Source organism: Bos mutus, chromosome 5 (genome assembly GCF_027580195.1).
Source record: "Bos mutus isolate GX-2022 chromosome 5, NWIPB_WYAK_1.1, whole genome shotgun sequence".
Taxonomy (NCBI): domain Eukaryota; kingdom Metazoa; phylum Chordata; class Mammalia; order Artiodactyla; family Bovidae; genus Bos; species Bos mutus.
Genome location: NC_091621.1, coordinates 5,970,000 through 6,546,715, shown reverse-complemented (window position 1 = coordinate 6,546,715; position 576,716 = coordinate 5,970,000). Strand labels below are relative to the sequence as shown.

Sequence of the window (576,716 nt, the reverse complement as noted above, 5' to 3'; positions counted from 1 at the left end):
TAGCTTCTAAACCTCAGTCTTCCAAAAAATATTTCTACAAGTATTTCATAGAGTTGTCGGAATTAAAAAAAGAACAGAAACCTACTAAGGATGGACTTTGGCACACAGTGTACTTAGGAGACATCACGTCTCGCCATCCCTCCTTTGAAGATGAGCCACACATCATCCGCTTAGTTGTGTGTGTCTTTGGTTCTGCAAGCCTTAGCTTTTCTGTCATTTCACCACTCCTGTCTTCCTCTCCTCTATTTTTCTACCATTAAAATCCTGCCTGATACTTTAATCCCAGTGTTCATCCATCTTCCTGAATCTGATTTACCCTATTCTGTAAGCCAGAAATTAGTGTTCGCATCTTTGAATCCCCAAGGCTCTTACCATTCCACATATTAGCCTCATCTTTGATGCCTATAATATGCTAGCTATTCTCTTATTTATATGTATAAAAAATGAGGGGGGTAACTTGCTAGATACATCCCAAAGGTTTTTTCTAGTTCTAAAACTTCCTACTAAAATTTCAAAATAGTTTGTAGAGCATAAGTAAGCCAGTGAACAAATATTTACCAAGTAAGCACCTAGTATTTATCAGGTCTGTACCATGTGCTGATGACCTAACAGGTCAACAACAAAGACAAGGTCTCTGTCCTGTCTTGTAGAGAAGACAAATATTACGTAAACTGGGGGCAAGGAGAAGGGGTGGGGAGTGCAGCCCATTAACATTTCCAAGGCACAGGCTTTGGAATCAGATCATCTGATTTGAATTCCCTGCTAATAACTGGCAAGTGGGATGAGCATAGTACAATAAGAGTACTCAGTAAATGTTATATATAGCTATTAAATAATTATAAATCATTAACTAATTGCTAGTGCCCAATGCTGAGGAAAACAAAGATGTTTTATGATACACTTTTGGAGCTGACTCCATAAGGGACCTCAATCAAGGAAGGGCATCTTAAGAAGATGACATTTACACTGAGACTGAAAGGTGAACAGCAATCAGGCAAACAAAGATAGGACAAGAATGTTCCAGGCAAAGGAAACTGAGACACAGTACTGGTGGCCTGGAATGAGCTAAGTAGAGGCTAGGTCAAGCAGTGCCTTGTGGACAAGAGTAAATCAAATTAGAGTTTTAACAGAAGAATGCCAGCCCGATTTCTTTTTAAAAAGATCACTCTGGTTACAGTCCCGTGTAGACAATGAACTGGAAGGAAAGCAAGAATGGGGTCAGAAGACCAGTAAGAACCATATGCTGTGTTTAGGGCAAGAGTTCAGGCCAGATGACGAACTTTCCCAGTATTGACAGGAAACAGCACTGGAGAGCAGAAGCAGAGACTACAAAGCTTTTTCGTTGGTAAACTCAGCAGACTTGGTGGCTGACTAAGAGCTAGAGCAAAAACCAAGGATAACGCTGGGATTCTTACAGCTGGGGAGACAGATGGCTTTCCCTGGAGAATGCAAAAGCAAGGGGAGTGGAGTGCTGGGTGATGAAGGGAGCCCAGCTGAAGCTGGTGACCAGGCATGTCTAGTGGAACCAATAGGTCCAGCTGTGATACTTACAAGCTTGATAAGAACAGAGAAGCTAAAGTGGTGGATTCCATCCAGACAGCAAACAGGAAAGAACACAAGGGATACTGATAAGAATGATCAATCATTAGATCCAAGGGAAATGAGAAATCCCAACAAGGAGTTAAATCCCATTAAATTAACTATCCTAAAATCACTAGATCCAAGGGAAATGAGAAATCCCAACAAGGAGTTAAATCCCATTAAATTAACTATCCTAAAATCATTAGATCCAAGGGAAATAAGAAATCCCAACAAGGAGTTAAATCCCATTAAATTAACTATCCTAAGTATTTAGTTGAACTGATAATATTGTTCTCTAAAATATTAAGTGCAATAAATGGTCAGCTGATTAAGTAGTAAATTTTATTCTGTAATTTTTTGATGGGGCAGTATTTTAACTACACTAATAATCTGTTGATCAAATTGCCAACATCCGCTGGATCATGGAAAAAGGAAAAGAGTTCCAGAAAAAACATCTATTTCTGCTTTAATGACTATGCCAAAGCCTTTGACTGTGTGGATCACAATAAACTGTGGAAAATTCTGAAAGAGATGGGAATACCAGACCACCTGACCTGAAACCTATATGCAGCTCAGGAAGCAACAGTTAGCACTGGACATGGAACAGCAGACTGGTTCCAAAAAGGAAAAGGAGTACATCAAGGCTGTATATTGTCACCCTGCTTATTTAACTTCTATGCAGAGAAACACTGCATTATGAGAAACGCTGGGCTGGAAGAAGCACAAGCTGGAATCAAGATTGCCAGGAGAAATATCAATAACCTCAGATACGCAGATGACACCACCCTTATGGCAGAAAGTGAAGAGGAACTCAAAAGCCTCTTGATGAAAGTGAAAGAGGAGAGTGAAAAAGTTGGCTTAAAGCTCAACATTCAGAAAACGAAGATCATGGCATCTGGTCCCATCACTTCATGGGAAATAGATGGGGAAACGGTGGAAACAGTGTCAGACTGTATTATTTTGGGCTCCAAAATCACTGCAGATGGTGATTGCAGCTATGAAATTAAAAGACGCTTACTCCTTGGAAGGAAAGTTATGACCAACCTAGACAGCATATTGAAAAGCAGAGACATTACTTTGCCAACAAAGGTTCATCTAGTCAAGGCTATGGTTTTTCCTGTGGTCAGGTATGGATGTGAGAGTTGGACTGTGAAGAAAGCTGAGTGCAGAAGAATTGATACTTTTGAATTGTGGTGTTGGAGAAGACTCCTGAGAGTCCCTTGGACTGCAAGGAGATCCAACCAGTCCATTCTAAAGATCGGTCCTGGGTGTTCTTTGGAAGGACTGATGCTAAAGCTGAAACTCCAGTACTTTGGCCACCTCATGTGAAGAGTTGACTCATTGGAAAAGACTGATGCTGGGAGAGATTGGGGGCAGGAGGAGAAGGGGACGACAGAGGATGAGATGGCTGGATGGCATCACTGACTCAATGGACATGAGTTTGGGTGAACTCGAGGAGTTGGTGATGGACAAGGAGGCCTGGCGTGCTGCAATTCATGGGGTCGCAAAGAGTCAGACATGACTGAGCGACTGAACTGAATAATTTGTTGCACAAAAGTGTAAATAGTGCTCTTTTTAATGTTTAACACTTACTGAACACTTTCTAAATATCTTATGCAATGTTCATGACCCAATGAAACACGTGAGAAAACAGAAGTTATATGAGGCTAATGACTTGCCAAAGGTGGCACCCTAAATGGGAGTAAGTCTGGAGTCTCATATGCCAAGTACTGTACAGTATTTGTTCTTGATGGGTTTTCAAATAGTCCTTAAGCCTATATCTTTAATTTGCCCCCTCTAAATTCTGAGTCTACTGACTGTATACTGAAAACATTCAAAGATGTTCCTCAAGCAAGGACAATATTAACTTTCCCATTTTCAAAATGAAGTTACTATGAAGCGAAGTACTGTATAAAAAGCACTTAGCAAAATGCATGATACAAAGTAAGAACTCAACAAATGTAACCTAGTATCATTACTGGCTCTTCAAATACAGTTCTCATCTTCTTCCCAGGCATAAGTGTTTTCTCTTTCACACAACCCCTTTCACTTGATCTCTGGATCAGTTCCTTATCTCTGTAGATAAGGAGTAACACAATGATTCCTCATCTCTGATACCAGCTTCTTCATTCTTCCTTAAACATTCTTAATCTCCCTCATTAAACACATTGAAGGACACAGACACCTACAACCTTAATTCTGTTACACATTCTGGTTCATTCTCACCCTGACAGTCCTTACACACCCTCTTCATTCCAACTGAAACTCCGTAACATGTGCGTTTCCATCCCAACAAGATAGTGAAACTGCTCACAAAAGTTGCCAGAGATTTTGCCTTCAACCTACTTGACCATTCTACTATTCTTTGTAGTGCTGGCTTCTGCTAATCCCACATTTATGCTTGGAATTCTCCTTCATTTCCAAAGCAGTATTCTTCCCCGCGCCCTCCCATCCCACTTAACTGTTAATTTTAACCAACAATCATTTTTTCTTTCTTCCCTTACTTTCTTAATAAACTCATTACATATCACTTCTATGCTCATAAATCCTGCATCTACAACCATATCGTGACTGCCACTCACGCAAGCCAGGCCTGTAAGATATGTTTGATTATCCTGCCACTGGAAACTTAAGATACTGGAAAATGAAATTCAACTTCCCCATCCCTTGCAGGGAGGCAGTGGAGGGGAGCTCCTTTTGAACTGTTCCATTAAGAACAATGCCATCTCTCTATTCCTCCAGGCTAATTATACAGTGTCATCGTAGGCTCTTCCATCTCCTCCAAGCTCTACCTAATCTGTGACCTCTTTTTAAATGTTTTCTGGATATGCCCTTCCTTTTCTCTTTCCACTGGACTACAATCCAACCTACTTGGGTACATAATGTTTTAAGACTAATGTCACTGAAACATTGCTTTTATAGCTCTTGAACCTATGATGGTTCTAAAAGTCTTCCATGTCAAATCCAAACCTAGTTTTCATGGCTTTACATGAGTGATTCCCTTCTTAAACCTAACTAAACTAAACCAGTTGAAAACTGATTTTCAACTCTCTTCAGGGCTAAAAAACCTTATTTATGGATCACCAGGTACAGTTCTTTTGTTTAATGAGTGAGGTAATCCTGTCTCAAGGAAGTTGTGACATGCCTCATGTCACAGACATAGTATCCCATTCAAAAGTAAGTATTCAGACAGGCCAAGTGGTATCTCTTCACTAGATTACCCTGTGAGATCCCCACCTGCACCATGCAGATCCACTTCCCTGCCACCAACAAAAGTCACTCAGCCCTGCCTTCAGGGTTCAACTTCTGGCGACAATGTCTACCTATCCAGCCCTACTCATCCTTCAAGGCTCAGTTCCAGCCCTACTAGTTCCTTCTGTGACATTCCCAGCTACCCAGCCCACCACACCTCTCTTTTCACTTGTGCTACCCTTAGAACCAGCATTTTCTGTTCCACACATAACTTGCCTCTAAATATTCAATTTGACTAAAGCCCTGCCAGCTAAACAGCCAGCCACCTGAGATGGGACAACTTTTAACCCTGCGGCCCAGAGGAAATACTTAATACATGCAGGTCACTGAGAAGAAGGAAGCAACAGGAATGGGGAGAGGTACTATCTGGGGAAAGGCACTCATTCTAGCAGGAATCTCCAGTATAAACCAGTTATAATTTTGTTTTCAGTTAATTACAGTTCAAATCTAATTAACAACCAGAATGATAAAACATACTTACTGTCATGAAATACGCGAGAACCGTGTTGTCAGTGGTACTCAAGAACACCTGCCTAAAAAAGGTGTCTAATCTCTGCCCAATTTCACCCTAGAAGATAAACATCTATTAGTAGTTTAAAAAAAAAAAGGTATAGCCCATAGGCTTTCTTCCTAGTAAAAGTTTTAAAGGCATGTATAATTTTACCTACTATTATTTAATGTAATATATGGCAATAAAATGATGCAAAATGCAAGCACCCAATAAATGTTTGTTAAATTGGAAGATATATTTTGGAAAACTTACAAAAAAGTTAATGCCATTGGGGAGAGATATTGCTTTTCCAACATATATTTAGTCATGTTCATCATAAATATTCATCACAACACACCAAATTATATAATATGCAAGAGACCAAAAAAAAAAAAAAAAAAATCACATCACGTATCTAAACTATTTAAAACACCAACACCCAGACTTATCAACTTAATTTTTTGCTGAGGGTTTTCTTTGTTAGGGTCCAAAAGCTCAAAGGGGGAGACAAATTTATCTCAGAATATATGCTTTTAAACATCCCATATTATAGTGAGAAGACGAATGTTGCCCAGAGAACAACAAAATCAATTAAAACCTTTATTTATCATTTTAAGGCACCACCATTTTGGACTAAAATTGCATTTGGAAAGCACTTCATTCTCACTGTAAGGCATAAATAGCTGAATTAACTGGCATCAACTACAACGTTACAATCTTTCTCATTTGCTTTTCCTTTTCTCAAGTAAAACAAGTAAATGGAGAATGAGGGGGACAAAAACACACCCTTTCAGTGTTAATTTTTAAAGGAATAAAAAATATGGATATGCATTCAAGCATGAAATCTAGTAAATAGCAGAAAAAATCGTAACCACTGAATTGAATTTTAAAATGCCATTACAAGGGTCTAGGCAGCAAGATTGGCTGGCACTGTCTACTCTGCTATAATCTTAAGAGCAATTTCTAATTTCTTTTCAGATAACGTCCTCTTTCTAACCTATAGTTGCCCGGAAAATTCCTTCCTTGTAGCTTTAAGTGTTATTTTTCAAAGGGAGTCTGGAGGAGGGTAGGGGGAGAATCTTCAGAACACTTAAAATGTAGGAGCTGTATATATTTATGTATTTTGCTCGGGGAGGGGGTGCACACCTCACTACAATCGCTCACCCAAATAGTTGAGTCAGTATATATTTAGACTTGGTACATTAAAAACACTATCACCGCATATGGTATATATTTTCTTAAAGGCAGGTTATGATATATGTGAAAGCTCAAGGGAATGCATACATCTGTTTAATGTTTAAAGAAATGCAAATTTGTATCCAAGAAAAGCAGCAGACTCTTCCTCCACCCTCCAGTCTCTGGCATCAAGACCCGAGTTTTGCATCAATGCAATCCCTAAATTAAACTACAGGAGCAGTGTGAGGAAGGAATAATTGCCTTTTGAGGTATTGGGATTAAACTTTTTATTTTACAAGTAAAATTCCTATTTGTTAATGCCACTTACATTGATCAGGTTACCTCATCACTTCACATTGTTGATTAGTTTCCATATCAGAGAGCGGAAACCATCCCGGCAATTCGTGGCACGAACCGTTGAGTCCACGCAGGTTAAGAGGGATGCTATTCTTTTTTTTTTTTTTTTCAAGTCTTACATTACCTAACCTTGCTTAAATCATCTCATTAAAGTACTCTAGGCAAGATTACGACTTGTGGGTGCCCCGTAATTCTTTGTTCTCGGAGACTACTACTCCTAAGGCCCGGCACATCCTCCCCGCCTCCCACCAAAGATTAAAACCTTAGCCCAATCCGGAAAGCTTCCTTCCCACCTTCGGGGCAAGTCCAGGGACCGCAAGCCGCCAGATGGCTGCATTCTTTACGCGTAAACCAGACTGCGGGGAAACGAAATCCACTCCTTCCTCCCGGGGACCTGGCTTCCTCCCCTACGAAGGTAAGCGGGCTGGCCCCGGCCCCCCGGCCCGCTCGGCCGACCTGTCAGTCCCGCCCGCGCCGCGCGGGCTTCCCTGGCGCGCATCCCCCCGACTCGCCCGGCCCAGGCCCGGGCCCGGGCCCGCGCCCAACGCCCGCCGCCTGCCCGCCGCGCGGCGCCCGGGGTGCCGGGGCAGCAGACAAAGCGGCCCGGCCCCGCCGTGCCCCCGCGGGCGGGCGGACAGGCGGAAATGGGGGCGTCCCCGGGAACCCCCGCGAGGGGGCCAGGCCCGGGGGTGGGGGCAGGATCCGGGCCGGGGGTCCCGGCCGCGTCCCCCGCCCCCACGGCCGGCACTCCGCACAAAATGGAGCCGGTCGGGACGCAGCCGAGAGCGGGCCCGACGGTGCCCCGGTGCTCCCTCCTCGGCTTCGGGCCCTGAGCTCGGCAGCGGCGAGCAAGAGGCGGCCTGGCCCGCGTCCCGCCGCTCCTCGGCCCGGCGCACAAAGAGCCGAGGAGCGGCCCCGCGCCCGCTCCCCGGCCGGGCCCGCAGCGGGACAGGCCTCGCAGGCGCCCGCCCGGCCCCGGCCCCGGCCCAGGCGGGAGGGCGGGTGGGCAGGAGGGAGGCGAGTGCCCCCGGCCGCGGCGGCGTTGGCGGCGGGGACGGCGCCGGGAGGAGACGGACATTTCATTCGAGCTAAAGTGGAGTCGGTTTAGGAGCGATCATTGGCCGAAGCGAGACACAAACCTCCAATGCAGCCCTGGTTGGCTCCCGTCTCCAATCGGCTGTTTGGTTGGACAGAAAATGGCTGCGAAGGAACCAGTCCCAGCGCGGAGCTCCGCTTCCAGGACTCGGCCTCCCCTCCCTCCGCCGCGGGCCGCTTCCCTCGGCACGACACCCTCCCTCCGCGCCTCCCGCGCGCCCTCCCGGCGCGGCCACGCCCCGGCCCCGGCCCCGCCTCCGACCCCGCCCCACGCGCCCGGTGGCCGAGGCTCCGCCAGCCTGCAGAACCGGCTGCAGGCTGCGGCGGGCCGGTCCTGCGGGGCTATCCTAGCCGTCCAGTGGCCTCCTAGTTCGGCTGGGGCTTCCAGGGACTAGGGCCCGAGTGAGCTGCTGCTGAGGTCTGTGCGGAGTTGCTTCCCGCGGTGTTTTCCCCAGGCTTTGGGAAGGGTGATTTCTTAGCCCGCCCTCTTTTTTCAATCCCCTCCCTCCCCCCACGTGGAAGCGTCTCACCAGCCTGAGTGCAGCTGCCTGCGCCTCGATTTTTAAGAAGGGTAAACCAAGGTTAGAAGCCTCGGGCCAGGGCGACACCCGAGCTACAGGGTGGATCTGTGCGGCGATTGCCTCCTGGTGCTGAAAGTACCTCGTGTTCGCCTTGTGTCGCTGTAAATGTTGCCACAAGCACAGCGGTCCTTCTCAGTCGACCACCGAGCTCCGGTGTTAGTTTTTCAGATTCCATCTAAAGATACAGTCCTCTCCTTCAGGTTTAACAAGTTGTCAGACTAGTGAGCCTTCACCCCAGCTTCAAATATTGCATATCCCTTAAAATATTGCGCATCCCTTAAAATATTGCAACACCAAAGTGTGGCTTTTCCCAACCAGATGACATTTGGACTGCAAGACTCCATGGCCCGTTCTTGCTTCGGTGCAAGCTCCCTCGCTGTCTTTCGCTGAGTGCAGTCTGGATCGGTCTTCCCTGGACCGTCAACATCACAGATGGGCGGCGAGCCAGACACCACTCGCTGCAAAGCGCGCAGGGTTTTTGCAACCAGAGCCGGGAATCGCGTTCCCTTTACTTCCACTAAACAAGTGGCTCCGTGCCACATTAAACTTTCCAGCTTTAATCATTTAAAAATATATAGCTATGTTTTATTTATAAAGCTCCTACTGTTGAGCTGCATATTTTCACATTTCTGGAGCAAATAAGAAAGCAAAAACAAATGAAAGACTCCAAATTATTCCAAGAGGAGTAAGTAAGCAATACCACCCTGGGATCAGACAGTCTGGCTTGAATTCCAACTCCCCCTCTTACTGGCATGTGACCCTAGCCAAATTTCTTTACCTCTGGGTAAGTACCGTAACTACCTCTGCAATAGGAGTAATAGTAGCCACTTCTTAGGATTGCTTGGAATTTACTTAAAGTAAATGCACATAGAAAGCCCTTAAAAAAAAAAAAAACTTGGCCCATTAACTTAAGATATTTGTATTACATGAATTTCAATCTCCATCAAACTTTTTATTTATTTTTAAAATTTTTATTTTTAATGTGGATGATTTTTAAAGTCTTGATTGAATTTGTTACAATATTCTTTCCGTTTTATGTTTGGGTTTTTGGCCCTGAGGCATGTGGGATCTTAGCTCCCCTACCAGGGATCAAAGCCACACCATTTGCATTGAAAGGCGAAGTCCCAACCAATAGACCACAATGGAAGTCGCCTCCATCAAACTGTTTTTAAACTGTTATTTGCTAAAAAGGAGTAAAGTTGGCCTATATTTTAACTCCTCCCTTTCTTTATGATTATCAATAGTTTTAGGAGTGAAATCATGTACTCAAAGGTAGAAAGTATAAAAAAGGAAGAATAGAACTGGAAGTATGATGAATCCACACACTGGATGATGACTCAAAAGATGCAAAGATGGCTGACTACTTTCCCTGAATTCCTATGGTATTATTTCAGTGCCACTGATCTAATCTACATACTTAATTCAGAGTCAACAGATTATCCAGCTCCTACTGTCCACAAGCACAGTGCTAGGAGTGTGGGGGCTACAAAGGTGAATAAAGCACTGTCTTTCCCCTGGGAGCTACCACGAGGAGACAGGAGACCCAGGCCACACCCCCTCTGCAGTTGAATGCCAGTTACCCAGCCTTGACAACCTGTGTTCTCTGTGCCTCTAAAACCTGTGTTCCAGAAGCCTCCAGTCAACATCCACCATGTTTCATGATCACACGGTGAAAGAGAGGGATGTGGATCACAATTTAATGCTTAGGAAAAGACCTTCTCTGGACTAATCTTGACTTTGTATTACAGGCCAAAGGACAGGTAATTTGACTTCGTTCCTTTTCTAGTCCATGAGCTTCCCTGGTGGCTCAGATGGTAAAGAATCTGCCTGCTATGAGGGAGACCTGGGTTCGATCCCTGGCTTGGGAAGATCCCCTGGAGGAGGGCATGGCAATCCACTCCAGTATTCTTGCCTGGAGAATCCACCTGAACAGAGAAGCCTGGTGGGCTACAGTCCATGGGGTCGCAAAGAGTCAGACATGACTGAGCGACTAAGGGTGCACATACTTTCCTAGTCTGTACACCACTGCTGCTGCTGCTGCGGCTAAGTCGCTTCAGTCGTGTCTGACTCTGTGCGACCCCATAGACGGCAGCCCATCAGGCTCCCCCATCCCTGGGATTCTCCAGGCAAGAACACTGGAGTGGGTTGCCATTTCCTTCTCCAATGCATGAAAGTGAAAAGTGAAAGTGAAGTCGCTCAGTCGTATCCGACTCTTAGCGACCCCACAGACAGCAGCCCACCAGGCTCCTCCGTCCATGGGATTTTCCAGGCAAGAGTACTGGAGTGGGGTGCCATTGCCTTCTCCGGATTTCCTCTCTACTCCCCCTCTAACTTTTATATCCTATTTTCCCCTTTGCTCACTCCACTTCCTTTTATCTTTATGGCAGGAACACTCCTGCCTCAGGACCTTTGCATTTGCTATTCCATCTGCCTAGCACATGCTGCCCTCTGATAACCACACAGCTCACTCTCTTACCTCCTGCCATTTCTTTGTGACACCAGCCTGTTCTCTTATCTAAAAACTGTAATACCAGGGGCCTTCCCTGGAGGTCCATTGTTTAAGACTCTGCACTTCCAATGCAAGAGGCATGCGTTTGATCCCAGGTCAGGGAACCAAGATCCCACATGCCCTGGGGATGCAGCTAAAATAAATAAATATTAAAAATGCAATTTCAGTTCCCTTCCCCCACTCTCTCTTAACTGCTTTATTGTTTTTTTTTCAGTAACACTTTATCACCTCCGACATGCTATTTATCGGTCAGTTGAGTTCAGTTCAGTCGTTCAGTCGTGTCCGACTCTTTACGACCCCATGAATCGCAGCACGACAGGCCTCCCTGTCCGCCACCAACTCCCGGAGTTCACACAGACTCACATCCATCAAGTCAGTGATGCCATCCAGCCATCTCATCCTCTGTCATCCCCTTCTCCTCTTGCCCCCAATCCCTCCCAGCATCAGAGTCTTTTCCAATGAGTCAACTCTTGCATGAGGTGGCCAAAGCACTGGAGTTTCAGCTTTAGCATCATTCTTTCCAAAAAAATCCCAGGGCTGATCTCCTTCAGAATAGACTGGTTGGATCTCCTTGCAGTCCAAGGGACTCTCAAAGAGTCTTCTCCAACACCACAGTTCAAGAGCATCAATTCTTCCCTGCTCAGCTTTCTTCACAGTTCAACTCTCACATCCATACATGACCACAGGAAAAATCATAGCCTTGACCAGACGGACCTTTGTTGGCAAAGTAATGTCTCTGCTTTTCAATATGCTATCTAGGTTGGTCATAACTTTTCTTCCAAGGAGTAATTGTCTTTTAATTTCATGGCTGCAATCACCATCTGCAGTGATTTTGGAGCCCCCAAAATAAAGTCTGACACTGTTTCCACTGTTTCCCCATCTATTTCCCATGAAGTGATGGGACTAGATGCCATGATCTTCATTTTCTGGATGTTGAGTTTTAAGCCAACTTTTCCACTCTCCTCTTTCACCTTCATCAAGAGGCTTTTTAGTTCCTCTTCACTTTCTGCCGTAAGGGTGGTGTCATCTGCATATCTGAGGTTATTGATATTTCTCCCGGCGATCTTGATTCCAGCTTGTGCTTCTTCCAGCCCAGCGTTTCTCATAATGTACTCTGCATAGAAGTTAAATAAGCAGGGTGACAATAGAGCTTCCTTATTTATTTTGTTTGTGTTTTGTCTGTCTTTGCCTGCTAGAATGTAAGCTCTATGAGGACAAGGAGTTTTGCTTATTTTGTGCATCCCAAGCACATAGTAGGTGTTCAAAAATACTTATTGAGTGAATGGATTTTTAACATTTCACTGTATTACAATATAGACTCCTTGAGTGCAAAGACCTTGTGTTTACTGCTGTATAGTCAGGGTCTGGAAGAGTGTCTGCACATAGTAGATGCTCCAGAGATACGTATGGGATGAGTGAATGAGCAGACGTTGGATAACACCACATGGATGGCCCCCAACCTAAAATGGTTCAATTTTTGGTTTTTCAGCTTTGCAATGGTGCAAAAGCAATATACAGTCGGTAAAAATTGTTCTTCAAATTTTGAGACTTCTGTTTTGTTTTGGCTGTGCAGCTTACAGGATCTTTAGTTTCCTGACCAGGGATCAAACCTATGCCCCCTGCAATGGAAGCATGGATCTCAAACCACTAGACTACCAGGGAATCCACCAAATGTTGAGTTTTGATCATTTTTCAGACTGATGGTATTCATCTTCTCAGGATGCTGGGCAGTGGCAGTGAGCCACAGCTTCCAGTCAACCACAAGATCATGAGGGTAAAAACTGGTACATTCACAACCCTTCTGTCCCCACACAGCCATTCTGCTTTTCGCTTTCAGTACAGTGTTCAATAAATTACATGAGATATTTAACACTTTATCGTAACATAGGCTCTGTGTTAGATAACTTTTCCCAACTATAGGCTGATTTAAGGGCTTCCTGGGTGCTCTTCACCAGGTGAGCTGGTGGTAAGAACCCACCTGCCAAAGCAGGAGCCGTAGAAGACACGGGTTCAATCCCTGGGTCAAGAATATCCCCTGGAGGAGGGCATGGCAACCCACTCCAGTATTCTTGTCTGGAGAATCCCATGGACAGAGGAGCCTGATGGGCTACACAGTTCATAGGGTCACACAGAGTCGGACACGACTGATGCAACTTACCATGCACGCACGAAGGCTGATGTAGTGTTCTGGGCGTGTTTAAGGTAGGTTAGGTTAAGCTGTGATGTTCAGTAGGTGAAGTGTATTAAATGCATTTCAACTTACAATATTTTCAGCTTCCTATGGGTTTATCTGGATGTAATGATGTAACCCCATATAAATCAAGGGAGATCTGCATTTTAATTGATAATATAAATGACCCTGAAATTACCAAAGCCATATGTATCATTTCTCTCCAGAGAAACAGAGCTAATAATCATATTTTAGATTCCTCAAGTTACTATGAAGTGTTCATCAAATATTCAAAACGTATTCATCACTAGTTCTGCATGGATTAGATGAATTAATATATGAAGATGATTAAAACATCCTTGATCCATCTGAAAAGGATCTTTCTCTGTTCTAGGGCTGCCCAGGCCAAGGACCGGTGGAAAAATTGATAGAAATGAAAGCCAGAGAACAACTTTTTCTCATTTTATTTGCTTTCGCTTCAATTGTTGTCTTCTCTGAACGAGTGACCCTGTCTGCAGTCTCTTTTGGATCTATTTACTATGACAGGTTCAGATTAATCTTCCTGAAACCCAAGTATTACCATGTTGCTGCTGCTGCTGCTAAGTCACTTCAGTCGTGTCCAACTCTTCGCGACCCCATAGACGGCAGCCCACCTGTCTTCTCTGTCCATGGGATTCTCCAGGCAAGAACACTGGAGTGGGTTGCCATTTCCTCCTCCAATGCATGAAAGTGAAAAGTCAAAGTGAAGTCACTCAGTCATGTCCGACTCCTAGCGACCCCATGGACTGCAGCCTACCAGGCTCCTCCGCCCATGGGATTTTCCAGGCAAGAGTACTGGAGTGGGGTGCCATTGCCTTCTCCAATTACCATGTTATTACCTTTTAAAAATCATGACAATAGTTCCCACTCACAGCATGTTTACTGCATACTGGGTACTCTGGTCATTCACACGTGTTTTCTCATTTTAGTCACACAATGACCTTGTGAAGTAGGTATTATTATTCCCATTTAAAAGAATTGACAGCAGGCTCAGAATTTAAGAAACCCAGACATGACACAGCTAGTAAGTGGGGGAGCCAAGGCTAACACCTCCTCTGAGTCTCACCCCATTGCAAGTTCATTCTGACCCCAATCTCTCTTATAGAAATCCTGTTTATAAGATCTGAATAGACGATCCTCTATGAAGATGTTTAGATGGCCAATAAGCATGTGAGAAGACGTGCAGCACCCTTAATTATAAAGGAAATGCAAGTGAAAACCACAGTGTGATTCTACTTCACAACCATTAGTTTGGCTATCATAAAAAACAGCCAGTGACAAATGTTGAGGATGTGGGGAAATCCTCATACACAGAGCTCTCATACACTGCTGGTGGGCATGTAAAAGGTGCAGCTGTGGTGGAACTGTTTGGACAGTTCCTCAAACAGTTAAACATAGAGTTAACATTTGACCCAACAATCAACCCCACTCCTAAGTATATACCTAAGAACAATAGAAAGAAAAAAAAAATCTGCACAAAAACTTGTACCTGAAGCTTCATAGCAGTATTATAGCCAAAATGTGGAGATAACTCAAATGTCCATCAACTGATAAATGGATAAACACATGAGGTGTATGAATATTATTCAGCCATAAAAATAAAGTTCTGACACATGCTACAACATGGATGAGCCTTGGAAACATCTATGCAGAAGAAGGCAGACCCAAAAGACCGTAGAGTATGTGATTTCATTTATAGTAAATGTACAGAAGAGGCAAATCCATAGAGACAGAAAGTCAGCTGGTTGTTTAGAACTCCAGGAGGGGATGGGAGAATAAGGGGTGACAGTGACAGGGCACGAGGTTTCTTTTGGGGTGATGAAAATGTTCTAAAATTGATTGCGGTGATAGTTGCACAAATCTGTCAATGTACTAAAAACCATTGAATTGTACACTTTAAATGGTTAAATAGTACGGTAGGTAAACAGCATCCCAATAAAGCTGTTATTTAAAAAAAGCCTACCCACTGTTAATATCTTTATGTGTGAAGTGCATACAGATTGATAAGAAAAACACATATCTCCAACAGAAAAACAAGCAAAGGACATAAAATAGAAAACTCACAAAAGAGAAATACAAATGGCTAATAAACATGTAGTGCTTGGGAGAGGGGAGTTTCCCCTCAAATCAAAAGAAGAAGTGAAAAAGCTGGCTTAAAACTCCACATTTCAAAAACTAAGATCATGGCATCCGGTCCCATCACTTCATGGCAAATAGATGGGAAAACAACGGAAACAGTGACAGACCTTATTTTCTTGGGCATCCATCACTGCAGATGGTGACGGTACCATGAAATTAAAAGATGCTTGCTCCTTGGAAGAAAAGCTATGATAAACCTAGACAGCATATTAAAAAGCAGAGACTTTACTTTGCCAACAAAGGTCCATCTAGTCAAAGCTATGGTTTTTCCAGTAGTCATGTATGGATGTGAGGGTTGAACCATAAAGAAGGCTGAGCACCAAAGAATTCATGCTTTTTAATTGTGGTGTTGGAGAAGACTCTTGAGAGTCCCAGGGGCTGCAAGGAGATCAAACCAGTCAATCCTAAAGGAAGTCAATCCTGAATATTCATTGGAAGGACTGATGCTGAAGCTGAAGCTCCAATACTTTGGCCACCTGATGCGAAGAGCCAACTCATTAGAAAGCACCCTGATGCTGGGAAAGATATAAGGCAGGAGGAGAAGGGGACGACAGAGGATGAGATGACTGGATGGCATCACCAACTCAATGGACGTGAGTTTGAGCAAGCTCCAGGAGTTGGTAAAGGCCAGGGAAAACCTGGTGTGCTGCAGTCCGTGGGGTCTCAAAGAGTCAGACACGACTGAGTGACTGAACAACAATCAAATAAGCTAAGAATTGTACAACAAAGATGAAGATGTGGTGAGATAAGTGTTCCCGTACACTGATGATAGGAAACGTTCTAGAAAGCAATTAGTGAGTGCGCATTAGCAGACTTTAAGATGCTCTTACCCTTCTAGTCAATAAATGAATCATAAGGAAATAATTTGTAATGCAAGTAATAGCATATTACCTAATAAAATAATTTTGTAATGCAGGTTATATTATATTATCTAATATAATAATTAGGTAAGAGATTCAGAAGAGCTCTGTCAGTGGTAGAAAAGAATTGGGGAACAGCTATGTGGTAGGCAGACTCTAAAGTGGCCCCCGTCCTACTGTATAGCATGGGGAACTAGATTCAATATCTTGCGATAAATTATAGTACAAAAGAATAAAACATAAAATGGCCTGCAGTGACCCCTACTTCCTGGTATTCATACCTTTGTGCAAATTCGCTCCCCTGTTTACTTCCCTGGTGGTCCAGTGATTAAGACCCCAAGCTTCCAGTGCAGGGGATAAATATTGATCCCTGGTCGGGGGCCTAGGATTCCACATGCAGCCTGGTGCAGCCAAAAAATTTATAAATTCACCTCCCCTAGATTGTAGGCTGGATTTATTGATTCGCTTCCAGTGAATAGAGTATAACAGGTAAAATTAGATTACAAAAAGACTGAATTCCATCCTTTCTCTCTCTCTAATAGATACAGAGATACGTAGATAGACATAAATAGTAAATATAGAGAGTCTTGTATATAGATGAAAAGTAAAAGTGGAATGTTAGTCACTTAGTCATGTCTGACTCTTTGTGACCCCATGGACTGTATAGCCTACCAGGCTCCTCCATCCATGGAATTTTCCAGGCAAGAGTACTGGAGTAGGTTGCCATTTCCTTCTCCAGCCACCTTGAGAAGCCTGAGCCAAAGCCACTGCCAGATTCCCACCCCATAGAAACTGTGAGATAGAAAATGTTTACTGTTTTATGCCTTTGAGTTGTAGGGTATTAATTTGTCACACAGTAATATAGCTAATACAGCCTCATTGTCTAACAGACTGAAAATGCTTAAAGTAGGTGAATAGTATGTTACACTGCTGTTAAACATCTGTTAAAGAATTTTTAGTAAGACAGGAAGATGTTCAGATTACAATGTTGAGAAATAAACTCCAAAAAGATATACAATATGATTCCAAATTGGAAAGTCTATATTTGCATGAATACTTACAGGGAAAACCTGCAAGTGAATATGTTAACAGTCAACAGTTTTTTCTGAGACACAAAATAGTTTTTCCTCACATGCGTGTGGATTTCAGTTAGGGAATCATTCATTCAGTTCATTTCTACTGAATATCTACAGTGTGCCCGCCAGCCCTGAGAACATCTTACTCTCGTAGGGAACAAGACCAAGTCACTGCTCTCCTGAAACATGCTTGATGAGATAGCTCATGGATGTTTCTTCTATGCTAGAGATAGAGAAATGGAGAGTAGTGGATAGATTGTCAGATATTTTAGAAATAAAACATTTTGGTGCCAAAAATGTATATGAAGAAATAGAATTTTCTCTTGGGTGGTTGGCCTGAGTAGCAGGGGAGGATTCTAGACCTGGACTGCTTGGTATGCAATCGTGGTGTAATAACCACCAGTCTGAGTAAACTCCGGGAGTTGGTGATGGACAGGGAGGCCTGGCGTGCTGCGATTCATGGGGTCGCAAAGAGTCAGACACGACTGAGCGACTGATCTGATCTGAAGTGACCTTGGAGGCACAAGCTACATAATCTCTGTAGGCCCCAGTCTTCTTATCTGCAGAGTGATGGCTTTCTCATCCATTTTAGAGATAGCCATATAACTCTTAGATTGAGTTGGGGGGCATGAGTTAGTATAAAGAACTTAAAAGAGAGCCTGACACGTTGAAGATTGGTCAAAATCATTAGCCATTATTATTTTATTTATTTATTTTTGGCTGTGCTGGGTCTTCGATGCTGCAAGTGCTTTTCTCTAGTTGCAGTGATCGGGGGCTACTCTTCACTGAAGGGCATGGGCTTCTCATTGCGGTGGCTTCTCCTGTTGCAGAACACAGGCTCTAGGACCCCCGAGTTTCAGTAGTCGTGGCATGTGGGCTCAGTAGTGACGGTTCCCAAGCTCTAGAGCACAGGCTCAATAGTTGTGGCACACTGGTTTAGCTGCTCCGAGTCATGTGGGATCCTCCTGGGCCAGGGATCAAACTCATGTCTCCTGCATTGGCAGGCAGATTCTTTACCCCTGAGACACCAGGGAAGCCCAGTCATTGTTATTGTTATAATTATTGAGATGGGGATGACTGAGAAAGAAATCAAGAATAACTATGAGTACGTAGTATAATTGAGAGTTATTAATGTCCTTTTTTACAGTGGAATCAGGCTATCTTTAAAGGTTATCTAGTTTGCTCAGTTATGGGAGTAATTTGTATGCTGTATGATCATTAACACCCATGTCTCTTAGATTCGAGGTGCTTGGGCGAAGGAATAAAAGGGCAGTGAATTTTAATAGGCATGTTAGGGAGTGGGCCTACAAGAGAGGTGTGATGAGGCAGGCTGAGCCCTGGAGGGGAAGGACCTGCTGGGGGAAGTAACCTGAGGGGGAGGAAATGGGGAACCAAAGACCTCCCTCCCACCTCTTGGTGCAGGACAGCTCCTGAGGATTTTCAGTGGCCCTAGGCATCGGAAAGATTATGATGCCATGTCGCTCACATCTAATTCAAAATTAAAAGGAAGCTTTATTGCAAAATACATGGATAGAAGTCCCACAGAGTTTTAGCTTTCTCCCAAATGGGCACTCTGGGATGTTTTGCAATATTAAGCTCTTTCCAAAAACTATTTCCCCTCATTTTCTGATGTCCTTGTTTTGCTGGTCCTTAAGCACATTCTTGGTATGCATCATGGTTCATTCCACGTGGGAAGTTTGGGCTACTGACCTCCCCTGCGTGCATGCTCAGTTGTGTCTGACTCTCTGTAACCCCATGGATTCTAGCCTGCCAGGCTCCTCTGTCCATGGGATTCTCCAGGCAGGAATACTGGTGTGGGTTCTTATTTTCTCCTCCAGAGGATTTTCCCTACCGAGGGATCAAACCTTGGTTCCTGCATTGGCAAGCAGATTCTTTACCGCTGAGCCACCAGGGTAGCCCATTGACCTCTCACCCATTGACATTTGCCTGGCTACTGCTTACATATCCTCCAGAATTTAGTGTGGATATCACCCCCTCTAGGAAGCCTTCCTGATCCTCCAAGTCCAAGGCTTAGAATTATATTCATCTAAATATGCCCTTCTGTGAGTGTAGATTCTGCGAGAGCCCAGCCACATCCACCATGTTCATCATGTACCCTATGACAGTGCCTGGCTCAGAGCTGAATGGAAGTTTACTAAATGAACAGATTATCTAATGAGTGACCTCACCCCCCAACTCCTCACTGCCTACAAGCCCCTGGACAAAGCTAACAGGCCAGCTCTGTGCAGGTTACTCTGATGGGACTCTAGGACCCTTGAAGTTCTCCTGCCTCAGAGCCAGAGACCCTTCTACCACCATGCCTTTGACTTGACTCTGACCCAGTCCAGGGAGAACCCAACTCAATCAAAGGATACACAATTATGAGCTAAGACTGAATCAATATAACTGAATTTTCTGAACCTGGAGTGATAAGGTTTTCTTTTCTTTTTTTTTTTTTTAGGCATTTGTGACTACACTCTGGGAAATCAACGAGTTTTATAAAATGTAAAGGGAAGGATGCTTAGCGGCTCCTCCCAACTTGGCACCTCCCTCATCTTCATTATCCTTCTGGGAAATAGGGTTTTCCTGGCTGCAAAGACTCCTCCCAGTTGTGTTTGCTGATAATCAAACTTACAGATTCATTTGCACAATTGTGAAGACATTCTAGGCCTTCTAGCTCCAAGATTGCAAACTCCTACCTAGCCAATGTGGTCTCTGGAGGCAGCACACATACTTTTATGTCACTTAAACACCTGATTCAAAGAACTGACTCACTTGAAAAGAACCTGATGCTGGGAAAGATTGAAGGCGGGAGAAGGGGACAACAGAGGATGAGATGGTTGGATGGCATCACCAACTCAATGGACATGAGTTTGAGTAAACTCCGGGAGTTGGTCATGGACAGGGAGGCCTGGTGTGCTGCAGTGCATGGGGTCTCATAGAGCTGGACATGACTGAGCAACTGAACTGAACTGACGGGTACACAATTTGGAGCTTGGAACTGGGAGGGAGGAATTTAAGTCATTTGGGAACAATGGCCTCTTTCACTTGCTCCAGTCCCCACCAATCCCTGGCTTCTACCAGACTGTTCCTTACCTTTTGTGACCTGCCTGACCTCTGAAGACAGGTCTTGGTGTTGGCAACTGATGCTAGTTCAGCCTTCAACCTATCCTGAGTAAGAATGCTTGACATTAAGGAGAGCCAACGTCTGCATCTGTCTGGTGTCGAAGCTGGGAGGAACTGGCCTGGCAACTGCCTGGCCCCCAGCCCCTTGAGACAGCCAACACATACACACACACACACACACACACACACACAGAAGCCAAGAAAGTCTCAGCTGGGTTCTAGTTTCTGGTTCACCACTTTGTCTACCTTTTTGCCAACTTAGTACTGGTCATCAACTTAGTACTAGCTGGTTCTTTTTTTCTTTCTTATTTTTTCTCTTTATTTCCTTTTTTTTTCATTGAAGTATAGTTGATTTACAACATTGTGTTTCAGGTATACAGAAAAGTGGTTCGATTATATACACGTGAATATATGTACATTTATTTTTTTCTGATTCTTTCCATTATAGTTTATTACAAGATATTGAATGTAGTTCTGTGCTATACAGTAAATCCTTGTTGTTTGTCTATTTTGTGTATGATAGTGTGTATCTGTTAATTTCATACTCCCAACTTATCCCTCCGCCTCTCCTTCCCCTATGGTAATCATAAGTTTGTTTTCTATGTCTGTGAGTCTTTCTGTTTTGCAAATAAGTTCATTTATACAATTTTTTAGATTCCTCATATGTGTGTGTGTTCAGTCGTATTGAGTTCTTGTGACCCCATGGATGGTAGCCCACCAGGCTCTCCATGGAATCTTCCAGGCAAGAATACTGGAGTGTGTTGCCATTCCCTACTCCAGGGGATCTTCCCAACCCAGGGATCGAACCTGTGTCTCTTGTGTCTCCTGCACTGGCAGGCAAATTCTTTATCACTGGGAAGCCCAGACACCTGGGAAGCCCAGATTCCTCATATACATGATATCGTATAATATTTGTCTGTCTCTGTTTGACTTACTTCACTTAGTACTAGCTGCTTTTTGTCCCTTGAAGTTAAGTCCTGAGTAGCACACCCTGTGTCTAATATGGTCTCAGAGGTAATAACCACAGAGGGGATGTTGATTTTGTTCTTTGTGATACTGCCTGCCAGCTCCTTTCATCTGAGTTAATATATACAGTCACCTCTCTACCACCCCAGGTGATATGTAATGCAAAAGAAATCATCACAAAGCTTATAATTAGGGAGATACCATATCCAGGAGAGAGCCGTGGGAGAGGGCAAGTACAGAGAAAGAAACAGCCAGAGGAATCAAAAAAGAGAAACACTGGGAACTGGACTTTGATTTTTCAAGTTTGCAACTGAAAAAAAATTTTATGGCACTAGAATCGAACTTTAATGGATCTAGTGTGATCATTTGGAAAACTATTCAGCACAATCTCTCACCTTATATCTTACACTAAATTGATCCCAGATGTCTTATTCACAGCTCTCTCAACTGACAACTACCCCCACCACTCCACCAACAACGGAGCAGAAATCATGTGCTCACCTTTGTCCTGTTGATTATTCTAAGGATCTTAGCGCTGTAATCGTGGCAGGCACTTGGGAAAATCGCTGTGTCGATGTGCTGAATAGAGCAGATTTGGCCTGTGCATATAGCACGCATCTCTCTGTCGAGCACGCCTTTCCATCCTTCTTCAGGTAACATCACTCTCCTTTAGTGACAAGTGCTTGTCCCCCACTCCAGCCATGTGGTCTGAGTGGGTGTGGCCAATCAGGTGCTGTGTGTGCTGGACACAAGCTCAGCAGGTCATGGTGCCTCAGGTCCATAGCCACAGCAAGTAGCTCGGGGAGTGGGTGCCAACCCAAGTCAGGACAGACAGGACCCTTTCGTGGGGTTTTGAAATACAGCTGTAGGGGAAGAAGAGGCAAAGAACTTTCCTTTCCTCACAGGTGGTGAAGCTGTGACATGACTGAGAGTTCTCAGCAGACACCTCTCTTGAAGTATAGAAAATACTCGTCCACATAAGAAATGCAGAGAAAATAGAGAGAATATGAGTTCAGTTCCTGAAATCCATGCTTTCCTGAGGCTGAATAGTTATGTTTCAATTTGGAGAACCACTCCAGGATCCAATAAATTACTCCATCTTTCTTTTTTTTTTCTTCTTACATTAGTTTGAATTCAGTTTCTATTGCTATAAGCAAAGAATCTTCAACAGACTCACAGACTTAGACAACAAATTTATGGTTGCAGGGACGGGGTGAACAGATAAATTGGGAGTTTGGGACTGACTTGTACACCCTGCTATATTGAAAATAAAATGCCTTTCCATGAAAGAATAAGATAAAAAATAAAAAAAACAAAGTATCTCCATCAGTTTATACATTGTCTGCAATCTATTTTTGATTTGCCCAAGGAGCATCAGAGAACCTAAGGGGAAAGCCTGTAGATTGGGAACAAACTTTTAGAACCAATAGTTTTCAAGAGGGGAAAAGAAAAGAGTAAGGAGAGAAAAAAGCTCTAAACAGGAATATATTTGGTTGGCCAAAAAGTTTATTCAGATTTTTCGATCAGATGATATGGAAAATCCAAAAGGAAATTTTTGGCCAACCCAATATTTTGTGACTCCTTATAATAATAACAGCTATTGCTCCCTATGAGGTAAGGATTATCTTCGTTCAACAGATGAGAAAGCTGGCTCAGCAAGGTCAAACAATCTGTAAGTGACTGGCTTTAAACTCAGGTCTGTGTGATTTCCAAGCTTCATCTTCATTTCTCCAGACTAGAGAATGTTCCTGGCATGAAAAGCAAACCTTCCTTTTGTTCAGTCGCTAAGTCACATCCAACTCTTTGCGACCCCATGAACTGCAGTACAGCCAGGCTTCACTGTCCTTCACTGTCTCCTGGAGTTCCTTCCTTTAGTCTCACCTATTTTTAGGAAAATATTTGAGATGAAGACATTGGAGACTGGACACTGGAAATTTCTGCCGCATGTCACTTATTAGTGGTTAGTCAGACACTCATGCTTCCTTTCTTAGACATCTGTAGGAATTAAGGCAGAATCTACTGACTCATTCATTCCTGGTACACTGAAAGAAGTCCAGATTGTTTATCTGTCAGAAGCCAGAACTGGGAAAGGTCATTTGAATAGATACATCACAAGTCTACCTAAAGGCAAAATGATAAAAAAAATTCTTAAGAGTTTATAGCTTTCAGGCTTGCTGTGTTTATAAATAAACACAGTGGAGTGTCAGTGGCTCAGTCCAACTCTTTGTGTTCCCCTGGACTGTAGACCACCAGGCTCCTCTGTCCTTGGGATTCTCCCTGGAGTGGGTTGCCATTCCCTTCTGCAGGGGATCTTCCTGACCTGGGGATCAAACCCAGGTCTCCTACATTGCAGGCGGATTCTTAAGTGTCTGAGCTAAAAGGAAGCCCTGCAGATTATAAAGCTCTGTAATTTATAAAGTTATTTTGAAACACAACCAAACAATTCATTTATGTATTGTCTGAGGCTACTTTCTCACTACAATGGCAGTTGAGTAACTGTGACGAAAAAAACAAAATAGTTACCATCTGGCCCTTTGAGAAAGATCACCTCTGGCCCAGGACAATGCTCCAAACAGAAGTGAGGAAACAGCAGAATAGTTTTTAGGTCACTTCTGCTCAAAGCCCAACTGCCCCTGGGTTCTACCCCTCAGAGAACATCCTGACACTCCACAGGCAGCCACAGTATATACTGTTCCCACCCCACTTTCCTTGTTCCTGCCCTGATCCTCACCGTGGTTTTTCTTTCATTTTGACTTTCCATCCCATGCATAAATTTTCCCTCTGTCTCCTATTTTACATGCACAGCTCTATTTCCTATTCCTATTCTATACTCACCCTAATTCCACTGGGGTTCCTACTGGGGGATGCAAGCTCTACTCCTGAGTTTGACCAATGGGGAAGGAAATCAAAGGCAGAAAGAGAGTGGGTTTGGGGTGTGTATTTTCCTGATTACTTTCTCGCTGGAAGCAGTGGATTTGCTGTGTCTCTCTACCAAAGGCCACAGTCCTGTCTGGGCAGCCCTCACCCTTCAACTCCTCTCCATAGATTCTTTTTTTTAATTTATTCACTTATTTTTGGCTGCGCTGGGACTTCGTTGCTGTGCTCAGGCTTCAGTAGTTGTTACAGGACCTAGAGGACAGGCTCAGTAGCTGTGGCACACGGGTTTAGTTCCTCCCCAGCATGTGGGATCTTCTCGGATCAGGGATCGAACTCGTTTCCCCTGCATTGTCAGTCTGATTCTTAACCACTACACCACCAGGGAAGTCTCTCTCCATAGATTCTGAAATTATTCCCTCCCATTGCTCCTTCATTGCTCATGATTTCCTGGTCTTGCTAACCCTGGGGGACCCACAGTGTCTCCTACTGATTTACAAATCCTGCTCACATCTTTGGCCATTATATATCTTCTTTGGAAAAATGTCTATTGAAACCCTTTGCCCATTTTTCAGTTGGGTTATTTATCTTGTTTATCATTGCGTTGCAATAGTTCTTTGTCTACTCTGGTTATAAACCTCTTACTAGATGTGTATGTTTTGTAAATATTCTCTCCCATTCTGTGAGTTATCTTTTCATTTTCCTGATGGTGTCCTTTGAAGCACAGAAGTTTTGTTTTATATTATTAAAATTATTCTCTATTTTTTCTTTTTCTCTAGTGCTTTTGGTGTTATATCCTTTAAGAAGGCTTTGCCTAACCCAAGATTCCATAAGTGTGCTCTTATGTTTTCTTATAAGAATAGGTTTTACATTTAGGTCTGCGATCAATTTTGAGTTCATTTTTGTGCACCATATAAAGAAGAAATCCAGTTCCATTCTTTTAAATATCCATATGGATATTTAGTTTTTTCAGCACCATTTGTTGAAAAGAGAAGCCTACTATTTCCCCATTAAATTAATTGATTTTCAGCAAAAGTCTTGGCACCTTTGTTAAAAATCAAGTAACCGTAAATCTAAGGGTTTGTTTCTCGACTGTTGATCTATATGTCTTTCTTAATGCCGGTATTACACTACCTTAGTAGTACATTTTTAATGTATTTTGCAAAGGTATCAAATCACAATGGACTGAAAAAGAAAAACTTTGTTGTTGGTTTTTTTTTCCCATCACCAAAAAGAAATGTGCCAACACCAGCTGTTTTTGTTCAGTTGCTCAGTCATGTCCAACTCTCTGCGACCCCATGGACTGCAGCATACACAGGCTTCCCTGTCCTTCACTGTCTCCTGGAGCTTGCTCAAACTCATGTCCATTGAGTCGGTGATGCCATCCAACCATCTCATCCTCTGTCATCCCCTTCTCCTTTTGCCTTCAATCTTTCCCAGCACCAGCTGAGTGTCCTATAATTCAATTCAATTCTGACAATATCTACCAGGAAATAGTGTCAGGGCCCACAGGAGAAGGGCTCACACCTACAGGATACACTCCCTGCATCCCACTTCAAGACACCAGTCACAAGTCCAGCTGTCACCTGTGCTTCCAACCACTGGCTAAAGATTAGAGGGTCCTACAACACCCTCCTCAGGTTCAATTAATTTGCTGGAGTGACTTACAGAACTCAGAAAAGAACTCAGAAATATTTACTTATGTTTGCCAATTTATCATAAGGGGTATCATAAAGGAAATAGATGAACAGCCAAATGAAGAGGTGCATAGGGTAAGGTACCTGGAAAGGAACTTGGAGCTCCCATGCCCTTTCCTGTGTATCAGTCTCCCCAAATTTCAAAGTGCTCATCCACTGGAAACTCTTTGAACCCCATCCTTTCAGGTTTTAATGGATGCTTCATTCAGTTCAGTTCAGTCGCTCAGTCGTGTCTGACTCTATGCGACCCCATGAATCGCAGCACGCCAGGCCTCCCTGTCCATCACCAACTCCCGGAGTTCACTGAGACTCACGTCCATTGAGTCAGTGATGCCATCCAGCCATCTCATCCTCTGTCGTCCCCTTCTCCTCCTGCCCCCAATCCCTCCCAGAATCAGAGTCTTTGATGCTTCATTACATAGGCACAATTGTTTGAATCATTGGCCTTTGGTGATTGAACTCAATCTCTAGTCCCTCTGCTGTCTTGGCAGGTCGGGGGGAGGAGCAGGGAGGACCGAGAGTTCCAACTCTCTAAACACCTGGTTGGTTCCCTTGGCAACCACCCCCCATCCTTAGGAGCTTTTAAAAAGTTGCTTCGCTGACATAAACTCAGGTGTAGTTGAAAAGAGTTTATATAAATATGAAGATACCTTTATCCCCTTAATAGGAAATTCTAAGAACTTTCAGAAGACCAAATGTCTTTCTTACTATAAATCACAATATCACAAAACCAACTCGTCCTTCACCCCAAAGAGCTTGAGACGCCCTGGCAGGTGAATTCACCCTACCTCCTCCCAGTTGATCTAAACTTCAAGGTGAATAACAGCCCAGTGTGGTGTGACCAGGGGCTATTTCTTTCAGACAAACATTGAGTTGTATGTATTGCAACGGTCTGTTTAGCTGTCTTCTTGTCTTGACTATGAATTTTCGGAGGGCTAAGACGTCTTTTGGGAGAAGGCAATGGCACCCCACTCCAGTACTCTTGCCTGGAAAATCCCATGGACGGAGGAGCCTGGTAGGCTGCAGTCCATGGGGTCGCTAAGAGTCGGACATGACTGAGCGACTTCACTTTCACTTTTCACTTTGACGCATTGGAGGAGGAAATGGCAACCCACTCCAGTGTTCTTGCCTGGAGAATCCCAGGGACGGCGGGGCCTGGTGGGCTGCCATCTATGGGGTCGCACAGAGTCGGACACGACTGAAGCGACTTAGCAGCAGCAGCAGCAGCAAGACGTCTTTTGTTATCCTTGTCATATGAGCCATAAACACTCCATATATGTTAGTTTAAGTGAATACACAAATGAATAAATAAGTGAAATGAGTTTTTTTTTCCCACGGGCAAACTAAAAAGGCAGGCTGGATTTGCGAATTGTGAATACAACTTGGTTTATGGACATCAAAATACTCTAGAAGTGTTTCTTAAGGGTCCGTAGAAATGCTATGCTACCACAGAGGAGGGGAAATGATCCCATGCTCAAATGAGTTTGGAAATTTTGCATTCAAAATGAAGTTAAAATGTGTTGTTTTTTTTTAATTGCAGGACCTCGTAAAGCTTGTACTGTGTAATATGCACTGTGATTTTCATGAGGAGACAGTTTGGTTGCCATGTTCACCCTCTTTGGAAAAGCTTTTTTCTAGGACTTCTGTGCTGGGGTCCACACTTCAAGAAAGGCTTGTTGGGTCTCTATATTAGAATTTAAGAGATGAGGAAACCATCCTTTGCTTTTGGCATAGTTCAATAAACATTTGTTGAGTGCCTACTACGTACCAGGCATTAGGATTACAAACATGAACAAAACAGACAACGTTTCCTGTCTTCAAAAAATGATCCAGCAAGGGAGATGGCACCTAATTCTTATGATTTCAGGGTGGAATGTGAAGAAATTGTGTTTGGGGGAGAGATGGAATATAGAAGACGATGCTGTTAACTCTCTCAGGGCAGGATGCAGTATTAGGAAACCCTTGGAGAGGATGCAGACAATGAAGCAGATTCTGAAAAGTAAAGAAGCCATTACTCACTGGTTAGACAAATGGGAAAGGACTATCAGCCTGTTTGCCAAGGCATCACTCAGCTGGACTAGGGAGGTAATGGCTCCCCTACTCTCCTAGATCCCCAGGGCACACTGACCGATGCCAGAGACACTGTTGACTTGGTCTTTAACGAGCTGCGTCCTCTGTAGTTGTACAACATGGTGACTCACTCCATACACCTATCATACCTTGTTCTCCGTTTCAACTCATCCTCACCATCCCACACCACCACCCTGCTTAGAAAACTCTTGCCTAGCACAGCTGTGGACTAGTTCACATCACAACTGTAGAAAACTTCACTTGTGTACAGCTACAGTAAAGAATCTGTCTGCAAAATAGGAAACTGGGATTCGATCCCTGGGTTGGGCAGAGTCCTTGGAGAAGGGAATGTCTGTTCACACCAGTATTTTTGCCTGGAGAATCCCATGAACAAAGGAGCCTGGCAGGCTACATACAGTCCATGGGGTTGCAAAGAGTCAGACTGGGGCTTCCCTGGTGGTTCAGATGGTAAAGAATCAGCCTGCAATATAGGAGACCAGGGTTTGACCCTGGGTTGGGAAGATCCCTTGGAGAAGGGAATGGCTATCCATTCCTTTAATTGGAATGATGCAAATAGCAGCACAAACATTAACAAGATTAAATACATTGTATTTATCTCATCCTCTTCTTGTTATCTTGTCACTGATAGCAGGCTGTGTTTCTGGCTCTGAGTCTTATTTGCTTGGGCCATTTTCAAATTTCCTAAATTACATAGGATCAAACAGATCAACTCTTGAATTTCAGACACCTCCAAGTATATATAGGCAGTGCAGGACCAACAGAGGCAATTCAATAAGTGGCACTTTATTTATTCACTAAGGAATGAGGAAACTAATGCTGGTAAAACAGCCTTTGGAGCTGGCTGTGTGCTTATCAACAAAGGTCCATCTAGTCAAGACTATGGTTTTTCCAGTGGTCATGTATGGATGTGAGAGTTGGACTATAAAGAAACCTGAGCCCAAAGAATTAATGCTTTTGAACTGTGGTGTTGGAGAAGACTCTTGAGAGTCCCTTGGACTGCAAGGAGATCCAACCAGTCCATCCTAAAGGAAGTCAATCCTGAATGTTCATCAGAAGGACTGATGTTGAAGCTGAAACTCCAATACTTTGGCCACCTGATGTGAAGAGCTGACTCATGTGAAAAGACCCTGATGCTGGGAAAGACTGAAGGCGGAAGAAGGGGATGACAGAGGATAAGATGGTTGGATGGTATCACTGACTCAGTGGGCATGAGTTTGAGTAGGCTCCGGGAATTGGTGATGGACAGGGAGGCCTGGTGTGCTGCAGTCCATGGGGTCGCAAAGAGTCGGACACAACTGAGTGACTGAACTGAACTGAACTGAACTGATCTGCTTACCTATGAGACCACAAAACCGAAATCTTTCCGGTTTGCTGCCAATAAATGTTTTTAAACATATACTTTGAAGGAAAAATTGATTTAGAAGTTCAAAGTTCTACTGCTCTTTTGATCTTTGAGTCAGTCTATGCTTATCCTTTTATTTTTGGATACATTGCAGACTTCTTATTAAATCATGCTTGGAATGCATACTTATCCTGTGTTCAAAGTTATCTTTAGGGAGGGTTCATAGCTAGTAATTCTCTAGCAGGTGAGGGCCCAGGGCAAATTACACTCTGTTCCTTCTTTCCAGCACCAAACATTTATGGCAGATTAAGTGATATTAAAATAAATGCAAAGAACAGACGCAAGTGGAAAAATAAGATGCACAACAAGATGACTGAGAGCATGAGGGACCCCAAGGTCCCATAAACAGTGTCAGAGGATCCAGTATTGGAGAACTTCATAGGCTGCTGTTGTTCAATCACTAAGTCATGTCTAACTCTCTGCTACCCCAGGCTTCCCTGTCCTTCACTGTCTCCTGGAGTTTGCTCATGTCCATTGAGTTAGTGATGTCATCCAACCATCTCATCCTCTGCTGCCCCCTTCTCCTGCCCTCAATCTTTCCCGGCAACAGTGTCTTTTCCCATGAGTTGGCCCTTCACATCAGACGGCCAAAGTATTGGAACTTCAGCTTCAGCATCAGTCCTTCCAATGAACAGTCAGGGTTGATTTCCCTTAGGATTGAGTGGTTTGACCTCCTTGTTGTCTAAGCAATTCTCAAGAGTCTTCTCCAGCACCACAGTTTGAAGCTGACTATGTGCAGATCTTTTTATGTTTTCTATTGCCTAGACTATTCTTACACCCAGTTAGTTGGTCACTACACAGAAACGAAATGCAGGAATCTCATTGGCTAGACTTTGTAAAGTCCTCTAGCATACAGTATGGATGGAGGTTTGTGACATTGTACGGCAGACAGGGATCAAGACCATCCCCAAGAAAAAGAAATGCAAAAAAGCAAAATGGCTGTCTGAGGAGGCCTTACAAATAGCTGTGAAAAGAAGGGAAGCCAAAAACAAAGGAGAAAGGAAAGATATACCCATTTGAATGCAGAGTTCCAAAGAATAACAAGCTGAGATAAGAAAGCCTTCCTCAGCGATCAATGCAAAGAAATAGAGGAAAACAATAGAATGGGAAAGACTAGAGATCTCTTCAAGAAAATTAAAGATACCAAGGGAACATTTCATGCAAAGATGGGCTCAATAAAGGACAGAAATGGTACGGACCTAACAGAAGCAGAAAATATTAAGAAGAGGTGGCAAGAATACACAGAAGAACTGTACAAAAAAGATCTTCATGACCCAGATAATCATGAGGGTGTGATCACTCACCTAGAGCCAGACATCCTGGAATGTGGTCAAATGGGCCTTAGGAAGCATCACTACGAACAAATCTAGTGAAGGTGATGGAATTCCAGTTGAGCTATTTCAAATCCTAAAAGATGATGCTGTGAAAGTGTTGCACTCAATATGCCAGCAAATTTGGAAAACTCAGCAGTGGCCACAGGACTGGAAAAGGTCAGTTTTCATTCCAATCCCAAAGAAAGGCAATGCCAAAGAATGCTCAAATTACCACACAATTGCACTCATCTCACATGATAGTAAAGTGATGCTTAAAATTATCCAAGCCAGGCTTCAGCAAACGTGAACTGTGAACTTCCAGATGTTCAAGCTGGATTTAGAAAAGGCAGAGGAACCAGAGATCAAATTGCCAACATTCGCTGGATCATGGAAAAAGCAAGAGAGTTCCAGAAAAACGTCTATTTCTGCTTTATTGACTATGCCAAAGCCTTTGACTGTGTGGATCACAATAAATTATGGAAAATTCTTTAAGAGATGGAAATACCAGACTACCTGACCTGCCTCTTGAGAAATTTGTATGCAGGTCAGGAAGCAACAGTTAGAACTGGACATGGAACAACAGAATGGTTCCAAATAGGAAAAGGAATACGTCAAGGCTGTATATTGTCACCCTGCTTATTTAATTTATATGCAGGGTACATCGTGAGAAATGCCAGGCTGGATGAAGCACAAGCTGGAATCGAGATTTCCGGGAGAAATATCAATAACCTCAGATATGCAGATGACATCACCCTTATGGCAGAAAGTGAAGAAGAACTAAAGAGCCTCATGATGAAAGTGAAAGAGGAGTGAAAAAGTTGGCTTAAAGCTCAACATTCAGAAAACTAAGATCATGACATCCGGTCCCATCACTTCATGGCAAATAGATGAGGAAACAGTGGAAACAGTAGCTGACTTTATTTTTCTGGGCTCCAAAATCACTGCAGATAGTGACTACAGCCGTGAAATTAAAAGACGCTTACTCCTTGGAGGGAAAGTTATGACCAACCTAGATAGCATATTGAAAAGCAGAGACATTACTTTGCCAACAGGTCCGTCTAGTCAAGGCTATGGTTTTTCCAGTGATCATGTATGGATGTGAGAGTTGGACTGTGAAGAAAGCTGAGCGCAGAAGAATTGATGCTTTTGAACTGTGGTGTTGGAGAAGACTCTTGAGAGTCCCTTGGACTGCAAGGAGATCCAACCAGTCCATCCTAAAGGAGATCAGTCCTGGGTGTTCATTGGAAGGATTGATGTTGGAGCTGAAACGCCAATACTTTGGCCACCTGATGCAAAGAGCTGACTCATTTGAAAAGACCCTGATGCTGGGAAAGATCGAGGGCAGGAGGAGAAGGGGACGACAGAGGATGAGATGGTTGGATGGCATCACCGACTCAATGGACGTGGGTTTGGGTCGACTCTGGGAGTTGGTGATGGACAGGGAGGCCTGGTGTGCTGTGGTTCATGGGGTCACAAAGAGTCGGACACGACTGAGCAACTGAACTGAACTGGCATACACTAAGCTCTCTCAGTGGGGATTGGGGAAAAAATTTGAGTTGATTGCCATGCCCAACTGAATGCATTTCTTAGGCTCAGAGTCTGAATTCTGACTCTACAGTGGCCAACAAACCCTGTGAGGTACGGAGAAGTGGGAAAACCAAAATGCCTTCTTTGGGAGCAAACTGAAACTCGTCTCTCAAGGAAGAATACACTGGGATCTTCATTCTGCAACTAAAGATCCCCCATGCTGCAAGTAAGACCTAGTGCAGCCTAATAAATAAATATTTTTAAAAAACTACACTGGGATCCACTCCAGAAGGTGAGTTGCAGATATACCAAAGAGGCAGATAGAGACAATGGGGAGGGATGTTGAAAGGTGACAAGACCAGGACAGGAGGATCAGGTTGATACAAACACCTAAGAACTTCTGCCCCAGACCTCAGGTGTTTTATACACTGGGCAGGAGAGGCCCAGGGCACAGGGCCTGTGAGATATTTGGAACTTTTGAAAATATTTGGGATCTTGCAAAAAATACTGCTCTAAAATACAAAGAGAAAAAGCTCAGAATGTAAGTTAATGAAGGTTGCTCTGCTGTGCTTAGTCACTCAGTCGTGTCCGACTCTGTGACACTATGGAACTGTAGCGTGCCAGGCTCTTCTGTCCATCGGATTCTCCAGGCAAGAATACTGGAGTGGGTCGCCACGCTTCACTCCAGGGGCTCTTCCTGACCCAGGGACTGAACCAGCATTTCGTTTGTCTCCTGCATTGGGCGGCAGGTTCTTTACCACTAGTGCCACTTGGGAAGCCCCTTGTATTAAAACCATGAACTGTGAAGCCACATTGCCTGTGGTCAGATCTTGGCTCCTCATTTACTTTGTGACTTCTGGCCAACAACACCTGAGTTGTTGTTTACAGTCTCCCCGAGCTTCTATTTCCTCATGTTCTGTAATCCCATATATAAGATGGGGATAGTTATACTACTAATTTCAAAGACTGTTGAAAAGGTTAAATGAGCAAAACACTTAGACGCGTGCTTGGCATACTCTAAGGATGTGTACTGACTGTTATTATCATTGCTTTCTTAGTTGGAAAGAATTCCAAAACGTGAAATTGTAGCCAAATTAAATGAATTTCTCATGAATTTCTCAAATTAAATGAAATTAAAGTAATTTCAGGGCTTCCCTGATAGCTCAGTTGGTAAAGAATCCACCTGCAATGCAGGAGACCTGGGTTCAATCCCTGGGTTGGGAAGATCCCCTGGAGAAGGAAAAGGCTACTCACTCCAGTATTCTTGGGCTTACCTTGTGGCTCAGATGGTAAAGAATCCGCCTGCAATGCAGGAAACCTGGGTTCCATCCCTGGGTTGGGAATATCCCCTGGAGAAGGGAAAGGCTACCCACTCCAATATTCTGGCCTGGAAAATTCCATGGACTATATATAGTCCATGAGGTTGCAAAGAGTCGGACACTAGTGAGTGTCCGACTGACTTTCACAGGAAAGTAATTTCGGAAGCAAAATTATAAGAACTCTTTCCAAAAGATTTCTTAAAACACTGTATCAAGCAAATACAAATGTAAAGAAAATAGTGTCAACCATGATCAACTCATGGCCCATCTTGTTTATCTACATCCCTACCCACTGCCCTGCCCCCAAGCCAGGATTATTTTCAAAAACATTCTAGACATCCATCCTATCATTTTGTTTGTAAATATTTCAACATTTACTTTGAAAAGACAAGGGCTCTTGAAAAAATATAACCACAAAAACACAAAATATAACCCCCCAAACCCAGTAAATATAAATAAACAATAAAATTGTAATACCATCAAATATCTACCCAGAAGTTCAAATATGTGTGTTTGTTTATAGAGCTGGTTTTTTAAAAGAGTTGTTTGAATTAAGGTCCAAATAAAGTCCAGTCATTGTAAATGAATGATGTCTCTTAAATGCCTTTTGATCTTACTGACAATTTTTCTTGTTGAATAAACCAGGTGTTTGTCCCATGGAATTTGTCATAGTCTGGATTATGCTACTTTGTACCTTTCAGAGTCACTTCATACTCCTCCTTTTCCTGGTATTTCCTCTGAGTTCTTTGGTAGTCAGACCAAGTTACCTGACTAGATTCTTATGTAATCAGAATTCTTTAGAAACCTCAGTCAGAGGACCTCGATCAGGAAGCACACAGTATCTGGCTGTATTTCTTTTTGAGACATTTGCAACCACTGATGATCATTGCCTAGATCCATTAATTCATTCAATGTTGTAGAATGGTGATATTCTAATTTTATCATTCCTTCTTTTAATAATTGGAATACTATAAAAAAGAAATGTTCCTTCATCAATTAATTGGTTACCCCAAAGCATAGTTTGTATAAAAGAGGCAAGGTAAATGTTTGATTCTTTCTCTTTATTAATAGTTTTCAGAATAATGACTTAGTTCTCTAGCATCTTCCAGTACAGGGTTGTTTGCTATTTTGGTCACAGTTATTTCTTCATAGTATGGTTATATTACAATTAAATATACAGTTAACTTCTTTCTTTTTTTTTTTTTTTAACTTGCTTTCACTGTTAAATATTGTTTTTATTTAACATTATTTTTCTAATTATATAAAATATCAAAAGATCCCTTGAATCTGCAAAACAAGGTACATTCAACGACTAACTTGTATTTCTATTCTTTCCAATCAGTTTCTTTTTCTCCCTATAGATAACTGTTCATTTTAATGGTATATTTTCCCATTGTCCTTTTCTCTGCCAAATAAGTAAATATACATACATATACATAAAGATTTGTATCTCCCTCTTTTTAGATAAACATTGGCATATTAAACCCTCTTTTGCAAATAACATAGCAAAAATTTTAAAAGTATATTTAATATATGATGTGGTGTTCTTTGGAGGGAATGATGCTAAAGCTGAAGCTCCAGTACTTTGGCCACCTCATGCTAAGAGTTGACTCATTGGAAAAGACTCTGATGCTGGGAGGGATTGGGGGCAGGAGAAAGAGGGGACGACAGAGGATGAAATAGCTGGATGGCATCACCGACTCGATAGACGTGAGTTTGAGTGAACTCCGGGAGTTGGTGATGGACAGGGAGGCCTGGCATGCTGCGATTCATGGGGTCGCAAAAATCAGACATGACTGAGCGACTGAACTGAACTGAACTGAACTGTGGTGCTATTTTGATGTTTGCTATAATAAGCAAGCAGGCCTACGCAAGCTTAAAAAAAAAAAAAGCCCGCTGCTTTTATCTTTCCAGCCAGATAAGATCCATCTCTAAACCAGGCCAGTTTGAGGTGCATAGAGTGATTGAAACCAGCCGGCTGAACGTGGGAAGCTTCGTGGAAAGGATCCCGGTGCAGAGTTCTACCCTCAACACCTTTGTGTAGGGCTTGGGCTTTCAGAAGGTAAGATGAATGATCTCATTAGGTGGACGGCATTAGCTGTTTGACTCTTAACAAATACAGCACCTTAGAATGAGACTTACAAAAACAGCACCTTAGCATGAACACTTTCTGTGCTGTTTTGGTTTGTAGTTTTGAGTTTTTGAGTTTGCGGCTCAAAACATCCCCTTGTATCAGGAGAGGTGGACTCTAGACCCAGAAGCCCATCGGCCAGCAGGGGGCGGGGCGGGGGCGGGGCCGCAGGTGGGTTGTGGGTGGGGCTGGGGTGGGTCTGACTGTTTAGGGGACGTGGCCGGACTCCCGCCGGGCGAGGGAGGTGGAAAGCTGGCTAGGCTGGGTGGCGTGGAGTGGGTGTCTGCTAGCCCACCGAGCTCAGCGTGAGCAGCTGAGGCTTTTCCTGCAGGATGATTCTTCCGTCTAAGCCCAGTCACGCCTCCTCTCTCGCGGCCCCCAGAACCTGGTGTACCAGGCAGCCGAGAAGGAAGAGAGGCCGGTGTAGTGAAGGAGTGAAAAGTATCTAGAATAATCTGGAATACTCGTCCTCTCTTCCGCACAGTCTCAGGCTGCATCTCTGTGACCAGGTCTCGCTAGGAGGTCTGTCTTCTATTACACTCAACGTCTGCCCTCTCTGGTTCCTACGTCTGACTTGTTTGCTCAGACTAACTTTGGTTTTCATTAGAAAGTGTATTTCCCCCTGCATTGACAGCGGCTTCGTTGCTGGGATGGAGAGAGGAGGAACATAGTAATCTAACCTCTAAAGAAGGCTCCTCCGGGGATTCTCAAGTTTCTTGACTCAGAAAAAGGGCAGGCATGAATGATCGTAGGTAGAAGCACATTGATGAGGGCATATACCCAAGTAGAATTCTGTGTGGCTGTGAAAAAGAAAGACGGGTAGATCTATAGGTACCTATATGGAGGAATGTGTATAACATATTGATGACTACAAAATAAATCAAGTTGCAAAATTATGTGCATGTTTGTAAATGTATTGGAAAAGTGCATAGTAATGTTATCAGAGATTTCTTCTAGGAAGTGAGGTTGGAGAATAATTCTATCCCCGACAATGCTTTCTGCTGCAAGTAAAGAACACCTCAACTCAGTGGCTCACACAATAAGAAAATGTATTGCCTTCAAAACAAGAAGTCCACGGGGAGGGGGACCCTGGGGTTGATCAGTTCAATAGGTCAGAACACCATTGGAGACCTAGGTTCTTTCCATATCTCTGCTTTGCCATTCTCTGGGAGCAGGCCTTGTTTTCGGGCAGCTCCCTTCAAGGGGCTTAAGTGCAGCAGTCTCAGGAGAAGCATCCATACTTAGAATTCTCAGCAGAGAAGGCCAAAAGCGCCGAGTGAAAGTCACCTTTGATCAAACTTCACCTGTCAGGGGAGTCTCATGTCTCCCAGGAACAAGTCTGTCTTAGCATCCCAACCGCACTTCATCACTGGCTGGAAGCCACCCTGGAAAGCAGAGCCTTAGGTGCTCAGAGACTGTCAAGTCAGTTAGGGTCCCTGTAGCTGGAGAGCTGAAAAAGAATTCTCTCTTTTTAGGAATAAATGCCCCAACAGACTTTTCCTATGTGTTACAAGGATCACATGTCCATGTGTAAGCCAGCTGAGACCACTATGATTGATAAAGGTAGACCAATAAGAACCATGCCTTCAAGATGGTCAAGTGCCCATCTCCCCAGAAGCATGTGTCTGTTGGGTGGAAGATGGGAAACTGCAAAAATATTTTGTTAGGAAGAAGAAAGTGAGCACGTGTTACTTATATAATGATAGAATAGGAAAGTTAAGAGAATGGGATTTAGCATCAAAAAGAAAAATACTTGATTCCATTTTTGTGACTTATAATCTGTAGTCTTGGGCAAGTAACTTAACATCTTCAGGTCATTATTATTAAAAAGTTGAAAGTGATTTTCACATTTTAAAAAACATAGAATACATTAAAGAGATATAGGTTTCTCTTTTGTCCTAGGGAACAAATTATTCCATATCTAAAGATTCAGAAACATATGTGTTATATTATTTACTGCTTTAGGTTTAGTTATTGTTGTAATATTTCAAAGAACTGGAAAAATACATTTCTTCTATAAGCACAAAGGAAAAAAGTCACAATGATTTATTTTTAACAAGCTGAGTAAAAGGTCCTTCTAGTTCCTTTCAATTTGTTTGCTGTTTAGAATGATAGAATAATATATTTCCCAGAAGGTTGTAAGTTATGGAGTTCTGTGGCTGTTTTGAAAATGATCAGTTTAGTTCTGTTTAGTCATATAGTTAAATATAATCTTGGCTCTTAATAATTTAAAATTATATGAAAGCCCAGTATCTTAATATCACTTTAAGATATGCTAAGAAAACTAGGAAGCTGGGGAATCTTGATTTATTAGTAGGTTTAGGTTTAGATATTTTCCAAAAGATACTAGGTCTTGCAGAAATGAAGTGGTCTTTAGGATGTAAAGTAAGAATTCAGATACACCCGAACTCTGATGAGATCTTAGTAGGATCATTTATCTTTGCTGCTTTTTAGTTTTCTTGTTTAAAAAATAATAACTAAGCTGTTTAAAGACTACCATATCAGTTATCTATTGCTGCATAAAAAGCCCCTGAAATTTAATGACTTAAAACAAGAATCCTTTAATTTCCTCAACATTTCTTTGGGTTATTCATTTAGACTGAGCTCAACTAGATGGATTTCCTGCTGGTTGTCTAGGCTCACTCCTGTGGTGACAGTCGTCTGGTTGAGAGCTGACTGATCTCTGAGGCCTCAGCTGGGATACTCGTCCTCCAGGAGGCTAGCTCAGGCTTCCTCGCATGTCATTCTCAGGGAGCAAGAAAGGGCAAGCCCAGTGTTCAAGCACTTTTAATTCTCTGCTTGTATCATGTGCTGAGTTGTGCCTGCATGCTCAGTCGTGTCCGACTCTTTTCGACCCCATGAACTGCAGCCCGCCAGGCTCCTCTATCCATGGGATTCTCCAGGCAAGAATACTGGAGTGGGTTGCCATTGCCTTCTCCAGGGGATCTTCCCGACTCAGGGGTTGAACTCACGTCTCCTGTGTCTCTTGCATTGATAGGTGCATTTTTTACCACTGAGCCACCTGGGAAGCCCCTGCTTGTACCATGTCTCCTAAAGACATGATACCAGTGTCTTCCATTGGTCAAAGCAAGTCCCATGGCCATACCACACGTCAGTGTGGGAGGGGTCTACCTAAGAGACTGGATCTGGGAAACGGTGATAGAGTGGGAGCCGTTATTGTAACAATCTGCCCAAGGAACAGCACATAAATCAGTCAGCAAATACAGAGAATTACTGCAGATTCTAAATTCTAAATGAGTTATAGTCATAAAACTTGAGGGTAAGTAAAGCAAATTACTCAAAGTACATTTAAAACTGCACAACACCTGGAGAAAAGAGTGGTTTTGAATTCAAAATGAAATTTATTAATATAGCAAAATTGTCATTAGTTTGACATCTGCTTGTCTAGAAACACCCTCCCCAGATGAAAGGTGATGTGGACAGTCCCACTCAGAATCTAGTCTCATCTTGACCACCGATCTTAGGAGCTTCTCTGCTCCCTTCATTTCTTTTCCTTGCACCTGAAATCAATTGTCTTTATACATTTAAAAGAGTTTGTATGTTTTAACTATACATACATTTGTTTATCTTCCTTTCCTCCAGTACAGTGTATAGAAAGCTCCATGATGACAAGAGCAATGTCTGTTTCACTCCTAATTTGTATTAAGCATCTAGCATGGGACTTGGCATATAACAGGACCTAATAAATGTTTCTTGAGAAGTGAATGAAATGATGGACTTCTCTGGTGGTACAGTGAATAGGAATCTACCTGCCAGTGCAGATGACAAGGGTTTGATCCAAGGTCTAGGAAGATTCCACAAGCCGCGAAGCAACTTAGCCCATGCATTACAATGACTGAGCCGCTTTCCAGAACTTGTGAGCTGCAACTACTGAGCCCATGAGTGAGCCCATGCATCCTAAAGCCTATGCTCTGCAGCAAGAGAAGCCACTTCAGTGAGAAACCCATGCACTGCGATGAAGAGCAGCCCCTGCTCATCACAACTAGAGAAAGCCTGTGCAAAGCAACTGAGATGCAGCATGGTCAAAAATAAAAATAAATACATTTAAAAGTTTGGGAGACTTCTCCGGTAGTACAGTGGGTAAGAATCTGCCTGCCAATGCAAGGAGACACAAGTTTGATCCCTTGTTCAGGAAGATCCGACACGCACAGGAGCAACGAACCATGCACTGCAACTACTGAACCCACATGCCACAAGTACTGAAGCCTGTTCTCCACAGTGAAGGGCAGCCCCACTCTCCAAAACTAGACAAAGTCCATGTGCAGCAATGAAGACCCAGCACAGCCAAAAGTAAATACATAAATATATTTTAAAAATGTTGAAAAGCGAATGAAATGAAAATCCACACAAATGCAACACATACCTCCTGATGTGTCCCAGAAACAAGCATCTTCTGTTCTGAAACTACAGTCACCTTTCCCATCTCTTAATGGATGATTCATCCTGTCAATAATTTGTCAGGGGAGGGCAGTAGTTCCTTACTTTAAACTCTGGTCTCCCTATACCTCTTCTGTGAACCAATTCTTCTCTGAACTGTGGCAGAATCAAGTCCCATGGATTCTACCTAAGCTCAACCTGAGCTCTGCCTCCCACCCTCCCTTCTGCCATTGCCTTTGGGGGCTTTGTCAACTTCTCATCAGGATTCCAAACTTAGCCTCCAAACTGGGCTCCTTGCCAGCCATCTTGCCCGATCCCACCTCACCTTCTTGTCAGCTGCCAGAGACATCATCATAAAAATACTTGAAAAATTAATTCTCGGGTGAAAAACCTCCCCCAAACCTAGAGATAAGATCAAGTCCGGACGTTTTGGCGTGAGGTTCAAGGCGCTTCACAGTCTGCCCTGAGGTCCCTCTCCTGGCTCCTCTCTCATCACCGGCCCTCCTTCCTCCCATCCAGCCCCTGCCCCAGCTGTGGGGAATGTTCCAGTGTTGAATAAATGTGCCTACCCTGCCAGAATGGCCATAACTTGATGCCAGCTGTCTCCTTGACCTGGCATTTCTTCACCTCTCCTCCCCCACCTCATGATCTCCTTTATCACTGCTCAGACCTGACTCAGAATTAAATTCTCAGGAAGTCTGTCCAGCCTCCACTGTTCATGTCTCTATTAAAACCCTCGAATGTGATGTTGTAAGTCTGAAATCCCAGTTCCTACTGTTGCCAGCAAGCAAGGAGATTTGTTGAATAAAATGATTGAAGGAAGGAGGAAAACAAGAAATTAGACATGGAAAAAAAAAAAAAGTGTGTTCCACAGTTGGCACCCCATCCTTCACCTCTTTCTTCCTTCTGCCTCTCTATTAGGCTGGATAAGTTACTCTGCAAAGTCTTTTGTGGAGAATATCTGTTGTAATTGTCTGCCTGACTGACATCCCTTCCCTCTTCTGCAAACAGCATCCTTCTTCCTTGTAGAAAAACCTTCCCATTTAGTATGAGTGTGTGTGTGTGTGTGTGTGTGAATGGCTTAGTTGTGTCCAACTTTTGTGACCCCCATAGACTGTAGCCCACTAGGCTCCTCTCTCCATAGAATTCTCCAGGCAAGAATACTGGAGTGGGTAGCCATTCTCTTCCTCAGGGGATCTTCTCAACCCAGGGGTTGAACCCGGGTCACCTGCATTGCAGGCAGATTTTTTTTACCATCTGCGCCACCATGGTTCTGCTCATATCCAGCTCCCAAGGGACTCTATGTCCTCAGACATAATGAATGGCTCCGGATTGGGCACATGACCCAAATGAGACCATTCAAAATCCTACTTAAAAAAAAGTCTTCCTTGAGATTTTTCTGCCAATGGGATTTGGGGAAATGCTCTCCTGCCTCTGAGGAGACTAAGCTGGTAGGAGGTAAGTTGGAGCTGCCAGTGATCATTATATTCTCCAGTAGAGAAGACCTGTTTAACAGAAAGGGAGTCCTGATAACATCATTTGAGCTCCTGGATCAAGATGTGCCTGAAGCCAACAGCCTTTCCTTCCCATGCGTCAATGAGTTGTCTTTTCATTTAATCTAGTTACTTTGGGGTTTGTGTCAATTGCACCTGAAAGAGTCCCCAATGACTATTTTTTTAATAAAAATGCTTCATTATTATCTCACCTTTACTCTGAGAAAGTGTGGATTAGACATGAAAAGTAAGGCACTGCTCTCACAATATCGGGTAGGAGGCAGAATCTTTGGGTGAGGAAACTATGGGTCTCTAGCCTCTCTTGGTTCGGTTTCTGTGAGTCAGAGCAGAGTCTTGGGTCACTGCAGCTTCATTCTTGTCTGGTTGTGCAAGAAATCAGGCAAACCCATTTCCAAATGTAAATACCAAAATTCATTCCTTTGGCTAAGTTTAGCTTTTTTTTGGCTTAGTTCTCTTTTGGATTGTAAACATTCTTACTGTTGCAGATACTATCCGTATGGCCACTTTAAGATGTCTGGGTTAAGAAGCCTGGTGCTTGGTACTTCCCTAGTGGACCAGTGGCTGGGATTCTGAGTTCCCAGTGAAGGGGACTAAGGTTGGATTCCTGGTCAGGGGACTAGATCCCACATGCTGCAACTAAGAGTTCACATGCGACAACTAAAGATCCTGAAACAGCACTGCCAAATAATTAAAAGAAGAATAAGAAACCTGATGTTCCTTCTCCAAGTACTAAAGCCATGGGCCTTTCCACCTCGTTCCCCCTGCTCCCAGTGATTTTCACAAACCATAAAGTTTATTCTTACTAATGTTCAGAAAAATCTAAAATGAGCACTTACTCCTAGATCCTTCTGTCAAAGTCCGTCTCAAGCACAGAAGATGTAACATGGCTGCTGAATAGAAATACTAGGAAACTTGAGAAAGGCCTCACACATTTTTGGGGAACCAGTTGGTGCTTGTGGGTGCATACTCAGTGGCTCAGTTGTGTCAGACTCTGGAATCCCATGGCCTGCAGCCTGCCAGGCTCCTCTGTCCATGGAATTTTCCAGGCAAGAATACTGGAGTGGGTTGCCATTTCCTACTTTAAGATCTCTCCATACACAGGGGTTCAAAGGGTTTTTTGTGTTTTTTTTTCCAAACGGAGAATCCTTCTTTAGAAGTTCTCAGTAAAATTATGGGCCATTTTTGGAAAGAGAAACTGTAAAAGAGGCAGGAGTGACAAGACTCAACTAGTACAAAAATCTGCTTTTAAACCATTGTTGGCAGCTCAAAAGAGGCCTCTGAACCCCTGGGATGATGCTGAGAAAGGAGCACAGGTGACATGCCTGCCAAATACAGTCAGCTGGACTCTTTCATTTGAGGATAGCTTGTCTAAAAGGGTCCATGAAAAGCTAGCATTAGAAAGGAGTGTCCAGGAGGCCGGGAACACGAGCTATATGTGGCTTGCTCATTGACCTTCTTTTCTTTTGCTCTGTAGCAACCTTGAGATCACTGCCGAGTGAGCCCCTTCAAGGGGTTCTCGTTGAGATCAGGTGCAAATCTTCCATCTCATAGTTATCGATAAACATGCTAGGAGACTTCCTTGGCGGTCCAGTGGTTAAGACTCCTCGCTTCCAATGCAGGGTGCATGGGTTCAATCTGGTGGGGGAACTAAGATCCCGCATGCTGCACAGTGCAGCCAAAATAAAAAAATAAACAAGGCTGGCACTAATCTCCCTGAAACTTATCTTGGGTCCATGCTTATGAAGCAATACACAAACTTGGCAGCTTACAACCACGTGCCATATACCACCTCACAGACTGGTAGCCAGGGATCTAGCCAGGGTGAGTTCTTATCTGAAGGATCAATAAAAAACCTGCTTCCAAGCTCATTTTTCTTTTTTTAAGTTAATATATTTTTTAAAAAGTATGTGTTTATTTTGCTGCATCGGATCTTATTCTCTTCATGTGGGATCCTTCGTTGTGGTGCATGGTGGTGCATGGACTCTAGTTGTGTCCCAAGGGCTCAGTTGTTGCAGCACACAGACTTTACTGCTCTGCAGCATGTGGGATCTTATTTCCCCAACCAGGGATTGAACCCACAGTCCCTGTATTGGAAGGCAGATTCTTAGCCACTGGACCACCAGGGAAGTCCCCTTAACTTTTTAAAAGGAGTTTCTTTTTAAATATGGTTTGCATTCATGATTCAAAATTCAAGAGATACCAAAAGATATGCAGCTGAAGTCACACCCACCTCTGTCTCCACGTCCCTAGTCCCTCACTGGAAACAACTATTGTTCAGTTCAGTTCAATTCAGTTCAGTTGCTCAGTCATGTCCGACTCTTTGCGACCCCATGAATCGCAGCACGCCAGGCCTCCCTGACCATCACCAAGTCCCGGAGTTCACTCAGACTCACGTCCATCGAGTCAGTGATGCCATCCAGCCATCTCATCCTCTGTCATCCCCTTCTCCTCCTGCCCCTAATCCCTCCCAGCATCAGAGTCTTTTCCAATGAGTCAACTCTTCGCATGAGGTGGCCAAAGTACTGGAGTTTCAGCTTTAGCATCATTCCTTCCAAAGAAATCCCAGGGCTGATCTCCTTCAGAATGGACTGGTTGGATCTCCTTGCAGTCCAAGGGACTCTCAAGAGTCTTCTCCAACACCACAGTTCAAAAGTATCAATTCTTCTGCGCTCAGCTTTCTTCACAGTCCAACAATCACATCCATACATGGCCACAGGAAAAACCATAGCCTTGACTAGATGGACCTTTGTTGGCAAAGTAATGTCTCTGCTTTTCAATATGCTGTCTAGGTTGGTCATAACTTTCCTTCCAAGGAGGAAGTGTCTTTTAATTTCATGGCTGCAGTCATCATCTGCAGTGATTTTGGAGCCCCAAAAAATAAAGTCAGCCACTGTTTCCCCATCTATTTCCCATGAAGTGATGGGACTGGATGCCATGATCTTCGTTTTCTGAATGTTGAGCTTTAAGCCAACTTTTTCACTCTCCACCTTCACCTTCATCAAGAGGCTTTTTAGTTCCTCTTCACTTTCTGCCATAAGGGTGGTGTCATCTGCATATCTGAGGTTATTGATATTTCTCCCGGCAATCTTGATTCGAGCTTGTGTTTCTTCCAGTCCAGCGTTTCTCGCGATGTACTCTGCATATAAGTTAAATAAGCAGGGTGACAATATACAGCCTTGACGTACTCCTTTTCCTATTTGGAACCAGTCTGTTGTTCCATGTCCAGTTCTAACTGTTGCTTCCTGACCTTCATACAAATTTCTCAAGAGGAAGGTCAGGTGGTCTGGTATTCCCATCTCTTTCAGAATTATTGTTACTACTTTGTAAATCCTTACACAGATAGAATCTGTACTTATAAGCAAGTACATATATAGATTCTTTTTCTCTTTTCTCTTTTTAAAAACAAAAAACAGAATGGTAGTATGCTATTCATGTGGCTATATACCTTGCTCTGGCTTATTATATTTAAAAATGATTTTGGAGACTGTGCATATTAGCACATTAAAGCTTTCTCATTCTTTTTATGGAGGCCAAGCATTTCCTTTTATGGATATGTCATCATTTATTTGGACTTCCCCTGTGGCTCAGCAGTAAAGAATCTGTTTGCAATGCAGGAGACATTAGGTTCAATCCCTGGGTTGGGAAGATCCCTAGGAGAAGGAAACGGCAGCCCATCGCAGTATTCTTGCCTGGGAAATCCCATGGACAGAGGAGCCTGGTGGGCTACAGTCTAGAGGGAGTTGCAAAAGAGTGAGACATTACTAAACAACTAAACAACAACATAATTTATTTAAATGGTCCTCTCTTGCTGGATGCTATACACTGAATGTTTGTATTTCTCCCAAATTCACGTTACATCCTAATGCCCAGTGTGATGGTATTAGGAACCAGGCCTCTGAGTGGTAATTAGGTCATGATAATGGAGCCCTCCTGAATGGGATCAAGTGTTTATAAAGATTAAGATGTGTTTACAAGACTCCACCAAGATCCCTCTCCCCTTCTACCAGGTGAGGACACTGCAAGAAGATGGCCCTCTATGAACAAGGAAGTGTGCTCACACAAGACAGATTTGTTGGTGCCTTGATCTTGGAGTTCCAGCCTCCAGAAATGTGAGGAATAAATTCATGTTTTTAAATCAACTCTCTATCCGTTTTTCCCTACTATCTTATGTTTCCTGTCCCAGGACACAGCCAATGTTATCAGTTTCATTTGTGAATTGCCAGAGAAGGTTCATGAATATGCAACCATGGACATATATGAATAGATAGATAAACAGATGTTAGATCAGTTGATTGATCTATCGGTATCTTTTTTTACACATTATTACACAAAAGGAAATGCTAACCCACTCCAGTATTCATGCCTGGGAAATGCCATGGACAGAGAAGCCTGGCAGGCTACAGTCCATGGGGCTGCAGAGGGTCAGATACAGTTTAATTAGCAACTAAAAAACAACCACATACCATATTCATATGTACACCCTGCAGTACAATGGCTTTTTAGAAAACTCAACAATATAGAGCAATCTAGAAGAAATTGAATGCTTTTAAAAATGTATTCAGTAAGCTGATTACGTGAACATTTAAGATGCACATGGGGACATGTCAAGAATTTTGAGTTTCGGTTCTTTCTTCTTTACAGCTGTGAGGAAATGAAGTTACAGTCATGCTGCCATTCCAGCCAATCATGGAGAGGCTTCCCTGGTGGCTCAGATGGTAAAAATCTGCCTGTAATGTGGGAGACCTGCGTTCGATCCCTGGGTCAGGAAGATCCCCTGGAGAAGGAAATGGCAACCCACTCCAGCATTCTTGCTTGGAGAATTCCATGGACAGAGGAGCTTGGCAAGCTACAGTCCATGGAGTCGCAGAGTCAGACATGCCTGAGGGACTAACGCTTGATAGAGAGGTGTCACAAAAGCACAAAGGACTGGGAGGAATTTGCCTACAGGATTCTTAAATGGGGTGACATGTGAGGCTGCAGACCAAGTGTTTCTAAGACTACAGGCTCTTCCAGGCTGGTTTTGAATGCACATTCACATACAATGTTGTGTTAGTCAGGGTTCTCCAGAGAGACAGAACCAACAGAATGTGTATGTTTACATACAGAAAAGATTTTAAGAAATTTATAAGGAGCTGGCTCACATTGTTATGGAGGCTGGTAAGTCCAAAATCAGCTGTGTGGATGAGCAGTCTTAATACCCAGAATTGCTGACAATGCAGGTGAAGTCTGAAGTTTTTGCAAAAAGGAAAATGTTCTGAAGCTAGATGGTAGCACAACAATATGCATGTACTTGACACCACCAAACTATACACCTAAAAAATGGTAAATGTTATGTGGGTTTTACTGCGATTAAAAAATAAATTTCATCACTTTAAAAATAACCTTTTATTGTCTCACTATTTCTGTGAGTCAAATTTAGGAACATGAGACTTCCTGATGGTCCAGTGGTTAAGACTCTGTGTTTCCACTACAGGGGGCACAGGTTCAATCCCTGGTTGGCAAATTAAGATCCCAAATGCTGCAGTGTGGCCCTCCAAAAAAAGAGATTTAGGAGCAGCTTAGCTGGGTGATTCTGGTACAAGGTCTCATAAAGTTACAGTCAGATGTTGGCTGGGGCTGCAGTCATTGAAGTCATCTGAAGGCTTAACTGGGGTTGGAGGATCTGCTTCCAAGATCCTTCCATGTGACTTACATGGCTGCTGGCTGAAGGCCTTGGGTCCACACCGCTTATTGGCAGAAAGCCTTAACTTCTCACCGCATGAACCTCTCCCTAGGGCTGCTTGAGCATCGTCATAACATGGCAGCCAGTGTCCCCTAGAACCAGCCATCCCATTCTCGTGAGAAGCACATGTCATTTATGATTTAGCCACAGATGACTCATATTTACGCAGCATCCTCTTTGTTAGAAGTGAGTCACTGAGTCCTGTTATGCTCAGGGATATTAGTCTCCAACTTTTGAAGGAACTAGCGTTAAATAATTTGTAAACATGCTATAAATCACTCTGGCATTCAAACTGAAGTAGGAAGACATTCTAATAAAAACCACTTAATTTCTCTAAGCGTTTGTTTGCTCAAATGACATAAAGTTTCTTTTTGTTTGCTCAAATGTCAGTGACCAAAGTGATGAAGTATGTGACTGGTCTGGTCTGGGTCTCCTTGAACTTCATGGTATGTGTTACTGCTGCTAAGTCGCTTCAGTCGTGTCTGACTCTGTGCGACCCCATAGATGGCAGCCCACCAGGCTCCCCCATCCCTGGGATTCTCCAGGCAAGAACACTGGAGTGGCTTGCCATTTCCTTCTCCAACGCATAAAAGTGTAAGGTGAAAGTGAAGTCGCTCAGTCGTGTCCGACTCCTAGCGACCCCATGGACTGCAGCCTACCAGGCTCCTCCGTCCATGGGATGTATGTATTACTCTACCAAAAAAAAGATGGATTCTGTTTCCCAGGGAAAGGGGGATGGGGTGCTAGGTAGTCCAGTGTGGCCAGATATCCATAGTACATACCACATTAACTCAGAAAGTGTCCACATGAGCATACTCCAACAAAGGCATTGCCCTCTGACCTGAGTTAATACTAATTTACCTTGTATTCATGAAGTCAGTTAAAGGAGTCAGCATTTTCCTTCTTTTTAATTTTTAAAAATTGTGATCTAGGAATTCCCTGGTAGGCCAGTGGTTAAGACTCCTCACTTCCATTGTAGGGGGCACAGGTTCAGTCCTTAGATCAGGAATTAGAATCCCACCTGCCTCTTGGTGCAGCCAAGAAAAAACAAAGTAAAAGACACAGAACAGAAAATTCACCATTTTAACCATTTTCAAGTATCCATCTGAGTGGAATTAGGTACATTCACATTGTTGTGCAACCACCACCATCACGCATCCACAGAACTCTCTTCATTTCCTCAAACTGAAATTCTGGGCCCAATGAACACTAATTCCCTGTTTCTCCCTCCCCACAGTCTCTGGTAACCACCATTCTGCTCTGTGTCTCCACGAATTTGCCTGCTTTAAATACCTCATATAATGGAATCATGCATACTTGTTCTTTCATGTCTGACTTATTTCACTTAGCATGATGTCCTCTCAGTTCATCTATGTGATAGTGTGTGTCAGAATTTCCTTCCTTCTTAGGCTGAATAATGTCCCATTGCAGGCCTCCCAGGTGGCACTGGTGGTAAAGAACCTGCCTGCTAATGCAGGAGACATCTAGTGTTCTTGCCTGGAGAATCCCATGGACAGAGAAGCTCGGCAGGCTACAACCCATAGGGTCGCAAAGATCTGGACACGACTGAGCCACTTAGCATGCAGGCAATGCCCCGGTGCAGGTACAGACCACATTTTGTTTCTCCATTTACCCATCAGTGAACCCGTGGATTGGCTCCACCTTTTGGCTCTTGTGAATAATGCTTCTATGAACACAGATGTGGAGTCCCAGCATTTGATCAGTCTTCAGCAATCGAAGACTTTATTCAAGGATTTAGGTCCTAAGTCTCTAGCCCTTGCAGGTGTGTCAGAGGGAAAGGGCACCAGATGTGCAAGCAGAAGATGGAGGTTGACATCTCCAACCCGCCTAACATCAGCTACATGCTCTTGAGTGAGTCACCTTACCTCTCTGAACCTCATTGGGTTTCCTGGAGACTCAAAGGAAATAATAAAAATTGAATGACTGTGCAGCCACTATGGAAAACAGTATGAAGTTTCCTCAAAAAATTAAAAATAGAACTACCATAAGTTCCAGCAATTTCACTCCTGAATTTTATCCAAAGAAAACACTAATTAGAAAAGATACGTGCACTCCTATGTTATTGCAGCATTCTTTACAATAGCCAAGATATGGAAGTGACTTAAATGTCCATTGATAGGTGAACAGATAAAGAATATCGTTGCTGTTGTTCAGTCACTAAGTCGTGTCTGACTCTTTTGCAACCCCATGTACTACAGCCCTCTAGACTCTTCTGTCCATGGGATTTCCCAGACAAGAATGCTGGAGTGGGTTGCCATTTCCTTCTCCAGAGATCTTCCCGACCCAGGTATCAAACCCGTCTCCTGCAATGGCAGATGAAATCTTTATCACTGAGCCATCAGAGAAGCCCAAAGAAGAATAATACTCAGCCATAAATAGGAATGAAATCTTATTATTTGTGATCAACCTAGAGGATATTATGCTAAGTGAGGTAAGTCAGACAGGAAAAGACAAATACTGTATGATTTTACTTAAATATATAATCTACAAAATAACAAGTATGCAAACAACAAAGTAGAAATAGCATCATAGATGTGGAGAACAAACAGGTAATTGCCAGAGGGGAGGGGCCTGAGGGAGAAGGAAAATAGGTAAGGCAGACTGAGGCACAAACTTCTAGCTGCAAAATAAATGAGTCATACATATGAAATGCACAGTGTGGGGAATATAGCCAATAATAATGTAATATCTCTGAGTGGTAACATAACATAGTCAGACTTATCTTGGTGATCATTTTGAAATGTATAGAAATATTGAATAACTATGGGCTTCCCCGCTGGCTTAGCAGTAAAGAATCTGCTTGCAAGGCAGGAGTCACAGGAGATGCAGGTTCAATCCCTGGGTCAGGAAGATCTCCTGGAGGAGGGTATGGAAACCCACTTCAGTATCTTGCCTGGAGAACCCCATGGACAGAGGAGCCAGGCAGGCTACAGTCCATGAGGTTGCAAGAGAGTCTGGGTCTGGATCACGGACACAACTGAAGCGACTTATCATGCATGCACATGCGTAACAGGAACTAACAGAATGCTTTAGATCAATTATACTTCAAAACCAAACTCACCGAAAAAGAGATCAGGGTACTTCCCTGGTGTTCCAATGGTTAAGACTCCATATGTCCAATGCAGGGGGTGTGGGTGTGATCCCTGGTCAGAGAACTAAGATCCCACATGATATGTGGAGTGGCTGTGGGGGAAAAAAAAGATCAGATTTGTCAGATTTGTATTTACCAGAGACAGAGGGCTGGGGGTTTGACAGAAAGGGGAATTGATGAAGACAATCAAAAAGTACAAACTTCCAGACTTCCAGTTATAACAGAAATAAGTACTAGAGATGTAATGTGTGTGTGTGTGTGTGCTTAATTAGTCAGTTCTGGCCGACTCTTTGCGACCCCATGGACTGTAGCCCACCAGGCTCCTCTGTCCATGGGATTCTCCAGGCAAGAATACTGGAGTGGGTTGCTATTTCCTTCTCCAGGGGATCTTCCTGACCCAGGGACTGAACTCCGGTCTCCTGCATTGCAGGCAGATTCTTTACCATCTGAGCCACCAGGAAAGTCCAGGGATGAGATGTATAACATAAATATAATTAACACTGCTGGGTGTTTTATATGAAAGTTGTTAAGAGATTAGTAAATCCTGAGTTCTCATCACAGGGAAAATTTTTTTTCTAGTACTTGAATTTTGGTTCTGTATGAGATGACAGATGTTCACTAAACATATTGTGATCATTTCATGATCTATGTATGTAAATTGTTAGGCTGTACATCTTGAACTTATACAGTTCTGTATGTCAGCTATATCTCAATAAAACTGGAAGAAGGCTATAAAACAAAACAGGCAGGGACCAGATGCTAACTTATATGCCCAAAACTCCCTCTGCCACCAGCTCCACTGGGAGAATTTCTTGAGATAGGCTTGGAGTTTTTATAACGTGTGCCAATGCAGCCTTTTATACATAGCAACACTGACTCAGGCAGGCTGAAATAAATATATCTATGATGATTAATTCACTTTTTAGGAACCGTGAATTTGTGCATTACTATAAATAGAGGAATATTTTAGTGCATAAGAAAACTGAGGGGACATTTTATAAGTCATCATAATAAGAATGGGCTTCCCTGGTAGCTCAGCTGGTAAAGAATCCTGCCATGCAGGAGACCCAGGTTCGATCCCTGGGTCAGGAAGATCCCCTGGAGAAGGGAATGGCATCCCACTCCACTATTCTTGCCTGGAGAATTCCATGGACAAAGGAGCCTGGCAGGCTACAGTCCATGGGGTTGCAAAGAATCAGACACAACCAAGCAACTTTCACTCACTAATGAGCATGACATTCCAGTGAAATATATAAACACCACCTGGAATATGAATAAAAATTGTCAATAACCATTGGGATAAAATTAAAGATTTAAAAACATTATTAGCTTCACTTGATGAAATGTTGATTCATGTTACTCTGAAGAGTTTTATTCACAGAAAGTTTAAAATGAAGGAAGGACTTTCCTGGTGGTCCAGAGGTTGGGACTCTGCACTTTCCCTGCAGGGGAGTTTTGGTCCCTAGTCAGGAAGTTCTGCATGTGGATGGGGAGGACAGACTCCAAACATTTCCCAGGGAAGAGTCCTTTTCATACAGGGCTCAGTGGATTGCACTATCACAATGATTAGAGAGACTAGTGGGTACGAGCAGAGGCCTGGGAGCTAGGAGAACCAGATCGGCCTGAGGATTCTCATCTGTAGAATAGGAAGAATAATAGTCCCTATCATGTGAGGCTCTCATGCAGATAACATTAAGGTGAAAAGGACTAAACTGGATGTCCAAGAAATGATTGATACATGATAGGATGACTCAAGCATAAGACTGTCGGCTACTTCTGCTAGCTTTTATTTATTTATCTATTATTATTATTTTTTAATGGGAAAGCCAAGGAAAACACCCTGGTGCTGGGAAAGATTGAGAGCAGGAGAAGAGGGTGACAGAATGAGATGGTGAGATGGCATCATTGACTCAATGGACAGGAATTTGAGCAAACTTAAGAAGATAGAGAAGGACAGGGAAGCCTGGTGTGCTGCAGTCCGTGGGGTCACAAAGAGTCGGACAAAACTGAGTGACTAAACAACTCATTTTAGTTAAGTGTGTGGTTTAAACACAGAAAAGACAACCACAATTGGAATTTTGCTGACAATATAGTAGTCTTAGCATAAGTTGAACAAGCATAATTTTTAAAAAAATCTCTGAAACAATCACTCCATCTGAACAAAGGAAATAGACTTGGTTCACAAAGGGAGGGAGCTTTCCTTCACCTTTACAAGGTTGTGGGCTTAGTTATATTTAGTTATTATTATGATGGATAGCAAACATGAGGCTGGGGCAGTGCCTGTTTTTAACACCCAGTGTTTTCCAAGAGCATTTTGATTCTGGGTTGCTCCCCCAAAAAAGCAAGAAACAAGCTTGCCCACAAACCCAGATAAAAAGCAAGAGCCTGCAGCATTATCACACATCTGGTGACCAGACAAGTTCCCTGAATCTAGCTGGGATGGAAGTTCCTCAAGAGCAGAAACTTGTATTAGACACTCTGTAACCCTAGAACAGAGTCGGATATGGGTTGGATGCTTCACATATGGTAATTAACCAGAAGAAAGAAACATGAAGCACTGCACTGATTGAGAACAGTGACCCCCCCTCCCGCCCCCAGCTTGATGTGGCACAGTGTGGTTTTGGTGTTTAAAAAATCACTCTCAGGGAGTGGTGGAACTTTCATTCGTTACTCCTGGGAGTATAAACAAGGACTGCTTTTCTGGAAAAGCAATTTGGCCATGTGTAAGGAGAGCCTTAAGGCTGTAAACACAAAGATACTCATGGCAACATTATTCATATTTTAAAATAAGCAAGAAACTAAATGTCTAATGAAGAGAACCAGGAGGCCTAGTACTTTAGCTCCACTGGAAGCACTATTGTGCTGCTGATTGTTAAAGATATGTTTCCTCTCTTACACCTCTTGATATTGAATTTCTGTAATGTCCTGGGCACTGTTCTGGACTATTGGGATATAACAAAGGGGAAAAAACATGCAAAGAAGTTATTCTGCTGGGTTATACATTTTGGGGGCTTCCCTAGTGGCTCAGTGGTAAAGACTTCACCTGTCAATGCAGGAGACATGAGTTTGACCCCTGGGTTGGGAAGATGGGAATGACAACCTACTCCAGTAATTTTGCCTGGAGAAACCCATGGACAGAGGAGCCTGGCTGGCTACAGTCCATGGGGTCACAAAGAGTGGAACAAGACCGAGGGACTATGCAACAACAACAGTACATTTTAGGAGGAGAGAGGAGACAGCCTGAGACGGAGAAAATAGGGCAAGTTATAAGGCTGTCAGGGCTATACAAACAAAAGAATAAGGTAAGGGGTAGGGGTGTCTGAACAGGCTTCTGTGTAAAATACAATGGCAGTATAAGTCTCATTCTTTGGCAAACTCTGAAGTGTCGATGGAAGCCAGGCAGTTATCTGGCGGACTACATAATAAGATGGAAAATGCTAGTATTAAGTGAAAAGCTGGGTGCAAAACTATGCATTGTGTGTGTGTGGGAGGGGAAAGCTGAAAAGAAGTAATCAGTTCAGTTCAGTCCCTCAGTCCTGTCTGACTCTTTGCGACCCCATGGACTGCAGCACTCCAGGCCTCCCTGTCCATCACCAACTTCTGGAGTTTACTCAAACTCATGTCCATTGAGTCGGTGATGCCATCCAACCATCTCATCCTCTGTCGTCCCCTTCTCCTCCCGCCTTCAATCTTTCCAAGCATCAGGGTCTTTTCAAATCAGTCAGTTCTTCGCATCAGGTGGCCAAAGTATTGGAGTTTCAGCTTCAGCATCAGTCCTTCCAATGAATATTCAGGACTGATTTCCTTTAGGATGGACTGGTTGGATCTTCTTGCAGTCCAAGGGACTCTCAAGAGTCTTCAGAAGAAGTAATAAACGCAGCAAAAGCAGTTTGAAGGGGAAGATTTTGGATGATGCTTTTTCTTCTTCCCACTTAGCATTTTCTTAATCATCTTTGGCTAGCGTATTTTAATGTTATAACAAAAAACTACGTCTTGAAAGAGGTCTCTCCGGCGGCGGCCGGCAGGGGGCGCGCGGCCCCCGCTCGGCGTCGCTCGGCCTCGAGTTCCCACAGGGCCCCGGGCGCCATGGGCTGCGCCAAGAGCAAGGAGGGGCGGGCGGCCGAGCGGAAGGCCAAACGCAAGAGTGACCGGGGCGGTCGCACGGCAGGTACGACCGAGGGCGGAGGCGCGGCCCCGGGACCCTCCAGACGGCTGGCGCCGGCCCGCTGTGGTTGGGGCCCCACGCTCCAGGCTCCTCGGCCGGGCTGCCTTTGGCCGTCGTCGCGGGCCTGACGGGTGCCAAGCTGGAGAATCCAAAAACGGGCGAGGCCTGTCCGGCTGCGGGCGCCGGCGATGCCCGCGGCTGAGAGAGGCCACCCCACCCCCCGACTCCACACACCCCCCCCCCGCCCCCGCCACACACACCCGTTCACCGAGAGACTCAGAGGTGGCGGCTGGCGGAGGGCCGCCGGGCTTGTAGCTTTCAAGGGGGTTGGAGGCAGGTGCCGGCAGACCGGACCTGCGAAGAGCGTTCAGAGTCCACCTTATGGAGAATTACTGGCCTTTTTTTTTTTTTCTCGCGGGGTGTGGAAGGTGCACCCTTGTTACAAGCACCGCGTTCCCAAAGAAGGAGAAGGGAAGGAACCAAGCCACTTACTGCTGCTGCTGCTAAGTCGCCTCAGTCGTGTCCGACTCTGTGCGACCCCATAGACGGCAGCCCACCAGGCTCCCCCGTCCCTGGGATTCTCCAGGCAAGAACACTGGAGTGGGTTGCCATTTCCTTCTCCAGTGCATGAAAATGAAAATTGAAAGTGAAGTCGCTCAGTCCTGTCCGACTCCTAGCGACTACCCCGGGGTAATTACCCCCCCTCGCAGGGTTTCCCTTGTAGCTCAGTCGGTAAAGAATCTACCTGCAGTGCAGGAGCCCTGGTTTCGATCCCTGGGTTGGGAAGATCCCCTGGAGAAGGAAATGGCAACCCACTCCAGTGTCCTTTCCTGGAAAATCTCATGGACAGAGGAGCCTGGTGGGCTGCAGTCCATGGGGTCACAAAGAGTCGGGCACTACTGAGCGACTAACACTTCCTTACTTACTCAGGAATCCAGGACCCTGGGCTGAGAGTGACAGACTCAAAGCGCCAGAGGCGGTTTTACACCAGTTTTATCTGGAGATTCTGATTGGGTAGGTCTTGTGTGAGGCGCCGCCATGTACCCTCAGGCCCCCACACCCTCTTGCCATCTATCCCCAATCTTATCAGACAGATCTTGCCCCTACTCCCGTGAATCTTCACGTTTCTGACGCACTTTATCCTTCAGCACGTTTCTGACGCACCCCACTGTATCCTTTCAATTACTCTTTGAGGTGAGAAAGATTCTTGTATTTCCTCGGCTTTGCAGGTAATGGCCATAGTGGCTAACAGTTACTAAGCACTGTTCAAACACTTGACGTGGACAATCTTATTTTACAGATACAGAAACTGAGGCACCTAGAGGTTACAAAACCCGCCCAAAGTTCCGCAGCTGATAAGTGGTAGAATATGGGTGGGGTAGAACATGGCTGAGGCAATTTGATTCCAAAGCCCAGGTCTTCACCATTGTACTCCACCTCTCACCTCTGATTTTCCCAAGTGTAAAAAGTGAGACCCACAAAAGTAACTTGCCCGATTTAAAAAAAAAAAAAAGTGTTTTGTTTTTTTTTTTTTTTAAACCAAGGTGTAGTTGATTTACAATGTTGTGTGAATTGTAACCTGCCCAGCTGATGGAGTTGGTAAATGCTGTAGGGTCTGCCTCTTTCAGAGACTTAAAATTTAGTTAGGGCAGCATATGGTGAAGGTCTAAGAGGAATGTTAGAAACAGCCAAGTGGGGAAGGCAACTCCCTTGGAAATAAGGATTTTGCAGGGGTATCTCAAAGATGTCTTGCTCTGGGAGTAGCTGATAAGACCAGCCTGGAGGTGGTAAAGACTTGAAATGGGGGAAGGGAAGAATGAGAGAAAGTGGGGTGGGGGAGTTGCTGCTCAAGGTCACACAGGTCAGGGTTAGGGTTAGTGTTAGGTTTAGGTGAAGGAGTTTGAGTCTGTGTGTCCCAAATTTGCCTTCCGTGTACCAGTTTCAGAATTTTTTCCCATATTCATGTACTATGATCTATTTTTCTTTAATTATGTCACCTTCTGAAATGCTTTATAATTGAAATATACTGTATGTACAGAAAAGTACAATTATTTTTGCAAACTGAACGACCCTATCCAGCCAGCACCCAGCTAAAGAAACAAGCTTTCCAATACCTCAGAAACCCCCTCATGCCTCTTACTGTCACACCACCACACCAAGGGCAACCACTTTGCTGATTTCTTCTTTTTTTTTTTTTGCCCCACCTCAAGGCTTGAGGGATCTTAGTTCTGCCACCAGAGATTAAAGCCAGACTGTCAGCAGTGGAAGCATGGAGTCCTAACCACTGGACTGCCAGAGAATTCCCTTTGCTTATTTCTAATAGCATAAAAATGCCACCTTTGCATTTACTTTTCAAAATAAGTTTAGCATTTTTTAAGCATTAATCTATAGAAGCACTGCTTTGTTCTACACATTTTTCTATCAGGGAAGCCCACATTTTTCTATACACATACATATATGCATCCTGTTGAACTTTAATAAAAATGTTCTTCCATGTATCACCTGTAAACATTCTAGAAGTTACCTTTCTCTTTTTTTTTGAAGTTACCTTTCTTGAGTCTCACCAGTGATCTGCAAATTTAGTGAAATGTTAGATCATATGTTCTTGAAGTTCCCTCCCACTATAAAATTATATGGCTAGGTTTCAAGAAACTAATTTCTTAAATGAGCAGCCAGAATCTAAAGTGAAGCGTCTCACAGTCATGAGTTGCCCAAGTTGTAATGATGAAGAATGTCTGGGTTGGATGACTCTTCAAGCAGACATCTATTTCTTATCAGGCACTAGGGACACCAGAGTAAATAAGGCATGATCTCAGCCCTTGAACCTGCAGTCTAGTGCAGAGGAGTAATGTAGAAAAATGCTGTATCATCATGTGTAATCATAAAAGTGGACGGGTACAAGATACTTCAGAAAGATGGTGGAAAGACTTAACTTCTGGGAGCTTAAATTTTAATCTGTATTTCTGCCATGACACATAGTCCATTCTATTTTAGTTAACTTGTAAACATTTCTTTTCCCTGCTGGATATTTGAGGATCGGAAAGATATCTTGTTCATTATTCCATTTCCCACAGTCCTTGGCATTGCAACTTAAAGATAGCTGGGAGTCAGTAAATGTGTCCATACGGCAAAGGGCAATTTTTTAAAGGATTTATTTATTTATTTTTGATGGGGTGGGGGTGAGGGGCCATGCTGGGTCTTCACTGTTGCGTGGACTTTTTTTTAGTTGCGGTGAGCCCTGGTTACTCTCTAGTTCGGATGTGCAGGCTTCTCATTGCCGTGGCTTCTCTTATTGCGCGGCATGGGCTCTAGGGTGCTGCAGACTTCAGCAGTTGCAGCTCGTGGGCCCTGGAGCACAGCCTCTATAGTTGTGGCACATGGATTTATTTGCTCCTCGGCATTTGGTATCTTCCAGGATCAGGGATCAATACCGTGTCTCCTGCATTGGCAGGCAGGTTCTTTACCACATGGCCACCAAGGAAGCCCAAAGGAAATTTTTTTTTAGTGAGGAATTTTTCATAAGCCGGTGTTACTAATGCTGACCAGCTTCTTCAGAGAGGTATGGAGACAGAGTTTCTGTGGTCCTAAGACCACCTGCGAGAGAATTAAGCATGTAAGAATTAGTTACTTGAGGCAGTGTTTCTCCAAGTGTTATCCTATCACCACCTGTGAGAGAATTAATACACGAAGGGATGTGGAGATTAAAAGCTCCTTTTCCTGGTCTCCACCCTGGGCCTGCTAAATCAGTCTCAGGGTATTGGGCCAGGAATCGTCACTTTTGGAGGCTTGATTCTGTTAGAACCAAGGTCTGAGAATGCAGCAGTGAGGTGTCTGGGCCAGAGTCAGACTGTCTGTTCCTGAAATAGGCTCTTGTCCTCGGCAGTGGGGCTAGATGTGGGTGAAGGCAGCCTCTGCAGATCACTGAGGCTGATAGAATGAGTCAGAAGGAGGAAGAGAAAACTGAAAGCTGTGAGCCAAAGATCATCTTGGCTGACATGCTAGGAATCCGCAATTAGAGGCTAATGTTGCCTTGTTTACTAGATAATTGAAGAGAAAACTTGTTTTTCACCTACATTAGCCAGATAATTTTTTTAAATTTATTTATTTTTTGGCCGTGCCTCGAAGCATGTGTGGTTCTAGTTCCTGAACCGGAGGTTGAACCTGTGCCCCCTAATAGGAAGCACAGAGTCTTAACCACTGGACCATCTGAAAAGTCCCAGCCAGATAATTTAAATAAAATCTTTGCCCATTATTTGGATCTTGCTACACGGTGGCTTTCTCTAGTTGTGGTGAGCAGGGACTACTCTTGGTTGCAGTGTGGGGCTTCTCATAGCGGTGGCTTCTCTTGATGCAGAGGACAGACTCTAGGTGCACAGGCTTCAGAAGTTGTGGCTCCTGGGCTCTAGAGCACAGGCTCAGTAATTGTGGTACAAGGGCTTAGTGGGTCCGAGACATGTGACATGTTCCCAAACCAGGGATTGAACCCGTGTCCCCTACGTTGACAGATGGATTCTTAACCACTGTACCACCAGGGAAGTCATGGATTAAGTTCTTGAAAGAAAGCCTTAATCTGTATGTCCCCACCTTGTTAACCTTCATAGAACATCTCTGAGTATTTCATGGATGTTCCTTATATCTTGGTTTTCAGTTCTATAGCTTGGAGAAACTAGACCACATGTGTACAGCTGTAAATCACCATCAAAATCACCCTTTGTTTTTAGAAATGAACACTTTGTTACCTATTGGATCAAGTGATAGTTCAGTGGGTTACAGCTTTCCAGTGTGTTGAAGCTTCCATATGGGTGTGCTACCAACTGTTGATCAATATGTAACAATTATTTTTTGCTACAGTTCAGTGTGTGTGTGTGCCCATGTGTGTGTGCACCCATGTGTGTGTAGGGTGTATACAGACCAATACACTTCAGATGTCAAGTGTCTGTTAGATGAAAAGCTGAACTGAGCAGGTGGTGGGAAGTGGTATAGATGGAGAAATAACTTATTATGAGAAGAAATAAAAGGCCAGGTTGAGAGGTTTAAGACCCAAATATCTATAGGGACAGCAAGTAATACAAATGAATGAAGCAGGCAGGTGGTAAACAATAAGGAGCGGTGGGGACTGCAGCGGACTGAGGGGAGAATGCTCTAAGGGGGGCAGCATCTACTCAGGTCCCCTTCCATTGGGTGCAAAGATGAGAATAGTGTTGCCAGAACTTCTGACTTCTCAAAAGAAACTAGAAATCCATATTTATAATTTTTGTGACTTCCAGTTTGTAAATGTCAGCAATAATTCAGTTAAATAAACAGTTATTTAAATAAAACAAAAACAGTTAAATAAGGGCCAAACAAGATATGGTTGTATGATTGCAGGTAATTATGGCCCGTGAATGTGTAAAATAATGTCAAGTTGGCACACATTGAAAGAAAAATGTGCCTTTTGAATACATGAAAAGGCATGGCCAGGGCAGAAAATAACTTCTTAGAATACAATGCAGAGAAATGACTGAGCCATGTAATGACTGTTATCAAAATATGATCTTCAACAAGTTAAAAACACAAATAAGATATAAAAATATATTGAACGCATCAATTAATGAGGGAATCAATAAGGTAGCAAAACTGATTTAAAGGCGAATTCAAGGAATAGAGACCTACATAATCAAAGAATTGCTGAATGGATTTTGCTAATGATTACAAAACTGATTCATGTCCTACAGTTCAATAAACTGGTCAATAAAACTGTAACCTTTGGTATTATTGGACAGAAATGTACAAGTTAATATGAAACGTCTATGTCTGGACTCTAATAAACAGTAAACTGTACAGGTCCATTCTCTTAGACTGTTAAATGAGCCTTGAGTAGGTTTTTTAAACAATGCCTCAGGATGACATTGAAAAAACACTGTCATCCCTTCATTTATCTCCAAGTTTTGGATACTTTTTCTGAAGATCGTGATATTATACCTTATTTATGACTACCTTGAAATTATTGTTCACTTATTTAGTAGTATTTTAAGCCGGTTTCAGTTCAGTTGCTCAGTCGTGTCTGACTCCTTGTAACCCTATGGTGTGCAGCACGCCAGGGCTCCCTGTTATCACCAACTCCCAGACTCTACCCAAACTCATGTCCATTGAGTCGGTGATGCCATCCAACCATCTCATCCTCTGTTGTCCCCTTCTCCTCGCACATTCAATCTTTCCCAGCATCAGGGTCTTTTCAAATGAGTCAGTTCTTCACATCAGGTGGGCAAAGTATTGGAGTTTCAGTTTCAACATCAGTCCTTCCAATGAACACCCAGGACTGATTTCCTTTAGGATGGACTGGCTGGATCTCCTTGCAGTCCAAGAGACTCTCAAGAGTCTTCTCCAACATCACAGTTCAAAAGCATCAATTCTTCGACATTCAGCTTTCTTTATAGTCCAACTCTCACATCCATAAATGACTACTGGAAAAACCATAGCCTTGACTAGATGGACCTTTGTTGGCAGAGTAATGTCTCTGCCTTTTAATATGCTGTCTAGGTTGGTCATAACTTTCCTTCCAAGGAGTAAGCGTCTTTTAATTTCATGGCTGCAGTCACCATCTGCAGTGATTTTGGAACCCCCCCCAAAAAAAGTCAGCCACTGTTTCCACTGTTGCCCCATGTATTTGCCATGAAGTGATGGGACCAGACGCCATGATCTTAGTTTTCTGAATGTTGAGCTTTAAGCCAACTTTTTCACTCTCCACTTTCATCATGAGGCTCTTTAGTTCTTCACTTTCTGCCATAAGGGTGGTGTCATCTGCATATCTGAGGTTATTGATATTTCTCCCGGAAATCTTGATTCCAGCTTGTGCTTCTTCCAGCCCAGAGCTTCTCATGATGTACTCTGCATATGTTAAATAAGCAGGGTGACAATATACAGCCTTGACATACTCCTTTTCCTATTTGGAACCAGTCTGTTCTAAATAGGAACAGTCCAATTCTAACTGTTGCTTCCTGACCTGCATACAGGTTTCTCAAGAGGCAGGTCAGGTGGTCTGGTATTCCCATCTCTTTCAGAATTTTCCACAATTTATTGTGATCCACACAGTCAAAGGCTTTGGCATAGTCAATAAAGCAGAAATAGACGTTTTTCTGGAACTCTCTTGCTTTTTCAGTGATCCAGTGAATGTTGGCAATTTGATCTCTGGTTCCTCTGCCTTTTCTAAAACCAGCTGAAACATCTGGAAGTTCACGGTTCACGTATTGTTGAAGCCTGGCTTGGAGAATTTTGAGCATCACTTTACTAGTGTGTGAGATGAGTGCAATTGTGCAGTAGTTTGAACATTCTTTGGCATTGCCTTTCTTTGGGATTGGAATGAAAACTGACCTTTTCCAGTCCTGTGGCTGCTGCTGAGTTTTCCAAATTTGCTGGCATATCACAGCATCATCTTTTAGGATTTGAAATAGCTCAACTGGAATTCCATCACCTCCACTAGCTTTGTTTGTAGTGATGCTTCCTAAGGCTCACTTGACCTCACATTCCAGGATGTCTGGCTCTAGGTGAGTGATCACACCATCGTGATCATGTGGTCGTGAAGATCTTTCTTGTACAGTTCTTCTGTGTATTCTTGCCACTTCTTAATATCTTCTGCTTCTGTCAGGTCCATACCATTTCTGTCCTTTATTGAGCCCATCTTTGCATGAAATGTTCCCTTGGTAGCTCTAATTTTCTTGAAGAGATCTCTAGTCTTTCCCATTCTATTGTTTTCATCTATTTCTTTGCACTTCTTCTCAAATTGTGCCGCCCTAATTCCACTACTTTTTCAAGTGTGTCCAGCACCCTGAAGAGGTGTAGCCACTGTAAGCATATTGAAGGCTTCACTGCCCGCCCCCCCCCCATATCCAGTTAATAATTGTTTCATTAAGTGCTTTATCACAAAGATCTGTTTTGAGGTGGGCACAGCACTGTTGGTCATCACGTTTGTTCATCATGTTTGTTTTAGGTTTACAGAAGTAATCTTACCTAACTAAGCAAGAGCTAGATTTTTTTTTTTTTTTTTTTTTGCCTTTTATGTATGCAGTGAGATCAAGGAAGAAGGTGGGGGTAGAAGGAACTGAAACTCAACAAGCAGCTCTCCACCCCTGAGGCAGGCTTGTCAGAAATATAATACTGGGCTAAACAGTCATGGTGTTGGCGGAGCAGGAAGCATGGTTTGTTTCCTTGTACCCATCTGCAGCAAGCAGGGCTCTGTGGTATCTTCCAGGCTATGGTTTTATCTACTGGACTGGTAATTCTCAGGATTTGGCTAGGCTGATCTGGCTGGGAGAGAGGGAATTCCAGGTCAAAGCAGAATGTAAGGGAAACTGAACTGGGATTTGGCCTTCAGTCAAGCACAGGGACTAAGCTAAGAGGCAGCTGAACGTAGGGACAAGCAGGAGGGAAGCATGAGCAGGTGTGTGTCTGGCGGCTTGTTTTAGGGTACAGCTGTTGGGACAGGCTTGCTAAGTAGTGTTAATTGTATTTATTCAAACAACAGCAGCAAAACAAAACCCAGTCAACTTCTCTGGCTATCGGTGTGAGCAGAGGAGTATGGGAGGGGGAGGTGGTAGATTTTAAAGGAATTTGCGTGTGAGATCTTTTCATTCTTTGGCTGCTCTGGGTCTTCATTGCTATTGGGTGGGCTTTTGTTAGTTGCAGCGCAAGGGCTTTCTTAGTTCCCCTGACTGGGGATCGAACCCACATCCCCTGCATTGAAAGGCAGATTCTTAACCACTTGACCACCAGGGAAGTCCTTTCTTTTTGCATGGGCGCTGATTAATGATCATTCATACTGGATAAGGTCAATGCTGAAACTCCAGGTGAATTTTTTTTTAAGAGCTAAGAACTTTTGACAGGTTTAGGACTCTTTTAAAGCCCTCCTGTCTTGCATTTGACCGAGTTTTGTTTTTCTGTTTTGTTTTTTCTGTTCCTTGACCTTGACAGTCACCTTCACTTATTTTATTCTTGAATGTTTGATTTCTTCTGCCTGGAATACCCTTCGTTCTTCTCTTTTTTGGGCAAACTCTCCTTACCCATCAAGACCAAGTCTCCTTACCCATCAAGACCAAACTCTCCTTACCCATCAAGACCAAGTGACAGTTTTGTGATTCCCCAAATAGAGTTAGTATTGCCTTTTGTGAACACCCGGCCCCTTCGCATTTCTGTCATAGGATATATAGTGTATTGTGTACTATATTCTACTAGACTGAGTTCTCAGGGCAAGGCTATCTGGTTCAGAGTTAAATTTCCTGTTTGGGATAGTGCATGGCACATAGAGTCGGTGCTCAGTAAATGTTTGAATAAAGTGAGCCAAGTTTTCTTCTCCTATCTAATTCCCTCCCCCCCCCAACCTTTGATCAATTCAAGAATCACTTTCCCCCCGTGGCAACCTCCTTTATCTAGTTCTCTTGCTTCTGACTCTTTGAAATCTTACAAATGAGACAGCTCAGACAGGTATAACTGCCCTTGTCATGAGGGAGGAGTGGTGTTTCCAGCATTCCATATGGGATATTGTAGTTCCAAATAGTATAGTTTTTTGAAAGAGAGGGTAACTCCTAAGGTGGGCTTCCCTGGTGGCTCAGATGGTAAAGAATCTGCCTGTAATGTGGGAGACCTGGGTTCGATCTCTGGATTGGGAAGATACCCTGGGGAAGGGAATGGCAGCGAACTCCAGTATTCTTGCCTGGAGAATTCCAAGGACAGAGGAGCCTGGTGGGCTGTAGTCCATCAGGGTCACAAAGAGTTGGAAATGAGTGAGCAACTCATACACACAGCTCCTAAGGTAATCTTGTAAATTGGGTTGTATCTACTCACTCAACACCTACTAACCATCTTCTAGATATTAGACATTATTGTCAGGGCTGGGAATATGAGCAAATGTGCACTTCTGAGGTTGTTTTCTGAAGTGATGTATAATGTCTGAGACTTTTTATGAAAAGTAGTGATATTTGTGAATGCTCATTTTGAACCAGGCACTGTGCTGAGTGCTTTACATGTACTAACTCATTCAGTTATTGCACCAACCAAATGAAGAAAATGGGCACAGAGAGGTACACAGGGCATATGACCAGTAGGCAGTGGAGCCAGGGAGGAAGCTGGTGCTCTCTCGCCTCACTCAACAGATTGATGAGCCAGATTTAACCTAATAAGAACCTCCATCGCTCACCCCCTCATAAGAGTTGAAAGTAAAATATTTTGTTCCCATGAAAACAAGCAGTTGAATTAAAATAAAACTTTCTGGAGGATTGCCAGTACCTGGAAGGGGAAGAGGAGCATATTCAGGACAGTTTAACCTTATGTTTAAGGACAGGTAGACTAAAAATGAGTCATAGAAATCTTGAATACGATAAAAAATGTCCTGCTTAGGTGGTGAATGCTGAATGCTTGTGAGCTCACTGATCCTGCCTACAAAGCAGAGTAGAATCCCTTCGTCACTTCACGTCCATAAGATCAGTCGGGTCCCTGGAATGTATACTTGAATTGGAAGATCCTGATAAATAACACTTAGCTTCTAAGGTTGATCTCAGTATAGAACCATCATTACAGAGAGCTCTTGTTATATTTGATGGGTATTTATTTAGACTGTGGCTCCACAAATCACTTGATGGAGAGTGGAAAGAGAATCAGAGCTGAGAGGAGTTCTAGTTCTGTTTTACCATCAATGATCTGTGTGATTTGAGACAAGTTCCATGGCACTTCTGGGCCTTGATTTCCTCATTTGCAAAATAAAGTGAATGGATAAACCTTAAATCCTTTCCAGCTCTCAAAATTCTGAGGATCTGTCTCCTAGAAAAAAAGGTAGGGACGTCCTTGGTGGTCCAGTTGTTAGGACTCCATACTTCTACTGCGGAGGGCCCAGGTCCAATACCTGGTGGGGGAACTAAGATCCCACAAGCCTTGCAGCCAAAAAAAAGTAAATGCATAGAACATGTAATAATTTCATACAAAAATACCTAGCATTTTATAGGATTCCACAATATACAAGGTAATTTCACATCTATTATCTCAGACATGTCTGTTTTCCTGTCTTGGCTCCGGGAATGCATGCCTGAATAACTACTAAGATTTTAACCCGTTCACTTCATTTTATGTGAACAAGTCAGCAACTCCTGAGATAGCAGGAAAGAACTTGCTTTAAAGTAATAACTGTATTAAAATCCAACTGTATAAAATCCAAAATAATGTCTTAATTGCATTTGGAAAAGATTTGAGTAGAGGGATTTGCATAAGTTCAAGTACATTTCTGGAAGCAGTTCTCTGAAAGGAATGATCCTTTAATTCATGTCCCTGTTCTGTGCATATGATCTCTGTTGCAGTCTTGTTTTCTTTTTTTGTAATGACAACTACTTAGTAAATGAATATATCTTTTGGGATATCTTTTAAAATTTTATTAAAAATTAATCTATAAGTAAAATTGACATTTTGCTTGTCAGTTTTATAGGTTTTTAAAATATATATATTTATTTATTTATTTGGCTTCTTTGATCTTCCTTGTAGCATGCCAGATCTTTAGTTCTGGTAGCAAACTCTTAGTTGTGGCATGTGGGATCTAATTTGCTGTCATATCCAAGAAACTATCCAAGGTCACAAATATTTACTTCTATTTTTTTTCTAAGAATTTTATAGTTTTTATTCTTTCATTTAGTTCCATGATGTATTTTGAGTTAATTGTTCACAAATAGCACAATACTATATGTAGAAAATCCTTAGGAATACAGATACATACATACACCTCTATTAGAATGAATGAGAAAATTCAGCAAATTATAAGGTTAATATACAAAAATCAATTATATTTCTGTACACTAGCAATGAACAATCTGCAAATTAAATTAGGCAAGCATTTTCATTAACAGTAGCATAAAAAAGAACAAAATACTTTGCATATGGTATGAGGAAGGGGTCCAAATTCATTCTTTTGTAGGTAGATATACAATTGTCAACCGTTTGTTGAAAAGACTATTTTTGCCCTTTGAGTTGTCTTGACACCCTTGTCAAAAATCAACATACTGGTTTGTTTCTGGAGTCTCAATTCTGTCTGTTGTCTGTGCATATGCTGGTACTGCACTGTCTTGATTACTGTTGATTTGTAGTGAGTTGGAAAATTAAGAAGTGTGAGTCCTATTTTGTTCCTGTTTTTCCAGGTTTTGGCAATTCTGAGTCCTTTGCATTTCCATGTGAATTTTAGGATCAGCTTATCAATTTATGCAAAAAGACAGCCTAGGATTTTGAAAGGGATTGTATTGAATCTGTAGATTAATTTGGAAAATACTACCATCTTAACAATATTATGTCTTCCAGTCAATGAATTTGAGATGTCTTTCCATTTATTTAGTTCTTTCTTTGAATAATGTTCTGTAGTTTTCAATGTATAGGTCTTGCACTGCTTCCGTTAAACCTTTTCCTAAGTATTTTGTTCTTTTTTTATGCTAGTGTTAATGAAAATGCTTGCCTAATTTAATTTGCAGATTGCTCATTGCTAATGTACAGAAATATAATTGATTTTTGTATATTAACCTTATAATTTGCTGAATTTTCTCATTCATTCTAATAGAGGTGTATGTATGTATCCGTATTCCTAAGGATTTTCTACATATAGTATTGTGCTATCTGTGAACACTTAGTCTTATTACTTCCTTTCAAATTTGGATAACTTTACTTTTATTTACTGCCTAATTGTCCTAGCTAAAACCTCCAGTTCAATGTTGAATAAAAGTGGCAAGAGCAGACATCTTTAACTTGTTCCTGATCTTAGGGGGAAAGCATTCAGTCTTTCACCATTAAGTATGAAGGTAGCTGTGAATTTTTCATAGTAGACTTTATCAGGTTAGTAGTGCTAAGTCGCTTCAGTCATGTCCGACTCTTTTCGACCCTATGGACTGTGGCCCACCAGGCTCCTCTGTCCAAGGAATTCTCCAGGCAAGAATACTAGAGTGGGTTGCCATTTCCTTCTCCAATCAGGTTAGTAGCTGCTAAGTCACTTCAGTCGTGTCTGACTCTGTGGACCCTATAGACGGCAGCCCACCAGGCTCCCCAGTCCCTGGGATTCTCCAGGCAAGAGCACTGGAGTGGGTTGCCATTTCCTTCTCCAATGCATGAAAGGGAAAAGGGAAAGTGAAGTCGCTCAGTCGTGCCTGACTCTTCGCGACCCCATGGGCTGCAGCCTACCAGGCTCCTCTGTCCATGGGATTTTCCAGGCGAGAGTACTGGAGTGCCTTCTCCTCAGGTTAGTAGAGTTCCCTTCTATTTCTAGTTTGTTAAGTGTTTTTATCATTAAAGGGTATTGGATTTTTGGGCGGATGTTTTTTCTGCATTTATTGAGATTATCATGTAGTTTTTGTCTCTTATTCTGTTAACATGAGATATTACATTGATTGGTTTTTCATATATTAAATCAACCTGTGTAAAATTTATCCCAGGATAAATTCATTCACTTCATTGTGGTATATAATCTTTTGTATATGTTGCTGGATTTGGTTTTCTCATATTTTATAGAGGATTTTTGGATTTTCTATCTATAGGAGATATTAGTCTGTGGTTTTTCTTTTTTTCTTTCTTGGCCACACTGTGCAGCTTGTGGGATCTTATTTCTCCATCCAGGGATTGAACTTGGGCCTCGGCAGTGAAAGCCTGAGGTCCTAACCACTGGACCACTAGGGAATTCCCTAGTCTGTGGTTTTCTTTTCTTGTGATGTCCTTGTCTGGTTTTGGTATCAGGGCAGTCATGGTTTCATAAAATGAGTTGGGAACTATTCTCTCTTCTGAGTTTTTTGAAGAGTTTGTGAAGAATTGATATTAATTCTGCTGTAGATGTTTGGTAGAATTCACTAGTGAGGGCACCTGAGCCTGAGGTTTTCTTTGTAGGAGATTTGACTAATTCTATTTGTTAAAGGTCTGTTCAGATTTCCATTTGTTCAAAAGTCAGTTTGGGTAGTCATGTCTTTCTCAGAATTTTTCAGTTTCATGTTGGGTATCTATCTAATTGGTTGGCATACGATTGATCATGTGGTTTTTGTTTTTAACTGTTAATATGGCAGATTATATCAATTGATTTCTTTAATGTTGAACCACCCTCGCATTCTCAAGATAAACCCCACTACCTCATGGTATATTATTATTTATCGTTGGATTTAATTTGCCATTATTTTGTTTAGGAATCTTTTGTCTTTATGAGGCATATTGGTCCACGGTTTTCTTGTGCTGGCTTTGTCTAGTTTGACTATCAGGATAATACTGATTTCACAAAACGGGTTGGAAAATGGTTCTTCCTCTTGTATTTTCTGAACAAGATTGTGTAAATTGGTATCTTTATTAATTTTTTTCTCCTGATATTCTACACATGTGAAAATGTTGCTGAATCAGAGGAACTTCTAAATACTCCTGCTTTCTACAGTTTTTTCTTAAGCCCTTGAACGAAAGTCTGTTCAAACACAATGCAAACTTATCTCTTATTTCTAAACCTTTTATGAGAGAACTGGAAAGATTGAGACTTTCTTTAAAAGTCTAATGTTGGTTATATTGGCTAAACATTTTAGTGTACTATTATTTTTCCATTTTTTGGCTATTTTAAATACTCATTAGGTAACATAAAGGATGTGAGAAATGTGAAATATTTTCTGTATGTATTGTATATATACATACATTTGAAGCATGTTTAGTGAAATCCTGTGAATGAATGGTCTAGTGTAGGACAGAGAACTTCTTTTAGTTAGGTTATAAGTGGTATTTAGTAGGTGTGTATGAGGGATCAGTTTAGTCATTTCCATAGATCCCTTTTGTATCTTCAGTTCACTTCAGTTCAGTCAGTCAGTCGTGTCTGACTCTTTGCGACCCCATGAACCACAGCACGCCAGGCCTCCTTGTCCATCACCAACTTCTGGAGTCCACCCAAACCCATGTCCATTGTGTCAGTGATGCCATCCAACCATCTCATCCTCTGTCGTCCCCTTCTTCTCCTGCCCTCAATCTTTCCCAGCATCAGCGTCTTTTCAAATGAGTCAGCTCTTCACATCTGGAGGCCAAAATATTGGAGTTTCAGCTTCAACATCAGTCCCTCCAATGAACACCCAGGACTGATCTCCTTTAGGATGGACTGGTTGGATCTCCTTGCAGTCCAAGGGACCAATACCACAGTTCAAAAGCATCAATTTTTTGGCACTCAGCTTTCTTTATAGTCCAACTCTCATATCCATACATGACTACTGGAAAAACCATAGCCTTGACTAGACGGACCTTTGTTGGCAAAGTAATGTCTCTGCTTTTTAATATGCTGTCTAGGTTGGTCATAACTTTCCTTCCAAGGAGTAAGTGTCTTTTAATTTCATGGCCGCAGTCACCATCTGCAGTGATTTTGGAGCCCAGAAAAATAAAGTCAGCCACTGTTTCCACTGTTTCCCCATCTATTTGCCATGAAATGATGGGACTGGATGCCATGATCTTAGTTTCCTGAATGTTGAGCTTTAAGCCAACTTTTTCACTCTCCTCTTTCACTTTCATCAAGAGGCTTTTTAGTTCCTCTTCACTTTCTGCCATAAGGGTGGTGTCATCTGCATATCTGAGGTTATTGATATTTCTTCCGGCAATCTTGATTCCAGCTTGTGCTTCCTCCAGCCCAGAGTTTCTCATGATGTACTCTGAATATAAGTTAAATAACCAGGGTGACAATATACAGCCTTGACGTACTCCTTTTCCTATTTGGAACCAGTCTGTTGTTCCATGTCCAGTTCTAACTGTTGCTTTCTGACCTGCATACAAGTTTCTCAAGAGGCAGGTCAGGGGTCTGGTATTCCCATCTCTTTCAGAATTTTCCACAGTTTATTGTGATCCACACAGTCAAAGGCTTTCACATAGTCAATAAAGCAGAAGTAGATGTTTTTCTGGAACTCTTTTGCTTTTTCTATGACCCAGCAGATGTTGGCAATTTGATCTCCGGTTCCTCTGCCTTTTCTAAAACCAGCTTGAACATCTGGAAGTTCACGGTTCACATATTGCTGAAGCCTGGCTTGGAGAATTTTGAGCATTACTTTACTAGCTTGTGAGATGAGTGCAATTCTGCAGTTTTGGGCATTCTTTGGCATTGCCTTTCTTAGGGATTGCAATGAAAACTGACCTTTTCCAGTCCTGTGGCTGCTGCTGAGTTTTCCAAATTTGCTGGCATATTGAGGCAGCACTTTCACAGCATCATCTTTCAGAATTTGAAATAGCTCAACTGGAATTCCATCACCTCCACTAGCTTTGTTCGTAGTGATGCTTCCTAAGGCTCACTTGACCTCACATTCCAGGATTTCTGGCTCTAGGTGAGTGATCACACCATTGTGATTACCTGGGTCGTGAAGATCTTTTTTGTATAGTTCTTCTGTGTATTCTTGCCACTTCTTCTTAATATCTTTTGCTTCTGTTAGATCCATACCATTTCTGTCCTTTACTGAGCCCATCTTTGCATGAAATGTTCCCTTGGTATCTCTGATTTTCTTGAAGAGATCTCTAGTCTTTCCCATTCTATTGTTTTCCTCTATTTCTTTGCATTGATCGCTGAGGAAGGCTTTCTTATCTCTCCTTGTTATTCTTTGGAACTCTGCTTTCAAATGGGTATATCTTTCCTTTTCTCCTTTGCTTTTGGCTTCCCTTCTTTTCACAGCTATTTGTAAGGCCTCCTCAGACAGCCATTTTGCTTTTTTGCATTTCTTTTTCTTGGGGATGATCTTGATTCCTGTCTCCTGTACAATGTCACAAATCTCTATCCATAGTTCATCAGGCACTCTATCAGATCTAGTCCCTTAAATCTATTTCTCACTTCCACTGTATAGTCATAAGGGATTTGATTTAGGTCATACCTGAATGGTCTAGTGGTTTTCCCCACTTTCTTCAATTTAAGTCTGAATTTGGCAATAAGGAGTTCATGATCTTAATGAGTGTAATTCAGATTTTGTAGTGGGTGTGTTGTACAGTCAAAGGCAGCACCTACACTTTCTTCCATGTATATGCTTTATGTCCAGAAAAGACATATTTGCAGAAATTTTGCACATATCTAGACCAACTGTTATCTCACAGATGAAGAAATTAAAGTCTAGAAGGCATTATTAAGTCTAGGATATATCCATCGTAGATGAGAAAAATCTGATTTCTTAAATCATTTAAAAAAGATAATATACTAGGAAACACTTTAAAATTTTATTCTTTCACATAATATTTTTAAGTGTTTATATTTCTTTTTTTTTCCCTCAATGTTACAGCTCCATTTTATAAGTGTTTATATTTCTGATTCATAAGAAGTTCTATAGTATTGCCCTCAAAGTGATTTTCTTCTCTTGTTAACAGTATCAATATGAAATTTCCCAGCTAGGAGAAAGTTGGATTTTTTTTTCCTTTTGCCAGTTGGTTCTTAAATAACCCTTCCAAGTTCCCTGTGGTAAATCCTGACCCTGACAGATAACCTTTGGGCTGAGTGATTGGGTAAACCAAGACCAGCCTTCCTCCCGCCCCACCCAGTCTGCTGCAGCAACAACATTCTCGATCTTCTGGCATTGTTTTTCCCATCATAAACCAGTCCTTTGGGGAAGAGATATTTCTTTTCAAAATGTATATTCTCAGGTTCATATAGCCATTGAATCCTGGACATGCATATTATTCGAATGCAGTTGTGGAGTGAGGCAAGTGGGAAATTCCTTCTAGGCAAGGATCCACACCACAACCCAGGTTTAATTTTAACCTCCTAATAAGACTCCTTTGAAGGACACACAAGAAGAGCTATGGCCAGGATGTCATCTGCCTTTTTGTAACAGCTTGCTTCTAACATAATTAGTATTTCATATGACAAATTCTTTGTAAGAACTAAAATCTCCCTTTAAAGCTGAAAATCATCCAAGTGTTTCCCCCCACCCCCGGCCCCAAGTTGGTAAGTAACTAGTACTAAAAACTAAGCTGTATTGGGTTAGCCAAAAAGATCATTTGGGTTTTTCTGATGATGTTATGGAAAACTCGAATGAACTCTTTGGCTGACTCAGTATTATGTTTAGCATCAGAGAGTCATCAGCATGTTCCATTAAAGAGTTTCTAGTCTTCCTTGTGTTTCCACAAATACTTGTGTTTTATTTTTCTAGCATGTCTCATACCCTGCAGTCTTTTAAAAACACATATAATTATCTTGTCTTCTTCACTTTGTAGATCATATATGCTTCCCCTTTAAGCTTCCTTACTGTTACCCAAGTGTAATGATATTCCATGTTTCTTTGAATAAAAGTGGTTTGAATAAAATACTATTAAAATTATTAATTCATTTATTTTTAGAAAGCTGATAGTGGTGGTATATTTGTGGTCTTTGCACATGAACTGAATAAAAGCTTTGTCAAGCTATGGGATCTGCAGAAATCCTTGACTTCTTGAGAGCTCTTGCATCCAGATGCTTTTAACCACAGGCAACAGGTTAAAAACACACGTCAGAAACCCACAAACCAGAAAGTGATGACAGCAGGCAAAGTGGAGAGCTGTAAAATTTTTATCATCACATTTGAAGTGATCATGTTGCTAATTAATGGCAAAAATTCAAGTTCTAACAAGTGGCAGTTCCAGTCTGTGTTTAGCCTTGCCATTTTGCTTTCTTTGTTGGGCTCTTCTTTCCCCTCCCCCATGTTTCCCTGCTTTGAAGTTCTTAGGTTACTTCTCTTATTCTCTGATTGGTGTAAACCTCTTAACCTTGATCTGGTCCCTTCAAAATTCTGATCAGTCAACTCTCCTGATGAGCAGCTGGTTTTATGTTAGTTGCTATAAACATGAGGTAGAAACACAGGCCTTTGCACCTTCATGCAATGATTAAGGATCCAGAAAGGCGGAGTTGTTGATGGACCTCTTCCCTTACAGTCCGGCTGTTTCTGCTGTTGCTGTTTCTGCTGCTTCTGCTGCTGCTTCTTCTCTTGCTCCTCCTTCTCCCCTCCCTTCTTCACCCCTGCCTCCTCTTCTCTTCCTTCCCCTTCTCCTTCTTCTTCTCCTCCTTCTTCATTTTAAGTTTCCTGGAATTAGAGCTCATAACAAAAGAACAACACCAACAACAATTTTCTAAAAAGAGGCCTAGAGGACTGCCCTATTCCAATTAATTTTAGGGGCTTTGAAAGAGAAACCAACCTGTGTTCTCTTAGGTTTAAGAGAAGAACTTGTTTGTTTTACAATCCTAGATTAAAATTTGGGGTCCTAATGAAACTCCACTTTTCACATATTCTCTTTCAAACTTTTCAAAATGTCAAGGTTGGTAGTTTTCAAAAATTTGGTCTCAGGTCTTTACTCTTAAACATTATTAAGGACCCCAACAGTGAAAAATACAAATGTATCTTATTATGAAAATAGTTTCACCTCTAAAAAGGTGAAGAGACCTCTAAAAGTATGCCTACCACATTTTGAGGGCCACTGTTTAGAGATGTTTATTTTGCACCAGAGAAGTCGTTGGGATTCTGTCTGAACAAAGGAAATCAAGAAATCAGTCTCAGGGATTGCTTCTCAGCTTCTTAATGTCTCTAGGGTTAGCTGACTTGAAATTTCCTGAGTTTTTCAAATGCAAACCACCCTCAGTGCAGGGACAAGATTGAAGGTGATGGGATGAAGATGAATAAGCCAGACTTTCCTCACAAATCCAAACAGAAATATACTATTGTGTACTCTATACAAAAATTTTAAAAACTACTAACCCAGCAATCTAACAATTCACCCAGGTCAACAGTGAAGTGAAAGAATAATATAACTACCCATATTTCATTCACAAGATTCATATTTCACTTCATTTGTTTTCTTTTCCTTCCTTATACACACACACACACACACACACACACACTTTTTTCCTGAACCATTTGGGATGTTGCAGGTCTTATGACTTTTCACTCTATATCAGGATGTGTCTCTAAAGAAGAAGTACTCTTCTACAAAAACCTGTTGGATTTAATGTTGATATAATATCATCCAGCACAAGTCCATTGTAAAATTTCCTCAGTGTGTTTGACTCCAGGCTCTGTTTAAGGATTATATGTAGCAATTTGTGGCCAGTTATTATGCTTTGCAAAAAAATATTTAAATTTGAGAAATACAAGAGAGAAAAAGCCATGCCTAATCCTATCATGCCAGAACAACTTACATGACCATTTTACAGATTCATTTTCAGGATTTATATAGGCACTTGTTGTTCAGTTGCTTAGTTGTGTCCAATCCATTGTGACCCCATGGACTGCAGCATGCCAGGCTTCCCTGTCCTTCACCATCTCCCATAGTTTGCTCAAACTCATGTCCATTGAGTCGATGATGCCTCGATCTCATCCTCTGTTGACCCCATCTCCTCCTGCCTTCAGTCTTCCCCAGAATCAGGGTCTTTTCCAAGGAATTTGCTCTTCAAATCAGGTGGCCAAAGTACTGGAGCTTCAGCATCAGTCCTTCCAATCAGTATTTAGGGCTTCCCTGGTGGCTCAGACTACAAAAAATCTATAGGCAGAGTGTTATATAATTGCAAAACTACAGTACATAGGATTTGGCATTCTGTTTCTTTTTAAATATCATTATGTCAAACCATTTCCATATTGTTTTGAGTCTTAAATAGTATGCAGCCATTAAAATTATTGAAGAACAAGAGAGCTGCTGTAATTTAGCCATTGTCCTAGTGTGACAAGACATCTGTTATTTCTACTTTTTAAAAACTTAACTGTATAGTATATTGTTTGTACTGTGATTAAACTATTGGGAATAGTTAGATAAAAAGAGAGTAATTGAGACGGGAGTAGAAAGAAGTGAAGTAGGCTAGAAAGCAGGGAGAAAATCTTTGTAATATAGCCTTTGAAGGGAGAAAGGCAGCTGAAATGAGATATAACTTTGTCTCTAGAAAGGTGATATAAACATTCAGGAGGTAGGGAGTGAAAGAGAGTTAGTTAGGTCAATGGCCTGTTTTGTTCCCGTTGGATTTTACAGGAAGTTATCATGATTACTTTTCATACTGTTCATGGGGTTCTCAAGGCAATAATACTGAAGTGGTTTGCCATTCACTTCTCCAGTGGACCACGTTTTGTCAAAATTCTCCACTGACCCATCCCTCTTGAGTCACTGATTCCTAAAATGTCAGTGTTGACTCTTGCCATCTCCTGTTTGACCACTTCCAATTTACCCTGATTCATAGACCTAATATTCCAGGTTCCTATGCAATATTGTTCTTTATAGCAAAGGGCTTTACTTCTATCATCAGTCACATCCACAAGGGCATTGTTTTCACTTTGGCTCCATCTCTTCATTCTGTTGACTAAAAAAGACGTACAACTTGAGAGTTGTATGAGTTAAGTTTTATTTGGGGCAAAATGGGAACTGTAGCTCTGGAGGCAGCATCTCAGATAGCTCTGAGAGACTGCTCCAAAGTGGCGGTTCAGTTTAGTTCAGTTGCTCAGTCGTATCAGACTCTTTGTGACCCCATGGACTGCAGCATGCCAGGCCTCCCTGTCCATCACCAACTCCCAGAGTTTACACAAACTCATGTCCATTGAGTCAGTGATGTCATCCAACCATCATTTGTTATCCCCTTCTCTTCCTGCCCTCAATCTTTCCCAGCATCAGGATCTTTTCAAATGAGTCAGTTCTTCGCATCAGGTGGCCATAGTATTGGAGTTTCAGCTTCATCATCAGTCCTTCCAATGCACACTCAGGACTCGACTCTCAAGAGTCTTCTCCAACATCACAGTTCAAAAGCTTTAATTCTTTGGCAGTCAGCTTTCTTTATAGTCCAACTCTCACATCTGTGCATGACTACTGGAAAACCCATAGCTTTGACTAGATGGACCTTTGTTGGCAAAGTGATGTCTCTGCTTTTGAATATGCTATCTAGGTTGGTCATAACTTTCCTTCCAAGGAGCAAGCATCTTTTAATTTCATGGCTGCAGTCACCATCTGCAGTGATTTTGGAGCCCCAAAATTAAAGTCTGTCACTGTTTCCACTGTTTCCCCATCTATTTGCCATGAAGTGATTGGACTGGATGCCATGTTCTTAGTTTCCTGAATGATGAGCTTTAAGCCAACTTTTTCACTCTCCTCTTTCACTTTCATCACGAGGCTCTTTAGTTCTTCTCTTTCTGCCATAAGAATGGTGTCATCTGAATATCTGAGGTTATTGATATTTCTCCCGGCAATCTTGATTCCAGCTTGTGCTTCATCCAGCCTGGCATACCCTGGGCCAGAGGTCAGGGGCGGCGGCCGAGAGGAGCTACCTGGTGCCCGAGGTCAGGGGCGGCTGCTGAGAGAAGCTACCCCGTGCACGAGGTCAGGGGCGGCAGCTGAGAGGAGCAACGGTGCACCCGAAGTCAGGGGCAGCAGCCTACAGGAGCTACCCTGTGCCCGAGGTCAGGGGCCGTGGCCTAGAGGAGCTACCCGGCACCCGAGGTCAGGAGCGGAGGCCGAGAGGAGCTACCCCATGTCCGAGGTAAGGAGCAGGGGTTGCGCTTTGCTGGAGCAGCCATGAAGAGAGACCCCACGTCCAAGGTAAGTGAAACCCAAGTAAGAGGGTAGACACTGAGAGAGGGGATCAGAGGGCAGACAGACTGAAACTACAGTCACAGACAACGAGCCAATCTGATCACACGGACCACAGCCTTGTCTAAGTCAATGAAACTAAGCCATGCAGTATGGGGCCACCCAACATGGAGGGGTCATGTTGGAGAGGTCTGATGGAACGTGGTCCACTGGAGAAGGGAATGGCAAACCACTTCAGTATTCTTGCCTTGAGAACCCCATGAACAGTATGAAAAGGCAAAAAGATAGGACACTGAAAGATAAAATCCCCAGGTCGGTAGGTGCCCAATATGCTACTGGAGATCAGTGGAGAAATAACTCCAGAAAGAATGAAGGGTTGGAGCCAAAGCAAAAACAACACCCAGTTGTGAATGGGAGTGGTGATAGGAGCAAGATTTGATGATGTAAAGAGCAATATTGCATAGGAACCTGGAATGTTAGGTCCATGAATCAAGGCAAATTGGAAGTGGTCAAACAGGAAATGGCAAGAGAGAACGTCGACATTCTAGGAATCAGTGAACCAAGATGGACTAGAAAGGGTGAATTTAACTCAGATGACCATTATATCTACTACTGTGGGCAGGAATCCCTTAGAAGAAATGGAGTAGCCATCATAGTCAACAGAAGAGTCCAAAATGCAGTACTTGGATGCAATCTCAAAAACGACAGAATGATCCCTGTTCATTTACAAGGCAAACCATTCAATATCATGGTAATCCAAGTCTATGCCCCGACCAGTAACGCTGAAGAAGCTGAAGTTGAACAGTTCTATGAAGACCTACAAGACCTTTTAGAACTAACACCCAAAAAAGATGTCCTTTTCATTATAGGGGACTGGAATGCAAAAGTAGGAAGTCAAAAAACACCTGGAGTAATAGGCAAATTTGGCCTTGGAGTACAGAATGAAGCAGGGCAAAGACTAATAGAGTTCTGCCAAGAGAACACACTGGTCATAGAAAACACCCTCTTCCAACAACACAAGAGAAGACTCTACACATGGACATCACCAGATGGTCGACACCGAAATCAGACTGATAATATTCTTTGCAGCCAAAGATGGAGAAGCTCTATACAGTCAGCAAAAACAAGACCAGGGGCTGACTGTGGTTCAGATCATGAACTCCTTATTGCCAAATTCAGACTGAAATTGAAGAAAGTGGAGAAAACCACTAGACCATTCAGGTATGACCTAAATCAAATCCCTTATGACTATACAGTGGAAGTGAGAAATAGATTTAAGGGACTAGATCTGATAAACAGCGTGCCTGATGAACTATGGATGGAGGTTTGTGACATTGTACAGGAGACAGGAATCAAGATCATCCCCAAGAAAAAGAAATGCAAAAAAGCAAAATGGCTGTCTGAGGAGGCCTTACGAATAGCTGTGAAAAGAAGGGAAGCCAAAAGCAAAGGAGAAAAGGAAAGATATACCCATTTGAATGTAGAGTTCCAAAGAATAACAAGTAGAGATAAGAAAGCCTTCCTCAGCAATCAATGCAAAGAAATAGAGGGAAAAAATAGAATGGGAAAGACTAGAGTTCTCTTCAAGAAAATTAGAGATACCAAGGGAACATTTCATGCAAAGATGGGCTCAGTAAAGGACAGAAATGGTAGGGACCTAACAGAAGCAGAAGATATTAATAAGAAATGGCAATAATACACCGAAGAACTGTACAAAAAAGACCTTCACGACCCATATAATCATGATGGTGTGATCACTCACCTAGAGCCAGACATCCTGGAATGTGAAGTCAAGTGGGCCTTAGGAAACATCACTACGAACAAAGCTAGTGGAGGTGATGGAATTCCAGGTGAGCTATTTCAAATCTTGGAAGATGATGCTGTGGAAGTGTTTCACTCAATATGCCAGCAAATTTGGAAAATTCAGCAGTGGCCACAGGACTGGGAAAGGTCAGTTTTCATTGCAATCCCAAAGAAAGGCAATGCCAAAGAATGCTCAAACTATCGCACAATTGGACTCATCTCACAAGCTAGTAAAGTAATGCTCAAAAGTCTCCAAGCCAGGCTTCAGCAATACGTGAACCGTGAACTTCCAGATATTCAAGCTGGTTTTAGAAAAGGCAGAGGAACCAGAGATCAAATTGCCAACATCAATTGGATCATAGAAAAAGCAAGAGAATTCCAGAAAAACATCTACTTCTGCTTTATTGACTATGCCAAAGCCTTTGACTGTGTGGATCAGAATAAACTGTGGAAAATTCTGAAAGAGATGGGAATGCCAGACCACCTGACCTGCCTCTTGAGAAACCTGTATGCAGGTCAGGAAGCAAAAGTTAGAACTGGACATGGAACAACTGACTGGTTCCAAATAGGAAAAGGAGTACGTCAAGGCTGTATATTGTCACCCTGCTTATTTAACTTATATTCAGAGTACATCATGAGAAATGCTGGACTGGAAGAAACACAAGCTGGAATTAAGATTGCCAGGAGAAATATCAATAACCTCAGATATGCAGATGATACCACCCTTATGGCAGAAAGTGAAGAGGAACTAAAAAGCCTCTTGATGAAAGTGAAAGAGGAGAGTGAAAAAGTTGGCTTAAAGCTCACATTCAGAAAACTAAGATCATGGCATCCGGTCCCATCACTTCATGGCAAATAGATGAGGAAACAGTGGCTAACTTTATTTTTGTGGGCTCCAACATCACTGCAGATGGTGATTGCAGCCATGAAATTAAAAGACACTTACTCCTTGGAAGGAAAGTTATGACCAACGTAGACAGCATATTAAAAAGCAGAGACATTACTTTGCCAACAAAGGTCCGTCTAGTCAAGGCTATGGTTTTTCCAGTAGTCATTTATGGATGTGAGAGTTGGACTATAAAGAAAGCTGAGTGCTGAAGAACTGATGCTTTTGAACTGTGGTGTTGGAGAAAACTCTTGAGAGTCCCTTGGACTGCAAAGAGATCCAACCAGTCCATCCTAAAGGAGATCAGTCCTGGGTGTTCATTGGAAAGACTGATGTTGAAGCTGGAACTCCAATACTTTGGCCACGTGATGCAAAGAGCTGACTCATTTGAAAAGACCCTGATGCTGGGCAAGATTCAGGGCAGGAGGAGAAGGGGACGACAGAGGATGAGATGTTGGATGGCATCACCAACTCGATGGACATGGGTTTGGGTGGACTCCGGGAGTTGGTGATGGACAGGGAAGGCTGGCATGCTGCAGTTCATGGGGTTGCAAATAGTCGGGCATGACTGAGCGACTAAACTGAACTGAACCCTGCATATAAGTTAAATAAGCAGGGTGACAATATAACCCCTTGGCGTACTCCTTTCCTAATTTGCCAGTCCATTTTTCCATGTCCAGTTCTAACTGTTGCTTCCTGAACTGCATACAGATTTCTCAAGAGGCAGGTCAGGTGGTCTGGTATTCCCATCTATTTTAGAATTTTCCACAGTTGTGATCCACACAGTCAAAGGTTTTGGCATAATCAATAAAGCAGAAATAGATGTTTTTTTTAGAATTCTTTTGCATTTTCTATGATCTAGTAGATGTTGGCAATTTGATCTGTTGTTCCTCTGCCTTTTCTAAAACCATCTTGAACATCTGGAAGTTCACGGTGCACGTATTGTTGAAGCCTGGCTTGGAGAATTTTGAGCATTACTTTACTAGCCTGTGAGATGAGTGCAATTGTGTGGTAGTTTGAGCATTCTTTCGCATTGCCTTTCTCTGGGATTGGAATGAAAACTGACCTTTCCCAGTCCTGTGGCCACTGCTGAGTTTTCCAAATTTGCTGGCATATTGAGTGAAGCACTTTCACAGCATCATCTTTCAGGATTTGAAATAGCTCAACTGGAATTCCATCACCTCCCCTAGCTTTGTTCATAGTGATGCTTCATAAGGGCCACTTGACTTCACACTCTAGGATGTCTGGCTGTAGGTATGATCATACCATCGTGGTTATCTGAATCTTGAAGATATTTTTGTACAGTTCTTCTGTGTATTCTTGCCACCTCTTCTTAATATCTTCTGCTTCTGTTAGGTCCATACCATTTCTGTCCTTTATTGAGCTTATCTTTGCATGAAATGTTCCCTTGGTATCCTTAATTTTCTTGAAGAGATCTCTAATCTTTCCCATTCTATCGTTTTCCTCTATTTCTTTTTACTGATTCCTGAGGAAGGCTTTCTTATCTCTCCTTGTTATTCTTTGGAACTCTGCATTCAGATGGGTATATCTTCTTTTTCTCCTTTGCTTTTCACTTCTCTTCTTTTTACAGCTACTTACAAAACCTCCTCAAAGAGCCATTTTGCTTTTTTGCATTTCTTTTTCTTGGGGATGGTCTTGATCCCTGTCTCCTGTACAGTATCACAGACCTCTGTCCATAGTTCACCAGGCACTCTGTCTATCAGAGCTAGTCCCTTGAATCTATTTCTCACTTCCACTGTGTAGTCAGGGATTTGATTTAGGTTGTACCTCAATGGTCTACTGATTTTCCCCACTTTCTTCAATTTCAGTCTGAATTTGGCAATAAGGATTTCATGATCTGAGCCACAGTCAGCTCCTGGTCTTGTTTTTGCTGACTGTATGGAGCTTCTCCATCTTTGGCTGCAAAGAGTGTAATCAATCTGATTTCAGTGTTGGCCATCTGGTGATGTTCATGTGTAGAGTCTTTTCTTGTGTTGTGGGAAGAGGATGTTTGCTATGACCAGTGCATTTTCTTGGCAAAACTCTATTAGTCTTTGCCCTGCTTCATTCCATATTCCAAGGCCAAATTTGCCTGTTACTCCAGGTGTTTCTTCACTTCCTACTTTTGCATTCCAGTCCCCTATAATGAAAAGGACATCTTTTTTGGGTGTTAGTTCTAAAAGGTCTTGTAGGTCTTCATTCAACCATTCAACTTCAGCTTCTTCACCGTTACTGGTCAGGGCATAGACTTGGATTACCGTGATATTGAATGGTTTGCCTTGGAAACAAACAGAGATCATTCTGTTGTTTTTGAAATTGTATCCAAGGACTGCATTTCGGACTCTTATTGACTATGATGGCTACTCCATTTCTTCTAAGGGATTCTTGCCCACAATAGTAGATATAATGGTCATCTGAGTTAAGTTCACCCATTCCAATCCATTTTAGTTTGCTGATTCCTAAAATGTCGACGTTCACTCTTGCCGTCTCCTGTTTGACCACTTCCAAATTGCCTTGATTCATGGACCTAATATTCCAGGTTCCTATGCAATATTGCTTTTACAACATAGGACCTTGCTTCCATCACCAGTCACATCCACAGCTGGGTGTTGTTTTTGCTTTGACTCTGTCTCTTCATTCTTTCTGTAATTATGTCTCCATTCGTCTCCAGTAGCATATTGGGCACCTACCGACCTGGGGAGTTCATCTTTCAGTGTCCTGTCTTTTTGCCTCTTCATACCGTTGATGGGATTCTCAAGACAAGAATACTGAAGTGGTTTGCCATTCACTGGGGAAGGTCAATATATAAGGTTTTGGTAAAGGGGGAGTTCAGTACCATGAAGCACTCATTTTACAAAAGGTTTTTTGTTAGTCACGAGGATCTGATGTCACCATGAAGGGATTTAGTGCTTCTCTAGATATGTGGAGACGCAAGGATTAAGATCATGAAATCTGCTCCTAAAAATACCAAACTATCTAAAGACCTGTCCCACCAGATTCCCTGGAACACAGAGTGCCTCACTCCACCCTGAACTCCCTCCAGGGTTGTTGAAGATCAACATCTATAGCAGGATGGGGTTCAATCTCCATAGAGGCAGATGGCAAATTCCTTTATTGTTCACTCCTTGGCAATGCCCTTGGTAAGTGCCAATTTGTAGTCGACCGTTCTTTCTGTAATTATGTCTCCACTCGTCTCCAGTAGCATATTGGGCACCTACCAACCTGGGGAGGTCATCTTTCAGTGTCCTGTCTTTCTGCCTTTTCATACTGTTCATGGGGTTCTCAAGGCAAGAATACTGAAGTGGTTTCACATTCCTTTGTCCAGTGGACCATGTTCTGTCAGAACTCTTCACCATGATCTATACATCTTGGACTGTCTTGCACAGCATGGCTCATAGTTTCATTGAGTTCAGGCTGTGGTCCATGTGATCAGTTTGGTTAGTTTTCTATGATTGTGGTTTTCATTCTGTCTGCCCTCTGATGGATAAGGATAAGAGGCTTCTGGGAGCTTCCTGATGGGAGAGACTGAGTTTGGGGGAAACTGGGTCTTGTTCTGATGGGTGGGGCCATGCTCAGTAAAACTTTAATCCAATTTTCTGTTGTTGGTTGGGGCTGTGTTCCCTCCCTATTGTTTCACCTGAGGCTAAACTATGATTAAATTTGATAAACAGAGTGCCTGAACTATGGAGATTTCTGACATTGTACAGGAGGCAGCGATTAAGACCATCTCCAAGAAAAATAAGAAAGCCTTCCTCAGTGATCAGTACAAAGAAACAGAGGAAAACAATAGAATGGGAAAGACTAGAGATCTCTTCAAGAAAATTAAAGATACCAAGGGAACATTTCATGCAAAGGTGGGCTCAATAAAGGACAGAAATGGTATGGACCTAACAGAAGCAGAATATATTAATAAGAGATGGCAAGAATACACAGAAGAACTATACAAAAAAAGATCATGATCCAGATAACCACGATGGGGTGATCACTCACCTAGAGCCAGACATCCTGGAATGCAAAGTCAAGTGGGCCTTAGGAAGCGTCACTATGAACAATGCTAGTGGAGGTGAAGGAATTCCAGCTGAGCTATTTCAAATCCTAAAAGATGATGCTTTGAAAGTGCTGCACTCAATATGCCAGCAAATTTGGAAAACTCAGCAGTGGCCACAGGACTGGAAAAGGTCCATTTTCATTCCAATCCCTAAGAAAGGCAATGCCAAGCAGTGTTCAAACTACTGCAGAATTGCACTCATCTCACAAGCTAGTAAAGTAATGCTCAAAATTATCCAAGCCAGGCTTCAACAGTATGTGATCCGTGAATTTCAAGATGTGAAAGCTGGATTTAGAAAAGGAAGAGGAACCAGAGATCAAATTGCCAACATCAATTGGATCATAGAAAAAACAAGAGAATTCCAGAAAAACATCTTCTGCTCTGTTGACTACGCCAAAGCCTTTGACTGTGGGAATTATGGAAAACTATGGAAAATTCTGAAAGAGATGGGAATACCAGGCCACCTTACCTGCCTTCTAAGAAACCTGTATGCAGGTCAAGAAACAACAGTTAGAACTGGACATGGAATAATGGACTGGTTCCAAATTAGGAAAGTAGTACGTCAAGGCTGTATATTGTCACCCGGCTTATTTAACGTCTATGCAGAGTACATAATGTGAAATGCCAGGCTGGATGAAGTACAAGCTGGACTCAAGATTGCCAGGAGAAATACCAATAACCTTAGATACGCAGATGACACCATCCTTATGGCAGAAAGTGAAAAGGAGCTAAAGAGCCTCTTGATGAAAGTGAAAGAGAGTGAAAAAGTTGGCTTGAAGCTCAACATTCAGGAAACTAAGATCATGGTATCCAGTCCCATCACTTCATGGCAAATAGGTGGGGAAACAATGGAAACAAATGACAGACTTTATTTTTCTGGGCTCCAAAATCACTGCAGATGGTGACTGCAGCCATGAAATTAAAAGATGCTTACTCCTTGAAAGAAAAGTTATGACCAACCTAGATAGCGTATTAAAAAGCAGAGACATTACTTTGCCAACAAAGGTCTGTCTAGTCAAAGCTATGGTTTCTCCAGTAGTCATGTATGGATATGAGAGTTGGACTATAAAGAAACCTGAGCGCCAAAGAATTGATGCTTTTGAACTGTGGTGTTGGTCAAGACTCTTGGAGTGCAAGGAGATCCAACCAGTCCATCCTAAAGGAAATCAGTCCTGCGTGTTCATTGGAAGGACTGATGCTGAAGCTGAAACTCCAATACTTTGGCCACCTGATGGGAAGAACTGACTCCTTGGAAAAGACTCTGATGCTGGGAAAGATTGAAGGCAGGAGGAGAAGGGGACGACAGAGGATGAGATAGTTGGATGGCATCACCGACTCAAAGGATGTGAGTTTGAGTAGGTGCTGGGAGATGGTGATCGACAGGGAAACCTGGTGTGCAGCAGTCCATGGGGTTGCAAAGAGTCGGACACAACTGAGTGATTGAACTGAACTGATCATGATTACTCCTGAATTTATGGAACTTGTACTGAAAAGGGAAGTTTTCCATTTACTAGGTGATGCTGCTGCTGCTGCTACTCAGTCACTTCAGTAGTGTCCAGCTCCTAATGACCCCCATGGACTGCAGCCTACCAGTCTCCTCCGTCCATGGGATTTTCCAGGCAAGAGTACTGGAGTGGGTTGCCATTGCCTTCTCCGTAGGTGATGCTAGTTATATTAATAAAATCTACAGAAAGCTTTTATGAGACTAGGAAGTGGGATCATTTTTGTGAGTACCGTATAATATTTTAATTATTTTAGATTTCTTTTAAGATAATAACCCAGGTGAGAGTGCTAGGTTAAAATATATATATGGCTCTTTCTGTTTATATCCACATTGTCAAATTGATTTCCAAAAGAATAGTAATAGTTTATTTACATACCCCCTCATATCCATGGACTGTCCTCAGTGTACAATTACCCGCCAGTGGGAATTTTCATTTTTAATATTTAAGAAATGATTCTTCATTGTTTTAATTTGCATTTCTGATTATGAAATAAAATCAATAGACCTTTTTTTATTCTAGGTTTGCTCTTTTATTTCTAATAAGTTAAAGAATTTCTGTTCTTTATTCATTTTCTCATTATGGTAGTGCTATTTCTCACCAATTTGCTTGTTGTTTTTTGTTTTGTTTTGTTTTAAATGTAAATATTTTCTCTAAGCCAGTCTTTTGCCTTAATAACCCTACTATTATTATTATTATTTTGCAGTATAATCTGTTGCTCTTTTCCTTTGTATTTACTTCTAAGCTTAGGAAGTTATTGCCTCAGAGATCTGGTAAAGTTCCATTTAACGTGCTTTGTCATATAGTAAGAGATAAGGGAAAAAAGTTTTTTCCAAATTATCAAGTCATCATTGCTATACTATTTAAAAAATACATTCTCTCTTTATTGTTTTGCAATATATTTTATTATAAATTATTCCATATTTGTCTGTTTCTGGGCTATCCAATCTCTTTTACTGATGTAAATAATTCTTATAAATGTTTAAGCATGGAGCATTTTCTCTCTTTTATTACGCTTTAGAGTTTTTGTAAGTGGATAGTAGATACGTGATGGATCAAAATATTACGAATTGATCTCAGGCAAAAGAGTTGGGGCAAAATAGAAGAAACATTATTTTATGTGGGTTTTTCTGACCACCTGGTCCTGTGTAGTTCTTGCAACATTTACTTAATATATTTCTTTCAGTGCTGCTTCAAATTTTATTTCAAAATTGAGGGGGAAATTTTGAAAATAAATGATAAAATGAATAAATTATATTTGCCTTTGTTAGAGGTGGAATTTAAGGAAAAGTTCTGATGATTGTGTTTATTTGGGCAATCTCTTGTTATTTATTTATTTACCTATCCATTTGTTTGTTTTATTTTTATTTGTGGTGAATAGTCTTTCCCCAGTAAGACTGCAGCTCTTTTGATTACGGAAGATATTCCTTTCCTTGCTATGGTACTTAGTACTGTGTTCTGTGTATTGACAAATATTTGAGCTTAATAGGAGGGTGGGGACTTTAGCATAGATGTTATGTAAGGAATTGTCACCTTTTAGAATCAGTCATCCCTGTGAAGTCAAGAGAGGCAATAAGGCATAATGGGATAGGAAGCTTGTGTGGTAGCCCTGACTCCAATGCCGATTAATTACCTGTTTGGACCTCAGTTTCTTTATCAGTAGAATGAATTGGTTAGCTTAGTGGCCCCAAATGTCTTTCCTATGCTCATATCCTGTGATTCTCTTTCTATGATGTTTTACCACTAAGAATCCTTGTATCCACTTTGCCTTCTAAAATAAGTAAAATGGAAAAGACAAAATAAAAACCAGAGCTTAATTACAATTTTGCTATAGTTCTAGAAAACTGTGCTTCCATTGTGGCTCAGACGGTAAAGCGTCTGCCTACAATGCGGGGGACCTGGGTTCGATCCCTGGGTCGGGAAGTTCCCCTGGAGAAGGAAATGGCAATCCACTCCCGTATTCTTGCCTGGAAAATCCCATGGATGGAGGAGCCCGGTAGGCTATAGGTCATGGGGTCGCAAAGAGTTGGACGTGACTGAGCTACTTCACTTCACTTAGAGAACTATAACCCTGATTTGAATTTTAACTCCATCACTTACTGTAAGCTGTACAACCTTGGGGAGGTTGCTTTACCTCTGAATGTTTCCTTATTTGCAAAATAGGGGTGATGAGATAGCAGAGCCTGCCTAATGGTATCCTTGTAAACACTAAATGAGATGATGCGTCTAGATATTCACTCCCTCTCTAGTAAACATGAATATAAACTATGAAAATGATGAAGAGATTGGGGAACATTTAGGTCTCAGACAAGTAGAAATGAGAAGAAATAATTCGCAGAGAAAATATTAATAGTAAGGATAGGATTGAGTTTGGTCTGTGTGTGAGCCCTGAAGAAGACGGCTAGTTTAGACATTTACAAGCTGGAGCTAGCAATCTCTCAGTGGTTTTGGCTGGTGATGCTGCACAGGATGACAGAGCTGTCATGTGGGGATCACATACCATTCCGCTGGATCATGTTGGTTATGGTGCCAGATTGGGCCCCAGCAAAGTCTGGGGAGGAAACAGAGATGCTGAAAAAAAAATTGTTTTTTTTTTTTTTTTGAAAATTGGCTGCTTCTGTGTCCTAAAGATCCTGCGTCTGCTTATCCAAGAATTAGCTGGAGGGAAAGGAGGAAGGCTTGGTTTGAGCTGGCTGTGCCTGTGTCCCGGGCAAGTTGTATGAGAAGGGGACGTAATGTCTGATTTGGGGCCTCTGTGTGTCAAACACGAGTGGGAGTGAGGGTCGGGTACATGTGGCCCTCAGTGTCCAGAGCCTCTTACTAACTCTTCTACCTTGCAGGGACGGTTCAGGCTCTTGCTATCATTTGTCAGGATCCCTGAGAACTAACTTTGAGTATGGTGAAATGAGAGGGGAATAGCGAATGAACTGCCGGAAGTCTCCAGTCAGATGACAGAACTAAAGATGTAATCCATGGTAGAGTCCTTCCTCAGAGTCCTTATTTTGACTCCTGGGGCTAAAATTGTAAGGCTTGTAGAGTATACCTAATATTAGAAGCTGCATCATCGTGTTTTTCTTTCTGATAATTAGCATCTTTGCTTCTATTACTTGTAGCTAAGGATCATCTCTCTAGTCAAATTTTGCCAAAAAGCTCAGCTGTTGTGGTGAGTGGCCACCTCAGGGCCCACCTCACGGCTCTCGAGGATCCCAGAGCCCAGGCACGGGCCTGTATCCACAGCCACCCTGTGGTCATCTTCAGCAGGTCCACGTGCAGATGCTATACTGAGGTAAGACTTTAACCTCAGAGGGTGGTGACAAGTTGTTGATTGAGAGAAATTCAACAGACATTTGAGCTCAGCTGTAAAAATTGGATTTCACCTTAGGAAGCAGGTATGTGTAAGTGTAACTTGCTTCAGAGTACTTGGAGATTGTTGATTTGAGAACAAAATATTGCTTCAGTAATCTTTTTCTTAGCTCTTGCAAAATCCTAGATGTTGTCAGGTAGTGAAGGTCAGGGAAGATAAGGTGGGGGAGTTAACCAAACTGGGTAATTTGCTGCCCTTTTAGATATGTCAATGGGGAATATTTCCTATGGAATCGTTATTTAAGGTACTCCTAATTTGGATAAATATCTCTTTATGCTCTGGTTTTTTATGGACAAAGAATGAACTGTGCTTCCTATTTGGTTCATGATCTTAGATTATTAGAAAAGGTCAGTGATCACAGCCGTGGGGAGGATTGGTTTAATCCTCCTCAAATTAACTACAGATTGAAGTTGAGAATTTAAAGACAGACTTGGTCAGGTGCTTAATAGGAAGGTTGAGGGCATTTAAATATCACTGAAGTTTAGCTTTAAATTATACTCAGGGTAGCTCTGAAATTAGATACAGTGGACTCTTAAGTAAAGGTAACTGGCCATCTGTGCAGGTAATTCATTAAGTTCAGTTTTCCCTCAGCTTATGTAGCTCTTGACTTATTTTCCACTTCTCAGAGAGATTGAATTCAGAAGCCTTTTTTTCTGGAAGCCTTACGTAGAGACAGGCTTCTTTGTGTGTGTGTGTGTGTGTGTGTGTGTGTGTGTGTTCTCTTTTTCTAAATATAAACGAAGGGAAGGAGGGCAAGCAGTGGACACATTTAAAGTAGGCAGAACCTTTCATCTTTGTTCTTCACCTTAACATAGTCTGCTTCATTGTCACCTAAGGCCTCATCCCTACTGACGCCATATGACGCCCTTTGTGTGGGACATATATCGGGAGTAGGGTTGCCCAGAGGTAGGAGGCATAGGTCCCATCCCTAGAAGGTTTATTCAAACCGAGAAGGCAGAACATAGGCTTAGAAAGAAAGATGATCTAAGATAACCCATGCTATTAATACATTATAAATGATTAGTATAGGCAGTAAATAGTAGAGAATTTTAAAAATGACTGGGTCTTAGAAATCTGTTGTATGATTCCAGGCTCAGTTATCAAGCTCTGGTGATCTTTTGAATTCTTCTCCCTTGTTTAACCTTTAAAATGAAGAGCTGAGACTAGTTGATGATTGAGATGATTTTAGTTATGAGATGATGGGGTTGTCTAACCTTTTGTGTTACCAAATAATGGTTAAGAGCCTGAACTCTGAAGTCAGAGTTTGGATCTTTGTTCTATATGCTGTTAGCCATGTGACCTTGGATAAGTTATTGTGCTTCAGTTTCCTCATCTGTAAAATATGGATAATAATAGTACTATTTGAGAAGTTCATTGTGAGGATTAAATTAATAAATATTTATAAAAGCCATAGAACGTGCCTGACACATAGTAAATGCTATTTAAGTGCTGGTTAAATAAGAGTGTTAGTTGCTCAGTCGCTCACTCTTTTCGACCCCATGGACCGTAGTCCAGCAGGCCCCTCTGTCCATGGGATTCTCCAGGCAAGAATACTGAAGGGGGTTGTCATTGCCTTCTTCAGGGGATTGTCCCAACGAGGAATCAAACCCGGGTATCCTGCATTGCAGGCAGATTCTTTACCATCTGAGCCACCAGAGAAACTATTTGCTCTTCCTGTTTTCCTGTCAAGACTTAAGACCTGGGATGGTGATCTTCCTTTGGTCAATTCTGAATCTTAGGAAGATGGCAATTAACAAATATCAGTCTCTCTTCCAAGCACAGTTGACCCTATTAAAAACTGGTTTCTTATTCTAATCTAGCCTCTCCCTTCATAGCTCCATCCTCATGCTGGTACCGCAGAAGGAACAGCTGAATGAAAAATACCTCAGTTCTCTTTCCGTAAATCTCAGTTTCCTCAACCACAGGGTGATGATGGCAGTGCCACCTTATCCACTGCACCTGTAAAATACACAGCTTCATTATGAGGCCTGGATAATTTCAAGTCTATGTAAAAGTACTTGGAAGCCTACCAAGTATGTTTGTATTAGGAAGCCCTAAATAAAATTATACATTTTAATAAGTGTGCAAATACTTATTAGTGTCATTATCTGAATAATTTCTGGGTATACCAGGCCTTCTGGACAAATGTCTTCTGGTTTTACCTTGACAAATACCAGTTCCTTAGCTTTTTAGAATATATATAATATATAAGCTGTTTTCATATTCACACCAATTAATACGGAAATTAATTTTCAACGTCTTTGGCCATGAAGGATGGTTGGGTACCTCTCCTGGTAAAAACAGTGACTTTCTTCTGAGGGAGGTACAACTTATATACTTGGCTGTTCACATTTATTTTTAAAAAGTTTGCCTTGGAATAGTATTTCCCCAGGTTATTTTCTTCAGTTTTTATTTTTATCGTCTCATTTGACAGTTGTGATGTGAGTGAGTCATAGTGGAGAAACTTCATTTTTATATTTGTACTTGGCCTGATTGATTCATATTTCTCTCTAGGATGAGTAATGTAATTTGCATTAATTCAAATGGGGAAATACCCACAAGGAAATTAAATTCTACATAAAGTTACATAGAAGTTCATTCCCTGCTTGTTGCATAACACATCCTTACTGTGATCCCACTGTGAAGTGTGGGTTTTATAGATACACCCCCCCCACCCCTGCCCGACCTTTTTAGAAAATATGATTTTTGTTTCAGTGGGCAGTCAGAAGTATGCAGTTGGGATTAGCAAATGATGTTTCAGTATAATTTATCCACTGCTTGATATCTAGATCCACTGCCATTTTCCCATGCAGTTATCTTACAGACAAAATTTTATCATTTTCTACTTTTGTTAATAAGAATACCCTAGAAACTGGCACTTCTGATATTCAATACAAATCTTTAATCTTATACTGAGGAACAATGCTTAAGTTTAATCAGAGTTAAAATAACTTACAAAATAGTTTCTTTTTAAAAAAATTTCTTTATTTTTTGCTTGCCCTGAGTCTTCTTTTCTACGCACAGGCTTTCTGTAGTTAAGGCAAGTAGGGGCTACTCTTCATTGCAGTACAAGGGCTTCTCATTATGGTGATTTCTCTTGTTGCAGACCATAGGCTTTAGGTACATGGGCTTCAGTAGTTGGGGCATACAGGCTCAGCACTTATGGCTCATGGGGCCCTAGAGCTTGGGCTCAGTGGTGCACAGGCTTAGTTGCTCTGTAGCATGTGGAATTTTCCTGGATCAGGGATTGAACTTGTGTCCCCTGCATCGGCAGGTGGATTCTTATCCACCGTGCCACCAGGAAAGTCCCCAAATAGTTTCTTGAAGTGGGTTCCTGTGTACTCTGAAATTTAGAGAGTATGTATTCTGTAATTTGGTATATCATGTTTTGATAATTTTAGAATTTTGATAATTTACTTTTAGAACTTGCTTTCTAAATCTGGAAAACTTTTTGTTGTTGTTTTTGTAACAAACTGTAAATGGTTTACTTCTAAAACTAAGCAGATAAGGAAGTCTTAAGAGTATATAATTTTATGTGATAAACTTTTTATTTTTAGTCTTAGAACATGAGCATTAGAGTATGAATTGACTTTTGTCCAGGCAGTCTTTCAGTTATAGCTTTCCTTGCCCTTTCCTTTAAGTCCCTCTTTATACACCCCATCATTCTTTGAAAGGATTCTTGTCTTTTTAAATGTATGCTGCCAGAGAAGCTGGATTCAGACTGGGGCACAGGTGCTGTTCAGAGAAGTGTAAGAGAAAGGTCACTGAGGTTGTATGAATGAACTCGTTCTCTCATTTTTATCAAAATGCTATATTTGGTCCTATAGAAATGATAGATATCTTTAAATGTACTTCTGTATGATAGAAAGCCTACTGTTTTAGTAGTTATGTGAGAGTGGGACAAGAAGACATTCTCTCTTTTTTAATAGGTCAGTTTATTTTTTTATTTTGGAAAAAATGGTCAAAAATGGAGACTGACAAATAGTATCTCAAAAAAAAGTCCTCTTGTCCAAACCCTTACATTTCTTTACCTGGACCACAAGAGCCTCTCAACTGCTGTCTTTAACTGCGATCTCATGTGAATGTCCTTGCCTCTTCACCCTTCATCCCCCATCACTTTCAGGAAAGTATTCAGACTCACAGAATCACTCTATGCAACTACCACTAGGACTGTGAGCCTGCCAAGGCAGAGGCAAGATTTTCCTTAGTCATTCTTAGTCTGCCTGAATGTACACGTGCACTGAAGTCATCCTTGGATGGACCATGTGCTGCATGCTCTAGTTGTTCCAACAGCTGGAAATACCTCTAATTTAAGAAGATATTCTCTTCTTTGATGATTTCTATGAACTCCAGGCGAAAGTGCTGGTCTTTTTCATTTTACGCTGGAGGAATGTGGTTCTACACTTTTCTGCAGCATTAATAACAGGCAATTTGTAACTTGTATGTAAATGTAATTTTAAACTCTCTTTTATTCAGTAATTTCAAAGTTATTTAGTAGTAATTTTAAATATCAGTGAAATGTAAGCACCTTGGAAACAACAAGCTCTGAACTTGACTCCAGGCTCTGTTAACATGCCCTGGACAAGCGCTCACATTTTTTACCTGTAAAATTGCAACAGTGACACCAATTTTATAGCACTATTTAAGGAATTAAATAAAATACCTAATAAAATGCCTCCCAAAAAGTTTTTTAGCATTATAAATTTGGCACTTGTAACTCTTGTTCTTCATGTAAAATTTTAAGTTTTTGCCATTGTAATTTACATAATCTTGCTCATATGACTTTAGTAACAGATTTGTTGGTTAAAAGTTACTTGACCAAAAAATAAATAATACTTTGACCATAGTAGGATGTGTTTTTTCCTCAGGTTTGCACATAATGTTTTGGAAACATTAAGTATTCCAGTGCCTTTTTAAACGTGGTTAGTAGTAAACCCATTTTATTGTGGAGTAGACTGAGTCACTAAATATGTAGACTATATTTTATGAAGGTACACAGGTGAATCACTGAAGACAGAATAGAATCAACAGACTTCAAATACTCTTAAATATCTCACTGTCAACAGGGAGAATCTTGTTCGTTACATAAAAATGACTAAAAAGTGTTCAGAGGAGAAGGCTGCTTGAGGAGGAAAGTAACAAAGTGGGTAAGAGACTCAACTGTTGGTTATAACTTTTTTTTACATTTCCCCCCTTGTTTTTCAGCTTCTTCCAGGTAAAGAAGTTATTTAAATCTATATCTGTTCCTTATTTTTTTGCTTGAACTTGATCAGGTAGGTAAGATTCTGTTTAATATGTAAATTATATCTGCTGACTGTACGTTTTATTTAATCTATTGTGTCTGGTTTTTATTTTTCTTCCTCAAGGTTTTTGTTGTTCAGTAATCTCTTACCAGTTGATTCCTCTTACCTCTTAGTTCCATTTAGACAGGGCTTTCCACTAGGACCAATCCTATTTACCTTTAGTCTTTAGTTTATTATAGCTTAGGTATTACTCTGAGTTTCCTATTGTTGGAATCATTATTTCTACTAACCTTGAATCTAGTTACAACTACAGTATATGCTAGTTTTATGGTAACTTTATTATTTTTGCAAGTTTACCTCCTTCCTGGAAAGTCATACCAAATAATATTTTTTAACTAAATATAAATTGAGATGTATTCAGAAACTGTGTTAAGGACATATAAAGACCAGTAATGTTAAAGATCCATGAAAGGGGCTGTTGGAAAATAGTTGCATATGGCTAGAGATCCCAAGGAAAGAAAAGGTAGAGTAAAGTAGCCTCTTCCCAGGACCATGGTGCTCAGTTTTTTGTTTATGGGTCAGAAAATCCCAAAGACTCAGCAGTCAAGCATTATGAAGAATCTGATCAAGTGCATAGTATCATCATTTCTGTTGTAAAAAGGGGATCCCTCCAGGTCAGGAAGTATAGGTAGGTAACCTTCATTCCTAGTAGCTTGGGGAAGCAGTCCTAGGTATTTATAGTCTCAGCCCAGTCTCCAAAGGAATCAAATGACAGAAGAGACTCAGCTAGAGAAAGACATGGTAATTAGGATAGAGAGCTCATTTCTAGGATCAGGAGGTAGTGGTGGGGCAGAAAACTATTACCTGATGCTTCTAAAGACAAATTCCCTAACACAGAACCAGATAATAGCTGTCACTTACTGAGTGCCTGCTGTCTCACAGAGACTGTGCTGGATTTATACACAAAGTCACTAATACTCACAGGAACTCTGCAAGGAAGTTATTATCTATCATTACATTTTACACATGAGGAAATTGAGTCCCAGAGAGGTCAAATAACTTCCCCCAGATCATAAAAGTAGATCTGTAACTTGGACACTGCTGCTGCTGCTGCTAAGTCGCTTCAGTTGTGTCCGACTCTGTGCAACCCCTGAGACGGCAGCCCACCAGGCTCCCCCGTCCCTGGGATTCTCCAGGCAAGAATACTGGAGTGGGTTGCCATTTCCTTCTCCAATGCAAACTTGGACACAGGCCTGTGTAATTCCAAAGTCTATGTTCTTTCCTTAATACCATGTTGTCTGTCTCTCCTAGCATGACCTTTCTATTCCTCCATCAGGGAAGACTCTTGCCCCTAAACACTCCATAGTATAGGAAAGGAAATCTCAGTAATTAAAATTTCATTTGGGCCAAAAAGTAGCCTTTTTGGGGGGGAAAGATTTATTTATTTCTATGCTGAGTCTTCAATGATGTATGTGTGCTTCCTCTAGTTGAGGCGAGTGGGGGCTACTCTTGGTTGTGGTGCGCAGGTTTCTCATTGCAGTGGTTTTTCTTGTTGCGGAGCAGGGGCTATAGGCATGGGGGCTTCTGTAGTTGGGGCACATGGCTCTAATGTACAGGCTCAGTAGTTGTGGCACACAGGCTTAGTGGCGTCATGGTATGTGGGATTTTCCCTGCTCAGAGCTCCAACCCCGTGTCCCCTGCGTTAGCAGGTGGATTCTTAACCACTGGACCACCAGGGAAGCCCCCAAAGTAGCCTTTTAAAAATAAAGGTTTTCTGGGAAAGTTAAGTCACGTGCAGCTTGGTGTGAATTAGAAAAAAAGTAATTAAACTAATAAGACAAACCAAATGAACACATTAATTAAGGATGGGAAAATAAGGGAGGTAACATTGAAAGAGGATGGGCAGGCTGGATGTACCAACTGGTTAGGGGGCAGGAGTTGGAAGGCAGGGAGATTGGTGAGCATGCCAAAAGGTGGATGGGGATCAGTTAAGGCAAGCTTCAGCTACTCTGAAATTTTAATTCTGGAGCCACTAATCAGACAGAAGCTCTTTTCTTTTGTTGTATAAGTGGCAATCTGTAGATCCCTGCTGGGAGTTCCCACTCACCTCTTGCTAAAGTCCTGTCTGAGAAAATCTGAAGTATGTGAATTGGGATATGTTGAAACTGTCTGTAGTTTAAGAATGGGAACCTCTTACTGGATGGTCCTCTGTGTTCTCACTTGTTAATTTTTCACACATTAAGAAGCTATTTTCCTTCTCTTTTTCACAGTCTGGGCAGCTTGCAGGGACAAATCAGAATTTGTAAAGTCAGCAATTCTTAAAATGTGGTCTGCAGACCTCTGGTGGTACCTGTGAACTCTGGTGGTCCTCAAGGTCAAAACTTTTTGCATAGTAATGTTGAGATGTTATTTACCATTTCATAGTAATGTTGAGATGTTTTGACATTTTCATTGATAGTGCAAAGCAATGGTGGGTAAAACTGCTGATGGCTTAGCATGAATCAGACTAGGGGTATCAAACTATACTAGTTTATATCACATTCTTCACCACCACCACACACACAGTGAAATAAATGTCAATTTTACTTAAGACTAGCCTTGATGAAGTCATAAACATTATTAACTTTATTAAATCTCAACCCTTTGAGAATAGATCTTTTTAATATTCTGTGTGATGGGGAAAGTATGCGTAAAGTATTCTGCTACATGAAGTATGATGATTTTCTCAAGGAGAAGCACTTATGCAATTAATAGTTTGACTTGCAAACTGAACTAGCACCTTTTTTCATGGAACACAATATATACTTGAAAAAATAACTGACAGTCAAACTATGGTTATTAGAACTTGAGTACTTGGCAGACATTGGCCCCAAAAGGAATAAAATGAGTCTGTCTCTTCAAGGATAACAATTGACAGTGTTTGTTGCCAATGGTAAAACTGAGCTTTCACATGAATATTAGAATTTGGGAAGTTGTATCTGCCATATGAACTCAGTAGTTTTTTAATACTTAAAGACTTTTCTGGGACTTACTGGTGGTCCAGTGGTTAAGACTGTGCACTTCTACTTCAGGGACTCTATCCCTGGTCAGGGAACTAAGATACTGCATGCAGCTTGGCCAAACAACAACAAAAAAAAGTGCAACAGGGAACTCTGCTCAATGTTATGTGACAGCCTGGATGACAGGGGAGGCTGGGGGAGAATGGATACATGTGTATGTGTGGCTGAAACTTTGATGTTCACTGGAAACTATCACATCATTGATTGTTAATGGGCTATGCCCCAACACAAAAGAAAAAGTTTTAAAAATGACTTGCCTGATGAAGTTAGTGGTACTATTTATGAATATAATTATTAAAAAATATTCTGTGTTAAAATATGCCAACATCTGGAAGATTTGTTTAACTTAGTGAATGAATATTTTCTTAATGATCAATATATGACCTTACAAAGTCACTCATGGGTAACAGAGCCTTTCAAAGTGTAAGACCAATGGGTTTAAATGTGATAGAGTATAAAGATGTCATCCACATAGTTTCTGATTCCCCCTTGCACCTAACCTTTAATCAGTCACCACTCGTTGAGTTTTGGTGTAGTATCAAAAAAGAATATCCACAATTATCTAAAAAAAAAAAAATCTATTAAATATTTCTCATTTTTCCAACTACTTGTCTTTTTGAGATTGGATTTTCTTCATACACTTCTACCAAAACAACATATATCACAATATAGTGAATGAAGAAGCAGATATGAGAATCATCTTTTTTTAAACCAGACACTTAAAAAAATAGCAGAAAATGTAAAATAATGCCAACCTTCTCATTATATTTAAGAAAATATAGTTAATTTAAATTAAAGTGTTAAGATGTAATGGGTTTATTATTAATTTTAAGACAATATTTTTAAAATGTTTTAATTTCTAAATCGAGTAGATATTAATAAATGTAACCCATATAAACAAAAATTCTTTGGGATCCTCAACAATTATTTAAGAAAGTAAAGGTGTATTGATACCCAGAGTTTGAGGTCGTGTGTTCCAAGGCAAGGAGGAAGTGTGAGCGTTAATCCAGTCAGTCATTCTGGATTCTGTGAGACTTAACTTGTCTGCAGCATAGGAGGAGCACGGTCCAACATGTTGGGAAGGGGTGGGCTCAGAACCAGTCCCACGGGAGAGTTATGTGCTCTTGTCCATGTCTTCAAGAAGCTTGTGATTATGGAGCTGAAACTGCTGATGTGATCTCTTAAGTGCTGGTTTCAAAAGATACAGCTTCTTATCTGTTTGTGCTTGACCCCACGAAGAACCATAGGGATGCCTTTCACACCTGTCTTGGCTCCCTAACCCTTCCAGTGCCTGAATTAAGAGTAGATTCTCAAATAATTAGAGGGCCAGTTGGTAGTCAGGGGTATTTGGTATAGAATCAGATGGGTGCATTTATTCATCTAGCATGTTTCCTGAATGCTTGCCATGCTAGACTCTATACTAAGCACTGGGAATACAGTAGGGAACCAGGCAGGTGTGTTACCTGTTCTTATGAAACTTACGTATTTTTATTTTCCCCAGAAAATGCCCTTAATCTTCCTTTAGAATTGAGGGCCTGTGGCAGCTAGTGCTGTGTACTGTCTAACTGGATTGGTAATAGAGTGAGTTCTGGTGTTTGCAGTACTATCGGCTCTCAAAGAAAATCAAGAAGGGAGGCTGTGCTGGCAGGGAGGATTCTCTGGAGAAGGGAATGGCAACCCTCTCCAGTATTCTTGCCTGGCAAATCCCATGGACAGAGGAGCCTGGTGGGCTACAGTCTATGGTGGCGAAAAGAAACCGCCATGAGACTAACACTTTCACTTTTTTTAGATGAATTAAGGGTATTACTTAGGACTTCCCTGGTGGCTCAGACGGTAAAGCGTCTGCCTGCAGTGCGGGAGACCCGGGTTCGATCCCTGGGTTGGGAAGATCCCCTGGAGAAGGAAATGGCAATCCACTCCAGGACTATTGCCTGGAAAATCCCATGGATAGAGGAGCCTGGTAGGCTACAGCCCATGGGGTCGCAAAGAGTTGGACTCAACTGAGCGACTTCACTTCACTTAAAGGGTATTACTTGAGAACAACTGTCAAGGTGAACTCAGATCTCTCAGGATTGGTATTGGAGGGAGGCACTCAGCATGGGCAGGCACGGCATTAGCATCTGTGTGTGGGCAGTGGGAATGGTCACAAATACCGTCCTCCCTGTGCCAGCAGCTCATGCATGCTCTCCTGTTTACTCCTCAGAATACTATCTGTGAGGTGCGCAGTGGTGCCACCTTCATATGAAGAGGAAGCAAAGCATAGAAAAGCATTGATAGAGAGGATAGTTGACTTGCTAGTAAACACATTGGTAATTCTTGGCCGCTCCCATCTACTTCCTCCACCTCCCTCCTCAGAACCTTTCGTGACTCACCCTTCCTGCCTTGTGTGTGGTGTTCATAGTACGGATATCATGATAGGTATTCCTAGACGTGAAGATGGCTGTTGTAACCAGAGGTTGTGCAACCTGCTAGCGTGACAGCTGTACCTTGGCTCTTCCTGTGTGGAAGCTCCCACTCACAGGGCTCACTGATATATGAAGTCTTGTATCTTGGTCTCGAGGGTCTGCCCTGTGACTTTGATATGTGTAGCAGACAACATCAAAGTAATCCTCTTAATTTGGTCTGGCAGCTGCTGCCATTCTTCAGCTATCGATGTAGAAAGCAGATATTAAGTCTTAGAGGACATGAGTGACAGTTTGCCACAAGTATGGATCTGGATGCTGTATGTTACTAGCCCAGGGGTTCTGAGATGCGTCACCCTTGTCCCCCCAGGCTGCTTACAGAAAGCATGGCTTTAATGCCTTCAGCAGAAGGGAGAGGAACTAACATTTGAGTTGTACTGATGAATTAACATTCCCTTTTCATGCCAGTGTTTCACATCTCTCTCACTTAATCCTCACAATGACCTTGTGGGGCTGCTGGGTGTAATTCTGTTTTGCAAGTGAGGAAGCAGATGCTCAGCATTTTAGTAGCTTGTTCACCATTGCTGTGTCAAGCCTAGACCTGTCTGGTTCCTCGTTCACTTCTTCAGAGATGGCTTTCCTTAAACAAATAAAAGCCCCTTACAGGGACTTTCCTGGCGGTCCAGTGATTAAGACTCAACGCTTCCAATGCAGATGGTGTGGGTTTGACCCCTGGTTGAGGAAGTAGCATCCTACATGCTGCCAAAAACAAACAAAAATAAAGCCAGCCCCTTACAGGCAGAGGTGCCCAGGCTAGTTCAGATCTCACCACTTTGGTAACTGATACTTATTTGTTCAGCAGATGTGTTTTAGGCACCTGTTTACATGCCAAGCACTGGCAGGAGAGGAGATGAATAAGGCACAGAATTGTTCTTTTTTAAAAAAATAAATAACATCCTTATTGTCTCATGTAATATATTTTTTAAAACATTTATTTATTTATATTTATTCTTGGCTGTGCTGGGTCTTCATTGCTGCATGCAGGCTTTCTCTAGTTGCAGTGAGTGGGGCATACTCTGTTGTGGTTCACAGGCTTATAATTGGGGCGGCTTGTCTTGTTGGGGAGGATAGGTTCTAGGCGCTGGGCTCAGTAGTTGCAGCTCCTGGGCCCTAGAGCACACGGGCTTCAGCAGTTGCGGCCCACTGGCAAAGTTGCTCTTTGGCACATGGGATCTTCCTAGATCAGGGCTCCAACCCCTGTTGCCTGCATTGGCAGACAGATTCTTAACCAGTGGTCCACCCAGGGGGACCACCCCTGGGGAAGTCCCACAGTGCCGTTCTTTAAGGTCATTTTTCTCATTTGTTTCTGTCTCCTTTCTGAAGGCCATGGAATCACAGAGTAGCTGTGATAGGATGTTGGATAGGTGTTCTCCTGGTAGAAAAAAATAGGAAGGAATTCAAGGCCATAAACAAAAACAAGTTAGAAAACATCATGACCTGTTCGTTTAGAGTGACCATACTAAAGAGGGTCTGATGGAGAGAATGATGAGAGATTAAAGCATAAAAGTAAAGAGACTTTATCAATAGGAAGTGGGGATCTCTGGGAAGTTGTTCTGTTTTTTATGAATGAGACTTAAATTTTATCTGTAGAAATGTTCATTTTAGAAAATATAAGAGACTGCAGTATAATAAAATACAAAAGTTACATATAGTTATATCCAGAGATAACCACTATTAACATTTTTTGTGTATCTCTTATGTATCCTGTGTACTGTTTTGTTATTAAAGTATTTTGCATGTTATTACAAGTTCTTAATAATTTCTCCATTGTTATATTCCATGTAATATTTTTATTTAGCCATTCCATTGTGGTTGGACAGTTTCTGTTGCCAATTTTTTGCTATTATGGAATAACAGGTTAGAAAATATTTTTCTTCGGGCATAAAATTTTTGCTGAATACTTAGAATTATTTTCTTAGGATAGATTATTGTAATTAATTTCTGGGTCAGAGTATGAACATTTCTAAAGTTCTAGAGCCTTTTAAATAATGTGTATTATTTAGTAACTCCACAAGTTTAAGTGGGCCTTAGGAAGCATCACTACAAACAAAGCTAGTGAAGGTGATGGAATTCCAGTTGAGCTATTTCAAATCCTGAAAGATGATGCTGTGAAAGTTCTTCACTCAGTATGCCAGCAAATTTGGAAAACTCAGCAGTGGCCACAGGACTGGAAAAGGTCAGTTTTCATTCCAATCCCAGAGAAAGGCAATGCCAAAGAATGTTCAAACTACTGCACAATTGCACTCATCTCACACACTAGTAAAGTAATGCTCAAAATTCTCCAAGCCAGGCTTCAGCAATATGTGAACCATGAACTTCCAGATATTCAAGCTGGTTTTAGAAAAGGCAGAGGAACCAGAGATCATATTGCCAACATCCGCTGGATCATGAAAAAAGCAAGAGAGTTCCAAAAAACATCTATTTCTGCTTTATTGATTATGCCAAAGCCTTTGACTGTGTGGATCACAATAAACTGTGGAAAATTCTTCAAGAGATGGGAATACCAGACCCCTGACCTGCCTCTTGAGAAACCTGTATGCAGGTCAGGAAGCAACAGTTAGAACTGGACATGGAACAACAGACTGGTTCCAAATCAGGAAAGGAATATGTCAAGGCTGTATATTGTCACCCTGCTTATTTAACTTATATGCAGGGTACATCGTGAGAAATGCCAGGCTGGAAGAAGCACAAGCTGGAATCAAGATTGCCGGGAGAAATATCAATAACCTCAGATATGCAGATGACACCACCCTTATGGCAGAAAGTGAAGAGGAACTAAAGAGCCTTGTGATGAAAATGAAAGAGGAGAATAAAAAAGTTGGCTTGAGGCTCAACATTCAGAAAAGTAAGATCATGGCATCTGGTCCCATCACTTCATGGCAAATAGATGGGGAAACAGTGGAAACAGTGACAGACTTTATTTTTTCGGGCTCCAAAATCACTATGGATGGTGACTGCAGCCATGAAATTAAAAGATGCTTGTCCCTTGGAAGAAAAGTTATGACCAACCTAGATAGCATATTAAAAAGCAGAGACGTTACTATGCCAACAAAGGTCCATCTAGTCAAGGCTATGGGTTTTTCCAGTAGTCACGTATGGATGTGAGAGTTGGACTATAAAGAAAGCTGAGCACCAAAGAATTGGTGCTTTTGGACTGTAGTGTTGGAGAAGACTCTTGAGGGTCATTTGGACTACAGGGAAATCCAACCAGTCCATCCTAAAGGAAATCAGTCCTGAATATTCATTGGAAGGACTGATGCTGAAGCTGAAACTCCAATACTTTGGCCACCTGATGCAAAGAGCTGAGTCATTTGTAAAGACCTTGGTGCTGGGAAAGATTGAGGGCAGGAGGAGAAGGGGACGACAGAGGATGAGATCATTGGATGGCATCACCGACTCAATGGACATGGGTTTGGGTGGACTCTGGGAGTTGGTGATGGACAGGGAGTCCTGGTGTGCTGCGGTTCATGGGGTTGCAGGGAGTCAGACACAACTGAGCGACTGAACTGAATTGAACTGAACTGAACTGAACCACAGGTTCAATGAGTTTTCCCTGTAATTGGTATTAAGAAATAATAATAATAGTTTCTTTAAAGTTATTTTTTTGTTATACTAACATAGTGATGATATTGTATTGAATATCTCTCATATGTGTGAGGTATCTTGTAGTTCTTTTTGTGTAAGTCTTTCATGTTCTTTGCCATTTTTATTTAATTGAATTATTGGCCTTTTCCTATTGACTTGTAACTGTAGTGTATGTGTAAAGAAAATTGGCCTTGTATCTCTGATATGTTGAAATTGTAATACTGGTTTTGATTTAAAATTGAATCAAAAGCTAGGCTGAAAAGTGTTATGCTTACAGATAAGTTGTTACAGACAGGTAGTGAGGGAGCAGTGGTATTCACTGTAATAAATACATCACTTTACCTTCAAAAAATTAGTTTTTGCCAATTTGAGGGGTAGAAATATGTCTTTATTTCAATCTATTTCTGATTATTAATGTGGCAAAAATTTTCCATGTGTTTTATTATATTATCTGAATTTTCTGTTCATGTTTCTCTGGAAACCCTTATGTAGCAATTTCTATGAGCCACTGCTGTTAGCACTTCAAGTGTTAACTAATTTAGTTATGTTGTTCTGTGAGATAAATATTACTGTTATGTTCATTTCACAGCTTAGGAGATAAGACACAAAGACGTTAGAGAACTTGCTCAGCATCATACAAACAGTAAGTGATAGAGCTGGAGCTTGATACTAGGGAATGTCTCCAAAGGCCAGGCCTTGCTGAGCTGCTCTCTGATCTAACCTGTGCTTATGCTCTTATTGGTCATGGTTCTCCCACTAACTTCTATACACACGCATGCATGCACACCCACACACATACACACGCACATATGCACATCTCACACACCATTAGCACTATTTTTGGAAATAACCACTGCATTGATTGGGCTGTTCATGTGTGCTCTGCTTTTATATAAATGGATCAAGAGGGTGGAGACTGATGGTTGTATAGAACTCACATCAAAATCCATACATATATAACTTCTATTCAAGTAAATTTCTGTCTTGGAATGAATGCAAGTAGAGAAGCTGATTATCCATTTAAGAAAACAATACACAGTTTATAAAAAAGAATTTCTCTAAAGTAGGAAGTAGAAAATATATCTTTGTATTGTGCAAAGATAATGGCTGGCTTCCTATCATGGCGGGTGGCACAGCGTTACTCCTCTTTTTGAGTTGTTAGAATTAAATAGGATGTTTGTAATGTATCTAACATGGTGTTTAATTAATGTCCTCTTCTCAATGTGCTGAGATATGAAAAGGATAGATTAAGCTTTTATAAGGCAAGTAAATCTCTTTTTAATTGCCACATATACATTCTTGTAAATAGTTGATTCTTTTAATTCTTTCAACAAATGTTGGAGGGGCTGCTTTTGTACATAAAAGATGTAAGTTCTGCCTTTCATGGGCTCATAGTCTATTGTGGCTCATTAGTCATCACAAGCAGAGGACTCTGCTTCTCTGAGCTTTTGTTTCTTCATCTATGAAGTGAGGATGTAGTGAGGTTGTATGTAAAATGCCCATACTGTTCCTGACACATAGTCAGTGCTTAGTAGTAGCTGCTAGTTCATGTTAATATTATGCAGCCATTAAAAATGATTCACATAGAATTTTTAATAATAGTAAGGGGAAATTTTCTGTACTATAATGATTAATGAAAAAATAGAATTTAAAGTAGTGTTTATATAATAGTCACATCTTGCTTCGAAAAGTATAGGAAAAAACTGGAAAGAAATGCACAAAATGGGAATAATCACTCAAATATTTGTGCATCTATCTTGCCATGCTATAGGTACTGAGGAAACACAGGTGAATAAGAGCTGATTCTTCCTTAGGGGAACATTTTACTTATTCTGGGGGAACCTTTTTAGTAGGGGAGACAGATGATCACAATCCAGTATTGGCTGAAGTATAGGGAGAAGTCAGGCAAGCTGCCTTAACCTCTGCCGTGAAGAGGGGATGGTGGTATTAGTCACTGAGAAAGGGGACGGAGTTTAGACTAGGGAACATGATGACTTTTGTTTTGGACACATTGTGATTGTACAGTGTGGATATATATATAGGCTCGTGGGTGTGTAAGTCTAGATGAGCAGGAGATAGAGATTTGGGAAGGCTTAATCGCCAGGTGAGGTTTGAGGCTGTGAGAATAGACGGAGACACTCAGGGAAAGTTTGCAAAGTAAAGTGACAGTTAGGTCTTGATTACATACAGACGGTGAAATTTTGAATAATTTTGTTTTCTTCCTTTGCTTTATTCATTTAAAAAATTCCTACCATGTAAATGTGTTTCCTATAATGCGCATGTGTTTTGATTAGAACAAGGTGTGGCTACGTGTGACAGCAGACCTACAACAACAGTGGCTTAAAGTAGATCTAGGCTTACTTCTCTGTCGCCTAAGAGAAGTTTAGACAGAAGTAATGCGTCCAGGGCTTAGACGGTACTCTACCATGTTGGAGATGATACCGAGTCCTCCTGTCTTTATGTTCCACAGTCCTGAGTGTTTGTCTTCTATCTCACATCCCGAGATGAGTGCCCCAACTCCAGTCATCAGTTGGAAGAAGAGTTGAAGGACGACATGTCCTTTCCATTTGAGAACAATTTCTGAATCTTGCTCCTGACAGTTCGTTTACTTCCTATAGGCCATAATATTGTCACTTAGCCATATATTTGTTGAAAGAAGATGGGGCAATGAAATCGTTATTTTGGGGAGCTAAAAATCAAGAATCTAGTTAGTGATACTAGTAACATCTAGGTTTTGCCTGTGGAAAAGCTGAGGTTGGTTTGTCTAAAGGAATTAGTACAATAATTTCCATATAAAACATACATTCATATCCTACTTCAATCTTAAGAAGAGGCACGATACTAAGGTCAAGATGGTAGTAAGTTGGAAAATACTTCGTCTTCTTAGAAAGGCCAATGACCAAACATTGAACCAGAGGCCTAGTAAACTCACTTAATGGTTAACATTGAACCCTGTCAAGATAAGTAGGTCATCTAGCTTCCTTTATTGCAACACAGCCTCAAGAGAGTTCCTGAAATTATTGAAAGATTAGGTGACAATTGTAAACCTGTAGATAAAGGAGTTCAGAAATACTTTGGTCTGTCCTTAGAATGGAAAAGTTGGTCTTAATACATCTGAGGTTATAAATGAGATGTAGGTCACTTTTAATTCAGATCAGGCTCTGGAGTATTATTTGCCAATCCGGAAGATTCAAGGCTGATTTATGGGTGACCACACACCTCCACCAATGACTGGTCATCAACTGTCTTGGGATTAATAATGATAATAAACTGTATAGTACTTATTCCATCTGTAAGATCTAAAAGCTGTTTACAACTATTAAATACATGACTCCTTGACTGGTGGTGAGGGTGGCTGATCTCTAGTCTTACAAGATGAAATGTATGAGGGACTTCCCTGATGGTGCACTGACTAAGACTCTGTGCTGCCAGTACAGAGGGGGATGGGTTCACACCCTGATTGGGAAACTAAGATCCCACATGCTATGCAGCCAAAAAAAAAAAAGAGAGAGACATCTGAGACTTGACTTCAGTAAAGCCTGTTCCTTCTGAGGTTCTGCTGGCCAGTTGTTTTCTAGGTTAAAAATGTTTTCTTTCTTCTAGAATTGAAATGGGACACCATGAGACCTAAAACAAATGGGGTGTAGGAAGGGAATGTTGATGCTTGTTCCAGTGTCTGTACATATAATACAAAATGCATGTACTATTTTTTTTTAAGTTCCTCATGTCTTTTCATTTCTTTTACCAATTTGGTTGAGAAAATTATGTTTTTCTTTTACCAGGGAAAGAACAAGCTCTGAGCCATGAGAATGGATGACTATGAAAAATGACATGCTTAAATATATACTGCTAATTAAAAGAAAGATGAATAGGTTACCCCCTTGAATTAAGTTTTTTTTTTTTTTTTTGAATTAAGTTTTATACAGAGTCTAGTGTAACACATTTTAAACAGTTATTGTGGGAAAATCCTAATACTGAGGCCTTCCTTAGATTTGTGCCATGCCTAAAGGACATAACGATGATAAGAACAACTCAAATATTGAATACCTATACCACATTCTGAGCCGTTTACATCTACTTACTCATCTAATTTCCACAACTGCCACATAAACTGCAGGTACTGTTTCTTTTTTTTAAAAAAAATCACCATTTACTTATCAGTAAACTGAGGCACACAAAGGTACTGGAAACTTCCTAAGGACGTGCCACTTGTCAGCAGAAATGCCAGGTTATGTGACGTCAGAGGAGGCTCCCGTAACTATTGCTCTGTACTGCTTGTCAGTAGAAAGCTGTCTGAGGCTACGGGACCAGCTCAGATATTCACAGAAGAGAAGACCCAGGCACATTTGGAGGCAGAAGTGCTTAAATATTAAATAGTCCTGGATACAAGAGAAGGAGGTGATGTTTAAGGGATGTTGTGTTCCCAGGACCATTTGGAATTAGAATAGGTCATGGGGCTGTGGTAAAGGTGAGCTTTACTGTTAAGTCCCTACCCTTCTGAGATTGCAAAGAAGTCTGGATATAGAGAGCTGCTGTGCAGAGGAGCTATAGGAGGGAAAGTAGTTTGTACCTGAGGACCTTGAACATTCAGGTGTGTGCTGGAACTGGTTCTTACTAGGTCAAGAGAGCCATGGTTAAACATCCAGGGATTTTGCAATCAGGTTGGTAGCTTGAAATCAGCCTAAGTGGGGGTTTTTATACCATGGAAATTGGCAAATGCTCCAAATGAGGGCTTCCCCCCACTACAGTCCAAAGCTGGTTTCCCAGAACACCTTAGACTCTTTTCTCTACTTCACTAACATTTGAAAGCCTGCCATCCTACCAGTTGAATTCCAATCTCGAGTGAGTGCCTGCCTGCTATGGGGAAGGCACTGTGCCAGGTACTAGGGGTGCAAAAACCAGCCCCTGAATGAAAAAGACTATGGTGGAGAGAGAACATGGGGCCTGTGTCCTGGACTAGCTATTAGACCTTTGGCCACTCACTTGTCCTTGGTTTACTATCTGCAAATGGAGGTGATGATACATCTCCCAGAAGGTTATTAAGATGATTAATGAGAACATGACATGTAAAGCTCCCGCCAGAGAGGTGCTTAGTAAGCGACAGTTCTGAGAGTGGCAGCCATGTAAACAGAAAGCTTTAATGTAGCTTGACGTAAAAAATAAAGATGGAGTGACTAATGCTGTGTTTGATCAGAGAAGGCTTCACAGAGATTATGGTCCCCCAAGCAGGATTTCAGAGTTTTCAAGGTAGATCTTTCATGGATGAATTCTGACCTGATTCTTGTCAGAAAATTCATCCTTTCTTTTGTCCCTAGAGCATGTTCCTTTTGCCTCTTTTTCGGCCCATACCTCACTATACATTACTGAATAGTAAGACAAACAGTAGATTTAGAAATAGGCACACCTAGATTTATATCCTGACTTCAGCACACCTGCTTTGTGACCTTTGGCAAGATTCTTAACTTCCTGGAATTTCTGTTTCTTATTTTATAATATGGTGTAATACTTGGGTTATTGTGAGGATTAACTGAAAATGTAGGGGACAGAGCCATACACTGAACTGCCTTGGGAACCCCAGACTGACCCTAGCATTTATTTACTGTTTCATCTCCCCTTACATTTTGGCATCTCATGCAAAAACACGCCATTTCTTTTCTACTACGGTGTCTTTATACATGATTCCCTCTGCCAAGAAAAATTCAGTTCATGAGGTAGAAGAGCATCGTGGTAAGAGCCAAGGGCTGGGTATCAGCCTCAGCTCTGCCATTCATTAGCGAGGTGACCATGGGAAGATGATTTTTGACTCTATACCTCAGTTTTTTCAGTTGTCTGTAAAATGGGGAAAATAATGGTATCTCACTCATCAGATTATTGAGAGGATTAAATTAGCCATATAAAAACCCAAGTCTATGCCTGGTACATGGTAAGCACTGAAAACCTCTCAGGACTTCATCCCACTCCCATTCCTACCACGTTTATTATTCCTCCAGATATAATTCAAATATCACCTGCTTTGTGAAGTCTTCTTCAATCTCCCTACACCTTCATTCACTTGCCCTCTGTGAAGCTGATGGACCACCACGTGTTCCAGGTACACTTCCTAGGCATATTGCAGGGTGTTATTTTATCCAGATCACCCCATATGTTCTTATTTACTATCCCAGCTGCCCTCTGCGTGTGATCAAATTTTTGAAGGTCAAATTCACCTTTATAGGAGGACTGAGAATCTTTGATAGCTGACCCTGTCATGTAGAGACTCTCCCCTCCCCTTTTCCTCTTAGAAAAAGATTGAATCTACAAGTTAACTAGTCATATCCCTATTGTACAGATTGAGGCTTTCAACAAATAATTATTTTAAAATATTAATGTATGTATTTGGCTGCACTGGGTCTTAGTTGGGCACATGGGATCTTCAGTTGCAGCATGTGGGATCTAGTTCCCTGGGCCCCCTGCATTGAGAGACCTGAGTTTTGGCCACTGGACCACCAGGGAAATCATTCAACAAATATTTATTGAGCAGTTACTAAGTGTGGGCCCTGAATTAAGTGCTGGGAAGACTGTGGGGGACATAAATAATCTTTGCCACATGTGGCTATTTACATTTAAATTAATTAAACATAAATGAAATTTAAAACTCACATCTGTACTTCTCGTATTTTCTGAGCATTAAACAGGGAGAAATCAAATGGAGATGCTGGGAATTGAACCCAGGACCTCATACATGCAAAGCATGTGCTCTACCACTGAGCTACATCCCCAAGTGCTCTAGTTGTGCTTTATTTGTTCAATAACTACATGTGGTTAGAGGCTATTGAGTTGGACAGTGCTGATACAGAATATTTGCATCATCACAGAAAGTTCTATTGAACTAAGCTATTCCGGAGGGGAGGCTGACATTGATCAAATATCCATACATGAAAATATAACTGCAACTGTGGTAAATACTAATCAGAAAGAATGCATGGTGACACAGCATTTCAGAGGGCAATTTGGCAAGACGTGTTTGAACTAAGATTTGTTAAGTGAGTTAGCAAAGCCTATAGTTAGATTAATTAAAGAGATTGAACTTTCTTTGCTACATCTACTGTGGGAATGAACCATTCTCAGCAATCAGACTATTACAGAAAATGCCAGTGTTACTTTGAAGGGATGCACAGTTATTGTGAAGAGTCCTAAAGGCACCCTGTGGAGGGGCTTCAATCACATCAATGTAGAGCTCAGTCTCCCTGGAAAGAAAAAGAAGGGGCTCCAGGTTGATAGATGGTGGGGAAATAGAAAAGAATTGACGACTCTTTGCACTGTTTGTAATCATGCACGGAACATGATCAAGGGTGTAACACTGGACTTCTGTTACATGATGAGGTCTGTGTGTGCTCGCTTCTCCATCTATGTCAAGAATGTTTCTCTTCTTGAAATCCAAATTTGGGGAGGTGAAAAATACATCCCCTTGGGGTTCAGATGAAGCAAGATGTTGCTTGTTCAGTGTCTCAAGCCCAGAAAGATGAGTTGATTCTTGAAGGAAACAACACTAAGCTTGTTTCAAATTCAGCTGCTTTGATGCAGCAAATGATAACAGGTAAAAACAAGGATATTAGGGACTTCCCTGGTGGTGTAGTGGCTAGGAATCCCCACTCCCAATACAGGGGGCCTGGGTTTGATCTCTGGTCACGGAACTAGATACCCCCAAGTCTAACTAAGACCCAGCACAGTAAAAAAAAAAAAAAAAAAAAAGATTATTATTTTTTTAAACAAACAAGAATATCAGAAAATTTTTGAATGGGATCTGTCTTTCTGAAAGGGAACAGTTCAGCAAGCTGATGAATAAGATCTGAGTGGTCTGGCTACAGAAACAGCAAGATGCCAGATGGTTTTTTGGACTCATTTGTGATATTTAAAGATGCAATAAAAGCTCTTTTGGTTTGAGGGGTGAAAAAGAGATTGAAAAAAAAGGCTAATGGCTAGGGCATAGAGATGGAGAGATTTGGGTGACTCTCAAAAGAGGTAGAAGGACCACAGAAGACCTTGTAGAAAAAGGGTGAGAAAGCTGAGAGGCTTAGTAACTTGACTCTCTAATCAGTGATAGAAACCCAGATTTGACTTAAGTCTGTGCTGCATAATGGATGTATATTCAAAGGACTTTACCTCTGTAATTTACAGATCTCATCTTGCTACTTTCCTCTTTGGAAATCACCAAATTTCCCTAGATTATTTCTTCAGCAAAAAATATGCTATAATAATTTCCTTCTTAGACAAAACAAACCCAAAAAAACCTTCCTACATCCCTCTTCAGCTACTTTCCCGTTTTGTTTTTTTCCTTCTTCTGTTTTTACAACAAAACTCCTTGAAAGAGTTGGCTATACTTATTACCTCCAGGTAGCTCAAGTGGTAAAGAACATGCCTGCCTATGTAGGAGATGCAGGTGACTCAGGTTCAATTCCTGGGTCAGGAAGATCTCCTGGAGGAGAAAATGGCAATCCACTTCAGTATTCTTGCCTGGGAAATCCCATAGACAAAGGAGCCTGGTGTGGGCTACAGTCCATGGAGTTTCAAAACATGACTGAGTACACATGCGTTACCTCCATGTCCTTTTTGCTTTTTTTCTGTTTCTTGTTGAACCTCCTCTACTTAGGCTTACCTCCTCCCTCACACATCCTTATCATTTTCAATGAAGTCAGCAATGACTTTGCTGACTCAATCCTTATCTTGTAGGATTTCTTAGCAACACCTGATATAACCAATCTTCCTTTTTGGATCACGTTTTCCTTGGCTTTTGATTTACCACATTCTCTTGTTTTCCTTCATTGCCCTCCAGCGCCTTCTCAGCCTCCTTTGCTGGACATGTCTCCTTTGCACTTTGCCAGGGCTCAGTCCTGGATTGTCTTCATTTCTCCAAATACATTAACTTACTAGGTCATTTCATATAGTCCCATGATGGCTGATTTTATGGTACCCAGTTGTTTGATCAGACTGATACCAGTCTAGATGTTGCTGTGAAGGTGTTTTGTTTGTTTTTTGACATGATTAATAGCAAAATCAATAGACTTTGAGTAAAACAGATTACTCTCCATAAAGTAAGAAAGCTTCCTATAATCAGTTGAAGGCCTTACGAGAAAAGATTGAGATTTTTTTTCCTCTCCTTTTTCAGAGGAAAAAAAATTGGGCCTTCATGCTCAAGACTGCAACATTAAGACTGCTGGAGTTTCCAGCCTGCTGGCCTGTTCTATAGGTTTCAGACTTGCCAGCCCCGACATCCTGTGAACCAAATACATCTCTCTCTGTCTGTGTTGCTTTTGTTTCTCTGAAGAACCCAACATTATATACAATTCTATATCCATGGCATTAAGTATCTTTTATGTTTGACTTCCAGTTTTTATTTCTAATGCTGACTTCTCCCTTGAATTCCAGATTTGCATACCAACTGCCTACTCAAAAATCCCCATTTGAATAGCAGTAGGTCTCTCAAACCACACCATGGATTTGTCCGGAACTGTTGCTTTCCATCTCTCCCGGCAACCCACTCCAGTGTTCTTGCCTGGAGAATCCCAGGGACAGGGGAGCCTGGTGGGCTGCTGTCTATGGGGTCACACAGAGTCAGACACGACTGAAGCGACTTAGCATCAGCAGTAGCAGCAGGTCTCTCAAACCACACCATGGATTTGTCCAGAACTATTGCTTTCCATCTCTCCCATCTTTTCTCCTCTTCCCTGAGCATCCCCGCTTTTAATTAAGGAGTACCCACATCTATCAGCCAAGGTCAAAACACTGGAGTCATCATTGATTTTTTCTTTCTTTTATTCCATCCATTTGTAAAACTAATTAGCATTATCTTCAGATAATATAGTCTCACCTCACTAATCCAAACCTTCATCATCTCAGCTTGTACCACCCACAGTAATTTCCCGACTGGTCTGCGTTCCTCCACTTTTGAGTTTCGATCTTAGTCTGTTCTCCACACAGCAGAGCAATCCTGTAAGGGTGCAAATTAGATCATTTCTCTCTCCTCTCTTGTGACACTTTGGCTTCTTATCACATTAAGAATGAAATCCAAAGTCCTGACTATGGCCTTTGGGATCTGACCCCTGGCTACTTCTCTGACCTCCCTCCCTACCACTTTGTGCCTCACTCATTGAATTATAGACACACTGGTTCCTTTGCAGATCCGCAGGCAAATCAGGCAGTCTCCCCGTTTAGGAGTTTAGTATACCCTGTTTCCTCTGCTTAGAAATATTTCCCCCTTAAGTCTTGCTCCTTCATTTCACTCTGGTCTCTGCTGGAGGCCGAATATTTAGATCTGTCTTGACCTCTCTTCCCTACTTTATTCTCAGGGTACGAAGAATTCTTCCCAAAAAGCTTTTTTTTTCTCTCCTGTGAGGGGAGCAGTGAAGTTAGGCTGCTAACTACAGGGATTGGGCGTCTGGGATCAGGGGAGATTTTACAAAATGGGAACGCTACACTGTGTTTGTGTGATGATAGGAATGATCAGGTGGGAACAAAAAGCTGATAATGCCAGAGAAGAAGGCTAATTTGAGGAGTGAAATTATTGAAGATTGAGAAGTCAAGAAAACATGAAAATCCGAACACAAGTGGAGAGGTTGGCCTTCATTAAAACAAGGATGAAGGTAGGGAGTATGCCAGCTTGGTGGTTGTGTTGGATATAGGTGGAGGTTCTTTCTGGTTATACTATTTTCTTAAAGTAAAAAGCAGGTCATGGAACTATGGCAAAGTGTAGGTGTTGTTGACTTAAAGAAAAACACAAGAGTTGGAGTTTATTCAGGCTCTTATTGAGAACTATATCCCGGAGACAGTGCTCATGATGTTTTTTTTTTCTTTTGGCTAGAAAGTCAAGCATGTGTGTGTGTGCTTAGTCGCTCAGTCATGTTCGACTCTTTGCAACCCCATGGACTGTAGCCTGCCAAGTTCCTCTGTCCATGGGATTCTCCAGGCAAGAAGACAGGAGTGGGTTGCCATGCCCTTTTCCAGGGAATCTTCCCAATCCAGGAACTGAACCCAGGTCTCCTGCATTGCAGGCAGGAGCCACCAGGGAAGCCCAGGAAGTCAAGCATAGATCTTAATAAAAGATTACTGCTAATCACAAAGGACAGGTAGCTCAACTTAATGAGTTTAGTGATTATTTAAGTGTGGGAAGATGCAAAAACCTGGGGTCATTGAATTTCTTCCTGGGACCTGCCTCTAAAAACCACGGCAGTAAGAAGCCCGCGCACCACAACTAGAGTTGTTTAAGGACCTGTTTATCCAAAGCATAGAATGCTTCATCCTGCTTCCATCCTGAATTCCTCTCACGTTTGTGGGCAGTTGAATTGGGTTGCAACTTAATCCTTACAGAACTGGGTGTTGAGTGTTGAGGAGGGGGAACATCGGACTCTCTTGAGTCCTTGTGGCTGGACTAATAATAAAATTGACACAAGACAGATTAACAAGAGAAAAAGAAACAAATTTTAATTCATGCCCATGGAGCTCCCATAGAAATGGGATCCATGAAGTGGCCAAAGGAGGCAGCTTTTATATTTTTTAGACAAAGAAACAGTACATTTGTGAGGAACCGACAGGACAAAGAAACTGAGGTTCTCTGTGCCCAATTAGTGGCAAATACGAACATAGTGTGGGCTTGGGATATATTAAGTTCAGTTCAGTTGCTCAGTTGTCCGAGTCTGCAACCCCATGGACCGCAGCACACCAGGCCTCCCTGTCCATCACCAACTCTTGGAGCTTGCTCAAACTCATGTCCATGAGTCAGTGACATCCAAACAGGTTTGCTTCTATAGGCATCCTGGCCCCACATTCCCTATCTTTGGTGATAAGTGTGTCCTTCTGCCTCCAGGTGCAGGAGTGCACTTTCACATGAATGACTTCTTTCTTTCTCTCAGAGAGACAGAAAGGAGAGTCAGAGTGTCCTTCTTGCACTGGGGCCATTTCTTTATTTTTGCTGTGCTGTGTCTTCTTTGCTCTGCATGGGCTTTCTCTAGTTGCAATGAGCAGGGGCTACTCTAGCTGTGGTGCGCGGGCTTCTTACTGCAGTGGTTTCTCTTGTTGCAGAGCATAGGCTCAAGGGTGCATGGGCTTCAATAGTTGTAGCTCATGGGCTTAGTTGCCTCAGAGCATGTGGGATTTTCCCAGATCAAGGATTGAACCTGTGTCCCTTGCATTGACAGGCAAATTCTTAACCATTGGACCACCAGAGAAATCCTGGGGCCATTTCTTAAGTAATTAGTTAAAAAAAAATCAGCATTGAGGCACATTTTGGGGTGGCATAACCTGGGCCCCAACTTGAGCAATGCTCTTTATTTTCCTTTGTTCACAGTGTGTTAGAGGTTTGGTGTGAAAGAGTCACTCTGGAAATTGGGAAAACAAATATATCAGTGATACAAAGGACTGCTGGGCAGCTTTGGAGACACATTGAGATTAGTGGCCTTGACTTTAAAGTGAAATTACTTTTAATTTCTTTGTTTTCTCCAGCTATGTTTTCTGGTTAAGTAGGGTTCAGAATATGTGGATATCTAGATTTAACAAGGGTGGCCCTTGCCAAGTCAGTACAATTGAGGACTTTGGACCTTAATTGGAGGTTCCTAGAGAGCCACTGAAGGTGTGAACAGAGAAGATTTGAGTGTCAGAAAGGTGACTCTAGCTCAGTGTGTGTTTAAGTGTGTGTGTATGTGTATGTGAGAAAGGCTTATTGAGGAACAGTAGTTTAGTGCAATAGTACCCTTGATCAAACACTTATGTAGACCCATTAATAGTGTGCTTAGACAACAGCTCAGGAACAGAGGGTCTTTTCCAGCATTTTCTGCACACTTACTATATATAACAGGTTCCAGGAGGGCATAATAAATCAAGCAAGATTTTGTCTTCTCAAAACTCTGTTGGATTTAGATGGTTTGTGTAATAAGGCTGTGGTTTTTCCTGTGGTCATGAATGGATGTGAGAGTTGGACTGTGAAAAAGACTGAGCGCTGAAGAATTGATGCTTTGGAACTGTGGTGTTGGAGAAGACGCTTCAGAGTCTCTTGGACTGCAAGGAGATCCAACCAGTGCATTCTGAAGGAGATCAGCCCTGGGATTTCTTTGGAAGGAATGATGCTAAAGCTGAAACTCCAGTGCTTTGGCCACCTCATGCGAAGAGTTGACTCATTGGAAAAGACTGATGCTGGGAGGAATTGGGGGCAGGAGGAGAAGGGGACGACAGAGGACGAGATGGCTGGATGGCATCACTGACCCGATGGACGTGAGTCTGAGTGAACTCCAGGAGTTGGTGATGGTCAGGGAGGCCTGGCGTGCTGCGATTCATGGGGTTGCAAAGAGTCGGACACGACTGAGCGACTGAACTGAAGAGGGAAGGAGTGATAAACACTCAGGTAGAAATCAGGTAAGTCCTCCCAGAGGAGGTGACTTTTCAAATGAGCTTTGAGGGAGGAGGCCCTTAGGCAGGGAAGATAATTTTAGGCAGGAGGAATAACAGGAACCCAGTCAACAGAGGCAAGATGTACCACTGGAACAAATGCTGCCTCATGAGAGATGGGGGGCGATGAGGCTCTTTTCCCATTAACCAGCAACTAAATAGAACTAAGGCATTCTCTGTATTTCCTGACAAGGATAAGATATCTGGGCCTGGAACTGCAGCAAGAATCGTTTGAAAGGAAAGTGAAGCTTTTTTTAATGGTAATTTTTTTTTTTTAAACATAGAAAGTAACTACATGGGGCTACTCTTGGGATGTGTGTTGTTAATATAATCTGCTCACTTAAGAACAGTGTGAAGGGGACTTCCCTGGTGGTGTAGTGGTTGAAACCCTGTGCTTCCAGTACAGAGGGGCATGGGTTTGATCCCTGGTCAGGGAACTAAGATCTGCCTGCCATATGGCCAAACAAAAAACAGTATCAAGTTAAAAATGCCTTATCTAGCCTTTTCTGGTAACTCTGCCTGTCTGTCACAGAAGGCTGTTAGAAGTCAACCTTTATCACTTGCTTTTAGCACATTAAGTTAAATGATTTTAAAGTCCTTCTGTATCCTAAGACATGCTTTTAAAATAAACTGTAGTTTCTAAAGATTTTTAAGAATGCAGAGTTATGACCCTGGTTTGTGAATTGTTTTGTGTAGCTTGAATGAAATAAGGCATATATGTGGTTAATACAGAGCTCAGCATCGCAGCCAGGAGTAAATGTTGTTTTCTCCCTTAATCCCAGCTTTATTTCCTTCACATTTACCATTCTTTGCTCTCTTAAGTCATCTTGTTTCCTGAACACTTATGTTCTAGACCCATCCTCTCTTCTCAGGACTCCAGATTGTCGTGGTCCATGCGCGGGTTGGAAAAAAATTTCCAGACATTAGAATGAGAGGGAAATAAAGTTTATTAGAGTGGGAGATGCTGTTAGAACAGTGGGCCAGCTCAAGCGAGAACTGACGTAGAACAGGGGTCCTTAGTCCACTTTTATACCCAGGGTACAAGGAGTGGGATAGGGGTCTTGCAGGTCATTTGCTGATTGGATGAGGCACATATACTGGGTGGGGGAAAGAGTCAGGCAAATACCTTCTCCCTGTGGGGTAGGAGGGGAGGCAGGTTGTACGGCTCAGGAGGATCTGAAATCCATTAACAGTTACAACATGGGGGAGAAAGGACAATAAGGGTCTGGTTTTTCCATACCTGCATTCCAAGACCCTCCTTGGTTTTATCTGCTCTTTCGTCTTTGGGTCACCGCAAGAAGCAGGTGAGACATGCGCATAAATAACCACCACACAGGGAGAGTGTCAGTTTAGCGTCTGGTGTGCTGCGATTCATGGGGTCGTAGAGAGTCGGACATGACTGAGCGACTGAACTGAACTGAACTGAGGGGAACAAAACTTTTCACCCCAAAATGTGTCTCTTTGGTTTGAGGATTCTTTGGGGTCGATTATTTTTAAGAAACAAATCCTCAGGAAGAACTTTTTACCTTGTCCCCTTACCTGCCAACAGGGCCTATTCCAGGAAAAACAATTATCATCATAGAAAAGTATAACGTGAACTGGGTGTGGTAGACTGGGGGAACTCAGCAAGGCCTGTTTGATTGAGGTTCTCTCTGGGTCCCGCTGTGCCTGTGTGCCTGTGTGCTCAGTTGGTCTGACTCTTTGCAACCCTATGGACTGTTAGCCCACCAGATTCCTCTGTCCATCAGATTCTTCAGGCAAGAATACTGGAGTGGGTTGCCATGCCCTCCTCATGGGGATCTTCCTGACCTAGGGATCAAACCTGAGGATCATACCCGCATTTTTTTTGTCTCCTGCATTGGCAGGTGGCTTCTTTACCACTAAGCCACCTGGGAAATCTGCATGACTGAACAAATGTTTATCAGACATTTGCTCATTTTCTTCTTCCTGTAAATTTCCTTTCTTGCCTTTGAAGTCCCAAACCCTTTACCTCCTTCTTCTCTGGGACAGTATACAAGCTTCATCCTGCCTAACTTTTCCTTGGACCTCATATTCTCATGTTAATTTTGTACGTATGTAATTAAATTTTATGTTCTCCTGTAATTTGTCTCATGACAATTCAATTCCTAGACCTCTAGAAGAACCGAGGAGACTGGAGAAAAGGTTTTTTCCCCTCCCCCAAATGTATAGTGTGTGTGTGTGTGCATATGCGTGCGTGTGCATACATTCAGACTCCGAGGGGCTTCACTAAACCTCTGCCTTGCACTGGGAAAGGGACTCAAAGGAGCAAATTGTGGCTTCATGGATTCTTTAGAGACCAGCAACCCTTTCACCTGAGCGTGCTTCAGTCAGGCAGTAACCATCACAGTGGAAAAGGCATTCAGTTATTTATTTATTCAGCAAATATTCATAGCCACCTACCAGTACCAAGTGCTGAGTAAGAATATGAGTAAGAGCAAGGAAGTATGAGAGAGTGTGGCTCAACTGGGCAGCTGGCTGCAGGTGGCTGGCATGACTGGAGTTAAATACACTCTCAGTTTTCCTTAAGACAAACATGACAAACCGAAATCTGAATGGGATAAGGAAGAAGTACTACAAAGCGAAGTTATGCTTGGTAAGAATTTGTCACTTTTCAGAATTAGTCAGGATGGACTGGAAGTTTCTTTTAAAAGACACATCACTTCCTTTACAGAATCACCACACTGACTAATCCATTACCATAGGGTAATGGATCCCAAACTCCTGTTCACTAGAATCATTCAGGGAGTTTTAAAAAACCTCAGTCACCCAGGTCGCACCAATACCAATTATTAATACATCAGAATGTTTGGGAGTGTGTACCAGGTGTCAGTATTTTTAAAGTTCCTTGCCTGATCACAATGGTAACAAAGTTCCAGAGTCACTGCCTGAGGGCATAGTCCAGTTCAGTTAAGGCACACTCTTTTGGTTCCGGTTCCACATAGTTCCTTAAATTGCGTTTGCACCTTTCTTGGGTTGGGGGCGCTGTAAGCAGGAAGAGGATGTGCTGTCACCCAATTAGGAGATCCCACTTTGCTAAGCCCATCCGCGCGGTCGACAGGGCTGCACGAGGAGTGGATTTTTGCTTTGTCATTCTGACTCTGGCGGTTTGCCCGCCCATTTAAGGGGAGGGCGTGGCTTCTCGGAGCCACTGAGAACCCGCGGACCTTTCGCTCAGTTCGCTCCAGTCCCGCATTGCATCCGGAGCTGAAGGTGCTGGCACGTCCGGAGGATCGCCGGGTGTCCAAGGGCTCGCGTTCGTGTAAGCTTCGGGTTCACTGGAAACGGAGGAAGCCTGGAGCCCCGGGCTGTGAGGTCGCCGGGCCCAGAGCATCCTCCTGCCGGATGCCTTGGGATGCAGGGGGAAGGGAGACGTTTGAAGGCGTGTCTGAGCAGGAGTGAGGCTTCTCCAGGCGAGGGAGCTTTTTGGCGTCGGTCGTTGTTTCGCCCGGGTCGGTGAAAGCTTAGCGCGTCGGTAGGTGAGACCGGCCCTCTGTCGACTGGTAGTTTCCTGTCTAGCTTTTCTTTATAGGGACGGTTTGCAGAATATTGGAGAAAAATGGGGTTTTGTATCATTTCGTAGAGCACGAGTAGGTGCAAATACGATGAATAGATAGACAGAGCCTTGTCGGCCTTAAGCGAGTGTAGCAATTTAAGGATGCCTTTCGAGTAATCTTCACACCACTGAATCTTAAGAAATTGCGAGAGGTTGGCAAGTCATATGTGTCTCCGTGTGTGCAAGCGGAGAGACCACGCTCAGACTGCTGTGACTCCCCAGGCTGTTACAGGAGACAACCAAGAGGAACTGGTGCTCATCTCACTGTATCAGGCAGGGTAGGCGTGTAAAGGCTGCACTGCACTGCCGGGTTTGAATCCTGGCTCTGCTGTTGGGTAGCTTGCTTGAATTTGGGCAGGAAAGTGTTTCTGTGCCTCCTCCCTATCTGTGAAATGGACCTGATAAAACATATTATGAAACGGTAGTGGTGAAGATCCAGGATTAATACATGCAAAACACTGCAGAATCGGACCTGCTGTTATTGTTATTATCAGACTATACTTTTGGGTGCTTGGGTGGTTTTTGTCTGATGAATGGACCTGATGTCAGGATAACTGGAGTCTATTTTTAATTCTCACTGACTCATTCTCTGAGTTCACCCGTTTGTAAAATTGGACCAGTTGCACCCAGGCTGTCATGTAGGGTGTTGCTTTATTATTTCAAGGCTCTTAAATAAAAGCACCCTCAGTGGGCAGAGTGTCCTTAATCTTGCCCCGTGGTTTCAGATTTCAAAGAAACTTTGGAAGTTGGTTTTCTGCATGCTTTAGCGATGCAGAGTTCAAAGAAAGATTAAGTTGGGAGGTGTTTTTAATAAAAACTGAGATAATTGTGCCTTAGCCTTCTTTATGAGGCTTTTCTGAATTCTGGACTTGCCGGGAAAGTAGGACGTGTATTTTAGCGAGACTTGTTTATCTTAGAGTCCGGCCGGAACCCTGGGGTTTGTCGCTGGTCGCGATGCCACGTTTCCAGGCCGCGTGCAGGTGCGTGGGTCCGAGACCCGAGCCGGCGCGCGGCCGTGGTCAAGGTCAGGGCCGGGGCTGGGGCCGGGCAGTCGCCGGGGGGAGTGCAGTTGAGGACGCGGAAGCCCCGCCCTCGCCGCGCACTTCCCGCCGCGGCCCCGGGGCGGAAAGACTGACCCGCTCGGTTCTGCTTTTGTGCCACAGAGGACGGGCTGGGCCTCGAGGGAGCGCTGTCCGAACGGACCTCCAAAACCCTTGTGAAACGGAGAAAGATAGGCCACCATGGTCCGACCCTGAAGGTAGGTGGGATACCTTAACGTCTGTTTTACCCGCCTGAACTGGGAACAAGCTCACCGAGCCGGTCGTGGTGTCAGACCCAGGGTGATTGTGAGCGAACCTCCAAAAGGAGCACATCCTTAGACAAACGACGAAGAAACGCCGGCGCCTGCTCACTTGTGAATCAACGTGGATGAGACACATTTCAGAACTGGGAAGCTTGGCAGGGCAAAGGGACCTATTTTCATCTCTTTTCCTTCCTATTTCCCTCCCTCTCTTTTCCAGTAAATCTAAATAACTTACTTTTTTTTTTTTTTTTTAGCAGCAGTGTAAACTGCTGAAAGTGAGTTGTTTAGAAAAGTACCGAGAAAAGTGGATGGTTATCTTTGTCCGACCCTATCATCTTCCTTTTTAATTCTCGGGGAGGGAAACCCAGAAACCCCAGGCTCAGGGGAGAGCAAACTCAAGCTCCTGGAGTGAGTTCATTTCCCTGCAGTGGTCTCTTTTCTAGCTCAGAGTTAGCCGGGTAGAACCAAAGGAAAGAAAGAAATCTTTCCTTTGGGTGGTGGTGAGCTGATGGCAGTCCTCCCTTAGGACCATCTACTGAGGGCTGGATGGGTCATGGCCTACCTCACTGGCCCAATGCTGGCGGGCAGGATGCACCTTTGGAGGGATATGCGCCATGGATGATGTTCTATTAATACGTCAGGTGTGGGGGTGCTCAGAATCTGATCACCTTGATATATCTGCTTTAATTTTTGCTGATTTTTTTTTTTTTGGTCATCCTTGTTTAATTGTATCTGTAATTTTTAAGAGATGGAACTCATACTTGACCATTGCCGTCTTAAGTAAGCTTGAGTTCTCAGTTAAGTCTAACAGTGTATTTAGATATGTTTGCCTTCAGGATGACGGTAACAATTAATTTGCATTTTTATTTACTTTTTTTCTAAAAGAATCATTACCTTTTTGAAGAATGGGTATAGAAAATGGCGATAGACTTCAAAGACACAGTAAATAATGGAAAATAATTGAAATAAAAAGGCTTTTGTTATTTGTTGTTTAGTCACTCAGTCATGTCCTGCTCTTTTTGCTTCACCATGGACTGAAGCCTGCCAGGCTTCTCTGTCAATGGGATTTCCCAGGCAAGAATACTGGAGTGGGTTGCATTGCCATTTTCTCCTCCAGGGAATCTTCCTGACCCAGGGATCAAACCCACATCCCCCCAGTCTGCATGGGCAGGCAGATTCTTTACCACTGAGCCACCCCTAAAAAGGCTTTTAGCTTTATATAAATTATATTTTGTTACTCAAACCTTTAGTTTGCAAGTAAAATGAAACAAAGTCCTATTAATATTCCTTTCTGTCTGATCTCTCTACTTGTGTCATAAATTTGCACTTAAAAAGGTGTATAGGCATTTGATCTTTATATCAATTCTATAGATGATCTTGGCTTTAATACCAATGGGAGTAAAAAGAATGTTTATGAATTTTTTAATAAGCTTTGCACCCACTTAATTGATAAGATCTGATGTTCTCAATTCTATATGATCATAGTTAATTTTAGCCATTTAACGAAGTGCAGTGCCATGAATGAAAAGCCTACTGCCAAATTATAATTAAAATTTTAAAAATTATTTAGCACATCTCTTCCAAGTAAACTTATCACTCTCCCTTGTATCATTTATTTTTGGTTTTTAATGAGTACTAAAAAATGGAAGAAGACAGCTAGGTAAGGACTACTGCTTTGAAATGTTTATGAATTTGCAGCAAATTGACCACATTTGAGGCAAAATGGTAGGTCCTGAAATTCTTAGGGAAAATTGGGTTTGAGTGGAGAAAGGCATTTATTTAGTGGAGAATTGAGTGCTTATAGGATTAGTGCTAAATCCTAAAGTCCACACCTTAAAGGTTAAGATTTCCTGCTTTAATTGCAACCTAAATAATGAAGTGGGAGTTCATAAAAATGTCTGCTTTTCTTTTCTCCTCTTATACTGTTTCTTCATTTGCCTTCCTTTCCCCTCAATAAATGGCAGCAGCACCAAAATCCACCTTGCATTTACAGTGAACTAACTGTAGGAGACCAGGGAGTAGGGTCCTACTGGAAGGAACTGATACGTTTAGATGATAAAGGCTTTAAAAAAGTGCCTTTCAAAAAAACTGCAGTCACCTGGAATGCGTGGCACCCCACTCCAGTACTCTTACCTGGAGAATCCCATGGACAGAGGAGCCTGGTAGGCTGCAGTCCATGGGGTCGCTAAGAGTCGGACACAACTGAGCGACTTCACTTTCACTTTTCACTTTCATGCATTGGAGAAGGAAATGGCAACTCACTCCAGTGTTCTTGCCTGGAGAGTCCCAAGGACGTTGGAGCCTGGTGGGCTGCTGTCTATGGGGTTGCACAGAGTTGGACACGACTAAAGCGACTTAGCAGGGCTATATCTGAGGTATTATTCATTGAACTCTCTGGAAGGGGCTAGGTTCTGCCTTTTAATTTATTTTAAACAAGCCCCCTCAGGTAATTCTTTTGATGTATATCCCATTTTGAGATTTACTTTAATGTGTGAGGTAGTTTGGTCAAGATTAGTTGCTAAATAATTAAAATTGAGGAAAACCAAACAAAAGATTATGGCTTAACACCCAAAAGGTATTTTAGTTAAATATTTTAGTATAAAGGTAAATATTTTAGTTCTTAAGAGCAAGTTTGCAAATTTTCTTACAGGAAATCTTAATGTAAATTAGCATCTCCTGGATTCCAGAGTTTTGAAACCCTTGTACAAAATGAATGTCTGTTGGTGGTATTGAGAGGAAAAGCAAAGTGAGTGAAAAAGCACTTGCTGGAATAGGAAGGGCCAAACATAGTTAAGACTTAAGTAGTTTGAGAGAATAACTTGGGGAGATAAGACTAAAACTTGCAACATGGGACTTAATTTATTCCAGGCAGTAACAGGAGAGGTGACAGACACAGAGCAGTGTGTTTTGATGAAGACCCAAGTGAATTATGGAGCCAGTGTCGGGGAAGCTCAGGGCTGATAGTGTGGTGGTCAGGCTGCGGGGCCTGGGGTGGGCACTGAAATAGGCAGGTCTTCTTTCAAGCTGAACTTCTAAAGTTACCAGAAACCAGAAACTCCTGACTGAATGGACATCAGGAAATGGAGCGGTAATTTAATAACACTGCCAGTCCACTTTCTTTCTTAATACTCTACTAAAATGAGTAGAAAACTCGATTCTCTCCTCTGAGACAGTCCCTTCTGGGGAGATTAGTAATGTCTGTGCTTTTCAGCCTAATTAAAGTTAAGGCCTAAAGAGCATTGAAGGACTGCTTTGACCCTGGTTTCTTAAAAAGGTAAGAGGTAAGGACTAACAATGTTTAAAAGGGGCATAGATTGTTCATACTGCAAATATATTTATCTGGTGCTGATTCTACAGTACAATTTTTAGTAGCTGTGAATCTGCGGTGAGACCCAATGCCTTCTCTCACTTTAACCAAGAGATGACTCAAACCTCTTCGCTGTCCTTGTACAATGGTGTCACTGTTCTGGTCCAGGCTTCAGATTTCTTTTCGCCTTTATGTTTTGTGTTCATTTGCCAGGCCTGACTGTTTCCCGTGTAGGTGCCTTCTGCCTCTGTTACCTTTTGCCCAGGCTGCTTCAGGTACTCATGCCTTCTGCCTCTACAGTCTCTTAACTGGCTGCCCTCTTCTCTCTTCCTACTCTTCCTATCCCTCCTGTCCATCTGCTGCATAGTCATCTTCCTGACTGCTTGTTTGCTGCCCCTGGATCTGCATCCAGGATAAAGTGTACATTTCTTAATTTGGTTTTCTGTGTTCCCCAGGGTTTGGGCTCAACCTGCTTTTCTGGTTGTCTCTTGCTCTGCTCCCTTGCCTATACTGGAAGCTCGTGGGAATACTGTTGCAGCTATAGTCCCTAACATTTCCCTCCTTTGGTCTGTTCTTTGTTTCATTTCAAAAGTCATTTTCTGACTTTTCTTCCTGCTCAGACCCATTTTTCCACCTGCCCACCTGGGTCAGAGTACAAGGCCAGATTTGCCTCTTTCCCCTCCTCTGTGCCCCCTCAGTACTCCCACAAATGAAAAGAGGAGTTTCTGCCAATATCAAGAGTGAACAGCTAGACTTATTCTTAGTGCCTCTGTTTCCCAATCTGTCTTAGGATCTCATCAGATATTTAAATGAGCGTGCCTGTCAATGAAAGTAGCTACCATGTATTGAATGTGTTTTCTGTGCTAGCTTCTAAATGCTGTGATCACTAGTTGATTTAATCCTCAGAAGAGTGCTATGAAGGAGGTGGTATGATCCAGTTTTCCAGTTGACAGAGTGGAGGCCCTCAGAACTTAAGGAGTACGCCCAGATGACACAGCGGCAAAGCCAGGATGGAGCGCAGGGCTGTCTGTAAAGCTCACTGTGCTGTTCTCACACTTCTGGCACTTGGCTTTGTGTTATCTCTTTTGGGATGCATGCCTGATCTCTCGGGTGTGATTGTATGTTCATGACTCATGGCTGAGCCCATGCAAATCTTGGTATTCCTAGCATAGTTCTGGCAAATTGGCGTTGGTATGCAGCATACCTGCAGACTGGAATTGCGTTCCTCTGTGCCTACTACGTTGTACCTTCCTTTAGGACAAAAATGGTTTATTTTGTGTCTTCCATGTGTTGTGTTAATACCTGGTAGGCACTCAGTAAAGACTTGTGGAATGAATGGTTGATGGCAGAGCCAGAGGACTGACTTTAGTGAGGGATTTAGCTATGAGGTGTCTGATTTTGTGAAAGTGGACTGTCTCTATCAGTGATTATGCCCAAAGTGGTTCAGGAGAGGTTCTAGGCAGCATATAATGCAGTTCAGACTTTTAAGGAGCTGTGTGATTGGAGCATTGTCCACTTAAACAAGTTATGTAGCTGTGTCCAGGTCAACTGAGAAGAAAGTCACATTATGTCTATTTAGCTAATGCTTATTGAGCCCCTGTATTCTCGCTGTTGAGCTAGGCCCTGTCTTTGTCATCTGTAACATCTGTAACATCTGTTGTGAAGTGCTCAGTAGTGTCTGACTCTTTGAAACCCCATGGACTGTAGCCTACCAGGCTCCTCCCTCCATGGGATTCTCCAGGCAAGAGTACTAGAGTGGGTTGCCATTTCCTTCTCCAGGGAATCTTCCCAACGCAGGGATTGAACCCGGGTCTCCTGCATTCCAGGCAGACACTTTAACCTCTGAGCCATAGGGCAATGTATCACCTGCTGTTTGTAATATGGTTTTTTACAAAGAGTTAAGGCCACTCTGTGTGACAGAGAAGTCATCTGATGGGTGACATTTACAAATGAGGAAAGTCAAACTCTGAAGAAAGCACTACTTTTAACTCTGGCCTCAAGGGCTGAGTTTTTCCAAGGCTGCCTCCTTTAGAAGCCACACACCCAGTGCTTCCCTACCCCTAGTCTATCAAAATGATGTTCCTGGTCATTACTGGCTTCTGAGATGTCCCAGGAGAGTTGATAATGGCTCTTACAATGGGAAATGTTCTCTTTTCATCTCACACCCTTGTTTATGTTAGTTGTGGGTGCTTGGCAAGTCAGCCAGTACTTGGTTTTCTGAAGTGTCAGTTAAATGTATGACTTTAAACCACAGAGCAAGGGCGGAGGTTTTATGTACTCTAAAGTATCTCAATGGGTAGGTCCAAGTTATTTTGTGGGACATGACTGTCATTTTATCTTTTACTTCAGCTAACAGTAAAGCCTTATTTGAATAGAACAGTTATTCAAAGCCTCTTTTAGATACAGAGTATTTTCAAAGAAACTGCTGAAATCCACTTATAGAAAAATACACATAAAGAATTTTGCATATAATTTCAGACTCACTTTGTGGCCCAGATTTAGAGTATCTAATAGAGTGGTTGGAGAAGGCGATGGCACCCCACTCCAGCACTCTTGCCTGGAAAATCCCATGGACGGAGGAGCCCGGTGGGCTGCAGTCCATGGTGTCGTGAAGAGTCGGACACGACTGAGCGACTTCCCTTTCACTTTTCACTTTGCTGCATTGGAGAAGGAAGTGGCAACCCACTCCAGTGTTCTTGCCTGGAGAATCCCAGGGATGGTGGAGCCTGGTGGGCTGCCGTCTATGGGGTCGCACAGAGTCAGACACAACTGAAGCGACTTAGCAGCAGCAGCAGCAGTAGAGTGGCTTACCTTTCAAAGTGCTATACACAACTGTCGCCTCAGTTGTGCCCAACTCTTTGCGACCCTATGGACTATAGCCCATCAGGCTCCTCTCTCCATGGGATTCTCCAAGCAACAATACAGAAGGGGGTTGCCATGCCCTCCTCCAGGGGTTTTTCCCAGCCCAGGGATTGAACCTGCATTTTTTATGTCTCCTGAATTGACAGACGGGTTCTTTACCACTGGCGATACCTGGGAAGCTTAACTGAAGCCTTAGTAGGTTTTAAAATTTTATTTCACTGGTATTATTATAGTGAGATATATTTCTGTTTTCCTCCTATGGATTTAGCCTTTAAAACATTTTTCTGTTCCTAAAACAATATCCAGGAGTGAAGCTACTGGTTTGTTACATATTTTTCTGTTTAGTGTTTTAATGTTTATTAAACATTTGCTACCTATGGGATAACTGAAGATTTAAGTAACTACTCAGTAGTTGTAAATATTGTCAAATCTATTATGTAATTCTGATTCATTCAATACAGTAGCTTTATGACAGAGTAGTAGTATTCATATTTTACAGATGAGGAGACCAGAGGCTGACAGGTTAAGTAGCCTAAGGAAATGCTAATAGGTCATGATTGGACTTCCCCCATGGCTCTAGTGGTGAAGAATCCACATGCAATGCAGGAGATACAGGAAATGTGGGTTCAATCCCTGGGTAGGGAAGATCCCCTGGAGAAGGAGATGGCAACCCACTCCAGTATTCTTGCCTGGAGAATCCCATGAACAGAGGAGATTGGTGGGCTGCAGTCCATAGGGTCGAAAAGAGTAGGATATGACTGAGCACGCATGCAGTACACGTGATTGGAACCCAGCTTTGCCTCCTTCCACTGTCCATGGAGTTTTCAGAAGCTCATTTTAAAAACAGATACTCTGCCTTGATCATTGCAAAGTTTACCTTTAATATGAAAAGGCAAACAAAGCAAAAACATACACCTAAAAACATAGCCTTAAAGGAGATGAAAATGAAAAAGAACGTGTACATAACACCCTGCTACTCCGGCAAATCAAACTAGGCCTTCACCATATCTCTTCACAGCTTACCCTGGCAGGATGAAGGGAGAAAAACTGCGAGAAGGAACAGGAAAGTGTCAGGAGGTAGCTAATAAGCAGGATATCTTTTAGCATGCAGGCAGGACTAACCCAACTGGTTCCTGGCTTGGCTCAGAGGTCTCTTAAATATCTCTTTGTTATAGATTAATCGAGCAATAAAAACCCACTGGAAAAGACAGTGAATCCTGTATGACTTAAAATTTGACCATAGAGAGACTTGTAACACATTGTAACATTCATCCATCCCGTTATGTTTCTGTTGAACACTGAGGGTTGTGGAAGAGCTTAAGAACGCTTGGAACGAATGAATGTGAACTCCTAGCAAAGGGACTGAACAGTAACATTGGAGAAAAATATTGAAGAAAAGAAGAAAGGAAATAGAGGCCTTATGGAGCCTTTAGCAGCAACTCCATTCTTCACATGATCAGGGGAAATCATTAGATTTGAGATTTTTACTTTGTAGCCACATCTAAACCTTGTGCTCTCAAGGCAGATACAAAAAGGTAGAGCATAATACAAGTGTGACTTTCTGAGGATGCTATATGTTACCCAGGTTCTTAGGAGCGGGGATTTAGCAGAGAACAAATTTAGCACTGGAAATCACAACTTAATAACATAATGCTTGTCTTGATGTGTGCTGTTGCTCTGAGCAAGTTGTGTGGGCTGTTATCTCCTGAGAAATCCCTATAAATGGTATTAGTAATACTTTATAAGTAGGTTGGGAAAATTCATTTACTTTTCTAAAGCATTTAAAAATTCTTTGATGAAAGGCTCTGTGTGGAGCAAATTGGTGCTAGCCTGTTTTCCATGCTCTGAGCTAGGGGAGAATAGACACCTTAGGGTGGGAAGGTTGGCTTGTCTTTTGGAGTTCATCTATAAATTGCTTTTATTGAATTTGAAATGGACATCAGAAAGTCCCCAAAATATCAGATCAGATCAGATCAGATCAGTTGCTCAGTCGTGTCCGACTCTGCGACCCCATGAATCGCAGCACGCCAGGCCTCCCTGTCCATCACCAACTCCCGGACTTCACTGAGACTCACGTCCATCGAGTCAGTGATGCCATCCAGCCATCTCATCCTCTGTCGTCCCCTTCTCCTCCTGACCCCAAAATATGGTTAACTGTAAAACCAAACTTTTGGGGATTTGGAACTTGGGACTATGAGTTTTCACCAAAGATACAAAACAGGTTAAGTATTAGTTTGTACTTGGCCAGGCTTGGGGGTAAAATATAGCCCTTAGATGATTCTGGGCCCCAACTTTGTTTTCCTGTTGCTTTTTCTTCATTTCAGAGAAGAAATAAGGCTGTATTATGAAAAACAGTTAACTTTTATTATCTATGTGTGAGATTTATTTCTTTTCACTAGAAGAAGTTCATCTTTTGCTGCCAAATAAATTGCAATAGGTGCTGGAACAAAGTTTTCATCTACGCTTACACATTGAAATGTGTCTACTCGAATATATCCATGTGAAAACAGGTTAGCTTGGAAGATATACAAACAAGTTCTTGCTTTAGGGGAGCTAACAGTCTAATTTGTTGCTATTTAGTCACTAAGTCACGTTTAACTCTTTGCAACCCCATGGACTGTAGCACGCCTGCCTTCCCTGTCCTTCACTGTCTCCTGGAGTTTGCTCAAATTCATGTCATTGAGTCACTGATGCCATCCAACCATCTCATCCTCTGTTGCCCCCTTTTCCTCCTGCCCTCAATTCTTCCCAACATCAGAGTCTTTTCCAATGAGTCAGCTCTTTCTTTGCATCAGGTGGCCAAAGTACTGGAGCTTCAGCTTCAGAGTCAGTCCTTCCAATGAATATTCAGGGTTGATTTCCTTTAGGATTGACTGGTTTGATCTCCTTGTGTCCAAGGGACTCTCAAGAGTCTTCTCCAGCATCAGTTTGAAACCATCAATTCTAAGGCACTCACCCTTGTTTATGGTCGAACTCTCACATCCATACGTGACTGCTGGAAAAACCATAGGTTTGACTATGCTTATCTTTGTTGGCAAAGTGACGTCTCTGCTTAATACACTGCCTAGGTTTGTCAGAGATTTTCTTCCAAGGAGCAAGCATCTTTTAAAAAATTTTCATGGCTGCAGTCACTGTCTACGGTGATTTTGGAGCCCAAGAAAATAAAATCTGTCACTGTTTCCATTTTTCCCCCATTTCCCATGAAGTAATGGGACTGGATGTCATGGTCTTAGTTTTTTGAATGGTGGGTTTTAAGCCAGCTTTTTCCCTCTCTGCTTTCACCTTCAAGAGGCTCTTTAGTTCCTCTTCACTTTCTGCCCTTTGGGTGGTATCATCTGCATATCTGAGGTTGTTGATATTTCTCTCTGCAATCTGATTCCTTCTTGTGAGTCATCCAGCCCGGCATTTTGAATGGTGTACTCTGCATAAAAGTTGAATAAGCTTGGTGACAATATACAGCCTTGACCTACTCTTTCCCAATTTTGAACCAGTCCCATTGTTTGAATGGTCTAATACAGCAGGATGATATATATGTACAAGTAACAATAATGCATACTGTTTTTGAGAAACGGATGTTTCTTTCTGAATTTTAACCCTACTTTAAAAAAATAATCTTGAACAAAAATAGTAATATAACTATTTTTGAGTAACTTAATACTAGCCTTGCTGGCATATCGAGTGCAGTGCTTTCACAGCATCATCTTTTAGGATTTGAAATAGTTCAACTGGAAGTCCATCACCTCCACTAGCTTTGTTCATTGTAATGCTTCCTAAGGCCCACTCGATGCTTGCTCCTTGGAAGAAAAGTTATGACCAACCTAGACATCATGTTAAAAAGCAGAGACATTACTTTGCCAACAAAGGTCCATCTAGTCAAGCTATCGTTTTTCCAGTAGTCATGTATGGATGTGAGAGCTGGACAATAAAGAAAGCTGAGCGCCAAATAATTCATGCTTTTGAACTGTGGTGTTGGAGAAGACTCTTGAGAGTCCCTTGGACTGCAAGAGGATCCAGCCAGTCCATCCTAAAGGAGATGAATCCTGACTGTTCATTGGAAGGATTGATGCTGAAGCTGAAACTCCAATACTTTGGCCACCTGATGCGAAATCATTTGCAAAGACCCTGATGCTGGGAAAGACTGAAGGTGGGAGAAGGGGACAACAGAGGATGAGATGGTTGGATGGCATCACCAACTCAATGGACATGCGTTTGAGTAAACTCTCAGAGTTGGTGATGGACAGGGAGGCCTGGCTTGCTGCGGTTCATGTGGTCGCAGAGTCGGACACGACTGAGCGACTGAACTGAACTGAATACTAGTGCTGTTCATGCATTTACAAGAAACTGTGCTGTCAGTCGTTTCAGCCTTGTCCGACTCTTTGCGACCCCATGGACTGTAGCCCACCAGGCTCCTCTATGGGATTCTCCAGACAAGAATACTGGAGTGGGTTGCCATTTCCTACTCCAAAACTGTGTGCTATTATCAAAGAAAAATGAACCAGTAAAGATGTATTGGAGGGAAGGTAGGGCAGATACTTGCGGATGAGGGAAACCCGAACTTGAGATGCAGTGAGGTGTTCTCCCTCTCCTCTCTCCCTCCCCTCTTGTGACTCATGAGCTGAGTCCTTTCTCCAACTTTACGTGATTTCCCCGTGAACTAGTGGCAGAATTTTCCTACATAAATTTGTCACGGGACTCAACAGCGTTCATGTTCATATCCTCGTAACAGATTGTGTTTAAAGTCTTCACAGGTTTCTCACCTTTTAGGGTTCAGATTTACTATCCACTCGGGGTGTGTGACCTGTACTTTTGCAATCTTCCAAATAGTTCTTTGGCGGAGACCCTGTCTACTTTATTCTTGTACTCTTGGATGCTGGAGAATCAGATCAGTTGCCTAACACTGGGGGACGGGGTAGGGGGTGGGGTACGGCAGCGCATCTTTGCGCATGCGCCAGCCCGGACCCTTGCTTACCCAGTCACCCGCTCCCCCTCCCCCATTGGAGTAGATTGATGAGGATTTGGCTTTTGAAGGCCTTCAAAACACAATTTACATTTGTATAGTGAAGACCGAGTTCCTAGCAACCACTTTGCAAGTGAACCTTGGGAGTTCAGTCTTTCTGCAATGGAGACAGTTTTTAAAACAAAAAACACCCCCCCCCCGCCCCATCTTTTAATGACAGTATGCTGCAGTATGTGACAGCCAGTGTTTTAAAGTACGGGCCCTTTAGTCTCCCCATAGTTTTGTCGTTAGATTTTGCAAGCGTTTCTTTGAAAGCTAGATGACACTCTCAGTAAACGCCAAAATAACGGCTGTCGCTTGAACCAACCGGTGTTACTCCAGTGTGACCCCAGGACCGGTTCTTGCCGGCGTTCTACGCGGGCGGGGGGTGCTTATTGGTTAACTGAGAGGGGCGGGGCCGCTAGGCCGCCGCTAGTGCGCATGGGTAGCGTCTTCCTCCGCCCTGGGTGACCCCTGCAGTTTCCGTTATTGTCGGAAACGTCGCGAAGACCGTTACCTGAGTGCTGCTCGCCGCCGACATGGCCGATGAAAATGGTTCCCTGAGGGAAGCCGGCGCAGGCGGGAAGACTAGAGCGCAGGCGGTGGTGACCATCCCCAGCAGTGCGTACTTTCTGAAGCAGGTGGAGGAGGAGGAGGAGGTGGAAGCTTTGAAGGTGGAAGTGGCAGCGGCGTCTGACACGGAATCTGATACCTCCTCTGACGACCTGAGCTGCGGGAAGGCCGACATCGACCCCAGCCTGCTGGAGCGTGTGGATGAAGAGAAATGTCGGAGTATCCGCAAGCAGTACCGGCAGCTCATCTATACGGTCCAGCAGAACCGTGACGACATAGTGAACACGGCGAGCGACTCCTTAACCGAGGCTCTCGAGGAAGCCAATGTCCTGTTTGATGCAGTGAGTCGAACAAGAGAAGCGGCTCTCGACTCTCAGTTTCTTGTTTTGGCTTCTGATTTGGGTAAAGAAAAAGCAAAGCACCTGAACTCTGACATGAACTTTTTTAATCAGGTGGCATTCTGTGACTTTCTGTTTATATTTGTGGGTCTAAATTGGATGGAAGATGACGAACGTGATCCGTTGAATAACTGTGACGATAACATAGCTCTTTCCTTCTGGGAGACAGTACAGAAGGAAGCGACATCGTGTATATCACAAGCTGAAACATTCCACTTTCTTTTTGGTTCGTTCAAACCAGAGTCTGCCGCGCGAAAGCCGCGACGTAATCACCGGAGAAAAGTTCAGAAAATGGAAGAGAATGGGGTTATGCCTACAAAGCTGAGGAAGCTGGATCTGAGTGGTAATCAAGAAGCCACAGAAAAAGAAGTAGAAAGAATTTTGGGATTGTTGCAAACGTACTTTCGAAAGTATCCTGATACTCCTGTGTCTTATTTTGAGTTTGTGATTGATCCAAACTCTTTCTCTCGTACTGTGGAGAATATATTTTATGTTTCTTTCATTATAAGGGATGGTTTTGCAAGAATAAGGCTTGACCAAGACAGGCTGCCAATATTAGAGCCAATTAATATTAACCTAGCCGGTGAGGGAAATGATCCCAGTTTCCACAGCAGGAAACAGGGAGTTATATCTTTGAGTTTACAAGACTGGAAAAATATTGTGGCAGCTTTCGAAATTTCAGAGGCTATGATCACAAACTCGTACTAAAGATTTTTGTTCTTAGCATAGAATGCAGTTTTGTTTATTTTCTAAAGCATAACATAGTGAAGAGTAAAATCCAAACAGAAGCACATACTGTATTTCTTGTGAAAAATATTTTCAAGAAAATAAGCTGTTTTACTGTGCCTTGTATTTTTCTTGGTAGTTTTATAAAATTGTCATGATATTCTGTTGCTTGAGAAATTCACTGGCGTGTTCATGCAAAAAATTTTTTGACTGCTCCTAAGGCTTTATTAATAAAAACTGAATTCCATAAAATAAACGGTGTTTAATAGTTAAAAAAAAAATGAGTTATGATGCTCTGTGATACTGCATTGCTTTCTCTGCTACAGGGAACCAAGGGAATCCCATATGGGGCTCTTGACCAGGTTGGGGGAAAGAATGGGTAAAAAAAAAAATGGTCAAGAAAGACTGTAGGGCAGTGTGTAAGTCATGTTAATACTGTAAAAAAACAATTCAGATGCCATGCTTCATTTCAAAGATGACTCATTAATGAGTGGGTGTCCTTGTTCTAAATAATTTCTACTGTGATGTGGGCTTAACAAAAGTAGACTGTCTACTGTTAGGTGAGCCATCAACTAAGTACTGAAAGGTGGGTAGGAATTGATAAAAGATCGGGAGGGGAAATATGGAGGGTCAAATATGTGGAATTGTGAGAAGTTATGGCTCCAGAGAAATCTATGTTTTTTTTGGGAAAACTATTCTATCTGAATGTTATACTAGGCAAAAATTGATTTACCTCATCTGTTAGTGCCCTCTCTTTCTTAGATTATTTCAAACACAAAATCTTCTAACATCCAATTAGAATTTTTATCTACTTGTTTCTTCTCTGGCCCCTAGTTTACCTTTGTAATTTCTGCTAGTACACAGAGTGTTCCTCAGAATTGGTGATGTTTCCTTATGTACTGGCCTTGAATATTTGTTCCCAACTCAATTTTGATTTCTTAATAGGACTTTGAATGCCTGGAAACTCCCTGTGTAAATTGAAATATCAGTATATGATTAATTTATCCAAATTTCCTTCACTTCATACAAAGCTGTAAAGGCTTTTGTTGTTGTTGCTTGTATTGTTTTAAGAATATAAATTACAACCTTATTTGGACGCTCCTGCTGAAAATTTTGGTTTTTAAGGAAACAGTTTTTGAAGGTGTAGTGACCATCCTTGCAAGCTGTTTTTCTTGATCTCTGTAGAAACAGTCTTCGGTACTAGTGGGTCTTGCCATTAAACCTTATTTGGCAAGTGGATAAGGATCTGCTTTGTGTAACAGGAATAATAAAAATTTCCTGTTAAGTCTGAATGTAGTACAGGGAAGGGAAATCCAGAAACTAAATGAATGTCATCTAGATGGAGAGGAGATTGAGAAGTTCTTCAGTAAGAGTACAGGTGTTTCTTTGTTTGTTTTATGAGAAGGGAAGTTTCTCATGAAACTGGGCCAGTTATTTTCTAAAGTAGTCATTTCTTCCCCTTTTCATATGAAGGGATGCTAACTCTTCCCAGTGCCTACAACCTTTTGATCTAGTAGTTGTGAAGTCTCTCTGATCTTCTCTTTAACATGCCTCTACCATCCGGGATCCTTAGGTTTTCCAGACGTTTGCTTTTTGGGGAAAAGATAATCTTAGAGATAGCAAAAAGATCTTGCCTCAGGTCTGCTTACCACCAGATTGCTCTTAACACACCAGATGTCTTTATTGGGAGTATTTGAAGATGTAAGTGTTAACTAAAAGCATGAATGGAGAATGTGGAGGTTTAGGAGGAAGGTAATCTTTTGGGTCTTCTCTAAAATTATAGCTGGTAAAATATAAATCTGACCACTCGTTTCAATTTAAATTGGTTGTCATGACGTATGGATTGGAAATTAAAGCCAATTATTTTCTAAAGTAGTCGTTTCTTCCCCTTTTTACCCTGAAGAAAAAAGGGAAATTGGCTAATAGATAATTCATTTATAGAGATTAGATGTGACCCAAACTGCAAGTCTGCTGGTTTCTCAACAATATATTTAGAGTGGCTTTAATTTCACAGGTTCAATAAAGTCAGCTGATAGGAAAATATCATGGAAATTTTTTAAACTAGGATTTTGTTGTTTAACAGAACCTCTTCTGATCAAAGGACCTGGGATCAGATCCTGCCTTTTAAAATTCTAGTTAGAGACTGAACAAATTATTAAACCTACAAGCCTTTGGTTTTTTTATTTGCTTAGTGGGAATAATGACCTATTAAATGGACAGTATGTTACAAGTACTTTGATTTACTGGGTATGATACAGTGAGAAAAGCAAGAGATTTGTAATTGTTTAGACCTGGGTTTAATTCTTTACTCATGGACAAGTTTCTTAATCTCAAAAGGTTTCTTTACTGTTTCTGAAATGAGAATGACATGTGCTTAGAAGACTATTGTGAGGATTAAATGGGATGATATGTACAAAACATCCAGCACAGTGTTGGGCTCATTGTGAGCACTCACGGTAGTGCCTCACTTCGTAGATCAGCATCAGAATGCAGCTGCTGCCTCCTTCCATGGTGACTTCTCCATCTTGGTTCATTCAGTTTAAGTCTAGACCTGGCTTTCTCAAATTCTTGCCCTTGTTTTGCGGAAACCATTATCAAGTGATTAGAATTAGCACTTGGTTAATTCACTCAACAACTGTGCCAGACACTGCACTAGCACTGAGGGGAAAGGATAGATTGAAAATTGCCCTACTCTCAAGGAATTTATATTTTAATATGTGTGTTAGTTCCCTATTGCTGCTGTAATGAATTACTATTTGATGCCTTAAAACAACACACATTATCTTAATTCTGGAGGTTGGAAGTCCAAAATCAGTTTCTCAGGGTGTGCAAGGTGTAAAATCAAGGTGTCAGCATGGCCAGGTCCTGTTTTGGAGGCTGCCTGCATTCCTTGATTCACAGTCTGTTCCTCCATTTTCAAAACTGCCAGTGCAACCTCTGTCTTCATTGATTTCTGTGGTGTCTCTGTGTGCCTCCCTCTTATAAGGATACTTGTAAATAAATTGGGCCTTGTGGGGGTAATCCTGGAAAATCTCACCAGATTGTTAACTCACCAGATTCTTAACTCACATCTCAAGAATCTCTTTTACAGGTAATGTATTTGCAGGTTCTGGGGATTCAGACTTTGATGTTGGGGGGACTATTGTTGAGCCTAACAGAGTGGTAGACCACAGTAATTCTGTCAGTGATGACTGCTCTGAAGAAAAACCACCTGGAGAGAATGGTTGAGATGCTATGTTGGGGATGTGTGTGTTGAGGGGGGCGGGGTTGGGGTGTAAGGCAAAGCCCCTGACCGGGCATTGAAATGGAGTCTGTTTGTTGTAAGTAATTTGCCTGGATACTTGATTTAGAGTCCTTTAAATGTTACTGATTATGTGAAAGTGAAAGTCACTCAGTTGTGTCCATGGAATTCTCTAGGCCAGAATACTGGAGTGTGTGTAGCGTTTCCCTTCTCTTGGGGATCTTCCCAACCCACAGATCAAACCCAGGTCTCTCTCATTGTAGGCAAATTCTTTACTAGCTGAACCACAAGTGTTACTGTGGCCCTTAAGTATTTTAGGCACATGTTAGCTGAAGGTCTAGATAGTTAACTGGTAATGGAGAATCAGTGTCCCTGGTTCTTCTGGAAGAAAGGTAGTATAGCCAGCATCTCAACTTCCAGAGCAGGAAGACAGTTCTTTGATTTGTGTTTACCCCTTAGTATTACTGTAGGGTACTTTTCATCCAGTACCACTTATCAGCATTAATTAAAATTTGCTTTAGGCCAGAAGTTGGCAATTTTTGTCCTGCAGAAAGCCACATAGTAAATATTTTAAGCTTTGTGGGCCATATGGCCTTGGTTGAAACTAATCAATTGCGCTCATGTTGCAGAAACAGCAGCCATAGACAATGTTGCAACAAATGGGCCTGGCCTTTTTCCAATAAGGTGTTACTTAATGGACACTGAAATTCAAGTTTCATATAATTTTCATGTATTATGAAGTTTTACTCTTGATTTTTTTTTTTTCTTGCTTTCAACTTTAAAATATTAAGAAGAACAATTCTTAGCTCAGGGACTGTTTAAAAAGAAAAATAGAACTGCAGGCCTGCTAAATTTGCCCCTCAGACTGTAGTTTGCTAATTGGCTGTCATAGGCCTTGGGGCCCACTGGGCTCTTCTAGAAAGTTTGTAGCGTTTAAACCATCACTTAGTGTTATTTCTCTCCTGGCCCATGGTCCTCCAAAGCACAGAGGCTTGACTATATCCCCTAGGGGATGCTGCAGCTTGTTGGCAGCAGCAGCTAATACAGTTTATATAACCATGCAGACAAGGAGCTCAGGCAGGAGAATTAAGCAGTTTGCTCAGGATCATGTAAATTGCAGAGTCAGATTCAGATGTGGACTAAATTTGAGCTCCTAACCAGTATGCTACACACCTGGTACCTTTTCTAGTGTTTTCCCCACAGTTTTGTTTTCATGATGAGAAAACTGAACTGAAGCCCAGCCTCTCAGTACATGTAACACAGCAGGAGTGAGCACTCAGGTCTTTTATTCTAAGAATGTTTTTGAACATCACATCACAGGCATGTGGAGTTGGCACTGGTGATGCCAGGATGAAAGAAAAGAACTATCCTTGTGGAGTTGTTGGGATTGTGTGAAGATACCAGCAGGGGCCTCAGGAGAGGAGCCAGTCTGCTATCAGCTAAAGGCTTCCAGCTAAATCTTGAAGGACAGGAAGTGGCTGGGGTGGAACAGCCTTCACTGAGTGCTTTGAGAACCTGTATTAATGCAGTTGTGAGAAAAAAAAGATAATGTTGTTTGGGAACCTTAGGGAAACAATGGAAGGAATAGCCTTATGTTGGGATCTTCAGATATTGGTAAAAGAACCTAAAGGAATGCTTTAGAAAGGGTCATGTTTTGTTTACATTAAATAGAAATAATATAACCTGCCGTCAATGTACTGGATCAGAATTTGGTGGGAAGAGGGCATTTCAGGTGAGCCGTGATGCAGGGAAGTGTAGGGGATAACATCTGCAAAACACCAGAACTTTTTGACTCAGCCCCTTGGGCAGGCAGGTTCCCTTTTGTAGGAAGGGGAGAATTAGTGAATGTAGGGATTTTTCCTTCCAGCCACTGTGCTATAATATGCATTATCTCAAACTCAGTAGTTGAGAGGGCATGCTCATTTTACAGAATGTAAAATCAGACTCCCAAGGATTAGGTGATAGCCAAGATCACCTAGCCTTGAGAATGGTAGAGCAGGTATTTTAACCCAGGTCAATTTGACACCAGAGCTCATATATAATGGGTTAAAAACCAAAGACCAGTACACATCTGCCCAAAGGGTAGAGTCGTGTTTAGGGGGAGAATCAGTCAGTATCAGTTAAATTCAGTTGCTCAGTTGTGTCCAACTCATTAGCAACCCCACAGACTGCAGCATGCCAGGCTTCCCTGTCCATCACCAACTCATGGAGTTTGCTCAGACTGATGTGCATTGAGTCGGTGATGCCATCCAACCATCTCATCCCGTCATTCCCTTCTCCTCCTGCCTTCAATCTTTCCCAATATCAGGGTCTTTTCCAGTGAGTCAGTTCTTTGCATCAGGTGGCCAGAGTATTAGAGTTTCAGCTTCAGCATCAGTCCTTCCAGTGAATGTTCAGGGTTTATTTCCTTTATGATGGACTGGTTGGATCTCCTTGCAGTCCAAGGGACTCTCAAGAGTTTTTTCCAACACCACAGTTCAAAAGCATCAGTTCTTCACCCATCAGCGTTCTTTATAGTCCCGACTCGCACATCCGTATGTGACTCCTGGAAAAGCCATAGCTTTGACTAGATGGACCTTTGTTGGCAAAGTAATGTCTCTGCTTTTTAATATGCTGTCTAGGTTGGTCAAAGCTTTTCTTCCAAGGAGCAAGCATCTTTTAATTTCATGGCTGCAGTCACCATCTTTAGTGAATTTGGAGCCTGATTTTGGAGGGGGAGAATAAAGATGACTTATTCTAATTTTAAAGAGATGTTAATTGCTTTCTGTATTGTGCCTTTCTGGGGAGTCTGGAGCAGTGTTTACTAGGGGTGGGTTAGAGGAAAGGCACTGAGAAGCAGATAGAAGAATGTACATTCTGTAAGCCTCACCAACAGCTGCTGGGGAGAGGAGGGTATATGTTTACATCTCTGTGGGTAGTTCTCAAAATGTGGTCCAGATCCCCACCCCAACTCCTACCCCTTCAAGAAGTCCTTTAGGTCAAAATGATCTTAATAGTAACTTGCTCTTTGTCTTTTTCACTCTGATTCTCTTACAAGTCTGCCATGGAGTTTTTCAGAGGTTACACAGCAGGCGATGTGGTGCAGCAGACTGAACACAAAAGAGATGTGCACTGTCTGTTACCAACAAACATCAGAGAATTATGAAGATATAAAATAATGCCACTTTTCTCACGAATTAAAAATGTTTTTAATCAGTTGTTTATGTTTAGCAGTAATGTTTTTATTTAAATTTTAAAGATATTTTAATAGTTTACATATTTTTACATTTAAGATATTAAAATTTTTTTCTTAGTTTTAGTTTCTAACATTCAAAGCCCCATCCACATTATTCAAAGCTCTTTGTGGGAAATCCTAAATAATTTAAGGTTCTAAAGGCATCTTGAGACTGAAAGTTTGAGAACTCCTGTTCTTTATCAGCTGCTCTGGTCAGTGGCCACTGTTTCTAGCAATTTAACTGGAGAACGGGGGACATTTTTCTCCCGTCTCTCCTTACGCCATCTGTGTGCTTCTTCCTTATGCTGTAGAGGAGAAGGAGGTGTATTTCTGTCTGTCTTACATCTCTGGTGGGCAACCTCTTCCTTAGAATTGAATGACAGCAACTTCAGTTTTAAATTGGATTATAATTTTAAAACATCATGTTTAGTTCTGGGGTCAGCTGAATACCTCAATTCCCTGTCCTTCTGATTTTACTTTACAGAATTAAAAATATTCAGGTTCACTCAGAGCTTTCTTTGTAAAATTGGTGCACTTGTTGATACAATTTTTCTTAAACTTGAACCATAAGAACCCAGGTCTGATACAGAATTTCAGTAGAGAGCAGATTATGATGGTTGGTGGAGGAAGCATGCTTTTCAGCATGACAGTTTCCTTCTTTGTTTTATTCAATAGTAGAGGAAGTGGTTATAGGAACTGGGTGGTTTTTATATAGGCAGCCAGTGATTGTGTTCTGGCACCATCTGTGTTGAGGCTTAGATTAACAATGGTTATTTTCCTAGAAGAACATCTAGCTTCATTTATTTGTTAATTCTTCTAAAGCAGCGAGTCAGCCCTTATGCTGTGAGATCAGCTAGAGAGAGTAATGCTTACGACCTGAAGCTCATATTGATCCTTTGATCTGAAGGGATGTTTTTCTCCCCACAGTGTCTTGCATTGGAGGAGGAACCTCGCCATAATGCCAGTTGATGAATACTGGCTGTGTTTACCAGCTTTTCATGTTAGACCTTTTGTGCAGACGGTCAGGATGATGCAGTCATGCCCCTGCTGTTCCTGGTTTCCAGGCGTCCTCCCTTTAGTCCCTGAACCGTCATGCATACCTGCTGCACTGCCTGCGGGCAGCCGTGCCGCGCCTCCTCCACCTTTTCACACCGCACCCTTTTCCTCATCCCAAGCATCCTTTTCTACTGACCCTAAGCTCTGCCTTTTGCCCCCCACATCTGATGGTAGGCAGGAGGAAAATGTACAGTCTGGGCTGGTAAGTCTGGGGGCTTTTTTGATTATGAAGGTTAAAACTTGATTTAAAAAATTTTGTGTGTGTGTTTGGTAACAGCTGTTCCAATCATTCTCTTATGTTAGCAGATTTTTGTTTTAATAAGAAGAAATTTTAAATGCATCACCAAAACAGTGTTCCACCCAAATATGTAACTAGTGTGTTTTAAAATTAGTAGAATCAAAGGATTTTGTAAAATTAAAAATTTATATTATAAATGCCAAGTATATGGAAAGTAAATATAGGTAACTTCATGCATAGGCAGATTAAAGAAATGAGCTTTATCTGCCTAAGGGTCACTTATTTATTTAACTCCGCCCCCCCGCCGCCATCCCTGTTTATTTAAAACATCTTATGAAAGCAGGGACTTTTAACTTTTCCTGCAGGTAAATGGCAGTTAATGATTTTCTACTGAATTTTTGGATTTTATGCTTTACCTAAACAATGTAGAAAAATACTTCGCTAACTTGTTTCAGTTGCCGTTTGCAGGGTCCTATCTTACTCTATAACCTTCGTATACTCATTATTCTACCTTTGACTAGAAAGTATAAATGTTTGCCAAATTGTATTGAGTCTACTAAAAACATACAGTACAGGTGTTTTTAAAATATAATTTAAAGCATAGTTTAAAAATCCTAGGAAAAAGCTGATCAAACTGAACTCAGGTGTAAGTTAATTCTTTTGGGCCATCAGGACCTTAGTTTTGTGTACTCTGCAGACCCGTTACAGTAGCTGTCTGCCACGTGGAGGGGGCATGAGGACAGTCCTACCACCAAGCAGGTGACTGATCACCACTTGAGGGAAGGGTGAACATTTCCCATTGTGTGCTGTGATGTAACAAACTGTGTTTCTCCTTTGGAAGTGCCTTCTGTTTTTCTTCAAAGGGTCCTTTCACAACTTTTCAGACATTGCTGCTTTTGAGTTAAATTGTTTTCTCTTCCATTGTTTTTCTTCTTTAGGCTTCTCAGGAAAACAGACTTCAAAATCCAGTGAAAATGAATGGCTCCAAGGATCTCCCGGAGCCCTATGACTATGACCTCATCATCATTGGAGGGGGTTCTGGAGGACTGGCAGCCGCCAAGGCAAGGCTCCTTGTGTGTCCTGGGATATGGGGAAAGTAGTCAGATCCTGACAACTGTAATCTGCATGTTGTTAGAACTACCCTTGTTTAATTTTTACGTTGGAGTTGCACTAGTCATCTTAGTATATGAAATTCTCAGGTATTAATAATTGGTTATGCTTTAGACATTATAACTGTGTTAAAATAACATTGATTTTTAATAGTTCATTTCCAGTCCATCATGTCAACCATTCCAACTCATTTTAATAATTTATTTTCCAGGAGGCAGCCAAATATGACAAGAAGGTGATGGTTCTGGATTTTGTCACTCCAACCCCTCTTGGAACTAGATGGGGTAAGCTTTTAAAATACCTTAGAAGTGAATTTGTAGGAGCAGATTTTCCCCTGGCTTTGGTTTGAATGACTTCTAAAATCCAATTTTGAAATTAAATAAATTAAAAAAAACAAACAAAACACCTACCTCCTTCACTTGTGCTAGGTCAGAATGGACTCCAGTTAAATGTTGAATACTTAGGTTCCTTGGCACAGAGTCAAGATAATACAAAACCGTATCCACAGCTGTTCTGATGATTTAAAGATAAATATTTGAGTAACTTAGTATATTTAGGGGCTTAATAAGTGAAAGTTTAAACTCTTCCTGGATTTCTGTTTCAAATCTGTCTCCTGTGTCCAACAAGAACTGGAATTAGATCCCTTAATGGATAGCCCTTGCTTCTTCTTAGTCTTGGTGAATTCTGTGTTCATTATTTATTCAATAAATATTTATTGAACACTTACTATGAACGAGGGCTGTGGAGATATAGCAGTGAATGTGTAGACCTGATGTGAAGTTCCTGCTTCTGTGGAGTTTACATTCTCGTGGAAGACAAAAGATGAACAAGAACTTTACCAATTGTGATACATGGTACTGAAAAAGTTACTTGGTGGAATAGAGAGGAACTGGGTAAAGAAAGGAGTTTAAACTTTGAGGCTGTTATCAGTGGCGATCTCTGAAGAGGTGGCTTTTAGATGAAACCCAAAGAGTAAGAATGAGCCAGCCCTGCCAAAAGCTGAGAAAGAGTCTTCCAGGCAACTTTTCTCTTTCTCACAAGAAGGTACATACAAAGGCCCTGGGGTAGGTTTGGTGGTTGTGGCATGGGTAGTAGAAGCTGGAGCTAAGACTGGAGAGGAAGGCAAGTGTCAGACTGTACAGGTCCTTGTGGACCAAGATGAGGGATTTGGTCCTGATAATCCAAGCATAATGGGAAACCTTTGGGAAGGGGAGTAATGTGATAGGTAAATTTCATCAAGATGACTTGGCTGTGGAAATTAGAAGGAGGCAGGAAGTCTGGGTAAGCCAGTGTCACAATTTCTGATTCATTCATTCATCAGGTACTTGTTAAGGTGTCACCTCATGTCAGGCATGTTCTTGTACTGGATGTAGTCCTGCTGGCCTGTGGAGCTCACACACTGTGGTGCCACTCAACCAGCATTCTCCTTGGAGGGCTGCTGGTTTCCCAAGCTGTGCAGTCCTCTGCCGTCTTGCACTCTTGGCATTTTGGGTGCCTCTCCATTTGGGCTGCTTACATTATGTTCTAATGGAGACAGGTTATCACCATGTTCTTTAAGTTCAGGGACACTAACTCTTTTTAGGGACAGGCAAAGTGTTATGAATCCTTTGGTGAGAATCAGTGAAGGCTGTGGACCATCTCTGTGAAAATTTGCTCATGTACCCTAGACTTTTTTATTACTTTTTGGCTGCATCGTGTGGCTGTGGGATCTTAGTTCCCCTAGTTCGACCAGGGATCAAACCCATGCCCTCGGCAGTTAAGTGTGGAGTCCTAACCACTGGACTGTCAGGAAATCGCCTTTACCAAACTTTGCATGTGGTTTCAGACCCACTGCAGTCCAGCCATGCCCTTTAGTGGCAAGTATAAGGTTGTACACAAAGTAAAGTCTCAATATCTGGCTTTTTTATCAGCAGTCAATTATGAATTTTTGAAGTACATGGAAGTTGTGGAAGTCTGCTCCTTTTCGTTTTAGGGCAGTTTTGCGGTGTTTAGTCTGTAAGGCTCTCTGATCTTAGAAATGTTGTGACTTAAGGATAAACTCATATAAACAGTGTTGACTACATTAATGAATTGCGATGTTTCATAGAATAGCATTGGGGCTTGGAGTGGGCCACCCAAAATATGCACTATGGCACGTTGATTATTTTGAATTAAAGTTACTTAATAAACGACCAGTGGGACACTCTGGCCCTCCTTTCTGTTGCCTGAAAGCAGGAAGTACGTCACATGAAAGGTGCACTCCCTACATCTAAGGAAGTAGAAAGACACCCTTTCCACAAAAGATAGGGAATTTGGGGCTGAGAAGCCTAATGTAAAGAAAACTGTTACTTCTTTACCTGTTATCCCAAACCCATACTCTGTTTTGATTCTTAACTAATTGAGCACCCAAAACGTCAGTTTCTTTGTCCTGTCAGTTCCTCACAAATGTATTCTTTCTTTGTCTAAAAAATAGAAAAGCTGTTTCATTTGGCTACTTCTTAGGTCCCATTTCTATGAAAGCCTCATGTGCACAAATTAAAATGTATTTCTTTTTCTCCTGTTGATCTGTCTCATGTCAGATTTGTTTGTCTAACCACAAGAACTGAAGAGGGGTAGATGGGGAAGTTCCCCTCTCCCTTATAATGATAATAACCATTGGCCCTTTTCTTTGGAGGATTGTACATCAGGCTATAAACTGATTTTGCAATGCTTTTGTAGGTCTTGGAGGAACGTGTGTGAATGTGGGTTGCATACCTAAAAAACTGATGCACCAAGCAGCATTGTTAGGTCAAGCCCTACGAGACTCTCGAAACTACGGGTGGAACGTCGAGGAGACAGGTACGTGGGGGAAGCTGCTCGTCCATTTGTGCTGTTGAGGGGCTTGAGCTGGGATCTTGCAGTGCACCATCCATTCTTACGAGACTAGCATATAACCTGGAAGTTGTTTCTATTTGTTTTTTTTAATGGATAAAATCAGTGTGGTTAAAAAAAAAAAACAGTGTGGTTATCCTGTGTCTTGTTGGCTGTGTAGTAACTATTCCAAGTAACTATTGTACTTGGAATATCTTTTTATAGCAGAAACCCAGAATTCTTTCAAAGAAATTCTCATAATTCTAGAGTTTCCTATGGAAATGCAAATTACATTTGCTTTCCCTTGAAGCTGTTATTTTTCTCTCATCCAAGAAGTCTTGTTTAATGAGCTGATATTTGGGAGGGTTATTTGTTGAGAAGGGGGTTTTGTTGGATTAAAAATATTTACAGTACCATGGAAACCACATCCTTTTCTCTTGCCCAACAAAAAAGGCAGTGAGGAGCCTCAACCTAATGGAGCATACATGTATCACGTAATCTGCTGATGGTCTACCTCTCTTCTCACCTCTACCCCACCTACCCTGCAAGTTACTTACTCCCGTGTCTGAGTACCTGAGACTGCCATTGGTCCACTCTTTGCTTCCTGGGAGCCTGCTGTCAGTGTACCCAGTTCACAACAGAATCTCCTTTCAGTTAATGAGTTAGATTTTTTCAGTAGACTTTTCAGAAATCCTCCTAGTGAAGTTATATAATATTACTATTACTTACCCACTATTTGCACTTGGTTCTGTGCTGGGGAAATATATAAATAATACAAATCTGTAGATTCACAGGTTCTGTTTTCATCGATGTGCTAATATCATTGATACACCAGCTAAGTACCCTGGGTGCCCAGAGGTGGGGTCAGTAAATGATTTAAGAGGTGACTGGAGATGACTTTTTAGATGTTGTGTCCTTGACAATAAGCAGAGGAGAGGATAGTCTGTTCTTTAGACAGAAGAAAAGGAACAAGGTTCGTACTTGGAGAATAGTAAATACGTTGGCATCTCTAGAGCAGGGAGCATGTGGGAACAAAAAGCAGACAGTTGCTGTGGGCTGAATGCCCTGGACGGTTTGGGATAAGGGTAGGAGGAGGAATGTGGACCAGCTTAGTGAGCTGCAGTTGTGCTGAGAGCAAGTTGGAACAGATGTTTCATGGTTCTTGGGATAGCAGGAAGAAGAGGGGAGAGGAGGTAAAGACCATAGCTATAGCAGAGAGGAAGCTCCTGTCTTTCCTCAGTACCCGCCTCATGGCTTCACTGGGGTCCTGCAGGTCAGGAGTCATGTTAAAGTTAGATCATTTTCCATATTCTCCATTCCATCTTATTGCAGTACATGTATGAGCCTGCTGTCCCTGAAGGGGGATCCCGTTGTTCCATTTGGCAGACAAGCAGACCGAAGCTCGAGCGGGGGTGTGAAGTGGTGCCCCCATATCATAGCTAAGAAATTGGCAGCACTAGGGCTTCCCTGGTAGCTCAGCTGGTAAAGAATCTGCCTGCAATGCAGGAAACCCTGGTTTGATTGCAGGGTCAGGAAGATCCCCTGGAGAAGGGATAAGCTACCCACTCCAGTATTCTTGGGCTTCCCTGGTGACACAGACGGTAAAGAATCTGCCTGCAATGCAGGAGACCTAGATTTGATCCCTGGGTTGGGAAGATTCCCCTGGAGGAGAGCATGGCAACCCACTCTGGTATTCTTGCCTGGAAAAATCTTGATGGACAGAGGAGCCTTGCAAGTCTCTCTGACCTCAAAACACATGGGGTTTACACAAGTGGTCTTCTTTCAGCCCTCATTGCTTCAGTGGCAACTCCTCTAGAGGACCAGGGTTTTGGGAGCTGTTGTAGAAGCAAGTACTCAGAGCTTTTGACCTTGGTCTGTGTGTACCTCTCCTCACCATTCTCTCCCCAAAAGGGGCAAGTTCTATGTGCAGTCTGCAGGCCACACTCGAATTTCCCTTCTGGGTCTTTGGGAGGAAAACCCAAGAACCACTCATTTTATTTGCTAACCACTCTCATAAGATCTGTAATCCACCCCTGTCCTTCCACACACACTCTTTACGAGTATTCTCAGGGAGACTTCATTCCCTGGGGCCCCCAGGGATAAGATCCTTTCTTCACCTCATTGAAGTATAGGTTATTAGAGTAGACAGATGTGGGTGGTAATTCTGACTTTGTTGTTTACTGCCTGTGTGGTGAGGATTAAATACAATTCAGTTCAGTTGCTCAGTTGTGTCCTACTCTTTGTGACCCCGCAGCACACCAGGCCTCCCTGTCCATCACCAACTCCTGGAGTTTACTCAAATTCATGTCCATTGAGTCAGTGATGCCATCCAACCATGTTATCCTCTGTCATCCCCTTCTCCTCCTGCCTTCAGTCTTTCCCAGCATCAGGGTCTTTTCCAGTGAGTTGGTTCTTTGCATCAGGTGGCCAAAGTATTGGCATTTCAGCTTCAGCATCAGTCCTTCCAATGAATATTCAGGACTGATTTCCTTTAGGATGGAATAGTTTGACCTCCTTGCAGTCCAAGGGACTCTCAAGAGTTTTCTCCAACACCACAGTTCAAAAGCATCAATTCTTTGGTGCTCAGCTTTCTTTATAGTCCAATTCTCACATCTATACATGACTACTGGGAAAACCATAGCTTTGACTAGACAGACCTTTGTTGGCAAAGTAATGTCTCTGCTTTTTAATATGCTGTCTAGGTTTGTCATAGCTTTTCTTCCAAGAATCAAGCGTCTTTTAATTTCATGGCTGCAGTCACCATCTGCTATGATTTTGGACCCCCCAAAAATAAAGTCTGCCACTGTTTCCATCCATTGTTTCCCCATCTATTTGCTATGAAGTGATGGGGCCAGATGCCATGATCTTAGTTTTCTGAATGTTGAGCTTTAAGCCAACTTTTTCACTCTCCTGTTTCACTTTCATTAAGAGGCTCTTTAGTTCTTCTTTGCTTTCTGCCATAAGAGGGGTGTCATCTGCATATCTGAGGTTATTGATATTTCTCCCAGCAATCTTGATTCCAGCTTGTGCTTCTTCGAGCCCAGTGTTTCTCATGATGTACTCTGCATATAAGTTAAATAACCAGGGTGACAATATACAGCCTTGACGTACTCCTTTTCGTATTTGGAACCAGTCTGTTGTTCCATGTCCAGTTCTAACTGTTGCTTCCTGGCCTGCATACAGATTTCTCAAGAGGCAGGTCAGATGGTCTGATGTTCCCATCTCTCTAAGAATTTTCCAGAGTTGTGGTCCACAAAGTCAAAGCCTTTTTCTTTTTTTGTCAAAGGCTTTTTAGATACAGTAAAAGTAAAGCAAAGCAAAGTTGCTCAGTCATGTCCGACTCTTTGCGACCCCATGGACTGTAGCCCCCCAGGCTTCTCCGTCCGTGAGATTTTCCAGGCAGGAATACTGGAGTGGGTTGCCATTGCCTTCTCCAGGAGATCTTCCTGACCCAGGGATTGAACCCGGGTCTCCCTCATTGTAGGCAGACGCTTTACCGTCTAAGCATGGGAAACGGGGAATAAATGCAGAAAATATCTGAGTCACTCCTAGGTAACAGGCCCCAAGAAGCAGACGTGAGCACTTTCAGCTCCCTTGCATGGCCACCAGGTTAGAATAAGGTTCTTTGCCTAACGTCACAGAGCTAGGAGGATGTGTCTAGCTTCTAGCCCACACTCCTCTAACTAATTGTACTGCCTCCAAGGTAGCTGTGGTTTCCAGGAATTTCCAGTCTGTTCCATAAAAAGAGCAACATGAGGCTAGCGCTGTCCTATTTCCTCAACAGTTTCTAGCTAGAAACCACACAACATGCTTGTCCGTATTTTCCTGAGAATGTGATTAAAATACCTGCCAGCACCTGCCAGCCTTAGTTTCGGTCCCTTCCTCCTGGACCTTCTTCTTCTAATTTTTCCCTTCAGAGTGTCAGCCAATTGGAGTAGACTCTGCCCGGCACTTTTCTTGGTTCTTTGTTTAATGGGTTGTAGAGAAACATCTGTGGATCTTTAGAAATTTGTATGTTTGAACCAATTTATTTCCCTCAAAGAGAAGGGCATGTAACAAGAATACTAATTTGAAAAAGTCTAGAGTTTGATGGAAAATGCATGGTCGTTCCAAGCAAATTTTGATTTATGCGGTAATATAATTTCTATATAGTGTCTTCTTCTTCATAGTGAATGTCAGTGGCCCTTAAATTTCAATAATAGTTCTGGGGAGGTACAACTCATGATCATTAAAATATTGTTCATTCATGGGAGGTCTCATACTTAAATTGGTATGTAGTTGATGTTAGCTTTAAACTGTCAACTCAAGAAAAATGAAGTAGGTGGAACAGAATAGCTTAGTTTGGTAAGAAAAGTAGGAAAATACATGTAACAGGTCTTTAGAATCTTTAAGAGATAAGTATAGGCCTCTGCAGAATAAATTTTAATAACAGGGTCAGCAAAGTATAATTCTAATAAGTTCAGTAATCAAATGAGTGATGAAATATAACTTGGTGAATTGACAGATCTTCTTTCCAGCAAAAGAAAAGTTTATAGTTGTCACGTAACAATAATAAGAACTGGCTTTACTTATTTACATTGACTTTATTTCTAAAGTACATAAGAAACTAATAAATGTACAGAGATGAGGTGATAAAGCAGCCACTACCAGTGTACTGCAGCTCTGCACAGTAAAATCAGCAGGAGCTTTCTGAATTTTAAAACATAAACCAACTCAAAAGTTATCTTACTTGTGTATCTCTACAGAAGTTATTTTATTCAACTAATTTAACAGTTTTAGCTCTTTCGTGTTTCTTCCCCTTTTCCAGATTTTAAGATAGAAATATACTTTGTATTTTTATACCATCCACCTCTTGTAGATCTATGTCAGGGACAGTAATCCCAAAGTCTCTGATGGGAGATGTGCCCTCTATTTAAATCCCTTCCCTCTTCCTAAGTGGAAGCGTGGTGGCTTCTTTATTGTTGTCTTTCTCATTACTCCTTGTGCCTTCTGAAGCAAACTTTGGCTTCTCAGTGGGGACCAGAGCTGGGTGCTGTGGGAGTGGCTGGCCCGGCCTGCCGGGATCCACCACCCAGGGAGCAGTCATCGCCACCCTTCTTTTTGTGCTAAAATGTTGGTGGTGAAGGATACAGTGGACTTAGACAAACACTTTATCATTAGATCTTTGAGGAAGAAAGAAACTGGAGGTATATTTTTCAAATGAGAAGCTGCTAGAGGCTGTTGCTCCGTGTTCCCAGGAGATGAGGCGTGAATGCTTATTTTGCATTTTCAAATAGAAACACATCTAATCTCATGCCCTTGACCAAAGAACAGTGCTTCTATTTTCTTGGAAGACTGTCTTCTCTGACACTGCAAATAGCTCTGAGCCTGGTGAGGGAGGAAAGGCCCTTTGGACCTGAACCAGGCAGCACAGCTGAATCTGCCTGTAATGGGGTGGGAGGCAGGGAGAGGGGGGTGACTTGTCCAGGACTCAGCCTGTGCTCTGCTCTTCTCCTGAAAGCTCCAAGATGAGACTGTGATAAGAGAAAAATTACATGAGCTCAGTTATGTAAACTGGAGGAATTGGTCCTTTCTGGAAGATTTACTGGCTTCGTATTTTCTTCAGATATATCTGTTCGATTTCCCTTGTGCTCAAGAATTAAATGTACCTTTTAAAAAATTGAGCATTTGTGAAGTTTTAGGATCCCATTGTCCTTAGAGAGAAAGCACAATTATTGGTTTGCAGTTGGGGCCTTGCAGAGTTTCTGGATGCATGTATTCTCTTACCATGCTCAGCTGACGGTTCACGTACAGTGTGTCTGTGCTGCTGTGAGTTACCGTGTAGCCCTGGGCAGGTCATCCATCCATCCTTCATTTCCCTGTGTATATACTGGAAGGAATTTGTGCCCCTTCAGGGTATTTGAGGCATAAGTGAGCAGGTGCAATGAAGATGAAAGGATGCTAGTAGCTCTGTTAGTCTGAATACTGTTGTCGAACCTAGGGGTGTATAGTAGTGAGGGGCGGTTCAGGAGCATGAGAGAATTGGCTTAAGACCCAGTTGCTAGGATGGGCATAAGGGCGCACCCAGGTGAAGTACAGTCCTTGCCTAGGTAGCTGGAATCAGCATTGCAGAGGGTCAGCATTAGGTTACCGCTGGTTGACCAGGCCAGTGGAATCGGGAGGCCTGGGGGAGGTGCTGGGCTGTGCCAGTGGGTGGGCTATTTAGGAATGGGGAGTGTCCACGTGGTATATGGGAATGCAGGAAGGTGGGGGATTTGGGGAATTACTGGAAAGCAGGGCAGCCCTAGAGAACTGGGGTTCTGCTCATGTAACCACCCACAGTCCAACAGGAATCCGGTTACCACCAGCAGTATGTAAAGTAGGAGTTTGGATTTTGTGAGACTGAAACTCAGTTCTCAGAATGAAATGCAAGACCAGGACCATAGGAGCAGCTAGAGTATCTTGATGCTAAATCCCAAAGTAGTGGGCTGCAGCTTTTTTCGTTTCTTCTGCCTGAGCATAACCACACTAGAGATTGGTGCCTGCCTACTGTACCCGAGGATGAAGGGACTTAGGCCCCATGTGATATCCAAACTCCTCAAACCCCTTTTCTCTACCTAACAGTTACAAAGTTTGTCCCTAACAATAGAATTAGTGTTGAATTAGGTCTAATCATGGAATTTCTGTCATTGAAGTAATTTTTTTGTACAGGTACTTAATCCCAACTGTGTCTTCTTTTCGAATATGGTATCTCTTGTAAGATTGGCAGAGCAGAATCCACTTAGTACTTCTACCACTGTAAAATTTCAGAGTGAATTCTGCCTTTGATCTTGTTCCTCCCTGGGCGTGTTATTAGCATGCTGTGCTGGACAGCTCCTACTTGTAAGGAACCAAGGTAGAAGATAGCGTCACAGGACATCCCTGTGTCAGTCAGTTCAGTCTCTCAGACATGTCCGACTATTTGAGACCCCATGGATTGCAGCACGTCAGGCTTCTCTGTCCATCACCAACTCCCGGAGCTTGCTCAGACTCATGGCCATCGAGTTGGCGAGGCCACCCAACCATCTCATCCTCTGTCATCCCCTTCTCCTCCTGCCTTCAGTCTTTCCCAGTATCAGGGTCTTTTCCAAGGAGTTAGTTCTTTGCATCAGGTGGCCAAAGTATTGGAGTTTCAGCTTCAGCATCAGTCCTTCCAATGAATATTCAGGATTGATTTCCTTTAGGATTGACTGGTTGGATCTCCTTGCAGTTCAAGGGACACTCAAGAGTCTTCTCCAACACCACAGTTCAAAAGCATCAATTCTTTGGTGCTCAGCTTTCTTTATAGTCCAACTCTCACATCCATACATGACTCCTGGAAAAACCACAGCTTTGACTAGACGGACCTTTGTTGGCAAAGTAATGTCTCTGCTTTTTAATATGCTATCTAGGGTGGGCATGGCTTTTCTTCCAAGGAGCAAGCGTCTTTTAATTTCATGGCTGCAGTCACCATCTGCAGTGATTTAGGAGCCCAAAAAAATAAAGTCTGACACTGTTTCCACTGTTTCCCCATCTATTTGCCATGAAGTGATGGGACCAGATGCCATGATCTTAGTTTTCTGAATGTCGAGCTTTAAGCCAACTTTTTCACTCTCCTCTTTCACTTTCATTAAGAGGCTCTTTAGTTCTTCTTTGCTTTCTGCCATAAGGGTTGTATCATCTGCATATCTGAGGTTATTGATATTTCTCCTGGCAATCTTGATTCCTAGTTGCATCAGAGTGACAACCAAAACCACTACCAATAAAACCACCACTGATAAAACCACATCTGGGATTTGCTTAAAATATTTTAGTTAAAAAGAAGACGTGTTATGTAATGAGATTGGTTAAATGTTGGTAATTGTTAAATATGGATGATTGGCACATGGGAGTGAGTTAATACTATTCTCTTCCATTCCTGTGGGGAAACAGTGAGTCCTGTCTCATATTTCCATGGTGGTGGATGGACATCAGACAGACAGGCTGGTCGAGGCTCTCTGTAACATCTGCTAGGCCCTAGCACCTGGTCCCCCTGGCCTCATGACCACAGTGGCCTCCAGAGTTCCCCCACCCCAGCTGAACTCACATCTGAAGGTTTGCTCCAGTTTTTCCAGACATTTTTTGGTTCTATGAATTGAATCCCTATAATCTGTTCTCTGGGAGGCCACAAACCAGTTTTTGTGCTGTCGTTCCCACTTCCAGAGGCCGGCTGCTGGTACCCATAGAATTGATTCTAGTACTTCTTGCCTGAACCAAGCTACTTAACCCTGACTCTAGGACTCAGACTGCTCATTTCTGTGTTAGAGGCTTTCAATTTGTGTTGATTCTCTTCTTCCTCCTTCCAAACCACAGCTTGCCCAGAACCTGCCTTCTTCTACCACCAGAGTAGATTTTACCTGTGTCCTATTTTTTCAGTCATTGTTGAAATTGTTAATGAATGAATGACAGGATTTGTTTTTGTCCATTGAAATTCAGTATTAGTGCCTTTGCTCAAAGAATTAATTTTATGATAGAATTTAAGAATCTTCCTCTTTGATGAGACAGGAGGTTTGGGAGATAATGAAGCAGACTGTTAAACTTCTGTCTGGACCAGGGATCGGCACACCTCTGTAAAGGGCCACATAGTAAATATTTTAGGTTTTGTGGGCCTTGTGGCCTGTGTCAGAGCTGCTCAGCTATGGAAGTAAATAATCGTGGCTGGATTTTAGTAAAGTTTCATGTATAGAGGGGGTGGTGGCTGAGTTTCACTGCTGGGGCCTTAATTTGCCAGCCTCTGGTCCAGACACTGTTTCCAGCTTATTAGTACTCCAAACCTGGCTACATCAGAGTCCCTTGGAGATGGATATACATTCCAAATGCTAGGTCTTTTACTTACGCACCCCACTGACTCAGCAGTCAGTGTTCATAGTCCAAGGTAAAATTCCTGTTTGTTTCTAGATAAAGAAGAAAAAAGAAAAAAAAGAAGAAGAAGAAAGTTTGGGTATAGTTATTTTAGTCTTAAAAATTTCCAGGATTTTTATACTAATTAATTGTTTGGTAGTTTTCTAAAGGGAGAAGATACTTGAAAAGGTTGTTTATGTGCTTGAAATGAAGGTCTTGCTGTTTCAAACCAGTTCCTGGGAACTGGTACTTGTCAGGCGGTTGAGAAGCTTAGCATGGTGTCTGTCTTTCTTGTGCAGTTAAACATGACTGGGAGCGAATGACAGAGGCGGTCCAGAACCACATTGGTTCTCTCAACTGGGGCTACCGCGTGGCTCTGCGGGAGAAAAAGGTCACCTATGAGAACGCATACGGAGAGTTTGTGGGGCCTCACAGGATTAAGGTAAGCATGTGACTGCCTAAGAAGGGTTTTTTTGGTTTTGTATCTTTAAGCTTTTGTTGGGGGAGAAAAAGTGAAGGTGATTATCCTAATAAAGACATTAGTGACCCAGACCATCCAGTTGGGTGATTTTGTGGTCACTTCTTAAGGGCTTTCTCTTGTGGTGTAGTGAAGAATAAGAGGACTGGGTTTGGGGCCAGATTAGCAGGATTTGAATCTTGGCTCTATGTCTGCTTCCTAGCATTGTGCCCTTGAGCAACCTCTCACTGCATTAGCAAATTGTTAGGAAGATCAAATTGGTCACTGTAGTTAACAGCCTTTTGAATTACAATGTTGACAATTCTAAAGGATAATAAATTATTAAAAATTGATATATTGGTTCCTTTGTAGGCAACAAATAACAAAGGCAAAGAGAAGATTTACTCAGCAGAGAGATTTCTCATTGCCACTGGTGAAAGGCCGCGTTATTTGGGTATCCCCGGTGACAAAGAATACTGTATCAGCAGGTAAGGACAAATTGTGGGAGAAAAGAGGATTTCTGCTTTTTCTGTTTTCTTCAAATCCTTTTAATCCTTTTCCTAGAACTTAAGTTTTTCACGACATTTTTGCCCAAAGGAACAGGGAATTAGGGAAAAGAGGAAAAAACTTTAAACCAGAGAACATTAAAAAAATTCAGGATTATAAACATTGGTCATTTTATCACCCAGAGTTAATATCTCTACTCATATGTAGGTTATGCTTGCAATATTTATATTTGAAATTTATATGTATGTGAGTATGTCTTATAAATGTATACTATGTAAAACCCAGATGAATATTTACAGATACTTTGGAAAATAATTGATACATATGTCTGTACTTTTTTTTTTTTTTCCTTGCAAAATTAGGATTACATTTCCTTGCAAAATGTAGATACTATACAACTTAGAGGATAACAGGCCATTTAGGTTTCTCAACCCTAGTTTTTCCTTACTCTTTGCCATTTGAATGGGTGCAGCGTCAATGCAGAGGGACCCTCTGAAATCAGTGAGTCAGGCAAGGTTTTGCTGTGCGGCTTATTTTTGCCCATCAAGTGGAAATACTGGTGACATTATTGTTCAGTAGTTTTGAATTATGATGTTATTAAGGTAGATTGTTGATAAATATGTCTCCTTGGATGCTCTTTTCCCAGGAGTTTCTTATTTTCTGATCATGTTATTACTATTTATTTTTAGGCTTTTTTCCTTTGTAATATGAGTTTATCCTGTGAACCTTTGCCCGGGATAGCTCAGTTGGCATCTCTCGTTTTCACTGTCTTAGATGAACTCCCTTGTCATATTTTTAAAAATTCGTCTACCAGTAATACTTTTAGGATCTCTTATGTCTGGTGTCCTCCTCACTCTGCTAGAAGATTTTGTCAGGCTTTACTTTGAATGGTTTTTATATTACAAAACCCACACGTTGACAGCTTTTCTCCACCTCTCTCCCCACCGTTGGTGATTGGTGTGGTGGTTGAGGAAAAGTAACACAGGTTTTCCACCTCAGAGAGAGCTGGAGTGGTGGGTCGAGGGTGGGGTTTGGGTTTGCACATGTGCGATTTTAAACACGTAAGTGGAGAATTACTCCAAATAGTACAAAATAAGCTTGTTTGGGAGTTGGACTAGTGTCAGAGTTGCTATGGTTTGCTGTGCTCACCCATGGAAGCTCGAGCTGCTCCCACAGCAGTTGAGTGGTGAGAAAGGAGAGTGTCTGAGACCTTATAAAAATTCCTCAAATATTATGTGTGTAGCTAATCAGGATGGTTTTAGTCCTAAAAATGTCTTGTTCTTAAGAAAGTAAAAATACCTACTTTAATTTGGGTCATTATACACATATGGACATTTTTCTGTTCTTTTCTTCCTTTAAAAGAAAACTTTTTTTTTTTCCAGTGATGATCTTTTCTCTCTACCTTATTGCCCGGGTAAGACCCTGGTGGTTGGAGCATCCTATGTTGCTTTGGAATGTGCTGGATTTCTTGCTGGTATTGGTTTAGACGTCACTGTTATGGTACGATCCATTCTCCTAAGAGGATTTGACCAGGACATGGCCAACAAAATTGGTGAACATATGCAAGAACATGGTATCAAGTTCATAAGACAGTTTGTACCAATAAAAGTAAGTGGGGTTGCCTGGAGGTTTGTTGATTCTATACTCAGATTAAAAGGTGAGAGAGTTGGGGTGGGTGAGGGAAGAAGCCTCCTTTCAGCATTATGAACCATTGGGGATATTGTCATTCCTCAATTGTGTGATTTAGGTATATATACTATTTCTACCTAAATAGGTCCTACCACCTAAATAGCTTTGTTCCTATTTGCAGATTAATGATTTCCTTCCCCTTTCAACTTTACCATCTTTTATTCTCTTCTGTTGAAATGCTTTGCTTTATGTGTTCCATTATTTTATTATCTTTGACCTGTTATATTAATACTTGCTTTTTTCCTACATACCAGTGATTTAAATAAGAGTTTAAGACTAGACTGATTTTTTTTCTTTCAAAGACGTTTCACCTTAGTATACAGTATAGTCCACAGATGTACTGTATTATTCTTGCTTCCCTGGAAATGATTATCGAATTTTGTTATGTCGGCTGGCCTTGTTTTGCTTATTTAATCTTCTTTTCGGTTCTTTTGAAAGTGCTGAATAATATGCCAAATTCGGTACTTGTTAACCACAAATGTTCTGATACACAAGAGTGACAGAATCGATCACTTGACATATCTCTAACAGATTCCTGTAGGGCAAGTAAGGATGAGCTCATATTGTTTAAATTAAGGAGTTTTATTGTAATATTGTTTAAGGAATTTTAGCTGTTATTTTAAAAATTGCTTAATGGGCTAGTAACTTGGGGTTTTTTTGTGGGAGCATGAATCTCTTGATGCTGGTAAATAACAGTATAAGTGTGGGGATTAGAAAGACCCGAGTTCAAATCCTGTTCTGCCAGTTTCTTGGCATGTGACTCTGGGAGAATGACTGCCCCAAGCCTCACTTTCTTTTGTGAAATGATAATTGATGACATCCATCTCACGGTTCTCATGAGAATTCTACTAGCATTAGGACTGTGATTAGAAGAAACAGCTGTGTATATATGCTGTACTGATAAAAAGTAGCATCTTCCTTTCTAATCTCTGAACATTTTGGATGTCGTGGGCCCTTTGGGAACATGGTGGACTGTCCCTACTGAAATAAGCCTGTGTCTGTGTACATAACATTCTGCTCAGTTTACCAGGGTGATTTAAAGATTGTGGGCTTTCCTGGTGGCTCAGACAGTAAAGAATCTTCCTGCAAGGCAAGAGACCCAGGTTCAATCCCTGGGTCAGGAAGATCCCCTGGAGAAGAGAATGTCTTTCCACTCCAGTATTCTTGCCTGGAGAATTCCATGGACAGGGAAGCCTAGTAGCTACAGTCCATGGGGTCGCAGAGAGTTGGACATGACTAAGCAACTAATTTTAAAATTTTTTTCTCAGAGATTGTAGTGTGCTTTCTCTGGCTTTTTTCTTTGCTGATTTGTCTCTGAATTTTATTCTATTTGAGAATTATTTGAAGGAAAGCCCCTCTAACAAACAGTAAGCAATGAGAAAGAAGGGAATAAATAAAAGAATCTCATGTCGTCCTAAAGATGTTGATGTGAGGGAGATGGGACATAAAAGACCTTACAAGCAGATGTTGTATTTTAACTTTGGGTTAACCAGATAGGAGAGGACATAATTATCCACCTTGATATTGACATGTGTCTTTATTGTGGAGTAAAACCTTGTATTGCTTTCATAGGTTGAACAAATTGAAGCAGGGACACCAGGCCGACTGAGAGTGATAGCTAAGTCCACCGATAGTGACCAAACCATCGAAGGAGAGTATAATACGGTAAGGAATGGACCTTGGTCATACTTCATTAGAAAGCAAATCACATGCTTATGCTGTATTTGCTGGGTTGCTGTTTCTAAACTGCTGGTTCTGTTCCTATTCTAAGACACCTTTATTACTTACGATATTATAATTTGTTTTGGTACAGGGATGGATTTAAATTTTTTCTACTGTAACTTAAATATTATTTGTCAAATGGTTATTGAAAAGTATTAGCGTGTTAAAATGAGCTAGAATTTCTCCGTCTCATGTTCTTGTATTTCCCCAGCCCACCACTTAAAAAAAAACAAACTTCAGTGGTAGGCTATGCTTTGTCTCTATACTTGGCTAAATTTACTAAGGAATTGTTAATTCTCTTTTTCTTAAGAAATGTGTACAGCTTCTTACTATATCATGTTTAGAAGATTTAATTTAAATGATTTTGATTTGTTTAAACTCTTGGCATTGTTTTCTTAATAGAATATTTCTTTCCAGGTCTGGAACATGAATCAGATTGGCTTAATGGAAAAAAATCTGATGAAATAACTCATGTACAGCCTTTTTATTAACAGTCACTATATATTAATGATTTTTCAGGTATTGCTGGCAATAGGAAGAGATGCTTGCACGAGAAAAATTGGCTTAGAAAACGTGGGGGTAAAGATAAATGAAAAGTAAGAAAAGAATTTTTATTATGTTTTATTAAATACTATTTCAGTGATTTATAAGGTTCCTTAGTAGTGAAGTTTTAGGTGTTTGCTTGGTTTCTCTTTCGTTTGGCCATGCAGCACGTGGGATCTTAATTCCCTGACCAGGGATGGAACCCTGGCTCCCTGAAGTGGAAGCATGGCGTCTTAACCACCGGACTGCCAGAGAAGTCCTTGGAGTTTTAGATTTTTAAAGTTAGTTTTTACCACAGTTGGAGCATTCCCTTTTTAAGCTTAGAGGACTCTTCATTCAGTGCTTATCACCGTCTTTCCTGTTTGTCTCCCCCCCCCTCCTTTTTCGAAATCTAAATGAAAGATGCACTGGCTTTAATTTTGTTTCTTTAATGTGTATATGTACAGTAAAAGATCCAACTCCTCACTGAATTGCAGTTACATGCTTTAAAAGCTTCATTGAATATGCAGATTTGAACCAGGTTTAAAGCTACCAAGTCTTAGAATCACTAGAGTGGTCACTACGTTTCTAGTGACAGCTGCAAATACGAAAACTTTGCTGTTTTATTAGCTAAAATCCTTTGCACTGTACCACTGCTCTGGATAATTGAGACTCTGTTTTCTGCTTCTGGAAGGGGCATGGGATATTTTCCCAGTATCACCTTTCCTACATCCATTTGAAAACAAGTGCTGTGAAAGGCTAGGTGCCTTGGAAATTGAAAATAGAGAGTCCCCACTACCGCCCACTACCGCCCCCTACCTCCCTTCCTTCTTACAGGAGGAACATTTATTCAGAAGAGATTTCTTAATCTTAATATGAGGATTTTTGTTTTATTCTTTTCCCCCTTGGGTTGGAGAGACAAGGGAGTTAAGGAGGTCTGATAAGATTTAGTGGACCAAGTGTCCCACCGTCTTGAAAACCTACTTGCCTGTGTGCACCGGGACCAAGGTTTAGATTTTATTTAATATTAATAGCTCACACTTATTCTGTACTTACCAGGGTCCATGGACTGCTGTGTAAATGTTTTGTACACATTTCTCATTCAGTTCTCACAACCCCTTTAGGTAGATGATGATATTTTTTTCTTCTGTTATTCCCATTATCATCATTCCCATTTATAGGTGGGAAAATGAGGTTTAGAGATGTTAAATAGCCCTCCCAAGATCACAGAGGTAATAACTAACAGACCTAGTTACTGCAGTTCAGAATCCTCCTTTGTTCTTAACCACTGTGTTCTACTTTTCCCATTCCACAGTTTCTTAATAATTTTCTTATTCCTTTGATTTTCAAAATAGCTAGAATGTCTAAGCTTTTGGCTCCTCTGAGCTTTGTTGTTGTTGTTTTGGTAATACATTAGAACATCACCCTCAGCCAGACTCCCGATTTTGGGTTTCTTTGGGAGAAAGGGGATTTTGTTGGACTTATTAATTAACAGTGGTAATGGATAGTGCTTTTAACTGAATGAATTTGCAGGACTGGAAAAATACCTGTCACAGAGGAAGAGCAAACCAACGTGCCTTACATCTATGCCATCGGTGATATATTGGAAGGGAAGCTGGAGCTCACCCGTGGCCATCCAGGCAGGAAGGCTGCTGGCTCAGAGGCTGTATGGTGGCTCCACTGTTAAGGTGAGTGCTGGGGCTGTCAACACTGAGATGCTATTCGCAGTGGTCCTCCTGGTGCTCTGGGTAAGCTGCTGGTGAAGTTTTCCAGGTCTTGAATAATTTAGTTATTTTGATGATGGCATTCCCATATGTGCTTTAGTAACTATTCTAGGCAAGACATTGTTACGACCTCTCTACCTTTGTGATTTATTATGGACATTGTCACTCTCAGAATCAAACGAGGAGTAAAATGAGCTTGAGTAAATCACGTTTCAGCCCTGTTAGGTTCTGTAAATTCCTAATAATTGCATCTTACATCCATTCATTATTACCAATTGGTGTATAATGTTCTAAATCTGTTTATGGCACCTGACTAGGCTATAAAAGGATTTGAGAATGTAAGTAAATAATATCAGTCTTCAGAGCTGTTTGAAGTGATATTCAGGCTTTATTCCCCCATCCTTTATAAAAATAGATCTCCTGCTCTTGGAATGTTGAATGTGTTATATGAATGTTCTAAAGTGATTTTAAAAGTCAGTGGAGGAAATTAAAACTCTTATTTGTATCTTATGAGACTAGATGTCAAGAAAAGAATAAATATGCTCAATTAATTTTTTAAGACATTCTTCAAAGAACAGTTTTAACTTCACAGCAAAATCGAGAGGAAGTTTGGTGGCTCAGCGGTAAAGAATCTTTCTGCAATATAGGAGACGTGGGCTCAGTTCCTGGGTTGAGAAGGTCTCCTGGAGAAGGAAATGGCAACCCAACTCCAGTATTCTTGCCTGGAGAATCCCATGCACAGAGGAGCCTGGTGGGCTGCAGTCTATGGGGTGGAAAGAGTTGGACACAACTGAGTAACTCAACCACCACCACCATAGAGATTTTCTATATATCCCCTGCCCCTAATTATTATCAATGTTCCCTTCCTAATTATTTTTTTAAAAGGATTCTGGAAATTATTTTTTAAAAAAGGATGGTAAAGAATTTAGTCACTCTCCATTTTCCTTGTGCATAAATCATCATAGGTTGATTTAGTTAGGTTATAGCAATGGAGCCTCAAAAATACTGCTAATAAAATTTGTGACAAGCATTTTGAATGTGTATGGGGTTAGTTTGGATTGTAGTATAATAAATCTTAATATTTTGAGATTAACAGGATTGAAAAGAGTTTTTAATACAAGGTTGTCTGATCATGCAGGGAATAGTAGTTGGTTCATAGTCCATGGGGTCGCAAAGAGTCGGACACAACCGAGCGACTTCACTTTCACTTTTCACTTTCATGCATTGGAGAAGGAAATGGCAACCCACTCCAGTGTTCTTGTCTGGAGAATCCCAGGGACGGGGGAGCCTGGTGGGCTGCCGTCTATGGGGTCGCACAGAGTCAGACATGACTGGAGCAACTTAGCAGCAGCAGCATATTACTATTTGGAATAAACTTAACTGCCTCTTTAAATGAATTATGTCTTTTATACTTTTGGAGTTTTTGAGTTTATGGTAAATCAAGAAAAGGTAATTCAGAAATATAATGAGGTGCATTTAATTTCTTTTTTTGGACCTTTTTATCTTTTTGATTTCCTAAAGTGAAAAGGAAAAAAATTTTATACCAATAATAATCAGAGGGAAAATATGCAAAAAATTGCTAGGAAATAAATGTGGAATTACTGTAGCACCAATTTTCTTAAAAATCCAGTGAATCCACCTACTTTGGACATAAACTTCTTTGTGTGAGCAGAGTACTATATTCTAGCATCTCCCAGGTAGAGCAGATTCTTTCTTAAAGTGCCTTCAGCTTTTATCAGCCTCTCTTTTTTTCTTGTCCCTTTTTCATGCCCTGTTTTTTAGTCTAACTAATAGGACAAGTACTTTACTGAACAGGAAAATAAACAAGTGTTGCTAAGTCCCTGAGTTTGAAATCTCGTCAGTCTGTCAAGGATAGTAAACAAAACTGCAATACTAATAGATACCTAGGTTAATTGTATTTGGGGAAATTACACATTGTTTTAAGAACTGTGTAATCCTTTTAATTTTGTCCCAAGTGCATTAATATATCATTCCCATATATCTGAGAACATTAATGGATCCACATCCACCTGCCTTCCTTCTGCAGGAGCAGCTAGCTGTCTGTTGAAAACTTCAGCTTAACATAAACACCTGCCTAAATTAAATCTGTTGTGGGATTTTAAGAGAACCCAAATTGAATAATGGGTGTTTGTGTCTTCCTCCAAAATTGATAACATGTATTCATTGCCCTATAAGAGTGTTTGGAGAAAAGAGGACAGAGAGCAGCTGTGTTTGTCCATGCCTGGCACTGTGCTCAATGCCGTGTACGCACGCACCTCATTCCACTACAGAGCAGCTATAGAGACTGATGACACGTTACAGGGAATTAGGTAACTGTCCAAGGTCACAATGCTTGGAGGCAGCCAAGGCAAAAATCTAGTCCATATCTGATTTGTAGGTACTGCTGTGTTAACCGTGAAAATGCATCTCGTAAAGACACCTGAAATGGTAAAGAATCTACCTGCAGTACGGGAAACCAGGGTTCGATCCCTGGGTTGGGAAGATTCCCTGAAGAAGGGAATGGCAACCCACTGTTGTATTCTTGCCTGGAGAAGTCTATAGACAGAGGATCCTGGCAGGCTACAGTCCATGGGGTCGTAAAGAGTTGGACACGACTAAGCAACTAATGGAGAAGGCAATGGCACCCCACTCCAGTACTTTTGCCTGGAAGGTCCCGTGGACAGAGGAGCCTGGTAGGCTGCAGTCCATGGGGTCGCTAGAGTCGAACACGACTGAGCGACTTCACTTTCACTTTTCACTTTCATGCATTGGAGAAAGAAATGGCAACCCACTCCAGTGTCCTTGCCTGGAGAATCCCAGGGACGTGGAAGCCTGGTGGGCTGCCGTCTATGTGGTCACACAGAGTTGGACATGACTGAAGCGACTTAGCAGCAGCAGCAAGCAACTAACACAAAGACATGAGGAAGATTTGGGAAGTATCAATTATAAAAGGTGATGAGGGTAGAAAAGATGTCTCAAGACTCTAAAGACTACCACTTGTAGTAGTTTAGTACAAGAGGTGCTTGTACTAAATGAAGTGGAAAGTATATTGAAAAAATTTAAATGAATCTTTTTAACAGTAGATTAAAGTCATTTTCAAAGCTGCTAAACATATTTGCCCTTAAATATTCTGTTATTTTTGGGAACATGAGGAAGGAGAAAAATATTTTTATCATTTCAAAAACAGAGAACAGATCATAAAGGTGAGTCAACCTGTAGGTGATGGACATTCTAGTAAGCTCTTTAAAAAGCCAGATGATAAGACACATGTACCAGCTTTAAAAGATTGTAATGGGAACTTATTTGAAAAGACCCTGATGCTGGGAAAGATTGGAGGCGGGAGGAGAAGGGGACGACAGAGGATGAGATGGTTGGATGGCATCACCGACTCAATGGACATGGGTTTGGGTAGACTCCAGGAGTTGGTTATGGACAGGGAGGCCCAAAGAATTGGACACGACTGAGCAACTGAACTGAACTGAATGGGCACTCCAGCTGTTTTCTCCAAGGAGCAATAGATTTCTTGGATTTTAGAATTGCTCAAACACTTGAAATAATTTTATTATTACTTAAAATGTTGCTTTGTAAGCTCAGTTTTACAGTAAATATAAAAATATTTTTTGTCAGAACTGTAGAGAAACCACAGTACACATCTCTGCAATTTGAGGATGGAGTGTGTTCTGAAAGTTTATTAGCTTGATTAGTCAAATAGAAGTATTGAGAAAAAGGACTACATTTCTCAGGTTAGGCCACAATAGTCAGTTAAGCCAATTGGAAACAGTTTTGGGACCAAGGAGAAAAAATATCTTTAATTTGGATCCAGGTTTCCATCTGATACATTATTTTCTGCCATCATTTAATTTAATGCACATCTGCTTAAGGTGAATTCCTTGTGGGGTTTTTGGTTCGTGTTTTAGTTTATTATGTCTTCACTTTATACTTTTTGGAAGATATTTTTGCTGAATAGAGAACTCCAGACTTACAGTGTTTATTTAAGTATTTTAATAATTTGCCCATTGTCTTCTGGTTGCATAGGAGAATATGCTATCATTTTTATCTTTGCTCCTCTTAAGATTTTCCCTTTCACTGTTTCTTAGCAATTTGATTATTGCATGCTTTGCCATGCTTTTCTTTATAATTCTGCTTATGGTATATCAAGATTTGGAGATTTATCTGTTCATAGTTTTTATCAAATTTGGAATTTTTTTTAGCTATTCAGTTAAGTTTTTGCTTTCCTCCTCTTTTGTCCCCTCTCCAAGCCTCAAATTAATGACTGGTGATTCACTTGCTATTATCCCATGGGTCTCTGATGCTCTGTTTATGTTTTTCCCCCTGTTTCTGTGCTTTTCTCAGAGAGCCTATTGCAATGTCTTCAAGTCCACTGATCTTTTCTTTTGTAGTCTTGGGATGTAAATCCCATTCTGTGTAATTTGCACTTCAAATAGTTTCATCTCTACAAGTTACATTTTCCTTTTCTGTCCTCAGCAGACTGCATTTTTATCTACCTTCTTGAGCCTACAGAACACGTTTTTAATAGCTCTTTTAATGTCCTCTGCTAATCGCATCATCTCTTTCGCAGTGTCTATTTCTATTGATTAGTTTTATTCTTGATATTGGTTTGGAAGGATAAAGACTTTGTGCCGTTTACACTGTTGGGTGCTGGGTTTTGTTGCATTCCTTTGTATAGTGTTGGAGTTTGTTTTGGTGGCCCGTTAAGTTACACAGGAGTCCGTTTATCCTTGTGTAACCTGCTTTTCAGCTTTTTTTGGGTGTGTCAACAGTAATCTTTCATTTAGGCCTAATTTAGTTCTACTCAATGGAGGCCCTTCCAAGGAGTCTGTCCCATTCCTCCTACTGTGAACTCTTTCCCTACTCGGGCTTGTAAGAGTAGGTCATTTTGGGGCTCACTGCTTGCCAGTGGCTCCTTCCTCACCCTGATTGCTTTCCTCTGGCATTGATTACAGATCAGTGCTCAGCCCAAATCTCAGGAGGCCCTCTCTGCCGATCTCACTTTCTCTTTATGCAGCCTCACCCACTTTGCTGTTCTTCCCTGCAGCTTCCGGCCATGTTGGCATCTCTGAACCGGGATCTCTGTCACTGTAACTCAGAAAGACCACTCTGCAGTCTGTTCCCTCTCCTTACCAAGCCCTAGAAAGTGCTCTGGGCAGGAAACTCCCCTCATTTGTTGCCCTTCTTGTTTCCTATCCCAACAGCAGCCGTGGTGCTGCGCTGCCCATGGTCCAGTGTCTAAGAGGTGTTTCATATTTGTCTGTTTTTTTTTTTTTTTTAAGTTGTTTAAAGCAGGAAGTAAACCTGGTCCATTATGGGTGTAAGCAGAAGTCTGTCTTTACTTTTGAATCAGAATTCCAAGGATTTGTATTAGAGGAAAAAAAGACTATATATTGCTAATTCTAGAGGGAGGCACATTTTAAAGATTCCACCCTACTGTGTTAGAGAGTGAGAATTGTATTGTTCATATTTTAAGTTCAGAATGACTTAACCTCTTTGTCCAGATGTGACTGGGTAGGTTTTTACCAACTGGCGTTTGCAAATGTATTTGGCATCTCCGTAATTGTGTTTTTCATAATTCACATCAGCATATTAAAGCCTCTGAGAAATCTGATGGTTGAGAAACCTATTTGCTTAATACAGCATTTTACCAACTTGTTCGACTTCAGAACCCTTTTGTCATCTATGACTATTAAAGTATGCTTTGGAAATACTGTCATAGTCATGAACTTTTTTTTTTTTTTTGAATAATTTTGTTTATTTATTTATTTTTGACTGTGCTGGGTTTTTGTTACTCCACAGGCTTTTCTCTAGGTGTAGCCAGTGGGGGCTACTCTCTAGTTGGCTATGTGCAGGCTTCTCATTGTGGTGGCTTCTCTTGGGCAGCACCGCTCTAGGGCATAAGGGCTCTGGTAGTCACGGCTCCCAGGCTCTAGAGCACAGGCTCAGTAGATGCGATGCATAGGCTTAGTTGCTCTGTGGCACGTGCAGTCTTCCCAGATCAGGGGTCAAACCTGTGTCTCTTGCATTGGTAGGCAGATTCTTTACCACTGAGCCACCAGGGAAAAGCCCATCATGAACTTCTTTTGTTCCTTGGTCTTCGTTACCATGTTAATGGCTGCATAAGAGTGCATTGAGAATATGTACTATAGAACCACTTTCTTACTTGAATTTTAAAGCCACGCTGATATTTCCACTATTGATGAGAACTGCGACATTGCTCAGTTAATTTACATAGCTTTTTCTGTATATTAAATTATTATCATAGATTTCTAAAAGTGAGGTTATTGGGCCAAAAACTGTAAAATGTTTTTATGGCTCTTGATTTGTATTACCTAATTGATTTTCCAGTAAAGTCTGTTAACTTCTGCATTAGTAATAGACTTACAACATTGGGTGCACGAGGATTGTTTTTGCTTTATTTAACGGAGAGAAAGCATGTGCTTATCAACATGAGTTGATAGCTGGATGAGAAGCCGCATGAGCCTCTTATTCATGACTAGTCTTGACAGAATGTAAACCTCTGCTGAAATATTATCACATCGGTTAATGGTTCTCAGTACAGTAGGCTTTTATTAGTCTACTTTTCTCTCCTCATTTTGAAGTTTTTTGAAGTATATGTTCTTTTGAGTTATAATCTCTCCCATCATAACTCCCTTCCTCTGTTTTGAAACAGTGTGACTATGAAAACGTTCCAACGACTGTTTTCACTCCTTTGGAATATGGGTCTTGTGGTCTTTCTGAGGAGAAAGCTGTGGAGAAATTTGGGGAAGAAAATGTTGAGGTAAGTTTTACTCTTCACTACTTAGTACTCTTTTTTCCAAAATTTAAAATAATTTCTACCATAAAGAGAAGCTGAAAAATAGTACAAAGAACTTTTGTATACCCATTTTCCAGATTCATGTATTAGTAACATTTTGCCCATTTGTTTTATCCTCTTCATAGTCTCTTTATCTCCGTGCATCTGTGTGTATTTCTTTTTCCTGAACCATTTAAGAGTAAGTTGAATGCCCCTTTACCCCTAAATGCTTTAATACTATGAACAAGGACATTTTCCTATCTAAACACATGGTGGTTACTACTTTTTAGACAGTTTACTGTTGATATAATATTGTTATCTGACCTACCTTCCGTTCATCAGTTGATCCAGTAATTCTTGGTTCTGTTTTTCAAAACCACTTTTACTGGTTTCTTTTTATTATTGATATGGTTAAAAAATACAGGGAAAAACTAAAAAGTACCTACATTTCTACTGTTCTATTAGCTTTTTTTTTCTACCATTACCCTTTAATTTATAGCTAATGTTGCCAGTCACTTTTTATCCTATATATAGTCAAGGAAGGGATTCCCTCGTAGCTCAGTTGGTAAAGAATCTGCCTGCAGTACAGAAGACCCAGGTTCAATTCCTAGGCCAGGAAGATCCCTGGAGAAGGAAATGGCAACCCACTCCAGTATTCTTGCCTGGGAAATCCCATGGATGAGGAGCCTGGTGGGCTAGTTTATGGGGTCACTAGAGTCAGGCACGACTTAGCTACTAAACCACCACCAATGTCAAGGAAACTGCACATGAAGTAAACTACTTTTATATACACAAATAATGCCACACAAAGGGTCTGCTGTTTAAATCATTTGGGAAAAAAAGTTTGCAGTAAAACCTTAAAGACCAGATTTGTGAATCAGAGTACATTTTGTAATATGAAAGTCTATTTTAAATTTCTCAACAACTTCTTTTATTCTATATTTTAGTAATAGCATGTAATATTGATCTATCAGGAACACATTATTAGCATTTTTTTCTGGTTATAAGAATAGTATACCCTCATAGGAAATTTTCAAAATATTAAAAAAGGAAATTTTATATATGTATAATTTTGTGTTGGTATACATAGCTTAATTTTTAAAGTGTGATTAAGTTACATGCAATTTTCTGTTGTACTTGACAATTAGTGTTAGATCACAAGCATTTCCCTCTAAAAGCACCATTTTAAAAAATTGCTTTGGCAATATTTCCTTTCAAGGGTGCTACTTATAGTAATTTTTTAAGCCATTTTATTAGATTAATTTCTCACTATTATGAATAGAATGATGAACATCTTTGTTACTCATTGTCTCTATCGCTGATTATTTTCTGAGTATATATTGCTATCAAAATATAATTTAAATTTTAAGATTCTTAATAGTCTATTTTTTCAGATAATTTTTTTGTATTTGTTTGATTAGAATTTGCATTTTTCATTATAAAGGCAAGGCGTTTGAGTTGAAGAAATCTTGAAAAATACAAAGGAAATAGGAAACAATCCCTCATAGACTTATGTTGATAACACAGCTGTTGTTAGTAGTTTTTAAAATCATTTTTTGCCCTGTGTAATTGTCGTGATACTATGATACTATACATTCAGTTTTGTAACCCACATTTATCAAAAAATTTATATCATATTACAAGGTAAAAGAATGTTATATAATGTTTAGATAATCAGTGTGTTTTTAAAATATCCTACCAACATTGTATATTTTGAAACGAGGCTAGCAGTTGAAGGAGAAAAAATCCCGTTAGTCATCCAAGACTTAAATTTATGAAATGTCAGTAAGGATGTCTGTGTCCTTTCATCTGTCATCTCTCCCTCCTTCCTTCCCTCCTTCGATACTTTTGGTGGATAATTTCAGAGAAGGAGATGTCTTTGGAAATATTAAGTAAGAGAACTAGATAATTGCTATAATTGTTCCTGGCACCATACTTGTTTCTTGCCCAAAGTTGTCATTCTTTTGAGGTAACAAGATAGCATTGGTTTCTTTTTTTTTAATGCAAGACGGAAAGTAATTACATGGATTCTGTCTCTCATTTGCTTGAACTTTGTTGTTGTTACGTAAGGTTGATTCATTGAAGGCTGAAGTATAATTAAGGGATGAGATTCTGGCAAAAGAGTTGTCAACTATGAGTTTAAAGTTATTTACCTTCTGACCAGGTTCTTATATGTTCCATGAATTTTTTTGTTTAATAAAAGTCTAATTATTAAAGAGCATCCACTGTCTTCACACCACAACTAGTGTTTGACAGACATACTTCTTGATCAGATCAGATCAGATCAGATCAGTCGCTCAGTCGTGTCTGACTCTTTGCAACCCCATGAATCGCAGCACGCCAGGCCTCCCTGTCCATCACTAACTCCTGGAGTTCACTCAGACTCATGTCCATCGAGTCAGTGATGCCATCCAGCCATCTCATCCTCTGTCATCCCCTTCTCCTCTTGCCCCCAATCCTTCTCAGCATCAGTCTTTTCCAATGAGTCAACGCTTTGCATGAGGTGGCCAAAGTACTGGAGTTTCAGCTTTAGCATCATTCTTTCCAAAGAAATCCTAGGGCCGATCTCCTTCAGAATGGACTGGTTGGATCTCCTTGCAGTCCAAGGGACTCTCAAGAGTCTTCTCCAACACCACAGTTCAAAAGCATCAATTCTTCAGCACTCAGCCTTCTTCACAGTCCAACTCTCACATCCATACATGACCACAGGAAAAACCATAGCCTTGACTAGATGAACCTTTGTTGGCAAAGTAATGTCTCTGCTTTTGAATATGCTATCTAGGTTGGTCATAACTTTCCTTCCAAGGAATAAGCGTCTTTTAATTTCATGGCTGCAGTCACCATCTGTAGTGATTTTGGAGCCCAGAAAAATAAAGTCTGACACTGTTTCCACTGTTTCCCCATCTATTTCCCATGAAGTGATGGGACCGGATGCCATGATCTTCGTTTTCTGAATGTTGAGCTTTAAGCCAACTTTTTCACTCTCCACTTTCACTTTCATCAAGAGGCTTTTTAGTTCCTCTTCCCTTTCTGCCATAAGGGTGGTGTCATCTGCATATCTGAGGTTACGTCTTGATACGATGGGTCTAAATTGTGCTTCTGTCTTCCTAGGTTTACCATAGTTACTTTTGGCCATTGGAATGGACGATTCCATCAAGGGATAACAACAAATGTTACGCAAAAGTAGTCTGCAATATCAAAGACAATGTAAGTGCTATTCATATTTACTCCTTTCTACTGATTTCATTTTATTTTTACTATGCAGCTCTGTTTTGACCACATGATACACATATTGCATTCTTTTCGTATTTCACCTGTGAGTCTCCCCAGCTGTGTGGACGTTACTAGGGTGAGGCCCATGATGACACGGCCTGACTCCCCTCTGCTTGAATGTGTTGTGGGCAGGCAGTCAGAACCAATGAAGCCATTGACTATCTAAAAATAATGACAGAACAAGAAAGGAGTAACCCAAGTTCATATGCTAAGCAGCCAGCAGTAGTGAGAAAGCTGGAAAGGGGGAACTCTTAATTGGGTTCTGATTTTAAGATTTCATTGCTTGCTGCTTTGTGTAACAACTAGTAACAAAGACCTAAGGATAAACCCCCTGACCTCACAGGCTTTGTTTCCATACCTACAAAGTGATGAAGTCATTGGTTTTCAGACTTTCTGACTACTGCCCCCGTTTTCTGTATTGTCACCCGGGACAAGTGTGTGTCTGTGCACATGCTTTGTACGTGTTCCATGTGTGTGATGAGAACTCAGGATTTACTCTCTTAACAACTTTCGTATCAAACTAGCAGCAGTGTTAGTTACATTTATCCTGCTATATATTACACCGCTGGGGCTTCCCAGGTGGCTCAGTGGTAAAGAATCTGTCTGCCATTGCAGATGTGAGTTTGATCCCTGGGTCAGGAAGATCCCCTGGAGAAAGAAATGGTAACCCACTCCAGTATTCTTGCCTGGGAAATCCCATGGATGGAGGAGCCTGGTGGGCTGTACAGTCCACGGAGTGGCAAGAGTTGGACACGACTGAGCACACATGCACACACATTATACCCGGAGTGCTTATTTAGTCTTATAATTGGAATTTTGTACCTTTCGACTAGCTTGATCCATTTCTCCCTTCCCGCATCCCCTACCTCCGGTAACCAGGAATCTGATCTCTTTTTCAAAGTATTAATGACTCTCACAGCACTGTGTTAGTTCCTGGTATAGAACATAAAGGTTTGATTATTTGATATTTTATACATTTCAAATGATCACCACGATAACTCTAGTCTGACTGTATTCCCCACACTGTACATGACTGTATGGTGACTTATTTATTTTGTAACTGGAAGTCTGTACCTCTTGGTCTCTCTTACCTTTGTGGGTTGAATCTTAACGAGAATTGGTATATTTTTAACTTAGTTGAGATCTTAGTTTTCAAAAAGTATCCCCAATAAAAATATAAACAACTAAAAGAATCCATATGTTAATAGTCTAATGAATTCATTTTTTTCATTTTGGGATTTGAGTATAATTAAGTGGTGTATTTGGAGAAGGCAATGGCACCCCACTCCAGTCAGTACTCTTGCCTGGAAAATCCCATGGACGGAGGAGCCTGGAAAGCTGCAGTCCATGGGGTCGCTGAGGGTCGGACATGACTGAACGACTTCACTTTCACTTTTCACTTTCATGCATTGGAGAAGGAAATGGCAACCCACTCCAGTGTTCTTGCCTAGAGAATCCCAGGGACGGGGGAGCCTGGTGGGCTGCTGTCTATGGGGTCGCACAGAGTCGGACAGGAAATGATGTATTGGTTCAGTAACTACTGCTTTACACAGTAGCACAGTTGCAGATTGCTTTTTTGCAGAGCGCAGGGTTCTAGGAAAACCTGGATTCACTACAAAAAAGGTCATCAATAGATGCATTTAATAAACAGACATACTAGGATTACCTCTAGCAAGCTATACAGAATTGACATAGAGAACAGTTTTATGTAGACTTTGTCTGTTTAGATGTAATTTTAATAAAGTTATTTGTATGAGAATGCATTAGATACCGTGCTGCTACAGACAAAAGAGAATGTCACGTGTTCCTGCTGGCAGTCTGGTGTCTAGTAGGAGATACTTTATTTGCATACAGCAGTCAGTGAAACCTCAAAAGTTTCCTTTATATCAAGCAAATCTATTTTAACTGTACCCAGTTCTTTTTTTTTTTTCTTTTACTGCTGTGTCATTTGTTCAAATGGCATTTTTTTATATAATATGAAAAATAACTTAAACTACCAGTGAAAACTCATTTTAATTAAAATAACTGAGGATGGTATTGTTGGATGGTACTGCTGTCAATTATTTTCATAAAAAAGACAGTATTACAAGAGATGAATACTTGTCATTGCTCTTTTGTCATAAGCCATCCTATATAAAAGCTTGCTTCTGGTTTTTGACCATCCCTGGGGCAGGCGGTATTCATTTTGAGTTTGGTTACTTCACAGTGACTGAATGTGCTTGGTTTTAAATAGTACTTGCTTGCTAGGCTTTTATTCTTTTTGTATGCTATACTTTTTATACACAGTGTATTTGAAATTTGCAGAAAGGAATAGGGCAAGTACCTACTGCAGACTCTGACTATTAACATGTTGGTGTATTTGCCCAGAGCTTCTCTTATGAGAGACATACATTTGTGTCATAGAGGCAGTTTATAACACATAGGTGCCCAGTCATGTCCTACTCTTTGTGACCCCATGGACTATAGCCCACCAGGCTCCTCTGTCCATGGAATTTTTCAGGCAAGAATATTGGAATGGGTTGCCATTTCCTCCTCCAGGGGAGCTTCCCCACTCAGGGATCAAACGCTGATCTCCTGCCTTGGCAGGCAGATTCTTTACCCATGAGCCACCGGGGAAGCTCACAGTTTATAATAGGCTATATTTACTTATTGAACATGTAAAATGTGTCTGCCATTACTTAATGGTCTACATGTACTAACTTATTTAAGCCTTGTATAATCCTGTGAAGCACTGTGCTATTGTTATCCCCATTTTATAGACAAGGAAGCTGAAGTGTGGAAGTTAATTGTGCTAGGAGCTGGAATTCAGTCCAAGGCAACTAGAATCCATGCTGTTAACTTCTAGCCCAGTAGTCTTTCACATTCCTTCTTGGTCCTCCACCCCCATTCCTTCCCTGCCCCAGAGACCGCACTCTCCTCACGTTGGGCTGTCTCACTGTTCATACTTTTGTATATTTGCTGCCTATTATGTCCTGTAAACATCATACATCGTGGTTTAAAGGTGGTATCCTCAGCTAAATAGAAGCCTGTACCTTTTCCTTTTTAATCTCACTTTTTGAGATCTATCCGTATTATTGCATTTAAGTCTTGTGCTTTGTTTACCAATTGCACAATCCCTGATTGCCAAAATGAATAAAGGAAGAGTCTAACATGAAGTGGGTCACATACAGAAGGCCCTTCCTGACTGTTTTCAGGGAGCCATTGAACATCAGATAAGGCTCTGCGCCTCACTGCCTGAGCCGCCTCGTCTGTTATAAGAGGGTTGGATTGGGTGGGCCAGCCCAGAGCTCGGAAAGTCTGCACAGTAGAATGCAACAGGTTTCCCTGCTCTTGGCAGGGGTAGCCTGAGTTAGGATTTAGCATTTATCCAAAATTATTCCCACACAGGTATTTCAGAATTGCCAAATATTTTTCTCTTGCTTTCAAAAATGTTTTCACATTGGAAGGCTCTCAGATTCTTCTGTCTACTCCCAAAACTTCAGTTTAAATGGTTTTTTAATTTGAATGGCTGCTATTAAATGTTTCAGCTCCCACAGGTAGTTTACCTGGAGCTTTGAGACAACCGGATAGAGATGAGGGCACCACTGAACAGCCCTTTGAGAACACTTTCCAGAACATTTTGGTGCTTACGGGGTTGCACACATTTTTGCTTTTCCAAAGTGTTTTTCCTCATCACCAGTGGCTGGTTCTTTCTCTTCCTTCTTGCTTAATGTGACCACAGTTCTGTATTAGCCCGTGTTGCAGTACCTTCAACCTACACAGCTTTCAGCAGCAAGCATCAGTATTTCTGAATGGTTTTTTTTTTTTTTTTAGATTAGACTGGAAAAAATATTCCAGGCTGTTAAGGAGGGAAAATTCTACATAATTGTATCACTTTTTTGTATCTTAGGAACGTGTTGTGGGCTTCCACGTACTGGGTCCAAATGCTGGAGAAGTGACCCAGGGCTTTGCAGCGGCGCTCAAATGTGGGCTGACCAAAGACCAGCTGGACAGCACCATCGGAATCCACCCCGTTTGCGCAGAGGTGCGTCTCCACACTTTCTTTTTTATTATTATTTTTTCTCCACACTTTCAATTAAGGCTAGATGGTGCCTGTCCATGTGTGTCGGTCATGTCTGACTCTTTGTGACCCCCATGGGCTGTAGCCCACCAGGCTTCTCTGACAATGGGATCCTCCAGGCAAGAATACTGGAGTGGGTTACCATTTCCTACTCTAGGGGATCTTCCCGATCCAGGGATCGAACCCGAGCCTCTTGTGTCTCCTACATTGGCAGGTGGATTCTTTACCACTGCACCACCTGGAAAGCCCACTAGATAGTACCGTCGTGGCGGATATGCTTTAAATCATTTATCATGTGTCATAAATTATTTTCATGGCAATCAGCTGATGATGACATTCAAAAAGAGCATCAATCCTTGTTATCCCTGAGCTACCTGGAGGCTAATGATGTTGTCTCCCTCGTTAGCTTTCGGTGTCAAAGGATGAGAAAGTGAAGCTTGTGAAAGAAAGAGCAAGCCAATGACAGGAGAACTGATTTCCCAGTGGGGCCTCTGGGTGTCGTGTTTCTCCACACCTGTCAGTGCTCATCCGCGAGCCACTTACTTACCGTGCTACCACTAGGTAGGGCTTGTAGACCAGGCATGCGTCTACACTGGAGAGCCCGGAGGCCGGGGGAGTTACGTGTCGAGAGGCTCAGGAACAGAGCTGAGCAGCGCAGCCTGGAAGGGTGTTCTCGTTTCCTTTGGCTCTGTCTTTTCCCTGAGTGTCTTCCTCTGTACTGTGCCCCTGTTTAGTGACCAGGTCATTATTCACAGAAACCTTTGTATATGTTGTTTGGTTGTGGGTTTTATTTGTTGTTGTTTTGTTTTTGAAAACTTGTTTTTGTGAAGTAAAACTGAATTTCAAAAATGATACATAAAAATTGAAAAGAGAATAGATTTTTAAAAGCTCTTGAAGATTGTGCAGTGTATCTTTTATTCAGTGTCATGACTAAGACTGTCTAGGGAAGGAGAGGAGCCAGTTAGTGTCATTCTTTTTCAAAAATAGTATGTTAGTTTCTTGGGGCTGACATAACACACTACTGCAACTTAGGCGTTGAGAAACAACAGGAATGTCTGCTCTAAGAATGCTGGAGGCCAGAGTCAGAAAGCAGGGCCATGCTCCATCCAGGGCCTCTGGAGACGAGGCCTTCCTTGCCTTTACAGCCTCTGCCTCTGGCTTCATGTGGCCTCACCTGCTGCGTGTCTGGGTCCACATTTCCCTCCTACTGTAAGGTCATAGATTAGGGCCCCACTGATCCAGCATGGTTTTGTTTTCACTCGGTTACATCTGCAAAGACCCTGTTTCCAACCAGAGTCACAATGTTCACGGGCACTGGGCCTAGGACTTGAGCTTCTCTTTCTGGAGGACTTTATTCAACCCACGACGGTGGGTATGGTTAAAAGTCTAGGATACTTTAAAACAACAGTCATCTTCAACCGGGATAAAGACATCCCTTCCCAACTTGGTTATGCGAGTGTCTAGTTTTTTAATCTGAATTTGATTCTCAACAGACTGGTTAAAAGGCTGACATGAGCGTGGCTCCTGCTGCCTCCCTTGGTCGTGTCATGTCGTGTTGTGACATGACCCAGTGGCAGCACACGGCACTGTCTGCGGGCTTTCTGCCAGCTGGGCAGAGAGGTGCAGTGGAGAAGACAGGCGTCCCTGTGAAGTCCAGGCCCGCAGAGAGGTCAGCCAGAGGCCTGTCCCCGCGGTGCACCTGGCATGCTGGAAACCCTCCTGAAGCATTTGCCGCTGTGCATCTCCATTTGTTGTTTCTTTTATAGCTTTGAAGCTCAGAGGTGAACATTCACTCTGTTCATAGGGCTTTTCTCTTTGTCTTGTTTCCACGGTGGCAACTGATTAATGAGATTAAAAAACTGGCTGCCGTTGTCTCCCTCTGAGTGCGTTTGTTGTGCAGCTGTGTGCCTAGCTCCGTGCTGGGTGCTGGGGAGCAGCAGGGGTTTGAGTCAGAGCAGCGAGGCGGGTGAGGGAAGGGCCGGGCACACATCTGGGTGGTGGGTCCCAGGCTCAGGACAAGTGCACAGTGGCGTTTGGGGCAGGAGGGTTGGGGGGCAGTTCTCACACAAGAGGAGAAGAATGCATTTGTGTCAGCCAGTCCAAGGGAGCACCAAGTACGAGAACCCTGTGTGGCAGAGATCGTGGTTTATTCCAGGACCTGAAGGCCCTCAGGACTGCTGTCGCAGTGCCACACCAGCTGTGGGTGGTTTGTACCATTTCTATAAAAGAATCTGGGTGATTGCACAACCTTTGGCTCCGAAGTAGTTGCCTACAGGAGTTGATGCATTCCTCGGTGGAGGCTTTGCTTTTTTGGAGGAAAATAGTTTGCACAGGGTTTCCTTCCGGAGTCGCTGTGGGAGGAGGAGAGACTACTGGTGTTTTGACTGAAAGCCCCTTGTTGTCCGTGAGAGAGGGACTCTCAAGGCCTGAGGAGTCAGTGACGCATGAGCATTATTCAGTTTGAGGCTGGTGTGTTGGTTATTTATCCTGGACCTCTGAGCAGTAATAATTGAAGAGGAAACTGATCACATGTGATTTTGAGTAGCAATTTCAACTAATTAAGTTTATCTGTAGAGAAAAAATAATGGCTTAAGAAGAAGGAGCATCAGAGACAAGACCTGTGAAATATCTTAAATGAACTTTAGTGCCAAACATCAAAAGTTTTGTTTCATTAATAGTCAACATAATCACAGTCTGCAGTGAGTGGGGTGGGGGGATCTTGTGAGGCTCGGAGGGCTTGGCTGGGTAAGAGACGTACGTGCCTCCCGTAGTGTTGATTTACCCTTTTGTGAGCGTGTTCTTTGTCCTGGGATCAAGAAGCTGCCTCTGCCATTTTTTTCAAGTATATTTTTAGGACAATTCTAAATCAGGTCTGTGCGTATAAGATCCGTGTAGGAATTGACCCTGTTTGTTTTTTTTCCGTATAGACTAACCAGCAATGGCGGTTTGGCTTCCCCGTGTCTTTAACGTGTTTCCAGTAAAAGAGAAGTAGATGAGAGCTCTTTCTTTCCCCCTTCATTTCTTTCCATTTTTGATGGGTTTAGTTTTTTATCCACACATCCTACAAGTTCTATTTCTAAATTAATTCCTGAGAAATAAAACATAAGCTTGCAAATTCACAAGCATGAAATTGGCTTTAATGTATTCCCTTGCTCATTATTTTTCTTCCTTTAAAAAATTGGAAAGAGAGCATGTTTGATGGTATTTTAAATTGCCTGTAATACCAGCTTCCGAACACAGCTATTTTCATTAATGCATATTATCTTGCTGTTCTCACCCATAGTCACACATTTTTTTTAAACAACGAGTTATATTGCTCTTCAAAGAAGAGTTGTACTAGTTTATAGTGTCATCAGCTTTGAATTTGAGTGCTCGTGAAAATGTTGCAAAATTCAGTGTAACTTTTTCTGTAATAAGTTTAAAAGAAAGGACTATTTCAAGCCTTTTCACATATCTTTGTTAATAAGGATGAACTTCTTATAATTATTATTTTGGGGAATGTGAATTGTTCTCACATTTTCTTCTGGGTTCATACTTTAAATGTTTTACTAGCCATTATTACTTGGGTCTGACTTTTTTTGCAGTGCTGCTGGTAAATTGGCATAGAGGGGGAAGAAAAGGCTTTGTCACTGCTTTAAGGCTAAATAGACAAGGATTTTTCTCAGTATTGTTCCTCCTTTACACAGAAGTGTTTTCCCCTCTTATTCACGAGTGTTTTTGATGCCAATTCCTATTGCTTTGACCTGTAGAAGTCAAAACAGCCGCAATTTCTTGTGCTTTCCTCTTTGTATTAAAAATCAGGAAACTAGATATTTCTTGAGAATCAAAGATGCAGCTGACCAAAGAGGGTGCTGGCAATAAGTCTTGCTTCCACTGGGGACTCTTCCCAAATCAGCCATGGCTTCTTGTCTCAGTGAGACACTCGCTGGCTCGCTGAAGTGAAGTGAAAGTCGCTCAGTCGTGTCCAACTCTTTGTGACTCTGTGGACTATACGGTCCATGGAATTCTCCAGGCCAGAATACTGGAGTGGGTAGCCTTTCCCTTCTCCAGGGGATCTTCCCAACCCAGGGATCGAACCCAGGTCTCCCACATTGCTAAACACAAAATTACTTTATGTTTTCATGCCTGAGCAGCATGGATAGTCAGTTTGGGTGTGGTTTTGTTTTTGCCTGTATGCCTTGTGGGGCTTTGAGATCATCACGGATCAGCTGCAGCCCAGCTCCCATGCTCTCGTCACTCCAGGACCCAGCTGACGGGGCAGCTTCTTCTGGGGCCACTGTGGCTTAATGGCAGAGAGACAGGAGGTGCAGGAAAAGCACCTTGGTGCTCAGGGCTTGTGTTCCCAAGTGATGCTTTCCACTTCCCCACCTTGGCCAGAGCAAGCCCCTGTCCCCGACATCCCTGTCCAGTAGGGCAGGAATGTATAACATATGTCCATACAGGGTCATCACAGGGAGGTGAAGGCACCATTTGTTTTGGAAACAGAAATATCACAGTAGGGTTAACACGAAGAAGGATCAGATTTGACAGAAAAGAAGCAAGATACCTAAGACTTACTAATTTATGACATATCAACAGTAGTGGAAATAGAGGAATTAAGAATCAATTTCAAGCGCATGGCCTGAGCAGCCAAGTAGTGGTGATGCCGATCACCGGGAGGAGCTGGGTTAAGGGAAGACAGAGGGTCAGTGCTGGACAGAGTTAAGTCTGAAGAGGTGTGGGTCCGGTCTTACTGTCATGGAGCTCAGGAGAGACGGTGGCTGGAGAGGCCCAGCCTCAACGGATCTCTCCAGCCAACTCAGTCTGCCTGAAAGGGAGTAGTCGACTGAAGGAGATCATGATAAGAGTGTCTAAAGGGAGAGAGCTGAGGATCAGCTCAGGAAGGGGGACACACACGGGGTTCTAACCACATTATGAAGCTGTCTGAGCTGGGTGGGCACAAGGGTATTTGAAATAGTACACTTTATTCCTTTCTGTGTATCCAGAATATTTCATGGCGTGTTTCTTTCAGAGAATTAATAAGCAACCAGAGAGATTGTTTTAATCACTTCATAAATCACATGCTAATAATAAGTGCTTTATTAGGTAGAGCCTACATTTTCTCTGCTTTACCTTGGTGAAATGCTTACCTTGGTCGTATTACCCCTCTGTTGTGTACATTTTAAGTACTCGGCCAAGTCATCCTTTGTACATATGGTGTTATCTCAACTCCTCTGCTAACTTCCACCCCAGTGTCTGAAACTCTCATGTTGTCTCCGCCCCTGCAGGTGTTCACGACTCTGTCGGTGACCAAGCGCTCCGGGGGAAACATCCTCCAGACCGGTTGCTGAGGTTAAGCCCCAATGTAGATGCTGCTGCCTAGACTCCAAACCACTGATGTGTTTCTTGCCCAAGTCCAAGGCGAAGTGCTGCGAAAGGCTCTCGGGTTTGGCACCTGCGTGTCCCGTGCTTACACTCCTCGAGGCCCCCTTGGATCTCACGGGTGGGAGGTGATTCGTGGAAGGCAGGCAGCATTGCATTGGGGTTATTGTGATGGACTGAAAACTGGCTCTTGGCAGAGCATCAGAGCGATGCGTCCATGAAGTCACCAGCCCCAAGCCCCTCGTGGTGGGTGGTGATGGAACCGTCAAAGCAGTTTTCTCTTGGCCTTTCCTTTGTGGGTTTTCTTACGCTCACCGTCAAGCTTTCTAATGTTGATTCTTTTTTCACTTTTTCTTCTCGGTGTTAGTGGTACTAGAGATGATAGCAAACAATTTTGGTCCAAAAGCAAGTCATGGCTACCATGTGCACATACAAGCGACTCATCACCGGGAAAGCATGGGGAAGCTCCCAGGCTCGTCCTGGGAGAGACCGCCTTGTGGCCCACGTCTCCTCCCAAAACAAGGGAAGCACGGTTGGCCAGTTTGCTCACATGCCACACCACTGGTGATTGTTTCTAGTTCTGTTTAGAAGAGGCAGTGGCTACCCGGCCAGCCTATCTGAAGGAGTCTCCACCGCAGAGGACTCGGTAGTGCCGTGTGGTTTCCACATTCTTCATCATGGAGGCAGATGTACACCTGAAATGGGGAAAAACAAAAGATGTCTTTATTTAGCCTGTTGTGTGCTGGTCTAAGTGAGCTGAGATCTGTTGCAATGGAAAACATTTAGCGCTTGTTTAAAACTGTTTTGGGGAGTAGCTTTGGCTTTAAGCTGAAATCACAAGATACCACAGCTTTATTTTTCATGTGTGCTAGGTATCTATCCCTTCGAGAACTACATTCATAGGAAAAAAGCCTCTCTACACTTGAAAATTTAACTTTTGTGGTAATTGCTTTGCTTTTAAAAGGAAGCTGTTAATATCATAATTTATTATTTTTGAACACAGGTGGATGTGAAGGATTTTCATTTAAAAACCAAGTGGGTTTGACTTTTTCTTTTGACCGTACTTGGTGGAATTTGGGCAGAAGTGTTCATGCTCTGCCAGCATTCCAACTCGGATTATCACAAAGAGGTATTAACCCTGCAGTTAGAGATTTCCGGCTACAGCTACTGACCGTGCGTTATATCTAGGCCGTGTCCCCTCTGCAGAAGTAGAATGTTAAATATGCTGTGGCCGGCAGGCCTCCCACCAGCAGTTCTTGCAGCCCCCCAGCCCTCTTTTGGGGTCTTCCCTCTGTGTGTCTTTCTCAGCCACAACACTGAGCGGTTGATTCAAAGTCCGTTTCTCGATCACCTCAGGGAACTCGGTGTCTGCCCAGCATTCGGTCAGCAGGGCCCCTGACCTCCCACGGCCCTGCCTCACCCCACCCCATCTGGTTGTGTGGAGAGAAGGGAAAAAGGAAAAAGAGAGGGGAATTGAGGCAGCTGACTGTGTTCGGTTTTATTTATTATTTTTTTAAGTTTTTTATTTTCCCCTCCAAGTCTGCCAATTTCTGAAACTAGAGCACAGGCAATACAGGGTGATCAAGCCTAATCATGTTGTGATTCTGTCTTCTTCGTGGAATGGAATATTCTGCCCCCACAAGAAGAATCCCACCTTATAGACTTGTCTCTGTAATCGCCTGGTGTATTGAAACTCATTAAATTCCATGTATTTTTGTTATAAATATTCTGGAAGAAAAAAAAAAGCAATGTGAAACATTAAAAGGTATTAATATCCACCGTGTTGTGCCTTCTTACTGAATGGTAGTCCCGGGATCGTTTGCCTGAGAACTGAATGGACTTTAGGACTCATGTTGGTGATGCTGAGAATTCGGTGCTCAGTTTCATTGATGCTGCACTGTCGGGCCTGGTCGATGTGCTGAGGTTCATATTTTAGTCTTGTTGACCCCTTGCAGATGGTAGGTAGCGTGTGAGACTTCTCAGCCTCCATATTTGGGGCTTCCCCAGTGGCTCAGTGGTAAAGAATCTACCTGCAGTGTGGAAGACCCAGATTCGATCCCTGGATCAGGAATATCCCCTGGAAAAGGGCATGGCAACCTACTCCAGTATTGTTGCCTGGAGAATCCCATGGTCAGAGGAGGCTGCTGCTGCTGCTGCTGCTAAGTCAGTTCAGTCATGTCCGACTCTGTGCGACCCCATAGACGGCGGCCCACCAGGCTCCCCTGTCCCTGGGATTCTCCAGGCAAGAACACTAGAGTGAGTTGCCATTTCCTCCTCCAATGCATGAAAGTGAAAAGTGAAAGTGAAGTCGCTCAGTCGTGTCCGACTCTTTGCGACCCCATGGACTGCAGCCTACCAGGCTCCTCCATCCATGGGATTTTCCAGGCAAGAGTACTGGAGTGGGGTGCCATTGCCTTCTCCGCACTGTGGTTTAGAACACCTTAAAAGGTCTAAGAAACAACATCCAGGGTGTGGTTTTCAGTGGGTCACAAAGGGACATGGCTGAAGCAACTTGGCACTTAGCACGCACGTATTTGTACCAGCCAATTCTTCATAATGAATCTATTACCTGTATCTATCTGCCTACTCATCCTCTACTGGTCCACTTTATCTAGAGAACTTGGACCAAAACAAACATCTCACCTCTGAAGGTGTGTGTGGTCAGGTAGGGTGGGTGAATGTACATCTCCTCCACAGATACTAGGTACCAGGTACTGTTCTCAGCAGGAGAGTTCAGCAGTCAACAAGAAACATCAGTAATCCTTGTCAAAAATTATATAGAAGGAAACAAGCAAAAATAACTAAATAGATCAACTGTATTGAATGTCAGATAGTGTTAAGTATCCTGGAGAAAAACCTAAACAGGGAAGGGGAGAGGTCTGTAGGGCGTGGGGAGTGGAATTTTAATGAAAGTGGTGGAGGTAGACCCCATGGAGAAGGTGACCTTTGAAGACAGGTGAAAGCAATCCTGGGGGAAAGCATTCCAGGCAGAGGTCACCAAATGTAAAGGCCCTGAGGCAGAGAAGGACTGGGTGGGGGAAATGTCAAAGTGTAGCATGGTGGGTGAAGCCGAGAAAGAATGAGTGAAGGTCAGAGATAACAAGAAGGGGCAAATCAGGTAGGATCCAGAGTGTGAGCCAGTGGAGGGCTCTGAGCAGAGGAGGGTGTGACCGCTCTCCCAGGTGGCCAGGAGCACTGGCGGGGGGCTGGGCTGAGGGCGGCCGAGGCTTTGCACCAGGTGGAGGGCGCTGCAGTGGTCGCGGGGAGAGGGATGGTGTTTCAGCTGAAGGTGGGAGTAGAACCAACAGGACATGGTGTTGGGTTGAATGTTGCGGAGCAGGGGTCGGGGGGGCTGGAGAAAGAATGATGATTCCCCTGTCTGGAGCTTCAACACTGGAAGGATTGAGGCTGGAGGTGCCATTTCACTGAGATGGGAAAACTGGAGGAGGGGCAGGTTGGAGGGGGATATCAGAAGCTCGAGTTGAGGGTGGTGGGTCTCAGGTGCAGGAGGCAGAGGTGGTGCTGGATTGGAGTCAGTGTCTACACAGCAGGTGTAACGGCAGCCATGAGATGAGTTGGTGGTGGTGAAGGAGGGAAGGGTGTAAGGGCAGGTTTGGGCCCTGTACAACTCGGAACTAGACTCTACACCCTCGGTTCCTCACTTTTATCCACTAAGTACTAAGAAAAAAAGACCTAGTGTTTACAAAGACATTTGAGACCTTTTACAAAATGCTTTAAAATATGAAGGGGAAAAAAATGCAGCAAAATTATAATGGACAAATCTTGAAATGCCTCCTATAATATTTTAGCCAATGAAATACCATTGGATCCATTGCCCTTATATTTGTTTTTTGTTGTTTTGGGTTTGGTTTAATTTTGTTTTTTTCGCTGCACTGGGTTGTTATTGCGGTGCGAGAGCTCCAGAGCGTGCAGGCTCAGGAGTTGTGGCCGTGGGCTTAGCTGCTCCCTGGTGTATGGGATCTTAGTTCCCTGACCAGGGATTGAACCCGCATCCCCTGCATTGGAAAGCGGATTCTTAACCACTGGACCACCAGAGAAGCCCCCACTGCTTGTGTATTTGTAAATGTTAGATTGAACACAGGAAGGGCTGCCTTCATTATATTTGGAATGATGTGGGAGTAACTCAAGCCAGCACAAGGGCGTGGGGATAACAAAGGCCTTAAATTGGCCCTGAGAAGAGCTATAAAGAGATGAAACATTATTAATGAGAACTGCGGTCAGGAAGTAGAACTGTACCTTCAGGTCACTTGATGTGCAGTGACTTGTTCTGTTAATCTTTGTAAGAACCCTCAGAACTGTGGTACCCGTTTTTCAGGTGAGCAAAGTAAGGCTGGGACTCACTTGGCTTTTACGCCAGCTCACATGGCTTGTAAAGCGCAGAAAGGGAAGGTGCGCCGCCTAGTGTCTACCTCTGAGAAGAGCAGGCTGCTGCTTTGCAGCCGTGTTACTTTGCTTTAAACACAAACTACTCTCCTGAAGAAACAAAGCCACAGAACTAAAAAGTTGCAGAAAATCAAAAGAAAAAGATAAATACCTTAGCAGATAATGCCAGAGAAACTCAATTACTGTATGTATAACTATAAAACAGCATCAAAACTAGGCATAAAACAGAGTAAAGACCTAAATATATATCGTACAACCATAGAGTTTATGTGATAAATACTGAAAATATCTCTGTAATGTAGAGGTGGAGAAAAACTTCATATACCATGGCCTCAAGGTATAAACCACAGGGAATATCCTGGTGGTCCAGTGGTTAAGACTCCATCTCTTACTGATATGGGCCTGGGTTCAATCCCTGGTTGGGGAATTAAGATCCCACAAGCTGAATATTGTGCCCCCCCTTCCCACAAAAAAAATCCACAAAGCATAAGGCAAAATGACTGCATCAAAAGGTCTGACCACAAAGACCACCCTGGACAAGTTATTAGAGAGACGTCATCAGGCGAAGACAATTTCAGTGTCGAAAACTGACAAGAGATTTAGACCCAGGTGACAGTGAGAAATTCCGGGTCATCAATAAGAAGACAGGAGCCCCAAAAGAAGGAGGCAGAGGACACTGACTTGGTTATTCCTCGCAGAGGAAACCCCAGTCTTTACAAGAGGGGTGTGTGTGTGCTCAGTTGCTGAGTCATGTCCAACTCTTTGTGACCCCATGGACTGTAGCCCACCAGGTTCCTCTGTCCGTGGAATTTTCCAGGCAAGAATACTGAAGTGGGTAACCATTTCCTAGGGGATCTTCCTGACCCAGAGATCAAACCCACGTCTCCTGTGTCTCCTGCATCAACAGGTGGATTCTTTACCACTATGACACCTGGGAAGCCCAAGAGATGAGAGATGTGCAAACTCATGAGTGATTAAGAGGTGAATGGAAATAACGGGAGGCCACTTCATACTCGACAGACCTGAGACAGTAAGCTGTTTAAGGCCGAGTGAAGGACTCCCAGGCTCTCCTGGGGCGAGAGTAGACCACTGGCTTCCCGGTGTTTAGGCAGATCAAGCATTGCACACTGTGATCTAGCAGTCCTGCTCCTGGGCATCAGCCCCGGCGAAGTTGATGGATCTCTCATGTGTCCGTAAGGGAATGTGCATACAAATGTCCTGTGGCATCATTTGTGGTGTTGGGAGGTTGGACTCAATCCTGACATCTCTCGTGAGGGATGGACTGGTGGGCCAGGAGGAGGCAGGATGATGACATAGTATTATGAGATGTACCATGATATGTGTGGGAAAAAACAATAGGGAAGAGAATGAACCCGACAGCCACTTGTGTACATTGTAAAGATGCTCGAACACCCACCAAGGACCCCTGCACACTTTCAGCAGATCAGAGCAGCTGAGTGCAGAGCACAGAGTAGCAAACCATGGCAGTAAAGGGAAGTTGAAGAAAGAGGACATCGCCCTGATGCTGGTAGGCGGGAGTCCCTGGCAGGTGAGTCTTAGCTTCTCAGTGGCCTTCTTTTCTTCCCCTTTAAACAGGGGTAATAACAGTGCTCATCTCCCAGAGTTGCCAGAGGATTAAGTTGTTTATGCACATGGTCAAACGCTTAGAATAGCAGTGGGCACGAAGAGGGTGCTGGGTGAGTGGCTGCTGTTATTATTATTTGAATGTGAATAATGCATTTCTCAGCATATGAGATCTGAAATTGTGAACGGGCAACATTGTCAAGTTCAAGACAGTTCCCTGTCTCTACTCCAGTCTGGCTCCCTCCTGCCTACAACAGCCTCCAAATGTCATTCCAGGGCCCCAAGCCAGGGAGTCCTTTGGGAATTGGGGAGCACACTCCACATTTTAAAATACCTCCCAGGGGACCCTGAGCCCAGCTGGTGAGGAGTGTGTCTCAGAGCCTCAGCTGATGCTCCAGGATGTGAGGGTGACCCCGGGGAGAATGCAGGGTCAGCCGGAAGGAGAGGCAGAAGGAAAGGCCCGCCTCTGCCTCAGGGCCAAGTGCGGAGAACAGGAAGAAAGGCCCCTCCATGCGCTGGGCCCATCATCACCAGGAACCCTCACCGGCCTCATCTGAGTGTGTGTGGGCTGTGTGTTCAGTCGTGTCCAACTCTTCGCAATCCCAGACTGTAGCCCACCAGGCTCCCCTGTCCATGGAATTCTGCAGGCAAGAATACTGGAGGGGGTTGCCATTTCCTTCTCCACCTCATTTGAGAGTAGTTACAAAATTAAACAAAGGAAAACACAGCCTTGCATTGCGTCTTCCCCTTTAGGAGGCCCTATAAAGTGACGGGGTGTTGTCAGGAGCTAATACTCCCCACTCTCCCCCAAAACCCTAGTGTGGGAAGGGGATTTTGTGCGGGCGCTCTAGGGCGTGTGTATGTGGCGGGGTGGTTGGTTCTGTCACAGGCACCTCCCTTCCTGGCTCCTTTCTTGCTATAGTGAATTTGAGCCTAATTGTTGGTGAAATGAATTTCTCATGGTGAAAATGAGGAGACAGGAACATGATTTGGAATGCAATTACCTTGCCTCCTGTGTGGCTCACACAGCTCAACAACTGCCTTCTAAATTTCTTTTTATGATTCTTGTGGCATTCTGCCGGAGTCCACACTGAGGGCCATTAAGTAAAGGAAGGGAAGAAAAGATCATGGCTGGGCCTGCCCAGGGTCACTTCTGGTGTGTGTGGGGTGCCCCCCGCCACCCCATGCGAATTTCAAGAGCCGTGCTTCACAAGGGCTTAGCTCACTGTCACTGTTATAAACTCTGCTCCTTCCCTGAGCCTCTGAAATAAGGATATTCTAATAAAAACACCGCCTCTGCCTCACGCAATGGGGTGCTTACATGCACTGTTTCATTTGGCTCCCAGATGGACCAAAGAGCTGGGCATTATTGTCCCATTTTCCAGAAGAACCTCTGGGTGGTAACATGCACAGAAAGGGGACAATCTGGTTTTAGCCAGATTAAAACAAGAAGGAAGGACCCAGGCAGGGTCCCTGGATGGCCAGCCCCAGAGAGCCCTGCCCACCTCCATCTGCTGAATGAGAGAGAAAGACACGTGTGTCTTATCTGGACCACTCTTTGAAGATACAGCACTTTGGGGCCTCTGATACAGCAGCTTAGCTGTCTGTACTTTAACTAATAGAGATATTCATTTTTTGTTTTCCAGAAAAGATTTAATGATATGAGAAAAAGCTTATAGGTTATAGCTCAGGGGGGGAAAGTCAGTATATGAAAAGAGGATTCTTAAGAAAAAAAAAGATTCTTAGGGCAAGAATATGAAACCATATGATACTGTTATGGGGGATACATGTCGTTATACATTTGTCTAATTAAACCCTAGAATGTACAAAACCAAGAGTGAACCCTGAGGGAATCCACGGGCTTTCCGTGATAATGTGTCAGGGTGGACTGTAATGCACATGCCATTTTGGTGGAGGTGCTGATGGTGGGTTGGCTGTGTGTGTGTGTGTTTGTGTGTGTGTAGGGGCAGGGAATATGTGGGAAATTTCTGTAAGTTTTGTTCAGTTTTGCTGTGAACCTAAGACTGCTTTAGGCTTCCCTTGTAGCTCAGCTGGTAAAGAATCTGCCTGCAATGTGGGAGACCTGGGTTCGATGCCTGGGTTGGGAAGATCCCCTGGAGAAGGGAAAGATCCCACTGCAGTATTCTGGCCCGGAGAATCCCATGGACTGTGCAAAAAGAGTCGGACAAGACTGAGTGACTTTCACGTCACTAAAACTGCTATAAAAAATAAAATCTTTTTTTTTTTTTTTTAAACCCCAGCTATATAGGTATACACCAAATGTGGGAGACCCACATGTTTTTTGGGGTGTGACCTCGGCCTTCTCACAGCTCACTGAGACACACGCGTTTATCGAACACAACGCTGGACTTGGAGCTTTGTGTCCCAGGGAATAACTCTCTCTGTAAGATGCTCAGTAGGTTCCCCAAGGTTCAGCTGGCCCTGAGGACCAGCATCCCTCCCGCCAATGAGAGAGCAAGAATCCAGGGATCACAAGAAAATCAAGCCTGTTACTATGTAAGCGAGCATCACATGACACGTGGTATATCACAGAGTGACAGTTTATGACAGCGGTAGGCATTTCTGTGCATGTTTTTGATATTAAGCTTAGCATCCTGTGCAATGGTAAGCATGCCCCCCCACCCCCCGTTTTTTCATTCAACACGGCTCCTAAAGCTATTTATAAGAAATACACGCTTCAAGTTATAAGGGCTGATTTTTAGGGTCTGTGGATATCTCCTAGAATCTTGAGTTTAGTTATGGATAATGACAGGATGTGACTCTCTTGAAACTTTGTTCATTAGATTCACGAGTGTTGTGTCTGAGACGAGTAAGAGAGTTAATTGTATTTATAATGAAATTCATTAGAGCATAAATAAAATACATTAATATTTTATTCGTTATGATGAAGGGCTGCAGGGCAGGCCAGTGCCATGCTGGGAACAGGGAGTTTGAGCTATTGCTCCATTTTGGCACCTTCCCTGCTCCTTTGTTCAGATACACTGGGGCCCAGGGGCACTCACACAGGCACGCTTGTGCTGCACGTCTACACCGAGGCCCCTCGTGCAGCAGGAGGAAGAATAGTGTCCACGTGACACATCCTTTCTGGAAGCAAACACATGTCAGGTGTGATCTAATGGAACCTCCATTCCTTGGGTATAACAATAGAAACAGAGAGACCCCAAGTGGTCTGACGTTCTGTGGGAAACAGGAGGCCCAGGTCCTACTGAGAGATGCCCTGTGTAGCTGGGAACCTTCTCGGTAGGTTCTGTGCCCTCTGCCTGGGCTCCCCTTCCTTCAGGAGAGAAGGGGTCCTGGGAAGGGGCTGCTCTTGAAGCTCAACGAAGCACCTTCCAGCCTTCCTCATGGGGGAAGGAGGAGGAGCAGGTGAAGACCCTGCCCCCACCCCCCGTCCTGCAGAGATCCCTGTGGACTTCCTGTGTGTGTCATCCCAACCCTGATGCACCTTTTGGTCACCTCTGTGTATTTGCTTGGGCTCCTCTCGTGGCTCAGTCAGTAAAGAATCTGCCTGCAGTGCGGGAGACCTGGGTTCGATCCCTGGGTTGGGAAGATCTCCTGGAGGAAGGCATGGCAACCCACTCCAGTATTCTTGCCTGGAGAATCCCCGTGGACTTTACCCTGCCAGGCTCCTCTGTCCATGGGGTTGCAAAGAATTGGACATGACTGAGCGACTAAGCACAGCGCAGCATACCTTAGAGTGGGCTTCCCTGGTAGCTTCCTGGTAAACACATTTATTTGAAAACAAAAACACATATGGCAAAATCATAAACGGGAACCCACCTCATTTGCCATAAATAGACAGCAACTTTTTAAATAAATACTTCACTTGAATATCCGAGCTCCCAGGAAGACAAGTGAAACTAGCCATCCTAATGCAGTCTCCTTTCCCTCTTTTCCTTGCTGGAAGGCTTGGATACTAGTTAAACCATCATTAGGCAGTCTCAGCATCTGCTTGAAAACCTCTTCTCTTGGGATCCTCCTTGTTATGTTCTTTTTTTTTGTTCTCATTGCATCCGAGACCAGTCAGTTCTCTCTGTGAATAAAACCAGCGAGAACACTTCTGTGTACATTTCAAAGCATACAGGGCACAGAGAATGCTGGCTGGGCTGAGGTGTGTTAATTCATCAACGGGTGGGGGGGAAACCTCTTGTCAATATTTGCAGAGAAGAGAAGTCTCCACAAAGTAGAAAGGCCACATTATGGAAATGGAATGTTTTGTGCAGAGAGAAGTTTTAGAATCAGAGAAGGTCAGTGCAGAGGCTCAGAGGGCGAAGTACTTGTACATAAGAATACGGCAAAGGCCAGTCTACTGACTGAGAAATAAAATGAGACTTTGTAACCTAGCCCTCCCCGTGGCCCCAGAGTCCCATGTGAGGAAACAACAGGCATTTCCCAGGGATGGTTTTGTGGAAAAATCTAGATGTTTATGCCAGAAGGAGCTCGGGGAGAACCACTGCCATGAATCACCACAGTGTCCTGTGTTCTGAAATGGATGGGCTGCTTTGTTCCTCTTCAGTCAAAAAGGATTTAAGGGAGGGTGGCTGAACCAATAGCTTCTATTTTTTAAAATGAAGTTTAAAAATATTTATTTGTTTGCTTGTTTGGCTGTGCTGGGTCTTAGTGTTACACACGGGATTTTTAGTTGAGGCGTGCAAACTCTTAGTGGCAGCTTGTGGAACCTAGTTCCCTGACCAGGGATCAAACCTGGGCCCCCTGCTTTGGGAGTGTGGAGTCTGAGCCACTGGGACCACCAGGGAAGTCCCAATAGCTTCTTAAATTTTGGACAAGCTGTGTTCAAATCCTAGCTTACCGTTTGCTGTGTGACTTTGGGCTTGTCATTTAACCTCTCTGGGCCTCAATCACCTCAGCTGTGAAACGAGGTGGAAACATCAGTACCTCCCTCATGTGGCTGTTTCGAGGACTAGATCAGTTAACCTGTCGGTAGGGTACTAACAGGGCTTCCCTGGTGGCTCAGACAGTAAAGCATCTGTCTGCAGTGTGGGAGGCCTGGGTTCAATCCCTGGGTTGGGAAGATCCCCTGGAGAAGGAAATGGCAACCCACTCAGGTATTCTTGCCTGGAAAATCCCATGGACGGAGGAGCCTGGTAGGCTATTGTCCATGGAGTCACAAAGAGTTGGACACGACTGAGCGACTTTAATTTTCTTTCAGGGTACTGACAGGGGCTTCCCAGATAGCTCTACTGGTAAAGAATCTACCTGCCAATGCAGGAGATACAAGAGATGTGGGTTCAATCCTTGGGTCAGGAAGATCCCTTGAAGAAGGAAATGGCACCCCATTCTGGTATCCTTGCCTGGAATAAATTGCATAGACAGAGGAGCCTGGTGGGCTATGGTCCACAGGGTCTCATAGAGTTGCACGCAACTGACTGCACACAGAGAGGGTACTGGCAACAGAGCTGGCCTTAGAAAGTACTCCATTGATGATGTTGTTCAGTCTGTCAGTCATGACTGACTCTGCAGCCCCATGAACCCCATGAACTGCAGGATGCCAGGCTTCCCTGTTCTTCACCATCTCTAGGAGTTTGCTCAAACTCATGTCCATTTGCAATGATGCCATCTGACTAGCTCATCCTCTGTCTCCCCCTTCTTCTGTACTCAATCTTTCCCAGCATCAGGGGCTTTTCTGATGAGTCGGGTCTTCACATCAGGTGGCCGTTGGCGTTAGTGATCATTATTGTTCATGAACCATCGGCAGGCTCAGATCTGGCTGTCAGGAGACACTGGCCTTTTCCCAGCCATGCTCGAGAATGTCTTGTGTGATCAGTCAAATGAAACATTTTCTCTTTGGTAACCGGAGCAGTGATTTTGCAAGCAATTGTGCATCCTCAAGAAGGAGGGCATGAGAGACGGGGGTGACCATGTGCTGATACATGGCATAGCACAGGGGCTAGGAATTCGCACTTTGCCATCAGACACGTTGTGGTTTGAACTTGGTCACTGCTACTCACCAGGGCAATCCTGGAGAAGTTATCTACACTCAAGTGTAAAGGAAAGTTGGTAAATGCTCCTGGCTCAGAGGGCTGCTCAGAGACTCAACAGGACAATGATGAAGAAAAGTTCTTGGTACACGGTAAAGCTTGAGTTAAGTGAATTTGCTGCTGCTGCTGCTGCTAAGTCACTTCAGTTGTGTCCGACTCTGTGCGACCCCATAGACGGCAGCCCACCAGTCTTCCCCATCCCTGGGATTCTCCAAGCAAGAACACCGGAGTGAATTTAGTGATGATAATTCAGTCAAAAGCAGCCCACGGCTGAGGGATTTGCCTCCTGATTATTGGCCCTGTAATCCGTCATCCCACCAAACAGCAGACTCAGACCAACTGCAGGGTCAGTATTTTACTCCAATCCTGACTTTGGGTGACATCCTGCCATTTTCCCACCCTAACCACTTCCAGTCACCCCTCAGCCTGCTGACAGGGTCCCAGAGCCTTGGAGAGCCAGTCCCAGTGGCCAGGCTTTGAGAGGAGCTGGGTGTCAGGAGCAGGTCTTGGGTGGAGATGGGGGCTGTAAGCAGGAGACTGGACCACCTCCCCGCTGCCGCTGGAACCCTGATTCCTGTTTCCATGCCGCATGGGGGTGGGCAAGGGCCCCAGCTGCAGCTGCAGCCTTCCCTCTGTTAGGAGAGGAGTGAGTTGCCCGACCCGGGGGCTGGAGAGAGGCGCTGAGCACGCTCAGCACGTCCTTTCCCCTTTGAGAGCACCCTGTCCCAGGAAGAATACTTCCCGCCCACACTGTAGCCCACTCCCAGCGGTTTAGAGAGGTGGGCCCCTGGTGGGAGTGGTGGCGGGGAGAGGCCTGCAGAGGCCCAGACCCACCCTGTGACGGGCTGCAAGTTCATGCCCCAGTGGCCTCTCAGGAGCCTTGCACGTGGTCCCTGACCTCCTACCCCATGGCTCCTGTAGGGATGAGCCGCTGTGCATGGAATATTACTCAGACAGAAAAAGGAACACAAATCAGAAAATTATTACAGAATAGACTGTTCGGCCTTTGGGACAGAGACTGTATCTGTTTTGTTCACTTACCCCCTGGGCCTAATGTAATAGGTATCCAATAAACCTATATTGAATAAATAACAGAAAAGTATGTAGCTGGTCTGTGAATATACCACCTGTACAAAGATGTTTGTTGCAGCATTATTTATCAATGTAATAGTGAAAAATGATTTTTTATAGTCTGGTGAGAAGTTTGTGGTATTGAATATGATGCTGCTGCTAAGTCGCTTCAGTCGTGTCCGACTGTGTGACCCCATAGACGGCAGCCCACCAGCCTCTGCCATCCCTGGGATTCTCCAGGCAAGAACACTGGAGTGGGTTGCCATTTCCTTCTCCAATGCATGAAAGTGAAAAATGAAAGTGAAGTCGCTCAGTCGTGTCCTACTCTTAGCGACCCCATGGACTGCAGCCCACCAGGCTCCTCCATCCATGGGATTTTCCAGGCAAGAGTACTGGAGTGGGGTGCCATTGCCTTCTCCAGAATATGATGAAATGGATGCTATTATTAGAATCAAGGTGAGGACTATAAAAAACCATTAGAAACTTATGGAATATAAAGGAAAAGGGTATAAATGAAATCTAATAATACTGTGATTAAAACAATATAAACATGGAAATTTGTATGGATTAAGACTGGAAGGCATGCTTAGAAATAAAGCTATTATTGTGTAAACTCAGTGGGCTTATGAGCAATGAAGAAACTCATTTGATAAAGTTTTATAGTGGATTCTAGAATATTTTCTGAAAATCTTTTAAAGAAATCCTGGCAGTACTTTCTAAACAGATGAGCCAGTTGTTTGCTGTTTTCCAGGGTCTGTTTGGTGAGCTGTGAAAGGTCCCTTTGGACGGGGGGGCTTCTGAAAATTTCCATCTCTGCACGTCCTGGTGCAGAGCAGTTAGGACCTGACAAAGTTATTCTTGGCAAATGTGATCTGTCTGAGTTCTCAGCACAAAGAGCCTCCAGCAGCTGAGGTGCTAGAATCTGTGCTGGTAAAACCTGGTCCAGAGTGGGGATCTAACAGAGGGCTTTTCAGGCTTTTATTTCCAAGTCTGTTCCTTCTCCTCTTCCTCTTCTCTCTTTTCGATTTTGGTAAACAACCCAGGGGTGTATCCTGCACTCTTCCAGGTCCATGTGGTTGGAACACGGGGAAGGATGGCTTCTCCCGATTCCTCCCCTACCCTGCTCTGTCCCAGCCCAGCCCAGACCTGTGCCCTGCCCCCACCCCAGCCACGGGGCTGCCCTCATCCGCCCCTCCCACCCTGGCACCCGCCTGTGGTCTCCCAGAGGACCCCAGCCCTCTGCGCCTGCTCTCACACCTCCTCCCGGTGGGCCACCCGTGTCCTTAATGCCACAGCTCGATTCTGTGGGACCTGCTGGTGTCTTGCCCGAGCACTTGGGGAAACTTACTTCTGTAACTGCAGCTTCGCACTATCCTGGGCTTCGTTTGCAGCAACCGCACCCTGGGACACCAAAATAGGTCTCTGAGGAGGTCCAGGTGGGGCTGGCCTGGGCACTGCCCCACACAGCCAGGGCGCCAGGGCACAGAGGGCCCCAGCGTCACCAGGTCGGGCAGAAGCCAAGTGGGGCCACTGGGAGCAATTCTACCATGGCTCCTGGTGGGCCCTTCCTTCTCCCCAAATTTCTGGGCCTTCCACTTAGGTAAGTTAGAGTAGACTCCTGCAGGTCAGCTTTGGGGGCTGACAGACGAGAAGGAACTTAGTCTTTATCTGACCCCCTTTTATTTCCCAGTGCCGCCGTTTACTTGGGCAAGTTTGTATGTGTGATTTTTTTTTTTTTTTGGCTGCGTGGCATGTGGAGCTTTCCCAACCAACCAGGTATCAAACCCATAACCCCTGCATCGGAAGCATGGAGTTTTGACCACTGGACCACCCGAGAAGTCTACCTGGGCAAGTTTAATAACTGCTCTCACCTATTCAGTGCCAGCTGGGTATATGCTGAGAGTTTTGTACGCTCCATTCTCTGCAGTCTTCTCCACAGCTCTGTACTCTTCAGAGATGAGGCCCAGAAAGGGCAAGCTACTGGCCCAGGGACACCCAGCTTGCAGTTGGTGAAGCCAGGATCCAAACACAGATGGATTTTCCTCCCAAGCTGCTGACTTCATCCTTACCCTGCCTTCCCTCCTTTTGTCCCGCTAAGCCAGTTTCCCTCACAAAGCAGCAAAAAGACTACAGACCATGGTTCTTTCTCCAAAAATCTGAGCTACAAAAATTCTGGCCTCTGAAAGTTGTTTTTTTCTTTTTTAAACATTACTTCTAGCTCCAAAACGTATCTAGTGGCAAAACCTGACCTGAGCTGCCACGAGGCTGTTTGTGGTCTTGAATTGTCTCACTGTCAATCTTCATGTGTTTTACTGAGGAAATCGTAATAAGTTGGATTGTGGGTCTGCCCTGGAATCTTCTGGAGGTACAAGATGGTGCATAGAATATACACTGTGGTGTTTCTCTAGAATCCAGAAAATTCTGAATTCTGAAGTACATCTGGTCCCAAGGGATTCAGATAAGCCCCATGAATCTGTATTAAACTGCCCACTAACCTCACAGGGGCCCGGTGCTCACCCACCCCCTGCAGGAACTCGTCAGATGTAGGCAATTTGGTCATAAAGGTCAAAAGTTGATGCTCTTTGACTCAGCAATTCCTCTTCTAGGAATTTCTTCTGAGGATTTAGGAATAAGGATATTCATCCCAGCAAAAATCTAGGGACAGCCTACACATCCCAAACTAGAGAAACAGTTAAAATAAGAGCTGGTACACTCATACAGGGGAACGTGATGTAACCATTAAAACTACTTCTTGCCTTATAAATTTAGTACTGTGGAAAAATACTAAGTGGCCAGGGTGTGGGGAACCCAAATTACAAAATGGTCCGTACTATATGGTCCCATTTTTGTGAAAGGGGGCGAGAAAACGACAAGAAAGAACAGTGTCAGTGCATTTGCACTCCTGGAAGAACCGTTGCCTGCTTTGCATCTCTCTCCTAGACAAAGGGCGGCCCCGTGCTGTCAGAGCGCTGAGCTGGCTGAACTGGCTTTTGATCTGTGATAATGAAGGACACCGTCTGTCCATCCTTATGTCACTAGGACCCTTCCTGTCCTCATCCCTGCTCTCCCAGAGTGAGGGGCCCGGGCTCAGGTGGCCAAAGCCCCCAAACAGATTTTAGTTGGGCAGTTTCCACAACCTGATGTGGGGTCATTCAGGGATTCTTTTCACCCATTCCTTCAACAAAGGTCTTTTATTTGCGGAGCACCGCGCTTGATGCCAAGGGTGTGGAAATGAACAAGACGAGAGGCTGTGGCTGTGTCTATTCATCTCTGTCTGCCATGTTTAGCACGGGACCTGGCACCTCCTAGGTGGGGCTGGCCAGACGAGTGATGGATGAACAGGGTCCCTTTCATGGTCTAAGGAGGGAAAGAGATGAAGAAATAAGCTTGAGAAAGTGTTGTTGGTGGCATGTCCCAGGGCGGGGGGGCTCGGAGCACGGGAGGGAAAATTTATTCTCGGGGGAGGGGGATGGGATGTCTGGTGCTAACTCAGCCTTTATTGGTTTCACAAGCACACTCTCTGGAAGGATGATCTCATCACACCGAACTGCACGGTTAAGTCCAGCTCAAAGAACAAGCTTATTCAGTGCCTCAGAGCAAATAGGGTGAATGAATGCCTGTGAGGAGCTGGGACAAAGGGGCCCTCCTGTACATCCCTAGTAAAGGCTGGTGACAAAAAAAAAGACAATTTAGTCTCTTGCCTACTCAACCCAGCTGGGTTTCTTCTCCTTTGCTCTATCAAGTCAAGAGGACAGTGGGAAGGGGCGGAATCCTGGGGAATTCACAGGTGGAACCAATTTACTTTTCAGAATCCTTTCCCTGCCCTAAAAATTCCTTGCAATCTGTTTATCCCTCCCTCCCCAAAACCCCTGACAACCAGTGATCTTTGTGCCATCTCCATAGTTTTGCCTTTTCCAGAATATCATCCAATTGGAGGGGCATCCCTGGTGATCCAGTGGCTAGGACTCACTCTCCCAATCCAGGGAGTTCGATTCCTGGTCAGGAAACTAGATCCCACATGTTGCAACTAGGAGTTCAAATACTGCAACTGCAAAAAGATATCCTGCATGCCACAACAAAGACTGAAGATCCCAGTATAGGATCTTTTCACATGGGCTTCCTTCACTTAGTAATATTATGCGTTTAATGTCCCTGTGTGTCTTTTCATGGCTTGACGGTTTGTGCCTTTTTGGTACCGAATAGTATCCCATTCAAAGAAGGCAATGGCACCCCACTCCAGTGTTCTTGCCTGGAGAATCCCATGGACGGAGGAGCCTGGTGGGCTGCCGTCTATGGGGTCGCACAGAGTCGGACACGACTGAAGCGACTTAGCAGCAGCAGCAGCAGCATTCCATTGTCTGAATGTACCACAGTTTATGAGTTCCTCCACCTGCTGAAGGACATCTTGATTGCTTTCAGGTTTTGGCGATTGTGAACAAAGCCTCCATAGACACCAGCATGCACATTTTTGTGCGGACATAAGTTTCCAACTCCTTTGGGTAAATCCTGATGGAATAACTTGGTTCGTGGCCATTCTGCTTCCTGGTTCATGACCCAGCAGGAAGGACCTGGAGAGGAGACGCACAGTCAAGGGCAGGACCAGAGGTGATGTGGATCTGGGCACCAACAGACAACTGGGATTTTAAAAGGTTTGTAAATCAAAGATAATATCTTCATTGCCTGCTTCATAGAACTGTGGGGGGTGGGTGTGTCAAGTGAGAGAACGGGTACAAGAATGCCCAGTTAAATGTAACGTGTGAACCTGTGAGGTTTGAGGTTTTATATTTGTGCGGTACCCATTTTGCCACTGTTCCAGTTTTTAAACTTTATTGAATTTTTTAAATTTTATTTTTTATTGAAGTGTGGTGAATTTACAGTGTTGTGCCAATCCCTGCTGTATAGCAAAGTGACTCAGTTATACACATATACTTAATTTAAAAAAATATTTATGCTTATTAAAATTAGTCTTTTAACAAGTAGTTCCAGAGTGCCTGCTCTGTGCTGGAAACCAGGTTCTGGGGTTTCAGTGATAAACTGAAGGATTCACTCACCTAGATCTGACTTTCCATTGAGAGCCCCTCGCCCACTTCAAATGACAATACACGTGGAGGTGCAGATGTAAGCTAGACGCTCTGAGGACACCAGAGGCACTGGGGTATCTGGCCTTCATGGCGCAATGAGTAGCGGACACATGCAAGGGGACGTGGGCAAGGGAAGCCCCATGTCAACCTGGAGCCTTCCTGCATCGCCCTCCCAAACCTGAAGAGTTTCCTCTTGACCTTTTGGAGGTAGTCAGAGAGACGGCTGTCTATCCACCAATCAGAAAATACAGCTACCTGTAGATTCCTGATCACCATGAGGTCACTTCAGTTCTTTAAATTGGGTTTGTGGATTCCCTTCGCTTAATAACAATTCTAACTATGCACTGAATGCTCTAGATATTATTCCAGACACCATTCTAAACTGTTTACATGCAGTAACGCATGTAAAATTCTCACAACTCCATGAGGGTAGGTCCTGTATTATTCTTTTCATATTCAGTTTTTCAGATGAGGATGCTGAGGTAGAGAAAGGTGAAACAGCTTGTCAAAGGTCCCAGCTGATAATCCGCAGGGTTAGGATATGAACCCAGGCAGACTGAACTCAACATTCATTCTCCTAACCTCTAGACTTTGGCATCTTTGATGATACCACAGTGTATAGAATACAGGCCACGTACAGGAGGGGTTCAGGCCTAATAGAGGGAGGCAGGCCTATAAATAAGTAGCTATACTGTGATGCAGTCAGAACTGCGATCATGGTGTGTGTCTGATGGTGGAGGAATGTTGAAGGGGAGGCTGCCCAGCAAGTGTCTGTCTGCCTTCCTCTTTCCCTTTCCTTCCCTCTTTGGCTCTGTTCCTGCCTTTCCGTCTTCCATCTCCAAATATTGATTGAGCATTTATGATATACAAAGATACGGACCAGGCTATAAGATACACAGGGTCCTGGCCCCAGTGGATCTCTGTCAAACGGGGAAAGCAGAGAGTAAGCAGTAATTATACGGATCCCATGAGGCTTGTGTAGATTTATCAAATTGTCTTGGCGTAGTACATAAAGTCCTCAGTTCTGGGAATGCCCTTAGTCCTGGGTAAATGGGACGATTGGTTATCCTACCTGTGTGAAGGGGAAGCATGAATTATTAACTTCTGTTTGATTTACTTGTAAATTTGGTCATTTGACTTTTTTTTTTTTTTTTGGCTGTGCCACGTGGTACTCAAGATCTCAGCTCCCTGACCAGGGATTGAACCCAGGCCATAGCAGTGAAAGCCCAGAATCCTAACCACTAGGGCCCCAGGGAACTCCTTTAATTACTGTTTTTACATGGACTTTCTTTTGATCATTTGAGAGGTTAGATGATGCTTTTGATAGTTTTTAACCAGATGTATCTACTTGTTTGTGAATCAGTGGCTTCTGTCTATTGGCAGAATTTGTCTACTGAGGCAGAAGAGTGGACATTAGAATTACCTGGAGGGAGGAGGGCCCTTTAAAGTAGCCTAAAAATACCAAAGATTTTCTCCTGTCTTTTCCTGAAAGTTTTATGTTTTGCATTTAAGTCCATGACCCATTTTAGAGTTAATTTTTGTATTAAGTGTACAGTTTAGGTTGAGAGGGAGCTTTTTATTTTCAATTTCCTTAACAGTTGTGAAAGTGAAAGTCTCTCAGTTGTGTCTGACTCTTTGTGACTCCATGGACTATACAGTCCATGGAATTCTCTAGGCCAGAATACTGGAGTGGGCGTTCCCTTCTCCAGGGGATCTTCCCAACCCATGGATCAAACCCTGGTCTTCCACACTGCAGGTGGATTCTTTACCAGCTGAGCCACAAGGGAAGCCCTAACAGTTGTAGGCATATTCAAATTATCTAGTTCATATTGAGTGAGTTGTAGTTGTGTTTTTCAAGGAATTGGCCCATTTTTATCTAAGTTGTCAGATAATCTGTATTCTCAATAGCTTTTTAAAATTCACTTTCCTCTATTAGTTCCTTTCACACTGAAAAGAGATGCCAATTCCTACCCCAACAGATACCTTCCCCACCCTCTTTCAGGCCATGGAGCTGAGAAATGACAAAAAGCATTATTCTGTATCTCAACCCAGAGCCAGCATCTGGGCTGCCAGGCAGAGCCCGGGATGTGGCAGTCCCAATGTGAGCTGACAGGTTTTCAGGGAAGCAGCTGGCTTTGGGGGCTTCCCAGGTGGCACAGTGGTAAGAATCCCCCTGCTAATGCAGGATATGCAAGAAATGTGGGTTCAACCCCTGGGTCAGGAAGATCCCCTGGAAGAGGGCATGGCAACCCACTCCAGTATTCTTGCCTAGAAAATTCTATGGATAGAGGAGACTGGCAGGCTACAGTCCAGGGGGTCCCAAAGAATCAGACATGACTGAGCACACACACTACAACACACAGCAGGCTTTGAGCTTCTCTAAAGTGTCCTGGAATCCGAGAGGGATGAAGACCCTCTAAGTCTGGGGTCCCCAACCTCTGGGATCTAATGCCTGATGATCTCAGGTGGAGCTGATCTAATAATAATAGAAACAAAGTGCACAGTAAATATAATGAACTTGCATTACTCTGAAACCACCCCGCCCCAGTTTCATGGAAAAACTGACTTCCAAATTTTTGGCTCGTGCCAAAAAGTTTTTGGGGACCACTACTCTAAGTCACCCAAGCCTCCCTGGAATGACCTCAGAGGAAGGGAGATACTCCAGGCCCCTTCCTCTCGACCAAGTTTGAGAAGAAATGCTGGGGACCCTGGACACCACTAGGTGGCGCCCTAAACACACAGTTGCTTGCAGTGGCCAATGGTGGCTCCAGGCAGCTCAGCTCAGTGAGAGGAACTCTAGAGTTCAGAGCCTGCAGAGACCCCCCCACCAAGAGCACTGGGCTGGTGGAGTTTGCAGCATTTCTCAGACTTCCCCTGCAGACAAAGGTGCTAAAAGCTTGAGAGGGTGGAGCTGGCTTAGAGATGTCAGAATCACCAAAGAGGAGCTGCGGAGACAGGGCGTCCACCGGGAACCTCTGTCTGATTAGGAAAAAGTGACGCCCAGCAAGTCCTGGAGCAGAATCTGGAAGAATCTACCTGTCTTCATCCAGGTCTGGGTCCCCCACACCACCCTCTTGCCCCAATACCATCTGGCCAATCTAGCTCCCTTATTAAGTAGAGTCCTCTGGAGTCCATGGGGAGGCTGAGATTGGTTGTTTTAGCATCTGTCTGTAACCGAGCACCTTGGCCAAGTGTTAGGCGTGCATCATCTTTGCTAGATTCTGGACTAAGTCTCAATCCTGACTCCACCGCTCGCAGGCTCTGCAACCTTGTAAAGTTCCTTAACCTCTGTGAGCCTCAGGTTCATGTCTGTCGCATGGGGATGACGGCACCCATCTCATAGTGTCGTGACACTCTAGGTGGATGTGCAGGACAAGTTAGTAAGTAAGCAGAGTAAGTGAGCCCTCGACGGATGACGGCACTTTTATTATCGCTCTTGTTACTAGTTTCTGTGCCTGTCCGGCTCCAGCCCCAACAGTACATGTATCTGTTTCCTCCTGCTGCTATAACAAATGTAGTGGCTTAAAACAGTGCAGATCTATTCTCTTAAAAGTTCCAGTGACCAGAAGTCTATGATAAAGGTGTTGGCAGACTGAGTTCTTTCTGGATCCTTCCCAGAAGCATTTGTTTCCCCAGCTTCCACAAGTCACCCACATTCCTCAGCTCAGGACCCTGTTCTCACATCCCTCCAACCTCTTGCTTCTATTGTCACATCTCCTCCACCTAACTCCCATCCTGTATCCTCCCTTTAAAAATAAAAGTCTTCACTGAATTTGTTACAATATTGCCACTGTTTCATGTTCTGGTTTTTGGCCACATGTGAGATTTTAGCTCCTTGGCAGGGATTGAACTGGCACCTCCTGCATTGGGAGCTGAAGTCTTAGCCACCAGACTGCAGGTGAAATCACCTTCCCTCCCTCTTTTAAGGATGTTTTTTTTACCTCAGACCCATTCAGATAATCCAGGATAATGTTGCCATCTCAAGCTCTGTACCTTAATGTTACCCAGTGAGCAAGGGAGCAGTTTGTGAGAGGCTCCAGGGAAAGTTCTCTCTTCCACAGGGCAGAAATGAAAATGACAATCACTCAAGCAGTAGGTGTGTAGAATATGACATATGCAAAAGATTTTCATCACAACTTTGCCTGTAACTGTGAGCAACTCGAAGAAACTGTAGAATTTGGTTAAGTACCTGTTGGCCTATCGATAAAAGATGACCTACTGTTACTTGAAATTATATGGTGTCTATAAGACATGAAGAAAAGTTTAGAGAATAATATTAAGAGCAAAAAAGATGCTCAAAACTATGTGTGTGTGTGCACGCATGCTGTGATTATGACAATGTAAACATTATGTGGGTTTATCAGAATTAAATGAGAAGGCCTTTATTAATAAATGGAAATAATTACTTTGTAAGGCTGCTGGGATTTTGAGTAGTTAAAAATACACTTTAAACTATTCTACAGTGGACTCTATATTTTATTTTCCTTAAAGACATTCCCCCCCACCACCATTTATTAAAAAATGGAAATAATTACTTTGTAAGGCTGCTGGGATTTTCAGTAGTTAAAAATACACTTTAAACTACTCTACAGTAGACTCTATATTTTCCTTAAAGACATCCCCCCCCCACCACTGTTACTGCAGTAATTTCTGAACAGGCAGACCAATTGGTTGCCATTTTCCAGGCCATGCTTGGTGGTCACATTATCCTGATTTCCCTGGCAGTCACACTCCACTCTCATGGATTCCAGGCTTCAGAGGGACGCTGTGTGTGGCAGAGTGGAGGGACAGAAAGGGACCAGGTGTCCCAGATCTCAGTGAGCTGCTGGCCCGCGCTCCTGCCCTCCTCCCAGGTGGGCCTGTGTACTTCCCAATTGTTCAACACAGCTGGGATTGGACCTTGGGTGGAGGCAGAAAGCACCTAAAGCTCAACCCTTTCCATGATTTCTCCTCGGCTTTCATCTCATTTTAACAGCACTATAAAGTCAACATATTACCTTTAAAAGGTGTTGAAAAGAGCCACTTTTGGAAACTGTGCTCTGTAGAAACAACTTTTTCTTATGCTCCCCTCCCTTGGCCTTTTCCCCATCTCTTGCCCATTTTTTCCTACCATGATTTTTTCTAGAGGTGTGACCCTCAAATTTAGGCTGTATTGGATTCATGGGGAGGGACCAGTTTTTTCTTTTTTTTTTTTTAATGCAGGTTCTTGAGTCTCACTTCCAGAGGCTGCTTTAGTCCAATTCCTGAGTGGGTCTTTGTATCTACATTTTTACCAAGCTCTCCAGGTGACAGTATAGCCACTGGATTTGAGAACCCCTGCTTGCATTTTAGGGGTGCTCTGGGCAAACTCAGAGAAGATACAGAGATGAGACCATCTGAAGAGAATCAACACTGCTTGTTTCCTTTTCTTTCAAATGCATAATCAAACACCTGAACAACATGAAAACAGTATTTGCAAATTATGTATCCAATGCAGGGTTAATCTCTAAAATATATAAAGAACCCAAACAACTCAATAACAAAAAAGCAAACAATCTGATTAAAAAACTGGCAGAGGATTTGAATAAACACTTCTCCAAAGAAGACATACAAATGGCCAAGAGCTATATGAAGAGGTATTCGACATCACTAGTCATCAGGGAAATGAAGTAAAATCCACAATCAGGGACTTTGCTGGTGGTCCGGGGCCCAGATTCAATCCCTGATCAGGGAGCTAGATCCCATATGCTGCAACTAAGACCCAGAATAGCCAAATAAATAAAAACCATGTATGGAGTATGGAGGTCCTTCAAGAAATTAAAACTAGAACTACCATATGATCTAACAATTCCACTTTTGAGTATTTATCTGAAAGAATTAAAAATACTAATTCAAAAAGATATATGCATTATAGCATATATCACATTCATTATAGCACTGTTTCCAATAGCTAAGACATAGAAGCAGCCTAAGTGATGGATGAATGGATAAATACTTTTGTTGTATATTTATACAATGGAATATTATTCAGCCATAAAAAAGAATGAAATCTTTCCCATTTGCAATAACATAGATGGATCTTGACATCATTATGCCAAGTCAAATAAGTTAGAGAAAGAGACAAATACAAATAAGGATGATATCACTTATATGTGAAATCTAAAAAAACAACCATAACAAAAAGCAGCTCAGAAGCAGAGGAAGTGGAGGAATCAATGGGTAAAGTGGATCAAAAGATTCAAATTCCAGTTACAAACAAAGTAAGTCATGGGGATATAATGTACTGTATATTTGAAAGCTGCTGTGAGAGTAATTTTTAAAGTTCTCATCATAAGAAAAAATTTATATATTGACTAGACTTATTGTGATTATTTCATAATATATACACAGTATTGTGAAATACAATGTATTTAACAAATATTGAATCATATTGTACACCTGAAACTGATATGTTACATGTCAATTACATCTCAATTTAAACAATGACTTGTGACTTGCCCATTCAAAGGAACTTTGGTAAAGGTTTATATGCATCTGATTTGGGTCAAAATTAAGTAGCCAAGCTGAAGACTGTGCCCTCGTGGAATGACAAATTGCTTGTGCTCAAAAGATGCTTTTACACAAGTGCTTGAGATCTTGACCAAGGTTCACAGTTCTTTACAATTAGATGAAGGCATGAAGACTTTGATGATTCAATCACTTTTAGAATGTTTTGTTTTTTTTATAATGAGAATGTAATACTATTTACATGTTTTCACTGATTCTAAGATGCTGCACCTGCCCCCTCTACACACACTTGTAGCAGCTGTGTGATTGGAATGCCTTATGATCAATGTCTTATTGACACAAAGTCAGAACTTGGTTGTCATTGTCATTACCTCTGATCACAGTCAGAGAGCGGCACCCTTGAAAGAAACTCTCTCTCACTGATGCCATTGATCACCTGCAGGGCAACTTCAGGTTGAAAATATGAACCCTGACAGCACTGAGTTGAAAATCACTAAGATTTGGATTCTGTGAAGAATTTTTGAGAATAACTTAACCAATTTCTTTCAGTTATACTTTCCTCTTTAGGTGTGCCCAAGGGCCACATGTGATATGTCTGAATAAGCACTTTTGATAAGGCTAAAATAAAAATGTTAAGAGCTAAAGCACTGGGTCATATGTTAGTTGGCAGCATTTTTTTTCTTTCTTAGTTGTACGTGAAACAGTGGTGCTTCTTATAACTGATGGCGTCTTAGATACAATGAAATGAAGGAACAGCTCACACGTAGCACTCCTTGCTTGCCAGGCATGAGCATTCTGTATGCACAAACTTATTCAAATCCTCATGATTGTTAGCCCATTTTACAGATAAGGAAACTGAGGCACAGAGCTAAGGTCACACAGCCAGAGACTGGTAGAGCTGGGTGGGGTTCCCACTCAGGCAGTCAACTCCAGGGTTCAGACTCAGAAGCTTCACTGCAGGACCTGATGTAGAAGGGTGTAAATTTACAATGTGTCAGGTAGTAACTAGTGAAGCATTTTCAATCCAACTGGTATTTTAGCATTTGAGCCAGCATAGAATTAATTAGGGGGAAAAGTGCAAATGTGTTGCAAAGACAATGTCAAATCTGTGAGGAGCAAAAAAGATAGTAGCCTGCCTCCAGGTTATTTCTCACCCTGAACTCCCCAGCAAGTCCTGCCTCATTCTCTATGAGCATCTCACATTAGGAAGTTTCTCTCGGTTTCTCTTTGCATTCAGTGGAATACTGAAAAGAGCAGAAACAAAAACTGTTTGGCTACTCATCTTTTTCCATCTGACATGGAAATGGGGAGTGACTTTAATTAAGACTTTTGCACAGAGGTTTGCTGCCTTTGTCAGGGGAACAGACAGTCCCAGTCTTCAGGGACAGGATTTGGGGTTGACTTATTCTTCTTTGTGAAAGATTAAGTTGACATGAAGGCAAAGGGTAAAAATGTCTATTCAGTGTTGGACCCAAGGTAAAGGCTACTGCCCCTCCCAAGTTTCCTTTACTTAGCAGATATTTTTAAAAGCCTGAATTAGTGCAGATTTTATATTATCTTACTGCTCTTACCAGCCATGATAAGATTGATCCCATGACAATGAAATTTGAGATATGGGTGACTGCAGTTGATCAGGAAGACTGAATCTTTGAAGGTGAAGACTGAATCATTTACAGGTGACAAAAGTTATAGTCTCCGTGATAAAACAGGAACAAAAGAATCAGTCTTTGTTCATGGAAAATTTCTTTTGAAAACTGTCTTTCTTCCAAGGTAAAAACGGCCATCAAAAACAGAGACTGGGATCAGAGACCTTAGAGCTATCGTTTGACCCAAGCTTCCGGCCCTCTCAGCAAGAGGATGTTCACAGACTGCCTTGGGACAGGAGCCCCAGAGAGGTGCAGGAGGCCTCACCCCCCATCCCCACCCTGCTACAGCAGCACTGTCTCTGTGACTTCCCTGCCACCATCTGCCATCTAACTTCTGCAACCCACATCTTTATGTGCATCTGAATTCTCAAAAGCCATGCAAAGATATTGCCTGGGTTCCGAATCTGCTATGCAGCATATACTCCGTCAATTCAGCCCCAATTTTTCGGAACTTTAGCCTTGGTACTTTAGCACTGACTGAAAAAAAAAGGCAGAAATTTTTAGGAAACAAATAATTTAAGGCATTAGTTTTGTATTAAGAATCAGATGCAGCTGTATTACTGAGGAAAATGTGAAATGTAGGTGACTTTTAAAGAGAAAATTAAAAGTAGCAGATTGGTTTTCATCTTCCTGGTAAGCTTCAGATGAGATACCCCCCCAAAAAACACCCTCCCACCGTGCCCCTCCCTTCCCGAAGCCCCCAAGATTGAGTATTCATTTTTAGTTGCCCTGAGGGATACTGTTGTGGAAAAGTTTGAGAAGTTCTGCTTTACAAAGACTCCCTTGAGCCTCATAGCCATTGGTCATTAGGCAAGAAAACACAGCCAGTTCCTTCTGTCCTGGGCTGCCTTCCATTGCTGTCCACCCATGACCATGGTCTGTGCGTTGATGGGCAGGGTCTTCGGAGTTGAGGTCTCCCTTGGCAGAATGTCCCCTGTAGTTTTAGCCCAGGAGTCCATGTTGTGTGGTTTTTCAAGGCTAAATTAGAGACCACCCTAGAATTTGGGGGCTGAAATGAGGCCTTTTCCTCTCTCTGTCTCATCTGCTTTGGGGATAGTGGGGAGTCAGACCTCTGACAGGCTCAGTTTGGGAGCCCAGTGAAGCAACCAACAGAATCCATACCTCTATGCATAGGCAGAATGGAATCTTTGCAAATCTTTGAATAAAATTTTTCTTATTGTACTGGATTTTTAAAAGGAGAGAACACATTTCCATCGTCCCTCCCCTGTCTTTCACTGTCTCCCAGAGTTTGCTCAAACTCATGTCTATTGAGTCTGTGATGCCATCCAACCATCTTATCCTCTGCTGCCCACTTCTCCTCCTGCCCTCAGTCTTTCCCAGCATCAGGGTCTTTTCCAATGAGTCAGCTCACTGCATCAGGTAGCCTAAGTATTGGAGCTTCAGCTTCAGCATCAGTCCTTCCAGTGAGTATTCAGGGTTGATTTCCTTTAGGATTGACTGGTTTGATCTCCTTGCAGTCCAAGGGGCTCTCAGGAGTCTTCTCCAGCAAGGGTGTGAGAGAAGGAGAGAAACTGGGGAGAATTCCAAGGGGAGACAGCCAGCTTCTGACGTGGCTCCTAAAGACCCCCGTCTCCTGGCTGTCACATCTCTATAACTCCACTCCTCTTGAGTCAAGGCTGGACCAGGTGACTTTCTTCTGATGACTAGGATATGGCAAAGTTGATGGAATGGCACTTCTGTGATTAGGTTACAAAAGACTGTGACTTCCTCTTGCTGGCAGATTCTCACTACTGCTCTCTCAGCTTGCACCCTTCAATGAAGCAAGATGCCTTACTTGTGAGGTCCACATGTCAAGGATCCAAGGGTAGCCCCTGGCCAACAACCAGTGAGGAACTGAAGCCCTCAGTCCAACAGCCCATGGAGAACTAGATCCTGTCAACAACCACGTGAGCTCAGGGTGGGTCCTTCCCCAGCTGAGGTTTGACTTAAGATTGCAGCGCCTGCTGATACTGTGATTACAACCTGTGAGAGACCCTGAAGCTGAGGGCCCAGCTCAGCCATGTCCAGATTCCTCACCCACAGAAATGGAGAGATAATACATATATGTTTCAAACCGTCATGTTTGGGGATAATTGGTTATGCCATGATGTATAACTAATACACAAGGGTTTTTGGTAGGGCAAACTGGAAGAAATAGTGATCATTAATCATATCATAATGTTAGTGTAGATAAAGCACTTTCTGATTGGAAAATAGTCAACTTGGTTTTGGATATGTACAATACACACATATTTCTGTTTCTGTGATCGTGTTTTAAATGGTAGTTAGCTATGATCTAAATGCTCTCCCATGAGCCACTTTAAAAAATGTTAATTAATGCATCTTCAGAAATCAGAGTCTATAATGATTTTAGTCACAATTATTTCTAGAAACAGAGAACATCAAATCCAGTACCAACCTATTAATTCTGGTGTCTCATTTTCGGAGTTTTTTTTTTTTTTTTTAAACTTATGCAAAAACTGGGATAATTCATCTTTTTTATCTCTTTAAGGAAAAGATTTGCTGGAACAAATTGACAGTACAAACCATTTAACAGAAAGAATCTTTAATTTTTAGCGTTTAAGAAGTGTTTATTTATACGTTAACAGAATTATTCACTGTTAGTAAAAATTGCCAGAGGCTCTGAATTATGATAGCCTAGATGGAGACCAGAAGTCAGGCACGGAACCAAGAGAAATGAAGGAGGTAAAATTGGCAGGCTGGTGGTAATCAGCTGGGTGTTGGGGTAAGGAAGAAGGAACTGTGCAGACATTGTATGCTGCTTAGCCACTGCCTCATCTTTCTTGCCCAAAGAGCACCATCTTGGTTCTGGTATTAGGTGGCCACTGTGACGAGAGAGAGGGTCTCTATAGGACCCCAGAAGGTGAGTCATTGTTAATCTCTGCTGTTGTGATGATTCCATTCCCTTTACCCATGACTGGCTTAGGGATGGATATATGACAAAATCCTGGCCAGTGGGATGTGAAGGAGATCACATCCTTCACAGGTGTGGGGCACCTCTGTGGAGGGTTTCTTTGCTCTTTGGAAGAGAATGGTGAGGGGAAGCTTTGCTTTCCCGCTTCCAGACATTGCTCTCCGCTTGTGTGACTTGGAACCAGGGAAAGCATCTTGGGAGAATGAGGGGAGTTGGGCTAAGAGACTGAGGATGGCCCAGTGGAAAGACAGAGGAACCTGGGCTCTCAGCACTGTGTTTGCTCCACCACATTAACCAGTCCTAGAGCTGCTGCATGTGTAGGCCTTGTTTTTATATGAAATGGAACATTTCCTAGTGGTTTAATGTATTTGGAGTTAGGTTTTCTGTTACTTGCAGCTGAAAGCATTCTGCGGTGGGAGAATTCTAGGCTAGATGTAGTTTTCTGGCTTGATTGATGGACTCATTTACTGACTGGGGAATTCAGGAAGAGAAGGTGCCAGGGTTGGGGGTGGAGAGGAATGACGGCCTGGGTTCAGAACCCATTTGTTAGAGGTGTCTGTGGGACAGCCAGGTGAGGACATCTGTGGACGTTCTGCTGTGCAGTCCTGCAGCTCAGGACTGAATTCTGAGCAGAGAGAGAGCTGTGAGAATCCTCATTCAGCGCACAGGAGATGGCTTTATCACAGCCTTGACTTGGGCTGGAGTCCAAGCTTTACCACTTGATACCTATATAAGCTAAGGCAGTTAACTTAGAGTGTAAAGTGGAAATGTGTATCTTAGCGCTTCCCAAGGAGGAATTTTACCGCAGTATAGCAGTGTGTTGTGTGTGTGTGTGTGTGTGTGTGAGTGTGTGAGCACGCGCTGTGCTCAGTTCAATCATGTCTGACTCTTTACAGCTCCAGGGACTGTAACCCACCAGGATCCTCTGTCCATGGAATTTTCCAGACAAGAATACTAGAGTGGATTGCCATTTCCTCCTCCAGGGGATCTTCCCAACCCAGGGATTGAACCTGTGTCTCTGGCATCTCCTGCATTGCCAGGCAGATTCTTTACCACTGTGCCACCTGTGTAGCAGAGACTATGCTAGATCTTCACTATACCTGTTTTCCTTCACCTCCTGGATCCATGGGTAAGCCTCCCATCCCAGTGTCCCATGCTGTTAGGTGGGGTCATGTGGGTGAATTCTGATCAGTGAGATACGATGCTCTCCCTTCCCTTATCTGCCAGCTGGATGCAGAGAATCCAAGAGAGGCCCTGAGGCTCCAGGAAATGATGGAACCTTTCCATGGAAAAAGCCTGTGTCCTGGAGTGACTTTGTGGAGAATCCCCACCTGCCCATCACCTACATAAAATTGTGACATGACAATGAATAAACCTAGACCATGTTGTTTCTGCATTAATTAGCATTCCCTGCCTTGACTCACCTACCCAGCATTCCCTGCTTTGACTCACCTACCCAGCATTCCATGCTCTGACTTACCTACCCAGTATTCCATGGCACCCAACTCCAGTACTCTTGCCTGGAAAATCCCATGGATGGAGGAGCCTGAAAGGCTGCAGTCCATGGGGTCGCTGAGGGTCTGGCATGACTGAGCGACTTCCCTTTCACTTTTCACTTTCATGCATTGGAGAAGGAAATGGCAACCCACTCCAGTGTTCTTACCTGGAGAATCCCAGGGATGGGGGAGCCCGGTGGGCTGCCGTCTATGGGGTTGCACAGAGCTGGACACAACTGAAGTGACTTAGCAGCAGCAGCATTCCTTGCCCTGACCTGCATACCCAGTATTTCCCAACATCTGATAACCAAGATGATTTAGATGGTATCCAATTACAAACTTTAAATTGTAACACACTTATTTTATAGGTATTAGAAAAAATATAGACATACACAGAAAACTAGATCACCAGTCTTATGATTTCAGAGATGTCATTACTCGGGACAAGGGCTGATTTAATGAATTGAGTCAGTTAAAAATGCTGAGTAAACACAGAACAGGTGTTAAGTGAAAATGGTAACAGTGCACACACATGCTGGCTTACTTTGTGAAGTGGTCGTGAGACTAAAAAGACATGATGCAAGCAAAGTAACTCTCCTAGGCCTGACACATAGGAAGTGAATGATAAATGGTAGCTCTTATCATGTAGCTCACGAACCTGTAACATAGGATTTACACACTGCATCGTGTGGCCGGCTTATTGTTTACTTGGTCATCACCCCTGCTCACACTGAATGCCTTAGGAGTAGGGATCTATCTTATCTCTCACAGAATCTCTAGTACTATCTCAGTGACGGGCACCTAATGGGAAGCCAATAAATGGAGATTGAATGTTGATAATCTGGGAGTGTAACATCCTTTCTAGGGCTGCAGATTTGAATACACCGGACTATGAACCTCACACAGACAAGACCCATGTCTGGCTTAGTGCTGGGTCCAAGCACACAACCCAGTAGCTCATATATTGTTGGTGCTCAAGAAAGACTTGTTGTGAATAAACATGTTTATTTTCATCATTGTCACAGAGTATACCATCCACACGGTCCTGGACCAAGAGAACAATACTTCTCAGCTCTAGATGAGGAAAGTGAAATCTGGAGAAGCAAAGTCAAGAGATCACATAGACACAGGAATATACAGTGGGGCCTTTGAAAGTTCCACAGGATGTGGAATAATTCTTCATTGTAAAAGACTGTTCTGAGCATGGCAGGACATCTAGTATGCTTGCCAATGCCTGTTCCTACCGATGGTGTCCCAATTATTGCGCTCATCAAATATGCTCTCACAGATCTTGAAATGCTCCATAGGAAGCAGTACCCTATCTGGGAACTACTGGTCCAACCTACCCTCTGAAATAGATGAAGAAACTAAAACCTGGACAGGGAGAGAGACTTGCCCAAATGACAGAGCCAGGATTTAGACCCAAGTCTCGATATTACACCAATAATCTTTCTCCAATCATTGATAGTATGAAAGTTTAGATTAAAAAACTGAGTTTTGGGAGGGAGCAGGGGTTTGGGGTTGGTCATGACTTAGCACCCCAAGATGGTCTCAGGGCTTCTCCCACCAGCTGATGAAGTGTGGAGTCCATGGGATACCCCTCCCTTTTCCCCTCGTCCCTTCTCTTGTCTCCCAGCAGCTCAGTCTGCCTTGGGGAGGAGGCAGCATGCAGGAAGGGGCAGAGAGTGGCTGATGAATCTCCCTCCCAGGTAAGAGCTGGCTCTGCCTCCTAATAGAACTGAGATGAGTGTGTGTATTTTAAAACAAATAAATGTTTCAGGCCCCGAAAGGGAGATGTTAATGGCTCCATTCGAATCCAGTGGAATTTATTTTCCATCAGGTCCAGACTTTCTGAGAAGCGTGGTTCAATCAAGGTTAGACATGAAGGAAGCACTTGTGGGCTGAATGGACACAAAGTCAACCCCAAAACATTCACCCACTGCACATTTCTTAATTAAATCTCCAAAGCTGCAGCTGCCTCTGGCTGGTACACAGAGACATACTAGCTTTTGCTTGCTCTTTTTGGCTTTTTCCATGGTGGAAAAGGTAATCTTTTCAAACTTGTTTTCACAATCAGCTTTGAGACAACCAGCTACCTACCTACCCAGGCTAATCCATGTGTCTCCATCGGAGAGGGTGCTTGTCAGCCAGTAATGAGAAGTTTGGCCAGCCCTTTCAAAATGATTATTTTAAACAATGAATGGTGTTTACAGAAGTGAGACTGGGAATAGAGATTCATAATAAATAGCTCGAGCAATAATTACTTATTTTCTATATTTATCGAAAATGACTACATACAGTATTGCTGTTTTCTCCTAAGAGAAAAATGCGGTAATTATCACAACTATTTATCTACTTTCCTATTTTAATGAATCGCAATTGGTATTTTTTAATTACTAGGGCAAAAAAGGAAAATGGCAATCCTTAGGTGAGATGGCTCTAGTGTCATTAAGAATGTATTTGTACATTAATATCAGTAATGGTGTGCAGAGAAAAAAATATATATGTCAGGCTTTGGGGCTTTGCAACATAGCACCCAGCTGTTAGGCCTATGACAGAAAAGCAATTTGGCATTGAAACTGTCCCTTGGATTCCTCAAATGAATTGTTTTCCTTGGAATTGTATGGAAATGACCTCTTTTAACCAAGGAGACATATTCTGATAGCACATGTTCATTTTTGTTTAATGATATCCTGGCAAATGTTCAACAACCAGCTTTCCAAGGAGAAGAAGTCCTGATATAGTGTTGGCCAATTTCTGTGGTGTAAATGGTCCCTTCATAGCAGATTTTAAGATACCCTCATGATATCATTGAACATGCATTTGGGTCACGATGTGTGTAATTGACTCTCACAAGCCATTGTGAGCTGCCTCCAGCACATCACTGGATATAAGTTACATCTGATACATATTTATTGAGACCCTACTGTGTGTGAGTCACTGTCCTAGGTGCTGAAGTCACCACAGTGAACCAAACAGGCAAAGCTCCTGACCTAAAAAAGTATAGAGTAGGAGAGACAGATGATAAACAAACAAGCTGGTCAGTAAACATGTAACATACCTTCAAAGAGCTATGAGTGGAAAATGAGGCAGAGTAAGAGGGTGAGTTGTGACAAGGTGGGGGCAGGAGTGTTTTTCTGTACAGCGGACAGAGAGGCCCACTCTGAGGGGTGTCATGAGAGGACAGGTTCAGTGAAGGAATGAGTCCAAAGGAGAAAACAAGCATAGAGTTGGTGAGGCGGGAGTGAGAAGGTTTCGTGGGGGTTTTATTTGGTCTATTTCCAAAGGGCCAAGATGTGGGAAGCCTTGGGTTATCATCTAAGACCCAGACATATTTCTGGTGATTCATGCTCCAATGAAGCATTCTGGCCCTAAATTTAGGCAAGGGTCAAGCCTGGGTGGGTGACCCACAACTCTCTCTCTCATCCAAGTACAAAGGCTCTCTTTTGAGATGTGTGATATCCTAGTTTTTAATTCTTGTGTGTCTACCATGCCTCCAGCTCCCTGTTTCTTCATGGAGATCAGCTCCTGATTGCCACATCCCTCTTACATTCAGACTTATGCCCCCTGCCTGGGATGGCACTCTATGGGGAAGGATTTGCTCATTGCTGATTTCCCATCTCCCAGGAAACTGCCTAGTCCCCTGCCCCCCGGTCAACATTCAGTAAATATTGAATTAATTAACACAAGAAGATGCAAGCATCTAATTAGTTCATTAAGACTTCCAGTAATGTCTGGCCTAAGCTGTTACCTAACACCCTAAACATTTCAATGGAGAAGGAAATGGCAACCCACTCCAGTATTCTTGCCTGGAGAATTCCATGGACAGAGGAGCCAGGCAGGCTATAGTCCATGGTGTCACAAAGAGTCTGACACTACTGAGAGACTAACACACTACCTACATTTAAAAATCCTCTTCCTGCCAGTCTTGCTCACTGTTCGGCACCTACAGATTGCCTGGGAACAGGTTCTCATAAACCATTCAGCCATTTATTGAATGCTTGAAAGCATGGATCTTGTTTTATTTTTATTGACTTTAATTTTTATTCTGAATTACTTTTCTTTTATTCCTCCTTCTTTCATTATAGATAGGGCATTCTATTGATTTTGTTCTTCAATTTTGTGTGCAGGGAGGTAAAATTATCTATGAGTTTTATTTCAACACAGCGAAAGAGGCATTACAATCTGTTGTTCTATGAAGGGGTTGCTGGATCTGACAAGTGTGAGAATTCCTGGGCTGGACAGAATGAGTCTTGGCTACTTTCCAGTTACTAACAGGCCTTAAGGGGTCACCTTGAGCATCTCTGAGGCTGTAAGAGAACATGGGCAGCCTGAGGGCAGCTTGCAGGACCTTAGGAAATGCCACTGAGTCTTCAATGAGACCCACGTCTGGAACAAAGGCAGGCATTCCTTTCTGGGTGTCCCCAATGAGCATGAGTTGAAATCAAGAGCAAGAACTGTTTCATTTCTGGTGCTTATAGAACCTGTGCAATGATTCAGAGTGTGGGGGTTTAAAGTGTGTTTCTCACTTGACGCCACATTTGATGTTCAGCACACAAAGAAACTACAAAGTCAGAGAGGTGATCCGAGAAGTGAGCGTCCCTTCCTGGTGGGAGAAAGTCTTGCTGGGTTTAAACACAAATCAGTGTGCTCTATGCTAATAATGAGATTGGGAAATGTATTGACAGTGGAGGTGTTTTAAGTGTGAAGATAAAACAGACAGTTCTTTTCATCTATTTATTGGTGACAAGTCTCCCAGCTCAAGATTTTGTTGTTCTATTTTTTTTTTTCCACACTGGTTTCTAAGGTAAAGAATTTCACAGCAGGACTTAATCTTCAAAAATAGGTAACTGGCAGCTTAGGTTTGAGAAAATGATACAAGGACTGTCACCACAGTAATCATTGGCTCTATCCCTCACACCCTGCCATCGAGACTGGAATGGTCATTTTTGTGTGAACTAGGAAACCAGGTTCATGGAGGTCAATGGATTTGCCTGAGACCAGCCTTCTGGTAAGGGCAGCCCAGGGCTCAAACATATGCTTTCTGGCTCTAAGATTTTTGACAGGGATTTAATAATGGAAGGCAAGAACCATACTGTACAAATCAGAGTTCTACGGAGAAACAAAACCGATATATGTTTATCAAGAGAGAACATATTCTAAGGAATTAGTTCACATGATTATGGAGGTTTGGCAAATCCCAAACCTGTAGGTTAGGCTGACACGCTCGAAACTCAAGGAAGGGTTGCAGTTTGAGTCCAGAGGTCGTGTACTGGCAGAACTTCGTCTCACTCAGGGGAGGTCAGTCTTTGTTCCAGTCAGGCCTTCAGCTGATTGGATGAGGCAAATCCACATTATGGAAAGTAATCTGCTTTAATCGAAGTCCACCGATTTCAGTGTTGACCTCATTCAACCACCTTCACAGAAACATCCAGAATAATGTTTGACCAAATATCTGGGCACCGAGGCCCAGCCAAGTTGACACTCTAAATCAACCATCACAGATACATTCATTTAAAAATATATTTCTTAATGATGGCAAGTGCAGTATATATCCAATATATAAATATGAAAATTGCAAAAAATATATAAAAAAGAAAGAAATGTTAATCCTACCAGGGCCTACTGAGATGGATCCTCCTTATTATCTTCATTCTAGGCATACAAACAGTATAAAAATGTATTTTCATACCCACAAATGATATCATTTCACAATAATGTTTGGCAGTGGACTGTTGTTTTTTTTTTAAATTTAGCAAGACTCTATGAATTTTTCCCCAGGTTAATAAATATTTTTCTCCATCCTGATTTTTAAAGACAGCACAGCAGTTCTGTCTCACAATGGCTGTAGTGAATGGCTTCTCCTTCTGCTCAGCATCTTTTCTCCTTTTTGTCTGATGACAGTATTTGGTTCAGGTGGTTCTAAGTCTTACCTCTTGACCCAAAGGATAGACAAGAGTTGTAAATATCAAGAAAGAGCATTTTCTTCTCTTTAGGTTTATAGGCTGGCACAAGATGGGTCCAGGACTGCTGGTGGTCATTTTTATCAATACTTGGACTTGATCCTAAGAGCAAAGCTAGTCTAGAGGAAAGCAGAGAAATGAAGAGAAACAAAGAGTACATTGTTTGAACACCTGGATCCAACCGTGCCTGAAGCTACTCTCCTTTATTTTTCAGCTCTGGGAGCTCAAATTCCTCCTTTTTTTGCTTAAGTCAGTAGTTAGATTCTATTACTTTCCCAGAAAGAGTTCAGAGGCCTGTCTGATGTGGTATCACTCAACTTACGTGCACCAGTAGATGACTGTGTGATGTTTTTTCTGATAATTTACCCATGATGGGCAAGATGTTACAGAGAGGTTTGGGGATTGCAAGATGATTCAGATATAATCTCTCATCTCAAGGAGCCTGCGATCCAGTAATTGAGCCCAAGTGCATTTTTGTCATCTACAGGGATATAATCCCAGTGGCTTGTGGAAATGAGGACAACTTCCCAAAGGGATAAACATTTGATATTGATCTTGAGAGAGAGGGAGAAAGGGTTTAAGATTCCTTTTCAGGATCTGAAAGGTCCTACATGGCCTAGTTTTGAACCACATATTCATGTACATATGGATGGCCTGGGATCTTATTAAAATGCAAATTATAATTCAGTAGGTCTGGACAAGTTCCTGCATTTATAATGAGTTAGAAGGTGAGGTCCACAGGCTGCCCTCTGAGGAGGGAAGGTATGTCTCTCACCCATTCCTCCAGCTCATCTCACACTAGCCCGTACATGACCCCTCTGCCCAGCTCCTTTGTGCCCTGGGAGTACACCCAGCTCTGACCAGCCTCAAGGCCTGCCACCCACTGGATCCTTTGCCTGGATTGCTCTTTCCTTCAGTGTAGGGCTCCTTTCCGATCTCTGCTCACATGTCCGATCTCCACTCACACGGCCACACAGTGCTTCCCCAGCACTCCTTATTTTTGAGCTTGTCTCCCATCATGGTGAAGGCAGAAAATGATACTCACCAGACTAAAGGATGAGGGAAACATCAAGGAGCTCTGTATCTCTCACATCTGTGATCTGTTCTTGGCACATGGCCTGGAAGCTTTCTTAGCAGCTACCAGAATGTGCAATTATCAAGTTGATTTGTTCACTATCTGCCTTTTCCAATAGAAGGAAAGCCCTGGAAGGCAGAACCTCATTCATCTCAATCACTGCTCCTTCCTCATGGTGCTGGACATGTGGCAGGTGCTCAGCGAATATTCCCAGAATGAATTGAATGCAAGTGCAGAGTGAAACAGGAAGCAGGAAGGACATTTCTGGCAAAAGAAAGATCATGAGCAAAGATGGGGGATAAAATGAGTAGCTCAGTTTAGCTGGAGCCTGAGCAGAGTCTGTACAAGAGGCAAGAGTGGTAAGGAGGGCTGAGAAAGGGCCCGGTGAGGAGCCAGTAGGTGGTGGGCACCAGAATCAGATCTGATCCCAGTTCTGCTTTAGGAGCATCCCTCTGGCTGGTAGGGAGGAAGAGAGAGAGCAGAGGGGCTGGGAATGGGACACAGAAAATTGCCAGAAAGCTCTAAGGCAATTCAGGTGAAAGTGGAGGTGGTGGGGGGAAGGGAGGAATGAAGTAGACAGATGTGAAGGCAGCTGAGGACTGGGCACAGGAGGCTGATGAGAAACCCAGCACTTGGTGATCGAGTGGGGGCAAGGGACCAGGGGTGCGCAACTGGCAAGGGTGATCAGAAATGGAGAGGTTAAAGTGAGCGAAATTAGAGTCATTCCTTGGTTCGCTGATTCTAGTTTGGAGGACAGATGGAGTTATATAACCTGAAGTTCCACACTTAATGAAGGTGTCAGCCTGCAGTACTGACAGCAATAGCAGGAGATGCGTCACTGCCTTGTTCTGAACGTCAGTGTCTATGATCTAGAATGGGGGTGATGTGCACACCTTGTAGAGAAGTTGCGAGGTTTGGAGACAGCACACGTGGGTGAGTGTTCATGGGAGGATGCAGGGGAGTGAGAGTCATGCTGTGCCGGCCGGAACCCCTCCAGGACAGAAGCATTTATTTCTCCAGTTACTGGGCACCTTGGAGGCTTATGGGTGACAGAGAGCCCTGACTCACTCAAGGTCAGCCACATCCAGGGATGGGTTGATGTCGGGGTACAAAGGCCCAGCTCCCCGCCAAGTGGGGACAAGTCTGAAGCACCAGCCTAGCACCAGAGCTCTCAGTGGGGTGAGCTAAGGCTATGTTGTGATGGCACTGAAGCCCTACCTCTCCCTCCATCTAATCCTGCATCCTTGCATGCACCAACAGGACAGGTTTTTTTCCCGAAGACACTCCCCAGTAAATTTCCTGTACGTAAATCTCCATCTCTGAGTCTGCTTCCTGGGGAACCCAGCATGTGACAGAGGGTATTATCTCGGCACAATGATCTTAAGCCACCTGAGTATCAGGTGTTACTAGCTAGCCAGAATCTTAGGCACTATTCTGTGAAGTTGCAGACACTGAGCGGGAAAGCGATGTTCTGAAGGCCTGACCTGTCAAGCTGCTTCTCAGGCAGGTCAGAAATTCTTTACTGTGCTGTGGACCTTTTCTTAATGTTTAGAAATGCATAAAACAAATGCATCATATTGCAAAGTAAACCGATTTTATGGAAACACGTTTATCAAATTGTTATCAAAATAGACTATGACTATCAATATATGGCATAGCAGTATAGAAGGCATTGTGATAGAGTAATATAGTTAACAAAAAACCTATCAGTGGGTTTAATAGTCTAAAAAAACAGGGAGTGTTGATATCTCAAGATGTATATAGCAGCTGCCATGTGATATGGAAAGATCTGACTTCTGTTGGTGAGACTTTACAGGGCTTGCAAATACTGAGGTCAACAAAAATCAAGGTGTCATTCCCCCCACCCACAACCATGGGCCTCCTGAATTCTATTCATGGAAGCCCAGGGTGTTTATGGATCTCAGGTTTAAAAAAAAGCCTTGGTATTGTGTAATCTACTTAAAGATGCTTAGTTCTAGATGGTGCAGGCAGGTAGGGATTCATACTCCTAGGGAGACATAACATTTGATCAGCAGGGTCACACCTCAAGACACTTGCTACCATCTCTTCTGTTTTCAGTATCTCTGGTCAAGCTCAGGTGTCTTACTAATCAGCACAGAGAATAGCAAAAGAGGGGTTTTACTAGTGAAATTTGTGGCCAACAACCTAACAGATGTTAGACTGGGCTTTCGTTAGTAAAATTAGTGGTATTCAAGATGAGGGGATTGGCTGAAGTGACACTCTCCCTGCTTGGATGGTTGAGGTAGAGGAGTCAAACAAGGCTCACCCTACACCTTCAGAGATGGTGCCTGTGCCCAGCCACGGGGTTGCAGGTTATGTGGTTGCTAACCATAGGAATAGCAGGATCCTGCCTCTGAAACCTTGTCATCTAATTCTTAAGAAAATGTACCCTGTAACATGCGAGCAGATCAGTTAAAAAGTTGGAGAGCTGGAACTTTACCAAGTTTATAATTACATGGTATAAGCCATTTGTTAACTGCATGCCTGTTAAAGGTAAAGTCTGTGAAGTATGATAGAATTTGATCTGAAGTTCACTTTCAATGTAACTATAGTAAGGTTGTAAGAGAAGAAGTTAACCCTTGCCCACTTCAAACATTCTGGAAATTCTTACAGCTATCAAAAAGAACCCAAAAAATTGTGCATAATTATATGGGCTTGGGTAGGTTTCCAACAATGACACTTAAATTTTCAGGAGTTCTGTCTATCTAAAATCAGGGTAAAATACCCACCTGCCAAGGCAGGTAAATGTAAGAGATGTGGGTTCGATCCCTGGATTGGGAAGATCCCTTGGAGGAGGGCATGGCAACTCATTCCAGTATTCTTGCCTGGAGAATCCCATGGACAGAGAAGCCTGGCAGACTACTGTCCATAGAGTCACAAAGAGTTGGACACAACTGAAGCGACTTTGCTTGCATGCGAAATGTACACCGCCACCAGTACTTTACAAGAGACAGGTTTAGGATGCAGATGGAAGACCAGTCAGAACAAAGTGGGTGGAGCTTTGAGTTAATTACCCAATGGATGTTTAGATAATTAGCCTGGAGGGGATAAGAGTAGGTCAGAGTTTTACCTAATGGCCCCAGAGAGAGGGTCTATTTGACTTGGCTGCTTCCCTATGCAGCTAATGTGAACAATTCTTGCTTTGTTGGGATGATTCCAGTCTTAGCAAACAGCCAGCAGGGCTCCCCTAAATGCCCCTCCAGAGAGAAATGAATCCTGAAAAGGGAGGGTTGGGGAGAGCTGAATGAGAGAGTGCTGTGTCTGCTCTCCTTGCTGTGTCGGGCTTCACTGGGGATGAAGAAAAATCTCTTTGAGTCTCTTACTTGAAAAGGACTCAAGGTTTTATCAGGAATGGTTTGTAATCCAAACTAACCCTTTCTTTTTACCAATAATACTTTTGTATAAAATCAAGTAGCAATCACAAGACCTAGTGAAAGACAGCAATATGCTAAAGCACCTTATAACTGTAAGTTATAAGGAAAGGGAAACAGGAGGGAGATGAGTAGGACTTCAGCCCACATCACCTCAATAAACACTCTGCTCATCCTCAAACATAAACTGTAGACCAACAAACTCACTCATTCAATGCATGATTTTTACCACCTACAGCGCCCCGGTTCCTGTGCTAGGTGCTGGGGGCATATAAAGAGCAGGAGAATCAAGGTCTCGTAGATCTTAGACTGGGGGGAGAGACGAACAACAGACACATATTAGCAAGCGTGCGTGCATGCATTTGTGCTCAGTTGTGTTTGACTCTTTGCAACCCCATTGACTGTAGCGCTAGAATGCAGTTATACATCACAGGCTAATACAGAAATTAGCCTGTAATTCTAATCATAATAAATGTTAAGGAGGAAAATGGAGGATAACATGAGAATATAAAATAAGAGGAGAGGTGGCATCTAACTAAGCTTGGAAGATCAGGAAAGACCTCCCTGAGGAGGTGACATTTAAGCTGAGGCCTGAAAATTGAATCAAACATCAGGATTGGCTCCTAGCAGGTGAAGGGTGTGTGTGTGTGTGTGTGTGTGTGTGTGTGTGTGTGTGTGTGTGTGAGCATTCTTTGTAGAACTCATGCAAAAGCCTTAAAGTGGGTGGTAGCCTGGCCAAGCTGAAGAAGTAGAGAGTAGGCAGAGTGACTGAAGTGGGACATAAGGCAGAATGGTAGGGGAAGAGGCAGGGAATGTGCTGGGATACAGATTAGAATTAGATACAGCTGTCCTTGGGGCTCACCATCAAGTGGGAAGGATGTGTGTGATTGGGTGAGTCATAGCAAAGTAGAGATATCTACCAGGGGACTGAAAGACTTCAGAAAATAGGAAGACTGGTACTGCCTAGAGGAGTCAGGGAAGGCTGCCCAGAGGAGGTGATATTTGACTTGGGTCTCAATGGTTGCATAGGAGTTTGTTAAGCCAAGAGAAAGGCAGAGAGGAAAGCATGTTAAAAGGCCAAGTGAGCAGTCAGAGTGACCAGAGTGTGGACTGTGGTACAGGAAATAAAAGGAAATAACCTAAGACTTACAATAAAAGCTGAGGGCCAAGGATATTTACTATTTTTCTTTTAATTTCAGTTCAAATGTGAATTTATTCTGCCTTGGAGACACATTCAGCTACGTTTTTCTAATTTTAAACACTGAACATATTGCCATAATTTTTGTTTTCTGAGCTCATAAGTGGATTCAATTCTTGTTCTTGGTTGGGAGGAATCTTTTCAATGACCTCAAGCTAAGGCCGTTGCAAATATCTTTAAAGTAGTTATATTCTTGCAAATTTATTCTACACTATCCAGCCCTGGAGTTGGTGATATTTACATAACTCAGATGTCTGAGCTGGGGGCCATGACACTTATTAAGCTTTGAGGAATTTACATTTTTCTATTTGGAAACTTCCTGAAGCACAGAGCTGACTCTTCTGTATTCTTAGAATTCTCTCATTACACATATACACTTCATTGCCTAGATCTATCTGGGGGCTTCTTATTTCTGGAATAGTCACTAATCCTACCCATTTTCCAGTCCATCAACAACATACCTGGTCTACCATTTCTCATCAAAATAATCATGTATTTGTTTTGGTTGACTATTAATAGTGAAACTATACCCATAATTCAATGGACATGAGTTTGAGCAAACTCTGGGAGATAGTGAAGGACAGGGAAGCCTGGCATCCTGCAGTCCATAGGATCTCAAAGAGTTGGACACAACTGAACAACTGAACAAAAACAAACACCCATAATTAACTAGTAGTGTACTAGTTAATGGGGAGGAGGATTTGTAGTGTTCCAAATTCTGTGGTGTTAATATTCCCATCATACTAGTTCCAAGCTACCTATTTTTAACGACTGCCTCACAAAATTCCTGAAAATTTAACAATTGGCACACCACTGGAACTGTGCAACCTTTGTTAGTTTACTTAAGGTCTTCAGATCTGTTTTCTAATCTACAGAGTGAAATAATGTCGATAATAGTAACTATGGCCTTGGGTGGGTACGAATATTAAATAAGTTGATGCATTGAGAGCATTGGCCAAAGTACCGTATATGTAATAGAATGTGAATTCAACAAATATTGTTGTGACTATTGTTTTAGTTTACAAGTACTTGATTATTATTTAATGAGTTAAGCCCAAATAAACAAAGTGCGCTCTCCAGAGCTTCTCTTAAGTTGAGGATTTCTACAGATTGCCAGAGAGGTGGGTCATGTATTGCTGTTTTGCTGCATGTGAGTCTTTTGTTAATAGGTCAAGTTTTATTCACTTCTGTTTAGCAAAATATAGTTCTGCAATTGCTTCAACAATGTCTTGCTAGTGTATTGTTGGACTTTCATGACTCTGTCTCTTAAAAAACAAAGCTTTTGGCTCTTCATGATTCAAAAAAATGTCCTTTATGATTTTCTCTTTAATACCCACAAAGGACTGAATTATACCCTATTCCTTCGTGTATTTCAGAGGGCACGGAAATTAACTTGCCTGCTTTGTGCCACTAATAATATAGTACACAGCACTGTCAAAACAGCTTTATAGATTAGCAACACTACCTGCGAATGCCCTGCCGACTTCCAGAAGTTATATTAATGGGCAGCTGCAGAAAATCTGGCAGAATGAGCATCTGAGATAATGGTTTTGGTGAGAGCTTCTGGAAAGGCTTTTGTGATCCTTAAAGAAAAACAGACTAGAGGGTGTGATAATCTTTCATTTTATAATAAAGTGTCAGGATGTGTCTGGCTACACATTACAGAATACCTAACGATGGCTGTAGCAATAAAGACATTTAATTATCTCATAACAAGATGTCTAGCAATAGGCAGTTCCAGGTTTGTGCAATAGCTCTGGATGACTTCCTCACTCCCCTCTGTCACCCTCAGTATGCTGTCTTTGTTCTTAGGCTTGGTGCCTCATGGTTGCAAGATGGCTGCTGCAGCTCCAAGCATCTTGTCCTTAACACCAGCATGTTCAAGGCAAGAAGAGGGGAGTGGCTGGTGTTAAAGAACTTTCCTCTCAGCTTTTCTCAGAAGCCCCCAAGCTGACTTCTCCTTGAAGCTTATTGGCCAGAACTCAGGTATGTGGCCATGCCTAACAGTACAGAAGAATGGAAAGGCAATATCTGGCAAAGTGCAATGGGTCACCGTATTGGTTTAGCCCAATCGTGGTTAATTGCTTGGGGCTTGGGGAGGAGTCCTCAGTCCCTGAATTCAACAGCTCTTTACCATCTACCAGAGCAAAATTTAAGTTCCAGGTTCTGTTAGCAAGAGATGGGGGTGGTGAGGGAGTAGAGCAGTATATGCCACCCATAATAAATAAATGTCACCTGTGTGACCCTCATATGTACATGTGACTGTGAGGAAGTTGAGGTTGAGCAGTGGTCACCTGATTCTGTCTGCCTGATGTTGCTTCCTCTTTCTTCTGATGACCAAGCCTTGATTTGCCTTTGGTGAACTGCCTCTTTCCAGCTCCTGGAATTTTTTTTTCTAATTAAAGTTGATGTACAATATTGTGTTAATTTCTGCTGTGCAGCAAAGTGATTTAGTTATATATATATACGCACATTCTTTTTTAAGACATTCTTTTCTATTATGGTTTACCATTGGATATTGAATATAGGGGCTTCCCAGGTGGCACTAGTAATAAAGAACCTGCCTGCCGATGCAGGAAACGTAAGAGACGTGGGTTCAGTCCCTGGGTTGGGAAGATCCCCTGGTGGAGCGCATGGCAACCCACTCCAGTATTCTTGCCTGGAGAATCCTATGGGCAGAGGAGCCTTTCTGGCTACAGTCCATGGGGTCACAAAGAGTCAGACACAACTGAAGTGATTTAGCACACACACACATTGAATATAGATCTCTGTGCTACAGTAGGGCTTTGTTGTTTATCCATTCTGTACGTATGAAAGCTTATATCTGTTACCCCCACTCCACCCCACCCTCCCCCGACTCCCCGCCCCCTTGGCAATCAGCAGTCTGCTGTCTATGTCCCTGATCCTGTTCCTGTTTCATATATAGGTTCATCTGTGTCATATTTTAGAATCCACATGAAAGTGATACCATGTGGTACTTGTCTTTTCTCCTTCTGACTTACTTCATTCAGTATGATCGTCTGTAGTTGCATCCATGGTGCTACCAATGGCATTATTATGTTCATGAGACAGCATGGGCATTCCCAGGTGGTCCAGTGCTTAGAATTCTGTGCTTTCCCTGCCCTGGCCTGGGTTCAGTCTCTGGTCTGGGAACAAAAGATCCTATAAACCCTACACTTCTGTAGGTTAGAAGTCGGACGTGAGACCCGCCTCCCACTGAGCAGAATCAAGATGTGGGCAGGGCTGTGTTCCTTCTGGAACCTCTAAAGAAGAGTCAGTTCCCTTGCCTTTTCCAGCTGCTAGAGGCAGGCCACATTCCTCGGTTTGTGATTTCCTTCTTCCAAGGGAGCAATGGTGGGTCAAGCTCTTCTCATGTCTCATCTCTCTGATCTTGATTCCATCGTCAGTCTCCTTCTCTGACACCAACTCTTTGGCCTTCCTCCTCCCAATGTAAAGGGTTCCATTCAGCCTCTCTGAATAATCCTCCTATTTCAAGCTCAGCCAATTAACCTTAATTTCATCAGCAACTTCAACTTTAATGCCCCTTGTCATGTAACATAACGTAGTCACAAGTGATGGAACATATGCACAGGTTCTGGGCACCTTTGGGAATCTATTATTCCATGCCATGTCATCAAGGCTTTTTTTGTTTTAATGTTTAAATGAGATAGTACATGTATATGGTATCCTGTAAGTGCTCAATAAATGTTGGTTATCATTTCTGTTTCTCCAGTGCCTAGCACATAGCAGATTTTTAAAAAATTTTAATTGCTTTACAATGTTGTGTTGGTTTCTGCCACACAACAGTGTGAATCAGCCATACGCAGACATATGTCCCCTCGCTCTTGAACCTCCCTCCCACCCCCCACCTAATCCCACCCCACTAGGTTGTCACAGAGCACTGAGTCATGGCGGGTTCTTGTCAGAGCCTGAACTCCTCTTACTGAGACATGGGATCTATGTCCCCTCTCTGGAATCTGGGCTGCAAGATTGTTCAACCAGTAGAATATGGTGGAAGCAACCCTGTGCCAGTTTGGAGGCCTAGGTCTTTAGAAACTAGCAGCTTCTGCTTCTTGTCTCTCGGGCTGTGCTGTGCTTAGTCGCTCAGTCATGTCTGACTCTTTGCGACCCCATGGATTGTAGCCTGCCAGGTTCCTCTGTCTGTGGGATTCTGCAGGCAAGAATACTGGAGTGGGTTGCCATGCCTTCCTCTAGGGGATCTTCTGTGCCTGGGATCGAACCCAGGTCTCCTGCATTGCAGGCGGAGACTTTACTGTCTGAGCCACCAGGGAAGCCTATTTCTCGGGACACCGGTTCTCAAACCCCAGCCACCGGTCCGTGAGGACGCACAGGGAGAGGACCTGACAGCCAGCACCAAGCCAACAACCATGGGAGGCAGCCGGCTTAGAAGTGGACAGTCCAGCCCTAGTGGAGCCACCCCGGTGACCCTGAGTGGATGCTGTGATGTGCTGCCCAGCAGAGTCCCGCTCAGATTGCATCTTTGTGAACAAATGAAAGGATCATTGCTGTTTAAGCCACTAAGTTGGAGGTGATTGGTTATGTAGCAGCAGATAAAAATATAAGGCTCAAAAATGATTCAGGGAATAACTCAGTAAATAAGCCATCAGGATTCAAGGAGAAGAAGAAATCTGCTCTCTTTAGAATTCTTACACGTTTCACCCACAGATCACTTTAAAGCTTACGAAGCATCTTCACAAAGGGGTGAGGGATGACGTCTTGACAAATGACTAACGCCCTGGCTGCATTTGTACCTTGTAACAATCAATCGAAAAGTAAAAACATTCAAGAAAGGCCACTTCATTCTGAATGGTTGAACCGGATGGAGGTATTGATACAGACTTTGTGAGATGAAGCTATTCAAAAAGGAATATCTCTGAGTTCGCTCTGCTGTAGTATCTATCCCCACCCCCGCCTCCACCCCGAGGCCAAATCTTGAACTGGGACCTGGAATTGGGTTCCCAGGATGGGAGGATCATTTCCCACCCAGTTCGGGCATCACACAGGGTGACATTCTCATTCAGGTGCAAGCCAAGGTTCGATTACATCCCTGACAACTCGACTGAGGGGAGAGCACAGAAGCGCTTTCAGAGGAAAAAGGCATTAAGAATGCAACATCAAGATCTTGATTTATAACATTCGCAGCTACCTGTCAGTCTCCTTGGATACGCCTCTCAATTACTGGGTACGGTTTCAGTTAGGAATTCTGCTCACATACTGGGGTTGGTATGGCTGCATAATTAAACGAGAAACAGCCACCCGAGGAAGCTGGAGAAAGATGATTGCCTTCAGATGGATGGCCAGGGAGGAAGCCTAGGACCTCCAAGCACACTGCAGCTCTTTGCCACTTCATTCCACCAGAGTGGAAGCTGTTTTGCTGCCTGCAGAAGGCAGGGGTTTATCAGAGCTTCCTCTGACCTTTATTTATTTTAAACTTTTTCGTTTGTTTTGGGGTATAGCCGATTAATAAACAATATTGTGATAGTTTCAGGTGAACAGCGAAGGGACTCAGTCATACACATGCATGTATCCGTTCTCCCCCAAACTCCCCTCCCATCCAGGCTGCCTCATAACATTGAGCAGAGTTCCCTGTGCTACACAGTAGGTCCTTGTTGATTATGTGTGTGCCCAGTCACTTTAGTTGTGTCCAACTCTTTGTGACCCTATGGACTGTAGCCTGCCAGGCTCCTTCTGTCCATGGGATTCTCCAGGCAAGAATGCTGGAGTGGGTTGCTGTGCCCTCCTCCAGGGACTCTTCCCAACCCAGGGACTGAACCCACGTCTCCTGTGTCTCCTGTCTAGCAGGCAGATTCTTTATTACTGAGCCACCAGAGAAGCCCGTCCTTGTTGGTTATCCATTTTAAATACAGTAGTGTGTACATGTCCATCCCAGACTCCCTAACTATTAATATCCTTCCCACTCATCCTTCCCCTCGGCAACCATAAGTTCATTCTCTAAGTTTGTGAGTCTCTTTCTGTTTTGTAAGTTCATTGGTATCATTTCTTTTTAGATTCCACATATAAGGGAGGTCATATGACATTTTTCTTTCTCTGTCTTACTTACTGATTGCATGTCCTAGGTCCGATGCAATAGCTTACTGATCCATACATGCCCACCCTCAGTCTGCATTGAAGTCGTTCAGTCGTGTGGCTGACTCAAGTGCTCACACCTGCCAAATGCAGGGTTTGATCACTGTAGTAGGTTGAATAGTGTCCCCCAAAATTCAAGTTCACCCGGGACCTCAAATTGTGTTCTTCTTAGACATAGGATCTTTGCAGATATAACTGGAGAAGATGAGATCTTACTGGATCAGGGTGGGCTCCAAATCCAATGACTGGCATCCTAATAAGAGGAGAGGATACAGAGAGAAGACCCTGTGAAGACAGAGGCTGCGATTAGAGGGGTGCAGCTGCAAGTCAAGGACACTCAGGACTGCTGGCAGCCACCTGAAGTTAAGAGAGAGGCTGGGAACAGCCTCCCCCCTGGAGCCTCCGGAAGGGACCAGCCCTGACCACACCTGGATTTCAGACTTCCAGCCTCGTGAACTGTGAGAGAATGAACTTCTGTTCTTTTAAGCCACCCAATTTGTGGCACTTTACTGCAGCAGCCCTAGCAAATTAACACAACAGTCAAGGACAGTAATGTACTTGGCAGGATCCAGGGCAAGAGATGTGTGAGAGACAGAGCCAGGAATGCCTTGGTCCTTTCCCTACTCGCCAGAAAAACGAGTCACTTTTGGGATTGGAGGAGGAGCCAGGAACACGACCCCAGTGGAGCTCATTTACTCAGCGATAAGAAGCAAGATGAGACAAGTCCCCCCAACACTACCACCAATAGCCATCACCCCAGTAGAGCGAAGCCTTAATGCAGTCTTTCGCTCTGACTCAACTAGAGTCCTTACCTAGTGAACTCTCATTGTTTGCTCTCTTTACTCCTCAGAAAAATAAGCAAGCTTATCTCAAGTACTTAATCAAAACATAACCATGGCCTGGGGGCGGGGTGGTGATCATAACCACACACGGATGTTTTTACTCACAGATTCACATGTACACTGCTGGTCTCAAGAACAGTGACCACAGCTGTTCAAAATGGCATGGGTTCCAGGGGCTCAAATTACTCGGGCAGGAAAAACCACTAATAAATGCTGTATTTTCAACTTCTGGTCTGGGTATGACTTTGCAAATAAGAACATGCAATCAAGCAGAACATATATACATTTGCCTTGAAAATTGTAGTTAATCAAATTTCACTTCTGACCAAGCCAGTCTGGGGATGGAACCCAGCCCAGATGACACAAAGCAGAGAGGAGGATCCTGGTAACATTGCCTGAGGCCTGGATCAAGCTATGCCTGAATCTGTCACTACCTAATGCCTTTAAAAAAAAAAAAATTGGACAGCAGTAAAGAAGACTGAGTTAATCACAATCCTCTGATCATGGCACTTGATGCAAAATCTCCTAATATTTCTTTATTTCCAGTAACTTACTGTGTATTCCTTTTCCCCATCCCTTCCCATGGGCAACCATTATGATGTATCTAACATGCAACTTTGTATTTGTATGCTTTATTGCATGTATTTAAAAAAATATTTGTTTTGGCTGTTGTGGGTCTTTGTTGCTGCGAAGGCTTTTCTCCAGTTGTGGCAAGTGGGGACTACTCTCCAGTTGTGGTTCCTGGGCTTCTCACTGTGGTGGCTGCTCTCGTTGTAGAGCACAGGCTCCAGGGGCTTCAGTACTCACGGCTCCCAGGCTCTAGAGTACAGGCCCCGTAGTTGTGGTGCACAAACTTAATTGCTCCTTGGCAATGTGGAATTTTCCTGGATCAGGGATCAAACTTGGGTCTCCTCCCCTGGCAGGCAGATTGTCTACCACTGAGCCACCAGGGCATATTACTATATTTCATATACCCATTCCCCTGCCACAATACATTGCATGAACATGCAGTATGTTTCCCTTGATAGAGCCAAATAAGGATTTCCATGGGTCGTAACACTTGCATTGGGATTGCTGGTTGTGGGAGCACTTCACATGACTAAATTGCTGGTTTCTCTGGGTAATATCCCAGTCTATACTCCCAACAACAATGCCTAAGGGTTCCTCCAGATGTTTGACTCTTTGTGACACCTGGACTGTAGCCCACCAGGCTCCTCTGTCCATGGGATTTCCCAGGCAAGAATACTGGAGTGTTGCCATTTTCTTCTCCAGGGGATCTTCCTGACCCAGGGATTGAATCTGAGTCTCCTACACTGGCAGGCGTGTTCTTTACCACTGAGTTCTGCCAGCACTTGGCATTTTCCAGCGTTCTAGTTTCTGCCAGTCCAGTAATTATAAGATAATGGTAAATGTTATTAAAATCAGCATTTCTCTGATTACTAGTGATTTTGAACATCTCTTCATATAGCTGTAAGTATTTTGAGTCATCCCTTCTACAAACTACCTTCCATAAACTCGTTCAACTGCCTGTTCGTGTTCTTGCTCAGTTCCTCTTGTTGATTTGCAAGGATTTCTTCTATCTTATAATGAGCAACACTTGGTGATTTTAGAAATTGGAATATTTCCCTCTGCCTTTCATCTGTCCATGAATTTCGCCCATAGTGTCCTTTGTGGACCAGAAATCCTTCATTTGAAGGTCATTGTGGTAGGCAGACATCTAAAGATGTCCCCGGAAGATGTCCAATCCCTGATTATCCAATCAAACACTAACTGAGATACTGCAGTGCAGGGAATTTGCAGATGTAATTAAGGTTTTGGGCTGCCATAGTCCATTCTGGCTGCTCCAACAAAAACCAGAGACTGGATGGCTTATAAAGTTCTGCTTTGTTTTAAACAAAAATGTATTTCTCACAGTTCTGAAGATCAAGGTGTGGGCAGATTCAGTGTCTGATTCACAGATGGCACCTTCTAGCTGTAACCTCACGTGGAAGAAGAAGCAAGGGAGCTCTGTGGGGCCTCTTCCTTAAGGACACTCATCCCATCCAGGAGGCTCTGACCTCATGGCCGAGTCATCCTGTGATAGCCCTGCCTCCTAACACCTTCACCTTGGGGCTTAGGTTTCCACATATGAATTTTAAAGGACACAAACATTCAGAACTCAAAATAGGGAGATTATCCTAGATTATATGGATGTGCGCAAGCTAAATACCTGAGTCCTTAAAAGCAGACAATTCTCTGGCTGACATTAGTGAGATGCAGGTGGAGAAATCAAGGAAAAAGGAAGTCAGAAAGATTGGAATTGGAGAAGACCTTGATTGCATCCTACTGGCTTGAGAAACAGAAGGAAGCCAGGAACCCAGGAATGGGTGTGGCCTCAGGAAGCTGAGCAGGCCCCCTGGGCTGATGGCTAGCAGGCAAACGGGGTTGAGGTAGGGGGGAGCTCAGACCCATAGTTGCATGGGACTCAGCTCTGCCCACATCCTGAATGAGCCAACATGTGGCTTCTCTTCCAGAGCTTCTGGGAAAGAGTCCAGGCCGGCCTGTGGGCCAAGTTCCCAGCTGAGCCCACTGCACCGGGGACCTAGAGAACCGTGAGATAATAAGTGAATGTTGTTTGAAGTAAAAAAAAGATTGTAGTAATTCATTATGGTGGCAATAGAAAACTAGTATAGTAATCTTAGGGCTTCCCCTATGATCAGTTGGTAAACAATCCACCAGCAATGCAGGAGACCCCGGTTCGATTTCTGAGTCGGGAAGATCCCCTGGGAGGGCATGGCAACCCAGTACAGTAGTCTTACCTGGAGAATTCCCATGGACAGAGGAGCCTGGCGGGCTACAGTCCACGGGATCGCAAAGCGCCCGACATAACTGAACGACTAACCCAGCACTGCATAGTAGTCATATATATGTCTTCTGCTTTAAGATATGTGCCTGCTTTTATTTTTTTTTAAATGTCAATTTATTTTTACTTATGTATTTGGCTCTGCCAGGTCTTAGTTTCGGCATGTGAACTCTTACCACATGTGGGATCTATTTCCCCGACTAGAGATAGAATCTGGGCCCCCTGCATTGAGCGTGCAGGGTCTTAGCCACTGGACCGCCATGGATGTCTCCTGTGCCTGTTTTTCAATGCATGAAACAGGGCACTCAAAGCTGGGGTATTGGGACAACCCAGAGGGATGGGATGATGAGGGAGATGGGAAGGGGATTCGGGATGGGGGACACATGTACACCTGTGGCTGATTCATGTCAATGTATGGCAAAAAATACCACAATATTGTAAAATAATTAGCCTACAATGAAAATAAAGAAATTAATTTAAAAAAAGTTTATTCTAAACTATATGTGTGCAGCATTTCCAGTGGGTGGGGTGAAGTGCAGGTTGATCACCTCCAAAAGGGTGAAAGCTAGTTTTCGGGGTGGGGAAGGATGAAAGGAATTTAAACTCCTTTTATATATAAGGTGACTAAACTACCACCACCATATATATATAGCACAGAGATACGTACAATATATAAACAGAAAATCAGTATAATTTTGGTATTAAAATTTCCCTGGGGTGAGGGTGTGGGGTTCCATTTAGGGGCAGGATTGTCTAAAAAGACTCCTTGAGAGGTGAAAGTAGAAAAAGGTTGAAAAACATTGACCCATGTCACAATGATATTCTATAGTTTAAAACATTAACTTTGCAGTTCTATCTTATATATCGAAGTCTTTATGTAAAATCTTCCCGAGTTCCTCTATGAAAAATCCATATGGGATTTTTATTGGGATTGCATTGAATTGATAGGTTAATTTGGGCAGAATTGACAATTTTATACTATTAAATCATCTCACCAAGAACATATTAAATACAAAGTCACTTCACTTATTTAGATCATCTTCTGTATTCTTTACCAGAGTTTGAAAGTTTTCTCCAGAGAGGCCTTGTGTATTCCTTGGTAAATTGTTCTGAAGACACTTTAAAATATCTGTGACTATTATGAATAGTGTTATATTTTCACTTCTGTATTTATTCAAATATAAAATGCCATAAGTGTAAGATGCATTCCAATTTCAAATGCATTAAAATGTGGAAAAAATATGTCTTAAACTTACTTTCTCCTACTGATGTATTGCTGGTGTAGAGAACTGCTATTGATTTTTATGAGCTAATCTTGTACCTGGCAATACTGCTTATAAATTCTAATATTTTGTCTGTTGATCCTGTTGGTGTTTCTCGGTAAATGATGACACTTTTAGCTCTTACCTTCCAATTTCTACACCATTTCCTTCTTTCTTTATTGACTTGGCTGTGACCTGTAGTACTGTGTAATCATTAGTGGCAATAGTCAACTGAGAATTTTCAGTTTATGGGCTGGTCAGTTATTTTTCTTAAGTCAGTACACCTGGGTTTTCTGAAATTTACAATCCAGTAATCCTAACTAATATGAACTAACTTCTTCAAGGATATCGAGTGTGGAACTATAGCCACACTACAGCCAGTTCTTCAAGGAATCCACAGTTTTTAGTCATCTATCTTCTCTACTGCACCTGGGAGAAATGTAGTGGCTTAATCCCACCTTGGTTTGTGGATAAAGGCAACTTCTCTTAGAAAGGGATGTGGGCAGGAAGAGAATAATTGGTGGGCTTAGTAGAGTGATAATAATAATTAGGATAATTACAAAGATGACTTTCAGTTTTCAAAGTAATCCTTTATCATATTTGATGCTCATAATAGTCCTATGAAGTTGGGTAGGAAAAGTATCATTATCTTTATTTTCCATGAAGAAAGGAGAGCTTTCTTTTCTGTCTTTTTTTGGCTGCGTTGGGTCTTTGTTGCAGCACACAGCAGCTGGTGTGGTGTGCCGGCTTAGTTGCCCTGCGACATATGGGATCTTAATTCCCCTACTAGGGATCGAACCCATGTCCTCTACATTGGAAGGCAGATTTTTATTTTCTGCTTGGGTCCATGGGTAGCTTCTTGGGAACTGGCTTACAAGAAGTGGGGGAGTGGGGGGTGGAGGGCAATGAGGTAGAAGGGTCCCTGGATCAAGTAGAGCTGGGGTGCTGGAGCTGCTTATCTAAGACAGCCTGCAAAGCATGGCTCAGGTAAAGAACTAGAAGAAAATTCACAGTGTCAGAAAGAGTATTGATGTGAATGGAAAAGGCAGTCTAGTGTGGTCATTCAGAACTAAGACTTTGAACCCAGGTTGGTGAGAGACCATGACTGGAAAAAAGCCCACATCATATTTAAAATTTTGTGTCTGCATTGTGCTAGCATTTGCAATAAAGGAGTTGGAGGGGGTAACCTTATTTGAAAAATTTTAAAGGTGTTTCAGCCCTTCTGTCACCACCAGAGAAGCTGAATCAGTAAAATTCATTTATATATATATATATATATATATATAAATACACACATATATATTCTAGATGATATATTAACATTATACTATGTAATACATATTATATGTGAATTACATATGACATATCTTTGTATATGTCTAAAATCTTTCCTACTGATTATAAATAAATGGAGAGATTGATTGCAAGTAATTGGTCTAGGCAATTGTGGGAACTGTCTAGGTGAGTCTGAAATCCATGTGGAAGGCCACAATGAAGGGCAGGCAGAATTCTTGGCCATGAGCTGAAGCTGCTGTTCACAGGCAAAATTCTGAGGCTCAGAAAAGCCTCAGTTCTGCTCTGAAAGCTTTTCAACTGATTGAATCTGGCTCATTCAGCTTATCTAGGATAATCTTCCTCTCTTAAAGTAAACAGATTATAGACTTTAATCACATTTATAAAATACTTTCACAGCAACACCAAGATGAGTGTAGGATTGAATAACTGGGAACAGGAACCTAACCAAGTCGGCCCGTGAAGCTCACCACCCGAGCCCCTATGGAAATACACAACAGAGCCATGTTCATCCCCTGAGTCCATTCTCACTGGAATCCATTGGTTCCAGATAGGGAAGGTTATAGAAAGCTAAAGAGTTCTGCCTTGCATGAAAGGGAGGTAGTAGCAGCTTGATGGCATCAGTTTTTTCCTCCCAAATGACCTCTCCCAATTTTCCTTACATGCTGCTGACTAGCTGACAGGAGCAAACAAGCTGTGCAGGCAGAAGAGTAATCTGAGAGAAATATTAAAACTAAAAAGAGTATCTGATTCATTTGGCTGTGTTCCAGAAACTAACACAACATTGTGAAGCAACTATATGCCAATAAGAAATAAATAAAAAATTTCAAATGATAACAAAATAGATCACCGCCACCAACAACAAAATAAAAAATATATTTGCTTAAAAATAAAGGAGTGTCCACCCCCTGGCCTCAGCTCCCCACTCTGTCTCTTTGGTGTCCTTGTCAACCCTGGAAAACAGATTGTGTAGATCAGAAGAGAAGTGTATTGTGAAGTTCTTGCACTTGTTCGCTCTTCTTGCTTAGGTATTTATGATGCCCTTGTATTTTCTTTTTTAAAAAAATGTATCATTTACTTCTGGCTGTGCTGGGTCTTCGTTGCACTTTTCTCTAGTTGTGCTGAGCAGAGGCTACTCTCTAGCTGCAATGCACAGGCTTCTCATTGCGGTGACTTCGTTTGTTGTGGAGCACAAGCTCCAGGGCATGTGGGCTTCAGTAGTTGCGGCGCTCGGGCTGAGTAGATGCGGCGCTCGGGCTGAGTAGCCGCGGTGCTCGGGCTGAGTAAATGCGGCGCTCGGGCTGAGTAGCCGCGGTGCTCGGGCTGGGTAGATGCGGCGCTCGGGCTGAGTAGTTGCGGCGCTCAGGCTGAGTAGATGCGGCGCTCAGGCTGAGTAAGTTGCGGCGCTCAGGCTGAGTAGATGCGGCCCTCAGGCTGAGTAGTTGTGGCTCCCGGACTCTAGAGCACAGGCTCAGTAGCTGTGGCACAGGCTTAGTTGCTCCATGGCATCTGGGATCTTCCCGAATCAGGGGTCAAAGCTGTGTTTCCCGCATCGGCAGGCGTATTGTGTACCGCTGAGCCACCAGGGGACCTCTGCCCTTCTGTTTTTTTTTTGTTTGTGTTTTGCAAACTCTTCTGACGGTTATATGGTGAGTTTCAAAAGGTAAGGTATGAAGCAGAAGAGGAGAGTGCTAGGGCCAGGTTGATGGGCAGTCCTGATGCAGTGAATGATGGGGGATGACAGGTGGGCCCTGACACCGGAAGTCAGTGATGAGAAATTACAATCTTCTGAGACATCGCGCAGTGCTGTTCAATTAAGGGACACAAGTGATGCTATTCTTCACAATGAAAATCAGTCATGAATTGGTTTCCACAAGCTGGTGACTCCCGAGGTCATGTTCCACCATGTCAATGTGATAGACAACTCGCAAGAGCAGGAATGGCCTGGCCCACTGAAAAGACGCTGAACTACAGGCCACGCCGTTGGATAAGGAAAGAACTGGTCATTTTTAATGGCAATTGGAATCTCAAACAGTGTAAAGTTTTGGAGAAGGAGTCACATTCAGGCACAGAAAGCAAATTATCTAGTAGCAAAACTTAGTGCCCAGAAAAGGAAAGGCCACACAGTTGGTGAAAACCTAATAATAACAGTAAAGTTTTAGTGAGTAAAATGCCAGGACGAGACCCAGGATGAGGAATTAGAATGGTTCTTATCTCAAAGAGCATGATAAATCAACACACTGATGTCATGTCACGGGATGCTGAAGAAGTTTACGTAATAAGCTGAAAAATAATAGCTTCTCTATCCAGAGAAAATGACAATAGATTTCACCAATACATGTCATGGTGTAGCATTGGTAAAATTTATAAATGAGGACATGTAAGAATACTTTTTATGGTGGAAGCTGCTACTGCTAAGTTGCTTCAGTCGTGTCCGACTCTGTGCGACCCCGTAGACGGCAGCCCACCAGGCTCCGCCGTCCCTGGGATTCTCCAGGCAAGAACACTGGAGTGGGTTGCCATTTCCTTCTCCAATGCATGAAAGTGAAAAGTGAAAGTGAAGTCACTCAGTTGTGTCCGACTCTTAGTGACCCCATGGACTACAGCCTACCAGGCTCCTCCATCCGTGGGATTTTCCAGGCAAGAATACTGGAGTGGGGTGCCATTGCCTTCTCCGTATGGTGGAAGGAGTTGCTCCCAATAAGTAAAGGCCAATATGTACTTTTTTATTAAGGTTTTTTTTTTTCATTACTTTAATGTTTCATTATTATTGTGCAATTGTCATACACTAAATTGCATAATTTGATGAGTTTTGACATATTTGTTCATCTGTGAAACCATTACCACAATCAAGATAATGAATATACTCATCAACCCCAAAGTTTCCTCATGCCTCTGTGTAATCCATTTCTCTCTACTCCTGCGTCCAGGTAAAAATATTGGTCTTACCGCTACTGTAGTTTGTATTTTCAGAATTTAATATAATGCGATCAATGCAGTATGTATTTTCGGTGTCTGGCTTCTTTCACTTGACAGAATTATTTTAAGATACCACAGAATCGTCCTGTTGTGTGTATCTGTAATTTGTTTCTTTTTATTGTTGAGTTGTGTTTCATGGTGTGGATATGCCATAGTTTATCCATTCACCTGTTGATAGACATTTGATTTTGTTTCTTTTGACAAGCTGCTAACATTCATGTAATTGTTTATGTGAACATAGACTTGCATTTCTTCTGAGTAAACACTTAGAAGTGGAGTGACTGGGTCGTATGATTGGTATATGTCTAATTTTATAAGAAACTACCAAACCATTTTATGAAGTGGTTGTACCATAGTATATGTATCACCTGTAGACTGTAGGAGTTCCAGTTGCTCTGTGTCTTCATCAATATTTGATATGGCCATTCTTTTTTTGTTGCTGTTGTTACTTAATTAATTTTAATTAAAAGATAATTACTTTACAATATTGTGATGGTTTTTTGCCATACATTGACATGAATCAGCCATGGGTGCACATGTGTCCCCCAATCCTGAACCCCATTTTTACATCATTTTTACATCAATTCCTGGATCCCAATTCCTAGCAGGCGATATGAAGAGAACCAGGTGACACTGGCACATGCAGCAATGTGTTACAAAAGGACTCGGGGCTTAAAGATCTGAGTCTTGTATCCTTTTATATATATATAAATTTATTTATTTTAATTGGAGGCTGATTAGTTTACAATATTGTATTGGTTTTGCCATACACTGACATGAATCCGCTGAGTCTTTCATCTTTACTAGCAAATCTTCCCTTTGCTCATGAGGGAGATACTGTATCTTCCAACGGTGTTTGCTGTACAACCTTGAAAAGACAGTTCAGAACAATGGACAGTAAATGCTTTGCTCAGAATTTGTGCAGGCACATGATGAAGCCATAGAGGATTACTTCCCAGCAGAGTGCCCCTTGAGAACGATTTATTGCACTAGCCTCAATCGGATGACCAATTAATGATTTCTGACACTGACCCTGGAGAAAGGAGTTGCAGCCTTCATGCCACATATTGTGTATTACATAATTAGTTACCAAAAAGATATAAAACTATAAGAACTATAAAAGAACTCAGTAGAAATATACAAAATAAGTATATATGAAAGCATAATGTAGACATCTGCTAATCCTAAATTTTATCCTGCTTGAGATTTGAATGGCTTCTTGAATCTGTAGCTTGACATTTTGGAAAGTTTCAGAAAATTGTCAACCATTATTTCTTCAGATATTGCTTTTGCCTCATTCATTCTTTCCTCTCTTCCTGAATTTTAAGTACACATGTGTTGCATCTTCTTTCTGTCTTCTCTCTTTTAATCACTCTTAATTTTTTCACTCTTTCATGACTCTGGCATTTTTAAAAATTAATTAATTTTTAAAATTGAAGGATAATTGCTTTATAGAATTTTATTGTTTTCTGTCAAATGTCAGCATGAATCAGCCATAGGTATACATATATCCCCTCCCTTTTGAACCTCTCTCCCATCTCCCTCCCCATCCTACCCCTCTAGGTTAATACAGAGCCCCTGTTTGAGTTTCCTGAGCCATACAGCAAATTCCCAAATTCCCATTGGCTATCTATTTTACATATGGTAATGTAAGTTTCCATGTTACTCTTTCCATACATCTCACCCTTTTCTCCCCTCTCCCCATGTCCATAATTCATTTCTCTATTGCTGTGATATGGCCAGTCTTTTTAATTTTAGCCACTCTGGTAGGAGATATTATTATCTCATTGTGGTTTTAATTTTTAGTTCTTTAATTAGCAATATGTTGAGCATCTTTTCATGTGTCTATCTGCCACCTGTATCACTTCTTTGGTGAAGTGTTTGTTCAAATGTTTTGTCTATTTTTTTTATTAGGTTGTTTATCTTCTTATTGAATTGTTAGTACTATTTATATTAAAAGGATACATGTCCTTTGTCAACTCTATGTTTTGCAAATATTTTCCTTCCAGCTGGGTTTGCATTTTAATTTTCAAAGCTGTCTTCTGAAGAACAAAAGTTTTAAGTTGGATGAAGTCCAATTCATTGATTTTTTTTTTCTTTCACAGTTCATGATTTTTTATGTTCTATTTAAGAAATCACTGCTAAACCCAAGGTCATTAAGATTTTTTCTAATGCTTTTGTTTAGAAATGTAATATATTTAACATTTTTTCACGTCTGAAAACAAATAGTCTGTCTTGAAGGAATTATTTGGCCTCTGTGAGGATGGTACTCCATTCATGGTTGACTCTAGGAAAGGTTTTTTCCTCTTATAAAACAGAAAATCTGGATGTTGTCAAAACATTCTGCTTTCTTCCTTGACACCTAATGGTATAAAAAACTAGTGTAGATTAATTGAAAACTAGTTGATGCTATAATGGTTAACTTTATTAAGTGAAGACAGGGCTTCCCAGGTGGCACTAGTGGTAAAGAAACCTGCATGCCAATACAGGCGAATTAAGAGACACAGGTTTGATCCCTGAAATGGGAAGATCCTCTGAAGAAGGGCACGGCAACCCACTCCAGTATTCTTGCCTGGAGAATCCCCATGCACAGAGAAGCCTGCTGGGCTACAGTTCATAGGGTCACAAAGTGTTAGCCCTAAAGTTAAGTTACGACTGAAGTGACTTAACATAACACGCACAGCACAAGCAAAGACACATTCATTCATGATTGTTTCAAGATGGTGTGAAAACCGGGGAGAGGAAGGACTTCTTTTCTCCTAGAATGCTCACTCTTGCAATCCAGCTGCCGTGTGAAGAAGCCCAAGCTAGCTATGTGACCATGGGAGAGAAAAGAGAGAGAGGTCCAGCCTTCCACTGCTATGATTCCAGATGTGTGAGCAAAGCCATTTGGAAAGTTCTAGCCCCAGCTGCCATCTTACTGAAGCCACAGAAGAGACCCCAAGGGAGGCCAGCAGACATTGTTACGGTGCAAAGGGCTCAATGCCCAACACACACGGAAGCCAACGTTACAGTACTGGTTTTAGGGAAAAGAAAGAGGTGTATTGTGAGGTGGACAGCAAGGAGACAGGAGGCAAGGCTCAAATCTACCTCCCCAGTCTGGGGTTCAGTCAAACTTCTATGAGTTAGAGGAGGAAGGCTGGGGTGTGGTGGTGCTGGTGGGCAGGCTTGACTGGAGGGCCCTGGGGCTTGGCCTTTTACGGTAAGGTGTGCTAGAGGGGCTTCAGCATCAGGTTTTCCTGGACAACAGACCCAGTGCTTCTAAAAGGGCTCCAGCCTTCAGGTTCTGGTTATGCCCCTGTTCTTGGGTTCCAGACGTGATCTGAGGTCAAAATCTCCTCTGCGCGTGGTAGCTGCCTGACTTGGAGTTTTGTTTTTGTCTCTGGAAAACAACTCAGTATCTTGTTCAAAACAGGATAGGACCAGTTTGGGGTTAGTTCTGCGGTTACAAAAATGAACCAGCTGGTCAACCCACAGAATTTTTGTGAGATAATAAAATGGTTGTTGTTTTAGCCATTAAAAGCTAGGATAGTATATTACCTGTCAACTGATAGTCAAGCAACCTAGTATAAAAGTCCCCATCCAAAGCTTCCAGGGTTGAGAAAGTAACCCTGCTGTAGAGTGTGACATCTGCTCTCTTCCAGCCTTTGGAATATGCTTCCATTACTGCTAAAGCGCAAACCCAACCTCTGCCTCCCTCTTGTCCCGTGGTGGGTCCCAGCCTCCTCTGAGTTCAACCAGACCCAGAGCAGCAGGTCTGGGGTCAGAGGTGTGGACTCGCATTGCCCTGTGCGTGCCTGTCTCAGAAGTGTTTTCCTTTGTGCCCAAGCATCCCTCTGTCTTTCTAGAAAGATCTCTGGCTCTCAGGTTTGCAGTAAGAAAAAACACACCTGTGTGACTTGTTAAAATGCAACCCCCTTGGGCCAGGATGCTGTAGTTTTGCCTTCAGGATGCATGTTTTTACACAGCAGGTGATTGTGTGGAGGGATTTATGGGGACCATAGTTTGAGAAACTGTGCCCAGGGTTTGGGTTCTCCTAGTGGACAAACGGCGTTCTTTGTCCTGAGTCGTTCTTGATGTGAGATGGCGTGAATGCGCATGTGTAAGTGTGTGTGAGCACGTGACTGTCAGCACACGAGCCTGTATGAGTGAGAATGTACGTGTGATACATGTGTGTCAACTCAGCCCCATGAGCGTGCACAGGGCGCACTAGACCCAGGGTAGCGTGCAGGCTTGGGCGGCCGCCGGAGCAAGGTGCAAGGTGGGGAAGAGGTGTAGGTAGCCTTGGAGAAGAGAAGACCTTTGGGGTGGACACAGTTAACTAGGTGGCAGTAGCAGCTGGCCCTGGTGGCCGCCCGTGTCCAGCATCTGCTTTGCTTTTCCTACAAGTACATGCGCCTGTGCTCAGGCAGAGTCCAGAAACTCACGTTATAAAAAGGTGTCCTGTGCCGGTAATGGAAAAAGGGCAAAGAAAACCATATGGACCCGGGAGGGGATCTCGAGGTTGGCAGACAGCCTGGGCCCTCCAGGATCCCCACCGCCCCCTGCCAGCCCTCCATGGCCTGTGGCCATGCTCGTAAAGGTCCTAGATGGCGGGGGGATTATACCTTGGTACCACCCCTTGGCCCCCTTTAAGCGAACTCCTGGCAGTCAAGCTGGGAATTAGTCGTGGTGTACTTTTCAAAAGTTCTCCACTGCCGTTTGGAAAGTCAAAGACATAATAAGAGTAATAATAACACTTGCTAGAATTTATATGGTGTAGCTCTCCATTCCAGATGCTCTGTTGAGTGCTTTTGGGGCCTTAGCGCATTTAATTTCAACTTGGAAGATCACAGACATCTTCTGGAATAGCAATCCTGAAATTAACATTTGAAACAAAGTATAAATATCTCGGCTTTAAAGAAAAGTTTTAAGTAAAAATATATAGGAAAATTCACAGTCCATCAGTGTGATCCTCAATGAGTTAGCACAGGTGAGCACAGCTGTGTGACCACTCTCCAGGTAAAGAGATAAAGAAATAGAGCTTTGCCTCCTTCCCAGACACCCGCCCTGCCCCGCAGGCTTCTCTACCCCTTATCTCTGCCTCAGCCCCAAAGGAATTTCGGTCCTTTCCTCTAGATGGGTTCATAAACGTTCTATGAGTTGAACCACGCAGTAGGTAGTTTCTCGCGTCCAACTTCTTTCCCTTGACGTGTGCCTGTGAGATGCATCCATGTTGGGACAGGTGACAGCGTCCCCTTCATTTTCTTCTTTGTATTCCATTGTGTGACTCCACTTTGCTGTCGAGTATTCCATTTATCCACTCTGTTGTTGACAGATTTCTTTTTTCTGGATTGGGCTATTACAAGTACTGCTTAGATAGCTCCACTTTTCCTCATTTGGTTTAAGGAAATATTATGATGTATTCATATTCAACTCACAATCAAAAGTGCTCAGAATTTCCCTGGTGGTCCAGTGGTTAAGACTTCACCTTCCAATTCAGGGGGTGAGGGGTCAATCCTTAACTGGGGAGCTCAGATCAGATGTGCTTTGGGGCCAAAAAAAAGCAAAATGTAAAACAGTGGCAATATTGTAACAAATTCAATAAAGACTTAAAAAGCTGTCCACATCAAATTAAAAAATCTTTTTTTAAAAAAAGTGCTAGATTCACATTCTCAATCCACTACTGACTAGCTCTGTGAGCTTCTGGCAAAATCTTTAACTTCTCTGAGTCTCAATTTTTCCCCTCTAGAATGAATAATAATGCCTGCCGACTTCAGTCTCCTCATCTTTCAAGTTCTTGTTCAGTTGCTCAGTCATGTCCGACTCTTTGTGACCCCATGGACTGTAGAAAACCAGGCTTTCCTATCCTTCACCATCTCCCAGAGCTTGCTCAAACTCATGTCCATCGAGTCAGTGATGCCCTCCAACCATCTCATTCTCTGCCATCCCCTTCTCCTCCTGTCTTCAATCTTACCAGCATCAGGGTCTTTTCTAATGAGGTCTTTTCACTGCATCAGGCGGCCAAAGTATTGGAGTTTCAGCTTCAGTATCAGTCCTTCCAATGAATATTCAGGGTTGATTTCCATTAGGATTGACTGGTTTGATCTCTTCTCAGTCCAAGGAACTCTCAAGAGCCTTCTCCAACACCACAGTTCAAAAGCATCAATTCTTTGGCGCTCAGCCTTCTTTATGATCCAACTCTCACATCCATACATGACTACTGGAAAAAACCATAGCTTTGACTATACAAACCTTTTGTCAGCAAAGTAATGTCTCTGCTTTTTAATATGCTGTCTAGGTTGGTCATAGCTTTTCTTCCAAGGAGCAAGTGTCTTTTAATTTCATGGCTGCAGTCACCATCTGCAGTGATTTTGGAGCCAAAGAAAATAAAGTCTAGTCAGTGTTTCCATTGTTTCCCCATCTATTTGCCATGCAGTGATGGGACTGGATGCCTTGATCTTAGTTTTTTGAATGTTGAGTTTTAAGCCAGTTTTTTCACTCTCCTCTTTCACTTTCATCAAGAGGCTCTTCAGTTCCTCTTTGCTTTCTGCCATAAGGGTGGTGTTATCTGCATATCTGAGGTTATTGATATTGCTACATCTTTCAAGTAGCAATGAATAAAATCTACTTCCAAGGACCTCAGGGAAGGATGGCTAAGATAAGTCTTCCTGGGACTGTTGTGGAATTAAATAAGGTCATTCTGTTGACATGCTTGATGACATCCTCAGAACTGAGTGAACACACGTCTCTGTCCTTGTGTTAATACTGGGAAAAGAAAAAATATTTATTCCTGGAATATATTAAAGAGAAAAGCCATAGACCCCAAATGGTGTCACTTCTGCTAAAGCCCATGATACCAAACCTAGATTTAAGACCTAACCTAATTGTAGTTTCAGTGTTCACCAGAAATGTAACCTTAATCAACCAGCCTGAAAATTTCTGGTCAGCACAAATGAGGTGATTTTCAAGGGGACTATATCTATTCCTGCCTGTCCTGACCTCCAGAAGAAGAGGAAGCAATGTGTATGTAAAACCTTTGTAGTTCCCTCTGCCACAAAAGATGTCCTGGCCTAAAAATAATCCTTTTGTGTCTTTTGCTAATAGCTCCCTTGCCCCATCCTTCATCTACATAAACCTTCCAGTTTGTTCAACCCCCTCAGAGCACTGTGGATGCTGCCCCATTCGTAAATTTCCTAATAAAGCCAATTAACCTTCAAATTTACCTACTTGAATTTTGTCTTAACAAATATAAGAATGTAAGCCAACTCAAATAGTTTGCTTGTCAAGACTAATAGCTTTGTAATGAAGAATCCCACCCCTTGACTGATACCAGATCAAAAGCTATTTTTATTATTGTCTATGCCCCAAATTGCAACAATCCCCAGCTATGCAAGACACACTTTGAAACCAACTATCTCCAGCCCTAAACCCTTTAACTGTTCTCTGAGACATCCTTCTTCTGAGACATCCTTCAAATGTCATGGTGACATTCTCTCTTAACTGCAATCAGTCCGATGAACTTAGCTTTGCTTATCTATGGGTTTTTCTGTCTTTTGAGAGGTCGGTGGGCAACAGTCCCCTTTCTGCCCTCTTCCTCCTTTCATAGGCATCATCTCATTTGACCTTTCTAAAAGCCCCAGAAAGTGGGTTTTATTTATTCCGATTTTGCAGATGAGAAAACTGAGGGTCAAAAAGAAGTAGCTTGCTCAAGGCTGTACAGCTGGCGGGTAGAGGGTTTGAACTCTGGTTCCTTCTAAGCCTTTGCTTGTCTTTTGCTTTGTCCTAAGCACATGGGAGGCATTGTTTACGTTATTATTACCTAGTCAAACTGAGCCACAGGGAGTGTAGACTTGGCCCATCAGGATTCCTGCAGGCTTGGAGGCCAGGGTGATCTGCCCACTACCTCCTGCAATGAGCCATCTGCTCTAGACCCTATTTGGTAGGAGAGAAGGGGCTTCTTCCCTTCTAGGTTCTACTCTCTGAAAAGGTGGAAGTCCTCACTTTAAATACCATCTTCTGAACTTCCCTGGTGGTCCAGTGGTAAAGAATCTGTTGCCAATGCAGGGGACATGGGTTTGATCCCTGCTGAGCCTGCGCTCCAGAGCCCTCAAGCCACTCCTGATCCTGTGTGCCACAACTGCTGAAGCCCGAGCACCTGGAGCCTGTGCTCCGTAACAAGAGAAGCCACCGCAATGAGAAGCCCGCGCACCGCAACTGGAGAGTAGCCCCTGCTCCCCACAGCTAGAGAAAGCCCACATGCAGCAACAAAGACCCACCACAGCCAGAAATATAAATAAATAAAAAAGTCAATCTTTAAAAAAAGAAGCCTGAATGAAGAAAACAGAAATGTTTTTTAAAAAATAAATACCATCTTCAGCGAAAGACAAAATAAGATGTTTGGGATGGGGAGTTAGTGATGGGAGGTTCACCAGGAAAAGGGGCAGTGGGCAGGGGTGAGGTTGTGCTACAGATTAAGACCTTGTCATCCACCAATAAGAGTTTCTAGAAACTGAGCCATCTCCCTCTTCTTGGTACAGCAGGGAGACACCCTTACAAATGGAGATTTCCATATACACGGAAACATCTCTTATGAAGGGTAACTTCTACTGTATTTTCAGAGCCTCTCCCACGTCTGCTGTGTTTTTTTAAAAATAACCATGCTTATGCCGAAAAGACACACTTCAGGATGGGGAATTCGGCTCCCCTACATTTTATATTCTAAACTAAAATAGTCTGCTCATCAACACTAACAGATGAGTAGTGAAGACTCCCACCCTTTGGCTCATCTCAAACCAAAAGCTATTGTATCACATTCTATTCACCCAATCCCATACACATGTTACTATTCTGTACTCGGCTCATAGTGGAAAGTGCTGGATTCAGGTCCTAGATACAGGGCTTCCTAGCTCTGTGAAGCTTGGGAAAATTGCTCAACCTCTCTGGGCCTCATCATTCTCCTCTAGAAGGAGTAATGCTTAATTTGCCTCAGTTTCCTATTCAATCAACACGTATTTATTGAGCATTTACCGCATGCCAGGCACTGTTCTAGGAGATCGAGGCGCCAGTGGCACAAAGATCCCAGGCTGTTTGTGCCTTTGTCCTTTCTGTTCCCCATTTTTCCTTCTAGTTCTATTGAGACATAATTGACATGCATTCAGCACTTATAAGCCTAAGGTATACAACATAATGGTTAGATAGCATCACCGACTCAATGGACATGAACTTGAGCAAACTCTGGGAGATAGTGAAGGAACAGGGAAGCCTGGCATGAGGCCGTCCATGGGGTCACAAAGACTTGGATGTGACTAAAAGACTGAGGACTTGGTGACTAAACAGCAGCAGCGTGTACGGGAAGATGCAAGAATTTAGGCTCATTCAAATTATTCTTTATTGTGTGCGTCTTAGCTATCTAGGGCCAGTATCCTGTTTTGATCCACCCTGAATTCCCCTCAGGACACACTGCAGGGGCAGCTGCAGTGGCTGTTAGCTTGATGGCAGGCAACATTCATTGTTCACTGGTTTGGCAGACAACACTTTTTGGTCCACACTAGCTTGAAAAGTGCTTTATATAATCTTTTCTGGTGGTCCAGAGGCGAAGACTCTTTGCTCCCAATGCAGGGGACCTGGATTTGATCCCTGATCAGGGAACTAGATCCCACATGCTGCAACTGAAAAAAAAAAAAAAAAAAAATCCCACATGCCACATCTAACACCTGGCACAGCCAAATAAATAAATATATATGTATAAAGTACTTTATGTATTTTAACTCATTTAATCATCTCAATACCCTTCAGGGAGGAGCTGTCATTATTGTCAATTCATAGATGTGGAAACCAGGGCACCAAGAATTTGGGGAATTTGCCTAAGGCTACCCTGACCCAGCCCAGAAATAGCGACCTGGAAAGGAGGCTGTGATCTTGACCACCATAGACTTCATGCCACCCTTGAGACTCATTCTAGAAACTTCCATAGAGCATGGTCGCACAAGCTCTTCACCTGTTTACTTAGGGTCAGTCCCTGGCAAGTCAGAGGGGCCAAACACATCTTCCTTTAAAAGTACAGACTCCCTTTGCCTGTCTTGTTGAGGCCTCAGAAAGGCTGAATTGTTGCCTCTGTGCCTCCATAGCAAAAGGAAAAAAAAAACAAAAAAAAAAACTGCCTTAAGAGAGCAGCGACTTTATATATGGGAAGCACAGGGAATTCTAATGATAGTGTATAGATAAATTCAACTCCAGATGTATTGATGATAAAATGAATTGATAAATACATTCATTTAACAAATACTTATTGAGCACTGACTTCGGGCCAGTGTGAAGAACTGATTCTAAACAAGGTAGTTAAGGCCCTGGCCTAGACGGAGTTTACATTTTTGAGATGGGAAGCACACAGAAAAAACAGTTTCCCCCCTGCCACTTTTCTTTCTTTTACTTGCTTAATTTATCCAAATTTTGGTATTTTGGCTTTCCTTCAAGCATTTCAGTCTTGCATTTTCCCCTAAAATATGAAAGAAGAATTTGAAAGCATTTAAATTTAAAAGCGTATATATATGAAAGTAAAAACGAGAGTGTTAAAGAGGGATTTATACAATCTAAGAAACATGAATTTATAGTGTTGGAAAGGCACTTTCTGATCCAGACACCTGTCTTGAGTGAGTTCCATATGAAAAATCACAGCCCATTAGAGCTGGCAAGGACTTCTGAAGTCTACTAGGCCAGTATTCCTCAGGCACTGATTTATGGAATGGCCTTGGATTTTGGGAAATTTTCCTATTTACAAAACTTTAAAATCTGAAGGTGTTTACTTTTGACTCACCTGGACACAGATAGACAAAAACAAACCTGACTCTCGATGGTCAAGCCAAAACGGTGATTTTTTTTATGGATCTATCTGTAAGTATAATTTCTCTATAAGGATCTGTGGGATTTTATTAAGGATAATGAATAAAAAAGGAAAGTTTAATAAGAAATTCCTACCTCTACTGAGGAATGTAGTATATGTACTGTGGGCTGCATGACTGTGTCTCTTCACAATTCATTGGCTGAAACCCTAATACCCAATATGACAGTATTTGGAGGCAGGGCCTTGGGAGATAATCAAGTCTTGAGGGTAAAGCCCTCATGATGGGTTCACAGTCCTCTCTCTCCTCTTTGTCAGGACAAGGCAAGAAGGGATCTCTCTATATTGCGAGGTGGGCTCTCCTCCCCTCACTGTCAGCCTCCAGAACTGAGAAACGCTTGTGGTTTAAGCCACCCAGTGGATGGTAATTTTGTCATAGCAACCTGAACTCAGACAATATGCTCAGACACACACACACACTTATATATAACCATGCAATTTTAATGAGCAATGGTCAAGAATTTAGATACTGTAGCATTCTGAGTCTCACTGAAAGATAAGGAGGGACTTCCCTAGTGGTCCAGTGGCTAAGACTCCGTGCTCCCAATGCAGGGACCAGGGTTCGATCCCTGGTCAGGGAACTAGATCCCACGTGCCACACCTAAGAGTTTGCATGCCTCAACAAAGATTGAAGATCCTGCATGCTGCAACTAGGATCCAGCACAGCCAAATAAAATAAAAATAAATATTAAAAAAAGAAAGATATAAGAAACTGAGGCCACCAAACAGCTACATTCTCTCAGCACATCTAGTCTTCTGATCTGGGTGTGTGGAGGAGGACTCAAGCGACACCGAGAGGCATGGGGGAAAGGGCCTGGGTCAGGGGTCCCTAAGACCACCGCAACCTTGAAGACTCACTAGGAGGGCTTACAGGAGTCATCATGTATTATATTCATGGCTGTGACTTATTACAGTGAATGGGTACAAAGCAAAGTCAGCAAAGGGCACAGGCATAAAAGAGCAAAGTCAGCAAAGGAGGCTGGAGGAAACCAGGTGCAAGAGTCCAGAGCCTCCTCCCCGTGGAGTCACGCAGGATGCTCTCAATCACTTTAGCAGGGAGTGTGGCAACACGTGTGAATCAGTGTCTATCAAGGAAGTTCCCTGAGCCTAGGAGTTCTGGGACCTTACTGGGGCCAGTCATGTAGGGATCCTTTGTAGCAAAACTCCAGACTTCCAGAAGGAAGGCAGGGATTCTGCGTAAACTGCATTGTGAATACAAAGAGTTTCAGAGAACCACTGTTGTCCATTCTGGGGATGTTGAGAGCCCTCTGCGGATCCAAGTTCCCAGATGCCAGCCAAGGGCTACCCTTGCAAACAGTCTCAGGTCAGCTACTTTAACTCTTTTTTGCACAGGGCCTCCGATCCATGTGTCTTCTCTGGATCAGTGACCACTGCATCATTATAGAGTCTAGGTTCTGCTGGAGCTAACTATCTTTCTTTCTTTTAAAATTTTGGCTGCACCTTAAGGCATGTGGAACCTTAGCTCTTTGACCAGGGATTGAACCTGCACCTCCTGCATTGAAAGGTGGAGTCTTAACTACTGGACTGCCTGGGAAGTCTGTGAATTGCTTGCTGAAGCCATGCATATCCCATGCAGGCCACCTTGCCAGCCAGACATGTCCTTCCACCAATGCCACGACCCTGTGCTGAATGTGGCTGCAGGGAAACTTCTTGCTGCCCTCCCCTCCAAGTTACTTATGGAAAGAATGGCATGACCCCCTCCCTCTGCTCAGAGTCTGATATGCCCCTTGGGTCTGATCATTCATCTCTGGCTGGGTCCCAAGGTGGAGGTGGGAACGGGTGGCTCCTCTTGTCTTCAAGGTCACAACATCCTATGAGGAGTAAACTCTAGATTCTGGGCGACCAGGCCCGGTGGTTGTTAATGGTTAATGGGAACTAAAGAAATACAGTCTTTTTCTCTCTTGGAAATCCTGGCTCCCAATACTGCTTCATGCCTCAGAGCTGACAAGTGATCTTTTTGCTTTAGATGAGATCTTTCCTTCTGTGAGGAGACCCTGTGGCATTGAACTATTGTTCAATTGAACTGAACTATTGAACTGAACTATTGTTGAGTCGCTAAGTCATGTCCAATTCGTTGTGATCCCATGGGCTATAGTCTGCCAGGCTCCCCTGTCCTTCACTATCTCCCAGAGTTTGCTCAAATTCACGTTCATTGAGTCAGTGATGCTATCTAACCATCTCATCCTATGCCACCCTTCTCTTCCTGCCCTCAAACTTTCCTAGCATCAGGATCTTTTCCAATGAGTTGGCTCTTCACATTAGGTGGTCAAAGTATTGGGAGCTTCAGCTTCAGCATCAGTCCTTCCAATGAATATTCAGGACTGCTTTCCTTTAGGATAGACTAGTTTGATCTCCTTGCTGTCTCAAGAGTCTTCTCTAGCACCCCAATTAGAAAGCATTAATTCTTCAATGCTCAGCCTTCATTATGGACCAACTCTCACATCCGTACATGACTATAGCTTTGACTATACGGACTTTTGTCAGCAAAGTGATGTCTCTGCTTTTCAATATGCTGTCTAGGTTTGTCATAGCTTTCCTTCCAAGGAGCAAGCGTCTTTTAATTTCATGGCTGCAGCTACTGTCCAAGTTATTTTGGAGCCCAAGAAAATAAGATCTGTCTCTGCTTCCACATTTTCCTCTATGTCCTCACATTTCATTGCTGAAAGGATCATCTGCATTTGTACGATGTTCACAATGTAAATATGCTTTTATGAATATTGTGTCACAACAACTCAGCCACTGAAGTAAGCCTATTCATTGCACAGGTAAACTGAGACTGAAAGAAGGCTGGTTCATGGGTAGAGCTTGAATTTGAACTTATGTCTTTAGACTTGATGTCCAGTAAGTGAAGAGGAACTAAAAAGCCTCTTGATGAAAGTGAAAGTGGAGAGTGAAAAAGTTGGCTTAAAGCTCAACATTCAGAAAATGAAGATCATGGCATCCAGTCCCACCACTTCATGGGAAATAGATGGGGAAAGTGGAAACAGTGTCAGACTTTATTTTTCTGGGCTCCAAAATCACTGCAGATGGTGACTGCAGCCATGAAATTAAAAGATGCTTACTCCTTGGAAGGAAAGTTATGACCAACCTAGATAGCATATTCAAAAGCAGAGACATTACTTTGCCAACAAAGGTTCGTCTAATCAAGGCTATGGTTTTTCCTGTGGTCACGTATGGAGGTGAGAGTTGGACTATAAAGAAAGCTGAATGCGAAGAATTGATGCTTTTGAACTGTGGTGTTGGAGAAGACTCTTGAGAGTTCCTTGGACTGCAAGGAGATCCAACCAGTCCATTCTGAAGGAGATCAGCCCTGGGATTTCTTTGAATGATGCTAAAGCTGAAACTCCAGTACTTTGGCCACCTCATGCAAAAAGTTGACTCATTGGAAAAGACTCTGATGCTGGGAGGGATTGGGGGCAAGAGGAGAAGGGGACGACAGAGGATGAGATGGCTGGATGGCATCACTGACTCGATGGACATGAATCTGAGTGAACTCCGGGAGTTGGTGATGGACAGGGAGGCCTGGTGTGCTGCGATTCATGGGGTCGCAAAGGGTCAGACACGACTGAATGACTGATCTGATCTGATCTGATCTGAAACTTCCTTTTTAAAAAATTTTTATTATTTATTTGGCTGCACTGGGACTTAATTGTGACATGCAGGATCTTTAGTGCAGCATGCAGACTCTTTGTTATGGCATGTGGGATCTAGTTCCCAAAAGGAAATTGAACCGGGACTCTCTGCATTGGGAGCTCGGAATCTTCTCCATTGGACCACCAGTGAAGTCCCTAGAAAACTTCTGACCTTCCTTGCTGGCCAGAGACAACTTTACTGACGTTTGTACGCTGTGGACAGGTACAGATGTAGTTAAAAAAAAAAAAAGTAATCTTTTCTTTCCTGTCCACAATGATAGTCTGAGTAATGGTCCACAAAGATGTCCAATCCTAATCTCTGGAACCCATAAATATGTGACCTTATATAGCAACAGAACTTTGCAAATGTGACTAAGTTAATGATTTTGAGATGGGAAGATCATTCTGATTATCTGGATGGACTCAGATAATAAGGCCTTATTAAGAAGGAGATAAAGCGTCAGAGTCAGAGAGAGATTGGAAAATGTCATGCAGTGGCTTTGAAGGTGGAGGACAAGGCTACAAGCTAAGGAATGCAAGTGGCTTCCAAAAGTTAGAGAAGGCAAAGAAACACATTCTTTCTAGAGCTTCCAGAACCGACACAGCCCTGATGACACTTTGATTTTAGCCCACTGAGACTGACTTCCCACTTCTGACCTCCAGAGCTGTACGATGATAAATCTATGTTATTTTAAGCCACTAAATTTTTGGAAATTTATTACAGAAGCAGAGGGAAATGAATACATCTGGCATCCTGTCTTATAGCTGAATCCATCTTGGCCTCTTGGGGTGGTGGCCTCTTGGGGTGGTGGCCTCTGGGGAGCCCCCTGCCGCCACTCTTGCTTCTTGTGGTGTGGTAGGACTGATCTCATATCTGGCTCCAGGATGAACATACTGTCCAGGGCTGGCTGAGGAGAACACCATGATCTCTGTCCCAGTGACAGGTGACCATAGCCAGGCCCAGCCAAATGAAGCACTGGACACTTGCTAGAGCTGTTCAGAAGGAGGCAGGCAGTTCTCACAGGGGAATGCAGTGCTAAAGAAGGTAAGCCTGGAGCTTACCTGGTGGCCACCTGGAAATGAGAACGACACACAGGTGAGCAGGCGGAATGCTGCAAAGAGACACTGTCCTTAAGACGTGCCTTCAAACCTTGAATCCACTCATGCCTAAAGCTGGCCTTGCCCCTGGAAGTTCCCTGTGGTCCCCTGGTTGGAACTGGATTTCTGACTCCCAGTGTCTCTAATACAGTTGCTTGGTCAGGAGTCACTTTAACGGTATCACTGGATGATTGATTTTGGTGAAGATCAACTCTATTGAGCGTAATCTAGTACTACTCAAGAGGAGGCGTGTTCTTATCTAAATGGTATTGACGTTCCGTTAAAACCAGGGAGAAGAGATGGCTCCTTCCCCACCCGCCAGAGATTGTTACCAGTGAGAGTTACTACCTGAGTCCTTTTACTGGTGTGTGTGTTAGTCGTTCAGTCATGTTGGACTCTTTTTGCGACCTCACAGACTGTAGCCCACCAGGCTCCTCTGTCCATGAGATTCTCCAGGCAAGAATACTGGAGTGAGTAGCCATTCCCTTCTCTGGGGGATCTTCCCAACCCAGGGATTGAACCTGGGTCTCCTACACTGGCAGGCAGATTCTTTACCATCTCAGCCACCAGGGAAGCCCTTTTACTCAACGTATCCTAACAAACACTTAGGTATCTGGATATTGAATTTCTGTGGCTTTATCTCAGGTGCCTATTGAGTCCCAGGGAAGGAGAATGACTTAAGCCACACGATCAGTTGGTGGCTGATCTCGGATATCAGAACTCCTGCCTCTGAGACACAGTAGGTACTGCACTCTCTCTGAGGCATAATCCTTCTGTTCCCTTGGCTCTGAAAATCCACACCCTGCTGTGTGCAATTAGTCCTTGCTGCTCTCCCTTGCTGATCAGCATTCTTAGTTTCATTTTCAGAGCCCTGGGTTTATCATTATTATAATGAGATTATTTAACATCTTGAATATTAAAAATTTGACTCCACAGAATAAGATTTGTGTTCCAAGATGCTTGTTGTTTGCCAGCGCCCAACATTCAACCTGCTCTTTTTTGAGAAACATCATTTTGAGGGCGATACACCCCGCTCCAACTCCTGGTAGAGGTCATGTATAAAAGGATCTCTGTTTGAGTTCCAATTATTAATGGCACTGACCTGATCCAACTACAGGAATCTGGAAATATCAGGTTTCAATTCAACCTGCCCCAGAATCTTAAAGGTTGCTTAGTCCCATCTTTAAATTTAAATTCTTTAAATCATAAACTTTTCCTATAATTTAAAGATGTCTTTTTAGGGAGTTCCCTGGTAGCCTAATGGTTAGGATTCTGGGCTTTCATGCGTGTGGCCTGAGTTCAATTCCTGGTCAGGGAACTGAGATCCTGCAAGCTGAGGTGTGACCAAGAAATAAACTAATTAATTAAAAAAATACTTGACGATGTCCTTTTAAAATTAAGACAATTTCGTAGAGCAATTCAAGGTTCACAGCAAAAGTGAGGGAAAGTAGAGATTTCTCATATGCCTGCCCAACTCATGCACAACCTGCCTGATGGAATATTTATCACAACTGAAGTTGTATTGACACATTATAATCACCCAAAGTCCATAGTTTCCATGAGGGTTTGCTCACCATTAAGGTATTATACAGAGTGTGTTTCACTGCCCTAAAAATCCTCTATGCTCCAACTCTTCATTCCCCCTTCTCCCTAATCCCTGGCAACCACTGATTATTTTTTTCTTTCCATAGTTTTGCCTTTTCCAGAATGTCATATAGTTAGACTCATACAGTAATTTGGTTTTTTTTTTTCACTTAGAAATACACATCATTCCTTGCATTTTCCCATGGAGAAAGTGAGCTTTGAAAAGTCAAGTGTGTGTCAATCAGAGTTCTCGGTTAAAGGCAACTACTCTGCTAGCTAAGAAGATCATGAATATTTTAAAGACTGTTCAGTAGCTCACAGGGATCAGGGAGGTCAGAGAAGCGGAGAGCTGTCTCTTTAACTAGAACCAAGTCCTTAGGGGCTGCTCCAGTAAAGTCATTGCTATCACTGTCTGTAGTGGGTTGTAGCAGGGCTGGTGGCTGTCATACTTTGTGTGTTATACGTAACCGCACTTGGTATCTCAGCCCCTCTGCTAGGATAAGGGAAACCTGTGCTCCCGAGGGGCTTGTTCAAAGGGAAACATATCATTTCATACAAATCTTTGCTACTCTGATACACGAATATGGCATCTTTTTGTTTTGGTTTGCTTCTCTTAAATTTTTGAGTTTGTATCTTTCCTAGTTCTATTATCAAGTTTTATTTCCTTTCTGTATGTGTGAAGAATCCTGTCCGTGGTGTTTGTCCATATGTCTACTGAGACTTGATGGCATTATTAGTTTTTATATGAGCTCATTATATATCATAGTTTCACCCTTCATTTTTCTCTTTTTCTCTCGTTCCCTGTCTCTCCCTCCCTCCTTTATTCAACTTCCTTCCTCTCTCCCTCCCCCTTTCTTCCTCCTTCCTCTCTGTCTCCCTCAATGAAAGTTTCCATCATGATTTTGCTTGCTGTTTAACTTTGCTCCTTTTCTTTTGATATACTGGAGTTTAGTATTTTGAAGACAAGTATGTAACAAATATTTCTCAGGCTGCCCACATAATGCAAGAGATGGTTTTCAGAAAAAACATCTTTCACCCTAAATATGTTGATAATTCCTCTTTTTGTGTGTCCTGACACCTCACACTACTTTTGAGTCAGTAGGTTTATAGAGAGTCCTTTCATTTCCACCGAGGGTCATAAACAACTCTGAGAGGCATGGCTTTTCACTACACCCCAGGGCAAAAAGGAAAAAACGAAGGTGAATATTGATTGAACCAATCTTTTATGCAGACTCAACTTATCCTCCCATCTAAATGACTGTTGTAGGGTGAGAGAAGGGATATTAAACCATGATTTAAAAGTCACTGAGATTTGACCTGCACTAGGAAAGGCTGTGAAAGTGAGCATGTCTGTGAGTGCAAAGGCCAGAATCTAGATGACTAGTGGAAAATCTCTCCATTAACTCCTGATTGGTGGACCCCTAATTCCCCTGCATTTATATGACCTCTGCCCCCAAGCTCCTTGAAGGGTTGATCTTGATTAGATTGATCTTGATGAGAAGTCTAGGTGAGGTGCTGTTCAATGTTTGTAGTATGGATAGAGACATGGTTGATTCACTCTGAAGTGTGGGTCTTGGTGCCACGTAATTGTGGTTCAGATCCACGTCCTACAAGCATATGACAGCAGTGCCAATGTAAGCAAGTCCCTTAATCTTTCTGAGGCTCAGTTTTGTCATCTGCATAATGGGATGTGGGGATTTCCAGGTGGTTCGGTGGTCAAGAATCTGCCTGCCAGTGCAGGAGATGGGCAGACGCAGTTTGATCCCTGGGTTGGAAAGATCCCCTGGAGGAGGGCATGGCAACCCACTCCAGTATTCTTGCCTAGAAAATTCCTTGGACAGAGGAGCCTGGTGGGCTACAGTCCATGGGGGTCGCAAAGGTCTGGACACGACTGAGTGGCTGAGCATGCGCACACAACACACGTAACGGGATGCTCATGCTGTCTTTGTGTGATTGAGATGAGGATTAGTGGTGGTGTGTGTCACATGTTAGCAGTGTCTGGCCCGGGGTAGGTAGCAACAGGAGACCATTGTAACATATCAGGAAATTAACTGGCAAGTCCTCATGGGTCATCTGCTGCGTATTTAGCAGATGTCTGTGGCAACACGTCCCAGTGTCGCTCTTCCTCAGCTTATGCAGTGTGGCCCAGGAGATGGGGTACAGCTCACCAAATGACTCTCAAATATATGGCAGTGCTGAATTATAGTGTACTCGTGAGTGCTCAGTCGTGTCTGACTCTTTGTGACATGGGCTGTAGCCCGCCAGGCTTCTCTGTCCATGGAATACTCCAGGCAAGAATGTGGGTTGCCCAGAGGATCCGCCCAACCCAAGGATCAAACCCATGTCTCCTGTGTCTCCTGCATTGGCAGGCAGATTCTTGACCACTGAGCCACCTGGGAAGCCTGCTGAATTATAGAGGAGGGGTCTAACACAAGCAGGAAGAGATCTCCATAGGCTGACGTAAGTAAAGAAAACATCATGGAGGAAGTAGGGGTTTAATTGGGGCTTGGTGATTGAAGAAATATATTCTCCTTTTATTAGATTAGTTTTCCCTCTGAAAATGAAAATAGTTGTAGTTTTCCTTTTTTAAAAATAATATGTACTCTTTAAAAAACACTCAGAGAATACAGTAAATCAATTTAAAACAACTCAATACCCAGGAATACCTACTATTAATACTTTCTTGTATAATATATACCTTTGTAGTTGTTGTTTAGTTGCTAACGTGTGTCCACTCTTTGAGACTCCCATGGACTGCAGGCTGCCAGGCTCCTCTGTCCATGGGCTTTGCAGGCTATAGTCCATGGGATTTCCTAGGCAAGAGTACTGGAGTGGGCTGCTATTTCCTTTTCCAATAATATATATATATGCTGCTGCTGCTGCTAAGTCGCTTCAGTCGTGTCTGACTCTGTGCGACCCCACAGACGGCACCCCACCAGGCTCCCCCGTCCTTGGGATTCTCCAGGCAAGAACACTGGAGTGGGTTGCCATTTCCTTCTCCAATGCATGAAAGTGAAAAGTGAAAGTGAAGTCCCTCAGTTGTGTCTGACTCCTAGCGACCCCATGGACTGGAGCCTACCAGGCTCCTCTGTCTATGGGATTTGCCAGGCAAGAATACTGGAGTGGGTTGCCATATGTATATAAATTTATTTATATCTGTTTATCCAAAAACAGGAGCAAATATACACACTGTGTTTTAACATTGTTAACTGATTTAGTCACTTTACTTTTTAGTAACTGTAGAGTATTCCATCAGATGGAGGTTTTACAGTTTGTTTAGCCAAACCCTAATTATTAGGCACTTTGGTGGTTTTAGCACAAAGTACATGAATGCTCTGACTCTCTCAATAATTATTTGGTGATATCAGACAAGTTATTGCTGGATGACTTTTCAGAAATGTTATAAAATTTGTATCAATTTATAATCACTTCCACCATCAGTATGTATGGCTTCTCTTTTCTCCATACCCTTCCCAGCACTGGGTTTCATCAACTTTTTATAATCTTTGCAGGCTGCTAGGTAAAAATCATATCATTCATTTCATATGTATTTCTAGACTGTCTCGTGTCTACACTGTCATATTAGGTGTGATACGGACATGGTCACAGTGGTTCCCAGAGCTCAGAGACCACTGGAAAAAGACACATTAAATAAGCGCCCCTTGAGATTTTTCAGTAATGTAACCTCATGTTTATCTGAGGACCGAGGAAGTGGCTATTCTTTTAGCCTCTGTTAACTCATGGAAGGATACAGTGATGGGGTGATTCAGGAAAGAAAGATGAACTCAGTCATGCTCTTCCGACCTCATTTCTACAGCATCCTTGGAATCCTGTTATTAATGTCTCGAGGACTGCACCATGCCTATGGGGATTTATATCCTGGTGTGGCATCCTTTGAGTGTACAACATTGCTTGGGGTCGTGTCCAAGGGTCTGAGGGGCTGACAGGCCTCTTAGTAAGGGAGGGAGAGGAGTCTCGGGCTTAAACTCGGAGGAAGGGCAAAGGCAGCATCAGAAAGCAAAACAATAATAGTGCCTCTCTCTCCTCTTCTTCCTCTACTCCCTCCCTTCTGTCTTCCCTCCTTCTCTATTTCCTCTTCTGTCCTTTCTCTCTTCCCCACCTTGTTCTGAAAGGCCAGGGAAGAAGAGCCTTGCTCAGAGCCATGTCATGAGTGACCCACTTGCGTCCTCGCGGTTTACCTACCTGGAGCAGGGCTGCACCCTCAGACCTCCACATGCTGTGGGCACACGGTTTCTTATTCAACTCCACAAATATTTACTGTGCTCTGGTTAACTGAGCGTGCTTTGTGCTGGAGGTGCCAGAGAGATGCAAAAAGGCAAAGCCCCTCCTGGGAGGGGCTAGTCTGGGGCCCCTGCCTGAGGTTGGCCTAAGACATGCCCTCTTCCTCAAGGATGCAAAAGAACTCTCTGTCTTCCAGTGCCCTGGGCCCAGGTCTCTCCCCAGAAACTGGCAGCCAGTTCTGCCAGATCTGAACAAGACGGTACATTGAAGGTGTCACCTACAGGAACGGGATAGAATTCAGCCTACAGGTACTGGTGGGCTTGGCAAGTGTCTGTGTTCACTGTGGATGGCACACACGAGTCAGAATTCTGATTTTGTATCCATTCCTTCCTCGCCTCTCAATTTCCCAAGATCATCCACACACAGAGACCTTTCTCCTCAACAGTTTCTAGGGGCCATGCCAGGTTTTGAAATAGACAGACCCCAATTTCATTTGTATGTTGTTTTACCTGGAGAGTGGGCTTCCCTGGTGGCTCAGATGGTAAAGCATCTGCCCGCAATGCGGGGAGACCCAGGTTCGATCCCTGGGTTGGGAAGATCCCCTGGAGAAGGAAATGGCAGCCCACTCCAGTACTTTAGCCTGGAAAATTCCATGGATAGAGGAGCCTGGTAGGCTACAGCCCATGGGGTCACAAAGAGTTGGATACAACTGAACGACTTCTCTTTCCCTTTCACCTGGAGAGTAAGAGTCATGCCTTACAATCAACTGAGGCTTAGCCAGGTCTCACCCTGAGGCAGTGCCGATGGGCAGAAGCTCTTGGAGTGAAAGGGAATTTAGAAAAATGATTAAATGAGGTCTGAAGAGGGATGGGAGGATTGCAGCTAGGAGGACTATTTCCCAAATGCTTTGGGCTCTCTGACTTCCTAATCTGGGTGGGATGGGGAGCAGTGTGTGAGTAGTTCTGGCTGATAAATGGTGAGTAGAAGCGACATGTGCCTCTTCTGGGTGGGAATCACTGAATTGTGGGGGCCGGAACTTCAAGAGATCCTCTTTTCTTGGGCATTGCCAGGTTCTAGGTAGGGCTACTTTGGCTTCATCCTGTATGTGGTATTCCATGAGTTCAGCCCCTTTCACCTGATTTCAGGTGAGAAATCAGGAAAGGCTTCTTGGAAGAGGTGGTAGTTTCACCTGTCAGAACCTTATTCTTCACTGTATGTTTGGGCCTGTGTGCCTGTGTGCTCAGCTGTGTCCGACTCTTTGCGATCCCTTTACCTCTGCGCCACCTGGGAAGCCCATGTTTGGGTCTGTGACCCACAGTAGACACGTGGTGGAGTTAAGACCTAAGCCCTAGATGTTCCGAGCCAGTGAAGTTAGGGCTCATTTATTACTGTAGCATAACCTTGCCTGTTCTGAAGGCTACACTGGGAAAACAAAAAGCTTGATTTCAGAGGCAGCCTTCCACTGACCTCTCTGCAAAATTCAAAATATCAGGACTTCCCTGGTGGTATAGTAGATTGGAATCTGCCTGCCAATGCAGGGAACATGGGTTTGACCCCTGGTCTGGGAAGATTCCACATGCCATGGAGCAACTAAGCCTGTGTGCCACAATTCCTGAAGCCCACGGGCCCTAGAGCCTGTGCTCCTCAACAAGAGAAGCCAAGGCAATGAGAAGCCTGTGCACCGCAACTACAGAGTAGCCCCTGCTTGTGACAACTAGAGAAAGGTCTGAGCAGCAACAAAGACCCACCACAGACAAAAACAAAATAAGTAAATAAGTAATTAAGACAAACAGAGTATCAAATCTCTTTTCTCCTCTGTTTTATCAGTCAGCATTTTCCTTTATCTGGTCAATATTTATCATGTAGCATGCATAAAAGATACAACAAAGCTTTGTAAGGAGAGGAATGGAAAGAAAGCAATGACTGTAGTTATGGTTGGGAAGTTTATTGCAGTGTGATGAAGAGACAAGAAATTAGAACTTTTCTCTCACCTCTAACGTGCATAGAACAACAGAATTGCAGACCATTACCACTGACCATGACCACAGACTTTAGAGGGGATCTAATTTAACTTCCTAGTCCAAGAAAGTATCACTTCTCCATCTCAGACTTATTTGTACCTGATTATCGGGCGCCAGTTGCTCTGCTGAGTACTGCAGAGAAACAGAGATGAATAAAACTCAGCTTAGTAGGTACAGCGACCCAAGAGGGGTTTGAACCTACTGCTCAGAACATAGAGGGGGAAAGAGGCTATTCCAGGTGAGAAATCAGGAGAGGCTTCTTGGAAGAGGTGGTAGTTTCACCTGTCAGAACCTTATTCTTCACTGTTATGTTTGGGCCTGTGTGCCCGTATGCTCAGTTGTGTCCGACTCTTTGCGATCCCATGGACTGTAGCCCACCAGGCTCCTCTGTCCATGAGATTATCCAGGCAAGAATACTGGAGTGGGTTGCCATTTTCTCCTCTAGGGGATCTTTTCTACCTAGGGATCGAAACTTCGTCTCCTGCATCTCCTCTGTCTCCACAGGCAGATTCTTTACCGCTGCGCCACCTGGGAAGCCAATGTTTGGGTCTGTGAGAATGCAGAAATGGATTCAGGGCATGGTTCCTCATTCTTCCTCACCACATGGGCTAACTCAACCCCTCCTGACCCATCAGGGATTCCGCTTCTGACCTCCCTGTGACTTCCCAGACAGTCTTATGCGTGTCCAGGCTTTTGTATTGGTACAGTGTGGTCTCTGCCCTGGGAGATGAGGGACCAATTGGGTAACCTGGAAGCAAAGCCCAGCCTGCTCTGTAAAAGTAGGAGTTAAATGAGAGCCTGCTATTCCAGGCCAAGCACTGCAAATGCCCATCTAGTCATGCTAACTGCAGGGATTCTCTGCCCTGATCAAGGATGGGCGGGTGGATGGGTAAGTCAGTTCCCATCCCTGGGCTCCTGGGGTGGAAATCACTGGGGAATGTACTGGATCTTGTTCAGCTCGACTGCCTTTATTATGCAGCTCATTTACAAGTGAGCACAAATTAATACAGTACAAACTGGCTACATAAATATTGTGCTGTAATTGATTGTCTTCTTGTAATCAAAGGCAAGGCTGCTGACTTTGTTAGTTTCTCTGCTTTACAACTGCTGGAGGAAGACTTTGTGGGGAAGGGAACCCAGGTTGTTGAGGTGGTTTTCGCTGCATATATCTGTTTGCATGTTGTGTCTCTGATGTATTGAGAGAAGGATAAGGCCCATTACATTCAGATTCAGTAAGTATCAAATGCTTGCTACATGAGAGGCAGGCAAAGACCCATTATCTTATTATTAATTGTGTTCATAGTAGTAAAACTTTGATGAAAAAAGTGAAAGCGTTAGTTGTGTCTGACTCTTTGCCACCCCATAGACTGTAGCCTGCCAGGCTCCTCTGTCTATGGGATTCTCCAGGCAAAAATATCAGAGTGGGTAGCCATTCCCTTTTCCAGGGGATCTTCCAGAGCCAGAAATCAAAGGCAGATTCTTTACCTACTGAGCCACCAGGGAAGCCTAAAGATTTGATATTGTGTGCAAAACTTAGTCTTTACAGTAACTTTTTTCCTGGTATATGTTATTGTTAGAGTTTAAATAATCCTTTAACTTTTAAAAACATGCTGTAAATTTATGAGGAAAATAAAAGGCTATAACAGTCTTTTCTCTTTGCTTAGGGAATTCCCAAAGGGCAGAACAAGATCATCCATTCTAGGTAGTTAGATGAGCCGACTACAGTAATCGATTTTCTCCAGCTAGTACTAGGTGATCTCTGCACTGTTACCTGCAGCCACCTTGACTGCTAAACAACCTAAACGCACGGAATTGGAATTTTTAAATCACTTCACACAACACAAGAAAGCAACGCCATCTTTCCATTTACCTGCCAGTGCTAAGGCGGGCTGGTTTTTTTCCAGCAGTCAGTTGTCCTGGGAGGAGTGACTCCGTGGGGGCTTCCTCTCCCATCCACCCTTCTAAGACTCGCACTTTGAGGATGTGGAGGGAGCTCTGTTTTTTGGAAAATCAGACTTCGAAAATCCACAAAACCTCCTTTGCCCTGATTGGGGATATGCGTGTGTATGTGTGTCACACACAGAGAGACAGAGAGAGAGAGAGACTGCATAAACCCCCAGGAAAGCTCAGCTGTCGCCTGACCCCTGCGAGTTATGCAGTTTTCCTAACCTTGACCTGAAGCCAGACGTCTTTAACCCCTTTCCAAAACGTCGCTTGCTCTGGGCTGCCATTGGAAAGGGGAAAAAAAGGAAAAACAAAAACGAAACCTCCCTATTCCGAGACTCTGGTAAAGAGCACTCGCTCCCAGGGGGCTTGGGACAACTTGCCGGCTACCCTGCCCAGGGCTTTGAAATCAGCACAAACCGCCGGACCCCTTCGCGCTACGCTTGCCCGACCCGCATCCCGCCACTTCCCTCTTCACACGCCGGCAGGAGGGGGTGGCGGCACCGAGGCGATTTTATTCGTGTGTTTTTCCTCCGGGTTTTGTCATGGAAACGCTGACACACAAGCTCCAGACGGCGGCCGGCCGGACCCGGGACTGAGGGCCTTTGGGACCCTGCGGAGCGCGGCGCTCACTCCCCGGGAAACAGCTGGACGCGACCAAATCCCGGGTAGGGGCGGGGGGAGCGAGACGCTCCGCCCCCGCGCTCCGGTCCCGCCCTCCGCCCGGCTCTCTGCAGGCGCCCTCCCCTCGCCGGGGGCTGCGAGTTGCATTTGGTAAAACCCAGCCCCGGAATATATAGATCATTGGAGCGCAATGAAGTAGCCTTTGGAGAGGAGGGAGGGGGCCGGTCCGACAGCCACAGCGGCCAGCGCAGCGGCAGCGGCGGCGGTACCACCACCAGCATCACCGCTCGCACTCCAGTCTCCCGGCCCGCGAGGAGGCAGCGGCGGCCGCCGGCGGGAGCGGAGGCGGCGGCGGCGGCGGCGGAGAGGCGAGGAGGAGCCGCGGGAGGAGCAAGAGCGCGCAGCCGGCGGGTCCACGCATCTCCGCACTTCCAGAGCAACTCCGGCGCCTTCCGCACCCCTGCCCGGGGCTGGGGGCTCCGAGAGCAGCCGCGAAGCCAACCCCTATCCTCCCAGCGATCCTTGCCCAGCCCTGTCCTGCGCCTCCCGGGCTCCGCTCCGCGCCGCGGGGTCCGCTCCTGCGCTCCGGGAGCGCCTCCCGGACACCCGGGTTCCCGTAGCCAGGACAAAGCCATGAAGCCGGCGCTATTGGAAGTGATGAGGATGAACAGAATTTGCCGGATGGTGCTGGCCACTTGCTTGGGATCCTTTATCCTGGTCATCTTCTATTTCCAAAGTATGTTGCACCCAGGTAGGGGGCGCGTTAGCGTGGTTTTGTTGGATATTTTCTTCTTTCTCGTGCTCTCGCTCCCTCGCTCACCGTGGCTGGTTTCTGACTCTTCCAACCTTACCTCTTCTCTCTGGGCCACCTCGGGGTTCCTTGCTGCCCGGATCTGCCCGGATCCCCGAGTCGGGCTGGGGAGAAAAGATATACTCCTTTCTCTTCTTCCTCCCAACTCCAGGCTGGAGGATGGGACCAGAGGGGCGGTAGATTTTTTTTTTTCTTTGTGTCTCTTGTCTGTCTGCGAGGTAGCAGAACAAGGTAGAGGTTGTGGGAAGCTCCTGGGGGTGGAGGATCAGTTTGAAGAGAACGAAACTCCCTCCCCGCTTCTGCCGAGGTCCAAGGATGAAAGAGGCGCCGAGAGCCAGTCACCCCGCTCCCCAGAGAGCTGCCTCTTCCTGGTGGGGGGCCGGGGACGAAGGGTGAGCGCCGGGCGAGGTTGCCCGTCTGGCCGCTAGCTTGGGAGCCTGAGGCTAGGCTCCCACGTGTGCGGGTTTCGGCGCCGCGCCGAGCAGGTGGAGGGAGAGATTGGGGGTGCCCGATACTGCCCCCCGCATCAGCTGGGGTTGGGTCCCGGCGCCGGCTGCTTGCCCCCGGGGTTTGGCTCCGCGTTGACCTTGCGGCTGGTGCCACGGGGCCTGCTCCCTCCCTCACAGAGCGGCTCGCGACCCTGTGCTCGGGGGTACTCAGAGCCCCGGCATTGCGCCGCTTTAGTTTGGGAGGAAACTTTGGTGGGTTCTGGGCTGACCGTCAGTTGCCCGCCCCCCGCCCCCTCACACCCCGCCCCCCACTCGTGGGTTCTGAGCATCCGGAATCCCCCGGCGCTCGCCGGGCCGTGTGGGAAGGAAACCCGCCCCCATCCCCACCACGCGCCTCCCCGCAGTCCCGGGTGGCTTAGACAAGTTCCACACCTGAAATCTGGACTCGGAGAGGGATGAGGCTGCCCCTTCCGAGGGGCGGGAAGGAAAGTTTGGGAGGGACGGGCGGCCTCGAGCGTGGTGGCCCCCGGATCGCAGCTCCACTCCGAAGCCCAACAGGTAAAACCTTCCCGAGAAGCTTCCGGGGAAACGGGCATCTCTCGGTGGAGTCGTGATCCTCCATGCCCTGGCCCCAGCAGGCCCCCTCTGGACCACATGGGCTCCCAAATCTACCAATCACGTCTCCCAGTTGCTTTTCTCAGAATAGTCATGGCAATAATTTGCTTTTATAATTGCAAGGAGGGAGCTGGAAGCCCATTTCCTTCCAGGGCTATAGGGTTATGTAGGTTATACACACTGAAAGCAGTGTGTATCTGACCCAGAGGCAGCACCGAATTCATCTAACTTGCTTTGGGTGGTGGCACAGGACCAAAGCTGTTCTTTCTATCAAACTTTGGGATATCTTGACAGCTCCGACAGAACGGCCCCTCTGCCTGGCTGGGCCTGGAGGAGTTGTTAAGGCGGCCCCTTGGCCAAGAATAAGGTCTCTGTCTGGTGTGGCCTGACACTACCACATGTAACCTCAGGACGTCGGAGCCAGCCTGGTAAAGGGTGGCTTTTGTTTGCAGCTGGGTATTTTTAGTTTCATGTCAGCAAACTGCAGCGGTGTTTGTCTCCTCACCCAAACCAGTGGTTGTGAAACTTGTTAGGGAATTTAAAAATGGACCTGGCTTGCTTGCCGGCAGCCAGGCAGTGGTTGCAATGGGCAGGACCAGACAGACTGCTGTGTCCTGGGCCAGGCTCCGCCCGGAGGGCTGGGGGACTGGGTGGTGTGCAAATACACTGGGGGCCCAACGGCACAAACAAAGAGCTGAAAGATTTGGTCTAGACACTACAGATGTGTTTAGGCCACTTCAGTTTTGCCTGGACCGAACGTGCCGGGTAGTTCTCTGCAGAAATGCCTGGAACAGTGAGGTGTGTTAGTCTCCAGCAGGAATGTGCCATCACTTCTCTGTACCTGTTAGTTGTCCAGGGAGATACTAAGTAGTAAGACTACTGCTGCCCATGATTTTCAAGCATCCTATGTTTCTCTTACCCTGTGTGAGATTTAGGAAATAACTTTCCAGCCAGGGATACCAGGAAGAAATTTCCAACTTGTAACTGACAGTTTGTGAAAATTTCCAGCCCTAGTTGGAGTATTAAGTTGGCTTGAAAGTGGTGTTAGCTGCCCTCAGTCTGGCTTTTCGGTATCAGGGACAGAAGCTTTGCCGAGGCTTTCCAGATAAGGGTTTGCCATCCTTGACCCTCTGCTCTCAAACTTGGCTTCCCTTCCTGGTCCCACTTCCAACCCCCAAATGGCATTTGTGGATTATTTGCTTATATGAGTATGCTCATCTGTTATTTTCCACCAGTCTATATAGCAAAGACTACTTTCAATACATTCTATTGAATGTAGAACTGTATTGGTCTACATTCAACTGAAAGGTCTTCCTTATTTTTAATTATATATAATTGTTTCACTGTTCCATGAAAACTCCATGCCAATAGTTTATTATGATATGGGACATAAAAATATACTTTGAAATTAATATTAAACATTTATACCCCCCCACACACGCATTTTATTAAACTATGCTCTTGATGACAACTGATGCTATCTCTTTTTCCTACTGCTTGGAATTTCCTTAAAAGTTAGTTGCTCTTTGCTTCTCTGAAGGATTTTGGGTTGTAACAGCTGATCTTTTAGCCTGGCACTGCAGTTTCCATTTCTCCAGGTCACCCTGGGAGAGGCAGAAGGGACCACAGCATGGCACAGATTGTGTTGCTAAAAATTAGGAGCCCTCTGGCAGAGAGGCTATTTCTATTCCTATCTGAAATAGAAATGTAGTATTCCAAAAAGAAATGGATCCCTGGCTTCATTGATGGCTAGAGAATACCTGGAGTGTGTGAGGAGGAAGGGAAAGAATAAACAGAGACAAGCTGGCGAAGGGCTGGCTGGCTGTTCCTCTGATTCTAATCTGGGGTTCATTGTCTTTTGTACTTTTCTAATACAGCAACTTGAGTAACTGATCTTTAATTTGGTTGTTGGGTTCAGCAGAAGTGGGCTTCTTGTCAGTACAGGCAGTTTTCTTTAGGTCTTTGACACTCTAAGTTAATAGTCTTAGGGCAGGGTCTGGGTTTTAGGCCCTATTCTAATCCCAGTGTCCGGCACAATGCCCAGCCCATAGAATTTTCTCAATAAAGTATTTGCTGGATGAGTGAATGAAGTGACTAGATTCTAGGAGACCTGCTTCTCCAGTTTTTGGGAAGTTGTATCAAACCTTGCCAAGAATGCCTCGTCAGTAAGTCTGGCTCTCTTGAGGGGGGTGTGGGACACTGGAGACAAGATCTGGACACTTCTCTATCCTCCTGGTCTCTGAGATCCCTCAAGTCATGGGTCAGGTTTAAGCTCATCACACCCCAGACAGAACACTCTTCTTGGCCTAGAGTTGCTGCCCCAAAGTGTGAGACAGAGAGGCTGGGTGTCTTGGGTAGGGGGAAGCTTGGTCTCTTTTAGCCACTGACCTGTAGAAACCCATCTGCAGGAGAGACACCCTCTGTGGGCGTGAACTGCTCCTGATCTCAGTGAGAATGGAGCTCCATGCGTGTGCTTTCTGCACAGGTTTGCGCCCATCAGCGATCGCCTCCTGAACATTGACTTGTCTCAGGTACCTGCCCCAGACAGGCGGCCTTTGATGGAGCTGTGTCTTGGGGCAGGCTAGGCAGAGCTGAAAGGCCTCCAGGCTACATTTGTCCTGAGTGTGTGAAGGTGGCTCCCCTGAACCTTCCTTTTGTGTTACTCTGTAGGGTTGTGATTTTGTTTGAAAGCTCCTGTTCATAGGAGAGAAGCCTGGGGAGAAAGCCTTTCTTCTCTCTTTCTCTTCCTCTGTTTTTTTTTTTTTTTTTAAATGTTTACTTTCACTGTCGCCTGGGATTTCTTTGCCTTGGTCAAATGTATTGGAAGATTATACCCTTTATTTAAAGGCTTCTTCGGTTACCCCTTTGTAGTTCACTTGATTAGATTGAATGTAAAACACTTGCATTATAATTTTAACCTAATTATAAAAGTAATATGTGCTCATTTTAGAAAATTTAGGAGGTACAGAAGACAAGCAATCATCCATTAATCTACCACCAGAGGCAAGGGGTCCTTTTTTCCTGTCTATTGTAGAATATATATATTAAAAAAATAATTGAGATCCTATCCTGGGTTTTGTACCTTGTTTGATAGATAATATGTATTTTAGACAAATACATCATTATGGTCATTATGGTGACCAGTAATTAAGTTGAAAAACAGAAAACTTAGCCACAAACTTTTAAATTTATAGGGTTGCCTGTACCTCTAACCTCCCATTCCCACTATTTTGCAGAGTGCCAGTCTGGTATCGTGTTTTTTTTTCTTTCTGCACATATTTAATTTTAAAGAATCTTTTTGCTGATACATGAAATGAATTTGGAGTTAGAGCAGGTTGTAGGGGCTGTTCTCTTATATATCTGAAACTTCTTTTGAAAAGAAGTCAGGAGGTTCTCAAATATGACAGTGTTATAAATCCTGGCAACTGCATCAAATAGCTGAAAGATAAGATGTTTCCAGCATCTGGTCTCCCCTTGGCGTTTTAAATGTTTGCACCTCCATGGGGAGTTTCATAGCTGCTCAAAGATGAGACAGATACACTTAGGCAATTTACTTCAACAGTTAGATCTGCTGTCCAGGAGTCCTCATTTTGTTGCCTCTGAAATAAAAGTAGTGACCGGGCACCAGAGGACGAGTGGTTGGGGGTTTTCTGATGGACGAGGGGTGGGAGAATCAACTCGCCAGCAGAAGGGGCTGCTGTTTATGTTTATCTGGATGAAAAGCCATTTTGCTTATGAACTGTATCGGCCACAACCATTTAAAAACATTTAAAAACAGGAAATCAAAGGCTTACAAGTGAGCACTGCCCTTTCCCTTCTTAAATCTACCAAGAGGACAAAGCTCTTCTTAATCTGGGGACAGTGAATGGAAAGACTTTCATGAAAGTCACAGCCCACTGGGAAGGGCAGATTCTGAAAAAAACCAAAAGTAGTTTTACGTATTCATTTTCTCTTTTTTATTTTTCTTCTCTTGAATTTTGAGACCCCCATCTTTATCACAAATGAAGAGTGAGGCAGCCCCTCCCCTGAGATCATTGAATAGTCTGATCTGTCCATTAAAAATTCCTAGAACTTGTAATTTGATGCATCTTACATCAGATGTGATTCATCACAATTTGAGATCAGAGTTGCTCTTTCTTTCTCTGTCTCTTTCTCTCCTCTCCTCTGTGCCGGGTATTGTTCTGGGCACGGGGGATACCATAAAACATTTCTGCCCTCATGGAACTTACCTTCTAGTGAGGTATAGGCACACTTTAAGGAAGTGCAGAAGTCACATACATAGGTGATGTGTCAGATGGTGTGAAGAGAGAAGAACAAAGCAAGAGATATGAATGAGGGATGTGAGAGGCCAGGGTTGCAGTTTAATACAGAGGTCATTACAGGATGTCGCTGACAAGTTGATATTGGAGAGCAGAGATGGGAAGAAGTGAAGGAGCTGGCCACATGTCAACCCAGTCCCAGATAGGATATTCCAGGTCTGTTCCCCGAGGCACGACCTCGCATGGCAGGCAGCTCTGAGTGTCTGGAGCAGAGGGAGGAAGCAGCTAAGACCAGAAGGTGCAGAGAGATTGTGTGGATCTTGGCCTTGACTGGCGACAGGATGGGAAGCTCTGGAAGAGTTTGGGCTGAGGACTCTTGGGGGAGGGGTTGCGGAATGGGTGGACAAGCCCAAAGCCTCTTCCTTGCACTTCTGTGTGCATCTTCAAGCAGCACCACAGTGCAGTTGGGTGAAGTGTTTAGCGTGTAAATCCCACTTCTCTCCATCAACCTCTGCCTCCCCCTCACCTCCAAACTAGACCACTCCCTTTTTGCAGTTTTTTAAAGCAGTAATGTATAACTCAGAACAAAATAAAACAAAACCAATTTGACAGGAATTTTAACTGAGTTTGTGTTGGGAAATTCTTGAAATGTCTAAGGCGTGATCCATAGCATTCATAGATGGAAACCAACAGCCCCTGCCTTCTGGAGGCACTCAAGAAAAATAGAGAAGGAATGGATCAATGATTTGGGAGTGAAAGACCCAGGTCCTAGTTGGACATACCCCCTCTGCCTGCTCCTGTGAATTACTGTATTTTATCAATTGTAAACACTCATTCTTTTCACCTTTCTGACATTTGACTTGTAACTGATGGTATCTTAGTGCTGTGCTGACCTTTAGTGCATAGCCTTTATGTTCTTAGTGGAACATAAAGTAACAGTGATTCTTATAGTTGATGCCCTTGGACCCACCTCTGTAAATTGTGAAAGAACTTTCTGTACACCATGGCGGACCTCAGAATCTCAGTAAGGTGATCAAAATGGCACTCAGGCTCCAGCTGAGGGCCCGGGGGGTACCTGATTAATCCTGATCGCCTGCTTCATAAAGGCTTTGCTGGTTGGCGGGCCTTTCAGTCTTTTCTGCTGTCCCTGGGAAATTTGCACCTATTTTCAGAGCCACAGGGCTTGTATCTCTTTCTGATTAACTGATGGGGTTGGTAAGAGTCAGAATAGAAATGTGGGGAAGTGAGTTATTTAATATGGGGCTCAACTCTGGAACATCACAGAGAAATAGACTTCGTGACGTTGTTTGGGGAAAATGTCACCAGTGTGGATTTTGCTTTCTTTCAAGGCTGCTGAACTCCCATGGCCTTGGTCATTTCCCTTTTCTGTTGTTGTTTAGTCGCTAAGTCATATCTGACTCTTTGTGACCCCATGGACTGCAGCACACCAGGCTTCCCTGTCCATCACCAACTCCTGGGGTGTACTCAAACTCATGTCCATTGAGTCTGTGATGCCATCCAACCATCTCATCCTCTGTCATCCCCTTCTCCTCCTGCCCTCAATCTTTCCCAGCATCAGGGTCTTCTTCAATGAGTTGGCTCTTTGCATCAGGTGGCCAAAGTATTGGAGCTTCAGCTTCAATATCAGTCCTTCCGGTGAATACTCAGGGTTGATTTCCTTTAGGGTTGACTAGTTTGACTTCCTTGCTGTCCAGGGGACTCTCAAGAATCTTCTTCAGAAATGCGTGGTAATTGTTTGTTTACTTGTATTCAGTACGTGTTCCTCTTTTGAGGAACCTCTGCCAAGTTCCTCTTTATAGCCTCTAAGCTTGGCCCAGAGGTACTTGGGAAACATTTAAAGAGTAAATAAGTGACTGGCAAAGATGCCTCTTCCGCCCCTGTGCCCACCTCACCAATATGCATAAGCCCAGGGGGAAGAGCAGGGTGACTTGCTGTGACCAAATAGCTTCTGGTATGGTGTGCTTTGTTGCTCAGACCTCTTTGCTTCTGGCTTGCTGGGATTCAGCCAGGCTTCAGGGTGTGAACGGGGAAGGGGTCTAGGTATTTAAGCAGAAAGGTATTTAATGGAGGGAATCTGGTCCTTAAAAAGGTTGGGAATGCTGGTGGTCAAGAATCCACCTGCCAATGCAGGAGACGCAGGACATGCAGGTTTGATCCCTGGGTTGGGAAGATCCCCTGGAGGAGGAAATGGCAACCCAATCCAGTAGTCTCGACTGACAAATCCCGTGGACAGAGGAGCCTGGTGGGCTACAGTCCATGGGATTGCTCAGTCATGTCTGAGCGTGCACACGCATAGACGTATAGGGCTCTCAGCTGGGCCTCAGGAATTAGCCTCGGGTAATAGCAGTAGCATATGTAACACCAGAGAAGCAAACACATACAGGCCTGGCTACTCAAAAAAACTGGCCCACTCAGGGTGCTGCTCCCTCTGAGACCATCTTTGAAACTACCAAATCCAAGAACAAACTAATGACACTGGCACCCTGGGATCAGAAATCCTGGTTCCAGAATTGGGATGCTCTTACAGCCACCTCTCAACACCCAGCAAGCTAGAGAGTGGTCCCAGAGAGTGTTGTTGAAACCCCAAATCGTTCTCACATCATCAGGAGCCTGAAGAAAACCTGGAAGGCGGGGAGGTGGCCTCTCATCTATGGCCTCTTTCTAAATCTGAAGTCAGTGTTTCTGTCTAGGGGAGCCAAACTCACATTCAGAACCTTAGCTTCAGAACCAGGATGGCTCAGAAACATAGCTTTTAAATCAACAGCCCTTACTGTATAGAAAGGCTTTCTAAAAGGGAGTAGAATGGGTGATGAGCAGACATCCAGAGTGCTCACCACTCCCTATTGGTAAAACATATGTGAGCAGCCATCTCCCATCTATTTTGCTTATAGTAAGTGTATTCATATTATTCCCATTATCTAAATATGTAGGATAAGGATGTTTCTGTTTCTAACAATAGTCATTATAAACCCACATGTTCATTACCATCTGGGAAATTCTGTTAGCGAACTCCCAGTCAGCTCTGATTCTCTTACCCTTTTTACCTTGTAATGTGGCATACAAGGGGCTTCCCAGGTGGCACTAGTGATGCCCAGGTTCCTACTTGCTAATGCAGGAGACGTAAGAGACACAGGTTCGATCCCCAGGTCAGGAAGATGCCCTGGAGGAGGGCATGCCACCCCACTCCAGTCCTCCTACTTAGAGGATCTCATGGATAGAGGAGCCTGGAGGGTTGCAGTCCACAGGGTCACAAAGCGTTGGACACGACTGAAGTGACTTAGCATGCAGCACATGGCATACAAGACTCAGGGAGATAGAGGAATTTTCTTCTGTGCATTTTTTTGTGCACATAATATGTGCATGCATTATGAGTATTATCTCCAAGCTGCAGTGTGTTTTTATTTTTAATTTTTGCAGCTTGCGGGGTCTTAGTTCCTCTGTGGGTGTGTGCTTAGTCGCTCAGTCATGTCCGACTCTTTGCGACCCTATGGACTGTAGCCTGCCAGACTCCTCTGTCCATGGGGATTCTCCAGGCAAGAATACTGGAGTGGGTTGCCATGCCCTCCTCCAGGGGATCTTCCCAATCCAGGGATATAACCCAGGTCTCCCACATTGCAGACAGATTTCTTTACCGACTGAACCACCAGGGAAGCCCAACCAAGGCAGCCCAACCAAGGCTTCAGCAGTGAAAGGGCTGAGACCTATCCATTGGACCACCTGGGAATTCCCTCCAAGCTGTAGTTTCTTGACTGGAATCTCTTTAAGCCTCTATTCCACTTTGTGAGGACTAGTTTAGGTAAAAGTAGATGATGTAATCTGTAAATCTACTTGGGATTCAGTTGTAAATGGTGATCTGAGAGCAGTGCGTTGACTGATTTCCTTGGTCCCTCTCTGTCTCCCTCCTCAGGATGCCTGAATTTCATAAATGCATGTAACTTGGTACAATGGGTTAGATGAGGGTGTTCCAATTCATATTTTACATTAATTCATGTTTTTAACATTAAATTTCTTTTTCTAAATTCAATGAAAATGGAAGGCCTGATGTTTCCTTTCCAGGCCCCTTTGTGATAGTTGGAGTGTGTCGGCTAGACTTTGGAACCCGAGGTGGAGACTGGTCTTGAATGTAGTTGGTGATTGTCAGACCCACCACAGTCAAGTTTGCCACCCAGGTGGCTCAGTGGTAAAGAATCTACCTGTCCATGCAGGAGACGCAGGAGACATGGGTTTGATTCTTGGGTTGGGAAGATCCCCTGGAGTAGGAAATGATAACCTGCTCCGGTATCCTTGCCTGGAGAATCCCATGAACAGAGGAGCCTGGCTGACTACAGTCCATGGGGTCACAAAGAATCAAACATAACTGAGTGACTAAGCACATACACACAGTTAGTGCTGCTTAGTTCTAAAGATAGTTCTGACAGTGGTGAGTCAGAGTTTGGCATTAGACATGTGGTGTGGCTAGGACTGATATTTCCAGTATCACTGGAGTTCAGGTCTCACTCAGATAGGTATGGATAGAAATAAAGACGGCTTTCCTGGTAGCTCAGATGGTAAAGAATCCACCTGCAGTGCAGGAGACCCAGTTTCAATCCCTGAGTCAGGAAGATCCCTGGAAGAGGAAATGGCAACCCACTCCAGTATTCTTGCCTGGAGAATTCTATGGACAGGGGATCCTGGTGGGCTATAGTCCATGAGGTTGCAAAGAGCTGGAAATGACTGAGCGAGTTTCAAGCCCAGCAATGTAAATGTTGAAATCCGTATCAGTCTTCGGCTTAAGTGGTTATCTTAAAGGCCTTGTGAAAAAGACCCACAAAGGCAATGCCAATTCAACAGGCTGGTAGTTGGGTTTCTGTTAGAAACTGCTTATTTCAAAGAATCCCAGAAGCGGGAAAACACAAAGGCTCTTCTAAGGTAGTGTTACAACACTACATTTCTTAACGGTTGACATATCTTACCTTCAGGGCCATTGTTCATGGTCATTCACTATGGTGAAAAAAAAAAGCACAGAATTTGCAGCCCAGGATCAGCTTTCAGGCTCTGACTGTCTACTTACTGTGTCCATTCGACATCACTCAGGATGGTTTGGTTGAATGCTGTTGAGAGTTAGACTCTGTTCTGGGTGCTGGAGATACAGCAGGGACCCAAGTGGACAAGACTTGATGGGGGGAGATATAATATAAACAAATGCATGTTTGAACCATTGAGTCTGTTGGATGGTGACAAGTGCTGCAGAGAAAAATAAAAAATAAAGCCAGGAAGGAAGATGTGAAATGGAAGCAGTGAGTGATCACTTCTAAATAGAGTGATCAGGAAAGGTTCCCTGAGAAGAGGGCTTTAGGATCAAAGGAGGTGAGGGTTCAAGGGGGTGCATTGACAAATGCACATTTGTGCATACAGCTATTTATTGGGTATTATTTCCTGGAGGCTGACATAGGTCAGGTGTTTAATATGTATTACATATTCCTTATAGGGATCTTACAGGATTCATCTCTTGTAATCACCATTTTACCAGGAGGGTAGGAGACTAGGGTGGACTTGCCAGGTGGCGTTAGTAGTAAAGAACCCGCCTGCCAGGGGTGGGGGAGCCTGGTGGGCTGACGTCTATGGGGTTGCACAGAGTCGGACATGACTGAAGTGACTTAGCAGCAGCAGCAGCCAATGCAGGAGACACAAGAGATGTGGGTTTGATCCCTGGGTCGGGAAGATCCCCTGGAGGGGAGGAGGGCATGGCAATCCAGTCCATTATTCTTGCCTGGAGAATCTCATAGATAGAGGAACCTGGCCGGATACAGTCCATAGGCTTGCAGAGAGTCGGGCATGACTGAAGTGACGTAACACAGCGGCACACAGGAGACTAGGGCACAGAGAATGTGACTTGTCTGAGGTCACACAAGGACTGATGACTCTAGAATTAAACCACGGCTGTCTGACTCTTTCTCTAAATGTCTAGTTGGGGCTCTCAGTTTGGGGACTCTCTCTGGCCTCTGTATTTGGAAATGTGTCATGATGTGCTTGTTTGTCCCAAAGATTGAGGACATCAGTTTATCAGGCAGAGCCAAGGATGCTAGACATCTCGCATGGGGTGGGACTTTCCTCCCATCAGATCATCATCCTAGCCATCGGCCAACGACTCTTCTTTTGGAGAAATCCCTTAAGACTCTCCACGCTTCACTGGTGTCTGGCATAGTACCTGGCCACACTCAATGACTTGGGAAAGTGCCTGGCACATTGTAGGGGCTTAATAATTGATTGATTACAAGTCACCAACTCAGAGATTTGGTCTCCTCATTTGCCAAGGGAAGGTAGTAGTATTACTTCTTTCCCTTGGTAGTGGGGAAGATTAAATGAGAAATGAGATGTGAAAATACATTGAAGATGGGTGCAAAAACAGTACGCATATATTTTTAAAATAGGTACACTGTGGTTCCTCGTTCTAAGCTTTTATTCTTCGTGTTGATGACAGTGCTCTTGTATTGCATCTCTCTGGAATCTTGAGCAAATGTTTATCTGTTTCGTAGGTGTGACCTACCTGTAAGGTTTGCCGAAAGGGCCCTGCTTTTCGGCCCCAGTGACACCATCTTTCTGGATGTCCTGACCCTCCATCTGCTGTGCTGTCACACCTCCCCTGCCAAGGCCAACACGTAGCACGGCCTCCGTGGAGCTTGGAGTGTTTTGCAAAAGCTGAGTTTATCTGGTAAAAAATCAGCTTTGAGGTTTCACACCAAATGCAGAGACCATAGCGCCCCCCATTATGCACAGTTACCTCTCAGGTTCCCACAAACTTTAAAAAAGAGCACTTGAAAAATACAGCACAGGCCACCCGTCAGTGCCGTTTCTGCAGCTGAACTCTGAGGAGGATGGAAGTCATTTCAGAAGAGGAGACTCTGGTTGTGGAATGTCAGGGTGCATTACACGGGACAGAACTGATTATCCTTGGTCTCCACATTCGAGCCCAAGGTGTGCACCCGGAGAACTTTCTGGGTTCTTCTCACACAGGGGCCAGTCCTCCCAACTCTTATCTGCAGGGGTGGAGCCTCCTTGGCAGGCTGGCTCTCAGAGCACGGGCAGAGACCCATTTCTGCCCACTGTCACCAGAGCAGGTACTGAGATGCAGTCGAAAGACTGTGACTCTGAGTTGGGCGAGGCGCTGGGTTCTTTAGGATTCCTAGGTGGCTCAGTGGTAAAGAATGCACCTGCCAGTGTAGGAGACTTGGATTTGATCCCTGGATCAGGAAGAACCCCTAGAGAAGGAAGTGGCAACCTATTCCAGTATTCTTGCCTGGAAAATCCCATGGACCAGAGGGGCCTGTCAGGATATGGTCCATGGGGTTGCAAAGAGTCAATGCATGCACACACACGGGGTTCTTTGGCCTGAGACCAAGGACCTAGCTGATGCTCTTCTGCTCCACCTCTGGCCCCTCAGACAGTCCCTGCTGGGCTTGATACTTAACAGAGGATGGAAGAGTCTGTCAGTGCTTGGAGTTCTTTTTCTTCAGGCAGGGCTTTATTGGTGCCCCTGTTGCAGCAGGTGGAAACCAGGAACAAACAAGTCCCCTTGCTTGTTTACTCCCCAAGGTTGGGGCAAGCTTGTTCCTTATATGGGGTGAGGGTTGGGGTCCAAGTTGAAAAAGTATCTTTAAGCATGTGGTCCTCTGGATGAACTTTCTGCCTCATCTAATTGATTTAGAGCTGGGGTTCTCAACAGGTGACAGTTTTGCTCCCTTCTCTTCCACATGGCAGGGGACCTATGTCAATGTCTGGAGACAATTTGGTTGGCACAGCTGGGCAGGTGGGTCCTACTGGCCTCTAATGAACAGAAGTCAGGGATGCTGGTAAACATCCTGCAATACACGGGACAACCTCCTACAATGAAGAATACTCCAGCCCAGAACATCAGTAGCTAGGAAATCCTTACTTAGATTCCCTGTTTTTCTGGTGCTTTACTGAAAATAGCAGTAATGAGATGATCAGTTAGTGATACTATGTATCAGACAGCATGCCAGCTGCTGTACTTAGATAATCACATTGACTCTTTACCACAGCCTGGTGAGGTGGGCATTTACCAATCCCATTGTACAGATGAGGAAACTGAGGCTTTGGGAGGCTGAGGAGCTTGCCTGAGGTCACAGAGGTGAAAAGTTGGAACAGGATTCCTGCTCAGATCTGACACCAGAGACTGTACTCTTCATCTCACTGGTGTATCCCAGCTACATGTGCTTGGTTTTAGCTAATTAGGTCAAGAGGTAATTATTCTATAAGGGCCTTCAGCGCAGCTGTGGGCTTTGTGTGGGACAGGAGTGCAGTGCCTCTCTTCCTCCGTGCACTCCAGCCTGGGCGAGCTCATCCCCTCTTGGGGCCCGTGCTGTCACCTGTGTTTGGATGACACTCACCGCTCTTCAGCTTGGATTTGTCTTAAGGTAAAAGTCCAGTTGATATGTTACCTCCTGTGCAAAACCAAGATCCATCTCCTTTCGGTCAGAGGAAGGGGGCATGTCCCATGGCACTCAGCACATGCACAGCTCTGCTATTACATGTTGATGCGCTGGCTCCTCAGGAGCAGGCCAGTTCTGGGGATAGTAGTGGCTTACCTTGTTCGAGCTGCTGCAACAAAACCCCACTGACTGGGTAGGTTATAAAGGACAGATGTTTGACTTCTCATTTTATCTCCACAGGGTAGAAAGGCTGAGGGACCTCTCTGGGGCCTCTTTTTCAAGGGCAGTCGTCCCATTCATGAGAGCTCTGCCCTCACGCCCTAACTGCCTCCTGATGGCCTTGCCTCCTGATGTTACCACTTTGGGCATTAGGTTTTCAGCATATGAATTTTAGGGGGGACAGAAATGTATAGACCATGGCAGCAGGCAGGAAATATTGAGTGAAAGAATGAGTACATTGGGACTTCCCTGGTGGTCCGGTGGCTAAGACTCTGACCTCCCAGTGCAGGGGGCTTGGGTTAGATCCCTGGTCAGGGAAATAGATCCCACATGCCACAGCTAAGAGTTAGTATGCTGCAACTAAGGATCCTGCAAGCCGAAACGAAGATCGAAGATCCCACATGCCGCAACTGAGACTTGGTGCAGCCAAATAAATAAAGAATACATTTGGTTTTTTTTAAAGGAAAGAACGAGTACATTCTTCCCTGGGCTTCCTTGGTGCCTCAGATGGTAAAGAATGATTCTGCGGTGAGCTGCATGTAAGAGAGCAAAGAGCAATTCATTTAACACCATGGCTAGATGCAGACGCAACAAAAAAAAGTGAGCATCTCTCAAAGATAGCGCTGTATAGCGCTGTAACCAGTGTGTGTCAGGAGAGGGTCTGCAGATCCAGCTCTGGGTGCCCTGCTGGGGCAGTGCCACCCAAGAGAAGCTGCTGTCAGCAGTATGTGTCTGCTAAGTCGCTTCAGTTGTGTCTGACTCTTTGCGACCCCATGGACTGTAGCCCGCCAGGCTCCTCTTTCCATGGGATTCTCCCGGCATGAATACTGGAGTGGGTTGCCAGGGGATCTTCCTGGCCTAGGGATCAAACCTTCGTTTCCTGTGACTCCAGGCAGATTCTTTACCACTGAACCACCAGGGAAGCCCCAGCTGCACATGGCACTCTGAACTTTCTAGTAGCCACATTAAAAAGGTATAAACCAACAGGTGAAATTAATATCTACAGTAGTATCATTTTAAGAGGCAATACTTTTTTTTTTGGACGTGTCACAGGGCATGTGGGATCTTAGTTTTCCCTGCTGCTGCTGCTGCTAAGTTCTTTCAGTCGTGTCTGACTCTGTGCAACTCCAGAAACAGCAGCCCACCAGGCTCCGCTGTCCCTGGGATCCTCCAGGCAAGAACACTGGAGTGGGTTGCCATTTCCTTCTCCAATGCATGAAAGTGAAAAGTGAAAGTGAAGTTGCTCAGTCATGTCCAACTCTTAGCGACCCCATGGACTGCAGCCTACCAGGCTCCTCCGCCCGTGGGATTTTCCAGGCAAGAATACTGGAGTGGGGTGCTATCGCCTTCTCCGTAGTTTCCCCTACCAGGGATCAAACCCTCACTCCCTGCATTGGAAGTGCAGAATCTTAACCATTGGATTGCCAGACCCAAGAGGCAATAGATATGAACAATTATTGAGATATTTTGAATTTATTTTTTTAATACTAAATCTTCAGAAATTCAATGTATAGTTTACATTTAAGCACATCTTAATTCAGACTTCATTTCAAGTGCCCCATAACTGCATGTGGCTCAGTGCTACCTTGCTGGAGAATACAGCTCAGAAGTGTTGGAGAACTTTCTGTGCAATGGATTATAGTTTTTTTGTTTACTTTTCAATCTCTCTCTCTCTTTTTTTTCCCCTTCTCCTTTTTTCAGTTCAGTTCAATCGCTCAGTCGTGTCCGACTCTTTGCGACCCCATGGACTGCAGCATGCCAGACTTCCCTGTCCATCACCAACTCTCAGAGCTTGGTCAAATTCATGTCTGTCGAGTTGGTGAAGCCATCCAACCATCTCATCGTTTGTCGTCCCCTTCTCCTTTTTAAGGGGACGTTTTCCTTCCTGGCTTTAAGCAATACCCTTTGGGAAGAATGTTGACTCTCTAGGACTGTAGGTATTAAGTAACAGTTATTGGTAGTGGAGTCACATATGTATAGCTAAAGTAATGTCAGTCCTCTGAGGCATCTTCACAGTCTTCTGGCGAATCGAGGCCATCTGAAACTTAACCCTTTTTGTTGCTGTTCAGTCACTCAGTCGTGTCTGACTCTGCGACCTCATGGACTGGAAGCTGCACGCAAGGCTTCCCTATCTTTCACTGTCTCCCAGAGTTTGCTTAAACTCATGTCCACTGAGTCAGTGAGATCCAACCATCTCGTCCTCTGTCACCCCTTCTCCCCCTGCCCTCAGTCTTTCCCAGCATCAGGTGACCCTCCTAATTCTCATGCAGCCTAACAAACTGTAATGTAGAGAGAGACTTACCAACTTCATTCTACAGACAAGGCAGTGGAAACTCAAAGAGGCTTGGGGAGCTGCTTAAATTTGGTTTAAAGTGAGTTCCAGGGACTTCCCTGGTGGTTCAGTGGTGGTTCTTACTCTCAATTTATGGGACCTGGGTGCAGCTAAGAGCTGGCATGGCCAAATTAAAAAAAGGGGTTCTAAAGTAAACGTTTACATGCAAAGACTGGTCCAAGAAAGATTCGTTCTATCAAGGTGGACAGAAGCACACATGACTGAACTGTCTGTGGGGCCAAGTGTGACTGGGGTTACATAGGGAGATAAAGAACTCAGGAAGGGGGCTGATTGATTCAGAGAGGGGTGTTGAGGAAGACTTCACAGGAGAGGTGGTGTTTGCACTGGGCCCTGAAGGGTGAGTAGAGATTTGCTGGGGGGATTTAGAAGGAGAGGGCAGGCATTCCAGGTGAGGGTATCTGCCAGGACCAGGGTGAGGCAGGAAGGAGAGTGATGTCTTCGAGCAGAAGTTCCAGGGCGAAGAGGTGGATCAGCCACCAACTTGGAGAGCTCGGAAGGCTTTGAAGTTTGAATTTTATTCTGGGGGCCCAGGAGCCATAAAAGGTTTAGGGTAGTGTCTTCTGTTTTTCAGATGATGAAATGTAAGTTCATTTGAATGAAACACTCATGTTTCTTTAGAAGGGTAAAGGTTTTCAACTCACTTTCTTCAAAGTGAACTTGGAGTCATTTTGAAATAGTTTCTATTATGATCATTTAATGGTGGGGGAAGAAGGTTATTCACGAATGTCTAAAGTGCAAACTAAGAAACAGCTTGAAAGCACTCTGGGATGGGATTGAAAACTCCGCTGTTTGCATTGCTCCTGCCAACATCTGAGGCCATGGAGGTCGCCTTTCAGGCTCTCAGTTGCTAATGGTGCCCTCTCTTCACCCTGGGAGGGCCCTGGGAGAAGTGGCAGGAGAAAGGGAAAGTATGCAAATAGTTGCTCGGTGGAGAATTTCTTGTTTCAGTGTAAACTCTTGGGTCTGTCTGGGGTCAGGTTGAGGCTGTTGACTGCCCTGGAGATGAGCAGTGCAGGCTGGATGAAAAGTCAGCCTCTTCCTCCTGGGAACTGAGACCCCAGGCTTTCATTCCACTCCCCTCGCCCTCCAACTCACCCCACTCATCCTGTGTACTGTGTGTGGGGTCTTATCTCATTGTCCCCCTGAAAGATGCTGCCCTGTGTAATCTTCATATGAAAAGGCTGCCTCTTTTGAGTCCCCACTCCTGGGCTGTGGGAGAGAGGATGGGTTAATTGTAGAGCTCTTATGCTATAGAGAAAGCCATCTCTGGCTTTCAGAATCACTTCTGGGAGGCATTGGGCTTGATTCATAACTGAGGGCCCCCTTCCTTTTCTCTGGTGGCCTGTGGCGCTTGACATTCATTGATAAATGAATGTCATCTGGAGCTGGTTTCCTCATGGGATATCTCACCACCCTTGATCTCTGGGGTTTTTTTTCCTCATTAAAATAACAATACACAAGGAGAACTCTCTCAAAGTCTTAACTTTAAAAAAAAAAAGAAAAGAAAAAGTAATGTCTTCACATGTGCAGCATTTTTTCAGGGGACGTGTGGCTGTGTAGGCTACAGTGGTTTTGGGATTTACACTTGCCAACTTGTATGGATCTAGGGATTAGAGATTGGAAGGCCTAATTAAGACAATGCTTGTTATTGGGAGTCTGTGCCAAAATATTGGAATGGAGATTGTTCTGAAAATGCAAAAGTTAGGTCATGAATCCTTTAGAAGCCAGTTTTTTATGGTACGTAGGGCTCTCTGTATAATTTTGCTATTCAAAAATGGAAGTACAGAAACCGAACGGGTAATTTTTTAGTCACTTGTAATAAAACTCAAAATGGATTAAAGATCTCAATGTAAGACCAGAAACTATAAAACTCCTAGAGGAGAACATAGGCAAAACACTCTCCGACATACATCACAGCAGGATCCTCTATGATCCACCTCCCAGAATATTGGAAATAAAAGCAAAAATAAACAAATGGGACCTAATTAAACTTAAAAGCTTCTGCACAACAAAGGAAACTATAAGCAAGGTGAAAAGGCAGCCTTCAGAATGGGAGAAAATAATAGCAAACGAAGCAATGGACAAACAACTAATCTCAAAAATATACAGGCAACTCCTACAGCTCAACTCCAGAAAAATAAATGACCCAATCAAAAAATGGGCCAAAGAACTAAATAGACATTTCTCCAAAGAAGACATACAGATGGCTAACAAACACATGAAAAGATGCTCAACATCACTCATTATCAAAGAAATGCAAATCAAAACCACTATGAGGTACCATTTCACGCCAGTCAGAATGGCTGCAATCCATAAGTCTACAAGCAATAAATGCTGGAGAGGGTGTGGAGAAAGGGAACTCTCTTACACTGTTGGTGGGAATGCAAACTAGTACAGCCACTATGGAGAACAGTGTGGAGATTCCTTAAAAAACTGGAAATAGAACTGCCTTATGATCCAGCAATCCCACTGCTGGGCATACACACTGAGGAAACCAGAAGGGAAAGAGACACGTGTACCCCAGTGTTCATCGCAGCACTGTTTATAATAGCCAGGACATGGAAGCAACCTAGATGCCCATCAGCAGATGAATGGATAGAAAGCTGTGGTACATATACACAATGGAGTATTACTCAGCCATTAAAAAGAATACATTTGAATCAGTTCTAATGAGATGGATGAAACTGGAACCTATTATACAGAGTGAAGTAAGCCAGAAAGAAAAACACCAATACAGTATACTAATGCATATATATGGAATTTAGAAAGATGGTAACAATAACCCTGTGTACGAGACAGCAAAAGAGACACCGATGTATAGATCAGTCTTATGGACTCTGTAGGAGAGGGAGAGGGTGGGGAGATTTGGGAAAATAGCATTGAAACATGTATAATATCATGTATGAAACGAGTTGCCAGTCCAGGTTCGATGCACGGTACTGGATGATTGGGGCTGGTGCACTGGGACGACCCAGAGGGAGGGTAGGGGAGGGAGGAGGGAGGAGGGTTCAGGATGGGGAACGCGGGTATACCTGTGGCGGATTCATTTCGATATTTGGCAAAACATACAATATTGTAAAGTTTAAAAATAAAATCAAATTAAAAAAAAAACAAACAACTTTTATTGGGAGAGTGCGAGCCATTCTGTGAAAGACAATTATGTGCTTAAAAACATTAACAGTAGCTTTGCTCCTTTTAGGATAATCTGTTTAATTCAGGAGGGGAGTGGCTCAGGGCTTTTTCCTGTAGGATTCCGCAGAGAATTCTTTTGAGACTTGTGCAGACTTTGTTTCCTGTGTCTGTAAAAGCAAATTGAGAATTTAAAAATAAATATAGGTCTGATAGCAAGTACCTTCCTGCAAATGAGATTCGAGCCATGTGAACGATGTTGTCATTGGAAAGTCACAGTGACATTCCTCCTTTATTTTCATAGGAAATAAAAGAGCCATGGATTCAGAGCAATGAGTTCTCAGCCTTGTAAACCTTGGCTGCCAGAACTGAGTGTTTGGTTTGTTCTAAAACATGGGTAGCCCCTACCGGAAGAGGAGGTACAGTTAAGTAGAAAGGGCATTGGGTGGGGAGGTCAGGAAATGAGCGTTCTGGTCCTGGTTCTTTTGCTGCCTTTTGGAAACCCTCTCACATGGCTCAGATGGTAAAAAATCCACCCGCAGTGCAGGAGACCCAGGTTAGATCCCCAAGTCGGGAAGATCCCCCGGAGAAGGGAATGGCAACCCACTGTAGTATTCTTGCCTGGAGAATTCCATGGACAGAGGAGCCTGGTGGACTACAGTCTATGGGGTCCCAAAAAGCTGGACACAACTGAGCGACTAACACTTTCACTTTTCACTTCACCTGTTACTAACGAATGTCAGTGTTTGTTCGCAGTTTTCAAACTGTTCCTCCAATCCCGAAGGGTCCAGAGCAGATAACTTAATGTCAAGGAGAGTTCTGGCACCCCACCCTCCTCAGAGTGGCTCTGTGCCTATTTTATATTTTGGGGTTCTGAGTAAAATTTTGTTAGGAGAAAGTGTCTCGGGGCTAAAACCATGAACAACTTTGTAGTTAGTTGACTGCTGAGACTATTTCTAAAACTTTTACCTAACTCAGGTCTTATTCTGTTAGCAGCTCGCAAAATTGATGCACATTTACAGTTAGAGTTAAATCTCAGTTGAAGTGAATAATTACTGTGAATCCAGTGTGAACAGGCTGACATCTCTCCACCTCTCCATCCATCACTCAAACATTTATTGACCAAACATTCATCTGACTACAGAGACAAATCTAAATAAGACTTAGTTCCTGCATTCAAATAACTTGCAATTTAGCGAGTGGCAGCAGACCCATAATTGTGAGCTGTAAAGCTTTGTAATAACAGCTCTGGGTCTCTAGAAAAAGAAGAGTAATTAGTTTAGGGGAGGTCAAGGAACTTCACAGAGAGGAAGAACGTTTGAGCTGGACTGCAGTCATTTATTCAGTTACTCAACATGCATTTACTGAATACCTTCTGTGTGTGCCAGGACCCTTCCGAGAGCTAAGGAAACAGCAGGGGACAAAATAGACAAGATCTTTGTCTCAATGGAGCTGACATTTCTTAGCATATGATTTATCAAATGGCATGGGTGGTGACACCCCTGGCCTTGTTCCACCAATGCCCCATCACCTGCCCTTCAGTATCAAAGTAAAGCAATGTTTGTGTATATATGTATATTTTTTCCTTTTTTTAAAGATTATAAACGTAATTCAGGCATGTTACAGAGAATTTTGAAAGAATGAAACCCACTTCCAAAAATGTGACCCCTTATCCCACCATCCAGGAGGAATCTCTATTAACCTCTAGTCTGTTTTTCTATGCATCTATGGGCTTCCCAGGTGGCTTGGTGGTAAAGAATCCACCTGCCAATGCAGGAGGCTTGGGTTCCATCCCTGGGTTGAGAAGATCCCCTGGAGAAGGAAATGGCTACCCACTCCAGGATTCTTGTCTGGAAAATCCCATGGACAGAGGAGTCTTGCTGGCTATAGTCCATGGGGTCACAAAAGAGTTGGACATGACTTAGTGACTAAAAATAAAAATCCCATATATATATAAAATTTCTTTTTTACAAAGGTGAAATTATTGTTCATATTATTATAGTGTGTCCTGCTTTCTTTGCTTTATACTGAACCACAGGCATTTTTCTCATGTCATCCAATTTTCTTTGAAACCACTGTAATATTCAGTCATATGGATGTCATAATATTCCATCATATGGATATGTCATCATATGAATGTAATTTACTCATGCTGTTTTGTAGAACATCTTTGAAAGTGATTTTCCCTTAAAAAAATGACACAATACACCTTTCTGTACATAAACCATTGCGTTTTAATGTCTCTCTGAAACAGATTTTCAGAAGGGGAATGCACAGGTCATAAACTATTGAAGGCTCTTGATAGGTGTGGCCAGAGCGTTTTCTAGAATGTTGCATCTATTTATGCTCCAGCTGCAGCCTATGAGAGTGTTGGTTGTACCGAAAGCAGCCAGTTTGATTTGGCTGCTATCCAGATTCCTAACGGAGCCTTTCTCAGACTCAGCGTGGATGCTCTTGTTTAGTTTCCAGGCCACACTAGATAACAGGCTTCCGGAGAGCACAGAGTAAGTCCCCAATGCCTGTCCTGTCGCACACTTGCAATAACATGCAGGTTTGTTGAATACACGCTTGTGTGTCTGAATACATGAGCCACAAAGGGTAGGAGGGAAGTCTCCCTTGACAACTGGGAAGAGAGTAGACCTGTCAGTGTCCCAGAGCACCTTATCACTGTACTTTCAGGAAGAGGGAAACCCAACAATACACAAGTGCTTGTCTGAAAGCCAGCTCCAGTCTCCATGTGAGCCTGAGAGCTTGTAGATCATCCACAGGGTTGAAATTCACTTAAAAGATAAGTCTTAGCTACTCCCTGGCTACCTTTATCTGTGTCTCAGCAGCCTGGCGAAGGAGGCATTCATCTTTAGGTGGGACTCAGAGAAGTTCTATAATTAATTTTTTTTTAAATTTATTTTTTGGCTGTGCTGGGTCTTCATTGCTGTGCGGGCTTTTTCTCTAGCTGTGGCAAGCAGGGGACTTATCGTTGCTGTGATTTTTCTTGTTTCAGAGCATGGACTTAAGGGTTTGCTGGCTTCAGTAACTGGGGCTCCTGGGCTCTGGAGCACAGGCTCAGTAGTTGTGGCACATGGGTTTAGTTGCCCTGTGGCATGTGGGATCTTCCTGGACCAGGGGTTGAACCTGTGACTCCTGCATTGGCAAGTGGGTTCTTTACCACTGAGCCACCAGGGAAGTCCTGTAACTAACCTAAGGTAACAGAGCACTGTGGTCTAAATACTTGTGTCCTCTCAAAATTTGTGTGTTGAAATCCTAACTTCCAAAGATGGTGGTATCAGGAGGAGAGAATTTGGGAGGGGCTTTGGGCTTGAGGATGTAGCCCTCACGAATGGGATTAGTGCCCTAATAAATGAGAGTCCAGGAGCTCCCAGCCCCTTCCACCAGGTGAGGGCATAGAGTGAAGGTGCCAGCTGTGAGGCAGGGAAGACCATGCTGGCACCCTGATCTTGGATTCTCAGGCTTCAGACCTGGGAGACACCGATTTCTGCCATTTATAAGCCACCGACCCTGTGGGGTTTTGTTGTAGGAGCCTGAAGACACACAGCTGGCTAGTGGTAGAGCTGGGATTCCTACTAAGCAGCTAACTTCTGGGTGCAAAGCAGGGGTTAGTGTCTGTATGAAAACCTCCTTTCTGTGACTGAGGAGAAGAAATGGACAGCAGGGTGATTCCTGAACTGGAAGGAAAATGGCCAGCTGCTGAACATTGATAAGACATAATATATAGCCTGGGAGGCACTGTGCACTCAAGGGTCCTAACCAATGTGAGGAGGGAATTCAGATATGAGGATGTTTGGGTAGTGACCAGGCCTGAGATACTGTGGCACAGTGGAGTGATTCTCTACACATTCTCTACATATTCCCTGCACCATTCCCAGGAGGGAGATGGTTTGCAGTACCTAGAAAGGGAAGCCTTTTCCTGGGAATCTGTGCCTTGATCATGCTCTCAGTATTATGGGAACAGGCCCCCTTCTAAACAGGAAGCAGGAGTGGAGGGGGTGGGGAGAGAAAACCAAAACCAAACCCAACTCATGACTATGTCTTTCCTTTTGCAAAAGTGAAAGACCTTGCTGTTGGACACATACACACACCCACACATACCCCTCACCCCACCCTCTGCTCCCCCACATGGGGGTTTCCTGTGCGTTCTCTGCATTGCCTCTGCCTTCAAAGGGGAGGCCTGGATGTGTTTAATCCCTCTTTTCTTGGATATTTAATGATGAGATTTTCCATTTTAAGAAAAACCACGGTAAACATTTTCATACATGTATCTTTGAGCTTTATATTCTTCCTTTGAAACAAGAATGGAAAGTAACTTATTCTTGATATTAGAGTGAAACTGGGTATAAGCCACTCTACTGGCAGCACTAACAGGTGTCTTGGGGCAAACGTAGCCCCATCATAATTTCCACTAGTCTGCACTGGATCACCCCAAAATACACGTGAAGGAAAAATGCAACATCTGCTATGCAGATGCGGTGCTTAGCACCTCTCTTCTTCCAGATAGTCTCCTCAGAGCCTTTTCATCTCTGAACTCTGGAGTTGTCACTGTCCCCCTCCCCATATTTTTGTAATACACATTCTGACTTTCCATCAGCCTAGTGTTGTGGTAGAAGTGGATGAGGGGGAAGTGAGATGAATCTAAAATAGCTGGCTATTGGGTTTCCTGTTAAGTAGGATGTGGTCAATTAATTTCGGTTGTCTGTGGGCCTAGTTCAGGCCCTCTTGCAACAGTGAGTGTGCAGAGGACCCCAGAGCATGGTAGTCTCTGCCTGGGCTGAAAGCGATTTAAGAAGCACAGGGACTCAGCAGCCACCTTGAGAAAAGCCAGTGTGACTTAGCTCTTTAGGAAATAAAGGTGATGTTCCCTGTAGCCCTCAGTGGTGGCAGGCAATCTCAAGAGCTCCAGGTCCAGGCAGTGGCTGGAATCATCTAGTCTCTGGTTGTTTGTGGGCTAATGCACAGTGGTTTGGTTCCTAATGGACAGTGGGAACAGCTGTGACCCGGTCCCTCCTTTCCAGGATGTTATTAGAGGGAGGTTCTTTTCAAACTAGAAATGACAACATGGAAGGTGGAGGGTGAGTGCCTGGGGGTGAGGAAATGTTCAAGGGCCAGTTTCAGAAAAGTTACCTGTCTTTGCAGCATTTCCAGGTGTGCCTTGGATGTCTGAGGAAGTCTTAACATATTGGTCAAATTTTTTTTTTTTTGGACCATGTTGCATTGCTTGCAGGATCTTAGTTCCCTGATCAGAGATTGAACCTGTCCCCAAGTGAAAACACTGAGTCTTAACCATTGGACTGCCAGGGAATTCTCAGGAGTCTTTTTTTTTTTTTTTAATTATATTGAAATATAATTAATTTGCAGTGTTGTGTTAGTTTCAAGTATATAGCAAAGTGATTCAGTTATGTATGTGCTCAGTTGCTCAGTCATGTTTTACTCTTTGTGGCTCCGTGGACTGTAGCCCACCAGGCTCCTCTGTCCATGGAATTTTCCAGCCAAGAATACTGGAGTGGGTTGTCACTTCCTCTTCCAGGGGATCTTCCCCACTCAGGGATTAAACCCACATCTTTTGCATCTACCTGGGAAGCCCCATATATGTGTGTGTATATATATATATATATACTTTTTAGATTCTTTTCTTGTTTTAGGTTATTGTGAGATAATTGCAAGGAAGGCTGGGCAAGGTAGTCTTTATTCTGTGTGGTCATGTGCTCAGCTAAAATGTTGACCTTTTAGCTTTAAAGAGTAGAGAGAGAGGGGGAGAGAGAGGGAGGGAGGGAGGGAGACAGACAGAAAGTATATTGAGGGATAACCAGTAGATCTACTGCATTAAGGTTCTATACTTCAGACTGTTAAGTGCTCAACCTTTGTTAAAGGCAAGTATATTTCATAACCTTCTGCCTGGTCAGTGTGCTACGCTGGATGGTGCCCCTCCAAAATTCATGTCCTTCCTTGAACCCCAGATTGTGACCTGATTTGGAAATAGAGTTGTTGCGGATGTTATTAGTTAAGAGGTCATACTGGAATAAGTGTGATGGGGTGGTCCCTAATTCAATGTGACTGGTGAACTTAGAAGAGATGCAGAGACACAGGAGTACTCACGGGAGGAAAGTCATGTGACAACAGAGGTACAGATTGGAGTGATGCTGCCACAGGCCAAGGAATGCCAAGAGCCACCAGAAGCTGGAAGGACAAGGAAGGATCCTCCCTTAGAGGCTTTGGAGGGTGCATAGCCCTGCCAGCACCCTGATTTTTGACGTCTGACCTCCAAAACTGTGAGGGGATAAATTTCAGTTGTTTTGAACTGTGGAGCTTGTGTACTTTGTTACAGTAGCCTGAAGAATTGAATACAGTCAGGAAGAATGTATTTCTGGCCTTGACCCAGTGGGAATTGTTTCCAACTGGAGTCAGTGGTGGCTTCTCAGCTTTGCGCTGTGTCCAGGTGTGACTCAACTGAGGTCACAGTCCAGGGACATTGTAGGTTGTCAATGACATATAGCTATGATAATTGTCAGTCTGATGGAAGATCAGACATTAAACAGATAAATGAAAAGGTGAAGGTGTTAGTCACTTTGCAACCCTATGGACTGTAGCCCGCCAGGTTCCTCTGTCCACGGAATTCTCCTGGCAAGAATACTGGAGTTGGTAGCCATTTCCTCCTCCAGGGGTTCTTCCTGCCCCAGGGATGGAACCCAGGTCTCCTGCATTGCAGGCAAGATCCTTTACTGTCTGAGCCACCAGGGGTATATTTAATAGCAATTAATTTTCATACAAAAGAAAAGGATATCTCTTTTGTTATACAGAAGGAAAGGGTATCAAGAAAGGCCATAGCAAGGAAACCTAGTCTTATGTTGGCTGATGGGGTTGGGGGCAGTGGTGGTGGTCACTGAAGGTTTTCTCTCCTAAGAAAGCTGCCCTGGAGCTAAGACATGGATGAGTGAGAGTTAGGGCAAAGATGGGAAGGGAATGGGGACCACTTTCTTTGGGAAACATGGCTTGGATGTCAGGAGCTCACAAGCATGGGTGCCCTTTGGGGAGTTACATTTCCAGACCCTGCCCCAGACCTTCTCTGTCGGGCTTTGGGGAGGGCGCTCTCTGAGACTGTGGGGTCCAAAAGTGTGTGTTTCTTTTAACTTGCCCTTGGACATCGTGGGGGCAGGGACTGTTGCACTGGGGCAGTCGGTCTCAAACATTCATGTGCTTGTGCATCAGCTGCAGAGCTTGCTCAAAATGCAGACTTGGGGTTGGATTCAGTAGCTTTGAGGTGGAATTTAGGAATCTGGGCTTCCCTGGTGGCTTAGAGGGTAAAGAATCCGCTTGCAATGGAGGAGACCCGGGTTCAATCCCTGGGTCAGGAAGATCCCCTGGAGAAGGGAATGGCAACCCACTCCAGAATTCTTGCCTGGAGAATTCAAAGGACAGAGGAGCCTGGCGAGCTACAGTCCTTGGGGTCGCAGAGAGTCGGACATGACTGAGTAACTAACACTTTCACTTTCAGTTAGAAATCTATTTACCAAACAAACCCTACCACCCTGCCTCTCCTCGTGGTTCTGATATAGGAGTTCCCTGACCTCATTTTGAGAAACACATCCCTGGAAGGTTGGGTGACTCTGAAAAATCTGCAGTTGATCTTTGCAACAGCAAATGATTCCAGTGGAGAATAAAAAGGGTCACTGCAGGAACGCCTGTGTTTGATGTTAGAAAGTTGGGAGGGGGCGGGTCAGACATGCAGCAGCAAGGGGGAGCCTGGGATGGCAGGTCGCAAGAAGGGTCCATGGACACTGGGGACTGTTCCAGGCCTTCACCTCACCCCGGAGGGCGAACGCAGCACCTCTGACATCCAGTCCTGACTCGGGGCCGATTGGTTCCTGTCCAGTTGTGTCGCAGTAAAATACTGTCCATTGTCAGACTTGGGAGCCGGGTCGTGGGGAGCCTTAAATTCAGATTCAGAGCTTGGTCTTGTTCACAGCGCTTTTCTGATCAGTGGGGCTCATCGTAGCACTTGAGCTGGAAATGGAAGCAGTGGGAAAATCAAAAGGCCTCTGACCATAGACTTCCTGCTGGCCCGCCTTCCTCCTCCACTCGGGGTACACCTCTGGTTGTAATTACCTACACGCCATTTTTAGGTGGCAGGGCGATCTAAGGTGAATTGGGGCTTTGCACAGCTTGGCTTGGTTTGAAGCTGGAGCATAAATCATCACGCAGCTCCGTGTGTGTGTGTATCCATGTGTGTGTGTGTGTCTCTGTGTGTGTCCCTGTGTGTCTGTGCCTCCCCCTGCCCCTCACCTCCTTCTCTTCTCTGCTGGGGATTCAGTGCTTCCTGCCCCGTGAGCCTCACTTTGCTGGATGGCTTCCATCCTGTGAGACTGCAGCTAGTCATTCCTGGTTGACCTTTAGATTTTTCTCTTTAGGGAAAACATGATTGTTAGTCTGTATTCTCGAGCAGATATATTTGACTCACAGGCCACCTTCCTACCTCACTTCACATCCATGGAAGAAAAGGGTTTTTAAAATCCATGTACATATCTTCCTAGTTTTTATTTTATACTGGAATATTGTTGATGAATAATGTTGTGTTAGTTACAGGTGTACAGCAAAGGGATTTAGTTATACAGATACATGTATCTATTCTTTTTCAAATTCTTTTCCCATTTAGGTTATTACAGAATACTGAGCAGAGTTACAGAAGTGAGTATTAGGTCAGAGGACCTGCTGTATGGCCCTTGGCTGTTCAGGTGGGCGTCTTTGCTTTTGGAAATGATGACTTCAGCTTCTGGGGGTCTGATTTTTTGGCCTGGGGGCCATATGTTGTGGCTGGACAGTGGGGTGGATTAGCCAGAGTCTGATCCTGGGCCTTGCAGACGTGTATGCTGGGGAATTGGAGAGAGCCAGGCCGAGTTCTTGGGCTGCCTGTTCTGCTTCATTCCTCTGGATGGTGAGATTGTCTCGAGGGTGTGTTCCTGGAACTTTGCAGTCAGGCTTCACCGTGGTGTGTATTTAATGACCACACACGAAAGGCTTGACTGCCAGGGTCGCTCCCTAGGAAAACCCTAATCATGGAATCTCAGAGCTGGAAAGAGCCCCCTGGGCAAATCTGAGGGGAGAGACCTTCCCTGGGATGAGGGAGACCCCCAACTTGGGGTTCCAGTTCCAAAACCAGGACTTCTGATGGAGAAGCCTGTTTAAAAGCACTGGAGGAGTTGCCAGCTTTCTACTTTTGTTACACAAATTAATAATGGTCCAATGTAGCAGTCTGGGAGAGCTAGGTTTTTATAAAGAGACAGACCCAGGTAAGAGTTAAGACTAAACAGCCAACCGCATTTCCGGTCTGAGCTATTTTTAAGTCTCACCTCGTTTTTGGTGCATCCATTGGTGGATGCTGGGTAAGCGAAGAACCCAGCCTCGGGTGATTTTCATTTCTCTTTGCCTAAAAATAGCCTTCTTCCCCTCCCATGACTGTCAGAAATTCTTGCGTGTAATGACCCATTGTTCCCAAGAATTGCTATAGGCCTCTCTCAGTGGCACCTCTTCTTGCGCTGCCCGGTGTACTTCAGAAGCAAGGCCGTGTTTTATATTAATTCAACTTTAGAGGGGTTCTCATTGTCCTTATTTTATAGATGAGGAAGTTGGGCTTGGAGAGGCAGGGAAATTTCTTTCAGGATCACTAATGGAACTTAATTCACTGGTTCCTTTTGCCTTGAGAAACCTGTTAAAAAGGCACTTGGAACAGTATGTATCTGTTTTTGTTTAAAAAGAAAAAAAGTGAATCTTCTGGGTGGGAGGTAGAGTTATAGGCCACTTTATTGTTGCTGTTTCCTTGTGTGTATTCTTTGCACACTGGTAAACTTTTCAGAGGGGTATTATCTGAAAGCTAAAGTTTTGATGTGGATGGGGACTTTTTTCTTTGGTTAGATAGCTGGTGAGGGCCACGTCTGGGACTCAGGCTATGCTCATGGGACTAGTGTTTGAGAGGAGGAGGAAGAAGAGGCTCCTGTGCCCCAAGAGGGAAGTTCAGGCCAAGGCCCAGGGAGACTGAGGATTTGCTCCATCAGCTAGAGCAGCCTCAGAGTGGGGCGGTGTGTGTGTGTGTGTGTATACACTTAAGCCTGCTTGGTTTTCACTGTTATATCTGCTTGGGCTTTCACTAAAGTAAACAACCTCAGACCAGGTGGCTTTAACAACAGAAGTTTTCTCACCATCCTGGCGGCTGGAAGCCCAAGATCAAGGTGTGGGCAGGTTTGATTTCCTCTGAGGCCTCTCTTCCTTGGCGTGTGTAGGTGGCTGTCTTTCCCTGTATTTTTACATCGTCTTTCCTTTTTGTGCATGCATCCCTGGAACCTCTTTTTGTGTCCAGGTTTCCTCTTCTCATAGTGATACCAGTCAGATTGGATTAGTACCTACCCTGAGTATATGCTTAGTCATTCAGTCATGTCCAACTCTTTGCAACCCCATGGACTGTATGTAGCTCACCAGGCTCCTCTGTCCATGGAATTCTCTAGGCAAGGTAATTGGAGTGGGTTGCCATGCCCTCCTCCAGGGGATCTTCCTGACCCAGGAAGATCGAACCGGGTCTCCTGCATTGCAGGTGGATTCTTTACTGTCTGAATCATCAGGGAAGCCCAGTACCCACCCTAATGACCTTCCTAAAACTTCAGTTACCTCTTGAAAGACCCAGTCTCTAAATACAGTCACATTCTGAGGTCCTGGGGTTAGGACTTCAGCATCGGAATTTTGGAGAGATGCAGTTCAGCCCTTCACAACCATCATTAGCTTATCTGGGCAGAGACCTGTGCCTCCAGCATTCCAAGGGAGCCAAGGCCATTGGGCCTCCCACGTAGTCTATTTCAGGAGTGTGAGGGTGAAAGCAAGTCTTCGACCAGGTTCTGCCTCATGTGCATTTCCAGAAGGCAGCCACATAAATGTTCCTGTGCGGCTCGTCCTTGGAATCTGGCCAAGTGCGGTTGTCTATACTTTCAGGCTCTCTGACTGCATCGTGCGTGGAGGTTTCCCTCCCAGTAGAAGAGAAAGTTCTGGAGTCCATTCAGCTCACTTTTTAACTGAAGGAGGCATCAGCATCCTCTGCAGACATCGGCTTACAGAGCAAGCAGTGCTCCGGGTCAGAGTGTGCTCTGAAAGATGAGGGTCTTGGCCTACAGTTTGTTGAGGAAAAGTGAAGTTTAGCCTAGCCATCTTGAACACCACTCACTTCACGGATGCAAAATTATTTCTAACATTTGCTAAGCTGAATTTCCCACCTTCTGGTCCCTGTGGGAGATAAAGATTGTGAATGTGCTATTAGATGGCCAACGGGGAGTGGGCTTCTGATGGTCATCTCTCACATACTGACCACCCCCAGCAGTGTGTGTTTCCTGTTTAGGGACCTTCGAGGTTACCTGACTGCCCCTAACTTAGGACAGATGTACACTGTATCACGCAGCTGGTGCCGACGTGTAAATTGCAGACAACGTAAGAGTTTGTCAGAAAACTTCACCATATCAACATTGTGTCTTGAGCCTGTACTGTTCCCAGATGAAGATAGAAGCACACTGATTTATTTCTTTTTTTGAAAAGTTCAACAAAATCAAGAGGGAGATTGGATTTGAAGCTGCATTTTGATTATATGTTAGGTCTTGAAAATGTTTTTGCTTAACATTGGTTAGGGGAATTGACAAGTAGAACGGGGCCTGCTTTCAGCCTTTGAAAAGAGAGAATAGATTCATCTCAAGAACTGACATCTCAAAAAAAAAAAAAAAAAAAAGCTTTAATGTGTGTGATGTGTCTGAGGAGATAACAGTTACATCTCAGGAGTGCCTATTTTTGAACTGTTTCCAAAATTCTAGAACCAGATTTGAGAAATAATAAAATATTGACTATTGTTCAAAGAGAAACATACAGGGTGATCTTTGGCAAATCTTGTCATTTTGCTTACGTTTTACTCAGTTCTCTGACTTGTTGGGAGTCCTTGCTGTGGACCAGGTCCTCTGCTGCATGCCAGGGGTAGTCTCTGACTTCTTTGATCTCTGTCTTCACATCAAGTTTAGTGGAGACGGTATATTGAATCATTTATCCAGCAAGCATTTCTGAGAGCCTGGTGCGTTCAGACGTGGTTCCAAGCTTTCACGTATTCTCTCATTGGGTACATAGCAAACGCACATCCTGTTGGATTGTCTCCGGATGTCTCCTTTCGTGACCATTGGAGAGAACCCTGTCATTGCCAGTCTCGTCGACTATGCCCACTTCATTTGATCCAGACTTTTCTGAGAGTGATCTGGGGTAGGACGGACAGGAGAGTTTAGCCACAGCATCTAAGTAGAATCCACAAGGATTTCCCTGGTAGTCCAGTGGTTAAGACTTTGCCTTCCAATGCAGGGGTCATGGGTTTGATCCCTGGTTGGGGAGTTAAGATTCCCACCTGCCTTGTGGCCAAAAAACCAAAACATAAAACAGAAGAAATATTGTTAATGAATTCAATAAAGACTAAACATGCTCCACATCAAAAAAATCTTTCAAATAGATAAAAAAAAAACCATACACAAAAAAACCCCAACTAAAACACTACATCCATGTACCCACCATCCAACTAGAGAAATATAACATTACAGATGTAACTGAAGCCCAGTACATACTACCTGTGTCTCCCAGAAAGATATGCCCAAGTCCACGTCCCTCTCCCCTGTAAACGTGACCTTATTTGGAAATAGGGTCTTCATCATTGCAGTTACCTTAGGGTCTAATTTAATGGAATCACCCTGGATTTGGGAGGGCCCTAAATGGACTGAGAGCTGTCCTTATCAGAGAAAGAGGGGTGAGGTTTGAGACACAGACACAGGGAAGAAGGTTGTGTGAAAACAGAGGCAGAGACTGGAATCGTGCCACAAGCCAAGGAGGGCCAGGGACCACTGGAAGCTGGAGGTGGCAAGGAGAGTTCTCCCATAGAGCGTCTTGCTTTCAGACTTCTGGCCCCTAGACCTGTGACAGAATAACTTTTATGTTATTTTTTTTAAACAAGACATAAACAATTTTATGCTGTATTAGTCCAAATAAATAACCAGGTGAATAGAATCCACATTATGAAGAGTTGCTGCTCATCCCCATGATCTGTGCTTTATGCAGTAGTTTGAAAGAGATTTTTAAAGACAAAAATCCAGAGATTCCCACTGTGCTTAGGGTGGACTTCTGACCATTACTTCCTAGGGTCTATAAGATGCTTCAAGACCAGGCCCTTGCTCACCTTTCTGTTTCTTCCCGCCCTTGGCCTCACTGGCCGTGCTTCAGTCACATGGATCTTCTGTCTGTCTCAAAAATGGCCCCAGGGACTTCGCACTTGCTAGTCTCTCTACGGAAAATGCTGCTGTTCCTAAAGACTGCCTGATGTCCATGAATTAGTCTCTGCTTACATGTTACCCCCACTTGGAGACACCATCCGTGACCATCTGTTCTAAAGAATTCCCTCTTATTACATCACCCTCTTTTATTTTCTTCAAAGCACATATCACTCTTTGAAATTCATTTTTTCTTTTTCCTTTTTACCTCCCCCCCACCCCCCAATCAACATAGAGGCTGCCTGTGGGCAGAACCTTTGTTTGTTCATCCCTCCCTGGGTATCCCTGGCATGTACCTGACTGCCAGCTCCAAAGAAGGAACTCAATAAATATTATTGGTGACTCACTGAATGAATAAATTCCTGTTAATGCACTTTGGAAGTTATGAATAAAGAATGAAATTCCTGTTTGAAATTATACTTTTGGCTGTTGAACGGTCCTTCTGGAACAAGATTCAGCTTGGAGATACCACCATGGGGTATGACATCAGTTGTGCTCATGAAGGTTTTATTAACAAGCATCCAGGATGTAGCTGAGGAAAATTGTGGTGTCGAAATCCCGTGCCACGCTTCCCCATCACTCTCTTTCCTGCTTTCAGCCCAGGTGGGTTTTCTTGAGCCGAAAGCAGCAGCTCAGAAAGTGAAACAAGACAGTAATCGAATGGTGTGTTACAGCTCAGCAGTTTGCTGGCAGCAGGGTAGTCTCACCTGGGGAACCTCATCAGGGGAACCTCTGATCTGTGTGCACTTGGGAACCGGTGTCTGTCGACAGCACAAGGTCTTTATTGCGTTCTCATTAAATGATGGATGTGGAAAAGAACATTTTTACCTGGAACCAGGTAGGCTTCCTTAGGACATTTAGTTGACTTTATTTTAATAGACACAGATGTTTTCAGAGGGACCCGGGTATTCCCTCAACAGATACTGAGTATCTCCTTTCATGTGTGAGGGGCTGTGTGTACACTGCTACGTAATCTAGACATGCTGGTTTGTAAAGCTAGTGCATTGGACATGTCCTGGGTGTGTGCTAGTTGCTCAGTCGTGTCCAGCTATTTGCAACTCCAAGGACTGTAGCCGCCAGGCTCCTCTGTCCATGGGATACTCCAGGCAAGAATACTGGAGTGGGTTGCCATTTCCTTCTCCAGGGGATCTTCCCAACTCACGGATCAAACCCAGGTCTCCTGCATTGCAGGCAGGTTCCTTACCTTCTGAGCCACCAGGGAAGCCCCTGACCTGTGTGAGAGAGATGGAAATAATACATGCAGATATGTCAAATGCTTCATAAATGGCAATTGCATTTCTTATGTATGTGGGAGGTGTGCTGTGGAAGTGAACTTCAGGTTGGCAGTGGAGGGACCGTTTGAAAGCCTGAGGATGAGAGCAGCCAGCAAAATTCCCTCCCTCCATCCTTTTCCCTACCCCAACTCTGGCTCAGACTCATGCTGGCAGTGACTCACCCTGAGAGCAAGGGAAGGAGGAGAGGAACTTGTATATAAGAACACAGGTTTAAGGTCTGTGGAGGGCAGTCCCTTCTGAAGCATCTCATCACTTGGTGTGATGCTCCTTGGGGTCTGACATGCACAGAAATATGCTTTTCGTTATCTGTGACCCAGTCGCTCCGTAAGGACTGGAGTCCAGGGGCTGATGGATAGAATTGGGTTCATGGAGTCCAGGGGCTGATGGATAGAATTGGGCTCATTCCCCCAACACTCCACAGGATCCTCTCTAAAGGGATGCCCTGGAGGTGAAAGATAGAGCCTGCACCTCTCAGCAGAGCCTGGGACTTGGCAGCTTGCTGGTGGGCCCCTCCGGCCTCACTGGTATCTCTAAGCCCTCACTGCCTTGGAGCCATCGCATCACATGTTAAATGTTCCTCATCAAGGCTCTTATTTGAAAAGCTCGGTGATAACATCTCTGAAATGAAAAGTAGGGTCTCCACTTCTGAAGATGTGATGAGTGAGTTGGAGGCAGTTTCCCAGGGGAAGGATTTTGTCTCCAAGCTCTGAAGTAGAATCCATTTTCAGTCAGAAGGTTTCTTTTAATTTCCTCAAAACCCCTCCAATCCTGATCCTCTCCCTAAGGGGAGGACTTCAGGCAGTGAGCTCCACAACTTCTCGAGCAATCTTTAAGTAACACAGTGTGTGTGTTAGTCGCTTTAGTCGTGTCTGGCTCTTTGCAACCCCATGGTATAGCCCACCAGGCTCCTCTGTCCAAAGATTTCTCCAGGCAAGAATACTAGAGTGGGTGGCTATTTGCTTCTCCAGAGGACAAAAAAATGCCCAAATTTACCATTTTAAACATTTTCAAGTGTACAGTTCAATAATGTTAGGCATATTCCCATCATTGTGTGACACATCTTCAGGACTCTTTGCTTGCTTGCAAAACTGTATCCATTAAACAGTTCCCCATTGCTCCCTACTCCCAGCCTCTGGTAAGCAGCATTCTACTTCTTGTTTCTTTGAATTTTGACTCTTGGTATGTGTCTTGTGACTGACTTATTTCACTTAGCACAGTGTCCTCAAGGTTCATCCATGCTGTAGCATGTGTCAGGATTTCCTTCCCTTTTAAAGGCTGAATAATATTCCCCTGCGTGTATGGACCACATTTGTTTTATCCATTATCCATCAGTGGGTGTGTGGATTGCTTCCGCCTCATGGCTGTTGTGAACAGTGGTGTTGTGAACATGGGTTTGCAAATATCTGTTTGAGATCCTGCTTTCACTTCTTTCAGACATATGTCCAGAAGTGGGATTGCTGACATATAATAATTGTTTTTAATTTTTTGAGGAATCTTTGTACTGTTTTCTGTTGCAGCTACACCATTTAATAGTCTTACAGTGAATGAGGGGTTCGATTTCATTACATCCTCACTGGCACCTGTTATTTTCTGTTTTCTTGATAGTAGCCATCCTTGTGGGTATGAAGCAGTATCTCATTATGGTTAAACAATGCAGTTTTAGTACTTTATATTGTAATCAATATATAGATTGGTACCAATCCAAACTAATGGGCTTCCCAGGTGGCTCTGTGGTAAAGGACCCGCCTGTCAATGCAGGAGATACAAGAGATGCAGGTTGGATCCCTGGGTCGGGAAGATCCCCTGCAGCAGGATGCAACCCACTCCAGTATTCTTGCTTGGAGAATCCCCATGGACAGAGAAGCCTCGTGGGCTACAGTCCATGGTGTTGCAAAGAGTCAGACATGACTGAGCGACTGAGCACGCAATCCATACTAATAGCAGCTCTTTATTGAGTGTTCACTAAATCTTCCAAATACCTTGTGTGACTTAACTCTCATTGTGACTCTATGAGGAAGGTTCCAATTTTTACTCCATTTTACAGATGAGGAAATTGAGGCTCAGAGACTTTGAGTAACTTACCCAAGATCATGCAACTAGCAAAGGGTTATGTCTGGATTTGAACCTGGCTGTCTGGCTTCCAGAGAATTCTCTGCCTCCTTCTTCCTAACTAACTAAGCTGTTTAAAATTCATATCCCGAGCTGACCCATATCACAGAAGGTTTAATGGACAATGAGATCCTTTCTCAAGAACAGACTTCCTTCGTGGGCTCAGGAGTGGAAGATTCCAGAATAAGGCACATACCACAGTCGTCATGGAAGCGTCTTGTAGCACGTGGACTTCACAAATAGTGGCCAAGTCGCTTAAGCCCTTGGCTTATAAAAGACTGGTTTTTTTGGCCTGAGTTCCCCTAAATCTTGAATAAATAATAGAAAAAAGTGAGGAAAGAGACACATAATTTTGAATATTTTTTTCTTGGCACTATTCAGCTCCTGAATTTGGTTTGTATTCTGTATGTGTATGTGTCGAGGGGTGGGGGATGTTGCATTAATGAGTTATTATTGCATTAGAAGGTTTATTTCTTAGAGTCCCTAGATTTTCTAGAAAGCCGTGGGAGCACTGAAATGCCTGCCAGTTTAAAAATAGCTGTCAAATACAGCTTTCCGTTGATATTGTCAGGGGCTTGATTCTAGAATCTCCTGAAGATACTGGAATCCTCGGGTGCTCAAATTCCTTATATAAAATGGTGTAGTCTTTGCATATAATCTATGCCTATCCTCCTCTGCACTTTAAAATCACCTCTAGATTACTTGTGATACCTAATACAATGTAAATCATGTGTAAATAGTAAATACAGTGTGAATGCTGTGCCCATGCATGTTAAATTCAAGTTTTGGTTATGGAACTTTCTGGACATGTTTTTTTAAGTGGAAGCAAGTTTATTCTTTAGAAAGAATGTTGTCCCTCTCAGAAGGTGAAAGCCTAGAAAATTAAAAAAGTATATTTTTGTTCCTTGTTTGGTTGAATCCATGGATGTGGAACCTGCAGATACGGCTGACTATATTTGGTTTATTTTTTGTTAATCTTTATATTATCTGATTGTGTGTGTGTGTGTGTTTAAATAACACTTTAAAATATTGTGTGTGCTTCACTGCACGTCATGTGGAACCTTAGTTCCCAGACCAGGGATTGAACCCGTGCACGCTACAGTGGAAGTGGGGACTTTTAACCAATGGACCACCAGGGAAGCGCCCTCATTTTTGGTCAGGCCTAATATTAGTCAAGTTTTCTTTAGGGTGTTACCGAAGTGACTGCTGGCCGCAATTCCCCGTATCACTTCTAAAGTTTGCGTTGGCTTATTATATTAACAGACTCTTCAAATTACATTAGGAAAAATACATTGCATTATTTCAAGCCAGGGGAGCAATTCCACACTCACGTCTGCTAATCCTATTAGTAAATAATGGCCCAGAGCCCGTGAAATCTGCAGGCCCCTCCTCACTCCTGGAAATGCCCTGTTTACAGTTGTCTTATTTTGACACTGTAAAATCAAACCTCTGTTAAGAACTCAACTCACAGATTAATCCCCTGAAACTTTTTTTTTTTTAAAACAAGATCAGAAAACCCCTATGATGTGTCATTTCCTGTCACAACATCCTGGACAGAGTTTGAAGGATGAGTGTTTCTGGTGTTCTGAGGATCATTGAACTGAGGAGTCTGAAAGAATTTGCCATCTATAAACAGTCTTTCCACTGGAGCTGGGGAAGGGAGGCCTTGCTCTTCTGCATCCTGGGCTCAGACCTGCCTCTGTTCTTAAGCTTGTGGGTTATTTAGCCACCTTCTAACTGGGTGACTTGTAAAGGAGAATATCTGCCTCATGGGAACTCTGCAAAGATTTAACAAACCAAGGTGCATCAAGGACCTGGCATAATCTGATTATCAGATGCCTTAAGTGCAGTGATTCCCAACCTTTTTGGTACCTGGAACCGGTTTTGCAGAAGACAATTTTTCCAAAGAACAGGGGATGGTGGGGATGGTTTCAGGGTGATTCAAGGACATTATATTTGTTGTGCCTTTTGTTTCTATTATTATTACATCAGCTCCACCTCAGATCATCAGGTATTAGATCCCGGAGGTTGGAGAACCCTGCTTTAAAGGACAGTAACTGTCATTGTCATTTGTTTTGGGCTGAATTGCTTCCTCTCCTACATTCATACATCGCAGTCTTAACCCCTGTGACCTCAGAAAGTGACTGGAGACAGGGTCATTAAAGAGGTGACTGAGTTAAAATGAAGTCACATGGGTGGACCCTAATCCAGTCTGATGAGTGTCTTTGTAAGAGGAAATTCGGACATACAAAGGGTCAGCAGAGATCCACGCTCACAGAGGAAAGACCATGTGGACATGGGGAGAAGGTGGCCATCTGCAAGCTGAAGAGGAAGCCCGCAGAAGAAATCAGCCCTTCCCTGCCTCCTTGGTCTTGGACTTCTAGCCTCCGGAACGTGAGACAGTAAATGACTATTTCTTCAGCCCCCCCAGTCGGTGGTATTTTTTATGGCAGCCCTAGCAAACTCATACATGATTTCATTCCTCTGATGCTGTCACAACTTCTCGAGTACCTTGTGAATGAAAAAAAAAAAATTAACATTCTGTTTTCTCTAAAAATAGTTTCCTTGGAGTTTTCTTCTTTAGCTGTTTTCTAGGAGGGGCCGAAATTCTTGGCCCGCACTGACCTCTCTCCTGTATGTTGATTTCTATATGTCTGCTTTGTCCCATCGTTTCTGAGGTCCTGGGCCAGTGACGGGGGTGAGAGAGTGGATGGAGAGGAGGAGGGCCATGTGACAGCAAGCCTGCTGAAGGCACCTGTTCCTTGACAAGGCCACTCTGCCCTGCAGGAGCTGCTGGTGGGCATTTCCTAAGTACTTCTTTCTGCCCCCTACTTTGTTCCATCCTGTGGCTTCAGGGATGTTGGACATCACGTTTCACCTTAATAATGTCACCATCTTTGAGGGAGCTGTTCTCTCCCTCCTGGGCTGTGTGTGAGTCAGATGTAAGATGCTTCCCTAAGCAGATGGGTCCATTTTATTTCAAAGGCTTTATTGCCAGCCATTACTGGGAGTTGGGCAGATAGAATAAGGAGTGACTAGATTTTAGGGGAATCTTCAGTTGCCAGGATAAGCTTCACTTCAACCCACTAAAAAGCTAGAAGAACAAAGGGATGTGCACCCGAAGAAAAGGGATAGTGTTAATGTCTCGTGACCGCAGTAATCCACCGTGCAGTTCACAGGAGGGTCAGGCCTTCAAAGATGCTTTTGTTGGAAACTGCCCTTAGAGATTCTTTTCATTGAAGATTTCAGCAAGTTTCACTTCTGGGTTATCTGACTTGTCGGGAAGGGGTCTTGGTTATTTGTGCAGCTCTTAATGATTTCCGAGAGCCCATTCAAGTGGAAGTGGGGAGGATTCAGTTCAAAGAGCTGGGATGCTTGAGTTAGCTATTGATTTTAATAGTCTTTTGCAGCTGATAACACTGTGCATACAAGGTTTCTTTGAGAAAACTTCGAATAGTTTTTAGGTGGCCGGAGGAAGGAATTATTTCTGTTAGTGTTCTTTTCCAGCAGTAAGAAGGGAGAAAGAAGTGATTTGGTTGTGGATTTCTTTTCATTGTGTCTTTATCTTTTTTAACTCTTTTTCAGCAGGGCCACCACCCTAGTGCTTCACAGCGTTCAATGACTCACCATGGCCAGTCCTCATCCTCTTTTTCTCCCCAGGATTAGTTTCATTTAGGTCTCTCTGTCTGGTCCATGGTTTTTGTTTTTCAGTTCACATGGATTCCGAAAAATAGAGCAGTCACTTAGCAAATATTTATTGGTGAATCTTTTTTTGGGGGAAGGAAGTGTTTGGTTTTTCATCCTTTTCTTAAAGCCTGTTAGAGAAGCAGGTTTTTTCCTCATTTTTTTTTTAATTGAAGTGCAGTTGATTTACTATTTTGTGTTAGTTTCATATGTACAGTGAAGTGGTTCTGTTATATATATTTTTTCAGATTATTTTTCATTATGGGTTATTGCAAGATGTTTAATATAATTCCCTGTGCTGCAGTAAGTCCTTCTTGCTTATCTGTTCTTTGTGTGTGGATGAAACCATAAAGTATTTGCTTATCTATTTCATGTACAGTAGTCTTTACCAATTTTTCCCAAACTTAGAATTTTAATCCTTCCCCCCTCCTTTCCTCTTTTGGTGACCATAAGTTTGTTTCCTATGGAGAAGCAGACAGTTTTGATTTACTTCTCTGTCCCTGGGCTTTCTGTAGAGGCCATTGCGGGTGGGAATGAGAGTGATGGGTAGGGTGGGTATCTTTGAGCCTGGATTGAAATTGGGGTGAAGTCTGTAACCAGCCATTGGAGCTGCAGCAGCTGAGGCAGAAATGCCTGTAGCCTCCTTCTGGTTTCTCACCTGGCTGTGGGGGGAAGGGAGGACTTGGGGGACTCCCGTGTCCAGGTTGGCTAGACTGTCCTTTGACCTTCCCACCCAAGCCTGGAACAGCAGTTGGTTACTGGATCATCGATTTTACGCTCTTCTGAGGCCAGACTCTGCATTCTTTAACCTTGGCTTCAGCAAGAAAACATCAAGAGCGAAGACTTGGAGAAAATGTGCCCCGAGCCATGCTAGTGGGTCATGAGAGCTTTGTGAGTAAAAAGTAGTCATTATTATATAAATCAAATAGATACTTAAGTCTGGACAGCAGGTAGCTCAAGACTGAGCAGTTCAGGAACCGCCCCCCACGCCCACCCCCCTCCCTGCCCGCCACCCCGAAAACAAAAGACAGAAAGAGGAATCATCAAAAATAGGTGTTGGTTCTTTGGGGTCTCAGACTGCCTCCTGCAGTGGTCTGGTTCCTCAGCAGCCCCTCTCATTGTGACCCACCTTTCCCTTGCTGCCCTCCTCTAGGCATCCCGGCTGCCCACGAGACTGCCACAGTAGAGTCTAGGGCACTCTCTGAGCCCCATGTGTCTGGTACAGGCAGCCCGTGCTCCATCAACGTTTTTTGGAACTTTTTTTTCTTTTAGATTTTTTTTTTTTAATGTGGACCATTCTAAAGTCTTTATTAGATATTTTTATGTTTTGGTGTTTTGGCTGCAAGGCATGTGGGAGCTTAGCTCCCTGATCAGGGATTGAACTGCACCCCTGTGTTGGAAGGTGACTTTTTTTTTTTTAATGTAATTTTATTTATTTATATTTGGGATCTTTCTCAGACCAGGGATCGAACCCATGTCTCCTGCATTGGCAGGAAGATTCTCTACCACTGAGGCACCAGGGAAGCCCTGGAAGGTGAAGTCTTAACCATTGGACTGCCAGGGAAGCCTCATCATCAGTCTCTTTGGATAGAACTAAATAAGATTCGTATGGCATTGTAGGATTTGATTGTGGACTTTTAATCCAGCCCCCCTGGTGATCCTTAAGCTCTGTCTGTTTTTCCCTGGAGCTGTCTTCTGAGATACAGTTGCCAGGCCTTGTTAATAGTTCGTTTTTTCCGCTTTGATTTATTAGATTAGAAGCTCTGTTCTTGACCTCCCCTGCCCTTGGGAGAAGTTCTTGCTTTGTCTCCATAAAACGTTGCTATTGGGCCTTTCCCTGGTTTATTACTTTGCATTAATACCTGGCAGTTTATATTTCAGCTCTCCTCTTATTTCCTTCACATATAATATTGCCTCTCTTTCAGAGGGCCTGGTGCTTGCTAAGAGTTTGTCGGCCTCTCATTTTTTATGTTGGTAGGTAAGGATTTGCCTTGATCAGTCCCAGCTTAGTGATAAGCAGCACAGAGAATTTGAAATGTTGGTTTTAAGCCACATGATTAGCAGAGGCAAAATGAAACGAGGGTCCAGAAATGGATGAAAAAGGGAGAAGGCGAATGACCTTCTGGTGTCTTCTGCCCTTTGGTGTCTTACAGATATAAAACTGAATTGTGTTTGACTCAGTGTTTCTCGGATTATGTGAGCTGAGAGAGGAGCATTCAACAGGAAAGGGGTAGAGGAATAAAATGCCATGATGATTATGGTGCTGGGTCTATTGAAGTTAGAGATACACTTTCTTCCACAAAACATATTTTGGTAGAAGAATTATAGATCCTTTGCATTGCCAGGTTTCAGTTGGGTGACAAAGCTGAATAGTCATTTTTTGGTGCTGGGCTTGGTGGGAGACTCATTCATCCAAAGGGTTTTAGCTTTCAGTGCCTCTGATTCCCTGTGGTAAGGAAGGAGAGGAACTGAACTGTTGCAGCAGGCTGGCCAGTTAGTCTAGGATGTTAGAAAATGAAATGGGGGGAGAGTGAATTCCCTGGTGGTTCAGTGGCTAAGACTCCGAGCTTCCAATGCAGGGAGCCTGGATTTGATCCCTGGTCTAATGGCACCCCACTCCAGTACTCTTGCCTGGAAAATCCCAAGGGTGGAGGAGCCTGATAGGCTGCAGTCCATGGGGTTGCGAAGAGTCGGACACGACTGAGTGACTTCACTCTCAGTTTTCACTTCCATGCATTGGAGAGGGAAATGGCAACCCACTCCAGTATTCTTGCCTGGAGAATCCCAGGGACAGGGGAGCCTAGTGGGCTGCCGTCTATGGGGTCACACAGAGACGGACACAACTGAAGCGACTTAGCAGCAGCAGCAGCAGCAGCAGGGAACTAGATCCTGTATGCTGCAACTAAGTGTCTGCATGCTGCAACTAAAGATTCTGCATGCTGCAACCTGGCACAGCCAAATAAGTAAATCTAAAAGTTAAAAAATGCGGGGAGGGTCCCAGGCGGGAAGGTAGGTTTGACTGAGGGGTTGAATAGAGTCCTTTGATTCTATCCCTAACGCAGGGCTGACATTCAGTGTAAACAGGGCCTGTTGATCAGGATGCTTCATTCCTCTCTGAGTCCTTGAGGATCGGAAAGGCTCTGAGCTTCTCAGACTTAGGGAGAGAGGGGCAGAAAAGTGGAGCAGCTTTTCAGAGCATTCTGGAAGAAGAGATGAGACCACGGTCTGAAGATGGAGTAGAAAGATGCTTGAGATAGTACTCTCCCTTCTTGCCTTCATAGCTGGACCATGAGTCCGTCTGTCTTCTGCAGGTTTCCTGGCCTTGATTGTAAAGCCAGCACCTAGGAGTTACCAGGGAAGGACAGGTGTTAGCCTGCACCTTGGGTGGATACATAGTGGGGCCTGGGACCCAGGAAGTAGCAGGAGGGCACTTGCAAGTCCCTGGAGGCAGTAACTTTGCTGGGTGGTCTTGTGGAGGCACGGAGCGGAAGGTACTGGACTCCAGTGCTCTTCTCCTTCTTGGGGAATGTGGTCGAGCGTTGGGTGGTCACATCCTCAGTTCCAGTCTTCGCCTGACCACCACTAGATTCTTGACATTGAGTGAGTCACTTAAGCGTGTAGGTACTCAGCTGACCTGTGAAATGAGCTCAGGTTGGGACAGCAAGTGCCCTCCTGGGTATTTTTGAGAATTCAAATCATCTCAGACGGAAAAAGTGCTCAGTCCCAGGACTGGCCAGTCACGTTGGCCTGGAGGGAGTGAACTTGTAGTTACAGTCTGCACTTGTTGAGGTCCTTTGGTGCCCCTAGATGCGGGAGGAAGGAGCCAGCCTCCCCCTTGGAACACAGGCCGAGTCTTAAGTCCCTTTTACCAAACCCTGGGTCGGGAAGATCCCCTGGAGAAGGAAATGGCAATCCACTCCAGTTTTCTTGGACAGTTTCTGTCCGGAAACCCCATGGACAGAGGAACCTGGTGGGCTACAGTCCATGGAGTCGCAGAGAGTCAGACACGACTTAGAGACTGAAGAACAACAAACCAAACTTTGGTGTCAGTCACTGGGGAAGGTGTTACTCAGATGCTCAGCTCCTGCCAAACTCCTGCCCTTCCCCTCTTCCCCTGACGGCACTTCTAGGACCTCAGCTGCTCTTTCCTCTTTCTTCTAAGTGCATGGTTTTTACAATATACTGGAATGACCAGGTCACTCAATTGATGGAGATACACTTGTCAGAGTACCTGTCGGTTGCTATGGGGCAAAAATACCCCCCAAAGAGAACTCACGTCTTCTCCCCAGATTGCTGTGTCATTCAATTGGATGGAGATCATTTGATTAGTGAGTGATAATTTCCATCTGCCCTGCAATCAGTCTTTGAACTTTTGAGCTCCACCCTCTGCATGTGCGAGACAATTAACATGGGAGCTCCCTGGAAGGCAGCATGGTGCTAAATCAGGCAGCTGGCAGACTGTACAGTTCAGACTCTCACGTGCCTGTGAGATGAGGTGGAGAAAGGAGAGAGCAAGGATGCTCATTAGGAAAGAGTTCATGAAGGGAGTACAACAATGGAAATGGAAAAATCTTGTGTTAGACTCCCCAACCTCCTGAGGCCCAGAGCCCAGGAAGGGGGAAGTGGGAGGCAACTCCTTATATTGAATCAGGAAAGTAAGGATCTTATCAGCACTTCTCAAACTAGGTGCAAGAGATTGGGGCAGAACTGAGGATTCTGCATTTCTGACAAGCTCCCTGGTGATGCTCCTGGTCTGAGGACCATCTTTGGTGTAGTCAGGTCTTAGATCAGGGGTCCCCAACCTCCAGGATCTGATGCCTGATGATCCGAGGTGGAGCTGATGTAATAATAATAGAAATAGAGTGTACAGTTAATGTAATGGGCTTGAATCATCCCGACATCATCTCCCCCAATCCTGGCCCGTGGAAAAACTCTCTTCCACAACCGGTCCCTGGTGCCAAAAAGGTTGGGGACCACTGTCTTAGATGGTAGATTAGGCATTACCTGCAGGTCTGTATCATGTGATTAGAGGTATAGGTACACAAGGGAAAAGGAACCATTGGCACATGAGATCAATACAAATGTTTGCCAAACACACCCCGCGGTGGTGAGTAGCATTGCACGGCCTCTGTTCAGATTCCACCTCTGTCACTTCCTAGGTGTGGAACTTTGGTGTCTTAGTCTGTTCCTGCTGTTCTCACAATACACTGCAAACTGGGTAGCTTATATACAACCAGTGGATCTCTCCCAGTTCTGGAGCCTGGAAGTCTGAGATCAGGGTATCAGCATGGTCAGGTGAGGGCTGTCTCCTTGGTTCATAGCTGGTGCCTCCTAGCTGTGTCTTCCTCTGGCAGAAGGGACTGGGGATCTTTCTGGAGCCTCTTTTATGAGGGCACTAATCTTATTCCTAAGAATTCCACCGTTATGATCTAAGCATCTCTTCAAGGCCCTGGCTCCTAATGCCATTATCTGTAGGAGTTACAATTTCAGCCTATGAATTTTGGAGGGACACAGACCTTCAGACCGTACAACCTGGACAAATCTTTAACCATCTCAGAACATCATTGTTGTCGTTTAGTCGCTAAGTCGTGTCCGACTCTCTTGCAACCCCACAGACTGTAGCCCGCCAGGCTCCTCTGTCCATGGGATTCTTCAGGCAAGAATACTAGAATAGGTTGTCATTTCCTTCTCCAGGGGATCTTCTCAACCTAGGGATTGAACCTGTGTCTCCTGCATTGGCAGGCAGATTCTTTACCGCTAAGCCACCAGGAAAGCCCTCAGAGTCTCAGTCATTGCCCACCTGCAAATTGGGGGTATTAATTAATACCTACCTTTAGAAGTGTGTATGGGATTAGAAGTACAAAGACAAATCTGGGTAAATGCTTACAACAGCTCCTGGTCCACATGAAGCAGCCAACTAGGTTCTTCCATCGTCTTGTCTGGGAGCGCCTCTGCTTAATCGGACTTGACCAGGGAGACTCTCGTCCTGTGGCCCTCTGTCCCCAGCACGAACTCCAGAACTTCGAAGCTGGTCTCCTCTCACCTGGTTCATGGCAGGGCTACCTTGATCCTCCCCCGGAATTCTGGCACCTGGGACCCACTTAGACCTCTAACCCCTTTCTCTGTTTCAGAAACTGGTAGGAAAAGTCAAAAGGAAGGGCAGTGACTGAATGGATGAGGATTTATGGGAAGAAAAAGAAAATCTTTGTAAAGAAAGAAAACACAGTTGGGTAGATTCATGAATTAAAAGTGGTAAAACACTTTTGGGCTCAGCCTACTGTTTTTGAGCTCAGAAAGCTCACGAGTTGCTTTTCTGTAGGACAGAGTCTGTGTCCAGTAACTTGGTGTTTAACTCTAGGAAATAGCAGGTCTGTTTCTGGGACCAGGGGGCATGGCGGTCCTGGCTTCTGTTTACACCCTTGGGGGTGTTGACTGAATATTAAAGTTGGTTCACGAAGGTTCCCTTCAGAGGGCTGTTGTTATTTAGTTGCTAAGTCGTGTCCAATTATTTGCCACCCAGTGGACTGTACCCCACCAGACTCCTCTGTCCATGGGATTTTCCAGGTAAGAATACTGGAGTGGGTTGACATTTCCTTCTCCAGGGGATCTTCCTGACCCAGGGATTGAACTCAAGTCTCCTTCATTGGCAGGTGGATTCTTTACTGCCAAGACACCTGGGAAGGCCTCCCTTCAGATCCAGGAAATAAAAAAGCAACAAGATGGGGCCTCTAGGTTTTTTAGAAATGAACCCAGTTCCCTTTCCTCTGTAAGTGCTAAGTGTCCAGGGCTCTGAACCCCAGTTCCCTCACCTGTAAGATAGAGGTGCTCAGGCTGCCTTGGAGCCTGGCTGAGCTGGGGTGAAGGAGACAGTGCATGTAAATGCACGTGTGTGCATTTACGGTGTCCTCCGTAAATGTCAGCTGTGTCTTTTTGACTCTGCCGAGAATCTTTGACCGAGCCTGCTCTTGCTTAGGATGTGTTTCTGGCTCCCTGGCATCTTCCCCGGGCTGCCCCGTATACCCAGGGGCATCCTCTGCAATCAGCGTCTCCCTGCCTGGATAATCTTTGCTGTCCTGTGCAGTGTAAGATGTCAGCACCTAGGAAGAGTTAGTAGAGAGAAGTTACTAGGGAGAGTCAGTAACTAGGCAGGACCCGCTCCTCCGGGCCTGCGTTAGCACCGAGTGCAGCTCTGGGAAACAGTCTCACATGTGTGTCTCCTTTCCCAAGATTGCCCGTGGCTGGAGCAGCCCCGCCTCACCTGACTCCCTCTGACTGTGTTAATGAAATTAGCGGCAGGTTCCACCTCGCTCAAGATAGTCCAGCCCCTCAGGCTGCCTTCAGTCCTGCCAGGCGCCATGCTGGAGGTGGGAGGCCGCCGAGGTGTGCCCACAGTGCATTCTGGGGCCCGGAGTGTGGTTCCTGCTGCTCGGATCTCAGTTGGGGCAACCTGAGGATTCCCAGACTCCCGGTAGGTAACGTGGGTGGGTGGGGAGGAGGCCTGAGTCATTGACCATGAAGGTAAAATCTTAGAATTCAGGGCCTCTTGAAATGTTCTGGTCTAGTGCTTCCTAAAAACCAGTTCAGGGATGGGGTGCCTTAGAGCATCTTGAGGAACTTGTTCGAAAAGCAAATCCCATGGGGTGGGGTGGGGAGGGCACCCCTTAATCTGTATTTTAAAAAATATTCATTTGGCTCTGCCAGGTGTTAGTTGTAGCATGTTGGATCTTTAATTACAGCCTGTGAGATCCAGTTCCCTGACCAGGGATTGAACCCAGGCCCCTCCACTGGAAGCTCGAGGTCTTAGCCACTGGACCTAGGGAAGTCCTGTAATCTGTATTTTTAATAAACGACTCCTGGGTGATTCTGGTATGCAATGAGGTTTGGAGGAACCCTGCCCTAGGACCCCTGCTTTATTGGTGGTGAGGCTGGATTCAGGGGCACAGACCTGATTCTGTCACTCCCAGCTCCACCGGCCAGGCAGTGACAGACCGGGAACCCAGTCCTGCCGGGGTCCAGCCCCGGTGGATCCAGGGAATTCGAAGCGGGGACGGCGTCGGCGAGGATCAGGAAACAATTGCTTAATTAAACGTTAATTAAGGATATAAAGAGTAATAGAATGAGGATAGCTCAGTGAGGAAATTCAGTGGAGAAAAGAGGCTGAATAATTCAGCCAGAAGGTAAGAGAAAGAATGACATGGTGAGACCAAGTTTCGGTGAACAAGGCCCATACTTTATTTTCCAAAGTAGTTTTTATACCTTAAGTTATGCATAGAGGATAATGGGGGAAGGGGTAGAGTCATGCAGCAAGCCAGGCTTTCTTCCTGCAAACTTATCATATGCAAAAGCTTAGGTGATTTGCATCATCTTCTGGCCCGGAGGCCTTTTTCTCTAAAGGTGATTATTCTAAAGTCAGGCGCCAGCCTCCAAAAAGCATTAGATAAAGTTGCATTCCTACAGAGCAAAGGTGTGGTGGGCTATAACAAGAAAAAGAATTAACTCAAGGGTCCCAGGTTACAAACATTAAAGCTACTACTTACACCAATTATATTAATCAATACACTGCCAGGGACACAGCAGATAAGGGATATGGAAACTTAGCAGCAAACATTGGCCCAACAAGTGAAAATCCCTTCACCAATACAATTTCTAATCAATCTTTTAACTACTCAAAGGAATCTGTATTTAGACAGTTTAGAACATCTCATGCCTCTCAGTTGGGAGGCTCTGAACAGTCACACGTGGCCGGAAAAACCTATTCAGGCAGGCTAGAGGATTTCCAAAGGAGTTTGTAGGTTGAAACACTGTCACACCCAAGAATTATTAACTGGAGCTGTAAGCTAACTCTTTTTTTCAGAGAGGTAGTGGGGGACAGCCCCCCGTAAAGTCAGAGGTGTAGGTGAAAGCACAAAGCAGAAAGTAGGCAGACTCTGGTTTTGGGGGTAGATTGCTCGAGAATTTCCAGGGAGACTCCTGAGGCTTGATCCCGCCTTTGCGTATGCCAAGCCTCCTTCCTCATGACCTTTGCCAGGGGCGGAGCTCGCTCCCCGCACAGTCCCCAGAACTTAGAAGTTCTTATTTGGCTAACACATCCCTGAGACACAGGCCTCCACTTTGTGCACACAAACCTCTGCTCTATGCCAGAAATTTAGCCCAGCAGAAAAGCACTCTCATCTAGCCAGTGGATCTCAGCTGGGGGCTATTTTACTTTCGGAGGGAGCATTGGATACGGCTGTAGATCATTTCAGTCATCATGACTTGGGTGGGGAAAGAGGAGTTACTACTGGCATCTAGTAGGTATACTGGGGTGGGAGGTGCTGCTGAACACCTTATACTGCACAGGACTGCAAAGAATTATCCAGCCCCAAATGTCAGCAGTGCTTGGGCTGAGAGACCCTGGTTTAGATGAATGCTTCTCAGACTTAACTGTGCACTTGGATCTGATTTCATAGATCTTGGGTGCGGCCTGAGAGTCTGCATTTCTAACACGCTCCTGGTGGATGTTGCTGCTGCCCTTCTGGGGACCACTCTGTATAACAAGTGTTTTTACTGCAGTTGATTTCAGGGTGACTCCAATGTGGGTTGGAATCACAGCTCTGCTACTTAATTAGCTGTGTGACCTTGGGCAAGTTAACCTCTCTACATTTAAGTTTTTTTTAATCTGTAAATTGCTTCCTAGGTAGCTCAGTGGTAAAGAATCTGCCTACAAGTGTGGGAGATGCAGGTTCGATCCCTGGGTTGGAAAGATCTTCTGGAGGAGGAAATGACAACCCACTCCAGGGTTCTTACTTGGAGAATCCCTTGGACAGAGGAGCCTGGCAGGCTACAGTCCACAGGGTCACAAAGATCTGGACATGACTTAGTGTCTGAGCACAACACACACAGTCTGTAAATTGGGGATAATATTACTTAGGCTCAAATGAGATAATATCTGTAAAGAGCTTGGCTGTGGCAAGCAGTCAATAAATGTAGCTGTTATTTTCATTATTACCATTATTATTATTTGCTTAGCAATTCAGCTCTGTTTCTATAGTGTCTTATTATTTACCTACTTTATGCTTCATGCTTTGCTAAAATAGGATTAGTTGGAAGGAGATACAAAAGATTGTGACAGTGAACCATAAAGACAACTAATGCCAGTTTTCCTTGTAAGTCGCCCTACTTCTGGCACTGGTGAGAACTGAGGCTAGAATAGACGTAAAGTCAACAGTGTTCTTCACGTCCATGGATCACAGTTATACTACACTTACTCATCAAAAATAAGTATGGTGAGAACTTCCTAAACATAAGGTGCCTGTTTTCTGAGTTTTCATTCTAACAGTGGCTTTATGGGTAATAGAGAAACATGACAAGTGAACATAGGTACCCAGTTTTATCAGCTTTTGAAAATACTGAAGTTCATCCTGCTTATGAGAATTTCAGAGCAGGTTTAGAGCTTGGGGTTGATCTTTGTTCAAAGCCCCACATTGCCAGGTATTGGCCATGTGACCTGGGAATTATTTAAGATCTCAAAGGCTCAGTTGCCTCACCTCTAAAATGGGAGAAAAATTGTACCCACGTGTAGAGTTGAAATGAGGCTGATGTGAGATGATGCATACATTGCCTGCTGACCGTGGACCAGGTTGTTCTAGGCCTGCCTAGGAAGGTCGTCTCTTGGAAGACTGTTTTCAAGAGTGTGTGCGTTAGAATCATGTGGGAACCTTACTGTGATGAACTTAAAACTAACCTTCTAAGGCTTCCTTGGGTAGTCTGATTCATTAGGGCCAGGCTCAGGAACCTGCCTGGGAAAGCAGCAGCCCAGGGGATTCTGTACTGTGTGCCACTTTGAGAAACGCAGTCCTAGTGCTGACGTTAGAGTGGTCACATTGAGTACCCTGGTGCCCAGCAGAGATGGAAAACGCACAGGACACCTGGCCAGGCAGAGGGGTAAGAGGACACAGTAACTCCGGAGAGCTGTTCTGACAGACCTTTTGTTTTGGCAGAGGCTTCTGCTTTCTTTGCCAAGCCATAATTCATTACTTGGAAAGAGGAGGGAGAATGGGGAGGGGAGAGGGGACAAATACAGCTGGCTGTCAGAACAGTTGACCTCCAAATGGGATAACCTCGAAGTCAGGCTCGAGCAATCTGGAAACAAGAAGTGGAGGTGAGGGAGGTGAGAGCAGAGGCACGTGCTAGAGGCATTTCTGCAGATTGCCTGGTAATTGTGGGAAGATGATGGAAAGCTTGGCAGTGGGTGAGCCTGGGGAGGGGGGTGGGTGGACAGGAAGCCGCTCTCGGCTCCAGCTGCAGTTGTTACCAAACCAAACTCGAGTCTCCTTGCCTGACACACAGCAAAGCCAATCTACTGATGCCCGTGGTGGAGAAGGAATGCACCATGTTTATGGCAGGGCTGGTGCCAAGCAAGGAGAACGGGCAGCTCGTGCTCTGAAGACTCGAATTCCCGATGGCTTTCAGGGAAGGGTTTTTAAAGGCAAAATTTAAGCTGAGGATTGTGGCTCCTGGATTTTCTTTTGATTGATTGGTGGTGAGGTAACAGGATGGTGTGTTTTGAAATCTCCATCATCAACCTTCTGGTTCCAGCCTATTTGGGGTCTCGTGCTTGTGGTCAGCATGTAGTCATCATCTTCCACTGGGTTGTGGGGGAGGTCTTAGTTTATACAGAACTCAAAGATATGCATCAAATTATTATCTGTAGCCCTTCAGGTGAAACTAGGACTCCTGGGACTTTCTTAACTGCTTGTCTGCTTTTTGGAACTCAGGCCAAAACAAAGAGGAGGGGACATGAAGGGACTTTTGTACCCAGGAAGGCCCAGCAGGGTCTTACTTGGTTTCATCTCCACCTTTTCTCTAATCCTCCTTAATCCAGAGGGTAACAGGGACAGAAAGGAAAGGGAATAAAGTTTTGGATAGAGGGGTTAATCATAAACTCAGCAGGGGAATTCGGTTTTAGGGGGACCTGGTTTCACTGGCTCCAAGGAGGCCTCTTTGGAGGACCAGGATGTGAGTTGTGACAGGGCAGTGCAGGGGGAGGCAGGGAGAGCTCAGGTGGAGAGCAGATGGTCCCCATCACTGCCAGCACTAAATCATGACTAGAGGAAGGTGAATGGTGGCAGTTAGCAGGATACCCAGGGTCCCTTCTCCCAGCCTGGAGGCCCCACCTGGAGCCCAGGCAGAACACTTTGCCTCTTTAGATAGAGAGTCAACTCCTACTGCTTTATAGAAAGAAGTTATGGTGAACAGAATGGATAGGAGCAGAGATTATAGAGTCACTGCCTGCTTTCAAATTCCAGCTTTGCCACGTATAAGCTGTGAAATCTTTTTTTTTTTTAATTTATTTTTGGCTGCACTGGGTCTTCGTTGCTGTGCACGGAGTTTTAGTTTTGGGCTTCAGAGGTTGTGGCACATACTAAGAGTCGCATTCACAACTGACACAGGACAATGGGCTCCAGGGATGGGCACATTTGAGGAAGCCCCACAGCCAGTAGGGGCTCTTAGAGGCTTATAAATGAATTCGTCATGACTTACTGTATCACATAAGGTAACCCTAGCTTCTGTAACAAATCTCCAGGTCACAGTAAATGAAAGCAAGAAGAGCTTCTTACTTACGCACCAGTCTAGAAGAGGAGTTCCTGCTGGGGCAGCCCTCTTCCATTTGGTGTTTCAGGGACCCAGGCTCCTTCCGTCTTGTTGATTGGCCATTTTTCAACACGAGGTACCCAAGGTCACTCTGAAGGTCATCTCCGTTTTTTTTTTTTTTTAAGACAGCCAGCTAGAGATTAAGGACATTGAGTTAACTGCACCAGGCCTGGAATTGGCTCCCATCACTTCTGCTCTCATTCTGCTGGCCAGAGCTTAGTCTCCATGGGGGCAGAGAAATGTAGTTAGCTCTATGTTCATTGTCTATTTAGCAAGACCTCCCATGATAGTTTTTATGCAGCATCTTTTTTTTTTTTAATACCTTTATCTGATTTTCTGCTGTGAAGCCAATCTTAACCAAATCCTACTTCATTTCATGCAACACTGGGTCTTGATCTGCAAGCTCTGTGACAAAATGAGCATCTTGGACCGGGAAGGAGGGATTGGAAAATGTGAGCTGCTGTTTGTGATTTATGCTTTTCACTCTACTCTTTCCTAGAACACAGTGAATTTTTAGGGTACATGTTTGCATATGTGGTGTTGCTGGCTGGCAGCTACAGGGACCCAGTGCTCATTTTGCTTGGTTTAAAGCCTTTGAGATCAAGGATGGTGAAGTGTGCTTTTGGGAGCAGGTTTTAACCTGCAACCTGCAAGGGAGCTTGACTACTGAATTTAGTGACTGCAGCAAAACTTTGTTTCTTTCTCCTCATCCTGGAAACATTGTACAGTGTGTCTTCCATAATCAATATAAATGAGGCGTTAATGAAGAGACTCTTGTTCGGCAAACAAAACTTGCTCTTTGTTGGGATTGAGACGCTCAGCCTATTTCCTGGGAGTGTTTATGAGAAGGCAGTTTGTGATTCCTGCAAGTGTGTATGTAAGGTTCCTGAATATTTTTTTTTTTTTTTTAATGGAGAAGTCAACAACCCATTGAGTTCGTGGAAAGTATTTTGGAAGCTTGTCATTTGAGGAATGTACCCATGAGAGTCCCTGGTTTTATGGTTTTGGGAAATTTGTACATTAAAATAGGTGGGGTGGAGGCTGGACATTAAACACAAGCGTCTCACTTTAAAGAAAACCTCTTGTGTTAGTTGTACTGCTGCCATCAATCAAAGCATTATGGGATATGGATTTTCCAGGCTTTCTGTGTGGAATTTCACGGCCAAGAAGTGGACAGGAACTTCCCTGGTGGTCCAGTGGTTAAGAAAGCTGCCTGCAATGCAGGGGATGTGGGTTCAGTCCTTGGTCAGAGAGCTAAGTTCCCACATGTCACGGAAGAGTTAAACCTAGGTGCCGCAGCTACTGAGTCCTGGCGCTCTTGCTCATGCGTGCCACAACTAGAGTCTGTGCAAGGAAAGATCCTGCGTGCTTCAACTAAGACCTGATGCAGCCAAATAAATACATGAATAAATATTTGAAATTAAAAAAAAAAAAAGTTGGACCAAGTGCCAGAGAACCCTTGATTCAGTCATTCTCTACTCTCATGGAGTTTGCAGCTTAAATTCCCTTCTCTCCAAAAAACCAATTTCCGCCGGTTCTGTTTAGAAGTAGAATCTCTTTCCCCTCCTCCCACTGTTTCCCTCACCTCCCTTCAGAAAAGCAGGTGCTCACTTCTTTTCATCGATTAAGAAATTCTGTTTGTGAGTTCCATCTGGTCAGGAAAGCTTATTTGGTACTTAGACATCAAGATGCCAGTTTCTGCTTCAGGTTTTTTTTTCTACCAGTTTTTGCTTTTTCTCAGAGAGGAGCTGTGCTGTATGTTATCACAGTTTTGCCAGTGTTCTTCCAGGTCTCCTCTTTTTCAGTGAGTCTGAATCCACATCATGTCAGAATAAGTATCAGTACAGTAGACAGTGGTATAGTCGGACCATGCATTGTCAATTTCATGACTTTGTATAGTTCGCGGAATGTTATGCCACCTTGTCTCAATGGTAACATGGTTTCGAAAAATTAACACCGTGGAACCGAGATATTAAGGTTGGTAAGTTTCTTAGTCAATGGAAGGGAATGAGCTTGGCCAGAGTCTGTGATCTTATGGGGATTATTTATCCTTGCTGAGCTTCTGTTTCTTCACTTAGAGACTTAAGTCTACACATACATTCCTTGTCGGGGTTGTTGGGAGAATGTATCTGAGGTTCTTCAACCGTGATTCGGAGAAGGCACTGGCGACCCACTCCAGTACTCTTGCCTAGAAAATCCCATGGACGGAGGAGCCTGGTAGGCTCCAGTCCATGGGGTCACTAAGAGTCGGACACGACTGAGCAACTTCACTTTCACTTTTTACTTTCGTGCACTGGAGAAGGAAATGGCAACTACTCCAGTGTTCTTGCCTGGAGAATCCCAGGGATGGGGGAGCCTGATGGGCTGTCGTCTATGGGGTCTCACAGAGTCAGACACTATTGACGCGGCTTAGCAGCAACAGCAACTGTGATTAATGTTCAAGGATTCAGTAAGTGATAACTATTTATTATTATTAATATAAAATCACAATCAGTGAGAGATTAAAAAATAGCCATGGTGGAAATAAGATGAAATAGAATATCAGAAGCAGGGGTTTTTCTGGTATGATTGTATTTTATAATGATCTACAGCATCCTTTATGGAGACAGATCTGTAGCAACTGGTACTTGTGGTATCATTTTAAAGTGCCTGTTGTTTCAATTCCACAAAAGTTTACTTAGCACCTATGGTGTTTCAGTGCTCTGTGGGACTGTTTGGTTGAAAAGGTGGGACGGAGTCAAGGTAAGACAAGTGCTCTCCCTCTAAGACCTTATCGGAGTGACCTGTGTCCCAGTTTGGGACAGTCCTGGTTTATTGTGGTTGTTCAGGCATAATGTTCTATAGTGCCCCTTTCATTTCAAAAGTGTCCTGTTTGGGGAAACCAATTATATGGTCACTAATGACAAACCAAGACAACATATTAAAAAGCAGATACATTACTTTGTTGACAGAGGTCTGTCTAGTCAAAGGTATGGTTTTTCCAGTAGTCATGTATGGATGTGAGAGTTGGACCATTAAGAAAGCTGAGCACCGAAGAATTGATGCCTCTGAACCGTGGTGTTGGAGAAGACTCTTGAGAGTCCCTTGGACTGCAAGGAGATCCAGCCAGTCCATCCTAAAGGAAATCAGTCCTGAATATTCATTGGAAGGACTGATGCTGAAACTCCAATACTTTGGCCACCTAATGCGAAGAACTGACTCATTTGAAAAGACCTTAATGCTGTGAAAGACTGAAGGTAGGAAGAGAAGGGGATGACAGAAGATGAGATGGTAGGATGGCATCACTGACTGGATGGACATGACTTTGAGCAAGCCCCGTGGTTGGTGATTGACAGGGAGACCTGGCGTGCTGCAGTCCATGGGGTTGGAAGGAGTTGGACATGACTGAGCAACTGAACTAACTGATAATCTGTTATTGAGACAGAGGGAGTTCATAGAGAGGAGGACTGCTGAAGCACTGACTGAACAGGAAGGAGCAAGATGAATGCTATTCTTCAGGGAGTTGAGTCCAGGCTAGAGTTAGGACCACAGGGAGGAGGTAGAGGGGAAGGCATATTGGAGCCCGAATAAGTGCTTCCATGGGATCGATGGAAACCCAATCTGAAATGCCATGTTGAATTCCAGAGTATGAGGAACCAGACTCAGGTGCCTAGGCTTTTTTTGTTTAGGTTTCATCCATCAGCTGGTCCCTGCATTTTTGTGGAGGCCCTAACTATTAGGGTTAGCTTTTGCCTAAAGAATTCCTGAGCAAGATGAGGGAAGGATGCCTTCTGCCTGCATGCCGAATTATTGCCCTGGTTTTTATGGCCATTTCCCTTTTCCTTCCTTTTTCTTTTTAAATTCTGGGTGCTCAGGTCCTCAGGGGTGAAGCTAAGGGTTACTTTTGCATTTCCACCAAATGACCTGATTCCTGAGTGGAGGTGGGGCAGGGTAGTAGTTAACTCTTCCTTGACAGAGTGTTTGAAATTGGAGAGCTTTTTTTGTGTGTGTCTGCCACGTCTCACATGCATCAGAACATTGGTTACAGTAGATTTGAGAAGTATTATAAAATGATACGTCTGTGTGTCCAGAGGTAATAACCTTAGAAATAATGCAGAATGCAGTTCAGACTTTTTAGATGTGAATTTTTTTCCCCCAAGTATTTGCCTTTGGTTTGAATGTCTTAATTACCATTCAGGGAACCTTTAGGAAATTAAGGTGGAAAAAGTCACGCCTGGCTTAGGTATTAAAATATAATACTAAGTGTTTATTGTGGCGGCTTCACCTTTAGAATTCCTATTTTCAGTCCTGGGCAGCACAGCCAATTTTCTGTGTCGTTAACTTTTTCCTGTAACGCCAAAGGGCAGGAAGGAGGCTGCTGGTCTCCACATTTTCTTTCTCCGAGGCAAGTTGAACAACCATCTGTGCTGTGAAATGGATGATGTACAGTTGCCCTCTTGATTTGGCATTTGTGTGTGGGGTGTTTTTTTTTTTTTTTTTGGCTGCACTACAGGGCACGGGGGATCTTAGTTTCCTGATCAGGGAACCTGTGTCCCCTGCAGTGGAATAACTGCTGGACAGCCGGGGAAGTCCCTGGTATTTGTGTTTTAATACACAAATCTTTGCTGATGCTCACTTCCCCAGAATGTTACCTGCTAATTCTCTGAAACCAAAAATGGCAGCCAGTATGGAAAATAGTATGGAGATTCCTTAAAAACTAAAAATAGAGTGACCATATGAGCCAGCAATCCCATTACTAGGTATATACCTGGAAAAGATGAAAACTATAATTCAAAAAGATATATGCACACCAATGTTCATAGCAATACAACTTACAAGAGTCAAAACATGGAAGCAACTTAAATGTCCCATCGACAGATGAATGGACAAAGATGTGGTATATGTATGTACTTTGGAATATTGCTCAGGCATAAAGGAGAAGGAAATAATGCCAGAAACAGACTTACAGACATGGAACCAACTTACGGTTACCAAAGGGGAAAGGGTGGGGAGGGAGGGATAAATTGGGAGTTTGGAATTAACAGATACTATATATAAAATAAGCAAACAGCAAGGACCTACTGTATAGCACAGGGAACTATATTCAATACCTTTAATAACCTGTAATGGAAAAGAATCTGTCTTATCTCTCTCTCTATAGTGTGTAATGGAATCACTTGGCTGTGTACCTGAAACTAACACAACATTGCGAATCAACCTATACTTCAGTTTTGAAAAATGAAAACCAATAATGGATTAATGGAGGTCTTTGTATCCATACTGGCGAAGATTTGTGACAGTCTGTTAGGTGCAGAAAGAATTCTGGCAGTGGAGTGAAAAGGCCAAGCTCAGTGACTTCAGATACGTCCTGCCAGGCCTCAGTGTGCTCAGAGGTAACCTGAGATGGAGAAAGAGTGAAGAACCCCCCTTCCAGCGTTCTCCTGAGGACAAATAAGGTGACGGTCATGAAAGGACTCCCGGCCACCCCCAGGGTGCAGTGTTTTTTTTTTTTAATGAATCACCCAAATTCACAAAGACCTAGAGCAAGGAAGAGCAGACAATGGCCACGTGCCACATCTAGCCCATCTCCTCTTTTCTCTTGGCCTCTTGAGCCAAGAATCATTTCACATTTTAAAAAATAGTTGGGGGAAAAATCATAGAAGAATAGTATTTCCTGACACATGAAAATTCCATGCAATTCCAATTACCAGTGTTCTTAAAGTATCGTTGGAGCCTAGTCCTGCGCGTTCGTGTATGGATCTTCTATGGCTGCTTTTGTGTGACTGTGGCGGAGTCGAATCGTTGATCTAGAGACAGCAGGGCTGAAAATGTTAGCCTGACCCTTTACAGGAAGAGGTGGGCCAACCCCAGTCTAGAGCAGTGATTGTTGTAGCAAGATGAAGCAGGTTCTGCACAGAGGTCCTTGGCCTGATGCGGCTACAGCCTGGGGAAAGCTGAAACCCTCAGCTTCCTCAGGAAGAACCCTAAGCTAGTTTATTTGTTTGTTCATTCATTCTTTCACCAAATATCTTGAGTTCCGGCCATGTACCAGACACACTGATGGATGGTGCAGAGAAAACAGCTAAGGGGCACAGAAAAAAGATCCCTGCCCTCAGGGAGCTTCCAATCTGGTGGGAGAAATTAGATAAATACTACACAGGTCAAGGTACTTGTCATGTCAGGGCGGGAGCAGCGCTCTGAGGAGAGGTGGGGGTGGTTAGGAAATGAGGAGGTGATCTGTGAGCCCTGAGCACACGGAATGGGATGGAGGCAATGAGGCAGAACTGCCCAGCAGAGGGAAAAGCAAGTTGCAAGACCTTGGGAGGGAAGCACTGGAGAAAGTGGAACTACTCAAGGTGTGCACAGTGGGGTTATTTATTTTCAGCACTGATCGCAGAGCTTGGTCATCTGATCTACGGTTATGTTCAAATAGTATCTGTTGTCCTCTTCGGGCACATTAGAAAACAAGGAGGGGGCTGATGTAGTGCGTGGATAAAAGAGGAAGTTCCAGAGTGGGACTTTTCAGCGTCTGTGCTATTGACATTGCAGTCTGAACAATTCTTTGCTGTCCTGTGCAGTGTGGGATGGTTGGGTGGTATTCCAGGCCTCTCCCCACTGGATCCCAGTAGTAATCCCCCAGTTGTGGCAACCAAAAGTGTCTCACAACGTTACACATCCACCGGGGGCAAAATCCCCCCTGCTGAGAACCACTGCTTTGGGGTTAGGTTGCTTGCTGGCTGTGTGACTTTCAACAAGTTACTTACCTTCTCTGGGCCTCCGTTGTCTTATCTGTAGAGTGAAAGCATGACCTCCACCTGGCATCCCAGGGCTGTTGAGAAGTTTAAAGGGGGAGTGCACCCGGTGGAGCTTGGTGCTTGATGTGGCCCAGGCCCTTGCCAGGCGTTAGCTGGGGGAGCAGAGACCTCAGCTCTCGTTTTCCTCTCATTTACCTTATTCTGCAGCTGAGAGCACAGTGTCTGTTCTTGTCTTGGTGAGGGAATTGTGCTTATGAGATTGGCTCAGATCCTTTTGTTAAAGTACAAGCCACCAAAATGTCATTTTTTGGTTTTATTTTCCCATTTAATGATCACCATCCTTCATGTGTGGCTGCTGTTTGACAGCTTCCAAATTGACCTGCGATGCGCAGAGGTGGACATCATTTCTTCCACTTTCAGGGGTGGTGGGAAATGCAGGGCCTCTGAGCTAAGGAACATGCCTGAGGTCTCCCTGAGTTGAAGGGTGGAGGCTCTAGCTCCCGGTGGTTGGCTCTGGGCAGCCCCGCTGATGGGGTGTGAAGGGGGAGGAGGGCTGTACTGTTAGGAAGAGGAAGAAGTCTTTGTACCTTTCTCTGTGGCTCTGCTGGTAACACATTTGTTTAAAACTGGCTTCTTTAGTGATACGAGTGAACTTATTTACAAAACAAAAACAGACTCACTGACTTAGATAATGAATTTGTGGTTGGGTTGGGGAAAGAATGAGGCAAGGGATAGTTAGGGAGTTTGGGATGGACATGTACACACTGCTATATTTAAAATGGGTAACCAGCAAGGTGCTACTGTGTAGCACATGCAACTCTGCTCAATGCTGTGTGGCAGCTCAGACGGGAGAGGAGTTTGGGGGAGAATGGATACAGGCATATGTATGGCTGAGTCTCTCTGCTGTCCACCTGAAACAGTCACTACATTGTTAATCAGCTGTACTCCAATATAAAATAAAAGATTTTAAAAAAATAAATAAAAATGAAAGGAGTTCTTTGCCCCAGGGAGCCCCCAGGACACCCTGGCTGACTGATGTCACCCCTGGCCCTGTAGAATGAAAGGGATGCCTGCTGTAAAGAGGAATGGCCACTGGAAGGAATTGCCAACACTTGGCAAACTAGCGTTTTCATCTCCCAGTCCGCTCAGGGCACTTGGAAGGCGTGCATGGGGAGAGCCTGGAGGAAGTACCTCTGTAGTTCTGTGTCATGGTGGACTCATCTGGACTCATTTCCTCCCCAGTACCCCTCAACCGTGCCTGAACTGGTTGCGGGACAGAGTTCCTATTGGCGCTTCTTTCTAGACTGTTGGATGGCCATGTTTCGAGCCCTTAGGGTGTCCTGGAAAGCACTCTCTTGTGTCATCTTCTTTCACCCTCTTCCTTCTCCAACGTCAGGGCTGTTACCTCCACTCAAAGACTGAAAAGAGAGTTCCAGAAGGTTAAGTAACTTTCCTAGGCTCAGCAGTTAAGTAATTTGGAGAAAGTGGAATTTCCTTACAGTTTTTTTTTCTTTCATAAAATCTTGGATGCAGCAGAAAAGGAGGCTGATGACTCTCCAAAAAAGTTAAAATTGTACCCCAAAGCTCAGTGCCTGGGGGGACTCCTGGGCTCGACCCTCAAGGCCTTTCACCTGTCACTGAATGTGGATGAGTCCCTAGAAGTCTGTCTCAGTAATGGACCACAATGGATTGACATCTTTCTGGGGGATTATTTTTAATAGTCTTATAGTGTCTTCTTCCTTCTGCCCATCCTCTTCTGAAGCTTGTCAGAGTTAGGGTTATTTTGGAGAACCGGGGTGTATGAGGGAAACCTCCTGACCCCCGCGCCCCCCCCCAGTCCCTGCAGTCATCCTTTATAGAGCATACCCTGTAATGGGGAACCCCCCACAATGAGTGTGCTTATGCATGCTCAGTTATATCTGGCTCTTTGTGAACCCATGGACTGTAGCCCACCAGGCTCTTCTGTCCATGGGATTTCCTAGGCAAGAATATTGGAGTGGGCTGCCATTTCCTTCTCCAGTGCATGAAAGTGAAAAGTGAAAGTGAAGTCGCTCAGTCGTGTCTGACTCCCAGCGACCCCATGGATTGCAGCCTAACAGGCTCCTCCGTCCATGGGATTTTCCAAGCAAGAGTACTGGAGTGGGTTGCCATTTCCTACTCCCTTACTCCCTCACATTGCCTTATCCGAGAGGATCTTCCTTACCAAGGGATCAAACCTTTGGTTCCTGCATTGGCAGGTGGATTCTTTACCACTGAGCCACTGGGAAGCAGCCCCTCCACCCCCAACCCCACAAGCCCCTAGATCTGGTTAAAAAGCAGATTGTGATTCCTCTGTAGATCTTGGCCTGGGCCTTGACTCTGCATTTCAGAAAAGCTCCAGGGTGATGCTGAGGCTGCTGTCCACTGATCACACTGGGTAGCCAGATATATCAATAGCTGATGATTCTCTTGCCCTCACTTCAGGTTAGGTTAAGTCACTTCAGTCGTGTCCAACTCTGTGCGACCCCACAGACGGCAGCCCATCAGGCTCCCCCGTCCCTGGGATTCTCCAGGCAAGAACACTGAAGTGGGTTGCCATTTCCTACTCCCTCACTCCCTCACTTCAGAGACTGAACCAAATATTAGGTTCCAGCAAGAATTCTATCTTTTAGCAGCACATGGAGTCACTCACAGTGAAGTGGTGTTACCTAAACTGACTGCTGATGAGCCTGGTGAACTTAAGCCAGGTATTTTATGATTGGTTCCTTCTCTTAAGAGTAGCTAGCATTTTCTACATACCTACCGTGTGGATTTACATTTTCCCACTGGGTAGTAGCACACTGGATCACTTTGGATCTAAGGTCACTCTGGCAGTGAGAAATGCAATTCATTTCTAATAAGCTCCAGTTTTGAGTCATCAAGCCTGACGTCAATTTGCATGCCAGGAGCCCGTGGGTAAGAGGTGAGATTCAGATTTTACACACGTTGTCATGCTGTATTTCCTTTATTAGTTAGACGGGTTCCGAGGCAGCTGGCTTTTTGGAGGCCTGGTGAGGGATGTTAGGGAGTTTTGTAGACTGCCTCTGTGCCAGGCTCACTTAGACTCTTGTAAATCCCCTGGAAAGGCCTTCACTCTCAGACCCTGTAACGTCTGTGCCTGGTGACCTGGACGGCACTCCGCAGAGCCTGGGCAGATACACTGTCAGAGTCGCCGAGCCCCGGGCTTCCCCCTCGCTCTGCGCACGGTGGCTTACGTGAAGGACAGGTTGACGAGAAAATCACTCGCGTCACTTGCAGGAAAACACCTCGGTAATGAGACAGAATTTGAGGGCTTGAGGATCTGAGTGGGCAGGTGATTGTAACCAACCCTTCATTCCTTCTCTCCAAAACAGTCAACATGCCATCTCCTGAGCTGCGTCATGAATATAACATCCAGCTAGGGATGTTGGGAGGTTTATAATTTTTTGTAATCCATGACCTGTTATTAATTTGCCTTAAACAAAAGAAGTAATTTTTAGGCGTACTTCTTAGGCTTATGGTGTTATTTGAAGTCCTTTTATCTTGCAAAAGGTGGTGTTATGCATTTTAATAGAAACTATTGTTTTCTTAAAGAGAAAACAATAGCTTTCTTTTAAAAAATGCTTTCTTCTCTCTTCAATCAAATCATAGAGCTAATCCTGTAGAGCAGCAGTCCCCAGGCTTTTTGGCACCAGGGGATGGTTTCATGGAAGACAGTTTTTCCATGGACTGGGGGAGGAGGGTGGTTTCAGGATGATTTAAGCACGTTACATTACTGTGCACTTTATTTCTATTATTATTGCATCAGCTCTGCCTCAGAGAATCAGGCATTAGATCCGAGGGGCTGGGGACCCCTACTGTATAGAGAGCTTTGAGACTCATAACTGCAAATCTGTTCTTCCTAACAGTACCAGCCGTACGTAGAAGTCTGGTATACTTTTGTGGACAAAAGTGCTGTTTCTCCATCAGGGGATCTGAGCCTTCACAGTTGTACTCAGCGTGGATTGTCGTGCCTGTGTATGACGTTTCGCCAGTCTGTCAATTACAGACTTCCTTTAAGGAGTTTTCAGGAAACCCTCTTAGCATGAAGTTACAAATTGATGTTTTTCTAGTTTAATTACAGCAGTTTAGAAAGGAAGCACCTTTCTCACAATTATCTAAAGCCAGCTTCCTCTAAAATTAGAGGAGGGCACAGCATAATATAGATGGAAATCTGCCCTGGCATGCTCAAAAGCACGTGTGCCTTGGGGCACTCATGTGATGTATTTTTGACCTTGGAGGAGAGGTTTGTTTTTTGGAGATCTGGCTGGAGATTATCTGTGGAACAGTGAGTGGATTGCCTTACTCTTAAGGCTGTCATCATACTTGTCCAATTCCTACTCTATCTTTAGTGACCATCCCCCTGCCCTCCAGTGAGGTGACCCCAAGGAGCCCGTTATTACAGTCCTGACTTGATGGATAATTGCTGGTTATGAGGTCTGAGTTGACACCAGCGCTTTGTGTGATAGTGTTGGACTTGCCTGGCTCAAGTTGGTATTTCCATTCATGTGGGGCTGCAGTGTGGAAGCATGCTTGCAATGGGATTTGCCAAAACGTGAAGATTTTCTGTGTGGTAGCTGGACCAGGAGAGCTGTCCTGAGAACTGTTTCAGCAAAACTTTCCCAGTTGGTTCCGTGAAGGTTCTTCTAAGGGTGTGGGGTTGAACTCTGGAGGATGATAGCCTGGCTTTCCTGGGAGACTGCTGGCAGCATGTGTACACATGTGTATATGCATGTGTGCACGTACGTGTGTGTGTGTACACATGTGTGTGTCTAGTGTAAGAGGCCCAGCTGTAGAAGAGAAGGAGACTCTGTTGGAGCATAGGAGCCCCTTCTGCTGGCCTTCCTACCTGCTGGCATCAGCACAGGACAAGGATACAGAGCTGTCATCTAAGTCGCTTGTCTTTCTTCACAGCCGTGCTGCAGGCAGTGAGTGGGATGCAGTAGGTAAAATAACAACAACAAAAACTTACTGCTTTATCAGCTGTAAGCCCTTAAAGGAGTTTCTGAAACTGCTTAGCATCAATTTTTAAAATCTGTTAAATGGGTCTAATAATATGTGCTCTGCATATCTCACATGGTCTCAAATATGCTGTAAGATGGGCTTCACTGATGGCTTAGCAGGTAAAGAATATGCCTGCAATGCAGGAGGCACAGGAGATGCCGGTTTGATCCCTGAGTTGGGAGGAGCCCCTGGAGAAGGGAGGTGGCAACCCACTTTGGTATTCTTGCCTGAAAAATCTCATAGATGGAGGAGCCTGGCGGGCTACAATCCAAAGAGCTGGACGTGACTGAGTGACTAAGCACACACACGCATGCTGTAAGATCCCCACAAGTAAATGCTTTATAAACCAAGAAGGAATAGACGTGGGTCTGTTCAGTGAGAGTCAGTATAGCCTCATAGTTAGTAGTGATACGCCAGCTGAGTGGTTATAGCCGTCGTTAGTAGTAAGAAGATCTAGTTAGATCATGGGTAGTGGTTAGGAGGAGTACAACCACTGCTACTGCTGAGCCAGTTGTTGGGGTTGCTTTTTTAATTTGCTTGGCTTTTTCTTTTTCCAAAGCACTTGTTGAAGGGGATTCTTAGGGTGCACTAGTTTTGTTCTGAGATAGGATCTCTTACCCGGGGCATGGCCCTGGCAGTGGAGAGGACAGACTCTGAAGTGAACCAGTGAAATGTCTTCTGTGGCTTAAACTGAGTCTGTTCTGAGCATCGGAGGGGGGAGCTTTTGAATTCCCTTGAGAGCCCGTGACCTTGGCATGACTCTGCTCAGGAAGTCAGACAATCTACCGCCCTGATGCCTGCATCTCCCCATGTGTTTTGTGGCCTTGGAGGCTGTGGGCCTTTTGTTCTGAAGTCAACTGTCTGATATTCCTTTGGAATATATGAGTCAGGGGGGAAAGAACTGGACGTGTTCCCAGTCTTACTCATGAACTTTTTTCATCTATTAAAGGAATCTCAGTATCACATAATTAGATGTCTTTTTTTCCTTCAGTTGATTTGATTAAATATTAGTAATCATAATAATTAATAATAATCATCATAATTGATCTCAGTGTCCCCCCCACCCCCAGTGAAGTTGCGTGTATGTGTTAGTCACTCAGTGGTGTCTGACTCTTTGCGACCCTATGGACTGTAGCCTGCCAGGCTCCTCTGTCCATAGGATGTCCCAAACAAGAATACTGGAGCGGGTTGTCATTCCTTCTCCAGGAGATCTTCCCAACTCAGGGATCAAACCCAGGTCTCCTACGCTGTAGGTGAATTCTTTACCGTCTGAGCCACCAGGGCAGCCCTCCAGTGCAACTAGTTGCTCTTGTATATTTACTCAGTGAGTAGTTGGATTTGGAGGGCTACAGAGGAAGATTTAGAGATTTATTATTAACTTCAGGTCTAGGGACTATTAAGGCAAACGCTTCTTTTTTAATTGAAGTATCATTGATTTATAATGGTATGTTAATTTCTGCTGTACAGCGAAGTGATTCAGTTATACATATGGGTACATTCTTTTTTAAAATTTTTTCCATTATGGTTTATTACAGGATATTGAATATAGTTCCCTGTGCTATACAGCAGGACTTTGTTGTTCATCCATCGTAAACATAATAGTTTGCATCTGCGAATCCGAAACTCCCAATCCATCCCTCCCCCACTCTCCTCCCCCTTGGCAACCACAGGTGTGTTCTCTCTATCCGTGAGTCTGTTTCTGTTTTGTAGGATAGGTTCATTTGTGTCCTAGATTTCCCATGAAAGTGAGTACCATATGGTATTTGTCTTTTTCTGACTTCACTTAGTCCGATAATCTCTAGGTCTCTTCACGTTGATGCAACTGGCATTATGTCCTTCTTTTTTACGGCCAAGTAATATTCCGCTGTGTATTTTATATATATACACCACATCTTCTTTATTCATTCGTCTGTCGATGGAAGTCTAGATCGTTTCCCTGTCTTGGCTGTTGTGAATAGTGCAGCTATGAACACAGAAGTGTATGTATCTTTTTGAATTTTAGCTTTGCTGGATATATGCTTCAGAGTGGGATTACTGGATCGTATGGTAGTTCTATTTTTAGTTTTTTGAGGAACCTCCATACTGTTTTCCACAGTGACTGTACCAACTTACATTCCCACCAGCAGCGTAGGAGGGTTCCCTTTCTCCCCATCCTTTGCAGCTGTTATTTGTAGACTTTTTAATGATGGCCATTCTGAGCAGTGTCAGGTGGTACTTTATTGTAGTTTAGATTTCAGTGTTTTTTCGTGTTTTGGCTATCTGTAAGACAAATTTGAGGGTAGGAGAAGGGGGCAACAGAGGATGAGATGGTTGGATGGTGTCACCGACTCAATGGACATGAGTTTGAGCAAACTCCAGAAGATGGTGAAGGACAGGGAAGCCTGGCATGCTGCAGTCCATGGGGTCACCAAGAGTCGGACATGACTGAGCAACTGAATAACCACAACTCGTAGTCTTTTTCTCTGGGTCCCTACCCTTTGCTTATCTTATGTAACCACTTTCTTATCTGCCTACATATGGCAGTGTGTGTGTCCCATAGATGAATCTCCATTACAATTACAGGCAGAGTGGTTTTCTCCCTCCTACAGCTTCTCCCCCACACCCTGCCACTGCATAGACTATCCTGCCAGCCCAGTGGCTACTGTAGTCTGGGTTTCATGTGTTGTCAGAGCTGGTGGGAAATTCAAAGAGGATCTTGTACTACCTTTGCATTCTGGAAATGCAGGCCCAAGGGGAACTGACTTGGCCAAGAACACACTGAGTTAGTGAGGTGGCCAGATATGAACCTTGTGCTCCTGGCTCCTCCTAGCCCTGACCCAATTCCCAGAGAGCAGACCATACTTCAGCCTGAAGAGTCCAGCATAGATGGTATCCTGGAGGAAGGTGTCCTGCATGGGGGTGTTCAGGGTACCCCACTCTGCCCGTGGGTGACTGATTCTTTAGACACTAAGGAGAGATGGGCTTGGGTCTTCTCTACTGTCTGAAGATGGGACTGTGCCTCCCCCAGCCTGGGAAATGGTATCCTCTTTCCCTGCCAGTGGGAGTTTTCTGCCTTTATCCCTTTCCTGGCTGCTGAGTGCAGTGCCCAGGCTGTGGCTGTCAGAACTGCCCTGCAGATGAATGGATTTGGACTTGTTAGGTCCAGTTCTGCTTGCTGGTGAAATCCCAACAGGATCCTCACACCCTACCCACACCCAGGAAATTCTGGAGTCTGCTGGAGCTGATAAAATCGGGATGTCTGTCTCCTTTGGTATTGCTTTCTCAGTTTTATTAATCAATAATAGGAAATGAAGTCAAGACATTCTTGAATCCGTGCCGGCCTTTTCAGTACTTTTATGGTCTCTGTGTCCTAACACTCGCTCTCTCTTTTTCTTAGAAGACTTTTCTCAGCATTGTAGGAGCACAGGACTGGCTTTCTTGGGGAAGCCGGGAATTCATACATGCTGTGCAAATCAGTATATATTGATGGATTCAGGATTGAGTCTGCAAGTGGGTGAATTCGCAGCCCTGTGGATAAATAGGGCTGACTCTAAGGCTGTCGAACACTGGGGACTTTGATATCTACGGGTGTGGGAGAGGTGCTCTGGAACCAATTTCCCATGGAAACTGAGGGATGACTGTATCACACTGAGGCCCAGTTTTCCTCTCTGTTGTTGTTTTAGTTGCTAAGTTGTGTCTGACTCTTTAGCTACCCCATGAACTGCAGCCCACCAGGACTCTCTGTCTATGGGATTTTCCAGGCAAGAATACTGGAGTGGGTTCCCATTTCCTACTCCAGGGGATCTTCCCCTAAATGGGTGTAATTGTGCCAGTCTTGAAGATGTTGTAAAGATGGCTTGACGTTATACTTTGTGTGGAATGGGTCTCCCTCATTACTTGGTGGATCTGTACATTAAGGTGTGTGCTGTCCAGACAGCCTTCCTCCAGAGTGATCTGTGTAGGTGCATTTTTGCAGGGGTCATCAGGATTGTCTGGGTGCTTTCCAACACTAGCACCCCCTGCACTAGACGTCTGGGCCCTTCTAGACCACCCACTCATTCAAATCTCCAGAGGTGGACCCAGCATTCCATCACATAAAAAGTCTCCCTAGGGAATTCCCTGGCGGTCCAGTGGTTAGGACTCCACTTCTGTTGGCCGAGGGCCCCTGTTTGATCCTTGGTCAGGAAACTAAGATCTCACAAGCCGAGTGGTGCTTCCAAAATAATGATGATAGTAATAATAATAAAATGAAGAGGTTTCCTGGTGCTTCTTTTGATCCGCAGCCATGTTTGGGAACCTCTACAGGGTAGGTTTTATTCTAACTCTGTTTGATCAAGGCAATATGGCAGTGTGGTATAAATGATTTGAGAGTTTAAATATTCTGGCTATGTAGTGGTGTTAAATTTGGGCTTTGTTTTTCATAGCACATTATTTTCATGTATTGGGATGGGTTGGGTGAGAAATAAGAAAATTATAAGAAATTACCTAGTAAGAGAAGGTGTGATGCTTGACTAATTAGAAATGGATAATTTGCTCCTTAAAAGGCCTTTTTCGTAGCATGAAAGTCCAGTTGGATTGTCTCTATTCGGGTGCACCTGTGTTCATTTCCTAGACAGAGGTTTGTCTGTGAGGTGAAAGCTTTGAGATGGAGTCAGTCACCTGCAGTTTCCTCTCTGTGTTCAGATGTGTGGGTTGAGTTTCTTCTGTCTCCCCAACCCCGACTCTGTTCTTCACTCCTCCTCTGGCTGGCTTGGTGCTGGGAGAACTCCTATCACCTCATGCATGACTCGGTGCTTGTGGAGTCAGGGAAGCCAGTTTAAATTTTGGCTCAACTGTTAGATGTCTGGAAACCTCATAAAGATGGGAACTGTTCCCAGCTTGGAACTTACCTGAGTATGGCCTGGCACTCATCATGAAGCCTTGAAGTGTTTCTGTTGAGCAAATAGAAATATATCAGAGTGGGATGTAAAACGTGCTACTTTCCCTTTCCTGGTTCTATGACCTGAGACAAGAAATTGATCTCATCAAGTGAGCTGTGTTTCCCTTCCTGGTTAAATGGAGTGTTCACATCCCTCTCCTTAGCTTTCCCAAATGAAATATTAAGATGCTTTGTAATACCAGAGAGCAGTGTCAGGTTCTTATATGAGGAATGTTGCATTGCTTGTTAGAACACTGGCATTTGATCAGAATTCTTCCTGATTTGTTTGCCTGTTATTTCTGCATTATGGGGCTTCCCAGGTGGCGCAGTGGTAAAGAATCTGCCTACCAGTGCAGAAGATACAGGAGACACAGGTTCGATCCCTGGGTTGGAAAGATCCCCTGGAGTAGGAAATGGCAACCCACTTCAACATTCTTGCCTGGAAAATTCCATGGACAGAGGAGCTTGGTGAGCTACAGTCCATGGGGTTGCAAAGAGTCAGACACAACTGAGCATGCAAGCACAGCACACTACAACAGGGCAAATGATTCATAAGTTTCTTTTTTGCTTTCTAATGCCTTGGGCGCTGAAGAATTGATGCTTTTGAACTGTGGTGTTGGAGAAGACTCTTGAGAGTCCCTTGGACTGCAAGGAGATCCGACCAGTCCATCTTAAAGGAAAATCAGGCCTGAATATTCATCGGAAGGATTGATGCTGAAGCTGAAACTCCAGTACTTTGGCCACCTGATGGGAAGAATTGACTCCTTGGAAAAGACCCTGATGCTGGGAAAGATTGAAGGAGGGAGGAGAAGGGGACAACAGAGGATGAGATGGTTGGATAGCATCACTGATGTAATGAAGATGAGTTTGAGTAGGCTCCGGGAATTGGTGATAGACAGGGAAGCCTGGCATGCTGCAGTCCATGGGGTCTCAAAGAGTCAGACACAACTGAATAACTGAACTGAATGCCTTGGGAACCCTGCTGCACACAGGCATTTTGAAGAAGGGTGCTCTGGGAATCTCACGTGGGTTTCCCACACCCCACCTCTGAGTTTATCTTGAAAAATCCATCTCATGTGCTATGTTGCTGGGGAAGGGAGATAGATGCATGTGAGTTGTGGCTCTGACCGGCGGCCTTGGAGCTGCAGTGCTCACAGAAGCCAGAGAACTGTTTTTTTCTCTTTGCTTCTCATTGGAATCGAGTGGCACTGCAGGACTTGTTTTCTAGAGTGGTTACTAACTCAAAGTGACTGATTATTGCTTCCCACTGTGGTGACGGACGAATGGGAAGGACGCAGGGAGAAGATGACAAACGTGCTTTGGTGCCGACAAATGGGGCTGCCTTTTGGAAGAGTTACTTGCATTCAGTATGTGTTTAGTAAACGGGCAGTTACAGAGTATACTTGCTGGCATCCACCTGCCTGTCCTTGGGGGAAGGTCATGGATCAGAAGCAGCTAACATTTGGCCCTACTGTCATTGAGTTAGTGGGCTTTGAAGCTGGGTCATTTGTTTATCTGAGTCCAGGATGGACTGTTGAAAATTACATATCTGGTCAGAAAACAATCTTAAACATAGAAATAGAGCAAGAACAAGTTCCTTAGAGATAACTTTAGTATTTAAGCATTGGTTTAAGCATCCCTTCACCCATCCATCTATGTCACCATCCATCTACCTTCCATTTTGGGAAACAGTTATTAAGCATCTTTGGTTCAGTCGCTCAGTTGTGTCTGACTCTCTGTGACCCCGTGGATTGCAGCATGCTGGGATTCCTTGTCCTTCACTATCTCCGCTAGTTTGCTCAAACTCATGTCTATTAAGCATCTACTATGTGCCAGTTGACTCATTGGAAAAGACTGATGCTGGGAGGGATTGGGGGCAGGAGGAGAAGGGGACAACAGAGGATGAGATGGCTGGATGGCATCACTGACTCGATGGACGTGAGTCTGAGTGAACTCTGGGAGTTGGTGATGGGCAGGGAGGCCTGGTGTGCTGCGATTCATGGGGTCGCAAAGAGTCGGACACGACTGAGTGACTGAACTGACTGACTGATGTGCCAGTTCGTGCTAGGCTCTGGGGATAAAAAAATAACATAAGACATGATTGCTGTCCTCAAGGAAACGGCAGTCTAGGGTGGAAGACATTTCCCTAAATTTCAAGTCAAATTCTTACTTGACACATACCTATTTTTGTTTTGGGTCTCATCTCTTTTTGTACAAAGTACAGCATGTAACCGTTGTGACAGTCTCACTTGTTTTTATAAACCCAAGTTGTGGAGTTGGATTTCATGTTTTGTATAACTCTAAGCACAGTGTAAGTGCTTGTATTATTAAACAGAAGAAGAGGGAAGAAATTGTAATCCAGAAAAAAAGACCAAATCTTAGAACAGCAAAAAAGTCTTAAGGTACCCAATGGAATTCTTAAAAGGTTTTTAAAAAGCCTTATCGTGTATAATATTCAAAATTGCTTTTTGAGCCATGGGTAAATTTAAGTGCAAAACGTCTTCTAAATGTATTAAACTAGAAGGCCAGTTGGAAGGCATAGAGTTCCGTCTTAGCACAGGGACATGCCATTAAAATGACTGATTCAGAGCATAGGTTTGAGACTGGACCAACTGAAATTTGGTCTTCTGTTTTACTGCCCTTTACCTGTGTGACCTTAGGCAAATTTCTTAACCTCTCTGAACTTCAGTTTCCTTTCTTGTAAAATGGGAGTAGTGACGGTATTATTTACCTGAAAGAATTATTATGAGGCTGAAGTGAGGGCAAAGATTTGCCAAGTGCTTAACACAGACCTGGTTTGTAGTACATGCTCTGGAAAATCTAGCTGTTTTGATGATTATTAGAAGAAAAGGGATCGGGGTTATTCCAAATATGTGTATATGTAAATCTGGGTGACTAGAGGTTTTTAGTGGTGGAAATGAGACACATGATGCCTTTTGGTTTTACACAACTAACAATCCCTTGAGAAATATTCATGCAATGTTTCTCTTCCCTGGTGGCTCAGACAGCAAAGAATCTGCCTGCAATGCAGGAGACCTGGGTTTGATCCCTGAATTGGGAAGATCCCCTGGAGGAGGGCATGGCAACCCATTCCAGTATATTTGCCTGGAATATCCCAATGGACAGAGGGGCCTGGCGAGCTACAGTCCACGGGCTCGCGAAGCATCGGACACGACTGAGCAAGTAAGCACACAGTGCTTCTCCTGTAGCCCTTTTCTGCATCTTTGCTGTGTTGGGCATGAATGATGAACTAGCTCTTTCTGCAACTAAAGGATTGGTGTTTGTGTGTGTGTAGAGAGCGGGGAGAAGAAAAACTGTCGTAAGCCTCTGAGCAGTGTCATAGATTTTCAGCTAACAGGCCTGAGCTGTTAGCGTATCATTCAGGGAGGTGACCTACTCAGGAGAAAATCCAATTCTGAAATTAATTTCAACAGATCAAAAGGCAATTGGTAATTGTAGCTGAAATTATATTTTTTTAAAGGGCCGACTAGCAAGTTGGACTTTCAGTAACACTTGAAGCAATGGGTTTCGTGCAGTGGAAATTTCACAAAAGGATCGTTTTCTTAAAAAGAGAGAGGGGAGGGGGGTTTCTCTTGATGTTTTTTTTCCATGGAAGGTAGTTCTATATACTGTTTATAGAAGCCTTGATCCTTTTTAAACTTTAAGGAGCACAGTTGGCCTCTGTGGTAATAAATCGAGAGGCATATGGGGGCCCAGGGACCCTTAATTTATGTGCTCGACTCCTTCCCCCAATTCAGCCGGCTACTTCCTGGGATGGTGTACTTGATTGATGAGTTTCTGGTGTTCTGTGCTGCTGGGATGTCTTTTGAAGTTTCTCCTACAAGGCTTGAGGTTTGCCCCTGTGAGGTGTTAATGGGCTTCCTGCTGGGGCGTTATTTGTAAGGGGCGCTTGTTAGAGGGGCCTCAAAGGGCAGCTGGGGACACCAGAGTTCTTGTTCTCCTGAAGGGTTGACTCTCTGGCCTTGGGTCCCCAGGCTCCCAACTTACGTTTGGAAGACACTGCAGCGTTGTTTTTATTCCTGTTCCCCAGGCCGCTATTTGTTTAGCTTTAGGGGGCCCCTAGGCCATGGCAGGTATTGGTGGTAAGGGATCAGACCAGCCTGGGAACAGGCAGGAACAGTGAGTCCGAGAAGAGACTCAAATCCACATGGACGGGAAGACTCCTATCTGAGGACCCTGGGTAACAAGAGATTGTGTCTTGAGCCAAACAATCAAGTTCCAACTAAACACACGCCCAAGACTGGCCCCTGTGTTGTCTTCTCTGTGGCCTGCCTGCCTCTAGGTTCTCCTTTGCCCAATTCCGTTCTCCTCATCACCACCAGAGCGCTCTTCATAAAGTGAAAACCTGTTTATGTCACTCTCCTCTTGCAGCTGTGTTCATGGTGTGCGTGCATGCTCAGTCCCTCGGTCATGTCCGACTCTTTGCTACCCTGTGGGCTGCAGCCTGCCAGGCTCCTCTGCCCATGGAATTCTCCAGATAAGACTATCGGAGTGGGTAGCCATTCCCTTTTCCAGGGGATCTTCCTGACCCAGGGATCAAACCCAGGTTTCCTGCATTGTAGGCAGATTTTTTACCATCTGAGCCACCATTTGGATGGCCCCCCGAGGCCCTCCTTGCCCACCCCTCCTTGTCCCCACAGGCTTGGATCTTCTCACTGATACGCCTATAGCACCAGCACTGACCTCAGCCACAGCTTTGTCAGTCGTTCTGTACTTGTGTGTTCTTTTGTCTCTTTCCTACATTAGATTCTGAGAATGTTGAGGCTAAGGATTTTGTTTATCTTTTCTCCCTAACACGCAGCTCTGAGTCTGATAATTAATCAACATTTACTGAATCAGTGAAAGCACCGTTTACTGTTCTGTTGCCTTAGGATGCCCTTGTTCCCCCATTTTGTAGTGTATTAGAAGAGTACAGAATCTACCTCGATTCTCTGTGGGGTGTTCCTAGCTCCCCACAGGTGTGTCCCCAGGTGACCATGATACAACCAGTAGTTTTAGCTAGTGTTGCTTGAGCACACTCTATATGTCGAGTGAGCATATACTCATCTAACCATTACGATACCCTTTCAAGGAAGGTTATCTTTGGATAAGCTTGAGCCAACTTTCCCTAGAGGGTGGTATGTCCTTAGGTGTGAGCAAGAAGATCTGAATGTTAAAGGCTTCCACATCCTTTCTGGCAGGTCTTGATACCCAAAGCAGAATCTTCTGAAAATACTCATTAGCATAGCAAAATTTCAGCGAAACTGGCGAAATGAAACCTCAACTCACTCTTCCTTTGAAAACATAGAGGGGAGCTGCTTATGACAGCTCTATTCACTACAACTGCTGGGGATTCCCTGGGCGCCCTGCTGCTAGAGAGCTGGGTCACTAGTGGCTCTTCTTTCCGCTACTTTGGGAAATTTCTGAGACTTTGTCAGGTCCTAAGATAAGTTAGTGAGTGAACCAGCCTCTATGCTGCTTTTTCTTTGGTGTCCAGACAGAGAGAATTTTAAATTCACTCCTCACTCTTGGTGCTCTTGGGACTTTTTAGTTGTACTTGACTTTGAAAACTTGTGAAAGAGGAATGACGACTTGGCTGTTTTTCGAGTCAATGCACTTGACAGCATTTCCGTGTGCTGCTGTGTCCCCAGGACTGACTTTGCAATTCTTTCTGAATTGTACCATGAAGAGGGGGCTGTACTTTTCGGAAGGGAAGTGAGAAGATTAAAAAAGTGTAGAAATGCAATAATCCCCTTGCTGGACTTAAAAGATCTCAGTCTAGTGTTGAGAGACCCAACTGATGTCAAGAAAATCTCAGTCTAGTGTTGAGAGACCCAACTGATGTCAAGAAACAGCTGTGTCTGCAGGCTTCAGCAGCATGCATGTTTCACCACAGTGCTCAGATCTACCCTGCGGAGGACATGAGATTTAGCTGGAGAAGTGACAGAGTCTCTAGCTGAGCTTCCCCAAGAGAAAGAAGAGGAAGGGCAAGCTAATCCTCCAGAGACTGCAATGGCCAAGAAGGGCAAGCTAATCCTTCAGAGACTGCAATGGCCAAGGGCAGCCAAGTGATTCAGCCCACTCACCTTTGGCTAGAGAGGTTGTTAAGCCTAGCCTCAATCTTTGGAAATCGGTCAGATTCCTTCCTTGGTTCAGATTGACTGTGTGGTGGGGAGGTGCTATATATATACATATATATAAATACATGGTATATATAGTGTATATATAAAATGAGTGTGTGTGTGTGTGTGTGTATATATATATATATGATTCACAATGTTGTGTTAGTTTCAGGTGTATAGCAAAGTGATTCAGTTATATATATATTCTTTTTCAAATTCTTTTCCTTTATAGGTTATTTTAGCAATATGCTATTGAATATAGTTGTATGGACATCTCATAGTCTAATTCCCAGAATCTGGCTCTGGGGTCCTCAACCAGGCCCCAGTTTGCTTAACAAGTGACTTGCCTTGCTGGGCCCCAGTATCCTCCATGGTAAAATGAAGATAACCATGGTACCTACTTTGGATACCATAGGTAGAGGGCCCAGGAAGCTTGGAAGTCCCACAGTGATTAGGGACTCAGCTTCTTCTTCCTTGTATCATTACTACCCTTAATATGTGCCTTCTGTCTCATGGTCCAAGATGGCTTCTTTAGTTCCTGCCATCATTTCTACATTCCAGCCAGGAAGGGGAAAAGGGAAATGGAGGGTGTGGCCTGAAAGTTGCTCACTGCCTCATCCCATTGGTGAGAAGTTAGCCATATGACCATGTTATTCAAAAGTAAGTTAAGGAAATTTTAGTCTTTAACTGACACCCAACTAAAAAATCTGTTATTATGTAAAAACAGAGAGATTGGCTATTAGGGAACAAACTGGTGGTTTCTGTTCAAGTGTTAAGTGTTCAATAAATGTTATTACCACCACTACCACCGTCATTACCATAATCAACGATCATCATCATTTCTGATCTTAGCCTATATGATCATCCTCCATGAACTTGCTTCCTAACTTGCCCTTTTTTTTCCATTTTAGAGCATCTTAGCTTGCACTTTGTTCCGTTGCACAATTTGTTCAATATCCACGTACCTCTGACACCTTTTTGTAGCTTTGAGTTGTCAACATAACCATACCCCTTAATGTCCCATGTGACAGAAATGGATATTAAAGCTGGTGGGATATTGACAACTTAGAAATAGGGGAGATTTGAGCATGAAGTCTTAATAACCCACTTAGCAACTTAATTAAAATATTGCAGGAAAGGTTGATGAAAAGAAGAAAAAAGCCTAACTACCTTTAAATGTAGGTTAAGACTTTATTTTTAACCCCTTCCACTTGCATGTTTGTGGGCCTGTGTTGAAGACGCCTGAATCTCCATGGAATTCTTCTCAAGGCTTTAGTCTGGTTGTCCAGACTTCTGACAGTCCTTTGAGGTTTTCAAAATCCTTGTCCCTGGAAGGATGTGAAGACCAAGTTTCTTCTAATTCTGAAGCAGTTGAAATAAATGAAGGGATCTGTTCTCTGGATCTTTATTCATGATTTAAATGCTCTGCAGGAGTCTTTTCTGGTAGAGATGGTTCATTGAGAAATCACATGGACTTTGGACTCATTAAAACCTTGAGGAAGACAAATGCCACTTTTCTGCTACAAATCCCACTGAAGCTAATATAATGGCGTTCTGGCTAGCCTTTATGGTTTCCATCAGCCACATCTCACCTCCATCATTTGTCTCCTCCTTTCTCCTTTGAAAAATACTGTGTCAGAAAGTGACATTTTTCTCCTAGAAGAATTGTAACATGTTTATAACCTTGCTTCTTTCTACCAAGTCCCTTTTCTTTAAGGATGAGGCCATGGAGACAGAGAACTGGGAAATCCCTGGACAGAAGCATTGAAGTCATCATTTTTCCCCCTCTGTTTCATCCTTTTCTCCTCCCTGTTGATGCTCTCTGAGAAATTTCTTGGCAGTTCCTCTTCCTTCTGTTCCTTTTATTATTGTTCTAGCCAGACCTTCAGCATTCCTTGCTAGGACTGTTGCAGTAGTCTCCTTGTTGTCCTGCCTTTTGTGTCTCCCCCATCCCATGCACGTTCTCTCAGCACAGGTCTTGCCGGGACACATTTTTGGTTACAGATAGTCACTTCTTTCTGTTGCAGTCAGTGGTATGGAGTCAGCTTTCCTTGACATGAGGTCTGAGGCCACACCATTACTATGGTTGCCTGCTAACACATCAGTAAAAGGCAGAATGGATAGCATGGTGGTAGGTATCATTTACAATCTGCTTTTACGGCTGAAGAAATGGAGGTTGGGAGATTAAGTAAGCTACCTCATGACACCTGCTAAAAGTAGTGAGATCAGAATTGATCTTTGAACTGTCACTCAAGTGTCACATCATATGTTAGGCTCATTTCTTGCCTTTCTCTGGCCACCTTCCCTTGTGCCCTGGCTTCTAGCCCCACTGATTGCCTTTCATGCCTTATTGTCTGGAACGTCAAGACCTGGACACTGCCCATGTCACTGAGTGTGCCTTTGCAGTTCCTTCTGCCAAGAGTGCCCTCCTTTGCCTTTTTGACTGGCAGAGCATTCCTTCGATGTCTAGTTCCCAGCCTCCTCTATGAGGATCGCCCCTGTCCCTGTGTTATGTAAATGAGCCAAAGATGGCCACTGTGTCTTGGCTGCAAGGTATGTATTTCTGCACTGCAGCCTGAGTGAGACCCACAAGCTGAAAGACCCAATGGCACCAAATGCAAATTTTTACACATGCAATTGCTTTAAAAATAGCCCAAACAAGTAGATTTTTAGCCATTTAGGATCTGTCTGTTTTGCATACCCTGTGAAATAGCACCCAGCATCTGCTGGTCATTGATAAGATGGAGCCTTGTGGTTCTAAACCCCAAGCTGCTACTGTCCTTGGAGCTCTGTGACTCAAAGCCCCCACCACCCTCCCCGCCGCTGAGTGACAGCACTTAGACAAGTAAGTCTCCTCTCCAGTTCCCCTCCCCCAGGAATTCTCTGATCCTTCTTCCCTTCTGAATGGTGAACCTTGAGCCAAGCCTCTGGGTGGTCTCTTGCCACAAAGGACGTCCCTTCCCAATAAAGCTTTCCTTGGGTCTCTCATGCTCATATCTTTTCCCTTGACCAGCCCCCAAGTCACTTGAACCCCTACACGCCCAATGGATTGGATCACTGTTTTATGAATTTCCATCATGTTTCTTGAACCTGCTTCCTTTACTGTACTCATTGCATCATTGCATTACCCCAGTTGGCCGTGCATCACAGAACATGAATCGAGGAAGCCGAGGAGCCCTGGGTTCAGCACTGGAAGAAGTTTCACCCTTGAGCATGATCGCGTTTTCCTATTATTATGAATCGATTTATTGTTTTGCACTTAATTGCACTTTATCTTGGCATCCAGTATAAAACTGTCGGTATTTTGTGAAATACTCAGGGTTGATCTCCCAAAGTTTAATTTCCCCTGATTTAGGGGAAAAAAAACCATCAGAAATACACTGGGTAGGAGGATGGCTAAAATTTAGAGCACTTTTCCTCAAGCCTTATTTTGATAGTTGTGCCTGTCCCTGCCCCTCCTTTATCTGGTTTGCCAACAAAAACAGAATAAATAGAATAAGTAAATGAGGGGAGGCTTATTGGCATTATGAAAGGATTCTGCTCAACATGGTTCTTTCCCAGCTGTGCTCCCCTAAGACAGTGGTGGTTTGTGGATCGGTAAGGCTTGGTGGGGAGAATGGAAATGCAGGAGCTGGCGGCAAATGCCGATCAATACTCTGTGAAAAGGAAGTGCTCTGAAATGGCCTGTGAGTCATGTGCAGCTTTTCTAGAATAAGTCTTTTTAGGGTCTTGCTTGCACCCTATATAAGGTTTATATAAGCCTCCTAGATTGCCCTAAGGCTAGCAATATGAAGACATTTCTTTTTACTTTCTTTTTTTTTATTTTTAAAATTTTAATTATGCAGCAATTTTTCCCCTGGTTTTATTGAGAGATCACTGATATCCATTACTGATGTATGTTTAAACAGTCCAGCAGGATGGTTTGATTTACAAATATTGTGAGATGATTACCACAACAGGTTTAGTTCATATCCATTATCTCATAGAGATACAGGAAAAGAAAAAAAAAATTCTCCTTGTGATGAGAACTCTCTTATTCTCTTAACACCTTTCCTATATATCCTACAGCAGTGTTAACTATAGATATCGTATCAGCCTCTGGTACTTAAAACTGCAAGTTTGTAACTTTTGACCACCTTCCTCTAATCTTCCTCCAAGACATTTATTTAGAATGAAACTAAGATGTTCGCTCCCCCCAATTCTTTAAATGAGGTTAAAGTTACCCCATACTAAAAGGAATGTCCTGGGTTAATAGAGATGCTTTTTAAAAAAACAAAACAAATATACCCCCCCAACCCTAAAATATGGGTTTCTTGGCATTTGGCAGGGTTCAGCTTGAAGTAACTGAGTTCTTTTTTTCCTTCAAAATTATTGTCAGAATGATGTAATATTTTAAGGACAAATAAACTTATTGAGCCAACCGACTGACTTAAAATGTCTGTGACCCGTTTGGTTTTTCAGTTGAGAATATGAAGGAGGCAGAGCGGCAGAACGCGTGTCAGGGCTGTTCCTTTCGTTCCTGTGTTCTTTGGTGGTGTAACAGACACCACACACGAAGACATTGGCCCTGAAACAGTCTGTGGTTTCCCTAGCGAGTCTCAAGATTGAGCTTCTTAACTCTTCTCCCCTCAGAGCCAGCGAAATCGAGCAGGAACACAATTTCTGACAATATTTTTCCAAGCTGCAGTTAGCCACTTGCTGCTCACAGCTCCTCTTCAGCAATTTCCACTTCACTGAACTTTTTGCTGAGCGTGGAGTGACTTTTAAATTTGTTTTGATCCCATTAGAAACACATGTCTGAGGGTTGCCGGGTGGATGGATTTCAGCTGATCGTGTGGAGGACAGGAGAGAAACTTGTCATTTTTGTGTCTCCTTTCAGGAAAGAAGGAAGCTCGGAGGGAGGAGGTAAATCCCGTATTGGCTCTGGGTGATTATGCCGAGCTCATCTCCAATCTGCCAGATTAAAGAACAGAATGAATATGTCGATTGATTTCATGGGAGCTTTCATTTTGATTATTTGCATACTAGTTTATTAAGCGGCAGCATAGAAGGGCTAAGAATTTTTAAAAATTTTTATTATATCAGGAACTCAATTATTCTTTGTTCACGGAAGCCAAGTTTGTGATGAAGCTGTACCACCCCATCTTCATTAGGCAATTTAAGATGTGAATTATACATGTTTTAGAAAGTAGCTAATTAGGGTACAACCTGACACATTTGCATTTCCGTGAAACATCTTTCTGCAGCAAAGATTCTGGCGAGAAGACTACACCATACTGAGTTGTAAAATCTCTCCTGGTGGGAGCAATTTCTTCTTGTAAGGAAACTGGTAAATGTGGAAAGACAGCATGTTATGCCTTCTGAGCCTCTTTTCAGAGGCTTCACCGCCCGTTGGAGTCTGTGGGCTGTTACAGTCCAGGGGCCCTGTCCTTGACATCCCTGTGGAGATGCCCTCATCCTCCTGGGCTTCAGGGTGGTGGGGGTGGGATGACAGAGGAGTCCAGAGATGGCAGAGTCTGACACTGTCTCCTGTTGAGTGTCAGCTTGTCTTTGGGTGTGTCTGTCCTTGGTGCTCCACAGGGCACCATGCACCACCAGGTCTGAACTGCACACTGTCTCAGCACCATGGGGTCTCCGTGTCTGGGTGTTCTGATCTGCCCATCCCAGAGAGGTTTGTGTGTCCTTAAACCTCAGGGCCAGATTTCACACTGCCTCTGACCGTGCTGCATTCCAGAAGTTGTGTGGAATGTTGCTTACCTCGAGGAACATAAACCTTACATTGTGGGGCGAAGGCATTTGAAAATATCTTCTCCTCTCCTATTGCCAAGGTGGCTCAATGTGCACTAAAATTAAATCCATATGTGTGCACTGAGCAGATGGGGAGCTTTGGCGGGGGTTGGAAAGTACACTGCCTTATGTGACTGTGATGACACTTACCCGGAGGGAACCTCAGAGTTATAAACCAGGGCAGTATTGCATAAACAGGATCATGTCCTCATTTATGGTGCTCTAGAAAATTTCATGTATTCCTATGAAAAAGATCTTAGCTCTGGACTCACTGTTAATAATCAGATTCATCCTTGGATTCCACATACAGTTAGATGGTGAAGGACAATTCTTTTTATTTTATTACATTAACTTTACTTTATGACATCTAATAGTTCAGCTATTTTCAGTGGCAGGTCAGCAATATTTAGAGGGGATGTGCATTAGAAATGGGAGAGACTATAATTTGATAAAGCATATCAGTTCAATTATTTACGTGTGTGTGTGTGCGTATGTGTGTATACACACACACATGGGTTTCCCTGGTGGCTCAGACAGGAAAGAATCTGCCTACAATGAAGGAGATCTGGGTTTGATCCCCAGGTGGGGAAGATACCCTGGAGAAGGAAATGGTTACCCAGTCCAGTATTCTTGCTTGGAGAATCCCATGGACAGAGGAGCCTGGTGGGCTACAGCCCATAGGGTTGCATAGAGTTGGACACGACTCGGCAACTAACACTTTCACTTCACTTTACAGACACACACACAGTAAAGCTGCACAGTCTTCTGGTCTAGTAAGGGCCAGATGGACTGAGAAGGCATCTTAGGGACATAGGTTCCAAAGGCTGAGAAACGATTCCTTGGGGCTCATGAGAAACGATACTGGGTACTTTCTCAACATCCTTTTGGGCCAGGTAAGACCATTTACTTTAAGTCTGGTGTTGGTGTCCATAAAGCCAAGCTGTAAACCTAACGAGGCCAGTCTCCTTCATATAGAACGGTCCGTGAGTTCGTGGCCTTTGTTGCTTGGTGAGGGCTTGTACTCGGACGTGTGGTCTGAGGACCCTCAGCACCAGCACCACTCTTGTCAGATGTTAGGACCTCCAGCCTTGCCTGCCCGTGTGTGTCCTTGTATAAACTGCCTGTTATCCATGATAGCCTATATCACCTTCTTCCTTGGATGGCAAGGAGTCCAGATTTTGGATTGTGCCAACAGCTCTTATCTTGGTTTTGCTGCTCAAAAGTTGTCTGTGTCTCTGCCTCATTTTTCTCATCTATGAGGTTGTTGCTGCTGCTAAGTTGTTTCAGTCGTGTCCGACTCTGTGTGACCCCACAGACGGCAGCCCACCAGGCTCCCCCATCTCTGGGATTCTCCAGGCAAGAGCAGCAATACCCTCATAGTGACTTTTCAAGCATGAAGAAGAGAATATTTGTAAAATACTCATCCAGGAGCCAGATGATAGTACACGGTGGTTATTAGTGCAGTAATGGTGATACTCATGTCATGTTTCCCTTTCTATTAGGACCTGCCTTTGAAAAAGGGTTCCCGCCTGCTTCATCTCTGTTATCTTCCAGGCCCCTTCTCTGTGTCTGGAGCTTGTTTGATGGGTGATGGGGTTGTTGCTTAGCACTAGCATTAGAATCCTTGGTCTTTGGAAAACTTGATTTGAGTCAGAGATAGCAGTCCTGATAACTTTAGCTCCATGGGGAGCATTCTAGAAGCCTGTTACTGGACAGCTTCTTTGCTAGCAGGTTCGGGCAAGTCTACAACTGCTGTTTGGGGTGTACCACATTGCACACAGGTATATGGAACGAGAAGGCGTAGTTGCTGAGCAAAGGTCAGCTCACAGTTTCCATCATCATGTCACTTTGGAATGAGAAAGAAAATGAAGAGCCTGAAAAAATTTTCAGTTGTCTTAAATTGCCCATCAGCTTGGGCAGATGTCATCTTGGATGGGGGCATGGTGCGAGACACAGAAGCTCGAAAACAACAAATCCTAGGGCAGTGGGCTGGGGTTGACCGTGGACACAGCCAGTTAGGTGGGACTTGTAATCACAGGCTTCCTGAAGGGCCAGCATTGAATTAGCATTGGTCTTGCAATAGTCATAAGGGCTTTCCGTCATATTAGGGGGTAATGAGGTCATGTATTAACTAGGTTAGCCCTGAGGTCTGATGAGCCAGGTTAAAATCTTAGACCTGTTTTCTAGCAGCCAGATCACTTTCTATATCCTGTGCGTGCGAAGTCACTTCAGTCATGTCTGACTGACTGCAAACCTATGGACCGTAGCCTGCCAGCTCCTCTGTCCATGGAATTCTCCAGACAAGAATACTGGGGTGGGTTACCATTTCCTTCTCCAGGGGATCTTCTTGACTCAGGGATTGAACCCTCATCTCCTGTGTTGCAGGCGAATTCTTTAAAATCCATCCTGTTTCTTTCCACCACTAGATCGCAATTTCTTTTATGGAAAGAACCATGGCTTATTTGTATAAACATTATACATCATTTGGTCAAATTACTTGACATTTGGGATCAGCTACCGGATTTCCAGTCCATACCCCAGTTCAGTATTATAGTGTCCATCATTGGGAAACATTACTGTCTGTATTTTGGGATGTGCTGATTTTTGAGTAGTTGAGGCCTACAAAGTTCACAGTATTAACAGTGGAAGTTCACACCCACAGACTCTTCTTGTGTGCTGGACACAGTGTTAGCCTTAAACACTTGTTAACTTTTTTAACACTGTAAGGCAGCTACTGTCATTATCATTTTACAGGTGAAGAAACTGAGGCACGGAGAATTGTAGTGCTCAGAGAAATATTGCCTAAGGTTGCACAGCTTGTAAACTGCAGAGCTGGGCAGTGGGATTTGGGAAGCAAAAAAGGTTATCTGTGTGTTTGCTCACTCTTTTCCCCTGCTACCCAAACTAGCTGATAACTCCAGTATCCTCTTCCTCCTGTGAGAGCAGAGTCCAGGCTTTGGAGCAGGATGGCCCCGCATTGATTCCGAGCTCCAGCACCTATCTGCATGTCACCTTGGGCAGTGTGTGACCTCGAACAAGTTACTTCCCTTCTCTGTCTTTGTATCTGTAAAATGCAGATAATAATATAGGTACTTTCCTGAGACGCTTTGATAAGATAATGCAAGTAAAGCACCAGACCTAGCGTAGATTACAAATACAATGGCCATGTTTTCTGAATTAAAAGTAGGGAGACAGAGATGAAAAACTGTCAGTTTAGGGATAATAAAATGGACTATCTATTTATTTATGTAGGATCAGACAGTTCAGTCGCTCAGTTGTGTCCGACTCTTTGTGACCCCATGGACTGCAGCACTCCAGGCTTCCCTGTCTGTCATCAACTCATGGAGCTTACTCAAACTCATGTCCATCGAGTCGGTGATGCCATCCAACCGTCTCATCCTCTGTTGTCCCCTTCTCCTCCCACCTTCAATCTTTTCCATCATCAGGATCTTTTCAAATGAGTCAGTTCTTGGCATCAGGTGGTAAAAATATTGGAGTTTCAGCTTCAGCATCAGTCCTTCCAATGAATATTCAGGACTGATCTCCTTTAGGATGAACTGGTTGGATCTCCTTGCAGTCCAAGGGACTCTCAAGAGTCTTCTCCAACACCACAGTTCAAAAGCATCAGTTCTTCGGTGCTCAGCTTTCTTTATAGTCCAACTCTCACATCCATACATGACTACTGGAAAAACCATAGCCTTGCCTAGACGGACTTTTGTTGGCAAAGTAATGTCTCTGCTTTTTAATATGCTGTCTAGCTTTTCTTTCAAGGAGCAAGCATCTTTTAATTTCATGGCTGCAGTCACCATCTGCAGTGGTTTTGGAGCTCCCCAAAATAAAGTCTGTCACTGTTTCCATTTTTCCCTATCTATTTGCCATGAAGTGATAGGTCTGTATGCCATGATCTTAGTTTTCTGAATGTTGAATTTTAAACCAACTTTTTCGCTCTCCTCTTTCACTTTCATCAAGAGGCTTTTTAGTTCTTCACTTTCTGCCATAAGGGTGATGTCATCTGCATATCTGAGGTTATTGAGATTTCTGCCGACAATCTTGATTCCAGCTTGTGCTTCATCCAGTTATTTGGGATAACTTCTTTTTATTTTATCTGTGCCATTTGGCATGTGAGATCTTAGTTCCCTGACCAGGGATTGTACAGGTGCCCCCTGCATTGGAAGTATGGAAGTCTAACCATTGGATCTCCAGGGAAGTCCCAGATGATCTATTTTAACTAGGGATCATCTCCTAAAAGTAGGACAGCTGCCCAGAAGAATTATAAGATGCTTACAAAGAAGGTGGAGGAGCTCAATGGTTGAAGAGACTGAGAGGCCAGGGCCAGTCAGGACCCGTGTTGTTTGGGAGGGGCGTATCTCAGGACATTCTCATATACCCTCAAATTGTCAGCCATAATAGCATAATACCTAATAAAATATAAACTGAAAAATTTCAGTTATCTTTTCAGACTGTTAATAGTTATCTTAATATAGGAGTAAAGGTTAAATATTAATAAGTAAAGCTTGCTATTAAAGCCACCTCTGTCTTAAAATTGTTACTGCAATTTAAAATCCATGAGAGGAATACAGGTAGCATGTCAGATTTAGGGGAAGTTACCATCTTTAAGACCCTGATGCTGGGAAAGATTGAGGGCATGAAGAGAAGGGAATGACAGAGGATGAGATGATTGGATGGCATTGTTGGCTAAATGGACATGAGTTTGAGCAAGCTCTGGGAGATAGAGAAGGACAGGGGAGCCAGGTGGACTGCAGTCCATGGGGTTGTAAAGAGTAGGACACAACTGAGTGACTGAATAACAACAACCATATTTCAGTTCAGTTCAGTTCAGTCGCTCAGTCGTGTCCGACTCTTTGCGACCCCATGAATCCATATTTACGAACCATCAGTTCCTAGACTTTAAATTTCAACTTTGCCTCTATCGGTAGGTCTCGCAGACAGCTTTTTGGGGAGAGCTATACTTTTGCAAAGAAAGAAGGAAAGGGAAAGAGAGTATGTAAGAGATGAGAAACCCCATGCCACTGGGCCATAAGGGCGGGTCTCTGATGACCCAAGGCCAGGCTCCTGGCCTTTTCCACCGTCACCTGGATGCTCTTGACTCAGATTTATGCCTCAGCAAAATTGGAAACAATTGACCACACATCAGCATGTCAGGTTGGGGAAAGTTGCAGATGGGTAAAACAACACTGTTTGGTCTGGGAATGCCAAGGCGCCATCCTCTCTGATTACAAAGCTAATGAGGATGGGAGGCAGGGCTGCAGATGGCCTCTATAAGCCAGGAAGAATTTTGATGCCCTAGAATGGCACATATTTTTATCCTGGAAACATGCTGTTATCTAATCTTGAGCATGTTGGATTGAAGCAGTGGAATGGCAATTGAACTTTGCTTCAAAGATTCTGCTTCCTGAGTTAAGGTTGAAGTCAGGTCAGAAAAATAGTTTCATCTGCCGTGTTTTGAGAGCAAAAGCAAAGAGCCAGTGGCAGAGCTTCTGAACGATTTTTAGAAGATGACCTAGCATCCCTGAAGTATCCAACACACCAGCTTGTAAGATCAAGGATCAAAATGAGATTTTTGTTCCCCAGAATGTTTTCAAAGTAAGAAAAGTCTCTGGGATTACACTCAGCAGCCCTGTTTGGTTTGGTTTTGTTTTAAACACACACACACACAGAGTTAAAAAAGTTTTCATCTGCCCTGGTCATGCTGTCCTTTTTTGATGATTAATTGGCAGTCTTGGCTTAGCCCTATAGATGCCAGAGCCCTTGAAGGTGACCTCCATGGAATGGTGTCTGCCTACAGAGTGACTTATCACAAGGTTGAAAAGTTAACATCTTAAATGACAGTCTGCCTCAGCATCCCTTTTGGGGGTTTCTTCTCAGTGTCCACAAGACCCTTTCCATTCAGAGTGTTGCTTTTTTTCAGCTTGCATGTGAACTCTATGCAGTCACTTCTTTTCACTGAAGCAAAAATAATGGTAATGTTCTCTTTTTGATTTCTTAAACCTCCTTGCCTGATGTTTATGAAGCGATTCTCTTTAACATTTTTTTTTTTTTTAAATTTGGCTGTTCTGGGTCTTTGTTGTAGCATGTGGGCTTCTCTCTAGTTGCCCCGCAGCACGTGGGGGCATGACTAGTTCCCCAACCAGGGATTGAACCCACGCTGCCTGCATTGGAAGGCGACTTCTTAACCACTGGATCACTAGGGAAGTCTCTCTCTAACATTTTGAAAATTTCCGTGGTGGTCCAGTGGATGTTTTTGAAATAGAATTTTGGCCATTGCCTCTTCCTTTCCACTGTCTCTGTTGAGGGTGGGATATTTACTCACAATGCATGTGCTCAACATTTTAGAGACAGCCTTGCTCTTTGCTCCTTTTCCTGGGGAACTGGGGAAACAGCTGAGGAAAGGGCAGTGAAATTTCTTTCAGGACAGCTAATCTGGAGGGAATATCTTAGGAGTAAAGACCATTAGACAACTTGTTGTTAGACCACAAGTAATCATTGGATTTTCTTTTCTAACAATTCTCATGCCTGTTATTTGAGATCTTGTATGTAAAGGATCAAGTAGTGATTAATAAGTAATTTCATTTTTCCTTAACTGGGAAAAGTGAGGAATGCATTTTAAAATGTAGTATAGAACGTTATGGAGAATATGTTAGCATTTGTCTTAGAAATAATACACAGGCAGCCATAAAAGGGAAATGAAAAAGGGTCAGCTGTAGAGATATGGATGGACCTAGAGTCTGTCCTACAGAGTGAAGTAAGTCAGAAAGAGAAAAACAAATATTGTGTATTAATGTATATATGTGCAATCTAGACAAATCATACAGATGAACCTATTTGTAGGGCAGGAATAGAGGTGCAGACGCAGAGAAGGGACATGTGGACACAGGGTGGGGGAAAGGGGGGGATGGGACACATTGAGAGAGTAGCATTGACGTATACACACTGCGAAGTGTAAAGCAGATAGCCAGTGCGAACTTGCTGTGCAACATAGGGAGCTCAGCTTGGTGTGCTCTGACGACTAGATGGGGGCGGGGTGGGGGGATGGGAGAGGGGTCCAAGAGATAGGGGATATGTGTGTGCATATAACTTATTCACTTTGTTGCACAGCAGAGACTAACACAACATTGTAATTATATCCCAATTTTAAAAAAAGCAATCCACATGTGGTTGTGAAGAAAAATAGTATGGCGGAGCCTAAAACCTTTGATGTAGAATTATCAGTGGAATTCACTTCTGGGTGTATACTCAAAAGAATTGAAAGCAGGGACTCAAACAGATATTTGTACACCAACATTTATAGCAGCATTATATATAACAGCCAAATCTTGAAGACAACCCAACTGTCCATTGACAAATGAATGGATAAGCAAAATGTGCTGTATCTGTGTGTAATGGAATAGTATTTACCCTTTAAGAGGGAGGAAGTTCTGGCACGTGCTAAGCATGGATGAATCTTGAAGGCATTACGATAAATGAAATGTCAGTTACAAAAGGATAGACACTGTTTAATTCCCCTGCTATGAAGTACTTGGAGTAGTCAGATTCGTACAGACAGTACATAGAGTGTTGGTTGCCAGGGGCTGGTGAGGGGAGGAGGAGGAAATCGGGAGTTAGTGTCTAATAGACTTCCCAAGTTTCAGCTTGGGAAGGTGAGAAAATTCTGCAGATGGATCATGGTGAAGGTTGCACAACAATGTGGGCGTGCTTAGATGCCCTGGACTGTGTTCTTAAAAATGATTAAAATGGTAAATTTTATATTGGGTCTCCTTTACCAGAATAGGAGGAAATGACAACCCTCTCCAATATTCTTGCCTGGAAAATCCCATGGACAGAGGAGCCTGGCAGGCTACAGTCCATGGGGGAGGCAAAAGAGATATGACTTAGCGACTAAACACAGCAACTTCACCAAAATATTAAAAAAAAAAAAAACCCACACATACTAGCACGTGGACCCACCCGCCAATGTAAGCACAGACCTTTTGGAGGAAGATGTACAGAAAACTGGTACCAGTAATTATATAAAATTATATACAGCAGCCCAGGGCCCGGAAGCACGGTGTTCCAGCACGCAGTGTATGTTCTCTGAATACTTTTGAATAGCCGAGGGTGGGTGGAGGGGAGGAGGGAGGGCGTACTTTCATCCTCGGTATCTTTTCACGCCTTTTGGGATTTTCAGGTACTGTGTGGCTTCGTTATTCATTCAAAAAATAAATTCACTCCTCAGATCCAGTGGCAATGAAAATGGTCCAGGGCGATGTAAGCTCCCCTGAGAAAGTTTTAGGGTTGCAGAAGGGTCGTTGCCTTATAGAACAGTTGACCAGAGCCCCCAACCTCTGAGGGAGCCCCTCAGGGACAAAGGTGGGGACGGGGGTGGGGTGGGCTGGGCAGGGGATGGTGACTCTAGGAGTGTCTCCAGTTTTTACCTGAGCCAGACAGGTGTTCTTGTCAATACGTCATAGCTTATATATTTTCCTTTGTTCCTGGATGGGGGCAGGGGCATGGTGATCTCGTCTCACCTTCAAGGGCTTTAAAATTTTTCTGTAGCAGAATGTGGTCTTTTCCCCCCACCCGCCTCCTCCCTACCTTGGAATTGGTCTAGTCTTGCAGGAGTCCCAAAGTGTAAATTGAGGAGATTTAATGCATCTGGTTGAATCCTGCCTGATGTCCTTTCTGTCTGTGGCCTCATGAAATGCACAGTGACCGTCAGTGAAGTCACCTGATAACTTTCCTCACTGCCGCCCCCCCCTGCCCCCCCAGCCAGTGACCATCATATTCCACTCACCTGGGCCATAATTGATCTTCTTCTCACTTAACTGTGGGTGCCAGTTGAGAGGTATGATAAGAACCTATTCATGTCCATATGTAGGATTTCTGAAGAGAACACTCCTGACTCTGAAGAAGGTGCTGGCCAGTTAGCCTCCCTGGGCTAGTTTCTCAGATGGTAATGAGCAGAGTTAAAGATATTGGAGAGAAGTGTATACTGTTGGGCATGTGCCCTGTGTCAGCATAGAGAAATGGACAGTTTGGGGTGGTGGTGGGGAGAGGAGAAAATTTGTTCTGCTGTTGTAGAAATCAGGAGTCTGAGCTGAAGTGATGGACTGCGGTGGTCAGAGCCCTTCCCTGGAGATAACAAATGAGGTACTTCCTTTTGGTTTCTCAAAATAATAACACAGGCCTTTGCAACCCTCTCTGAATCATCACAGTAAGTTCATACGGGGTAGATGCTGGGCTTTTCACAGCAGCCAGGCCGTATAGAAGTGTGCCATCATTTTGCCCTGTGGCCAGAGGCTGGGGAAGTGCTGGTTTTTAGACCCGGACGAAGAGCCTTTGTTTTGAGAAGTGGGAGGGGGTGGCAGTGGTACACAGTCCTTCTTGTTTGGATGGTCTCTGGGGAAATTGGGACTCCCTGGCGCAGGACACAAATCCTGGCTGAGCATCCTTGCTGTTACCCTGCAGGGTGAAAGCGGAAAAGGACCGAGGTGAGTTTTGTTACAGACTGGACAGAGAAATCAGCTTATTGCCACCTTAACTTCTCTGTTGTGTTGTGCGTGAGAGGTTTATGGACTGTGAGCCGCTGACCCCTTGAGGGAAGGGGGCCGTCTCCCGACTCTGCAGAGCTCTGGTGTTGTGACCTTTGGAACAGATCCATCATCTCAGCATTCCTTTTCGGAGCTGGTCCAGGTTTCCTTCACTGAATGAATGTGGACTGTTGTTCTGATGAAGACTGGAGGAAGAAAAACCACCTTGAGTCAGGGTTTGGAGAATAGCAGTCCTTGTCTCTCTGCTGGGCACATGCTTGGTTGGTTGATTGAAAATCTAGAAACCTGTGCTTAAATATAGAACAAATAGATATTAATATACTCTTTTTTGGGGAGAAGAGGGAAACTACTATTTATTGAATGGAAACTCTGTGTTCTATGTATAATTTTTTTCATAGTTCTCCCAAGAATCTAGGGAGGCAGATAATAATGAGTAACCTTAATTACAAACAAAACTATATGTCAGGTCTCTTGTGAGTACTTGGTGTGTAAAATTTAGATTTACTCCTTTCAAGAGTGTTCTGAGGGTAGATGCAAGAACTCAAGACGGGGAAACCCAGTTAAGTAACTAGTTCAAGAGTATATTTGGTAAGTGACAGAGCCAGGATTCGAACCCAGATATTCTGGCTCCAGAGCCCTAGCCTGCACTTACCCATTTTCTTCATGAGAAGAAGCCACATGTGATTTGCCCAAGGTCATGGGACTGTATGTGCTCAGTTTTAGCTTCTTATTCGTTCTGATCGATCAAGGGTAGTGAAAAGTTTAGCCTTGCTTCCCAAGGTCTTCTTGGCTGGAATAGTGGAGGTGCTCTGAGCCACCCAGGGTGCCCATTTAGAAAGCTTGGGTTTTGCGTCAGTGCATATTGAAAAAAGCAATTGAAAGGCAATCACGGAAAGAGGTGGGTGCAGCACATGGAGACCTTTCTTTCCAGGATGGGGAGCAGTTCCATCGTGTGAAGTCCTTGCAGCTGCTTCGGTCTAACCGCTTCTTTTCTCTCCTGAAAAAACCCAAAACAAAGCAAAACAAAAAGTCCAGAGAGGAGTGGTGGTCAGATCAGCTATGTTCCCTTTGGGTAGCTGGCACTTGCTCCGGCATTGAGGCCAAATTTGCCATGACAAATACAGCCCCAGGTGGTAACTTTACTAAGAGCATCATCCTTTAAAGCGCTAGGTAACTGGTGCTTTGATTTCCAAACCAGATAGAGGCCGTTCTCTGCAGACCAGGATTTCCGAAGCTGGCATATGTCATAAAGACACCAGAGCAACCAAGTAGAGAACTTACTTTTTCTACTGAAAACTTTGTTACTAATGAAGGACTGAAGTCTTCTGTCCACTGGAGCACAAATACTGATTTTGTTTTTTCTCCTGCTGCGTCTAAGGAGGATAGTTTGTGGTGGGGATACCATTGGAGTTGGGATTTTCTGTGATGGGGAATAAATTGAAACAGTACAAACTGTAAAATCTTCCCAAGCGGCGGTTACGGTGAAAAAAATGCAGCCCCAGCAAAGGGGGTGTGCAGTTACAGGCAGATGGGCCAGGGAGATGGTCTGATTGCCAAGTGGATGGGAGCCCGAGTCTTCAGGTTTTCAAGTAGGTAATTAGCACAGGAAGGGGCCAAACGCAGGCCTGCTGGCGCCTGGAACAGCAAGTTTTTCCGTTCAGGTTGGATAGTGTTAGAGCTGAGATGGGTGCATATCAGTTAACAAATGGAAGCACCTGATATTATGCCTATGATTGGAGGTGGGGTCACAGAAGAAGGGGCAAACAGGATTTCCATTCCTGAGCAACAGAAAATCATTGGATTGAAAGAGAAATGCAGGCAGCAGTAGAGAACCGTCGAAAGCAGATAGTTAAGCGGTAGATCGTGTGCTTTTGCTCCCAACTGCTGGCTTCTCTAGTTAGTGGTATATGTGAATGCACACCAGGAGTCAGAATGTTTGGGTTTGTGTTCTGGCTGCTCAGTCTGTGTGGCTTTGAGCAAGTTAATTCATCTTTAGGGGCTTCGGTTTGCCTATCTGTAAAATGAGATTAGTCTAGTAACTTCCTCATGAAGTTGTTTTGATGATTAAATGATTATGTTCCTGGATAAAAAGAACAAAGCCATTTGCCTCTGTTTCTTGCTTTTGAACACAGGCTTGATACCTGGAACTGCAGCAGCTCTCCTGTACACATGAGACAATGAATAGGAGGGGGAAAGTTGATAATGTTGGGATCATTAATGACCCTGCTGGTCAGCTAGACGTGTGTCCCCGCAGACTCTAGACTCCCTCCATTTAAGAATGAACCATTGCCTGTTGAGATTTCTGCTGTGTGTAGCCAAATGTATCTTAATTCATACAATTTATTGTATAATTTTAAATTCATTGAAAGCAGGGCAATGATGTAATTACCTTTGAGAGTTCTCAAGGAGAACCTAACATAATGCCCCACATACAGCAGGTACCAGTGGTTTATGAGGAAGTACATTGTTGGAAAGAGGAGGAAAAGGAGGTTGGTTTAAGTGGTATGCTGGTAAATGTTTAACTGTTAGCTCTCTGGGGGAAAAAGGTCCTGATTTGTAGCTTGTGTCAATTTCCACAGTGCAAGTATTCCCAAAGTGGCTGATTTCAAGCTACAAACTCAGTGATGGGTAGAGACACGCGTGATCAGCTCTTGTGATCTGGTACAAACCAGCCCCAGCTCACTGCTGGAGGGACAGAGGGTAAAGGAGGGAGAGAGAAAAGGGAGGGAGAGGTTTCTATTAAAATTAATAATAGTAATAATGATGAAAATAATAACCCCTAAAATTGATTGACGATTTACGGTACCAGGTTCTGCTCTGAGTGCCTCCCAGGGGTCTTCTCTCTCCTCCTTGTCCTGAATAGGGTCACATGATCTTTTCCAGCTACAGGAGAGGCAGACAAGAGAGAACATGGGGGTATGGGTATACTGTAAATGACCATTTTTGTGTCATTCCCTAGAGCCGAGTTCCGTGCCTCTCTGAACACAGGTAGCCATCTGTCAGTGATAAGGGATAGCTCTCGGATGGGCAGCCAGGAATATCCAGAAGGGCAAGACTTTTTAAGCAGAATGAGTTATTTCTCAAACTTCAGAGCTGCCTTTTCAGCAAAATGAACTAGTCCCTTTATCATCAAATTATAAAGTTCTCCCCTGCCTTCTTCCATCTCTGGATACCACTCCAGACATCATAAACTGACCTTGTCCTTCACAGTAGAACAGTTGGTTTTCTCGACCAAACAGATCTCAACCCAAGTGATAAATGAGGTGGGAAGAAAGGAGATATGTGCAGATCGTCAAAACACAACTGTAATAAAACACATCCAGAAGAAAAAACAAGTGCTTCTACTGCACTTGATTTGCACTGAAGTCCTACGTGGGTTTGGGGTGGGAACCAGCTATGGCTGGAGTGAAGTGGAGAGAATGAGATGATGGGGTGCCTGTGGGCAAATTCCTTCCGTAGGGGACCAGCTTCCTTCTTTACATATTCTCCCAGCAGATTGCTTCCATCAGAGTTCAGAGTCGTCACTGTCCTCTGGCAGGTAGAAAATATAAAGGAAAATGCCAACACTGGAGTTACTCTTGCGGGGGCGGCGAGTGGTGGCGGAGAAAGGCAGGAACTAAGGGATGTTCCTGTATCATCTTCAGGATTTTTGCAGATTTTATATCCAGGTGTCAGTTCCTTTAAAAAACAAAAGATTACAAGTGATTTATTGGTTCTAACTCGTTAGAAGCCCCAAGAGAGTAAGCAAAGTCAGAGAGGGAAGAGACAGGAGAAGATGAGTCTGCTCAAGAGGACTGCGCATGAGCCTGAGCTCTGCTGTGTATCCACTGAACGTGAGAATGCTGAAGGGCTGGGAGACCAGGCCGTGCTCTGCAGTGAAGACTCATTTTAACTGGAGGAAACGTCTAGAAGAACGGAGGTTCATAGAAGCTGTGATTTCTCAGCAGATTGCAAAGTTGATCTGGAGTCAAGAGTTGATCCCTACGTTACCTCTTTGTTCCAGGCCAACATTGGTGGAGCTATCAGCCTTTTGGGGCTTTTCCAGGGTAGAACCTATAACCACAGTCAAGGAGCAGTATTGATTCTTTGTTATTTATGGTGCTTTTCCTGGGTTGGCTGGCATCCTCTCAGTAGGTCTATCCTGTTGTTATAAAGGCAGAATTGCTTTAAGTTAGGGATCAGCATCCGGGAATCTGTCATCAGCCAACTATTTTGACCTTTCTTTAAGGAGAATGGAAAATACCTTGTCCTTTCACTCTGCTATGAGCATTGCCTAATTCTTCTAAAGGAGGATCTGGCACACTTCTTAAAGGGTCAGGTAGTAAACACCTTAGGCTTTGTAAGCCATATGTTGTCTGACACAGCTTCTCAGCTGTGCAGTTGTAGAGTGAAATCATCGATGGGTGATAAGTCAATGAATGGGCATGGCTGTCTTCCAATAAAACTACATATTCACCAAAGTAGGCAGCAGGAAGGGTTTGGTCTGTGGGCCATTATTTGCTGATCCCGCTCTATGGGACGGAGAAGGCACTGGTGACCCACTCCAGTACTCTTGCCTGGAAAATCCCATGGGCAGAGGAGCCAGGTAGGCTGCAGTCCATGGGGTTGCTAAGAGTCAGGCACGACTGAGAGACTTCACTTTCACTTTTCACTTTCATGCATTGGAGAAGGAAATGGCAACCCACTCCAATGTTCTTGCCTGGAGAATCCCAGGGACGGGAGCCTCGTAGGCTGCTGTCTGTGGGGTCGCACAGAGTCGGACACGACAGAAGTGACTTAGCAGCAGCAGCAGCAGCAGCAGCAGCAGCAGCTCTATGGAAGTCTTGGATGGAATGGCCTCTCTCTTGCCAGTGTGGATGATAGTACATTGCAAACATCGATGCGTTGCTGTGGTCAAAGACTCTTCCCCACTTGAGTTCAGAGTGGGGAACAAAAATGGGCTAGCAGACCCCTTCTTGTCCTGGTGATGGTGATATGGCTAGTCACAGGGTGGGGCTGGCAGAGAGCTTCAGGCTACTTAAATAATGTCACTGCCCTCGTCTGGATGATGAGCCACTGCAATTCCCATGAGATGGTGTTAGTGTGTTTCATGTTGGCTGGCCGGCCACCATTTAACTTTCTGCCTAGGACTTTTCTAAGGCCTTCTCTTACTTCCTTCATCCTTCTAATAGTCAGGATAAAGAGGAAAATAAGGTGAGTGCTGACAATTCCCATCTGACGCACATGGTAGGTTATACCTCAGCAATTTTCAGGCTCTTAACTTATTTCAAAGGTGACTTACTCTACCATCTTAAAGTGAGGATTGGGATTCACTAGCTTCTCCTCCCAGATGGAGGATGACTCTATGAAGTGAGGAAAGCAGTTTCCAGTTTTACGAACATGATTTCCCTAATAGGCTTTCAACAGGAAAAAGTAACACACAGTTGCATGCTGCACAAATCTATTTTCACTTGAAGACCCAGAGGAGGTGTGCTGGGATTAGGCTGACACCGCATAGACCCACACATTCGGTATTAAAATGTTCAGATGCTGATAGCACAATTCCATAGGGTGGGATGCAAGGAGGTTGGCTGGTCTTATATGTTGTATCTACTTGCTTTTGTACACCTACACTGGTTATAGATTGTTAGGAATAGTTCAGCTTCTTCACTTGACGAAAGCCTGGCTCATGTTGCTGGAACCATCCAATTTCAATCACTTTGAGGTCTTGCAAGAAGAAATGACACAAACTCACCCCCTCTTTTCTGGCTTGCACTGTGCCATCTTAACTTAGATGGGCACCCTCTCTGTGAAAAGGCTGGGTTTACGTATTTTTGCTCATTATAGCTGTCAAATTCCTTCAGGTGATTTAATGGTGGGGAGGCTTACCAAGTGCGAAGAGTATTTTTAACCCTGCCGTGTGGGTTTGATAGCCATTTGCAGACTAGTAATAGAGTCTATAGCTTCATGTGAGGCTGTGGGAAAGAAAGGGGGAGGTGGCGGGGGACTGAAGCTGTTGAAGATTTGGGTGTGGACAGCACTTGGGTGTTTTGATTCTCAAGTGGGCTGGTGGTCTCTTTCCATGCTCTGCTGACAGTTGTCAGTCGGTGGCTTGCTTTATAATGTATGAAACTGACACTCTCCCGGCTGTCCGGGGTACGGAGGCTGTCTGGGTGCTGTGAGGGGTACAGGGGGAGCTGGAAACTTGATCAGCTGGCCGTTCATTCATTCATTCAACAGTCATTTTTGAATGCCTTGCAGATATAGCACCCAGACAGCCTCCCCATCCTAGACACCAGGGAGGGACCGTGTCTGTTGAGGAAGTGCCTGTCTTGGTGGACGTGGCTGCCCAGTGGTAGGTGGAGTGACTGGGGATGAGAATGGACTGTGAGCAAGGATGCGTGGACTCTGGTGCTGGCACCACTGCTTCCGGCAATGACTGAGGGTGTGTCCCTTGCCCTAGCCTTCCATTGCGTCTGCAGTATGAGACGAGATGAGACATTTCCATATGGGTGTCAGGGAAGTTGGACTCCACAGAGGCATCTCAGGGGCTGGGAAGGATGGAGGAGGGGGAGGTGAGCAGTTTGTCCTCATCACAACAGCTTGGCTTTAATATGTGTTTGACACTGGCTCTTCTGGCCAAGGTTTTCTTTGCAGAGAGACTGCCATGACTTACAGTCCAGTGGAACCAGCTGCCATTGGAGGACCCTCCTCTGCTGGCCCCACAGAGCGCTCTCTTTGAGTTCACAGGGGCTTGAGCCGAGACCCGACTGGTAGACCCTGAGCCGGTTAATTATACTGGCGTTGTTTTCTCATCCAGAATTGGGAGAAAGAGGGACCTGAGACTGCACAGGTTGGATGGGGAGGTGGGTTACTGAGCTATTGGAAAACCAGTTTCTAAGCTTGTGATCAGAACTGTTTACTTCATTCATTGGCCCCTCTCAGGCATCAGTTCCTTTGTTCATTCAACCCTGTGTTAGGCGTATGTGTTCAGCGTCGCCGTGGGGCCTTCTCAGGTTCACCCCCAGTGAATTTTGTTAATGCCAACCACATGGCGTAGGAGACTCCAGTCCCAGCCATGACAGGGAGGTGGGTAACAACCGAGGTTCTGCTCACCTTGTGGTTTGCTCCATGGGGGAGGCCAGGAGACCCTGTTCCTTTGATCTCATTATGTCAGGATTATCCCCCTCCCTTTTCTTTGGACCCTATGAAAGGAGTAAGTGTGGAAAGAATGAGCAGTGCAGATTAGTGGGGTAAGATGGACTTGACCCCTAGGAGTGGGAAATATATTTTGATAATAGGGTTTTCACTGTTTAGACTCATGGGTTAAATTCCACGGAGTCTAGAATAACCCAGGGAAAAGTCGCACTGGTTTTCTAGACTAAAGGCACACACACCTTTCCCCTTTCCTCTTTCCCCCTCACTTCCTGTCTTCCTTTGCATATTTTTAACTTTTATAAAAGACCCTGCTCAGAGACTCAGGACTGAGAGCCATAGCGGGTGCTGGTTTAGGGACTTACTGCTACTAACAAGCCATGGGACCTGAGACCAGTCTCCCAGCCGCCCCGTGCTCAGGTGACGAGGTGGGGGTTGGGCCACAAGATTCTGAAGCCCCTACTGGCCTTGCCTGGAAGGCAGGCTTCTGTCTGATTGCTGTGTCCGGAAGCATTAAAATTCATTGTCTTCCCTGGAGCCAACTCTCGCTCCATTAAACAGCTTGTCCCCAAGGCAGACGGAGTTGGCAAGGGGCCTGTCCTTAAAAGCAACAGGTTGGGTGCTGGCAGGCTCACAAAGGAAGTCTCCTGGGAGGTCCAGCCTCCCTGCTGCTCTTGGGGGAATGGAGGGGGCTCTGGACCCTCCTCCAGCCCACGGTGTGGGAGAGAAGCCCTGTCCTCTGGGGGAAGGGATTACTGAGTCTGGGAATGAGGGAAGCGCTCCCAGAGGCAGACCCTGAAACACTTGATAGGGGTGGAGGACAATCCTGCAGTGAGCTCTGGACAGACAGGAACGAACTCTCAGAAACAGGAGTTGTAGTAGTATCAGCCCATTGCTTTTCTGTATCTTCTGTCTGCGCAAGTGAGTTATGTATGTTATCAGTAGTACCCAGGAGGACACGGTGCCCCATTTTACAGAAGGGAAATAGAGGCTCCGAGAGATCAAGGGACCTGGCCCAGGTGACTCAGCTGGGAAGCGACAGAGCTGAGGTTGGAAGCCAGGTCTGGCCTCAAAGCCCCCATCTTTCTGTTGCCCCCAGTGAAGAGACTATAAGAGGAATGGAAGACAGGGCTCTGAGTGGTCCTGGAGTTCAGATGGCTTGGTTTCCAAGACCTGCTATAACAAATTACTACAAACAAGGTGGCTTAATGTGAACTTGCTGTAGGACTCAGAGAACTCAGATTGGGGTTCTGTAACAAAATCAGTCCTGGGTGTTCTTTGGAAGGACTGATGCTAAAGCTGAAACTCCAGTACTTTGGCCACCTCATGCGAAGAGTTGACTCATTGGAAAAGACTCTGATGCTGGGAGGGATTGGGGCAGGAGGAGAAGGGGACGACAGAGGATGAGATGGCTGGATGGCATCACTGACTCGATGGACGTGAGTCTGAGTGAACTCCGGGAGTTGGTGATGGACAGGGAGGCCTGGCGTGCTGTGATTCATGGGGTCGCAAAGAGTCGGACACGACTGAGTGACTGAACTGAACAACCTAGAGGGGTGGCATGGGGAGGGAGATTCAAGAGGGAGGAGACACAGGTATACCTATGGCTGATCCATGTTGATTTTGGCAGAAACCAACACGATACTGTAAAGCAATTATCCTTCAATTAAAAATAAATAAATTTGCAGATTAAAAAAACAAAAACAAAACAAGGTGGCTCAACATAACTGCAGTTTATTCCCCCACAGTTCTGGAGGCTGGAAGTCTGAAATTCTGGAGGTTCTAAAGGAGAATCTTCTGGCCTCTTTCCTGGCTTCTGCTGGGCGCTGCAGTCATTGGTGTCCTCGGCTTGTAGACACATCTCCTCGTCTGCCTCTTTCGTCACATGAGCTCACCCTATGTGTTCTATCTTCCCATCATCTCCCTCTTCATGTCCCTGTGTCCAGATTTCCCTTTTCTTTTAAGGACACCAGCCATCTGAGTAGGAGGGACCTGGGCTGTAATCTCCAAGCTTTCTTTCACCTCTAACATTCCTGGGTGTCTGTGATTCTGAATCTGTGCAGGCTGTGGCAATCAGAGGAGGCTTTCTGGGGGAGACGGTCATGACGGGGCCCAGAGCTGAGCTGAGTGCTTTGATGCTCCCGGAGAACCTTTCCCGGCAGCAGCAGGGCCTGTCCTCCTGTCACAGGACATGCAATTACTGTCCCTTATTAATATTTCAGTCTCCAACTTCAAAGGCACCTCCCTCTGCTTCTCGCCTTTGTCAGCGTTGATGCAGAGGATGATCTTGGGGGTTTCCTGGAAGTCTTCCATGTTGTCTACATGGAATAGAATCCATTGGTAGAAACGGTTTTGTGGGTTGGCTCCTTGGGTGCAGTATGTTCTCAGAACAGTTATTTGAGGTCCTACTCTGTGGAGACACTGAGGCGGCATCAGGGTCAAGACTGATTCAGAGGAAGGAGTCTCTGCCTTCCAGAAACTCTCTCCAACAAGACTCAGGCTCCCTCCTGCCTCCCCTCGTCCCTACAGCTCCAATGACTGGCACACACCAAGGTGGACTGAGGCCTAGGTTTCCCCTGGTAGGTCTCCTGCGTGAGTCTGCATGGTTCAGCATCACAGGGCTCCCTTTTGCGGACTGAGGTATTACATCTAGCATCCAGATGCTGAAACTCGCATCCCAGCCCAACCACTCCGTGGCTCCCAGTTTGGTGCAGTGCGTGGAGCCATGTGTGAAACACATCTATGCCGAAGGAATGACTAACCAGCGTGTTGCCTTGGGCAAGTCACTGAATCTCTGGGTGTCTCAGTTTCTTACCTACAAAGCAAGGATGATGGAGGATTAAATGAGAGAGTGCTTCTGATAGTAGTCCAAGTGGCTGTGCCCAGTGTGTGGCAGGTGCGCAGAGAACATAACTGCTGTTTTTATGACGTTGTTCTGGTTGCACCTGACTGCTCAAGGCTTTTAAAGCCTAGTTTCCTTTCCACATTCACTCCCCATCAAGTCTCTTCCTTTCCCCCCAGGTCTGTCCAGAATGGGAACCAGTGATCGTTTGGCAGTGTACTATTTTTCTCCCAGTAAGACATTTGTCTTTTACTTCCAGGGGCCCCCGATGGTGCCACTTGAGGCACTTGTTTGCACATGGTGGTGAGAGTCAGAACCAGCTGCAAGTGCCTCTCAACTGCCAAGCTGGAATAGTCTCTGGAGACCACCATGTGCAGCCCTCGTTTTTTTTTAGGACATCAGTAATTGCTTCCTGTATATTGGCCAGTGGCTCAGAATGCCCCCAGGCCGCAAGACTCTCTGCCATGGGTATTCCAGGCGTCTGCAGGCAGTGGGCTGGGGGTGGGGAGCTGTTAATGCATGAGGATTCCAGTGCCTGGGGGAGGAGCTGTGCGGTCCTGATGTCACCTGCCCACCTGGGGGTTAGAAGCCTGGCTAATGAGGGCATCCTGCGCTTGGTGATTTCTTGTTCTTCTCGGCGGTCTCTTGAGATTATGCTGGTCCCCAGTAGTGTTCTTTCTTCAGCAGGTGTGGCATCTCCCCTCGGCTGCACAGGCTGGAGGGAAGTGGAAATGGAGACCGAGACGTTGGGATGGAAACACTCAGACGGTGTGTGCTGAGTTTCTCTGAGCCATGGGACGGGCCGTGTTTAAACTGTGTTCTCCTTCCTTTGCACATCCTCTTCTGTCTCCACTTTGTAGGGCCTGTCGATGTTCCATGCCCTCCAGCCCTGCCCCACTGCAGCCCCAGAGGTGTGTCTAGTTGGTGTTCCTTTATAGAGGAAAGGACAAGGCTTAGAAGCCAGTCACTGACTATGTGATCTTCCCATGGAGTTAACATCATGACCCTGGACCTCGGTGTCACCACTGTATGGGAATCTAGAATGTCAGGTCATGAGGCTTCAGAGTCCTCATGAATCAGTGGTCCCCAACCTTTTTGGGACAGATTTCATGGAAGACGGTTTTTCCATGGATGGGGGTGGGAGTGTGGGTGGAGGGAATGATTTCAGGGTTATTCAAGCACATTACATTTATCATGTACTTTATTTCCATTATTATGACATCAGCTCCACCTCAGGTCATCAGGCATTAGATCCCAGAGGTTGGGACCCCTTCACTCCCTCTCTTCAGTTCTATCTCAAAATCCATAGAAATTCCCCTTTCTCTTTTTTCCTTAGTTGCATTGGGGGAAGTGGGGGCTGCTGTTGCTGCTGCTGCTGCTAAGTCGCTTCAGTCGTGTCCGACTCTGTGCAACCCCATAGACGGCAGCCCAACAGGCTCCTCTGTCCCTGGGATTCTCCAGGCAAGAATACTGGAGTGGGTTGCCATTTCCTTCTCCAATGCATGAAAGTGAAAAGTGAAAAGTGACGTCGCTCAGTTGTGTCCGACTCTAGCGACCCCATGGACTATAGCCTACCAGGCTCCTCCATCCATGGGATTTTCCAGGCAAGAGTACTGGAGTGGGTTGCCATTGCCTTCTCCATATATAAAGTGAAAGCTGCTCATAATGGAAAAATCACTTTGGACCCTTATGGAAGGGTTCTTAATGGACAAAAGTAACCTTATTGTTATTGTGACTCAACCACTGTGCAGAAATGCTGGCAAACCATTCCCTTGTCCCACCAGTTCCCAGAGGAGGAGGAGAGACTCGACTGTACCTTGGGGGCCTCTGCTCACAGGGAGCTTGTAGGAGTGGGTCTAGGAGGGATCGTCCCAACACAAACAGCATTTTTTTTCTCTGCAGTGCAATGTTAGCTTTGAACCCATTAATGTGGCTTTTATCATTCAATGCTCAGTGTTTCAACTAATCAGCCTTAAGAGAGTGTTCTAGAATCTCTTCAGGATTCAGATGATTATTCAGAATCCTAGGTCTATCTGGAGGATTCTTTGAGCTGATTCAGGTACCAGCAAACACACCTTCCTTCTCTCCTCAGTGTGACCGGGGCAGACATCACTAGTGGATTGCAGTACCTTTCTCCATGCAGAACCAGAGTGGAGCCCTGGGATCCTTGCCCCACAGTGTCCAAGCCTGAGAAACTTGGTGTGTGTGTGTGTGTGTGTGCGTGCGCGTGTGCGCTCAGTTGCTCAGTCATGTCTGACTCTTTGTGGCCCCATGGACTGCAGCCTGCCAGGCTCCTCTGTCAATGGGGTTCTCCAGGCAGGAATACTGGAGTGGATTGCCATGCCCTCCTCCAGGGATCTTCCCAACCCAGGGATCAAACCCATGTCTCTTATGACTCCTGCATTGGCAGATGGGTTCTTTACCACTAGCTCCACCTGGGAACCCCCTCTTGTGCCTTTGCAGTTATAGAAATTGAGCCTGGGAGCCTTATGTGTCCAGCTGAAGGCAGATCTTCTTGTTAGGTGGGCTAAAGCACAGACACATTCATACATACATAAAGTTCATACACATATAAAGTTTATATGAGCAGCTTTCATAATGTATAAATACACTTGTGTGCATATATGATAATATATATAAAAATTTCTCCCCCTATTTCTTTAAATCTGAGATTCTCCATCAGGACCAATCCACCAAAGGCAAAATTTGCTGATGTCTCTAAAGAATGAAGTGTACTGTAATTCCAATAAAATATCATAGCCACTTAAGCCAGCCACATTAGAGCTGCAAGTATCTTTTGGAAATTGAACCTCGTGGGTCAGATGGACCACATCTTGTGGAACAGGCAAGATGCATCTGACATGAGGATGGCTGATAAGTTTGGACATCTTTAGATGGGCAGGGGAGTGCAGCTACAAAATATCTTTGAGTTGCAATCAGATCTGGCAGAAAATTGAGTCCTTCCTTAGAAGGCAGAAGAAGGTTTGTTTTAAATGGTGAGTTTCTCTTCGGATAGACGGTGTCCCTGGGTGCGTAGGGCTGTTTCCCTGCCCTTCTTTCCCCGCCTCCTCTTCCCTTTCCTCGTGTCTCTTAGGATCCAGCTTCCTCCTCAGGAAAGCTTCCCCTCTCCTGAGAGCCTGAGCCCTTCTTGTTAAGCTCCTGTTGAAACACACTTGTGTCTTGTGTCGTTGCCATGTCTCCCCAGTGAGACATTCTCAAGCTCCAGTTGGGCCCGTGCTGTCCTGTGGATCTCCTGCCTCCCTCTCTAGGCACAGAGAGGGGCTCCAGGCCCACCTCAAGCTTTGTGGAAGGTATAGAGGCGAAGCTGGTCCATGCACCTGTGGCTTCCCAGGTAACTGGTGGGGAAGGACCAGTGTGTCTGTTCCTTTCCACACCAGGATTCAGGGGATTGGGCTGCACCCTGTCACCAGGGCTGCTGTTTAGGGCCTCCTGGCCTTTCAGCCTCATGGATGCTCTGATTCTTATTGCGTGGAGAAGCCAGGTTCTCGTCTCTTGTTGCAGTCTGTTGCTGCTCTGCTGTCTTGGCAGCTCTCGTTGCCATGCAACAGTCAAAGGTACCACGCCAGTGGGCCCCTTCCACTGTTTGTGCATCAACTCTGCTGTCCGTCTTCCTTACCTTTTAGCCCTGCTGTAGGATGGGGACCGAAGGGACTGGAGCTGCAGGCTGGGCCAGTTTTAATTGAATTCTGCCTGCTACACCTTCACTGAGGACCTGTATGTTAGCAACTTTAACCAGAAGCTAAGATGGGACGAGAGTGACTCATGACTGGTTTGCCTAGTTGCTTCCTGGGTCTTTGAATGTCATCTTGAGATTTTACAAATGTGATCCTATTTATTGCTGGTGGGACCTCCCCTGGAAATAAAGGGACAATGGCAAACTGTCTTGCTTTGATACTCTTTACCACGTCCTTGTGGACTTGCCTAAGCATCTGCCTGCAGTGCAGGAGATGTGGATTTGATCAATGTAGGAGACGCAGGTTTGATCCCTGGGTTGGGAAGATCCCCTGGAGGAGGAAATGGCAACCCACTCCAGCATTCTTGACTGGAAAATCCCATGTTCAGAGGAGCCTGGCGGACTACAGTCCATGGAGTTGCGAAGAGTCCTGCGTGACTTAGGGACTAAACACACACACACACTGTACTCACACAATTGGGAAGTTAGTGTTATTTCCATTTTACAGAAACTAAATCTCAGAGAGGTTCAGTAAGTTGGCCAAGTAAAAGTAACACAACAAGTAAGACAGAACTGGGATTCAGTGCTGGGCAATGCGGTTTTATAGTTTGTGTTCTTAGCCAGTATTATATACTTCCTTTCTGCTTATAAAAGTTGAAACTTACCCTGCTGCTGCTGCTAAGTTGCTTCAGTTGTGTCTGTCTTTGCGACCTTACGGACCAGGGTCATCTGTCTATGGAGATTTTCCAGGCAAGAATACTGGAGTGAGTTGCAATGCCCACCTCCAGGGGATCTTCCTGACAGGGATTGAACCTGCATCTCTTACTTCTCCTGCACTGGCAGGTAGGTTCTTTACCACTAGTGCCACCTGGGAAGCCTGAAACTTACTCTCAGTTCATTTCAGTCACTCAATCGTATCTGACTCTTTGCGACCCCATGAATCGCAGCACGCCAGGCCTCCCTGTCCATCACCAACTCCCGGAGTTTACCCAAACTCAATGTCCATCGAGTCGGTGATGCCATCCAGCCATCTCATCCTCTGTTGTCCCCTTCTCCTCCTGCCCCGAATCCCTCCCAGCATCAGGTCTTTTCCAATGAGTCAACTCTTCGCATGAGGTGGCCAAAGTATTGGAGTTTCAGCTTCAGCATCAGTCCTTCCAATGAACATCCAGGACTGATCTCCTTTAGGATGGACTGGTTGGATCTCCTTGCAGTCCAAGGGACTCTCAAGAGTCTTCTCCAACACCACAGTTCAAAAGCATCAATTCTTCGGTGCTCAGCCTTCTTCACAGTCCAACTCTCACATCCATACATGACCACTGGAAAAACCAGAGCCTTGACTAGACGGACCTTTGTTGGCAAAGTAATGTCTCTGCTTTTGAATATGCTATCTAGGTTGGTCATAACTTTTCTTCCAAGGAGTAAGCGTCTTTGAATTTCATGGCTGCAATCACCATCTGCAGTGATTTGAGAGCCCCCCAAAATAAAGTCTGACACTGTTTCCACTGTTTCCCCATTTATTTCCCATGAAGTGATGGGACCAGATGCCATGATCTTCGTTTTCTGAATGTTGACCTTTAAGCCAACATTTTCACTCTCCTGTTTCACTTTCATCAAGAGGCTTTTTAGTTCCTCTTCACTTTCTGCCATAAGGGTGGTGTCATCTGCATATCTGAGGTTATTGATATTTCTCCCGGCAACTTACTCTAAGAGAGTTTAAAAAGCTGATGACCTTTTCAAGGCACTGCTGCCTTAGGTATATAGCTACATTTATTAAGTACTTACTTAATAAAGGAAATACTTAAAAGTGTGCTAGTCACTCTTAAGTGCTTTTGTAATAGTGCATTAATCCCCACAGCAGTCCTGAGAACTGTTCTGACTTTCCCATTTTAGAGATGAGAAAACTGAGGCAGGTAGAGATTCAGTAACCAGTCCAAGGTCATAGAGCCAGGAAGTGACAGAGCTGAAACTGGAACCCAGTGGTTTGATTCCATATTCCACATGCATAAGTAAAACTACTAGTTTATGAAACAGAACAAGACATACTTCTCAGTTTAGTTCTGAAGGAAGAAATTCCAGGAACAGAAAACCTGGAGTTACCATAGTAGTTACCAGAGCTCAGCCTATGAGACGCCTCATTTTTCAGAATGTTTTATATGCTGAGTAAAAAAAAGTACATGACAAATGCAACCTGTCAGATTTACTTAAAAAACAATCATTAGGGTTTGTGGGCAGTTTACCTAAGAACTAGTTTCCCTTATGTTCTTAATACTCTGTTTTGAGCATTTGCCCTTAAAATCTAGAGAAGAGCTCTGAAGATATCTGATTGCATTTTGGAATCTTCCTAACATGTAGCTTCATAGCTCAGGACATCATAGGCACTTGGGAGCAGAGTATGAACATGTTACCTTGATTGAAAATTGAAGTGTTATATGTGGGATAAGAAGACACTGAAGTGGGGAGAGTCCAGGTTAGGTATTTAGGGACCACATTTTTGGGGGGTACCTCCAAGATACATATTTTCCATCTCTTCCCCCACTCGTGGATCCCTGGAGACAAACCACAGCCTTGTTGGCAACGGTGGTACAGGTAGGGTGGTCCATTGACTACGTGGTGCCAAGAGCCCCTAGTGCCTGGCTTTCTCTCCTGAAGGCCGACACTCCATGTGGCCCTCTAGATTCTGCTTCATAATCTTAGTTTACGGTTGGCAGAAGAGGACAGGATTGCGAAAGAAACTCTTTGCAGTCACAATGCGTGGCCCTCTGAACAGCTCTGGTCCAGTTTCTGCCAAATTGCTAAACTCGAACAGTTAACGGTCGGTCTTGATGTATCTGACCACCTACAAAACCGACACGCCCTGCCTTTGATATTTCCATTTGTGTCAGAGGAGCATGAAATGAGTATGTGAGCCAGCCTGTGACACAGCTCCTAGGCGAGGATCTAAATGAGATCAGGGGCTCCCCTGTCCTCCCCCACTCAACTGATTTCCAGTCTCCTGTGCCCCCACGTGCCTCTTCCTCCCAAAGGGTTAAGTTGCATAAAAGCTGGGCCCAGGTGCCTGTGTCTCTCCTCCTCCTGATGTGTTTGTGTGTTTCCCTCCCCATCACCCTCTTCCTGGTTGATCTTGTTGTCTAAGAGAAAGTTGACTCATTTGTAACATTTAACCAGCCTCCCCCTCCCAGTAGTAGGTGTGTAAGCAGCTGGGGACTTGACCATCTGTGAACCCTCCACACTTCCAGCAAATTCTCTTCCTATCTTTGTGGCAACCTCCACCAGCTCCGTGCCTTCTCTGTGCCCCATCTGCCCCCTCTCTCATATCAGGAATCAAGCTGAGGGCGGGGATGGTCATGGGATGACTTAGAAAATACCCACTCATTTCCTTCCTGATAGAAAGTGTGCCGGGCATTTAGTGTTAGGGATAGAGAAGTAAGTGCACAGGATTCCTGCCCTGAAGGAGCTCATGCTTTTAGGAGGAAAGGCAACATCATAGTATAACTAGTTGCTACAGGTTAGTGAGTACTCAGGGTGTAAGAGGCACCTTGCTTTACCCAGATGATCTCATCTGAGCTTCACAACAACCTCTTGAGCTCAGGAAGTCTTCTCATTTTAGAGATGAGAAGCGGCAAGGATGGTAGGTCAGTTGGCCAAGGTCACATGGCTAGTAGGTGGAGGGCTCTTGGTCATCTGTCTTCAGAGGAGAAACGATGTTATTATTATACATAATAACATTTATTGAAGGTCTACCATGTGCTGTATATCAAGTGCCTACATGGATGCTGACTTCCAGTCTCTCTGAAATACTCTGAGGATGGTTTTGTCAAGACAGTTGTGATTTGCTGAGGACCACACAGTAGGACGGAGAAGGCAATGGCACCCCACTCCAGTACTCTTGCCTGGAAAATCCCATGGATGGAGGAGCCTGGTGGGCTGCAGTCCATGGGGTTGCGAAGAGTCGGACACAACTGAGTGACTTCACTTTCACTTTTCACTTTCATGCATTGGAGAAGGAAATGGCAACCCACTCCAGTGTTCTTGCCTGGAGAATCCCAGGGACCGGGGAGCCTGGTGGGCTTCCGTCTATGGGGTTGCACAGAGTCGGACACGACTGAATCGACTTAGCAGCAGCAGCAGCAGCAGCACACAGTAGGAAGTGGCAGCTTGGGATGACACCAAAGTTGGTCTGGTTCTAGAACCTCCAGGCTCCTAACCCCTGGGCTGTATCACCTCTTGTTAGAGCTGTTTAAGATTCACCATTGAACCAGCCACTTGTTAGAGTGAAAGGAAGAGCTGTTAAATGTGATTCCCGGACCACAGTTACAAATGGGACCCATATCAGGGTATCTGAGTTCCATGTTCACCCTGGAATTTTCTGATGTGCCAAGCACTGTTGTCACGGTGAGCAGGGCAGGGGGGCCTCTTAGAGCTAGACGTTCAAGGGGGAGGGGGCGGTAATGAGGTTCCTTCAGGTGGGAGGGGAGGTCAGTGCTTTAAAGAAGACACACAGGATAATGAGATAAAAAAGGGTGCGGGATAAGCCCTCTCTTCGGTGGGGCAACTGAGCTGCAGCCTGAGGGACTGTCTGGGTGAAGAGGGCCTTGGCTGAGCATAGAAAGTTTTGGAAGCAGGAATAGCTTGACCATAGGAGGGAACAGAAATTCCTGGGTGTGTTCGGAGACCTGTGAGTGATTCTGTGTGTCTGGAAGTAGACATCAGTGGGTGAGGTGAAATCCGGCTGCAGACTGTCCTGCCTGAGACACGGAGCTCCCATGTGGCCCCCTTCTGAGGGAGGTGGTTCTGGGAGCAGTAGGGTTGGGGGCCTTCCTGATAAAGGAGGCCTCTCGCCTGGAGAGAGGAGAAACTCTCGTTTGAGATAGGAGGGTTGGCTTCTCAAAGTCATGCTTGTCACCTCTAAGCCCAAGGGCCATGATTTGTAATCACAGGGTGGATGGCTCACACAAGCTTTGGTCTTTTCTTAAATAATAGAAGTGTGAACACTGTCATCACATTTGTTCCCTACCAAGCACCTCCACGTGTAGTATATGAATAAACATGATAACAGTTAACATTCCTGGTGTGTTCTTGTCTGTGTCCCAGTGGGTTGAGAGCTTTTCTTGCATTGGTCCTTGTGAGAGCTCTGTGAGCTTAAAACTCTTGTTATAACCATTTTAATGATGCAAAAGCTTAGGTCTAGAGAGGTGAAATGTAAAGAGCCCAAGGCCACACAGTTGGGAGAACAGGCCTGGAGTTCCTGATGCAACAGGCCGAGGAGGCAGCCGGGGCAGGTGCTGTCAGGCCCATTTGACAGAGGGAGAAGACTGAGGCATGATTATGAAAAGGGTATGGAAGAGAGTTGGGCCTGGCTGCGGTTTTTCCAGCCCTGCCTGTAACTCAGTGATAAGTTTATTCTGGGGAGCGGTGTAAGCGAGCCTAATTGCCCTCACCCCTAAGCCATATCAGTAATAAAGCTGAGCATTGGATCTCCAAAAGAAAAAAAATGCATTGGACCTGGAATCCAGGTGTTCTGGTTCTGGTGGCCGGTCCTCTAGCCATAGGGAGGGTGGCGGAACCGCACACTCTGTGCTTTGCTCTGACTTGTTCAAAGCCGAGGGCCTCCTTAAAATTGGGAGAACGCCCTGGGCGGCCTTTGCCAGGAGTCAGAGTTGGCGGCAGTCCCACGGCCACACCCCTTTGGCTGACTCTAGAGCCCATGTAAGGGCTGCGTCTGGTCCATCTACCCCCCTGCTTGACTCTTTAATACACTCCAAGTTTCCCCACATCACCTGGGACACGAAGCCCAGAGAGAGGCCTGCTGAATCAGGACCTTGATCATGGGGTGCTGGAATCTGCATTGACCTCCCCCCAGGCGGGGTGGTGAGGGGTGTTCAGGTTGGAGAACCCACTTGTCTAGGTCTCGGCACTGAGCACCCTGGGAGGGGTGGAAATGGCCGTGGATTTCCTCTAAGGCCCGAGGCGTGATGTTTAAACAAATCGCGTGGTTGCTTTGGCCAGGGCAGAGGCTATTATCATCGGCCCTAGACGTTTTGGGACGTGCTGGAAATAGCTCGCTGGCAGGGTGCTTCTATTTTGCATCAGTATGATTAGGTGTGTCTGCAGCCTGTCTCTTTCTTTTTTTTTTTTTTTGGTATCTTTGAAAAAACTATGGTAAAATATACATATAAAAGCAGCCGTTTGAACCATTTTAGGTGTACAGTTCAGTGGCGTGAAGGATATTCACATTGTCAGGCACACAGCCCAGTCCAGGGGGCTCCTTTTGGAATTGTCTAGGAGGGAAGGGCTGTGGACACTTTTGGTGCTTAATAATTGCTTTCAGATGACAGTGGACTATAGCCTGCCAGTCTCCTCTATCTGTGGGATTCTCCGGGCAAGAGTACTGGAGTGGGTTGCCATGTCCTCCTCTAGGGGATCTTCCCAACCCAGGGATCAAACCCGTGTCTCCTGAATCTCCTGCATTGCAGGCAGATTCTTTACCACTGAACCACCTACTGGAAGATGACGGTGGAGCAACAGGTGTTATTGGGGTGCTGGGGTAAATTCTTACGCATTAAGTAAGCATCCCCACTTCGGACTTTCTTATGAGCAACTTAACTTCAGTCTGAGAGGCTGGTGAGCTGTGTTTAATGCTCAATTTCTATTTCTGGGCCAGGAAGGAGGATGAGTTCATTGTCTGGTTAATGCCAAAGGCTGGTCAATGCCAAAGGCAACTTCCCCTGCCTCCCCCAGCTCCCCAGCAGAATAGAGGCTATCTCTGTAAAGAACCCGTTTCCCCCCTGTGTATGTGTGCCGGTAAGAGACAACCCACGGTCATGACTGAGGCTAGGGTTTCAAACGCTGCCGACGCAAGACCGATCAAATTGAGAACTGAACAAATGGGTCTTTTTATATGTAAGAGGAGATTATTTTACCCCGTGTCAACAAAAGATCTGTAGACAGTCTTGTTCTACATTTCACACTGCTGACTTCATACGTGTGAGAGGGCTCACGACCCATTTACATTTTTTGGTGCATTTGGGTTCATTTCTGTGGTTACCACTCGGAGGATGCCTACAAAAGCTGGCCTGTTCTGTGCTGGAGTGTGTTGCCAGTGGAATTCGGTGAGCCTCACAGCAGTGCAGGGGAGGGAGGGCCTTGAATCAGCGAGTGGACTGAGTTACAGCAGGATTGAATATTGCAGCTGAAAGGGATCTCAAATAGAGTAACCCCCCTTATTTAAAGATGAGGAAATTGAGACCAAGAAAAGAGGGTGTGGGTCCTTACCCAAGGTTACCCTGATAGCTAGGAACCCAGCCTAACATTGGCTTCTTGGTCTCTAGCCCACTGACGTTCCACTGCATCAGACCTTCCTAGTCCTTGAACTCCGGCTCCCATTGACCAGATTGCTTGCAATAGAAAAAAATCTGAAGATGAGTTTTCCTGAATCGAGAAAGTGCATCGTTAGTTGCTCAGTTGTGTCTGACTCTTTGGGACCCCGTGGACCAGGCTCCTCGGTCCGTGGGATTCTCTAGGCAAGAATACTGGAGTGAGTAGACATTCCCTTCTCCAGGGGATCTTCCTGATGCAGGGATTGAACCTGGGTCTCCTGCATTGCAGGCAGATTCTTTACCATCTGAGCCACCAGGGACAGCCCAAATCATTTATATATTTTGTGCCGTCTCCATTTGCCAAATTCTGCTGCTGGGCTCACAAAATGCAAGGTAGTTTGAGTAATTTTTGAGGCCAGATATATCTGGAGATACGAGCTAAATGTCCAAGGAGCCTGTTTAGCAGTCCCAGCTGACCAGAAGGGATATTTTAGCTGCTTGTGAGAAGCCATTCACACCCTTTACCAGCATTGATAATTGAGAGACACATGGAATGCTATTTGTAATTGAAGACCACAGATAATGGTCACATAAGGTCATCCCTAAGTTATCAGTCCCTTTTATTTCTGATAGACATTTGAAGAAAAGGGCCTGAACTTTGAAGAACACTATTCTCCTTTTTGCTTTCATGGCCCTTCAGTTATTTCATTAGGAGACTGAAGCCAGAAATCATTTGTGACTTATCTCCCATACGTTATAAATTTGGGGGATAAAATATCTTTGGGGATTTATTTAAACGAGAAGGAAGAGTCTAGGCTTAAGCAAGAGTATAAAAGAAAATTGAAACTAAAAATTGGTTTCTCGATTTGGCTAAAGTTTTCAGTACAGTTCAGCCACAGAGAAGCCAGCTTTGACTACTACATGCATGGGCTAGTAAAGGTCAGGATGTTAAAACAAAAAGGTTTAATTATGTCAATTAGGTTTGATGTTAGGCTGCAGGTTTCCAGATACCCTCAGGCTCAATTATGCTCACCGTGAAAAGCAAGCGTTGACATTTATTGCTATCAGAAGGAAGTGAAAGGCCAAAGTGCTTTTCCTCTGTCTCTGTGGCCCTGCTCCTTCTGTCCTGATTTCTTTCTCGGTGAAGTCATTCACCCTTGACCTTGGACAACCAGGAGCTTGCTTCTCTCTTCAGAACCTCTTAGAAGCAGGTGCATCCTGCTTGTGGACTGACTTACGAGCCTCACTCTTATGGTCTTGGGTCCTGTTTCCAGGATTCCAACCTCCTTGACCTCCTGCTGGTCAGATGGAGAATTGCCGGAAAGTCACAATGATCTAGTAATGTTTTTGCGGTATTAGTATTCTATCCATATATGTATGTATCTGTTCACATATCAAGCATAATGATGTCAACTGTTTAACAAAGTTTATGGGAGAAAGGCTTGATAATTGAGAAAATTCAACCCCTGTTTGCTGGTTGGTTGTTTTTTAAGTTGGAGTATAGTTACTTTACCATGTTGTGGTAGTTTGTGCTGTACAACAAAGTGAATCAGCTGTATGTAGACATATATCCTCTCCCTCCCTCATGAGCCTCCCTCCCACCCTGCTATTTGTTTGCTTTTGATGTTGTAGTTTTTCAAACTTATAGAAAGCTGGTTACTTGATTTAGTGGCGAAACATTGGCGACGCTGTCTGGGATTTCTGGCCTTAGGAATTCTGTCACCCGTAGGACGAACATCTTTAGCCACTTTATTCTACCTGCCGGTACTGAAGTCTGGGCAGTTATTTGGAGGATGGCTGGGTCTTATATTGATAACAGAGGATCTTTCTTGATAATGCTGAAGACCCACTTCCCCGCTCTGCCTTGACATTCACAGGGTGTGGTGGCTTCTAGTAGTGTTCAAGACACGGAAGGCGGGGCCTTGGCATGGTGATGAATGGCTTGGGCACTGGGCTGTCTCAGGGGGCTGGTTATCCTGAAGCTTCCTGCCTGTACCTGAGCGAACCCTCTCTTTGGGATCACCCTCAGAGGGTACAGGACATTCTGATGCTGTGGCACTGTGTCATTTGGACTTGAGGATATTTGTCTTGGGTTGGAAAAGAAAGCATTAAGTTTGCAGCCAAAGGAGAGAGAGGAGGAGGGAGAAAGGGCAGAGGACACGTTCTTTTCAGGGGTTTGGACTTAAATTGAGGCATGGAGATGGAGATAGGGATGTGGGGAGGCCCGCAGATCTGTAGAGGGAGTCAGGGATCACCACCACCACCACCACCATCATCATCATCTTATCCTTTCCTGTTTTATTCAATCTAAAAAGACACCAATTGTAAGATGCACCTCAATTTCAGAGATGTTTAAAAAAAAATGGAAATGACACAAATCATGACCAGCAATGTATTCGATGCTTTCATCTCATGTAATCCTCTTAATAACCTTGAAAGGCAAGTTCTCTCATTCCCATCTTCTTGGGAGGAAAACTAGGGCACAGAGGGGTCAAGAACTTGCAGATCACTCAGCTGGCTAGTGGAGGAGCTGGGATTGAAGCAGGAATTCTACCATCGTTGGGGCTAATATCTTTAGCCACTTTGCTCTGTCCTTTGGCAATGAAGTCCGTGATGTTTGAACACTTTGATGTCAGCATTTTGACCCAGCTGTGTCACACAGATATGTTAACTCCACGCCGGTACTTTGAGCAAGCGGTTTAAATATCATTGACATATTTTCACAGTATTATTCTTGACAAAGGCAGGACCCAGGGTTGTAAAATGCTGCTTTGGTGTGTTTCATGTCTTTCACATTGGTAGATCTCTACTGATAACACTTAGGGATACTAAACACTTAACCTGCTCTATTAGTAGAGAATGTTAGTTACTGGCTGTGTGTGTGCACGTGTGTGCATGTGCACACGCGTGTGCACTCATTTGTGACCGACGCTTTGCAACCCCACGGACTGTAGCCCACCAGGCTCCTCTGTCCATGGGATTTTCCAGGCAAGAATACTGGAGTGGGTTGCCATTTTTTTTCTTCAGGAAATCTTCCACACCCGGGGATCGAACCTGCATCTCTTATGTCTCCTGCATTGGCAGGCAGATTCTTGAGCTCTAGTGCCATCTGGGAAGCCCTGTTAGTAGGGAACCTGTTAGTTATTGGCCGTGTGACTTTGCAGATACCTCTTTGCCCTTGTTTCCTCGTCTGTAAATTGGGAATGATAACACGTTTCAGAATGGTGTCGAAGAAAGGAAGGTTAAATAACATTTACTAAAGTGCCTGGCATTTGGCATGGTTTATGATAGGAACTCAAAATATGTCCTGCTTGTTCCTGTCCCCCTCGTCCCTGGGTCACCAGGTAGCAGGTGGCCGCAAGTCCTGAATCAGAACTGCTTCTAACACACCTGGCTGCGTCTCATATAGAAAGCATGTGGCTCTCATATCTTCTTGCAGCTGGGACCATTTGCAAACAGTGTCTTATTGTTTTACAGCTTTTTAATTTGCCTGCACAAATAGAGCCTGCCTGGCTGACTTTGAAGGAATTTTAATAGCTAAACCCAGTCTGGACATGCGTGCTGCACCAAAAGACCATGCCTTCCTGCTGATCATGGCAGTGAGGATATTGTGCACAGCTTCCTTCCTTTTCGGAGAAAGATGGAACTCTGTCCCTTTGTATTGTCACAAAGGCTTGCCTTTTTTTTTTTTTTTTTGAAGAAAAGCCTAAAAATGGGAAACATTTTTCTGAGGAAGATCACTAAAGTAGCTCAAGTCCTTTCTTGCGCCTCCTGAGTTCATTCCCATCCCACTGCATGTCTTCAGAGGAACTGTGGTGTGAGGTTCAGCCCTCATCTTGGATATTCCCTAAGAGGGAGGGAGGGAGAGGCGAGAGCATGGGCACTGGTAACAGGAGGCAGCTACAGTGGTCTTTCCCCTCTGACCATATTTCAAGAAAAATAACATTCGAAGTGCAGCCTAGCTTCCCCCCAAACCCCCGTGTGCCTTCTCTGTGCCCATCCTGAGCCTCGCCCTCACTCATTTTTTGGATCGTCTCCAGCACCTGCCTCATCCCTATACCATTTGATGGTGGCAACGTAAGTTACACTTCAGTGAATTAGGATCCTGAGACAGGCAAAAACAAAGTGATCTCATTTTTCAAAGATCTGTTGGATTTATTGAAGAATATCCACATCAGGGGCTGCAGAAAATTTTGGTGTCTTCCTCGGGAAAATTCCAGCTTTTTGTTTAGAACTTCTCGGGGCTTTCCAGTAGCACCTTTAACACCGAGAGTTGATTTGTATCTAGTATTATGTTGAAGTACTATGTTGAAGCCATCATTTTTGAAATGGGAAAAATGATATATAGAAGAAGGCGAGAGGCACTCTGACAATTGGTTTCATTTTTATGTCTGTGTACTTACCTAGCCAAGATCCTGATCCTCATGATATTATGAATTCTGCTGCTTTTACTTAAATCCCTTTTCCATGTCTCCACATTATTTTAATAACAGTATCATTTTTTTAAGTTATGAATGTACTGCAGTTTGTTCACGACATACCTAAGTGAACTGTGATTTACGAAATTATTCCTCTCATCTTGGACATCTTAGAGTGTTTACAGTGTTTGGCCATGGGACAGGAAATATTATAGTAAACATCTTTGTGCATAAATCTTTTGACTTCTGTTGAATTATTCCCTTGGTGTAATTTCCCAAGGGTGACTGTTGGCGTTGAAGGCAGTAAACACCTACACGGTTCTAGTGGTGTAGTGCATATGGGGGTTTATTTATTTTTTTTAATCAGCATTCTCTCTGCTAATGTCTTGTGCCAGAAACATGTCAGGAGAAAATAATACAAATGAACAATTTTTAAAAAGACAATTTCCATCTTTAACTCATCTGCTGCTGCTACTAAGTCGCTTCAGTCATGTCTGACTCTGTGCGACCCCATAGATGGCAGCCCACCAGGCTCCCCCATCCCTGGGATTCTCCAGGCAAGAACACTGGAGTGGGTTGCCATTTCCTTCTCCAATGCATGAAAGTGAAAAGTGAAAGTGAAGTCTCTCAGTCGTGTCTGACTCTTAGCGACCCCATGGACTGCAGCCTATCAGGCTCCTCCGTCCATGGGATTTTCCAAGCAAGAGTACTGGAGTGGGTTGCCATTGCCTTCTCCCGTAACTTATCCAGACATATGGAAATGAAAATGTGGGTTTGTGTAGATGGGTGACTGACTGCCTTGGAAGCCTCCAGCTCTTTATTACTGGGAGTAAGTCTTTCATTGTGGGAGACAGTCTCTAGCTCTTGCTTTTGGGGAAAAGGTATGTACAATGTCTGATCATCTCTGCTTCAGCATCAAGCTTCTGCCTCATGCTCATTTTGAGCAGAATGGTTAGACCTCCATCGTACACCACCTGCTGTGACGAGACTTCCTCTCTCATTCATGAAATAATGTAGTGTCCACAGATGGTGTGTATAGCGTGTGCGCAGCCTTGATATTTGGGGTTGGAATAGAAGAGGATTTTGAGGTGCTCTTTGGGAAGATCGAGGAAAGAATGCACTGGATATCAGGAATTATAGTGTGCTATGCATTTACCTTGGACAGGTGCTGTTCTAAACACTTGACATAGATGAATTTATTTAGTCCTCACAACATTCCTAACTTAGTAGGCATATCATTATCCCCATTTTACAGATGGGGTCACTGAGGCTGAGAGACTGACTCTCTTGTCAGGGTCACGTAGGATGTGAACCCGTGTGTATTCATTTCCTAGAGCTGCCATAACAAAGTACCCATGTGTGTGCGGGTGTGTATGTGTATATGTGTCTGTCCTCTCCTCTTCTCATAAGGACACCAGTCATTGAATTTAGAACCTGCTCTAATCCTGGACTACATCTCTTAATAACATCTGCCAAGACCCGGTTTTCAAATAAGGTTCCATTCTGAGGTTCTGAGAGGACATGAATTGAGGGTGGAGAAATGGGAAAGAAACCAGCAGCAGAGGCAAGAGCAAGTTTTAACCTGATGGTGTTTAGAGAGGATGGGTCCTTAGAAGAGGATGTGTGGTGGGGAGTGAGTGGAGGAACCCCGTGCAAGAGATAGGGGTACCCAGTGCAGCTTGACTGTGTCGGCATGAAATGACCCGGCCTGGAGCCAGCTAGCTTTGTGTACTCGACGGGAGAGACCTATTCTCCCGTCTGGGGTTAATGCTCTGCCGTGCTTGAGTAGCTTAAGGAAAGGTACTTAGAATATTTCCTTTCTCAAGCCGCCCCGTTATTTCTTATACCGTGAGTCTGAAGCTGTGGGGGAACCCCAGAGGCAGACATAAACGTCTCCAGGTCGTAAAATCAAACTTGGAGCACCAGCCACAGGGAAGAAAGTATTTTGGCATATTATCTGCATCACTGCAAAATAGATTTATAAAACATGCCAAGGAAACTGCAGGGGAGAGTGTAGAAATTCTCCAGCAGGCAAGGAAAGGTAAATGAAAATTAACTGTACCGTGCCCATAATTACTCCTTCAAGGTGTGGAGAATGTAATTAGTATGATCTGGACTGCCGTGCTGTGTCTCGTTTTATTTAAGTGAACATAAAAGGTAATTTATAAGGGTTTTCCTAGGTTAACTGCCAATTTAATTCCTTGAACTGTGTTTTTCCACCGGCTCTTAGGTTTCTCAACAATAAAAGGCATCCACCGCTTAGGGGCTTTCAGGAATTTGTGCTGAGGTCTCGGGATGGGGGCCGCTTTGCCTTCATCTGAGATGCTCAACCTCTCCACCCTTGGCCTAACCCAAAGGTGTCAATGCCTGTTAATTTTCTGTTAATGTGAGTGTTTTCATGTCACTGAGTGTGACAGTTGTGTACAACTGACAGAAGCTTTTAAAAAAACTTTTAAGTTGCAAATCTAGCAAGATATCCTTTAAGTTAAGAATTTTACTCTTCAACTCATAAATCTAGTAAATTTTTAACAGTTACATTTAAGGTAGTCTTTGATTAATAATTGACCCTTGAAGGAACTTCACCTACCTTTAATATTTTAAATTGCTCTTTAAAATTTCATATATTTAAATCAGACTTCAGATGTCTGATTAACAAACATACTTAAATAATGTAAATCCAATACCTCAATGACAGACATTAAGTTTCTTAAATGTTCTAATATTATATGTAAACTTAGAAGGTTTCAATTTAAAATCTCAAGTCGAATAAATTGTTCAATTAAATCCTTCATATGGGTGAAAGTGTTAGTTGCTCAGTTGTGTCTGACTCTTTGCAACCCCATGGACTGTAGCCCGCATGGCAAGGTAAATCCTCCTACTCGAGTAGGTCAACATCTTAAAAATATGAATCTTAGTGGGTTTTCTTCTTAAACATGTCTGTCCGTATTTTAAAAAATAGCCTTATTGAGATATCATTTACATAAAAATTCACTTATTTTAAGTGTAAAAGTCAATGAATTTTAGTGTGTTTGCAGAGTACACAACCATCACCACAATCTGATTTTAGTACATTTCCATCACCATAAAAAGAACTTTTTGTGTCTGTTTACTATCCCTCTCCCCATCCTTGGCCTTAGGCAACCACTAGCTGACTTTCTCTGTCTTTGTACTTGCCAATTTTGGACTTTTTTGGGTACTTACTTTGAGATCATGCTGGGTTTTTAAGGAAGCAATTTTGACATCTCAAACAATTTTAGGGTCACCTTCTCCAGCAGTTTTTGGGGTTACTGCCTCTGTGGCTGGAAGTGTCTTTGTGAGCTGACCTCTGGCTGAGGAGCTGAGCTCTGCCTCTAAATGGGGGCTCTTATAGCCCATGACCCAGATTCAAGACACTAAGTATTGAATTCAAATGGCTTCCCATGGAAGACCAAACCCCACCTGGTGGCTTCATTCCATTCTGATTGCCTGTCCACCTGCTGGGCTCACTGCTCTGAAGTGTTAGTCGCTCAGTGTGTCTTGACTCTCTGTGACCCCATGGACTGTAGCCTGCCAGGCTTCTCTGTCCATGGGATTTCCCAGGCAAGAATACTGGAATGGGTTGCCATTTCCTCCTCCAGGGGATCTTCACCACCTCGAGACTGAACCTACATCTCCTGCTTGGCAGGCAGATTCTTTACCACTGAGCAACAAGGCCAAGCTGGCAGCAGAGGCCAGTTAAGAGGATTTGGTCCTAGTCCCAGAGGAGGTGATGGTGGCTCGGGCCAGGTGTGAGGGGCCAAGATGAGCTGATGGAGAAGGGGGGTGATGGTGAGTGAGAGCGGGGAATGAAGAATGACTCCTGGCTGTTATGTCCACCCAGACAGGTGCATAGTGGTGGTGTTGACTACAGTGGGGGACACCAGGGAGGGACACTTCAGGGGTGGAAGTCCTGAGTTCCCCTCATCAGTATTTACTGTGTTCAGCAAGCTCAGGTTGAACCTCAGTGAGCCCTCTTGTCCCTGACCTGACTCTTCTAAGATATCTAAGTCGGGGAGTTTTGAACAATATGTCATGACCCGTCAGTTGGTTGTAAAATCAATTCAATAAGTTGGACTAGTATTAAATAAAACAGAGCAGGGAAATAGTGCATCACATGTAGTGAAAGTGAAAGTCGCTCAGTCATGTCCAACTCTTTGCAACCCCGTAGATTATAGAGTCCATGGAATTCTCCAGGCCAGAATTGGAGTGGGTAGCCTTTCCCTTCTCCAGGGGATCTTCCCAAACCAGGAATCAAACCCAGGTCTCCCGCATTACAGGTGGATTCTTTACCAGCTGAGCCACAAGGGAAGCCCAAGAAAACATGTAAACTGGGTACAAAAGGAGAAAGGGATGAGAGCAGGAGTCAGGAGCCCCTTTTTCTAGTCACAGCTGTGCTTCTGACAATCCGTGGGCCTCAAGCGAGTCCCTTATGCTCCTGTGTCCAGGGCCCACTCTGTAAAATGGGGTAGGGGGCAAGGAAGGCTCCACTGGGTTCTCCCTATCCTCCCCCTTTTCTCGCCTTCACCTCTTCCACACTGCCTCTGTGGGCAGAGAGCAAACATTAGCAGTCAGGAAGGTCATTACTAAGCTTTGCATCCTGCCATTTCTCTTGTTCAATCAAAACCAATTCAGAGGGCACTTTTCCCCAGCTGTGCATACCCAGTCCCTTTGCTGGTCTCCAAAGGCTCTTCTTGTGGCCAGTGTGCCTCTGCCAGCACTAACCTATCTGACTGACAGCTGGTTTGCACTTGGACAGGGATCTTGGGCTTCTTGAAAGTCAGCACAACCCTCTGCTTGGGACACATTTTCACAGATGTCCCAGGATCACCTGAAAGACGGAATGCCATTGATTGCCATTGGTTTTGGTGAGCATATTTGATAGCCAAGGTCTTCTCACAACAGGGAAATGTACTCTATACAAGTATATTCTTCAAAGCTGAGAATCAGAGTCCTTTGGTGGAAGGTTTCTATGCAGTAAATCTCCTGGCTCTTAGATGAAGCTGTGTTCTTTCTCTTCTTGAGTTACACCGAACGCATCTACCTAATTCTTAGATTTATACCCTTGACCTTCATCTGCCAAAAGTTTAATTCATTTTAGTTCTGCAGCCACAGGCTAGGCATCAGGAGCTTTGAGAGCTTACAGTAGGAGAGGAGACTGACATGAGAACTAGCTACAGTAAGGGTTCAGATTAGCCCCAAATCAGAACCCCAGGTGCCTCAATATTCTGGCTGGTTGTAGGGTCTCCACTAAGGAGAAGTGGATCTAGGGATCGTTTTGAATGGCTCTGGGCTATTCCTGTTGAAGGGACTGTGAGAAGGAAGGAATAGAAAGTTGGAAAATTGAAGTTTGTTAATTAAATATTAGCGACAACCTAGGCTGAACCCAGCTCCTACCTCAGTGTTTGGGGTTCCTGAAAAGTCCCCTGTGAACACAAGTGTGCTGAGTGTCTGTAACACACCTGAAGGCTCTGGTTGGCTGGAGAACACTGCCTCAGTATTCAGGACTGCCTTTTTTTTTTTTTTTCTTTGCCTGGCCTTATCCAGTTGTGCATGTCCATGACCTGTAATGTCAGGGACCTGTAATATGTCTCGTTTCAAAGGAGTAGGGGGAGCATGCAGGGTTTGGACTCCAGCTTTGCCACTCACTAGCTATGTCAGCAGGTAAATTCCTCAACCTCTCTGAGCCTCAGTGTCCTGGTCTTTAAAATGGATGTGAGTCCACCTGCCTCCAGGGTGCTCATGAGGAGTAGAGGAGAGACAGTATGGCAGACTAATATTTACGGAGTGCTTGTCAGACTCATTGAAGGTGCCTCCAAGATCCATGAGAGCACACCATTACTTTTGCTTTTTGTTTGTTTAATTCCTTTGACTAAGAAAGCCAATAAAAGAATTTTGAGGAAGTTTGCTAGGAAAGAACATGTTAACTTCTCTTCTTTGCTGTTAGGAAATGGTTTGGCCTGATACCTTTTAGCTGAAAAAATATCTTTGAAACTCTCAGATGACCGGTTGTTTTACTTTCATTCATTTGACACACATGTGTGAGTATCTACTATGCACAAAGCACTCCCTTAGAGGGCAGGAGACCAGGCAGATGAGGCCTGCATGGGGCTTGGCTGCCAGGGCCTGGGGTTGGGGAGGACCAGTTAGCCTGGGGAGGTGGGGTAGGCCTGGTCCTGCTCTCCCAGCCCTGCCATGGGGCTTTTAGCCATTCCATGCCCTCCTGGGGCCCGTTTTCTTCTCTGAAAATGGGCTGGGATGGTTTTTCCAGTAGTCATGGACAGATGTGAGAGTTGGACCATGAAGAAGACTGAGTGACAAAGAATTGATGCTTTTGAACTGTGGTGCTGTAGAAGACTCTTGAGAGTCCCTTGGACAGTAAGGAGATCAATCAATCCAAAAAGAAATCAACCCTGAATATTCATTGGAAGGACTGATGCTAAAGCTGAAATTCCAATACTTTGCCTACCTGATGTGAAGAGCTGACTTATTTGAAAAGACCCTGATGCTGGAAAAGACTAAAGGCAAAAGAAAAGGGTGGCAGAGGATAAGATGGTTAGATAGCATCACTGACTCAATGAACATGAGTTTGAACAAACTCCAGGAGATAGTGGGAGTCAGGGGAGCCTGGCATGCTGCAGTCCATGGGGCCGCAAGGAGTCAGATACAACTTAGGAACTGAACAACAGCAACCATATTCAACAAATTACATGAGATATTCAACACTTGATTATAAAATAGGCTTTGTGTTAGATAACTTTGCCCAACCGTGGATAATTGAAATGTTCTGAGCATGTTTTAGGTAGGCTAAGCCATGATGTTTGGGAGGTTAGGTGTATTAAATGCATTTTTAAACTTATATTTTCAACTTAGGATGAGATTATGTCCTGATAAACCCATCATGCTGCTGCCGCTAAGTTGCTTCAGTCGTGTCCGACTCTGTGCAACCCCATAGACGGCAGCCCACCAGGCTCCCCCGTCCCTGGGATTCTCCAGGCAAGAACACTGGAGTGGGTTGCCATTTCCTTCTCCAGTGCATGAAAGTGAAAAGTGAAAGTGAAGTCGCTCAGTCATGTCCGACTCCTAGCGACCCCATGGACTGCAGCCTACCAGGCTCCTCCGTCCATGGGATTCGCCAGGCAGGAGTACTGGAGTGGGTTGCCATTGCCCTCTCTGTAAACCCATCATAAGTCAAGGCATATCTGTAAACACAACTGTTTTCTGGGTCCAAGAAATCATACTGTGAATTGAACCAGTTAGATTCTTACAAAATGGTCTTGCATTTCGTTCATGTTTAGAAAGGAGAAAACAAGTCCTGTAGCTAAAGAAAACTCGTGGTGGGTGGGCAGCAGAAGGCCACTGTTAAATGTCCTTAGGGATTCCTTTCTTAGGGCTTTTGATCATCAGACCTTTCATTTTCAAAGGAAAAAAATAACAGCAGCCTGTTGCCAATGGCAGTTTCCTTTCTACCTAGCAGGAAACAATGTCTGATGGGTGTAAAGGAAGCCTTGAATCCTACATCATTCATGAACCTCTTTGAGTGCCTACTGGGCACCAAGCACCAGAGAAACAGCATGAATACAATGGAGGGGGTCTCTGCCCCCTATACCTGATGTCTGGCATATCCAAGGTGTTTAATAAAAATTTGTTGAGTAAGAAAATGAATACAGATAATAACTGTTAATAGTTTTTCTGTCCTGTCACATCATTTTGATGGCTCCTGTAACACTGGGTTACATTCTAAATCACCTGTCCTAGAGGTGGCCAGCCATCCTGGTCTGGGGCCAGCAGGAACTGTTGAGATGCGTGGTGGACTTGACACTTGATGTTGGTCCAGCATGGCAGTTGAGGGCATGGGCTGCATGTGTTGGAATCCTTTCTTCGCCTCTTCCCAGTCATGAGATCTGGGCGGGTTCCCTGACCTTGCTGTGCCTCAGTGTTCCCATCTGTGAAGTGGGGCAGTAGTGTTGCCCACCCCCTAGGGTCGTGGTGTGGCCTACATGTGTGCGCTGCTTGGCGCACTTTCACGGCCCTCTAAATGTTAGCTGCTACCCTCTGCGTGTGCTGTTCCCTTGACTTCCTCTGAGGTATTAGACACACAGGATAAATACACCCACGTGCTATCATTTGGGTATGAAGGAGCCCAGTAATGAGGTTTGAGTCTCAGCTTGGCAGCTCTCTCCCCACATGGCCTCCGCCTTGGTCAAATTCCTGAGGTTAAGGGCGGCTCAGAGAGGTTAAGGTCCTTCCTTCACTGTGTGAAGGATTATGTGGAACCCAAGTGCCCAGCACATGAGGCACCGTCCATAAATGGCAGGATTGTTGTCAACCCCATAAAAAGCACACCAGGCCCCTTGGCTTTTGTGGCCTGGAGTGCCATAGCTGGTTCACGGGGCGCCCAGGGAAGTCGTGGGCAGGCCTGGAGGAGGCCCTGAGGGCGGCCGGCCTTGGGAAAGGGCCCACGTCGCAGGCCCCACACGGTCAAAGCATTTTAAAGGCCTTGTATTAGAAAAATAAACCAATTAAATAATACTGCCCCCCATAAAAGCTGACTTTTAATGGGTTCCATGGTGGGGTTTTGCTCTGTGGCGGTCTCGTAGCCATTGGTCTTGGGGCGACTGTCTGCCGCCACGGGGAGAGTTTAATCTTGCATGGGGTGGGCAGAATTTTACAAGTTTTCCAGCTGTTTTTCCTCCTCCGAAGTGTTGCTATGTCATTGTGCGCTGAGGGCAACCTGCATGCATTTAACAGTTTACCTCGTTTGGGGTGGAAATGAAAAATGAAGTAATAAATTAAAGAAAAACACAACGTGGATTTTTCCCCGCTTCTCGAGGCAACCGTGGAAGAACAAAGAACCAGTGTTTCCCCGGACCGACTGCTTAATCAAATTCTAATGGCTTTTATGTACGGACCCTTGCCCACGGGACCCGCCTCCTCCCCAGCAAGGGCTCCAGGGCGCAGAGGGTGTGTTTGGGGCTTGTCCCACCAACACCAGGGTAGGGGGTCAACAAATGGCGGCCCGGGGGCCGCAGCCGACCCACTGCCTGTTTTTGTGAAATGATTGGGGGAAAAAAATCAAAAGAAGATTTCCTGACACGTGAGAATTACATGGTGTGGACACGCCTGCAAGCTGGGGGAGACCCAGGGGGCCCCGTGGCACCGGGCAAAGGACTAGCTCAGCCAGAAGCTGGTTCTCTCTCTTCCTTTCCCACCTGTTTCTTCTTCCCTCTGTGCCTTTTTCTTCGTCAGACAGCAAATGTTTGTTGCCTATTTCTGATGAGCCTTCGCTTTCTCTCCTCAGTCATGCGGAGGAACCCCTTTGGTGTGGACATCTGTTGCCGGAAGGGGTCCCGAAGCCCCCTGCAGGAGCTCTACAACCCTACCCAGGTAAGCCCTGGAAACTTCTTTGCTTCTCCACTCAGAGTCCATGTGTCAGTTTTTGGGGAAGGCAGGGGGATTGAAAAACTCCAAAATTCTGGTCTTTGGGGATTTGAAATTTCTTTCCACTGCCTGGGTTTTTACCTTCAGCTGGTTGCTTTCTCGGTCACCCTTTCTCTATAGAGTGGCTCTGCGATTCTAGCAAGAGGTATTTCGAATGAGAGGAACGGGTTGGTGGAGTGCTGGACTGAGCTTTGAACCTGCTCAGGTTTGGGGTCCCTGAGAACCACATAGCTGCAGGTGCCAGCAAGGGGCTCTGAAATTGCAGAGCCTGCCAGGCTGTGCAGTCTCCCTGTGGATGTCCCCAAAGAAGGCCCACGTGGGGGATGAACTCACCACCCAGATCTCACGTCCGATTATTAGAGCCCAGTGATGCACCCAAGAGGTGCATCTCACTGCGCTAGTCTGACAAGACCCTTGTGTGAGGAGACTTTTTGCCAAGTGACTGTCATGGTAAGTTGAACTTGATTATGAAGAGTTCCTCTCTGAGCAAAATAAGCTCCAACCAAGACACAGTGCCCTCCATGGAAAGCTAGGAGCAAAGGGAGGAGGCCTCGTTGCCATGGTGATGGCAGCGTTGGTGTGTGTGGGTCTTGATGAGAAGACTCCAAGGCTGGCCCTTTTGGGAGAACATTAATTAGCTTGTAATGCCAAGAACTGGTGAATGAACAACTAGTGACCCATTAGCTGACCTTTGATATCTGGTGGGAAAGAGGGGGAAATGTACTCCTTTGGCTATAATCTCTGAGAATGATTTTGTATCAAATTCTTAAGTTAGCATTTCTGTGGACCAAGGTGCTTGCAGAGGAAGAAACTCTTTGCTTCCCTAGAAGTGCTGAATTCCTGGAAGTCTTGCCAAGGGATGAGCCTGAGAACTTTCTGATTCCACATCTCTTTCTTGTCTTTCACCCTTTGGAAAAGTGGACTCTTGAGTTTGAGCAAAATGAGTGGCCTAACCATGTTAATTCACACCCCTCTTTCAGCCCCATCACTTTGGAACTCAGTGTGGTGGGGCCAGATTAACCAGGTGATTGCAAACTCAGATTGCCTGATGTCTCCTTTACTGGGCTTTCTGGTAACTCAGCAGGGAATTGGCCTTTTTAAAAAATGGTTATTGAAGTACAGTTGATTTACAATGTTGTGTTAGTTTCAGGTGTGCAGCAAAGTGAATCAGTTATATATATATGTATATATATGAATACTTTTTTTAAAAAAATGCTCTCTTCCACTATAGGTTATTACAAGATACTGAGTATAGTTCCTTATGCTGTATGGTAGGTCCTTGTTGGTTATCTTGATTTGGGTTTTGTTTGGTGTCCCGATAATCTGATTACTATAGGCCAGTCTCCCACCTGTTCACATATTGGTCCTAGGAAGAGACTTCGATAGAAAGGATTTCTGGTTGGTGAAAGGCTAAGTGTTAGTTGCTCAGTCGTGCCCAACTCTCTGTGATCCCAAGGACCATAGCCCACCAGGCTCCTCTGTCCATGGACTTCTCCAGGCAAGAATACTGGAGTACATTGCCATTCCTTTCTCCAAGGGATCTTTCTGACCCAGGGATCGAACCCGGGTCTCCTGCATTGCAGGCAGATTCTTTACCTTCTGAGCCACCAAGCTCAGCACCCCTCTTGCAGTAAGCTATGTTGAAAACATGTGTTATCAAGACGCAAACCATACCTGTCTCTTTCAGTTGACCTCCTCTGTTCTCAGATTATTTTCTCTTTTGAAACAAGACTGCTGAAGGGCTCCTGCTTTCCTGAGCAAATTTTATGAGCAGCAGATGGTGTCATGGGAAAAGCTATTTCTGAAGTAGATATTTCTCTGGACAGGTAGTCTATGGACTGTGTCGGCACCAGTCATCATTGCGTCCCCAACCCTGGCCTGTAGTGGGTGCCCCCTGAGTGTCTGATTGAAAGAGTGAAAGTCCAGGTTTAAATTCCTCCTTCACTCAAAGCTGGTTGTGCAACCTTGAATACTTGATGAGTTCTCTTTAGGGTCAGCTTTCCCATCTCTCCGAAGTGTTGGGAGGATAAAATAATTCTGATGTGTCAGGGGCAGGGTAAGCATGGTTCATCATTATCATGATTGTGAGAATGGCTTCACTATTGGAAGCCTTGACTCAAGGGTCAGACCTGGGTTCAAAGTTTGTTTTCTTCATGTACCAGCTATGTGAGTGTGGGCAAGACACTTAACCCATCTGAGATTGTCTCCCTCCTTTATAACATGGTGTTAACAATTCCTGCCTTGCAGGCTTCCATGAGAAGATGTGCCTTGCTCAATGCCTCCTATGGAGTTTGCTCCTTGCCAGATTCATTCATTCATTTACACTTTCATTTCTTCATCCGCTGTTGTGAATGCCCACTGTATGTAGCACAGTGCCAGGCACTGGGCACAAAAGGCTGAGCAGGGCTCGTGTGGTTAGCCTTCTGTGTCTGCTTCTCCTTGTTATTCCAAGGTTGACTTGAGTGGGTTACCTGATGAGGGAGACCCTGCTTGTTCTATTTGTTAACCAATCAAAGAAGAGAGAACGTTCCATCTCTTCCATCTGGCAGCGTTGGATGAGATGCTCACTTAGAAGCCTAGGACCTGGGAGGGAAGATAGGGCTGGGGAGGCGTCTCTGGGAGCCGTTTGGGAGGGAGTATGTGGGTGAGTCACCAGCCTCCATCAAGAATGTTGTGGGCAAGCTGTCTGTCCCCTTTTGCTGGTAACCAGGAAAATGTCCCTGCAGGAAGATCTCCGCGTTTCCTCGGGATGTTGTCCCGGAATGTTTTTTCTTAGGCTGGTTTCCTTTACAAGCTGCAATTATGTTCTCTTCCCACACACGTTCCGTTGGTGGCGCTTCTCCGAGAAACTGTCTTCGTGATCTTTGGGATGGCTGTAGGCTGGAGAGTTCAGAGGAGAGAAGGGAGCAGGAGCTCCTGTGGAGCCAAGTCTGGCTTTGTGTCCATAAGACATTCACAAATGCTGCACCCAGTGGGGCTTGGTTTTGGTTTCTCGTGTTCCCCTACCAGCCGAGCTCTGGAAGCTGCTAAGTCTGGACTGATGTTATCACAGAGGCAGATGACAAACACTGTAATTGCTAGAAACCAAACTGCTCCCAGAGATGCCATTTCCCCTTTTTATGCTGACTGGTTGTTTGGGTTTGATATATGATGGTGAAAACAGGAACTGTATATTTTAGACAGTAAGGAAACCAACATTATGGCAAGTAGAGCCATCCTAGTTACCAGGTACTGGGAATGTAGGCCAAATGCTCTCTGCGTGCATGCATGCTAAGTTGCCTCCATCCTGTCTGACTCTCTGCGACCCTGTGGACTGCAGCCCATCAGGCTCTTCTGTGTGTGGGATTCTCCTGGCAAGAGTACTGGAGTGGGTTGCTATGGCCTCCTGCAGGGGATCTTCCGGACCCAAGGATGCTCATAAACTTCTCATGGAATGTTTGTGTCAAGCCCTAAAGTAGGTGGTACACCCCCATTTTACATATGGGACAACTGAGGCCAAGGAAGTTGTCACACAGCTTGTAAGAAGCAGAGTAAAAATTCAAATCCAGGACAGGCTACAAATCCATTTATCTCTGTGCTGTATTCACTGCTGCCAGCAAAGTTCTCTTGGCAAGAATTACCCCATCCAAAAAAGAAAAAAAAAAAAAAATCACATCCAGATTTTTACTGGACAAAAATCTTAAAAGCTCCCTTAGGAAAATTGGCTATAATCTGCTTTTAGTGTCCAAGGTTTTCTTATTTTAGTGCCTCGCACACCCCTAACCATTAAAACAACAGTGGGTGGAAAAAAAGTTTGTAGGTGATATTCTTAGAAAAACTGTACTCTGATGTCTTATAATTTTCCTGGTTCTCCGCTGTCTTCCTGGCCCCAAAATAAAGCGTAATTGCTGATCATATCAGCTGGCGTCAAGTCACCGAAAGTTCAAGAGTTGCCAACTGCATATTTGCGGGCCGAGCACATGTGCGGGCTGCCCCGCTCAGCCCAGACAGCAGGGCAGAGCTCTGCTGTCAGCCATTAATAGGGCATAATTGCCCCAAAAATGCCAGCAAGGGGTGGGACAGCCTGTCTTGCCTCACCCACCTCCCGGTCCTCTCGTGGGTTCCCTGAAGTCTTCCCGGCATCACTCATGTGGTTCAGCCCTGCCCTGCCTGCTTCTTTCTTTAGCGTTTGCACTTGCTCTGTGATTACTATGTTCCGAGAAGACAGATGCTCAGTCCAGGGGCTGACCAGGAACTTCTAAGTCCAGGAGGCCTCCATGCATGCGCCAGTAGCCTGCAGACCTTCCTAGGGGCCCCTGGGGACCAGAAAATACAATATTTTGACCAGTCAATATTTTATTGTAATAATAATTTAAACAATTGGACCTTTATTGGTGCAGTCTTTTATGTGTTAAAGTATATTTACTTCTCCATAAGATGGGCTCCAAGAAGAAGGATGGAGAGAGGGAGAGAAGGGAAGGAGGAAGGGAAAGGAGGAGGAAAGTTACTGTTCATTGAATGTCAGTGACTTTCCACACATATCTCATGGAATCTTCACAACAGTCCTAGAAGGAAGGTTATCTATAACTTCATCCTTCAGATAAGTTAGCTGAGGCTCAGAACTGCTAAGCAATTTGCCAAGATCCCATAGCTCCTTAATGGTTGTGCTGGGTCCACCTGACCTGGAGAGAAAGTGGGAGGAAGAACTTCTATCCCATTATCTTTCCTGGGTGGAAAAATGCTTTCTTGAGGTTCTGTTTCATGGTGACTGAAGCTGAGCTCAGGATAGTTGCAGAATTCCTGAAGGCAGGGGCCGAGGTTCATGGAATGCACGGTAGATGTCCAATAAACAATTGCAGATTTGTTTTTTCTCATGGAACATGATATTTGGAGCAGTCTTTCTTTCCTGGCTGGAGCCAGGCTAAGTGGGAGTCCCTTCCTTCTGCTTCCCCAAGAACTCTGCTATAGGATAGTACAGCTTGGTGACATTTGGAAGTCGGGGTCTTTGATTAAGTTTTAGATTGAAAAAAGCTTGAGTTGTCCAAGGGAAGGTGGGAAGCTCTACCAGCTCCAACCTAAATAGTTTTCTGAGCAAGGCTTGCCAAGGTTTATTTCGTCTACAGATGTTTATCAGATAAACAGAGGGAAAAGACATGGGGAAGAGAGGCATGTAGGTAACAGAACATGAGAAGTGCTGTGCGATGAAACTGGAAGCGTCTTGAAAGTTTATGGGAGGATCAGGAGTGAGCAGTTAACCCTTTGAGGGGCAGGGCACAATGGGAAGCTTTCTAGAGGAAGCGGCTTTTGAGCCAGGCTTCTGAAGGCATACCGGTCTTCACTGGACAGAGCAGAGGGACTGGCGTTACAGAGAGATGAAACAGCAGGAGTGAGGCATACAGGTGGGACAGTTCATGGCACGTTCAGAGAATGGTGAGGGGTTTGTAGCAGGCGTGAAAGAGCATGTTGGAAGCTGACTGGAGAGGATACGGAAGAGGGGCAGGTTGGTACCAGCTTCATAAGACTTGTTCACCCTCCAGAGGGGTTAGTGGTCCCTAGAGACCCCCAGAGATGGTCTGCAACTTACAAAGCAGCTTCTGCTTCTGGCTCGGCTGCTTGTTAACTTCTTTTAGGAGGTCTGGCCCCTCCTGACTGCAGTCTCCTCCTCTGTAGCACAAAGGGGTTGAATTGTACCCATGCTTCCCCACACCTCGTGCATTCATGAGCTTTGAAAAATCACCAGTGCCCAGATCCCCAGGGATTCTGATTTTTTTTTTTTTTGGTTTGGTTGGTCCGGGACAGGGCTGGGGTGGAACCAATGTTCCCTAGTTGGTTCTGATGGGCAGCCTGAGTTCTGAAGCACTGGGTTGGAGATTCTGGAAGGACCCCTCCGGTTTTCAAACCTTCAAGGGGATGTCGCTGGCAGTCCAAGGCAGGGGTGTGGATTTGATTCCTGGTCGGGGAACTAAGATCCCACATGCTGTGCAGCATGGATAAAAAATAAAACTAAAAAATAAAATCTTTGATTCTTTGGCTCTTACATCACCTGTTACATGAAAAGGAGCTCAGAGCATGTGCACTGAAGTGAAGTAGGGTGAAATTAGCACAGTTGTGTCTGACTCTTTGCGACCCTGTACAGTCCATGGAATTCTCCAGGCCAGAATACTGGAATGGGTAGCATTTCCTTTCTACAGGGGATCTTCCTGACCCAGGAATCAAACCCAGGTTTCCCCCCTTGCAGGCGGATTCTTTATCAGCTGAGCCACAAGGGAAGCCCATGTGTACTGAGGTTGCTCCCTGTCTTTTCTATGGTCTTTCTATATGAAGGACCATGTTACCTATTTGCACTCAGCCTCATTCACCAATACGAGGTGACCACATTCCTTCCTGTGCTCCATGGGAGGTTCGTTGATGCCCTGAGCTTTGGAGACTCATTATGTGAACAAACCTAAGAAGTCGAGCCATTGGGCAGTGAATTGGGCAGATCCCCATGTAAAGGACACTTGAGCTACTTGGCTCTTGATCCCATAAAAAGGAGAACCCCATAGCGGTTCCAAGCCAGACATCAGGTGGGCACTTCTGAAGGATCAGCTTCAGTCTCACAAATGAGCATGAAAGGGCTCTCTTCCTTGAAAATCATTCTTCGGGAATAAAGATACTGAATGGCTGTATCCACTGGGGAAGGCAAGAGAGCAGACATTGGACAGTCCCCAACTCTGGTCAATTAATCCCTTCATTACCAACCACCTGGTAAATGACGAGTCCATCTAATTATCTTGCTTTGACCCAACAGCTGTCTACTTAATTGATTTAGTTGTGGATCGTCTCCTTATTCAAAGATATTACTTACTGTCAGCCCAGCAGAATGGCAGCTGGCCGGCAAAGATGAAATATTACATCAACTTGATCTTACACACAGCACTTGGGAGCATGCTTCATTATTCATTGCAAATCACAATGGATGAGCAGAGCCCATTGCAGAAACCAGGGGCAGCAGGTTGCCTTTTCCACTATGACCCACGGCTTCTTTATTCTTGAGCCAGAGAAGCTGTCCCTGGTCAGATTTCCAATCCAGCCGGGACAGCTGGGGGATCTGGTGTCAGACACAATTTGGGTTGGCGGAGATGACTGGATGCTGGAAGAAAGGGGAGGATCCCAGCCCAGGTGTATGACCTGGGGCAGTTACTTAACCTCTTTGAGCCCTTGATTTCCTTATCTGTAAAATAGGAGTGTGATACCAGAGTTGCAGGTTTTTGAGGTTTATCAATAACATCATGTATAAAAAGCACCTAGGACATGGCCAGAGCAGAGTGGGTGATCTTCGCTAGTCATTAGTGATCTGGGTTGAGTTAGGTAACCTGGGACTTTTCTTAGCGGGTCTGGGATCATGCTTGGTCCCTGTCCTGTAGGCTCAGATGTTTGGCAGATGCATACTTGGACTTGTGTTGAATAATAATAAGATAGATGATTTCCTCTTGCCTGAAAGCTACTAGCTATTCATCATGAGCACTACCTAAAAATTTTGATTGATATTATGTGTCTGGTAGACTCAGTTGTTGGGAAGCTTGCTGTGCTGATTTTTAAGGCCATGAGTACCTCTGGATGGAGTGTGTGTGTGCATGTGTACATTCAACCCACATCCTGGAAAATGGGCAAATTCAGCTGTTAAGTTTTAAAGGTCTCCTGTGGTTGCTTGTGTCTGTTTTACCTCCAGCACGTAGGTAAGTGTGTCAGTGATAGTCGTTATAACGTAAGACCGTCTCTGGCCCATGTTAATGCGAGGCCATTGATTTCATGATTGGTTCACATTTCACTCAGGCTGTTTTTATAGGCAGTTGTTCTGTTTCTGGAAGCCTAATTTGACCCAATATATTCAAATCTTGGTAGCTGAGCTCTCTAATGGGGTCCTTCTGTATCAGGCTGTGTGGATATAGTCTGGTAGATTTCAACGAGAGGAAGGCTTTCAAGTGACAGAACGACCTCAGCAATTTCCAAATGGTAACACAGCTGTAAAAGCTGCCATTTTTTGGAAAGTTATTTCCTAAATTGCCCTCAATTATAAGAGGCCTCTACATAATTTGATTTTTCTGTAAACTATACAATTCAAGGAGCTTCACAGTCAACTGGATTTTAACCTTGTTGAGATGGATAGAACTGAGACAAAGCCCTGGCTTGTTCTTAAATTCTCTGTAAGAAAGACATGGGAGTGGAATGGGGGTGGGGTGGGCGTCAACCTCCTCCGCATCCTGCTTCCCTCTTGATGGCCAAGTTGGCCTGTGGGTCTTGTGGGGAACAGAGTTTACACCCTGCCTCCAGCACTAATTACTGTGAATTCTGGGGCAAATAGCTAAACTTTTTCAAGCCCTGGAGACCTTGTTTATAAAGTAGGAGTAAAATACCAACTATTCAGTTATTAAGAATTAAATTAGAATTTGTACTGCAAGTTCTGGGCACATGGCAAGCTGCTCAATCAGTGCTGTTTTTTAAACATTTATATTAAATGAAATCTTCTCCAGGAAGAAGATTCCTGATTTTTCTCCCTTCAAACTCAGGTTAAATGTCCTAGAACGGTACTGCCTACTTACAACATAATATGATTTGTATATGTTATTTGAAATTTTCTAGCAGTCACATTTTGAAAAGTAGAATGAAAAACAGGCTAAATTCATTTTAATAACATTTTATTTAATCCAGTATAACCAATATATGATCATTGTTACCTTCAATCAATAAAAATATTAAGATATTTTACACTCTTGTTTTTGTATGGACTTTTTGAAGTCTCATGTGTATTTGACACAGCACATCTCACTTTGGGTTGGTTATGCATCACATGCTTAGTGGCCATATCTGGCTGGTGACTGCCATACTGGACAATGCAGGTCTATGAAATGCTGCACTCTCCTCACTCTCCCTGTATCATTCGTGACACTTACCTCATGTGTTTGAAATGATCTCACTAGACGTTGAGCCTCTTGAGAGCAGGGGCTGATCATTCATCTTGGTACCTGGAGGCTACTCCAGCCAGCCACAGAAAAGGAGCTCAGTAGGTGCTTGGCACTGAGTGAATTGCTTGTCCTGGGCTGTGAGCAAGCCCGGTGTGTGGAGATCACGCTGAGGAGGTGACCAGGGCTTTGTGCCTCTGGAGGCACTGACGCAGCTGACCATTAAGCCCAAAGATTTGCTGGGACCCGGTAGGTCCCGTGGTCTGAAGAGGGGATCTGCACTCCAGGCTGATGCCTGTTGTTGTTCGTCACTCAGTCATGTCCAACTCTTCGCGACCCCATGGACTTCGCAGCATGCCAGGTTTCCCTGCCCTTCACTACCTCCTGGAGTTTGCTCAAACTCGTGTCCATTGAGTTGATGATGCCATCCAACCATCTCATCCTCTGTTGCCCCCTTCTCCTCTTGCCCTCAATCTTTCCCAGCATCAGGCTCTTTTCCAGTAAGTTGGCTCTTTGCATCAGGTGGCCAAAGTATTGGAGCTTCAGCTTCAGCATCAGTCCTTTCAGTGAATATTCAGGGTTGACTTCTTTTCGAATTGACTGGTTGGATCTCCTTGGTGTCCAAGGGACTCTCAAAAGTCTTCTCCAGCACCACTGTTCAAAAGCATCAACTCTTTGGCACTCAGCCTTCTTCATGGTCCACCTCTCACATTCGTACATGACTACTGGAACAACGATAGCTTTAACTTTGCGGACCTTTGTCGGCATGGAAATTTATTTCCTCCCAGTTCTGGAGGCTGCAAGTCCAAGATTGAGGTGTTGGCTGAGTTGGTTTCTCTGAGAGCCTAGGGAGGAATCCGGTCCCTGCTCCTTACCTGACTTCTAGCAGGTTCTGCCAATCCCTGGCTTTTCTTTATAGAAGCATCACCCCAGTCTCTGCCTTCATTTTCACACAATGTTCTCCCTGTGTGTGTGCCTGTGTCCAAACCTCTCTTTTTTAATAAGGACTCCAAATGTATTGGATGCGGACCCACCTACTCTACTAGGACTTTGTCCTAGCTAATTACATCTACAGCGACCTGCTTTCCAAATAAGGTCGCATTCTGAGGTATCCGTGTTAGGATCTCAGTACATGGATGGGGGTAGGGGTGTGTGCAGTGCAATCCATGACACGTGCTGTGTGCATAGCCCTGTGCTAGATGCTCGGGCATTTAAGAAAAGGAAGCCCTTGTCCTCTCTTAGTTTATAGTCTAATGGGTGAGTCAGGCCAGTAAACTGACCATCACAAAAAGAAGTTCTATTTGAATTCAGTGTATAAAGCTGGAGGAGCTTAGAGAGGGACCAGAAAGTTAGAGGAGGCCCATGTACGTGTGAGTGTGTGCAGTCCTGTGTGCATGTGTGTATGCGTGGCCTTTGTCACCCCGATTGAGCACAGGCACAGAAGTGGTGGCACACAGAGGGTGTGTGGTTTCAGCCTCCCCTGAACAAACACCAGCCACGGAGAGAGGATGCCCTGACACGCGAGCCACTGGAGCTCTGTCTTTCCTGGGGTGCACCGCATCGACACCCCTCTGGTGAGGACCGGCAGCCCAGGGATGTGAGAAAACCAATTTCACTGTCGTTCCTGACTAGAGAAGTCTGCAGCTCCAGTGTCTCCAGCTGATACTCTGCTGTTCGGTATCTGCATGACCAGTCCGGGGGACGCTGCCAGGTTGGCCCTGCCTCAGTCTTGGCAGGTGCAGAGCCGCTCTGGAAGGAAGCTGGTCTTTCTGGAACATGTCCCAGGGGTGGGACGCCCAGGCAAACTCTCCTGCTGCCTAAAACGGCCTGGTGCAATGTTTCCTTCCCTTTGTCTTCCATCAGGGGTTTAAAGCCACAAAATGGCCAGCATAGAGCTCTGGCTGTCGTTTGGACTGTTGGAGAAACCACCTGCCCATGTGTTCCTCTCCAGCCTGTGCCCTACGGGGTACCCGCAGATAGGTCCACAGCTGTAGCGGCGTCTTGCCAGGGCAGGGCTTGGCTGTGGAGGGCCTGCCAGCTCACTGCTTGCTTGGATCCAGGTCTCACATCCTGTCCCAGTGTTTGGGGGAAAGTTCTGAGAGAAAAAGGGGGAATGTCTGAGGCTTTAGCAGTGGTTAAGAGCACATGCCTTAGGACCAGCTGGGACTCCAGAGCCACCCGTGCCAGCTGTGTGGCTTGGGGCAGCTTCTTACGTCTCTGTCCTCAGTTTCCTCACCTGTAAAATGAAGATAATCATACTAGCCCTGACCTCATGGGGTTCTTCTGAGGATTGTGTGAACCCACAGAATGAGGCCGGCAGAGGTGTTTGCTGTTTGCTATGACTGTCGTTCAGGAACAAAAGCCAGGAAGGAGGAAATGACCCTGGGGACAGGTGAGGAAGTTGAAGCCTAGATCACTGGGAAGGCAGGGCTCCATGTAGCCAGCTCGTCTTGCACTTGTTTAAAGGCAGCTCCATCTTCTAGAGCTGTTTTGGCTGCCCTTCAGAATCGAAAAAGGAAATTTGAAGCACCCTCACTTTCAACCCCTAAATCAGAATTTGGGGGAAGCTGCTACTTTTTTCAAAGCTCCCAGTTGATCCCAGGGTGCAGCTACAGTTTGAGCACCACTTGCTCTGGGTTTTTCCTAACTCAGAGACAGTTCTGGAGACCAGCAGCCTGGGAATCACCTGGGAGCTTGTTAGAAACGCAGAACTTGGCCTCGACCCCAGTGTGCAGGATGGAAACCTGCATCCTTCCAGGGTCCCAGGTGGTCTACACCGGTGATAACTGGAGAGGGCTCCTGAGACAACAGCTTGCTCTCTGCGGGCTCCCAGAAGGAGCAGCTGTCCCTGCATTTGACAACCAAGGACGGGTGGCACAGAGTTTGCATGGGTTTTGGTGATGGAGACCAAGAAAGTGTCCTTACCTTTCCTGGAGCCTGGCTTGCTCTGCCTTTCTGAAAACTTAGAAAGTGGATGTTGCATGGGGTTCTTGTCAGAGGCAGGGAACTGGCATTCTGTGGCAGGTTAGATGGATGGGCAGCCTTTTGGATTCTTTGGATATATTAAATGTTTATTAATTGTTTGAACTCAGGGAAAAGAGGGCTTCCTTGGTGGCTCAGATGGTGAAGAATCCGCCTGCAATGCAGGAGACCTGGGTTCGATCCCTGGGTTGGGAAGATCCCTTGGAGGAGGGTATGGCAACCCATTCCAGTATTCTTGCCTGGAGAATCCCCATGAACAGAGGAGCCTGGCAGGCTATAGTCTATGGGGTCGCAAAGAGTCAGACACGACTGAGTGACTAAGCACAGGGAGAAAGAAGTGTGGCTTTGAATAGGGACCAGGGAACCAAAGGCCTTGTGATGCCTTTGAAAGATAGCTTCATCCTTCATGGGTGCTGTGCCCCTGGGATAAAGGGGATTATCAGGGTGAGGAACTGAGCTGGGCTTCCTTGGGTGGCCGCAGTTTGAGTTTATTCTCTTCATGGTTTGGGCTGTTCCTGACCTCACTTTGTCAGGAAATAGGAAGGAGGTACCCAAGAATTGGAAGATTGCTTGCTTTGAGTCTGCCCTGGTTAGGCACGGTAACCACCTGTAATTGTCCCCTCAGTTCATTCTTCTGTTGAATGAAAACAGGAGGGGCCTGTTTTCATTAGTCCCCCTGGGTCTGTGTTATGAACTTACTGGAGACACCACTTGTTCGTCATCTTTTCTCCTCTTGCCAGAACCCCAACCAAAAATCTGTGTTCAAACAGTAATCAGGATGATTCCAGGTCTCTTTCCTAATTAGCAGGAAGCACAGAGCCTTCCTGGTGAAGGCAACCAGGCAGTTTGGTAAGGCCAGGGTAGGGGCTGCCCATGTTGGGGAAGGGTTTACCATACCAAGTGGTAAATCCACTGGGCTTCTGTTGGGTCAGTGTTGGTTCCACAGTCTGGCATGGACCACAGCAGTAGCTGGCAGAGGAGATTATAGGAAAGGGTTCACTCACCCCAAAACCCCCTGATCACTAAGAGTAAAGAATTAAATATGCCCTTGGTTTTCACAACCCAGACGATACATTCCGAGTTCCACTTTTTTTCAAGGACAACCTGGAAACCCATTATCAGGGGGGTACTTATCATCTTTCAGAGGGACACATTTGAATCAGAACAAGCCAGTCCCTTAGCTCATCCTCAGCTCGTCCAACTGTCCCCTCAGCACAGCTGCTGTGTAATTCTGTAACTGTTATTCCTGAAGACCCTTCATTCTAGAACTGCTGGAGCCTCTTGTAAATTTCATCTCATTTTATGGGGAAGTTTTGCATGCTAGCTTGACCTTCAGAAATGAGGAGGCTGTCTTGGGACCTGTCACTCCATGGTACTTTGTCACCACATAGACTGGCTCACAAATGGTACCCCCACTTCTTCCCATGTGCTGCCCTGGGTCACTCTCATTCACGATCGTTAATCTCAGCTGAGGGCCTTGGCTCTCAGTAGGTTTTCTTCATTTTACAGGATAGACGAGCTGGTGCCTGAAAAGAAATGTAACTTTTGAAAGGAATTGGCAGACACCAGGGGAGTTCAGAGGCAGCTGATAATCCAGTTATTCATGGTTATGAGGGAAAGGGTTGAATGAGAAATAGAAATGCACATGTAATCTCCAGGCCTCATGTTAATCAATCGCTCATGTTAATCAATCGTCTTCTCTTCCAAGATGGCTTTAACCAAGGTCAACAAACAGGCTGATTCATCACTTTCTTCAGAACTGACCTGAGTGTTTGGTACAAAAGAGATAATTTGCCAAGCCCTTTTTTTAATGAGTATCTAGAAGAACTGCAGTTTTTTTAAACTGTATTATTATTGCTGTTTTTGTTATTCATGCAGAGTAGTGTCATTTTCCTTGAGAAAGTGACAAAATGAGCTGCTTCTGCGGGTTGGTTTGTTCACTGTTGTCTTATCAGAGAACAACATATAGGATGGTGATTTTCTTTTTTTTTTTATTGGGAAAATGAAAAAAAAACTATTGAGATTCAGGCTTAGATCATGTTGAAATAAGGATCAGGAGCCAGGAGAATAAGGCTCAACTATAATTTGGGGGTGTAACTCAATCAGAGGGGAAGGAGTGATTAGCATCTTGAAGAGGGAAAGCCTGGTTAAAAGCAGCCCATGGCAAATTGCTGCCTTTGGCTATCTGATTAATGTCCGAGGTACAGTCTTTCTTGAGCCTAAGAACCCCCTGCTTATCTTATTAGTTGCTCAAATTGAACTTGATAAATAGCAATGCCTAAATCCAGTGCAAACTTTGGGAGATGGTGGTGCTTCTGACCTCAAGTTTTATACAGTGGGGTCCTGGGGAGCCCTGCAGACCGCTGCCACCAGTTGAGGGGCATCTTAAGCAAGCAAACGAGCAAGCAAGCTCAGTTGCTTCAGTCGTGTCCAGCTCTTTGAGACCCTATGGACGGTGGCCTGCCAGGCTCCTCTGTCCATGGGATTCTCCAGGGAAAGGATCTGATTGGGAAATAAAAGCCAAGCTGGACTCAGAGGTGAAGTGTGTGGCTCTCTAATTCTGTGTGAGTGCTCATTTGTGTCCAACTCTTTGTGAACCCATGGATGGTAGCCCACCTGGCTCCTCTGTCCTTGGAATTTTCCAGGCAAGAATACTGGAGCGGGTTGGCATTTCCTTCTCTAGGGGATTTTCCAGACCTGGGGATTGAACTGTGGCTCCTGTGTATCCTACACTGGCAGGTAGATTCTTTACCACTGAGCCACGAGTGAAGCCCACCGATGCCTTAAGTTGGTGCCTTAAGCTCTAGACCAGAGGTCCACAAGCATTTTCTAAGACAGAACTTTAGATGTCTGTTATAATGACTCAGAGGAGGGCATGGCAACCCACTCCAGTATTCTTGCCTGGAGAATCCCATAGACAGAGGAGCCTGGTGGACTACAGTCCATGGGATTGCAAAGAGTCTGCCACGACTGAAGTGACTTAGCACAGCACAGCACAATGACTCAGCTCTGCTGCTGTAGTCTGAAAGCAGCTGTCAACAGTATATATCAATGAGTGGACATGGCTAGATTTGGTCAAGAGGCAACCTCTGCTTTAGACAGTGCTGAGAGCCAGAAGCCTCAGGTTCAAGTCCCAGCCTCTCCACCCTACAAGGGCATTCTTGGGCAAGACATGCAGACTCCCAGGACTCAGGTCCTTTACTTCTAAAAATAGGAATCACAGTGCTCCTCTCAAGAGATGGTGAGATGGTGAGAGCGTTTGTAAACTGTAGAGAACTGAACCTAATTTGGTTATTAGCATTTTGTTGCTGATGTGCAGTCATGGTCCAGGTCGCCAATGGTGGATGAAGCATGCATGTATATTTGGTAGAAAACGTTAGGTGCTGGCCAACCAGCTCTCCTGTCTGTAATTGCATGATGAAATTAGGAAAGTGCTATTTAATTTCAATTACGTTCATTTTCTTCGGGGATATGAGAGGAGTACCAGCCTCTCAAAGCTTCCCTTTCCCGCTATGAGAAATTTCTCAAGCAGCAATGCTTTCAGTCTAACCTGAATTGATCTCCATTCTGGAAATTGCAAATGAGCAAAATGACCGTGATGAATGGGGGCTCTGGAGAAACACAATGCTTGGGCTCAATGTCTCAGACTGGAGAAGGGAAACCTGGGGCCTTTATCGGGGAAGATGGGTGGTAAATGAATTGCCAAGTGGGAACTGGAGGATGGTTAGTGAATAAACCCATTGTGCTGAGCAATTATGCATCTCATTCAGATGCACTCGATTTTGGCCTTGATACTATGAGAATTGTCAGAGCAAATATGTGCAGACCTCAATTCTGAGGTTTGAAAAGGGGTCAGTGCATAATTGGCGGGAGAAGTAAAAGAAGGGAGATGGTTCAAACAATAGGTATTAAATGGCTATTGCAGCAAAGAAGACAGAGATGTAAAGAGTCAGACACTCTGATCACTCAAAACACAGTGCGTGTGGTCTTAGAGTCACATTCGGGCCACGTGGACAGTGCCTTTGGTGCTCTTAATAAGCCTTCTTGGGATCAAAGCAGTTTGCTCTATAGAAAGTTTGAAGAATGCTTGGGATGTGTTTGTTGAATGAATGAATGACTGGTGCTGGCCCCATGGTTGTCAAATAAGTGAATGAAGGCGGGAGGGAATGAATGAGCAAATTAATAAACCAACAATTTGTGTAAAATGAAGATGATAATAGTACCTGCCCGTATTGTAGGGTGGGAGGATTAAATGGGAGAATGTGTCTAAACCCCCAGCACAGTGCCTGACAGCAGCAGGCGCTCAATTCTAGCTGGTTCTGTTCCTACTTTCACCAGGTGTGTTGGTCTGCTTGGACAGCCATAACAAGACACCTCAGACTGGGAGACTTAAACAACAGATACTCATTTCTCAGTTCTGGAGGCTAGAAGTCCAGCGTTAAGGTGCAGGCAAGTTTGGTGTCTGGTGAGGTCCCTCTTCCTGCCATGCAGATAGCCACCTACTTGCCATACGGTCTTTTCAAATCTCTGGTGTGTCTTCTTCTAAGGTCATCAGTCCTGTTGGATTAGGGCCTCACCCTTACCTGATTTAAACTAATTATGTCCTTAAAATGGGAATAGGAAATGGCAACCCACTCCGGTATTGCCTGGAGAATCCTGTGAACAGAGGAGCCTGGCGGGCTACAGTCCATGGGGACACAGAGTTGGATCCGACAGAGCCACTGAGCACATTTCCTTGAAAGCCCTGTCTCCAATTACAGTCACACTGGGGAGCTGGATGGTTAGGCCCTCAATATATGAATTTGGGGAGGACACGATTCCGTATATTACATTCAGTAAAGAATCAAACCTTGCTTTTGCATTTAGAAGGCCTAACCTTGTCATTGAGCAGCTACACTGGAATAATCTTTTCCTGGGAAGAGAAGTTGGAGGTGCCCCAGTGTTCCAGAAAATGGGGTGAATTTCCGACAGCATACATCCTTCCCCATGGGGGTGTCTGTCTTGTGTTCTTTGAAGACCTTAGCAGTCAGCTTTTTACTTTCCATTGTTAGACAAATGGGCAACTCACTCAAGCTTTTTTTCTTAAAAAAAAAAAAAAAGAAAAAAAAGGCAAAATAACTGAACTCTGTCTCTAAGGCTTCCGTAAAACAGATGCCCTAGGAGAGGAGGTCAGCCTCATTGAAGCTGCTATTCTGTGTTAGCATGAGCACTAATAGGATCTCATTTCTTTCTCTATTTTCATTTTCATCTCCAAATCTGCCTGGAAGACAGTGCGAGCTCATTAATTTGAACTTGCTCGTTTGAAATGTGTAACGTTTCCTGCAAGTTCCCCGTGAAGTGGGATTCATGAAGCACATTAATTGTGTGAACATAATTAGCAAAGATGAGTGGTGCAGAGCAGGGAGGTACCTGGAGGTGATCCAGTCCTTTCCCTTGGTGATTTTTTCTTTTCAAATGTAGGAATGGAGACCCAGTGCATGGACCTGGCCCCTCCAGGCTCACCAATGGTACCCTTCCCCCTTTCTTCAGGACCCCAGCCTATTCAAGGAGTCTTGTTTGTTTGTGAAAGACACAGGCACTTTACTATTGTGGGTTCCTTTTACTATGTGGACTTCATGTATTAAAAGTACATTTAAAAAAAAAAATATTCTGCATTTCAGGCTTTTCCACTAATTATGACTGGCCTTCTCCCAAGCTAGTTCGAGCTATTTTGGTGAGGTTTTATAGTTATTTAATAAGAAAAAATTTTTTTCAAAACCTCATAAAACCTTCTGTACAATTCATTCTAACCAACACTCCCTCTTACAATTATGTCACTAACAGCTTCTCTTTAAAAGGCCAGAACTTTTGTCTATTCATGTTAACCTTAAAAGCGGCATTCACCGAACCCCTGAGAAACAAGAAGTGTAATACTTTATAGGATTGGGGCAGAGCGAATTAAATAATGCACGTGAAGGGGTTCTGTACATTAGGGAAGCACAGTCAGATGCTTTATGTTTTCCTTAATTGCCATTTCTGCACTGGGCAGCCCCCCAAAGAGTGGTCAAAATGTGTCGGTGGATGTAAAGGCAGCGTTTCTGTGGGGATTCCCCAAGGAACGGGCTGTTTTTTCATGGGATTTGAAAAAAATAAATGAGACGCCTATTTATTCATCCACATCAAACTATGACTGCCACAAGGCCTGGAATGTTCTAGCCAGAACATCACCCTGTCCTCTCTCTGGAGTCAGACCTATTAAGGCACCAGACAGATTATTACGTGAATCCAGTTCAGAGCACTGGTGAGGTGGACACAAATGTGTTCCTTAGCCTTGGGACTTGAGGAAATCTTCGCACGGCCATGGCCAACCAGAGTGGAACACTCCCAGTATTTGGGTGGGGGGACTTCTAAATCTCTCCTTCTTGGGTATTTAAGGTTTCTTTAACTCCATTTTGGGATTGTGGAAGATGAAGGGTTGTTTTCTTATTCATAACACCAGCTCTATACTTGGTAGGGCTAAGGATGATGTGGTGGTGCTGATGGTGTAGCACTGGCAGTGGTAACAGCAGTGTTCAGTGCAGTGCAGTGCAGTTCAGTTCAGTCGCTCAGGTGTGTCTGACTCTTTGCGACCCCATGAATCGCAGCACGCCAGGCCTCCCTGTCCATCACCAACTCCTGGAGTTCACTGAGACTCATGTCCATCGAGTCGGTGATGCCATCCAGCCATCTCATCCTCTGTCGTCCCCTTCTCCTCCTGCCCCCAATCCCTCCCAGCATCAGGGTCTTTTCCAATGAGTCAACTCTTCGCATGAGGTGGCCAAAGTACTGGAGTTTCAGCTTCAGCATCAGTCCTTCCAATGAACACCCAGGACTGATCTCCCTTAGGATGGACAGGTTGGATCTCCTTGCAGTCCAAGGGACTCTCAAGAGTCTCCTCCAACACCACAGTTCAAAAGCATCAATTCTTCAGTGCTCAGCTTTCTTCACAGTCCAACTCTCACATCCATACATGACCACTGGAAAAACCATAGCCTTGATTAGACGGACCTTTGTTGGCAAGGTAATATCTCTGCTTTTGAATATGCTATCTAGGTTGGTCATAACTTTCCTTCCAAGGAGTAAGCGTCTTTTAATTTCATGGCTGCAATCACCATCTGCAGTGATTTTGGAGCCCCCAAAAATAAAGTCTGACACTGTTTCCACTGTTTCCCCATCTATTTCCCATGAAGTGATGGGACCAGATGCCATGATCTTCGTTTTCTGAATGTTGAGCTTTAAGCCAACTTTTTCACTCTCCACTTTCACTTTTATCAAGAGGCTTTTTAGTTCCTCTTCAGTTTCTGCCATAAGGGTGGTGTCATCTGCATATCTGAGGTTATTGATATTTCTCCCGGCAGCTTGTGCTTCTTCCAGTCCAGCGTTTCTCATGATGTACTCTGCATATAATTTAAATAAGCAGGGTGACAATATACAGCCTTGACGTACTCCATTTCCTATTTGGAACCAGTCTGTTGTTCCATGTCCAGTTCTAACAGTTGCTTCCTGACCTGCATACACGTTTCTCAAGAGGCAGGTCAGGTGGTCTGGTATTCCCATCTCTTTCAGAATTTTCCACAGTTTATTGTGATCCACACAGTCAAAGGCTTTGGCATAGTCAATAAAGCAGATTACTAATGTTCCTTGCACATTCACTGTGTACTAGGCACTCTTCTGGCACTTCACACACGTTATTTGAATCATCTCAACCCTATAGTGTAGAAACTCCATTTGACAGATGATGATGCCAAGGCTCAAAGAGGTTAACAAATTCACCTTAGGTCACACAGGTGGCAAGTGACAGCCATGAGAAGTTAACTGGTGCCCTTTCACTGCTGCCTGGCACAGTGCTCTGTCTCCATCTGCCAAGGCTCTTACAAGTCCCAGGACACATGCCACTCCCATTATGATGACTCAGAGGACTGGAAGCAGTGTGTATCAGGGCCCCAGCATTAAGCCTGAAGTCAGGAGAGAGGAGACGGTCTTTATCTTGCTTAATCCCAAATGTCCCATTTCTCCTGCATTTCCTTTGGGGGCCTTACCTTCAGTTGACAAGTGCTGACAGGTGGCCCCTCACCTCACAGAGCCCACTGACCACATGTGCCCAGACTATCTCTTTAGAGTTCGGTTTTTTGCATTCAAGAAAAGACAAAGGGCAAAAGATTTGTTTCCAGCTGCCAGGGTCACAATGTGAGCCTCTCCAAGCTTGCTGAGTTTGGAAGCATTTCCGTTTTCCTTCTCAGAAAGCAGTAATTTGACTTTGGGCTACTGGTGCTCAGTGAAGTGAGTTTCTGTTACCAAGGGTAACGTGGTGTTGAATTCCTCTGATGGAAGAGAATCAGCACCAGCTGTTGTGAGTAGCATCGTTTCAGTTGAGTTGGCCCCTCTCTCCCTCTTCAGTCTCGTGCCTGGCCCTTCTTTCCCTTCCTGCCCTATAGGACCTGGTTCAGTTCCTCGGCTGTATGTGCTTTTTTTCCTGCCACTGGGCCTTTGCACATGCTGTCCCCATTGCCTAGAAAGCTTTCTGCTCTCCTCACCTCTACTTGGTTGATTCCTGCTCAGCCCTGCTACTGCTGCTGCTAAGTCGCTTCAGTCGTGTCTAACTCTGTGCGACCCCATAGATGGCAGCCCACCAGGCTCTGCCATCCCTGGGATTCTCCAGGCAAGAACATTGGAGTGGGTTGCCATTTCCCTCTCCAATGCATTGCCTTCTAGGACCTGTTATATGTGCCCTTAGCTTCTTTACTTCTCTTTTAAGCCCTTTATCTATTGTGTGTATGTTAATCACTCAGTTGTGTCTGACTCTTTGGAACCCCATGGACTGTAGCCCACCAGGCTCCTCTGTCCATGGAATTCTCCAGGCAAGAATACTGGAGTGGGTTGCCATTCCCTTCTCCAGGGGATCTTCCTCAACCAGGGATTGAACCCAGGTCTCCTACATTGCAGGCAGATTCTTTACCATCTGAGCCACCTTTGTGATTAGTTTATTTTACTTTTGTTTTTTATGTGCCATCTTCCCTGTTGGATGCTAAGGTCCCTGCTGGCTGCCTCTGTGCCTGCTTTCTGGCTAGTGTAGTTCCTGAAACATGGTGGGTACTGGGTAGATGTGGTGAGGATGGGGCTCCTCAAGCTTAATAAGACTTGGGTCTTCCAATCAGTCTACCCAGTAACCCTTTTTCTATCCACCTCAAATCCCAGATCTGGAGTGGCACAAGGATAAGTGGCTAAGGTGAGAACCCTAGACTTGGGCTGTCCCGTTTTGTATCCGAGCCTTGCCTCTTGCTAGCTGTATTTTTCTGTTGCTGTGTGACAGATTACCACAAAGGTAGTGGTTTACAGCCCATACATTTATTATCCCAGTTTCCATGGTTCAGGAGTCTGGGCAGCGTTGGCTGGGTCCTCTGTGCTCAGGGTCTTACCAGGTTGCAGCCTAGTGTGGGCCAGGGCAATGGGCCATGGGAGGCTTGGATCCATGTCCAAACTCTCGTGGTTATTGGCAGAATCCAGTTTCTCTTAGCTGTAGAAATCACAGCAGCTTGGGTTTTCCAGACCAGCAGGAGAGTCTTGCTGAGTTTAGACAGAAATCTAAGCCCTCTTTAGAATGCTTCCCTGATGAGATCAGGCCCATCCAGGATCATTTCCATTTAGATTTGCACACCTGAACATCTGCAAAATCCCTTTGCCTTATAATGTAACATAATCGCAGAATTGATATCATATTCCCAGGTCCTTTCTACAGTCAAGGGGACAGGATTATACAGGGCAGGTATACACATTAGAATTCTGACTCCTGCTCTAGCTGTGTGGCCTTGAGTAAGTTGCTTAACCTCTCTGTGCCACTGTTGCCTTATCTATAAAGAATAATAGCAGTACCCAATTCACAGGGCTTGTTGTGAAGGTTAAATGAGCTAATTTATATTAAATGCTTAAAACAGTTCCTGGCAGGTGGTGAGTATTCAGTCAATGTTAGTTGTTACAACCATAAAGACGCTGCTAATCCTCAACCAAGCCAGTGGGATCTAAGTTTAGAAACACAACCCACCAACTGGCTGGAAAATGAAACCTGAGAAGCCAGGCTTGGGGGAAGGAAGGAAGAGTCTGGAGACTGTCAACAAGCTTGGTCAGTTGGCCATGTTGAAAGGGTTGACAGCTTCCACCCCACAGGGCAGACATGGGTGAAGGAGATGGAAAGCTTTATCAAGTTACTGAAGCAAATTAGATATACGTGGGTACATGCATCCCCGATTTTAGTTCCTTTTATTAAAACATCTCCTCTCAAGGCAAAAAGGAATTCTATCTCTCCAGAAAGATTAAAATCCCTCACATCAGGAGTTTTAGTTAAGACAGACATCCCAAATATGAAGAAATGAACGTCACTGGATGTTTGGGCAACTTTTGTAAGCAGCTGCACTCCCAAATTTAGGTCTGACCTAAAGGAAGGCTTTCTCCTAAAACAAGATCCCACTTGGTTCAGTTTAAACATCAGGGTCCCCCGTCACCCTGGTGAGACTCTCCGTTACATGAAGCGGTATTGTGCGATGTGGCTGGCAGGAGGCCGGTGTGGAAACCTGCTCTGTGATGCATGCATTTTGCTGGGTCGTGTTAAGCATTGATTTGTTGCTCCGTCTGGGATGCTGTTAACCAAATGTGGGCAGACGCAGCGAGGTGAGTCAATGAAGCAAGTTCACGGTGGCATATTTATGCATAGCGGCTGGCAGGGGGAGAAAGATGATGCAGCTCCTGTCTTCGGAAGGAAGTGGCTTCATTGAAATCCCTTTCAGTCGGGTCACCCAGGGCAAGTCATTCGCTCTTCTTTAGATCGTGTGCTTTACATCTGATAATACAACTCAAGTACTGTTGATGGTGGTGGACACTGTTGGCTCTCTGCCCAGGCCCCCTCGCATCCCCTTATGGTTTCCGGGCACCCATCCCCCAGCTTCTACGTGCTTTGTTTCCAATGGCTGCACCTGCGACTTGCTTCTGAGGCTGCATGTGGGTTCCTGGAGTTGCTTCCTCCCATACACAGAGATTCAGAACAGTCCAGAATCAGCCTCTTCCTGGGCAGCCCTTAGCCCGGCTCCATCACCTCATGTTGGGACAAAATCAGAAAAGTGAAGTTACACTCTCAAGCTTTCCATGTGATCCAGGTTAAGACTGGCATTAAGCCTGAAAGTACATCCTTGCTGGGCTTCTTCGACAGAGGATGAGATGGTTGGATAGCATCACCGATTCAACGGGCATGAACTTGGGCAAACGCCAGGAGATGGTGAGGGACAGAGAGGCCTTTTATGCTGCAGCCCATGGGGTTGTAAAGAGTCAGACACAATTTAGCAACTGAACAGCAATGAACATCCTACTCCCAAGACCAGTGATGTAATTTGCAAGTCCCTTTGTTAAAATATTATTAAAAATTTAGGATCTCAAGGTGGTGATAGCAGAGTGGTACATCCAGCATGAGACCCTTGTGATTGGCAGGTCTTGTGTGACTTCACAGGTAACATACCTGCAAAGCTGGCCCCTCCAGTTCCCTCTACTTTCCTAGGAGCATCCCTTATTAAGTCACTTGCGTGTGAATTCTTGTCTTATGCTCTGCTCAGGATGGATTTTAAGATGAATCCAGCACCAAGCTTTCACTTGAGGAGCCTAGGGAAGACAGATCATTGTATCATGCATCAGACCATGAGGCAAAGCCTGATCCTGGAGGTACCCACAGTGAGCAGTGTGGGGAAGAAAATGCTGTCTGTGAGCTAATGAGGACTCTTGGGCCCAGGTCAGGATTGTTTTATCTGTCCCAGGAACATACTGTGTGCCTGAAATGCTGGACAGACAGATCTGGGGTTGATGGTCTGAGGGAGGGAGGGCAGATGACTTTAGAAAGGAAGGCACACTGGGACGACCCAGAGGGATGGTGTGGGGAGGGAGGAGGGAGGGGAGGGTTCAGGATGGGGAACACATGTATACTAATTAAATAATTTTCTATTAAAGAAAAAAAAAAACAACAAAAAAAAAAAAAAGGCACAGCATGAGCAAAGGCCCAGAAGTGGGCCCTCTGTTTATTTAGCAGGTGCCCACTGTGTCTGTGTGCTCAGTGTAGAAGGTTTGAATTTTAAACAACCCAGTCCCTACCCCCAAGTTGCTTCTGAGAACTGCTTACAGCCAGCTCAGATTGAATTCTGTACAAGGGAAATGCTAAGCTGAAGTGAGCGAGAAGTACTAGATTTGAGAAGGAGTCTGGTGTAAGAAATTACCATTGGGCAATTCGAGTCCTAGAGATTCACATCAAAGACAATATTCTCTAACTGTGGAACTTCAGAAATTGACAAGCTGTCAGGATTCCTTTCAGGGGAGGAAAGGGGAAACTTCTGGATACCACTCCAGGTGATTGGTTCTCTAGTCTGTTAATCTGGTTCCCTAGGTCTGACTTATCAGTTGGGTCAGGTGTCAGTGTTAAATCCTTTTCAAGTTTGTTGGATTCTTATTTGAAACGACTCTAGGTCCCTCAGTTGCTTTCACCTGCATCCCAACCTGGGCTGGTGATGGTGCTCTGCAGACAACACCCAGGGAGCCTACAAATACCTGCTGGTTTCCCAGAACACTGAAGCCACTTGTGGACATTAAGGAGATTCCCACCCCTGCCACCTCCGGTCCCTCAAAGCCAGGAAATGCAGGCCCTGGCTGTGGTCCTCCCAGGGAGGGTTTGAAGGGGAGGTGGTGTTGCAATGCATGTGGTTCTGGGGGGCCCTGGGAAACTCTTCTTTATCATCGACTTTGTCAGGCGGAGGCCATCCCTCATTTTTCACCGCATGCCAATGGGCAGCCAGATGATAGCTCTTCCACTGGGAAAAAGGGCATAAATGCCATAGAAGCTGCTGGGCTTTGCCAGAAAGCAGGAGGAGGGAACTGTCTTCCGCTTTATGTTGTGCTGTCTTTCTGATGCTTGAAATATCTAGCTGTTCCAATGTGAACACCCAATGATCAAGGCTCATAATTCTTCCTTGGCAGTTGTCCCATTTGGGACAGTAACTCACAATTTCTTCACTGCCTTCTCTTAAGCAATTAAAAAAAGGCAGACATTATTCTTAGGGATATATATAATCAAATGATTTTTAATTACTTAGTGTGTTGGAAGAGGGAGAGAACAGTGAGGGGAAGAACCTTATGGTTTCTTCTCTTCCTCTGCTGTCTTAGATTTTTTTCTCCCCCCTGAGTCTTCAAAAGCATCCTTGAACAGGGCTCTGCACGACAGGGCCCCTGCCAGTTTCAGGCCATATCTAGGGTCCTATTTCTCAGGAGGTTTCTTCTAGTCCTTTGACACTCCAGCTGCCCCACACACCTGACTGTTCCTGCTGCCTGTAGCATCCTCCACAGTCTCAGATCCGTCATTAACACGGCTTCCTCAGAAAAGCCTTCTCTGGTTCCCTTATCATAAGCTCTCTCTGTGCCTTTTGCTTTTCTTTTTAGCACTTCATTCATTCAACAGATTTTTACTGAACACCTACTGTGTGGCAGGCTGTGTTCTAGGCACTAGTGACAGGTCATGAACAAAACAGACACAAACCCCTGTCCTCATGGAGCTTGTATATTCTAAACTCACTGAGGTTGTGATGACAAAGAGTTATTCAGCAATTGGTTTGGTGACGTGTCTTCCCCATTTGCCTGGAAATTGCATGAGGACAGAGCTACAGCTGTCTTGACCAAAGTCTCTGTCCCACCCAGTGCCGTGGATCTCATGGAATGCGGGGCAGCTTGTGATCGGAGGCTGCCATTCAGTCATCTCGGCTCCCCAAGGTGGTGATGTCTTCCTTTGGACTCCAGGCATCTTGGTGTGAAATTAGCTTCTCAGGACCATGAGAGGCAATGGTGAGGGAGGAGGAGTTGGCTGAGTCACAGTCTTCCAGGACCCTGGGGGCCTCCTCTGTCCATTCTCTGTGATGTGCCCCACAAATCTTGCACCATTTCAAAATCTCTCTTCTATCCAGCTTCTGTGTAGTTTTACAACTTCATGGGGTCATTTTTTTTTTCATTTTGTTTTATTTTAAGTGTTATTTATGTATGTATTTTTGGCTTCTTTGGGCCTTTGTTGCAGCGCGGGCTTTTCTCTACTTGCGGAGAGCAGGGTCTAGTCTTTGTTGCAGTGTGCAGGCTTCTCATTGCCGTGGCTCCTCTGATTGTGGAGCACAGGCTCTCGGGTGCATGGGCTCTCAGGCTCTGAACATTTGTGGCTCATGGATTAGTAGCTCTGTGGAATGTGGGATTTTTCCGGGCTTGAATCTGTGTCTCCTGCACTGGCCGGTGGATTCTTTCCCACTGAGCCACTAGGGAAGCCCCAGGTCATTTTATTTTATGGTAGATCTTTATTTGCTGGGTGATTGTGGTGGTGGTGGTGGTTTAGTCGCTAAGTCATGTCCTACTCTTTGGCACCCCATGGACTGTAGCCTGCCAGGCTCCTCTGTCCATGGGATTCTCCAGGCAAGAATATTGGAGTGGGTTGCCATTTCCTTTTCCAGGGGATCTTCCTAACTTAGGAATCGAACCCAGGTCTCCTGCATTGCAGGCAGATTCTTTACTGACTAAGCTATGAAGGAAGCCCTGAGTGACTGTGAGAGACCCTTTACTTGCCTCGAGGCTACCTCATTCAGGTGTCACGAGGGTTCTCCTTGTTTTTTAGAGTTGGTCAGAAATGACTATTTTAGCACCTTAATTTGGAAATGCCCGTCCACTTCCTTCTAATCTGTCTTCAGTTCAGGCATTAACCTCTTAAAAGCCCTCTTGGAAATTTCAGTTGAAAAAATGGATCATTGCCTTCCTCAACAAGATGTATTTGCTCCATTTATCTCACGGGGTGATTCATTTGACCACTTGTCCATTATGCAGTCATTCATAAAGTGAGGGAAGAACGGAGGAAGGGAGGGAGCAGGGCCAGGACTGGCGGGAGACAGGCAGGGCTCTCAGATTGTGAAGGGAAGGCAGCACTGACTGTCAGGGCTGGGTAAGGGTAGAGCAAGTGCCAGTGGGCAGATCTGGTCCTGGGAGAGAGGGAGGGGGGAAAGGAGGGTATGTAGGTGTATGTGAGTAAAGGCATGAAGGCCCTTCTCCAGGGAGCAACTGCTGCTGCTGCTGCTGCTGCTAAGTTGCTTCAGTCATGTCCGACTCTGTGCGACCCCATAGACAGCAGCCCACCAGGCTCCCCCGTCCCTGGGATTCTCCAGGCAAGAACACTGGAGTGGGTCTAGTGAGCAGCAGTAGATGTGAAATCCTGCCCTGTCTCTATCGCCAGCTCCACCCCCTTGTAAATTTCATTGATCACAAAAGCCTTTCATTAGGTGATCCGCACGCCAGATGTGAGCCCAGGGTAACATGCTGAGGGGCCTTAACACAGCTTTCCCTGATCCCCTCACTATGTCTGTACTTTGTATGTAGCCAAAGCCTGCGAAAGACAAGGTGGAGAGGGGAGAGGGCCAGAATCTCCTCTTTTTCAGAAATAAAAAGTATAATACATACTTCCATTTAAATTATCATTTCCAGATGGCAAATGCTACCTGGTCATCTAGTGGCACACGTGCAAGGCTTCTAATCTTTTAATATATGCCCAGGCTCTTAGAAGGACCGTAATTGCCAGTTGTCTTACAAGCAATCATCTCATCATAGAGGGAACTGGGAAGAGAGTTCAGGAGCCAAACATCAGCATGAACACCTGGCATATCCAATTCAGCTGGATAATGTCTTCGAACCAGACCAAAAATGACCTTGTGGACAGCTCCGCGTTTCCAGACATTTGGTGGGTTGATAGTCGTAGGACCGTCTGTGGCCACATCTGCTGTCACAGCCCTCATCTGAGTGTTGTGAATCCCCATTTCTCACTTCTAATCGGGGAAGAGTGCATCAGCACTGCTTCATCTGAAGAAGTGAAATAGGGAGCCCAGTGGTTGCAGATGTGGGGCATGGCCCAGGAGTCACTAGTGGAGAAGCAGCTGCTGCTGATCAAGTCCTCTGTGTTCATCAGCTCCCTGGGCAACACATGACACAGCCTGGGTGACCATCATTCCCATTTGGCCCTGTGGTGGCTTTCTTTCCAGGCAGGATGGGCTGGACCAAGCACAGTTTCATAACAGTAATAATAATACAGCTGACACTTACTGTGGATTATGTGCTAAGAGCCTTATATCAAGTTCTAGTATGGGTTGTAACCACGATCACTCCCATTTTATAGATGTAGTCACTGAGGTCAAGGGAGCTTTGTGACTGATCTGGGGTTGTAGCATAGATTTGTCAGCATCCAAATCCAGGTCGTTGGCCCTCCTATATCCTCATTTTTGTGTTCAATGTTCTCAATGTTGACTTCTCCACCCAGTCCTGCCACCTTGTACTTTGACCAGACTGAGTTAATCTCTGGCTCCCAGAAACATCACGGGGCACCTGTTCCTTTCCGGAGGACAGTGGAGGTCTGGAGAGGAGAGGCTGAACCAGCGGAACATCCTGGGTCTCAGCCCTTTGCACAATTCTGTACTTTTGTTCTCTGTGTTTTCTCTGCCACCTTAAGGTGCTTCTCTAAAAGTCCTTGGCCCCTTGAGCATGCTCCAGAATTCTTTATCTCTGTGTTATCTTTTATGGCCAATTCAGTTAAAGAGATAAGAAGGAACATCTTGTTTCCTTCCCTAACACTTGTTCTTTATGTGCTATCTATTCATTAGTGGCATGGTATAGTGCAGAAGAATCTTATGAATATGAATCTTGGCTCTGCTATTTACCAACTGTGTGACCTTGAGCAAGTCACTTAACCTCTCTGTGCTTCAGTTTCTTCATCTGTAAAATGATGGTGATGTTAGCAACAGATGTGGAATGAGGATCAACTACATGCCTAGATGTGAACTACCATGCTCCCTAATATGGAGAAGGCAATGGCACCCCACTCCAGTACTCTTGCCTGGAAAATCCCATGGATGGAGGAGTCTGGTGGGCTGCAGTCCATGGGGTTGCTAAGAGTCGGACACGACTGAGAGACTTCACTTTCACTTTTCACTTTCCTGCATTGGAGAAGGAAATGGCAACCCACTCCAGTATTCTTGCCTGGAGAATCCCAGGGACGGGGGAGCCTGGTGGGCTGCCGTCTATGGGGTCGCACAGAGTTGGACACGACTGAAGCGACTTAGCAGCAGCAGCAGCAGCTCCCTAATAAAAGTGGGATGGGAAGGGATGATCAGCACCCAATTGCTGCTCAAATTACCAGCACCTACCATGCTCACAATAAAGGGAACTCTCTGGGCACAGGGTGGTTGAAATGGGGTGGAGCGTGGTGCAAAGGTAGGGTTGTGGTAACACAGAAAACCAGCTGACATGTCTGCCTGGAATCACCTTCTATCAACCTGGTCAGGGAAAGAGCGGTGGGAATTTCTCTCCAGTGCCTCTTCCTGTGTCGCTTTGGTGAAAATCTCCAGTTAATATGTGAGAGAAGAGTTTCTTTATTTGCCCAGGTCCAGGTCCTACAAGTCTTCTTGTTTGTAACATTATTTTCTTTAGGTTTCATCTTTTTTCCTCCCTTTCTTCTAAAACCAGAAAGATATCAGCAGCAGTCTTCAAAGAGTGGTGACTTTGAGTTTAGCAAATCCCAAATATCAACGGTAGGCACAGATCCAAAGAGCTGTGCACAAGCCTTTTCTCCTGGCACTCAAGCTGAGCATGTCTTTTCTAGAAATGTCAGTCTAGGAGTGGAAAGCTTGAAAATGTCAGTGTAAAGTGCATTTCCTGGTCTTGTTACTCTAGATTCACCTTGCTTTGTGACTTTTAGGGACTGGGGTTTGCAGAGTTACATTTGGCTTCCCATGACCTTTGTTAGAATTTTATGCCATCCTGGGACCACTGGGACGTGTGGCAATAACTTCTGATTAATGCACGATGAGATATAGGTTTGGAGTCTCATATCCCATATTGCTATTTTTGGTATCAGTTGACATGGTTTGAACTATAATCGGACATACTTGTATATTACAGATTGAAAATTAATATGACAATATTTTAAAGCAGTTGGTCATAGCATAGAGATTGTCCATGAATGTTCATAGCATTATTGATAAAGTCTGTAGACTGGACACAACACAAATGTCCACAGACTTGTGAAAGGATATATAAAATATGGTATATCCATGCAATGGAGTACTACTCTGCAATGTAAAAGCAGCAACTACTGATATGTGCAATAAGAAGGATGAATCTCAATAACATGCCAAGTGAAGGAAGCCAGACTCAAAAGATTGTGAACTAATTCCATTTCTATGAAATTCTAGAAGAAGGAAAGCAATGGTAATAACAGATCAGTTATTGCCTAGAGCTGAGGTGGGGCAATGATTGACTGCAAGGGGCAGGAGGGAAACTTCTGGGGATTGATGGGGTGATTTTAAAATTTGGATATGCAGTTTAAATTTTGTAGTTGCAGTTATTAATGTACTTTGCATTCACTGAAACATCAATCTGTATACTTTAAATGAGCAAAATTTATTGTGTGTAAATTATAGCTCAATAAATTGGTCAAGATTTTTAAATGGCAAGACAGTATAGTTGGAATAAGCAGCATGACCTAAAAATTAACAGAGGACACACGGTACACAAAAAGTGAGCCCTAATGTGCACTAGACATTAGTTAATAATAATGTATCAATACTAGCTTCTTAATCATAACACAGGTACCACACCCATGAAAGATACTGATAGTAGGAGAAGCTAGGGGTGTAGAGAGAAGGGGTAATTGAGAACTTTCTGTACTTTGTATTCTACTTTTTCTACAAATCCACAATGGCTCAAAACCTCCCCATCTATTAATTTAATAAAAACCAAAACAAAACAGTGGGTTGACTCTACTCACCTTCACACTGGCAAAAATGAAAAGATGGATGCATTCTCTTTGGTGCTGGCCAGGGCACTCAACTGCTGGAGGGCATGTTAGCAATAGGTGACAAAAAAGTTTGTAATCCCCTAAGCTGGCTTATGCTACTTCTAGAAGTTTGTCTTAAAGCAGTGGTTCTCAGCTGGCTAGTGTCTGGACACATTTTCAGTTGTCACTGGGGAGATGCCACTGGCATCTAACAAGTAGAGGCACCTAAAAGGTACAGGTGGATGCTGCTAAAGATCCTGCCCTGTACAGAACAACCCCCGACAACAGAGGGTTATCTAGTCCCAGATATCATTAGTGCTGCTGCTGAGAAACTCAGTTGGGAAAGTGGACAGGACATAGGTCTCATCTCAGTGGTGTTCATAGTAGTGAAAAATTAGAAATAACCAAAACATCACTTGGGAGAGGTTAGTTAAATAAAAGATAATGTATTCATACTGTGGAAATCTGTGCAGCCTTAAGAACAACAGTGTAGACCTATGATTTTAATATCACACAAGTGTTCATGAGACATTGTAAATGAGAAAAGATTACAAAGCAACATACAGAGAATAATTCTGTTATTGTTAAGATGGAGAACGTATCTGTGCTTTTCTTAAGACATCTGGGAAGATACCTACCAAAATCTCAAACCTGTGTCTGGGTGGTTGGAATATAGGTGCTTTTGACCTTTGGAAATTATTTTTGATATTTAGAATTAAAAAAAATGAACAGTAGATTATTTTTGTAATTAAAACAATAAAAACAAAAGTACATTTTTTAATTAAAAAATTGTGCAGCTGGAAATGTAGTCAAGTAAATTTTCAGTGTTGTTGGAGCAAATGTCATTGCTCCTCAGCCCTGTTGCAGAAATAAGGAAGCAAGAGGGTTACCTGAGTCAGTAGTGGAGATGAGGTTATGCCCTATGGTTTCTAAATCCAAGTCCTTCTCCTGCTCGACCATAGTAGGGTCTCAGCCATAGTGCATGGTAAGGTAGGATTGTCAGTAATACATTAGATTTTCTTCATTATGTCTTTTAAAGAACCCTAACACATGCAGGTGATTTCCATTTTGAGAATTTAGAGAACATTCCAAGAATTTCTACTGATACACACAAAAAAGTTTTCAGTATTTGCTAATGACACGTGGAGAGTTTTTTCTTATTTGGAAAATTCTGTTGTCTGGAATAGCCCATTCTAGGTCAGGGATGGCATTGTGAGTTGTGCTGAAGAGTCGGGTTTGAGTCTCTTAAATGTGTTTACTGGCTCCCAAGAAGCAAAGGCTTTGCTGTTCCAACCTGGGACGAGCAAGGAGCACATCACAACATTTCCTGGCTGTCATCTTACAATCTGATAGTCATACCTTGTTCCTCTGGTACCAAGGAGAAGCAGTTTGGGTTTCCTTATTTCCCCTGGAGTTTGTGAATGCAGTTAGCAAGGAAGGGGACCCCTTAGGTGTCCTCAACTTGGCCACCTGCTAGTGGACGAGTAGAATCTGGTGTTTTTGAAGGGTTTCTGCATGGGGACTGTCTGGTGTAATTTGGAATGACCCACAGAGTGGAGAACTGCTTTGTCTGAAGGAGAAGGCTTCCTCTCCCTGATCACAGCCCATACAATGCTGGGAGGCTGGTGGGAAATGAGTCCTGCAGCTTCCACCTGACACTCACCAGAACAAATACTTCTGAGTATCTGTTCAGAGAAGTTTCCAGACATCCCCAGCATGGTACACACACACACACACACACACACACACACACACACCTCTAACACACCTGGGCGTGCACACACACACACACACACCCCCTCTAACACACCTGGGCACTTCCTGCATCCTCCTGCTGCATTTTTTCTCAGACTGACTTTTGACTCTCCACCTCTTAAAATTACATGCTACAGCGTCCCCAAATATCACCCTACCCAAATATCACCCTCCCACCGAATCTTTCCTCCATTACCTTTTAAATGCTTTTTTCTTGGTTCCATCCTTCATCAAGGGCAGATTCTATTCCCGCCTCCAGTGTCTAACGGGTAGCCAGTCATCTCCCTTCAACGGCAGAGCGACTTCACGTACCTGCCAAAAAGGCACACCTGTATCCCAGCCAGCATCCAGGCATCTGGCAAGTCAGTCTGCCTTCCTTCTGGAGGAGTGTTCCTGCTTCCTATTTTAAAGACCCCCGGGGCAGCTTTGGGGAACAGAGGAAAGGGCCCCAGGCTTGGGGTCTGGGTTCAAGTCTGGCAGCAAACAACTTAACCTTGCTCTTGTCACTGTGGTACCCCAACAGTGATTCTGTCTCCAGGGGAGGCTGTAGGACTGGCCAGTTTGGGTAGGGGAAAAACATCGAGGATCCCTAACTCAGGACCTTGCCTTGAAAGTGGGATTCAGGCTAGACCCCCTGGGCACCTGAGTCAGGGAGACAGTCAGGAGTCAGAGCTGGGAGGAGTTTATGGCAGAGGCTGGGCTGGGTACTGGAGTAGCCCTTGGCTTATCTGCGTGATGGCAGGTTTATCATATTCGATACTTCCCAGTGAATAACAGTAGTTAACTGCAGTTTGAGTGCACTCACAGTGTGTCTGGCATTTGCCACAATCCTCTGAGACAGCTGCTCTGATTATCGTCCCCATCATACAGGTGGGGAAACTGAGGCTCAGAGAAGTGAAAGAACTTGCCTAGCACAGAGCCAGGGGCCAGGCCAGGACTCGAGCTCAGGGCCTCCCGGGCTTCTGCTTTGGGAGAGGTGTTAGTGTTGGAAACTCAGCCCGAGTTGGCAGAGGAGTGACCACAGGTGGGGGTGGGCATCATGCGTGTCTTTGCTTTGGCCTCTCCCAAGTTTGCTGTCTGTCTGCCTGACTTCTGGAGGGCACCCCAAACCCTGCTTTCCCCCAACTGGGCCTGACCACCAAGGTCCCCCAGCCCTTCACTCTCTCCTCCTCCAGGCTTTGCTGAGGACTAGTCCTTCATCCCATTAGACGAGCCAAGACAAGATTAGGGCTTTATTAAAAGGAAATTAAACTAGGAAATGAAAGGATAAACAAATCCCCAAGCAGAAAGAGCAGCAGCAGAGCAGATGAGTCTCCAGGCCCAGCTCTTTATCCTCGGGGGTGGACACCTACACACACACAGGTGTGGCTTCCATCAGGCGTTGTTCCCCTCCTGTCTCCCTGGCCCTTGCCAACTCTGCAGGTCGGCCGTGGTCAAGCTGGTTGTGGCGCTTGCAGCAGACGTGATTCTCCATGGACCTCAGCGTGGGGCCATGGTCTCCAGTACCTTGCTCACAGTGATGTCTCTTTTCGGCCTGTTCCTGACTCTCATGTAGAGAGCTGCCAGGTCAGCCAGCTGCTCCCTGGGGAATGGTCCCAACTGATGGCTTCTGTATGTCTTATGGCCTCTGTGGGGAGAAGCTGCATTTCATACTCCTTTATCCCACTTCCCAGGGCCTTCGGTGGCCCACTCTGCCCATCTCTTTAGCATCACTGCCCTTCCTCTCTTCTGCCCCGCTGTAGTTTCTCTGTTGGCCCAACTTCTAAAGGCCCCCACCTGTGCTCTCCTCTGCCGGCCTCTTCCTCCTTGCCCGCTCTTTTTTTGGCTGGTGTGTGAGGGCTCAGTTGTGTCTGACTCTTTGGGACCCCACGGACTGCAGCCTGCCAGGCTCCTCTGTCCATGGGATTTTTCAGGCAAGATGACTAGAGTGGGTTGTCACTACTTTTTCTTTAGACCTGGTCTTAAATGTCTGTCTATCAAGAAGGCTTTCTTCCCTGACCTCCCTGAGCTAGTTTCCCCTTGAGATCCTTCATTACATTCATCGTAGTGCCAATTAGGGATTGCTTTAATGCTTGTCTCTTCTCCAGAGCTCCTTGAAGGACCCATCCAGCCTTGGCCCACTCCCATCCACTGATTCCCTGAGTCTTAAGTTCCTGGCGAATGCTATTTAGCCATTCATCTATTTACCACCGCTAGAATATATTTCTTGAGTATCTACTGTGTGCTGGTTACCGTGCTAGGGGCAAGAATATAGCAATGAACATGATAGAGTGCCCACTGTCGCATGGAGTGCTGCTTATGTTTAGAAACCTCTGTTTATTCTCACTGAGGCATTTTGAACAAGGAGAGTTCAACTAGTGGACCAGATATCTCGGGTAGAGGTGAGCTCCCCCTCACAGGAAGCATTCAAGGAGAACCTGAGTGACCCTTTGTCATGCTGCTGCAAGTAGAGCTTCTTGAAGATCCCTTTCACCTCCAAACTTCCTTGAAGGACACCACAGGCTGGGTGCTGTTGGGTAGATGTCAAACCACAGCTAGGCTAGACCTACAGGGAGGAGAAAAATGGAAGGGATCAGGAAAAGTGCCCAGGCAGCCTGTAAGGTGCACATTGTCTTCGCGTTTTCCTGGTGTCAGTAAACAGACTCCTCTTGAAAGCTGGAGCCGTGCATTTTCAGTTTATGTAAAATAAATTTCCATTAAAAAGTACACTGGGAAAGCTGTATTTTGAAAGTACACTTTTTAAAAAGCAGAGTATCAAAAGCGAGCATTTCAGAAAACACAAAAAGACTTGAAGAAAATTGAAAGGACTCTAATTCATCTACCCAAAGATAGTAGACATTTACATTATCTTCTTCCAGTCTTTTTTTGATGAATATATAAACAAACATGGGATGACAACTTGTATCTTGTCGTTTTCATTTAGTAGATTGTGAACATTTTTTGAAGTGAAGTCGCTCAGTCATGTCCGACTCTTTGCGACCCTGTGGACTGTAGCCCACCAGGCTCCCCCATCCATGGGATTCTCCAGGCAAGAACCCTGGAGTGGGTTGCCATTTCCTTCTCCAGGGGATCTTTCCGACCCAGGGATCAAACCCAGGTCTCCCACATTGCAGGCAGACACGTTAACCTCTGAGCCTCCAGGGAAGCCCACTAAATATTGTTCCAAAATAAGATTTTTACATAATACGTGATGTTTCCATTGATCTGTTATCTACTGAAATCACCCCCAAAGTTTAGGAGCTTAAAAAACAATAATAACCATTATCTCTTACAGTTTCTGTGGGTCAGAAACTTGAGAATGGCTTGGCTGGGGAGTTCTGGTTTGGGGTCTCTGGTGTGGTTGCAGTCAGGCATTGGCTGGGCCTGCAGTCATCTGAGGGCTGGACTGGAGCACCTGCTGCCGAGGTGGTTCACTCTCATGCTGGCAGGTGTGGTTTTCTCACGGCCTTTCCACTGGACTGCTTGTTGCTGTTGTTCGGTCACTCAGTCATGTCTTACTCTCTCTGACTGTATGGACTTCAGCACGCCAGGCTTCCCTGTCCTTCACTATCTCCTGGAGTTTACTCCAACTCGAGTCCGTTGAGTCGGTGATGCCATCCAACCATCTCATCCTCTGTCGTCCCCTTCTCCTCCTGCCTTCAGTCTTTCCTAGCATCAGGGTCCTCTCCAAAGAGTCGGCTCTTCTTATCAGGTGGCCAAAGTATTGGAGCTTCAGCTTCAGGATTAGTCCTTCCAATGAATATTCAGGGTTGATTTCCTTTAGGATTGGCTGGTTGGATCTCCTTTCAGTCCAAGAGACCTTCAGGGGTCTTCTCCAGGATCACAGTTCGAAAGCATCAATTCTTCAGTGCTCAGACTTCTTTATGGTTCAACTCTCCCATCTGTACATGGGTACTGGAAAAACCACAGCTTTAAATATACGGATTTTTGTTGGCAAAGTGATGTCTCTGCTTTTTAATATGCTGTCTAGGTTTGTCATAGCTTTTCTTCCAAGGAACAAGCATCTTTTAATTTCATGGCTACAGACACTGTCTGCAGTGATTTTGGAGCCCAAGAAAATAAAGTCTGTCAGTGTTTCCATTTTCCCCCATCTGTTTGCCATGAAGTGGTTGGGTGTCCTCAAAGCATGGCCCCTGCCTTTCCCCAGAGTGAGAATGAGCCAGGCAGAAGCTGTGTCTTGTCTGTGACCCCCCTTGGAGGTCACACAGTGTCATTTGGGCAGTATTCCCTTTGTCCTACAGGTCAGCCCTGTTGTGTTGGCGAATCTTTGGGGACACCAGCAGGCTAACTACCGCATCATCCTATTTCTCTAACCTCCACTTACTTGACCAGTCCCCTATTGCCGGACATCTACATGGCTTCCACTCTTGCTATTGTATGGAACAAGCTTCAGGCGCCTGCTGTTACACAAGTGTCCCGTCTGTATTTGGTTTCACTTTGTCAGGATCTCAAAGTCATTTGAAACCGTACTCAAAGTTGGGCCCCCTTTGGACCACTCCCTTTAAGCACTGACAAGATGATGGTCTTCTGAGGGGACTGCCAAGGTAATTCAGTGAATTATCAGGGTCTGGCAGGAAACTGAATTCAGCTCAGACTCTAATAAAGAAAGTACTTCTAGAGATGTGAGTTGGGGAGGAAGCTAATAAAATTTGAGGCACCCTGAGACAGGCCACTAGAGATAAGCCACTGTCAGCCTGAGCCCTGAAGGGACGGGGCCACACAGCTGCTGGAACTGCAGGGCAAGCTGGGAGAATGTACCCTAATCTCTCCTCTCTGTCCCTTCTCCAGACTTGGTCTCTCTCTCTTTGTGTCTCTCTTTCTCCTTCTTCTGGTTCCTCCTATTGGCCAAATGGAAACAGAGGTCAACCAATAGCCAGTATGGGGCCCGGTTGATGCGGTCCACAGGGTCAGCCTCTGGTGAGGAGAGAAGCATGGGGAATGGATGGGAGGGTGGAGAGAACAGGGAACAAAGAATAACCAACACCGTTAGTATTTTTGAAACATCGATGAGTACAGAACCATGTATCAGAACAGAGGTAACTAACCCTGCCATAGTGTAGATGTGGGGCAATTTTATTATTATTCATAATCATAACAGCAGTTTAGCCATAATGTGTTAAGTATTTTCCATGTCCAGGGCAGTGTGTTACATCACAGGGCATTTTACACATACTATTTCTAATCTTTATAGCCAATCTGTTGGGCACATGTTATTATGAGCCTTTTTCAGGCAAGGAAAAATGGGCTTGGAAAGGCTCAAGATCCTGCCTGAGGTTGCAAAATTAGTAACAGAGCTAGGATTGGGCTCCAGTCTGTTTTATTCTAAACTCCAAATGCCTTCTTCTAAGGCAGCCTATACCAGCCTCATGGGGTGGACCGATGTGGTTTCTGCAAAAAGCCTTCAGTGGCTTCTTCTAAAACAGAGTGATACTTTTTTTTTTTTTAAGAGTAAATCTTTTAACACACCATCTCATCTGGACAGCTGCCCAGGAGTTAGAGAGTATCGTGTGTTTGTCAAATTATGAGTTTTGTGCCAGCGCATATAAAGTAGTCAGGAAGGAAAAAAGGAAAGATCCCCCTTGGAATAATGGAATGAGGAACACAGTGCTCAGTGTGGGGAGCTGACATTCTAGAGGTCACCTTCCAGATCTTAGTAAATTATTGTACCGAGTCTGCTGCTCATGGGCCAGGCATGCCAGCATCCCCTGAAAACAGCGTCCTGGCAGCCCTGGGCACCCACGAGGCACTTGGTCATTTACTTGATTCTAGAAGGAAATTTCCCCAATGCTTCAGATGGATGGGTGTGAAGAGGGTTGGAAGGAAGAGGAGTTGAGGTAAGGGGAGAGAGATACAATGTCAAGACATTAATTTTGCACTCAGCATTTTGCAATGAAAAGTCAAAATGTTTTGTGGATATGTGATCCGTTTTCTGGATATGTGATCAAAAAAAATTCTGTACTGGACATATGATGCAAAAAATTCAGGAACTTCCTTGGTGTGTTTTCATCTATGTCCTTTGGATTCTTCCCACGAAGGGAGGATGGCTGTGGTGACGTGGTGATTGGGAGGTCACCTAAGTGAAAGTGCTATCCAGCATCACATCATCAGATTCATTTCTAAATTAACTTAAAGCTCTGTGCTTGTTGCTAATTTGCATAAAAAATAATACTGAATGTAGGAGCCCTGGTTTACAACTTGGTGTCTATTCATGGGAAAATGATCTGTGAGTTCATGCTGAAAAAGTTCAACATCAGCCAAGAATGTGACACCCTGGGTAGTTTGGTTTGAACTGGAGGATGTTCGGGTACATATAATTTAATTAACACTGATTGAACATTTCCTCTGTTCAAGGCCCTGTGCTTTTCATCATCTCCGCTCAATAGTGCCGCCTCCCACCCCCACCAGTATTTTTGAGAAGGGAAACACTTTCAACAAAAATTTGAACTTGGAATCTCAGATAAAGAGAATGGATGGTTCCAGTTTGGGGTGGAATGGGAGAAGCCTGGGCCCCTCACCCTCACCCAGACTTTTTGCTGTGAACCGGTCCTGTGCAGGCTTCCCTGGCCTCGCCCCACTCCCTGGTCCCTGCTTTGTGTAGGTGGGAGAACTGACCAGAAGTCCCCAACCCAAAGCCCTTCTGGGGGGTTTTAAAGATAAATCCAGAGGCCATGACTGCCAGCCCAGTGGCCTTAGGTCTTTTATTGTTCTCTGCTCCGTATTTAAAAAACAAAAACAAACACAACTTGTTCTCTCTATTGCCTTTGACTCCTCCCAATTCCAGTTCTTACTAACTTGACCTAGTTTCTTAGGCATTGGTTTCTTGCTTCCAGAATAGTTGTTTTGGGCGTTGGGGTGGGGGTGGTATTTCCACTCTTCCTTTATCTAATACAAAACTGATCTCTGTCTTTCTCTTTCTCTCTGTCTCCCCACCCTGCATCCTTCATCCCTCTATCTCTTACAACCCCTGTTTTCTGGATTTAATGATTAGATGACCTTAGACAAGGGTGCTAATTTCCCTAAGCCTCCATTTCTTCTTAGAATTTTTATTGGAGTTTAGTCGCTTTACAATGTTATGTTAGTTTCTGCTGTACAGCAAAGTGAATCAGTGTAGGGATAAGCGTGCCCGCTTAGCTGGGCTGTGAAGCATAAAGGAAGTGTGGCTGAGCCCAGCACAATGCCGGGTCTCCTCCTTCCTACCTGTCCAACTCTGAGAGATTCACGAAAAACGCAGGGGTTGCTGTGTTTTGGGATTTGTGTGTGTTTTTAAAACAGTTGTTTACGTTTTTGGTGCAATCAAACTTGCAGTTTGATTGACAGGAGAAAAATAACCTAAATCAACTCAAACCGGCACTGGGCAATGACAGTAATTGTCGACAGCAGGATAATTGATCTAATTAGATAAACGAAACAGCCTGCTGGGGAGCCATGCCTGTCCGCCCCTGCAGGCAGCAGTTGACGCCGGGTCCCATGTCCCGGGTGACTGCAAGAGGACTAGAATGCCCAGACAGGTGAGGGGGCTGCACGGAGGGTAGCATGCCTGACCACAGTAGGAAACAGTGCCAGCAGCCAGCAGGCCATCACTTCTGTGCATCCTGCTGCGTTGTCTCTGGAGAACAGAGCAACCATTCAGAATAATTTACAAAACACTTTACGACTGCCCGTTCACTGTTGACTCGCTCAGTCCTGGTGAGGAAACTGTTAAATTCCTGAGACCTGAGACAGAGGCATCATTTACAAACCCAGTCTGGGAAGACCCACCCTCTCCATCTTGGGAGCCTTGATATGGCTCCCAGGTGAAAGTGAGGCTGCGAGTTGGTGAGTCTTGTTTGTTTTGATCCCGAACTGTATTCCTCTCCAGAAGCAGGTACAGAGGGCCAGAGGGTGCTCATGTGTACTGGGGGATGCAAAGGTGAGCTAGAAGACAAAGTTTCTGGCTTCGTGCAGGGAGTTTTTTAAAGACCATGGCCAGAAATGTAAAGGGAGAATGCTCTGGCTGCCCGCAGCACCGGACAAATTATTGGACAAATAACCACACTCAGAATCCTCCAGGCTTATCCTAACACTTGGTGGGACCCAAAGAATTTTCCTCTAGCTCCTCCCTGAAGAGAGGAGTGTTGAGAGAAGCTGCTTGGTTGTCAGAACAGGGTGGTGAGACTAACAGCAAGGTGCCCGTAGGCTCAGTGGGAAATGGCCCAGGACACATTGCTGAAGCTGAGTGAGTGGCACAGGGTCCCTTCTAGAATACTGGTGAACTTGATAACCATACAGACCCTCCATCCTTGCTTTCTATTCATCTCCAGTGCCAACTACCCCTAGATAGGACCTCCTCATCAGATGACCAGGCCCTCCTTCCCAATCATAGCACGTTCCTCTACCCCATCCCCGCCCCGCTATGAGGACTGAGTGAAATCAATGTGAAATATTTGGCACGATGGCAAATAAGGAACATGCCATTAGCTGTCATTTCTCTTTTGGCGTTTGCCTACTAACATGTGTGTTTTGGGTGTTTCTCTCTTAGTCCTTCATGAAATTCTGGGAAGTGCTCAGAAACTGAGGCGAGAGGCCTGCATTCATGCCCAGTAACAGTTGATGGACATGGCAGGGGGCTTTGTGGAGTCAACAGGGAAGGTTTCTGCCTACAACTGTGGGTGATGGAGGGGTGAGTGTCTTTGTATAGCTCAGAGCAGACTTCCAGCTGCTCAACACAAATCCCCCCAACCTTGGAGCAGAGAGCAAGCAGGTATTGCCAATTGGTAGCAAGTTAATACAAAAATTTCAGTGTTTCTGATACATGAGAATTCTTTGCAAAAAGACTACATACTGGGAAAGACCCATGGGTATTGCCTGATTGAACTTTATCTTTTTTTTTCTTAATTGATGAAGAAAGGAAGCAAGTATGGTTCAGGAAAATTAAATGAGTTTACGTAGGGCCGCAAAGCTTATAAAGCAGCGATCCCCTGGTCCCTTTTTGGCACCAGGGACCGGTTTCATGGAATATAGTTTTTCCATGGACTGGCATTGGGTGGGGGGATTTACTTTCAGAATTATTCAAGCACATCACATTTATTATACATTTTATTTCAATTATTATTAGATCAGCTCCACCTCAGATCATCAGGCATTAGATCCCAGAGGTTGGGGACCCCTGTTGTAATGCTTATGGAGCCCAGTCTCAGCCTTGGGTCTCTGCTCAGTCACTCAGGCCCTGAGCTACCTCGCTGATTTGTTTTGCCAGTTACATAACCGTCTAGTGGGATCACATTCCCTGTGCTAGGAAGCATCCATAATTCACAATGTGCAAGTCTTTCTCATCTCTGGGAGAAAAAACAAAAAGAATAAACTTTGAAAGTTTCACATCCTTCACCTTACATGACCGTTTGCATTTTATGCTATATGTTCAGTTATCTGCATTTTCTAACAAGGCTCACTACGTTTAGCTAAGTCTCGTGGGTGAAAGGCGTGATTGATTAGGACCTAAGAGGCTGTTCAGAGGCTGTACACACAGAGAGGAACGTGAGGTCTTTCAGGAACATGCCTCTGAAGCAGCAGTTTTCAGGGTGCAGGATTGATCTGGGAGTCATGGAACTTTCTTTCCTCCGTAGTAGATGAGAAAAACCCCTCGAAATCATCTACAGTCCATTCCTGCCCTCCCCCATGTTCTGTCTGCAAGCAGCATGTGAGAAATAATGCATGTCACATTTCACAGCTTGGAAAATTAGCAATAATTGTCTCAAGTGGCTGGGCTTGGGGAAGGAAAAGAAGATAAAATTCCAAATGTCCCGTGTCTGAATGAACAGGGCATCGTGGCGCTGGCCGCCTGAGCAGCTTCTGCCACCTTCCGCCTCAGTCACTGCAGCCTCAGGTCTTGGAAGAACGTCTGTGCATTTTTGAGGGTCCAAGGGCCCCGGTGGCGTGTGCTGGGAACACGCGGAGGGAGAACCTCACTCAATGGGCCACTGTGTCTGCCTTGGCTCAGGCTGGAGCATGGTGTCCAAGGGAGCCTGGGCCCGAATAAAGACACGCTTTATTTCCTTCTCCGTTGACAGAGGGGGATTTTGAAGGTAGCAGGGGAAACAGAGTGAACAGTGTTCAGGGATGCAGCCCACCTTCCTGGGTAGTTTTCCGCTGCGACAGCCCCACTGAAGTGAGCTGGCCAAGGAGACGGAGGTTTTACAAGCAAGCTGTGTGGACTGGGGCCGCGTGCCGACCTGGAGGCCTTCTGGCAGGTCCCCATGGGCAGCGTTACTTGGTCAAGGGGGATGTGGAAGGTGCATGTCCGTGTGTGTGTGTGTGTGTGTGTGTTTCCTACAGCTGTCGTGACAAAATTCCAGAGCAGGGTACTGGAACTCCCAGTGCTGGGGGACACTAAAGTGAAGTGAAAGCCACTCAGTTGTGTCTGACTCTTTGTGACCCCGTGGACTGTACAATCCATGTAATTCTCCAGGCCAGAATAATGGAGTGGGCAGCTGTTCCCTTCTCCAGGGAATCTTCCCAACCAAGGGATCGAACCCAGGTCTCCTACATTGCAGGCGGATGCTTTACTGTCTGAGCCACCAGGGAAGCCTGAAAATACTGGAGTGGGTAGCCTATCCCTTCTCCAATGGATCTTCCCAATCCAGGAATCAAACCCAGGTCTCCTGCATTGCAGGTGGATTTTTTACCAGCTGAGCTAGCATGGAAGCCTGGTAGGACACTGTCATCTCCCAGTTCCAGAGGCCAAAAGTCCAAGTCCAAGATGTGAGTAGGGCTGGTTCCTTGTCAGGGCTGTAAGAGCAGGCACTGTCCCGGGCTGTCTCCTTGGCTGGTAAAGGGCTGTCTTCATGTTCATATGGCCTTCTCCCTGTGCAGATGTCTGTGTGCAGATTTCCTCTTCTCCTGCAGACACCCACCATATTGGATTAGGGCCCTTCCTAATGACCTCAGTCTAACTTAATTGCCTCTATAGAGATCCTACCTCCAAATAAGATTACTTTCCAAGATTACTGGAGGTTAGGACTCCAAACTGTGAATTTCGGAAATATACACACAGTTGAACCCATAGGAGCATGTGCCTTATATTCCATCTTGTTTATCTGGAGATTGACAAAGCAGCTGTGGAGCCCATAACTCTGCCACTTCCTAGTTGATTGATGATTGGCCCTTTTTCTCTGCCTTCTTCTTCCATCTTCCCCCTTCCAGGCATACCTTTCACAAATCCCCAGCATCTGAACTCTGTTTATACTGTAATAGTTAGAGCTACTCCTTACTGATTGCTTCTTAAAGTACCAAGCAAGGTGCTGGGTACTTTATTTGTATTAATTCATGTAATCCTCATGATGGCCCCTGAGGTAGGCTCTATTATTCCCGTTATACATATAAGGGAACTGAAGTGTAGGAAGGCCAAGTAACTTGCCCCAGGTCACACAGCTAACTCAGTGGTAGAGCCAAGATTTCAACCCAGGCCATTTGGTCAAAGCAGGTACATTATAAACTACATTCACTTTACTTAATAGACAATATTTAACAGGAGCCCTCTATAGCTTCCATGTGCAAAAATTGGAGTGGTACAATGGGTCAGAGCACAGGTTCTGGGTTCTGCATCTGTTTGTCATCGTTTACCAGCAATGTGACTTTTGCAAGTGATAGACTCTCTCTGTACCTTACTTTTGTCATCTGTAAAGTGAGGATGACATTCTCTTAGGTCTTCCCTGTAGCTCAAATGGTAAAGAGTTTGCCTGCAATGCAAGAGACCCAGGTTCGACCCCTGGGTCAGGAAGATCCTCTGGGGAAGGAAATGGGAATCCACTCCAGTATTCTTGCCTGGAGAATCCCATGGACAGAGGAGCCTGGTGGGCGACAGAGGAGCCTGGTGGGCTACAAAGGGGTTGCAAAGAGTCAGACACGACTGAGCTACTAACACTACTAAAGTGGGGATAACATTCTCTTAGAGGTGTTTAGGGATGATCATGTGAATGACTGGCACGTGGTAGCTGATTAATAAATATTATTATTAATGATAACATTTTCCCACCTCATTCTCTATTTTTACTGTGTCCAGTGTGGTAGCTGCAAGCCCCAGGGGGTTTTTGAGCCCTTGAAATATGGCTAATGGGAATCAAGATGTGCTGTAAGCATTAAATACACCACATAATTTGAAGGTTTAGCATCTCCCCCACCAAATGTAAGCTATCTCATTAATAATTCTATATTGATTATACATTGAAGTTGTGTTTTAGATATATTGGGTTAACTAAAATAAATTATTAAAAATAATTTGTTTTATTTTACTTTAAAAAAAATATGACTACTAGAAATTCTAAAATGCCATATGTCCCTCACATGATACTTCTGTTGGACAGTACTGGCCTAGACTTGGGTCAGATGCTTAGTCACATCTGACTCTTTGCGACCCCATGGACTGTAGCCTGCCAGGCTACAGAATCTCTGTCCATGAGATTCTTCAGGCAAGAATGCTGGAGTGGGTTGCCATTACCACCTCCAGGGGATTTTCCCAACCCAGGGATTGAACCCATATCTATTACATCTCCTGCATTGGCAGGTCGATTCTTTACCATTAGCGCTGCCTGGGACGCCTCATTGGTCTAGACTGTAGACTCTAATCTCTAGAGGCCACATTTGTTGTATTTACTCTTGTATCCTGGCATTTTGCTCAGGTCCTAGCCTTATAGGAGATGCTCAAAAATATGGTTGTTGGGACTTCCCTGATGGTCCAATGGTTGAGACTTTGCACTCCCACTGCAGGGTTGCAAGTTCGATCCCTGGTCAAGGAACTAAGATCCTGCATGCTGTGCAGCATGACCCAAAAAAAAAAAAAAAAAATGCAGTTCTGATTATACAAATGCTCTGTTCTTAGCCCAAGATAAATCTCTAGGGTACAGACTCAAGAAGGGGGAAGCCCTCAGTTCCCAAAACTTGGGGAAGCCCCACAGACTGGAGTTTTCCAGCTCACCCTTGAACCTGGCCCAGGCTGGCCTCCCACTGAATGGCTGGGTTTGATGGCCAGGCCTCCACCTCTCTCGAGGTAGCCTTGCTGTTCAGCCCTAGGGAAAACACGGCTGTGGAAGTATCTTCTATTTTCAGAGAAAGCAGTTTTGCACAGGGGACGTGAAAACTCACTTCATCAGCCAAAGGAGGCCTGTGAAAGAGGTCCCTATGTGCAGCAAATGGGAGGGAAGGGCCTGGAGGAAATTTCCACCAGGTTTGAGGTCCTTGTCCATACTTGGTGTCTCAGATTGAGCTTTATAAAGATAGAAGATTGACTCTTTCTGCCTCTGTCCCTCCACCACATCCCCTTCTTCCCAAAGAGAACCCCAAAGCCAGCCCTTGTCAGGGGACATGTATCTGACATTCCCATCAGACCTCACATCTCTGGAAACCGGGGCCAGCTCCACCCACAGTCCTGACAGATCTCAAGATTTGTGATCACTGATTGGAATGAGGGATTTCAAAAGAATGCTGGAGCTGGATGGGAGGTCTGAGGAACTGGTCTGGTCTCTTCTGTGGTTGGATTTCTGTGTTTCTTGTCCTTCCAGTGACATCTCTGCTGCTGGGGAGGGCTTGGCATGCAGGAGACATGAACCCAGATGACCTTGTCTAGAGTTTAAACAGGTCTACTTTCTCCTTGTGCCCTGAGCCTGGGCTTTTCTCAGTTGCTCTTCTGAAGGCGATGTCACAGAGTGTCTATGTCCCCAAATCCTGATTTAGTTTTGCTTGAGTCATGTGTCTTAGAGCGTCTGACAGCTTCTCTGAGACTCGGTTTCTTCTATTCACATGGAAATAGTAGCACCTGCCCAGCTTGTCATTGGGGTTAAATGAGATAATAACATCAACAGTGGTAGGCAGTGCCCTGCATGTTCTCCCATGCAGAACATGGTAGACACTTCAGATGCATGAGCGACCCTCCTCTACTGATTCTTAAGGATTTTCTTCTCCACCTCACCCTGCTCTGCCTCCCCGTTCATGACAGCTTCCTCTAACTAAGGCAGGGGAGAGAGGTGAGGGCTGGTTTCTATTGCATGCTGCATTTTCAGCCCAATTTAATGGCCCCCAGTTTAGAGTTCTCTTCCATGGCACAGAGGAAATTTGTAGAAAGTATCCTGGACATTGAAGATCACTAGTATTCCTACCTCCTTGCTTTTCAGAGGCCACCTGTTCTTTCTATTTGTGTCAGGATTAGAACAAGGAATCTTGGCAAAGAGGAGATGTTACTTTTGATTAAACATCTTGAGCCTCATTTCCCACTTTGGGGATGACTCAGCTCCATCTGGGTGAAGGAGAAGGGGAGCAGGAAGTCATTTTTACATGAAACATAAACTCAGATGGTCCTAGAGGTTATTACCTAAAGTGAAGTCTTCACATTGCCTGGATGGCACCTGGCACCTGGTAGAATCTCAGTGTGTGTGTTGATTTCTTGTCTTTGGTGTGGCACCTGAAGAAAGTCATCAGGAAAGGAGAAAGATTGGAGTCCTTGACCTCAGCTCAGGTGGCAGCACAGACTCTCGTTAGCTGTGTACCCTCAAGTAAGCCACTTTTCATATCGTGAGCCCCAGAGAATTTTCACCTTCAAAACTGGAGGTGAAAATAACTCGGCCTTCCTCATGCAGTGGCTATGGAGATTGAATAACTAAGTGAAAGTATCCTGTAATGGCAAAACAGGCAGTATTAGTTTCCCATCCTTAATTATCATGGGTAATGATAATACCCACGATAATACCCACTCAAAGAGGTACAGTATCTCTTTGATTTGTCAATTCCCAGTCGTGACTCAGATTTTTTTCTGAATAATATGGTTTTTAGACCATTTTCCAACCAATTATCAATCATGTTTGCTTTGGGGAGGCAGAAACTTAGGTGTCTTTCATCTTTTATTCTTCACTCCCTTATCCATAAGCAATCCTCCACTCACCAAGGTACCAAATGGGATATTAGGAGCACTTTTAAAAGAAAGAAAAAGCTCTTGGAAAAAATTGCTGATATAGGATGTTTAACTTCAGATAAGGGGGTGGCTGTTTTTGTTTTTTAGGTGCGATGCAAGTAGAGTTTATTGCTACTTGAGCTTTTAATTGGTTTACTAATATTTTTTATAGCTTCTTATTTTAATGTTTGCAGGTCCCCAGATGCTGAGGTTTACTGACATCCATGAAGGGATTGATAAATGATTTAGTTGAAATAGCAAAACTGGAGGCATTGTATGAATTAGAAATTGTGCCACAGAACCCACTCCAGAGTCACTAATTTGTTTAACGTGATCTGTGTTCCGCATCTGTTCCTCACCAAGTCACAGGAAAAACAAATATCCACTGTTCCCCAAGCCAAGCTGGGGTCGGAGGGCACCCAAGGGATTGGGGCAAGGCCTCTCAAGAGTGTCAGATGGGGGCTGGCAGGTTTGACTGGCTCAGGTCAGCAGGACTGGGCTTCCCTCTCTGGGTCCGCTCTGCCATCACTTCTCTGTGAGTCTGATGAGGTTTGTCCACATAGATGGAGGGGAGGACGGATACGTGATTCGTACATCACTTCAGAGCAGCTCTGAGGTTTCTACAAGCAGAGTGACCCTCCTCCAGCAGCTGGGCTAGAACCCTTCTCATTTCTTCCTACCTCACAATTCTCTGTGGAATCTGTGATTTTGTTGAAGCTGATTTCTGTGGCTTTGTTCTACTGTTACTTCTTCTATGGCACAATTATAGATTTCTTTTAATTTTAAGTGATTTTTTAATGATATGAAAGAAATATTTATAACAGAAAATTTAGAAAATACATACAAGTTAGAATGAATAAACTAAAATTTGCCAGCAAATGCATCATCTGGAGATAATCATTGTTTTCTCCCCTTCCAGTTATACATGAACATGTATCCATTCTTTCTACAATTCTTTTCCCAGTTAGGTTGTTACATAATATTGATCAGAATTCACTGTGCCATACAGTAGGTCCTTATTGGTTATCCATTTTAAATATAGCAGTGTGTACATGTAAATTCCAAACTCCCTAATTATCCCTTCCCTCCCATTCTCCTCAGTAACCATCAGTTTGTTAGAAATAATCATTGTTTATCAATAAATAACTATCCTTCCACACTTTTCTCTGACATACATCTTTGTGTTTTTTTTTTTTAAATAGACACATGTAGACTATATTGCTTGGTAACCTGTTTTATTCACTGGTCTTTTTTGAGCAGTTTTTCTCCATAATAGTGAACAGCCTCTCTTAGACTGCTGTTCAAAGGGGCTTATTCAGACTGACCCTAATAAACAAATACCTTCCTGGGACTGGTTTGCCCCAGTGATTTGTGCCCTTGCAGAAATATGAGATTGGCTACAGCTATGCATTTCTGTTTGGGTTGCTTCAGCGTCATATGGGCTTCTGACATATAATACAGAAGCCCATTCCCCTTTCTTTAGCCTATTTAAGGTACCATTCTTAACAAGTTCATAAGGGTGACTTATTTTGTTCCTTTTCTTTCTTCCTTCTATCCATCCACCCATCCTGCTGGCCATCTGTCTGTCCTTCTTTCCCTTCCATCCATCCACGCAGGCATCCATCCAATGTATTGAGCACCTAGACTGTGCCAGGCATCGTGTTTGGTACTAAAGAAGCAGAGATGTATGATGTCGGCCTCGACCCACCAGGAGGTACCAGTATCTACCTAGAACTAATGTCTGCCCTGTACATGAGATGGCAATCCCCATCTGATGTCTCCATTGCGAAACTGATCAATTCTAGTAGCTATCAGGCAGATGACTAGGGATAAAACGGGTAATTCCTGCTTTACAATGGAAGCATCTTGAAGCTAGAACCTCTGTATTGCTTCTTTTCTGTAAACCCCTAGATGCCAACTAGGCCTCTAGCCCCATACACTGTGAGACCACAAGATGAATTGAATACTAGAGCAGACTAAAGTGGCAGCAACATTTTTAGAAAGCTGTTTTTCAGCACATCTAGTATGTATCTCATAAATCAAAGAAGAAAGGATTTTGATTCTTCTTTAAAAAAAAAAAAAAAAGTGTCCTTCTTAAGTCTCGGAGAGACAGCGAGTCTATTCTATTTAGCTTTAAACGATATTCCCCTCCCTCACGGTGTGTTCCAGAGAAGCATGGCTTTGTGTAAAAAGGTAAGATTTATTTTTGCCAGTAAAATATAACACAGAGCACAGCCCAGCAACGGCATACAGCAGGAGGAAGTACCTCACTGGATGCCAGCGGCAGTTACAGTAAAATGTTACAAGTGTGAACAGCCCCCACCCCCCCGCCCCCCGTCAGACAGAGTAGGCTGCGTTTTTTTCCCCAGAGTAGTGGTTTTTTTTTGTTTTTTTTTATGGTGCCATTTTGACTTCCTAAGACTGCCATAGATTTATAAGGAAATAATTCTTCCAATGGGCCTTAGTGACATCTTAAAGTTTTACATGTGCTATTTATGAAATTGCTAAAACTGTTCCATGCAAACATTTCCATGTCACCAACTTAGGCCCATTTATTACATTTATGCAACTATGCTATATGTGGTTTTTTTAAAGATACCAAAATATTTTTAATAACCCCAACCCTGAGGCAAACCTCGGAGGTTAATTGTAATAACGAATGTAGTCCTTACCCTTGCCGTCCAGAAAGAAACAGACAGTGGCTCCTGGCTGTGTCAGAGTGCTACAGACACCTCTTCCATGAGCATAGAACAGGGGGTTCCTCCACGAGCCCCCTCGTCTTCATCTTCCCTCCCTGCTGTCGCATCTCTCGCTGCGGCCTGGCCACTCTCTGTTGATTACAGATGTATGGGAACAAGCTGAATCTGGGGTCTGGCTTTGTCTACCCAATTTATTGTTAACTCCATGACTTTGACTAAGTTTTTCTCCTCCTCTGGGCTTATTTTTACACCTGTGAAAGGCTGTAATAACAACACTCATCTCAGGATTTGGGGAAAATAGAGCTTTGGAAGGGGAGCAAGAGGCAACATAGGAAGAAAAGTAGAAGTGTTAGTCGCTCAGTCGTTTCCAGTTCTTTGTGACCCAATGGACTGTAGCGCACGCCAGGCTCCTTTCTCCATAGGCTTCTCCAGGCAAGAATACTGGAGTGGGTAGCTATTCCCTTCTCCAGGGGAATCTTCCTGACCTAGCGATAATTCTGTACCCTCTGAGCCACCAGGGTCTTTCACTTTTACTTTCATTGTCTGGGGGGGTCGAGGGGGAAAGTCCCATTTCAAACTGTGCTGTCTGTGTGGAGGTAGTTGCATGTAGAGGTTACAAGTGCAGGTTCTGAGGTCACATTGCCTGGGTGTTGGGCAAGTGTATTAGTGTGTGCTTTGGGCAAGCTGTGCATCTTCTCTGTGCCTCCATCTCCTGTCTGTAAATTTGGGATAATAATAGTAACTCCTTGTAGGCTTGTTCTGACCATTGGCTTAGGTGATCAGTCTGCAGTGCTGTGCATAGTGTTTGGCACATGCATGTTCAATAGATGTAAGTGGTAGCATCCCTAATTTTTAACCTTTTTCTGTCTATTGAAAACTCCATATGTAAATCTGATACAAATGTATAATTTTTCCCTGGATACAGAGCTAATACCCACTTTATGTGTTTTTCCCCATCTTTCTTTCCTTCCATCCTTCCTTCTTCCCTTCTCTTTTAGCATATTTGTTGTTTAGTTGCTCAGTCGTGTCTGACTCTTTCTGTGACCCCATGGACTCTAGGCCACCAAACTCCTCTGTCCATGGGATTTTCCAGTCAAGAATATTGGAGGGGGTTGCCATTTCTTTCTCCAGGGCATGTTCTCAACCCAGGGATTGAACCCACATCTCCTAAATTGGCAGGCAGATTCTTTACCATGGAGCTACCAGGGAAGAAGCCCTAGCATATTTAGACCAACATAGATAGAATTGACATTGGGTTACTTTATTTAAATAACTACCAGTTTCAAGTTCTGTTTAAGTTAGAAATTTACTTTGCATTATGAAATTGTGGCAAGTGTACCTTCTGTCTCACTGAAAAACACCTGAACTGTTTTCCTCAAACTTCCCAAAACAAAGAACCTGGAGGCAAGAATAGAGAGATTTAATAAAGGAAGTTTCTTTTTCCAAATGCAATACAGAAGACCAGGGGCTATTGTGAAACATGGGCAGCCTCCTGCAGCCCCCTCTGCCTTGAATTCCGCCTTACCGAAGCATGATTTTATTAAGATGAGGCCATCCAATTTCCTTCCGTTGTTCTTGGGACTCTGCATTTTTGGTAGCCCATTTGCATCTGTCTGCATGTTGAATTCTAGAGGGTGTGATTACTGACAAATAAAATGGGATGAAGTAATCTGGGTATTCTTCCTACATTGATATTCAAATTCAGTATTCAAGGCTCAACATGCCTGAAATACAGATTTTGCTCTGAAATACAATGGATGGCCAACAAATGTTTCTTGATTAAACAAAGAAGGAGAGAAAAGAAAAGGAGGAGGGAGAGGGGAGAGAGAGGAGAGGCAGATACGGGCATCCAATGTGGAGAGGTAGGTTGGGGTCAGAGAAGTGGGGAGCAGTGTGAAAACTCCATGTCCACGGTTCAACAGCACTGTGTGTGTGGGTCTGATGAGAGCCAGAATGACAAAGTCGCTGTTCCATTCTGTTTTTCAAAACTTTGCCAAGGGTAGCTGACAAGGACTCTTGGTTATATTCCTCTTGCTTGGCAAATAGTAGATGCCTTGAAAATACTTGCTGAATGAAACATTCCATTAACCTCACCTCCATTAACCTGACTTAATGAATATAGCCATTTCCATCTACAGTGAGTGAAGTGAAACGCTCAGTCGTGTCCGACTCTCTGCGACCCCATGGACTATACAGTTCATGGAATTCTCCAGGCCGGAATACTGGAGGGGGTAGCCATTCCCTTCTCCAGGGATTTGCCCAACCTCTGGGATTGAACCCAGGTCTCCTACATTGCAGGTAGATTCTTGACCAGCTGAGCCACCAGGGAAGCCGAATGATGTAACTGTAAATGCACTAAATGATATAACTGTTTTGAGATGTAAGTGGCCCTGACTCATCGGGAGGAAAAAGTTTGGTGAATTTGGTTCAGTGGAGACTCTGGTTCTTAATAGCCATTTGACTAACTGTTGGCTGCAAACAGTAAGTTTCTTTTAGCCTCTCTCATACATGTGGATAGCATCTTGGTGCCATGGAGGTCTGCAGGTGTCCCCCTCCCTGGCCGCTGTTTTTGAAATAAGATGTGAAAGTCATACAGTCTCCACTCCTGCGACTGGGTGCTCTGTCTCCCATGGGTCCTCCAGCTCTCAGATTGCACAGAAAGGCTGTGTCTTCCATGGGGTTTGCAAGAACGTGGGCTGTAGATAAATGCTTTATGGAAATAAAACATATGCTCTCTAAAACTCTGGCCCTTGGAGTTTCCTGCCAGTCCTTTGCTTGCATCTCAGTCAGTGACAGAATTTTGCCCTTTGGGAAGGGGCCTAGTGAAAACAGAGGGGCCCTTACCTCTCCATCCAGGATGTTAAAGCTGGAAGGGTCTCCAGCATTCATCCAGGCTCTGCTTCCTACTCATTTATGACCTTGGGTGTCCATGAACTCCCCTGGGCTTCAGTTTCCTCATCTGTAAAGCAGGCATAGCAGTGGTCATATCCTTAAAGGCTGTGCGGATTGAAGGAGGTTAGTTTCTCAGCACTGCCTGATGGCCCAGGTGATATTGGTTATTGTTGTCACACATCACATCACCTGGAGGGTCTTTCCATGGCCTGAGATGCCCAGACCTACTGAATCGGAATCTCTAGAGGTGAGGGCCCAGTAGTTCATGTTTTTTAAAATTCCCAGAGATAATTTTCATGTTTAGCCGGGAGTGAAAGTACTGATTCTAAAAGAGCTGGATTCATGGGGTCTTCTCTTTGGAGTCAATATAGCCATTATTTGTTGTTGTTGTTCAGTCTCGAAGCCATGTCCGACTGTTTGTGACCTCATGGACTGTAGCATGCCAGGCTCCCCCGCCCTCCACTATCTCCCGGGGTTTGCTCAAATTCATGTCCATTGAGTCAGTGGACCTATCTAACCATCTCATTCTCTGCCATCCCCTTTTCCTTTTGCCTTCAGTGTTTCCCAGCATCTGGGTCTTCTCCAATGAATTGGCTCTTGGCATCAGGTGGCCAAAGTATTGGAGCTTCAGCATCAGCCCTTCCAATGAATATTCAGGGTTGCTTTCCTTTCAGATTGACTGGTTTGATCTCCTAGCTACTATAGAAGCCAGAGTCAGAATATTTGTGTTGCAACCCTAGCACACCTCCTTCTGTCCCCACCCCAAGCCATTTGCCCTTGACCTTGAGCCATGGACTAAACATCACTGAAAGTCAGTTGATGCAACAAGAAAATGAGGACAATATTAGTATCCCTCATAGGGTCATATAGGGATTAAATGAGATAATATATATCAGTCTTATAAGTATCCCATTAAATAATAAGCACTTTATACATATTAGCTCATTTAATCTTCATAACAATGCTATGTGGGTAGGTACTATTAAATACCCACATTTTACATATGTGGAAACAAAGATATGTGCTTGTGTGCATGCGTGCTCAGTCATTCACTCATGTCCAACTCTTTGTGATTATGGACTGTAGCCCACCAGGCTCCTCTTTCCATGGCGTTTTCCAGGCAAGAATACTGGAGCGGGTTGCCATTCCATGGGGTTATTTATGTAACTGCTCTAAGGTCACAGGTGTTGGAACCTGCTTCTGAAATGCTGTGCTCATGACAGCACAGAACAAGCCATGATGAGCTGTTAAGCAAGCCAGTGGGTTCTACTACGTGGCCTGTGATTGCCTGGTCCAGGAGCAGTTGCTGACCACAAAAGTAGGCACAGAAAATATTCTCCATAATGATGTTTATCTCCTCTGGAGCTTGAGATCAGCTGCGTGGTGCAGAAGGAAAGAGGTTTTCCAAGTCTTTCCAGCTGTCTTGCCTGTGAACACTTACTGTGTGCTGGGGTGGACAGCAGTAATTCATACCAGTCTGATGGCAGCAGCCCCCGGAAATGTTGGGGTCCCAGCAGAGGAGGGAGATTCATGCCTCAAACCTGTGCTTTTCAGAGGGAGTCGGATTCTGGGAGTTTCTAGCCCTCCATAAACTGTCCTCCTTTTTGGAATCAATACAGTTGTCTTCCTGTAAGAACAGAAGGGCCCCAGGCAATGCTGGCTACCAGCAATGAAGGTGTCCTCAAGCAGCCATGGCAGCCCTACTGTTCCCTCTCCCATTTTCATAAGCAGGGAAGACTGCCTCCAGGAACCAGGGGGTCCCCAGCGTGCCTTAGGCACACAGCCCTCTGAGAGCAACAAACCCACACAATTGCCGGCTGTCTCCTGCCAGCCAGCTGGGCTGAGTGTTCCTGGGCACCCGAGCCTTTACTCCCCTCTCACCCCTCCCCACTCCTCCTGCCCCCTGGCTCCACACCCTCCTGAATGTTCCTTTCTAAACAGCTACAATCAGGAGCCTGTTCCTGTGCTGGGAAAAAAGAGCAGCATGAAGGCTTTTAAACTTGCTGGGTAATTTAAGGTATTTATCGCTATTTGGAGAGCTTTGCTTGTTTTGAATCCTTTCACCCTCCAGCTTTCAAAAATGGTGCAAGTGATTTTTTTTTTTTCCTGTAAAGGATGCTTCTGGGTCCTTCCGCTGCCCCCCGAGGCTAGAGTCTGAATGCAACCTCCAGACTTGGGTCCATTAGCTGAGGTTTTGTTCATTCTTCAAACAGGCTGGCCATAAACATTCATTAGGCGCCTACCTGGTCCAGGCCAGGCTCCTGTTTGTAGACTGCTCCCTGCTTCCATGCAGGATGGTGACTGTTTACAATACAGCAGCAGCAGCCTTGGAGGTCAGGAGCCCGTCGTGGTCTTTATGTCCAGGTTGACCCTGAGGTCAAGCCATGTTTTGCCAAAGGGCTATGTGACCCTGGGCACAGTTCTCAGCTTCTCAGGAACTTTGATTTTCATATAAAAATGAGTGTGATAACAGCTCCTACCTTATTGCTTTAGAAGTTGGATGACCTGGGTTCAAATCCCAACTCTGCCGCCACCTCATGATGTGGTCTTAGCTTCTCTATTATCTGATTTAACTTACCTTTAAGTTCATAATAACAGGAAGTCCTTAAAAGGGAGTGAGAACTGAGCTAATGCACATGAAGATCTAGTACCTGACACTTAGAAAGGGCTTGATGAAACCATGGGTGCTTGAGAGAAAACATACACACACACACCCTGCCATGGCAAGAGGCACTTGATAAATCTAACTTACTCCCCCTCCCTCCTTACCTCGAACCTGAGCAAGCCAATAGCTGGACAGCAGCAGAAGCTTGCCAAGAAAGTGGAAGAGTATGGACTTTCCACTTGGCTTCCTGGAGGTCTTACTGACCTGATAAAAAACAGAAGGAGAAGGGTGTCCTTCCGCCAGTGTACTCTGGTCAGAACAGTCCACCGAAGGTCCTATGGTCTGCTGACTGCCTTCTGTCTTTGAGATCTCTAGGGGATCCACAGGGTCCTTCCTCCTTCCTCCCTTTTCCAGTCATGTCCCTCTACAAACTGTTTCTACCCGCCTGGTGTCCCCAAGTCAGCCCTCTTCATCACACTCTCGCTTGCTCACTCTCGTTCTCTTCCCCACCCCCCCAGCCCCGACTTAATGTTTCTACTTCTGCCTTGCCAGTTACTTTGATTTTCCATGTGTGGGTTACCTGAAAAACAAAACTGGTTTTCCTGCCCTGCCTTTTGAAAATGATGGGCTAATCAGAAGGCCCTAAGACCATGTATGGAGATGAAAAGATGATTACCAGGTTGGAAGATTTGAATTAAAACAGGCAAATGGCAAGTCTTTTCCCTAACATGGGTTGAGGTAGGTGATCTTTCCCCTTTAGCTTCATGACATCCAGTCTATTGTTCCATGTCCTCTCCTCCTGGAAGCCTCCTGTGATCTCCACTCCTATTGGATTACTAGTTTTGTGCTGCCTGGACCCAAACCAAGGGATGGGGATGTGGGACGACCAGTCAGAGCCGGGCTGCTTGATTGAAAATCTTGACCCTGCAAATGATTTGCTGTGCCTTGGTTTCCTCCTTTGCAGAATGGAGCCCTTATTTAACCCCTGTTTCATAGGCTGTTTGGAATATTTAGTGAGATGATCCATATAAAGTACTTAGAATGTCTGGCCACCTCTCATTACTATTACTAGTATCTTCATGATGTTCATCACAGAAGCACTTATTGGAGTGTAATCAATGATTCACTTGTCTCCTTCCTTCCCTCAAGGGTCTAGAAGCAAATTAAGAGCCAGAACAGTATCCTATTTAACTCCAGGGAACAATGGTGATGCAGAAAAGGCCACTGTTACAAGCAAGGTGATAATTTGTTTCCAGAAGACTCCTTTACTTCCAGAAAAGCTGCCTTTAACTTATGACTTGATACTTTGATATTTCACACAGTTTTTTTTTTTTTTTTCTTCTCACTTTCTTCCATATTACATAAAGTAAGCAGAGTCATTTTGACAGCACAGAGGAAGCCCCGGTGCCCTTTATAGGAGTGTGGCAGCAGGAACACTGAAGCTGGCCAACCGGGCAGTGACTCAGCAATTTTTCTCCCCGTAACTGGGATCACTGCCAGCATCTCTTCTGCCTGGGGGACCATGTCATACAATAGTATTTTAATTATCAACAATGGAGGAAATATGCTCTGATTTGAGATATTTTGATATTCAGGGTTTTTGAGCCTTGGTGATGAGAATGCCTGAGAATGCCAGGGGCGGTACAAGGGCAGTTGTTTCCAGAAGCATGATGAACAAGGGGCATGCATGGTGCCTATGGGTTCACCAAGGTCCATTTGGTCTACATAGTGGAATAGAAGCTGCAGGAATAAGGGGGCCATGGGACAGTTTCCGAGGTTGGCTCTAGCACACGAATGACAGCTTGTAGGAGTGACATGTTCCACTCTGCCCCGAGTTGTCCGGCTATCTTATTGCAGGTGTGCATGTGGAGAAAGGCAGGAGGAGCAGCCAGCTCCACAAATGGAGAGTGAAGAAGCCGATGCTTTCTGCTTCCTGGCACATTCTACTGAAGTACCATAATGAATGAGACTTGAAAGGAAAATCGCTTTTATGAGATATCATGCGACTTGTGTCCATGATGGATTTTGTGAACAAGTGTTTCTTTCTGGTCCTGGCTTCCTTCAGCAGGAGAAGTTGGCTTCAGATCCTAGTCCCACCTCCAAAAAGACCTGGGAAGGAATAACCTCCCAGTCGAGCAAGACATCCCCTGGGATAGGCAGCTCCACACATGACAGGGAGTGCACACATTGCTGGCAGCTCTTCTGGCTGGAAAAATGGTTCTTCCTATTGATTTTGAGTCTTCCTCCCATAGCGGCCAGACAGTGAGCCTCCCCCGGGGCTGCCATACCACTCAGGCGGCACCCTGTCCTCCCACTCTGTCCACCCAGATACACAGACCTGAATATGAGTCTCAACTGCTGGTGCCGGCTCTTACCTTTCCTGTTGCTTGCCTCAGTCTGCCTTGACAAACCACCACAGACCAGCTAGTTTAAAACAACAGAGATGTATTCTGTCCCGGTTCTAGGGGCCAGAAAGCCATTCCTTCAGGAGGCTCTCGGGGAGAATTAGTTCTTGGCCTCTCCCAACTGCTGGTGGTTCCTGGCTTCCAGGGCCTAGGGCTTCATCTCTGTTCAGCCTCCTCTTCTTCCTCTTACAAAGACACTTATTGGATTTAGGGTCCACCCTGATGATCACCTAATTCCCAGGTGGCTCAGACAGTAAAGAATCCACCTACAATGCAAGAGACCTGGTTTCGATCCCGGGGTTGGGAAGATCCCCTGGAGAAGGGCATGGCAACCCACTCCAGTATTCTTGCCTGGAGAATTCCATGGATAGAGACTGGTGGGCTACAGTCCATGGGATCACAGAATCAGACACGACTGAGTGACCTAGTAGAACATAGAACTGGTGATCATGGATGGTCTGATTTCAAGAGCCTTAACTTAATTTCATCACAAAGACCCTTTTTCCAAATAAAGTATCATTCAGAGGTTCCAGGGATTCAAATGAGGATATATTAGGGAGGGGAGCACATTCAACCCAGGTCACCTCTTAATGGAAAGTTACTTATATGAATTAACACTGACTTGAGGTTTTCTGTGGTGAGCCTAAAGCATTTTCCCAAGAGCAAACATCTGGTGATGCCTCTTTCCAGCTGTTTGTTTGACAGATTACTTAACCTCTTTGGACCTGTATCTTCACCTGTATTATGGGAATAGTAATCATGTGTTGTTGTTCAGTCACTAAGTCATGTCTGACTTTTTGCAGCCCCGTGGATTGCAGCATGCCAGGCTTCCTTGTCCTTCACCATCTCCTGGAGTTTGATCAAACTCATGTTCACTGAGTCAGTGATGCCGCTCAACCATCCCATACTCTGTCGTCCCCTTCTCCTCCTGCCTTCAATCTTTCCCAGCATCAGGGTCTTTTCTAAGGAGTTGGCTCTTCACATCAGGTGGCCAAAGTACTGGAGCTTCAGCATCAGTCCTTCCAATGAATATTCAGGGTTTATTTCCTTTAGGATTGACTGGTTTGATCCCCTTGCTGTCCAAGGGACTCTGAAGAGCCTTCTCAAGCACAGTTCGAAAGCATCATAGTCCCTACCCATAGGCTTGTTGTGAGGATTAAACGAATTCACACAAGTACAAGGCCTCAAGCGCCACGTGGCACATAGCAAGCACTGTCTAAATATTAGCCGTTTGTATGGTGATTATTGTCCTGGCATTGTAATCACCCTCGGAACTTCCCTCACATACTGAGACTTTCCTAGATCACTCATTTTACTTTGAGTGTATTCTTCTAATGTGCTGGCCCCTTATGTCTCAACTTCTTGGAACTTGCTGTGTGACTTTGGACAAGTTCCTTAATCCCTCTGAGTCTGGTAGAACTTTCCCCTTGGCAAAGCTGCTAAGGGATTAAAAGCGGGTCAGTCATGTGACACGTGGTTTACATCAGTCCACGTTGGCTAGACAGCAAGAAGACAGCTTGTGCACAGTTTGTGGCCACGCTGTAAACATGGGTGGCATCTCCCTCGCCTGTGTCTTCACTGCCCTTTGGCAGTGAGACTCTGCAGTCAGGTCTCCCCGGCCTGTAGTAACGACTTGCAGTTAGGTTTAGTGAGTTTCCTTCTCCGAGCCTAATTTTTCTGCAGTCCAGCACAGGTGAGGCCCTGGGATTGAACCAGGGCCCCCTGCTTTGGGAGCATGGAGTCTTAGCCACTGGACCACCAGACAAGGCCCAGGAGCGAATGTTTCTGGAATATTACTCTTCCTTCACCCTGACTCTGCCAGGCACTGTCCTGATCACTCTACATTCCGTCTTCCCATCCTAGTGGGGAAGGTCCTGTTACAATCCCCATTTTACAAATGAGGAAAGAAATGAGGCCCAGAGTTTCAGTAACTTCAGTAAATTCTGGACTTCAGACCCAGGCACTTGAGCAACTGGATTTGATCCCCTCATTTAATGTCTGCAACAATTTCTAGAAGGCCCAGAGTTCCATAAGTGTTTTATAGAATTGAATATTGAACGGCTTTTCCTATTAACTGAGGAACCTTGGTCTTTGCTAGCAAACTAGAACATTTTCTTTGCCCCCTAGACTTGAGAGTAGTGCAAATTTTTCTCTTATTGGTTTTCCAATTGGTTGGAAATTTGTTCCCTTGTGACCTTGGATAAATTCCTTAACCTCTCTGAGTCTAGTAGAACTTTACCCTCCCCTCCCCCAGGAAAGCTGCTAAAAGATTAAAAGCAATCTGTCGTGTGACACATGGTTTACATCAATTCATATGAGCTGAACAGTAAGAATGTATGGTTCTTGAATCCCAAATGTTGTGTGACCTGCACAAGCCACATTACCTCTCTGAGCCTTTGTTTTCTGAGGTTAATAGCATTTAACACATTAAATATGCTAATATATAGAAAGTACCAGGCACAATAACAAGTCTCAATATACAGTAACTTGAAAAGGAAAATAAAAAATACTTTGTAGTTTTCTCAAGAAAAGTATATTTTTAACTATATTTTGCTTAGATAAATTTCATACAGATATCTCTTATAATAGCATGTGTTTTTAGTAGAGATCACGCTAATGTTATGTATATCGAGCTATTCTGGCCAAATGAAAAGTTTGCAAAGAAATACTTTTAAAATTGAATGAGAAATGAATGGCGATAATCATCATTATGTATGAAACAGAATCATTTACCATTGAAAAGGATCTAATTAAGAAACGATAATAGACATTAATTACTTCAGCTTCTTGATGAGAGTTGTGAACATTCCCAGGCTTCTTCCGTTACCATGAAGCGTGGTCTAAAATTGCCCTGCATGGATCCTGGCCCTTTTCCATCTGGATGATAAGAGGTTTTGGTTCTCCAATCTTTGTTTTTCTTCTCTTTTTCTCTTAGCTATGTAGTGTCAGTAGGATGCATTACCAACTTCAGGATCCAAAAAGTTGACTGGGACTGGGAGTTATAATAGCAGTAATAATAATAAATAATATTATTAATAAAAATAATAAATAAGTTATTTCAGGTTTTTCTGTAACATCTCACCGAAAAACCCAAACAAACTTTTTAACCGCCCACTACAAATAATAACTGCCATTCTGAGCTGAGCACACACTCAGTGTCAGACATCCATGTTAGCCATTGAAAACCCATCAGCTCTGACATCAGATTCCTGGTCCTCAGCCCCGTAGTTGACTGAGCAAGCTACTGCTCTGTGCCTCGGCTTCCTTTCCTGTGGAAATGGCATTCATACAGTACTCTTCTTATAGGGTTGTCTTGAGGTTTAAATGAAATGGAATGTGTTTAGTAGGTAGCACGCTCTCTGGCAAGCCGTAAGCACTTGGTCATATTAATTGCTGTTAATGTCTTGAAGAACTTTCTGGTGCAGATGAATGAGGAACTCAGGCTCAGTGAGGCTTGGGGGCTGGCTCAGGGTCACATGTGCTTTAGTCAGTGTGGTTGGGGGACATGGGCTCAAGCCTAGCTCTGACTCCAGAGGTGGGGCTCACACCCTAACCCTAACCCTATGTCAACCTTGTCATCATGGGTAGTGTTGTCTGCAGGAGAGGGAAACTGCTCAGTGATGGCTTTTTTCATATCAGTTTGAGTTTTGAGCCATTATCTAGAGCCTGGCTTTCACTTTATGGATGATGTATTAGTTTCCTGTTGTTGCTGTACCAAATTATTGCAAGTTAGGAACTTAATAAAAATATATTATTGTATTAGCTAAAAAGTTCATTCAAGGTGGTCTGTAACTCGAACAAACTTTTTGGCCAACTCAACATTTTAACTTTCTAAAGGTCAGACATCTGAAATGGGTGTTATGAGGCTAAAATCAAGTTGTCAGCAAGTCTGAGTTCCTCCTGAAGAATTTGGAGGAGCATCTGTCTCTTGCCTTTTCCAGCTTCTCAAGACTGCCTGCATCCCTTGGCTGGTGGCCCCATCATTCCAGCCTCTGCTTCCACTGTCACATCTCCTCTGACGTTGACCTTTCTGTCTGTCTCATATAAGGACCAGTGTGATTATCCCCTAAATAATTCAGGATATCTTTTTATCTCCAGATCATTAATCACACTGGCAGTCTCTTTTGGCCACATGAGGTCACACATTCACAGGTCCCAAGATGAAGACATGACCTCTCTGGGGGCCATCCTGTTGCCTACCACGAATGGTCCTCATCTTGCCTGGAAGCGGACCCTGTTCTCCTTTTTTGATCTGCTGTGTGGTGCTGGCTTCAGAGCATTGCAGATTTAGTCCTAATCCCCAGCCCCTCTCTTCACTGACATGCGAGCCCAGGTAAGAGTTTCATTTCTTTGTGCCCCATTTTCTCCCTTCTTCATCTGAAAAAATAGACTTCACCCATTTTGTGAGGCTAGTAAGAGTACAAAATGAAGTAATGTGTATAAAATGCCTGGTCCTAATTGGTTCTCAAAAATGGGAGCCTTTATTCTCACGATGATTACTTTCAAATCATTTTTAATGCTCCTGTAACAACAAACAGAGCCCAGTGTCTTGGTTTAAAAAATGAACAAGGGTTTTAGCATGTAGGTCAAGGGGTCCCTGATCATGGCCTGCAGAAAAGCAGGAAAAGAAAACCCCAGGATGGTTCCAACTTACCAGAACTGTATTCGGTTGGGAACAAAAGGGTTATTCAGGTGACCAGATGATGGGTGTCAACCAGAAGGGGACAGGGGACAGGGAGTGGGATTAGCTTGGCCAACAGTATTTGACTGTGAAGACTGGGCAGTCTTCTGTAACCATGTTTATACTAAAAGAGGCACAAGATATTTTACGGCTCCTATCGAGGTCCAAAGACTAAATAGCAACCCTGTTTGATCAGCCTTTCATGGGTTATATTATGTTTCCAGGAGGAATTGGGTATAAATCTCTCAAGGTGTCTATTTGAAAGTGGGAAGAACCACTGGGAATTTGAGGGGAGCAGAACAGAGAAGGTGAAATGTAAGTCTAGCCTCTCTGAGCTGTCACAGATTTTCAGACACAGGACGAAGCTGCCTTGGGCACCATGTTGCCAAGATGGGTAATTGGAGCCTGCGCAGCAAGGGAAAAGTGAATCTTTGTCTTCTAAGGAACCTTCTCGCTCTGCCAACCTCATCTCATATTACTCTGCCTGCTAACCACATCCTTCAAACTTATCCCCACTGTGAGACTTGGGTGGTGGTCATTCCTCCCTGGGAGCCCACATCCCTGTATATGTCCACATGGTTGGCTCCTTCTTGTCAAGTCTCAGATGAAATACCACCTCTTCCAAGAGGCCTTCCATGCTGCAGTCACTCCTGGTTGCATCGCCATGTTGTATTGTCTTCACCATCAGCAGTGAGTTGCTCATTTGTTTGTTTGTCTGGTGCCTCTCTCACCACCTCTGAAATATAATCTCTGTGGGAACAGGGACCTTGACTGTTACCTACCATTGTCACCCAGTGCAGGAACATTGCCTCCCACACAGAGGGTGTTTGTGACAGTAATCGCTAACACTTATTTTGTGCTGCATCCTCTCTTTCTTTTTTTTTTTTTTTAATTTTTATTTTATTTTTAAACTTTACATAATTAGTTTTGCCAAATATCAAAATGAATCCGCCACAGGTATACATGTGTTCCCCATCCTGAACCCTCCTCCCTCCTCCCTCCCCATACCATCCCTCTGGGTCGTCCCAGTGCACTAGCCCCAAGCATCCAGTATTGTGCATCGAACCTGGACTGGCAACTCGTTTCTTACATGATATTTTACATGTTTCAATGTCATTCTCCCAAATCTTCCCACCCTCTCCCTCTCCCACAGAGTCCATAAGACTGTTCTGTACATCAGTGTCTCTTTTGCTGTCTCGTACACCGGGTTATTGTTACCATCTTTCTAAATTCCATATATATGTGTTAGTATACTGTATTTATGTTTTTCCTTCTGGCTTACTTCACTCTGTATAATAGGCTCCAGTTTCATCCACCTCATTAGAACTGATTCAAATGTATTCTTTTTAATGGCTGAGTAATACTCCATTGTGTATATGTACCATAGCTTTCTTCTCCATTCATCCTCTCTTTCTAAACTAATTCCTTTAATTGCTCTCATCTGTTTCACAGGTGAGGAAACTTGAGATATAGTTTGATAAATTTTGTTGTTCATTGTTAAGTCGCTCAGTTGTGTCCGACTCTTTGCAACCGCATGGGCTGCAGCACACCAGGCTTCCCTGTCCTTCACCATCTCCCAAAGCTTGCTCAACCTCATGTGCATTGAGTCAGTTGATGCTATCCAACCATTTTGTCTGTCGGCTGTTGTCCCCTTCTCCTCCTGCCTTCAATCTTTGCCAGCATCAGGGTCTTTTCTAATGAGTCTGCTCTTTGCATCAGGTGGCCAAAGAACTGGAGCTTCAGCTTCAGCATCAGTCATTCCAAAGAATATTCAGGATTGATCTCCTTTAGGATGGACTGTTTGGATCTCCTTGCAGTCCAACCACAGTTGAAAAGCATCAACTCTTCAGTGCTCAGCCTTCTTTATGGTCCAACTCTCACCTCCAAACATGACTACTGGAAAAACCATAGCTTTGACTAGAGGGACCTTTGTTGGCAAAGTAATCTCTCTGCTTTTTAATATGCTGTCTAAGTGTGTCATAGCTTTTCTTCCAAGGATCGAACATCTTTTAATTTCATGGCTGCAGTCACCATCTGCAGTGATTTTGGAGCCCAAGAAAATAAAGTCTGTCACTGTTTCCACTGTTTCCCCATCTATTTGCCATGAAGTGATGGGACCGGATGTCATGATCCTAGTTTTTTGAATGTTGAGTTTTAAGCCAGCTTCTTCACTTGCCTCTTTCCTCTTCATCAAGAGGCTCTTTAGTTCCTCTTCGCTTTCTACCTTAATAGTGGTGGCATCTGCATATCTGAGGTTATTGATATTTCTCCTAGTAATCTTGATTCCGGCTTGTGTTTCATCCAGCCTGGCATTTTAAGTGATGTACTCGGCATATAAGTTAAATAAGCAGGGTGACAATATACAACCTTGACGTACTTCTTTTCCAATTTTGAACCAGTTCATTGTTCCCTGTCCAGTTTTAACTGTTGCTTCTTGACCCTCATAGAATTTCACAGGAGGCTGGTGAGATGGTCTAGTATTCCCATCTCTTTAAGACTTTTCCACAGTTCGTTGTGATGCACACAGTCTAAGGCTTTAGTGTAGTCAGTGAAGCAGAAGTAGATGTTCTTCTGGAATTCTTTTGCTTTTTCTATGATCCAACAGATTTTGGCAATTTAATCTCTGGTTCCTCTGCCTTTCCATAAGTCAAATTAATAGACTACTAAGCCATATTCCACATATGACTGAATTAACTTGTATCAGTTATTGCTATCATCATTCCTTGTAACAAAACACCCCCTTTCTTCGTGATAATTGTCAAGGGCTTCAAGGCACAGAAAGAACAAGGTTCCTTTTGTTTTTCTACTGAGTGGGAAGTAGATTGCATTTTATATTTTCAGAGAATTGCTGCACAGATTAATTGAGCATCTACCTGGTGTCAGGCATTCTGCTGAATTTTATTTTATTTATTCACTGATTCAGTCTCCATTGTTGGGTGCACTTTATTTTTAAATACATGAAGCAGCCCTGAGAAGTACAGCATTGCCCTGTTTTGTCCAGTTTGGAAAACAGAGACCAAGAGCGGTAGAAAACCTCCCGCCCACATAGTAGTTTCTATTCTACCTTTATTTCTCCCGAGATTCTCCAGATACATGCTCTGCCCCAGACCAGAGCTCCTCGGTCATGGTAGATACTCTGTAAATGTTGGCTGAGTGAGTGGAGGGTGGACAGGATGTCAGCCAACCTGTGAGGGCATGTTTATTATCTTCTTCTTCCAGAGAGAAACATTCAGGTCAAGGTCACCCAGCTAGTCAATGAGTCAAGAATCCATCCCAGGTATTTCCAACTCCTCCAACCAGTAGAGTTCAGGACCCACAACATCTCCTCTGCAGTTTAGAGGCAAGGGGGATGAGGGTATACACGAAGCTTGTGACCCCTGGGCAGCTGCCTATTCAGGACCAGAATTACCCATAAGCACTGCAGGGTCCCTTTGAGTAGAACTGTGTTCTGCATTGGCCTCTGCCTGGGATGTGGCTCAAGGAGGAGGGATTGGGAATAGAGAGAGCCCTCAAAACAAAACCATTCTGCCTGGAGGTGTTCCATCATTGGTGAGGCCAGGCCTGTGTGGACTATGAGTAGGATTCAGGGCTTGGCCAGAGTGTGGCAGACAACCAGCATGGATACCTGCTGAGGTGGGAGTGGGCGGCTTTCATCTCTCTGGAGGCCGCCCTTGCATCATTCACCACAGAACGAGGGAAAAGGTGAAACAGAGCTCTGCCCTGTGGAAAATCTTAGCTTCTAGAAGTGCTGCCAGTAAAGTGGCTTTAAAAAAGGTGTAGTTTTATGACTTTCAGGCATAGCGCATAGCCTAAAAATAAGACCTGTTAAGTGTTAATACAAAAATTATCTGAGAAGATTACCATTTATGGTTTGCCTCTGTTAGGTTGTTAGTAGAAGCTCATAGGTTCCCGCCTCATAGGTTGTTAGTAGAAGCTTGGTAGCTATTGTCTGGATGAATGAATGAAGTAGTGAGGGAATGCATGAATGTGTGAGTGAATACACGCATTGACATCTGTGGGACAATTCATTCCTATAGGATATTCACCCCTGGATTCAGTTCCATCATGCTGGTGTTTATTAGCCATAGAACCCAAGCTGGAGAGGCAGCCTGGAGAGGCCTGGAGTCTTACCAACCTGGTGGATGAGCAGAAGGGCAGAGAAGAGAAAGAATGTTCCCATAATTGTTGGCACTTGACTGTAAATGCACACGGCTGGCAGAAGACCAGTCAGCAGTGGAAATGAAGGAGAAGCCAGGAGACACAGCAGAAATAGGGGGAGGGCAGGGCTGCAGATCCCTAAGCTGATGGCAGTGTTGGCAAGAAAAGAGTCTTTCTGCAAAACTGTGTCCAGACACATGGGTGTGCCTCCCTTCCAAAGGAGCCCTTTTCTTTCTTTCTTTCTTGAAGGATTACAGGGTAAATAGGAATTGATAGGAAATACAAATGGACAGGTGGAAGGATGGGTGGATAGATGGATTGGTGGGGATCAACATGGGCTTTATAAAGAGCGTTGGTCTTAAGCAGCAAAGCTAACAGCCTGATTCTGTCATCTGTAAAAAGAGAACAATCAGCCCTGGTCCTCCCTAGCTCCAAGGGCCATCAGAAAGCTCAAAATAAAAGCCAGACACCTTTGTTCAGTCCTGGTGCTCAGCAGCTGTAAGGAATTATCATCTGGGTCACCTCTTCCCCTCCAGAGACTATCTATCGTCCCCTGCATTGCAAGCATACTATGATTAAAATGCAAAACATAAGTCAGAATCTTAGTAAACTCTGTGATCACATTGGAATTCCTCCAATGGACTCTACATGGATTTTTCTTTCCTCCTCTCAGCTCCCAAGCTATTTTTCTTACGTTGGAGGTTGCCAAGATTTTATGGCTATTTGGTTATCTTATCCATGCATATGGTTAGCATTAATTTATGCTGAAATAAATCTGTAAACCTTCATCTGTCTTATTGCTCTAGAAGCATTAGTTGTAAGGCCTAAAAAAACCAAATCTTAATATATGATCTCTGAAAGAGCTGAGGTGCGATCTGCCTGCTTGTTATTCCAGTTAGCTTGAAATTCTTCTTTTCTACCCTTTGATATTTTTATATAAGCAAATTAGGCTGTTTGGTATTAAAAAAAAAGAAACCAACTTAGGCCCCTTAATACATATGCTTGTCTCAAGTTACTTAGAGTTGCTTTGTAATGAGAAAAATTAAGCTGTGATTTATCATCCAGTGATAAATTCTGAGTGTCCCCTTTTCCATTGTTAAACATTTCTCGTTAAGGCATGATACACTGAATCAGTGACCAGGGATTCAAACGCTAATTAACTGTGTGATCTCAGACAAGTCTCTTAGCCTAGCTGAGCTCCATTTCACCTGTAGATAACCAGCTTGGAGGACTGCTGTGAAGATTAAATATAAAAATGTATGTGGTGTGCTTGGCATATAATAATACTTAGTATCAATAGATGCTGTGAGGTCATACTACCGTTGCGGTTGTGCTGATGAAGGATTTGGGGTGAGAGGTTGGACTCGGACTTTGCTTTAGAGCAGGTTAGATAGAAGTAACAGCTCCCGGCACTGCCGGCGTTCAGCCCCTGCTCTCTGTCTGTGTGTTCATCCCCTGATACCCGAGTTGATTTGCACCCTTACTCTCACGTTGGGAATTTCTCAGGCTTACGCTCTGATGTTTTCTGATGGCTGCAGAAACTCATTCAGAGCATTTCCATATATGATGCTGTGATAGTGTGACTCTTCCTAGGAAAAGTCCAATGAACACCAGTTCAACCTGTTTCACCATGCTCCAGGGTTAGGCTGGCTTGTCTCCCCCTACCAGGTGCTAACCTGGGAGGACAGCCATTCTGTGAGGGACCATCCCCTGCATTTCCCAGCTCAACCAGGTGCAGAAGCCCTGATGACCAGGTAACTGGCAGATGATTGTGGTCATAAGTAATAGGTTACTTGATTCTGGTGCATACTGCTGCTGCTGCTAAGTCACTTCAGTTGTGTCCGACTGTGTGTGACCCCATAGACGGCAGCCCACCGGGCTCCCCCGTCCCTGGGATTCTCCAGGCAAGAACACTGGAGTGGGTTGCCATTTCCTTCTCCAATGCATGAAAGTGAAAAGTGAAAGCGAAGTCGCTGGTGCATACTAGGCCCCCACAAATTCAGTTCCTATGTGCTACTCTCTATGGGCTCCTCTTTAAAAATTTATTTTTATTGGAGTATAGTTGATATTCAGTGTTGTGTTAGTTTCTGCTGTACAGCAAAATGAATCAACTATACATATAGCCACTCTTTTCCCATAAAGGTCATTACAGAGTATTGAGTAGAGTTTCCTGTGCTATGCAGTAGATGCTTATTGACTATTCTATATTTAGTAGTATGTATATGTCAATCCCAATCTCCCAATTATGAGTTTGCTTTCTATATCTGTGTAACCATGTTTGTCTTCTATATCTGTGTCTCTGTTTCTGTTTTATAAATAATTTCATTTGTACCTTTTTTGTTTTTTTTAGATTCCACATATAAGCAGCAGCATATATTTGTCTTTGTCTGCCTGACTCTATGGGCTCTTGATTTAGAATTTTAGGTTCTGGACAAGTCTTGAAGTTGTGGAGACCTTTTTAAGACTTTCTGTTGTGAATTGGTTTCCCTGTGTTTGTCTGTAGGGGTTGGGTTGAGACTTGTTTGTGTGGGTCCCAACTTACAAGACACAGGGTCCTTCTCGTGTATGGATGCCACAAATCCACAGTTCACGCAGCTCTCTCTGGACGTTGCCAGGTACCAGGAGGGGCTGTGATGGAGCCCAGGGTTGCCTGCACTGGGAAGCCAGCAGGGCCCAGGCCAGTCGTCATCACTTCTGGGTCATCATTTTTGTACCGAGTGCTTTATGACTTGTTATCTTCTCACTTGAGTGTTCATTCCGATGGTTGTTGACTGAATTCTCAAAAGCACCTTGCACATTAGAGGTACTAAGTAAAAGTGTATAAATCCTGGCCAGCACAGCAGTAATCATGACTTACAATAATGACTTGTATTTCCTGGGCACTTACTGTATACCAGGTGCTTTACTTGGATTATGTCATTTCACCCTCCCACCACCCTATTAAGTAGATGCTCTGAGATCTCCATTTTACATGAAGCCGAGGCCAAAGAGCTTACAGACTCACCCACAGTCACAGCTGGAAAGCAGGGGCAAGGACTGGATCCTAGGGTGGTCTTTAGAAACTTCTAGAAGTAGACAGATGTTATGAGGTAAGATGGGAGAATGGAGGCCAAAATCAATTTCACTCAAATTTTTTTTTTCCAAGGAGATGAACTTTTCTACCCAGAACTGTCATATTCCAGATAGCACCCAGGAAAATTTTCTTTCGTAACTTTAGGTTTTAGATTGAGAAATGACCTAGATTCAGTCTTCTGGTCCACAAGCCACGAATCATCACATGACAATCACATTTCCTCTTGTTTAATGCGGGAGGGTGGGGGGTTATCGTTCTGTATTTCCTGCCTGCAGCCAGTGTGTGGAGGGGTAGGAGTTCACACATAAATTTGGCAACAGTGTGGTCATGTTTTCTGTGCATCACTTCCCAGCACAGCATCTGATGGGCCTTAAATTCTCAGAAAACACAAAGGCATGCGGTTACTCTGTGTCTGTAAACTGGGGACCCCGTGTGTGCTCTAAGGCTGTCACAGCAGAGAAGGACCTTAGAGACCAGTGCCTCCCATCCTTCCACTTTGCAAATGAGATGCAAGCCTTCAGGTGACTCATCCTGCTGGGTTTTAACTGTGGATGAAACATGTGCTGTTAGAAAAGTGTTTCAGAGAAATTCCTGGAGCTCTCGTCCTGGTCCATGATTTGGCCTCAGCCAAACTTCCTTCCTTCCCAACCTGCTGCCTTGGGACCATCAATCAGCGGTTGCTTCCTACAGCAAACACGCTTCCTTCTGCTCAAACCACATTGGAAGCTTCGTCCGCTTCCAAGGGTGGGGCCAGTGAGTGCCTTAAAGAGCCTCATTTGTCTGTTGTGTTCTGGTTAAGATTGGGGCAGGACTCGCCCCCCACCATCCAGGAAGCTAAGTGCGCCCAGTCCGTTCATGAGTCATTTAACAACCTTTTCTAGAGCACTTGCTATAATTATATGATGAATAATAGTAACTATATTTATATAATGCTTCTCTGTACTTGGCTCTGTGATAAGTGCTGTCTTACATCAGCACCCAAGACTTGATCCCAAGGCTGGAGTGGGCAGGAGAGGCACCTGGCCTTTAACATGAGGGAGAGGTTGGGGCCGCCCTGCAGGGAGGGAAAGCCCCAGGAAGACCATCACGGGGAAGACACAGGCCAGAACAGGCACCATCTGTGTCCGCTTGTGTCCCTGCCCCCAGCTCTGCCGCCTGCACAGGCTTTGCTGGCCCCATGTCACAAGAAGATCCCTTTCCACCTCTCTTTACTACCCCCTCCCACCCCTCATCCATACCACTTGCGTAAAATTCTACCATATATTGGTTTTTTTGTTGTTGTTTCTAAATTTTTTAATTGAAGCGTAATTGCTTTACAGAATTGTGTTGTTTTCTGCCAAACATCAACATGGTTCAGCCATCCCCATCCCACCCCTCCAGGTTGTTACAGAGCCCCGGTTTGAGTTCCCTGAGTCATACAGCAAATTCCCATTGGTTATCTATTTTATATTGGGTAATATCTATTTACCATAGATTTTTGATTTAATACCAATGTGTAGAAATCACAAATTAGGCCACAACTAGGTTGATTACATGTGGGAAGCTAATGAGACTGCTGGAAGTTCTCAAGAGTCTTTTTGTCTAAGAGCGATTATCTCCCTTCAGGTGGGCTCATACTCTTGGGACTCTGGGTGAAGATTTAAATATAAATGATTCCCATGTAGTCATAGGAACTCGACTGAGCAGAGAAAGGTTTGGAAAGAAAGAGCAAGAACGAGCAAGATTTAGTTTTCATTAAAATAACATGGTGCCTATAAATAAGGTGAGACTCAGTTAATAGCTTTCTATTCAAGGGGACTTGGCATGGGGAGACTATGTATGGGGGTCCTTGAAAATTGAGACATTCCTTTCTAGTCACAGCTTTTGTTCATTCTGAGGGTTGAATTAACTCATTTGTAGTTTTCAGTTAGCTAAAACTATTGTTACTTTTAAAATAAGTTATCTTCACTATTGTTTCCTCTTGGGTAAGAATAAAAGTTGACTTCTGACTTGTGAAAAATGGAAGCATTAAAACCAGCATCCGAGGTCGTCTTCTGGCCGTCATGGAGCAAACAGTGTGAAACGGCCTGCTTTCAAAGAGAGAGGAATATCTTAGAAAATTTCCCCGAGCGTAGAGAGCTCCCACAAAGATATTCATTGTGGCACTGTTTATAATAGGGGATTGTTCAGAGAGTCAAATAAACTGTGTTCATCAAACTATGAACTACGATGTTCTAATTAGGAAGAACAAAGGTAGATCTAAGTCTAATAAAATAAAGTCATCGTCTACTGTTGAAGGAGAAAAGCTAAAAAATACTTTCAATCTAATACCATATATCCTAAGACAATTGCCATATATTTTCTGTGGATGCATTTATAATAGAGGCATATAATGTACAGAAAATAGTCTAGGAGGATTTTAATCAAACCAAAAGCAATACCTATATCTAAAAAGGAAAGAGGGGACCAGGAATGACCCAGGGAGTTCCACCCTCCTTGGTCCTTAGAGTGGGAAGCCAGAGGATGAAGCTGTTGGCCTGAATGCTCCCTAACCAGCTGTGTGAAGCTGGACTTTGGAATTGGCTCTGCCCACCCCTGAGGTCAGGCATCATTCATCCAGGCAGTGTGTGCCAATCTAACAGAGCACGACATTGTAATAAGCGTCAGGGATCCAGCATCTTACGTAGCCCCTTCAGTTTGTCGAGTAGCATTCTAAGTGTTTATGTATGTTAACTCTTTGAATCCTCACAACCATCCTGTGATATTAACACTATTATTATTTACATTTTACAGAGGAGGAAATTGAGACACAGAAGTCAAGTCATTTATCTATTGTCACACTGCTAGAAAATGGAAGGACTAAGTCAGAGCTGTACACTTAAGCTGCTGTTCAGACATAGGATGGTAATATGTACTGAATAGCATCTTACACGTCCGGGGATGCTTTTGAGAATGAAGTTGTTGTTGTTTAGTCACTAAGTCATTTCTGCCTCTTTCCGACCCCTTGGACTTTAGCCCGCCAAGCTCCTTCTGTCCATGGCATTTTCCAGGCAAGTATACTGGAATGGGTTGCCATGTCCTTCTCTAAGGGATCTTCCCAACCCAGGGATCAAACCCTCATCTCCTGTTTGGCAGGAGGATTTTTTTTTTTAACCACTGAGCCACCAGGGAAGTCCTTTTGAGGACGAAGGGGGCCATCGTTAATACTTTCTCAGATCACTAGGCCTGAGCTGAAGCATCCTGGTCACACCAGGATGTCTGGTCACTAAATTGTTTCTCGCCCCTGACAGAATGGCACCTGCCTTTGTAGAGCTGGCTGCTCAGGGGATGGGAGATGAGTAAGTGGCAGCATTAACACAGTGTTTCATGTACCAGCATGTGGAGGCCACAGTGGCTGGGAGAAACAGCAGCACAAAGAAGGGCCCCTGATTTGGTCTCTGGGAATCAGGGAGGGCTTCCTGGAGGAAGGGACAGCTAAGTTGACACTCTTGGATGAGTAGGAGTTAGGCAGGCAGAGCCGAGTGTGTTGTGGCGAGAGCTGACCTTGGAGGGACACCAAGGCTTGGGTCTAGAGGGGACATCTCTGGCCTCAGGCACATCCTTCCCCTCTGGAACCTCAAGTCAAATAAGGTATGGTTTATATCAGGGGTCTGCAAACATTTTCTTAGGGCTAGATAGTAAGTGTTGTAGGTTTTGTGGACCAAGAGGCAAAATTGAGGCTGTTGTGTGGAAACCTATATAACTGTGTCAATGTAATCATTTAAAGTATAAGAATCACTCTTAGCCCCAGGACCGCAAACGGGGCAACTGATTGGATTTGTCCCTGGGTGGTTATGCCACATTTACCGTCTTGCCCAGGTTTAACTGGCGTATCTATTCGTCAAGAAGCTTTGCCAAGTATTACATAGACGATGGTGTAGAGTCAGGTACATGACACGGTTCAAAACCCAGAGACCCGGCAGCCCTGAGTTCAAAATCATCTCTGCCGCCCACCAGCTGGAGGGCTCCCACACGCCTTGAAACCTCCCGGAATCTTGGCTTCCTCAACTTGTAAGATGCAGATGACACCCCCCACCCCCCTGCCACTTCCTGGGGCTGCTGGATGACCCAGTGAGCATCCACTGGTTATGTCCCCTTTCCTCTTGTTCAACATCCACCACACACTTATTCTGTGCCAGGCACTGCACCAGGCTCTGAGAGGTCAGAGCTATACCTGGCAGCCAGGACAGCCTTCACAGTTTCTTTACCACGTATTTTTGGTGGTCATTTCTGTGCAAAACCCAGACCCGTGGTCAGGCACACAAGCCCTTGTTCCACCACCACCCTGGTGGAAAGAATGAGTGTGACGTAGGATGTGCCTTCCCCTGGGTCTCCAGCCAGGATTCTACCTGGGATCGTGTTTACTTCAGTAAAATGAAGCCTGAATGTGACGGAATGGGTGTGAGGTTCTTTGAACTCCCGGGATAAAAAAAAAACCAAGATGTCACCAAAGCCTTCATCTCTGGCATGAGTCCTGGGGGTGAGTGGAGAGTGATTAAAGCCCATTGGTAGCTTCCTTTTGCCTCAGAACTTTCTGCCCTCCCTGTGTGCTTAGTCAGAGTGACTGACTTTCAGTTCTCAGCTTTGATGTGGGAATGAGAGTTCCTCAAACCTAAGTCAGATTCCCGGCCCCGACACTGCAGAAGTTGGGAGTTTCCACTGGTGTAGAGAGCTCCCTCCAGACCTTTTGCTGGCCAGAGAAGAGTCTGGAAGTTATTGGTCCGTGAATCAGCTCTTGGGATGTTGCAGCAGCTAGGGGCCTGGGGAGTTCTTTAGAGATAGATGAATTGCCTTCAAATCCTGGCATTGTCATTTACCAGTAAATTGTGTGACTTGAGCACGTCACAGGACCTCTGTGAACCTCATCTTTGCCCATCTGTAAATGGACATAGTATAGCCCGTTTACTTGGTTTGCCATGAGGACCAACTAGTGACCATTCTTGGCGGTTAATGAGTACTTCCTGTGTGCCAGCTTCTGTGCTGAGAGCTTGGCTCTTGAAGATGCTATGAGGTGAAGGTACTGATCATAGAAAGGTTTCATGTCTGTTCCAAAAACTTAGGCAGTTTGGTTCCAGAATCAAACATCCTTAATCATTAGTTGACATTGCCCCATTTAGAGAGAGAAAACTTGCAAACAGAAACATAGTCCTCAAAAACATGTGTGTGTGTGGCAGAGGGGAGGTCATGCAGTTCTACTTCATGAGCAAGCATTTCTTTAACACCCACTCTGCAAAGCCCTGGACACATAAAGACACGGAGGCACTGTTCCTGGCAACAAGGAGGGAGCTCCATGCAGATACTTCTATCTTGTCTTAACTAGTGATAAGAATGCTTCCTTGCACTCAGTTCTACCCTCCCTGTGCTTTAACTTACTGTTAAATCATTTTGAAAATTCTGCGTCCCAGAGTGTTTGGCCAGAAGTGCGGGAGGCATCCTTGTGTAGAAGCAGCCCTCATGTGCCCTGTCACACTTCTTTCTTGGGCATGTCCGGTCCTTGCCACCTACAGGCGTGACGTGGATGTGAGATGGCTGTGCAGTCATGTTCTAGAGTGCCGGGAACAGTGGGACAGCCTGGGAGGAGTAACGCTGGTGGAGGTGAACATGGATAGAGGACCTTGTGTAAATGAACGCTGTGACCCCCACCCCCATTTGGCGGCACTGCTGGGCTGAGAAGCGGATGCACAGGAAAGGAGTTTATTTTGCCCTCACCAGAGCAGTCATCCTGAGTGTACCGAATATGGTGTTAGACCCCAGGGGGACCTCTAGGTATGTTAAGTCACCATCTGCACCCCCTTTGCTGTGTGAAGCCCTCAGTTGGTAGGGGGCTTGGTGAACAGTTTCTAAGCCTTCTGCTTTGTTCCCACCCACTCCATTTCTTTTTCTTTCTCCTCCCACCTCCTTCCCCTCCCCTCCTTACCCCTCCCTTCCTCCCCACCTCCCCCCCTCCTCCTCCCCACTTCCTCCCTTCCTTTCTCAATTTCGGAAATTTTTGGAGATAAAGGGAAGTCTGCATGTGCATACTAGGTTGCTAAGTCATGTCTGACTCTTTGTGACCCCCTGGACTGTCTGTCATCTGCCAGGCTCCTCTGTCCATGGGATTCTCCAGGCAAGAATATTGGAGTGTGTTACCATTTCATTCTCCAGGGGATCTTCCCAACCCAGGGATCAAACCAGTGTCTCTTGCCTCTCCTGCATTGGCAGGCAGATTCTTCACCACTAAGCCACCTGGGGAGCCCAAAGGGAAACATGGCAAATGATACATTGATAATAAACACTCTTTCATTCACCATCCCACATTAACGAATATAACATCTTGGCATCTTTGCTTCAGTTCTTTTATAGGTCTGCCATATAATCGAAATAAATTGTCACCAACATAGAAATCCCTTTTGAATCTCTTCTTTGTCCCTCTCCTCTCAACCTTGTATTATGAATTTACTACAAATCTCAGTCTATGTTTTTACACTTTAACTTCCACTGTGTGTAGTCATATATATTATATAGTTCAGGTGTGTGTGTCCACAATTCATATTAGATGCCATCATCCTGAATATGTTTTTCTTCAATTTGCCTGTTCCACTCCACCTTGTGTTTTGAGGGTCAGCCCCATGGATCTCTTGGTTTAATTGCTATATTGTCTTCCTTCATATGACCATACAACATTTTATTTATCCATCTCTCTATAGATGGAAACATAGGTTGCTTCCAACTTTGCGTCATTAGAAACAGCGCTGATTTGAACATTCTGGTGCATATCCACCTCCAGGTACAAGAGTTTCTCTACAATCTGTGTGTCAAGGCACCCACCAGCAGTGGGAGAGGGCTTCTATTTCCCTGTATCCTCCCAGCCACTTGATTTGGCAGATGTTTTGTACTTCTTATGACCTCTCTATTGAAAAAATTGTAAACTAAGGGGAAAATGAGGAGCTGGTACAGAAATGTCATCAGCCCACAAAAAGGAATACCTTGTAAATCCCAAGATTCGGCATCCTCCTTCCACAGGCTCTTAAGAGATCCTGGCTTCATGAGCCTCTTCCCTTTTTCCTGGAACTTTTCAGCCTTTAGCACAACATTGTTTACTGGCCTTAGCCAAGTGAAGGGTGACTCCCTACAGCAATTTCACCAAGTCTTGACTTTCTTCCTCTGGGTCATTTGAAAACCATCTGTGCTTCATCTCCCATCTGCTGTCAGCACTTGGGCCAAGTCTCATTACCTGCCTCTCACCAGCTGACCCTCAACCTTACTGGCTTCGTGGCTTCAGTTTCCCCTCCCCCACTTTAAGACTTCCATTCATTTCATATAACCATTTATCAACCAATTTATCCATCCATCATTGACCAAAGCTGTGCTACGTGCATTTGTGTAACTACAGCTGTGGCCCCTGTGACCTGCTGGACTGAATCCACATGCCCCTTAAGCAAGCTCTCTGCCTTCTCCACCCCAGCCATCCAAACTCCTTGCCCACAGTTCTCCAAACATTCAAAACACGGTCCTCACTCTCTCTGCCAAAGTTCCCGGTCTCCCTATTAAACACTTAGTAGAGGCTGGAGGGTCAGCTCGGTTCCTATCAGAGGGGCTTCTCCCATGCTCCAAGGCAGACCTGAGTTTTTCCTTCCTGTGTTCCCACAGGGCTTTGCACATTGTTACCCATCTTGCAGCAACTGTGCAAACTCTTCAAGAGCATGACCCACCCTCATTCACCTCTGTAACCTCAGGGCGGAGGGGTGTGTCTGGCACCCCTTTAATTAATTAATTTAATTAAGGTGCTTAATTAAAGCTTTTAATGAATATCTCCCAATGCCTTCATCGCTGACTTTACCAGTTCAGCATAGGTATCACTGCCACCCAACTGTCCATTGTTAAGGAAGTTTTCTGTTGAGCAAATTAGTGCTGGAGGCATGTCAGGAGGTTTGTTTGTTTAATCTTAAGATAATTGATTAGTTCTTAAAGAGTTTAACCGTAAAGTGTGCCAATGACTCTATTTTTAATGAGGAAATCTTATCTAAAGCAAGCACTCTCTACTTGAAAACTCTTTTTCAAAGTAATTCAACTGAATGTTATCAGATGTTGTCTTTAATGCAGATTGTGACCCCATGGACTGTAGCCTACCAGACTCCTCTGTCCATGGGATTTTCCAGGCAACAGTACTGGAGTGGATTGCCATTTCCTTCTCCAGGGGAATCTTCCCAAACCAGGGATTGAATTTGGGTCTCCCGCATTGTAGACAGACACTTTACTGTCTGAGCCACCAGGGAAAATCTAAAACTTTTCTTAGTCCATAGGAATTTGAGAAAGGGCCTTACTGGCTCTCTGGTTGATATTTATTAGGCTGTATTTTAGGAGCTCAGTGGTTCCATAATGATGAGCTACATCAGAATCCCTGGAATACTGGTTAAACTAGAGTCCCAGGCCTCACTCCAGATCTACTGAACTGAATCTCTGAGTAGGACCTGGAAATCAGTATTTTTAACAAATTCTGCACATGATTCCAATACACAGTGAGATGGAAAACTGTGGTTCCAGATCTATGCTCTCCAATGTGGTAGCCACTGGTCACATGTGGCCATTGAGCCCTTGAAATGTAGTCAGTTCAACGTGAGATGTGCTATTAGTGTTAAATACACACTGAATTTCAAAGACTTCGGTCAGTTCAGTTCAGTTGCTCAGTCGTGTCCGATTCTTTGTGACCCCATGAATTGCAGCACGCCAGGCCTCCCTGTCCATCACCAACTCCCGGCGTTCACTCAAACTCATGTCCATCGAGTCGGTGATGCCATCCAGCCATCTCATCCTCTGTCATCCCCTTCTCCTCCTGCCCCCAATCCCTCCCAGCATCAGAGTCTTTTCCAATGAGTCAGCTCTTCACATGAGGTGGCCAAAGTACTGGAGTTTCAACTTTAGCATCATTCCTTCCAAAGAACACCCAGGACTGATCTCCTTTAGAATGGACTGGTTGGATCTCCTTGCAGTCCATGGGACTCTCAAGAGTCTTCTCCAACACCACAGTTCAAAAGCATCAATTCTTCCACACTCAGGTTTCTTCACAGTCCAACTCTCACATCCATACATGACCATTGGGAAAACCATAGCCTTGACTAGACGGACCTTTGTTGGCAAAGTAATGTCTCTGCTTTTGAATATGTTGTCTAGGTTGGTCATAACTTTCCTTCCAAGGAGTAAGCGTCTTTTAATTTCATGGCTGCAGTCACCATCTGCAGTGATTTTGGAGCACCCCAAAATAAAGTCTGACACTGTTTCCACTGTTTCCCCATCTATTTCCCATGAAGTGATGGTACCCTCACAAAAGAGACTACATCATTAATATTTGTTAAATATTGATGACATATTAAAACAGTATTATTTGGATCTTTTGAGATAAGTTATTGATATCACCCATTTCTTTTTACTCTTTTCATGTGGCTGCTAGAACACTCTAAAGTACCAGTGTGGCCTGCATTGCATCTTTATGGGATGGCTCTGGTCTGGATTGTCACTAGGAATATGGCCCTTGCTGCTGCTGCTGCTAAGTCACTTCAGTTGTGTCCGACTCTGTGCGACCCCATAGACGGCAGCCCACCAGGCTCTCCCATCCCTGAGATTCTCCAGGCAAGAACAGTGGAATGGGTTGCCATTTCCTTCTCCAGTACATGAAAGTGAAAAGTGAAAGTGAAGTCGCTCAGTCGTGTCCGACTCTGTGCGACCCCATGGTCCTTACCTCCTGGTAAATTTCATTTTTTTTTTAATTAAATTTTTTTTTAACTTTACATAATTGTATTAGTTTTACCAAATATCAAAATGAATCCGTAAATTTCAGACAGTAAATTTCATCACGTGTCTGTTAGACGAATGAATGAATGAATGAAGTTGATCGGTAACGCATGGCTTCCTCTTACCTAGGACCTCAGACAAGCTGTTTCACTTCCCTGGGCCTCCATTTCTCATCTGTAAAATAAGCAGAGTAACCAGAGCCCCCATTTTCTGCCTTCAGATAGATCTCTTCAGTGATTTGGAGAAGGAATTTTAGTCTTCTGCTTCCAGGAACTGCAAGTATTGCTCACTGGGGGCAGGGGATAATGGTGTCCCCAGCTTACCGAGTGGTAAGGTCAGAGCCTCACTGGAACCCTCGATGATTTCATATTCCGTTGCAGCCCTTCCCAGATCGCCTCTGGGTTTCGCTTAGAACCGAGAATAGTCTTGCTGCAGTGCCCATCTTTCTTACAGCTGTCCCCACATAACTTCTGGAATTTATTATTCATTTTTATCCCCTCACTCATAATTTATGACTCAACTCTAGAAATATCAGGTTACACATCAGTGTTTTTTTCTGCCTCCTACATTTTCTTTGAAAATTATGTATTTGTGAGGCTCTCTGGTGGTCAAATGAACCATTTCCAAAATCAGATCATCTGGGTTCAAGTTCCACCCCCCCACATCTTACTATTAGAGTTATATGACTTTGGGCAAGTTACCTCAGTGCCTCATTTTCCTCATCTGTAAAGTGGGGAAAAAATGCTAATAATTAATTCATGTAAGATAGAGAGGGTTACATGAACGTAATGTATGCAAAGCAATTAGCGTGGTTTCTGGGACCTGGTAATATATTATTGTATATAATTATATCATAATTCATATATATGTGCTGTGCTAAGTTGCTTCAGTCGTGTCCGACTCTTTGCCACTCTGTGGAACTGTAGCCCGCCAGGCTTCTCAGTCCATGGGACTTTTTAGGCAAGAATACTGGAGTGGTTTGCCATGCCCTCCCCCGGGGGATCTTCCTAACCTAATGATCGAATCCACATCTCTTAGGTCTCCTGCATTGGCAGGTGAGTTCTTTACCACTAGTGCCACCTGAGAAGCCCAATTCATATGTATATTATATATATATATATTATATATGATTATGCTGTGCTTAGTCGCTCAGTCGTGTCTGCCTCTTTGTGACCCCAGGCTCCTCTGTCCGTGGCAATTCTCTAGGCAAGAATACTAGAGTGGGTTCCCATGCCCTCCTCTAGGGGATCTTCCCAACCCAGAGATCAAACCCAGGTCTCCCGCATTGTGAGTGGATTTTTTACCATCTGAGCCACCAGGGAAGCCCATGTATGATTATGGTATTGATTATATTTTCAAAACATATATTCCCTACCCACTCTACACCAGATATTATTGGGATATTGCCCAGTATTTGAGAGAAAGTTTTACCCCCATTACAGTAGCTTTTGGGGAAAATAGCATAGCAAAAAGATCAAGGGTGTGAGTACCCATAAGATTCACAAAGAAAAAGTCAGAGGAGCTGGCCAGGCAAAAAATGTAACAACAACAAAAATAATAATAATAATGCTAAATGCCTGCCATAGTCTAGTCTGATTATACTTTGGCTACATACATGCTCTCGTTTCATCTTTATAATTGTTCCATTTGACACATGAGAAAGCTGAGTTTCAAAGGCTGAGCCCAAGGTTGACTTACTACCAAGTGGCAGAGCTGAATCTAAACTCAAGGCTCCGCCCACAAGCCCACTGTTCTTTCTCCCACCTCTAGGTCTCTCCATTCAAGTGATGGGGTCATTTCTTCTGATGCGTCTGAAAATTTTCTTTTCCTATAATAAGACACTTTCCTTCCCAACATTATTGAAGACCAGGTAAAAACAAATCACTGAGGTTAAAACCAGTAGGCCCCCCTTTCTGTGAAGTGTACCCCTCAGGCACATTGTGGGTAGGCTGTTCTTTTAGTATCAGGGGTCTGGTGGTGGTTAAAGCTGGGCTGCCAGGGTAGGTGGAGCACCTTGTCATGCATGAGGCTAGGAGAGGCTAAAGGTGCAGCATCAGAAACAGTCCCCATTTTGAGAGACTGGTGAGGTCCCTCCAGGTTCGACTTTAGGAAAAAGTCAGAGATGGAGCCGGAAATCAGACAGGAAGCTGGAACCTAGTCTGCTCAAAGTCCTGTTAGCGTGTTTGGTTCTGCTCGGACTGGGCAGGGAAGATGGATTATGGTGTCCTCGTCAGGGCTGGGGCATGGCAGGGACACAGAGTGGCCCTGGCCACAGACCATCCTGTGTTTCCCTCCCCAAGTCCTGGGCTCCACTGTTTCTCTGAGCCAACCTCTCTTGGGGTTGGGGTCAGGGTGGGCTCAGCAGGCAGTTGCTCCTGATATCCAGGCTGGACTAGAGCGGGCAGGACTCACAGATCCACGTGCTGTTCCAAGCACGTGGTCATCACACTCACCTTGGATTCTGAAAGTCCATCTTTTATTCATTCAACAAGCAGCCTGAGAAATTCTTCTCTCTTCCGTTTTCAGAGATCCTTGGAGAGAGTTTCTCCACCTTGGGTAAGTCACAATAGCGTCTCCTTCTCCTTGCTGTTTACAGGTTACCTATGGCCCACTTCAAAGACAATCTAATGCCAACATATTCCAGGCGCTTGGTAAACAATAAATGCTAACAATTAGGCAGTGCTTACTGCATGACAGATAGCATTTTAGGTCATGCTCTACTATTTAATTGAATCCTCTCAGCAATTCTTAAGAGTTCACAGAAGCCCTAATATAGAGATAATGGAAATGACACAGAGAGGTTGAGTCCTTTGCCCAGAGTACCATAGCCAGTGAGGTCAGAAACCCTGGTGGCCCCAAACCTGAGCTCTGAACGTGGCCACAAAGATGCAGACCTCTGGGATGGATGTTGGAGGACTGAGCCCAGGTGATGCCTCAGGGTCCGTCAGGAAGCTTCAGAAGGGCTGAGGCAGCCTTTCTTCCCAGGATGAATGACCTCCAGCCTGCTGCAGTGGATCCTCTCTCTCCCCTGCTCCCTCAGCTCCTGCCCAGATCCCTCCCTGCCCCCAGCAGTGTCTGAAAGCACGGTGGAGACATTAACTGGTCCCCTGTTATTCGTCTTAGCTGGTGTTGGCTCAGGCAATGCAGTTTAGACATGTTTCCAGGAGCAGACAGCGGGTCAGCAAGAGTCGATAATGGATTCCAGCAGATTGGACTCCGTTCAGGTTGGATGCAAGCCTGGCGTCCAGGTCCTCCTCATGCACTAGCACTGCTGGGTGCTGCCCCCAGGGAGGGGCCTGGGCCCCGGGGCGCCTGGGGGCTCAGCAGGCAGGTGGTCAGGGCTGATCCCGGGTCTCTGATCTCCAGGTTCTCCCAGGTCTTCCCTTGTCATCATGCCCTCCCATGCCTGCTGGCTTTCACAGAGCCGAGACTTTTTGTTTCTGGCTACATTTGCTGCAGCTGTGTCAGCTCATAGTAGGCACACAATCGGGTTTTTGTTGAATGAAGCACCGGCAGTTCCTGTTCAGAGTATTATTTGGCTGACACAGGGGCCCCCTGGACTTCAGTCTTCTCTTCCATCTGCTTCTTGGATGTCTTCATTGGACACTGCATGTTTAACATGCCAGAAACTGCAGAAAGCTGTTCAGCGCACATCTCCCACCTCAGGTCGTGGCAGCCCCCTCCTTCCAGCTGCTCCAGGCAGAATCCTCAGAGCCCACCTGGACACTTCCATTTTCATGCCACATGTTCAACCCGTATGCAGTTCCCCTCAGCTCTGTCTTCAGTATAGTCCAGGAATGCATTGGCTTCTTCCCCACCCCACCCGACCGCTGTCTCTTTCCTCCAGTCTCGCCTGGACTCTCGTAGCTTCCATCCTTTTCCACCAGAGATCATTCAACTGCTTCAGCCAGAGCTGTTCTAGAGTATAAGTGGGATCCTGCCATCCTTGCACTCACGTCTCCACCTCCCTGTGAAGGCCTGGGTCCTCCCCAAAGCCTGGGGTACCTGGCGTTCCCTACCCCACTGCAGGCTCACTATGGTTCTTTGAACATGCCAGGCACACATCTGATCGGCCTTGCTTCCGCAGATATACTCCTGGTCAGCTTCCTCACTTTCTTCAGGCCTCTGCTGAGGAATCACTTGTGATGCTGTGAGGATTAATGAGCTAACATGGGGAAAGCATTCAGGACAGTGCCTGGCTCATTAGCTGTTAGTTACTGCTCCATTCTTATAATGGATCCTTAGGGCCTCATTCATAGCAGACACTCAGGTTGGTCACTGGGCTACACGTCCAGGGCCTGGCCCAATTGGCCTGTCACCAAATGGGAACTCAAACGTTTGTTGAACTGAAAATATAGAGATGACCAGAGTAAAGCAGTGTACACCCTGCCTGGCACAGACTATGAGAACTTAACAGTTTGGGGAAAAGTTGGAAACCCATCGTTTCTGTGTCTTCTGGAGGCAAAATTTTGTGCCTGTCCGCACTGCCCCAACAGCCTGGGGAGCTACCTTGGCTTGGGTCTTCCCCAGGGCCTCACCCTTACTTCCTGGCTCCAGCTCAAAGACATCAGGGAAGTCTTTGATGTCTCAAAGACTCCCATCAAAGCTAAGGAGTGCTGGCAGGGACTGAACCCCTGAGCAGGCTTGTGGGGTGGCCGAGGCTGTGGGGAGAGGGAGCAGGTGACGGAATGGAGACAGCTCTCCCTGCAGAGGTGACCCCTTGTGCTGGGCCTGACCCCCCTCATCTCGCACACTTCCGGTTCTGGGAATTGTTGCTGGTCAGGTAGGGTTCGAGAGCTGGGACCTTTTGCCTCAGCTGTCGGCCCTTCTGGCCTTTCTTTTCTTGGCCCCTCCCCTAGAAGCTTTTGCCCTAAAGAGTCCAAAGATCAAGACTGTGGCTCGAGTCCCTTGGTCTCTTTCCAGGGCAGAAAAGCCTCGTGAATCTGCTCTCTGTTCAGAGTAGCTTCTAATTTGAAGCAGCTGTTGTCCCCAAGCAAAACCACTCTGTAGGTGTCCCAGAACCCCAGCCCTCAGAGGTCTGCCCTGGTTAATTTGACCTCGGCTGTTTGTCCCTGAGGTACAAAGGGAAATGGGAGGTTGTTGTGTCCCCTCCCTGGGCCCCCTTGACCCCTCGGACCGCCCCTAGGGGCAGCTTTGCACACCTAGCTTTCACTGCAGGGCACCCAGTAGGGGGTACTCAGTGCATGGTTTCTGCCTGTTTGTGTTCCATGGGCCCCAGTGTGTTGGAAAACAAAATGCATGGAAACTGCTTATGAATAAAACTACACTGTGAAACTGCCCTCCTGCTCAGAGGGGGTGATCTGGTTGTTTGTCATAGAAGCATCTTTGGTGCTGTTAGCAACACCCCCTTTTTAGGCAAAATGAAGAGCAGCGCTCTGTGCCCACGGAGCTTGCTCTTGGATGGATCTTGGTTTGGGGCATCTGCTTTATGCAACAATTAATTTTTAAAAAAATTCTATTGAAGTGTAGTTGATTTGCAGTGTTGTATTAATTTCTGCTGTACAGCAAGGTATTGAGTTATATGTATATATATTATTTTTCATTACGGTTTATCACAAGATATTGACTAGCGTTCTCTGTGCCATGCAGTAGGACCTCGGTGTCTGTCCATCCTATAGATGAGAGTTTGCCTCTGTTAATCCCAAACTCCCAGTCCTTCCCTCCTCCAGCTACTTCCCCCTTGGCAACCACACATCTGTTCTCTACATCTGTAAGTCTGTCTTTGTTTCACAGATATCTTCATTTTTACAGTATTTCAGATTCCATGTGTAAGTGATATCATATGGTGTTTTCTGTTTCTGACTTACTACACTTAGTGTGCAGCATTCCTGTTTTGTGGGTAGAAGCGTCAGGCCTTGTGGGTTTGGAGTCAGGGAGACCCAGATTTCAGCCCCCAATCCATCGCTTATTCACTGTGTTTGTTTCGCTTCTCTGAGCCTTTATCTTACCATCTCTAAAGTGGGAATCATAGTACGCACCTGGCAGGATTTCTGTGAGCACTGGAGACCATGTTGGTACAGAGCCCAGCACCTACTAGGTGCTCAGGAAATAGCAACGTTATTCACTGACTCATGCAACAGCCATGTGTTGAGCACCAGCTGGGAATGACAGTGACAAAAACCCCTGTCCTTGTGGAGTTACTGTTCTAGATGGGGAGTTGGATAACCAGATAAAGAGGTCTAATAGGTAAGTCAGGAAAGTCAGGAGGAAGGGCTGCGGTTTAACTAGTGTGGGCAGGGGAGACTTGCTGAATAGATGATATGTAAGCAAGAACCTAAGGCAGAGAGGGAGCTGGCCACGCAGATGCCCTGGAGAAGCAGTGCTGGCCTTGAGAGGGGGGAGCTTGCCCACCATCTCTGGCACTTTTGACCTGAGCTTTCCTACATGTGGTCTCTGAGCCCCATTGCCTGGTCTCTGCCCCTTCATTTCTGAGACTTATTGACCAGTCAAATTACCCTCCACGAGATTGACTATGTCTTCCAGGAGTTTGTCCTAATAACAGAGTTAATCAGACCAAATGTTATTTTCAAATGTTCCAGGGAAAGAATGAATATGTGCCCATGTAGGGCTGCCAAATTTTGATGTGAAGTATTTGGGCAACATGTATCTGAAAGGAGAGAAGGGAGCGAGGCCAGAGAAAGATGGATAGAATCATGGCCAGTATCTGAGTCAAGGTTCATTTCTAAACTTTGATAGCAGAGACTGCAGAGAAAATACTGGCCAGCCCTTCTCCCCTGCCTCTTGGCATGGCCAGCTCCTTCTCATCATTTGGGTCACCTCCTCCAGGAAGTCCTCCCTGACCAAGCACTGAATTACCTTCAGAGATTTTGTCACCACATAAAATTGTCTTCAGTGTTTTGGGGTTTGTGGTTTTTCTCCTTTAGAATGAAAGTGCCAGGAGCACAGGAAACTTGTTTCCCAAGAACCTAGACTAGTAGTTGGCACATAGTAACTGCTTTATGTGTACTTGGTAAATGGATGGATGAAGTCACTTTATACAGAGCTGGGGGAAGAGTTGCTATAGACCAGTGTTTTTCACGGAGAAGGCAATGGCACCCCACTCCAGTACTCTTGCCTGGAAAATCCCACGGGCGGAGGAGCCTGGTAGGCTGCAGTCCATGGGGTCACTAAGAGTCGGACATGACTGAGCGACTTCACTTTCTCTTTTCACTTTCATGATTGGAGAAGGAAATGGCAACCCACTCCAGTGTTCTTGCCTGGAGAATCCCAGGGACAGGGAAGCCTGGTGGGCTGCCATCTATGGGGTCACACAGTTGGACACGACTGAAGTGACTTAGCATAGCATAGCATAGTGTTTTTCAAACTGCAAGTTATATCCCATTAGTGAATTGTGACATCAGTTTAGTTGGCATTTGAAAAAATGAAATAGAAAAGAATTTAACATCAGAGTGTATCACACATGGTAAGGATAAGTATTGTTTTAAGAAAAATATGTACATGTACATACATATATGCTGTACGTATATATGCAACGACATACTTTATTTTCCACTGTGGAGTAGTCAGAGAAGTTTGAAACAGCAGTGAATTCTTAGTTTTCTCAGACTTGATCTTCAAAAGGCACATTCTTCCCTCAGAGACTGTAAACCTAGTCACATAAAGTTTACATTCTGGGGCCCCAAAGTAGAACTTTAAGAAAAGATTCCTTTGTTTCATATTAGCTGAAAGAAATGAATAACTTTCTACGGCAGAAGCGACGTAGTCTTCTAAGTCTGCTGACATGCGAGGGCTTGTTTACACACTCGCTGATACACACCCACCATCATACAAGCACACACCAACACATACACGTGGGTACCCAGACACATCCACACTCCGTACACGCACAAACACACACGTATGTACCCACAGACAGGAACACACAGACACACAGTAATACAAACATATCTATAAATACAAGCACACATGCATACAATGGCACGTTGGCAGATACAGATACAAACATTCGTGTATACACAGACACAGAAACAACACACAGTTATGGACAGGCATGTGCGTGCACACACACACTTACATCCACACAGGAACGTTCCTACTCCTTCCACTTTGTGCTTGTCCCACCCCCTCCACCTTGGAGACTCCCAGGCCATTTTCAGAGGGGCACCCAGGCAAGGGTGCCTGCAGAGCCCAGGCTGCCCCTGACCAGCACTCGGTCCAGGAGAGTCCACAGCCTTTGCAGATGGGCAGACTTGCATTTGAACTCCCCCTGACTGGCTAAGTGACCTGGGTCAGGTTACTCCATCGCGTGGAGCCTGATCCCTCACCTGGGAACTGGGGTGGGTAACGCCTGCTTCCCAGGGCTCATGAGGCAGTGGGACAGGCTGAGAAGGGGCACGGCCGCCTCGCAGGCTGCCCCCGCAGGAGCATCAGGACCCACTGTGCCACTCTCTCTAGGTGATGTTGGACCAGCGCCATGGCCCTCCACGCTTCTGTTGTAACAAGAGGATCCTCTGGCAGGATCCTGAGAGGAGAACTAAGATCTGCAGGGGGATGTGGGCACAGTGGCTGGTGACGCTTGTCACACACTCCATATCCCAAGGCTGCAGTTCCCCCATGTGGCCCCGCCCAGCCCACACGACCCCATGCTGTCCTTTGGGGCCGTTTCTCTCAATTTATGGAGTAATGCCAGTCTGAATTCTTGAGGAGCTAGCCAGGCTCTCCCTAGAAAACCACCCTCTCTGCCATTGAAAGATCTCCCTTTGAAATGACACCTGTGAGTTCTCGGATGGATCCACTCTCCCTCAGGCTTTAGAAGCAGCTTCACCGTGTCCAGAAGGCTCTGGTGTGGGGAATCCCATGTTACCTGCGTTGGGGTCCCCTGAGGTCTCCCCGGGGTTCACTGATGCACATCAGTTGCAAAGATTGTGTCAGTTTCACCTTCAGCAAGGAGATAACAAGAGTCATGAACGTAGGGAAAGAGAAGGGGTCACCAGGATGGAGTGGGGGTGGCGGTCCTGAGCCAAAGACATGGCACATCCAAACAGAGCAGCCGAGATGGGGAGAAACCGTGTATCCCCCGAGTATTTTCTGTTTCACATTTTGCCTCCAGAACAACACAGAGCAGCAGATGTCAGTGACAAAGAAACTGAAAAACAAAGAAACGCATAAAACGTAACCAGAGAGCAGCAGAGTTGGTCTGCCATCTGGCGCTGCCTCCTGGCCATCCCAAGCCTGCATCCATCCACATGTGGAGAACCTGTGAGCTGCCCACAAACCTGCCGGAGGCCCTCCGTGGGCTCGGCCCCCCTCTCCTCTCTGCTTCCTGTCTGTCATCAGCCAGCAATGAATGCTTATCGACCCTCTGATATGTGCCTGGCTCGTGCCAGGTGCCCTTGGGGACAAGCAAGTGGAGGAGACCGACACAGAGGTTTTCATCAGAGGGATGGACAGACATTACTCGAATCCTGACAGCCCTGCCGCTGGGCATGCTGGGAGATTTGTTTCTCTTCCAGTTCAGGGCAGAGCCACGAAGCGGTTAACTGGGGACATCTCCTTTTGTCCTGACCACTTCCCTTTGAGGGAAGGACTCTAGTGGCCCACCGAAAGAGCCCAGAAAGTTGCAGGCCTGGGGGATCAGGTCAGCACATATACTTCTTTCACTTAGAAGCCAGTCACAGAGAACCACATTCTATATGATTCCATAGGCAAATCCATAGACACAAACCATAGATTAATGATTGCTCGGGGCTGAGGGGACCAGGGCCTGGAAGGTGATAGCTACGGAGAGCCTGAGAAGAACGGGGTTTCTTTTCAAGTAATGAAAATGTCTTGAAATGAATTGTGATGATGGATGTCCAACTCTGTGACTATTGAAACCCATTGAACAGGACCCTTTAAATGGGCGAATTGTAAGGCATGTGGATTTTATCTCAGAAAAGAGGGTTTTCAATTTCACATTTAAAGTCGAGCCCTCTTCCACACACACTCCCCCGCCCCATTCAGCAGGCCTCTCCTACAGTTGGAGCAGGTTCTTCTTGTGCTTTTAAGTGGTGGTGGGGGGTGGAGGAGGGGCAGGAGAAGTGGAAAAGATGCAGGAAGGTTCTTGCATGAGTGACACAGTCTTGAGTCGGCCTTGGCTCCCTCTAGACCCGGCAGGCTCTCTCTTTCGTGGGTTGTTTGGAGACTTCTCAGTCCCCAAGGATTTCTCACCTTCATTTTCCGTAATAAGGCTCTTTTTCTGCTTGTTGCTGCCACTTTGTTCCTCAGGACTGAGAATTCCATAGTTACCCTGTGGGCGGCCCAGGGATGAGCCTTGCTGGAGATCTCCTTGAGCTGGTGGGGGTGGGTATCTGGTCCTGAGGAAGACACATTCAACCCTTCCCTAATGAAGCTGAGCGGGCTGGCTGATCTCCAGTTCAGCACATGTTCTTACTTGTTGTCAAAGCTGCTTGGAAGTCACAGATTTGAGCCTCTGACGCCGGATAGATGTGGCCTCTCACATGGTGTGGTCGGGGGCACATATATTAAATTCTTCAGTGATTTTAAAGGCCCCCTCCCTCAATTTAAGACAAAGGGCAAAGCCTCCCAGCCTCTCAACTGAGGTGTGTTTGCAGGTGGGATTTTGGCTCTTCAATACCTCTGTCTAATAAACTACTGTAAAACCTCTTTGCCATCTCCTAAAACTCAACCTGTTCTTGTGGATGTGGGCCAGGCTGGGTGGGATTGTGGGTCCGGGTTAAGCGTTAGGCCACTCAGCTCTTGGTGTCTCCTTTGTACAGTCTGCCTATAGTCCAGTACCTGCGTTGTAGTGAGCTGTTTCATGTATAATGTAGCTTCGTGCTTCATTGGAAACTTCCATTTCAATACCTGACACAATTATAAAATATTTGCAGCAGACAGAGATTGTGTTCTCACATCTTCCCTGGAGCAGCCGTGTCGTGTTCAGTAAAATCATATTCATGCCAAGATGGGCTTGTCCACTGCATACATTTCCTGAGATGCCCCACAAATGCTTTCTAAACGTTTCCCTTGTCAAACGGTGCCTGAACTTTCCAGAGGATTTGATTTTTTTCACTCGCTTATGGATGAGCTTGCTTTTGTAGGAGGTCACAGTATTTTCTTGCCCGGCTGAAACACCATTTGAATCCAAATAAATAACAAACACTTTAAAAAAAAAAAAAAAAACTAAGAAAGTTGACATTGCAGAATTACCCTGGCGTTTTGATCTGTTTGCTGGCACATTTATCCTGAAGCCTCTGACGAAGATGTCACAAGAAGAGGCTAGAAAATAGTATTAGAAACTATCCCCCTTTCCTTCCTCCGTGAATAAACAGCCAGGCTCATTCTTTTTAATGCCCTTGGTGTTGACTTTGCAATTATTCTTAGGAAGGACCAAAGGACAACATCAGCCAGTTTATAATTGAATCCAAATTTGTGGGGGAGGGGTGGAGGCCGAAGTAGGAGGGGAGAAGTTTACTCTCTTCTCAGCCCTGTGCAGTGTCATTTTTTAAGCAGTGCCTTCAAGGGTGAATGTAAAAGGGACTTCAAAGGGCAAAGTCGAGTTGCCAACCAGACTCTTTGAAGATGAAGGATGCTTTTGGAAAGAGCTTTGAAAGGAAACAACTAAGACACAGAACCTTGATGAAAACCTCACATCGCTTGGTTCTGAGTTCACCTTTGGCTCAGGTTCTGACCCGTTTACCCTGTCTCTCTCCAACAAGGAAAAATGAGAAGCCAGCATGGACGGGAAAATCTTCCTTGACACTTCAGCGTAGTACATCTGATGCTTTCTCTGACCCCAAAGAGTTAACTTTATGAGAGGGACAGAATGATGGACATCAGACGTAGTTTAGGAAGGCGGAGTCATGTTAGAAATGTGTTGATTGGTGCGTGCGTGCTAAGTCGCTTCAGTCATGTCCGACTCTGCGACCCAATGGACTATAGCCTGCCAGGCTCTTCTGTCCATGGGATTCTCCAGGCAAGAATATTGGTGTGGATTGCCATGCCCTCTACCAGGGAATCTTTTGGGTGTGAGGGTAAATGAAGATTGGGCTGAGTGGGGTCAGGAATGAGTTGTTAGGATGAAAAGTCACACTGAGAGCTCCCATTTTTTTAAGTGCTTCTTCTGTACAAGGCACTGCGTGAGCATTATTTATTTTTTTTTACTGTTTTGAATATTTAGTTATTTGACTGCGTCAGGTCTTAGTCACGGGCTCTCTAATGGTGGAGGTCAGTCTTAGTTGCCCTGTGGCATGTGGGATCTCAGTTTCCCGACCAGGGATCAAACCTACATTCCCTGCATTGGAAGACAGATTCTTAACCACTGGACTGCCAGGGAGTCCCCAAGCATTTTATACAGATGGTGTCCTTTGATTTCTGTGAAGTCGGTGCTGTTATCATGACTCTCATTTTACACCTGAGGGACCTGAGACACAGGAGCCCAGCTTTCCCCAAGGTCCACACCAGCTGAGAGACAAAACCAGGATTGGGGTCTGCCTTCAGAGCCCCTCTTTTAGTTACTCATCTTCCCTGGTGAGGGAAGGGGCAAAAGGAACAGATGATACCTTTTGGTTGTACATTGATTGTGTGCCCAGTACAAAGCTCACAGCTGACTGACTGAGTATGATCATCTCTGGGTTCTCTGGAGAGTCCAGTTGGAGCTGGATAGTAGACACATTGCATGCATTCTTGCCAGCCCACCCTGAGCGGGCCCTTTGTGGCCCTTCCAGCAGCAGGATCTCCTTGAGAGTCAGGACGCTGTGCTTTTTAAGGAAACTGGGCAGAAAGAGCTGCTTCCAAGTCTCCCTGACCTGACGTGTGCCATCAGGATGCCTAATGGGCAGCGCCATGGCCCCTGCCTCCCCCAAGGATGTCTTGGAGCTTTGCAGTGTGGTCGTCTCAAGCGCGGTACCCAGGGCTGTGCACGTGCACTGATGTTCATGTTACAGTCTGAAAGGCCAGACCAAGCGCACGGTGAAGGAGCACGCAGAGGGACTCCTCAGGACTCCGTGTGAGCAAACGGACTGAAGGCCCCATCAGGAGGCAGTCCCCTGTGTAGAGGGGCTTCCTCTTGCCTCTCCCACGAATGCCAGAGGATGAGTGGTTTGAGGTGCCAGGAAAAGGGCCCGGCGTGGGAGGTGACGGAGCTGAGTGCAAAGCCGCGTCTGCTCCCTGATGACTCAGGGCTTGGCCGGTTTTACCTTCTGCACACTGTGTGCCTTCTCTCTCTGTCCGGGTGGGCTGAGGTCTGAGGGGCCGAGGGGTGCATGGGGAAGAGCATGAAGATATAAAAAGGTGCTCAGTAAACGTTAGGAATCGAATTTGCCTTGATGCTGCTGCTGCTAATGCTGCTCATGGCGACAACAGTCCTGAGCTCTGCCAGACACAGCGCTGTTTGACATTTGACTTGGCTCAGCCTCTGAAAGCTTCTCTTCAGAGTGAGCTTCGATGGTGGTGAGGAGCCCTCCCTAGTACATGGTCTGTGTGATAGGGGAGCATACAGTTTACATACAGCTTCATAGATGACAAGGAGACTGCGGGATTCCACATCTGACTCCACTGCCACCCAGCTCGTCACTCAGATTCTTTGTGCCTGAGTTTCTTTATCTGTAAAATGGGTGTGATTGCAGTGCCTCCCTTATAGAGTTTTTTGTTTCAAAGACCTTGAGCTAAAACCAGAGAACACCATGGTCTGGTGTTCAAATCTAGACCATGTATAAACAGTGCATCTGAGCTAGAGGCAGAGCTATGGGAGGAACCCAGTCTTGAGTCCTGGGTGCGAATCCTGCCCGGGCTCTTGACTTGCTAGGAGTCCACAGGTAAGTTCTAGCCCGTCTGGGCACCTTAGGGTCCTCATCTGTAAAATAGAGACAGTACCGGTGTTCTCTTCTCTCTGAGCCATGATGAGGGATTAAATAAGACTCTGCGTGACATAAACATAGCTCATGCTGTCTGTGGTCATTAGGTGCCAGCCGCCCAGCAGAACACTTCACATTTGTCTTACTTAAGCCTCCCTGACCCCTTCAGGCAGGTAAGATGTTTTTTTGAATCCACAAAACATGTTCTTATTTTTATTTCATATTTTTATTGTAGTATATTTGATTTACAGTGTGTTTTTTTCTGCTGTACAGCAGAGTGAATCAGTTACACATATACATGTATCCACTCCTTTTTTAGATTCTTTTCCCCTATAGGTCATTACAGAGTATTGAGTAGAATTCCCTGCGCTACACAATAGGTCCTTTTTAGTTATCTATTTTCTACATAGTGGTGTGTGTCAATCCCAGTCTCCCAATTTATCCCCCACCACTCCTGTGGCAGGTGCTATTATTGTTCCTTACTTTATGGATATGGGAGCTCAGGTCCCAAGAGGTAGAGGGGCAGCGTGTTGGGGGAGCAAATTGAAGGCTGCTGGCGCTCCGTGAGGCTCCCAGGGCAGCCTCCACATGCTGCAGCCCCCTCCTCCCTGCTCTCACACATCAGTTGCCGTGGCTCCCCCTCCCCCAGTGGGAAGCCTTTCTATCTCCCTGCCCCCACCCTCCTCGGGGAATATTGCTCTGGGATGAATGGGTCTGGGATTGCAGGCTGTGGCTGGGATAAATGAGCTCATGTGTGTCGTGCCTGTCTCTTGTTGAGTGAGCATCAGCCTAGGAATTCTCGATGAGCTTACCCAACGGACAGCCGTATTGGATCAGCGTTTAAATGGACAGCCTTGTGCTTGCAGAAAATGAACAGTCAATAGAGGCCTGTTGACTGCCGGCTGGCTTGCCCTGCTCGGGCTCAGGCGTGGGGTCTCTGCCAAGACGGGAGAAAGGTGCAGCCCCCAGCTCCTGGGGATCTGGTGGTGCTTATTTTTGCATGGGGAGTGCCAAGGGCTCTGGGAACCTATTTAGCATTCACTTTCACACCCACGTGCTCCAAATCACAGACACTTGCTCTAAATGGGGGCTTGTCATTCTCTAGGCCAGAGGGACATCTTGGGGGCCACAGTCATGCCTGTGTCTTCTCTGGGATGATCCCCGTTCCCTGTCATTTTAGATGCAACTCAGCAGAGTGTACAAAAGTGCCTGGATTCCGAATCTGGTCCACCACCATCCAGCTCTGTGCCTCAGTTCCCCCATCTGTAAAATGGGGGTGGTAACCTGTGCCTCGGTACTTTCCTCATGAGGGCTTGTGAGGATCAGACGAGTTAATATGTGGCACAGTGCCATGCATGTAGTAGGCTCCATAAAAGGGTTCCTAAGATCGTCTCCTATAAATATCGGTTCAAGGTCAGTGTCCACTCTTGTCTCTGAGCTCCACAAGAGCAGGGGGCCTGTCTGTCCTGTTCACTGCTGGGTCCCGAGGACCTAGTGCCGGGTCTGACATGTGGCAGGTTCTCAGAAAGTATCTGCCGAAAGGATGAGTGAGTACGTGTCAATAATACTGCTCCAAATGTGGGTGGAAGAGCAGTCTCTGTGTGCTCCTCAGCTCCTTAGGGGTTCACAGGCCAGGAAGGAAACACTGGGGACCGTATTAATTTCCTATGGCTGCTATAACAAATTACTCCTAATTTAGTGGTTTCAAACAACACAGATATACATCTTACAGTTCAGGAGGTCAGAAGTCTGATGTGGGTCTCACTTGGCTAAAATGAGGGGCTTTTAGTTTGTAAGGGGCCCTGAATTCCTTGGCTTATGGTCCCCTGCCATCTTGAGAGCCAGCAATAGTCTTTCTCATATCGCATAACTCTGATATCGACTCTTAACTCTTCCCCATTTAAAGAACCCTTGTGATTATATTGGGCCGACTTATATAATCCAGGATACTCTCCTTGAAATCAGATGATTAACAACTTGAATTCTATCAGTTACCCTAATTCCTTCCCCCTTTGCCAGGTAACAAAACATATTCACAGGATCCAGGGATTATGGAGTGGACATTTAGGGGACAACTCTTCTACCTACCATAGCAACTTGCACTTATTCAGGAAGATGGGAAAGCTACGGCAGAGACTCTCTAACTTCCCCAAACCATATTTGGAAGATTAAGGTCTTCAATCAGCACCTCTTCTACAGTAGCTCTTCCTGAAATGCTCAACCCCAGCCTGTGCTATGGTGATTCTCTGTAGCTGGTGGCAGGTGCCAGGAAAACCAGCCTTAATAAAGGATAATAGCCTAGAATCACAATCAGGAAATGTTTAGGGAGCCCCTCCCATGTGCCCAGCGTTAGCTGCACTCAGCAGCATTCCTGCTGCTCCAGGTCAGTCTTTTTGAGCACTCACTGTGGGAAGGGCACTCACTGAATTCTCGTGTTGGCCCCTTAAGGTAGGTACGGTTGTCACCCCTCTAGGCAGATGAGGAAACCGTGGCATAGAGAGGTTTAGTGACTTACCCAAGGTCACACAGCCCATCAGTGGCAGAACTAGGATTTGAACCAGGGAGTTGGACTCTAGACCACTACTCGCCCCTGGTTTGCTCTCCTGCTTCTCTGCTGTTCATGCACTTTACCTCATTTCCGGTGCACATCTACCTGTGAGAGTAGCGTTTCTTTTTAATACCCATTGCTCAGATTAGGAAACTGAGGCCAGGAATGTTACCATGGCAAGCCCAGACTTACCTGGCTGCTTAGTGGCCTGCTTAGGCTATTTCTCTGCATCAAACTGCCTCACTATGTGTTACTGGTGAAGAATTAATTTAGAAAAATGAATGTTTTCACAACATACCTGGCCCCCCAGTCCCTTTCAGGAGTGTTGGCTGTTTTCAGTCCCACGCCTCCTCCTTACAGGTTAAGTAATCACTGCTATTTAGAAGGAGAACTGGATGGCATTTTCCCGCCTGCCACCAAGACTCATTTAGGGCCAGCCTGAAGACTGCAAGAGGCAGGCAGGTGTGACGCTTGAAAGAGTATACATGGTTGGTCTCCCAGGATCTCCTTAATGAGAAATTTCAATCTTATGGATGAGAGTGGAGCAGACACGGCCCTCATTACTACCTGTGTCTAAATTAAATAAGACAAGGGAGGCTCTTGAGAAAAAAGGCAGAAGTTACTACAAGCTGAAAGGACAAGGTGCAGGAGAAGTGCTCCTGTCAGCAAAGGTTCTCTGACTTTCTGGGGTGTATGGAACCCCAACATATTTCTCCTTTGGCGCATCAACAGCCACTGAAGTTGAGGGTATAGAACAGACACAGCTATGATTCTGTCCTCCTCCTCTACTGTCCTCTGGCTCAGCCAGGCCTGGGCTGCAGGCCTGGCCCCAGGACTCTTGACCTGACTGCCATGGTTTCAGAATGGGGGGGACCCCAGTGCCAAAATACCTCCCTGATGCCCTGTCTTCTAGATGACAGCCCCAGATGGCCCTCCAGATGACAGCCTGAGATACAAAGTGGTCCAGTGTGTTTGTTCTAGGAGTCACCATGCCTGCTTCGATTTTACTCATTCATCCAATCCACTGTCCCCTTGCCATTCATTCATTCTCTTTCTATCTCTCTGTCTCTCTCTCACACACACAGACACAGACAGACACAGACACACACAGACACACAGACACACACACACACACAGACACACACACACACACACACACACACACAGACACACACACACACACACACACACACACACAGCTAGCTGCGGTCCAGCAGGAATATAGGCTTCCTGCCATTAACTGGAAGCTCCTGACTGCAGACACAGCATAACAGTCTATTCATAGTCCTTTTTAATTCCAAGAAATGCTGCTGTAGCTAATACCTACTTCAGGGCAAATGACTGGTTGGCGTATCAGCACTTTTCAAGTTATAAGCACCCCCTTTTAGCTGGGACTCCTCGTTTCTTTTAAGTGTTCTTCAGAATGAAGCATTACTGAGTGGCCAGCAGGCCTTGGGAGGTGGTACAGAAGATGAGCTGCCCAGAGAAGTGGCCCACGATGCTCAGGGAGGTGGGTGACCAAGTGACCCATGGGTTCCACTCCCTTCAGAAGTTGCAGGAACCACGGGGCCCAAGCCACTTCCTACACGGCAATCCTGGTCACAGCTTTCTTTGCCAGGCACCCATTTCTGGAGGAAAAGTACAAATACTTTAGAAATTGATCCCTGCCCCATAGCCTCTCAAAAGTAGTCCCTCTCTCCAGACCTTCTCTGCCTTCCAGGCTCTTCCACACTTTGGGGTCTGAAGCTGTTGTGGTTTTTTTGTATAAACATGTTGCTTTTTGTAAATTGAGTGAGTGGACTTTTCCGTTAACCTGGGCTGGAGGCATCCAGGGCCCCAGGAAACATGCTTCCCCCTGAAACATACCTCCAGAGCAGGCAGATGGCGCCCAGAATATCATACCCATTCTCATTTCTTGAGGACCTACTGTGTGCCAAGCATTTTACCCATACAATCTGTTTCTCTCCTACGTGACGGATAACCTGACTCTCCTTTTCATGGCCAAGAAAGATGAAACCAAGGAAGAGGCGATAAACTCATTCACAGGTTCAGGATCGTGAGAGGCAGGGCCAGGACTGATGATGTCAGAGTAGGGCAAGCACGTGACCTGAGTTTCTGAGGACTTGGGCACTCATCACTGCCCTGTTTTTGAGATGTTTGTCTTCGGTTCTGTGCCCATCGCCCCTTGAGGGCTGTGACTCAGCCTACCCATCCAGACTCTGGTCCTCTTGCCAGACATGCCTGCCATTTATGTCCCCCCATTCAGCAAGATGCGGGTACCCTGGGACTGAGCTGCAGCCACTGTAACCCCATTAGCTGGGTGAGTCTGCCCTTGGTCTCCCCAGGACCCATTTCCTCTGAAGATGAATTGTTGCAGCTCCTAATTTTGAACAGTAAGAAACACCGAGGTCAGTGCCAAGACTGAACAAAGCCAACAGATTCTTGGCCTTTGAGGGAGGAGAACACTGCGAGCTCTCCTTCGCCTTCGTTTTGATTTGCTATTCAATTAAGAAATAAAAAACATTGGAGAGGATCAGTGAGTAGAAATCTAATTGGAAAAAAAACAGAACCAGTTCACACAAACAGGAAGTGTAGTGTGCTGTGAGCTGGTCGGGTGCTGCTTCGTGGCTTTTTAAAACGGCAGTACATGTTCTAGACCCCAGTGTGCATCTCCTCTTGCCTCCGTTCTTCAGCCTGGGTTCTTAGGCTTAGCTTCCCAGGGGTCAGAAGAACAGGGCTGAGCACAAAGGATGCGGGGATAACATCTGCATTCTTTGCTTTTATGACCTCTTTCATATCATGTCTTCCTTGGGAAACGTTTGCTTGCAAAGGATAAAAATCCACCCGGAGGTGCTAAAACAAAAGGGAAATTTATTACAGCAGCAAATTCTGGGGCAGGAAGGGCATTTAGGTTTGTGCCTGGCCCCCACCCCATCAGCATCACGGGATCAAGGATTCAGTTGTGACTCTCCAGCACTCTCTCTGGCCCTTGAGTCTCTGCCACTTATGATTTCTTCTGGTCTCTCTCCACTACCTCCCTCTCTCCTTCTGTGTCTCACATACAGAACGCATAGCCACCTTGAAACAGTACCTTCAGCCTAGAGCCTTTATTTCCATATGGTCTACTGCCCACCACCAGCTCATCCTGCCTCTCAGATCTTCAGTGCCATATTCGTGGGAACGAGCAGAGGATTGGTCTAGTCTCTCCCTCCATTTCTGTAAAGATAGTGACACTAATAGTACCCTTGTCTAGAATTTCTGTGAAGACTGAAATCAGTTAGTGTTGCTTAACTCAAACAACTAATTACATAATTAGTACATAATTAGTGCTCAAAACTTGTGGTTATCACCACTGTCCTTTTTATTATTCACTGGTCCTTGTGCAAAGAGTAGTGTGATCAGATGTTTTCCAGACTACCTCAAAGTGAAAGCAACAGGCATAGAAAAAACTGTTTTTTTTCCTTCTCTTGAAGAACTAATATGAGTACTTGATAAGTAAGATCTTTGTAAGATATTTTGTAATGTTCAAAGTGTTGCCACACACACATTTCATTTGATTCCCCTAATATCCTGCGGTATTGTTAAGACTGTTTAATAAGGGTTCAAAACTGAGGTATTGAGAGGTTAAATATTGCCTGTGGGTACATGGTCTGCGAGTGATGGAGCCTAAATTCACATCTGGTCTCAAGCCTAATTCCAGTGTGTTTTCAACTTCATCAGAGGTGGAAGGTTTCATAATTTATTATGTTTCCCTTTATACCTTGGCTGCTAGGAAGCTCAAGCTAAGTATGATGCCCACATTCAGCACTCTCCTAACCATGGTTATTAGTATGTTTCTTATATCCCATGGATGGAGGAGCCTGGTAGGCTACAGTCCATAGGGTCGCAAAGAGTCAGACACGACTGAGCGACTTCACTTCACTTATATCATCATTAAATGAAGTTCTTAGATATGGTAGATTTACTTTTGCATACATGCCTCTATTCCAGGTAGGTGAATCATGCCCTCCCAATGTAGAAGTGATGAGGATGAGTTTGGCTTGTAGAGTATAGTGGTTTCTGTTCGTAGGAGACGGCAGGCTCTGGTGGATGCAACCTGGACTGTCTGCCTTTCTGAAATCTGGGTCTCCTTTCCAGATTCCATGTCAGGGGTCTCTGCCCATCTCTTTCCAAAGAGAAGAGGTTCCCCTCTTCCTCCCTAGGCTCTCTCTGCTTCCGTCTGATAGCCTGTGGTGAGGGGGGAGGCTTTTCTCAAAGACCCTGGCAGTGACACATGATCAAAGAAAAGTTAGTTGAGACCTTTCTGAGGCTGAGATGGGGGGATGGCGTCTTTCCAGAACTCTTATTCAGGCTCAACCCTTTGAGGGTTTTAAACTTGCCACCAACAAACCGAAGCATATTACGGGAAGGGCTGATATGTGTCTGGGTGGAGTCTGATGATTTTCTTGGTTTTTGTCTCCCAGTTCTCAGCAGGGGTGTTGCTCAGGGTACCCAGTCAAACATCTCACATAAGATTCTAGATTCTTCCAGAGTTCCCCTTTCCATACACAAGAGGCAGACTTACCTGGCCTGAGTCCTGACTCCAGCCCTCTGCATGGCGCCCCCTCCGAGCCTCTGTTTGCTGATCTGTGACCTAAGGGTAGTGTCACCTCCCACAAGAACTGTGATTAACAGTTGGCAGTACTAATAATACTGATAACAAGGGCAGTGACACTTGGAGAAGACTCTTCTTGGGGTGTGAGAATACAAGCTAATGCTTCTTGACTGCTCGCCATATCTCAGATGCAGTGGTTAGCACTTGGTGTGTTTTATTTAACTCACAAATGTCTCACAACAGCAGATTGAGAAAACAGAGAGGTTAACAACTTGCCCAGAGTCACATTGCAAGTACGTGGCAGAGGCAGGACCCAAAGATGAGTGGAAGGCACTAGCTCAGACCATGGCGTGCGGTGGGTCTCTCTGCCCTTCCCCAGGGACCTTGCAGCCAGCAGCCTGTCTTCTTTGTGGGCTAACGCTTGTCAGCAGGGCGGCCAGTGCCTCCCCTTGTTCCTCTTTCTCTGACCCTCTTCCACTCATTGCTCTTTTTTTTTCCTTCAGTAAAAACCCAGCCTTGACCTTCACAGGCTGCGTGAGGGGCTGGTTTTCCATTAGAGGTGAGCTGGTGATCACTTCCCCTCCCTCCAGACCAGACCAGGGGGCTGAGGGAGCCAGTTTACAGTTGGTTGAGACATAAACGGTCTGTTTACAAAACCCAAAGTTGTTAGCAGATGAAATGTTCACCGCCACCCCTCCTCCAGACAAGGTGGCGTTCAGACCCTTTGAGCCTGGGGGCAGTTTCCGCCTTAGAGCACCTGCTCTGGCCCCAGTCCCCCTCCCCCCAGGGACGGGGACACCCCACTGGTTCAGCAGGTGGCCTGAGGGCATCTGACCAGAGAAAGCAAAGGCGCTAGTCTGGCTCTCGATTTCCATCTCCTTTGGTTTTGCCAGATCAGTCCTGTTTGTAATCTAGATGAATCCTATCCCCCACGCCCCACTGACAGACTTCCAACACACCCATCCAGCGGGGCTGTCTCCTGAGCGCTGCCTATGGAAAGCAACTGCCCCTCCTGAGTGCCGGCCTATACCAGGCCCTGCAGCACGGTTGACCGAGCCTCACCCCCAACCCGGGGAACCACCCCGTCAGCCCCATTACGGACAGTGCGGCCTGTGACCTCTGCCAAGGGGCCTGTGGGTCCCCTCTGGGATTCTGTCTGTGAGCCCCACTGATGCCAAGAGGCTCGCTCAGCCCGTGGCCTGCAGCCAAATGGGAATTGACTCTTCTCCCTCCCCTGATCCTCACCCTTGATAAATCACTCCCTGTTTTAGTGGTATTGTTAGAGCCAAAATAAAGCCTCCTTGGAGGGCTCCATATATCTGCCTTTGGCTTCTTGCTGGGACCTCTGGTATGGAGAGAAGTGCCCCCAGGAGGTGATGAATCCTATAAAATCGTCAGGGGTCCAAATTGGGCTCTGGGGAGAGGGTTGTCTCAGCTTCTCTGCCCCCCGACCAGTGTCCCCAGCTGCAGTGACTTCAGCCAGCCCTCCTTGGACAGGGGCTCCCTCCTGTCCCATTAGAGCCCAGAATACTGAGTGAGTGTATCTGGGTGGTTTTCTGCATCTCTTTCTAGAGAGAAAATGTTATATGAAGTGAACTCTGTTCAGCCTTAGAAAGAAAGGAAGTTCTACATGCTCCATGCTACGACGTGGATGAACCTCAGTGTGCTACATGCAATAAGTAGATGCAAATATTGCATGATTCCACCATATGCTGGACCTGGAGGGGTCAGATTCATAGAGACAGATGGCAATGTGGTGGCTGCCAAGGGCTGGAGGAGGGGATGAGGAGTTAGTGTTTAATGGGGACCGAGTGTCAGTTCGAGATGATGAAAAAATGTCTGGAAATGGGTGGTGGGGATATGACTATCCCTAATGCCACTGACCTGTACACTTAAAAGTGGTTAAAATGGTCAATTTTGTGTATATTGCACCACAGTTTAAAAAAAAAAAACCCAGGTGGTTTTCCACCTATGTCACTTCCCAGGGAACTTGTGCCACGTGGAGACATTTGTTTTGCAGAGTGAGGGGTTTAGGAGCCGTCAAGGGACCTCCTCGGGCCTCCTTCCTGCACCTTCAAGGCCTTGTGTCAATCTCCCAGGCTGGTCTTTGCTCAGAACCATTGCTGGAGAGCTCGCCCGGTCGTTCTCTCCTCCAGTGGAGCTGAGGTACAGAGCCTTAGAGTGAGCAGCTGTGCTCAGTCTTGTCATTTTCACAGATTTCTGGAGACCCAGAGAAGCTTGCCTGGATCAACCAGCACGTTAGGGAGGAGCTGACAATGAAATCCAGAATGCCCAGTTAGCGTTGAATTTCATAAACAATGAATTATGTCTTAGTATAAGTATGTGTCCCATGCAGTATTGAGGACACGCACTAATTATCTGAAATTCCAGCTTCACCAACTCTATGAATTTTCTTTGCTAAATCTGGCAAACTGACCTGAGAGGCAACCCAGATCTCATTCTCCCCAAGTCAGAGCTTCATAGCTGGCAGCTGGGGCTCGCAGAGGGGGAGGGCATGGGGAACACAGGCTTGTGTCAGACTCCCCCGATAACCTGTGTGACCTTGGGCAAGATACTCGGCTCCTGAGCCTCAGTTCCATGTCTTAAAACGTGGATAATAACAGCAGCCTCCTTATGAAGCGGTAAAGGATTAAATGATCATACCTATGAAGCCCTTAGCACAGTCAGCATTCAATTAGTGGTAATGCTTCAGTTATTCTTGATATTTTCCTTCCTTCGTGAATGAAAGGTAACCATTTACTCGATGAGCGTTCGTCTGTGGAGCCGAAACTGGAAAACACTGGTGTGAAGATCCGGCTCCTGTCCCAGCCTTGCTGTCATATGCTGTGTGACCTTGGGGAAATCAGGGAACCTCTCTGGGTCTCAGTTTCCTCAGCTCTAGATTGGATTAGATCGTTCTAAGGTGCCTTTCAAATTTAGAAGTGTAAATTCTACCTCAGCAAAGCTGTTAATCTTCTAAAATTCCTAAGTGGTCCTCCTTGTGTCTGCACAAGGCACACATCGGGTTTTCTCACATAATGCTTGAAACCAGGTGCAATGGGCGGGCAGTGGGGTGGGGGGGTCTTTTCCCTACATAGCTAATGAGTCTCAGGACTCAGAAAAGCTAAGTAACTTGCTCAGGGTCACACAGCTATTATGTGACAGAGCCTGGCTTCCAACCCTGGCCTCCTCGTCCTCCCATTCTTACCATCCTGATCCCTTACCCTCAGGGATCAACTTCTTTGGAGGTGGTGGAGAGCAGGCAGGGCCCCAGAGCTGCAGTTTCGGGTCATGTCTCCCTGGATGGATTATTCTTGGGCAGGTTCACCACTCACCAGACTGCAGCAGATTTGGTTGGGTAAGTCTGTATGGTGCCCATGGGACCATAGAAGTGGTGTATGGATTATCTTCCCTATTGTTTTGCTGCTGCCATCTTGAATAATTAGAATGGAACTGGAAAACAGAGATCTCTTAGCCTTTAAGTCACAGATGCCTTTTTTGCTGCTGCTGCTGCTTCTGCTAAGTCGCTTCAGTCGTGTCCGACTCTGTGCAACCCCATAGACGGCAGCCCACCAGGCTCCCCTGTCCCTGGGATTCTCCAGGCAAGAACACTGGAGTGGGTTGCCATGTCCTTCTCCAATGCCTGAAAGTGAAAAGTGGAAGTGAAGTCGCTCAGTCGTGTCCGACCCTCAGCGACCCCATGGACTGCAGCCTTCCAGGCTCCTCCATCCATGGGATTTTCCAGGCAAGAGTACTGGAGTGGGGTGCCATTACCTTCTCTGGATGCCTTTTTTATCTATCCCTTAAGCCAGTGAAGTAGGATTGGCAGAAACAGTGCCTACAATAAAGGCATTGCTCACGAGGCCTCTGTCAACCAGAGGACAGGACAGAAAACAAATATGCCCCTTTCCCGCATGGCATTGCAAGTAATTGCATACTTCATAAGGGGTTCTTAGTGTCTCATCTAGAATCCTTAGCAAAATATGTAACCAGACACTGTTTAATCCTTTGCTTTAGGTCCAGCTGCAAAGTTCAAAGGAGTTTTTGTCCTTTTCATTATCTAGACAGACCATTCAGAAGTTGGGTTTTGGGTGGTCTCTGCTGACCCACAAAGACCATACAGTACATCCCTTTGGGTGCAGAGTCCAAGGTTAAAGTAGACGCGGGACCTGCCCCTCTGAGTGTTCTAAGAGAAAACCAGGGCAGCTGGATTAAAATGGAAACCTAAGGGGTTTTTAATTAAAAGTCTGTGGTACAGACCAGAGGCCAGGGAGGTACCTGCTATGAAACTAAAAATGGACCCCTTTCCACAAAGCAAAAGGGAGAATCCCAGAGATGATGGGCCACTGGGGGCTGGAAAACAAGAGAGACCACACTAGTCTGCCTTCCATCTCCACATGCCACACCCGGCCCTCCAAACAAAGGAGTTCAGCAGCCCTGCTCCAGAAGGGGTTTTTCTGGAAAGAGCAGTCCAGGTGTACTGGTGCCATAGGCTAGGATGGGTGGGGTGTGCTAGGGTTTGAGAGGCCTCAAAGTTTACTTGTAAACCTGCCGTAGGGCTGAGACATTAGAGTGTAATTTCTCAAGATGTTTCCAGATACATGTGTTTTAACTGGATTTAGATACGCATGATCTGAATCCACTGCCTAATGAACCCCTGAGCCAGGTTTAAGATTACTGAATCTGAGCCTTGATGTAAGCCGCTGCTGGCAGTCCTGTCATTTTTCACAGGAGATTTCTGGAGACCCACAGACGAACCGGGTCTAGCAGAACGGAGGGCCCTGAAAGACTAGGATGTAGGGACAGATAAATTTGGATAATGGATTAAGGAAGATACTAGGGACAAGTCTAGAACATGTCAAATAGTGTAATTCGGAAGGATGGTTTTGTCCACTTGGCAGTTTTGTCTGGTTCACCAAGCTGCCTTAGGTCACCAGTGTTATTTTGAACTGGTAGGTCTCTAGGGATCTAGAAGGAAACAGGTATGTATTTTGCCTCCCCCAAGGGATGATGTAGTCATGGAAATAAATTACATTATTAGTACCTTCTAGAAGGGGTGGTACCTACTCCCTATCACTGGGGGTTCCTAAGATCTTGATGGATGAAATTTTGTATTATAGTCCTCAGGATCTGACATTCCAGACCCTTTAAGGTCAATCTTGTTCCTGGCTCATCCCATTCAACCTTTTGAGGAGCAATAGATGGGTTAATCTAACTGGGAGCTGACATCAAGGCTGGGGAAGTGGTCTTTCTGCCCAGGTGACTGAAACTTGTTCCTCCAAGCCCAACAAAGCAGGGCTGTGGAGCCCACAAGAGGGTCAATGGGAGTGTGTGGGGCTCAGAACCTCAGAGTTCTCAGGAAGCCAGTTGCCCACTCCTTGGCGTGGTGTCTTGGATGGTGGTGGAGAGGAGGTGATGAGACTGGACCAGTCAGCCCACGTCTCAACATGCTGCCGATGTTCCTCGATGCTCGTTTTTCTTTTTTTCAAATTTTTATTTATTTATTTTTGGCGGTGCTGGGTCTTTGTTGCTGCACGGACTCTTCTCTAGTTGCAGAGAGGGGGGCTACTCTCCAGTTGCAGCGTATGGGCTTCTCATCGTGTGGCTTCTCTTGTAGAGCATGGGCTCTAGGGTGCTCAGGCTTCAGTAGTTGTAGTGAGTGGCTGCAGTTCCCAGGCTCTAGAGCACAGGCTTCGTAGCTGTGGCACATGGGTCTAGTTGCTCCTCGGCATGTGGACCAGGGATCAAATCTGTGTCTTCTGCATCAGCAGGCGGATTCTTTACCACTGAGCCACCAGGAAAACCCCTCAGTGCTTGTTGAATGAATGAAGAAGTCAATGTGCTTTCATAATCATGTTTAGACAGAAATCTACACTCAGGACCCAAGGAGGAAATCTTTTGTCCTCCAGTCTTCTTCTTTCAGTCTCATTCAGTAGGCATTTATTGAGCATCTGTTACGTGCCAGGCAGGGTTATAGATATAGCAGTGAACACGCAAACAAGCTCTTGGACCGCACAGAGCTTGTGGAGGACGAGCAGATGGCCACAGGATCATGAGAAGTGCTGGGATGGAGGAGGAGCACAGGGGGCCCTAACCTGCTCAGGAAAGCTGTCCCAGGAAGCAACATCTTAGCCTCTGCCTGACAGGTGAGTTAGGGGTGGGCAGGCAAAGAGGGGAGGGAGGAGTAGATCCAGGCAGAAAGCCAAGCCGTCTGGCAGGTGTTGGGGGAAAATCTAGTATTAAAGGAGCTGATGGCCTGTAGACATAGCATGATTTTAGAAAACCATGACAACAACAATAATGGCTGCAGTTTCTCACTGCTCTCTGTCAAGAGCATCTCCACCACCCTTTCACGGGCTGTGGGTTTAATTAGTAGGGTGTTTCCTTTAGAAACAGAGATTGTCATCAGTCACTGTTCTGAAGGAGGTCTTTGCAGGAACTCATTTGCAAGTCTCTTCAGACTTGGCCTTAAAACTTCCCCAGAGCTGTGAGGACGTGTCTGTCAAAGCCCCGAGGAACTGTGCTGGATTTCAGACTGAACGATAAGAGGAAGTCAGATGTGCCTGCAGTCAGCAGACACGCCAGCTCATAGCACTTCTCAGTCTGTGTTCAGAATCTGAAATAATCAAACGGTCTTCAACTCCAAACTCCTTAAAAAAAAAAAAAAGCAAAGAAAAGGAAGAGTCCTGAGGTTAGTTTGCATCAGTTCTGAGTTTGTTGTCTTTTAAAAGCAAGGAATTGGAGTAAGAATCTCAGATACAAGCTACCCATCCCTCTGAGGTTAGCGTGATTTCAGCGTCCCTGGACTTGTGTCTTAAAACTGGTGTCCTTCATAGTCCTTCTAACGCATAGTCCTTCTGCGTTTTGCGGTGTCCCTGTGCAAAGTGCTAGCTACAGTGTGCTATTTTCGCCCTGGTTCAATTCAACATTGGTGGTGGTGATTTAGTCACTTAAGTGCTGTCTGACTCTTTGAGACCCCATGAACTATAGCTCGTCAGGCTCTTCTGTCCGTGGGATTTTTCAGGAGAAATACTGGTTTGGGTTACCATTTCCTTCTCCAAGGAATCTTTCCAAGCCAGGGATTCCAAGCCTGGATCTTCTGCTTGGCAGGCAGATTCTTTACCACTGAGCCACTCTCAGCTCTACATTAGAGACCCCTGAAGTCCTGTCCCCATTGACTTGAACATCCAGAGGTCCCATCCCTGCCCAGGAAAGCTTGCTCCCCTCTCTCTCCTGGGGAGGGGGCGATCACTCTTACACTTGCTGGAGGGGATGAGGAAGAGGATGAAGGGACGATGGCCATTGAGGAAGGCAGTGGACAGAAAAGGACAAGGTAGACAGCCAGCATCTTTCTCCCTCCTCAAGGTCCAGTTAAAGCAACACTGTCCTTGCTTTTGGGTAACTGTTGGAAGAGACAATGTGGCTTAAAAAACAGTGGAATCACAATTAAAACATAAGAATAAAGCTGGAAAAATACACCAAATGTGAATAATACACCAAAACATGAATAATTATCATCTCTGGTAAATGGAAGTTTGGGGGATTTTTGTTTTTCTCTTATTGTTGACCTCTAATTCTTTTAGTTTTTAGGATTGTTTTAAATATTATAGCAGGAAATAAAAAAAGACTAAAACAGAGTCATAGAGGCCGGGATAAGGTGGCAGAGGCACCAGACACATGGCTGGTCTAAACTTTCCTTCTTTTCAACTTGCTGTCACCTTGAGTAACGACTCTTTGAGCTTCAGCTTTCTCTTCTGTGCAGTCATGCTTGTGACTTCTGTCTGGACCATCGTATCAGTTGTGATGCTCAAGGGTTAGTAGGGGGACCTGGTAAATTATGAGAAAGTGTATATATGAAAAGATCATTTTGATCCAGTAATAGGTACTGTTTCTTCAGTGATTTCCTAGAATCATTTGTTAAGAATGCAGCTTCCTGGGCACAGAGTGGATCTCCGGCACAGATTGAATCTCTGGGAGAATGACCCTGGCATGTGCATTTTTAACAATCACGTACATGCCCCCTTTGCCTGCCCTGTGGATTCTTGTGTTCATTAAAGTTTTAGATTTTAAGGAATTCTGGCCTTTTAAAGAAAACAGCGTCATAGCAGGAACATGAGACATGGAGATTCAAAACCATACGGTCTGCACGATAACACGTGCATTTGTTTGTCCAGAGGATGCTCATAAAACTGGGGAAGGGAAATCTACAAAGAGTAGATCGGATGTAGAAGGACTGAGAAGACAGGAGCTGTGGGGCATCTGGCCGGGGGGTTCCTGGGGGAAGCAGAGGCCCAGAGGTGGGGGATGTCCTCCCCTCTCCTGGCCTTCCTCTCTGGCTCTGTGTGTCAGGCTGCTGGGGTGAATTTTCACTCTCTGGTGCCTGATTTCCACCTCCCCCATGGCTGGGTGCTCTAGGTAGCACTAGGCTGGCAGTACAAAGTGGCACCTGGGTCCCTAACCTGCTGGGCTGGCTGTTGTCAGGTGACAGCAGAGCCACTCTAGAAACAAAGGCAATGCCACGGCCTGCCTTGAGGGCCTTGGACGCACTGGTCTGCTCCCAGTAGACTCTGAAAGCTCCTCTGCTTCCCCACTTTCTTCACTCATTTGAGGCAGCACGGCACCATGGGCAGCGCACTCAGGAGCCACCTGCCTGGGTTGGGGTCCTGTCTCTGCTACTCGCTTACTCATTTTGTGACCTGAGACCAGCTCCTTAACCTCTCTGTCCATGTGGCCTCTTGTCACAGAGGGTTGTCATGAGGATTTTCACTGAGATAACCTCACAGAAGCCTTGTCACAGGGCTTGGCACATAGGGAGGGCTCCAGGACTGTTGTTGTTTAGTCGCTCAGTCGTGTCCAACTCTTTGCGACCCCATGGACTGCAGCATGCCCGGCTTCACTGTCTTTCACTGTCTCCCAGAGTTTGCTCAAACTCATGTCTGTTGAGTTGGTGCCATCCAACTGTTTCATCCTATTAGCTGCTGATAACAGTTATCAGCTGTTCGTCCAATAACCATTTATGGAATAGCTACCACACTAGGTATGGCTGCTGCTGCTGCTGCTAAATCACTTTAGTCGTGTCCGACTCTGTGCAACCCCATAGACGGCAGCCCATAAGGCTCCCCCGTCCCTGAGATTCTCCAGGCAAGAACACTGGAGTGGGTTGCCATTTCCTTCTCCAGTGCATGAAAGTGAGAAGTGAAAGTGAAGTCACTCAGTCATGTCTAACTCTTAGCAACCCCATGGACCGCAGCCTACCAGGCTCCTCCGTCCATGGGGTTTTCTAGGCAAGAGTACTGGAGTGGTGTGCCATTGCCTTCTCCGTCACTAGGTATGGAGGAGGGGCTAGAAGCATGACATGATTGAGCACATACACACACTAGAAGCATGAGGAGCTCGTGGTCTGGGGCCTGAACAGGTGTGAGACAACTTCCTGTGACATGGTGTGATGTAGTGTCAGGACACAGGTAGCACAAAGCGTGGAGCAGCTGCCTCATCAATTGGTCCAGAGGAGGAGACCCTTGGGTTGGGCCTTGAAACAGGTCAGGGCAGAATGGTGTGTGTTGAAGGGGGCATGTATCCCAAGCAGAGGGAAGAGCTGTGAAAAACCCACCTTGGGTGTGACATCCTCACTTGTTGTCTGCTCTGCTTGCAAAGAAATGGGATAGGAGGGCCTCTTTTGGGGGGGGAGGCTGCACTGGATTTTAGTTGCAGCATGCAGGATCTTTGTTGCATTGTGCAGATCTGTTGTGACACACAGGTTCCAGAGTGTGAGGGCTCAGTAGTTGGGGCACTTGGGCTTAGTTGCTCCAAAGCATGTGGGATCTTAGTGCCCTGATCAGGGATCGAACCAGCGTCCCCTGCATAGCAAAGTGAATTCTCAACTGCTGGACACCAGGGAAGTCCCAGGACAGGAGAGCCTCTTGATCGCTTGTTTTCTGTCTCACTGGAGGCCACCAGTTGAATCCAAGGCCACCTTGGATCAGACAGAGGGTGCAACAGTTCCCTGGAAAGACTCTCCTGGCTCCAGGGTTACAGCTTCCATCAGAGGCCCAGCCTGCAGGCACCCTGTCCCAGGTGTGGGATGGTCAGCCTTGCAGAAGCACCTTGGCAGCCCCAATGTCAGTGCTGGTGCAGGGTTGAGCATCTTCTCTCTGACCCACAGCAGCTGTTCAGCATCCTTCTGTGTATGGCCCTCTGCTCTCCGTTTACAAGCTGTCTTCCTGGGGCCAGTCTTTGCTGCCTCTCCCTCCAACCCCTTCATTGCTGTTCGTACTGTGACTCTGACTGTCTCCTCTAGCATTCCAAGCCAAAGAGCACAAACTAACCAGAACCTTCTTTGGAGGGTTGGTTTGCTGCTTGCATGGGCTTTGGAGAAGTGGAGGGTGGACATACCTATCACTCAGACTCGGCCGACCTTGGCCTTAAAGACAAGTACAGCCCAAACAGTTACTCCCCACTGCCAGCAAACCAAACAGGAAGTCCAATCTATAAGCAAACCAAAGCCAAAAGGAGTGTGCCAAAGAGATTTCATTATTTTCTCAGGGTGTGTGGGCCAGTGGTGCTCTTTTACACTTCGACTTTAGAGGGGGAGCCCTGCTTGGGTTGGAAGTGTTGAAAAGACAGACCTTAAAGAGAGGCTTTTCCAAGTTTTGTTTGGGGGGAATGCGGAGAAGGGAGGAATCTGGTACCTCCTGTCCAGTACATGGGGGTTCAAATTATCACTCAGAAGGCCCATTTTATTATAGAAGAGTGAGCAAGCTGGTATGAACCCCTGCACCCCCTCCCTGCCAGCCCCGAGACTTGGGCCAGAACTGGACTCTCTCAGTGTTCTTTGTCTGTCAATCAGAGATGAGCTTACCCTCCTCTCAGGGTTGAAGAAGGGACAGAGGAAATACACCAGGTTTCTAGCCCTAAGAAAAGGTTCCCAAACATTGATTCACTCCCTACCTTTCCCCACGGTGATGTCTGCGCCCAGTAATGATTCCAGAATGTGGTTTTAAATGAAACAGTGGCTTTCCCCCATGAGTGTTCATTCACCAAATAGTTTAGAGTGAAGCCTGCCCATGGAGGGTTCTGTTGGGGAGACGGCTGTGGAGCCTGCCCCCGGGGTCTGGCAGCCAGGCCATGACTCCAGCCTTTGCTGGACTGTTTGGTGATGGCAGATCTGTCCCCATTTGACTCTGGCCTAGGGCAGGAGAGAATAGAGCCAGCTCCCCAGCTCTGCTCCTTTCCTCCAAGGAGATAATGGAACCGCTGGTGGCCAGAAGTTCTGTTCTGATGGCACCTCCTGTATCGGGTCAGGGAGTGTTGGGTCATGTCCATGCTATGTAAGGCCTCCCGGGGTCAGTGACTTCCTGGCACGATCCAGGCTGTGCTCATAACATGCTCTGTATTGGCCCACATGCTGGAAGCCAGCAGGGCTTTTCCTGCACACTTGCAAACCGTGGAAAGATGATCCTTAAAGACCTTCCACCCTTGGACTGGGTCCTAGCAGGAGATCTAGACTACAGCATGCTTTCACAGCTGTTTTAACCCCAGGGGCATCTGTATGTGGCCTGATAACCAAATCACTGGACTTTTGCTTACTTTTTCATCTTTCTCATTTGAAATCAACCTTCTTCCCCTCATCTCTTTTCCCTTCTCCAAATCCACCCTCCAAGGGGTCAGGGATGGGAGAGATACCAGGATGGGGGCTGGGCAAGAATATCTGTCACCCGCGTTACCAGATAATAAAACACCTCTTGCTGTTTCACCGGCTGAAATCACCTGGTTCCACTGCCCCTCAAGTCAAAGCGTTGGGATCAATCCTGACCCCTTCGTTATCAGTGTTGCGGCGTCCCTGGGGCATTTGCTGAATCCGGGCAGTTGACGTCATCTATCAATAAATACCCTCTGTCTCTAGCGTCTCTTTGGCTTCCTCCATCCCCACTTGCTACTCACTTACAAGACCAGATGGCAAAACAAATGGTGATTTATTTTGCAGGGACATGAAGAATTGGAAGCTGATTTTCTTTCTAGAATTAAGTATTTGTTAAGCATTTTTAAAGCCCTTATTTCCAGACACATTAGAAAAGGTATTAGCCCTGTACTCTGAACTTGACATGTACCATCTTGTTTAATCCTCTCTGTGTACTCTTGTGTGGCAGATGTTACCAGCCCCATGAGAGGTGGGGAAACTGAGGAGGCCCAGACTGGGATTTCCCCCACCCCCTGCCAACCCGCCCCTCGACTCTAAAGTGTGTGCCCCTTCCACAATGCTGTGCTGACCTCAGGCTCTTTAACTAGGTGATGTAGGTGAGAAGTATCTTGCACATAAGTATAGAGGGCACAAGGCCAGACTTTGATTTTTGCTTGATGTAAGCTGTCCAGATCACACAGGGAAACAATCTCCAAATTGATTCAAGATTGCCGAGTGGAACAGAAGAAAGAGAAAAAGGGGGATGTCCATAAGGCCTCTGTGGGAGGGAGTAACACGGACTGTGGATGTCAAGAAACGGCCCTGCCTGCTGTGGGGGCACCTTCAAATTCAAAAGGTGCCCCTCCTGCACCCCGAGCCTGGGTCACGTGGCAGTAACAGCAGCTAATGCTTTAGCACATGCTGGGCTTCAGGCATCCTTCTGAGTGCTTTACCTATTCTGTGAGGTTGGTTCAATCGACTGCTATTCCCACATAACAGATGAGGAAATTAGGCTGAGAGAGGTAAAGTAACTTGCCCACAGTCACACAGCTAGCCAAGTGACAAAGTTGTGACTCAAACCCTGAGAGATTGGCTCTTATCTCCACTGGCTCTGAGAGGAGGAACTCTGCATTTGAGACTTGAAGTTAGGAAAGGTGGGCTTGGTGGTGGAATGGGGACAGGATTTCTTTGAAAAGCCAGCTGGAGGTGATCTGAGCTGGAGATGCTGCGATGTCTGCTCTCCAGGGCCACCCCTAGTGAGGTGAAGGCCTCGGTAAGTGTTCGTGGGGCTGCCCGGGATGCAGGCTCAGGCCCATCCCCACCTCTCCAGCTGTTTCTGCAGCCCTGGCTGGGCCCAGCTCCTCCAAAAAACGCAGCAGGGCTTCCAGGGCACGCACCAGCAGCTCGCAAGACAAAGGGAGTGGAGGGCTGGGAGGGCCTGATTGCACAGTGGCACCTGACTAGTGCTGCTGCCAGGAGGAGCCTAGGGCATGCTTGTTCAGACCCAGCTTGGAGAGGGACCAATGACTTCACACCTGTTTATAGAAGTGGACCTGCCTTTTCTGTTATTTTTATTAACTTTTTTAGTTTCAAAGCAGTTGGAAATACTTAACCGCTGGAGGAAAACCCAATCTCCCAAACTAGAACCAGGTCAGCTCATCTCAGGATCTGGTGTCGGGTCCGCTCTGCCCAGGAGACAGGTCCCTCCTGAGGAGCCAGTAATTCCAGGCCCTATGTAGGTAGGGAATGGATGGTGTCCATTTACCTCTCAAACCCAGGCCCATTTTACAGAAATGGAAACTAGGCTGGGCTGTGGGCAGTGGATGTCCTGGAGTCTGGCAGACCCTGGGCACACCACAGTGCTGTTCCCAGAGGCGAAGACATGGAAGAGGCGGGTGACAACTCACCTTCAGATATTTGGAGGTGGAGGTTCCTGCAGGACGTTCCAGGGGCAATGACCAATGGGCAGGTGAGAACATGCTTCTTGCTTCCCATGAATCCCACCCTCTCCAAAGGCCTCCCTACAACATGGCCACCCAGGTGGCCCTGAAAGCCTGCATGGAAGGAGCTTTCCATGTGGAAGGAACAGGAATTTCAGCCACCCTGAGATGAGATCAGAGGAAGGAGGAAGTTAGAGGGGTGAATGATGGAGGACAGGCAAGAGGAAGCGAGGCAGGCAGGAGGGAAGCCATCTTGCAAAGGAGGATGCTGGGAAAGAGGCCGGAGACTCGCAAGTTTGCTCAGTGAAGGCCGGGCCTGGCAGAGCCGGAGCTGCGCCCTGAAGGCGTCCAGCTTAGCCCCTTGTATTTCCAGATGTTTCTGGTTAGACGTTCCTATAAAACTTGGAGAAAATGCCCCACCCTTCTGGATTCTGGCCTGTTCGAAAAGAACCCAGACTGTTCTGTAGCAGAAACCGGAGCCGCAGCGGGGTTGGCAGGGGGCTGGGCCCCCACATCGAGGGCGTCCCTGGAAGCCGCATGGACGGCTGTGCGCCTGCGCGAGACCCCGGCGCCATGGCCGTGACCCCTCGCCCTGAGCTGGCCGCGGGGGCACGCTTTGTAGAGACTGGCTCTGCTCTGATCCGCTCCTCACGTGACTGCTCGTGGAAGCCGGGGTCTCCCTTAGCTCCCCGAACAGAGCTGTAGATATGCTAGAAGTCGTGTGTAAACCACCCTGAAAATCTCGTTTACGAACTCCAAGGAGAAAGGCGGCCGACCCTGTGCTGTGCGAGGCTTCTGGATTGCCCCACTTGATTGAAACAAAATGTGGCTTCAGGGAACACGGCACAAACCACACCCTGTGGCCTCCAGAACTGAAACTGGTATTGTCCTTGGGAAGAAAATCTGATTTCTCACACCAGTTATAGAGGGTCTTTATTGAACATGCTGACTAGAGGATAAATTATGAGAATGGTTGAAACTGCTTAGTAACTTCAGGAAGAGAATTTCATCAGTGCTTCCTTCCTTAGAGCTTGGTTCATTAATTATTGCCCTGGTGTTTTCCATGCACCCAGAAGTCTTGCCTGCCCCTCCAAGGTAGATCTGGGCTGTGGATTAGCCTGTGTGCTTCAGGCTCTTCCTGATGGGAATGGCTTAGGGTCATAAATAAAGTGAACCAGCCACAGGTCAGCATGGGGGTGACTAGCTCAAGGCTGAAGACCCTGCTCCAGAACTGGGCCACCAGGGTTGAATCACAAAGTGTGGGCCTTGAGATAAGTTAAGTGTTGGAGCACCCCGAGCCTAAGTGTACTAGTCAGGAAAGTGGGGATGACACTTCTAGGTTGTCCTGGGGACTCAGTGAGATGGTGGCTGTCCAGTACTTAGCAGGATACCTGGCACATGGCAGGTGCCTAGCCTTCCCATCCCATTACTGGTTAGGGACTGCCACTCTATCCCTGTGGCACCTGGGCACATTTTCCACAGAGCAGACCATGCTCCAGACACAAAGGTCCAGGTCACAGTGGAGAGGGCTTTTTTGTGTCAAAAAAGCAAAGACAGACAACCTTGGAAAATTGCTTAACTTTCTGAGCCTCAGTTTCCTTATCTATCAAACAGAGCTGTTAGTTTGCATCTCACAGGGTTATCAGAATCAGAGGTAAAATGAGGTAGAGCCCCAGCATAGTGGTCTCAGTCTGCCTTTGTTATCAGTGGTGACTCCATATTTGACAAACGGGCCTCCTGCTGTCAGTCTGGTTCTGGTAATCCATGACCTCGTTAATGGATGCAGAGGTTCCCATGGTCGTAAAGAGGCAGGAATCCCCACATTTCCATTTATGTCTCAGTACTCTGGGTCCCAGGCAAGGGTCCATCACCACACAGAGCCTGCATCCCTATCCATGGTGTTCCTGGTCTACCCCTGTCCACATACCTGATCCCCCGACTGGACCCAGCTCCTCTCCTACCCCATGACAAGTACGCACTAAATGTTGACCTCAGTAAATGCAACATCTGGTTTTCTTCCTTTTCCACCTGAGCCTGCAGGTGAATTTGTAGCTTTCTGTTTGGGGTCATGGACTTGTTAACAAATGGTCAGTTGACCTAGAATTGTCTAGCTCATTCTGTTTCACTCCAGACCTCATCCGGAACCTTTGCCCAGCGCCTTCCTTGGGGCAGTCCAGGAGACACAGAGTGGAGGTATTCCTGTCTCTCTTAAGTCACTGTAGTTTTTATGGTTTTTCAAAAGAAAACAGAAATAGGGGAGGAAGAATCCTCCTCGCAGGTGGTTTTGCACCCTGGGCCCGGCCTGGAGAGTGCGCAGAGTAGGGGGAAGTGAAAGCTGAGGCCTGGGGGAGGGCAGTACCAAGGCCCTGTCCCCTGGGGAGGCTGTGGTGGCCTGTCCCTGGCTGTCATCAGGTTTTTGGTCCCTGGTGCTCAAGGGCCTCCCCTGGAGGCTTCAGTCACCACAGGAAGGAGATTCATTCATGAAAATCAGTCCCCCCAGGCCCTGATCCCACTTGCTTTTCTGAACCTCGGTTGCTTTGGCCCAGAGAATGCCACTTAGTGTATAAAAAAAGATTCCCAGAAGGCTGCCTCTCTCCACCAGTGTAATTATGTCTGTGAAGTTTCCTTTCTGGAAGGCCGGGGGGCGGGGTGCCTAGCCTCCCCTGGGCTCCGTAGGCTCATTTAGCCTGGGCAGATCACCCTGGCCCTGTCACTGGGGGCTCACGGCCTGTGCAGGGACAGCCCTGCTCCCTGCTCCTGCTGAGTCTCTGTGCTTCCAGTTCCCACCCCTGTTCCGGTTCACGTGTCCTTTTAGCCCAGCTCACAACTTCTCTCTCCAGCTTCCCAGGAACACTCCTTTCTCGGGGAAATCATTTCCTCCCAAAGAAAGGGCATTGCCTGTGCTATCCTGTCCTCCTCCATCCTCACGCTGACCTTGTGAGGCAGTGAGCTCTCAAGCATTGAGTCATATGTCAGGGCATATGTCATTCTTCTCAGCTGCTCTTTTCCATTACCTTTGAGAGAGGGGCTATTGCTTTGCCCATTTTATAGTTGGGAAAATAAAGGCTCAGAGAGGTTAAGAGAGCCCCATGCTTCTAAGCTAGTAGGTGCTAGGTCTGGGAATCTAACCCCTGGGTGAGCGCTTTTCAGCTGCCACATTGCATTACCATGTTTTCCTTTGCTCTTCTGTGTCCATCATTAGACTGCGAGATTTCTCCCTGAAGACAAACCTTATCTGGCTCTGAAGTGGCCACCTGCCAGTGTCTGAGCCTTGGTTGCTTAGCCTGTGCCAGCTGAGGGATTGAGGTGGAGTATGAAGCATCTGCCAGGTGTTAGGTGTCCCTCGTGGGCTTGGAGAACACGGCCGGGAGGTCGGTGACCTGCCGGGCAGTGGGGGAGAGGCGAGCTGACCTATCTGAAGCCCTCTGAGGGATAAAGTGGGACCTCCAGGTGATGGGCTAGGTCAGCTGAGAGGCTCTGGTACCACGGTGTGCTGTGCCTGCCAGAGGTCAGGAATCAGCGCCTCCCCCACCCACTCAGGAGTGCAGGCGTATGCAGCTCAAGCTTTCTCTCCCACTTCTCTCTGGACTCACCACTGTTTGGCCTCCACCCGAGAGACAGGGGAAGTGAAAGGACAAATGACATCAGCCACTCTCCCTCCTTGTCAGCACTTTATGGCAGAAGTTTAGGGGGAAAGTCATGTGGGGAACTTCCTCATCTCTTCATTATCCCACTGGTCTTAACAGAAGACAAGTGATGCCTCCAGGACAGTCCGCTGTGCACCCCTAGTGTTTTGGGCATACAGCGAGCTATTATCACCAGTACATCAAACCTTAGATGGTCAGTGGTGTTCTCAGCCCCATTTTACAGGTGAAAATATTGAGCCACATGTCAAGTAACTTGCCCAGTCTCCATAGCCAGTAAGTTGCTGCTGCTAAGTCGCTTCAGTCGTGTCCGACTCTGTGTGACCCCATAGATGGCAGCCCACCAGGCTCCCCCGTCCCTGGGATTCTCCAGGCAAGAACACTGGAGTGGGGTGCCATTGCCTTCTCCAATGCATGAAAGTGAAAAGGGAAAGTGAAGTCGCTCAGTCGTGTCCGACTCTTCGCGACCCCATGGACTGCAGCTACCAGGCTCTTCCATCCATGCGATTTTCCAGGCAAGAGTACCGGAGTGGGGTGCCATTGCCTTCTCTGAGCCAGTAAGTGGTGGAGCCAAATTTTAACTCCCGGCTGTCTAGCTGCAGTGTCTGTGTTCTGCTTCTTGATGGAAACAGCTAGAAAATAAGGCCTCTTTTCCCCCCCACTCCATGGGAAAGAATTTTTAACTCTGGATAATACTTGCATGTACATTAAGAGCAGCTATGGGCCAGGTGATATGCTTAGTTCTTTGCAGATTTTACCCCAACAAACCTCATGACAGCCTGTAAAGTATGTGTTGATATCAGCTTCCACTTTACAGATACAGAAACCGAGGCTGGGAGGGTGGAAATGACAATCCTGGATCACGTGGTTCTTCAGGGGCATTGCCTGGATTCAGGTCCAGATGTGTCTGCCTGACTTCAGAGTCTGACCTCCGACCTCTGTGTCAGGCTGGCTGAGCAGCATCCTAGGCGTCCTAGGCAGGGTAAGAAACCAAATACTCTCAATATTTGTTGAGTATTCATTTTATGGGATCAGGGAGACACTGATTTTCTGTAAAAATTCTATCCTGAAATTGAGTTACTTATTTTCTTATTCCACTGGCCCAGTCACTGTTCTTTTTGTTCTTTTTTTTTAGTTTTATGCATTCTTAATTTTTTTTAATTTTTATTTGATATTAGGGTATGGTTGATTTACAAGGTTGTATTTTCAGGTATACAGCAAAGTGATTCAATTATATGTATACATATATATACATTCTTACTCAGATTCTTTCCCCATATTTTTAATTATAGAATATTGAATACTGTGCTATGCAGTAGGTCCTTGTTGATTATCTATTTTACATATAGCAATGTGTATCTGTTAAGTGCAAACTCCTAATTTATCTCCACCCCCCACCTTTCCCCTTTGGTAACCATAAATTTGTTTACAAAGTCTGTGAGTCTTTTTCTGTTTTGTAAATAAGTTCATTTGTATCTTTTTAGATTCCACATATAATTGATACGTGATTTTTGTCTTTGACTTACTTCACTTAGTATGATCATCTCTAGTTTCACCCATGTTGCTGCAAACAACTTCCATTGTATATATGTACCACATTCTTCTTTATCCATCCATCTGTCAATGGATATTTAGGTTGCATTATAAACTGTGCTGTAGTTAACTTTAGGGTGCGTATATCTGTTCAGATTATGGTTTTCTCCTGATACATGCGCAGGAGTGGGATTGCTAGATCATATGGTATTTCTACTTTTAGTTTTTAAGGAACCTCCATACAGTCCTCCACAGTGGCTGTACCACCTCACATTCCCACTAACAGGGTAGGAGGGTTCCCTTTTCTCCACACCCTCTCCAGCACTTGTTAGTTGTCAACTTTTTGATGAGGACCATTCTGACGGGTGTGAGGTGATACCTCATTGTAGTTTTGATTTGCCTTTCTCTAATACTTAGTGATGATCAGCATCTTTTCATGTGCTTTTTGGACATCTGTATGTCTTGGAGAAATGTCTACTTAGGTCTTCTCATTTTTTGATTGGGTGTTTTTTTTTTTTTTTTTTGAGCTATATGAGCTGTTTATATAGAGATTAATCCCTCATCTGTGATATAGACTGCAAATATTTTCTCTCGTTCTGTAGGTTGTCTTTATATTTTGTTTATAGTTTGCAGTGCAAAAGCTTTTAAGTTTAATTAGGTCCCATTTGTTTATTTTTGTATTTATTTTCATTACTCTAGGAGGTGAATTCAAAAAGATATTACTGCCTATGTTTTCCTTGAAGAGTTTTATAGTATCCGGTCTTACATTTAGGTCTTTAATCCATTTCAAGTTTACTTTTGTGTATGATGTTAGAGTCTGTTTTAGTTTCATTCTTTTACATGCAGCTGTCCAGTTTTTCTTCCTCAGAATTTCTTTGGCTATTTGGAGCCTTCTGTGTTTCTATACAAATTGTAAAACTTTTTGTTCTAGTTCTGTGAAAAAAATGCCATTGGTTATTTAACAGGGATTAAGTTGATTGAATCTGTAGGTTGCCTTGGATGGTACAGTCGTTTTGATGATAATGATTCTTCCAATCCGAGAACATGGTGTATCTTTCCATGTTTGTGTCCTCTTCAGTTTCTTCCATCAGTGTCTTATAGTTTTCAGAATACAAGTCTTTTGCTTCCCGAGGTAGGTTTATGCCTGGGTATTTTCTTTTTGATGTGAGAGTAAATGGGATTGTTTCCTTAATTTCTCTTTCTGATTTTTTTGTTGTTAATGGATAGAAATGCAAGAGATTTCTGTGTGATAATTTTGTATCCTGAAACTTTACTAGAACTCATCAATGAATTTGGTAGTTTTCTAGTTGCATTGTTACGATTTTATTTGTGTAAAATCATGTTATCTGCAAACAGCAGTCACAGTTCTTAAAAAAAAAAAAAAAAAAATCATCAGACCTTTCCTAGTTCTTACTTCAGTTTTCTTCAATGGGTTCTTCAATCAAGCCAGCCCAGGGGAATCTATGCCATGGGCCCTATTCATTGTTTAGTCACTCAGTGGTGTCCGGCTCTTTGCGACCCCATGGACTGTAGACTGCCAGGCTCCTCTGTCCATGGGATTTTCCAGACAAGAATACTGGAGTGAGATGCCATTTCCTACTCCAGGGAATCTTCCTGACCTAAGAATTGAACACATGTCTCCTGCAAGTATTCTGCATTGTAGGCAGATTCTTTACTGCTGAGCCACTTGGGAAGCCCCATGGTCCCTATAATGTATAGTAAAATAGGTCACTGGCTCCTGTTCAGCTTTAGGAATTCCACCAACCATGACTCTACATGTGTTACCAAAAGACTTCCTAAGTTGGTGGAAGCAGGATTGTTTTCTAACCTCGCAGAGATGTTTTAGCCCCATGGAGATGGCACTTGGGCTGGCTGTCCCTTCACTCTGTTCCTGGATCCATCCCTGGGCCGTGCGTGCACTGCTGGGAGGATGGGATGAGAAACTTCCTCTCTTCGCTGTACAGTCCAGCCGCACAAAGGGGCAGCAGATTCAGGTTCCAGCCCCAGCTTCCCCACTTCCTGGGAGTGAGTGGAGGGATTAGCATCTTTGGGCCTCCGTTTTTCTATCTGAAAATCAGCATGTGATCTCAGGTGATTACAAATATTCTCTGACTCTGAAGCTGTGTTTCAAGGGCTCTGTTGTTTAGTCCCTCAGTCATATCCGGCTCTTTGTGACGCTATGGACTGTAGCCCACCAGACTCCTCTGTCCGTGGGATTCTCCAGGCAAGAATACGAGAGTGCCATTCCCTTCTCCATCCAAGGTCTAGGGATGGGAAAGTACTCTGAAGATCTACAGAAAGGCGGCCATGCCCACACTTAATGCCACTAACTTGAGGATCTTATTCATCTGTGAGCCCCTGGTTGAAGTCCATGATATCATGTACAGCTGTGTTATGGGTATGTCCCCAGAAAAAGCCCATGTTCTTAAGTTTCTCCATAAGCAACTGGTAAATGGTCTTTCTGTGGCACTTTCATTAGCATCCCAAATGGACCATCCTTGAGGGAGGGGAAAGGCATTCATGTGTTGTTCAGTTCAGTTGCTCAGTCATGTCTGACTCTTTGTGACCCCATGAACCGCAGCACGCCAGGCCTCCCTGTCCATCACCAACTCCCGGAGTCCACCCAAACTCATGTCCATTGAGTCAGTGATGCCATCCAACCATCTCACCCTCTGTCATCCCCTTCTCCTCCTAATTATTCTTTTCTAAGTCCTGCACGTATTGGGTATTGAGCACTTGACAAAAGATACCTAGGTCCTATCCTAAAAGCCTTGGGAAGTCAGTTGAACCTACATCATTCGTGATGCTCTATGATCAGGATGGAGGAGCTTGACACACAAGAGCCTGGGTGAAGGTGGTGGAAATGGCTCCTTTGGGGCCCCCCTCAGAGCTGCCTCTGCCTCTCCTCCTAGTGAAAGACTAGCCTTGCCCTCACCAGGAAACACACAACATGCAGACGTGAAAACCCAAGAATGTACCCTTTGAACAATAGGGAAATGGGATACTGTTGAAACATGCTTGTCTCTCAATCCACAGTTCACTGACTCTGAAATTCCATGCATACTATACAGTCTGTTAATGCATATTAATAGCTAATCTCTCTATAGCTAGAAAATTGCTCTTCAGATCTCCAGTTTGCTTAACAGCTGCCAATCCAAGTTGCCTCCAATTTTTTCCATCCGTCACCAATGTCAGTGAGATATTGAATCGCCCCGAGCCAGATGAAAAATGTGTTGGATGTTCACTGCAAATCCTGTTCATGTAAAAATAATGTCTGGTCAGCAGTTTTCAAATGGAACACAGGACCACCAACCTTGGAACTGACATGGCAGAAGCACCCTGGGGCAGCCATCCAGAGCAGGCAACCAGACCCACTGAGTCCGAGTTTCTTCTGGAGGTGTCTAGGAATCCACATTGCACCAAAGATGCACTGTGCTTCTGACATACACTGCTGATTGAGAAGCACCATCAGGCTGAGGAGGGCAGGGTGATATGCTCGCAGTACTGCCAGCCACCTCTGTAATATTTAAAATGATACAGATACTGTTTACTGAGTGCCTGCTGTGTGCACAGTGCTAAGTGCTTTCCTGGTAGGTTCTCACTGAATTCTCTAAACAGTCTCGAGAAGGAGATACTATTGTTGCCCCCATTTTACAGATGGGATAACTCAGACCTGAGGGGCTCAAGTGATCCGGGCAAAATATGCATAGTAGAACATCCTGGTGAGTCTAGAAAGAGAACTGATGAAGCCAGTTCGTCCCAAGGAGGGAGAGACGAGAAGGAGAAGCTGGGGGCAGGAGTTGCTACCCTCTGCCTCAGAAGAGTGTCGCCCTCTGGGAGCCCTTATCTGGATGGGGTGCTGTCAGCCCCCAGAAGTCACTGTTGGCTGGGGGGTGGCGTGAGCCCTTTGAGGCTGCGCAGTGGAGCCCGCCCCTTCCAGCCCACAGTGATTTCCGAGGGTCCCAAAGTGCCAGTAAGCAGGTGCACATTCTTCCTGCCCTCTGACTGTTGCTTTCCCAGGAAACCCAGGGCTGCCCCCCCTGCCCTGAGCAGCGTGGGAGCCACATCCCTTCCCCACCATTGTCCCAGTTCTGGGCCCCCATTCATCGGATGCCCGTCCAGCTTGGCAAGAGCCGCATCCTCAACTCTCTGCCCCTCCCGCACCCTGCCCAGGCCTCCGGAAGCCTGAACAGCTGATGTGAGATGGAAATAAACCCCCTCCAGCCACATCTGGTCAGGCTGAAAGGGGCCCCTTGGCACTGGCACCCTCTTGAGTAATTCTGCCGCACCTCCTGCTTCCTGGCCTCACCATTCAGGTGGAAAGTGCCAGACTCTCTCCCCGCCCCCGCCGCATCAAAGTCCACTGCAGGCACCCTGAGCCCATTTCCACCCAGCGCCAAGCACCCCAGCTGCCGGTCTCTTGGCCTCAGGGCTGATTCTAAGCTCTTGTGTTGCAGCTGCAGGATCTTTGTCAGAAATCCTCCGTGGGAAGATGGGCCGGGCTGCAGGTTGAGGTACCAGGAGGCCCATGCAGCCTCAGCAGCCACTTGTGGCCTTTAAAATCCCTGTCACCCCAAGTCATTCATTCATGCATGCATCTGTTCACTCCTTCAACAGAACTCTGAGTGTCTACCATGTGCCAGGGACCGAGGATACAAGAAAGAACAAAAAGTGAGAAGTACCTGCCCTCCTGGAGTTTACATTCTAGAAGGGAGAGACACACAAAATGGACAGTGATCAGAACGTTAGAAGGAGGTGTTACAAAGAGTAAGGTGGGGAGCGCTGAGGTTCCAGGGGTGTCTCTTAATAACCACTGATCCTGAGCTTTCCTAATTGCATTCTGGAACTTGTGCAGTCTGGCCCATTCCAGCTGAGGTTTTTTGCCCCCACCCCCACCTGCCTACAGCTCCTGAGCTGAGCAGGGCAGCTGAACGCGAGGCAACTGTGGTGGGCCCAGCTCAGAACAGCCCTTTCAGAGAGGGCTCTTCCTTACGAGCCTCACTGTCCTCAAAAGCCTGGGTGAGGGCGCCGACTGCTGGCCCTCAGGCAAACCCAGCCCAAACAAGTTAAAAAACCTTTTAAACACCATTTAAAAAGTGGGGTTTTTTAAAAATAAGTGATAGTTAACATTTGAGAATGCAGATTATGCATAAAATTGGGCTTTCTGATTTTCTTGAGAATTGAAAAGGCTAGGTCCCCATTCCCTCATGACTACATGACCAAGATTTAAGTGGTATCTCCCACACCTTCAGTGGGCCAGGGACTCCCTGCTGGCTTGGAAGGGTATTTGAGTAGGCACTGACCCTAATCCAGGTCACCAAATTTAAACCCAGCATAGAAGAGACGTACCTTAACCACTAGCCTAGGGGGAAAAAAAAAAACCAAACTGCTTGCTTGTTTCTGCCCTCCAAGTGCCCGAGGTTAAAATGCAGCTCAGCACCTTAGCTCACATGTGGCTCAGCTGAGCCCAGCTGGGAGGCTGCATCCAGAGGCCCTCTATCACCCAGGGTCGCCTGCACCCCCGCCTCCCCCTTTCCAGGGCTCAAAAGCCCTCCCATCCATTGCACGTTTTCCTTCTTTTTGCTTTGGAAAGGTCGGGTGAGCTCCTGTAGCGATTCAGTCCTTGTAATTAAACAGGTGACAGGTTGAAATCCTAAGAAACCAATTTCCTGAGGCAAGAGTAGACAATGGGAAAAAGACAGTCTCTTTAGCAAGTGGTGTGGGGAAAGTCAGCCGCATGTAAATCAGAGAAGTTAGAACGCACACTCTTACCATACACAAAAATAAACTCAAACTGACTTAAAGACTTAAACATAAGACATGACACCATAAAACTCCAGAAGAGAACATAGGCAAAACATTCTCTGACATAAATTGTACCAATGTTTTCTTAGGTCAGTCTCCCAAGGCAAAAGAAATAAAAGCAAAAATAAACAAATGGGACCTAAACAAACTTACAATCTTTTTTCAAAGCAAAGGAAACCATAAACAAAAAACAACATACAGAATGGAAGAAAATATTTGCAAATGATACAACTGACAAGTGCTTAATTTCCAAAAATATACAAACAGCTCATACAATTCAACCACAGAAAACCAATCCAAAAATGGGAAGAAGACCTAAATAGAGATTTCTCCAAAGAAAAAATACAGATGGCCAATAGGCACATGAAAAGATGCTCAACACTGCTAATTATAAGAGAAAAGCAAATAAAAACTACAATTAGGTACCACCTCACACCAGTCAGAAAGGCCATCATTAAAAAGTCTACAATTAACAAATGCTGGAGAGGGTGTGAGGAAAAGGGAACCCTCCTACACCGTTGATGGAAATGTAAGTTTGATACAGCCACTGTGGAAAACAGTATGGAGGTTGCTCAGAAAACTAAAAATAGAACTACCATATGATCTTGCAGTCCCACTCCTGGGCATATACCCAGAGAAAACTATAATTCAAAAAGATACATGAACCTTTATGTTCAGAGCAGCACTATTCACAACAGCTAGGACATGGAAACACCCTAATGTCCATCAACAGCTGAATGGATAAAGTGGTGTACGTAGTGGAATATTCAGCTCAGTTGCTCAGTCGTGTCCGACTCCTTGTGACCCCATGGACTGCAGCACGCCAGGCTTCCCTGCCCCATCACCAACTCCTGGAAGCTCCTGTCCATTGAGTCGGTGATACCATCCTACCATCTCACCCTCTAGTCATCCCCTTCTCCTCCTGCCTTCAATCTTTCCCAGCATCAGGGTCTTTTCCAGTGAGTCAGTTTTTCTCATCCGGTGGCCAGAGTATTGGAGTTTCAGCATCAGCCCTTCCAATGAATATTCAGGACTGATTTCCTTTAGGATTGACTGGTTGGATCTCCTTGCAATTCAAGGCACTCTCAAGAGTCTTCTCCAACATCACAGTTCAAAAGCATCAATTCTTTGGCACTCAGCTTTCTTTATAGTCCAACTCTCACATCCATACATGACTACTGGAAAAACCATAGCTTTGACTAGACAGACCTCTGTTGGCAAAGTAATGTCTCTGCTTTTTAATATGCTGTCTAGTGGAGTACTACTTAGTCATAGAAGAGAACAAAATAATGCCATTTGCAGCACCATGGACACAACTGGAAATTATCATACCAAGTGAAGTCACAAAGAGAAAGACAAATACTATCTGATATCACTTATATGTGGAATCTAAAATATGAAACAAATGAACCTATCTATGAAACAGAAACAATGGACACAGAGAACAGACATGGTTGCCAAGGCGGAGGGGGCTAAAGGAGGGATGGAGTGGGAGATTGGGGTTAACAGATGCAAACTTTTATATACAGAATGAGTAAAGAACACGGTCCCCCTGTCTAGCACAGAGAACTATATTTAATATCCTATGATAAATCATAATGGAAAAGAATATTTTAAAAGAATGTATATATGTATAATGAATCACTTTGCCATATGTGCTGTGCTTAGTCGCTCAGTCATGTCCAACTCTTTGTGACCCTATGGACTGTAGCCTGCCTGGCTTCTCTTGCCTGGGGATTCTCCAGGCAAGAATACTGGAGTGGGTTGCCATGCCCTCCTGCAGGGGATCTTCCCAACCCAGGGACGGAACCCAGGTATCCCGCATTGCAGGCAGATTTCTTTACCATCTGAGCCACCAGGGAAGCCTGATTAATACAACATTGTAAATCAGCTATAATTAAACTTCTCAGGCAATGTTAATGTCCATTAATGTGAAATCACTGCTTTCCTAAACCCTTTAAGTTTGGCAACAGGTTCAGACTAGATTCTTTCTTTAAAGGCTCAAAGGCTTTTTCTTCTTTCTTTTCTAAACATAAAGGTTTTTAAGCTTTATAGAACTCCTAGCAGTTCACTAAGCAGTTCGCTAAGGATATAGCCAAAGACATCGGCATTATGGCTTTCTTGACCTTTGATCTCTGGCCCTACTGGATGGAAAGCCCCCAATTTCAAATCTGAAGACTAGGAAGGTGAAACTTGCCCAAGATCACACACAGATCATCGCTCAAGTCCACTCTGTGCTTTAGTTAACAGCTGCCAACACTGGAGCCTCTAAGACAGTGACCCCCACCTGGGCAGCTTTTGAATCCCCAGGGAACTGGCCACACCCAAAGCAATAGCATCAGATCTCTAGGGTGGAGCCCCCAAGCTTCAGTGGTATTGAAGTCTCCCCTGTGAGCTGCCAGCACAGAGACTCATGGCTCCAGCAGCTTCCCTGGAGATGGTAACTTCCTGGGAGCCTGCACAGTGCAGGGGCTCAGAGCATGGGCTACATGGATTCGAGCCCCAGCTCCTAGCTCCCTGATCTTAAGTAAGTTACCTGTTCTCCCTGTGCCTCAGTTTTCTCATCCATAAGTTGGGAATACTAACAATACCTGTGTCCTAGAGTGCAAGGATTAATGGTGGCTCAAAGAGTGGTAGCCAGTATAAACTCGGGCCTCTTTTCTGCTATGGATGTGGTTTCTTTGCGGATTCCTCCATGACTAGCCTTTTAGGTGAGAGTTTAGGAATTTCTGTAATGAAGGAAAGAGAATAGAATCACAGCAAATCAGATCACTGGATTTTCCTCTCCTTCCCCACAATTCCAAAATTCAACAGAGGAGCTGCCCTGGTGGTCGACTGGCTGAGACTCCGTGCTCTCAATGCAGAGGGACCAGGTTCAATCCCTGTTCAGGGAACTAGATCCCACATGCCGAAACTAAGAGCTCGCATGCTGTAATGAAAAGATCCTACAAACCGCAGTTAAGGATCCCCCATGTTGCCATGAAGATCAAATATCCCACGTGCCCCAGCTAACACCCAGCACAGCCAAATAAATATTTAAAAAAAGAAAACAGGATGATGGCAGTGCCACCAGGACGCTAGTGGGTCCAAGCAGACAGTTAATGACAGGTTCTCCCGGTCCACACACTCTGCTGCTGCTAAGTCACTTTAGTCGTGTCCGACTCTGTGTGACCCCATAGACGGCAGCCCACCAGGCTCCGCCGTCCCTGGGATTCTCCAGGCAAGAACACTGGAGTGGGTTGCCATTTCCTTCTCCAATGCATGAAAGTGAAAAGTGAAAGAAAAGTCGCTCAGTCATGTCTGACTCTTAGCGACCCCATGGACTGCAGCCCACCAGGCTCCTCCATCCATGGGATTTTCCAGGCAAGGGTACTGGAGTGGGGTGCCATTGCCACACTCTCTGGATGCCTTTAAATTTACCTTTTTCTCTGGGTTTCCACTCCTCTGCATCTCCTCCACTCAGTAAAATAGACCAGCTGTTCCTCCTTCCATTTGGGTTCTTGTGTCTGAAAGAAATTGTAAACACCACAAAAGATGTTTTAATTTAAGGGAAACCAGCCTCCCTTCCTTTTTAAGATGAAACGTAGTAAAGTTTTAAAGACTTTTTTCAAAAAGTCCCTAAATTTGGTACTTCAACTAATTATACTTGCCTTTTTTAACTGTCCAAATTAAAAATAGACAGCTAAATGAGAACGCAAGATACAGCTCAGAGCCTGTAGCCATGGCCATGGTTTCCTAGAATCAGCCTTTCTCTGACCTAATTGATACTTTTGGGAGATCAAAGAGAGGTGAGGGGAGTGGGGGCTGGAGGTAGACCTGGGAGTTGCCTGGCAGCAGATGACGGACTTGATTCAGGCTTCTATAATTAAGACTAGCTCTGGCACAACACTGTAAAGTAATTTTCCTCCAATTGGAAAAAAAAAGACTAGCTATGAATTGGTGAAAGATGTTAGATTACAGTCCTTTCCTCACAGTATAAAGATGTGGTTCTCAAAGTGTGGTCCTCAGACCATCAGCGTCACCTGGTGGAATGGGCTGAATTGTGCCCACCCCCAATATTCATATGTGGAAGTCCCAACCTCCAGTACCTCAGAATGTACCCCTGTTTGGAGACAGTCTTTAAAGAGGACTGTGTGTGAGAGCTCAGTTGGGTCTGACTCTTTGTGACCCCATGGACTGCAGCCCGCCAGGCTCTTCTGTCCATGGGATTTTATAGGCAAGAATACTGGAGTGGTTGCCATTTCCTCCTCCAGGGGATCTTCCCAATCCAGGGATCAAACCCACATCCCCTGCACTGGCAGGCAAACTGTTACCGCTGAGCCACCTGGAAAGCTCTTTAAAGAGATAACTGAATTCAATAGAGGCCATTAGGGTGGGCCCTAACCCAGTAGGACTAGTGTCCTTATAAGAGGTGAAGAGACAGCAAAGGGTAAAGATGCACAGAGGAACGGGCAGGTGGAAAGGCAGCAAGAAGGCAGACATACACAAGCCAAAGAGAGAGGCCTCAGAGGAAACCAGCCCTGCCTGTACCTCCAGGACTCAGAAAATCCATTTCTGCTGCTTAAGCAGAAATGGTATTTTGTTACAGCAGCCCCAGCAAACTGACAACCTGGGACCTTTAATGCAAATTCTCAGGCCCAGTCCCAGACCTGCTGACTTGGCAACTCGGGGTGCGAACCAGCAAACTGTGTTTCAACGAGCCTTCTGGCTGACTACCATGCATACTCGGGGTTGAGAACCATTTATGTGAAGTATTGTTAATACAAAGATGATACATGGCTGGAAGCTTGGGCTGGTCTGCTAAATATAAACTTCCTAAAAGGAAGGCTCTGGAAGAGTCCCAATGGGACCTTTACATGGGATGGTGTGTGAACATGCTCTGTGAATGCTGAAACACCCTGTAGACACAGGTGTAGTGAGGCATGATACTAGTGTCTGGTGAAGAAAGTGACCCTCGGAATATGCCAACATGGGCAGACTGAATCCAACAGTCTCCCTCCTCGACTCAAATTTCTGAGTCCCTTAAGGTTGTGTACATTTTCTGGGTCCTCCCTGGTGGTCTGGTGCAGGACTTCACTCTGCCAATGCAAGGGGCCGAGGTTCCATCCCTGGTCAGGGAACTAGTTCCTACATGCTGATTGTGGACTTCCCATTGGAAAAGACTCTGATGCTGGGAGGGATTGGGGGCAGGAGGAGAAAGGGATGATACAGGATGAGATGGCTGGATGGCATCACTGACTCGATGGACGTGAGTCTGGGTGAACTCCGGGAGTTGGTGATGGACAGGGAGGCCTGATGTGCTGCCATTCATGGGGTCTCAAAGAGTTGGACACGACTGAGCGACTGAACTGAACTGAAGGCTCAGTGGTAAAGCGTCTGCCTGCCAATGCAGGAGGTGCACGTTCAATCCCTGGTCGAGGAAGATCCCACAGGCTGCAGAGAACTAAACCTATGAGCCACAACCATTAAGCTTGTGCTCTAGAGCCCAGGAGCTTCAACTGCTGAGCCCACGTGCTACAACTACTGAAGCCTTTGTGCCCTAGAGCCCATACTCCACAATAAGAGAAGCCGCTGCAGTGAGACGCCCGTGCAGCTAAAGCGTAGTCCCTGCTCCCTGCAACTAGAGAAGAGCCTGAGCAGCAATGAAGACCCAGCATAGCCAAAAACAAATTAATAAAGACTGTGTACATTTTCTGCCCTAAACAGTTGGAATGGTTCTCCTTTCTGAGAATAAAAGCAATGAGATTCAATCACATTTCCAATTTCATCCCTGCTACTAGGAAGCCCACCACCAAAGGAGATCCTTAATCACAGCCCTCTTTTTTTCCTATTTCAATTTTATACCACACATCTGTCTTTTGTACAAATACTTTTGAGAAAAGAAAAAGAGGGGAGATAAAGGGAGTTAGAGAACGAGAGATTGATCTTGCAGCTCAGATAATTATCAGCACAACAAACCCTCTTTGTAAAATTGATAAAACATGGTTGGAGAAGACACATGTTTTCTGTCTGTGACAAGGGCGTGAACTGTTCCCACAAAGAATGCTCTTTACTCCCTCGTTTTCCTGATGTCCCAGAGCTGTAGGTCCCTTGACTAGATCCCAAACTGATACTCAGAGAATGTTATTAGTTGCTGAAGAGTTGGGACCATTACAAAAGCTCTTGTGAAACTGCTTATGATACAAGTGTGGAAATGACATAACCAGATCTGCATTTTCTTTAAGGTTAGAAACAGTGGTTTATCTGATTACAACTTCTAACCTGCTGTTGGTCCTGCTAACAAGTCTGGAGATAACTGCAACAGCCCAGGCCACCATCCGAAATCTCTCCTGCTCCATCCTGACCGTGATGGCAAAGCATTCCTCTACTCCTTCTGACCCGCCCAGGGCTCTCCTTAATCCAGGTTTCTTAAACGAAGGTTCAAGGGGTCCACAGATAGAGCTCCCAGGGATCCAAGTTCTAAGAATTAATTTAAATTTTTATTTTGTACTCTTATTTGTGTTTTTGAAAAAGTTAAAGCATTTCTGGGTTATCCCTGGGCCAACCGTGCTTACCTAGTCCTACCATGTGAAATTATGGTACGTGTGTTCATTGATGGCCTTGGTGGTACTGTGTAGCTCCATTTTTATTGTTTTGGGCTCATTGGAAATGGGCAGAGACAGAAAATATATAAATGATGTATTTGGACCAAGTAAAGGTCAAGTGATATTACAAGGTGCTGGAATTGATAGTAACTAGAAATGAGAAAGTGCTGGGAGAATTGAGTGGCATATAGAGGAGGAATGCCACACTGCAAAGATGCTGTCCCAGCACAGACAGCAAGTACCTTGTATGGGTTTTTTTTATATAAATTTATTTAAATTGGAGGCTAATTACAATATTGTATTGGTTTTGCCATACATCAACATGAGTCTGCCACAGGTGTACATGTGTTCCCCATCCTGAATCCCTTTCCCACCTCCCTCCCCATACCATCCCTCTGGGTCATCCCAGTGCACCAGCCCTGAGAAGACCTTGTATGTTTCAAGCAGGGCCTTGGTTCCAGTAAAACATCATCATCCATCATTTGAACGTTTGGTCTCGTCTACCTACTCTTATATTTGTGCATACTTTAGTACCATTATACTTTTAATAAATTATACATTATACTCTTAATAAATCTACACTAGCTTGAAATCATTTTCAAATAAGAAGTTAAGAACCTCTTTGGTGGTCTAGTGGGAGAGAATCTGCCACTAATGCAGGGGACACAGGTTTGATCCCTGGTCCGGGAAGATCCCACGTGCCACAGGGCGACTAAGCCTGTGTGCCACAGCTACCGGGTCCGTGCTCTGCAACAGGAGAAACCACTGCAGTGAGACGCCTGCACACCACAGCTACAGAGCAGCCCCCACCACGAGTGAAAACCCGAGCGCAGCAACGACCGAGCGCAGACATACATTTTAGAAAGTTTAAATAAAAACAAAATATTTTATTTTAAAAATTCAACACTAAAGGCCTGGGTGAGTTTTTCCCTCTGAGAAGCAATTGCGAATGTGTCTCAGGATTGAGAGTATACTTATTCTCTTGATCTGCGCCCCCAAGTCCTCCTGAGGGGAACTGTGCTGCCTCATTGCAGCAGGTGCGCCATTGGCCACCTAGACTCTGTGAAGGAGGAGGAAATGGAAAAGAAAGAAACCACAAATACCACATTTCGAAGCCCTTCTGCGTTATTTTCTGTCTCTGCAACTGGATGTAAAACGACGCCATGGTATAGTTTCCCTTTTTCAAGGCTTTGTGGTCCTGAGTGCAGTATTAACTGACACGCTGCCTCCCTGGGGAGTCAGACAGCCATAAAATTGTCTCCAGCTGAAAACAACAGAGGGGAAAGTAGGAAGTCCCCCCGTTTCTCTGCTCATTTGGCCATTCACGGCCTTTAAACCTGTCCAATAGTGATTTAAATGGACAAAATTGATGCACCCTTTCCCCCTCCTTTTCCTTCTATTTCTTTTAGAACAGTTCTATTTGTTTTTTCAAGTGGCATGAATGCTCTTCTTAAGGTGATGAATACATCTGTTCAGAAGTCAGGATGTGCAAAAGTCAGAGTTTTAGTGTTCAAAATAAATATGAATTGAACTTCATGACCTAGGGTTGACCTGCAACAAAAATCATAGAGCTGGTGAAATGTCTATGTGAAATTTCTGGCCTCGTATTTTTAATTTTTTTCTTCTTTCATAAAGAATGAATTGCCCCTGGGTACCATACCTTGTTACCTGAACTAGACCTGATCTTATTTTTTAAATGCTGAACCATACTTTGTTTGATTTAATCAACGTCCCAGCAGGGTAGGTGGCACTGTTCCAATTTTGCAAATAATAGAACTGAGGCTTAAAAAGTTAAGGGTCTTGCATAGGTCTTCTGATTTCAGGTCTCACCTACTTCCTACTTAGTGCTCTAATACTCTCTTCTTATTCTTCTATGTAAAAATATGATCATGTATAACATTACCCACTCTTATACACTTATATTTTATATCAATTTGCTCAAAGTCATAGGCTGAAGGCTTGGCTCCTGTATTAGTTCCCTAAGACTGCCATAACAAAGTAGCACAAATTCACTGGCTTACAGTAACAGGAATTTATTCTGTTACAGCTCTGGAGGCTAGAATTTTAAAATCAAGGTGTCAGCAGGGCCATCCTCTCTGATGGCTCTAGGGTACACTCTTCCTTTCCCTCACCCACTTCTGGTTGTGGCTGCCAATCCTGAGCATCTCTTAGCTAGTAGACACATCACTCCAGCCTCCGCCTCTGCCATCACATGGCCTTCTCTCTGTGTCTGAGTCTCTGCATTCTCTCCTTGTAAGGACACTAGTCATTGGACTAGAAACCACCTTAACTCAGTATGACTTCAGTTGAATTGCATCTAAAAAAAAAAAAAGCCTATTTCCAGGAACTCCCCTGGTGATCCAGTGGTTAAGACTACACACTCCCAATGCAGGGGCCTCAGGTTCAATCCCCAGTCAGGGAACTAGATCCCACATGCTGCACCTATGAGTTTTTATGCCACAACTGGGCTTCCCAGGTGGCGCTAGTGGTAAAGAACCCTCCTGCCTATGCAGGAGACATAAGAGATGTGGGTTCAATCCCTGGGTTGGGAATATCCCCTGGAGAAGGGAATGGCAACCCACCCCAGCATTCTTGCCTGAAGAATCCCATGGACAGAGGAGACTGGTGGGCTACAGTCCATAGGGTCGCAAAGAGTCAGACACGACTGAAGTGACTTAGCACACACGCCCGCCACAACTAAAGATCCTGGAAGTGAAGCGATCCCAAGTGCCACAACTAAGACCCGACGCAGCCAAATAAGTATTTTTTAAAAAACTTATTTCCAAATAAGGTCACATTCTGAGGTCCCTAATATAAGCCCTTCCCAATTGCCCCATGCATGTTCCAAAATGAATTGTACAGACTGTGGTTCAGAGTTGGAAATGCAAGGTCAGCTTCCTGTATGCCACTCAGGCCCTTGGCTCTACTGATTCGGTTTAGAGGAGGGAGTTCCCTGATCCCTCTGCATTCCCAACTCTAGACCACCCCCAGTCCAGCCTGGAGGGGGCAGACCTCACAACATACATTTGAGTGGATGGATCCGTGGCTCAGTAGATGAATGTGGCAGAGAGGAAAAGATCAAAGGTAATACATGTAAATACCCACATATTTTGCTTCCAAATGATATAACCCAGACAGACTGCCTTATGCACCAAAGCAAATATACTGATTAATGTAACCCCAAAGCCCAGAATTTGGGGGTCTGGTTTCAACAACATATGGACCTGGGTATTCAGATGATATCCCTGGAAATACATCCCCCTGTCTTTCTGCTCATCTTTCCTCAGTCCCCTTCATTTCCAGTCTAGTGCTCCCTGCATGGTAGCCCTCCTCTCTGTCCCCAAGCTCCAGGCTGCATTCTCTCAGCTCAGCAGCGTGAGAGGGCAGGGAGCAGAGAATAAAGGCAAGCAGGTTCCCAGAGGAGAATCAACACACTGGCACTGAGAAAGCAAAAAACAATAGGTGTGCACAGTGATAGGTTTGCATAAAAATTGGATCCCCTTGCTTTAAGATAGATCAATCCAATTCCAGAACTCTAGGCTTCTGTCCTGCTTTAGTCAAGAATATGGGAGGACTGGACATCAGATTAGAGTGGAAAGTGGGTAGCTTTGGTTGCCAAGCAGACCTGAGTTTGAATAGTGACTCTCTTACTGTGTGGTCTCAAGCTAGTAACAATCTCTTTGAACCTCAGTTTCCTTTTCTTTCCAGCTGGACTTTCAGCTCCATAAGGGCAGTTACCTTGTACTTTTTCATTACTGCAACCCTATTTGGTGGCAAGCTATTTGATGTTGTTCAATAAATCAATAATGGTTCAAGCTTTTCAAGAAGAGAAAAACTCTATATATGAAGCTCTGGTACAATGCCTGGGATGTAGAGAGTGATGGACAAGTTATATGTTGATTATTATTATTACTCTCCAGAGGAAGTACAGTGGAACAGAGAACCAGAACAGTCCTGACAGCTGATAGAGAACTGGAAATGGAGACAGGCCATCTAGGCTGGCAGTGCCAACCTTGGTGGCCCAGGTTGGCCATCGTGGTTGTGGACGGTGGTCCCGTATCAACATCCCACACCAAGTACTGATCTCTTATCCCTCTTTTGTCTCCCCTGCAGTTGGAGCTCTCCAACACGGCAGTCCTGCATCAGATGCGGCGGGACCAGGTCACCGACACCTGCCGGGCCAACAGCGCCATGAGCCGCAAGCGGCGGGTGCTGACCCCCAACGACCTGAAGCACCTGGTGGTGGATGAGGACCACGAGCTCATCTACTGCTACGTACCCAAGGTGGCGTGCACCAACTGGAAGCGGCTCATGATGGTCCTGACCGGCCGGGGCAAGTACAGTGACCCCATGGAGATCCCGGCCAACGAGGCGCACGTCTCGGCCAACCTGAAGACCCTCAACCAGTACAGCATCCCGGAGATCAACCACCGCTTGAAAAGCTACATGAAGTTCCTATTCGTGCGGGAGCCCTTTGAGAGGCTGGTGTCCGCCTACCGGAACAAGTTCACACAGAAGTACAACACCTCCTTCCACAAGCGCTACGGTACCAAGATCATCAAGCGGCAGCGCAAGAACGCCACGCAGGAGGCCTTGCGCAAGGGCGACGACGTCAAGTTCGAGGAGTTCGTGGCGTATCTCATCGACCCTCACACGCAGCGCGAGGAGCCCTTCAACGAACACTGGCAGACGGTCTACTCCCTGTGCCACCCGTGCCACATCCACTACGACCTCGTGGGCAAGTACGAGACGCTGGAGGAGGATTCCAATTACGTCCTGCAGCTGGCGGGCGTGGGCAGCTACCTGAAGTTCCCCACCTACGCCAAGTCCACGAGAACTACTGATGAAATGACCACAGAGTTCTTCCAGAACATCAGCTCGGAGCACCAGACGCAGCTGTACGAAGTCTACAAACTCGATTTTTAATGTTCAATTACTCAGTGCCAAGCTACCTGAAATTGGAATGAAAGTGGGGGGAGGGTGTGGGCGGGGAGAGGGGAGAGAGAATCGTGCTTTTTTTAATTTAAGATTTTTATTTGTCGAAAAGAATTATATGGATATTGGGTTATTTTGTAAATTAATATTTCTTTGGGGATTGATGCTGCGAGCAGCATGGTGAGAATTATTTAAATCCTTACTAGGGAAGGACGGCTGTCTTGGCAGGGGACTAGGATGGGTGTCCTTGTTTTTTTAGACGTGAATCCCATGACACTGTCTCAGAGGTTTCTTTGTGTTCTGGTGAATTCCATGAATTGTGCATTCCATAAATGCTAATTAAGTTATTTATAGTTATTTAAACATGGTCTCTGTATAGATTTCTTTGGGGGGGCAACAAGATTTTAATGTCTTTTCCGAAGAAATCTATGTTTTCATTCTGTGCTTGCAAACAGCTCCTGCAGGGGCATGAATGTTCTCCTTACTAACCGCTCAGAGTCACTGTGATAACCATCGTGCTGTCTATTGATGCCACCATTCTTAAAATTCTGCTGGAAATAAATAGAGCCACCTTTGCAAGGGACTGATTCCAAAACTGATTTCAGTCATGCCATGCTAAAGAAAAGTGATTTTTTTTTTTAATCCCAAGGAGAAAGCTGATTGTGGCTTCCCCCCCACCAGAATTAGCAATCTGGTAAAACAGGCTTTTGTACAGAAGTTTTTAACTGGCAGTGCCAGTTGTGATGAAGGTGAAGTGGCTGTTGCTTTACATGCAACACGTATTTATTGAGCAACTACTATGTGCTAGGCCTAATTCTAGACCCTGTGGGTAGAGCGTTGAACAAAATCAATAGTCTCAGCCCTCAAAGAGCTTTACATAGACACAGAGTATCCAGCTGGACAATTAGCAAACCCCTGGTATCCACAGACTTAACCTGAGGTTTGGACTCTTCATGGACAACCCCAGGAGTATCGGATCCCTACAAATTCACATTTTTTATGGTCCAATTTGAAAACCACATGCTTGAAGCAGGCCACTTGAGTAGTCCAAGCTCTTTGCCTAACACAAGAGGTGACCAATTCCCTGTCATGTGCCCATTCCAGTTTATTGGTAATATTTGCCTTTAAGCCCCAGAAGAGATTTGCCAGGCACGGCATGGAAGAATGCTGTAACTGATTAGTGATGTCTGCCTTGTTGAGGGAAAGGGAGATATTTGCCAACCGCCTCCTCCTGTCATTTCCAGCGGAGCATTCAGGTCTCCGCCTACAAGTGTTGTTTTTCTACTCTTTGCCATGTAAAAAAAAGATTGAAATTTTGTGGCAGGACTCCGACATCGGAAGATTTGCAATGGCCTGGTGTTTCTACTCCTGGTGAGGGTCAGAGGCAGACTGTACACACAGGCACAGGCATACCCTCTCCCATGTCCTCCAGAGGCCAAGAGACCATCAGCGCCTTCGAGACCACCAGCAGTGAGCAGCAAGGACCGCCTTCTGGGATGGTAATCCACGCCCCTTTCCTCTGGAAGGCTGGAAACACTCCATTTCCTGTTCCTGGCTAATTAACGCCTGCACATGCTTCTCATTTCCGAGGCCATGGTTGAAGTTGGAGCCACCTCCCTCTTACAGCCAGTGAATGAGTTGGTAGCAGAGACTGTATATAATAATAATAATGATGATGATAGTGCTAATAACAGGGGGTGGGGTGGGGGTAAGTTTTGCTTTTTTGTTTTTTTGATTCAGTGTATAGCACAGAGGTGAGAATATTCTAAACAAACAAAAAATGAATAATTTATTCACAGAAACTATTAAAACTGTATCAGCAAGCTCACAGCCAGCTCAGTGAGCAACAGCTGCCATGTCTCACTGAGAAAATTATTTTATTGAATGTGAGTGAGGCATGCACTGGAGAGGGTGGCCGAAGCTATTTATAAAATGTTGTATACCTTCTTCCAAGCTCTCTCCCCTTTGCGAAGGGCACAGTGACCATACCCTTGATGGATAGAGATGTATGCAAGTAGAGTGAGACTTCAGCTCTCTCTGGTATTATTCCTGGACCCTATGACCAGGCAGGGGAAACTGTCCTCAGAGACAGAGCTTCTACTAGTGAAAGAGGTTTCTGGCATTTCCTGATAACGCGCTTCAGAGGACACAGGTTCTCCCCACACACGAGTTGGTGTGATGCAAAATAAGGGTTTTGTGGTCAAGTGTCTTTGGGAAACAAAGCTAAGTCCATTTCCTTTCTGCAGGACTTTTCAGAGCCTTGATTGTGTGCTGTGTCTTGTAAATCCCCAGGAGCATCACTGATTGAGTCCGTGGCATTTCCTGACCTTCCACGATCAGGATGCTGTATTTTACAGACTATCTCACAGAGCTAGCATTGCACTGTGTAGGCTTTGGTTAGGTGGTTTTAGCACATCTGAGGTCTTCTAGGATAAAAACTGCTTCCCTCACCCCTCCCCTCCAAAAATATCCAAAACACAGCAACAATAAAGCAACACCACTGTGCCCACCTGATTTATTATAGCAGTGAAGGTACTTTACCAAATGAATTCAATTTTTGCCTAAGTGCAATGGTTCTAATTCTGGATATTACATGGGCCACAGTTCCCTCCCTGCTGCAGGGAGCAGAGAAATCTTGAGTGGTGTGGACAGAAAGGAGGGAGGGGACACAAAGCCTCGGCTAGACCCCCAGCACTCTAGCTTAAGATTGCTCAATGCAAGCTGACTATTCAACCCTTAACGAGTGCTTCTTCAATTCTATAGTTTGGAATTGTTCACTATGTCCTTTTTGTTTTTTTAAGTGGAAATTCACATAGATTCCCCAAGCTTTGTGTTTCTGCGTCTCGTCCATTTTTTGATCAGCTATGATGCCTTCTTTCGTCTGTCTTCTCCCTCTAGTGAGGAAGAGTGTCCTTCAGGACCATACGGCAGTGTGGTTCACCCACGAAGGGCTCTTTCTCCTCCTGTTTTGTGTTCATAGTTTATTTTCTAATGCCATAAAAAACTTAAAATAGATTCAACCGTTTTTGCAGAATGTAGAAAGAACTCTGCGTCCTTGGTTAAAAAGAATCCATAGGTGAAAACGTGCCTGGAAAATAAAAGTTCTTGGTTCTTTTGTTCCTTTTTTTTTTTTTTTTTTTAAGAAAACTGAACATGCTTTCTGTTGCATGCTTAGCTGGAGAAAAGTACAGGCAGGTGTCCCATCTCCCAGCGACTTTTCAAAGGTGCTGCCTTGTCTTCAAAACCAGGTACAGAGTAGCATTTACAAGGACTTTCCTGCTTAACCTGTCCCTTTGGTTGGACAGCTCTATTAGCCACAGGGTTTGAATTCCTGAGGCTGCTCCAGACCCTCTCCCATCTCTGCCTCCCCAGCTGGTCTGGGAAAAAGGACAGTCTGCTGACCTGTGGTGTCTGAGGGAAGCCTTCCTTCCCACCTGTCCACCAGGTGAGTTTCACTGTCCTGCCTGTTCACGTGGATGTCCAGCATAGGATCGCAGTGGACAATGGAAACTTCATCAGACCAGAGTCCTGGTGGCGAAGGTGTGGAAACACCAGGGTCCAATCCCTGCTGGTAGAAAATTCCCAAAACAAAAGCTTAGCTGGTGGGGTCTGGACCAGTGCTGAGCTAGTGATTGCAAAAGTCCTGATTCTAAGCTAGCCAGATGCTGAGGGACTGTGTCCCTGGTGAGTGGGGCTCAGAGCAGATGTCTCACAGCCCAGCCCTCCCCTCCACATACACACATGTGATCTGAGCTGCCCTGCTCTGTGTGATCCTGGGGACCAGAGTCCCTTTCCCCTTCTTGTCAGCAGGACTGACATCACTCCCGCAAAGTCCCCACAGCCAGTATTTCCTCCAGCTTTTTTCCATCACAGCCAACTGGACCCTACGAACAGGCGGCAGGATCTTCTTCAATCAGCTTGACTCTCGGCCGTTAACAGGCGAATTTCAGTCTGCTACACTTTGTCAGGCACAGAAGGGGCAGCCCGTACTGTTTTCTTATGAGCAAGCTCAGTATGGCGTATGGACCTATAATTTAACATCTTTGTGGATGGAGTGTGATTTTTTTTTTTACATAGTTGTATGCAGTAGAGGGCTTATAGAAAACTCTCCCTGTATCTTACTGTACTGTTCAAGAAAGCTGAATTCCACATTGCCAACAAAAGCGTGAAAATGTTCATGAACCTTCTTCCAGGAAAAGCCATTCAAGCCTGATTATTTTTCTAAGTAACTTCAATTAAATTGAAGAAAAAAAGAAGCTTCTCTCTGTGTATGGTCTGTTCATGGCTCATCGACATAAGACTATAGGGGTGGGGTGGGCTGTGTTCCTTAGCATGTGGGGGGCCCTGCTCGTGTGTATCAGAGGATAGAAAGGGAGAGACGGAGACGCTGACCCCGCTGGCAGCCTTGGCCATGGTAAGGACCTCCACAGCCCAAACCCTGTCTAGTGGATGAACAGAAGCTTCATTCCTGTAGAGGAATGCACTAGAAGGCCCACCCTGATCGTATAGACTACCATCCCCGTGAAAAACAAGGAAACAGGCCCTGGAGGGCTAAAGGGTGTTGATGGCAGAGCCGATATTCCAACGTGGGTTAACACATGCCTTCAGAGTTGTGGTGCCTGGGACTTCCCTGGTGGTCCAGGGGCTATGACTCTGCACTTTCAATGCAGAGGTCCCGGTTCAGTCCCTAGTTGGGAACTATATCCCACATGCCACTGCTAAAGATCCGCCAAGGCCAAATAAATAATAAGTCATTTTAAAAGAGTTGTGGCACTCAGTGACACGACTGTCCTCACTTCAGAAGTTGTAGACCTTTCCTTCAAAGCCCTATTTTCCCTTTCCAAATCTGCTGCTTTTCTGACATCCTACACAGCTTCTTTCAGTCCCGTTAATGGCTATTTTTAGCTTTACTGATAAAAATTATTTATATGCCAAAGAAGAAATCATCTCGAAGTTGCAACTTTATTGTACCCTAATTTTAAAAAATGTATCATGTAAACATTTTAACATGAGAATACTGGATTAGAAAATATATCCTATTTTTTCAATCATGCCAGATATGGGGTCTAATATGTCCATTTACCAGCGGGTTGTTAACACCGGTGGCCTGGCTGCCTCCCATTCCTGGTGTCACTGCTATCGTTGCTCTGGTTGAATCTGGTTGGGAAATGTCCCCATGGAGCTTAGTTTTCTTAAACAAATGGGAAACGTGCTTGCTCTTTAACGTGGTGAGTGAATATGACTGTTTTGGCCTGTCCCTGTCTCGTTTGGAACAATGTAAATCTCAGTGGGAAGCAAGACTGAGTAAGGACACCCCCAGTCTTAGCTTACCCGCCTTAGAGTAAGACTAAAATGCCCTCTAATGCTTATTTCTGATGGTGCCACAGGTGTCTTCTGGGTGATGAGGCAGAAACCAAGCAGCCTTTGGCCCAGGACACTGCCAAGGCCCGAGGTTATTGCCAATCCCCCGCCAAGTGAGCAAAAATAACCTCAGGCAGAGTCATGAGTGTCTGATGCCAAAGTGTCCTTTCTTGGCAAGAGCTCTCCTTTCTCAAGTGACAACTTCCCTACAATTTTTGGTATTTAAATCACTTTCATAATGGTAGGTGTTAATTGACATTGTTGTGTCCGACTCTTTGTAACCCCATGGACTGTAGCCCACCAGTCTCCTCTGTACATGGGATTCTCCATGCAAGAATACTGGAGTGGGCTGCCATGTCATCCTCCAGGGGATGTAATTAACATTAGAAAATACAGTTTCATTTCAGCACCCAAAGCCATTTCAAATATTTTCTCAGAAAGTCCAAAAAGACGAGGAACCACTAGACAAGAATGCATATGGGGGTGGGGGTAGGTAGAAACCCAAGAGAGTTGGATGGAAAACAGCCCTCTGGGGGAATCCCCTCAAGGGACAATTCTGATCCCTGCTGACACACTGTGGGTCCTTGGGACCCTGGGATGACTTACAAGATGGTAAAGACTGATCTGGTTTACATTTACCATAAGGAGTTTATCACACATCTTGTTTCTGGGCTGATGGACATTTCCAGTATAAAACTTTTTTTTTTTTTAAAGCGACATTCTAGCAAGACTGACATGAGAAAAAAAAAAAAACAACCTTTCCCCTGGCCCACAATCCTCTCCTAGCAGCAGCCTCAACCTCACATCTTAACAATCCATAGACAGAACAGTCAGAATGGAAGAGCCTGCTGATTCCAAATACCTGGCTGGCAGTGAACGGTTCACAGACACAGGGCCTCAGTCTCTTCCCCTTTGAAACAAGAAAATCAGCAACATCTGAATTATGCCAGAGTTGAGGTTAACAAGAACCCCTCGTGGAAACATATACATTACCATATGTAAAATAGATAACCAATGGGAATTCTGTCTATGACTCAGGGAGCTCAAACTGATTCTCTGAGACAACCTAGAGGGATGGGATGGGGTGGGAGGGAGGGGACATATGTGTACCTATGGCTGATTCATGTTGATGTATGGCAGAAACCAACACAATATTGTAAAGTGATTATCCTCCAATTAAAAATAAATTTAAAAAAAGAAACAAGAACCCCTGAGGTCACTAGCCCCAGTTCATCCACCAAGGAGTTGTTTGCAAGCTAGAGGTAATCGTATTCAGTTTGGACCTGTTTCCTTATCAGTAAAATTACAAAATTGAGCTCTGTGGTTTTTCAGTTTTAGGGGGAAAAAAATGATCCTCAAAAATTTGTTGTGTGCTAACCACTCATGTAAAAATAGATGAAATGGAGATACTGTGAGGCCCAGCTGAGCCTCTTCTGTAAAATGCCTGTGGACCTCCAGGGAACCCTAGGGTTCTAAGAAGCACCCTTTGAGAAGTCAGATGACCTCATTCCTTCCAGCATTGACATTCTCTAATGATCTACCCAAATCCTACTCTGTGACTCTCTGTGGCTTTACACCAAAGAGGTCAATTTAGCAATTAGATGGTACCATGAAAGTAAAAACTTTCAAAACCATAGTTAAGGCAACAGCATTAGAATGAGATTAAGATGGAAGACATAAGGAGGGGAAAAAAAGGTAGAAGCAGCTGCAGGAAAGAAATAGCTCACACCCAGATTTAAGACTGGAGACCAGTTAACCCTTCTCTTTTTCAATGGTCTACCAAGGAAACACAGGCTCCAAGTTTTCCTACAAATCCCCATTAATTTGAAATACAAGAGACTGGAATGGAAAACAGTCTCTGTATTAATCTGCTTTTTATTTTTCAATGTTTGTTTTTAAAAATAATAGAGCATCTCGTTATGGGAGAATAACAAGGGCTTTGAATTTCACATTGGTTTGGACAAGCCCGCAGCTAGAGAAGACCTTTTGTGGCTGCATCCAGCCTTGGACCTTTACCTGATAGATCAAGCCAGCAACAACTTTGTGCTTGGAAGCAAACTGGCAACAGGATGGAAGAAAAATGCCTAAAGAAGAAATGAAGAAAGAAGGGGCTCTGTCTACCGGAATGATACCTGTACACTGAGCTTCTCTGTACAATGAGCATAGATTGAACTGCAGGTGCCTTGAAATTGTTGGCTTTTCATGTAGTCTTTTCCAAAAATAATTAGCTTCATAAACAAAGTTGACCATAAAAGTGACTAACTTCTATTAATTTACATAGTTTACTATATGACTTGTAACGCATTAAATGTTTTCCATTTAATCCTCACAGCAACCAACAAGGTAGATACTTTAAGATAGGTTTTTTTTCCGTTTTTAAAAAGCTGAAGTATGGTTGATTTGAAATGTTGTGTAAGTTTCTGGTGTACACAGAGAGATACTTTCCCTCTTTTTACAGATAAGGAAGCAGATGGTTAGAATGCTTAGATAACTTGCCCCAAATTACTCATTTTATAAGTGACAGAGACAGGATTCAAATCCAGGTCTGGTTGACTCCCTAGCCTATTGGAATCAGTATCACTGATGGGCCAACAGGGGAGAGGGCCAGAAGTGTGAATTCTGGGAATGATGATGTTAATAAAGAGACTTTAAAACTTTGGCTGAAGTGGCAAAAACTCAATTAAATACAAGCAAAGAGAGGATACAACAAAAGAGCTGGAAGACTAAAAGGGTAAATTTCAGACTTAAAATAGTCACAGAAAGCTAGATGATTCGTCCAAATAAATTAAAATTCTCCCTGTGTTGTCATAGGAACAACTCAGTTCCCCTCCTGTTTCTCCTTCCCTCTCACACCACTAATCACTCTCTGACACCAGATGTGGGGAAGTTTTTCCCCACAACAAGCAATTCTCTGTGACACCAGGTGAAAAACTGAAAGTTGCTCAGTCATATCCAACTCTTTGCAACCCCATGGACTATACAGTCCATGGAATTTTCCAGGTCATCATACTGGAGTGGGTAGCCATTCCCTTCTCCAGGGAATCTTCCCAACCCAGGGATCGAACCCAGGTCTCCCACACTGCAGGCAGATTCTTTACCAGCTGGGTCACCTGGGAAGTCCACAGCAGGGAAGACTCCAGATGAGCGCCCTACAATTTAACTCAATTCTGACACTATCTGCCTAGAGATAACAGCAGACCCCACAGGTTAAGGGCTCAGTCCTACAAGACAACTCACCCCTCACCGCAAGTCCAGGTTGTCACATGTGCTCCTGACCAGTTGGCTATAAATCAAAGGTTCCCACCACCCCTTCCTCAGGTTCAATTAATTTGCAAAAGTGGCTCACAGAACTCAAGAAAACAGTTTCTGTATTGTTTATAAATTTCATATGAAAGGATACGATAAAAGACACAGGTGAACATCGAGATGGAAGAGATGCATGGGCAAAGTGTGGAAAGGGGCTCAGAGCCTCCGTGCCCCACTTTGAGTGCCACCTCCACGGGTTCACCAACCCAGAAGCTCTCTACATCCCACGCTGTGGGAATTTTTAAGGAGGCTTCATCTCACAGGCAATGATCAATCATTAGTTCCATTTCCAGCTCTTTTCCCCTTTCTGGAGAACAAAGGATGGGGCTGAAAATTCCAACCTTCTAATCATGACCTGGTCTTTCTGGTGACCAGAGCCTCCACCAAGAGTTACCCATTAGAACAAAAAAGACATTGCTATTACCCAGGAAATTCCAAGGGATTGAGGAGCTCTGTGTCAGGAACTGGGGTCAAAGACTATTAAAATAAAAGATGCTCTGATTACTTAGAAAATTACAAAGGTTTCAGGACGTCTGCATCAGAAACTGGGGCAGAGACCAATACTTTCATTCTCCATCATCTCACAGTTGTCTATTTCAGTGTCTTACCAAAACAGCTGTGGATAAATTATTCAGAAAGGCTGGGCTTCAACTAAAAGCCAAATGGCAAAATTGAAATTCAAATTGGGATCTCAGAGGAGCCTGCAAGTCTAATGAATGGAACACATAAGCCATAAGTACTCTGATGGTCTGGACAGACAAGTTAACCTGGGTTTCAATGATAAGCCCCAAATCCAGCATCAAGGGTAGCCATTAAGGACAAAGATGTTGTTTTCAAAAAGCTGTTCACATAGCATCGCTGCATGGTGCACCCTGAGTGAGCAGTAGTAAGATGAATGACCTTTCTGAGCAATGTAGAGACCAGACAAAAACAGGTCAACACAAAGGCTGAAGGGCAGGTGGGAATGTCTAGGAGCAGAAACAGCTTTGGATGTCTTCAACATCAGGCTCCCAGCAGACATGGCCAGGTGTTACTCTAGCCCTGGGCAGATCTCCTGCAAGCTGAGTTCTGAGCATCCTCACCCTTCTAAGGAGCCTGCAGCTGTCAGGGGATACATTCATTCATTCACTCATTCACTTCTTTAAATATGTTAAGCCTCTATCTGTGTTAGACCTTGAGCAGGATGCTAAGAATATGGAGATTCTTAGAACTTATAACCAAGTGAGAACACAGGAATGTTAGTAGTTACAACATAGTCAAAACACATGTTTGATAATGAAACATCAAACCATCCCCAGGAAAGAAGGGATCCAAGTGCATTGCTGGAGAAAGGAAGGTGAGGGATTGGAACATTGGTAATTTTGCCCTCCAATGGACAGACATCCACAAAAAAGAACTGTCTGGCTAAAGCATGCCAAGGTTGGGAAACCTTGAATAGGAGAAATACTGAGGGGTGGGGAGAGGATACCATCTGTGGTTTTTAGTAGCTAAATGAATGTGTAGTGAGAAAGAGAAAAATGAGGCAAGAAGAGTGGCATGTTACCAGCTTGAGATACAGTCACTGGAGACTGGAGCCATTAATGGAGATCACATGATGAGGAGCAGGTTTCTGGGAAAGCTGAATGTTACATGCGAACTTGCTAGAAACACAGTTTCAGGCCCCAAACCGGCCTTCCTACATTTTAAGAGGCCATGTGATTCATTAGCACATTCACATTTGAGAAGCAATGGTCTAGAGAATGGTCTGAGACAGAGCCATAGCTCTGGGGGAGGGGGTCTTCTTACTTTACTGTGTATTTTTCCAGCAACTCTGAGGCATGAGGATAATCAGAGCCGCCATGTCTGGTTGCACAGGTTGTGTACTGCACAAAGGTGCCTGGTTCAGGATGGGGTTGACATTTGACATTTACCCTTCCCAGGTGGTGCTAGTGGTAAAGAATCCACCTGCCAAAGGAGACATGGGTTCAATTCCTGGGTCAGGAAGATCCTCTGGAGAAGGCAATGGCAACCTGCTGCTGTATTCTTGCTTGGGAAATTCCATGGGCAGAGGAGCCTGGCAGGCTACAGTCCATGGAGCCCCAAAGAACTGGACATGACTGAGCACATATATTCTGAAAAAGAGATGCATTTTATTTTTCACCACAAGTGTCAAGTTATCTGCACAGGGGCTGTGACCACCCAGAAGATGTATTGTTTAATTTGCACAAAAGCCCTATGGCTGAGCAGTGGCCCTAGAATAGTACAGATCCACATCGCCTTCTCTGCAGTTTTTAAATCTACAAAATCCTGAAAGTCAAAAGGTTTTTTAGTAGATTTGCAACAAGCTCACTTGGCAGCAAAACCTGACCTTAACTAACATGAAACTAATTATAGTCTCTATTTTTCTCACTCACTGTGAGTATTCCTACATTTTCCTGCAGAAATATTAATATAAATGAATTTTATATGTAGTGCAGCTCCACACACAGCCAGCACATGAGGTAATACTCAGAATGCACAGCATTAGTTTTAAAAAATTTGAAAAAATTTGGAATTCTAAAGTACATCTGATGGACAGGGAAGCCTGGTGTGTTGCAGACCACAGGGTTGCAAAGAGTTGGACATGACTGAGTGACTGAACTGAACTGAAGCGTTTTAGACAAGAACTTGTACTAACCCAGTTTTACAGATGGGGAAACTGAGACACAGATAGGTCAAGTACTTGACGGATTCAAGGCTCAAAGCCTATCTCTCTGTGCATCATACTAGTTACAAGAAGTTTACTGAGTAAGATAAGTCTGTGTATAGTCCAGGCCCCTCCCTCACAGGTACTCAAGGTATATTTTCAGACACAAAAAATGGGAGGAGGCATCAGAATCTGCCTTTTGTGGGGGTCTCCCGTAACAGAATGTCAGTCCCCATGCTTGAGCAGCGTGTTTCCAAACCAACCTCTGGATGTTCTGACAACACTTAGCCCAAAGCTAGGCACCCCAGAGTCATCCATCAACTTCAGGCTTGCTAGCAGACACAGAGAACCCCAGGAAGACTGAAAAACGATGAAAGCAAGTGAATTCTCATTTGATCTGTGATTGAGACAATGCAGACCAGAGCAAAACAGCATGGGATGGTCTTCTGTTGTGCTATTCTTATTTCGCAGATGGAGGTCTCCAACAGCTGCAGTGAGATCCAAATGTCTGTTCCTTCTTGAAAAGACATGGGTGTGATGTGGAGAGCAAAGCGCCTGTCATCTCTACAGAACCACGGGTTGCTCTGCTCCTTCAACAAAGAATAGACTCTATTCCAACATAAATCAGCCTGGAGCTGTAAGTTATCAGCCAGATAAGAGTCAGTGTACCATCTTCTCTGAAATTCTGCAGATTCTAAAATTATATTCATGTGATGTACCCACAGCTCTATTCTTCACCTTTGAGCTTATATATGACCAACCTAGACAGCTATTAAAAAGCAGAGACATTACTTTGCTGACAAAAGTCCATCTAGTCAAAGCTGTGGTTTTTCCAGTAGTCATATGTGGATTTTCTATACAGAAAGCTGAGTGTTGAAGAATTGATGCTTTTGAACTATGGTGTTGGAGAAGACTCTTGAGAGTTCCTTGAACTACAAGGAGATCAAACCAGTCAATCCTGAAGGAAATCAGTCCTGAATATTCATTGGAAGGACTGATACTGAAACTCCAATACTTTGGCCACCTGATGTGAAGAGCTGACACATTGGAAAAGACCCTGATGCTGGGAAAGACGGAAGGCAGGAGGAGAAGGGGATGACAGGATAGGATGGTTGGATGGCATTATCAGCTTGATAGACATGAGTTTGAGTGAGCTCCAGGAGTTGGTGATGGACAGGGAAGTCTGGCGTGCTGCAGTCTATGGGATCACAGAGAGTCAGACACAACTGAGCGACTGAACTGAACTGAGCTTATGTATTTGGGTGCTGCCACAAGGTAGATGCTTGGAGGACACAAACACCTTGTATGCACCAGGACCCAGGGAAAGGAGCAGTGATGACCAAAAGAGAGAGAGCCAGACCTCCCTGTGAGTGTTTGAGGGTCTCCTGCAGAGGCGTAGGTCAGAAGTGACCTGCCATGGGGACGGGGTCTCTGGAGCAGCAGTCCTAGGAGATGCAGCATGTGGCATAAGTCCTCATGGAGGAGGTTGCCATTAGCCACACTATAGGGCTTCCACAGTGGCTCAGATGGTAAAGAACCCGCCTGCAACGTGGGAGACCTGGGGTCAGTCCCCAGGTTGGGAAGATCCCCTGGAGGAGGGCATGACAATCCACTCCACTATTCTTGCCTGGAGAATCCCCATGGACAAGAGGAGCCTGGCAGGCTACAGTCCATGGGACTGCAAAGTCAGACACGACTGAGCAACTAAGCACAGCACGGCACACACAGAGCCACCAGGTAGGCGATCTACAAATTGGAGAACAATTACACCAAAGAAGTTCCTACATTGCTGTGAAAATTCTAGGCCCCACAACAGACTTCCCAACCTAGGGATCCAGCGAAGGGACTGAGAATCCCCAGGGAATCTGACTTTGAAGGTCAGAAGGATTTGATTACAGAACTTCCACAGGACTGGGGAAACAGAGACTCTTGGAGGGCACAAACAAAACCTTATGCAGACCAGGACCGAAGAGAAAGGAGCAGTGACCCCAAAAGAGAATCAGCCAGACTTGGCTGTAAGTGTTTGGGAGTCTCCGGTGGAGGCGTGAGTCAACAGTGGCCTGCCATGGGGTCAGAGGCACTGACAACAGCAGTCCTGAGAGCCAGGACTAAGTCCTTCTAGAGTAGGTCACCGTTACCCTACCACAGTTGGCCTCAGGCCAAACTACAGGAAGGGAACACAGCCCCACCCATCAACAGAAAATTGAATTAAAGATCTACTGAGCATGGTCTTGCCCACCAGAGCAAGACCCAGTTTTCCCCACAGCCAGTTCCTTCCAGCAGGAACCTAACACAAGCCTCTTATACTTATTCATCAGAGGGCAGACAGAATGAAAATCACAATCACAAAAAACTAACCAAACTGATCATACGGATTACAGCCTTGTTTAACTCAAGGAAACTTTGACCATGACATGTAAAGCCACCCAAGATAGATGGCTCATGGTGGAGAGTTCTGACAAAACTTGGTCCACTGGAGAAGCAAACGGCAAACCATTTCAGCATTACTGCCTTGAGAAACCCCATGAACAGTATGAAAATGAAAAAAGATATGACACTGAAAGGTGAACCTGCCCCCAACCAGGTCAGTAGGTATCCAATATGCTACTGGAAAAGATCAGAGAAATAGCTCCAGAAGGAATGAAGAGGCTGAGCCAAAGCAGAAATGAGGCCCAGTTGTGCATGTGTCTACTGGTTAAAGTCCAACACTGTAAAGAACAATATTGCATAGGAACCTAGAATGTTAGGTCTATGAATCAAGGTAAATTGGAAGTGGTCAAATAGAAGAGGGCAAGAGTGCACACCAACGATTTAGGAATCAGTTATCTAAAATGGACAAGAATGGGCGAATTTAATTCAGATGACCATTATATCTACTACTGTGGGCAAGAATTCCTTAGAAGAAATAGAGTAGATCTCATAGTCAACAAAAGAGTCTGAAATGCAGTTCAGTTCAGTTGCTCAGTCCTGTACGACTCTTTGTGACCTCATGGACCGCAGCACGTCAGGCCTCCCTGTTCATCACCAACTCACAGAGTTTACTCAAACTCATGTCCATTGAGTCGGTAATGCCATCCAACCATCCTCATCCTCATCTCATGTCGTCCCCTTCTCCTCCAGCCTTCAATCTTTCTCAGCATCAGGGTCTTTTCCAATGAATCAGCTCTTTGCATCAGGTGGCCAAAGTATTGGAGTTTCAGCTTCAGCATCAGTCTTTCCAATGAATATTCAGGACTGATCTCCTTTAGGATGGACTGGTTGGATCTCCTTGCAGTCCAAGGGACTCTCAAGAGGCTTCTCCAATACCACAGTTCAAAAGCATCAATTCTTTGGCACTCAGCTTTCTCTATAGTCCAATTCTCACATCCCTACATGACTACTACAAAAACCATAGCCTTGATCAGATGGACCTTTGTTGGCAAAGTAATGTCTCTGCTTTTTAATATGTTGTCTAGGTTGGTCGAAACTATGCTTCCAATGAGTAAGTGTCTTTTAATTTCATGACTGCAGTCACCACCTGCAGTGACTTTGGAGCCCAAAAAAACAAAGTCTGCCACTGTTTCCACTGTTTCCCCATCTATTTGCCATGACGTAATGGGATGCCATGATCTTAGTTTTCTGAATGTTGAGCTTTAAGCCAACTTTTTCACTCTCCTGTTTCACTTTCATCAAGAGGCTCTTTAGTTCCTCTTCACTTTCTGCCATAAGGGTGATGCCATCTGCACATCCAAGGTTATTAACATTTTTCCCAGCAATCTTGATTCCAGCTTGTGTTTTATCCAGCCCAGCATTTCGCATGATGTACTCTGCATATAAGTTAAATAATCAGGGTGACAATATACAGCCTTGATGTACTCCTTTCCCTATTTGGAACCAGTCCGTTGTTCCATGTCCAGTCAGTTCTAACTATTGCTTCCTGACATGCACACAGATTTCTCAAGAGGCAGGTCAGGTAGCTTGGTATTCCCATCTCTTTCAGAATTTTCCACAGTTTATTGTGATCCACACAGTCAAAGTCTTTGGCATAATCAATAAAGCAGAAATAGATATTTTCTGAAATTTTCTTGCTTTTTTGATGATCCAGCAGAGGTTGGCAATTTGATCTCTGGTTCCTATGCCTTTTCTAAAACCAGCTTGAATATCTGGAAGTTCACAGCTCACATATTGCTGAAGCCTGGCTTGGAGAATTTTGAGCATTACTTTATTAGCGTGTGAGATGAGTGCAGAGTACATTATCAGAAATGCTGGGCTGGATGAAGCACAAGCTGGAGAAATATAAATAACCATAGATATGCAGATGATACCACCCTTATGGCAGACAGTGGAGAAGAACTAAAGAGCCTCTTGATGAAAGTGAAAGAAGAGAGTGAAAAAGTTGGCTTAAACCTCAACATTCAGAAAACTAAGATCATGGCATCCGGTCCCATCACTTCACGGCAAGCAGATGGGGAAATAGTTGAAAACAGTGACAGACTTTATTTTTCTGGGCTCCAAAATCACTGCAGATGGTGACTGCAGCCATGAAATAAAAGATGCTTACTCCTTGGAAGGAAAGTTATGACCAACCTAGATAGCATATTAAACAGCAGAGACATTACTTTGCCAACAAAGGTCCGTCTAGTCAAAGCTATGGTTTTTCCAGTGGTCATGTATGGATGTGAGAGTTGGACTATAAAGAAAGCTGAGTGCTGAAGAATTGATGCTTTTGAATTGTGGTATTGGAGAAGCCTCTTGAGATTCCCTTGGACTGCAAGGAGATCCAACCAGTCCATCCTAAAGGAGATCAGTGTTCACTGGAAGGACTGATGTTGAAGCTGAAACTCCAATACTTTGGCCACCTGATGCAAAGAGTTGACTCATTGGAAAAGACCCTGATGCTGAGAAAGATTGAAGGCTGAAGGAGAAGGGGATGACAGAGGATGAGATGGTTGGATAGGATCACTGACTCAATGGAGATGAGTTTGAGTAAATTCTGGGAGTTGATGATGGACAGGGAGGCCTGATGTGCTTTGGTCCATGAGGTCGCAAAGAGTCAGACATGACTGAATGACTGAACTGAGATGAATGCAATTGTGCAGTAATTTGAGCCTTCTTTGGCATTGCCTTTTTTTGGATTGGAATGAAAACTGATCTTTTCCAGTCCTGGGGCCACTGCTGAGTTTTCCAAATTTGCTGGCATATTGAGTGCCACACTTTCACAGCATCATCTTTTAGGATTTGAAATAGCTCAACTGGAATTCCATCACCTCCACTAGCCTTTTTCGTAGTGATGCTTCCTACGGCCCACTTGACTTCGCATTCCAGGATGTCTGGCTCTAGGTGAGTGATCACACCATCGTGATTATCTGGATCATGAAGATCTTTTTTGTACGGTTCTTTTGTGTATTCTTGCCACTTCTTTTTAATATCTTCTGCTTCTGTTAGGTCCATACCATTTCTGTCTTTTTTGAGCCCATCTTTGCATGAAATGTTCCCTTGGTATCTCTAATTTTCTTGAAGAGATCTCTAGTCTTTCGTGTTCTATTATTTTCCTCTATTTCTTTAAACTGAATACTGAGGAATGCTTTCTTATCTCTCCTTGCTATTCTTTGGAACTCTGCATTCAGATGCTTATATCTTTCCTTTTCTCCTTTGCTTTTCACTTCTCTTTTCATCGCTATTTGTAAGGCCTCCTCAGACAGCCATTTTGCCTTTTTGCATTTCTTTTTCTTGGGGATGGTCTTGATCCCTGTCTCCTGTCCAGTGTCACGAACCTCTGTCCACAGTTCATCAGCACTGTCTATCAGATCTAGTCCCTTAAATCTATTTCTCACTTCCACTGTATAATCACAAGGGATTTGATTTAGGTCATACCTGAATGGTCTAGTGGTTTTCCCCACTTTCTTCAATTTAAGTCTGAATTTGGCAATAAGGAGTTCATGATCTGAGCCACAGTCAGCTCCTGGTTTTGTTTTTGCTGACTGTATAAAGCTTCTCCATCTTTGGCTGCAAAGAATATAATGAATCTGATTTTGGTGCTGGCCATCTGGTGATGTCCATGTGTGGAGTCTTCTCTTGTGTTGTTGAAAGTGGGTGTTTGCTATGACCAGTGCATTCTCTTGGCAAAACTCTATTAGCTTTTGCCCTGCTTCAATTTGTACACCAAGACCAAATTTGCCTGTTACTCCAGGTGCTTCTTGACTTCCTACTTTTGCATTCCAGTCCTGTATAATGAAAAGGACATCTGTTTTGGGTGTTAGTTCTAAAAGGTCTTATACTTGGGTGCAATCTCAAAAATGACAGAATGATCTTGGTTCGTTTCCAAGGTAAAGCATTCAATATTACAGTAATCCGAGTCTATGCCCAAAGCACTAATGCCGAAGATTAAGTTGAACAGTTCTGTGTTCTAAGACCTATAAGACCTTCTAGAACTAACACTAAAAAAAGATGTCCTTTTGGGCTTCCGTAGAGGCTCAGTGGTAAAGAATCCACCAGCCAATGCATGAGACTTGGGTTTGATCCCTGGTTCAGGAAAATCACACATGCCATGGAGCAACTAAGCCCATGTACCACACTATTTAGCCTGTGCTCTAGAAGCCAGGAACACAACTACTGAAGGCCGCATGCCCTAAAACCTGTGCTCAGCAACAACAACAGAAGCAGCAGCCACACACAATGAGAAGCCCACACGCCGCAACTAGAAAGGAACCCTCCCTTCTCCACAACTAGAGAAAAACCTGCACAGCAGTGAAGACCCAGCACATCCAAAAATAAATAAATAAGTAAATTAACTTTAGGAAAGATGTCCTTTTCATCACAGGGGGTTGGAATGCAAAAGTAGGAATCAAGAGATATCTAGAGTAACAGGCAAGTTTGGCCTTGGAGTGCAAAATGAAGCAGGGCAAGGGCTAAGAGTTTTGTCAAGAGAACGCACTGGTCATAGCAAACACCTTCTTCCAACAGCACAAGAGACGACTCTACACATGGACATCACCAGATGTCTGGTCTATAACCAAATCAAATTTATTATATTCTTTGCAGCCAAAGATGGAGAAGCTGTATATAGTCAGCAAAAATAAGCCTGGGAATTGACTGTGTTTCAGATCATCAACTTCTTATTGTCAAATTCAGACTTAAATTGAAGAACATAGGGAAAACCACCAGGGCAGTCATTTACTACTACTACTACTAAGTCACTTCAGTCGTGTCTGACTCTGTGCGACCCCTGAGATGGCAGCCCACCAGGCTCCCCCGTCCCTGGGATTCTCCAGGCAAGAACACTGGAGTGGGTTGCTATTTCCTTCTCCAATGCATGAAAGTGAAAAGTGAAAGTGAAGTTGCTCAGTCGTGTCCGACCCTTAGCAACCCCATGGACTGCAGCCCACCAGGCTCCTCCATCCATGGGATTCTCTAGGCAAAAGTACTGGAGTGGGGTTCCCATTGCCTTCTCCGAGGGCAGTCATTTAGTATGACCTAAATCAAATCCCTTATGATTATACAGTGAAAGTGACAAATAGATTCAAGGGATTAGATCTGATAGACAGAGTGCCTGAAAAACTATGGATGGAGGTTCATAACAATGTACAGGAGGTGGTGATCAAAATCATCCCAAAGGAAAAGAAATGCAAAAAGGCAAATGGTTGTCTGAGGATGCCTTACAAATAGCAGATAAAAGAAGAGAGGTGAAAGGCAAAGGAGAAAAGGAAAGATATATCCATTTGAATGCAGAGTTCCAAACAATAGCAAAGGGAGATAAGAAACCCTTCTTAAGTGGACAAAGTAAAGAAACAGAGGGAAACAATAGAATGGGAAGAACTAGAGATCTTTTCAAGAAAATTAGAGATACCAAGGGAAAATTTCATGTAAAGATGGGCACAATAGAGAACAGAAATGGTATGGACATAACAAAAGCAGAAGATATTAAGAAGAGGTGGCAAGAATACACAGAAGAACTGTACGAAAAAGGTCTTAATGACCTGGATAACCACAATGGTATGGTCACACACCTAAAGCCACACATCCTGGAGTGTGAAGTCAAGGGGGCCTTAGGAAGCATTACTATGAACAAAGCTAGTGGAGGTGATAGAATGCCAGCTAAGCTATTTCAAATCCTAAAAGATGATGCTGTGAAAGTGTGGCACTCAATATGCCAGCAAATTTGGAAAACTCAGCAGTGGCCACAGGACTAGAAAAGGTCAGTTTTCATTACAATCCCAAAGAAGGGCAATGCCAAAGAATGTTCAAGCTACCACACAATTGTACTCATTTCACATGCTATCAAAGTAACGCTCAAAATCCTTCAAACTAGGCTTCAACATTACATGAACCTAGAAATTCCAGATGTACAAGCTGGATTTAGAAAAAGCATAGGAACCAGAGATCAAATTGCCAACATCCACTGGATCATTGAAAAAACAAGAGAATTCCAGAAAAACCTCTGTTTCTGCTTCATTGACTATGCTAAAGCCTTCAACTGTGTGGATCACAGCAAACTGTGGAAAATTCTATGGGAATACCAGACCACCTGACCTGTTGCCTGAGAAACCTGTATGCAGGTCAAGAAACAACAGTTAGAACCGGACACGGAACAACGAACTGGTTCAAAATTGGGAAAGGAGTACGTCAAAGCTGTATATTGTCACCCTGCTATTTAACTTATATGCAGAGTACATCATGAGAAATGCTGGGCTGGATGAAGCACAAGCTGGAATCAAGATTTTGGGAGAAATGTCAATAACCTTGGATATGCAGATGACACCACCCTAATGGAAGAAAGCAAAGAGGAGCAAAGGAGCCTCTTGATGAAGGTGAAAGAGGAGAGTGAAAAAGCTGGCTTAAAACTCAACATTCACAAAACAAAGACCATGGCATCCAGTCCCATGACTTCATGGCAAATAGCTGAGTAAAACACGGAAACAGTGACAGACTTTATTTTCTTGGGCTCCAAAATCACTGTGGATGGTGACTGTAGCCATGAAATTAAAAGATGCTTGCTCCTTGGAAGAAAAGCTATGACAAACCTAGACAGCGTATTAAAAAGCAGAGACATCACTTTGCTGACAAAGGTCCATAGAGTCAAAGCTATGAATTTCCCAGTAGTCATGTATGGATATGAGACTTGGACCATAAAAAAAGGCTGAGCTGAAGAATTGATGCTTTTGAATTGTGGTGCTGGAGAAGACCCTTGAGAGTCCATTGGAAAGCAAGGAGGTCAAACCAGTCAATCCTAAAAGAAATCAACCCTGAATATACATTGGAAGGACTGTTGCTGAAGCTCCAATTGGGCCTGATGTGAAGAACTGACTCATTGGAAAAGATCCTGATGCTGAGAAGATTGAGAGCAGGAGGAGAAGGGGGCCAAGGGGATGAGATAGTTGGATGGCATTATTAACTCAATGGACAAGAGTTTGAGCAAACTCCAGGAGACAGTGTAGGACAAGGAAGCTTGGCATGCTGCATTCAATGGGATCACAAAGAGTCAGACATGACTGAGTGAACATAATAACAACAGCAACAAGATGATAATTCGAAATTTGGTATCTCGTTGCCAAAATCAATGATGATCCACTCTTTAAATGAACTTAAACTTTTATAAGAATATTTGTTTTTTAAAAAACCTTTTAAAATATTTCAGTGAACACTGGATTCAAAATTGTTTTCTGATTCATTTCTAATTCTTTCGATTGTGTATATATCAATTACATATGAATGTGTATTTATCACTTTATTATTTTATATACACATTTACATCCCTTCTGGGAGATGGTGAAGGACAGGGAAGCCTGGTATGCCACAGTCCATGGGGTCGCAAAGACTTGGACATGACTGAGTGACTGAACAACAACAGAAATCCCATCTCTGGAAAAGTGCTTATTCAACTCTCTTGGCCATTTAAAAACTGGTTTATTATTGAGTTGTAAAGATTCTTTATAAATTTTACATCAAAGTCAATCAGAAATACATTTTGCAAATATTTTCTCCAAGTCTGTGGCTTGCCTTTTCATTCTTGAAAACGTGTCTTTCAAAGAGAGTTTTAAATTTTGTTGAACCCCCACTTACCAATTCTTATCTTATGGTAGGTTATAGGTCAAGTAAGACATCTTTGTTCAACCTAAAGTCTCCAAGATTTTCTCCAGTGTTTTCTCATGAGTTATTATAATTTTAGCTCTTATATTTAAATCTATATTTATTTAGAGATAATTTTGTACATGATACGAGGTAAGGGTCATAGTTAAGATCATATGTACATCCCATTTTTTGAGCTGTTTTTTGAAGGAACTATATTCTTCTCACCTTGGTACTTTTGTCAAAAACCAAGTGACCATATATGTATGGGTAACTTTCTGGCCTCTGGCTTCCTTTCCCCCGACCTATATGAATTTCTTCATGCTGATACCACAACATCTTAATTACTGTAGTTTCATAATAAGCCTTGAAATAATGTAAGTATAATTTCCTCCAGTTTTTTGTTTTTTAATTGCCCTGGCTATGACCTCCAATACAAGGTTTATGGTTAAGTGGAAAGTGGGCTTCCCTGGTGGCTCAGCTGGTAAATAATCTGCTTGCAATGCAGGAGACCTGGGTTTGATCCCTGGGTTGGGAAGATCCCCTGGAGAAGGGAAAGGCAACACATTCCAGTATTCTGGCCTGGAGAATTCCATGGACCACAGGATTGCAAAGTGTCGGAAACGACTGAGGGACTTTCACTGTATATATCACTGTAGGAGGAAAGTATTCTGTTTTGACTATAAAGTATGATGTCAGATGTAAGTGTTTTGTAGGTGTCCATGATGAGCAAATTGAGGTGGCCAGTTAGTTGTTTTATTAGAGATTTTGCATTTACAGTCATGGGAAATACTGTTCTGTAGTTTCTTTTTTTTTTTTTTTTTCTTCTCATAATCTCTTCCTATGCTTTGGTGTCAGGGTAATGCTGACCTCATAACATGACTTCTTTTATTTTCTGGAAGAATCTGTATATAAATTGTATTATTTCTTCCTCGAATGTTAAGTACTCTTCACCCATGAAGCCATCTGAACCTTGATTTTTCATTGCAGGGAAGACCTTTAATTACAAATCCATTTTACTTAATAGATATATGGATGGGCTTCCCAGGTGGCGCTGTTGGTAAAGAATCTGCCTGCCAAAGCAGGAGACACAAGAGACAACGGTTCGTTCCCTGGGTCAGGAAGATGCCCTGGAGAAGGAAATGGCAACTTGCTCCAGTATTCTTATCTAGAGAATTCCATAGAGGAGCCTGGCAGGCTACAGTCCATGGGGCCACAAAGTGTCAGAGACTACTAAGAGCACACACACACAACAGATATGCTGCTGCTGCTAAGTCACTTCAGTCGTGTCCAACTCTGTGCGACCCCATAGACGGCAGCCTACCAGGCTCCCCTGTCCCTGGGATTCTCCAGGCAAGAACACTGGAGTGGGTTGCCATTTCCTTCTCCAATGCAGGAAAGTGAAAAGGGAAAGTGAAGTCGCTCTGTCGTGTCCGACCCTCAGCGACCCCATGGACTGAGCACCTAGTTATTTCAAATGAGTCCATGAAACTGCAGGACAGCAGACTGTTTACTGCTAACTGGCCCTAATGGTAAAGAAGACATGGACCTCTACTGAAAAACATCTTCCAAATGGAAGGTCAGCAGCAGTAAGGGGGTGTGGATAAAAGGAAAAGGAAAAATCTTTTTGACGGCTTCAGAAGTGGCGGAATAGGTGGTTAATGTAGAAGTCAACCATGTGAACTGTAAATACATTTTACTGGAGATGTTAATTCAAATTATACCCAAAGACAAAACATTCCTACTGTAGTTTTTTTTTTATCATTCATAGAAAGGTATACTGCTTTAATTCTTATCAGTAATTTCAACTCTCCAAGTGCCATTAATAACATTAAGGTGAACCTAAATTTTATGTTGGAGCCTAGAATGGTGAAAATTTAAAATTATGAACTAAATCTATTATTTCCTTTAAATTTTTTTTCCTTTAAATGTTAAAATAAATTCTTAAGTAATAAAATGCAGATTCAGTTAAGGGCATGGTTATTCTAATATCATTCTTTGGAGGTAATTATTTTCAAATTATTTAGCTTTTTTCTATACTAGTTAGTTCTATATTGCTAAAGAGTATGCTTATACTGTAATTTTCCAGGTTTAAATTTTAAACATTTTCTATTTTATTACACATGTATATATTTTTCATACTATGCAAGATTAGATTGTTCCTTCCTGACTCTCCATATCCTCCTTATACTTAACACACCATTTATGCCATCTTCTTAACATAGTTTTATTAAGCACTGATTTCTTTTTAGTTGGCAGGGGCAAGTACAACTGTTATAAGCAGCATTTATTCTAACTGGTCAGTATCACTGCTGTACTAAGTGTCCTGAAAAATTAATTTTTGGTCAAATGCATGTTCAGGTCATATTTTGATTATATTTAGTTCTTATTTAAATTTATTTCGGTGTTTATTTATATCATTATGACTATATACTGTTCATTGCATAACCACAGTATGTACTATGATCACTTCCTCTTTTGTCTAACTTTTTGTTTTTTACTATGAGTCAATAATTGTTGTTGGTCAGTTAAGTCATGTCCAACTCTTTGTGACCCCATGAATGGCAGCACACCAGGCTTCCCTGTCCTTCACTATCTCCCAGAGCTTGCTCAAACTCATTTCTATTGAGTTGGTGATGCCATCCTCTGTCATCCGCTTCTCTTCCTGCCCTCAATCTTTCCCAGCATCAGGGTCTTTTCCAATGAGTCAACTCTTTGCATCAAGTGGCCAAAGTACTGGAGCTTCAGCTTTAGCATCAGTCCTTTCAATGAATATTCAGGGTTGATTTCCTTTAGGATCGACTGGTTTGATCTCCTTGTGTCCAAGGGACTCTCAAGAATCTTCTCCAACACCACAGTACAAAAGCATCAATTCTTTGGCACTCAGCCTTCTTTGTGGTCCAACTCTCACATCCATACATGACTACTGGAAAAACCATAGCTTTGACTACACAGACCTTTTGTCAGCAAAGTGATGTCTCTGCTTTTTAATACACTGTCTAGGTTTGTTATAGCTCTAGTTTCAAGGAGCAACTGTCTTTTAATTTTGTGGTTGCAGTCACCATCTGCAGTCATTTTGGAGCCTAAGAAAATAAAATCTGTCACTGTCAATTACCTTACTCTAAAATGTAATCCATTTGCTTCTTTTTCTAGATATCTATCTCTAAGTTATCCTCACAATCTCCAACAGGGTTATAAAATGCTTCTCGATACTGTCAAAGTTTTTTTCTCCCTCTTCACACATCCCTAATGGAGTCTTCTGTCCCCTTATAGGGTATACAAGAGGAGCTGTTGAACTGGGGACTAACTATCCTTTTCTTTGCCTCTCTTCTGTGTTAGATTCTATTTCTGGAATTCTATGTCTTCCTCTTTCTGGGTTTACTTCATTTTCGATGAAGCATATTTTCAAATATCTTCCTTAGAATGAGTATATGGAATTAAATTTTTGAGACTCCGCATGCATGTCTAAAAATGTTTATTTCATCTTTATACATAATCAATTGAATGGGTACAGAATTCTCCCTACAAAATATCTTTCTCCACAATTTTGATATTTCTCTATTGGTTTCCAGCTTTGAGAGTCTGTGGAGGACTTGGTGACAACAGATATGAATCCTTAAAATACCTAATTTTTCTGGACTGAGTTTTGGTGGTTTATATCCTTTAAGGAGTACATCCATTTCCTCTAAATTGCTGGATTTATTGGCGTGAAGTTGATAATGTTCCTTTATCACTTTAGTGTTTGTTGTATGTCGTTAAATCCCCTTCTATGTTGGTGGTTGGTATCTTCTCTGTTTGCTTCACCAATCTATTGGTGAAATTTATCTGTCTCACTGATTCTTTCTAAAATAAGCTCTAGTTTCATCAATGTCTCTTTGCTTTTCTTTTGTTTTCAATTTCATTGATTTATGTTTTCATCTTTTTAATTTTCTTCTTGCCTTGGGATTAATTTGTTCTTTTTCTGGTTTACACTGGAACCTAAAAATATTAGTTTGCATCCATTCTTCTTTACTAACATAAGCACTGAAAGCTATAATATTCCTTATAGGCACTATCTCTAGCCACATTCCATACATTTTGGTAAATTGTGTTTCCACTTTTATTCAATTCAAAGTACTTTCTAGTTTTCCTTCTTTGACTCATGGGTTACCTAGGCCTATGATAGGAATTTCTCATATATTTTTCAGTCTTTTATTTCTAGTTAATTCCACTGTGGCCAGAAAACATAATTGTATGATTTCCACTCTTTTAAATTTATTGAAACTTATTTTATGGCCCTAAATAGCATCAATCCTGATGTTTGTTCTCTGTGCAACTGAGAAGAATATGTATCCTGCTGTTACTGGGTGGAACATTCTATAACCAACTAGGTCAGGTTGACTGATAATGTTGTTCAAGTTTTATATATCTTCATTGTTTCATCAATTGAGAAAAATGGTGACATTATCTATTATAACTGTGGGTTTATCTATTTCTCCTTGAGGTTCTATCAATTTTTGTATTGATGTATTTTGAGGCTTTCAAAATTAGGTGCATGCACATTTAGTAATATTATGTTCTCTTGAGGAATTCGTTCTCTATTACGAAAAGTCCTATTCGTCCCCGTTAATGTGCCTTGTGCTGAAGTCTACTTTTTCTGATACTAACACAGCTACTCCATTTTTCTTTTTTCAGATTTTGTATTGTAATCTTTTCCTGTTCTTTCACTTTTACCTGTGTCTTTATAGTGTTCTTTGTTGATTATGTATAAATGGACACTTTTAATCTAACAATCCTTGCCTTTTAATGCTAATATTTAATGCAATCTAATCTGACAATTCCTGCCTTTTATTTAGACAACTTAAATTTAATCTAGATGGGAGGTGGTGGTTGAGGGGAGGATGGGATGAACTGGGGAGTAGCACTGATATATATACACTGTGTTTAATTGCTTAGTTGTGTCCAACTCTACAACCCCATGGACAACCCAATGGATTGTAGCCCACCAAGCTCCTCTCTCCATGGGGATTCTCCAGGCAAGAATACTGGAGTGGGTTGCCATGCCCTCCTCCAGAGGATCTTCCCAACCCAGGGATTGAACCCAGGTCTCCTGCATTACAGCCGGATTCTTTACCCTCTGGGCCACCAGGGAAGCCCAAAGAGATCACCCAATGTGGGGCTCAAACTCATGACCCTGAGATTAAGTGTCTCATGCTCTACTGACTAAGCTAGCCTGGCAGTATGTATAAAATAGATAACTAGTGGGAAGCTACGGTATAGCAAGCACAGGGAGCTCGACTCAGTGCTCTGTGATGACCTAGACGGGTGGGAAGGAACCTCAGCAGGGAGGGGATATATGTATACGTATAGCTGATTCACCTGTTGTACAGCAGAAACTAACAACATTGTGAAGAAATTACACTCCAATTAAAAAAAAAAAAAGAGTGGTGGACTGAGTCTGGGATTTTTCTGTGGGCTACAGTAAGGATTACCTCCAGGCAGAAAACCCCAGCAATGGCAGACCTCACCTCATTGTTCTCCTTTCTCAAGGGTCACAATTGGTTTCTGCCTGTTGTCCCCAAATTCCAAAGCTAGTTATTTCCTATATTTTGCCAATTTTACTTTTTTTTTTTTCAATCGTGGGAAGGTAATTCTAGATTTGTTAATCCCTCATGGTCCCATGCAAATGTCTGCTCATTGTTTTAACTGTTGTTCAGTTGCTCAGTCCTGTCCGGCTCTTGCAACCCCATGGACTGCAGCATGCCAGGCTTCCCTGTCCTTCACTGGCTCCCAGAGTTTGCTCAAACTCATGTCCATTGAGTCGGTGATGCCATCCTACCATCTCATCCTCTGTTGTCCTTTTAATAGCTATAGCAAAATTTACAACCCCTGGCTTAGTTATTCCTTTAACACTGAGAATTTGGATTATATCTTTAATTAAAAAAAAAAAAAGTGTCAATATGAACGCTGTTGTTTTTAAAAAACTTGAATTTTCTTCAGAATATATTTTCTTGATACTTAAGTTAGCAGAACAAAGGGTGTGAACAATTTTACAGTTCTTGTTGCAATATCCTAAGTGTTCCAAAAAAGATAAAATCTACTTACAGTGCTGCTCGGCACTGTAATATGAATATATATTTCTCCTGATTGCCAACATTGGACTTTATCACTTTATTTTTGTAAATTGAAACCATGAGTAATGGCACCTAGAAGATGGTTTATTTTTTCTAATATTGCTATGAAAATTGTGCACTTCCCATCAAATAATTAAATGTCTGGGGTCTGTTGTGCAGAAACTGTTTATCAACCTTGACAACATATCAGGAAAAATTAAAGTATTCATTCTGTAAGAACTCATCACGTCTGTATGATAGTAAGCTACACAGTTTAACCTTTTTTACTTTACATAAAACTTTCATTTTTTAAGTGCCTCTCTTTAAGCCGATTGTTTACTTTTGTTCTTAGTTCTGGCAGTGGCTCTTTATCCAGATGATTCCATCTTTTTAACTTACATATTAATGATACATTATTATTTTTTTTGAGAGAGAAGAATAAAGTTTATTAGAGTGGGAGACGCTGTTAGAACAGCAGGCTGGTTCAAGGGAAAGCTGAATGCTTTTGCAGGCTAGTAGCCAATTTTTATAACGTCAAGACAGAAAAAATTCTTACAGGAATGGTGGCATCAGGTGATTAGTTAGGATGCTACAGGGTGGATGATAGGGTGAGTATTTTACATAATATGGGGTCAGGGAACTGGCCGGTTTAGGTCCAAAGGCTCATGGCAACAGTGGCTGTGGGGCTTGATCAGTTCCAGAGATTTTTATCCTATGATCTTGGTATCAGTTCAGTTCACTCAGTCATGTCCGACTCTTTGCGACTCCATGGACCGCAGCATGCCAGGCCTCCCTGTCCATCACCAACTCCCGGAGTTTACCCAAACTTATGTTCACTGAGTCAGTGATGCCATCCAACCATCTCATCCTCTGTCGGTCCCTTCTCCTCCTGCCCTCAATCTTTCCCGGCATCAGGGTCTTTTCAGATTAGTCAGCTCTTTGCATCAGGTAACCAAAGTACTGGAGTTTCAGCTTCAGCATCAGTCCCTCCAATGAACACTCAGGACCGATCGATCTCCTTTAGGATGGACTGGTTGGATCCCCTAGCAGTACAAGGGACTCTCAAGAGTCTTCTCCAACACCACAGTTCAAAAGCATCAATTCTTCTGCACTCAGCTTTCTTTATAGTCCAACTCTCAGATCCATACATGACCACTGGAAAAACCATAGCCTTGATGAGAAAGACCTTTGTTGACAAAGTAATGTCTCTGCTTTTTAATATGCTGTCTAGGTTGGTCATAACTTTGCTTCCAAGGAGTAAGCGTCTTTTAATTTCATGGCTGCAATCACCATCTGCAGTGATTTTGGAGCCCCCCAAAATAAAGTCAGCCATTGTTTCCACTGTTTCCCCATCTATTTACCATGAAGTGATAGGACCAGATGCCATGATCTTAGTTTTCTGAATGTTGACCTTGGTATAGGGCTCAACATTCCCCCCTCTTTTTATTTATGGGCCAAATCTTTGGCTCCTTAACAACCTGCTCATAACTAACTGTCTACCTATCCTTGTCTTGGGGCATGTGGACCAAGTCACTGGGGAAAGGGGCGATGACGGCTCTGGCTTCTTCAAGCTGGGCAGGGGCGTCATGTCCATTCTCCAGGTCCCAATGTCTGCTCTCTGTATGAGTGCATTTACAGAGGGAGGTGAGAGTCCATGGAATGATACGGCAGCTTGTTCCAGCATTGTCTAGGTTTTGGCTGGGGGATATTCTTGTCATACTATCTAAGTGATACATTTATATTAATATTTTTCACCACCTTCCATGTACATTTTTAATTGCTACAATGGCTTGGTTTTTCATTACACAGCTGCCACAGTAAAATGTAATGTCTTGATTTCTCTTCATTCTGTAGTCTCAATCTTGTTGTTTAGTTGGAAGTCATGTTAGACTCTTTTGCAACCCCCTGGACTGTACCCTGCCAGGATCCTCTGTCCATGGGGTTTCCCAGGCAAGAATACTGAAGTGGGTTGCCATTTCCTTCTCCAGGGGATCTTCTTGACTCAGGACTGACCCCATGTTCTACACTGGCAGGCAGATTCCTTACCTCTGAGCCACCAGGAAAGCCCCACCCTCAAGCTATGAACTTTAAATTTCACAACCATGTCTGTGCTCTTACCACTGTACATCTAATGTCTAGAATTCTGATTTATTTAAAAACAATTATTGCAATCTTATAATGAAAGCTATGGAGACCAAGTGTGTGTGTTAACTCAGAAATCTGACATTTCTTTTTAAAGAATCAAGTTTGTATCTCGTGCTTCTCATATTTTTTGGTCTGACAGATATGAACATTCCTTCATTCACCATGCATCCTGGGAGGCACTAGGCAACTTCTCTTTCAGAAAAGCCTCATCCAATTCAAATCTGCAGGGCCCCTCATAAAAGTTCTTGCAGCTATGGGATTTGTTTCAGAACCTCTTACAAACGCCGCTTTGGCTTCTAAAAAAGGTCAACATTGTGTCTGCTAAAGGTCAAGGTAAAGGCCAACCTAGCAAACCCTGCGAGAATACTGACAATCCAATTTCTCTTAGCTTTGTGCAAAATTTTCCCAGAGCCTTCCTCTTCTATTCTCTAAGGTTATAAAGGGTAAACTCCAAATTTGTTTTATTTTTATACCTCCCAGTATTTCTTTTACTCTTAAAGACTTAGAAGATCCTGTCTTTAAATATGATGTTTAAAGCCTTGACCAGCATCTGTTTTTCCTTGAGCTTTACTCCTATGTGGATCTCCATATTGTTTCCTCACCATGACTGAGCTGAGGTTGCCACTCAGGTCAGAATATTGATCTTGAATGATTTCCATTCATCCTGGCCTTTCCTGTGGAATCCGAGACACTGTTGGGATCTGCTTTTTTTCAACTTAGTTTATTGAGTACCTGCCAGGATTTCCAATGTCTGACCCTTTTGCTTGCATTTTACCGCCTGCCTTTGTGATTCGGTCTCGACTCAGATAGCCATACAGATACAACTCCCACTTTTCTGATTGGCTCTCTGTGCCAGTGCGACAACATTCATTTAAACTTTGCATGAACTTCCAAACGATGGGTTCAAATTAAATCTTGGAGCCTATTATACTGAGTGAAGTAAGTCAGAAAGAGAAACACAAATACTGTATATTAACACATATATATATGGAATTCAGAAAGATGGTAATGATGATCCTATATGCAAGGCAGCAAAAGAGACACAGATGTAAAGAACAGACTTTTGGACTCTGTGGGAGAAGGAGAGCGTGGGATGATTTGAGAGACTAGCATTGAAACATGTATATTACTATATATAAAACAGATGACCAGTGCAAGTTTGATGCATGAAGCAGGGCCCTCAAAGCCGGTGTTCTGGGACAACCCAGAGGGATAGGATGGGGAGGAAAGGGGGAGGGGAGTTCAGGATGGGGGAACACATGTGCACCCATGACTGATACATGTTGATGTATGGCAAAAACCAGCACAGTATTGTAAAGTAGTTATCCTCCAATCAAAATAAATCAATTTTTAAAAAAAGAAGTCCAACCTTGTAATAGGGATGAACGTATCTGACCCCATATTGGATCTGTTTCTTTTACTTTAACCTGTGTATTCTATTGGGCTTCTCAGGTGGTGCTAGTGGTAAAGAACCTGCCTGGCAATGCAGGAAATGTAAGAGATGCAGGTTCAATCCCGGGTCAAGAAGATCCCCTAGAGAAGGGCATGGCAACCCACTGAAGTATTCTTGCCTAGAGAATCCCATGGACAGAGGAGCCTGGTGGGCTACAGTCCATAGCGTCACACAGAGTCAGATACGACTGAATAGACTTAGCACACACGCACAAGTTAAGGATGTTGCCTATAATCTGAAATATATAGGACAGTCCATTCTCAAGGTTCTGACCTTCAAGGGTATACCACTTTTCCATTCATAAAGCAATTAAAAGTTGCAGAGAACATAGAATAACATTTGTCTTGTTGAGGTCCATAGCAATATCCAGCCTATGTGGATGGCTATAAGAACAAAGGATTTGGCTTGCAGCAACCAATCCTAGCCCCTCCTCTTGAAGTATAAAAGAAGCCTGAATTCGAACCTGGGTGAGAAGGTATTTTGGGACACTAGTCCCCTATCTTCTCAGTCTGCCGACTTTTCTAATAAAGTTGCTATTCGTTGCCCCAGCAACTGGTCTCTGGATTGGCCTGTTGTGTGGTGAACAGTATGAACTTTGACTCACTCAGCTGGAAAAATAGACACGTGCAGAGCTGCTTTGGTCTTTGGTGGTGGTGGGAGAAGGAGACTGAGGTCTGGAGCCTTCTCAGCCTCGTCATTTCCCGAGCAAACACAGAATCCAAGGGCTCCTCTGAGCAGCTGGACTCAAGCCACTCTTGTTTGTCTTACCCCCACCCCCACCTCAGTTTCACTTCCTGGCCACATTCATGAGCCTTGGTTCTGTCTTTCATGCTCCCCTCTCCTTTCTTAACAACCATCATTTCTTAAGCTTTCACATTAACTCCTTTCTTATCCTTCATGATTCCTTGAGGGTCTTTGCGAATCAGGGCTGATTTGGTTAATTTTTTAAAAAATCTATTTACATTTAGGAATTGCAAGGAAGCCAGAAAAGAAGTGCTGGATTTTTAAAAAATACACATATGGGCTTCTTTTTATTTATTAACAGCTTTTATACATTTTCAATATTCTTCCTTAAAGCAGCTGTTTCTTTGGGTTCTCTTTCACACCTGTCACTTGAAACTTCCATTTGTTAATTTATGAATCCGAACTGGAAGTGATAAAAGCAAAGCACAAGGTAATTTTACTAATTTAAAGTTTTACTTATATGTCTGAGAGTCATTTAGAAGCTCTGTGTAAAGCCAGCTAGGATCACAGAAAGACCACTGGCTTACTCTCCATCCCTTCAATACTATTTCTGAGGTGTTAGTACTACTACAGCATTTGCCAAACTTGTGTTAGTTATGTTTGTGTATTCTTCCTCCACTAGATTGTAAAACTCTGAAGGGAACATTCTTCTCTTATCCATTATTGTACTTGGTATGATGCAAATAAATAATAGATGCTTCAGTGGGAAAAAAGTGAAGATGATAAAGAATCTGCCTGCACTGTAGGAGGCCTGGGAATGGCTACCCACTCTCGTATTCTTGCCTGGAGAATTTCACGGACAAGAGGAGACTGGCAGGCTATAGTCCGTGGGGTCGCAAAGAGTCGGACATGATGGAGCGACTAACACTTTCACTTTCATGATGCGAATGAATAATAGATGCTTCAGTGGGAAAGACATCATCTCTTTGTATTTCCAAAAGGTATTAAGAAGCCTATTAAAAATGTTAATTATCTTGATGTTGGAGAAAATATAATAAACTGTCTTAAAAAGGGAAAAAAATAATAGGGATAATGTTCCTTTTCCTAGATGGAAAATAATATAGTGTTCACCATTGGTCTCAAAGAAGGCACATTTTCAGATAAGTGGTTATTCAGGTTAGTGAGATGGCAAAACAACAGAGCTGCCACAATACTGATAGCACTTTAATGTGGAAAATACAAGATAGAAAAATATCCAAATCAAATACGCACAAGGGATCACCATACACAGTCATCCCTTGATAGTCCCAGGAAACTTGTTCTAAGAGCCCCTGCAGATACCAAAATATACAGATGCCCAAGTCCCACGTATAAAATGGCATAGTCCAGCAGCCCTCTGTATACCCAATTTTGCATCTGCAAATTCAACCAACCAGGGATGGAAATTTCCATCTGCAGTTGGTTGAATCTGCAGACATAAAACCCAGAAATAGAAAAGGCTGACTGTTTATGGAAAAAAAAAAAAACCACCCTCTATAAATGGACCCACACAATTCAAACACCATGTTGTTCAAGAGCTAATTGTAGTTAGAAGCCATTATCTCCATGTTCAGTTTTGACAAAAAGGATCCAAGAATGAATTTGGCCTCATTGCTAAGCATAAGCAGCAACACAGCACAGTGGAGAGGACGGCCATTCTGACAGGTGCTAAGCACCTGCAGACCCTTGTTTCCATACATTCAATCTGAGTTGCCTCACCTGGGGTGGATCACTAAGGGCCTGGGGTGGGGGACCTCTGACACAGCAGTTAGTTGGCCAATATTATTAGGTTGGTGTTATTTGAGTTTCTGGGCAAGGCTCTAAATAAATTTAGCTTATCCATTTATTCATTCCACAAGCATTTATTGAGACATTGAGGAATATCCAGATGAATAAATGACAGTCCTTGTCCTCAGCTGGTCACAAGTTATAGTACAATAATAAAATATGGTAAGGGCATAGTTCAGTGTGTTGCCGAGAAGTCATGTGTAGACAAGAATACTCTGGTACTCATGTCTGGCACTCTATGGTTGGCTATTATTCCTTGCCTTCCAATGTGGGAATAAGCCTTTGCAATATACATGTTAGTTGAGATTCTGGAGAAATGTCCTCCAAAGAAATGCCCAATTGCCCTAATGATTCTAAAGTAAAATCCATGTCAGCAAATGAAACCATATGTGGTCTTACTCTTAACTATAAGCTGTTGGAATAATTAAACAAGGCGACTGTTTGCTTATGTAAGCCATACGGCATCAGTCACCAGAATCTAAGCCTGTAAATGCTTTAAGGTTATGAAATGAACACAGTAAGGACAACCAATCACAAACAGCAAACTAGGCTTCAATCAAATAATTTCCTTTCTTTGCTTCCACATTTCTCTATATAAGTCTTTCCCTGGTTGCTGGGGGTACATTTCTAACCACTTTTCATTCGGCACTGCTTTGAATGTACTTTTGCTCAAATGAACTCTTAAAAATTTTAATATGACTCAGTTTAATCCTTTAACAAAGCAAATAGCAACGAATCTCCAAATATTTGGGAAAGCCATCAAAAACAAAAGAACACAAAGCAGAGAGAAAAAAAATAAATCCAGAGGAAATAGGATGAAAACAAGCAAAACCCACCAAGTGGAGCTGGTATCTTCCAAGAGGTAACAGAGGATATTGTATTCATAAAACAAGAAATGCCAAGAACAAGGAACAAATAGAGAATAAAAAGAACTTTTGGAAATTAAAAATAGGAGAGCCAAAATAAATTCAATTGAAGGACAGGGAGATGAAACCTCACAGAAAGGAGATTAAAAAGAGAGAGATTCAAAGATAAAAAACAAGAAAGATTAGAGAGTGGTTAATCTACTCAGAAGGCACAATTTCCAACTTAGGAGTTCCAGAGAGATAGAACAGTGAGTAGAAAATTATCTAAATATAGTGGGAAATTTTCCAGAAGTAAAGAAGAGAGACTGCTTACCACAATGAACAAAACAATATCCAAGAGGCATATCATTATAAAATTTCATAATACCAGGCACAAAGACTTCTGGTTAAAAGGTAACAAACGCAAGTAGAAAAATAAAGGCATTATCATATAGTGGGGACAATAAGAAATATAATAGGCTATCTCCTGGTGGAAGATGGCATATTGAGCAATTGAGTTTACCCGTTTATCATTTCAATGACTTTCTGGGAACAAGAAGTCATCCAGGGTGGTAGTGAAGATGAAAAAAGAGTCAGATTTGAGAAATATTTTGAAGATAGAGCTGGTAGGATTTGCTGATGGTTTGGCTATTAGTTGTGAGAGAAAAAGAGAAGTCGAGGATAATTCCAACTTTCTGGTCTCAGAAACTGAAAGGATAGAGTAGTCTTTTATTGAGATGGGGAAAACTGTGGGAGGAGGAGCATGCTGGGGGCTTAGTTTTAGACAAGTTAAACCTGTGATATATTTATTAGTGAGCTATTGCAGCATAACAAATTACCTGACAACATAGTGGCCGAGAAACAAACATGTACTATCTCACAGATAACAATTTAGAAGTTAGATGGATTAGCTGGGTGCCTCTGGCTCAAGATGTCTCAAGAGGTTGCACTCAAGCTCAGTTGAGAGTCTGGGGCCCTGCTTCCCAGCTCACTCATATAATATGTTGTGGGTCCTGCTCTCTGACCACATAGGTCTCGCTACAGGGCTGCATTATGATATGGCAGTTGGCTTTCCCTAGGGTGAATGACCCAAGGAAGAGCTAGAAAGACTGAGTGTCCAAGCTGGAAACCACAGTCTTCTATTTACATAATCTTAGACTTAGACATCCTAGCATGTCTGCCAGGTCAGACGACCATTATATCTACTACTGTAGGCAATAATTCCTTAGAAGAAATGGAGTAGCCCTCATAGTCAACAAGAGTTGGAAATGCAGTACTTGGGTGCAATCTCAAATGCAACAAATGATCTCGGTTTGTTTCCAAGGCAAACCATTCAACATCACAGAAATCCAAGTCTACGCCTCAACCACCAATGCCAAAGAAGCTGAAGTTAACTGGTTCTATGAAGAGCTACAAGACCTTCTAGAACTAACACCAAAAAAAGATGTCCTTTTTATTATAGGGGACTGGAATGCAAAAGTAGGAAATAAAGAGATACCTAGAGTAACAGGCCAGTTCGGCCTTGATGTACAAATTGAAGCAGGGCAAAGGCTAAGAGTTTTGCCAAGAGAATGCACTGGTCATAGCAAACACCCTCTTCCAACAACACAAGAGACAACTCTACACGTGAACATCACCAGATGGTCAAACTGAAATCAGATGGATTATATTCTTTGCAGCTGAAGATAGAGAAGCTCTATAAAGTCAGCAAAAACAAGATCTGGAGCTGTCTGTGGCTCAGATCATGAACTCCTTATTGCAAAATTCAGGCTTAAATTGAAGAAAGTAGGAAAACCACTAGACCACTCAGGTATAACCTAAATCAAATCCTACAATTATACAGTGGAAGTGACAAATAGATTAGATTTGATTTGATCTAATCCAGGGATTAGATCTGATAGAGTGCCTGAAGAACTATGGACGGAGGTTAGTAACCTTGTACAGATGGCAGTGACCAAAATCATCCTCAAGAAAAAGAAATGCAAGAAGGCACATTGGTTGTCTGAGTAGGCCTTACATATAGCTTAGAAAAGAAGATAAATGAATGGTAAAGGAGAAAAGGAAGGATATACCCATCTGAATTTCCAGACAATAGCAAGGAGAGATAAGAAGACCTTCTAGAGTGAACAAAGCAAAGAAATAGAGGAAAACAATAGACTGGGAAAGATTAGAGATTTCTTCAAGAAAATTAGAGATACCAAGGAAATATTTCATGCAAAGATGGGCACAATATAGGACAAAAACAGCAAGAACCTAACAGAAACAGAAGAGGTTAAGAAGAATATACAGAAAACTATGCAAGAAACGTCTTAATGACCCGGATAACCACGATGTGTGGTCACTCACCCAGAGTCAGACATCCTGGAGTGTGAAGTCAAGCAGGCCTTGGAAGCATCACTACGAACAAAGCTAGTGGAGGTGATGGAATTCCAGCTGAAGTATTTCAAATCCTAAAAGATGATGTTGTTAAAGTGCTGCACTCAATATGCCAGCAGATTTGAAAAACTCAGCAGTGCCCAAAGCACTGGAAAAGGTCAGTTTTCATTCCAGTCCCCAAAAAAGGCAATGCCAAAGAATCAAAGTACTCCAAAATTGCACTCATTTCACATGGACTGCAAGGAGATCAAACCAGTCAATCTGAAAGGAAGTCAACCTTGAATACTCATTGGAAGGACTGATGTTAAAGCTGAAGCTCCAATATTTTGGTCACCTGATTCGAAGAACTGGCTCACTGGAAAAGACCCTGATGCTGGGAAAGATTGAAGGCAGAAGAGAAGGGGATGACAGAGTATGAGATGGTTGGATGGCATCACCGACTCAATGCACATGAATTTGAGCAAGCTCCGGGAGATGGTGAAGGACAGGGAAGCCTTGCATGCTGCCATCCACGGGGTCACAAAGAGTTTGACACAACTGAGTGACTAACAACAGAACACGCAAGCAAAAGTAATGCTCAAAAACCTTCAAGATAGGCTTCAACAATACATGATCTGAAAAATTCTAGATGTACAAGCTGGATTTAGAAAAGACAGAGGAACCAGAGATCAAATTGCCAAAAATCCACTGGATCTTAGAAAAAGCAAGGAAATTCCAGAAAAAGATCTACTTCTGCTTCATTGACAACACAAAGGCTTTTGACTATGTGGATCACAACACACTGGAAAATTCTTAAAAAGATGGGAATATCAGACCACCTTACCTGTCTAAGAAACCTGTTTGTAGGACAGGACTATTGACAGTTAGACCTGGACATGGAACAAGGGACTGCTTCCAAATTGGGAAAGGAGTACATCAAGGCTGTATATTATCACTCTGCTTATTTAACTTACAAGCAGAGTATGTCATGTGAAATGCCAGACCTGATGAATCACAAGCTGGAATCAAGATTGCTGGGAGAAATATCAACAACCTCAGATATGCAGATGACACTATCTTAATGGCAGAAAGCGAAGAGGAACTAAAGAGCCTCTTGAAGGTGAAAAAGGAGAGTGAAAAAGCTGGTTTAAAACTCAACATTCAAAAAATGAAGATCATGGCATCCAGACCCATCACTTCATGACAAATAGATGGCAAAAAAGTGGAAACAGTGACAGATTTTATTTTCTTGGGCTCCAAAATCATTGTGGACAGTGATACCGGTCAGGAAATTAGAAGATGATTGCTTCTTGGAAGAAAAGCTATGACAAACCTAGACAGCTATTAAAAAAACAGAGACATCACTCTACTGATGAAGGTCTGTATAGTCAAAGCTATGGTTTTCCCAGTAGTCATGTATGCATGTGACAGTTGGACCATAAAGCAGGCTGAGTGCTGAAGAATTGATGTTTTTTAACTGTGGTGCTGGAGAAGACCCTTGAGAGTCACTTGGACTGCAAGGAGATCAAACATGTCAATCCTAAAGGAAATCAACCCTGAATATTCAGTGGGAGGACTGATGCTGAAGCTCCAATACTTTGGCCACCTGATGCAAAGAGCTAACTCATTGGAAAAGACCCTGATGCTGACAAAGATTGAGAGCAGGAGGAAAAGAGGATGACAGGATGAGATGGTTGGATGGTATCACTGACCAAATGGACACAAGTTTGAGCAAGTTCGGGGAGATGGTGAAGGACAGAGTTGCAAAGAGTCAGACATGACTGAGTGACTGAACAACAAGAACACGTTTGCCATATTCTATTCATTAGAAGTGAGGCAATATGCTCATCCTGTCCACACTCAAAGGAAGGATTATATCAAGGCATGAATACCAGGAAGTGGGGCTCACTGAGTGTCCATGTGGCAAGGTAATGTGTGCAGTTTGAAAAAATCTAGAATTTGGGGGATAAATTCAGCTAGAGAGTCATCATCAGGAAAGCATGGTATTGGGTATTTGGCATCTTAGACAATCTTGAAAGAATAGGAGGAATCAACCTGGAGTCTCCAGGAACATCTTCCAAACCATATTACAAAACTAGTCTGGTGGAGGGTGAGCTGTGGTCCCTGCTGCTACAGATCTCAGAGAAATTTTGCCTTTGCCTCCCCTCAGCGCAAAATAGATGTCATGTGACCTAGCAATTCCCTCATACAACCAACTTTAGAATCAAAGTTCTCTTAGAAACATATTTTGGCTGACAGAACCAAAGTCTAGTTACTGGGAGTTGCAAATTTGATTTTTAAAATACATCTATTGTGGGTAGAAGAAACTAGTATCATAGAGAAGTATTAAAATATAGAGTATTCAAAAGATGTGAGGCCTCTATAAAGGACCATTGTCATCACATTCTGAAGGACCCAAGATAATTTAGTAGAAACTGGAGATCATAAATCTAACTAAAGCCACAAAAAGATGTGGATAGGTATTAATTATGTCCATTTAAAACTCCAAAAAGGAACAAAGAACAAGAAATTGTTTGTGATCAAGATATGGGTGCAGAAATTTTAAATGTAATATTTAAATTAGGTGGAAGAAATAGAAGAGATCTTCCAGCATATAGAAAGAAATGGAAAATCTGAAGAAAGAAGATAAGAAACACACAATCTCAATCCAACACAGCCTACATTTAACTAAGATGCTCTAGAAAGAAGAGAGAAAATGGAAGCCATGAAAGTATTTTTTAGATTTCCAGAGTTTAAGGAAGATACTTGAAAGGGTGTTCTAAGTACCAAGTTTATTGAGTGCAAAAGTACCTACAGAGCTTTAGTATCACGAAATTTCAAAATACCCAGGATAAATATAAAGATAATGATAAAATTGATTCCAAAAAAAGAGCCAACACTTTTATAGGGCTATCTGTGTGTGAGTAGCTGTTTTAACTTGATATATATTAGGTAATTCAATTCTCAAAATAGACCTATGAGTTAGCTGCTGCTGCTACTACCACTACTGTTATTATTATTATCATTTTTTACATGAAAACTCGGAAGAATTTACCCATGGATATAAAACCAGCAGTTAGCAAACTAGGATTCAAAGCGTAACTGAGTAGAACCCTATGGGGTCTTCCCAGGACAGATGCCCACCCCACCCCTATGTTCTCTGCCTAATTCTTGTCTGTAGAAAAACTTTATCTAAAAAATAAATTTAGTCAGAGCAGTGAGAAAATGCTGCAAGAAAAACAGTCAAGCAAGACAAAACAATAATTGTTTGGCCATTAAACAAAGTCAAGGACTTCAGTTCCTCCTCAAGGGCTATAGATAATACTTTGAGCCATATCTTTGAGCTGTTTGGCAGATGCTGGAACTGCCACCAGGTGGAAGAAGTTAACCATATGCTGCCCACAGCACGTAGACCCCAGATCATGTGGAACCAGAAGGACTAGCCGACCAGAGATCTGTGGCTCAGATAATATTCCAACCACAAGTGAGATACAACCACTATTTGGAATTGTGTGATTGAGACAATCATCTCTGAAAATAGTCTACCCCCTCCCCAGGATGTAGCCCTTTCCTCTTTTCTCCAAAATCTCCAAACAAAACCTGAGGAGTTGGTTCTTTGAAATCTTGGATTCATGGAAATTTCTCCCCAGAATCACCAACGTCTTTAATAAACCTATTTTTCCTTTTGCCCAACACTTGACTCAGTATTGGCTACTGAGCAACAAACAAACCTCAATTTGGTAACAAAACCAGCAGTTTGGGGACTTCCCTGTTTGTCCGGTGGTTGGGAGTCTGCCTGCCAATTCATGGGGCACAGGTTCAGTCCCTGGTCCAGGAAGATCCTACATGCCGAGGAGCAACTAAGCCAGCACACTGCAACTGCTGAGCCCACACCCTCTAGAGCCCACGAACCATAACCAGAGCCACAACGCGAGAGCCACATAATGCAATGAATAACCTGCACGCCGCAACTAAGACCCAGCAGAGCCAAACAAAAACAAAAGAACTAAACACATCCCAGCAGTTTGGCTTAGTACTCTTAACCACCACTTTTCAGTGACACTAAATTCTAGAAGGCAGTTGAGAAATACCTTCAAAGTGGTTCTGAATGAAAGTGATTTTGGTTGTAAAATTAACCAAGCCATTAATCAGATTATTACAGGCGTATAATACATATTCACATATGCAAAAATTCAGCTATCCCAAAACCCATTTTCAGACATGCAAAAACTCAGATAAGCAAAAATTTATTTTTAGATATGCAAACACCTATGTTTTCTGGGAAAGGAACTTGAAGCTCTACTTTGGCAAAAGGAAAAATAAATCAAAGACAGACAGTGACGTGACCTATAAGAACAATGAAACTCAAGAGTGTAACAAAAAGTACTCACAGGATAAGGTCTACGCACATGGCCTAGAAAAAGCCAGTGCATATTCCTGGCTTCAAAATGTATCAAACAGCTGGAAGATATTAGTGATTGGGGGTGGGTGGGAAATTATCTTATCAACAAGAACAAATTTTAAAACACCAGGGGGTACAAAACAGTACAAAAGTATTTGTTCCAAAAGCAAAACAAACTATACACAGCAGGATTGAAACAGTTTGATGGAGTTTAGAGGAAGAGAAATGCATTTGACTTTGACTCTTGGAATATCCCCACTGATATGAAATTAGATTTTCTATCTTGCATGGCCAGTCAACCTACCCCACTTCTTTATCAAACAATATTTTAACATAACTTTTAAAACTGTTTTCCATTTAGATAAACAAAGTAACCAAACAGCTAACTGGACTTGGAAAGAACAGAGGAGTAGAGGAATATGTAGGCATGTATATTCCTTTATCTTACACAATAGTAAGTAAAAGCACGATATCTAAAGAGTATGAACCAAGAAACAAGTCTAAGCATGTTACTTAAAATTATAAAAGTAACTTAAGTAAGAACCAGTCATTAAAAAATGCAACCAACAAAAATCAGGAGGAGGGTGTCAGAAAAGAAGATGGTACCAGTGAATTAAATTTCAAATTTTTCACCTTGGAAATTCATAGACATTGCTTAAAACCAAGAAATCACGAAGCAGAAGTATAACCATACATTTTCGCATCGGAGGTAGCCATGATAAGACTTTGAAATAAAAAAAAAAAAAAAGACTTTGAAATAGTCAATGGGGCTTACCTGTGAGCAGTAGGGCTGGGCATGGGCAGGAAGATTTTATCTTCATATTATTGCAATTTCAATTTCCACATGCATCTTGAAAGAAATTTCCAAAGGGTGATAACTCCCCACTCAAAAAAACTGGGGAAATGGAGTACTGCTGGCCCACAGCATTCACAAGTACTGGCCATCCCACAGATGAGAAACTCAGTTCCAGGTGGCAGATTTTTCGGTTTGAGGCCAATTCATATTTTTCCTCTTGGAACAAGGCAGATATAATGTCTGTGTCTTGGCCAGTGCGCAGACTTGGGCCTGGAGACAGGGTGCAGCTAGCATCCGACGCCATGTCTGAACAGACTCTGACTGACACAACAGGAGGCAAGCAGGGCTGACCCCTCACTGAATGCATCTGGGGAGTAAAGGCGTAACTGCCGCTGCTGCGTGAGTCACGCATAGCGCAGGCCCTGGAAGGGCGCCCTGCTCTGGACTTCCACGGTTCTGCAGCTTTGGGACCCCTGGGAGATTTGACAGGCAACACCAGGTTCTGAGGGCGGGCACTCCCTCCCCAGGTGGTATCTTGAGCTTTTAGCGTGAGCTAGGAGATACTGGGCTGAAGAACCGGAGAGAATTATTGTTGGCATGAACCGAGAGAAGACCCTCCCCGCCCAGGAGCACCTAGAAATCACTGGGTGAGACACAGAGAGGGAGCTGGGGGTTCTGTGATGTACAGAGTGCTAAGGAGACGTTTGAGTAAGTGCCACAAGCAGATTGTAACCTTGAGACCTTACCTGCACCCAGACTGGTGAGGTCGGGGGAAACTTTAATTATGTTTACCCAGCTTTCAAATTAGCATTACCATCATCCTCCTATTTGGTTGAAACGCAGTATAACAGCAAGTGTGCTTTATCTTGGGCTTCCCAGGTGGTATTAATGCAGGAGAGTTAAGAGATGGGGTTCATCGCTGGGTCGGGAAGATCCCCTGGAGGAGGCCATGGCAACCCAATCCAGTATTTTTGCCTGGAGAATCCCCATGGACAGAGGAGCCTGGAGGGCTACAGTCCATGGGGTCACACAGACACGATGGAAGTGATGTAGCACACACATGCTTTATTTCACTTTCTTTTTGGATGCACAGTGTATGTTGGTGCCCTATTCCAACTTTGCCATCTGAGCTTGCTATCCACAGTGCAGTCCACAAACACACACCAGCAGCACACCTGGGAATCTTTCACTAACGCAAACTATCGAGCCTCACCCGAAGCCCGCTGAACCAGGATCATCACTGTAACAAAAGCTCCCCCACCCCAACTCCTGTGATTGATAAAAACATTAAAGTCTGTGGAGCCCTGCTCTGTAGGGGTAGTTCTTAACCTGGCTGCACTTTAGAATCATCTGGAACACTGAAAACCTTTGAAAGTCCAGGCCCCACCTCAAGCAATTAAATCAGAATCTCTGAGTGTGGAACCAGGTGGCCGTATTTTAGAACAGCTTCCCAGGTGATCCTAATGGTCAGCTAGTGTTGAAAACATTTGCTCAAAGAATCAGTCTGCTTAGATTTCATGAAAGCTTTTACCATGACTGCCCCCTTACAAATTCAAATATGCATCCCTCTCCTTCTCTTTGCCATGGGTTTACCTACCTCTGGCTCCCTCTTTCTCCAGAAATGATTCCTTGTCGAGTGCTAGACAGGAGTCAGACACAGAAGAAAATACAGACAAGTAGCACGGGTGACAAAGGGTCATCCCTCTTGGGGGATGAGGAGGCCAGCCCTGACGCCAGCGGAAGCTTGTGTCAAAGGGAAACGGGGGGGCTTCCCTGGTGGTCCACCAGGGCTGACATTGTCCACCCTGGTTGGACGTCCACCGGCCAAGGCAGGGGACATGAGTTCTGTCCCTGGTGTGGGAGGATCCCACGTGCCTGGGAGCAACTAAGCCCATGTGCCACAACCATTGAGCCCGTGTGCTCCAGCGTCGGTGCTCTGCAACAAGAGTAGCCACTGTGTGCACGGCCCACACTCACGGCAGTTAGAGAAAGCCCGCACGCAGCAATGAAGACCAAGCATAGCCAAAATAAGTAATGTTTTAAAATGTGAGATGAGGGAGGGAGCACCATGAAGGACTTTGATGGTTGGGCAGAAAAGTCTGTTTAATGTGGCGGAGGAAGACGAAGCCATTGACAATGGGAGAGAGGTGGGGAGGAAGGTGTGATGAGAATTTAGCTTGGTGAAGGTGATAGTTGCTCAGTTGTGTCCTACTCTTTGCGACCCCAAGGGACACTGAACCTATATCTGAAAATACATCTTTATCCACTTCAGATGTTGAAGTGATGCTCACTTAGTTATTGGTCTGAAAGTATCTACCAAGGCGTTCCCCATACCAATCTGCTCTGAAGCCCATAATGAAATCCAATAAACGCTTGCTAATTACATTCCCTAATGAACTGTGAGACTGCCTAATCCACAGGGCAGAGCTTTGTATAGTCAATAACTGTGTTAAATAGCCTCAGTGACTTACGTATGATGTCTAATTTTGATGTTATTTATACCCATGAGCCTACACAGAATAGTTTTAAATTCCTGCAGGATGGTTAATCCCCTGGAGTAGGAAATGGCAACCCACTCCAGTATTCTTGCCTGGAAAATTCCATGGACAGAGGAGCCTGGCAGGGTAGGTTCCATGGAGTTGCAAAGAGTAGGACACAATTGAGCACACACACACATGATTAAGTCCTCTGAGGACTTAACCACATTTTTCTTGTCCTGAATTTATTTGACCTTCTGGATTAAGTGACCCAAAACTTGAAATCTCTTTATGTGAAATGCTTCAGAATCTTTGAATTAAAACTCAAACTCAACCCTACTGGTGTTTCCTGCTCACAAAGGTGACAGATGAAGGAAAAGTGACTAGACTCTATCCTTCAGAACCACTTGAAGAAGAACTTTTGTAACTCGAGTTAGCAGTTTTATGAGTCAAGATCTTCTCCAGCTAATCAAATCAGCTCCATTTACCAAATTAAGTGGGCCCAGAATGTCCCTTTACTTTCGTGGGCATGTATCCCTTATGCTGGGAAAGATAGAAGGCAGGAGGAAAAGGGAATGACAGAAGATGAGATAATTGGATGGCATCACCAACTCAATGGATAAGAGTTTGAGCAAACTCCGGGAGATGGTGAAGGACAGGAAAGCCTGGTGTGCTGCAGTCCATGGGGTCGCAAAGAGTTGGACACATCTGAGGGACTGAACAACAGCACATGCTAGCTAAGTAATGCTCAAAATCCTGAGCAACTGAACAACACTGTTAATAGACTTGAGGGCACCATCTTACTTCTGATGGTACATTTCAATGGATGTGGTTGAGATGGTTGGCTCCAAAGGACAGCTTACTCCAATAATCTGATTGAGAGCAGGGTGGAACAGAGTAACTAAAGTTTTAGTTAATATATTTTATTGCACACTAGAGCTTAAGAAGATATCATGGTGTGTAATTCTCGATAGAACAAGTTATATTTTGCCCAATACATGTTTGATAGAGGTTTTGGAAGCCTAGGAAATGCAACTAAGAGCTCTTGTCCTGTATGATCCTGGCAACTGCACACAGAAGGCATCAGTTGCTCACCTTAAAAGAATGCAAGAAGTCCTTTAATCACTATCCTGTGAAAATGTCAATCAACTTAGTATTAACTGATAGTGATGACAGTAAGCTGATGAAGAGGACACTACAAACATATGACACCCTCTGTCATAATCACTAGAGTCAAGTGAATACTCCAAACACAAATTTCACTTGAAAACCCCATTTAAAACATACTTTTGGAAGTCCAGGATTGCTTTTTTTGTAGGACATATAACTTTCTAAAAATACAGTAATAGTCATACATGTTCCCTATAGAAAATTTTAGAAATATAGAGAAGCCAAAGAGAAAAGAAAAGCATCGGCAATCTCACTATAACCAGTGTTATTTTGATGTGTTTCTTGCCAGTTTTATAAAAATGCATTAGGTACACATCACACATGGGTTTATCTTTCTCCCACCTCCTGACCCCCACTCCCATCCTCTTGCTCAAAGTCACTGTGAGTCCTGTGGCAGGCCCCTACTCATTCTGTCCCCAGAGCATGTCTGGTGAAAGTTGGGGCCTTCACTTGATGCCCCCCGATATTCAGCAATCTACAGCAAGGGAGGTATTGTGGCTCACACAAGGTAAGACAGGAGACCAGCCTCTCCAATGACCTTTTCCCGGAAGCAAGTCCTTTGATAACTGACTCAATGGCTGTGGCAAAATCATACTCAATTCGGGACAGGAGGAGTTGACTAGTTGCATACTGGTTTACTGGACTGGTACTGGCCCACTCTTGCCTTCTGTACCAGGGCTGTGAGGTGCCCAGGCCCCACAGCTGACTCAGTTAGTTGGGTAGAGGTATCCACTACTCTTGCCTGGAAGATCCCATGGGTGGAGGAGCCTGGTAGGCTGCAGTCCATGGGGTCGCTAAGAGTCAGACACGACTGAGTGAGCAACTTCACTTTCACTTTTCACTTTCATGCATTGGAGAAGGAAATGGCAACCCACTCCAGTGTTCTTGCCTGGAGAATCCCAGGGATGGGGGCCTGGTGGGCTGCCGTCTATGGGGTCGCACAGAGTCGGACACGACTGAGGCGACTTAGCAGCAGCAGCAGCAGCAGCAGAGGTATCTATGCTTTTCCAGGCAGTCAAGTGACTCATCAGCAGTGAGAAACACTGGCTAGGCCTGCAGGGCTGTGCCACACGGACCTCACATCCGAATTTTCTCCATTTCTCTCTTCTCCCAGTGGCCTCCCCAGCCTGCTCCTTTTCCCTCAGAGCACAAGCCTGCCACTCATCCCTGTAGAAATAACAAGCTCACTAAGACTTGCTCCTGTCTTGCAAGTTCCACCTTCTAAGACCACCAGTGGCTGTACTCCCTGCAGTTTCTTTTGACTCCACCAGGGGCAGCAGTGAGCCTGGATCTCAGTGGCCAGTACTCCAGTTCAGTGGGGTTGATATGGAGACCCTGCTGCTGCTGCTGCTGCTAAGTCACTTCAGTCGTGTCCGATTCTGTGCGACCCCATAGATGGCAGCCCACCAGGCTCTGCCGTCCCTGGGATTCTCCAGGCAAGAACACTGGAGTGGGTTGCCATTTCCTTCTCCAAGGCATGAAAGTGAAAATTGAGAGTGAAGTCACTCAATCGTGTCCGACTCTTTGCGACCCCATGTACTGCAGCCTACCAGGCTCCTCTATCCATGGGGTTTTCCAAGCAAGAGTACTGGAGTGGGTTGCCATTGCCTTCTCATGGAGACCCTAAAGATATGGATAAATGTGAGTACTGATGCTGTTTTCCTAAAACAAGCTCTGAAATCATAGGCCTGACCTTTGTAAGGATTCATTTCCTTCCTGGCAGTATTTATTCCTCCCTGCCTGGGCTGTTATAGTTTCCTTGCCTTAATTTACCAGGAAAATTGGTAAACCCAAGTTGCTTCTTTGTTTCTCCTTAATCTCTAGGTGAGGGTTGGTAGAAGACAATCCACAATAAGATCAAACTGCATATATCCTGAGTTTTCACTTATATTGTGAAAATTTCCCCCATGTCATTAAATATTTGGGGGAAATATGATCATACATGATGATGTATATTTTACATATATTTTGCAAATTGGGTACCATAATTTTTAAACCATTCCTCTATTGTTGGACATCTAGTTTGTTTGCAGTTTTTATTCTTATCAACAACTGCTGTGAATTTTCTTATATATACATCTTTGACCCCTTCAGAGATTATTTACTAAGAATGGCAAGTACCTCGTTTCATCCTTGGAAATCTCAGCACTAACAGCAGGAGTGGCTTCACATATGGTGTATAGTGAAAACTCATTAACTCCACTCATGGTCTAGATCAGCTTGCATTGGAGCCCTGTAAAAACTGTCTCTTTACTATTAAGCTATACGAAATCACAAGATTGTGCCAAATCCAATTAGCATCTATCATGAGCTAGGCATCTCACATTTTGTTATATTCAATTTCCGAAATGCTATTAGCAGAAACCATTAAGGCATTAGGGAATCAAAGCACAAGTAATAATTTTTAAAAAACATGCACTTTCCAATGAATGTATATATCATGTATTATCTATTCATCTGCTACAGCAACAAAATCCCCTGTTCAAATGATGACCTTTTGAGAGGAATGATTTAACTAGGTAATACTAGGGCCTCCCTGGTGGCTCAGATGGTAAAGAATCTTCCGCAATGCAGGAGACTCAAGTTGGATCCCTGGGTTGGGAAGATTCCCTGGAGGAGGCATGGCAACACACTCCAGTATTCTTGCCTGGAGAATTCCATGGACATAGGAGCCTGATGGGCTACAGTCCATGGGGTCGCAAAGAGTTGGACACAACTGAGCCACTAACTTTCACTTTAAGCAGTTTAAGCTACTTTCTTGGTGCCTTATATGATGTATATCATCATATATGATGTATACCATCATGTGCAAATCATAGCATCAAGTCCAGATTTGACAGTTACAAACAACACACACACACACACTCACATCAGTGCACACATTCACATTGTGTATGACACTAACACCCCAGCACTGATAGAACAATCAACTGTTGATTCACCAAGAGGAGGAGAAAGGCAAGACAGAGGAAATCTACATCTCAAAGCTACTTGACTACTGCCTTTTCGGGAAAACAGAATAACAAAAAGCAAAACATTTCCGGAAATCACCTTTCAAGCCTTTAGTTTTACGATCACCACAAAATAGTGCCTACATGCAAAGTCGCTCCAGTTGTGTCCGACTATTTGTGACCCCATGGACTGTAGCCTGCCAGGCTCCTCTGTCCAAGGCAAGTATACTGGAGTTGCCATTTCCTCCTCCAGGGGATCTTCCCAACCCAGGGATGGAAGCTGTCTCTCTTAAG

At 44.4% G+C, this 576,716-nt stretch overlaps 4 protein-coding genes, 2 long non-coding RNA genes, 1 other non-coding gene and 1 pseudogene across 15 annotated transcripts in view; 5 read left to right on the top strand and 3 right to left on the bottom strand.

The window, feature by feature from the left end:
* The window catches only part of NFYB (nuclear transcription factor Y subunit beta), an 18,387-nt gene extending 10,240 nt beyond the window's left edge, over window positions 1-8,147 (bottom strand). The window contains exons 1-2 of one of the 6 annotated variants that reach the window (XM_070370240.1): window positions 7,996-8,147; window positions 5,315-5,401 (exon numbers count right to left, since the gene is read on the bottom strand). Coding sequence is in view for 3 of the 6 variants with exons in the window: in XM_070370241.1 (XP_070226342.1) it covers window positions 5,315-5,320 (6 nt within the window). In the remaining 3 variants the exon portion in view is untranslated. The other 5 variants (XM_070370241.1, XM_005899073.3, XM_070370239.1 and 2 more) reach the window with 5 other exon arrangements.
* Window positions 8,148-48,352: 40,205 nt separating this feature from the next.
* LOC138987808 (uncharacterized) lies at window positions 48,353-55,300 on the bottom strand. Its single transcript, XR_011464100.1, has 3 exons — window positions 55,175-55,300; window positions 50,488-50,609; window positions 48,353-48,432 (listed from the first exon to the last, which is right to left on the bottom strand). It is a non-coding gene; the product is annotated as an uncharacterized lncRNA (long non-coding RNA).
* A 54,499-nt stretch (window positions 55,301-109,799) lies between these two features.
* TRNAA-UGC (transfer RNA alanine (anticodon UGC)) lies at window positions 109,800-109,871 on the bottom strand. Its single transcript has one exon. It is a non-coding gene; the product is annotated as a tRNA-Ala (tRNA).
* A 344-nt stretch (window positions 109,872-110,215) lies between these two features.
* Window positions 110,216-110,790, top strand: LOC102269651 (large ribosomal subunit protein uL6 pseudogene; annotated as a pseudogene).
* A 21,954-nt stretch (window positions 110,791-132,744) lies between these two features.
* EID3 (EP300 interacting inhibitor of differentiation 3) lies at window positions 132,745-134,563 on the top strand. The gene has a single exon (XM_005899070.3). The coding sequence runs from the start codon at window positions 133,108-133,110 to the stop codon at window positions 134,245-134,247; it is 1,140 nt and encodes a 379-aa protein (XP_005899132.1). The 5' UTR covers window positions 132,745-133,107; the 3' UTR covers window positions 134,248-134,563.
* Window positions 134,564-141,954: 7,391 nt separating this feature from the next.
* TXNRD1 (thioredoxin reductase 1) lies at window positions 141,955-182,729 on the top strand. Its single transcript, XM_005899071.3, is given in 15 exon segments — window positions 141,955-141,978; window positions 142,953-143,075; window positions 143,336-143,408; window positions 145,822-145,941; window positions 155,130-155,272; window positions 155,660-155,775; window positions 157,177-157,402; window positions 159,056-159,148; window positions 159,725-159,801; window positions 161,261-161,350; window positions 161,352-161,415; window positions 168,137-168,244; window positions 171,371-171,466; window positions 175,422-175,556; window positions 180,860-182,729. Coding segments are annotated over 14 exon segments (1,491 nt in total). The 5' UTR covers window positions 141,955-141,978; window positions 142,953-142,988; the 3' UTR covers window positions 180,923-182,729.
* Window positions 182,730-198,424: 15,695 nt separating this feature from the next.
* On the top strand, window positions 198,425-225,334 carry LOC138987807 (uncharacterized). The gene is made up of 3 exons (XR_011464099.1): window positions 198,425-198,681; window positions 211,077-211,309; window positions 225,117-225,334. It is a non-coding gene; the product is annotated as an uncharacterized lncRNA (long non-coding RNA).
* Window positions 225,335-264,840: 39,506 nt separating this feature from the next.
* Window positions 264,841-534,258, top strand: CHST11 (carbohydrate sulfotransferase 11). 4 transcript variants are annotated; one of them, XM_070370238.1, is made up of 4 exons: window positions 264,841-265,411; window positions 390,861-390,946; window positions 473,278-473,307; window positions 527,028-534,258. In XM_070370238.1, the coding sequence occupies exons 1-4, from the start codon at window positions 265,309-265,311 to the stop codon at window positions 527,838-527,840; spliced, it is 1,032 nt and encodes a 343-aa protein (XP_070226339.1). In that variant the 5' UTR covers window positions 264,841-265,308; the 3' UTR covers window positions 527,841-534,258. The 4 variants fall into 4 exon arrangements, with proteins under 4 accessions (XP_070226339.1, XP_070226338.1, XP_005899131.2 ...); XM_070370237.1 differs by having other exon boundaries at window positions 264,842-265,426; XM_005899069.3 differs by lacking the exon at window positions 473,278-473,307 and having other exon boundaries at window positions 264,847-265,411.
* Window positions 534,259-576,716: the final 42,458 nt, after the last annotated feature.

What these genes read in the sequence shown, in the direction of transcription:
- EID3 (XM_005899070.3), top strand. Translation starts at nt 133,108, where the DNA reads ATGGCCGATGAAAATGGTTCCCTGAGGGAAGCCGGCGCAGGCGGGAAG.
- CHST11 (XM_070370237.1), top strand. Translation starts at nt 265,309, where the DNA reads ATGAAGCCGGCGCTATTGGAAGTGATGAGGATGAACAGAATTTGCCGG. An exon ending in CCAAAGTATGTTGCACCCAG is followed by an intron (nt 265,427 to 390,860) that starts GTAGGGGGCGCG and finishes TTCTCTCCTCAG; the next exon opens with TCATGCGGAGGAACCCCTTT. An exon ending in AGCTCTACAACCCTACCCAG is followed by an intron (nt 390,947 to 473,277) that starts GTAAGCCCTGGA and finishes TTCCGTTTTCAG; the next exon opens with AGATCCTTGGAGAGAGTTTC.